Genomic DNA, 440,519 nt, shown 5'->3' with positions numbered 1-440,519 from the left:
TGACAAACTTAAAATCTAGTTGGTAGAATTTTAAGGGCAGATACTCTAAAAACAAAAAACAAAAACAAACACACACACACACACACACACACACACACATATATATATATATATATATATATATTTATGTTTGTGGTTATGATTGTGTGCACTGTGTACATGCAGTGGCCACTGAGGTTAGAAGAGTGACTCGGACCCTCCAAAGCTGCAGTTCAAGCCGGTTGTGAGCAGCCCATGTGAGTTCTGGGAACGGCACTTGGGTTCTGTGCAACAGAATAACATGATGCTCTTACCTGCTGAGCCACCTCTGCAGCCCCAGTGCATATAGTTTTAAAAACAGAAATCCCAATACCGCCTTCAAAAAAGATGCTCATGCATATAGATACATAGAGGCAGGAGCAACCTTTTCACTGTAGCCACCAAGGACGGGGGAGGTCAGAGAAATTGCAGTATGCAAATCATGCCAAACCTTAAGCATCGAAGTATAGTAGAGTTTCAACAAGAGAGAAAAAAAAAGTTGCCAAACCATGTGGATGATATAACACAATGTAAAAGTGAAAAAGTAAAACTACATTTTATATGCATATCTATACATGCAAGTAATATGCAAATAAATTAATTGCAAGTTATATAAACCAATGACAACTTATATTAGCTGAACACATGGCAAAGGGAGGCTTTTTTATGTCTATATTGTCTGAATATTTAAACATTATTTTAATTTACATACATGTGTCTATGTAAATGTATCCCACAGAAGAGAGCATTAGATTTTCTGGAGCTGGAGTTACAGGAGGTTGTGAGCTACCCAACATGTGTTCTAGGAAGTGAACTGTGCCCCCCCCCCAGCCCCCGGAAGAGCAGAAAGAGCTCTGAACTGCTGAGCCATCTCTCCAGCCCCTGTCTAAATCTTTAAAACGAGGATATGTTTGTGTACTACTTGGCCTATTAAATTTAAAATGTAATAAGATATGAATAAGGGCTGAGGATGGAAGTCAATGGTAGAGTCCTTGTATAGTATGTGTGAGCACATGTTTGACACATAGCAACACAAAAATTGAGAGTGGGGTTCCGGGGGAGCTTTGTAGGCACGGTGGCATATTCCTGTAGTCAAGAGGCCGAAGCAAGTCAATCTCAAGTTCTAGGCCAGCCTGGTTTACATAGTGAAACTCTCGTGAAAACGAGCAAGCAAGTGAATGATACCTTAAGCTCTAAAGTCTAAACAGATGGGGCTGCAGAGCTGCTGAGCGGTTAGAGTTCTGGATGCTCGTGTAGAACACGATTTCCAGCACCCACCTGGCAGCTCACAACTGCCTGTAGCTCCCGTTCCAGAGGGTCTGATGCCATCCTCTGATCTCTGTAGGCACGGGGAACACATATACTGCACAAATATTATGCAGGCCAAGCATCTATGTACATACAAAAATTAAAAACTTTCCACTAAAGATCTAAATCAGAGGATATTATTTCTATCTGAGGAACAACTTATACGTTATAGAAATGCTTTGGATTTTCTAAAATTACAAAGTAAGAGTGAGTCCAGCTGCCAAGCCTGCTGGCACACGACTTTGATTCCAGCACTGGGGAGGCTGAGGCAGAGGATGTGAGTTTACAAAATGGTCTACATAATGAGTTACAAGCTAATGAGATCTATGCAATAAGACCCTGTCAAAAGAAAAAACAAAACAAACAAGACAAAAAACAAACAAACAAAAAAGGCATCCAGCTAATGCTGAATTGAGATTATAACCTGTTATTTAATTGTGAAAATGTAGTTAAGAATCAAAGTCAACCAAAAATATATGGATATTTGACATTAGGTAGAAATTGACTGATTTTTATCTTCCTATTTTTGTCAAGATAGAAAATACACAGAGGTTGAGGCTTGTCTTTTATGTCATTGGTTTCTAGTTCCTTAAATAATTGATGTGTCCTTTATTAATATTTTACATTGACCAGGATTGGCAAGATGGATCATTGTAAAAGTGCTTGTCATGCAAGTTTGGAGACCCAACTCCAGTCACCAGAATCCACATAAGAAGGTAGACAGAGAGAGCTGACTCCTGAAAGTTGTCCTCTGACCTCCAAACTCAGTGGCACAATTCCCACACACATGTATGTATCCTGCAATCAAGCAAACACACACACACACACACACACACACACACACACACACTTTATCTTGACCAGAATGACTTCAATGAGATGGACTGTCCTTCTTTGCATGGATTTTATCCTCTTATTACAAAATACCATATGTTTAAAGTGGAAAGAAGGAAAATATAGCAAGTTATAAAGGAAGATTGCAATCCTATCATCAGTTTGAATTTGCAGGAATCCCCCATTTTACATATGGATGTTGTTCATGGAGTTGGGGTTAATACTGTACACTTTGTGCCCTTGCTTTTTTTCCCCAATTTATGTTTTATTACAAGCATTTCTGTTTATCATCAAAGACCCTTTTGTAATATGTGTGTATATGTGTGTAAGTGGTGTCTGCATGTGTGCATATGTGTGGAGTCCACTTGTCCACACCAACACAATGTAGACCTCAGAGGTTAATTACTGGCTTCCTCTTGAGTCTCTTTTCCACGACATTTTTTGAGACAAGGTCTCATCAGTCACACTCTGATTAGCAGAGCATGAAAACCTGATGAAACAGGCTTGGGAAAAAAAATGTACTCATCAGTGTGTGCTAAATGCTGTGTTGCAAGGCCAGGGACAACTTACTGTAACTGGTTCTCTTCTTTCTTGGGGATCGAACTTAGGTCATTAGACTTGGTGACAAGTACCCACTGAGTCCTCTTACTGCAACTTTTTATTACTTCATTTTGTTTTGCTGATACAGGATGTCACGAAGCCCAGGTTTGCCTTGGACTGTAGCCAAAAATGGGTTGCACTAGTACTGGAATTACAGATTATGTGTTGCTGGGTATGGAACCCAGGGCTTCAAGTATGCTAGGCAATCACCCTACCAACTAAGCTACCTTCCTAGCTGAGGATGGGCTTGGCTCTTCATGATGCAATCTGTTTTGGAAAATATCTAGTTTCCTCTCTGTCCTAGTGTCTGCCTGTCTGATGTCCCTTATAGGCAAAGGGTTCTTCCACAGATCATCTAAAGTCATCTGTGACATTGGTGAAAATGTTCACACGTGTGTATCATTTACAAACCCAAGTTCACGGTGAAAGAAAAGACTTGTGAAAGAGACTCCTCTCAGTGACGTCTGTGCACAGGAGACGGTCCTGTTGTGCCTAGGTGCAGAGAGACAGCATAGCATGGCTTAGGGTGTCAGCTCATATTCAGACCACAGATAAACCCTGTCTCAGGACACCAGGAGTGATGCATCACAGCTCCCATCAAGGTCTTAGCATTTGAATATTAGGGAACTGCCGATGCTGTCTTCTTCCTTCCGGTTCTCGGGAGAACAGTTTGTAGGTTCGCGGAATATGAACAGGAGAGATGATTCACAGCGACATCTTCTTCGTCTCAAATGAGGAGCATCCGCTAGCACCCATGTTTGCTAGAACAGGGCTAAGATTTTATCTGAGGCAAATGTGTTCACAGCAGGTGGCTAGCAACCCAAGTGCAAACACCAGGCTTTCCCATTTTCTTGTAAAATAACGAGACACCTAGTGGTCACAACATGAAATGCAGTTCTGAAAAATAAAGATTCAGTTACTATCCCGGTAAATACTGACACGTTTAATGTTTAATTTGACAAAAGTAATTACGAACTTCCTGGTGCGCCAGGATATTTTGTATCCCAGGTTGCTCTCAAACTAGCTAAATGTGACTTTGAACTTGTAATTTCTCTTGCCTCTGTCCCCTGAGTGCTGGGATTACAAGGCTGTGCTACTATGGTCAGTTTATATGGTGCTAGGTATGGAACACAGGGCTTCCTGCTCACTAGACAAGCACTCTGCGAACTGTGATACATCCCAAGATTCCAAATGGGCTGTTTAGAGAATTTACTCAGAGCCAGGATCAGACCAACCACTGAGCCATATTAGATAAGCGTAAGACACATTGTTTATTATATTTCACAGCACTCCATAGTTTTCAAAGACCTTTCAACACTGCACCTCTTTTCTGTACAATAAACACAACAAAGCTGGAGATAGTGATCAGCGGGGAGCGCTTATGGTTCTTGCATTACATCAGAGCTCAGTTCCTCGCACCCACATCAGGTGGCTCACAGCTATCGTATTCAGCTCTAGAGATCTAATGCCCTGTTCTGAACTTCACGGGTACCCGCACACATGTGACACGTACACACAGAAACATACACACCTGCACCCGCACATATGTGGAATATACAGATACGTGCACATTTTTAAAAACAATAAAATAATAGGGAAATACAATAATAGTATTTCCTTATAGGTTGAAGCTCCCCAAGGGAAGAGGTCACAGCACTCTCCCCCAAAACTGACTCTGTGTCCAACACATAAGGACTAGGTGCTTGGTAAACGTTTGATGAATAGGGAGCTGGAGAATTGGCTCTGTAGAAAGCAGTGACTGCTCTTGCAGAGGACTTAGGTTCCATTTCCAGCACCTACGTGGCAGCTCACAACTGTAACTCCAGTCCAGGGTAACTGACATCCTCTGCTGGCTTCTGTGGGCACTCGGTGTGGGCGGTGCACAGATATTCATGTAGGCCAAACAACTATGTACATAAAAGAAAATAAATATACATTTTAGTTTGATGAGTTGAACTGACTAGCTATCCCAAGAAGCAGGATGGTTTCTCACCTTTCTTCTATATGAGGAAGCAAAAGAGCACAGAACAGAGAGAATTGCCTTTTAGGTAAATAGAGATCCACTATGACCCATTCCTTACATGGCTTGGCTTTTGCCATGTCCAAACAGACAAACAGACTATGTAGGAAAGCCATTGGCCTTCATCTATTTTGTTTTGCTTCTAAAGATTTATTTCATATATATATATATATATATATATATATATATATATATATATATATATATATATATATATAGTGGGTGTGGTGTGTTTTGAGTGCAGTACCCTCAGGGGCCAGAGGAGGGGGCATCAAAACCCTTGCAGCTGGAGTTACCGGAGGTTTTGAGCTGCCCAATGTGGGTATTGGGAACTGAACCCAACTCCTCTAAAAGAGCAGCATGCACTCTTTTTTTTTTTTTTTTTTTTTGTCACCATGATCAAGTAGCCTACACCCCAGAGATGCAAGGTTGATTTAATATATAAAAATCCATTAACGTAATACATTATATAAACGAACCCAGTGAAAGAATCACATGATCTTCTTAGATGCAGAAAAAGCATTTGACAAAATACAACATCCCTTCATGTTAAAAGTATTGGAGAGATCAGGAATTCAAGACCCATACCTAAACATAATAAAAGCAATATACAGCACACCAACAGCCAATATCAAATTAAACGGAGACATAATTGAAGTAATTCCACTAAAATTGGGGACAAAACAAGGATGCCCACTCTCCCCATATATATTCAATATAGTACTCAAAGTGCTAGCCAGAACAATAAGACAACAAAAAGAGATCAAGGGGATACAAATTGGCAAAGAAATAAATGTATTAATATTTGCACATGATATGATAGTATTCATAAGCAACCCCAAAAACTCTACCAGAGAACTTCTCCAGCTGATAAACAACTTCAGAAAAGTGGCTGAATATAAAATTAACTCAAACAAATCAGTAGCCTTCCTTTATACAAATGACAAACAGGCTGAGGAAAAAAATTAGGGAAACAACCCCCTTCACAATAGCCACAAATAATATAAAATATATTGGGGCAGCATGCACTCTTAACTGCTGAGCCTTCTCTGTAAATCAATGGCTCTCAACTTCCCTAGTGATGTGTAATATAATCCTGTAATATAGTTCTTCGTGTTGTAGTAAGCCCCAATCAAAAATTTGTTTTCATCGCTACTTATAATTTTGCTGCTGCTATGAATTGTAATGTGCTTTCCGATAATCTTTGGTGACCCCTGTGAAAATGCTGTTTGACCCTCCAAGGGGTCTCAACCCACAGGTTTAGGACCACTACTCTAGATCCTCTTCTTTTGTTTCAACTTAGCAGCCACAGTCTTAACTCCATGATCAGGGACCCTTCATAGGATCATGACTGTGTCAGAGTGGTTACTACATGACCTAAGCGAGGCTCTGGAGGGAGGCCTTCCTCAGAGGCGCTTCCATGTTACGGGAACTAGGCCCACCCTCCATGTTCATCTCGTGATGGACTCCTGTGTTCCTAGCCTTACAGATCACATGCTCAGCCTGGAACCCAGAGCGTAGACAGGACATTATGCTTACATTCCCCAGGCTTTGCCAAAGGACTCATAATCCCAAGTTGTCTTTGGCCAGGCTTTGTTTTTGGAAAGCACTTTAGGAAAAGGCCCTCCCTCATCACTTACATGGAGCAAAGCCAGCACGCCCTGAGCCAGTGTTTCTCAGACCGGGAGTCACAGACTCCTAAGCATCCCATGAAATGGGCTCTCGGGTCTAGGAGTTATCCACAGGCATTTGTGATTTCAGGTTTCCTCTGTGGCCATGTGCAGCTAACATCTTCTGGATGACCTGGCTAGCCACCTCATGCATGTGTATATGTGTAACACTGAGGACTGAACCGGGACCTTGTGTATGATGTTACGCACGTGTGCTACCACTGAGCAACACCACCAGCCCATTCATAAGTGGATCTTGAAATAAGATTGCACTGCTTCCAACTAAGACATCCTGGGGGCTGGGGACAGAGCTCAGTTGGTGGAGTGCTTGCCTAGCTAGCATGCACAGAGCCCTGCTTCCATTCCCAATACTGCATACAGAGCATCGCAGTGCAGGCCTATAACTCCTGTACTAGGGAGAGGGAAGCAGGATTATCATTCAGGGTTATCTCTGGCTACAGACTGAGTTTGAAACCAGTCTGGGATACATGAGAGTCTATCAACAAAACAAAGCAAAATCAGGAAACATGCCCACGTACTCAGAGATTGTTGTAGGGCCTAGACCCCTGAGCAAACACAGCTGCCAGCTTCATCAGAGAAGCTCTGCCTGCTTGCAAGGAGCTCCAGGCTTATTCTCACTCCCTCCTATGAGGAGGGGGGGAGGATGCTGTATTCTCACCTGAGATTTCAACCACACCTCCCAGCCATTTGTCTGCCACTCTGTTCAATTGCATATGGCTGGAGCCTTGGAGGGCTGGGAATTTTAATGGAAGGGCCTCTGCCTGGCTGGCTAGGAAGAAACCATCCTCCATGCTCGGTAAAGACTTTTCAAAGCAGCTGCTCAGGAGTTGCCACACTCCTGTCAGTTGCCCTTCACACAGGTTCTGTAAACGGGCTCCCGAAACTCACTGGTTCCCCAAGATGTACTTTGGTAGAATTGAACTTTGCTTTGCCATTGGAAGTTTAAGAGAAGGGGGTAGATGTTGTATACCCCCTCCCTGGGAAGTAATTCTCAAAACAGACATCAACTAAAATTATAAGTGATATTTTTTTTTACTGAGATATAACTCACATGTTATAAAAAATTATCCTATTTTGAGTATTGTCCTGAGCTTGTGCAGTCCTCACCACTATAGAATTAATTACAGAACATTTTCACCTCACCCCCACCCCACCACTGAAAACCTCCTCATACCCATTAACAATCTTTATTCAGTTTCCTCTCTAGCCCCTGGAAATCGCTAGTCTACTTTCTATCCCTTTGGGTTAGACCACTCTGAACATTCCATACAAATGGAATCTCAAGATAAGCTATGTCTGGCTTCCTTCATTTAAAACAGTTCCAAGATACATCCATATTATAACATCAGCATTCCTTTCATTTATTTTGATATGTGTGTGCAAGTGTGTGTGTGTGTGTGTGTGTGTGTGTCGCATGTATGCAGGTGCCTGTGGATATCAGAAGAGAGTGTCAGATCTCCAAAATTGGAGCTACCTGTTGTGTGTGGTGGGAACCAACTTGGGTCCTCTGCAGAAGCAGTACACACTCTTGACTGCTGAGTCGTCTTAACTCCCCACCCCTAGTTCATTTTTTTTAAAAGGCTGAGTGATTTCCCCATTGCCTCTCAATCCGCACATCTGTTGATGCACATCCGATTGGTTTTCCTTCCTGTCCACAGGGAAGAACACTGCTACAGGAAGGTTGAGGGTCTAACATGTGAAAATCAAGTTCTTCAAATGTGTTCTTGGGTCCCTGACTTCTCAAATTTGAGGAAACCTGACCCAGGCTCACCCTTCTACTCAGTCAATGAAGAAATTGCCAAATCCCACTCACAGACTCATGGGAGTGTCTCTGACTTAGACGGGAAACACAAGCTTGCTGGTTTTGTTTCTGAAGTTCCAAGAGTCATGCAAGAAGTCGTGCATGCTAGGTTGGGTGACACTCAAGGACAGGGGTCAGCAGTGAGTCCCTGCCTCTGTTTCTCTCCAACTTAACTTTTGAGATGGAGTCTCTTAGTGAACCTGTACCTCCCTGATTCAGTTAGACTAGCTGACTGTCAACTCCCCCTCCCCAGTGTCACTGTGCCCCTACCTCCCCAGCACTGGGATGGCAGCTGTGTGCTACCTGGTCCAGCATTTTTATGTGGCTTTTGGGGGTCTTAACTTTAAGCCCTTAGGCTTGAGCAGCAAGCAATTGACTGAGCCATCCCATACCACCCAGACCCCATCCATTTTGCCATTTTTCTTATTTGCAAAGAGTGGATCTCTTCATGTAGGGCTCTCTCAAGTTCTCTGGTTATGTGGAGGGCCACCGTGTAGCAGCATGGTTAACACTTAAATAGGGACATAACATTTGTCAAATAGGGACACAACATTTGTCGATTTAACTGGATGAAGTGTTTAATTCTCCTTACTCCTGGCGTGAATATCAATAATCATCCCTGGGACTAAGAGCCAGTAGAATCACCTGGCCAAACATCCCCATTCAGCCACTTTTCCCAGAGTGGCCTCCCAGCGGAGCCATAGGGACAAACAAAGCTGTTGACCCAGTTTGAAGGCCTGGAAAATCACGTGAGTCACTGGGACAACAGAGCAAAGTGTCAGGCCCCTGAGAAACCAGACACACAGTTTTCCAGTGCCCTTTGTGTCCCTCTAGGGTGGAACTGGGAGCCCCAGGGTGGCCTGTCATTTTTCACCAGCTGCTCCTCCGAGGGGTTTCTGAGTTCTCAGCCCCGTGACTGGAGCAGCAGGAACTCGCTTCTGTTTTCTTTCCAGCAGGCTGCACACACAGCAGTCTGGAGAGTGTTGGCTCCAGCTATAGGAACAAAAGCAAATGGGAAAACGTAGAGGATGAGGCAGAGTGTAGTTTGGAGCAAGGCCACAGTCTCTCCCTGGGAAGGACAAGTTGAAGGAACGCTAAAAGATTTAAACCGAAGATGGGGCATCCAAAGGCAATATTTTAAAATCAAACTGACCTTAGCAAAGTGGGGCATTGCAAAAAGAAGGGGGAGAGCACCCAAACTACTTCAGAGTCTCTTGTGAGTTTCTGAAGACAATCTACCTAAATTATACACAGAGCTGGGGAAATGGGGTCAGAAAAGTAGTGCAGGGGCTGGAGGGATGTCTCAGTGGTTAAGAGCACTGACTGGTCTTCCTGAAGTCCTGAGTTCAATTCCTAGCAACCACATGGTGGCGATACACTCTTCTAGTGCGTGTGCGAAGACAGCTGCAGAGTATTCATATGAATAAAAAGTAAATAAATATCTAAAAAATAAAATAAAACAAAGCTTGTGAAGAAATTGAACATCAAGAAAGAAAGAAAGAAAGAAAGAAAGAAAGAAAGAAAGAAAGAAAAAAGGAAAGCGCAGGTACAATTGTTAGTGGGGTAGGTAGTTTGCTGTCTAGATGTTGGAAATAATAGCCAAAGCCTGATAGGTCCCCAAGTAACAGTTCCCGTGGAAAAAAAGCACTTCTGGGGAAGAATGGCTGTGGTAGTTTGTTTTCCATCACTATAACAGAATACCAGCGACTGTGCCATTTATTAAGCAAATGGATTGATTTAGCTCATAGTTTTAGAGACAGGGAAGTTCAAGATTGGGTTGCTGCCTTTGGTGAGGGTCTCTTTCTGTGTCATAAATTGATGCAGCAGGCAGCAGGGACATCAGGAAGCAAACATGTGTAAGAGTGTCTAGTGCGCACCTAGGAAGTAGAGGGAGGGCAGGGATAGAGGCAGCCTGACACAAGCTTGTTCTTGCTATCACTAACCCAGTCCTACAAGCATTAGAATTCACTGCTGGGAGAGAGGCTTTCCTCTGTCAACTCTAAATGGCCCTTCACCTGTCAACACTGCCACATTGGTGACTAGGCCTCGGCATGTCACTAGAGGTGTTAGAATCAGAGCCCAAGCTTCAGCAGCGCTAACGAGCTACACTGGGCCACTCACCCACAGTCGTCTAAATCATAAGGCAGTGGTGAAAGTCGGAGACAAAGACTTATTCAAAAGTGGCCTTATGGGGAAGAGGAACTATTAAAGCCATCTATTGACCTCCAAGTCCATCTTTGGGATCCTGACATGAGTTTAAATAGAAGAGCAGAGGTGTGCATCCCTGAGTAATCCTGATCACGATGTGCTCCCCCTGTCATTGACCCACCATTGTCTCAGCTCCCATCTCTTCCGTAAGTTGTCAGAACCCTGTGAAATCTCTTCCTGGAGACAAGTCTTCATTCATTGCTGTGTTCACCCCACCCCACCCCTCACTCCCAACCCTCTGGCTATCGCCAGGCTTCAGCCTTTTACTTCTCCCAGCATGAGACACTTGTGGAAATTCCAAACTCCTGGGAGCCACTGTTTGATGACCAAAGGGAGGGGCACGCAAGGTGTCTCTTCAGGACATTTTCCCTGAGCTGCCAAGATTGGTCATCAGTAAAGGAGCTTACCACACAGGCCTGGTGACCAGAGTTCAATTCTTGGGACCCATGCAAAAGTGGAAGGAGAGAAGGGACTACACAAAGCTGTCCTCTGATCTTCACATGAGCATGTGGCACAGCTCTCCATCATGCATGTCTACACATATAAGTGTGTGCACACACACACACTGAGGGTCTTGTTACATAGCCCAGACTAGCCTTGAACTCTAGGTCCTCTCTCTCTACCTCCTGAGTGCTGGAATTGCAGGCATGAGCCTACACACCTAGCTGTAACTTTAATTTTTTTCAAATCCTCTTTTCAATAATGGTTCTTAAATGTTTTAACCTCCTTTGTAGCCCACCGCCCACTAGAGGTAGTGGAAAAGAAAGAATACGGAGAGGTGGGCCTGTTTAGAAAGGTTCTTCGGATCAACTCACGTCTGGAAAATCAGCAGTTGTCTGGAAATCAGCAGTTCAGTTCACAGGTTAGCAGGCAGCAGCAGCAGCAGCTTCGTCTACTCTCAAACACTTCACGGATACACCAGCAGTCCAGTTCAGGAGAGTCAGGATAGCCACTGTGATGGCACAACCTAGGAGACAGCCAGGCCTCAACCTTGGCTCAAGTCGGCAGGAGGGGCCAGCAGGAACTCCAAAAGTTCTCAGCTGTGCCTCTCTCAGGGAAGTGAAGATCAGCGAAGATGAGAGACACACAAGCGTTGCACAGCTAGCTCTAAAAGCAAGCCTAGCTCAGCCTTTGTCATTCCATGGAGTCCTGTTTATACCCTCCAAATATCATGTGTCTTCCATATGTGTTGCCTCCAAATATCACGTGTCCTCCACAGGCGTTGCCTCAGCACCTGCATCCAGTCAGCCCGAGTCCTTGGAAATGGCAACAAACTGCAGCACACCACCAGAAAATTTTTGGTGCGTTTCTCTCTATGGAGTCCCGACAAATGCAGCTCAACTATGCAATGTAAGGCAGACTAATACATTCGAGTAGCAAAGAATCTTTCATCATATGTCCTTATATGTGGTTGCTTTAGCAGAACATTCTCTCTCCTGTATCTGCTCCATCAAAATGTTTCTTCATGAGTCTGCCTTAACCTTTCACACCTGTGTCCACATTAATGAAATGCTCCTTCAAGCGTTTGCCCCAGCAAAACACCAGCTGACCAATTTTTCAACTTCACCTAGCTCCCACTAAAACTAGAATTGACACTGTCGGGGAGAGTCAGTTTCCACGTGTAACTCAGTCCAGGATCAAATCAATGCCTACTCGGCGAATGCTTTGAGTGATTACTAAGTTCAAGGGGAAATGAACTGTCTGTCCTTCCTGGTTGTGGAGGGTACATCTGTGCCTGGAATAGCTAGAGAAAGACAGTGGAGTCAGCAGGGTTTGGGTGTCATTAGCCCTGCCACTCCGGTCCCCTCACTTCCCCTCTGACTTCCTCTCCCCTCTGTGCCTCAGCAGATCTGGCAGACAAGCAGCAGCTTTGCAGGGGTGTCTGCTGCCCACCCTGGTGCCATCAGTGCACATTGCTTCAGAGTTGCTGTCTCTGGGCTTGGGCACAGAGCCAGCTGTTGTCTTTGTCATCAAATCCCAGGGCTGCCCCAGGATTCTGAGTGCTTTACGGAGTCAGCAGGCCAGCCTCGGGCATGCACTTAGGAAGAATACAGAGGCTCTGGAAAGAATATTCAGAATGAGATAGTAGAGATAAAGGAAGGGCAGAGCTAAGAGAAAGAAAAGACTCTCCCGTCTGACTCTCTGTTGCTGACACCAGTAGTTAGTGCGGTGCCATCGGCACTGCCTACTAGACTCTTCTGAGAAGACAGAAATGTCTTAAAACAATCACGCTGATACAGCAGCCATACCTGGCTACTGAGCATTTGAAATGTAGGTAGCTAGCGATAACATTTTTATTCTCTTGAATTTTTATTAATTCCAACTTAAATAGATACATATATCTAGTACTTTATTAGACATATAAAAAATAGTAGAGTGTGCTGTGGGGTGAGGTGGTGCAGTTCAAAGAGCATGAGAATCTGAATTCAGTCTCCAGAACCCATGTGCAAAAAAGCTAGGCATAGCTGTGCGTGCGCATAATCTCAGCACTGGGGAGGCAGAGATGGGTGGGTCCCTGGGGCTCCTTGGGCAGCTAGCCTAGCCTAATGAGTGAGTTCCAGCTAATTAGAGAGGCTGTCTGGCATCAATGCTGGCACTCTGGGTTCAAATCTCAAGTCTCTGTGCTATTTCTGTACACAGCTCCAAGATGGGGCTGATAAGATTGACCTCATGGGAGTCATGTGCTGAGTAAGAATACTGGAACCTCGGGTGGGGGAATCATTTACCAGTGTACTCATCCATCAGAAGTAGCCACAGAGGTCTGGGAGAGGCACGGGCCTGAGGCCATGCACCTTGCCAAACACCCGAGAACTCTAGATGACCACCTGCATTGTTAAATTGTTGGGTTTGCCTTAAAGTTCTGACATTCGCAAACCCCTGTACTTTAGATTATTTATGTATTATTATTAAAATTTTCCATTGTGTATATTCCTTATACATGGTATTGTTACATAAGAACATTTTAAAAAATAGACGTCTTTATTTTTATTTACGTGTGTATGCTTGCACATATATGCATATGGCTGCTCTTGGAGGCCAGAAGTCGACATCAGATCCCTACAAACTGGAGTTACGGATAACTGTGAATCACCAAACATGGGTGCTGGGAGCTGAACTCGGGTCCTCCACATGAGTAGCAAGGGCCTTGACTGCTGTACCATCTCTCCAGCCCCAGTGACATCTTTATTTAGGTAATGGTTGCATGTTGAATATATTCCCATAAGCCCTGCTCCCCTTCTCCCTGTCAATCCCCTTTGTTCCCCTAGGACGTTTGGCTTCTACTGTGATATCAAATATAGGCATATTAAAGCTATATAAAATCTTCTATATATAATCTTCTATATTAAATCTAGAAATGAAAGAATCCCATTACCTTTTCTGTTTTTACTTCAATATTTTGCTTTTATTTGGAAAAGGAGGCAAGGCAGACTTATGGATTTAATTTTGCAAGCAAGAAAACAGACCCAAAGCAGGGGGAAAAAAATCAAACAAACAAAAACCAATTGCCCCAAATTGTCCTGATGGAGCTACCAGGGGACAATTCACCCTCTGTGGGTCAAAGCCAAGGGTCACTCTATCCCAGCTTGGAGGTCTGTCTTCCGACTTCAATTCTGCTGCCTTTGGCTCTGTAGTCAGTCTAAAGAACAGTGTTTGTCCCTGCACTGACGCCAAGCGGTTCACAAAATCAGCCACATAACTCTGCCTTGCTACCAGAGAGACCCATCCTCTTGGCAACGAGCACTGCTCTGTCCTGCCGCTGCCTCCTCCTTTCTGTGGCTTAATCGGTGCTTGTTTGCCTGGAATTATTTCCACAACCCCTAGTTTTAATCTAGAGTTTGGCATGTCTGTTTGCCTCCATTTTCATGCCTATAATTATTTAATTGCCTTCTTTAATTCCTGTAAACAAGAAGTCTGTCATCTGAGAGCAGCTTAGCAACAGTCCGGGCCGACAATGAAAATCCAGCTAGGAAAAACCACTTGCTTGTGGTGCACAACAGCGCCCCCTTTTGACCAAGGCATTCTAGTTTTAAGGGACCCAAATAAACTCAACATAGTTTATTGAGGTGTAATTGGTGGACAATTATAAATTGCACCACTAACGGAGCAATAAGGTGTGTGTGTGTGTGTGTGTGTGTGCGCGCGCGCGCGTGCGCACCCGCGCGCATGTGTGTAGATAAGTAAAAATAACTTTGTTGAGCTGGAGAGATGGCTCAGAGGTTAAGAGCACTTACTGGTTTTCCAGAGGTCCTGAGTTCAATTCCCAGCAACCATATGGTGGCTCATGACCATCTGTAATGGGATCCAATGCCCTCTTCTAGTGTGTCTGAAGACAGCTACAGTGTAGTCATATAAATAAGTAAAATCTAAACAAAAAAACAAAACAAAACAAAACACCCCACCAATAGCTTTGTTGTTCTTATAAAATCAATACTCTTTTTAAAAATTTAAATCTCTTCTTTAAAAGGGGAGGTGTTAAGGATGTAGGGTTCTTGCCTAGCAGCACAAAGCCCTAAGTTGGACCCTCAGAACTCCATAAATGTGGGCCCATAAATTGGCCCATAACTATAGTCCCAACACTGAGAGAACGTGGATGCAGAAAGACCAGGAGTTAAGGTCATCCTTAGCTAAATAGTGAGTTTGAGGCTAGCCTAGGCTACCTGAGACCCTGTCTCAAACAACAAATAAATAAACAGGGGGAAACTAGCTAAAAATCATGTGTGTGGGGTGGGGGTGGGGGAGCTCCTCTATCACCACTCACACTGTCACAGACAGAACTGTTCTGTCACAGACAGAACTACTACAGCAAGGACTCTCAACACCAGTCAGCCATTTTGTGTAGCTGATCATTCTATGGGCTGCCTCAAGAACCACCAACCACAGTCGTCTGGCTTGAGAAATTCTATTGCAGACATCAGGGAAGTAATAAAATAATAATAATCAGATAAAAACATACGGAGCAGCTGAGCATGGTGGTGCTCACCTTTAATCCCAGCACTCGAGGCAGGAGGCAGGGGGCAGGGGGCAGGGGGCAGGGGGCAGGGGGCAGGGGGCAGGGGGCAGGGGGCAGGGGGCAGGGGGCAGGGGGCAGGGGGCAGGGGGCAGGGGGCAGGGGGCAGGGGGCAGGGGGCAGGGGGCAGGGGGCAGGGGGCAGGGGGCAGGAGGCAGGCAGATCTCTGAATTTGAGGCCAGCCTGGTCTACAGAATATGTTCCAGAACAGCCAGGGCTACACAGAAAAATCTTGTCTCAAAAAACCAAAACCAAAAACAAAAACAAAAACAAAAAAAAACAAAAACAAAAAAACCCAACAAGGCCGGGCGTGGTGGCGCACGCCTTTAATCCCAGCACTCGGGAGGCAGAGGCAGGCGGATTTCTGAGTTCGAGGCCAGCCTGGTCTACAAAGTGAGTGCCAGGACAGCCAGGGCTACACAGAGAAACCCTGTCTCGAAAAACCAAAAAAAAAAAAAAAACCCAACAATAACAAAACCAAAATATATGAGGGCTAGGGGGATGGCTTAGTTGGTAAGGGTGTTCTTATGGAGAACCCAGGTTCTGTGGAGGCTCATAACTGTCAGTGAGTGCAGTTCTAGAGCATCAGAGACCAGGCATGCACATAACTGTCAGTGAGTGCAGTTCTAGAGCATCAGAGACCAGGCATGCACATAACTGTCAGTGAGTCCAGTTCTAGAGCATCAGAGACCAGGCATGCACATAACTGTCAGTGAGTGCAGTTCTAGAGCATCAGAGACCAGGCATGCACATAACTGTCAGTGAGTCCAGTTCTAGAGCATCAGAGACCAGGCACGCACATGGTACACAAACATATAGACATGCAAAAATTCATAGACATAAAATAAATAAATTGTAAAATGAATATCTAACAATTTTTTAAAAAAGCTATGTAACCAGGCATGCTATAATTCTAGTACTTGGGAGGCCAAGACAGGGAGATTTCTATGTGTCCAGGGCCAGCCAAGGATACTTAGTGAAGAGTTCAGGAGACCCTGACTCAAAAACAAAAGCAAACAAGCACAAGTATATGTTCATACACAAACAGAGACAGGTCTGTCTACATGAAGCAGCTCCTTCAGTGCAGTTCCAGATCGTTCAGCCCTGTCCCAGACAGGACACCATGGGGGGATCTCCACAATTACTCTCCATCAGGATCTTCAGGCAGACGCCTGTCTGAACATTGGTTTCCTGATATTTCCCTCCCTGAAGTTTATTGCTGGGGAAATGGCAGAAATGAACCACAAAGGCATCTGGGACCTCATGGCCTGGTGTGGCAGCTTTAAGTCTTAAGGTCTTTAGATCTCTCGTGACTGATGTTTTCACCCAAGATGTATAGGAAGAAAATACAAATTCCCCTGAAATCCCATCACGCAGAGCAAGAGCTGAAATTCCAGTGAGTACTCATTAGACATCTCTGTGCAGAGTGTACACCCAGTATGTCTACTCCTTCCCGTGCTTAGGACTACAATTTACAAGTGTTTCTGTAACTGCTGCATTTTGAGATTTTTTTTTTTAAAGACAAGTCCTGAGTTCAAGTCCCAGCAACCACATGGTGACTCACACCCATTTGTAACGAAATCTAATGCCGTCTTCTGGAGTGCCTGAAGACAGCTACAGTGTACTTACATTAAATAAAAAAAAAAAAAAAAAAAAGACAAGTACTCACTGTGGCCTTCAACTCACAGAGACTGTCCTGCCCCTGCCTCTCTGGTGCTATTAAACACATGTGCTACCATACTCTGCCCAAGACTTATTTTATTTTTTAACTGTCTGTGTTTGTGTGGGGGGTGGGGGCGGGACGGAGCATGAACATGTGAGTGCAGGTACCTTAAGAGGCCAGAAGAGGGCATCAGACTCCCCCAGAGCTGGAGTTATCTGAAGTTGTGAGCTGCCTGCTGTGTGTGCTGGAAACTGAACTCGGATCTTCTGCGAGAACAGTGCATGCTCTCAATTATTGAGTCATCTCTTTGGTCCTGTAGTTGATATTTTCTCTCAGAATATGAGGTGGATAGGTTTCTGGGTCAGTAACTGTAGAGAACACTGAGGTTGTTTTCTCTTCCTCCTCCTCCTCTTCTTCCTCCTCCTCCCCCCTCCTCCTCTTCCCTCCTTCTCCTCTTCCTCCTCCTCCTCCTCCTCCTCCCTCCTTCTCCTCTTCTTCTTCTTCCTCTTCTTCCTCCTCCTCCTCCTCTTCTTCATCTAGTAGTACTGGAGCTTGAATGCAGAGCTTGCATATTCTAGGCAGGCATTCTACCACTGAATCCTAATGCCGTGATTGTTCAAGGATAACAACTATTTGTATTATTTATAAACCATGATTTATTCAACCTGTCTCCTATTCTTTTAAAAACATTTTTACTATATTCATTTATGTTAAGTAGGAGGGGAACCTGCATGTGGAGGTCAGAGGACAACTTTCAGGGGTCAGTTCTCTCCTCCCATATGGGGCCTGGACACTGAACTCATATCATCAGTTTTAGCAGAAAGTACCCTTACCCACTGAGACATTTTACAAGCCTGTCCCCTAGTTTTGAGCTTTTTTTGGGGGGGAGCGGGAATTTAAAAGAATTTATTTATTTTTCTTATACATGTGTGAGAGGGTTTTGCCTAAATATAGTTATATACACTATGTGCATGCAGCACCTGAAGAGGTCAGAGAAAGGTGTTAGATCCCCTGAGACTGGATTCACAGATGGTTGTAAGCCTCTGTGTGGGTGCTGGGAATTTTCCTATAAAGATCTATTTATTTATTTATTTATTTATTTATTTATTCATTTATTTATTTATTATATGTAAGTACACTGTAGCTGTCTTCAGACACTCCAGAAGAGGGAGTCAGATCTCGTTAGGGATGGTTGTGAGCCACTATGTGGTTGCTGGGATTTGACCTCCAGACCTTCGGAAGAACAGCCGGGTGCTCTTACCCACTGAGCCATCTCACCAGCCCAGGGTGCTGGGAATTTAACACGTGTTCTTAACTGCTGAGCCATTTCTTCAGTCCCTGAATTTTTTTTTTTTTCTGAAATACCATTAGTACACAGTGACAAATATCCTGTTTTTTTGCTTTTGTGCGGTTTTCTCCTCAGGGTGATTTTCCAAAGGGAACTAGTTTAATATAGCAATGTGTATATTCTCTTGATTTGATATAATTCCCTATCTGCCTTCTGGAAATGCTCCGCCAATGTATCTCTGTGAGCAGAGGATTTCTGTTCCATAGTCACAAGCTTTGCTTTTTATCAGTTTCTGGGTTTAGATGCTGCTCCTGTTGTCTAATTCAACTTTTTGAGCAGCTGAAGTGCTTCTCAGCAGACACGGCTGATTTCTTCCAGGCTTATCAACTTGTTGCGTGCAACTTAGTTCTGTTATCTGGCTTTTCTCATGTTCTCTTGGCCTATGATAAACCTTCTGTCTTTCAGCAACCTCTGTGCCTTCTTTGGCTTTATTTATTTTCTGTTGAGGTAATTTTGAAAGGATTTACCTGCCTGTAGTTCTGTGAGTGAGGTTTTGTGCCTTTTATCTCACGTCTAGATTTGTCTCTCTCAGGCCAGAGAGATGGCTCACAGGGTACAGGTGCTTGCTCCTAAGCCTGAGGATCTGAGTTCCATCCCTAGAACCCACAGGATGGAAGGAGAGAACCAACAATCAAAAGTTGTCCTGTGTACCCTTCTGAGTGAACACACATACACACTCACATACACTCACACACACACACTCTCACACTCACTCACACACTCATACACACTCACACTCACTCACACACTCTCTCACATACACACACACACACACACACACACACACACACACACACACACACACCAGAGAAATAAATGTGGAAGAGAACCAGGTTGCATTCCTCTAGCAGCACAGAGCTTATTTATGCCTCTCTAACAGCAACAGTAGTTTTCATTTCCTTTTTGAGCACTGGTTTTCCATCAATCTTTTGAGGCAGGTGATCTTTTAATCCCCCTACCTTCCCTTTTCTCTAAGCCTAGGTCATTTCACTTAAGTGCTTCCTGTGTCCTTAAAGTTATTCTGGAAATAAGCATCAGCTCTGGTTGGGTCTGGGCTCAGGTGGCACTGCTTGCTCAACTGGGCCAAGCACTGTGATCACTTCTGTTTAACACCTGGAGGACAGCATTATTCCAGAGGAATGGCTATGTCACCAGGCCAGTGTCCTCTAGCATAGTCAGGGTTCCCATCGGCACTGTCCTTCAGTTCCCACAGGAAGCCTTGAAAAATGACACTTATCCCGCACGTTAGAGCTGGGAATGAGCAAACGGAGATTTAAAGCTTGTGTGGTTTGTTTTTGTCCAGTGTGCCGGTCCCTGTCATTTAGCTGATGACCAACTTCAAAACACTAGGACGATAACACAAAAACTGAGCTTCTGACAAAGAGCACACTTTTCATACGATGAAGCCCCTTTTGCTCCGTGGACGGTAGTAATATTTATGGAAAACCCACTTGAAGAAGATAGAAATCTGTTTATCTCTTCAGTCAGGAGTTTTTTGAAGGACATCACGTGGATGTACTGAAGTAATAGGCATTATATTAAAAAAAATGAGTGTGAGTCGGGAGGTGGTGGTGCACACCTTTGGTCCCAGCACTCAGGAAGCAAAGGCAGACAGATCTCTGTGAGTTTGAGGGCAGCCTGGTCTATAGAGCAAGTTCCAGGACAGCCAGGGCTACACAAAGAAACACTGTCTTGAAAAAAATATATATAAAGCAAAGCAAAACAAAACACCACCACCAAAATGAGTGTGGTCAACTAATGACGGAAAACCCTGAATTACTCATAGAAATGTCTGGAAGAGGCCAGGGAGGTGGCCTAGGAGGTAAAGGTCCTTGCCCAGCAACCCTGACAACTTGGATTTGCTCCCCAGAACCACATAAAGAGAGGAAGGAATCTAGTTCACAAGGCTGCTTTCTGACCTTCACGTGTGCACACACGCACATGTGCTCCTACCTCACAGCACATACACAGAAGAACAATAAAAATGTTATTTTAAAAAATAGGTGGGAGAGGGCCTATGATGATATAAGTTACTTGGCAAATGCTTGTGGGGCACAAAGCCCTGAGCTCAATCCCTAGCATCTCATAAGGCCAGGCATAGTAGTCCATGCCTGTCATTCGGGCACCCGGGAGGTGAGGCAGGAGAATCAGGAGTTTAAGATCATTCTCTGTAGTGTAGGAGTTCAAGTTCTACCTGGAATACATGAGATTCTGTCAGAGAGAGAGAGAGAGAGAGAGAGAGAGAGAGAGAGAGAGAGAGAGAGAGAGAGAGAGAGACAGAGAGAGACAGAGAGACAGAGAGAGAAAGACAGACAGAGAAAGAGAGACAGAGACAGAGAGACAGAGACAGAGAGAGACAGAGAGAGAAAGACAGACAGAAAAAGAGAGAGAGAGAGAAATTGCTAAGAGTTGTCTTTGGTAGGTTATAAAGGCTGGAGAGATGGCTCAGCGTTTAAGAGCTCCAACTGCTCATCCAAAGGTTGTGAGTTCAAATTCCAGCAACCAAATGATGATGGCTCACAACCATCTATAATGAGATCTGATGCCCTCTTCTGGTGTGTCTGAAGACAGCTACAGTGTACTTAGATATAGTAAGTAAATAAATTTTTTTTTTTTAAAGAAGACATTATATATAACTTACTAATAGGATCCTGATGTTCTATTGGACTCAGTTTAGAAACTACTTAATGTTTTCCAGTCAGGCCATGGTGGTGCACACCTTTAATCCCAGTACTTGGAAGGCAGAGGCAGGAGGATCTCCATAAGTTTAAGGCCAGCCTGATCTACAGAGCCAGTTCCAGGAGAGCCTGGGCTACACAGAGAAACCCAGTCTCAACAAACAAACACACAAACAAGTTTTCTATAACTACTCCCAACTAATTATGGAAGATAACACATTCAGATTTGCTAACTATAAAAGAGTTATTTTTGTAGGAAATGCGGGACAGTGGACTGCACCAGGAAACTTGGTAAGGCTGGGCAGGTTCAGAGTCCCCAGCACCCAGGTACCCACCTGAGACAATAGGCAGTTCCCTGTTCCCTACCAGATTCCTGGCCTGGAACACACACCACACTTCCCACATGGGAAACATGGATCTAGAGGCATGAGGGTTTAGCCAGTAAGCTTTCCTTCCCGGACATTCCTCCCCCTGAGGAGGTGATATGCACCCATTTTCCATGATGGACAATCAATAAACAGTTTGGAACCAGGGACTGTCTCTCTCATCAAGAACTACCATGGGGAGTATGGAGAAGCCTTAGCCTGAGGAGCCACACTACCTAAACCTCCTGCAGAAGCCCCCCACCCCCTGTGCTCCCAGATCTTCTCCTCCCCACTTCCCCATCCTCCCCTTGTCCCAGGCCCCTGGACCTCCAGCTCCATTCTGAGTCCCCACAACCCAGCCGTGTCTGGATGTTTTCCCCTAACACACATAAAACCTCAGACTGTATCCCCAGCACTAAACAAAATTGGGCATGGTCAAATGCTTGTAATCCCAGAACTTGAGAAGCTGAAGCAGGAGGATCATTGTGGGGTGGAATGGGGGTGTTGCAGGCCAGCCTGGTGTCTGGATGTTTTCCCCTAACACACATAAAACCTCAGACTGTATCCCCAGCACTAAACAAAATTGGGCATGGTCAAATGCTTGTAATCCCAGAACTTGAGAAGCTGAAGCAGGAGGATCATTGTGGGGTGGAATGGGGGTGTTGCAGGCCAGCCTGGGCTGTAAAGGGAGATCCTGTCTTAAACTGCTGCCTCATAAACTTTTAAACATTGACTGCTGATGCCTGCCTCCCTCCTTCCTTCCTTCCTTCCTTCCTTCCTTCCTTCCTTCCTTCCTTTCTTTCTTTCTTTCTTTCTTTCTTTCTTTCTTTCTTTCTTTCTTTCTTTCTTTCTTTCTTTCTTTCTCTTTCTCTCTTTCTCTCTCTCTCTCTCCCTCCCTCTCTCCCTTTCTTTCCTTTCTTTCTTCCTTCCTTCCTTTCTTTCTTCCTTTCTTTCTTCCTTCCTTCCTTCTCTTCCTTTCTCCTCCTCTTCTTCCTCTTCCTTCTCTTTCTCTTCCTCTCCTTCCTCCTCTTCCTCCCTCCCCCCCCCCATTTGTACTTTGAGTTAAACTACAAACACCGGCCTATTGCTACAAACAAGTCCTACTGCTGGGCTGCATCACAAGCCATTGCTAATTCTTTTCTTTTCTCTTCTCTTCTCTTCTCTTCTCTTCTCTTCTCTTCTCTTCTCTTCTCTTCTTTTCTTTTCTTTTCCTGTTTGTTTGTTTGTTTGGTTGGTTGGTTGGTTTTCGAGACAGGGTTTCTCTATATAGCTCTGGCTGTCCTGGAACTCACTCTGTAGACCAGGCTGGCCTCGAACTCAGAAATCTGCCTGCCTCTGCCTCCCAAGTGCTGGGATTAAAGGTGTGCGCCACCACTGCCCAGCGCTAATCCTTTTTATTCCTTCATAGTCAACAGTCATTTGAGATGGAGGTAGAAACAGAGTGTGTTTTTAAAAAATGGTAGAAGATAATTTTGTGAAAATAAAGAAATACTGAAAATTATAATTTCTCATTAAATTCTTATAATTTAGCACCACAAGGCAATTTTACAGCTGCCTATTGAAATGTCCCCATCTTTTCATCTTAATTTCTAACACTTACCACTGGCTGTCCGGCCCTCCTCCAGCTCCTTGTGTCTCCCCAATGCTTCCTGGTGTCCTTGCTTTTGACCCCACTTTTTCTTTTACAGTTCCGTTTCTTCCTGAGTGCATCCTTTAACAGATCTTTTAGCAAGGACTTATAAAAGTGAGCAAACCTACCCTTAGTGTGTCTGGAAATGTCTAAGTGAGAGTGTGGAAGAGCCCAGTGTTAGGCTACTGTCTCCCTTTAGAGTTGGATAGCCCTCTGTTGGCTGTGGGCCTATTGTCCATGGGAAGTCAGTCAAACAGTCGGCCTGCCATTCTTTGGGGACAATCTTTGTCATCCTCCTGGTGATTTTGAGGTCCCACAACTTTATTTCTGTGTGTCTAAGTGAGGGTGTGTTACTTTATCTGCTTGGGAAGGTAGGCTTTTTTCAACTGGAAAATCAGGTCTTACAGCATTTTGATGGAGTGGTGGTGGCCAGATGGCTAATCAGATAGAGGGCCTTGCCACCGATCCTGGTAATCTGAGTTTGATTCCCAGGCCCCATATGATGGAAGGAGAGAGCCTTCTCCCATACATTGTCCTCTGATCTCTACACATACATTGTGAGAGATGCAGCTCCACACATACTCATACACATACACACAAGTAAATGTAAATAAATAAATGTAAACTCTGTTTTAAAATGAAACAAAAACTGGACAGTGGTAGTGTGTACCTTTAATGCAAGCGCTTGGGAGGCAGAAGCAGGCAAATCCCTGTGAGCTCGGGACCAGCCTGGTCTACAGAGCAAGTCCCAGAACAGCCAGGGCTACACAGAGTAACCCTGTCTTGGAGAACAGAAAGAGAGAAAGAAAGAAAGAAAGAAAGAAAGAAAGAAAGAAAGAAAGAAAGAAAGAAAGAAAGAAAGAAAGGAAAAAAGAAAGAAAGGAAAAAAGAGAGAGAGAGAAAGAAAGAGAAAAAGACAGAAAGGAAAAAAGAGAAAGAAAGAGAGAAAGAGAGAGAGAGAAAAAGAAAGAAAGAAAGAAAGAAAGAAAGAAAGAAAGAAAGAAAGAAAGAAAGAAAGAAAGAAAGAAAGAAAGAAAGAGCGATCGAGCAAGCAGGGCAGTGGTGGCGCACGCCTTTAATCCCAGCACTTGGGAGGCAGAGGCAGGCAGATTTCTGAGTATGAGGTCAGGCTGGTCTACAGAGTGAGTTCCAGGACAGCCAGGGCTACACAGAGAAACCCTGTCCCAGAAAAACAAAACAAAACAAACAAAGAAAAAAGAAAAGAAAAAGAAAAGAAAGAAGAACAAAACCCAAACCTTTTCCATTTCTGTATCTGGTTGTGCTTTGCTGAGATTGGGTCTCAGGACCAAACTGGCTCCAACCTGATTCTCAGCTAAGGATGACCTTGAACTCATTTCCTGGTCCTTCTGCCTCCAACTCAGTTCTTTACATAGTTGCCCCAAGGTGACTATTCCTTGAACATTCTTAAGTAACTTCTTTAAAAATCTCTTTGCATTGTTCTGTTATCTCGCTTGTGGGGAGTGAGTTTTTCCACAGTCCTTCCTGCCTCTTTATCTTATCTGTTATTTCTTTGTGTGCTTTCCATTCTTTACTTTGAGCTTATCTGAGGCAGGATTGTTTTCTACAAAGGGCTATGGATTTTTAAGGTACAATCTTTTTTTTTTTTTTTTTTTTTTTTTTGGTTTTTCGAGACAGGGTTTCTCTGTGTAGCCCTGGCTGTCCTGGAACTCACTCTGTAGACCGGCTGGCCTCGAACTCAGAAATCCGCCTGCCTCTGCCTCCTGAGTGCAGGGATTAAAGGCGTGCGCCACCACGCCCGGCTTTAAGGTACAATCTTAAGAGCCCAACTTCAGTGCAATTACGACTTTTCCTAATTAAGAAGAAGATTTTGAGTTTGTTTGTGACAAAGACTGATTATCCTGAAACTCAAAGTCCTCCAGTCACAGCTTCGGGATGCTGGCAATGCATGTGTGACTACCATTACAGGACAGGAAGAGTTTTGGGGGGTTTTGTTTTAATTAAAGTTAACATTTGTCTCTGTTGTGTGTATGTGTGGGCACATGTATGTACCCCAGAGAATGCATGGAGCATGGGGTGCAGCTTTCAGGAGTCCTTCCCATCCATCAGGTGGGTCCCTGGGACGGCATACAAGCTGTCACTTGTAAAAGAGCGGACACTTTTATTCATCGACCTTTTATTTTGAAATTTTAGTGCAAAAGTGTGTGTGCACATGTGGTATGTCTGATTAAGGATGTGTGAATATGAGCCAGGCGTGGTGGCACACACCTTTAATCCCAGCACTTGGGAGGCAGAAGCAGGCGGATTTCTGAGTTTGAGGCCAGCCTGGTCTACAGAGTGAGTTCCAGGACAGCCAAGGCTACACAGAGAAACCCTGTCTCAAAAAACAAAACAAAACAAAAAAAAAAAAAAAAAAGAAAGAAAGAAAAGAAAAGAAAAAAGAAAAGACAAAAGAAAAAAAAAGAATGTATGAATAGATTATCCTGTCATTAAAATTTTTAAACATTATTATTGCATATGCCTGATGTTTATTGTGGGTGTGTTTGCCTTGGTGTACGTGTGGAGAGCAGAGAACAGCCTTACAGAGTTGATTCTCTCCTATTTATGCATGGGTCCTGGGGATGGTACTCAGGTTGTCCAGTTGGCAGCAAGCGCCATTACCCTCTGAGCCATCCAAGGGCCTTGTTCTGTGTTTTATGTGGCATCGCATACAAGTAGATTAGTGGATCAGAGTCTGGAGGTTTAAAACCTCTCGTGTTTCTGAGCGCTTCAGTCCCACGTTTTCTTTTCAAAGCAGTGAACGTTCAGCTCCAATTTCCATTCCTTTGTGCTGTGAAAAGGAGTTTGTTGTTCTCAGTGAAATCAGCTGCACGATACTTGGGCGCTGTTTTCACGCCTCTGCTAGCTGTTGCTTCTCCTCCTCAGGGACGGAAGGCAGTGAGGCCTGAAGAATAGACTTCTTGTCTAAGCGGTACAGGCCTTATTGGAATGCACCACGAAGAATCTTCAAAAAACCGCACGATTCACTATTAGAGGGGAACCGGAAACTACTGCTTTCAAAAGAGATTTTAATGTACACCAATTTCATTATGACATTTTATGCATGAACACAGTGTATTTTGATCACATTCCCTTCATAATCCTCTTTTATCCCCCTCCTATTCGTGTTGAGTCTCTTCCTCCCAACTACACCCCCTTCATGTCTTTTTTTAAGTGACCCAATGAATTTCATGAGGGTTGCTTACATTATGTGTAAGAGGTTATTTACAGGAACATGAGCACCTAACCAGTGGCTAGAACATACACATACACACACACACACATACACAGAGTATAATTTTTTTAAAAAAATATTTACTTAATTCTATCTTATTTTATTTTATGTGTGAGAGTGTTTTGGCTGCACGTATATCTATGTGCCACAAGTATGCCTGGTGCCCAAGGAAGCCAGAAGAGGTGTCAGATCCCCTGGAACTAGAGTTAGACAGTTGAGAAACACCATGTGGGTGCTGGGAATCGAATCTGGGTCCTCTGGAAGAGCAGCCAGAGATCTTAACCACTGAGACATCTCACCAGATTTATAAGAAAAATTTAAAAAATATCAATAAATGTTAATGATTGTTGTTAGTTACTTTTAAGGATGATAGCATTGTAGATAAATGTTGGATTTAATGAGTCATATTATTATCTCTTACTAATTTTATAGTCCAGATAGGGTTTCTCTGTGTAGCCCTGGCTGTCCTGGAAGTTGACTCTGTAGACCAGGCTGGCCTTGAACTCAGAAATTCCCCTGCCTCCTGAAATTAAATGTGTGAGCAACCATGCATGGCTTTTTTTTTTTTCATTTATTGTGTGTAGTTTTGGGGACACAGCCTTATAATCCTAATCAGGCTTCAAATTCACTATGTAGCCTAACGCTCCCAAGCCTCTGCCTTCGCCTTCCAAGTTTGGATTGCAGGTGTGCATCACATACACCACCACACCACCACACCACACCACCACACCACCACACCACCACACCACACCACACCACACCACCACACCACCACACCACCACACCACCACACCACCACACCACCACACCACCACACCACCACACCACACCACACCACACCACCACACCACCACACCACCACACCACCACACCACCACACCACCACACCACCACACCACCACACCACACCACCACACCATCACACCACCACACCACACCACACCACACCACCACACCACCACACCACCACACCACACCACCACACCACCACACCACCACACCACACCACACCACACCACACCACACCACACCACACCACACCACCACACCACCACACCACACCACCACACCACCACACCACACCACCACACCACACCACACCACACCACACCACCACACCACCACACCACCACACCACCACACCACACCACCACACCACCACACCACCACACCACCACACCACCACACCACACCACCACACCTGGCCCTCTTCTCATTTTATAAAAATAATGTGGCAACGGGCTGGAGAGATGGCTCAGAACTGGAGCATTGGATGCTCTTCCAGAGGACCTGGATTCCATTCTCAGCACTGTCTGTAACTCCTTCTCTGATGTCTTCTTCTAATATTTCAGGATGGCAAGCACAAAGTGATGTACATACATTAAAAATACTCAGGCCGGGCAGTGGTGGGGCACGCCTTTAATCTCAGCACCTGGGAGAAAGAGGCAGGCAGATTTCTGGGTTTGAGGCCAGCCTGATCTACAAAGTGAGTTCCAGGACAGCCAGGGCTATACAGAGAAACCCTGTCTTGAAACAAACAAACAAACAAAACCCCAAACAAACAAACAAACAAAAACCCCCACATACCCGGGTTGGTGAGATGTCTCAGTGGTTAAGATCTCTGGCTGCTCTTCCAGAGGACCCAGATTCGATTCCCAGCACCCACATGGTGTTTCTTAACTGTCTAACTCTAGTTCCAGGGGATCTGACACCTCTTCTGGCTTCCTTGGGCACCAGGCATACTTGTGGTAGACAGATATATGTGCAGCCAAAACACTCTCACACATAAAATAAAAGTAAGATAAAGTTAAGTAAATATTAAAAAAAAATTATAACTCTGCTCTTTCAGAGGTCCTGAGTTCAATTCCCAGCAACCACATGGTGGCTCACAACCATCTAGAGTGAGATCTGATGCCTGGAGCAAGTGGGGTCGGAGCAAGAGAAAGAAAGGGAAAAAAAAAGTACTCATATACATTCAATAAATAGATAAATAAATAAATATTTAAAAAGAAAGTAAAAGGCTAGCCTGGCAAGGTGGTGCCTGTCTCTAATAACAGAACCCAGGAAGTAGTGGTAATGGCAGGTGGATCTCCATAAATTGAAGCCAAGCCTGGTCTACATAGCAATTTCTAGAAATCTAGTCAGGATTACACAGTGAGACCCTGTCTCGAACAAACAGAAGAGTGTGTGCTGCCCACTCTTCCAGTCTATCAGCTGGACTTTCTTAAGCCCTGACTCTAGCAAGTCACCTCCAGTTTCTCCTTCATCCTTTGGATTGTCTCATATCTCCGCTCCCCTTTTCAGAGCCAAACTTAGCCAATTTCAAAGCACCCCCAGATGATGTGCTGGGGCCCAGATCCTGGATCTTCTCCATCTCAGAATTTTATACTGAGTAAAAGTCCTCTGAGTGACGCTTTCCTCACCTGCACGTTTGGTCTCAATGGAGCTTGCCTGGGAGAGCCCAGCATGGAGGAATGCAAACATCTAGAACTACAACAGTCCTGTGCTGTAGGCCTTGTACATGATAAACCTGTGACCCAGCTACCGGAGAGAAAAGTTAAAAGAGCAGAGACTCATGTAGGCTCCACGACAGCCATCTTTTCCACTTGTTCTCTCACCCTAAGCCAACCTTCTTGGTCTCTTTGTCTCCATGCTCCTCCACCGCATGGCTGGGTCCTGCTGCTGCTGTTATGATCAACTCCCATGATGCATCTCATGACCAGGGCTTGTAGTTGTATTCCCTGCTCCCCACTTTCATCTCCAAATAAGGCTTATTTTCCCACAGGTAGTTTTGAGCCAATTCCATTCCCAGTCCACTGTCTTCTCTTTTCCTTAATAATTTGGGCCACCAGGCCCAGGCTTGACCCTAAGAATGCCTACTTGTAACACTACAGAACCTCAGATGCCACTTATGGTAATAATAAGGACTCCCTGTTGCCATGTTTCTACAGGGGGCTGAGCACCAATGTGACCTCCTCTATTCTGAGCTTCCCTAAAGGGCTGAGAGGCAGGACGGACTGAAGACTGGAGACCGAAAAGAACGGAAGAGAAAAGGAGAGGCTAATCTGCCTCCCTGGCAACCTCTGACAAATGTGTCATTAGATGGAGAATTTCAAAATAAAATACATCCAAGCAGAGGTGTGGGGGTCAGAGTGAAACCCGCTAAAATGGTTGACATTGGAGAAGAGGCTAAAAACTGCTTTGAGATTCAGGGCTGTTAAGTAAGACATGGTTTTTATAGATGTTTGTCATACGGCATATGTATGGTGTGATGAAACACCATGACCAAGAGCAACATGTAGAAGGAGAAGTTTATTTTGGTTTATAATCCCTGAGAGGCAGTCCATGGTGGCAGGGGAGGCAGAGTGTGACAGCAGGAGCAGAGAGAATGAAGAAGTGAGCCAAGGCTATGCAGTCTCAAAGCCCTCCTTCAGTGACAGTCTGCATCCTAAGAGTTCCAAAACCTTCCCCAACAGTGCCACCAGATGGGGACCACACATTTAAATACGCAACTGAGGGCCATGCCTCACTCAAACCACCACATCATTATACAAATATGGTGAATCCAACCATGTTAGACTGGGATGTATCTGATAAGCCGTGAAATCTTAACTGAGTTCTACCATTTAAGTTTCTATGTATGTTGGTAGTGTTTCATGAGGCTGGATGATGGCTCAGTGAAGAGCACTTGCTGCGTTTGCAGAGGATCTAGCCTGCATGTGACAGCTTACAATCATTGTCTGTAATGATCCAGTGTCCTCTTCTGGCTTCCATGGGCATTGGGCATACATAGGTGCAGGGAGGCACTCACATACATAAAACAAACATAACGTTTTTAAAGAGAAAGTTATCCTAAGCCCTGTGAAATAGCATATACATAAAGGCTTACAATATAAATAAAAAATATGCCAACCATTAGGTGTAATGCTCAAACCTACCTTTAAAATCTCTTGCCCTAGCTGGGCAGTGGTGGCGCATGCCTTTAATCCCAGCACTTGGGAGGCAGAGTCAGGCAGATTTCTGAGTTCGAGGCCAGCCTGGTCTACAAAGTGAGTTCCAGGACAGTCAGGGCTATACAGAGAAACCCTGTCTTGAAAAACCAAAAAAATTAAAAAATTAAAAAAATTTAAAAATCTCTTGCCCTTTGGCTGTAGGGAATGTGGTTATTGTTAGCTTCTAGTGGCTCATGACTTTAGGATACACCTTGGCATTCTGATAAGACACTAAGAATTGTACAGTTCAAAAGGATAAATTGTATGTTAAGTGAAGTATATCTCAATAAAGCTATTGGGGGGTGTTTGTGTGCAGTGTATGCATGTGTGCACATGTATGCAGCTGTGCTTTCCATGCAGGTACCTGTGGGTGCCAGACGCTGACGTTGGGTGTCTTCACCAATTGCTTCTCTGCTTATTTTCCAACACAGGATCACTCGCTGAAATGGAAGGCAAATAAGTAAGATATGTGGCTTTTGAGAGAGACTTTTCTAAGAAATTATTATTTAGAGAAATTTTATTATCTATTGAGAAAAAAAGTTGACTAGAGAATTCAGTAGGATGACTAAGGGATGAGCTGGAGAGATGGCACAGTGACTGTGAGCACTCGACAGTCTTGGAGAAGACCTTGGAGTTTGGCTCCCAGTGTCTGCATGGAGGCTCACAACCATCTGTAACTCCAGTTCCAGTGAGGCCCTCTCCTGACCTCTTTGGGCACCAGGCATTCACATGGTGCACGTACATAGATGTAGGCAAGACCTTCATCTATAGAAGATAATCTGAAACAATTTTTAAATCTTAAATACAATATTTAGTAATAAACCTCTGTAGGCAGCACAGCTTCTCATCTACCCCTGCAATCGGCCTTCACTGCCAGCTTCGGAATACTTGGGATTTTGAGTTGAATTATGTATGCCTTTGTCTTCCTCAGACTATAAGTGAAAAAAAATGAATGAAAAATTTAATGGTTACTACTGAAATATTTATAGGTAGAAGGAGATGATATCTGGGATTTGTTTCAAAAAGCAACGGGCAGGACAAGTAGCTGAGTGCGGGTGCCACGGGCTTGGCCACATGTTTGTGGTTTGGTGGGTTGGCTGTGACACAGGCTCATTATTTTATTCTGCCTACTATGCTATATTTAAATTTGCTGAGTCAGGTGGTGCACACTTATAATCCTAGCACTAGGGAGGCAGAGACAGGCAGATCTGAGTCTGTGGCCAACTTAGGCTACATAGCAAGTTCCAGGTGAGCTAAGGCTACACCATGAGACCCTGTCTCAAAAACAAAAACAAAAACAAAAAAAACAAAACCAACAAACTAACCAAATTAATTAAATATGCCGCAATAAAGTGTTGTGTTTTTGTTTAAACTGGCTGATTGCAAGTCCTTAAAAAGCTGTATGTCTGACACAGCCATGGTGAAGCATGTGCTAATCTCAGTCTTCGAGGAATTGGAGAATCAGAAGCTTAAAGCTATCTTTGATTACACAGCAAGTTCAAAGCTACATGAGACCCTGTCTCAAAAGAACAACAGCAATATCAATATGTGTATTCCTTCTGTATCTTTCAGTAAATCAATACCTTTTTTAATGAGTATGTGATGCTCACAGAGACCAGAAGAGGGAGTTGTACCCCTGGAACTGGGGTTACAGGTGGTTGGGGTGCTAGGAACTGAACTCAGGTCCTCTGGAAGAACAACAAGTGACTTAACCACTGAGCCATTTCTTCAGCCCCCTTTTCTCTTTAAAAATAATAATTAATAATAAAATAACCATTATTTACCCGATAACCATTATTAAATATCAAATTATTAAATAATGGTTATATTATTTATAGCAATAATTAATAATATTATTATTTAATAATGGGATAACTACTTAGTATTAGTGTGTGTGTGTATGTTCATTTGTGCTTCCCCCAAAGATATATATATATATATATATATTTTTTTTTTTTGGTTTTTTCGAGACAGGGTTTCTCTGTATAGTCCTGGCTGTCCTGGAACTCACTTTGTAGACCAGGCTGGCCTCGAACTCAGAAATCCGCCTGCCTCTGCCTCCCGAGTGCCGGGATTAAAGGCGTGCGCCACCACGCCCGGCTTTTTTCTTTTTTTTCTTTTTTTTTTTTTTTTTGGTTAAGATATTTTTATGTAATGTATATTTTGGCTGGATAGATGGAGTTTAGCAGTTGAGAGAACACAGTGCTCCGGTAGAGGAACTGAGTTTGGTTCCCAGTGTTCGTATCAGGTGGTCACAACCTGTAATTCAAGCATCAGAGGATCCAACAGTCTCCTCTGAGCCTTAAGAGCACCTGCATTCACACTTGCACACACACACACTCACACATATACATACAATTATAAAAAAGGGTTTCATATATTTTAAAGATACTATCTACTAAAGTGTCTCTAAGACTGTGTCACATTGTTGAAACTGTGTGTGGAAAGGAAAGAAAGATATCAGGAAGTAGGGGAATATAAAATACAAAAAGGCCAAATAAAAAGTCATATGTAGTGGGGCACTGGTGGCGGTGGCACAGGCCTTTAATCCCAGCACTCGGGGGACAGAGGCAGGTAGATTTCTGAGTTTGAGGCCAGCCTGGTCTACAGAGTGAGTTTCAGGACAGCCAGGCTACACAGAGAAACCCTGTCTTGAAAAACAACAACAAAAAAAAAAAAAAAAAAAGGAAGGAAAGGAGATAGATAGATAGATAGATAGATAGATAGATAGATAGATAGATAGATAGATAGATAGACAGGTCATGTAGCCAAATGCTCAGAGGCAGAGAGGGTTTGTTGAGGGACTAACAAAAGATACATCAGTTTCCTTTAGTTCTCAGATTTCTCTGTGTTATGCCCTGTGTCTTAAAAGTTTTTTGAAGGCTGTTGTAGAACGTGGAGCTCTGAGCACAACAGCCTGAGAGCCTCACAATGGGGCCTGTGCACTGCTGACTGTACCTCACTGGAAGAAGGGATTGGCAGAGTCACTGAACTTTCTTCTGAGTTTCCAGCCACTCCTCCCAGCCACTGGTATGCAGTTCCATCCCAGTGTCATGGAGCTGAAGAACCGAGGGAAGTGGTAGAGTATATGGGCTGGAGGAGGTGACTTGAAGAGGGGTTCATCTATGCAGCTATGGGGAAGCCATCATCCATGCTGGGTAAAGATTTAACAGTGTGGCTGCTTTGGGGGTACCACCTTCCTGTGGTAAGCCTTCATCCGTGTGCTGTGAGCAAGGCTCAGTAAAGTCATTGGCCCCCAGGATGAACATTTGTGGACTTGAACTTTGGTTTGTTATTGAGACTTCATAAGGACAAAGCAGACATGATTTAAGTCTCTTCAGGAAGGAATTCTCACAAGGACATTATGTAAAATGGCATAAGCCAGATATAAAGGTAAAAATATCATATGATCTAATTTGTATGAGGTACCTAGAATCTGTCTAAGGCACAGGATAAACAGTAGAGTGGCGGTTGCCAGGATCTAGAGGGAGGGAAGGAGGAGGAGTTGGGTAGTGTGTACACAGCTTATTTTATAAGATGGGAAAGAACTATGGAAAATAGAATGCACAGTCTTAAAAAGTAGCTAAGAAACTGGGTGTCATGTTACACATCTGTAATCACAGTACCACGAAGACTGAGGCAGGAGGATGACAAGTCCAAGGTCATCCTGGACTACATAGGAAGGTGGAGGCCAGCCTGGGATATGTGAGACTGTTTTAGTTAGGGTTCCTCTTGCTTCAGCAAAACACCATGACCAAAAAGCAAGTTGGGGAGGAAAAGGTTTATCTGGTTTACACTTCCACAGCACTGTTCATCATCAAAGGAAGTCAGGAACACCATGAGATTCCAGAGGCAGGAGTTGAGGCAGAGGCCATGGTGGGGTGCTGTTTACGGGCTTGCTCAGCCTGCTTTCTTATAGAACCCAGGGCACCAGCCCAGGGTTGGTACCACCCACAATAGGCTGGGCCTCCCTCACTAATCATTAATTGAGAAAATGCTTTAGAGCTGGATTTCATGGAGGCCCTTCATTTTTTTGTTGTTGTTTTGTTTTTTGTTTTTTGTTGTTTTTCAAGACAGGGTTTCTCTGTATAGCCCTGGCTGTCCTGGAACTCACTTTGTAGACCAGGCTGGCGTCGAACTCAGAAATCCGCCTGCCTCTGCCTCCTGAGTGCAGGGATTAAAGGTGTACACCACCACGCCTAGCTTTTTTTTGGGGGTGGGGGTGGGGAGAGACCCTTCCTTATCTGAGATTACTTCCTCTCTGATGACTCCAGCTTTTGTCGAGTTGACAGGAAACTGGCCAGTAGAGAGAAGTACTTCAGCAACACAGCTGACAGACAGAGTACATACATGCTTAGCATACAAAAGCCCTGGGTTCTATCTGAAGAAAAGCTAAGATGGACAACATTTTTGTATATTTTACCATAATTTTAAAAATGTGAGTTGGTAAGATGTCTCTGCAAATAAAGGCTCTTGATGCTAAGCCTGATGTGGTGGTTTGAATGAGAAGTGCCCCCCTCAGCCGGGCATGGTGGCGCACGCCTTTAATCCCGGCACTTGGGAGGCAGAGGCAGGCGGATTTCTGAGTTCGAGGCCAGCCTGGTCTACAGAGTGAGTTCCAGGACAGCCAGGGCTACACAGAGAAACCCTGTCTCAAAAAAAAAAAAAAAAGTCCCCCCTCCCGCCCCTCCCCATACCCTCACCTATGTATTTAAACAGTTGGTCCCTGGTGGTGGTGGTGTTTGGGGAGGTTCCAGATCCATTTGGAGGTTGAGCCTCGCTGGAGGAAGTATGTCATTAGGGGATGGGCTTTGAGGGTTTATGACCTCACCCCATTTCCAACTAGCTCTTTCTGATTCCTGTGTGTGGTTGGAGATGTACTTTACCTTAGCTTCTTGATCCAGTCACCTGCTGCTATGCCTTCCCAACCACTGTGAACTATTATGGGACTAGAAGCCAAAATGAACTCTTTTTTTTTCCCAGAAGTTGTGTTTGGTCATGGTGTTTCATGACAACAACAAAAGCACTAATACATGAGGTAGCCTGATGGCGCTTGTGGCTGACTCCAGTGGGAGCCTGTTCCAGCTGTGGCTGTAGCTCTGGGCTGCTTCCTGTGGTGTATCACCCTCAAAGAATCATTCTGTAGTCCCTGGCCACTTGCTGATTGGACCATAGTGTGGCTATGGCTGTTCTGTTGACATCACATTCTATGTTGACTTTACTGGACGCTTGTTGGAGAAAAAAAATTGTCTCAATAACTGAGCATTTTAAAAATGTGGCCTGAGGGTATTAGGTTTCTGATAATGTAAGGGACAGTCAAGTACAGCAGACGTTTTTTCTGGTCTTACACCTTCTTAGTGTGCATTAATGTAGATTTTTATTTTATTTAAATATTGATTTTTATTACTTTTAGTTAGTGCATGCGTGTGTGTGTGTGTGTGTGTGTGTGTGTGTGGTGTGTATTCAGGTACCCATGGAAGCTGGAGTTACAGGTGGTTCTAAGCCACCAAACATGGGTTCTGGGAACTGAACCCTGGTCCTCTGGGAGAGCAGTGCATTGTCTTAATTACTAAGCCCTCTCTTCATCCCCATATTAATGTAGAACTTAAAATATGTATAATAATTTTGAACCTTGACTCTAATTCCATCTTATATAAGCATGAACTGTTTTCTGTGGCTTTAGTATAACCTAAACTTCTAGACATGGAACTGTGGGTAAGCTGAGAGAAAATGGCACTTGGTTGCTTTTGGCTTGTTTCCAAGAGTTAAGCACTCTTTCAGAAAACCAGATCTTCAGCCGCAGACACTTGTGGTGTTTGACTCATAGATTTGGCCTTGCGTGTTGCAATTCACACTGCATAATACAATTCACACTGCATATTTCAATGTCTCTGAAATCAGGACGTATCCTCTAATCAATGATGCTGCAAATTCTATGAAATACAATACTGGTGTGCTTGAAGCTGTCTCCTTAATTCCTTCCTTCCTTCCTTCCTTCCTTCCTTCCTTCCTTCCTTCCTTCCTTCCTTCCTTCTTCTCTGCCTTCCTTTTTGCCTTCCTCCTTTCTCTCCCTCCCCCTCCTCCTTCCCTCCCCTCCCTCTCCTTCTTCTTTTGAGACATGTTCTCATTGTTTAGACAAGGATGGCCTCAAATTCAGAGCTCTGCCTGCTTCCATCTTCTGAGTGCTGGGATTAACGCCTGGGCCACAATCCCAGACATCCTCCTCTGGATTCTTGTAAAAAATCTCCTGCCTCCTCCTTTATCCCTCTAAAATCTATTGTCCTTAGAGCAGCCACACCTTCCCTTTCGATATATAAATCAGATCACGTCACGCCCATGCTCGCTTGGCATCTGATGTTTTACTGTTCAGTTCTTTTATCTCCTCTGATCCATCTCCTACTTTTGCTTTTATTTATACTTCTGCCTCTAGCCTGCCTTCTGGCCCATGCACAGAGCACACATTTGATAGACAAACCTCTGCATAGAGTCCCTTTCTTTTAGTTAAAAAAATTATTACTATTGTTATGTTGTTATTGTTGTGTGTCTGTGTGCTCTTGCTCACACGGGTGCCTGCACCACAGCACTCTCGGGGAAGGAAGTTAGAGGATAGCTACCATGTGGTCAGGCTTTGGTAGTAAAGGCTAGGAGCTTTACCCACTGAGCTAGCTCATGGGCCCTTATGACTGAAGAGTCTTTGCACTGGCATTGCCTGGCCCTGGATACTTCCCCTCTGATACTCCACACGATGAGTTCCTTCTCCTCTTTCAGTATTTGCTCAAATTTTTTAGTGAGCTCTGCTTTGACCACTCTTTTGAGTATGACATATAGTCAGGGACACTACTATATAGCCCATGCTGGCTTAGACCTCACAATTCTTCTGCTTCTGCCTCTACAGTTGTGGGATTGCAGGTGTGTTGCACCACACCCAGCTTGACCACGTCACTTTAAACAGCAACCTGCTGCTTTCCTCTGGCTCCAAAGGTGTTCCCCTTCCTTGACTGTCCCCTCCACCCCCAACAATTTCCTCCTGATGTAATGCATAGTTTACTGCTAAAAACTTAGTGAGTTGTGAGACATTCATACACTGAGAAATTATTAACACAATCAGGACAATAAACATCCAGTAGCTACCTCTGAAACATCTCAATGCTTTTAATCTCTCTGGTCTTTCCTTGGCTGTCCCCAGACAACTACTGTGCTCTACCACTGTGGGTCTACTTGGATTCTGTAGACTCTTCCTATTTATTTTGATACAGGATCTCACTTGCTATGTCCAAAGTGAGATCCTCCTGCCTTAACCTGCTGCTGGGATTATTGGCATAAGCCACCATGTCCAACTGTAGGCTTTTGTTGTTTTGAGACAAGAGCTTCACAATGTAGCTCTGACTGGCCTGGAAGTTATATATACCAGGCTAGCTTTGAACTCAAAGAGATCTGCCTGCCTCTGCCTCCAGAGTGCTGAGATTAAAAGACATATGCCGTAACACCTAGGTTGTATACTGTGTGTGTGTGTGTGTGTGTGTGTGTGTGTGTGTGTGTGTGTGTGTGTGTGATGGTCGTGTGCCTTGGTTAGCTTCACTGGTCAACTTGACAGAGCCTAGAGTCATGTGAGAGGAGAGCCTCAGTTGAGGTATTGCCTGGATCAGGTTGGCCTGTGGACATGCCTGGAGGGATTGTCTTCATTGGCGTAGGAGGGCAAAGCCCATAGAGAGCAAAGCCATCCCTTGGCAAGTAATCCTTAACTGTATAAGAAAGCATCAGTGTAGGAGAGAGATCTAGCTGGGCAGAAGCGGGTTTTGAGCCAGTTAGCAGTAAGTAGCATTCTCCAGCTGAACGTCTTGGCTGTGAAATCAGTTTCTTGGTCAGAAGTAACACAGTCTAGAAGAGGAAACAAGTTTGCCTTTCAGTTTGTGTCTTGAGTTCCTGCCTTTAGTCCCCTCAATAATGGATGATGATCTGGAATTGTAAGCTGAAATAAATGCTTTTCTCCCCTAAGTTGCTTTTGGTAAGAGTGTTTTATCAGAGGCTGGGGAGAGCACTCAGTGGTTAAGAGGACCCGAGTTAGGTTCCCAGCACCCACACAGTGGCTCACAGCCATCTGCAGCTCCAGTTCCTGGGGATCAGGTCTCTCTTCTGAACTCCTTGGGGACTAGGCATACATGCAGAACTCAGACATACAGCCTGGCAAAACATTCATACGCATAAACTACATAATTCTGAAATAAAAAAGAGGCAACTGTTACAAAAGAAGCTCCATATTATTCTGATTTTTTTTTAAATATAGAAAAAGTAAGCTCGAGCTGCATAGTTTCAATAATAAACTGCTTATAATGGATGTATTTGAAGCTTTATATAGCTTTTACCAATGACTAGATTATCTTTTCTTTCTCTAGACTGGCTGGAACTCGAGTGATTATAATAATCCTCCACTTGAGGATTTTTCTGATCTTGCATTCAGCGTCACTTTATGTGATGGTTTGTATATTCTTGGACCAGGGAGTGGCACCATTTGGAGGTGTGGCCTTGTTGGAATAGGTGTGACCTGGTTGGAGTAGGTGTGTCACTGTGGGTCTGTGGGTGTGGGTTTAAGATCCTCACCCTAGTTGCCTAGAAGTCAGTCTTCCACTAGCAGCCTTTGGATGAAGATGTAGAACTCTCAGCTTTGCCTGCGCCATGCCTGCCTGGATGCTGCCATGCTCCCACCTTGATGATAATGGACTGAACCTCTGAACCTGTAAGCCAGCCCCAATTAAATGTTGTTTTTATAAGACTTGCCTTGGTCATGGTGTCTGTTCACAGCAGTAAAACCCTAACTAAGACACTTTATAATGCTCTCAGTAGAAAATATGAGAAATATAGAAGACACATTTTATCCCTTCGTGGGCCAGTGAGGTGACTCATCAGATAAAGATACCTGCACTAGACCTGAGCTGGATCCTTGGGACCCAAGAACCAAGTCCCATGGTTGTCCTCTGACTTCCACACCTGTGAGGTGGCAAGCACCTACATCCATCTATGCTAATAATCACCTGTACATGTGCACACACAAAATAAAAATGTAATAAAATTATTTCACCCTGTCATAAGCTCTGCTAACTCCTTTCTCTTTCATTTTTTTTTCTTGGTATGGTAGCACATACATGCCATCCCATTCTAGAGGACAAAACTAAAACAGGAGTTACAGGCTAGTCTGAGGCACAGGAAACCTTCTTTCAAAAAAGCTAAAAGAAACAATGGAGCCAGTGGGTGGTGGTGGTGGCCTTTAATCCCAGCACTTGGGAGGCAGAGGCAGGCAGATTTCTGAGTTCAAGGCCAGCCTGGTCTACAAAGTGAGTTCCAGGACAGCCAGGGCTATTACAGAGAAACCCTGTCTCGAGAAACAAAAACAAAAACAAAACAAAAAAACAAACCAAACAAAACAAAAAACAAGAAACAACGGAACAAAAAATACATCATACGTGACTGGAGAGATAATCGGTGGTTAAGAGCATGTCTTAGCCGGGGTTTCTATTCCTGTACAAAACATTATGACCAAGAAGCAAGTTTGGGGGGAAAGGGTTTATTCAGCTTACACTTTCATACTGCTGTTGATCACCAGAGGAAGTCAGGACTGGAACTCAAGCAGGTCAAAAAACAGGAGCTGATGCAGAAGCCATGGAGGAATGTTGCTTACTGGATTGCTTCCCCTGGCTTGCTCAGCCTGCTCTCTTATAGAACCCAAGACTACCAGCCCAGGGAGGGCACCACCCACAATGGGCCCTCCCCCCCTTGATCACTAACTGAGAAAATGCCTTACAGCTGGATCTTATGGAGGCATTTCCTCACCTGAAGCTCTTTTCTCTGTGGTAACCCCAGCTTGTGTCAAATTGACACACACAACCAGCCAATACAAACCACTTACTGCTCCTGCAGAGGACCTGCATTTTGATTCCTACCAGCCACGTAGGGTGGCTTACAATCTCTTATAACTCAGCTCCAGAAGGTACAGTAACCTCTTCTCAACTCAATGGGCACCTGCACTTGTATACACACACACACACACACACACACACACACACACACACACTCACACTTTAAAATTAAAAGAGTTATTTTTATTGATTTTATGCAAATGACTATTTTTGCCAGCATGCATATCTATGCACCACAAAGACCAGAAGAGGGCATTTGATGTCCTAGAACTGGAGTTACAGAGGGTTGTCAGGACTTACAGAGGATTGTGAACAGCCATATTGGTGCTGGGAATTGAACCCTGGTGGCTCAAAGGTTAAAAAGCAGCAATGATCCTAAACAATGAGCATCTCTCCAGCCCCTAAACATGAAAGAATTAAAAAGCAAAACAAACAAACAAACAAACAAAAAAAAATAAAGGAAACTAGATAGAATACATAAAAAGATTCTTCACATCAATAAGAAAAGATAACTCGATCTGAAAATGGACAAATGACAAATGGCTAGGCAATTTACCGAACTCATAAATAGATAATGAATATAAGGGGAATGAATATCACTAGTTACCATAGAAGTGATGATCTGGGGGATGGGCACAGATGGAAAATATTGCTAGGATTCAGTGTTGGTGCCTGGCAAGCAGCTGCTGGCACTGCTTTACAGCTCAATGCTGGCATTACATCTGCCTTAGTCCCCTCGTTCTCTTGGGACTAAGTCCCCCACATCTGTAGAGACTGCATCCTGTTTATAGCTGGAGGATAGGGCCAAAGGGCAGCCCCTGCCTCTCTTATTAACAAAACCCTTGGTTCTGGTTTTCACATCATTAAAGTTGTCTCACATGGCTGCTCTTAACAGGATAGTTGGGAAAACAAATAATTACTTTTTCAAGGTTCTGTAGGGAGATAGGAAAGAGGGGAAAAAAGAGTTAGAAACAAGTTTTAGAGTCTAGGGTTGTAGCTCAATTTGTAGAGGGCTTGTCTAGTATGCACAAAGCCCAGGTTCAGTCACCACATAGAACAGGGTACAGTGACCAAGTGTAATCCCAGATGTCTAAGGTCATTGACTATATCCCAAGTGCAGCACTAGTCCGAGCTATGTGAGATCTTGGATAAATGAAAGAATAAGCAAGTTTAATTTGATAAACCTTCAGTATCTTGTTTTTCCTGATTACAGGTAAGAGAGTAAGGATGATTGCACAAGCTAGGATACATTTTATAAGAGAAACCATTCAGATAATTGGTTATATCTGTCTGGATTTGTACAGAATGACTTTTAAGATGGGAAGTATAACTAACCAGTTATCTCTGGGGTCTGGAGAGGAACTGAAATAGTGGAGGGATGTTAAGGCTTTACTCTATACTTCTAATATTCACTTTAAGAATAAACTCCTGGGGCCAGGCGGTGGTGGCGCACTCCTTTAGTCCCAGCACTTGGGAGGCAGAGGCAAGCGGATTTCTGAGTTCAAGGCCAGCCTGGTTCTCAGAGTGAGTTCCAGGCCAGCCAGAGCTACACAGAGAAACCCTGTCTCAAAAACAAACAAACAAACACACAAGAATAAAGTCCTTGGCTGGAGAGATGGCTCAGAGGTTAAGAGCACTGGTTGCTCTTCCAGAGGTCCTGAGTTCAATTTCCAGCAACCACATGGTGGCTCACAACCATCTGTAATGGGATCTGATGTCCTCTTCTGGTGTGTCTGAAGACAGTTACAGTGTACTCACATAAATAAAGTTAATAAATACATCTTTAAAAGAAACAATAAAGTCCCACAGGCAGAGATCTTGTCTCAAACAAAGTAAACAAACAAACAAATGAACAAACAAAAGTTACACAACAACAGCGACAAAAACTCCAATAAAGTCCCAGAGCTCAGCCTGCTCACATCCTCATCATGCTGCTCTTCCACGGGACCCGAGTTCGCCTCTTATCTCTCTCCTCTGTCCAGGGATCTATTCTGCACTCCTCCAGATTATTGAAAAGCTGGTAACTAACCCATGGGAATATTTTTTGTGACCTGGTGAGTATGGGAACTGTCTTGTTAATATATATGTATTATATATTTTGTGGTTTATTATATACATATGTGTGCATATATATATATATATACATATATATCACATATGCCACATATATGGTTTACTTTATTTTTTAATATTATGTGCATGAACATGTTCGTTTGTATGACATGCCCATGCAGGCCAGAAGAGAGTGACAAATCCCCTGGAGCCGGAGTTGCAGTAGGATGTCAGCCATTCGACCTGGGTGCTGGGAATGGAACTCCCATCATGTGAGCCATTTCTCTAGCCCCATAATGCTTTAACAGTTAATACACATTTCTTCAGAGGTGCCTGTTTATAGACCTAAGATGCCCACGAGCAGGGGACTCTCTAGGATGGGAGATAACGTGTAGCTCTCAGTGTAGTTGGTCATGCAAGTTTCTGTTGAGAAACAGTGTTGTCCTGCCCAGGAATTCACATTGAGAAATAATGATGTCAGGGAAAATGTGCTCAAGCCTTCTGGCAGTGTCCCTGACCTTGCTTCACACACACCAACAATCACGTTTCTTCCTCACTTCCCCAAACGAGCTTCCAGCCTTGCCTTTTCCCTCTTGGTGCCCAATTCCTAAGTTTCCCATTCCTGGCCCTGTCTGGTCTCCTCGGTCTAAGCAGCACCGAGACTGTCTGATGATAATCTTTGGTCACATATATGTACCTTAAAAACTTGTGGCTGTTCAAGCCATATACACACCTCTCCTAGTTTGAATGACTGTCACCTGTACACTGCTGTGGTTTGAACTGCTTAATCAAACTAGCTTACGCTGAGTTTGAACTGCTGATCCTCTTGCCTCCATTTCCTGGATGCTGGTATTTCAGGCACGTGCCGCCATACCTGGCACTCTATCCCTTTGTCCTGGTGGAGAAAGTACTGAAAATGACATGGTAGTTGTTTTCTATGCAAGCCAAAATTAATTGTCGTGAACTTGGAGAGTTAAATTAATGCCTTGCTGGGCTAACACCAATAACATCAAGGTATAGAAAAGGCTGTGTTTCTTCTTTGGGAAGAACTTCTATTGGTTCCTTTTTTTCCTCCCAGTTTCTAGAAGCCTCTGGATTACGGGGATCATGGCTACTTCCCTCCATCTTCAGAGCTGCCAGGGACTGATTTTCACCATATCATATGGTCTTCCCTCCCCCACCCCCCAAATAGGGTGTCCAGTAGCCAGGTGACCTTGAACTCCTGATCCTCCCATCTCCTCTCAAGGACTGCAATTGTAGCCATGCGCTCCTACACAAGGCTCCTGAGACAAGATAGAACTGGACAGTTATGAGGCAGTAGGGCCGCCACTCTAGAGTCTGATTGAACTCTCTCTCTCTCTCTCTCTCTCTCTCCAATAATGAACAATTCCAATGCAATTAACATTTGCTGTGAAGGTTGCCAATGTGGAGACAGCATTCTTTATTACTGTTATTGTAGAGAGAATGTAGATTTATTAAGGGAAAGTAAAAAAAGAAAGTAAGAAAGAGAAAGTAAGAATGCTTCCTCCTTTAAAAAATTTAAAACTATATCTTTATTTAATGTGTGTATATGTTGTGGAAGTCAGAGGGCAACAGTGAGGAGTCATGTCTCTCCTCCTTTGTAGGTCTCTGGAATTGAACTCAGCCCTTCAGGCCTGGTGGCAGGTGCCTTTACCTGCTGAGCTATCAGGAACAGGCACATACCACCTCTGAGACAGGATCTCCACAGACCGGCCTAGAACTTGCAATCTTTCTGCCTCTACTTCATGAGTGCTGGGACCACAGGTGCTGCCATTCCCAGCTGTAGGAATGACCTTTTTTGTGCTGTGTTTTTCCTGTTTTGTAACCCTGGCTGCCCTTGAACTCACAGAGGCATTTGCCTCTTCCTTCCAAGTAGGATTTAAAGCATGTGTAAGCACACCTGGCCTAGGGACGGCTTTTAAAACATGACAGGTATTAGAGAGAATGTTAAAACAGCAATGAGCTATTCTTAAGGACGAAGCCTTGATGATTAAGTGTGGCCACCCTTCTCCCCATCTCAGAAACAGGGCTAGAGTTTTGTTTACAGTAAAAACACCCCAGGTTCCCCTGCAACCCTTCTTTGTGACCTTGGATGTTACCCCATCAGTTAAGTTTCTATTCACCAAGTAGGAGCCGCCCTGTGATCTCAGATTCCTCAGAAACTCTAGTCCTCTCTGAGGCGATCCCAGACATGTTCTTGGCCACACCTTTCTTTCTGAGACCCTCACTTCCTTTTAAGTATATAGCTTAGAATCTATATTAAAATCTCTTCTAATAAAGTCTGATTGTCTCACATATTGGCTCATCCTGAAATGTTTTGCTGCAGCAAAGTCAAGAATCAGTTTTTCTCTGAATCCAGGTCCCTAATAGATAAGGGAACTCCTCAGACTGCTGGTGGCTGTCTGGAAGAACATCTCGTCTCTGCTGACAATCCTCCTTCCAACTTTGGAAAGACCTTAAGGACAACCCTGAGCTTATTCAGATAATAAAAAAATAACATCTCTGCTTATGGTCAGTTGATTAGCAATTTGAATTCCATCTGTAGGCTGAATCCCCTTTTCCATGACCAAACATCTGTTTCCCAGGAATTATTAGATGACTATGCCTCTGTGTGGACGGAGGTGGAGATGGGAGGGGGCAGAGGAGGACAGCAGGGCCAGCCTGAGCTATATTCTGGGGTACAGAGGGGAGAGTGAAACCACCTTAAACAACAAGAACAAAATTAGAGGAGATGCTGTGGCAAATTTCTTGAGTCTTAACACTGATATTCGCTAACATTGGAATTGCCATTCTTCTTGTGTTAAAATCTATTTAATCGGGCTTAGCTCGAAGGCCAGAAAATAGGATTCAAGATCTTGAATCTTTATGAGGAAGGGTGGGCGAAGTTCTCTTAATGACATCTGGAGATAGTGTGAGAGATTTCTGGAGAGATTGAGTGGGTGAGGAGTGCCTATCCTTAACTGAAGCTGAGGGTATAAAATTCCAGCAAAAGGAATCAAGTAACAAACTTTCTCCAAGGCTAAGAAAAATCTAAGAGTTCAATAAGTCTCCATGAAGATTAGATACTACTGAATTGACAAGATTGATTAGCGTAGTCTTCATAGGTAAAGGCTACGTGTGGTTCAATCCAAGAGCAGATATAACAAGGTTATTCTATTATTCAGTATGAGCTAAAGAATACAGTCAATATGAGAAAAAAAAATAAGGGAAGCAGGTTCCACCGAGATTTGAACTCGGATCGCTGGATTCAGAGTCCAGAGTGCTAACCATTACACCATGGAACCGGCACAGGGACAGCAGTGCCTTCGGGTCTCTAATGCTCACAAAACTCCGCCCCCAACCGGAAGCCAGATATTAAGAGACCTTCTCTGAATGATTGGGGAGAAGAACAAGCCAAAGGCTCCAAGGACCATCTTAGGATTGTTTTTCCTGTAAGACTTCCCAAAGCCGGATGAGAATGTGGAGACCACTCCTGCGCATTCCACCCTGCCTAGCTTATGGGCGGGGTGTCATCTCTCCGGAAGTACTTTCTGTGAGGGGCTGGGGCCTTCCGGAAGTGACGCAGACAGGGCGGGGCTCGTCACCGGGTCCGGCAGCTGAAGCTCCTCGCTCGCTCGGGTTACCCCTGCAGCGACGCCCCCTGGTCCTGCCGCCGTTGCCACCGCCGCTCCCGCCCCTCAGCTCCTCGGCCGCGCCATGGGCACCCGCGACGACGAGTACGACTACCTCTTTAAAGGTGAGGCCGTGGGCCGGCGAGAGCCCATTTGGGGCCCGAGACACTCCCGGGGGACCTCTCAGGGCCAGCCCTGCCCTGGTCGGAGTCCGCCTCGGCGCTTCCTTCCTGCCGCCCCGTCGGGGGTCCTGCCGCTCGTCCGGATTCCCGCGCCCTTGGGAGGCCTGACGAGCCGCGGCGCCCCTCACTGTGTGTCCTCCCCGATGGCTGCGTCCCTCACGGCCGTGCAGTTCCTTCCCTAGGCATCTCGAGCCCCTCCTCTTGGATGCTGCTGCTCGTCTCACATTCCCCCACCTCTGACAGGCCCCTGCCTGGGCTGAGCACCCACATCGGGACACCCACTGGCTCGGGGGGGGGGTTGCTTTTTTTCTTTTCTGTTCATTTCCCTTTTCTTCCCTTCCCTCCTCGTGAGCCTTTTCCTGGGCTTCGGCCAGATTCGCCCGTCCCCGAGCCCCCACCCCCATCCCCGCAGACCTCGAGGTCAGTACCCGCGGACTGTCCCCTCCCTCCCCACAGACGGGCAACTAATGTTTAGTACTCCGGAGCGACCTGGCTGGTGGGAGGGAGAGAAGGGGAGGGCAAGAGGGGCTGTCCATCACTCCTGGCTTTCATGCACTTGTCGCAGTGTCCAGGCAGGCAGATGACTTCCCACCTCGCGGTTTTTTGCCCCATTTCATCTCCTGTCCCTGCCCAGCTACAACCAGACCGGGATAACTCCTTTACTTGGCTTTCGAGAAGGGGCTGCGGATGGGTGGTGGCTGTTATCCCTGCCAGACCTGAAGGCCCAGTTCCCGAACAGGAAAGGTTGTGCGCTGCACAAATACTAGCGAGCTTATCACTGTGGACTGGTTGCTTCCTGCTGCAATACTGGGAGGATCCGACCGGAAGGGAAGAGCCCTGGTTGGTCACATACCTTCCCCAAACGGTGAGAGAGGGTTATAGTGCTAGCGTGCCCTTTTAGTGAAATCAAGGATCTATTACAGGGTTGGGGGAAATGTGGAGCCGGCGGACAGAACAGGGAAGGATGTAAATAGAGGCTTGCTTATGGGTTGAGTCCGCGAAGAAGCCGAAGTGAAAGGATACGGTTCTCAGTGACGAGAGAGTACAGTGAACGCTTTTTTGTTCATGAATGCGCTCTCACTTTCGTAGCCTTGCTCTGCTCCTGAATTAGAAGGGCAACCATCAGTAATTTGTTGAACAAAGATCATTGCCAGTGAGGAAGAAGCCCTTGCTTTTAAAGCTTTTCTGGGGAGGGTGGAGTTTCAAGAGTGTTAAGCATGGTGAGTGTTCCTGGCTTTGCCATTGGGTGCTAAGAATGAGTGGACTCAGTGAAGAAGCAGGAAACATTTCCAAATACAAGTCTTGACATTAGCTGCTAGTACACCCTTATCAAAAGTCACTCCTCCGAATATTCTATTTATAGGGTAAGTACCTTTAGTGTTACCCTCACTACCATATTGGAAAGTAATGTATAGATAAGAAGGCACCAAACTTTAAAAATACAACTAGGAAAGCAGGCCTTGGCGGTATAGGCTTTTAAAATCCCAGCATTTGGGAGGAAGAGGCAGGCAGTTCCAGTCCAGCCTGGTCTACAGAGTGAGTTCCAGGATACAGGATTACATAGTGAGTCCCTGTCTAAAAAAAAAAAAAAAATCAAAATTAAAACAAATAGGAGACCTGGGATGTTTATTTAAGTCATTTAGGATAATTTGAAATTATCTAAATCCTAAGGTTTAGTCAATCAGGGAGTTTTATTTTTAAGTACTTTGTAATGGTGGTACCTTTTGAAGTTATTTCTCTTATTTGGTTTGGAATGTGAATGTTGGTTATAGAAAACTTTATTTTTCCTAAGAATGTTAATTTATCCTAGATTGGCCGAAGAAATTAAAGTTTAATTTTTAGATTAGACCATCCTTTGATCAATGAGAAAACATGGGGGTTTATGTTTCTTTGCCTTGTGACCTTGGAAAAGTTAACTTTTTTTTTGTATTTTTTTACTTTTTGAGATTATGATATAATTATACTATTTTTCCCAGCTCAACTTTTTTGAGCCTCAGTTTCCTCAGTAAAGGAAATACTATGATACTTTTGGGGGAGTGAGATGATCAGATTTAGCTCTTGTGAGGACTCAGTAAGTGGTTATAAATGAAGTTATAGTTCTTGTCAGGCTTTTGAGCTTTTGAGCTTTTAAAAATTTTAAAAAATTGTATTTACTGATTTGTGTGTGCTAATGTGTACACATGTTGAGGGTAAGAGAACAAATTTTGGGAGTCGGTTCTTTTCTTCCACCCGGACAGTCTCAGGGATCAAATTCATCTCATCAGGCTTGGTAAACAAGCATCATTCCCCACTGAGCCTCCTCACTTACTAATCAATACATCTTTTTAAAGAACATGTAAATTTTAATAAAGAAGCACAGAACCAAGAAACTTCTGAAATATTTTGTGTCTATGTGGGTTCTGGTTTTATTTTTTGTATACTTTGCTGTGTGAGACTGGGTGTTTAAAAATTCTGCTGAGAAGAGTTTCCACTTTTTAGAAACTGCTACAGGATATGAGTCACTTTATTTTTTATTTCAACACTGATTACTTAGCCAATTTTTTACTTATACAATTACTTTAAAATGATTTCATTCTACAGAGATTTATTCACTAAGATGAACCGTAGCATTTCAACTTTGGAGGAGGCTAGCTAGCACACTTAAAGTTAAGGCGACTGGGGTTTGTACATGGAACCCGAGCATGTTTATTAGCATGGGGTGGATTAGTCTAAGTGGGAATGTAATGTGGGCAGAGAGGACAATGCTAAATGATGCATTCTTGAAGGTTAATTTTTACTTAAGCATGGCTGTTTAAAAACCTGTTAATCTTGTACATATACAATGTAGTTAAGGTGCTGTGGGGCACAAGTGAGGTAGTTGGGTACCAAGACAGCCAAAGTGGCACTTCCTCAGCACAGCTGGGTGCGTAGTCTACCTCCCCTGGCTTTAGCTTCTGAGTCTCATTGAAATCCAGGTGTCACGAGTCATCAGCTGATCGTCAGTAGCACCCACCGACTTGAAGTTGAAGCTTGGTAGCTTTTCTTTCACAACTTTCGGCTTAGCAACTCAGATTCTGATGAACCTGGAAAAACGTGTCTAGACTTCAGCCTTATTGATGCATTTTATTTTAAAGACTTGGTGAGGTTGGACTGTGAATGTGGTTGAGATTAAAATTATCTTCCAAGCTTTTGAAAACCAGTGTGAAAATAGTAATTTCAGCTGGTAAATTTTAAAGCTAATATTCTGTAGGTGAGGTAAGAAGTTAAATTTTAGTCCAGAAAATAAGCTTGCTAGAGAAGTATAAAAGTAAATGTGGGCTGAGCATGGTGGCTTATGCCTGTGATTACAGTACTTGGGAGGACGAGGTAAGCGGAGGTAAGCCGTGATTCTTGAGGTCAGTCTGGGTTACAGGATGAGACCGTGTTTCAGAAACAACGACAACAGTAGCAAAAATACTTAAATGTGGTTGAAGATAAAAACTAAATTACATTATATATATACATATATACACACACACATTCTGCTTTTACAGTATTTAACAGTTTGATATTTGTGCTTTGTATAGAATATAAGGTATATATGTAAACAAATTAATATTAAGTATTAGTTTGAGCTTCGGTAGATGAGGCTATCTAAGTTTTGGGGGGCATTATATTTAGGAATTATATTGCCATCCAGTTTATAGATATTGCTATGTCCATTCAGCCTAGGATATTATATTAGTAATTGATACATTACTAATTAAAAAAATTTACTGGAGCTTCCTTTAAATTCTTTTTGCATTTATTTATTTGCTTATCTATGTACTGTTTGTATGTTGGGGGTGTGTGGAGGTCAGAAGTCTGTCCTCTCTTCCTACCTTCAGGTTTGGCAGCAAGTGTCCTTATCTTGCTTGCCCAGAAATTGATTTCTTTGATTGTTGGGTATGAATACATAGTATCCCACATTTTTAAAAACAAGAGGCTGGTGGTAAATAATAACTCAGTGATAAATCATATGCTTAGCATTAGCCTTAGGTGTTTAGATCCTCACACTACTGGTGGTGGTGGTGGGGAATTAAATGTTGTCATCTTAATGAAAGTATTTTGCCTTGAAATTGTTTAATTTTGAGTCCACAAAGGGCCATAAGTTTTTTTGTTTGTTTGTTTTGTTTTTTTAAGAATCATTATCAATGACCAATGAATTCTCTTTTGTTAGATAATTCCATCCATCCATCCATCCATCTATCCGGCCATTGAGCCTAAATAGATTACTTCTTGCTTTGGTTAGAAAAAAGAAATGGCTCTCTCCTTATCATGTCACATTTCTTTTTCTTTTTTATTTTCTTTATTTTTTTTTAAAGATTTATTTATTTATTATATGTAAGTACACTGTAGTTGTCTTCAGACACTCCAGAAGAGGGAGTCAGATCTTGTTACGGATGGTTGTGAGCCACCATGTGGTTGCTGGGATTTGAACTCCGGACCTTTGGAAGAGCAGTCGGGTGCTCTTACCCACTGAGCCATCTCACCAGCCCCTTTTTCTTTTTTAAAGATCTATTTATTTTATGTACTTATTTATATAAATACACTGTAGCTTTTTTTCAGACACACCAGAAGAGGGCATCAGATGACATTGCAAATGGACGTGAGCCACCATGAGGTTGCTGGGAATTGAACTCAGGACCTCTGGAAGAGCAGTCAGTGCTTTTAGCTGCTGAGCTATCTCTCCAGCTCTGATCGAATCTTTGGTCATTTAAGATATCCTTTTCCTTTGACAAGTTGCTGGTCTTTGGAGATCTTGTCAGTAACTAGTTGGTATAACTATTTTATACTGTTAGATCATTTGTGAATTTTGAATTGTTCACAAACTATTGCTTTTTTTTTTTTTTTTTTCCTGTTTTTTTGAGACAGGGTTTCTCTGTATAGCCCTGGCTGTCCTGGAACTCACTATGTAGACCAGGCTGGCCTCCAACTCAGAAATCCGCCTGCCTCTGCCTCCCAAGTGCTGGGATTAAAGGCATGTGCCATCACTGCCGGGCGCTATTTTTTAAGTAATACATTTTTAAGGTAATTTTTTTAAGTAATAAAATTAATTGGTTACATGGGGGGGTGTGTGGGTTCTTCACTTAGTATAAGAATTTGACCTTGATGAGATGGTAAATTTAGTTATTAGTTAAAAGTAGAGGTCAAGGCATAAGCCAGAGAGCTTCAGAGATGGCTCAGCAATTAAGAGCACTTGTTACTCTTGTAGAGAGAACCTCACCCCAGTTCCAGGTGACATAGCAGGCATGAATGTTATGTACATACATGCATGTAGACAAAGCATTCACACACATAAAGTAAAATAAAAAACAAAACTCCAAAATGTAAGAATGGCTAATTTTTAAAAAACAAAACAGAGTGTGACTTAGTGCTGGAGTGTCTGTGGGAGAGTACACTGCTCTTTGAAGGTGTCCCCACCACAGGATGCCGTTACCCAGGTGACATGCTCACCTTCGCTTTCTTACTTTAGACTGTGAGTGGTTCTGAATTACTATCTGAAACTGGAGTGTCTGTGAATTAATTAGATGTGTTCTAATCTTTAGTTTTTTTTCTTTCTGCACTGTTTCATACCTCAAGTGAGTGCTGATGCTAGTGTGTGACCAGAAGTGACTGAAAGGAGATTTCCTCAGCAGGTTATCCAGTCTTCTTCCTCTCCAGATCACACTTATTTATTTAAGGGTTTTTTCTTTTTTGGGGGGTGGGAGGCTCATGCCATGGTGTTTATGGATAGAAGTCTAAGACAATCGAAGGGATGGATTTTCTTTCTACTGTGTGGGTCCATGGGATTGAACTCAGGTCTTTAAGCTTGGCAGTAATTGCCTCTACCAGTGAACCGTCTTTCAGGCCTGAGTTCCTGTATTCTTGTCCTGACTGAGGATTTCTATGCAGGAAAGATGAAGGAAGTTTTGGCAGAAGCCCAGACTGGGTTCTTGGCTGGGACCCTCTCCCTGTTCCCACCAGGAGTTGTGATCTGACCATTTAACCTCTTATACTAAGAATGAACAGTGAATGTATCTCAATAAGGAGGCTCTATTAATGTTGCTGGGATTCAACTTCACATCTACAGTAGTGGAGTTTGGAAACCAGCCTACTAATCTGTTTTCATGGCCTTGACATCATTTTCCCTGGTATCTAGTAAAAGCATTTAATGTCTGTTTACTAGGGTACTCTCTGACTACAAAGACAGAATTATCTTCTTTGTTACATGGAGTCACTGCTGCTGGGATTTCTTGCTGAATCAGCTGATACAGGAAGCCAGAAAGATATGCACTTGATAACGCATGGTTGTTCTAGGGTGAGCTGTGTATACTTCTGTAACAAGAAAGGTGTACACTCTTTTTCCTTTGGCTGGAGTGCAGTCAGCCTCCTTTCTACATGCACCATCAAATCCCAGTCTTTTGAGTAAAACATGGCTTATTAGTCTGTGACCTTAACCCTGTGTGTTGATTTTTCTAGTCTGATGCCTAAATCAATTAGCTACTTAAAAAGTATTACTAGTCAACAGTAGAAATAAATACAGTGTTCACTAAAATACCTACAAAAATTTATGCAGGGAAAAAATGTTAGCTGGCTCAGATTCTGTAAACCTCCAACCCCATTTTGATCTTTAAATTTATGTTTTAACCCAACTTGTCTGAAGTTGGGCACAATGGCACACACCTATAATCTTAGCATTCAGGAAGCTGAAGTAAGAGAGTTTTGTGTGTTCTAGACCAACCTGGGTTCCAAATTGAGACCCTCCCTTAAAACAAACAACTTGTTTTTCAGTTTCCTGTCTCGACCAACTCACCCTCATCCCCTCTCCTTGAGAGACAGTGTTTCTCTGTGTAGCTCTACTTCTCTTGGATCTCATTCCTGTAGACCATACATACTGGCCTCAAACTCAGAGATCTACCTGCCTCTGCCTCCCAAGAGCTAGGATTAAAGGTGTGTGCAACTGGCTCTGTTTCTTTTTGTTGTTTTGCTTTGAAACTGGATCTCACTTTGTAGCTCTTATTGGCCTAGAACTCTGTGTAGACCAAATTTGCCTTGAACCCAGAAAGATCTGCCAACCTCTGCCTTCTAAAAGTACACTATGCAGTACACTTCTAAAAGAAGTACACCATGGCTGACTATGAAAATTTTAATGTGTGTGTGTGTGATTTGGTCTACAGTAATGTCTGTTAACTACTTGTATGTAGTATAGGCAGAGGCCAGAAAGGGACATCAGATTCTGGAACTGAATTACAAACTGTTGTTTGGAGTTAAAGTACTGTAAGGACCCCTGGGTACAAGGACTCAAACCTGGGTCCTTGGAAGAATAGCCAGTGTTCATAACCATTGAGCCATCTCTCCAGCCCATGAAATCCCCCTTCCTTTTTAAAAATGTTCTTAATTGCATTGATTGGAACTGGAGAGGTGACTTAGTGGTTAAGAACTGGCTGCTCTTAGAGAGGACCCAGTTCAGTTTCCAGCACCAATATTTGGCTGTTCACTACTGTCTGTAACTCCAGCTCTCTTCTCTTCTGGCCCATATACATAGCATACGTACTCATGTTTATAAACATGGAAAATTATATTCATTCACTTGTGTGAGCTCTGTAGTAGTATATATTTAATCTCAGTTGGGGGTTTCTACCCCGCCTTAGATCATTTAATTCCCAGATAAAAGACACAACATTTTTATGTTTCTAATAACCTTTAATGAACTAGAGCTGGTCAGATATCTACCCTCTATGCTATTAAAATCTACTTTCCTGTCAATAACCTTGAGTTAAAACTTGTCATGTTCCACCTGGGCAGCTCTTAACTCCAATTGGTCAGCTCTCGTGGTCATGTTTTCATGACTCACCTATCCTGTGACATGTTCTCTCTCCTAATGGTCTCTCCTCAGACCCCAAGCCTTGGGGCATCTTTATTCACCAATCAGGAATAACTTGGGTGGCAAGGTTATATAGCATCGCTTGGGTCTACAGGTCATCCCTAAGGGCAACCAGGACCAGTATTTAGTATTATAATACATAGCAATAGACCAGACGTCAGCTGAGTTCTGTGCACAAGTGGAGTGTATGGGTCCCAGAGATGGAACTCTGTCGTTCTCAGGCTTGGTGGCAAGTGCCTTTATTTGCTAAGTCATCTCACCAGCTCTATTTGAAGAGTTTCAAAGTAGAGTAACACTTGAGATGACAAGTTACTTGTAAATAAACTGCCATCTTTTATAAAAACCACAGGAAGTAGGTATAATCAAAATTTGTTTTGAAAAAAATTTTTTTAAAGTCCTAAGTCAAAGTGTTTGCCCTCCTTGTTTTGGCTTTGACTCAGTGTGTCGGAATTGTTAACTTCCTAGGGCTCCCGTTTGTAGTGAGGTGGGGCACCCTCGTGCTTTCTGCCAGTCTGAATTGTAACTATTAAAGATGATTATAGTTTCTATGAGCAGAGCAGCAAAGCTTGTAAGCCTCATGCCTCCTGTTTTAAATGTGTTTCAGCTCTCTATCACTCCCAGTCTTTAATGACAGTAGTAGAATGTAGTAGTAGAACACACATGCTTTCCTACTCCATGCGCTGACATCTTTTGTTTGATGTCTAACACATTAAAATCACAAGTTGATATTTACTTTTCAGAATGCTTTCTAAGTTAGTGAGGTTGGTATAAGTTAAAGGTAATTGGTGTTTGAATTGATGACTACAGTATTCTATGATTAAAATTGCAAAATTGCATTTTTAAGGGCTGGGGATATAGCTCAGTTGTCAGGTGTTAGCTACCTTACATGAGTAGGGCACTGGGTGTGAGTTCCTAAATAGGAATAAAAGAGGGGGATGTTTTTTAGATGGGGTGCTATATCTGATCTGTGCTAAGTAGACGATGTGCGAAAGTCATTATGCAGACAGAAATAGATTACAAAGAGTAAGTGATTGGTTTAAATCGATTAGTCACTGATGTAAACTATTCAGTACTATGCTTCTGTCTCTTTAAAAATCCTTGGTTGTATTTATTTTGAAGCCAAACATCCTCCTGTTAAGCATGTTGGTATTTTGAATGTGTGTGCCTTCATCCAGCTTATATTATTTATTTTTTTGTCTTTTTAGTTGTCCTTATTGGAGATTCTGGTGTTGGAAAGAGTAACCTCCTGTCTCGATTTACTCGAAATGAGTTTAATCTGGAAAGCAAGAGTACCATTGGAGTAGAGTTTGCAACAAGAAGCATCCAGGTTGATGGGAAAACAATAAAGGCACAGATATGGGACACAGCAGGGCAGGAGCGGTACAGGGCTATAACGTCTGCGTAAGTTCATGGTTTTCAGTTCTGGAATAGGTTGGTATCAGGTGAATTGCTGACTTTAGGTATTGGGAAGAAACAGTAGTCCTCCCTTAACCTTGCAAGACGTTCCAAGACCTTCCTTTAATGCCTACAACCACAGATTGTTCTAAACCCTATGTTTCTCTCTCTTAAAATTCATCTTATTTTTATTCATGTTTTGCCTGCATATGTGTATGTGTACCATGTTCATGCTTAGTACACATGGAGGTAAGAAGATGGTATCAGATCCATTGAAAGTATAGTTACAAATGGTTGTGAACCACCGTGTAGATGCTAGAAAACAAACCTGGGTCCTCCTCAGCAGCAGCAAGTACTCTTAACTGCTGAGCATCTTTCCAGCACCTTGTATCTTTTCTCTTAATAGACCCTTTTTTCTTTGTCATGTCATAATTGCTTTGGGGGGCTATTCTTAAATAAACTAAGGGTTACTTGAACACAGAAAAGACCATAAATAATGGGAGGGCTACAAAGTGACTTTAACAGGCAGGTAGTTTATATAGTGTGGGTACATTGGACAAAAGAATGAGTCATGTGCTGGCCTGGATGAAGGGGAACACTGAGGAGTTTGTCATGATACTTAAAATGGTGGCAATTTAAAGCTTATGAATTATTTATTATTATTTCCCATTTAATATTTTTGGCCTGTGGATGACTAGGTATAAAACCTCATATAAGGGATGACTACTGTCTACCATATCTGGTGTGTGTGTGTGTGTGTGTGTGTGTGTGTTGATACCTGGTCTCACTTTGTAGCATGGTACTCATTATGTAGCCCAGGCAGGCCTCAGACCTCCAGCACCCAGGACAGTTATGTGGCACCACCCCTCATGTGATACTAGGAATTTTCAGAAATGTATTTACAAGTTTGTATTATTATTTTTAAAAATCTCTTTGTGTGTGTATTTGTGTGTGTCCCTGAAGATGAGCATATGAGAGAATGTAGAGGGTGTTTGTGTTAGTGTGTATGTCTGTGTATTCTTGCTGTGTAGATAGAGGTCAGAGGACAGACAACCTTGGATGTTGGTCCTCACACTTGTGAGGTCCTACCTTGTTTGAGATAGGCAGTATTTGTTGTTCAGTGCTGTTTATGCCAGGATACCTGTCCTGAGAACTTCTAGGATTCTCCTGTTTCAGCCCCCCCCCCCCCCCCCGACTCCCTCATATCACAGTAGGAGGACCAGGATTACTGAGTGCTACCATGTCAGCTTTTTCATGGGTTCTGGGGATTTTTAACACCCAAGCAGATTTTCATGCAGGATGGCAAGTGTTTTAGCCACAGAGCCATCTCTCCAGCCCTATACCATCACATTTTGTGTTCTTTCTGGTGTTCATTTCTACCTTTTTATTGTCTTCTGATAGTTATATGTTTCTGTTTGCAGATACTATCGTGGAGCAGTAGGTGCCTTATTGGTTTATGACATTGCTAAGCATCTCACATATGAAAATGTAGAGCGATGGCTGAAAGAACTGAGAGATCATGCTGATAGTAACATTGTTATCATGCTTGTGGGCAATAAGAGTGATTTACGTCATCTCAGGGCAGTTCCTACAGATGAAGCAAGAGCTTTTGCAGGTTAGTAATATAAGCTCCACAATATTACAGTGCTTCTGTATTTCTCTGTTTGAACATTACACCTCTCTTCTTTAGCAATGTTCTATGTGAGTCTGAAAAGTAGTCTGTCAAGGAGTGTCAAAGACTGACAAAGATGCTTAGAAGTTGAGCACTTTGCACTTCATGTAGGATCTGCTTATTTCTAGCTGCCCTTCTGGTAGGGGAAACTACCAGAAGAAAGCAGCGCTGCATCTGCTAAGAAGTCATGAAGTTGTGTTAGTGAAAGGATTATGAGTATTTTCCTTTAACTTAAAATTTTCAAATTGAATAGACTTCTAAGTGAGTATGTTTTTAGCTATATAGTTGCTAGGGAGGATGGTTAGGGGTGGAAATAGTGGACGTTTGATAAGTTAACTAAATTCTGAATAGTTTCACGCATTGCTATTGGTGGTATTTATATGCAGAAGTAATTACAAGGGAGCGAAAATTTACTTACTGAAGTAAAAGTAAAATATTGTCTGGATATTACGCCAGACGTTGATACCATTTAGAGGTTTTTGTGTGGTAGTTTGAAATACTTTCTCATGTATCTTTCCGATAGTCTCATGACTGTCTGAAGAATAGTCTCAGGCTGCTCTTGAATTCTTGGCCATGCTGAACTAAGTCTTAGTCTTTTATCTTCCCTTTTGTGATTGTAAGCTTATCACATCTTCTGTTTTAAAACTTGGAGAAAGCTGGGCAGTGATGGTACATGCCTTTAATACCAGCCCTCTGGAGGTAGAGGCAGGCAGATCTCTGTAATTTCCAGGCCAGTCTAATATACAAAGGAGTTCTAGGACAGCCAAGGCTACACAAAGAAATCCTGTCTTGTAAAGCCAAAAAAAAAAAAAACAACTACCACCAAAAAACACCTTATGGAAAGTTGGGGAGGTAGGTCTGTGGTAGAGGGCTTGGCTAGCATTGGGGAGGCCCTGGATTAGATCACCAATCACCAGCACTATTAAACAGCAATCAAAATTTACCAGACTGAAAATTTTGTTTCTTTTTACAGAGAAGAATGGTTTGTCATTCATTGAGACATCTGCTCTAGATTCTACAAATGTTGAAGCTGCTTTTCAGACAATTCTAACAGGTGAGACCTGTGTTTTCGGTTACACCAATGGGAACTGGAGTTTTAGGAAGTGAGTTAATTAGGAAACTGTTATGCCACCTGAAAATGACTATCATTAGAGAGCAACTATAGTATAAATTCCTTGATGTGTACAGTTACAGTTTTTGCAGGTTGCACTTCAGTCATGTGAATTCATCTGGGGAAAAATTCTTTGAAAGTAATTTGTTCATTTCCTTGTGTTCAGGCAATGTAGTCTATACCTCATAGTCAAAGGGACAGTTATATGTTCTTACGTATGTTCTTCTCTTTTTAAAATGCACTTTCATAACGTAAATACTGAGATCCTGACTATAGAAAGATATAAATGCCTTTGGAAGTTAGAAAAAATTGACTGGAGAAGTGGCTTGGCATTTAAGGGTACCTTCAGTTCTTCCCAAGCACCCAAGTTTTGTTCCCAGCACCCATGTGGGGTGGCTCACAACTGCCTATAGCTCTAGCTTCAGAGGATCCGAACGATGGTACCAGTACACATGTGACAGACACACATGCACACACAAAAAAATCTTAAAAAAAGAAAATTGAAAAACCTAGGGAAATTACATCAAAAATTTTAAGTGAAAAAAAGAAAGCACAGATAGTTCTTCTGAGAGAACAGGAGTGTGTTCCTTGTAAACACAGTCGGCCCAGTCTGCATATGGAAAGGTTTAAATGAGTACAAGGAATGGGACAAAGTTCACGCCGTTTTGGAATGTGAGTTACCAGGTCAGCTTCTTGTAAAAGAAGACATTTTATTTCTTCAGACTCATATTTTCTTTGGTTTTATTAGAATAACCAAATTATAAGTACATTTAATCTATTAAGAAGTACTTTCATAGATTGTTTTTCAATAGACCTAAATGATGTGTTACTTTTAAGAACTTATGAATTAGAATCTAATCAACACAAAGTAGAGTCTTATGTAGTGTTCTGATAAATTGTTATATAGAATTGTTTAGTTTCCTATTGTAATGTAATAAGTTTTAATGCTGTATGTAGCACTTATATTAGAGATGATCAGAATTTTAACTTTTAAAGTATTCTTTTATTGTTTAAAAGAAAAGTGTGTGTAATAAGCCTAGGGATTTAGATCATGAAGTGGAAAGCCTGATTCTTCCATTTATTTTTGGAGCTATGATCTTGAGCAAGTTACTTTTTCAAAGGCTTTAATTTCTTCATTTGTAAAATTTGGATATATGTTGGGTTGGAGAAATGGCTCAGCAGTTGGGAGTACATATTTTTCTAGAGGACTGGAGTTTGATTCCCAGTACTCATGCCAGGCTGCTTCTGTAACTCCAGCTCCAGGGGATCTAACACCCTCTTCTGACATCTACATATACATGAGAACAAACACACATAGATATACACATATACACATAGTTTAAAATAAACAAAGTTTCTGATACATTTTGGTTAGTTACTATTTTCTTCGTGAAGGAGCTTGTACTTTTAAATTACAGGAGTATGATTTGATATGGCATGATTTAATTTGTTATTGCTAGTTAGGGGTTTTTGTTATTGTTTTGTTTGTTTGTTTTATCTTTATTCCACAGAAAAGAATGCACTGTCACTGATACTTTAGTAGTTCCCAAAAATATATGAGTTAATGCCTGTCAAGGGCTTAGCTCTTCCTGGTACATAGCAAACATTTGATAAATCAGTATTTAAGTAGTAATTAAGGAAAAACAACATGTTAAAATACATAGAAAAAAAAATTTTTAAAAATAATATAAATATTGGTGATTTGCATGTACTTTATTAAAAACATTTTTTTTTGTTGTTGGTTTGATTTGTGTCTTAGTTGGGGTTTCTATTGCTGCAATGTAACATTGTGGCCAAAAAGCAAGTTGGAGAGGAAAAGTTTTATTTAGCGTACACTTCCAGATCATAGTCCATCACTGGAGGAAGTCAGGGCAGGAACTCGGAGGTTGGAACCTAGAGCCAGGAGCTGAGGAGGACTTCTGCTTGCTGACTTGCTTCACTTAGCTTACTTAGCCTGCTAACTTATAGAACCCAGGACCACCAGCCCAGGGATGGCACCATCCACAATAGGCTGGGCCTTCCCCCATTGATCACTAATTGAGAAAATGCCTTACAGATGGGTCTCACAGAGGAATTTTTCTCAACTGAGGCTCCTTCCTTTGATTATTCTAGCTTGTGTTAAGTTGGCACACAAAACCAGCCAATACACGTTAGCTTAGTTTTGTTTTGTTTTGTTTCGCTTTGTTTTGAGATAAGGTTTTTCTGTGTATTCCTGGCTGTCCTGTAACTTGCTCTGTAGAACTTGCTCTGTCCTGGAACTCAGAGATCTACCTGCCTCTGCCTCTGCCTCTGGAATGTGAGATTAAAGGCGTGCACCACCATTGTCAGCATAAAATTGTTTTTGTTATCTGAAGAATAGTCACTATGGCTGGAGGGGAATAGACAGCTTGTGGCACTGGCAGCTTTTTAAAAAGATCTTTTCTGAGTGATCTCGCTGCAGATAGTTTTAAGCTTGCAATATTTTATTGAATATACAGTATGCCTACAAGTCCTACTTTCTTTTTGTTTTCCACTGTGTGGGCCAGGCCAGGCCAGGCTTGAGCATTCAGAGATCCACCTGCCTCAGCTTTGGGAGTGCTGAGAATAAAAGCATGTGCTACTACACCTGGCCTAATTTTTAATCTTTTTAAAAATCACATTTTATTTATTCATTTATATAAGGTATGGGGTTATAGTATTTATAGTGTGGTAGCCAAAGGACAGCGCCTTTTAGCATGTGGGTCATGGGGCAAGTACTCAGGTCATCAGGCCTGGTGGCAGCTTCCTTTATTCATGGAGCTAAAATGTAAAATTATTGGAACTATTGTGCAGCAGATCCACACTTTGTTCATGTCTGAGTTGTCTGGTGGTGCTTTTAGAAGTAGTTCACTAGTAGCAAGGTGGGCTGATGGGTTGCTTCAGTCCTGCCTTCCAGTGCAGCTTTGTTTTTTCCATCTCAAGTTCACCAGGAGTTGTGTGGGGGAGGGGTAAACTGTTAGGGATCCAACTCGGTCTTTTCTTAATCTTATGCATGAGTACACCACCATTGCTCTCTTCAGACACACCAGAAGAGGGTTGTCAGATCCTATTACAGATGATTGTGAGCCACCGTGTTGTTGCTGGGAATTGAACTCAGGACCTCTGGAAGAGTAGTTGGTGCTCTTAACCACTGAGCCATCTCTCCAGCCATCGACTATGTCTTGAGCATGTCAGGCAGGCAAGCTCTGTCCCAGCTGAGTTTCATCCCTAAGAGATGTTTTTAACCACTGTTTTCCATGCTCTCTTTTCATTTTAACTTTGTATTTTGGCAATTTCAGAGTTGGTTAAATCTTACAGTAATAGTATAAAGAATTTGTGAGAACCTTAACACCCCATTTCCTTAAGTATTAGTGTCTTTTTCCTTTCCATTTACCTTTCCCTTCCCAACAAAGACACACACACACACACACACACACACACACACACACACTATATGCAAATGCAAGCAGGTACTCTGCGTACCACCCTCTATCCCTAAGTCTTCTGTTGTTGTTGTTGCTTATTTACTAGAAACAAGTACTTTCTCTTCTATAACGTAACACAGTGATTTAAACCAATAGTCAGTCTTTAGCTACAAGTCTGACTCAGATTTTGCCAGTAATTCCAATTAATAATAAGAAGGAAAAAGCCTGGAATCATAGCATATGTGCTGTTTAGCTGTCTTGTCACTGCTTGACAATAGTTCCTTTAATTTTTCCTTTCTCATCACCCTTAGTATTTTTAAGAGATATAGGTCAGTTGTCATCTCTCAGATTGAGTTTTATCCAGTGTTTCTTTGTGATTAAATGCAGGTGTACAGCTTGTGGCCTGAATGCCATAAAGGTGGTTCAGCTCATCATATAAGAGGCTCATGATAATGTGTTTGTCTTAGCCACTGGTAGTTCTAACTTTGAACTTTAGTTCAGTTTAGAAATCTGCTTTTAGCCAGATTTCTCCATGTAATTAGTAAATTCAAGGTAAATTTCTAAATTGAAGACTAAACTCTTAATTCTATGGCTGAGATGATTTTAATTAAGGTAACACACTGGTTCTTTAAAGCCAGTTTGGTGGTACACACAAATCTGTAATCCTGATACTTGGTGGGCTGTATGTGCCCGGACCATATAACAAGACCCTGTCTCAAAATAAATAAATAACAAAGGCACTAAAGTTGCCAGGTATTAACTTCATGAGAATATGGAGAATTATTAGAAGTTTTAATATTACATTTTAACTTGTTTCTGTTGCATGTATGTGTATATGTATGTGGGCACAGAGTGGAGGACAGAGGACAAATGCAGGAGGCAGTTCTTACTGTCTACCACGTGGGTCCCAGGGACGAAAGAAACATGGGTTGCTTTTACTCACTGAACTGTCTTGCCAGCTGAGTTTAAGACTGTTTTCACTAGGGGTAATAGTATCTTGGTTCTCACTTGCTGCAGAAGATGTGGCACTATCTCAAATGGGAATCTTTTTGACCTTCAAGAGATGTACATGATGAACAGGAGGTTTGAAAAGGTGAATAAATAAGAAGCTTTTGTAGAGGCTGGCATGGGTTACTAGACTACTAGGTTTTAAAAACTTTGGAGAAACTAAAGATTTTTAAATTTTTATTTTATTTTGTGTATATATACTTGTATATGTAAGTGTACCACATGCCTGAGGAGATCTGAAGAAGGTGTCAGATCCCCTGGAACTGCAGTTAAAGGTGACTTGAGCTGCCTTGTGGGTGCTTGGAACAGAACAGCATTCTCTGCCAGTCATCTTAACACCTAAGCCATCTCTCCAGCACCAATGGAACTATAATTATAACCCTTCTTGTTCCTTAATTTGGAACAATTGTGTGTAATTTCTTTAGAATTATTTTGCCAGCCAATCCACAATTCAGGGAGAGTAGAAAAACAGACTTTATATCTTCGGAGTTTTGCCTCATATTTAAAGCTATAATATATTAGTATTTTACTTCATGTCTAAATCTCCTATAAAAGATTCTGTTGGAGAATAGATAAAGCAGGATTGCTTTTTTTCTAATTATTCCTAACCTTTGGGCATCTTGAAAAGGGACTGCATGGAAATTAACTGATCACACATTCATTTGACTCTAAAGGAGAACAGATCCCTGAGAGTGAAATAAGTTACCTGCCTCTGACTTAGCATATTACTGCCCCCTCCTCCACGCTGCAGTAACCCCTGTTGAATGGCTTATGCTTATCAAAGAAAATTACACACACAAGAGACTTTAAGTACATTAGTTGTGGAACTCTTTAGAAATGTTTAGACCTGAAAAAATATTTTTCTAATTCCTTTTGTTTATTGTCTTGGTGGTTTTCACAAGTGGATACATTTTTGGTGACAAGAGAAAGCATAGCAGCTGTACCATTTCTAGAAGAATGCAGCACTTGTAGACTGTCACACAACACTGCTCAAGTTTCCTGCTTTGTAATGAGATCTCTTTAATTATTTACCTCTCTGTCGTCCGAGAAGTCTCCTTTGTCTCTCTTCCAGTGTTGCATGCCGTCGTAATTTATAGAGTTTCTGGTGTTTGGATTTGTTTTCCTAACTTAATCTTTAGAACAACTTGTAAAGAAGTTAACATTTAACAGGGATCACATATTTACTGTTTTTCTTTTCAGAAAGGTGCTCTATCCAGTTAGGTATTAATGGACAACATAAAGAGCGAATGGTATAGTTTAACCACAGGTTGATGATTATCATTATTCCTTAGTCATGAGCCTCAGTCAGGGAACTCTTCTTTGTCCTGGACACATTCCTATTCCATTCTTTTCTATTTTCTTTCCCCTCCCTCCCTCTTTCGCCCTCATCCCTATCTTCTCTTCTTTGAGATAATGTATTACTGTGTAGCTCTGGCTGTCTAGAACTTACTCAGTATACCTACCAGGTTGGTCTCAAACTCAGAGATCCACCTACCTCTGCCTCTCAAGTGCTGATATTAAAGGTATGTGCCACCACATCTGGCTTTTTTTTTCCTTTTAAGACAAATTTTTAAGTATTTATTTTCTCTAGTGGTATGAGGTTCATTGAGTGCCAAATTGTGAGAGTGAAGGCCAAAAGTCAACTTGCAGGGGGTAGACAAGTCTCCTTTTACCAGGTAGTTAGTGGGGATTATGCTCACATTGTCAGGATTGGAGAAAGGTGCCTTTATTCACTGAGCATCTCACTGGCCATCCCTATCCTCCCCCCAGCAAAAGACCTGTCAACACCATATTCTTTGTGTTCTTGTTTTTAAACTTTAATCAATAGCTTGTCTGTATTGTATTCTTTCTCTACTGATGCTCCTTCACCTTTGAACCACTACCATCCTTCTCAGACAAATGAGTGTTTTTGTTAGTTTAACTATTAACGTGTGTGTGTGTGTGTGTGTGTGTGTGTGTGTGTGTGTTTGTCTGTGTGTTCACACTCTTGTGATCCCTGAGTGTGTGTTTCATGTGTGTGGGTGATGGAAGAGGTCAGAAAAGGGAGTCAGATGCCCTTAGAGCTTGACTTAGGACCAGTTTCGAGCCACCTGCTAGTAACTGAACTCAGACCCTCTAGAAGGTTAGTGGGTTCTCTTAAAGCGCTGAGCCATGTCTCTAGCCCCGCTTAGTAAGTCACTGTTGCTCTACCTTAGGGAAAATGTTTTGTTTTTAAATATATGTGTATGAATGCTTTCATTTATGGAGGTGTGTACCACATAATATACCTAGTGCTCATGGAGGCTAGAAGGCATTGAATCTCTGGAACTGCAGTTATGCTAAGTCATCATTTGGGTACTGAGAACCAAACCCAGGTCCTATAAAAGCAGTAAGTATTCCTAATTGCTGTGTCATCTCCTCAGTACCAAGAAACTGATTTATCCCTTGTTTCCTGCGTACCTAGAACAGAATAGCTCATACTTGCCTACTTTAGTAATAACCATCAATGTCTGTTCCTGACCTATGACCTTTTTTTATTACTTTGAAATAAATCTCAGATAATAAGTCATTTCATTTGTGACTATTTTAGAATATATACCTAAAAAATTGGGACTTAAAATTTATAACAACACAGCCACTAAGAAATTATAGTAATTCCTTATTGCCATTTGTTATCTAAACAGTATTAAATAGATACGACCTTTTAAAAATCAACAGTTTAAATTAGGATTTAGGTAATGTTTGATAATGTTGATACATTATAGTTGGTTGATGTGTTTTGGACCTTTTTTTTTTTTTTTTGGTGGGGGTGGGGGTAGGGGTGAGGTGAAACAGGATCTTTCTACATAGCTTTGGCTGTCCTAGAACTCACTATGTTGACTAGGTTGGCCTCAGACTCAGAGATCTGCTGCATGCCTCTGCATTCCCTAACTCTGCAACTCAGTGCTGAGATTAAAGGCATGTATCGTCATGTCCAGCTTTTTTGGAACATTTTGACCATGTAACTTATTTATTTATTACATTGTAATTTTAACATTTTATCTCATGAACATGCATGTTCCTACATAGTCACATTATAGTTCTAAAAATTAAGTATGTCTATAGTATTTCTAATGAGCAGCTCTTACTCAGATCTTCCCATGTGTATTAATAATACATTTAATAAATCTTTTATGGAATTGCCTTTTGATGTTTTTAATGACAAGGTCTCATTATATAGCCCTGAGTGGCCTGGTACTTACAATGTAGACCAGGATGTCTTTGAGCTCACAGAGCTCTGCCTGCCTCTATCTTCTGATTAAAGGCTGTGGCTCTCCATGCATAGCCATGGATTTTTAATTTTTATTTAGATAGTTACCTACTGTATTAGGTAGCAGAGATAGAAAATTTATACTTATCTGACTCTGCATTTGTCCTATTTCTGCTTGAGCAAATTCACCAAGAGTTGTTTTGTCAGGGACACATGAAACCTGCATAGGAGTACATTGTGCCTTTCCTAGTACATCTTATTGGAAGGCTGATTATATTTTATATTTATATATAGGTTTCCCGTTTGTAGAGTTTCCCTACTTTTTGATGATATTGCTTAAGGAGGAGGCCTGTGTTCTCTGTTTTTTTTTTTTTTTTTTTTTTTTTTGGTTTTTGGTTTTTGTTTTTTTTTTTCCTGGTTTTTTGAGACAGGGTTTCTCTGTGTAGCCCTGGCTGTCCTGGAACTCACTCTGTAGACCGGCTGGCCTCGAACTCAGAAATCCGCCTGCCTCTGCCTCTGCCTCCCGAGTGCTGGGACTAAAGGTGTGCGCCACCACTGCCCGGCCACAAATTGGTAAAAACAATGCTTTGGCTCTGGTTAATGACTATTTGAAAATAAAACCTTACCTTTTGAGATAAAGTTCCAGTAGCTCAGGCTGTCTTTTCAACTTGCTGTGTGGCTGAGGTTGGTCTTGAACTCCTTATTTTCCTGCCTCCACCTCCCAAGTGTTGGGGTCACAGATGTGCACTACCATGCTTAGCCTAAAACTAAAATGTAATGTGGATGTTTCTGTTCTGTGTGTCTTCTGTCTCTTTTACACAAAGTCTTCATGGTTTATACACACTGAGTGTTTCTGTTTCTTCTGTCATTCAGAGATATACCGCATTGTTTCTCAGAAGCAAATGTCAGACAGACGTGAAAATGACATGTCTCCAAGCAACAATGTGGTTCCTATTCATGTTCCACCCACCACTGAAAACAAGCCAAAGGTGCAGTGCTGTCAGAACATCTAAGGCGTCTCTCTTCCCCTAGAAGGCTGTGTATAGTCCATTTCCCAGGTCTGAGATTTAAATATATTTGTAATTCTTGTGGTCACTTTCTGTGTTTTATTACTTCCTTACACTTAAGAATCTTCCCATGTCTTAAGTCTTTTGATTTGGCTTTATAAAATCCTCAACTTTGTCCTGAATGACTGCAGTTCTTTTTCATGCTATGGCTTCTCTAGCCTTAGTTTAATAAACTGAATGTTTGAAGTTCTCAGTTATTGTTTACTCTTCATCATGGAAGCCTGTCACTGTAGGACAGAATAGAACTCTGTCACTTGAAGTTTAGACCTATTGGTCCTGATCAGATCTAAGACAACCTTAGAAATAAGCTATTGTTTTGCCACAGAGCAGCTTGTAAAACACTCTTCTCAATACAGTACATATTTTGACAGATCTAAGGATTGCCCTGTAAACATAACAGCATTTTGAGAGCTTGAAGATTTTCCATTGTGGAAGTCAGTTTCTAAAATGCCTTAATAGGTCTATGTTGTAAATTTTTTCTTTAGTTTTTGTAAGCATCAAACATGATGGGGATTCTTTTTTTGTTTGTTTGTTTTTCTGGAAAAGAATTAATAAACACAAAGGACTGTTATGGTTTGCATAGGGTGTGGTTATGTGGTCAAAGTTACCCTGCTGCCTGGTAGGCTAGTGGACTTCTGTCTGAGGTGTCTCTGTTGCAGTGATCGGCAGCCAGAGTAGCTTAACCAGTCTCATTTCCTAGATTGTGTGATATTTTTATTGCTCATGCAATAACTAGCTTAATGCTGGTAATATCACATTTTGAAATGTTAATTTTGTTTTTAAACCTGTCTAGTAAGTGAAATGCAGCCTAATTTTATCACCATATTCACCAACCAGCATGGGTAATTATTTTAACAATGCTTATATTTGAGTTCTGCAGTGTATAATGGAATATAGCTCAATTAATCCTTTGGTTTTAGTATGTCTAAAGAATACAGTGAGAAGTTAATTTATACTCAAGTGGTACCACTTAAAGGCATGTGTTCTTTTAGTATGTAAAGTGAAATAGTACCTTGAATTTAAGTAGAATGTACTTAGCCATTGTAGGGCCCTGAAATAGATTTTTCCACTACATAATTGAAATCAATGGAACAACTAGTTTCTCATTCAGAAATGTACACACTAATACTTAGTTTTACTTCCTGTGGATAATATTAAGCACTTACCCTGACGTTTTCTGAAAGTTAACTGCAAAGACGTTATTAAGGATGGTGGGATACCTGCAAAAACTGTGTGGGCTTGCATAGATGACTATGTTTCATGGTTAAATCTTCTGCCTTTTGCAGTGCTCATGATGTGTGGCGAGCACAGAAGGCATTGCTATAGTCAGTCATTTTGTTTTTCTTTTGTAGTTATTTGTTATTTTAGTGTATTGGTTATAAAGATACTGTCTATTTATAAATTGCTACTTTGTATTTTATGCATGCTCTGTATTTTGACTTTTTTTTAATCTATTGATTTGGAGTACATTCCCATCCTAATAAACAGTTACAGGGGCTTTCCCAGTGTTGTCAGATTACATTCTTCTTCTGAATGCTTTGGAAGTAGCCATGGTTTAAAACCTTGCTTCTGATGGGTGAGAAGATAAGTCCTTGCATTGGTGAGGAAACTTGGACTGGGGGCAACTGTCAGTTCAGGTAGACTTTAGATCTGCAGTCCAGTTGTACTCTTGGGGAACTATTTCTAAAAATGGTGGTGACACAGTCTGTATTTTTCTAACAGTGTCACTAGACACAGGAAAAGCTTCCATTTCTATTAAAATTTACAATAGATTTATGAACTAAAACTAAGAAAAAAGAAATTATGTAGTGAATGAAAATGAGTAAGAGTAGCTTTTTATAATTTTTTTATTTTAAACCAAGAATAGATTTTTTTTTTCCAAGAATAGATTTAAATGCTACTTGTACATGGTGGATTTTGGGAGACCTCCAGGCAACATTAGGTATTAGAAAGAGACTTTGCTTGCATGTCAACAAGAGTCTTCATGTAGAGTTGGGTCTCAGGAGACAGGCTGTCCCGAGTAAGAAGCATTGCAGTTGTATTTACCTGGACAAGCTTAGGCTCAGGCAGTTGGGACGTGCTTTGGTGCTTGACTCTCCTTTTCATTGGTTTTAATTTTAGGTGTTTTTCTTAAACCTGTTTATTCTCCTTAAAAGCCAGTTAGTCATTATACCCTGTCTTTGTTATTCAGAAATGCTGTACCTTTTTTCAAAGTTGTCACTGTGTCAGGATAAGTTATCTCTAGCCATTCTGCTAAGTATGCTAAGCAGAGGTTTCGACCAGTGTGGCCTTTGCCCTAGATCCTTTAAATTCTGGAGTTTGAATCATGTATCTGAGCTAGCTTAGTTCTTTGATTGTTAGAATGAATATTTTAATTTTTGTCATTTTTGACTTGTGTTTATAAAATCCAAATGCCCCCGGTGGTTTGAGCTGTTGTGATAATCTCCTTAATCTGTTATAAAGAAAACAGGTATACCATTTGGACAATTTTGGCCAACATGAGAAGGAGGAAATGTTGGGTAATTAAAAATTTATTTATGTTTTCAGTTTATAGAGTTTTGTAAAATGTAAAACTAAGGAGGAAAATGGATCATAATCCGGAAGAAAATTCAAAACTGCCAGTTATACCTTTTATGGCAGCACTCAGAAGGCAAAGACAGGATGTCACAAGTTCAAGGCCCCCCTGGGCTCTGTACCAAGCTGTAGATGCCTGGAGTCATACAAAGAAACACTATCTCAAAATGAAACCAAACCAAAATAAAATGTGGCTTTTGTTGTACAAAAAAGGACAAGAGACGGGGGCTCTGAAAGGAGCCACTTCCACATACTTTCAGGACCTAGGGAAGTGTCAGGAAGGCCATCCTGACAGGATGCCAGAGAGAGCAGCCTGAGCTTTCTCCTGGTGAATGCATCACCAGTACAACAGCGTTGCCAGTCTAACAGTATTTAAAGAGTGGTTTTGTTCTTCTGTATTGTAGGTGGTGAGAAAATGACACAGCACGCTAATCTCACTGAGAGAGCCTTAACTGTGAGAGCACTGTAATGAGCAGGATCCATTTTTCTGAAAATTGGAGGATAGTGTTTGAAAGAGCATTGTATCCCAGACAGGCATTAGAAAATGTGCTGAGCTGGGCAGTTGTAGAGCACATCTTTAATCGCAGTGCTCAGGAGGCAGAGGCAGAGGCAGAGGCAGGCAGATCTCTGCTTTCAATGCCAGCTTAGTCTACAGAGTGAGTTCCAGGACAAACAAGGTTACACAGAGAAACCCTGTCTCAAAAAAAAAAAAAAAAAAACCCACAAAATAAAGGGAGCTAGGGGGAAGGAAAGAAAATATGCTGAATTATATTTATACACGAGTTAGAAGATGAACTAGTGGGTCTAACACAGCAGTTGGCTGCTTAGAAAAGAAGGGTTATTAGTCTTGTCCATTTTATCTCACTTCATATCCTTTGAAAGGATGATATCCTTTATGTGACTGAACGGTATCATTTCTGGGTCATGTGTGGGTATTAAAATCAAATTAAAATTCCAACTCACATATTAAATTTAAGAAGTTAGTAAAATATCAGGTAAATAGAAAAAATGGTTTTGGTATTAACATAATAACAGTAAAATCATTTATCTCCACGTTAATTCTCATTAAATAAGTTGCAAGTTTTAAGGACATTTGAAAAATGTCAATTTTAATAATGTGTCAGGACACATCAAATGTTTCTCCCTTCACATTTGATCAGCTGCTGAGTCATTTATAAATTGAGAATTCTTTATTTTATTTTATTTTTTTATTGTTTAAAAAAAATCTGGCTTTAGTTTTATTTTCTAAGATAAGGTCGATCTCATGTAGTTGAGGCTGGTCTTGAACTCGTGATACTCCTGTCTTCACCTCCGCTGTTTTGGGATTGCAGTCATGGGCACTTGGCTTGCATTCTGGAAGAGAACGTTTAAAAACATCTTGCATACTTTTTAAGAATCCATCTCTTTCATAGGCCTCTACAGAGCTAGCTCTCTAGTACTAGTGACTTAGCTAGGTGTAATGGCATGTAGCACTTGGGAGGCAGAAGCAGGAGGATCAGGAGTTCAAGACTCTCCATGTATCCCACCCCTTAATAAGACAAAACACTCTCCAGTGTGTGAGTTAATGTTATTATGCATATGCACATGATTAAAAGACATTTCAGGTCTATTGATGTGACCTAATCATTAAATTTATTTGAATTCCTTTTCTTACCATTTATTAGACACAGGATTGGTAGTTAACAGATGTGAACATAAAATGTATATATTGACTGTTAACTACTCTTTATCAGTACTAGCTAGTACTAGTTCCAGTGCTAGTAGCCAGCAACATTCCCTTTGTATTTTTGAGTTTGCAGAACCTAACCTTTCCTCAACCATAGACTCTCAGATCCTCTTACCTCATCTCATTGAGGAGAGAACCTGCTTTTAGTATCCATTCTCTTACTGACAAGCTCTAAGCACTCAGGCATTTTCATAGATTTCTGAGGACGTGGTGTGGTTCTTGTTCATTTCTGTAAGGGATTGCTGCCCACTGTACCAGTCTCTATGCCAAATCCTTTCATCATTGGGGTCTAAAAATGTTACAGAAACACAGACAGATACAGACACATACTCACCTACATTTACACCTACACCTGCCTGACATGGGGCAATTTAAGAAACAACACTATTTCATTTGAGAGAAAATGTACTTTTATTTACATCTACACCTGCCTGACACGGGACAATTTAAGAAGCAACACTGTTTCATTTGAAAAAAAAAAAAAAACTTTTATTTATTGGGTGTGGGATGGGGTATGACACAGTACATGGTTGGAGGTCAGAGAACAACCTGAGTGAGTCGGTTCTCTCCCTCCATCATGTGGGTCCCAGGGATCAGGTTATCTGCCATGCTGCAGCTCCTTTATCACTGAGTCATCATGCTAACCCCAGTCAGTTTTATAGGCTGACTTTTATGTGAAACCAGCTCTGGAGGAAGTAGAGATAGGGTCCTTAGTTAACTAGTTTTATTTCTTTTTTTAAACATTAAAGTGGATACATAAATAACAGTACTATGTAAGACCTCTGGTTCCCATATTCCTCTTACCCAGGGCTGTATGGTAGACAGTTTGATAGGTAGACAGTTGTTTAGGTGCTAGAATGAGGAGGGAATCTGGCAACTGAAGTCAAGAGCAGAGCTTCAACCCAGGTGGGTTTGGTTTGGACCAGTGTTCAATGCTCTATAAGTCAAGGAAGAAACTGCAATAATCAGCACCCTAGGGCCTCCGTTTATCTCTGCTTTTTTGAAATCACATTGTAAGATCCACAGGAAGAAATAGATTTTGTTCATGTTTATATTCTGACAATTAACTGTTCTGTACTAAAATAACATAGAATTGTAGTTATATAATTCTATAACTACAGACATAAAACTTTACAAAGCACAAATAACATAACGAACTCCCATGTAGCCATCCATAAATCCATCTTCCTTAGAGAGGTTTTCCATCTGCCATTGTTTCAGAGATCGGATGAACTCTTGTGTCTTCCTTCTCAGTAGGTGAGTGACTATAGAATGTATGGATGCTAAGGGCACCACCTGCAGCCATTGGTTCTTGACTATTATTTATGGTACTAGTAATATTCAGAGACTCACAGAGTATGACTTTACCCTTGGTTCACTAAATGTGTCAACCTCCAGCCCTGGAGAATTACCTGTTAATTGTCCCTCCTGAATGACACTTACTTCTGAGTAGCAAAAATATATTATTCTTGGTTAAACATTATACTAAATTGAAATAACTTGTGTTGTGTATGTATGTGTGTTGAGTGGTGGACATGGTGGTGGTGGTGGTGGTATTGGTGACTGAACTTACCATCTCACACATTTTAAGTAAGTGTTCTGCTACAGAGCTAACATTTCCAGCTATTTATTTTAATTTGACATAAGTTTTCACTAACTTGCCTAGACTAGCTTTGAATTCCAGACCCTTGAATTCTCAGTCCCTTGAAGGGCTAGAATAACTTAAATATCACATAAGCCTTGTGAACTCACAAGTTGGAATATTTTGAGTTGACTTAGTGTAAGGTTAATATATACACCTTTGAAAGTCTGAAGAGCAAATTAAACTCAATGAATTCATTTCAGGAGTTATTTTTTAATTTATTTATATTTATTTGTTTGGAGTGTGTGTGTGTGTGTGTGTGTGTGTGTGTGTGTGTGTGAAAATCAGAGGACAGCTTGTACTTTATACCTTATGGGTCCTGGGCATTGAACTCAGGTCGTCATCTTGCCAGCCCAGTAAACTATTTTTTTGGCATCTGTATTTTCTTCTAAGCTTTTGTGATGCTGGGAACGGAACCCAAGACTTCATGCTAGGCAGAATACCCTATCACTGATTGACCTTTGTATTTTTTTTTTTTAAATAATAATAAGCCTGCTGCCTTTTATGTTTCTTGAAATAAAATCTCCTAGCCTAGGCTACTCTTGAACTCACTATGTAGCTCAAGCTGCTTCAACTTGAAACTCTCCTGCCTTAGTCTCCTGAATAATGGGATTGCAGGAGTGTATGGCACCATGCCTGGCTTTCATTGTTTGTTTGCTTGTTTTGAGACAGGGTCTTACATTGTAGCCCTGGCTGGCCTGGAACTCTTAGCAGTCCTGCTTCAGCCTCCCAAGTGCTGGGGTTATAGTTGTGAATCATCATGGCAATCTTACAGTTCCCCTGTCCCCTTATATTTTAAACTCAGCTATGTCTTAAGATTTGGTTTAAAATGTCCTAAAGCGGAGACATATGCTAAAATCTCTTAGTTAAAAGCTATTCACTGGATTTATATACATTGGGTAGTTTTTACACTTGCCCTTTGTGCCACGGGAGCGTAACATAGCTGTAGTAGATGCACTTGAGTACGCATTCTTGGAAAAACAGGAACCTAATACTGGTGTGAATGGGATTTTAAAATATTTAACATGAGTTAAGGAGATCCCATTTGTTACTTTAAAAATAACACTTTGGTTCCTTTTTCAAACATGTATTGTGGTAATTTTCATTCTTCCAGCTGTTTAAAGTAACCATACCAAATGAGGGTTTAGTATTGTCTTAAACATAAAATGTATAGACTTTCAGTTTGCAACACAACAGTAGGCATTCTTGTAATGTTAGTTTGAGAATCCATTTTATTTTGTATAAGGTACATCCTCTGCACAGTGAACAAATATATTACAAATCTGTGGTTTAAAAAAGTATTGCCATTTCATAGTCTCTCACACTATTGTACAGTATCTGTGTTTTCTTTGTCTGACTTGTATACATATTAATTTACTGGATTGAAATTTTTGTTTTGAAAAATAATTGAGCAGATCTTTCCAAATTGACTATAGAATGCACAGCGAACATGTTGAGGCTGACCGCAAACCTGTTTGTGATTGTTAGACAGAAGTTCCTAACAGTTGCTCTGCATGATCGAAATGTCCTAGTGCTAACTCTTAGCTATGTGAAGGCTGCTGCTGTCACCATACTTAATCACATCTTTGCCCTTTCCCTTCTCTGTATTGCCTGACTGAACTATGTTACTTGAAATGTTGTAGAGTGCTACACTTGGAGAGTTGTTAGAGCTCTGCTCCCACTCTGTGTCTCTCTTCTTTCATGTGTGGGTAATAAAGGAGCCCGAAGAGGGCAAGTGACTCAACAAGAGTGGTGCCAACTTCTCTTGACTTGCTGCTCTAGCCATCCCACCTCTTGCTGGGTACTTTGTGCAGAGTGTAGTTGGCAAGAGAGAAGTGAGATTTGGAATTTGCATGATTGCAGTTTGCCAGGTAGCAGTTATTGTACATGCAGGGTAAGGGAAGAAGATAAAGCCTGGGATTGAGACGCCATTTCTGCTTGCTGGTTGGACTTTGCCATGCTTCTTCATCCTTGCTTCACAAAGATAATAGAGCACTTGTGGCCCTGAAATACTGAGGTGAGTCTCTTCACTACATTCCTTTATACATATGTATGAGAAATATTAACTTAGGTCTACCAATATTTCCTACGGTTTCTATTTTATAAGGCTTTTGGGAGCGTTCACTATTGCTGATGGCTCGCTTCCATGCACACATGCAGCATTCATGTATGTGTTCCTCTAATGTCATACTGGCTTATGCCTGGAGTGAAACGAGCAGAGATTTGCTTACATATTTATTTTCTTTCTTTTTGCTGATTACTACTCAAACTAAGGTTATCATCCCTACTTCCTGTAGCAGTATCTAGCTTTACAGTCTTCTAGTCCCTCTTCTGTAAACCCCTTTTAGGTCATTTTTACTCGCTCTAGACTCTTATTCCTCTTAAGAACATGGGATGGCACAAAGGTGACCATTAACTTCCAACTTGCCCCTTCTGTTCTTAATTCTTGTGAAGAATTTGGGAATTAACCATTCAGAGTTGTCCAAGCCTCCATTTACCTGTTGTTACCTGTGCAGTGGAAGTTATAGACTTCTCTGGACAGGAGATTAAAAGCACCAACTAATGGAATACATATTTACCCACTTCAGGCGGTGGGCTTTTATGGTTTTTTGTTTTTGTTTTGTTTTACATTTATTTCATTTAGTTGCATCAAAAACATAATGTATGCTAAGCAACATAAACGTGCCATGCCCACATTTGTGTAATATTTTCTACACCTTCAGGTTCCATACTACATCAAGCACCATCTATGAAGAACTGCCCATAAACAAGTCAAGGAACTCCGACTAAGTAACTTGAGTGAAATAATTATGTTGTTGGGGAAACTTCATTCTTATAAGCCTATGCCTTTTATATGATGCTGCTGATCTACCCCAGGTCCTTGCTCAGTAGGCAAGACATCTACCACTAAGCTACATTCCCAGCCCCGGGACCATTTTCTTAAAACAGCATCTTAGTTCTCTGGTGCACACAGAATGACCCAAGTATTGGGTGAACCAATGCAATGCAGCCAGGCCAGGATTGGCATTCGTTATTCTTGAACTTTGACTTGGCAAAATTTGGTAAGGCTGGCATAGAAATCATTCTGGAGTGAATGAAACCGCTGCTCTTTTGAAACAGTTACTTTTCCCCCTTTCTGTTTTGCCTACTATTACTGATAGGGCAGAAGAAAGTGAACCTGTCTTGATTAAAGAATTAGGTTATATTTTAAACTCTGATTGTGGCTGTTATAGTTTGCTGGGGCATACCAAATGAACAGAGACCAAGATTAATATTAGAACAGTTCATGCCCACATACCAATTCCCTTAGATCCTGAAACAGATGTTGAGGATAACAACAATCAACAGCACATATACATTTCAGGCACTTTAAGTGCCCCCTCCCCTCCCAGTTTCCTTTTCCTTCTTGGAAGGCTTGCGGAACCTAAGCTACATGCTTCTTAAGCGATGTTTCAGAATATTAAATACATAGCTTTTAGCTGATGCTGATGAATAGTGGTATCTTTAATGTTCTGAAAATCATATCCAGGACATTTAGAGCTGAAGGTTGATAGGTTGCCTTTGTGAACAGACTTTCTTGAACAGTTACCCCAGTCCCGTTTGGAAGTGTTTCTTTCAATCCAGGTGAAGGAACTAATTACACACAGCTCAAGGCATTCTGTACTAATATTTCAAGTCATGGATTGTCTTCTTTCAGAGTCAGAAAATAGTCAGCAGAGCACACTAAGAGAGAAGCTTATCCCTCTTACTGCTTTTCCTGGAAGGGCCCATGGGCAGGGCTCTGTCTTACTGGGAGGAGGTCATAGTGACCAGGAATATGGCTGTTCTTAGGTAGGTCGTAAGGATGCTGGATATAGCTGGAGTTATGACCTCGGCCTTCTTGGACCACACTGACTGTGGGCTCTAAGGAATATAGTGAAAAATGAGTTCAGAGAATAGATTAGCATTGTTGCCTTGGTGGGAGGGAAGAAAGTTCTATTCAACTTGTTGGGGAGAAAAACTGTGGGTATACGTATATATATCTGACAAATCCAGAAGGATTAGGATGGAGGCTTGCTCAGGAGAGGGAAAAACCCAAGACAGTGTACTGTCAGAATCCTAGTTTGCTCAACAACAAGAGATTCAAGACATCCTAGAGGTGTGGGTCTTACTGGGGGAGGTGTAAAAAGTGATTTAGAAACTTGTAAATGGCCATTCTGATTGTTTTCGTTTTCTGCCTTGGATTTGTATTAACAGTAGTCGAAGTGTTGTATACTGGCTCTCCACCCTCATTGTTTCTACTTTTATCAGTTGTGATTTGTAAGCAGGGTGGCACAAGATTCTGGTTTCCTGCATTAGAGGGAAGGGCAGTCCTGAGACAGAGTTTCTCCTCAGGTTCCTTCAAATGCAACCAAACAGAAGGATGTGTTATGGAGATAGAGTGTGTGGAGGAGGGCTTGTTTTCACTTGAGATGCTGCACTGTTGCCCTGGTTTTGCTAAGTTATGTGAGACACCTACCAACTTCATATATATTTTTATTAGATGTCGACAAGGATGGCACATCTGTGTACGGAGACCCCATGTGCACAGGTGACTTCATTTCTACATAACTGCTTTCTGGAAGCTTGCAGGTGAGGATGGGTGGGTCCTTAATTGTGGCGTAAGGGTTTTCACTGCTGTTCAAGGAGCAAGTGCTAGAACTGCACACAGATTCTTTCATGTAATCTGCAAGGCAAGAGAGATCTCTTAGGACAAGCAAGGACATAGTATTCATTTAAATACCAGAAACAGACATCAGTTAACTTTGTGTGCTTTCAGGATCCTGGGGCTGGAGAAGACAGTCATACTAAAAGATTAAATCTTCTTAAGGTATGCTTTTTCAGGCATTCTTTGCTCACAAAAACATGTTTTTGGAGGACAAGAAAATGGCTGGTTTTTGTCATTAGATAGTCGCTCAGGATATTCACAGTGTATTTTTACATGTATCATTGACTTATACGAATGCTCTCTGGCCTCATAGGGGGTGGAAACCCAGACAGATACAGTAACTTGGCTAGGGTGCTAAGCTAGTCAATAGCACTGCAGAGCCAAGACTTAAATCTATGCTCTGGGATGTCTTTGCCCCATATTTTCTGTAATATCATTCCTCCGAGTCCTGATGACTAGAGGCTTTGATTCAGAAGCAGCAGTGTATATGTCTTTCACTGTGGATGTCAACAGTTTAACAGCCTTAAGCAAATAGCAGCATCCCTGCCTTCCAGGAGCTCATGCTTCAAGTGGGCTAACTGAAGTGTAACAGCTATAAAAAGTTCCAGTCTCAAGTTGGCCTTTGAAATGTAGCTTTGTCTCAGCTCATCTCACCCAGTCCTTGGGAAGGTGTGAGTGTTGAGAGCTCAGTTGCTCCAAGGGTGCAGAGTGATGTCAACATGAGATGAAGTGACGGTCCCTTAGTGACTTGGAGTCACAGAGAAGAAGGGAGTCTCTCCTTCAATTGCTACTCTCCTTCCCTTTGAGGGTAATGATTTGTCTACGAATTCTAGGACTTGACTGGAAAAAACAACAAATTAATCTAACAGTTGTGACCCTTAGCTGTGAGGCAAGGTGTCTGGAAATAACCTGAATGGCTGGAGCTTGACAGTCAAGTGTGACCTAAGAGCCCTCTCACCTCTAAATGTCTGTGAAAGTCAGTTTTAGGGGATCTTCTAGACAACCACCACAGTTTACACTTCATGCTGTTGTTACTAAGCTCCCAGCCCCAGCTTGTGATTTTACTGAGAATGGTAAACAATGAAAGTCATGTGACTCAAGGGGAACTGGCTGTGCAATTGGCTGAAGTAACTGCGATGTGTGCCACCCCAAATGTCTGTTCTACAGCAGGCCAGATGAAGAGCAGTTCTGAAAAGTAGGGAGCTCCTGTTCAAGCAGGCAACAGCTCCTTGGTTTTGTGTAGAAGTGCATTCAACTGTTTTCTGCGAGTTTAGAAGGCTGTGGCACAGGTAGATCAGTCACTTTCCCCTTTCTCCCTACTCAGTGTTATGAAGAAATTGAAACTTAGAGTGGGAAAGTAAACTCCTCAGGGTCCCACTGCCTCTCAGTAGCAAAGCCCTTGTCATCCCAGTTGAGCTAACAAGTTGGAAGAGAGGTTGGCTTCAGTCTGACCTTTGTAGCACCTGACTCAGGAAAAAGCATTCTTGCTAGATAACAAGCATTCTCAGCCAGTTCTAGCTAGGACTGAAAGGTAGGTAAATAGGTTCTACTTCTGCTGGTGGAAGCCTGCCTACATAGAAGAAGGTACCCTGGGTCCTGCATTGTGACTTGCCTCTCAGTTCTTCCTTAGTACAGGGGAGTGATATAAGCCTGAGAGCCTCCCAGTCAGTTCCAGTATGGTTGATCTAACCTCATCAGGCAGTGAGAGAGGCTCAAGGCTTGATTGCGTACCTCGTGGAATTGAGGGATAGCTTATTTTGTGTAGCACTGGAATGAGCGACCTTCATTCCAGTTAGGCTATTTGAAACTTAGGTGCTGGGTGTGATTTGGGAGGCATAATTTGGTAGGCTAGCAAATATCTTAGTTTAAGGCCAGCTAGGATCACAGCCAGGCTAGCCAGGGCTTTATTTATAGTGAGAGACACTGTCTCAAACCAAACAGAAAGAAACTTAATACTTTGGGGAGCTGGGGGTGGGGCCCTGGGTAGGACAGGACTATTACTGTCTAGAAATGAGGAAACCAAAGCTATTTGTTAGTCTAATGCTTAGTGCTTAGGACTCAACCACTATCTTATCTGAAAATCAAGATTCCCCCCACCTCCCCTTAGGAGATCTAGTTACCTAAGCTCTTTATGGCTGCTTCAGTTTATCCTTCTTAGAAATACCAAGGCCTGTTGAGAGGAAAGGCTAAGCTTCCAGCTTAATGACTGACTGACTTAGAGCCTCACCCAGCTGTATTTTCACTGGAAAGCGAAACAGTGGGATTCTCTGTATATTTGAATAACTTTTGAATGTTAGCCTTTACCCATTTTTGTGTATTCCTTTTCCTGAGCTAAATGGGAGCTGGAGTAGGGAACTATGCTCAGGGCCAAGGGTCTTCTCAAGGTTTGCAGACCAAGACAAGACAGAAAAATCCATGGAGAGTGGTGGTTGCTGGATTATCCCATCTTCCCTGAGAACTGGAGGAGATGGGGCAAGGCAAGCTGGAAAACTCAGCTTCAGGAAGCCAAGCTTTTCTCTGGTTGAGTCATCCACCTGCCTGCTATGAGGGCAGGGTGTGGGGAAAAATAACCAGCAGGGCTAGAATACTTCCTCATCCTTTCACAGACACGCCCACTCCAGTGCCTCCCTGTCAGGGCACTGTGCAAAGAAAGGGGAAGCCCGCAGTGCTCCAAGTGCCCTGCATTTACTCTCCTTCCTTCCTCCCTCCTCTGGACCATACGTAGTCATGCACATTCTCACAGTCAGAGCGGGCTTCTGAGATGAACATCTTTAGTTTGTGAGGAAGCACAGGACGAGAGAGGATATGACTTCCCAAAGTTGCTCTATGAATGTTCTGAACCTATTGAGGCTTGCTCTCTTTTTTAAGCCCCAATTTATTCAAATGTATGTGGAAACCCAGGCATTAAGTATCTGTTGCTCACCTCTGAGCTACTGCTATCAATAGGATGCCTGCTGGTTCTGTTCTCAGGGTTAAGTTTGCATTCTTCTCTTCAATGAGAGAGAGGATATGAGGAGGATGGAACAGAGGATCTGAAGTCTAGAGAATACCGGCCAGCCACAAAAGGAGTTTTCAGGATGTTAGTGGCTTCTAAATGTCTGAGAACCCAAAATTACTTGGAGAGGCATGGAACTGAGGTGGCAAGGGAGCACAGGCTGGGGGGATGACAGTGCAGCTCAGGGATCCCCAGATGGAAGGTGAAGGGAAGTAGATTCTTTTCTGTCACACTTTGAAAGCATGACAGACAAGGAATTGGACACTAGACAGTTTATTGAACAGTCATACTGTGGAAGGGGAAAGGAGGAAGGTGATTAGCTGTGTCAGCAGTCTCCTTCAACCTCCCAGGGTGACAGAGTTCCCAGTTACAGAGAAAAAAGTGGACGCTACCTGAATTAGGGCTTTTAAAACATCAGAGTTGTAAGGGGCCTTAAAGATGGTGCTATTATAACTGTGCTTTTTAAAGAGGAGGAAGCCAAGATCCACAGATACCACTGTGTCTAGTGAGCACCATGCAGTTGAACTAGAACCCAGATCATCTCATTCTCTGCGCCCTCCTCTGTCCCTCACAGTTTGGAAAACATCCAGACTCTTTAATTAGTCCTGCTGAGTTTGGCCTTGCTCTTGTTGCTTTAGGAAATAGTTTAAATTGGTGACATGAAGTCGCTGATGCAGATGTTTGGGGATTTAGCCACCAGGTAGGATTGTTCCATGTGTTTTACAAGCTTTTCTATAAAGTTGTACACTAGTATTTCACTTGCCTCTCTTTGAACTCTTACTGTGTCATGTTGGCTCCCAGCACTTGATGGTACATTTGCCTACACCGTTCTCTCTAATTTAAAAGCTGATTAGAGGCAGTGACAAATCTGGCTGCTTGCCTGTGAGAGCCTCCCATGCACTCAGATGATCCCATAAGACAGGAATGCAATGATGAAGGCAGAGACTGGCTTTCATTGGCTTTGTTTTACCTTTATGGTTTAGAGTTTAAAAGTAGTTACCCGAAACACCATGCACAGGATGACAAGGTGTATGGGGAAGTGTGCTTGTATGCTAATCTCACAGGATGAGGAGGTGTATAGGAGGGCTTCTTGGATGCTAATCTCAGGGCTTGTCTGAGCTCGTCTCCATTGAGTCATACTTCTTTTCAAAGCCTCAAAGACCCTGGAAGAGCTGTGTTGTCCCCATTCCACACTGAGAAAGAAACTGAGGCTTTGGGTCACAATGACTCAGTAGTACAATTGCTTTTTTGTTGGCAACCTCACTGAAATGGTGTTTGCCTCCATTTGGATGGTTTAAGGCAGAACCCTCAGAAACTTGCCATAATAAAGATCCCAGGGGATTACTGCCTGTGGGCTGTCTTGGAGATTAGGAATGGCCTCCCTCCTCAGACAGGTCTCCTGGGGTGTGCATATTCTAAACCAAGCTGATGGTCACTCAGCCTTGATGTTCTCTTGCTTGTAGAACACAATGCCACCTGGGTCTTGCTCATCCCACTTCTGATAGCCATTTCCCCAAGAGTGGTACACAAGTTGCTCTCCTTGGTTAGGAGATGGCCATGCTAGGTCTGAAAGATCAGAACAGAAACCTAGGAGAGTTTAGACAAATGGTAGTTGGGTAATAAAATGCATAAAGATATCCTGAGGTACTCCTTGCAATTGCAGAGTGCAGGGCCCCTCCATCTGTGTGAGTGTAAAGCTCTGTAGTTTGAACACACTTGCCAGGTGATTCTAGTGTAGAGCTAGAATTAGAATATCAGTTGGGATCTTTGCTGACTTTTATTACTGCTCTTTCAATTGACTGAGACTTTGAGACATTTCCCAGAGACATCACATTGATACCACTTTTATAATATACAAAAGCACTTCCCATCCGACTTTATTGGACACCCAAGATAACCTTGTTAGATAATAAGACAGGCATGAGTCAACAGGCATAATTATCCCAACCTCGCAGATGAAGAAACAACCTTAGGAAGCACAGAGTTAATAAGTGACAGAGTTCCAGAGCTCCCTGCCTAGCTCACATGTCCCAGCATTTAAACCTAGGACCTAATCCAGGGGCTGGACTTGTTCTTTGTTTTTTGGCTTCACCTGTAGACTTTCTAGAGGAATGGTCCACCTTGTATGTAGTTCCTGTGGCGTAGACATCTGTCTTGGCTTCCCTGCTCTTGGGCGCAGAGATCTCTTGAGGGTGAGGGCCATACAGTATTAACACTGGGTATCATTTGCATTCCTTGTGCCCCAGAAAGGTAGCAGGTGCAGGGTAGTGTTCCTTGTCAGTATAATGACAGAAGGCCTCTGGGGCAGGCAGGTTGACTTTATTTCAGATTTATAATCAGTTTAACTCATCCTAATTGGTTGGATAATGATGATCTACATTTCTGAAGACATTTAGTTGGAATCTATAACAAACCCACAAGCGTTTGCTAAGCAGGTGCAACTGCAATGGAAAGATGAATTCGTTATTATTAGGATTGTTCCTCCTGGGCAGAGCTGCCCAGTGGCTCTGGGTCCTGTGATCCTTTTAGCCTTTGTTTTTTTAAGGGGCTTGGTGTCTGCAGTTTCTCTCAGGTAGAATTCCTTGCCACCTCAGGTCTATAATCCCTTGCTAAGCCCTGTGTAACAGGACATCAGGATTAGATACTCTACCTTTGAAGCCTTTGTCCATAATGTATGTGTTCTGACGTCTGTCCATTCCGCAAGTGCCTGCATAAAAACAGAAGGAAAGAGATACAGGGTGAGGTTCCCTGGACCGCCGGTGTCTCTTCTACCCCGTGCAGTTTTCCTCTTTTACCAAGAAGATAGTGGTTTGCTCCTAGCAGACTGCTCTACATTCAGTCTATTCTAAATAATTCTGAACACACAGGGATTCTTAAAAGGCTCATCACATTAAGGTGGGTTCCAGCGCCCTCTCTTCTTTGGCTTTCCTCTTAACCTGTTCCTTGCGGGATGCCATCTGTGATCTTTGTAGGTGAAGTGCCAGGCTCTGGAGACAAAGGGTTAAGAAATGAAGCCAGACCAGTGCTTAACTGGAGGGAAAGATGCAGAGAGTTCTGATTCTTTCTCTTGGCTTTGGAGACAAGGTTTCTCACCTGTTAGCTCCGATCCTGCCTTTCCTGGATCTGGGGGTGCCCGAGAGAAGTAACAAGTAGGTGGGCTACTTGATGAGTGTCTTTCCAGGAAGAACAGTCATTCCTGGCCACGGCCAGTTTGCTCAGTTACTCATTTTGAACAGGGTGGAGAAGGAGAGCTTTGTTCTGAAAATGCCGCAAGTGCTTTTCAGCCCCAAAGAATTATTTCTTCATTTTGCTGTTAGTTAACTTTTTCCTGGGTTCCCAGAATGCACAGAAGCAGGACATAAACTTGAGTTGATTGCTACAAGTGTTCCTAGGGGTGGGATCAAGTCTGGCCTTTCCTTGTTGGGACAGTAATGTTTAACTCAGAGTTAACCCCTTCACTCTGTTGTTGTTTCCCCCCCCCCAAAGACATATATGTTGTCTAGGTACACATAAGTACAGGTGCCCACGGATGCCAGAGGTATTGGATCCTCTGGAGTTTCAGGTGATCGTGAGCTGTCTGATATGGCTGCTGGGAACCAAGAGCAATATGGGTTCTTAACCAGACACACCCTAATCTTTAACTGAAAACAGTCCCAAAATATATTGACTCCACCTAACTTGCCTATATTTTTTACACTGAAGACAAACCCACTGATACTTGGATCCTTCCTCCACATAGAGTTCCCATGTTGAATTTGCAGGAGTTCATATCTATATCTTGGCTTACATGCCTTCCTGAGAGATAAAACAGGACTGAGCCATTCTAAAAGGCCTGTAGGAACCCATACCCTTAAAAACATGCAGCAAGCCATGTTGACCTGGATTTATCACTTAATAATAGTCATTGAAGAGAGGAGGGTACATATAACGTTAGCCTCCACCACCCCTTCTTTATAAAACAAGAAACAGAGGTATTCTCTCCTAGTGGCCACGGCCTAGCTGGCTGGGAGCTAACAAATGTGGTGCTCTGGCTACAGTGGTTGAAGGTCTGTGGGACAAGGAGAACTGAGGCTGAGCCCAGATGATGCCTCATCCTCCTGTTTAGACCTCAAGGTGGAGTGAAGGTGGGGACTAAAAGTCCAAGGGTTATTGGATGCTTAGCCATAGTTGAGCACACAGCCATCAGGGTCCTTGCAGCCATGCCTACTCAGCAAGATAATTCTGAACCTGCGTGCTTCCTGCACCAGAGATCTGGGGAAGTTGACTCAGTTTTACTGGAACACTAATCAGCTAGAGCCTAAACTCAAACCCAGAGCTGTCTAGAATACGGAGGCCTTCCCCGCAGTGCCTGCCCTAGAGGAGCTACTTTGTAGAGAGGCCACATTCTCTGTCCATCCGTTATATTTCTTTGCCACTCATTTCTGTTACTGATGCACATATCCATCCCCTTTCGGGACTTAGTTGTCAAGTGTCTTTTGACACCTCTCTTGGGACGAGGAGAAGATGTTGCCTATCTTTTCCCGGTCTCTGCTAGACAATTCTGCTTCATTTTCTAAGAAGATGCAGTTTGGGCCACTGTTAGGTCTGGGGCCTTTCTGGAAACCATTGAGCTTTTTTGCCCAGACAGCCAACCTTCTGTTACCAACACCATGATTGGGCTGCGTATTGCAGAATGGAGGGAATTTAGCTAGGCTGTGTCCCCTCTACAAGCAACTCCAGTTTGTCTACCTCAGCTAGCATGGTGGGGGGAAAAGGGTAGTGGGAAAGGCTGGGATAGACTGCCACCTTTGGGTAGGGCCTAGGGGCTGTGGGAAGGCTCCATAGGGACAGGGATGGGGTGTAGAGCAGTCTGCTCTCAGGGTGGAAGGAAGGGCTGGGGGTCTGACCTGGTGAGTGTGGCTCAGCATGGCGGCTGAGGTGTCTAAGTTCAATGTAGAAGTCCTCGGGCGGGTACCTGGCCTCCAGGGCACTGATCTGGAAATGGGAGTCTAGTGAGAGGAATGACAGGGAGGAGCCATTATTCCCAAGGCCTGGATGGCAGGAGAAGGGGGTGGGAAGCAAAGGATGGGGCAAGGGGCAGGCCAGAAGGAATCAAGTTCTTCATGTAACACCCAAAGGGGCTGGGGCATCTGTCTTTTTCTCCTCCCTTCCCATTCCATTCCACCCTCTACTAGGGCAGAAGAAAGAAGCCCTTGAAAAGCGCCAGGTAGAGGATTCTTTTTCATGGTGGCAAATAAACTTTCTGCTTCCACCTGGGAATCTCTATCTGCTTCCACCTGGGAATCTCTATAGCCCATCCCTAAACTGGGCCGTAACCACGTGCTCCCTGTACACTTAACCACCATGCTCAGGACTCAACTCATTCAATTTGAGATGGGGCAGCTCCCTTCAGTACAGAGATCAGGGTGGGACTGGTGGGGAAGATGACTCAAACCACTACTGACCTAACACGTTCACATAGCTGTAGGGGGTCCAGCCTGCTGTGTCTCTGTCAAGGGACTTGTTACTGAGCTGTTTGGAGAGGAGACCCAGTTAATACCTCATGTCTCTGCTGCCCTTCCCCAAGTTGGTGCTTGGCCCAGCCTTAGTGAACCCATCCCTGAGGTAGGTGCTCCTGGGCTTCCAGGCCCTGGATGACCAGATGCTATGTTACATGACAAGCTATCATGCTGAGGCCAGTGAGAATAGAATGTGCCCAAACCAATCTCTCAGGTGCCTGTGGCATACATGGGTAGAAGCAGACATGGGGCTGTGCTGCAGGAAAGGAGGCTCTCTCAGTTCCCCATGTGTAACACAGCATCTCCAGCACAGAGGTATGGTTGCCTGCAGTGCTTGCTTGCCCCCTGGGTCATATATGAGAGTTTCATGTGACTAATGATACAATACCCTCCCTGCATTCTCTCTTAGCTGCCCTTTATGTGAGGCAGACACATACTTCAGACATGGAAACATACTCAGAGACACATAGGAGCCAGAAGCAAAGCTGGCTCTTGAACTCAGATCGTAGCTGCCTTGTCCCCTCGATGGCATCATGCCTACCCTTTGTGCAAATGATCCGCCAGGAGGGTTCTTGTCTACATAGGGCCAGTCTTGGCCCCTGTGAGGTGAGCCAAACCAGAGAGTCACCAGTTGGCCTCCTCTGCAGTAACTTAAGTCCTCTACTGAAAGAATGGCTGACTCTTAAGACAAATAATGACATGGTCTGGAACCTTTGACTCATCCCTGGCTGGTGCCTCTAGCCTGTTGCAGCTTTGATAACATGGCTGTAATCTCAAGGGCTACTTGTTGGGCAATTAAATTCTCTACTCTCGGTTCCTCAGGCTTAAAGCCATCCTGAGCCTGGAAACAAGAGTCTGGAGTAGAAGATGGCAAGCAGAGTGGCCAAAGCTATTGAATCTCTAGGCACCCTGCATGCAACCTGCCTGTTTCATAGAAAGCAGCCCAGGCCTGTGGGCTGATGACCAGTCTTCAGGGAACAAATGGGGAGGATTCTCAGCAGCAAGGAAGAGGCCTAAAATACGAAAGCTATGCTCCTGGGCCTGGGTAGATGGTACAGGAAACCAGGTATCCTGTGATTGTCACTCACTAAATAGTCCTGCCATTCTGAGAATATGTGTGTGACACATGCTTAGGTGGGTGTTAGCAAGAACCCCTCACAAACCTTATCTTTGGTGGGCTGTTGATGTCTGTCTCTCAATTCTGCCTCTTACTGGTCCACCAAGGGATGCTCCACATGCTATCTGCACACATATGTGCTAAGACATCTCTTTCTAACGTTTGTCATATTTGTGACTAAGGACATCTACCCGTCCTATGACCCAGTGCTGTGCTTGGAGCTGTCAGGGAGGACACTGGTCTATCCCCAATCCCCTTTTCAGCAAGGACACTACAGTGTTTGTGTTCACATCAGATGTGTGTATTTGATGAAATTTATGCCCCAGTTTAAGTGGCATCAAGTGGTTAATTGAATAATGAGTTACAGCCTATTGCTTTAATACATTGCAGTAATCCTTGGTGAGTATATATATTGGCATATGGTATACACAGGTGTGGGATAGGATGGCTGCATGTGCTATTACTATGTCTGGTAGGTACTAGTTAACTACACCTGAGGTACAGGTATGTTCCAATGAATGGGCAATGTGGTATGGTTTCATGGAATAGAGCTTGTCTCCATACAACATGTTCTTTCCCTGTTATGTGATTCAGAGGGTTCTCATGTCCCATGAGTCCTAGGACTGCTCTTAATGTAGAATTTCCACACAGCCTTTATGTGGGGGTGCAGTTCCTTCTTGGGCAGAGGGGAGTGCTAAATGGAGAGAATAGTGGGTGGGGGCCAGTACCTTGGTGGGGCTGTTCCTGTCCAGAGTGCTGGCCTGGCTGGTGGCAGGCCCCCCACACGCCAGTGTGTGGTAGCTGGCATTGGAAAAGCACTGGGCATGGCTGCTACTTTGAGACAAATCTGGGAAGAGAACAAGGAGCCATATTCCATCATACACCTGCCCTTGGTTGAGATACCCCCAAACTAATGCTGGGGCTATGCATTTGAGTATCCCCAGCAAAGAGGCAGCTAATCTCCCACATCCTCCAAGCTGTGTGGCATCCACTAGCACCACAGCAAGCAGGAGAGAGCCCACCAGCATTTGTTCTTACTAATGCCCACCCTCTTCACAGCTCTCAGACCAGGCTTGCTAGTATAGGGTGGCATGGTCACCTGGAAGCTGCTGAATGCTGGCTCTAATGGCTTTATGTCTTCAAGTTGCTATTTTGGGTGGATTGACTTTCTCTTGATTTCCCTTATGTTCAGACCCTAGGAATAAGTAGAGAACTCCATTCTTATTGACCCCAGCTCTTCTGAGGATTCTACAGGACTGAGAAAAGTCCAGCCCTTCCTGCTCATTGTCATAAACTTCCAAAGTTGTACGAGCCTTGGCCTTCATCAGAGGATGTTGCTTTGGTTGGCCCCAGAGTGGCTGGCTAGGAGGTCTCTGAATGCATCGTCTATACTGGGGCCAGCTCTTTCTACCCTGTTCCTGGCGTAGAGCTATCACACAGAAGGCAACACTTAGCAGGAATGGCACATGTGGTCTGGGTACTCTGAAATTAAGCAAGCTATGAGCCATTGGAAAGGCACCACTCTCAACAGGGCAGACCTAACCAAAACCAGGGCAGTTCGGGAGCTTCTGCTGGTTAGCTAAATACGAAGCACAAAGCTTTCTCTTCAAGGTACCAGCCCAGGGGAAAGCAAAGGATCTGGTGCAGTTCCATACACACCTCACTCAGTCTACCACAGGATGCCCATTTTCATGTCTACCATACATAGGCACACGGGGCTCTGGCGTATCTGCTAGAGGGAAACATCCCAAATTTGTAGACCTCTCCTATGTAAGGCACCACCTTTGTCACTATGCTTCTTGGGCACTCCTTGGGGATGGCCTGAGACCCTCCCAGGGAAAGCAAAAGTGGATAGGGTACAGCTTCTTACCAAGTGCCCTGGCTTCACAATGGGGAACCATTCTCTGGGTTGCTTAGAAAAGTTACTACTTACTATGCATGCTCCTGTAGGCCCAGCCGTGTGAGGGGGATGGGAAGTAGAGAGTGACACCCAGACCTAGCTGCTAGGAACTTGGGCTCCAGGAAGCAACACCTCTTGGGATGCCACAGATTTCAACCCCCCCTCCATTGTCTCTGGGGTAACCATCCCCAGACCCAGCCACCCATCTGCAGATATAGCCACCCATGTTGAACCAGAAAGTGGATGTTCCTGAGAAGACCACATGCTTCCTGCCAGGTTGTATGGGTGAAGAAGAGATGCCTGGGCATAGCCTGACCTGAGAGAGAGTAGTCTGTGCTGGTCATCCTCATGGCTGGGGTGTAGGAGACTCGGGGAGCCAGGTCACGGCCTTTCTCTTTCTGCCGCCTCCGTCGCCAGGCAAACAGGCCCAGCAGCAGCAGCACCAGGAACAACAGGAGAACGATGCCGGTGACAGCACCCACTGAGTGCCGCTCTGCTCCCAGAGCTGGACTGATCTTGGTGTAGGGATTCAGCTCATCCATCATGAGGGCAGCTGTGGGCAGAGGGAGGCCTGAGCCAGAGCTGGGCCTGATCCCCATGATCCCATCCTGCCTTTGCCCATCCCTCACAGTGCCTGTTTCTTCTAATGCCAGACAGTGATTGAGTCTCAGGGTTACAAGAAGAGAATGTGATTTAGGTGTGAAGCAAAATAAATGCTGACTACCCACTCAGGTCCACAGGGTTAAGGTTACTTGCTTTAGCATGGCAGGCCTACAAAAAGGGAACTAATTACTTACCCTTTCTACATGGTTGGAAAAAAATAAGTAAACTGAGTCACCAAGGTTAGGGAACGTGTCTAAGTTCACCCAAGCAGCAATTCAGTCAGGAAAAACTGGCTTCTGCTACTCTTCCTGCTCTACCAGCCATGTGACTTAGAAGGTTCATGGGGACAGCAACGCCAGCTTCCCTGGCGAGTCATGAACACCAAATGATAGACCGGCCTTGACAGCTGGTGCTCTGTTACTGCCTGTTACTGCCCTAAGACACCTCTTGATTATACATGTGTGGCTAAGTCCCTCTGACTGCCCTGGCGAGCGTCTGATCTCTAATGTGCAGCATCTAGACCTCCCCTTGGCTCTCTGCTGCTGGCTGAAGAAAGTGGGTTGTCACTTCTAGGACAGCCAATGTTGCATTTGCCTGAGCTGCATAGCTTCACATTGCAAAGTAAGTGTGTCTGATGTGGGTAACTGAGAGCCTGTTTTCTATCCCCATCTTCTAAAACCAACAATAGCTTCCCACGTCTGCAAAGCAAAAGGACTTCCCATGCACAAAGCCATCATTTACAGAGTGCTCACATGTGCCAGGCACTGTGCTGAGACCTTTCTTGAATTGACTGAATTTGATCCCGCTCAGCTGTACCATGCAATGTCACCTAGGCATAGAGCTAGAGTCAAGTTGAGCCCTTTGGACAAAGGTTAACGTCTGTTCAATTGAATGCGGAGTAAAAGACCCAGCAGAGGAAATGACCTGCCCAGAGACACCTAGCAGGGAGTGGCAGAAGTCAACTAGGCAAGTGTTGCAGTTTAGCCTGACTGGTGCCCTTTCCCAGCACTAGCCTGTGGTTCACTCTTGCCTCGTTCATGGGGGAACTACCAGAGGATTAGCAGAAATGCTATGAAGAGAGGCTCCCAACTGTGAATAAAAGGTAATGTCATAAAACTCAACTGGTCTGGTTAGAACTCTCCGAAGCCACCCATAATTGGGCCCTTCCCACCCTGTCCAGGCACCCTGCCACCTGTATGTTACCTTGGTCACACCTGATTCCTTTGAATCCCGGGCTACAGTAACAGGTACCAGTGACGTGGTCACAAGTGGCATTGTTCATGCACTCACATAGCTGCTGACACCCATATCCGAAGGTTCCAGGGGCACATCCTGTATGGCATGCAGAGTGCAAGTAGACAGTGAGACACAGCCACACTCCACCCCTCCCACTCCAGGTGGAGAAGCTCATGGCAAGAGATCATTGTGTCCCACCCACAGTGAAGCCTATTGAACTAGATTGCCCATTGTGCATAGATAGCTGGGGATGGGTAGAGTCAGTGCACACCTCTCCCTCCTGAATTCATTTAAAGAGCTGGAAAATCCTGCCTTCATCTGGCCCCTCCTTCCTATGCCCATCACACCTCAGCCCTATCTAAAGAGGAGAGAAATCCTCATAGCATGAGTGTATAGGGTTAGCCTTCAGTCTTCCCCAGAAGTTGTCCTCAAAGTCTGGAATACAGGAGCCCAGTATCCTGGATGGGGGTTGGGTATGGGGAGGATGGGGTTGAAAGAAGCAACTTTCCCAGGTTAGGGCAGCTTACTCTGTTCACAGTGGCGCCCGGAGAAGCCTGTTCGACAGGTGCATTTCCCAGTGATGTGGTCACAGCTGGCTCCATTCTGACACTGGCATATGTGCCCACAGTCCTTCCCAAAAAATGCTGAAGGGCAACCTGCAACAAGACCACAGGTCACAGTTGGTGTGGGCTCAGGGAAACTGAAGAAATGTTGCTGGGACCAGGCTGGTCTGCTGCTTCCTGTGCAGCATGGGATAAAGACGAGCGAGGCCCACAGAGACATCTGTAGCCACTGAACCTTGAGCTAAAGGGGAGGAGGGTAGGGACAAGGTTATCCATGCAACTAGGGCCTCAGCAGCAGAGGACAAGCTCTGGTCTCTGCTGTGCAGCCCTGGGATTTCTTCCCCATGGCCCAAGGGTCTGATCTGGTTGATTGCTGGGGTACCCTTATAGCCTTGCCCTTTCAAGACTTTGGATGATCCTGAGGTGTGGCTGGTCCTGGGGCCAGCCTCTTCCCTCCCTCTCTGCAAACCAGGGCTATTCGCAAAGTGGCCAGTAGGCTGCAGCATATGACTGGGAGTGTCTGGGAGGCAGGGCTTACGCTGCGTGCAGAAGAGTCCAGTCCAGCCAGGGGTGCAGTGGCAGGCCCCATCCTCGGCGCTGCAGCTCGCCCCGTTGTGGCAGCTGCATGTGTGGAAGCAGGCAGAGCCCCAGAACCCAGATGGGCAGGCTGTGGGGGTGGAGTGGGTGGGATGCAGAGGGGTAGGGCGGGACAAAGGAGCAGGAGGAAAGGAAGGGGAGGTGGGTACACATCAGAGCCAGAACACCTGGACAGACCCAGAGGGGCATCTCTTGGCCTTTGGGGACTTGATATGCTAGTCACAGAATCAGCTCTCCTCTTGGCCTCAACCCCTGGGATTGCTATGAAGACCAGACTCTGCCTATTCTGATCTTGGGTGACTTAAGGCAGCCCTACTCGAAGGGCTCCTATACCTCCATTCATAGAGGGACTCACAGGGACAGGGGTGGAGTAACACCAAGGGCTCTGACTTCTCCACAGGTGGCAGGGCCAGTCTCGTCTTTGGGTTCAGATGCTGTTTGAGATTGGAGCCTGTGGCTTTCATCAAAATGGAATTCCTCCAGGTCCAGCCATTTAACTGAGACCTCCTTACAGGTACTGACTGTGTCTCACCCATTAGACAAGGAGCTAATTAGGCCAAGGCTGGGGCCCCTTTGGGAAGGGGTTGTTACCTTGGTATCAGACTGTAGCTCCATGTTAAGGCCTAAGGTGTTCAGGACATCACTCACAGGGGGCCATCCCACAGGTGTTCCCCTTCTTCTAAGGGTGGCTATGCTAGCCTTGCCATTCACAAACACAAGCATACCGGTCTTGTTCCCTCCTCCTCCTCTATATCCTGACTGCTTCTTCTATAGGCAGATGCTAGTGGAGTATAATTCTCAGGATTCACAGCACTAATGGCAGTATTGATGCCCTTAATAACCTGCAGTAACCATATCCATGGTCAGTTCCAGTAACTCAAGTTTGATGTAGCATAAAATGGGACTTTCAGGGTCAGGGAACAGTGAGATGGCTCAGTGGATAAAGGCACTTGCCACCCAAACCTGTGGTGAACCCAAGTTTGATCCCTGAAACTCACATAAAAGCGGAAGAGAACTGGTGCTACAGGGTTGGTCTCTCACTTCCACATCCTTGCTGTGGCACTTATCATACACACAGAAACAATATAAAGAAATAAATGGGCGGATATCCTTGTCTGCGGGAGAACGAGGGACACTTGCAGGGGTGGCAGCTTACCCTGTGAGCAGTCCTTGCCAATCCACCCAGGGAAGCACTGACAGGAGCCATCGATGGGGCTGCAGGTCCCATTGTTGGCACAGGAACAGAGCTGGGCACAGTCCTGCCCGAAGTGCCCTCCGGCACACACTGTGGGCACAGGGAAGCCTGGCACCGGAGCCTTCCCAGGCTCTAAGAGCCACCACCCACACAGCCACACCCCGAGTTTCCTAGGCCACAGCCCTGACTACTCTAGGTGTGATCTGGATTGGCAGTTGCCCTTCTCCACAACAGCAGGAGGCCCTGTCCTAATTCCTTTTTACAAGGACAGGCTGAGGTCCATAGAGGGGATGCCAGTAGTCTTGGGTCTCACAGGTAGGAAGGCCTAAGGAGGAGTTGGCGTCTCTGGACACTCCGCTGAGCGTTCCTAGACGACCTCCCAGCCACCCGCTTTTCCCTGGATTATTCTTGACTAACCTCCTAGACACATGGACCACCACATACACCCTTCTCTGGACACCCCTGGCCTTTCTTCCCCATGCTTTCCTATGGCTAATGCTGTCTAAATTCCCATGACCCTCAAGTCCGGCTATGGACATCCTGCCTATAAGACTCATCTTAAGTGTCACCTCCCTTGGAACAATAAGATGGAGCAAGACTTAAGACACTGACATCTTTGTATTCTACCCTAGTGTTCTCCAGGAGCCTGCTCTTAGATCTTTTTGGGTTTCTTAGTATGTAGGTGAAACAATGTATATCATCTTCAAGCCAGTTATTAGGGATTTTTATTAGGTTTTAGGTTTTATCTAAACTTAGTCCTAGCTGCCCCATACATCTTCCATCTTCTGGGTGGCTATGTCCCTATCTGAGGCTTCAAGTAGCTTCTTCAAACTCTCCTATCACTGAGACTTGACAGTGGTTTCCAGCCAAGCCTGAGTCCTACCCCTTCTGGTATCCCCTACAATGCTTGGAGAAAGAACAGGCACTCAAGCCACTGGGGCCAAACATCACCCTTCTCCCTGTCCCCCACCCCCACCCCTACCCCTGGTCCTCTGGCCTAAGCTTTGCAAGGGCAGGAAATTCAGTCCTCATTTCCTATTGTATCTGACTGTCCACTGAACATTGCGGATGTAGGTCTTGGCAATCAAAACCTTCTAGAAGGCTCCATTACCAGATATGTATTTCTTTAATATTTATTTAATATTTATTTAATGTGTCTGTGTGCAAGTATGTGCACATGTGAGCAGGTGCCTGTGGAAGACAGACGAAGGCATCAGATCCCTTGGAAATGATGTCAGAGGCAGTTGTCAGCTGCCTGGCATGGGCCTTAGACAGTGAGCTCAGCAAGCCTTCTCCCCACTGAGCTGTCTCTCCAGTCCTCGTGGGGGTAGGTAGTGATTTCTTGGAGGAAAACAGCTTCTTTTTGTTAGGTGTCAAACCACGGATGCCATGCCCTCTGTGCCTTCACTCTGCCCCCAAGTGCCAGCCCTTCCCCAGCCTGACTGTAGGCACCTGGTAGCTCGGATACACATGTAGTCTATACTTCTGTGGACATAGCTAGTGGTTGGGACAGTTGATAAAGACAGGTGGACCAACTCTGCCTGAAGCTTTGGGTTCGGGGTCCTAGTTTTTGTTATGCATTCAGCAAACACACATGGCATTTACATGTACCAGGAACTGAGCAAAATGTTTCATAAATACTAAGTTCACTTAATCTTGATAATGTTTTCATCATTGCTCACCATCACTGAATTCCCTTGACCCATAGGGAAAGGTGGTGCTGCCTGTTCACAGTTACACAGCAAAGAAGTCCTACTGCTTTCTAGCGGAGGACATTTCAACAAAGCCCTTCACTTCACACCCCACCCCCTAGATCTGCTTCCTCATCAGGGACATGAGTCACCACTCAATGGCCTTGGTTAGTAGCTACAGGTAGGCTGGCTGGTCTGGGCTCGGGCTTCCCCTTCTAGTCCAGTCTCTGGCCTCCTGTTTGCTATTCAGGCCCCACTTCCTAAACGGCACATTGCCCTGCCCCCTCCCTGCCTCTGGGAGATGTTTTATTCTGAGGGCCCAGTTCAAGCCCCGTCATCCTAAAAGGTGGCTTCCTTGCACCCTCTCTGTTGGTTGAGCCAAAGGACTCTCCAGCTTGGTGGGGAGTAGGGTGCAGGAGCTGTGACACCAGCCTTCACCCCACAACTGCACTGCTCTCACAAGGCAGTCTTCTCTTTGAAGTCCTCCCCGCACCCCCAAGGCAGACAAATTCACCCACAGAGCTGCTAATGTGATCCGTCTAATGCATTAATTGCGAGACTTCTTAACTGAAGCAAGAGCCAGGCATGGGAAGGGGAGGCGGGGACTGGTGAAAAGAAAACATTGGGTTATATTTAATCTATGTTTAATGATTCCGGGGAAGCACTGTCCGTAATTTGTAACTCACTGGAAAGCCAGTCATTAGAAAGTGTCAGTTCAATTTTTTACAAGGTTTGAGACTTAACCAGGGCAGTTGCCATTAATAGCAAACTCCATTAGATCTATATGTGGAAAAGACTCATTAGGCCAGCGGGCAATAAATCAGACGACATGGGCTGTGAGGGCTCCTTCTTGGGCTCCATAGCTCCTAATTTAGACTGGGCCCCGGTTCTATTGACGGCCAGGTCTCCTATGTTTAATAAATAAACCCCAGCCTGTCAGGTGGTGATGAAAGGACCCTAAGAGGGCTGCAAGCAAATGAAACTGTCACATATGTTCCCCAGGGGGCCAAACTTCTCATGACCTCAACTCATCATGGAGTCAAACGTCTACTCCGGCATATTAAAAATAGCCCAGCTCAGCTGTGATGATGTAGCAAAAAAAAAAAAAAGGCTGCCCTGGAGGTAGTGAGCTCTTTGTCAAGAGAAGTGTTTAAGCACTGGCCAGGTGACTCTTGCCTTGGTTACTTTGAAGATGTCTTTAGCTCTAAGTTTACTTTATTCTCAAATCCCCTCATTCTCACTGACTGTGGTGTAAATTCTGCAGACTAGTATCCAAGCAAGGCCACATTCTAAGCTGTTATGGGATCCCTCGTTTCCCTTCCAGCAGATAGAATCTTGTTAAGTAGCCCAGGCTGGCCTGGTGCATGTAAACCTCCTATCTCAGACTCCCAAGTTCTGGGATTACATGGGTATGTACTACCATGGCTGGATCCATTTCTTTTTCTTTTTCTTTTTCTTTTTCTTTTTCTTTTTCTTTTTCTTTTTCTTTTTCTTTTTCCTTTTCCTTTTTCCCTTTCCTCTTTTCTTTCTTTCTTTCTTTCTTTCTTTCTTTCTTTCTTTCTTTCTTTCTTTCTTTCTTTCTTTCTTTCTTTCTTTCTTGCTCGCTCTCTCTCTTCCTTCCTTCCTTCCTTCCTTCCTTCCTTCCTCCTTTCTTTCTTTCTTCCTTCCTTCCTTTCTCTTTCTTTCTTTCTTTCTTTCTTTCTTTCTTTCTTTCTTTCTTTCTTTCTTAGCAGAATACTGGAGTCTGAATTCATTTATGCCACTTGCTAACTGTGAGACTACAGACGTGATCTGTGACCTCTCTGAGCCTGTCCCCTCAGCAGCATAGTGATTTTTTTTTTCTTCCTTATTCCAACAGCATAAAAAGAGAATCCCTGGACCCTTCCTTCTCTCTGCCCCTTTGCTCCCTGCTCTGGCCTCCCCATCAGTTGCAGGTACCTTGGTTGCACAAGGCTCCAGAGAATCCTGGCAGGCACTCACAGATACCACTGATGTGGTGGCAGGGCCCCCTGCTGTGCACGCAGAGGGGACAAGGCTGGGCGCAGCCATGGCCGTAGAATCCTGGTGGGCAGACTGAGGGTGTCAGAGGGGAGACGCTGGTCAGAAGCTTGTAGGAACAGCTGGCCTAGCCACCTCTCCCCCGTTCCAGTGAAGAAAGGCTTCTTGAAAATGGGGAAGTCTAGGGTCCCCACACCGGGAGGTCCATCCCCTTTGAAGAGAACTGTGGGCTGGCCCTGATTTTTTTGAGAACCTAGACATTGAACTTAGGAACAGAACAGCCAGGACAGGGGAGGAAGGACAACAGGGGAAGAAGGACAACATGGAGTGAAAAGGGGCCTGGGGTCCATAGGCCAGCCTTCCACAGGCCAGCACTACTGGCTGGGAGGGGCTCGGGGAGCAGGAAATCAGAAGCCTTACTTCTCTGACATAAGGGTCCCCGAAAGCCAGGGGCACACTCGCAGCTCCCGTCCTCCGGGGAGCAGGAACCTCCGTTCTCACAGCTGCAGGACACTGAACAGTTGGGGCCCCAGCGACCTGGAGGACACGTGCTATCACAGCGGATGCCTGTGGACCAGACACAGAGGCAGGTCAGTGGGAAGGGATGAGGGCAGGGGGGAGATGGAGGGAAAGCCAGTAGAAGTGGGGCTGGTGGGGAGGGCTTCTGACAGGAGATGATGCCCTTCCAGAGTCCTCAAAGGCAAAAAGAACTGAGCAAGCAATGACTGTCATAAAAGCAGAGAGCAGGTAACAGAAGAAGTCAGTATAGCTTGGAATCGAACACAGCACAAGGGTAGACCCATGACGTTACTTGACGGGCCTAGCAAGAGAGGAGATGGTAGCACCAGATGAGGACGGTTGTCTCCACCTTCACAGCTGAGCTGGCATCAAGAACATGTCAGGCCAGTAAGATGGCTAAAGTTACTCAGTAGGAAGGCCTAGTGACCTGAGTTCTGTCCCCGAGAGCAACATAAGAGTGGAAGGTCCAGAGTTGTCATCTGACCTCCAGAGTGGTACACGCAAGCCCCGCCCATCATACATACACACTCATTCAGCCCCCCGTATGTATATGTATGTATGCGTGTGTGGAGATATATATATATATATATATATATATATATATATATATATATATACCTTTTAATTTACAAATAAATGCAAGGCCATCCTAACCATGTAGAAAGTTCAAAGCTAGCCAAAGCTACATGAGACTGAAATTTTGTAATATTCAAATATGTGTACACATATACATAATATATATTTTATATCACATATACACACATGTATAAAAGAAACTAAAAGTGCTAGCTATACCCTAAACATGCTAATAAATGAACTTCGGCATGACAAACAGCAGCCTATGGAAAAATGGATAGACTATCTCAATAAGAGAGGGAACAAGATCTACAGTCCCCCCAAGCTCAAAGAAGATTTGAGCTGAGCTGATTTCAGCTTGGAGTCTAAGTAGGAATTTTAGCCTGGGGGTGGGGTGGGGGTGTCCCTTCCAGGCAGAGCAGCTTCCAGGCTGGACCAGGCCCAGGAGACCAGCCAGTCTTTGGAAGGCAAGCTTCAGAGGCTCCAGAGGCACAGGATTAGTTTAAAAGTCGTGTCTACCTTGTTATAAGGATGGGACTGTGGGAAAGAGAAACAAAGAGGGAAGACCCAGCGAACAGTGAAGGGGAGCAGTGGGACCAATTTGGAGGAGTTGAGACTCTACAGGCTCACCTGTAGGAGCGGGAGGGAACAGGCTAAGACAGCCAGGGTGGGGAGCTGCCAGGGATGTCTTCCCTTCTTGTGCCCTAACTTGTGTCTCAGCCTTGCTGGGGTTGGGGAGGGAACAGCCAGGTGTGACTCCCAGCACCCCACAATGGCTCACAACCATCTGTAACTTGTCCCAGCTTCAGAAAGTGGAACCGAGATTCCCCATAGCAAAGTGCCTAGTGAGACTAGTCTCATGGGTGAGCTCTGTGTCTGATTGAGACTGTCTGTCTCAGTGAATAAGGTGGGAGAGAGACTGAGGATGCGGCTTCCTGACAGCACCCCAGGCACATACAGGCATCCTCCCTACATGTGCCCACATGTGTATATTACATATTCTAATCATTTTCATATCCCATTCACAGTCATTCTCTCTTCCTCTCCGGAAAGTGAAAACAAACTCAAAAGCTTGGAGGATGGGCTCTCCAGGAGCCCCTCCCCCACACACTAATGGGTTGTTACAGTGTAGAACTAATGATAGTTCTTCACACTTGAAGAACCCATACTCAAAGCCAGCACTCACAGCAGCAAGCCCTTCCCTGGAAGCCTGTCTGCCCAGGGGTCCAAACATCTGTAGCTACCTGTTACAGCTGTTTCATTCATACACCTGTCTCCTACACCCCCACCCCCACCCCCGCCAGGGATGTGAAGAAGTGGGCAGTGGTTTCCTGAAACTCATTCCCGATGACCTGGTTGCTCCCTACAGCAGAGACATCACCTAGGGCATTTTTGTAATATTAAAGATACAGGAGTTCAAAGTTATCCTTAGCTACATAGCAAGTTTGAGCCAACCTGGGCTATGGGGAGATCCTGTCTCAAAAGTACACAACTAAATGACCTACCCACTAAGTGAAAGTCTTCTCCTAAAAATGTGGCCTGCGCCTCCCCTGCTGTTGACACTAATATCCTGACACTCCTTAGCTCTAGTGCCAGAGCCAGAGCAGATAATCTCTACACTTTCCATGTGTGGTCACGGGCTGACTCTTTTCAGTGGACTTCAAGAAGCATTTTGTAAGCACCTATTATGTTCAGAGCAAGGTAAATAAGCCATGAGGGGAGCTGTCATGAGAGGGCAGAGGATATGCCCAAGCCAGATGGGGAGGTGAGCAGGGTTTTCAGGGCAGGAGTGCTCACTGTATGGGAGGTCCCGGTTCTGCCTCTCACTCTCCCTGTCTTTCCTGGCCTTGTTCTGCATGACAAATCTCCAAACCTCAGTCACCTGTCTGAGAAGCCTTCAGCACCATCTTTGGAGAAACAGGCTTTGGAAGCAGCAGAGGCCTAGCTGAGAAGCTGTCCATCTAAGCCAGAATTCTTTAAATGTTATCATTAAAGTGGGTGTCATTAAAATCAGGTCAGCCCTATCAAAATTAAAGCACATTAAGAACATTTCAAGGGCCGGGCGTGTCAGCGCACGCCTTTAATCCCAGCACTTGGGAGGCAGAGGCAGGCGAATTTCTGAGTTCAAGGCCAGCCTGGTCTACAAAGTGAGTTCCAGGACAGCCAGGGCTACACAGAGAAACCCTGTCTCGGAAAAATGAAAAACAAACAAACAAACCAAAACACAAACAAACAAAGAACATTTCAAGGCTGTATTTGACAATGTAGGGCCGGTGAGAGGCGGGGCTTTGGTCCATACTGAGGGAGAGCTGGCAGGCCAGGGGAACCTCGACCTGGCATGCTCTAAAGCTGTGGATCTCAATCTGTGGTCACCACCCCTTTGGGGTTTGAACAACCCTTTCACAGGGGTTGCTAAAGACCATGGAAAAACACAGGTATTCACACTGTAATTCCTAACGGTAGCAACATTACAGTTATGAGGTAGCAACAAAAATAATTTTATGGTTAGGGATGACCACAACATGAAGAGCTGTATCAGAGCATTAGGAAGGTTGAGAACCACTGCTGTAAAGGAATGACCCTAGCCTTCAGCTGTCAGAATGAAGGTAGGTAGAATCCTACAGAATGAAGCCAGCGGGGTCGGCCCAGCCAGTGGTCACTGACCTCTGTACTGCACTGAGAGCTTCCTGAGCCGTGGTTTATGTCACAGACCACGGTGTGCTAGGTGCTGAGCCCTTAACAGTACCCTTCACTGAAACCTCAGAGTGGTCCCAAGTTCCCTGTGAGGATTATCTGTGCTTTATGGATGGAGGCTTCAGGCCAGGCAGAGTGGAGAACTTGCAGAAGTTCACAAGCCCAGGCCTTCCAGCTGGAGCTCGGTTTTCAGTCATCTGACAGTGGGTGCAGGGATGCCTAAGGCAGATTTCTCCTAGGACTGCTATAGAAGCAGTTACTCAGTTCAGAGTCTAAGGTCAGTTCTGATGCTGCAGAGGGAGGGTCTAGGTCACCAGAATTCATAAGCGGGTGGTCCTGGGTGGGTAATGTACAAATGACCTTCAACTTGAAACCTGGCAAATAGGAAGGAGTTATTGAGCTGGGGTGTGACCCACTGGCACAACTTGCCCAGCTCCTTAAATGAAGGGAAAGGAACTTGTTGGTAAGATGGGGGGTTAACAAGAATGAGGGGAGGGCAGTGCAGAGGTGAGGAATTAGGGCAGGGAATGGTGGTGCATGCCTATAAAACCAGACCCAGCACTTAACAGCTGAGACAGGTGAAGATTCAAAGAGTTCAAGGCCAGGCCAGGATAAACAGTAAATTCCAGGCTAGACACTGCTACACAGTGAGATCTATCTTTAATAAAAATAGTTAACTTTGGCCCAGGTGCGTAGATGTTGAGAGAGAAATAGGGCAGGAAAGAGGAACTGGGCAGGCCCACATCACAGTGGGTAGAGCCTTATGGCAAGAAGTCTGGATTTTTTTTGTTGTTGTTGTTACAGTTTTTGTTTTTCAGAGACAAGGTCTCATGTAGCCCAGGTTAGCCTTAAATTTGCTATGTAGCCAAGGATGACCTTGAACTTCCTGTCTCTCCTGAGTGCTAGGATTACACGTGTGTAGTGCTGCACCTGGCCAGGACTGAGACTCTACATCACCTCCAGGAAGCCATAGAATTGAAAAGACTGGTTTGGGGGTCACCACTGGTCACCATTTGCAGAGTGGGTTCATCTGGGCAAGGCAGAAGAGAAGGCAGGAGACCTACCAGGAGATGAAGGTGGGTCTGATGAGAGATGGGCCCATGGGATCAGTGGGCTGCAGAGAAGTGGCAGGAACCCCCCTTGTGTAGCAGGATGGTTTATGGGGTAGATGTAAGGGTTGGGGTTCTGAAGCGCCATGTTCGCTACACACAGGCTGAATACCTGCCAGCACTGAAATGTGTTGCCCCGAGACCAGAACCTCAGCATAACGTGTCCTTAATAAATATCTCCTCACCAGACTGAAAGGGAGCAGATGAGGGGGAGGTGCACATTTGGGAGCAGGAAGGAAGAAAATGATAGGAGATGAACAGTCGAGAGGAAGGAGGGAAAACCCAGGGCCCGCAGTGAGTGGCAGGGCAGAGGTTACCTGTCCATCCTGCCAGGCAGCAGCAGTGGCCTGTGACAGGGTCACAGCCATCAGCATGGCTGCAGTCACAATGCTCACTGCAGTTCAGCCCAAAAGTGCCGTCCTGTGGGGAGAGGAAGGAGAGAAGAATCATACCTCGGCTCCTAGAGAGTCACACACTTCCATCAGCTCTTCAGGGATCCAGAGGCAGGCCTGGGATGCAGCCATGATGCTCTGTAACTAGGTATTAACAGGGCTATGAAGTCATAAAAACCATCTGGCCGTATTAATAGGAAGGGCATGAAGAAGGCCTGCCTCCAGGTGACATTAAATAGAGCCAATATAGCCTCCAGGTGGTCATTAAAACTGTAGGTTAAAATGCATTTTGTTGTTGACAGGCATGGTAGGGGGAGATGTTCTTGTAATCCCAGCAGTCGGGAGGCAGAGGCAGGAGGATTGCTATGAGCTCAAGACCAGCTTGGGTTACACTGTGAGATCCTAGCTACAAAACATGACATATTTTGTTAATTGTTACACATCCATCCCACACCAGGAATAAGGATGGCCTACTCTAGTCCCTGGGGAAGGAAATGGGAGCCTCATTTCATACATGCTCACGAGGTCTCAAATGCCTGTTGTGCCAATATTCTAGGATGGCTACACCCAGTCCCACTTTAAAAATGAGAAGCCGCTGGAGAAACACACTCAGGAGGCAGGATCAGGATTTCAATGCAAAGCTGATATTCAGTCTCTGCCTAGGACCCAGTGCTTGAAGAGTGGGGGTTGTTGCTGGACGGTTTGGTTCCAAACCCCGTCCCTAGCAGTGGCTAGCCTGCAACTCATCTACTACCCAGAGAGAGCATTCTGCTGGGTTGGGGAGGACAGAGAGTGTCCTGGCAGGGTGGATTAGCTGCCAGTCAGTTGCTCTGCCTATCAAAAGAGCAATAGAAAAGCACTTCTGCCTGAGTGGCCATTTTACAGATGGAAGGATCAAGGCCTACGGTGAGAAGAAGCTACACAGAGGTTGACCCTCCCTGACTCAGAGCTCTTCTCTGTTGCCCTCCAGGGAGCAGAAGGCACAAGAGATCAAGGTGGGTACTCACCGGGCAGGGCAGTTCACAGGAGTCCCCCAGCCAGCCTGGGGTGCAGGCACAGGAGCCATCAAAGGGGCTGCAGGCAGCTCCATTGGCACAGATGCAAGTCTCATTGCAGTTCAGGCCCCAGGTCCCACTGGGACAAGGCAGGGAGCAGTCCAGGCCCTGCCACCCTGGGGAGAGGGCAAAGGGTGTCACCTGGCCCTGCCCAGCATAACTCTCCACCCATTTCCCCACCCATAGGCAGCATCCCTGCCACCACAGTTGCCTCGACCTCCGTCCCTGCCTGCCACAGGTAGCCTTGGCTGTCCTGGAACTCACTCTGTAGACCAGGCTGGCCTTGAACTCAGAAATCTGCCTCCCAAGTGCTGGGATTAAAGGCTTGCACCACCACACCCGGTGGTTTACACCATTTCTGCTGCCTGTGGATGGGCCCGCTGGGACTCAGGATCAGCTCTGGAGACATGTCCTCCTAGGCCAGGAGTGGGATTTCAGCAGCTTATCTCCTTCCTGAAGCCTGTCTGCTCCTGCACCTAGGGCTGAACCCCTCCCTCCTCTGTTCCCTGAAGCAGGAGGCTACTTCTGAGGACTGAAGGACTTCCTAGCTGTTGCCTCCAGGCAGGCTTCCTGAGGGAGACCAGGCCCCAAGACAAGAATGGGGAAGGAGCCAGGTGCACCCTCTTCCCTCCCTTCATTATGTAGCCCAGGATAACCCAGAGCTACAATTTCTCCTAGTTCTGCTTTCCTAGTGCCTCCACAAAGCGTGTTTAGCTCCCACCAGGTGAGTCTCTCATCCAGGTTCAGGAAACTCTGTCTCCCCATATTGTCCCTGCAGACCATGTGGCTCACCTTCCCTCCATGCCCTCAGCAATTCCAAACCCGGAAGGATACCCTCCTATATTCCTGGTTCTGGCTGTGGCTTTCCTTGGCTGGAACCTGACTTATGCACTCTCTGACCCCGAGTGGTGGGTGGGCTTAAACAGCCCCCACTGAGGTGCTCAGCCGTTGGCACGTGTGAGCCTGGGACTAGAGCTGGAGGGAACTTACCCTCTCGGCAGGTGCAGGAGCCATCCACTGGGGAGCAGGTGCCGCCATTGCTACAGCTACATACAGATGAACAGTTGGGACCATAGGTCCCTGCAGCACAGGGGACGGCACACACCTCTCCCTGCACAAAGAAGGCCTGGGTGTGAGACGAGAGGTGTCCCCACTCTGGGTGGCTCTGTAGGTGGTGCTCCTCCTGATGTCCATGCTTCCAACCCCAGCACCTTCTCTTCTCTTTGAGACAGGGTCTCATTACGTAGCCCCAGCTTCACTCAAAGTCACAGAGATCTGCCTGCCTCTGCCCGAGAGGGAGAGGGGGGTTAAAGGTGTGCCCTATCACACCTGGCCCCTTCTGCCATATGGCAAAGGGGACTTTGTAGATGTGACAGATCATGGAGGTGTACCCGATAGCTCACAAGTCCTTAAAATCAAGTGATTTGAGAGGGTAGGTCACAGACACATATCCTAAATCCTCCACTTGGCTTGTGACTTTGAAGACAACAGAAGGGAACCCACAAACAATGAAGATGGCAGCCTATAGGCTGAGCGCTATACAGCCAGCAAGAAAACGGAGACCTTGACCCAGATTCTGTCAACTTCTGTCAACGACTCGAAGTGAACCAGCAGGAGACTGATGGTTCCCAAGAGCCCCCAGGAGGTACTACTGACTCTGAGCTGGAGGCTCTGAACTCAGAAGCTCAGGCTGTTTTAGGGAAGAGGCCCAGCCTCCACACCAGGACTCTAGGGTTAGCAGAGTCCCTAGGGAACTTGACCCTGGGAGTCCGTGTTGGGTCACAGCAAACCTGGTACCTCCTATCTGTTGATTTGTGGGGGAGTGAGGAGGTTGGGAGCGGAAAGAGTGGGTGTAGGGGATGTGACAGGGTTTCCAGTTTTACAGACTGGCCTTAAATTCGATGTGTGTAGCCAGGGATGGCCTTGAACTTCTGAGTCTTCTGCCTCCATTTCCAGCTTGCTGAGATTACAGGCCAGTGGCAGTCACATGCCACGGTTTCAACTGTTTCAATTCAAACGAGCTTGGTGCATAGAGGGACTGCCCATCCCTATCTGCTGGTGTCTCAGGGAGGAGGGATGGCGCTGACAATGGCATTTGAGCATTCTCTCTCTCTCTCTCTCTCTCTCTCACTGACAATGGCATTTGAGCATTCTCTCTCTCTCTCTCTCTCTCTCTCTCTCTCACTGACAATGGCATTTGAGCATTCTCTCTCTCTCTCTCTCTCTCTCTCTCTCTCGCTGACAATGGCATTTGAGCGTTCTCTCTCTCTCTCTCTCTCTCTCACACACTCACACACACACACACACACACACACACACACACACACACACACACAGGATCACACACCACGCTGTGCTTCATCTCTTAATTCTCACCACATCTCAGACACACTAACTATTGTTTCCTATCTTCCCATGACACAGAGGAAGCGGTTACTTGAGAAAGTCATGTAATGGCCCAGGTCACAGAACTTAAAGTGGAGGGGTTCTCTTTGGCCCCAGACTGGCTACTTAAACATGTCAGTGGGTGCTGAGAACCAGACTCTCTGGGGATTGTTTTGGGACTTGGGGTTACTGATCTTAGACAACCCTAAGATGGGGTCAGGAAAGATGACTTGGTGGGCTGACAGTAACCAAGGATGGCCTTGCCTAGCACTCAGGAAGCTCAGGAGATGAAGGCACCCTGAAAATGACCTGGGTGGGGGGCATTGCATCTGTGTCAATCATAGATTATCTGCCATCCAAGGACGGCATGACTTGCAGGGGAGTTGGCTGTTCTTAAGCTCCAGTTCTAAAGGGGGGCTCAGCAGAGGGCACTGATTTCTATCCCCAAGGGTGTATATAGAGATAGGACAGCATGGGGTCCTGGCAGTGGTGGCAGCTCCTGGGGTGGAGTTGGGGTAGGGCAGGGGGAGTTAAAAAGGGTCAAGTAAAGAGCACAGGCTGGGAGTGAGGACCTCTGAGTCTTCAGGGGCAGGGAAATGAAGGCAGCCCAGGATGGAGTTGTTGTGGGCAAGACAACATAGCAGCACAAGTTTGGGGTGTTTCAGGAGTGAACAACTTTAAAAGGGCCTGGGAGACAGTTGGAGCTCATTAGGCCCTGGGCTTGATCCCCTGCATAAAGTGGGTGTGGTGCACACCTGGAATCCCAGCACTCAGGAGATGGAGACAGGAGGATCAGAAGTTCAAGGTCATCTTCAACGACATGGTGAGTTTAGGGGCCAGCTTGAGACCCTATTTCTGTGTCTGTAATAAGGACCAGACCTTAGTAGGCCCACAGATCTTAGTATAACTGACTCCACGATGGAAGAGTCATTCGTGCTGTAAAACTCATCACTTAGACACCACCATTTGCCAAAACTAAAACAAAGGCCTAATCCATCAGAGCTCATAGTTCTGGGAAGGTCTCAACATGTACGACTCTTGCAGGTCTCAACATGTACGACTCTTGCTTCTGGCATCTGCAGTTTCACTTCTGGCAAACTGTTCTTGTTAACTGAAATGTGTCAATCCAGAACATGTTTTTTTTTGTGCTTAAAAGCTCACCCTGAGAAAGGCTTGGTGCTACACTGGGATTCCAAACACCCAGTGCAGTCTCCATCCAGCTAATAAAGACTTGCTGTTGGCTTAAACCCATGGCCAAGCAGTCTTCCCCTGTGGATACTCAGCAACATCTCAAAAAAATGAAAAACAAAAAAACAACAAAAACCAACCAAACAAAAAACAAGCAAAAGGTATGGAAAGGGCTTAGAGAGATGGCTTAGTTAATCATGCTTGCAGCTCCCCCAAAGGACCTGAATCCTGTTCCCAGCACCAACACCAAACACCTCAAACCACCTGCCACCTCAGCTCCGAGGGATCTAAATGACTTCTTTTGGCCTCTGCAGTACATGTGGCACACACTCACAGGCACAGCTTCACATGCACAGCAGTAAAAATAGGTTTTTTTTTTTCAAGACAGAATTTATCTGTGTAACCCTGGCTATCCTGGAACTTGCTCTATAGACCAGGCTGGCCTTGAACTAAGAGATCCACCTGCCTCTGCCTCCAAGTGCCACTACTGCCACGACCACCTAACAATAATTAAAAAAATCTCTTTAATTAAAAATTAATAAGGGTAAAAAAATTAATAAGGGGCCAGGTAGTAGTGGTGCATACATTTAATCCCAGCACACAGGAGGCAGAGGTAGGTGGCTCTCTGAGTTCAAGGCCAGCCTGATCTATAGAGTGAGTTCCAGGACAGCCAAGGCTACACAGTGAAATCCTTTCTCGAAAACAACAACAATAATAGTAGTAATAATAGATGGTGATATGGCTATATAAGTGGTAGGACATTCGTCTAGCATGTGTAAGGCCCTGGGTTTGATCCCCTCCCCCCTGTCCCACAAAATAAGTTAGCCTTATATAAGCCTTACTGTTTGTGGAAACATATAACAAGAATGTGACAAGAGCCTGAAGATCCGGTTCCAGCTTAAGAGCACTGGCTGTTCATCCCATGGATCCACATGGCAGCTCACAACCATCTATAACTTCTATAACATCTATAACAAGATACCCTGGTCTGGCCTCCCTGGGCACCAGGCACACATGTGAGATAATACCTTCAGGCAAAACACCCATACACAAAAAATAGTAAAATAAAACTTAAAGAAAAAAAAAAAAAGAAAATGACAAGCCCCTTAGGATTTAAGCAGCAGGAAGTGGGGGAGGAGAGGCCCGTCTCTCACCAACTCAGCGATGCCAGGCTGGTCATGGAGGAGGCATGTGTTCTCGGAGGGCAGAAGCCCAACTCTAAGGCCTCTGTTTTCCCATCAGCCCCTTAAGCTTGCTGCTCATTCCCTTCTCACACTGTTATCTATCAAACACTGAGTGCTTAGCCTTGGGGACGAGAAGGTCCCTGCAAGGCCACCTTATGCCAAGTGTTTCCTAGGAGGAAACAAATGGAAAATCTGGGCCTGGTGGCACCAGCCTGCAACCCCAGCCACTCGGGAAACTGAGGCAGGAAGAGTATAAGTTTAAGGCCAGTTTGGACTATAGAGTGAGATCAAGGACACCCCGGGCAACTTAGTAACCCTTGTCTCAAAGTAAACAGGACAGCAACTTTGTAAAATGTCACAAACACGACTCTCAGCAGGTAGAAGCATTTGCTATGCAACACTGCCCACCTGAGTTCGATCCTGGAACCCACGTGAAGGTAGGAAAGAAGTGACTCCGCAGAACGGTCCTCTGATCTCCACACATGCGCACACACAACACACACACAACTACAATGACAGTGAATAAAAACGAAACAACAAAAATAAAAACAAAGCACTCTCCAAGACCCACGTGTGGGTGTGCACTGTCCTGCCTCAGACTTTGATGGGATTTTGTTAATTAATGGGGGACTGGACTTTCCCTAGGAATCTCATGCTGAGAAGGAAAAGGCTGAGGACCTGATGCTGACCAGATGGGGAGTTTGTCTCCCAGGAGGAAAGGAAACCTCACACAGATGACGATGACGATGATGATGATGATGGGGGAGCCCCGACATCTTGGCCATGACTGCTTAGTTATGTATACCTCTCCCCTTCTAACCTGAACCTCATGTCAAGACTCCAGGATAGGCAAGGTGGTGGGAGTGGGGTGTCACTGGGCTTGGGGCCATACGCCATATTGAACACATCTCCTTTTCTACTTTCACTATTACCTGTCCCTTGAGGACAGGTGGCAGAGACTAGCTGTTAGAACTACCAAGGGCCCACACCCTGACCCTGACAACTCCAGGGATGGTCTCTTGTCTGGCTTCCCTCTCATGCCTATTTTTAATTCTATATTGAATCCTTTTCAAAAATCGCTCCATTTCTGCTTACCACAGACAGGCCCTGAAACACTCTGCTAAGACCAAGAACACTGTTCTCTGCAGTAGAGGTCTCTGAGACAATACCTCCTGTTGCTGTGGATGACAGTACAAGGCTGTCCCTGCCAGCCGACCCTCTCTGTCTGCTTACACAGTACATTCACTGCCTAAGAACAGTAGGACATCAGAGGATGTGCCCGTGTCTGAACCCAGATGCACCGGTGCTTGTGTGTTCTGCTATTCCATGTAAGACACTGAGCACTTCTGGGAAGGAGGCACCTCTGCCCACAGGAACTTGTCCCCGTCTCCCACAACAGGCTGCTTCCCTGTATTCCACCAGGCCTCCTCATTCTGCTCCAGGAGGCGGCTGTGGACTTCCTCCTCTATGAGGCCTGTTAATTACGGATGCAGAGTGGGCTGCTTACATTCTGAACCTGATATGAGAGTTGCTGATGGCACGGAACCCTCGATGCTGCTCCCGACAGACGGAAGCCTCTCCCCCTGCCTGACTCGCTGGACCCAACCCTGGTGCCTTATGTGTTCCATAAAATTTGTTTCAAACCTTGCTTGTTGGCTTTTTCTCCTCTGCAATATGCCGCTTTGTAGTTTGGCTCTGTTTGGGAAAATTAATCAACAGCTGGGCCTCTTGTGCCGCTTATCCCTCCTTCTCGAAGTGGTCAAGAGGTTAATGAGTGTTTTTGGGCATCGGAGGAGAAAGAGGATGGAAGGGCTTTGCCCCTCCCTTATACAAAGGAGGACATTTGAAAGTTTATCCCTGGGTCCCCTTAAATACACTCAGTGGGTGGGAGGCAGTGTAAATGGGGTGAACCTAGGCTCCTTACATGCATGCTAAGGGGGCTTGTGCACCCGCCTGCCTGTCAGAGCTTAGCAGAGGGGCCCAGGGGATAGCAAAGACACTCCCCTGGCCTGCGTGTACTTTCTTTTTCCCTTTTTCTATTTTTCCGTGTATGTTTGTGATGTGCCTATATGTATGCATGTTTTTTGCATGCATGTGTGGGTGTGTGTGCATGTATGTACACATGCATGGGGTGCATGCATGTATATGTGCATGCCTGTGGAAGCCAGAAGTTGTCAGGAATCATCCCCTCTTTCTTCCACCTTATTCACAGAGGCAGGGTCTCTCTCTCAGCCAAACCTGGAGCTCACAGACATGCCTGGTCTCTTTTGCTAGCCCGCTTACTCAGGATGGGCTCACACAAGGGCTGTCATGCCCACTGGGCATTTATCCACATGCATTTTGCTGGAGGAGGACATGGGATGAGTCAGGAAGGCAAGCCTGACTGTCAGTCAGGGTTTGTGGGTTGCAGTGAGACCAAAGCACATGGCCTCATCCACCGCTCATTCAGCCCAGCGTGGCTGCCAAGTGCCCTGGGTCCTGCTCACCATCAGGACAGACTGAATGTGACCTACAGTCCTTTTCAGCTCCCATGTCCTTTAATCTACTGCTTCTCCCCGCTTGCAGAGCAAGCGCCCCTGTTACAGTGGCACTTACCACAGTGGTAATAGAATTGACATTTAGAACTCTGGTGATCTCTTACTAGCTAGTAGGGGCATGAGGTGAGGACTAGGAAGGAAGCACTCTGCCCTGCTGGCCTCACTCAGCCCAGCGCCCCAGCTGGAGTCTGTGATCAGTTCGTATGCACTGGTTTCATCCAGACATTCAGGACATTGGGGGTGGGGTTGCTGGTTTTAGACAGTGTCTCCTATAGTCCAGGCTGTCTTCCAACTCTCTGTACTTCAGACTGGCCCTGAACTTCTGATTCTCTGTCTTCCCCTTCATATCCAGTTTATGTGGTGCTGAGGATTGAACTGAGGGCTTTGTGCATGCAGGCAAGCATTCTGTCAACTGAGATATAGCCCCAGCAGGGAACACACTGCACTAGAGCAGGGGCTGTTCCATGCTGATGCTGATGCTGACTCTGGATGCTACACTGTCACTACCCCCTTAGATGTAGGAGGGAGGTCAAGGCCTGCTCTGTTACAGCCCTGCTCTGGGCTGCAGTGGCTCCTGTTCCTCTGGTGCATTAGGGTCGGCTCTCCAGCCAGGCCTTCAGGGCCCAGTCACTTGAGTTCCCACTGCCTCTCACTGCTCTCCTACTCTGCTCCTCTGTGCCATCTGAGCCTGATGCTCTCAGAGCCCCCAGACACCTTCCCTGGTCTGAGTTCAGGGGACTATATCGCCCTCTTTACAACTTTGTTTTGTTCACAAAATGGGGTCTCTTTCCTGTCATCCTCCTGCTTCAGCTCTTGAGTGCTGGAATTACAGTGTACCTCCCCACACACATCAGGTTGTTCCACCTCCTTTTTCCTGTTTGTTCACCACCCCTTTCTATAGCATCTCTCATTTTTTAGTCATAACCAAACCCCTTCCCCTCATGGAGTGTATAATTCCTCTTACAAATGAGATCACTAGTCATCATACCTAGGGAGAAAAGGCTGGGGGCAGGGCTGTACTGAAGGGGCGGGGCTATGGTGCAGGGGTGGGGCTATGGTGCAGGGGCAGGGCTGTACTGAAGGGGCGGGGCTATGGTGCGGGGTGGGGCTATGGAGCAGGGGCAGGGCTGTAGTGCAGGGGTGGGGCTATGGTGCAGGGGCAGGGTTGTAGTGCAGGGGTGGGGCTATGGTGCAAGGGCAGGGCTGTGGGGCAGGGGCAGGGATGGAGATGTGGCTCACAGTCACAGCTGGTTCTTCTGTGTCAATATCACAGGCCTGGTGGTTTCAGGTCTGTAGCCCATGTCCTTTCTGCGCATTTCCTGGAGCTTTCTGAATCCTTCTTAATCACTGTTGCATTTGAGCTTCATGCCAGCCTCAGGAGACCAGGGTCAGGTGTGTAGAAGATAAAGGTAATATCCAGAAGAGCACAGTGACTTAATGGTGAGTAGGGCGGAACGCTGGCTAGAGCCCAGACCTGACTCCTGACTACTCCACTCCTAGGCAGCGGCTGGAGGTGAGTCTGGTTGTGGAGCTCTCAGCTCAGGATCCTAGCCCCCTACCCCCTGGGTCGTGGACAGATACATTCTGCAAGTCTGAGAGATTCCGTGGCACCTGACCTACCTCCCAAGGAAGACAAAGGTGGGAGGCCATCTGGCTCCAACTGAGATCTTCCCACTTGTCTGGGAAGGTCCCTAGTCAATTAGAACCCTCATCATAATTCTCTCCTCTTCCGGTAGTGTGGACTCAAGGCTAAAGCAGGTTCTAGGTTCAGTGTTGAGCTCAGCTACGGTATACTGGGGAAGGTCACTTTGCCTCCCTGAACATCAGTTTCTTCTTGTGCAAGGTGGGAGTCCTCACAGCCCCTCCCCCCATCTGAAGCTTGTTGTGTGGAGTGAGCAGAACACAGTCCTGGGCTGGCTATGCTCAGCACTCACCATGCACGCCCTCAGAGCCACGCATCATTCTGCCCGTAGAGGCTCTGGACACAGCCTCGAGAATCCAAGGCTCAGACCCAGGTCCTGGATCCTGGCCAGCAGAGGTCCAAGCTATGCAAGTGACTCTGGGCAAAGAAGGAGTCTGGGTATATTGGAAGCCCACGTGCCTGGGACCGACCCTGACTCCTCCAGCTGACACAGAGATGGCAAGGCCACCGCCCGAGTGACGAGGACACTGAGGAGGGCAGCAGGAGCTCGGCAGGAAAAGGATGGGATGGGATAGGAAGAGAAGACTCAGCACTTTCCCCTAATGAAGCCACAAACCACAGAGTCCCAGAGGGAGATGCTAGCCTGAGCCTCGGTGACACAAAGCCAATTCTCTCTACTTTGCTCTGTGGATTAATTGCCAACATGATTTAACTTCCTGGTACACACCACCTGAGTGTCTTCACCACTCTCCTCCCTGCCCAGGGGAGAACAAGCTCCTGACAGGCAGGTGAAGGGCATGAGAGCATCAGCTGGAGTTCTCACCTCTGCCCGACCCCAGCTCTGCTGCATCGTTTTGCTATGTGACCAGAGGCAAGTCACTCTCTCTGTCAGCCCTTAGTTTCCTCCCCAGCAGAATGGGGGGAGGGGGCTAAGGAAGTGCAGTGTGTCCTTCTAGCTCTGCTCCTGAGAGAGCATTCTCAGCTCTCCACAACAAGCTCTGGGCAGCGACTCACTCTCTGTCCTTGCTTCTGCATGGCCATCATTCTTTGCCCATTGTACAGAGAGGCATGCGGGACTCTAAGAGGCTGAGCACATGGCTGTGGGCCATGTAGATGCTGAGGGTCAGATTCAGCTTCCTACCCAGCCCCACTTGACCTCAAGACCTTGCCCATGTTTAACTCAAACCTGGCATAGTCCCATGACATACCTTAACAAGCATCATTGAACATCTACTACAAGTCAAGTTTTATTCTAAGCACTGAATGCATTTTATACTGTTCAATCCTAAGGATCACATGAACAGAATATGCATGTGTTCCCTGTGTTACAGGTGAATTGTTATTGTTTGTAGCTCAGCCTAGCTTCAAACTCTCTATGTATCTGAGGATGACCTTTAACTTCTGATCCTTCTGCTTTCACCTCCCAAGTGCTAGGATTACAGGTGTGTGCCACCATGCCAGGTTTATGGGGCGCTAGGAATCAAACCCAGGGCTTTGTGCATGGTTGGTAAGCATTCTACTGACTGAACTACATGCTCAGCCCCATCTCATAGATGAAAAACTGAATTTTTTAAAAGCCAGCAAATGGCACACATGTGCTTGCCATGTAAGCCTGTGACGGAGAACCCACAGTGGAAGGAGAGAAACAACTCCTGAAAGTTATCCTCTCTCTCTCACACACACACACACACACACACACACTGTAGCATGCATATACCTGCCTCTGCTCCAAGAATAATGATAAAAAAATGAAATCCAAGCCTTGAGATACTCAAGTAACTATCAAAGCCACATATCAGGAGGCAGCAGTGCTAGAATGTGTGTGTGTGTGTGTGTGTGTGTGTGTGTGTGTGTGTGTGTGTGTGAGAGAGAGAGAGAGAGTGTGCATGAATGTGTGTGAGAGTGTGTATGCATAAATACATGTGTGAATGTGTGTGAGTGAGCTTGTGTTTGAGTGTGTGTGACCATGTATTAGTATGTGAGTGTGCAAGTGTGTATGTATGTGCATGAATATGTGTGTGAGTTAGAGTATATGTGCATGTGTGTGCACCTGAGTGTGAGTGTGTATGCACATGTGTTCATGAATATGTGTAAATGTATGTGTATGAGTGTGTGTGTTAATATTTTTGGTAATTTTTAAAGCTTTGCACAGTCTTGTTCACGCAACTACATCAGCTAGAGGGTAAATTTGTCATGCTTAATATGCGTCAGGAAAAAATCTTTTATGACAATAATTGAGACAGTAGACTATGATGGGGGGTGGGGCAGGGAATGAAAAACTGCTTTTCTGCTCTTAGAACAATGGTGATGAGCAATGGAACAGGAAGTGCACAGGTGTGCTTTGTGTGTCGCCTGGCTGTCATTTCCACCCTGCACTCTCTCCTGGCCACACCTGCCCTCATTCCAAAGTTCCAGCTCAGGAACCACACACCCTGAGGGAAGCTGGTGGAAAGACCTCTTTAAAGGATGCCAGAAACCTTGAGCAGAGAAAATTCAATTGCTGCCCCACTGATCTGGCGTTCGTGACTCTGGCCCCCTCCTGCCTTCCCTAGCCCAAGCAGCTAAGCTTTGCATATGACCTATGGACAGAGCAGAGAAAGCTGAGAAAAATGCGGGAAGGAGTTGGTTCATTTGGGTGATGGAGTGCCTGCTCCCTTTGCCAGCATGCAGGGCTCAATAATGGCAGACAGGGCTTCAAAAAATTGCAGCATGAATAGATGAGCCCTTTAAGGTAATAGAAATGCTGTCATCCTAGGGAGAAATATGGGCCCAAGTCCTGAGGGAGGGGACACTGGGCCCTTCTGCCCTGCCTCCTGAGCTCTCTGTCCCCATTACAACCAGAACTGAAAGAAGGCATCAGGCTGAGGGATGGTCAGAAAAACACCTTATCTCCAGGCCCCCCCCCCAAGTCTCCATGCAGGGAGGAGGCTGCAGAAGGGGACTGGGAAATCAAGTCACTCAGCCTGGCTGTGACCTTGCAGTCTGCTCCCTGCAGGCACTGTCAGGACAGCAATTAGTTTTAGACCGGTGTGCGCAGGAAGTTCTATCAGGCAGTGTCTTAAAGAGAGCTGTGCTGGGCATCCCAGGGGCTTGTGGGTGTGGCTGTGAAATTAGACTGTTTCCCTCAGTGCTGAGAAAGCCTACTGTCCTTTCTGGTGACATAGCTGCCCTGCAGGTCCCACTCCAGAGGAAACTGCAGCTAAGGGTTTCCTTACTCTTCTTACTCATCTGCACCTGCATTCCAGACAGACTCTCAGGGCTCTTCAAGTGGGCATCAGCAGGATCGAATGTCGTGGGTGGCATCAACCTTTTAAACATGACCATCATGGCTGACACTTGTTGAAAGATGACTAATATACTCTTTGCATACACTAATTAGCTTGATCAGCATACTAACCCTAGCAATTTGCGATCATTTCCTTTTCACATACCATAAAACAGGCACAGAGAGATGCTATACTGTGACCCTGAGGTCACACGGCTATAAAAAGCAGTGAAGCCGCTATCTGAAGGCTGGGAGCCTGGTTCCACATCTCTGTGACCTCTGAAGGTGTAAGGTGAGCTGTCTAAGGTACACCATTGCGGCAGGAACTCAGAGGTGGTGCTGAAGGACAGCGACTCCAGCTATCGCTTTAGAGAAGGGTTTAGCTAGATGATTCAGCAGTAGGAGTTAAAAGGGTGGCTGCCACCAAATCTGATGACTTGAGTTCAGCATCTGGAACCCACGTGGTAGAAGGAGAGAACTGACTCCTGTACATGGCTTCTGCATGTATCCCACACAATAAATAAATAAATGTAATAAAAATAAACAAACCTCAGAGAGGCTCGTGGGGATGGGCAAAGATTCAAGCCCTAGCCTCAACTGGCAAGCAGCCCAAATTCCTCTTCCTATAGATGTCAGTCTGGGATCATCTACATTAATGGCCCTGCTATTCCCAAGGACTTCACTTACCAAAGAGACTTCACCAAGCAAGCTGTCCATGTGGCAGGCAGGGTAGGTGATGGTGGCTAAGAGGTATGGGGCCAGGGGAGACAGGCTGTTCTCAGGGAGGCAGCCTAAGCAAAAGCCATGGGCTTTGTATGTATAAGAAGTGAATCTGACAGAGAAGACTGTCTATGGAAGTGAGGTCATCTGAGGAGCTGGACTGGATGTTCATAGACACAACAAAAACAAGGCTGTTGCGATGAAGAGGGGAGAGACAGGTTTGGGGCAAAGTGAGTTATGTGTGGTCACAGAGCAGATGAAATGAGGCTGGAGAGTAACAAGAGATAGAGGTGTAAATTTCCTTTGGTGGCATTGAGAAGTCACAGGGACCGGTAAAATGCACCCAGCCTGCAGGAGGGTGAATGGTTCCTTATGGCTGGCCTCTCCCGTGTCCCCCCTCCCCCCCCCCCCACGGTTCAGCTATTTCTTTAGCCAGGGGACTAGGGAAGACAGGTCCTCCCCTCCTCTCAGAGATGCTGTCAGGACAGGGCTACAAGTACCCCAGGACTTTAACAAGACATTCTCCCCACTGCCCTGCCTCGCCCCCAGGCTATTTGGAAGAGCAGCCAGCTGAGATGTGTGGTGCTGTCCACGGTGCTGAAATGCTGTTCCACCCAATCAGAGGCAGGCACTCCTTGTGCCCACAGTTTTCTTTGGGCAGAAAATTTCATTCCTGTTTTACAAAGGAGATTCAGAACCTAAAACATGAGCAGAGCCAATACTATGAACTTGCTTCTTGCATCCTAGCCCAGCACTTTCCCCGCAGAGGGAAGACCTTGTGCCCTTCATCAATGGATGTCCTGAGTGGTCCTTTTGCCAAGGCTAAGCTAACACAAAAAATAAACTTCTCTTCTTCTACCCCCATCCTCACCTCTTTCTCTCAGCTGATGACAGTGGCATCTCACATGACATCCTGAGGGACCAGTCAGAATGGGCCAAGGGTGCTGGAGTAAGCCTGCCTAGAGCAACAGGTGTGTGCACTCATGAGTCCACTCACCTGGGGTGCCTGGGTACAGCTCACCCTGATACCCTCTGGGGGTCACATGTGTGCTGGGATTGAGAAAAACTCTCTGCCCGTGTAGCTTAGCATCTTAGCAGGTAGCTATTGGATTCAGGTGCTGATCTATAACTTCTATAGGAAGCTCCCTACTCTTACAACAAACCCTTTGTCACAGCTAAGGACATTCAGGCTTGAGCAGGACACAGGGCTCACCATAAGCAATGGAGGCAGTGGAGAACTGGGGTTTGAACTCCAGTCTGTGTTGTTCTGGAGTGTCTTGTCTCTCAAAGCTCATTACCTTTTGTACATGAAGTGGCTCCTGTCACTGTGGCTTTCTAAGCCTGGCCAAGTTCCTCTCCCTGTTTAAACTTCAGCTCATTTGCAAGCTGAGGAAAGTGGAAGTGTACATCTATAGGGCTCTCATGAGACATAAACCAAATGATGCATGCAACAAGAACACAATGAGTGCTCTCCACTAGGCTGGATGTGATTACGATCAGACAAGGTCTTTGATGGCTGGCTGGGTGTCTGATGAGCCTTGCCACACCCCAAGTCCTTGGCATCATAAACACCAGGGCTTAGAAATGAAGGGACAAGCAGGAGGGTCATCATCATCAACACACCAAGCAGAGCTATTGCTATTCTGCATTCCCAGGGCCTCATGGGGTGGAGACTACCTGGCTGTCAAGTCCCTGAATACCCAGCGACAGTTCTATACCGCCTCATCAGCACCAGCCCAGTCCTCATAGGGTTAGCTTGCATAAAGTTGCTGTCACATTCTTTTAAAGGCCCTTGGAAGGGGGTTAGGGGTATAGCTCAGTTGAAAGAGTCCTGGTCTATCATGCATCCATTACCACACTGGCTACTCAAACCCAACATCAGGCAAGACTTAAAGACTCCTCCCATCCATCTTACACGTGCTTGGTTTCAGACCTCTGGACAACAGTGAGACTGTGATGCATATTTTACTCATCAACAGAGACCTGGATTCCAGGTTCCTTCCCACAGCATCCCTCAGTCCCTAGTCCCTTCTCCCAACCTTGAACTTTCCAGCCCAGGGGCTGAGCTGCCCTTCCCTCAGAGGTCCTCCCTATATAATCCCGACATTTTACCCCCTCTTTGTGTGTGTGCCCTTTCCCTCTTTCTTTATCCCCTCCCCCCTCCCCATGGCGAGTTCCCTGGCCTTGGTCCTTGGGGCTAGTGAACTCACCCATGGGAGAACAGCATGGATAATCTATCAGCATGGATAGGGAAACTGAGGCCCAGCAGGTGAAGGGACATATCCAAGGTTGCTGAGTTTAGGATGATACTCCAATACCCAGAAATGGGCTTTTAAAATTAGCTCTTTATTAATTCCCCATGTTGTGAAATCTTTCAGCAAACAGGCAGGTATGTAGTCACAAATCAACAAACACATAAAGTCACTGCTAATTATTACTAACTGTGGGATGCTTTGGGGGAGCCTGGGCTGAGCCTGCTCTGCTGATTGATGGCCCATCCCCCATATTACCAAGCTGGCTAATTGCAGGAAATCACATCATTCAGAAGCTGGGGTAAGGCAGGAATAATGGCATCTCCGCTGGAGCCTGGTGCTCCTGGGAATGAGTCAAGTCATTGAGAACAATGAGTGCTTTGTAATCACCTCCAACAGCCCCTGTCCAGCAACACCAGGCCCCAAGGAAAGTCTCTCCAGGTACATAATGAGGCTGAGCAGGACAGTCTGCTCACAATCTGTTTTAGCTTAAAGAGCCAGGTAGGCAGGACTGTGACACAGGTGACAGGCTGTGTATGATCTGATTACCAAGCCCCCCACCCACAGCTCAAGGACGAGAAGCCATTTACATTCTGGATGGGAGGCAGCAGTCTAGCTTTCAGACTAGTGGATTCCTGGCTGGGGTTGCGGGGGGCAGTGAGCACACGGACGGACCAATGAGCCCTTTCCCCATCCCTCCTGAAACCTCAATTTTGTTTTTTGAGTAGCAGTGACAAGTCAGACAGTGGGAGGCAACAAGGGGGACAGAGGAGAGAGTATGAACAGATCTATGACAATGTACATCATGAACCATGGGGACTCTCACCCCCACATAGTATACCAATGTGTCCATGACCTCTGCAAAGTAAACTGAAGTCGAAACATAAGGGTTCTTTGGAAAGTCGCTTGGATGATGTTTTGCTAGGGCAAACACATGAAGGAACGTTTAGCTGAAGCAGACACAGGAGAGAGGATGTTCTGCTAAAGCAAACATGTGAAAGGACACACGATGAAGGATTCTTTGCTAACAACATGCATGCATTGGTCTGCCTTACATTGCATAGTTGAGTTGCATTTGAGGGACTCCATAGAGAGAAACACAACAACAACAACAACAACAACAACAAAACATCTGGTGGTGTACTGTAGTTTCTTGCCACTTTTGCAGACTTGGGCTGATTGGATGCACATGCTGAGGTAAGACATGTGGAGGACACTTGATGTTTGAAGGGTATAAATAGGACTCTGCAGAGTTACAGAGGCAAGCTTGGTGGGTGAGTCTTTGCTGATCTTTACTTCCCTGAGAGAGGCACAGCTGAGAACTTCTGGTCTTCCTGATGGTCCCTCCTGCTGACTTGAGCCCAGCCTGAGGCCTGGCTGTCTCTCCTACGTCATATCACCGCTGTTGCTAACTTGACTCTACCGAACTGGACTGCTGGTGTATCCGTGAGGTGTTTATGCGTGGATCAAACTGCTGCCGCCTGCTAACTTGTGAACTGAACTGCTGATTTCCAGACAACACAGTTGCTCCAAAGAAACTTTCTAAACAGGTCCATTCCCCCCACCCCTTGCCCCCATATCCTTCCTTTTCCACTATCTCTGGTGGGTGGTGGGCTAAAGGGAGGTTAAAGCATTTAAGAACCATCATTAAAAATAAGTTTTGAAAAATATTAAAGTTTCAGTAAGCCATCTCAGAGGTCAGTGGGTTTAGGGCTGGGGGCATAGTTCAGTTGTTAGAGTTCTTGCCTAGCATGCATGAAACCCTGAGCTTTGCCCCTAGCGATGCATAAAATGGTGGTGTGTGTCTGTAATCCCAGCAGTAAGTGGGGAAAGGTAGGAAGACGGGGAGCTACACAGTGAGCTCAAGTCCAGCGTAGGCTGCCTGAGGTTGCATCTAAAACCAAGCTTAATAAAACAAAATCAGCAGGTTCATCCTCCCTTGCCCATTCACATTGGTGTAGGAAGGACCTGGGACCTGAAAGGAGAAGTCACTCCTAAGCCACAAGGCCTTCCTCAGTAGCCAGGCTAGGGCAGGGACAGAATGGCAGAACAGCAGTGGATACCTATCACCAAGTGCTTTTCTGCCTGACCTCTTGGTGATGGGATATCTTTAGTTCCAAATGACTATTTCCAAGACTCTAAATCTAGAGTGCTGCTATTATTATTAATTTTTAAAAATATGTGTGGGTGCTAGGCCTGCCTGTCTATTCATGTGGCTGGTGCCCTCGGAGACCTAAACGGGGAACTAAGTCCTCTGCAAGTGGAGGTTTAGATAGTTTTGAGCATCAATGTGGGTGCTGGGCACTGATGGCAGGGCCTCTGGAAGAGCTGTCAGTGCTCTTAAACACCGAGCCTCCACTCCAGCTCCTAGTGCTTCAATTCTTTGTGATAGTTATGGGCCAGAATTCATGCCAACACAGGCAGGCAAGTCAGAGAGAAACTGGGTGGAAGGGACAGACTTCTTTCCCTATCAAGACCATAGTGAGCATCCACCCAGCCTTAGCTCTGGCAAGGAGCATAATGGGACATGATGACATCTTGTCTGATCCTTGCTCTGCAGACCAGGGACATTTGCTCTCAAAAGATCCCCTGCCATGATAGTACCCAGGGCTTGGGACTCAGTAGATGTATCCCATGGCAGCCAGCCAGCTCACCACTGGATCAGGCACACCGGCACCTCCACGCCTGATGACCTTGCCGCCAAAGCTGAAAAGCCTGTTCTTGGAGAAGGAACCTTAGACAGTAGAGTGCTTGTCTGTCATGAACGGAATGAGGACCTAAGTTTCATCCAGAGCATTGCACAGGCCACGTTTGTTGGTCCATGCCTGTCATCCTAGCACTGGGAGAAGGTAGAGCAGAAGGACCAGAAATTCATTCAGGCTATACCTGGCACATAGCAAGCCAAAAAACCTACAATATATAAGACTATCTTTAAAACAATTACTTTAGGAAGGAAGGAAGGAAAGACAAAAAGAAAAATGCTATGTTATGTGTCTGGTTCCTGCACAGTGAGAACCACCGAGTAGCAGCATCCACATCCTGTGGGAACCTCTCAGATACCTAAAGCTTCACCACACCACAGACATGCTGGATCTGAACCTGAAATTTACCAATGCCCCTATCTAGAGTGGCTTTAGAAATCCCTTTTCTAAACCTGTAAACAACCTTGTAAGGTGAGTGCCCACTTCGTAGAGGAAGAAACCAAATCCAGAGACTGGGTCCAAGGTCACACAATTGGTAGGTAGGACAACCAGGATGTGTGTGACCTGGCCACAGGTTTCAACTCCAAAAACACTTCTCAAAGCACAATGGGAATTGCCCCATGAGGATGTCCAAGTGTGGGAGGCTCTTCTGACCAGCTGAGCATATCCCATCCCAGTATCAACGCCCCCGCCCCCAAATCAAACCTTGTAAACCCAGCATGATTGATGAGGAAATACAAACTGAACAAACACGTAAGGGAAACGTTCGCTCTACCTAGTAATCAGACATGCAAATGAGAGCAACATTTAGGAGCTATTCTCTACCTATATAATTAGCAATCCTGGAAAAAAAAAATAGGCAAGAAAAAATTGTTCTGAACAAGGCACACGCATATACGACCCGAGACAGCTTAGATTTATATAATCCTTTGGGAAAGTGATCTGGCAACATCCATCAAACGCTGTGAATATATCGTGCCCGCTGACCTGGGAATTCACCCGGAGGAAATAATTCAACGGGACGGCGGAGTGGGGAGCTGCTTGTAAGAAGATGCTCGCTGCAACACTGGCTGTGAACATGGGGAAAATCCTAACTAATATTGTGCAGGAAGGGGAGGGCTGGGGAAACTGGGCATCTATCAGTTCCTGCTCCTCTAGGCAGCCATCTGAGAACTAAGAGGTCCAACCAGTGCAGAGAAACGTGAATAAAAGAAAGGATGGGGCTGGAGCTAGAGCTCAGAGGGCATACATTTCCTCAGTGTGGGAGGCTGTGGGTTCAGTCCTCAGGACACGCCCCCCAACACAAGCATCCGTCCACTACACACACACACACACACACACACACACACACACACAGACAGAGAGAGAGAGCGCTATCTAGCCTGGTAGTACATGCCTTTAATCACAGAGGTAAGTGTATCTCTGTGTTTTTGAGCCAACCTAGTCTACATAGTGAGTTCCAGGACAGTCTGGAATATATATAGTAAGAAGGCCTTGTTTTAAAACAAACAATCAAAAAGGAGACTACAAACTGCTTATGTGAGCTGGGGTAATAATGCTGTGAAAACTATTGTTTTCCCGGTGATGCTGTGGCAGTCAGCACCCGTGCACAGAGGGCAGGGTAGAACTGGACAGAGAAAAAGACACTTTCAGAGTCAGGGACAGTGACAGACTAACAGTGGCCCTTTTGCAGCCACTCTTGCAGCTGTAAACCTCAGAGAACAGCTTCAAGGGCTCTCAGTCACAGACTATGCCTGAAGGTGACATAGAAAGAGAGTCCTACCCCTCGTTTCTGGGTAGAGGGTCACACTCTAGATTGTCGCTGGCTCCCTGGGGAGCAGGGAGGCTGGGAGAGAGAGGCCCATCCTGACTTACCATGAAGCCTGGAGCACAAGTGCAGCTCCCGGTGATGCTGTGGCAGTCAGCACCGTTCTGGCAGGTGCAGGGTAGCTGGCAACCGTTGCCATAGTAGCCGGCAGGGCAGGACTCATTGCAGTAGTGGCCAGACCAGCCTGGTTGGCAGGTACAAGTTCCAGTAACTGGATGGCAGCTGAATAGAGGACAGAAGGAAGAAGAGAACAGGCTTGCGACTGTGTCCCTTCCTTTGGCCACAGTAGTAAGAGCAAAGGACCCCTGTGGTTAAGTTAGTCATGCCTTGTTTGTTTATGAGATGATACATGGCTGTACATAGGCTCTCATCGCTCCTGGGGGAGGGAGGGCATGAGGGAAGGTGACCATGACACTAGTAGCTCTCCATATCGTAGAGCACTGGTAGTTAAAATAGCATTAGTAGAAAGGGTGGCCTCTCTGACAATGGCTGTCTCCAAGGGACCGGCCACTTGGACTTCCTGAAGCTCTGTAACAGAGCTTGCAAGCTCTTTTTCCTCCCAGAACATATTCACTGTCCAGTTTACACACATAGGAATGCAATTGCGTTACCATATTTAATTATTTTCTTTTTGAGGCAGGGCCTATGGAGCCCAGGCTGGCCTTAAGCTTGCTGTATAGCTGAGGATGGTCCTGAACTTTGTGCATTTTTATGCAGTGTATGGGATCTCGGATGCCACGGCACATGTGTAATGCTCAGAGAACTATTTGTGAGAGTACGCTCGCCTTCTACCGGGTGGCTCCCGGGCGTAGGACTCAGGCCATTAACCTTGGTGGTAAGCAACTTTAGCTGCTAAGCTATCTCACCAGCTTCCACCCTTGAACTTCTGAGCCTGCTCTCTGCACCTCTACAGTTAACAGCTGTGTACCATTCCCACCGGTTCAGGCCCTGCTGAAATTCAAGCCCAGGGCTTTGTGCGTGCCAGGCAAGCAGTCTGTCGGCTGAGCTATCCCCAGGCCTCCGTGTTTAATTATTCTCTGTGTCTGTTGACTTGCTTGTTTTCTGTCCACCCACTAAGTTTCAGCTCCCTGGGGGAGAGCCTTGTCCGTCTTGTCACCTCTCGGGGCCCAGTGGGGTTCTCCGCACAGGGGAAATGCTGACCTAATGATGTGCTTAAAACGAACAAATTAATGAACAGACTAATCGTGAGCAGCCCAGCTAGCCTCTCTTCTGGGGGGCCATGGTGTTCTTGTTGAAAATGAGGGGGTGGACCAGAGAAGACGATTCTAGAATAATAAGCACCAGTAGCTAATAATCACTTCAGAAAATGTTTCGTCTCATTAATCATCCAGTCAAAACAACTGGCTATCACCTTCTCTCTATCAAAACATGGACGGGCTTTTCAAATGCTGGTAAAGGTTTCACAACAATCTGAGGTTACGTATCAGGAGACCTAAAAATATGCAGATACCCCGGCCTTGTAATTCTATTTCTAAGAATCTATCCTAAGGAAATAGCTGTGATTGTGGAGGAAGATTTATACACAGAGATGTTCCCTAGAGCATTATTTATAACAGAGGAAAATGGAAGCAATTTGAATAATAATAAATAATATGTGGCCAGGCTATGAAAGTACCAGGCACCTCACACATACATTTCTTATCTTCCACAAACCTGTGAAGTAGGAATGTGAATCTCCACTTTACAGGTGGCACCCAGAGGTTCGGAGACCTACCCAAGGTCACCCGGATAAGTGGGTGAGCACACCTTTAAAGCCAGCAGAGGCAGGAAGATCTCTGAGTTCAAGGTCAACCTGCTCTACAGAGTAAGTTCCAGGACAGCCAGGGCTACATGGAGAAACTATTTCTTGAAAAATAACAACAACAACAACAACATGCTTTCTGCTCTAAGTTGTCTTGGTCCTTGGTCCCAGTGTCTCTTTATAGGAATAGAACAGTTACTGAGACTCTAGGCAAACTCTGCAGGCTGAACTATATCCCAAGCCCTACAATTCTATTTCTAGAAACAGGACATCTAACTTCTTAATTTAAATTTCCCTTTGGAAAGATGCTGCAGAGTGATGGCAGACAATGATTTGATTTTTTTCATTTTTGCTTTTTTTTTTGAGACCAGCTGTCTTTGAACTCATGGCAGTTCTTCTGCCTGTGAAGGCCTCGCTTCCCCTGGGTGACCTGGCTGTTCAGGCAGTGCCAGGGGAGGCTTGGACCAAAGTCCCCATCACTGATGCACAGGCTGCCTCCTCTGTTATCAGGTTTCCCCCTTTCTTCCTTTTCCCCAGACACAGATTAATCACTAGCTAACAGGAGCCGAAAGCTGCACAATGCGGCAGCGGCTTCGAGGGGTGGGTTTTTCAGCCTTTCTTTTGCCCTGATGAGATTTCTATCTCTGTGGCATCTGCTGGCTAAATCAAATCTTTCAAAGGTAATCTGCCATCGTGGCTCCTGGAATTCATCTATGACAATCTAATTTCGGAGGGAACATTTAAGAGGCCTGACACCCAGACACTGTCCTCAAGGTGAATGATCTATGAAGGAGAGTGGCCTCTTTTGTGTTATCACGGAGTCCACAGAGGAAACTAAAGCTCACCAGCCTGCTCTTTCCCAGGGCAACCATAACTTCTCTGCAGCAGCCAAAGGGGAAGGAGCAGGGAGAGGCTGTGGGTGGGCAGGGGAGCAGGGCTCTCTTGGGCTGGGCTTAGAGCCCTATCTCTTCAGAAGGATGCCAGAGACTGGAAGCCACCATTTATCTCAAGTGCTACACAAGTTTAGGGACAAATGAGGCATGGCTTCTAATGACTGCCCCTCCATTCTGCTTCCAAAGACCACAAGAAATGTTGCTCCCTTTCCGAAGACTGGCTCAGAGAGGAGAGGCATAGATCAGGGTATTTTCTTAGCTGGGTAGTGAAGTACCAGCCCACCTCCATCTTAGACTTAAAAGCCATCTTATAGTAAAGACAAGCTAGTTTTTTTTGTTTTGTTTTGTTTTTTTCCTATGCCCCATCTGTAACCTGAACTACAAATGGTTCTGTTCTGCCTGTTCCAGGAATGGCAGTCATGTCTTTGTTTGAAAAACCAAGTTTATAACCATCTTGCAACCCTACCTTTGTTCAAAAGGTTGTATGACTGCCCTAGTAACTTGTTGTGCCCACCTTGCAACCATGTCTTTGTTTCCGGAGGTCATTCTGACTAACGTGTCAGGCTTCTGTTCATTCTGCTCCTGTAACCCTGCCTATTTCGCCCGACAAATCACCCACTTGGAAATCCTCTACATCTGAGCTATAAAAGCCTTGTCTTCCTCACCTCCGATGCTGACTTCTCAAACTCCCCTTAGGAGGAGGATGCCTGCCTGTATACACAGATAAAGAAGGTTGCTTTAGGGCTGGTGAGATGGCTCAGTGGGTAAGAGCACCCGACTGCTCTTCCGAAGGTCCAGAGTTCAAATCCCAGCAACCACATGGTGGCTCACAACCATCTGTAAAGAGATCTGACTCCCTCTTCTGGAGTGTGTAAAGACAGCTACAGTGTACTTACATATAATAAATAAATAAATAAATAAATAAATAAATAAATAAATAAATGAAGGTTGCTTTAGTTAATATGGCCATGATGGTTTGTGCAGTAGTCTTTCTCCTCCCATCTTTGAGATTAACAATAGATCTGAGGCCAGGATGGAGGGACAAACCCCAACTCAGTACCTGCAGCTTAACTGCCTTAAGATTAGAATCATAGGTCCTCCCTCTGCCTGCCTTTTTCTCTCTTCCCCTTCCTTTCTTCCCTCTCTCCTTTTTCCCCCTTCTTTCTCTCCTTCCCTCCTGTCCTCCCTTGCTTCCTTTCTCCCTCCCCATCCATTTTTTTAAATCTATTTTTTGTTGTTGTTGTTGTTGGTGGTGGTTTTTCAAGACAGGGTTTCTCTGAATAGCCCTGGCTGTCCTGGAACTCACTTTGTAGACCAGACTGGCCTCGAACTCAAAGTCCACCTGCCTCTGCCTCCCGAGTGCTGGGATTAAAGGCATGTGCCACCACGCCCGGCTCTATTATTTATTTAATGTTTATGAGTACACTGTAGCTGTCTTCAGACACACCAGATCTCATTACAGATGGTATGAGCCACCATGTGGTTACTGGGAGTTGAACTCAGGACCTCTGGAAGAGCAGTCAAGGTTCTTAATGGTGGAGCCATCTCCCCTGCCCCCATTTCCCTTGTTTAAGACAAGAGCCCATGATACCCATTCTGCCTTCCATGTAGCCAAGGATGACCTTGAACTTCTGACCCTTCTGCCTCTGTGGAATTACAGGTCTGTGCTACCATGCCCAGTTTATGCTGGGGCTCATGCATGCCAGGCAAATGCTCTACCAGCTGAGGCACACCCCTAGCTGCAAGACTTTTCTTTTTTCTTTTTTTTACAGATTTATTTATTTATTTTATGTATGTGAGTACACTGTAGCTGTACAGATGGTTGAGAGCCTTCATGTGGTTGTTGGAAATTGAATTTTATGACCTCTGCTGGCCCAAAGATTTATCTATTATTTTTTATATAAGTACACTGTAGTTGACTTCAGACGCACCTGAAGAGGGTGTCAGACTTCATTATGGGTGGTTGTAAGCCACCATGTGGTTGCTGGGATTTGAACTCAGGGCCTTTCTTTGGAAGAGCAGTCAGTGCTTTTACCTGCTGAGCCATCTCACCAGCCCCTAGCTGCAAGTCTTTACTTTCTTCATATCCCAAGAGAAGGCTCTATCTACAACCAGGCAAAGCTTCCTGGGGGAGAAAGGCTAAGCTATGTCTACACAAAGGAATAGGCCTGCTCTAAACAACACCAAGAGCTGCAAGAATTCAGTTAGACCAGAGGTTCTCACCTCAGACATCTTGCTTTCTCTATCCTACCTGGACATTTGGCACTGACTGGAATCATCTTTGGGTGTCAGAACTTGGGAGTGAGCTGTGCATCTGATGGGTGGGAGCCAGGGACCCTGCTGAATAGTCTATAGAGCACAAGACTGTTCTGTGTGACCAAACCAGGTGGATTGCCTGATAGAGATTGAGCAGCACACGTGTCAGGGGCTCAGTCATAAGGCTGGCACACCAGGAGAACGGGGAATATTTAAAAAGCAAGTGGGGCAGAACTATCTAGGAGGATGCACTGCTTAAGATAAGCTCAGCCATGCCTGTCACTGACGGCCGAGACAGTGGTTAGAGGCAGGCTGCTGGTGCCCTTGAGGGTCCAGGATTGGGGCAAGGCAGTCACCAAGGAGGAAGTGCTTTGGAGCACTGCCCAGAGCTGGTTGGGCAGGCACCATCCAAGGATCCACGCCTAAGGATGGCGCTTGCCTCCCCGTTCCTTAAAACGTGACACACGTTAAAGACGGTAAAGCAAATAATCATTAATATTGGATGGGCTGAGATTAGCGACAGAGAAGAGGGAGTCCTTCCAGATTAATAATGCATGGAGGACTCCTTCAGAAGAAAGATAAATTATGCAGTGCGCGGTTCCCGGGGAAGGGAGGGAAACAATGGCCTTTTAATTTGGGGCTTGAGTGGATCTCTGTGGTGGGGACTCTTCCTGAATGGGGACCTCAGGAGCCTCCTTGCTTCCTGTCCTTGGCTTCCCAGCAAGGATGGAGTGTCCCCATGCTGTCTTCCACCCGTGGAGTTCCCATACTTGGGACCCTTAGATCTCTCATCCTGTCCTCCAGTTCAGGCAAAAGGCCATCTCTTCTAGGATGCCCTTCCTGCCCCACATGGTGCTCTCTCGTGACTTTTTATGCACATATCTCAGGTCACAATTACCGGGACATACATTGGAACCCAGCAGAGCCAGGTACATATATTTCTACTTTAACATCTCTCAACCTCTGATGCTAGGTGTGTTATACACTTAGTGGTGTGTCATGCTCTGGCTGATGGAATTTTTGATCGTTAGGACATCAAGCAGGGCTATGAGACACAACTGGAGGTGCCTGGTATTGGAAAAATATGCCAGCAAGTGCCTAATACCAGTGAATACTCAGAACCTGAGGTCCTAAGGATACCTGGGCTTCCTTCTTGTAACCTAGCCCTGCCCTGTGGGGACACTCAAGTCATGCACAGACCAGCTATCTTGGCTCTAAGCCCTCTCTGTATAGTCCTCTGAGATGCCACCAAGGAATCATGTTTATCTAAGCTGATACATGCCAAGATGCCCTGCTTGCAGTGACAGGAGGTCCAGGGTGACTTGTGAAAAGCCAAACACTGTGGTGAAGAGGAGTCTCAGAGCAGAGAGGCATTCTCTGCCTGGCCATCTGCTCAGCATCCGCTGCCTGGGCAGCTTGTCTTCCTGGGCCATTCATAGGGGTGTCCCACCCCTTCTACCCTGATAACAGAAACAGGCAGTCAGACAGAGGGCGATGAGGTAACTCTGGGGCAGAGAGCCCCGCTTCCTAACAGAGAGCAGGGCAGCTGGAGTGGTAAGAAGGAAGGGAAAGGGATGGAGGAGGCAGAGATCATTTGCTCTTCTGTTTCTCAGGCCTAGACCGCTCTGGAAGCAGGAGTAAGACTAGCTACTGTCCCCATGCTTTCAAGCTGTCCTGGGCACAGAGACTGATCCCTTTCCTTCATCCTCTCCTACCAAGTCAGGGCCTCTTTGGTCCCAGATGGGCTTTCTATGGCTCCAGCCTCTGCTTAGATGTTCAGTGTGAAGAGGACTCTCCAAGATAGCTCACCAGCCACCACACCATGAGCCCTCTCACCTCATCTCAGTCCCCAGAACTATCCAATCCTAGTCCCCTGCCTCTTCGTGTCACTAGGCTGTTCCCTTCCTCATGTGTGAGGCTTGAGAAGCCCAGTAGCTGAACATGAAGAACAGGTGGCAGGTGACCTAAGATCTGGTGGCATTAGTTTTCACTTTTTATTAGAGAGAGCAAAGCCCCAAAGGCCCAGCTCCTTCTTCCAGTTGGCCAGCTGGCCACCCTGGAGGTAGAGCCTCAGCCTGGGAAGCCTTTTTTCATCAGGGGCCCACCTAGCCCCTGCCTCAAGCTTACCTGTCCATAGCTCGTACCTGATAGTGTTCTCGGTGTCACAGGGGCAGGGCAAGGTGCAGCCTGGGCCATGCAGGCCCTCAGGGCATAGCCGCTCCTGGCAGCTAGGGCCCTTGTAGCCAGGCTCACACTCACAGGCCCCTGTGGCTGGTGAACATTGACCTCCATTGTGGCAGTCACAGCGCTGAGAGCACAGGAAACCGAACGTTCCAAAGGGACATTCTTCTTGACACCTGTGGGAGAGCAGAGCAGGAGGGAGCCGTGGGCGGAGCCCTTGCTGGGCTACTTGCTGCATCTGCATAGACCCCTCCTCACTTGGAATGCCTGGACAGTTCCCTCCCTCCCAGTCTCCTCCCCTATATCCACCGGCACTTCACCCCAGGTCTCCTCAGCAGCCAGGATGAGCTATTATCCGGTGTCAAGATGTAAAACTTTGTTTCTTTTTCTGTTGTCAAAAGTTGTGATAAGGCTGAACGTAGTGGCTTATGCCTATAATCCTGGCAACTAGCGAGGCTGAGGCAGGATGGTTCCTTTAGGTTAGGGGCCAGCCTGATGGGTTCCAGACCACCCTGTGTGATTATGGGCCTTGTGTAACTGAAATCCTTTTTTTTTTTTTTAAGTGTGATAAAATGTGTGTGTTGTAGTTTAAATGCTTGAATGTTTGTTTCTTTCAAAATTCATGATGAAAGTTTTTGTTATAATTACTTGTATAATTAACCAGTTTATTTATATTTAAATAATATTTATATAGACCAGGCTGGCCTCAAATTCACAGCAATCCTAGGGTCCAAAGTCCTGACTGCTGGGATTATTCATATGTGCTTTCCCTCTCGAGTCTCAGACAGAAGCCTCTCTCCCCTGTCCTGTGGAGCCATAAGACTTCTTCCCTTAAGTAGATGTGTCTTCCTCCTCCATCAGTTTGCAAGGCCCATTGAGAATCTTAGTTTCTTTATGTGACTAGGTTTTTGTTTTAATCTCAGGTGTGGATAAGAGGCTGCTTCACAGCAGGTGATTATGATTGTCTTGTCCACTAGCAGGGGGCGTGACCTTTGCCAGCTGCAGATAGTTTAATTCTGGGGGCTCTGGAGAGGGATACAGGAAAGAGCCCTGAGAGGGTCTGGGGTGGCTGCTGTTCGCCCTGGTGCTAGTTCCTATTGTGGCTTGTCAAGTGCTTGTAAGCAAAGAGAAGTTGGAGATATCCTAATGACAAAGATTGGACTTGCCCCAAAGAACCCAATACTCCCGATCAGCAGGAAGTAGTCTAAAGAGGTGGACACTCCCTCCCCCCTCTAATCTTCTCTCTCTTCTATCTAGTGTTGGGGGATTGGAAGGGATTAGGATTGAATATGGGTTGGAAGGGTGGTAGATATAAGAACCCAATAAAGTAGCATAGAAAAAAAAAGAAAGTATGCCAACAACCCATCACCATGCGTGTAATTAATTTTTAAAAAAAGGTATATTATGATTCAGAAAGGTTGCCAGGAAACCATTATTTATTGGTACTCTTAAATAAATTTCTCAACTGCTGATTTATCTCTCTGTTCTTATTAAAAATTTGTTTCAGTTCTTAAAACACAGCAGATATGTCCCTCTCGCCTTAGTTTCAGGCATGAGAAGGCTCAGAGAAAAGAATTCTGAAATGGAATGGGATTGTGAACTTGATGAATTAGAAGCAGTTTAATTATCACTTGTGTGGAGGTCAGAGGACAGGCTGTAGAGTTGGTTTTGCCCTTCCACTTACACCAGTGTTCCAGGGAACTCATGGAACTCAGGCTTTGAGTAGCAGGCAGTCTGTGTGCTGAGCCATCTCACCAGCCCCTCCCCCTAAAGTTTATGCTTTGTATTCAAGTGTAACCTTGAACTCCTGATCCTCTTACTTCTACCTCCTGAGTGTTGGATTTACAGGCATGAACCATCAAAGCCTACTTACTCAGCACTGGGGGTACAGAAGGAACACACCAGGCATTTCAAGTGAAGAGGGGTCTCCCGCAGTCTCAGGTCTTTATGCATGCTAGGCAAGCACGCTACTGAGCTACATCCTCATTTGCTTATATTCTAAGTGTACCCTGTGCTGGCTACTTTTATGTCAACTTGACACAGGCTAGAATCAACTGAGAGGAGGGAGCCTCGATTGAGAAAATGCCTCTATAAAGTCAGGCTGCAGGCAAGCCTGAAGGGCATTTTCTTAATCAATGGTTGATGTGGAAGGATCCAGCCCATTGTGGATAGGGCCACCCCTGGGCTGTCGAGGCAGTCTTTGGTTATACAAGAAAGCAGGCTGAATGAGCCATGAAGAGCAAGCCAGTGAGCAGCACCCCTCCAAGATCTCAGCAGCAGCTCCTGCCTCCAGGTTCCTGCTCTACTTGACTTCCTACCATTATTGCTTTTAAAGAACTGTGTGAAACTGTGAAAAAAAAAAAAAACCCTTTCCTCTCCAAGTTGCTTTTGGTCATGGTGTTTCATCGCAGCAATAGTAACCCTACCTAAGACCATACCCATAACTTCTTGGAGGCTCATTCTTCCTTACACGGGGCAGGGAGAGCCTGGTCTTGGTAGAGGCTAGCCGCCTAAATGAGGGCACATGGCCACGCTCCAGTGGACATGCGGGTGGGCAGCATTGTGTATGGGGGAATTGAGAGCAGCCAGACTATTCAAGACTGGCCTTGGCAACTAGAGACCAGATGCCCTTGTTTCTGCCTTCACTACTTCATATCCTGACTGACAGGAGAGCAAGAGAGTGACTGGGACATAGCTTTAGAGCACCCCTCAAGAGAGATGCCTACTAGCTGTCCTCTCTCAGAGCCACTATGTGAGGGAAGGAAGCTGGCTGAAGGCAGGCAGTGAAAAAGATTTGGGGTGTTCCAACCTGCTGGGGCAAGAACAAAGGGAGGGGTGGCTGGGGAAGAAAGAGTGGGTGGCAGGCAGGAGAGAAAAAGGGGAGCTCAGAGGAGGGAGAAAAGGAAGAACTGAGGTAGAGGGAAAGGACCTAAAACGAATGGCTGAAGATCCATGGCCTAAACTGCCAGTCCCTGCTCAGCCTCCAGATTTCTCCACAGACCACTGAGCTCTTGGCAGGAAAGGGCTCAGATCTCTGACGTCAGGAGAGAGAAACTCACACCAGGAGACATCTGCTCACTTGCATGGCAATACTCCTGCACAGCTCCTCTGAAGAGAGTGTCCCACCTGGCTATACCCCAGGGGAAGGAGCACTGAATCTACCTGCCCCCCCCCCCAAAATAATCTAGAAATGAAATATTGACAACCTAATCCATTTGCATAATCAGTCTCTTTTTACCTTTTTTCTTAGCCACAATTTAAACAACTTATTTATTTAGAGATCAAGCAAAGACTGCTAATGAATTTTACACAAAGCACACTAATAATCGGCCTGTGGAACAGGAGGGTAATCACAGCAGGGATTAACCTTCTACTTAAACACCCTTCCTTCCCAACATATCAATCTAATGTGTCCAATATCGCCATTAACAACCAGATACATTGCTCAATTAAATTACAAGTTACATTTCGTGTTTGATTTGAGCTGGATGCCTCCGATCTGGGGAGACCCGCATTATTATACCCACTTGGCTTTAATATGCTCATGATAATTTGGGGTGGGCTAATGCAGCTGTCACCTACAAAATTAATGGAGGCAATTTTACAAAATATTAAACACCAGGCAGCCTGTTGAGGCGGGAAAGCCAAATGCACTCAGAGCTCTGCGTCAACTCTCCCGAGGCGAGGCGGGCTGGCAAAACAAGCTGGGAGGCTTGTGGTTTTGTAGAGCCTCTCTGCTCTGAGATTTGGGGGGGGGACGACGGGGGCGGGGGGGGAGACTCAAAGAAGAGACATGTGGGATTATTTCTGCCCTCGGTGAACCCTGAGAGCTAATGAAGTGTCTGGTAGGTTTGCTAACATTACTTTCCAACACCAGAGTAAAGCTGGAGGACAGGGGTAGGGCTCATCTGGTCCCCAACATTTCCTTACCTTAGGGTTTGAAGATGTAATGAGAAGGTGACTCTAGCACCTAACCCCAGGTCCTCAGAGCCCACACCCTGGGCTTTTTCTTACACACTTAAACATAGAGAACTTTGGGGGGAAAGGTCTTCTTCATATGACAATTCTCACAACAAAGCTTCAGGGCTGTGGCTACATCATTTACAAAGCAGCAAAACACCGGTGACCTTTCCCATAAACTTGAATTCTATTGGCTAATGAACAAGTTCAGGGCTAGGGCCTAGAGAAAGGATAGATTCTATTGGTGGAGAACACAAAGTAGATGGATAGTAGATAGTAGTAAAGATGTGTTCCATTCACTGGTGACAAAGCTCAGGGTATTGGGGGGGATTCAGGAGGAGACTGGCTCCTAACAGAACAGCAAAGGGTCACTCAAGCATGCCAGGTGGTCAGGCACACTTCCTTCCATTGAAGAAGACAGGCCCGTGTGATTGACAGTCCTGGTTTCTCCAGTGCTTAGTCTAAGCTGTGCTTCTTTACAGCATCTCCTCTCACTTTGTCTAGAAGAGTAACAATAATGTTCAAGAACCAGAGGCGAAACTTGGATCCACCTGCACAGTGCCAGGCAAAAGGCAGGGACCCCTCTGGATGGTTGGTGGGGAAGGGGACCAGGCCCTGGGTGCGTGGACACAAGTGTGGTCCTCCATCTCCAGTTCAGCATGGCATAGATACTCGGGCCTTGCTTCTGCCTCTCCCACAGTGTGCCCTGGCCCCACATCTGTCTCCCAGCTGTGTCCAGAAGGCAGTTTCTAGGGTCTGTGTTTTGTTGCTTGTGCCCTCTGCCAGGATGGCTTCATTCAAGGATGGCATCTCTCTGGAACCCTGTTCAGTGTACTCTCAGGCATTCCTATCACACAAAGTGATGTCAGTACCTTTCAGAGATAACTCAATTTTTGAATACAAATCTACTTCTATAAGAACTTCAAAATATGGACACTGATTTTTCTCTCTCGGCTCTTCCCTGTTGGCGAAGACTCGGGAGGAGAAGACGGGTGCTCGCCTCCTTCCCTGGTGCAACTCCAGGGCAGCCAGGATGGTGGAGGGGTATGAATGTGTGGGTGAGTTGCCATCTGAGGAAAAGAGCCAGAATGGTGGCCAGGGATGGTTCTCTCTGCAAGGCTGCTAAGGGTATGAATGACTGAACATCATAGGCAAGAGTTAATGCCACCTTACCTGTCCCCCATGTATCCAGCTGTACAGTGGCATTGTCCAGTCACATGGTCACACTGGCCTCCATGGTGGCAGGGACAGTCCTGGCTACAGTTCTGGCCAAAGGTCCCTGGTGGGCAGGGCTGGGCACACACTGCTCCCTGAAATAGAATTGAGGACAGGCTTGGAGGGCTCCAAGGAGAGCACACTGAGGTAATATACTCCAAGGGACACTGAGGCACCAGGGGCCACCCCAAGTTCTTAGTATAATCAGGAGATCTAGGTATTCATGCTACAGTTAGGTATGCTGAGGCTAGCTCTTGCACCCAACAATGCAGGGCACAGTTAGTAACTGCTACATATCAGGTGCTGGGTTAGAAACTGGGGGTCCAGGTTTGATACCTGTCCTCCTAGAGTCTTGGGGAGACCTTGGAGGAAGCTATGGAGAGGACGTAGTGTTGATCCTCTCACATGGATGTGAAGACAAAGAGAGCTGAGCAGATATAGGAGAGCCCCCACTCAACACCAGCCATGGGGACACACTCACCCCTGTGCCTCTCCTAAACCCAGCTAGAGAGCAGAGGACTCACAAGGAGGTAATGGTGAAAGGAAGGGAAGGGGAGTGTAAAGAAGGGAGAAGGGGGCAGAAGGAGGAAGAAAAGGGGGCAGAGAAGGACAGGAAGGAGGAGAAATATGACTCCCATCAGGGCGTAGCATTACACATTTTTACAAATTAAAAAACAAAAGATTTTTAAGACAAGCACTGGTGGTTCATGCCTTTAATCCCAGCACTCAAGAGGCAGAAGCAGACTGATCTCTGTGAGTTCGAGGCCAGCCTGGTCTACAGAGTGAGTTCCAGGACAGCCAGAGCTACACAGAGAAACCCTGTCTCAAAAAACAAAACAAGCAAGCAAGCAAACAACAGAAAGCAAAAACAAACCAAACCAAAACAACAACCCCAAAGCCATCTTTTTATTTCTGTGATGTATGTGTGCCATGGCGTGTGGACACCTGAGGAGGTTGGGACTTAGGGTCCCCTGGAGCTGGAGTTACAGGTGCTTGTGAGCTCCCTGCCAGGGATTCAGAGAGTGAACGTGGATCCTCTGGAAAAGCTGCAAGTGCTCTCAACTACAGTACCATCACTCCAGCCACCACAGTTTTATACGTCTAAATTAAAGCCATTGGGAAGAGGAAACCAGTCGCATGCAAAGCCCAGGACTCAAGTTGTTATATCTTGTAGCTAGGAGTTCGAGGGCAGTAGAGCAGTTCCTTAAGAGTCTGCAGAGAAGGTAGTTTCCAGTTTAGAACTGGCTGCCCAGAAGCACCAGAGGTGGGGCTAAGGGGAAAGCCCGGGTCTTTAGCACTTCAAGAGAATGAACTAGTTAAAGCAAAGTCCTGTCTAGAATTTGAAAACTACCAAACCAAATGCATAAGTGGGGGATCGGACAGAGACAGTTTCAGATTTGAACAAGGTCACCAACATCAACCTTCATGGGTACTCTTCAGTAACTAGCTGGAATATCCCCACACTCCTCATCAAAAAGGAATGGCCAGGGCTGGTGATCCAGCCCAGTCAGTAGAGTGCTTGCCTAGCATGCATGAAGCCCTGAGTCGGTGTAACATACCTGAAGGTGGCGGCAGGAGGATTAGAAGTTCAAGGGTCATCCTTGACTATATAGTTAGTTTGAGAGTTAGATTTGTATATGAGATCCTATTAAACAAACAAACAAACAAAACCCCCCAAAAAAGAAGAAAAAGAAAAGAAGAAAGGGCCGAGTTGTGGTGGTGGCACACACCTTTAATCCCAGTACTTGGGAGATAGAGGCAGGCAGATCTCTGTGAGTTCAAAGCTGGTCTGGTCTACAGAGTAAGAAACCCTGTCTTGAAAAACAGAATGAGGAGGAGGAGGAGGAGGAGGAGGAGAAAAGGAAGGTAACTCAAGAAACTAGGGATCCATCAAAAGCAAAGAGCTCACAGAACAGAAGCACAAGGTGTTCTCAACACTGTCTCAAAACACAAAGGCAAAAACAGAAAGAAAAAGTGAATAAATGACTGACTGAGACAGGGAGGGAGGGAAGGAAGGAGGGACAGAGGGAAGGAGGGGCAGGGAGGGACTTCTGATGTGTCCATTCTTATCGAGAGGCATTTCAGCCATCAGTTGAGCTGTTGGATAAATTAGTAATGGCACACACATGCATGATAACGTAAGCATTGTGGACAGCTTAGCTGCCTTCTCGTCTTTTGGAAGCTGGCCTGTACTTTGGGCATTTCCCCTTTTTTTGCTGAAGCCCTTCTTCTTGCTATGTGGCTGCTTGTCTCCCATGCCTGACTTCCATGCCAGCTCAACTCAAATGTCATGGCTCTCCCTCCTCTTCTTCCCCATCTTCCTCTGCCAGGTAGTTGCCAAGATTTATAGCTTGCCTGCCTTGGAGTTCTTCTTTTAAACATGAATAAAATTGTCCTTAAGCTTATAAAAAAAAAAAAAAAAGACAACACTAAGTGTATGTGTGTGTGGGTAGGGTGGGGGAGAGCTAAATACATAAATTAAAATAAAATTTAAGTTTATTTATATATGTGTATGTGTGCGGAAGACATAGGGCAACTTGCTTAAGTCAGTTCTCTGTCTACCCTGTGGGTCCCAGGGACTGAACTCAGCTTGTCGGGCTTGTGGGCAATCGCCTAACCCACTGAGCCATCTTACCGCCCCAACTCCTATTCTGTGGGCTGAAGTCAATGGTTAAGAAGTGGCAGCAAAGCTCATTAGGTAGAAAACAGAGGGAGATACTCAAAGGGACACGAACTGGGGTTGCAAGCACTAGCATGGAGGGCTGCTTTCTCTGCCTCCACCTCTGGGATTAGCCTTGTAGTGTACACCTTTAAAACAGTTCGTGTAAATCTCAAGTCTTCATCAAACTGAGCCTAGTCTTGTCTCCTGCCACCCTTTCAGCCTCATGCCAGAGATAATCATTTCTCTCCTGGAGAATGAAGATGATCCTCCAATTAATTAATCAATTTGTTCAACACACAGTTATTAAGCATCAATAATCACCGGCCCCGAAGAAGCTAGTTCAGTCAGGAAAAGCCTGCCAGACCAGAGCCATCTTTCCGCATCATGTTATTGAATTGTAATGAATTAAGTGGGAGACTCTCAGCTTAGATTTCCCCTCTGCAGGCACTGAGGCACCGAGAGGAGGGGCTTGGGAGCAGAGAAAGGAGGACTGCAGAAGTAGGTTTGCAGAAGTGGGAGGACAGCAGTCTGGGGATGTGGAGGAGCTTTCTCACAAAACTCGTGAGCTTAGGGATTCACGAGTGACAAGAGGAGTCTCTGGCCTCTGTGCAATTCTGTCCTTACTCTCTGGGGGTGTTTGAGGGTCCTCTAACCCTGAAAAGAATTCTAAGACAACTTGGGGCAGGAGATCATGCTGATGCCTACCAGTCCCCCACCCCCTGCTCCCCTCCCACACAGGTGGGGGTGAAGCCTGGTCTCTAGGAAGCTGTAAAGATAACTGAGATTAGAGATACAAAGGAAGCCAGAACAGTGTCTTAATGAGCGGTGCTTAATGACTGTCAGCTGAAGGAAGCTGGTCTTGCTGAGTCGGTGCAGGGCTACATAAATGATCAACTGCTGCTGGCTGGAAGCATGACCTTTGGAGGAGGCGGGCCAGCATGTGGGTTCCTTTCTTGCTGTGACTTTATCTCCTTGAGACTGACAGATATGGTTGTATGTGGACATGGGGCCTTTGCAGAGAAGCAGCTACAGACTCGTGTAGGTGGGCCCTCATCCACCCTCATGTATCCGGTTGGAGGGTTAGTTCAACCTGTAATGTGGATGGTATACAAATATTGAGGACTTAAACGTTGGCCCTAGAAGCCATGTAAACAGACAGACATGATGATGGGTGCTGGCTGGTTTTATGTTAACTTGACATGAGCTAGAGTCATTTGGGAAGGGGACTCCAACTGAGAAGATGCCTTCATAAAATTAGCCTATAGACAAGCCTGTAGTACATTTTCTCCCTTAAAAAAAAAAGAATTAATTGATTGATTGATTGATTGATTGATAGGGGTACTTTGTTTGCATGTATGCCTGCACACCAGAAGAGGGCATCAGATCACATAATAGATGGTTGTGAGTTGCTGGGATTTGAACTCAGGACCTCTGGAAGAGCAGCCAGTGCTCCTAACCACTGAGCCAGCTCCCCAGGCCCTGTAGTGCATTATCTTTATTAGTAAGTGATATAGGAGGGCTCAGCCCATCATGGGTGGTGCCACCTTTGTTCTGCTTGTCCTGGGTTCTATGAGAAGGCCAGAGAGATGATCATGCAAAGACTCCATGCAGTGGACAGAGACTCAGAAGTCATCAGCCCTGCCTGATGAAGACACCTTTCTATCTCTCTGACACCCAGCCTCCAAGCCCATGAAAAAAACAAACCCTTGTCTGAGCATTTGATCTGAGGCTCTATGCCTGGCCACCTGAGAAGGTCAGGTGTGTCTCTGCTGTAGTGGGCTCCTGAGCTACATAGAATTTAGAAGGTCCTCCAACTGGTCAAACCTGACTCTCAAGAGCAGCTACACCTCAAGAAGTCCTTGTTCAACAGAAAATCAAAAGGAAGGGGCCAAGATGGGGGCTCAGCCTCACCAGTGTTTCAGGCATTCACATTAATGGCTGTTGTCCCAGAGTGGCACCAATTGTGGGGACACTGAGCAGCGACTGGTGAAGGTGCTATGGAAGTGATCCTAACCCCAGGACCAGCTGCAGGCCTCTACAGTCACCTTTCCAATGCCTAATGTCTGACACTTTGAAGCCTCTAAGCTTCAAATGCCTTCTCTGGCCTCCACCATCATAGACCCCATTTCCCGGCTTCTAGCTCCATTTCTCCTCTTGCCAGTCATGAGCTTTACATGTCTCTGTAAGTGTCTGTGTCTATGTGAGCATGTGCGAATGCACCCATCCCATCCAGCCTCTATTGTCAGCCTGGGAACTCCAGAGGGGCTGATTGTAGCACTTCCTGGTTCCTGCTTGTCCCAGTGTCCACTGTCATCAAGTCACGTACCTGCAGTTACCCTCTTTGCTCTGCAAGGTCTCAGACTCAGGGAGAAAGCTCCTAGGCTCTTTGCACACGCCTGCCCACATTGGGTTCAGTATAGCCAGGCAAGTGGAGGGGCCTGTGGCATTCTTGGGGGCCAGTGGCCTGAAGGGCCAGAGAGGCCAGACCTCGCAGAAGCTTCTCTGTCCCGTGTCCCAGCAGTCTGGGGGTAGTGAGTACCATTCTGTCAGCCGAGACCCCATGAGGACCAGTGGCAAGTCAGGCAATGGAAGATAAGGACAAGTGGCCATTTCCTTCAGCAGCCTTTCCTTGGCCCCTGCTCTCCCTAGGAGGAGCCTCAGGCCTGAGCTGAAGCTTCATTACATTGTGACTAGGCATGCATTGGGGTATTAATAATTCATGCAAATCTGCAAGTTCAATGCTATGTCGAAAATAGAAATGCGATTGTCTATCATAAAATTTAAAACAAAGTCCTCAGCACCAAAGCTTCCTATAGACAGATTTCCTGTCACCTGAAAAAGTGTGTTAGGAAGAGAGCCACCACTACGGGTTAGCTTTCTCCTTCCTTCATCCCTGAAGTTCAGCGGCCCCGTAGGAGCATCTCAGAAGATGCCACTCAGGTTCAGGGCTCCCTCCATGACTCATGGGACTCCCTGAACCCTGTGGGTGGGCACTGGATACCTGGAACCTGACTGGTGATAGAAGCTTTTCCAAAAAGCAGGTCAGAGTGGGAGAAGTAGACAGATGAGAATTGATCTCATCCTTCTGTCCTTTCAGAAGAGTGGAGAGAGAGAAGAGGGACAGAGGGAGGAGAAAGAGAAAGGAAATGATAGAGAAGAAAAAGAAAGAAACACAGAGAGACAGAGAGAGAGAGAGATAAAGAGAAAGAGAGCCGGAAGGAGGGATAGAGAAGAAGATTGAAGGAGAGAGAGAGGAAGGGAGAGAGGGAGGAAAGAGATAGAGACAGAGATTGAGAACATGAGGTGGTTCTGGAGTTGAGATTCAGGTTCTAACTCCACCTCACTCCTAACCAACACTGTGGCCCATGGCAGGTCACACTATCCTGCTCTAAACACCCTGATTTAAGAATGGCATTTATGGCCAGACCATGGTGTTAGACTCCTCAAGCTGTGGCTGGTTTTGCTTCCATGACCTATGACCCAGAATGTCAAAACTGAGAGTTGTAGGAGCCAGAATCCCAATGTCAAGTCTTCTTCCTTCCCCACCCACCCCAAGGAGCTAAAGTGTTCTATGGCAACAGAAGGCAACCCTTTGCTCTTGATCAATGGCATCCAAGTGAGGTTGTGTCGGCACACTGCCTTCCTCAGAGTCACCTGGGGAGCTTATTAAAAATGGCATTCCAGAGGCTCAAGTGTGACCTCTTGACTCCTCATTGACTCCAGGATGCAGCCATATTTCGTCACACTGGATTCCTAAGGTCTCTCCCTGTCTAGAAGCATCGTGGGCCTGCAGATGTCCTTCCTAGCTGCCCTTGGGAACTTGGTGTCGAAAGCCTCTTGAAATATCTTGCTCTGCTCAGCAGCCCTGTTCTCAGGACCTGGAGAAGCAACTGGCTGAGCCTCTCCCGAAGTGGGGCATGTTACAGGGGCTACAGTGGGGAAGGGCAGCCTCCGAGGCTGGCAGTCTTTCAGGGGCTTGGGTCTGTAGGGAGGTGCTAACAGGGGATGGTGGCAGCTGACAGCAGGCTATGGTTAGGCTGTGACATTCAGGGGGTATATATCAAGCAGGTATAAAAGGCTTTGGTGTTTGCCAAGCCCCTTGGATACGCAGTTTCACCTGAGGGCTTCACCTACCATGATAGCCAGCCCAAGCAAGGCGCACTGAAGGCAAGTCATTCCTGTATGTGGGGAAGCTGAGACCAGAATCAGGAAGGTTTGTGGGGGAGCAACATCAGACATATCACCTGAAGGCAGGCCTCCATGGTGAGGCTATATGTCTGCCTACTTTCCCATAGGGGGAATTCCTGGACTGGAGAGACCTGTGATGGGAGAGGAGGCAGCAGAGGTACCTGAAGCACTTGGGAATATAACAGATTCTAGCAGTCACAGAGTCAGCATGAATATGTGAGGCAGGGTAACATTTCACAAATCTAGATGAACGGACCCTGCTGCGGCTCCTCTTTCCCAATCCCTTCTGCCACACCTGAAGCTCCTTTGGGTACCCAGACCCAAATCCAGAGTCAATCAATCTCCTTCCTTCCTTCCTTCCTTCCTTCCTTCCTTCCTTCCTTCCTTCCTTCCTTCCTTCCTAATTAAAAAACATTATTTTCCAGACAGGTCTCATGTAGCCCAGGCTGGCCTTGAATTTGTTGTATAGCCGAGAATAACCTTAAGTTTCTGATCCTCCTGCCTCTACCTCCCATATGATGGAATTATAGTTTGGCTTCTTGAGATGTTAGGGATCAACCCAGACCTTTGTGCATCCTAGGCATGTGTTCTACCAACTGGGCTACATGTGCAGCCCTAGACATTGCCACTGATTCAAAAAGGCTAAGTAACGTGCCTTCAGCCACACAGACCCTAGACCTGGGACTCTTCACTGCTAGTGTCTCATGACGGCTTATGACTATAAACTGGGGTAGAGAGGGGGAATTTAGCCTTTCATGGTGCCAAAACATCTTACGGTGCCCACCTAGATCTTGAGGGCCCACCTACCGTCCAGCCTGGAGGGCAGGCACATTCGCCAGTGATGTGGTGGCAGGTGCCTCCATTCTGGCAGGGGCAGCGCAGCTCACAGTGAGCTCCATGGCTCCCAGGGGGGCACAGCTCCTCACAGCTGCAGCGAGAGGAAGAGGTCAGACAGCAGAATTCCCAAAAGCAACCTAGTGCTCGGTCCCAGTGCCGCAGGATGCCCTAGTGAGCCCAGTCTATGGGAACAGATAGTTTCATCTCCCCCCCCCCCGCCCCCAAAAAACCTGGCACCTGACTCCTCCCCCCAGGTGTGGGTGACATCAGCAACCAGCCCACCTGCAGACTTGAGAGCCTGAAACTCCTCCCCACCATCTGTAAGCATGGATGTTCTGATCCCTGCCAGTAGGGGGAGACAGATATAATATATTGAACTGTAGGGCACTTGGGCCAGCACTCAGAGGTTCTGGGGAGGAGGCTGAAGAGACTTCCCTAAGAAGATGGTTTACTTAGGCCTTGAAGGTGAAGCCGATTGCATGATTGCACGGAGAGGGTGAACGGGCACGCCAGACGGGTAAAAAATCACGAGCAACGGTGCTAAGATGTGGCCCTGGATTTTGACTTTTAAAACTAGCCTATTTCTTCTCCTCTCTTTTAAAGATTTTTTTAAAATGTATTTTATGTGTATGAGTGCTCTCTCTGCATGTATACCTGCATGTCAGAAGAGGACATCAGATCCTATTATAGGATGGTTGTAAGCTGCTATGTGGTTGCTGGGAATTGAACTCAGGACCTCTGGAAGAGTAGTAGCCAGTGCTCTTAACCACTGAGCCATTTCTCCAGCCCCTGAAAACCTGCCTGTTTTCAAAGGTAAAAGCTGGACACTCCAAGGAATGTCTTCCCTGGGCTCTGAGAGGCTCCCAGCTGCCATGTGTGGGGACCAGCCACTGTGGGAGTGTAGGGAAGCTCTATATCATTGCCTTGGGTCTCATTCCAATGGCCATGGCCTCATGGGAGCTGATCAGACAGACACTGGGGCAGGAGAGCCTGTCAGTCCAGGAAATCTTGTGGCCAGCATCCTTGGCTTCTGCTATGGATCTAAGAGAACACTAGAGAACCTCAGCTGGGCTGGAAAGACAGCACCAGTCTTGTCTGTGAGAGTGTCAAATAAGCTGCCCTGGGGAATCCCTATCAGTATGGCTTCCCCAGGGCACAGAAGTGAGGGGCCAGTCTGCACATGATACATCAGATGGGCTCTACCCAGGCCCAATTAGGATGGGGCAAACAGGCATAGTACAAAAGTTAGAGGAGGAGGTCAAACTCACTTGTGTCCCCTAACTAGGAAGGGCCCTCTGGCCATGTGACTTGTCTCCAGTAGGACCAGGTATTTAAGGTCTTGAATCTGAGACTTGTAGGGGTGAGGCCTGGGTACTTAAAGACACTGGGGCACTTGGGGCCAGAGGGCAGATGTCACAACCGGGACTTTTTGCTCTTCCTGCCCACTAGGGTGCTAAGAGGTTGCCCAAAAGCCTTGAAAGCCCTGGTGAGAGCCTCCAGGCTGCAGCCCTGACCTGTTCCAAACCAGGGTCATTCAGGCCACGCTACCCACCTCCCTACCCCTGTACCCCGCTGGGCATCCAGCATAGTCTCCTGGCTCTGCCCCACCCCTCTTTCCCCACCCCCGGAGTCCTGACCTCGCCCTGGCCCCACCCCAAGCCACGCCCTCGCTACTCACTAAACGCCTGTGTAGCCAGGAGCGCAGAGGCACTCGCCAGTGCGCGGGTCACAGCTGGCGCCATGGTGGCACTGACAGAGCAGCTGGCAGCCCTTGCCGTGAGTACCAGGCGCGCAGAGTTCCTCACAGCGCCAGCCTCGGAAGCCCGGGGCGCACACGCAGGCGCCGGTGATAGGGTTGCACAGGGCGCCGTTCTGACACTGACACCGGTTGCTGCAGTGGGGACCCCAGTGCTCGCTGTCACAGCCTGCAAGAAAGGATACGCTGGGTCAGAGCTTTCCTTAGAACGAGGGTCCACTTGGCCTTACCATCTCCTCGGTCCCTGGAGACCAAGCTGTTGTGGGTATCTGGATGGAAATCCTTGGCATCTGGAGACCTCCACCAAGCCACCGAGTGTTCACGGGAGCTGAAGAAGGCATAGCCTCAAAGGCCTTCCAGCCCCCCTGCTCACTTCAATCTATGCCACGTGCCCCTCCTCCAATGCAAACCTGGTCACAGCTTTCTGCCTCCCTCTGTCTCTGGGAAGCTCTCTTTGGTTGGTCTATCTATCCTTACTCCTCTCAACTGGACCTTTTCTTGCCATGCCTGCCACCTTGCTCTGTGACCCTGTTCCTCTCTGGGCAGCTGGGCCCAGCCTCATGTCGGCCTGTGAAGCCCTCTTTTCTCTGTCCCACTCACAGTCCTCTATGGGTGGTTGTGAGCCACCATGTGGTTGCTGGGATTTGAACTCGGGACCTCTGAAAGAGCAGTCAGTGCTCCTACCCGCTGAGCCATCACACCAGCCCCCACTCACAGTCTTAACCTTTCACATTCTCATTTACTTAAGGACGGTTCTGACTCACTGTGCATACCCCTGGCTCTCCTCCTCCTCCCTTCCAGAAATACTTTCAGGCCCCCTACTTGCTTCCTCAGTTCAATTTCCTCACTGCCCAAGCTCCTTCAGAAAGCGCAGGGAAAAAAAAAAAAAAAAAAAAAGTATCCCTGGGAGGTGACAGACAACCTAGGAGATCCATTCCTGTAATTAAATGTTTCCAAGACTGATGGCTTTCTGGTGACCTGCATTCTAAGCCATAGAAAGGGACAGAGTAGCCCAGAACTTCAGGAAAGTTACCCAGCCTGTTATCACCTCCCACTTTGACCCTTTTGGTGCATTCAGGGCACAACAAATATAAGACGTCCCCCAAGCACTGGGAGTTTTGAGTGGGAGTGGAGTTTGGTTAATGACAGGCACAAATAGTGTTCTAGGATTTCGAAGGCAAGAAAGATTGCTTCCAGTTAAGGCAGTCAGGTGAGGGCTCCACATTGCAAGAGGGCAGTGAAAGATGGCTCACTTGTCTGCCTGCCAGAGGACCATCTGTCTTGCTTTCAGCACCGAAAGTCCTCAGTTCCAAAGAGCACCTCAGCCCTGGGCAAGCTGGAGTGGAGGGTGTCTTTGCTGCCTGTGGGCACAGATGGCCAGCTGATCTTTGTACCCAAGCTTTTCTAGGATTTAGACCCTGGGAGGAAAGGTTCAGGTGAGTGGTATGGGAAAGGTGTCCTTGGGGTGAACAGACACACAGAAGCACTCAGGTGCTAAGCAGGCACAAGAAGGCAGAGATGGGTGTGGCCTGTGAACATGCCGGGGCTCCACCAGCTTTGCCAGGGTCACACAAATCTCTCCTGATAGTGGGTTGGGTCACTATCCAGAAGCCTGCATCTATCTACCCTGCAGTAGACAGAACCACTGAGTCTCTGATCCACACCCCCTCATCTTGGCTTATTCATCTGTGGCCTTCTTCATCTGTGCCTTGAATATTGACACATATAGACTGGGCTGCCAAACTATGAGTGGACATCGCCTTCAGTTTCCCAGTCTACTCAGAGTGACAGGCTCCTCTCATGCTGAGAGCAGCTTGGCTCGCAGGACAGAGAAGCCGAAGGATAGCAGTGCAGCATCCCCCAGCTCACTCTCTTTCCAGGAAACCTTCCCAGGGGGTGAGAAGACTGACAGAATTATCCACTGTGTGTGCGCTCACTTGCTCTCTTTCCCATTTTGGAATGTGTATATATGCATGTTTGCATGTGTGTATGTACATGTGCTCGAGGAGGCTCAAGGTGAAGTCAGGGATCGCCCTCAATCACCCTTCCCTCATTCAGTGAGGCAGGGTCTCGCAGCCAAACCCAGAGCTTGTGGATGTGGCTAGTCTCCCCTGCCAGCTTGTTCTGGGGATCCCTGTCTCTACTTTCTAAAGCTGGAAGTACATGCAGCCTCCACTCCCACAGACATTTACATAAGTCCTGGGGATCTAGACAAGCGCTTTAACCAGTGAGCTGTACCCCTCCCCCCTCTCTCTTCATTGCCAAGCGCACATAGTTAGCATTCAACGTGTATGTGCTGTGATTCCATTATAACAATGACAGGGCTGTTTAAATCTCCCCACGTGCCAGGCCCCATCCTGGAAGTTGGATGCAGGAACAGTATCTAACCCTCACAGGGTCCCTTCATTCTCTACATTATAGACCGCAAGTCAGAGGGTCATGGAAGTTACATTGTTGCAGGGCAGCCCAAAAGCATTCTGATTCCAGGTCTTTGCTCAGGTCCTTGGGAGACTCACTGGGGGATTCCAAGATGGGAAGCTTGGAGGTTGGCTGCAAAGCAGATGAGTGATAGCTCAGAGCTGGCTGCTTCTCCACCCACCACTGTGAGCAGCCTCGGGATCTAGACAAGCAATTCCTACATCTTCTGGGGCCACAGTGACCCTACATGAAACTGAAAATCTGAAGCTAGTAGCATCCCTTCATGGGTACCTAGTGACATTTTGCATTTCAGGTACATATCCATACCTTCCTAATTTTTTCTTTTCTTTATTGAGAGAGAGGATTTCACTATGCAGCTCAAGTTGGCCTCAAACACTTACTGAGCCTCCAAAGTGTTGTGGGTGTGACCTGCCATGTCTGGCAGTAACCTCCATTCTCTCTGGAACAGCCCCAAACAGAATATAACAAAACCGTGTCCTGGATAAGGAGACAGAATGTTGTCACAGGGACTTGGAGCTTCATTTAGCCACTCTCATCCCTCACTTGTCCCCTTGGTATCTCCCAAGTGCCTAGGGGTGACGTGTTGTAGAGCACTGTTCTCTGAGCATAACAGACACTGCCACCTTCACCATTCTGCTGTGACCACTTGCAGAGACCATCAAGATCAGGCCTGTTGATGTTCCCCCACAGATAAGAGTGTGGCCTCCAGTTTCTCCTTCCTACATCTCCCTCCTAGCTGTGTGTACTTCTGCCCCAGATGCTTGGGATCTTGGGGGGTTCTGGAGTATACAGGGGGTGGGGTGGGTTAAATAAAGGAGACACTCCATCTCTGTAGCTGTGAGGAAGTTGTCATCCATGCAAGCGAGGGTGAGACTTTTTCAGTTATGTGGCCCCCTAATTCCTTTCAGTGACTTCTCATTCCTGTTCTGGAAATAAGCCCATTAAACTCACAGTTTTGTCAATTTGCACTTTGGTGAAATTGTTACTTTGTTTCATTTGTGGAATCTGTTATTTGATGCCTCATCTCAGGTAAGTAGATTTTTTTTTTTAATGTCTTGCCATTAAAGTTTATACAACATGCAAGAGGTGACTTGCCATCTCTGGAGATAAATGGTTTATCATGGGGTGTGGCTGACATAGAATCACAGAATTCAGCACTCCATGACAGTATAGGAATAAAGGTGGCTTAGGACATTGTAGAAGTCATGAGAATACAACTCCGGCTCCTCACACTACAAACAGATGTGAATAGAAACATGCCTATATTTGTGTCCCAGTGCTATGAAGCTCCTAAAACCACAAGGCAGGGCTAAGGAGATGTCTCAGTGGGTAAGAGCACTTGCTGTGAAAGCAGAGGGCCCGAGTTCAAATCCCCACATTAAGCATGCAACCTCGGTTTTGTATGGCAGAGACAGACAGATCTCAAAACCTCACTGGCGAGCCAACTTAGCTTCAGACTCAGTAAGAGACTGTCTCAAAAATAAGGTGGTGGGCTAGTGGGATAGCTAACTAGGTGAAGGTGATTGCCACCAAGACTGAAGACCTGAGTTCAGCCCCAGGACCTAAGTGGTGTAAGGAGAGAACCAATTTTGGAAAGTTGTCCTCTGACATCTGTACACATAATGTGGCATTCACACACACACACACACACACACACACACACACACACACACGTGCACCTGTACACACATGTACAAACATCCACACCCCGACAGCTTTGTGTCCAAACAGGAAAGCATGGAAATAAACAGAAAACACAGAGACTAAGAAAGTACAGCTACCTGCAGCCATCAGCGGACAGACACACAGCCGCTGGTATCTGAGCCAGCAGGAGGAAGCTGAGCTAAGTTAAACAGTTCTGACCAGGGAAGCGAGGAAGCTTGTCACCCATCACAGAGAAATTTCTCCCCAGAGTGACTCAATGGGAAAAAATGTTAGGGACCACAGGGATCAACTTCAGTTATCTGGAAAAATTCACATAAAAACTCCTCATTCCTCAGTGGTGATAGGGAAATGAGATGGAGCTAGGAGAGTTAATTATCTACTCTGCTGAAGGCAAGTAGAGTGATCAGTCCGCAATTACAGGGGCTTGGTGCTCCTCCATGGAGCTATGCACTCTGACCAATTGGGCCAGGCCGTGTCAAACCCTCACGTAGGTGGGCTTTTTTTTCCCCTTTACCCTGTCATGGACTCTGCTCTCTAATTATATTTGGTTTCTGCTGATTTTTCAGCTTCTCTGAGCAGCTACCCAGGGCTTAAGGGATACCCAGACGTACAAGGCCGGCAGCTCAGCCCCTCCCACCTGACCCCTTCAGACTCCAGGATCCAGCCTTGTGGGTTTGGGGTCCTCATAACAGGGAGCGGTTTGACAGCTCTCTTCCACCGTGACTTCGCTATAAATAGGCTTCTCAGTTTGTCGCCATATTTGATGGAGCAGTTACTATACAACCAGGCCGTGTACTACAGGTGCCAGGTTGACTTTTCACTTAGGGTCATGGGTGCTATTACTACCCCCATTTTTCAGACAAGGAAGGGAGGCTCAGAGAGGATAAATAACTTATTTCAAGTCATAGCTAGGAAGTGACTGAGAGTCTGGGCTGCTGATACCTGCTGGGTAAGGCCTGGTGTCAGTGCAGGGAGATGCAGGATCCTGGCAGCTAGCCATCATCCACAGAGACGACAATTAAGGCTGTAGCTCAGTTGGCAGAGTGCACAGCATAAACAGGTATGGTGGCGCAACCCTGTAATCCCAGCACCCTGAAGGTAGAAGCAGGAGGGTCAGGGGTTCGAGGTCATCCTCAGCTATACAGTAAGTTTGAAGCCAACCTAAGTTGCAGGATGAAGAACAGAGGGTCACTTCCCACCAGTACCTTGTTTAGAGGTTAGTTTATGTATAAATAGTGGTCCCTGGTTTTCCACGGCTGATACTATTTCCTACCATTTTATTCTCTTCAGGTAACATATTGACTTATTAATATTTTCTATTGAGTTTGCATATTATTCACATATGTACACAACCTGATAGCATTCGTCACATGTGTTAGCATTAACACTATCATTTCCAAACCGTTTAGCAGCCTCCAGAGACACTCCTACAACCAATCGCAATGACTTCCCATCCTTGGCCATCACTAAACCTCAATCTTTCTGCATTTGCCAACTCCAGCCATTCTGAAGAGTGAAACCATACAGGAGCAGATGTTTGTATCTGACTTATTTCACTTAACATAATGTTTTCAAGATCCAGTCACACTGACTTGCCCTAATGTCCAAATGCCAAAGGGGTCCTCATCCAGAAACTGGAACAGGCAAGTGCTGGGCCTCTTCCATCCTAAGCTTGTGATGCTAATTGTGCCCACTTGGGCCAGTGGAGCAGGGAGGCTCCTGGGATCTGAGAGGACCCATCCCTCAACTCTCCTCCCTCCACTGAGATGGTTGCAATTAGATATTCACAGACCCAAGTACTGTAGATCCAAACTCGAATCTCCAGACACTGTCCCAGTCTTGACAGACACTCAGAGCATAGTATACTGATGGACCATGAGCTTTTTTAGAGGTCTATTCATTGCACTGGCTACCCTCTCTGTGGTGTTCCCCTAACCTCTAATGGGACCTGTGCTCCCTGCAGCCATGTCCAATGAGGACTGTGCCTCCATGTCCCTCCATCTCCTGATGTGGCAGGACTCCCCAGTGGCCACATAGTAAAGAACTAGAGATTGAGACTGGTAGACTGCATCCACCCGGCCCTTTCTACCCCAGCACACCAGTTCTCGGGAGAGAGAGGCTCATTATCCATGCATTAAACAGTTCCTGGGCCTGCACTGTGCACTAGGGCCTGAGAAGTCCAGTCTGACTGGGTTAGGGGTTGGTCTGGAGCTCTGCAGACAAATGCTAAATTCTAAACTCCAAGATCCACCCTCCCCACTAGTGGATTCTCACATATACTAGCCTTTGTTATGTAAACTTCCCTCCCCATTTTAAAGCTATTGGTTAAATAAAAGTGACTACAGATAATTACTGAGGAGAATAGAGGCAGGATTTTGGTAATGGGCCAAGGGTTGCAGGTAGGGATCATGAGGAGAGGAAGAAGAGGTCTCCACTAGACAAGATGGACCAGGAGCACCTGGCCAGGAGAAATGCCCCCTGAAGACAAACTGGTGGAGCAGAAATAACCCTAACCTGGGCGAGACTCAAACAGCGAGTACTGGGGAATTAACAGTCTAGTGTATAGAAAAATAGATGAGCGGAATATTGCCCAACAATTGTGCTAAAGCTGATTTTAAAAAATTCATAGGACTCTCCATCGCTTATTGGGGGCTGGCTAGGTCATATTAATAACTGAGTTATTAAATAACATGTAAGAATACCATTTACCAGCTTGACAAACAGGCAAGTAAATGAAAGGTGGTGCTGACCCACAAAGCGGAGAGGCAGCAGGTTCTGGGCCAGTCTGGGGGTGACAGCTATACCTGCTGTACACTTGTGGGGGAACCAAGAGGTCCTGGAGCTGGGGCACAAGATAGGACTGAGCAGAGCCAGCCAGGTCCATTTCTACTGCCAACATGTTAGGAGACAGAAGCGGCAATGTGGCTTTGCTGGAGCTGGCATCCCTCAGAGTGGGTGCATTAAGCCAGGATGAGGCCTGGGCTTTCAGATGTCATTACCATGACAATGTGGCACTGCACAGGACACTATGCACAAGGCTGGGAGGTGGAGGTGGGGGTGGGAGTTAGTGCAAACAGCTGCAGTGTTGTACATTGGTTTCTAAGTTCCTGGGCTCTCCCTCCAGCACTACATTAAAAAAGGTGTTTTTCTTTTTAATAATAATAATAATAAATGATTGAGAGGCTGAAGAAATGCCTCTGTGAGTAGAGTGCTTGCTGTTTAAGTTTGAGGACCCAAGTTTAAGTCCCCATCATCCTCCTAAAAGGCTGGACACAGTGATCCATGCCTGTAACTCCAGTGCTGGAAGGGCAGAGACAAGCAGATCCCCAGGGCTCACTGGCTGGCCAGTCTAGCCAAAATAGTGAGCCCCAGGAATACGCGAGGGACCTTGCCTCAAAGGCTAAGCTGGAAGGCTGGTAAGGTGACTCAGCAGGTGAGGGCCCTTGCCTTCAAATCTGACAACCTGAGCTCAATCCCTGGGCCCCACATGGGTGGAAGGAGAAAACCAAGTCTGGCAAGTTGTCCTCTGACATCATGCCCATACTATGGCCACACATGGCACACATACAAGATAATCAAAATAAAAATGTGAAGGGAGATTGAGGAAGACACTTGATATTGACCTCTGGCCTCCAGACCTGCCCCTTAAAACCAAACCAAACCAAAACCAACCAAACAAAGGCAGAACAGCAAAGTCTGGAATGCACAGTCCTGAGTGTGTGTGTGTCTGTGTGTGATTGTATGGTGGGATCTGGCCTCGTCCTGAAGCATCCTCAGGCACTAATTAATTCATCCACTGTCTGTTAACACTGGAGGTCAGCAGGCGAGGTGTTGATCAACACACGGGTGTGACACCTTACACCCAAGTTAGGAGCCCGGTGGCAGCAAGGTGGAAGTCAAATGTATCGACTGTGATGACGTAATCAGAGACTTTGCTTCTTTATCAGGGACTGTTCTGGATGTAGCAGGGTCACAGTGTCCCAGGGCAGGGATGGGAAAGAAACCCGGGCTCAGCTCCTTGCAGATACAATCCCTGGCAGAAGCCACAGCCTTCAGGATGGCAGGTCCCTCTACAGAGAAAGGAAGCTAGGCAGTGTGTGTACAGTGCTCACACCCACACACCACTTCAGGGGCTCTCATGGTCTCTGGCTTGTCTCCCAAGGAGGAGCACTGGAAGACCTATATCCTTGCTCTCTCCCTGTCTTTATGTTCCCCAGAGAAGGGGCCAGCCAAGCTAGAGGCTGAGAAATGTAGAATTGCAGGGCTCTGACGCGTGGCTGTGCTGACCAGAGGTTCCTACTGTGTCCCTTCCAACCTTCTGCTGTTCTATGATGCCAGCCAGACCCCTGCCTGTGGGTGAGGTCTGCCCTGTGGTGACTCCAGCTTCCGAGTCATTTCTGCTTCACCCTCCACAACAATGGGATCCACAAGGAGGAGAGGCAGACTGTGGGCTCCCTCCAGGATCTAAGGCTGTAGGCTAGCCCTCAGGGCCAAAGGCTGCAGGCTAGCCCTCAGGGCCCCAGGCTGTGGGTTGTGGGTCTAGTCCTCAGCTCTGCTGGGAGCCCCCACCACCCCCAGCTTTAATGAGAACACCTCTACCAGCTTGATCTGCCACCTCACACTGCCTTTGAAGCTCCGGGGCCCCCACAGTTGATTCATCTTCCCAATTTGCCCGGAGAGCCTCAGAGATCACGCAGTGCACAAAGGGATTTCCTCTTTGGAAGAGGCTTCAAAGGAGCCGTAGACCCCTTGCTCTTCCCAGCCCACACTGCCTTTCATGGTTCCAGGAGGCAAAGTCAGGCTGGGACACACACACATATGTGCACGCCAGAGAACTTAGTGATGATCCCCAGAGTGAGCCCCCATCAAGGATGCGGGATCCACAAGAAAGAGGTAAAGGCATGGGATGTCTTTATGAGAGTCAAACACGAATCCTACAGGGACTGAACCCTAGGACACTGCCACCATCCATACCATGTTCTTCTTACAGAGGACCCCTGAGTGACATCTCTGTGGTTCTGTCACAGGGAAGGCTTTAAGCCTTCCAGGTCCCTTATAACAAAAAAAACCAAAAAACAAAACAGGATCAAACCATGTGAGCATATGGCACGCTGGGCCCACAAACTCTAAGGTGGTGTAGTCCTGGGTCCAGGCATGGCGTGGTTTCTATATGCCTATATCCCATGGCCCCAGAACTGCTGTGTGCTGTTGGACCTCACACAGAGATGAAGAATGAAAGGAAAGGGCGTGTGGTGAACCAGTTTCTGCCTTTCAAGGTCTACGCTTAGTTTCCTAGAGTCCTTCCAACGGTCTTACTGAGGGATTTCTGCTGTGTCAGAGGAAGTTTTTCCAATCCACTCTCCGAGAAGTCACCAGGGGCCCAGCCCTGCAGTGGGTACTCATAGAGAGGCAGTTAAGGTGGATCAAGGTCTCTGCCTTCAAGGTCATGCCTCTCTGGTGTTGCAGGCCCAACCCCACAAAGAACAGGCTAGACCCAGCAACAGTAAGTCAGTGGAAACATGGAGCATGGCTTTGACTCCCAGAGCAGACACTTGTGTGCTGGATGTCTCTCACAGGTGTCGCTGAACAGCATGTATCAATGAGATTTCCAAATGAATACAACCAGTGGGCTCTCGCCTCATTCATACAGCCGTTCTTCCGCCTGTGAGCACAGCTGGCTTTAACTGAAGCAGGAGCCTTTGCTATGGAGTAACATGGTTTATTTAGTGAGTACTTACACTTTTTAAAGTGTGTGTGGGGGGGGGGGGGGTAAGTGCACTGTGCGTGGTGGTGTGTATTGAGCGTGTGGTGTATGAAGGTCTGAGAACCGTTCTGGGCGTTTGCTGTCTCCTGCCACCCAAGCCTCAGATTGCCAAGTTCATGCTGCAAGTACTTTGATCTGCCGAGCCATTTTACTGTCCCATTAGTGAGAACTCCTGACTTTGTCCTGTGCAGAGAAAGGTGTTCCCATTGCTCAGATGGAAACACTGAGTCACAACTGGAGAGGGTAGAGACCCATGTCTTCAGACTCAGCATCCTCTGTCACTCCCCAGGGATCACTTCTAGTTAGGGCTGTTTGGCATTGGTCACCTCCCAGTGGGAAACCACTCCTTTTTTTATATTGGAGCCTATTCAACTCTATCTTGTCATTTGTGTCCTGGTCCATTTGTTCCCAAGTGAGAGAGGGACTTGGAAAGCAGCTCCCAGCTTGGCCTGCCAGTCAAAGAGGCTTGATCTGTCATTGCCACAGAGGAGGCCGAGGATGAATGACAAATGGCTTTCTGTCTGCTATGAGTTACTGTCACGAGCTCCTGAGACCTGCTGAGGACAGCCCAGGAAGACACGTCCACCGTAGCACTGTGAGGGCTGTGAGCTAAGTGCCCGCTCACTCATTTAAGGAGACGATATCGAACAGGCATGAAGTGTGGACACGAAGGACAGAGTGGGGCGGCAAGGGACAGAGTGGGGTGGCAAGGGACAGAGTGGGGAGGCACGAGCAACAGCTCATGTCAGGCTTTGTTCAGGGCTCTGCTCACAAGCCACTTCCTTGGATACCCTTCCTTTTAAAAACCATTTTATGTGCTGTGTGCGCATGTGTGTCTATGGGGATGCACATATGCCATGGTGTATATGGGGATGCACATATGCCATGGTGTATGTGTGGCAGTCAGAGGACAACTCCCAGAAGTCATTTCTCTCCATTTACCATTTAGTCCTGGGACAGGTCACTAGGCTTAGCACCAAATGCCTTTACCAGCGGGGCCTAGAGCCCCTCCCCCCCTTTAAAGATGAGGTCTCATGTAGAGACTGGTCTCTAACCCACTATGTAGACAAGAATGACTGTGAACTTCTGATCATCCTTCAGTCACCTCCCCAGCCTCAGTATCCCCTGAAGGCTCCACCTATCTCCACAATGTCCTGTATACTAAGGTTCAGAGTAAACGCCTCCTCCTTCCCCTCCTCTTCCTCCTCTTCCTCCCCTCTCCCTCTTCCTCTTCTCCTCCTCCTCTTCCTCTTTCTCCTCCTCCTCCTCCTCCTCCAAGAAGTCTGGAACCCTCCCATTCCCAGTTGGCTCTAACTCATCATGCCTATTGCTGTTTGCTTTGTCCAATAGGCCTCAGTTCCCAGTCCCAGCTTTGGATGGCCCAGGATCTTCAGAAACGCTCTAAGAGTGATTCCAGCAAGCAGGGGAGGGGAAGGGAAACAGATGTGGAAGTGGGAAGTGGGGAGCACATCTGGAGCTGATCTCTGTGGTTAGGATGGGTAAAGAACACTGCCCCCTTTGGGGACAAGGAATTCAGACTTTCAGCCTGTGACAGCCCTCTGGGCCTGCCCTGCAGGGGGTGTGGCCTTGTGCCTGTGGGGAGTCCCAGGTATGTGTACAAGTAAGTGCTGTGTGGTTCAGAGCCATGGCCACCTGCTGAAGGGAACAGAGCTGCCTTGTTCTTCACTATACACACAGTCCCTGACATGTTGTCTGGCATGTATTAGGGGCTCGATATTAATATATGTTGATTCAATGAATAATTCATTGAAAACTCTACATGAGAAATGGGTAGAGGAGTCAGGTGTAGCTCCTGAGTCCCGATGACTCAGGCCAGACGTACAGCACAATACAAAGGCTCAGTCACACCAGACATCAAGGATCAGATAGCTAGAGGAGGTACAGGTCACACAGCACTGGGTGGGAAGTAGGGCAGTCAGAGGCATAGCTTTGGGTCTGGTGGGCAAGAGGGAGGGGGCCTAGGAAGAGCAGCTTAGATAAAGAGGGGCACTGGGGACAACACAAAAGGAGGCTGGGGCAGACATGTCATGCCCGGGGTGTGACATCGTTGGGTTTAGTGCTGGGGTGCGGGGATGGAAAATTATATTCAAATAGCTCACACAAGAATGAACCTAAAGGCTGTGCATGGTGGCTCTGCATCTCCCTCTCCTCCTCTAATTCCTTCTTTGCTGCTGTGCCTTGTAACTGAGTCCCCAGGGGAGCCGAGTAGGAGGTTAGCCCAGCTAAAGTGTGAGGCTGCCCCAGAATGGCCCAAAGCTACCAGAAGTGGCTGTTTAAACCAAATGTGTCTTGGTGGGGAGATGCCTCTCCAATATGTGGGGTCTTCTTTTCTTCTTAAGGCATTTCACTTTCAAAGGGATCTAGGTCTCTGAGAAGGGAGCCAGGATAAACTCAGGCACATAGCCAGATGCCTTTGAACCTGAGCTGAGAGCTCCCCGGTCCTCTCCTTTCCAGAGTCTGGGGATAGGGAAGCCTGGGAGCTTAATTGGCAGCTAACTGAACACCAGGGTGGGCGGGAAGGAATGCAGCCTGACAGAGTTGTTGGGGATGAAAAGTGGCTGATCACAGGTTTCCTTGCCTGAATCGCCTTGGTGGGGAGTTGAGCTTCTGATGCTGAATGATCCTGTGGATCCAGCTGTGTCTAGCCGGCGCATTCCAGGGATTTCAAACAGTTACTACTGTGCAGTTCTATCTAGGTACCCATCAGCCCTCAGCCCAGGAAATAGACCCTTATTAATACAAATAAACAAAGTGGGTGTGAACTGGTCAGTGATGTAGGCCATGACTCAGGCTCCTTGTGTGGACAATGGGCAAGCCCAGGAATGTCTCCAGTGGGGGTGACAGTATCTTGAATTGAATTGGAGAACTTTGAAGGCAGACAGTTAAAAGACCTGTAAAATAAACCTGCCAATTCATCTCCTATTCTACATCTAAAATTGGGGGATCAACTAGGGATGTGTCTCAAATGATGGGGTGCTTGCCTAGCATATAAAAACTCTGGGTGGGAGAGGGAGGAGAGGAGGAGAAGCAGGAGGAAGAATACTTTCGTAAGTTGGATGGGGTAGTGCACACCTGTAATTGCAGCCAAGAAGGCTAAGGCAGATGGATTTCTTTTAGTTTGAGGCCAGCCCAAGGGGAAAAAAAAGACATATTTTTGTAATGTCTTTTTTTCATAAACTGCTGTGACTGTCCCTATTTGTTTGATCTGGATGGAGAATGTGTTTTTATATTATTTCTCTACTTATGTAACAAACATTTAGCAATTTCTTTTTGAGATAGAGTTCTGTGTATCCCAAGCTGGTCACAAAATTATTATGTAGCCTTCCTGTCTTTAGCTCCCTCTTGATGCTGGTGTGTGTGCTACCACTCCAGTTTATGGGATGCTGAGAATCAAACAGGGCTTTGTGCAGAGTACTTTACATCCCAAGTACACATATTTAATAATTTTTTAGTAAGTCTGGTGAATAGCCATCTTTCTGACTTCTCACTAGAAACAGAAGGGGCCATGTTCAAGTATCAACTATTCCTGAACGAGAAGGGATAGATTTTGGGTAGTGAGATTCCCTTGTTGGAGGTGTGCAAGCAGAAGTCAGATAGGTTCTTCATTTTGTGGGAGCAACACGGGGGGTGGGGTGGGGTGGAGGAGGAAGGTTGGAGTCTGATCTTAGAGGATGCTCCCAGGTCCCCAGGTCCGCATCTGGCTGGCTGTTCCCATTCTGCAGGCCAGCATGGTACTGTCCTTGGTGCTGAATCTTAGCGCGCATGCAGAGACAGAGGTGTAGCGTAGTGAGTGTTCAAGTGTGTGTGTGTGTGTGTGTGTGTGTGTGTGTGTGTGTGTGCGCGCGCGCGTGTGCATATGTTTAAGTCCAGAAGACAACCTTAGCTGTTTTTCCATAACATCCATCCCCTTTGTTTTTGAGACAAAATCTCTCATTGGCCTGGAACTTACCAAGTAGGCTAGGCTGGCCGGCCATTGATCCCCAGGGATCTGTCTCTAACTCCCCATTGCTGGGATTACAAGTGTACACCATCATACTTGGCTATTTAAAAAAAATGTGTTCTGGGGGCTGACCTCAAGTCCTCATGCTTGTGTGGGATATACTTTACTGAGCCATCTCTCCAGCACCATCAATGAGCTTTTGAAAAGGTCTTTCCACACCACAGAATTCAGCACAATAAACCCATCCACCCTCAACACTAGGACACAAATGAACGCTCCGATTCCCAGGACATCTGGTGATTAGAATGACAATAAGACCCCTAGAGGGGCTTCTACCATTTGCTTCCCTGGAACTTCTGCCCCTTTGCCTTCTGCTAGTCTTTGTTCCTTTCCATCCTTGTGCTGAAATACACAGAAATGGGGACCAGAAAGGTTGAGGCCCATTCCCACTCTGACTCCGACAGCCAACAGACCCCTTGACCTGCCCAATGGAGGCAATTTCACCAGGTGAGAGAATGCTTACAAACACACCTGCAACAACACTTCAGTGCTGAGACTGGGGAGGTGGGTCTCATGAGGACCCGAGTTCAGATCCCCAGCACCTATACTGAAAGATGGCGATAGTCTGTAAGCTTAGCCCTGGGGAGGCAGAGACCCTACCTCTGGCCAGCCACCCTAGCAAATTGGTGAGATCCAGATTCAGTGAGACTCTGTCTCAAAAAATAAGATGGGGAGTGACTGAGAAAGACAACTGATGTCAGCCTCTGGCCTCCGCATACAGTCATGTATCTGTGTGTGCACATACAGATGATTATTCATGGTTAACACCACAATGACTTCTGCTCCAGGGAGTATGGAGTGGACTAATCTGCTGGGGTGGATCTAAGATGGCTCTACATGTGGTGGGTCCAATGGAGATGAATGAACCCCCCTGAGAATGTTTTCAGCAAACCCATCCATCTGGCTTCCTTGTGAGGGAGATGGAAACCTTTTCAGGTGGTGCCTGGTGACATTAGCAAGCATCACAGGCTTTCTGAGCATGCTGGCCTGAGGCATCGCTGAGTGGGAAGGAGGTGGGGGTAGTGTCACCAAGCTGGGGAAACGGTGTCTGCATGGGACAGTCCAAAGGGTTGTCCTGGAGGTTTGCGCCTGGCTTAGACACTTAGCTGGGCTCAAGTCCAACACACTCGCTGATTAGTGGTGTGGCCTTGAGAAAGTCATTCCACTCCCCAGCCCTCTGTTTTCTCTAGTGGAGATAGAAGCACTGAAACTTGTAGGGCTGTAGCTGTAGCTCAGTTGGAAAAACACCCGCCTGACATGCACAAGGCTCTGGGTTTAAATCCCAGCACCACATGTAATGGCTGTGTAATACATGTAATCCCAGAATTTGGGAGGTAGAGGCAAGGAAAGCAGAAGTTTAAGGTCCATCCCCAACTATAGAGACCATTTGGGGCCAACCTGGGCTACATGAGTCCCTGACTCAAAAACCAAACCAAACCAAACCAAACCAAACCAAACCAAAACCCCAAAACAAACAAACAAACAAAAAAACCAAAGCACAAACAAACAAAATTTGTCTACCAGGATGGCTTTGAGACTTCAAAGAACTTGAATGACAAAGATCTGGCTAGCCTGTGGCTCAGCACAATGGCAGCCTTCAGCCCCCCTGCCTTAGTCACTGTCTGCTACAGGAAGGCAGGAAGGTCTGATTCCAGCAAGATGGAAGTGGGATAAGGATGTGGAGCCACAATGTACCCACTCTCTGGAAGTAGAGGTGAGCCACCGTGGGGCGGTGGAGACTGGCCTGGGAGGTAAGAAAGTAGGGCTCTAGGCCCTGTTCTGAATGTCCCAGGTAGACCCACTAACTTAACCACAAAATTTCACCTTGGCATCTGCCTCTTAAGCATGGAGGATGGACTTGGTTCCTGGGCTCTGCATCCCTAAGCACTAGACTGCTCCCTGGGGAGTTCTTAGGGCTCACACAGCTGGAGCCATGATGGCCTGGGGAGGTGAAGAGAGGCCCAACCAACACTTCATTTCCATTCCTTTCTGATGGGAGGGGTCAGGCATGGGGGAATCAGTGGGCGGCTAGGCTTCTCCCCCCTCCTCTACATGTGGCTGAGCCCAGAAGTGGGCATATGTGTGTCTGTGTGCATTCAAGTATGTATGTATGTATGTGTGTGTGTGCGTGTGTGCGTGTGTGCGTGCGCGTGTGCGTGTGCGTGTGTGTGTGTGTGTGTGTGTGTGTGTGTGTGTGTAGTAGGCCTGCAGATTCTGTATAGAACTAATGGGCTGTGCATGTGCGATCTATGTGTTGTGTTCTGCTGAACTGCTTTGCTAAGCCTGATGCTCTCCTGTGGTATTCTCTCTCTCTCTCTCTCTCTCTCTCTCTCTCTCTCTCTCTCTCTCTCTCTCTCCCCTCCACCCCCTTCTACTGCTGCTGGCATCCTTGACAGGAAAATTAATTGCTGTTTTCATTCTGTTTCTTGTTCCAGTCTATATCCCTGGAATAAGATCTCTGAATGACACTAAGTAACCTGTACACAAAAGCCTAGAGCACAGAGAGGAGGCTTGGGGCTGAGACAGAGCCAACGACAGCTCCTACTGGCAGCTTGTGTGGTCTCTAAGAAAGGCACACACACACACACACACACACACACACACACACACACACACACATGCACACACAGAGGCACACATGCACGCACGCATAAGAGTGGTACCTATGTGCTTGAGTGTATTCTCAGGAGGTAGAGGCACTCAAGCTTGCTGTTCCAATCTCCCTACACATGAAGGCCCTCCCCGTCCCTCCCCACAGGCATACCTCCCCACAGTCTCTGGACAAGCTTGCTTTAATCCTTCCTCCTCTCTGGCTCAGTTGCAAGACACATTCAGCTTCTGGTTCAGTGGCTGCACCCCACTGTCCTGCCTAGGATTTAGGGGTGGGTGGGGCATAGTGCCAGTATAGAGAGAATGGGCCAACTTGAGAGGCCCATGGGTCAGCCCAAACCAAGCCCTCTGCCAGCCCTCACCACCTCCTCATATTGAAGGCAGAGGTAACATGCGTCGCTGCCAGTGTGAGGCATATGCACAGTTCAGCCCCCGATAATAGCCCTGCCCACACTCTTGGGACGACCTTAGGAAAATAAATCCACCCATACACATACCACCAAGGACAACCAAGGGCATTCAAAGACAAATCAGCCCAATATGGTAATTCCCTGCATTCTCTCTCTCTCTCTCTCTCTCTCTCTCTCTCTCTCTCTCTCTCTCTCTCTCTCTCTCTCTCTCTCCCTCCCTCCCTCCTTTCTTCTCCTTAGGATGCTGATAATCAAATTCAGGACCCTGTGCATGCTAGGCAAGGGTCATCCCCCTGTGCCACATCCCCAGCCCTTTGGTATAGATCTTGGAGAAAATCTGAATGGTTTCGAAGGCCATACACTAGGATGAACATAAAGGAATGAAAAGGGAGCCTGGCTCCACATTCCCTTAACCCACAGGCTGTTTACTGAGAGCTTACTAGTAGTGCCTAGCCCTTGTCTTGGAACTGCTGTGGAGGGGGAGGGAGTGGACAGGTTGGGGGTCTGTTAGGAAGGAAGCACTAATATAAAACTGGGATCTAGGGCCTAGACAGAGCTTGGTTAGTAAGGAATTTTCCAGCACCTACATAAAAATTTCAAGTGTGGCCATGTGTGCTTGATATCCCTGGGGAGGCAGGGACAGTAGGATCCCCGGCTGGCTAGCCTAGTCTAATTGGTGCACTCCAGGCCAGTAAGAGATTCTGTCTCAAAGTACCACATTCCTAAGGCTATCACCAAGTTTGTCCTCTGACTTTAATATGTGCTCTCGAGCGCCACCTCCACCCCATGCACACACATCTGCGATCTGACATAGTCCCCAGTTAAAGGGAGTTATGGCACAGCCAAGGTTTTAATTTTGAGGCAGCTTTTTGCTATGATAGACGTGGCTGCCCTCTAACACCCAAGTGCTAGGATTTCAAGCCTCTGCCGCTTTCAAGGAGGACACGAGGGGAGGTGGGGTCCAGGGTGACACAGGGCAGCAGCTCTAAAGCTACAGAGGTCACAAGAACCCCCACATCAGCACAGACTTTGGCTTTCTTTTAACTAGGGGGAACCTTCCACCACATGAAACCTTTTCCAGGGCCCTAAATGTGTGGCTGAGAGTAGAGATGGTTCAGCAGGAGCAGTGTGAAAAGGGTGGAAGAAGGGGTCCCCAAGTCCTTCCTGCTGCTCTTCCTTCAGCCCTTCCTCTGAGCACAAGTAGAAATTACCAATTTTGTATTCATAGAGCACTGTGCCTAGTGCTGGGTCCGAGCAACAAACACAAACCTGCATACACACATGGTTACACACTTGTGTGCATGCACACATACACACATGACAGTATGGTCCAGATCCCTCCCATTAGTTAATTAATTGACTTGTTTGCATGTGCATGCACATGTTGCATGTATATCTGTGTGTCTACATGCATACTTGCATTGGGAGGTAGAGGACAGCCTGAAGGGAAGTCAGGTGAGTCCCAGTGATCCAACTCAGGTCATCATGTTTAGTGACAAGTACCTGTACCTGCTGAGCCACTCTCTGCCCTCAGCTACCTTCTGCTATAGATGAAGATACTCTTGCCTGGGAGGGCAATGACTTTTTCAATGTCAAAGGGTCTCAGGTCCTAGTCATCAAGTCTCAGGGCCATCATGCTGGTGCCCCTTCACTGTATCACTGCAGTCTGCTTCTAACAACACCGCCTATTCTAAAACTCATAAAACATCACCCCCTGAATCCCGGCTCCAGTGTGACCTGTCAGGAGAACGGAAAATCAGGCAGAGAAGCCCCACAACTTCCACACAAGACATTTTCATTCCGTGTTCCAGGAGGAAGTTCCTGGTTCTCTGGAGTCTGTGTGCTCGTGGTCTTAATGACTCAGTGTGCGCGATTTGCAATCTGTGCCTGGGGACTTGGAATTACAGATTAATATTCAACTAGCTGGAACGATCTTCAGGAGGAGGCTTGTGGTAATTAAGTTGGTTAGAGAACGCTTCAAACTTTTTTTTTTTTTTAACAGCACACAAGCGTTGTAAATTATCCATGGAAGGAAGACTGGTCCCTTAATGGTACTCCCTGACAGTCAGGGTTGGGGAGAGACACACTCCTTATTCTGAAGAGACAGAGTCCTGAGGGACTCTGCCTCAGGCCTCAGACCTAAGGAGGCTTCTATGGGAGGAGGGGCAAGAATTAGAAGTGGGGCTGCTGAGCAGAATCTAATGTGCAAAACCATCGCTCAAACTTGATCTTCCTTCTTCCTTCCTTCCTTCCTTCCTTCCTTCCTTCCTTCCTTCCTTTTCCTTTCCTTTCTTCCTCTCCTCTCCTCTCCTCTCCTCTCCTCTCCTCTCCTCTCCTCTCCTCTCCTCTCCTCTCCTCTCCTCTCCTCTCCTCTCCTCTCCTCTCCTCTCCTCTCCTCTCCTCTCCTCTCCTCTCCTCTCCTCTCCTCTCCTCTCCTCTCCTCTCCTCTCCTCTCCTTCCTTTTTGAGACATGCTCTCTTCTGTAGCCCTGGCCTTCTATGGACTCGCCATGTAGATCAGGCTGGCTTTGAACTCGAAGAGCCCTGGCTGCTTCTGCCTCTAAGGTGCTGGAATTGAAGGCGTGCATCGCCATACCTGGTTTATATATATATTTTTCTAAACAAAAGAGGATAAATTGGATCTTTGAAGGATTTTGTCCAAAGTTATAGATTATTTTAGAAAATGAATTTTGGTACCAGTGCAGAATAATCTGTAACTTATTTTGGACTAGTTGATCTTCTCAGGTATGAGGCTGATGGCCAGACTGGCCTGCAGCTCACTGTGTAGACAAGCCAAGGATGACCTTGAACTTCTGAGTCTCCTGCCTTCTCCATCTTTGTGTGTTGAGATTCAGGTGTGCATCCCCATGCTTGGTTTATGTGATGGAACCCGAGGTGTTGAGCATGCTAGGGGAGCCCTCTGCTACCTGAGCTGTATCCTCAGCCCTGGAGCAGTGGCTTGCTGCTAACACAGAGTCAAGCTGGTGAATAATTAATTGCTCATATTGAGCGGCACAAGTGCTGAGGTTGTAAGTACATGGATAGTTCCTTGGTTTTGCTTGCATGCCTAGATGTTTTTATAAACGACTGGGAAACACAGATCTAACCACAATCAGCAGCCAGTGACTGGGGGCCCAGCCCTCATGCACAGCATAGGTTTTGTGGAATAGAAGATGGAGAAAGCTACTCTCAATGGTACAGCTCAGGTAGGTCACTCTTCGGTGTTTGGGAGCCATTAGACAAGCATAAATCGATGGTTTCTTTCTTTTTTTTTTTTTTTTCATGCATGCTAGACAAAGGCTCCACCACTGAGCTACAGTCTCAGCCCTATAGGGAGTCACAGATCCAGCAGAGGATGAAATGGCAGGACAGTCAGAGCGCTGGAGATCCTGAGTGTCACTTGTTCTCACTAGCACGGCACAGTTGTATGCATGATGGGGAATCTGGCAGAAGAGGCATAGGTGGTGACTCTTCTATATCTGGTAGGGCAATATCAGGCAGGACAGGAGCAGCCTGTCTCTCCATCAGCTTCAGCTCAGTCACCCTGTTAGGGACAAATGTTCTCAGGGTTTGTTCTACCTAGATATGACCATAAGATGTCAGAAAATGCTGAGAAAGCAAAGAGGAGGGGGGAGGGGGCTAAGAAGGAAGTTGTGGGGAGAGGTCGCTGTCTAGCTCTAGGTCTCCATTTCTTGATGTGGGAAACTGACATTTGTAGAAGAGAGAGTAAAATGGGAGACTTGATTACAGCAATTTGCTTGTGAGAATACACAGAAGCCAGAGGCAGAACATTGTGTACTTCAGGACCCCCAGGTTTCTCATGAATGCCACCTTAGAACACTTGGGGAGGACACTTGACTCCTTTAGGCTTCAGTTCCCCCATGTTAAGGGTATAATGAAAATTCTGACACCATAGGATGCCTGTGAGGAGGGCTTTTCCCTTTGGAGACAGGATCTTGTGTAGCTCAGGCTGACCTTGGATTTGTTATGTGAATGAGGACGCTCTTGAACATCCAGTCTGCCTCCTCCCTTAAGTGCTGTGGTTACAGCCAGGTAAACATAGCCACATGGTTTCTTTGAGGATTTGACAAAATAGTGCACACAGGGACCACAGTACAAATAGGGAGAAGGGACCCCAATAAATTTACTACTATTATTAACCAACCCAAATATTCCCAGATAGGGAGCCGGACAGGCAGGCTATGGGACAGCTAGAGAATAGTATGTGGCTACTTAAAAGGATATTTATGGGTCAAGTTAAACAATATTATATCATGCTATCAAGAAAAAAAGACCAGAATATGACATAGCATAAGTACATATTATGATGTTAAAAGATGCATGCTTGAATAGAGATTGAAAGATAGTAATCAGCAATGAAGATATTTTCCTTTAAAATTCTATTTTTTTTTTTTTAAGTTAAAAGAACAAAACCTAAGAAATCTGGGTGTGGGGGTCAGCTGACAGAGTGACCTGCCTAGCACGCACAAAGCCCTGGGTTCAGTGCCAGCTGTAATGGGGCATACTTGCCATCCCAGCACTTGGGGTGTAGAGACACTAGGATAAGAGGTTCAAGGCTATCCACTCTACATAGGAAATTTGAGGCTAGCCTAGGCTATATGAGACCCTGTCAAACAAACAAACAAACAAACAAACAAAAACAAACAAACAACAAAGGTTGCTCATGAGATACTCCAAGGAATCTCCAGTGCTCTCTTTTCCCTGTGAGCAGCAGGCCCTGGAGGCTGTCCTCTCAGTATGAGGGGAACCCAGGGTCACATGAGGGCCAGACTCCTCAGTTGGAGCCAGACGCAAGAGGTCCTCAAACATCTACCCCAACAATGTCAAAGCAGCCCAGCTGACTCCTCCTCTGCCTAATTTGTGTCAATTGATTTCCTATTTTTAATTAATAATTCTAATTATGATGCAGCAAATTTACCCAACGGCCATGGCTGAATTAATCAGGGTCTATCGATTGGGGCTGTAGAGTTATCCCACGGTTTCTGACACCATCGATTTCCTGCTGGGAACAAATAAGAAAACACACGGAGGGCAGATGCAGCTGTCATCTTGCTGCTGCTGAGAGTCCTAAACTGGGTCCATAAGTACCTGCCCTCCACCCTCCACCTCTCCACCTCTCTGCTCCTCCACCCCTCCACTCAGCAGCCACAGCCACTAAGGCCACCAAATGTAATGCTGCCCCTGGGAGCCCTGAGGAGGGTATCCCAGGCCTCATTTAATGTCTCCAATGAAGCAGGAAGGTGACTGGCCACAGCTCAGCCCTGGTATGAGGTCTCTGCAGAAAGCACAAGGGACTTTGTTTAAGATACATTCAGAATTCTGCGGTTCTATCCCAGGGGGTGATCTGCTCTCATCCTGCTGTCCATTCAGAAGTAAAAGCTTCAAGAGTTGCCTCTTCAGACTCTTCATTCTTGAAGAAACCAGGGGCTGGGGAGCAGTAGGATCTTGCCTGAGATAGTCCATGGAGTTACATCTTAGCTGGGGCTAGACCTCAAATCTGACCTCTATGCCTGTCTCACCCACAGGGAGCTGAGCAGAAGGAAACAAGAAGGTAGGATTAAGTCTCATTCTGTACCTGTTCCCCACCATGGGGTTGATCACCAAATAGACACACAATAGAAGTGTGTACAACCTTGGTGAGACAGCTCTGCTTGATCCTGGCCTCCCTGTCTCCCCAGCTCTGTGTTTGCCTCCCTGTTCTCCAGAGGCCTTGACTCTTCAGCAACACCTTCACCTCTGATGCCATACCTACTTGACAGCAACATGGTGAATGCTAAGCTCTTGTAAGCCCAAGTCCCCAGGACTCAGAGCTCCACTGCCCAGGAGCCTTTTCTGTGCTGGCACCTTGTATCTAACCCAATGTTCAGAACTCACCCAAGGACGAAAGGAAGAAGAGGCCTGGGCTGCCTACTCCAAAGCCAATTGGTTTCCTTGACAGAAGGAAAAGAAGAGAGGACTTGGGAGGGGGCTGACCACTGTGGGAACTGTGTGGGATGCATAGAGTGTTGCTGTAATGCTGTGAAGAGGCACAGGCAATAAATAGAAGAGACCTTGCACCTGACACAGTCCAGAGAATGGATGAGGAGAGTGCTTTAAGAAGAATACAGGGACAAAGAGGCTCAAGGTTGGAGATATTGGTTGGGCTTCTCACTGGCTGGGCATTCCTAGACCTGTGCTCTGTGTGTACATACTCACACGTGCGTGCCTGCATGACTGAATTAGGCTCCATGCTAATCCAGTTTGATCTTATTTTTAACCTGATGATATCTGCAAAGACAGTCTCAAATGAGGCCACATAGGGGTTCCCTCAAACCCTGGGGGAACAATACTATCTCTCTTGTAGGCCAGAGTCTTCCTGGGGTTTATTCCTATTCTCTTGTGGCATCATCATGGACTTCCTGTCAGCTTGATAGTACCTGAATCAGTCTGCAGCAAGTGGGTGGGAGGGGGCAATGAAATCTGACACCCCTGCCACCAACTGGAACCTAGTCATTGGGGGTCTAGTCGATGATCAACAACCAGCTCTCCTTGTTTTGTAGCACTGATTGCTTTCTATGGCATAAATGTTGCGAACACAGACAATTTCAAGTTGTCAAGGTGAAGGAACAGAGAGAACATAGAGGAAGGAAGAGACAACACATTCAGACAGCTTTAGAACCTCACACACATGGATCCTGAGGACCCAGGAGCATGTAGAGGAGTTTATACCCAGAGTCCTCTTGTCCACGCACTAGCCAGAACCCTTTCAGATTCATTACCTCTGATAGTCATATCAGCCAATCAAAACTTTTATCAGCTGAGCAAAGTGGGCAGTCATGAAAGGGGTGCCACCAAGACTCTGCCACTTCCTGCTGTATCATCTGGAGAAATCACAAAATCTCTTGCTGCATGCATGATTTAATCATTACTTCAGTCATTCATTCTGAGCGACTGATTAGTTTCTGTGACAGAGTATGGAAAAGTAAGGATGAGAATTAGTCTCTGGATCAAGGAAGCCATATGACAATGGAGAAGAGGGGCATACAATGTTAATACCAGGGTTGTGGCTGTGACCCAGTGGGTAGAATTCTTGCCTAGCATGCATGAAGCCCTGGGTTCCACCCACCAGCCTGCATGAACCTGGTGTACTGGTGCATCCTAGGAATCTCAGCAATCAGTAGACAGAGGCAGGAGGAACGGCAGTTCAAGGTCATCCTTAACTACGTGCAAGTTCAAGACTAGCCTCAGCTAATGAGACCCTTATCTTATCCAGCCAGCAAATAAATGATATCCTGAGGTAGGCATCAGTTCTTCATCTGTGGAAAATGGGGGAAACTAAGAGAGAACACATGCATGAGAACCCCAGGTCAGTCTGGGAGCAGAGGCAGCTTAGCTCACAGGTAATAAATCTCAGTCACTGGTCTGTAGCAAGCACTCGGATTGTGGTCGTCACATGGCCGCAGCCCAAGAGGATGCTGGGAAGATCCACCTTTCTGCTACCCTGAAGGTCTGCCACCAACAGATTATATTTATTTCCCCATGATGCTACAAGTTAGAGGGAAAGAACTGGAAGAGTCCTTAGAACATGGCCATTTGGGATAGCTGGCGGGAGATAGAAATTTTCTTCTACATTTAATAAAAAAGATGTATTTTTAATTTGTGCATCTGTATGTGTATGTGCACATGTGTGAAGGTACCCGTGGAGGTCAGAAGAGGGCGTCATATCCCTTGGAACTGGAGTTATAGAGGGTTGTGAGTAACGACATGACTTGGGTGCCGAGAACCACGCTCTGGTCTTCTGTAAGAGTAGCAAGTTCTCTTAACTGATGGTCCATCACCCCAGACCCTGTCCTTTATTTCCAGGCTACAAATCATGGAGTAGAACAGGGCAAAGAATTTCTCCTTATTTATAAGAAGGTCCTTCTACCTAATTAGCCACACCCTTTCACTCAGCTTTCATGGCCACAAGTATATAGCCAATCCGTGCCAATCACATTGTGCTGGCTCCCATGCTCTGACCCAAATGTTCTTTTCTCTTTTAATAATCAATTTGGCCAGTTTTGTGTGTGTGTGTGTGTGTGTGTGTGTGTGTCTGTCTGTCTGTCTGTCTATCCCATTGTTGGCAGAATAAATCTCAACCTTTGAGTACTTTCCCTGCAATGTAGGTATGCTGCCACTAGGGGCAGAAGACTGTCTCATTTACAAAGGTTTTTTGTTTTTGTTTTTGTTTTTTTGGTTTTTTGGTTTTGTTTTTTTTTGATCTGAGAGCACAATGACAGCCCTGAACTTTTTCAAGGAAGCAGAACAATTCTCATTTTCTTCTCTAAAAAAATAATAAAATAAAAATTTTAAAATCTTTCCATCCATCCATCCAGTTTCTCACATTCTGGGCAACAAGGAGTTAAACAGCATTTAAACACAGTGACTTCTCTTAGCAACGCCCTTGACAACCTGCAACATTGACAATTGTGTCTGATCCAAACTGCCTTCTTTTACAAAGCTTCCAGCTACAAATCCAAGCTGACAGCTACACATCACCTTCAAAACGACAGGTTTAAATGAGTTATTATTTAAAGGGCTTTGAATGGTGTCTAGCACCTAGCAAGCTCTAGTCCAGTATTTAAGACTTTATTTATTTTCAATTTTTTAATTCCTTTCTCTCTTTGCACAGGAATGTAAATTCCTTTCAACACTAGAGGAATTAGCAGTGAATGAGTCTTCATTAAGCTGGTTTAATTATCTGCTCCCTGTGTTGTAGGGAAAGGTTGCCAATGGAGACAGGAAGTTGTCCCAAAGGTGGCCCCAGCGCAAGCAGAGACTAACCTCTCCCCCCCACCCCCCGCCCCCGTCCAGTACCCAGACCCTGGAGATTCTGCAGCTTTCTCCAGTTCATTGTGGTCATCTGACTCAGGACCGAGCCAAACCTCCTAATTACAGGGATGCTGGACAGGGCTTATATATTTATTTTTCTTTCATTTCTGAGTTAAGCCAAGAAAAGCTGCAGAGCCACGGGAGGGAGAGAGATCAATTATCATAAGCAGCAGGGGAGGGCTGGGGCTGGAGCAGCTGGGCAGTGAGTTCTGCAATAGTTGTGGGATGCAGGCAGACTGGCATGTCTGCCAGGCAGGCACAGGCAGACTGAGGGGCACTGTGAATGCCCATGGGTCCTTGGGATACTACGGATGATGGTGACAAGAGTGTCTGGCATTCACAAAGCCTCTTTCCAGCGCCAAGACAGTCTCCATTCTTTAGCACTGTGGCCATTTTCCAGAAGGGGAACAGACACTTAGGAGGTGTGTGTGCACAGTGTGTGTGTATGGTGTGTGTGTACACACATACATACATGTGCACACATGGAAATCAATGGTCAACTTATATACCTTCTTTTCTTCCACCACATGGGTTCAAGGAATTGACCTCAGGTTGTTTGCTTGGTGGCAAGCACCTGGACCTGTTGAACCATCTTGCTTGTCCTTAGATAGATTTTTTAATGTCTGCAGCAAGGGTCATCCAATCCTTTTATTCTATCTCCCTGTCCAGTCGTGCCCCCTCCCCAGTGGTGCCCTTCTCATCTCCACGGAGGGTTCTGGCGGGCACCCTGCTGCTTGAGGATCACACCCTTCTCTTTCATACCAAAGGTTCCATGTGCCACAGGGAGCTGAGGCCAGAGGGCATTTGCTGACATCTTTACCTAGTATAAAAGTGGCTCATTTAGACTCGGGAGGCAGAGGAAGGCGGATTTCTGAGTTCGAGGCCAGCCTGGTCTACAGAGTGAGTTCCAGGACAGCCAGGGCTACACAGAGAAACCCTGTCTCAAAAAAAAAAAAAAAAAAAGTGGCTCATTTAGATTGCCACCCTTCAGGCCTGGTGGAGGGGCACATGAGGGCAGGGTGGAGGGATCTGATGGGCCGAGGAGCTGACAGAGCATAGGAAGACTTGGATCCTGAGGCAGACGTGGTCAGACAAGTCCCCAGAAGGAAAGAGGAGCCAGATGGCAGAGGACTTTGGAAGAAGTGCCTTGCAGAGTCTCACTCTTAGATTTCCCCAGGCAAGGAGATGATGGGGCTGAAGCCAGAAGAGTCAGGCGAGTATAGGTATGGGTGATGGGGGTACCAGTAGAAGTTACTCTGAGGAGGTGCACTCCAGTACAGCCCCTATCCTACTAGGCTCTAAGATCTGAGGAACCCATGGGTTTCAGGGACCTCAGCACTAGGACAGGCCTGACAGAGTCACAGTAAGGTTAAATGCCTGTTCCCCTCAGATTCCTAATTTGCCTAGGTTCATAGTTATGACATGTTCCCAGCACAGCTCAGGGTCACTCATGGTATGACCAAGTATGGTAACAGTACCAGCTGGCACTGGAGTTGTACGCTGCAGGAGAAGCAGCCCAGTGTCTGGGATCCTCCTCCTGCCTCTCACCTGTGTCTCCTCCTGTGGAACAAGAAGGGGGCCCACGGGCAGGCTAGACTGGGTTGGCCTTGGAGCTACCCTATGGTTTTGGTAGTGAGGGTACAGTACTATGTGCTTGCTAAGTACTGAGAGTGAAGACAGAAGCCCCTGGTTTGTGCTGAGTCAGCCAGCAGCAAGACAGTGGGAAATGATTAAGCTGGAGCACAGGGATTCCACGCTTGTGGGAGAAATCAGAACGGACACGTGTGTGCAATAAGACTGTGAAGGATGCTGACTGACTTTGCATGTGTGTGTACGTGTGTGTGTGTGTACGTGTGTGTGTATGTGTGTGTGTTCTTGTGGTAGGTGTGCTGAATGTAAGGTTAAGGAGAAAAAGAGACCCTTACAGATAGTCAAGAAGTCACATAGAGCTCAAGAGATACTGGAACCAAAAGAGACCCCTAGAGCGAGGGAGGCTAGGATGGATATACAATGGCAAGAGATGAAGGTCTATAGGGATGGAACACATGATCTGGAGAGCTGACTGGAGGGAGGAAAATAGTAAAATGTCAGAGAGCGAGCGTGTCTTGCAAGCATGAGGACCCAAGTTCAACCCTTAGAGCCCTGTATAAAAAGATGAGCATGGTGATAGGCACTTGGAATCCCAGTGCTGGGGAGGAAGAGACTGGAGGGTCCCTGGAGCTCGCTGGTCAGGGAGCCTAATCTACTTGGTGAGTTCAAGGCCACTGAGAGAGTCTTCCTCAAAAAAAGAAAAAAAGAAAGAAAAGGCAAGAGCTGGCAAGTGGCTCAATGGGTAAAGACACACACTTGCCACCAAACCTGACCAATCTAGGTTTGATCCCTGGGATCAACATTATGGAAGGAGTGAGCCTATTTCAGTAAGCTGTTTTCTGACCTCCAGATCTATGCCCACCACAGAAAGAAAGAAAGATAGATAGATTAGATAGATAGATAGATAGATAGATAGATAGATAGATAGATAGATAATTTAAAATAAACAAAGGCAAGTGAATAACACTAAAGTTCTCTTCTGACTTACACATTCATATACAGTTACTCATACTTGTATGTGTGCAAACACACATACACACACATACACAGAGAGAGAGAGAGAGAGAGAGAGAGAGAGAGAGAGAGAGAGAGGATAGATAGATATTTAGTATCTGTTTTCCTAAGAATGGGGCCTCTCCAAAGGAACTGCATACTTGGTCTAACAGTGAGACCATTGCCTTGATCCCTGGGTCCGTGTTGGACTTGTCCTCTTACAAGTAGTGAGTGTGCAGCCTGTGTGTAGGCACTGAAATATGGTCTGTGGAGGGCTCTGGTCCTCCCTACTCTCTTCCCACCACCCTGGGGCCTCCCACAGCCCCCAGAGGACTCTTGCCTTGCTCCAATCCTGACACAACATCTTTCTTTTGCTGACCTAAGTCCAATTTGCTCAGGGAAAAAAAAATTTTTTTCTGTAGTCCCAAATCAAATCACTCAGGGAGGGAAAGGGGTTGAAAGGAACCAGAGGAAATAAATGTATTCAGCAAGTGTGTTTTTATTCCAATAAAGCTTGATTCAATAATCGTCATGAATATTTCATTGGCAAGACACTGCCCCCTCCTGTGGCCAGCGCTGGCCTCCAGCCAATTTCGTCCTCCTTTCCCCTGGGGCTGTGCAGGCCCTTGTTCCAGCAACCCAGGCAGCTCTGAGAAGTCGTAGAGTCTGGCAGGCCTCTTTGGCCTTCTAGCACTCACAGACCGGCTTGTCAGGGGTCCTGGCCTTGTTCCAGAATGACACAACTCAGAAAGCTTAGGATGGAGAACAGAATTCAAATCCTGACGGTGTCTTTTCCTTAGCCTAGGTTTTTAAATGTTTTCTCCCACTTATTTATTTTGTGTATAGGGGGCTTGCGGGTACCATGGCACACATGTATAGGTCAAGTTGCATGAGTCCTCTCTCTTTTTCCACTGTGTAGGGATTGAACTTGGGTCATCGGTTTGGTAGCAAATGTCTTTACCCACTGGGTCATCTCACCAGCCTGGGGCTGAGGACATCCTTACAAGGATGAATACTTGTGTTCTGTACACAACAGGCATAGAAACTGTAGGGATATCAGTTCCTGTCTTTCGTGAGGATGGAATCTCTGATCCACCTGCCCTGGATCCAACCTTACTAACCATTTCTACCACTACCCTTTCTTCTCTTATCCTATATAGCCCCCCACCCCCACCCTGTTTCAAATTCGGCCATGTCCCCGGACTACATTGGAGAGGGGACATAAACACTCAGGTGTTCTGTCAACCCAATGTCCCCACCCTGTCCCCACTCTCAGATCATTGGAGGTGGGATTCCTGAAGCTGATGTTGCCATGGTGGTACTTGAGGCATGCCTGGACAGTCAGAACAGCCTTTCCCTTGCACAACGAATAGTTCAGAGATGGGACCCATCCCTTACAGAACAAGTGAGTAAGAGGCTGCTTTCCGTCCATGAGGGTGAGAACTGATGCTCCACTCGGGGAGAGAATGCTTGAGAATGAAGCAAACACTCAGGGAAACAGGGGCTAGGTCTAGAGCTCATGTGGTAGGATGCTTGCCCAACATGTATCAATCTCAGGGATCCATCCTATGCATCCATAACATTGGCCATGGTGGTACATACCTGTAATCTTAGCACATGGGAAGCAGAAATAGGGAGATAGAACTTAAAATTGACCCTCAGCTAGCTACACAATGTGTTTGAGGCTAGCCTGAGCTACATGAGACCTTATTTCAAAAGAAGCAAGCAAGGAAGGAAACAAACAAACACATCAAAGGGAAGTTGAGTCAGGTAGAGACCCACATAGCCATCATCTGTACCCCAGTGTGCAAGACTAGATCTGATATCCACTGCAATCCCCTTCTGCCTAGATCTCAGGTTAAACTTCAGCTACTTGCTAAAGTCCTGCTTGCTGCCAGGGAAGCATATCTTTCCACTCATTAATGAAGGCCTCTGTCCTCAGGGAAATGTCTGGGCCACCGGACCAGCAGAAATGAAGGGAATTCCCGTTGGATTGAGGCATCTCAGAAATCACTGGGCTAGGACTAGAGACCCTAGGGTTCAATCTCCACGACTAGAAAAGAACCAAAAACTCATTTCAGAGACAGTTGAGTTGGTTCCTCAGCTGGGTGGACATGAGAACACAGGTATCCTGAGAAGTGTCCATTGTCTATCAAGGAACTAGTATATGGCCCCATAGAGACAACACTTGTGGTCTCCCATGTCTACTTCAGCAGCTGCTCTGCACCCCATCAACCAGCCACAGAATGTACTGAGACGGTGTGCTTAGGTGCAGAAGGCCTTGGGCAGGTCACATGCTTCTCTGAGAGTCACTTTCCCTGCCTATGAGGTGAAGGTGTATTGGAAAGAGAGTCTCAGACCCAAATCTACCATCTTTTATATGCGTCTCCATTCTGCTTCAGACATTTAGACATCTAGTCCTGAATCTACAAGAGTCTGGGGAATAGGAACCATTCATACATAAACAAGTATGCATAGCAATAGTTCTGCCTTCAAGACCAAGTCTAAAGTAGAAGAGTACTGTCAGGATGGTCCACAAGTGCCCTTCCATCCCCAGAGTCTGTGGGAAGCCCAGAGCCTGCATCTCTAGAAGAGAAAGAAGTCAGGCAGCCATCCATCCTGGAACTCCAGTCCAGATGGCTTCTACAGGAGATTCTGAGGGTGCTGGTGCCTTCTATTCACCCCAATACCTCTGGCCTTCTGTGCTCCCTGGCAAAGTATGGATAAGACCCAGGTGAGTGAGCACAGGTTAGACAGCTGGGGGAAGAAGCAGAGAGATAACTGCTTTCTGCTCCCTCTTAGCTGTGTCTGGTGTTTTGCAAGAGTTTGCACATTTTAAAGTAGCTTCTGGCAAGAGAGAAAAATGTCTCTCTGGGGCTAGAAGATGCCTTGCAGTGTGGGTGAGTGAGGGGCCCTATGGGAGAATGTCTGGCCCAGGGAGGGACAGACTGAGTGAGAGTGCTTCAGCCCTCAAGGGATTAAGGTGTGAGGCAAAGAAGGAAGCTAAGTCTGGCCTGGCAAGGTAGATGGGGGCTGATAAGGTTTGGGTTCAGGGACAAGTCAGCGTTGGATATGAGAATGAGCCCAGCAATGGAAGAGCTGGCTCTGGGCCACTGTTGGCTGAGTTTAGGATTCTTTGTGGAGGCAGGGCTGGGCTGCATGGGGCCAGCAGCCAGGGCTGGCCTGGGCTCTGATGGCTGTTCTATGAGGTACAGGTAAGCTAAGCATATTAGTTGCTGTGACAAAACACTGTGACCATGACAAACTTATAAAGGGAAGATGTGGGCTGTGTGTGGTTAGAGTTCATAAAGGTGGAGTAAAGGCGTGGTGGCAGGAAGAGTGGAGAGCTCACATCTCGATCCAGGAGCAGGAGGTAGAAGAGACCACACTGGGAATGGCAAGAGCAGCACAAGCCCTTGAAACGTCAAAGCCAGTTCCCAATGACATCTCTCTGCCAACAAGGCCATACCAACTGCGGGCCAAACACTTAAATCTATGAGCCTATGGGGGCCATTTTCATTCAAACCACCACACTAAGGCAAGCTGTTACTCTAAGGCCTGGTCTTACCAAGTAAATGGCTTGGCCTGGATGACCCCAGAATTCCTGACTGAGGTTCTAGCAGGCTTGTCTAACCTGAAGCTCACGGGCCCTGTGTGTCCTAGGATGGCTATAAACGTGGCTGAAAACATTTGTAGAAAATATCATATCGCAATAGCAAAAGGATGAACACTCTCTGCTCTGCTGTGACCACACAGTGAGCCCGGACATGTTTAGGACTCTCACAAAAGCTATGGACTATCCTCACCCAAATGCTCATGAACACATATATGACTCATGCACATATGCATACACAGAACCGCCCAGGAATTCAAGCTATTTATGTCCTACTATGCACAGACTCCATGCTAAGATCTTCCATTTGAAGTTCTAGGTCCCCGGGGCTCTCCAAAAATCCTACACTGAAGCCCTGTCCTTTGGTCATCCTCCGGATATCCAGCAGCAGCTATTTTCTCAGAATCCCAGGCTTTTGTAGACTGCCTGTCAACTCAGGGCCTGAGGCTGGATCCTCTCTGAAAGAAGCAGGGCTGTATCTCTGAACCATTAAACACGGCCCTGCAGGGTGACCCGGTTTGGAGGTAGCCCAGCTGGGGCTAGAGACAGTAACCATGTGCCTGGGACACATGCAGATCCAGTTAAAAGGCAGATTAATGGGTGGTCAGGTGCAAGGAAGTCGGCCAAGAAGCCATGCTGGGGGAACACAAGGCGTTTGTTTGGGTTCGTGAAGCAGTTTCTGCATCCTTCCGAGCTGGCCTTTCTGAACGGATAAGCTTCTCAAAGACCCCGCAGCCCAGCTGTGAAAAGGCTCTTCTGTCTTTGCTGGCTGCACAGTTCACACAAATCCAAGTGGGGTCCGACTGCCCAGGAGTGTGTGCAGAGGAAGAAAAGATGAATGGGCTGGATTACAGACCCTGTCGCCATGGGCAGATAATAGCGGCAAAGTGCCAGTTGCAGAGACCAAATGTCCTTACCCCGAGTGGCGAGAGAGTGCCAATCACAAGGGATTAAAAACAGCTTGGGGCATGGCCTATGGAGAAAGGCCTGAGGCTGGGCACACAGCCAAGAAGAGGCTGGCCTGTTGGGGGTGGTCTGCAGACTTGGAAAGGGGTGAGGATTGTCACCGCTGAGACACCGGGGTGGGAACGTAGGGTTTGGGGGACTAGAAGGGCAAACCTTTGGGCTTAGGGTGAAGCTGTTATGGTTCTAAAAGAGCTCTGAGCAGAGTTAGGGACCAGCTAACTAATGGTCTCTTGGGAAATCTTGCCACCCCAGAGCTGTGTAAGGTTCTGGTACACAAGCCAACCTCAGGGAGAATAATGTCAACCAGCACAGTGGCTCCAGCCAAGTCTCTGCTCACCGCCCTGCTGCTTGGAGGAGCAAGGCAGCCCGAAGCATTTCCTGGCTATCTCCATAATTATGAGCCTGTAGTCAGCCCTGCGGTCCTAAACCTGTCAGACATGAGCCTACCGTAGGATGCTATAGAAGGCCTAAGGGTGGCAGGAGCTCCCTGCAGAGAAGACCAGTCTTGGAAGGAAATGATTCTCTCAAAGTCATGGACCAAGGCACCTCCAGGGGTCTCAGCACCCCTGTTTATAACCGCCGGTGCTTGTCTGGAGAAAGGACTCCTGGTGCTTGGCATGGACTGCAGCGGCCTCTGTGTTAGGCCTTTGATGTATATATTATATACGGAATCATTCCAAGAGTGGTGTTATCATTCCGTTTCATAGATATAGAAACCAAGTTTGTCACGTAAGCATGTTGAGCCAGGATCTTGGTGAGTCTGGATTCTGAGAGTTCTTTTTAAAAACAGAGTCTCATGCAGCCCAGGCTCAAAGTTGCTATGTAGCTGAGGATGACCTTGAACTTCTGGTCTTGCTGCGTCCACCTCCCAAGTTCTGGGAATATAGTCGTACACCACCATGCCCAGCTTATGTGGGGCTGGGGCTGGACCCCATGGTTTTATGCAAGCTAAGCAGATAGTCTTCTAACTTGCTACATCCCAGCCTTGGCTTTGGAGTTTGTAAAGTTAAAATGTGGAAGGACTTTGTAAACTGTTTTAAGAGTACTAGTTATTGAGGGTTGTGTGGCCAGGGGACAAAGATGTTAGGATTTCAGCCCTGTCTAGCTTAGCTAAAGGCCAGAGGCAAGTGGGGGCTGGAGAGAGGCAGCTTGGGTACTAGTAAGGATAGAGAGGGGGCCTGTGTTGGTAGTGGACTGTCCGTAGCTCCTCCCTGGCACTCAGCCTCCTACCAGCCCTGCTAATGGTCTTCAGGGGAAATCATCTGCAAGAGGCAATTTTCTGCTGCTCTGAGATCAAAGCCCGGCCTGGAGTGAGCCCCTCACTGGATAATGAAGATGAATCCCAGCCAGGTCTGCCCAGAAAGAGCGTTAACTAAATGAAGATGGCAGTTTAGTGACTGGGGAGTTTGTACTGCAGCCAAATTGAACTCTCTCTTCCAGCAAGGAGATGCAAAACTTGGGTTGCTGCCCAAAACTGGAGCGTGCACTCCCAACATGTATGTGTGCATGTTCTCTCTCCCCGCCCCACGATTTCAGGAGGGGCTGGTCCCATGCCTACACCCGGGTGGGAGCCTTCTTCTGGTCTATGCTATCTTGGCTCACTGAAAGGCTTGCTGGACCATGGCCACTGCAGAGTTAAGAAGAGACTAGAAGCCTAAGATAGGGAAAAGCCTATGTGCAAAGGGACTCAATGTCTTCTTCCTTACTCTGAAGACAAGGGGAACATGATGTGGTCAGCTCTGACCAGCCTAAATGACCACCAGCTAAAACCTAAAACTCTCCAAGCCTCAATAGCTTAATCTATCAGGTGAGGATGAGAGAAAAGCTGCCCCAAGGTTTAGGCCTGCTGTGCCAAGTGGGTCTCTGTGATCTCTCCTTCTGTGCCTCCTCCTACAGATCCTGCAGCGTCTCAGATATGGAAGCTAGGCCTGCAGACCTAAGCTTTTGTGAATTTCAACTAATAAGTAGGTACTTGCTTCCCAGATTCTGGGGGTGTGTGTATGTGTGTGTGTGTGTGTGTGTGTGTGTGTGTGATATGATAGGATTTCTCTTCCTCCTCCTGCCCCCTCTCCTCTTCTTCCTCTTCTTCTTTTTCTTCTTCATCCAGAAGGAGTTTTGGTAACCCAGGCTAGCCTCAATCTTGGTATGTAGCTAGGGATGACCTTGAACTTTGAATCTTCCTCAGTGCTGGGATTCCAGGCATGTACAGTTCCAAAGATCAAACCCAGGGCCTGATGCATCTTAAGCAAGCACTCTATCAACAAACTACATCCCCAGTGTGTTTCCTCTTCCTCCTCCTCCTCCCCCTCCTCCTCCCCTGCTCCTCCTTCTCCTCCTCTTTCTCCTCCTCCTCCTCCTTTCCCTCCTCCTTCTCCTCCTCTTTCTTCTCCCCCTCCCCTCCTCTTTCTCCTCCTCTTTCTCCTCCCTCTCCTCCTCCCCCTCCTCCTTCTCCCCCTCCTCTTTCTCCTCCTCTTTCTCCTCCTTCTCCCCCTCCTTCCCCTCCTCCCTCTCCTCCTCCCCCTCCTCCTTCTCCCCCTCCTCTTTCTCCTCCTCTTTCTCCTCCTTCTCCCCCTCCTTCCCCTCCTCCCTCTCCTCCTCCTCCTCCTCTTCCTCCTCCTCCTCCTCCTCTTTTCTTGTTTTAAAACAGGATGGCCTTGAAGCCTTGAATTCATAATCCTCTTTCCCCTTCCCTCCAAGTTCTGGGCTTAAAGGTAATCACCGCCATACTGTCCAGTTCTTGGAAAATGATAATTCACAATGCCATCCCACTGTCTGCTTCAGAAAAAGCACAGGGCAGTCAGAAGATGTAGGCCTGGCCAGTCTGGGTTGGAATAGCCTAGAACAGTGGTTGTGTGTGAGTCACTCAAGGAACTAAAAACATCTATGCTGACTCCCAGCCTCAGATCTTGAGGTGACTTCTAGGGGTGGGGCCTGAGCAGGGGACTTGCCCTCCAAGATCTGCAGGTGGCTCTGCTGTGTAGCCAGCTACAAACTCTGTGGATTGAAGCACCTTGAACTCTGGTGTGGGTGAGAGTCACCTGGGTGGGTGCTGTAAAACACAAGCTCTGATTCAGGAGTTTGGAGTGGGCAGAACTTCCACAGAGCAGCAACCCAGAGTGCCTTACATGCCATGTCTAACTAGCATGTGCTGCCCACCACCCCTCAGAGGATGGGCTAAAGCTGGGAGCCCCTCACCTGGCAGTAAACCCACCCTGCTGTCAGCAGAGTCACTATGCAGCTGGTTCTCTGTCTATCCTCCTTCCAGGACCCTGGCCATCTTTTTATTCCCTTCTCCATCCCAGTTTACACCTCTACAAGGCAGGCTCTTCTCTTTTCAGGTCCAAAGCTCACCTCTCCTCTTAGGGGCATCTCAACTGCACCTTATCCAGAAGGATGGTTCCTACTGTATCCAGTCTTCTCTTCTGCACTGAACAGTGAGCTCCCTGAAGGCAGGGCCCTTTCCTTACTATCCCTGTAACCCAAAGACTAAGGATCTAACACAGTCTTTTGTGGAGCCGGGGAGATGCTCAGTTGATTAAATTAAAGGCCAAGGACCTGAATTTGGATCCCCAGTACCCTTGTAAAAATCCAGGTATAGAAGTGCATGCCAGTAATCCCAGTGCTAGGTAAAGGATGGTCAAGTTAGGCAGATCTGGGCTGGAGAGATAGCTCAGCAGTTAAGAGCACTGGCTACTCTTCCAGAGGCCCTGGGTTCCTAACACTCCCATGGCAGCTCACAACTATCTGGAAGTCCAGTTCCAGGGGGAAATGCTACCCTCATACATGCAGGCAGGCAAATACATCATTGCACATAAAAAAATAAACAAATCTTGAAAAAACAAAACAAAACAAAAAAGATGGGCAGATCCCAGGAGTTCACTGGCCAGCCAACCCTGCCCAGACAGTGATCTGTAGGTTCATTGAGAGATCTTGTCTTGAAATATAATGTGGAAAGGAACTGAGTAAAATATCTGATATTGCTTCTGGGCTCATGTGTACACACACATGTTCACAGATGCCTACATGCACATGTGAATACATGCTCTCATATACATGAACACATTAGCACACAGAAAGAGCCTTTTATAACATAAAAAACATCTGTCCTTGCTAGGAGACCAATAAATGTAAATTAAATCATCATAGTGGTCCCATTTCACACCTCCTAAATTAGCAATTGAGAGGAAAAACAATAAGAGTCACTTTGACAATGGCACACTGGAGCTTGTACACCATTACTGATGGTGGTGAAAATTGGGACAATTGTTTTGGAAAGCAGTATGGCCAGGGTTATAAAAACCCTCGTTTACTTTGACCCAGTAATCCCCATCATGACATCCTGTCCAATGGAGCCATTCACAGGAGTAGCCAGCATTCCATATGCACGGTGATGTTTGCTGCAACATTATCTATAATAGCCCCAAATGGGGAGCAACTGAAATGTTCAACCGTAGGGGAATTGTTTAAGTAAATTATGGTATATGAACTCAACAAACTATTATGCAGCCATTTAAAATATTGATTAAAACAATGTTTCATGGAAAAATGCATATGATAAAAATGTGAAATGAAAGACCCAGAATGCAAAATTATGCACACATTATAACAATGGAATGAAAAACATAGGCATGCTGACAAGAATCAGAAGGGACTTTGCAAAAAATGAAATTAATTATCTTTCCAGGGTGGTTGAACCCAAGGTGATTTATTTGTATTTTTAAGCCTTTTTCCTGTAATATTGGTGTAATGCCACTCATACAATGCAGGAGTTAAGAAGCCAAATAATAAATGTATGTTAGACAAATACAAGGTGTGGGGGTGGGGAGAAAAGTTTTATCTGGGGAATTTGGATCCAGTCCTGTCTCTATCTAGAAAATCCTGGCAAGAATTCCTGTGGTCAGAGTACACAGTGGGATTGTGGGCAGAGCTGAGCCTCAGAAAAGGGTAGACATGTCAAGAGGACTGTCCTGCCTTGGGGGAGGGTTTCTCTTACTTCCTCTGGGTATATTCGCAGGAAGTTATGCTTCTCTGAGTGTCCTAGAAGCGGGACCAGGCAAAGTTGCAGAGACCATGGTCATAGGTCAAGGTTTCCTCTGCCAGGCTGAGCCTGGACACAGAAAGGCTGTCACTTCTATCCCTAGCTCTCTGCCCTCCAAGCCTTGGGACATTCTACATTCCCAGACTTGACAGTCCCAGTCTGTACTTGCTATCCAGGCATAATTATTAATAGTCCCCTTTAGTCTCAGAAGTGTCCTAGTTGGAACACGGTCACTTTATAGGAAAAGCAGACAGGAATGCTGAGTCCGTGGCTGACGAGTTGTCAGGTAGAGGGTGGGGATATCTTTCTCCTGGGGAGTCCAGGCAGAGGTGACAAGAAGTGTTCTTGGTAGGCCCTGAGTCACCTGCACCCCACATCCCAGCTCCCACAGGCTGACTGTCCTGAGAGCTCCATGCCTCCCTTTCTGCCCCCTGGTCTGCTTCTTCATTCGGTCTCTACTAACTTCTACTACTTCTGAGGCCCACGTCTCTTCTTTCTGAATCTTTCCAGGGCAAACTGCCCTTTCCCTACACAGGACCTTGGAGGGTCTGTTTTAATCAGGTACTCTTCTATCACACCAGCCCAGCTCAGTCTCTGCTGAGCTAGTCAAATTCCTTTTCTCTATTCCCAGGGACATTTTTCACCTGTCCTCCCTGCAACCAATGTTATGGTAAGGCTAAGCGAGGCCATAATTCTCCCCGGTGTCATGGGGATGCCTAGAATCTACTGCTCTGACAGTGACAAAGTCCTTCGGGCTGAGCACACTCACAGACAGATTCCTTCCCATGCATACTTGGTGCCATTTGTGATCCACATACTGGGGACATGCCATAGGAGGGAATGCAGAAGACTCTGTAGTCCCATTGACACATGCATGTCACATACAAACATACATACATGCATATACACACATATATATGTGTGTGTATATGTATGTATGTGTATATATATATATATATATATATATATATATATATAATAACCAAATAAATATCCCACTTCTAAGCTACACAAACATCACACATGACACATACCATAGACCACACCTCTGTTACACACCCTAGGTAGACATCATAGCCCCATTTTCCTCATCCATGACTGACCCCCTCAGTGCCCCATGCTGCTTGAGGAAAATGTTCAATTCTTAGCACAGAAGCCCCATACACCCCACACTGCTCAAGGACTTCCAGGAGAGATATTCATTACTATTAATGAGCATCACATGCCTGGCTAATTCCAAAGCTGGGCCCAAGGGCCTGACCTAGGCTCTGATTTCTGAAAATTCAATAGAAGGCCAACAGATTCACATGCTGGTTTGTAGGACTGAGATGCTTGTACCAGCAGGCCTGTCTCCAAATCCAAACCAGTGGGATGAGCAGCTGGATGTGGGAACAGCAGACACCTTGTCCTAACTGAGGAAGGCTGGATGCCCTGGCTGACTGCATTCCTGTAGCATCAGGACCAATCTCAAAGTGATGGCAGTTTATAGTGTCTTCACAGATCCCCAGTCTTATTACAGTGCACCGGCCTTTGCTTTCTTCACCTGTATTCTTGGTCCCTTTGAACTAATTTGTGACTCTTGCTAGTTAGTGTCCTTCAATGGGGTGCTCTGCCTGTTTGGGCACAGCTGGGACCTTTCCTGTCCAGTCCAGCTTCCCTCTATGAGATATGGTCTTGAACAAGTATGCCCATGCTTTAGTGGGGCCTGGGTGGAGAGAAACCAGCATCATCTCCTGGTCACCACCCTTAGCTCCGCTGAGGCCAAGTGGGTTTTTCCTTTGCCCAGAACATTCTGCCGCATTAGAGGTGTGGGGGAGGTATCGCCATCCAAAGGAAGTGCTGCCCTTACCCAGCAGCTGACAGGCAGTGAAGTATGGTAAAGAGCCTCCATAGATGACCTCGAAGCTCAGAGTCAGAGGGCAGCTACGGAGAAGCTGAGCTGGGCACACAGCTGACCTTGACTCCAACCCATGACCCGCCATCAATTAGGCGTGTGATCTCAGGCAATTGCTCACCTTCCCCACACTCCAGTCTCCAATCCTGTAAATGTGAAAAATGTGTTGTGTGCAGTGCAGATGGGCATGGAGCAAATGACACAGCATAGAACGGTATGGGTCACAGTGTGATATCTGTCTGATAGCTACTGTGTCATTATGATTTCTTCTGATATCAGTATGTGCAGGATCACTAGCCTGCTGTGGACACTCTGATACCCCTGTTGTGTTCAACAACACAATGTGCCATTTGACACCGGGTGATGTGTCACCTTGCCTGGTTAACTTTCAGTTCCTCAGCACGGCCATTGAGCTCTACTAGGCTGGCCTCTCAGTCTTATCTCTGGGGTTTTGCTTTCAGGATCCCCTCACCCTGCAGATCCTGTTTTCTCCGTTGTACAACCAAACCTTACTTGACCTTCAAGGAGCTCCTGTTGAAGTCCTTCCATCTGCTTCTCTCTAGTATCTATGATGAAGTACCTTTAACCCCCCCCCCCTCTAGTATATATGGGTGTTTTACCTGCATGTATGTATGTATGTATCTATGATGAAGTACCTTTAACCCCCCCCTCTAGTATATATATGGGTGTTTTACCTGTATGTATGTATGTATGTATGTATGTATGTATGTATGTATGCCATTTGTATGCAGTGCCCACAGAGGCCAGAGGAGGGCAACAGATCCTCTGGAACTGGCATTACAGACAGTTGTGAACTGCCATGTAGGTTCTAGGAACTGAACTCTGCCCTCCCCCAACCCAGGTCCTCTTCAAGAACAACAAGGGCTCTTAACCACCAAGCCATCTCTCCAGCCCTGATGAAGATGCGTCACATACACAAAGCAGTGATGCAATGCTATATGCACACTCATCACATTAAACAGACACAGCATGTGCAACCATAGTGGCTCCAACTCCTCCTTGGTGGTCTTCCCGCAGATACCCGGTGTCCAAATGTGACCCTTGACATTGACACAATAGTCTTCCTGTTCTATTGTGTGCATACCCACAGTGAGCAGGATGGAAGTCCTCTGTGTTTGGAGGCAGCATGTGTCCATGGAACCTGGGGAAGGTGCTTTCTATAACCTGTAACCCATCCCTCAGCAGGGCTTTCAGCACAGCCCTGGGGGGACTTGGGGCAGCCCCCACAGCATCTCTGCTTTCTTCCTTTAGGTTTTTTTTTTTCTCTGAGTCCCAGGTGGCTCAGTCTATCTAAGTGCAGCTGTCATGGCAAGAAATGAGTGTCCTTAGTGACAAGCCTCCCTTAGAAGGGGACAGGAGTCACAGACAGCCATACAGTTCCTACTTTTCAAGACCATATCTCATGCCCCCTGGCCTGAGCCCTAGCCACTCAGGACAGAGCCCTGCCCACAAAGGTCCCTTCTCTGGCTTTCCCTTGCTCTGTCTCAATTGCTGGCCCCTCTCTCTATCCTGGGACAACTCCATCCATGTGCAAGTATCAAAGGTGGATTGCGTCTCTCCCACTTGGCTCTGGGGAGTCCTTCCTTCATTTGTTGAATGTCCACAGGTTGAATGTGTCCCATCCAGTGAACAGAGCCATGGCTTCCAGGGTTTCTGTCACACAGGGCTACAGCCAGCACTTGTTTTATTTTTAGTCTTTTTATTTAATATGTGGGTCTCACTATATAGCTCAGGCTGGTCTCAAACTCACAAAGACCCATTGGCCTTAGCTGAGATTAAAGAGGTATATCCCCACATCCAGACCTCTTTCTTATTTTTTTCTATTTTGTGTGTTCATATGTGTCTACCTAAGCACACACGTATGATGTGATATGTAGAGGATGACTCGTGGGAGTGGATTCTCTCCTTCTACCATGTAGGTCCCAGGGATCAAACTCAGGTCATCATGCTTAGTGACAGACACATCCAGAAACACAAACAGGTTCTTGGATCACTTCATCTTCCAAGTCCACATCTCCTATCTAAAGACAAGCCCCAGAGAAGAAGTTGGAGAGAGATGCGATTCAGTAAGTGAAGTCTGGGTAGTGACCCACTTCCTCACAAGCTGAGTGCAACGTGATGCATGCTGTTGCCTCCCAAGTGCTTGTTCATCCCTTCACAGGGTCAGGGTTTCCAGACCAGGCATGTTAGATGAGCCCCATCAATCTCCCTGGCTTCCTTCCAGTACCTCCTTGCTTTCTGTCCTCCTGCCTTCTCCTCTTCCCTGTCTCCCTGAGCATCCTCCTGTGCCCCAGGGACAAGGGAAGTGAAGGGACCATCTGCCTGGGCAGTCTGCTACTGTTGCCAGCAATAACCTAAGCTATTCTGTTGAACCCCACATTGGTAACGACATTTCATGGTCTATTAAGTTGTGTGCAGTTGGCTGGGAAGGTGGCTCCAGGTTCTTGTCAGGCCTGCATGGGGCCAGGAAGTTAGTGGGGACAGTCCCTCCAGTTGAGTTCTCCTCCCTGTACCCACCAAATCTAAGGTATTTCTCGTCCTTTCAGCAAACCAGTTTATTGAGCACCTTCTATAAATTAATCTACTATCTGCCAAAGTCACCCATCAGTTTCCCTATCAGAGCACCACTGACAGCTTCAGGAGGTGATACCACCTTTCTGTACCTGTGTCCCCAGCTGCCACACAGGGATTAGGACGGCCACTTTGTTACTGGGCTGATGTAAGGATAAAACGATAACCACAGACCAGGACCTCAGACAGTCCCTTACACCGTCACTTACAGTGTTCCAGAGAATGACACTACAGAGGCTACAGCTCAGTTGGCCAAAAGGTCATCACATAATTATGACGACCTCTGTTTGATACCCCAGGAGCCACATTAAAAAGCCAGGGATGGTGGTATGTGTCTATAACCCCAGAGCTGGAATGGCAGAGATAGGATGATCCCTGGACAGTCAGGCTAACTGAATCACGAGCTCCAGGTTCAACTCTATCTCAAAAATAAGACAGAGTAACTGAGGAAGTCACCAGATATTCACTTCTATTTTCTACAAGCATTTAGTTACATGTGCACCTGCACTCGCACACACACACACACACGCACACTAGTATATATGCACACGCACAGCCTAGAAAATTTCTATATCCTCTGAGGTCTCTCCCATTAGTCTAGGAGCCCTCAGTTTCCCCACTAGACTAGAGTTTCCCTAACCATCTTTCTCATCAAGGGAAGGTGTGCTCTGAGGCAGGGGCTTGCTGTCCCCTGTCCCCTGGTGGCCTTCCAATGGTCCAGCCTGAGGACCCTTTCCCAAAGCCATCTTTTCCCTACCAGGCCAGGTTTGGGGATAAGGATGGAGGGGTCCTGTCCTCAGTGCCCCAACCTTCCATCCTGAGGGCCACAGACTAACAGGAAACTGTAAAAACAGGTTGCAACACCCAGAGAGCCAGCTTTATTATCAGCTAATGGCGGCACTTAGCAAAGCAGTTTTAGGCCTAATAAAACTTTTTTATTATTTCAGTCTTGGCTGAGAGAGGCAGGAAAAGAGACAAGCTCAAAAATCAGGGGAGCAGAGGGAGGAGTAATTAATAAGATTCATAATGGGAGCTTCCTGAGAGAGGTCAGGGATGAGACGCTGGGGCACACACCTGGCGTTTTATTAACGATGAGGTGGCAGGGAGGTGGAGGAGCTGAGAGCTCTGAGTGGAGACACGCACACAGCAAATGGTGCTTCTCAGCCTCTGAGCCTTAGTTTCCCTCTTTGTATAATGGGAGGCTGTTTAGGCTGGGGCATAGCTCAGTGGTAGAGCACTTGCCTAGCAGGCACAAGGCTCGGTTTGCTCCCCAGTACTACAATATATAGTAATAAACAAACACAGTGAAATCAAAAGTCCTTGCTGGGACTCAGCCAGTCCACCTTTGCACCATCTTCCTGTATCTCCTGCCCTTTCCTCTTCTTCCACTCAGGGAGACTAAACACAACCCTAACCACACTGTCGTAAATACCTCTCACAAATACAAGGTGCGGTGGTGGTGTGCGTATGTGTGAGATGTACCAGGGTGATCACTGTCTCTATTTCGCAGATGGGGAAACCGAGGCGCAGGCAGGCCAGATCACCTCTGCATCAGTTATAGCTCTGAACAGCTCAAAGTCACACATGCGGGCGGAGCAGATGCTAAGCTGGCCTGGTCTGCCTCCAAGTACTGAGATTGCCCTTGTATTGGATGCTGCTTCTCAGAACAGAAGATAGGGAAAGAGCCAAGCTTACTAATCTAATCACCTGGGTCTCGCTGGCACGTGTCCCGAGTGGCACCTGGATCCAGAAAGGAAAGAGCAGGAGAGCCAGGCAGGCTGGCTTTAACTCTTTGAAAACTGTGGGCTGAACAACCCACCTAAGGCACATTGCTCCTGCTAACAAGGCAGGGGCAGTAGCCCTCCACCCCGGCGGGCTATCAGCAGCACTGACATGAACGGATCACTCCTGGGAGCTTGTTGGAGAGGCCAAGTTGCCAGGCTATGGCCAAGCCCATCTCAGGCCTACGGAGCCCAAACTGAATGATGACTGGTCCACTCTACACAAGCAAGGAGATTAATTACCCTGTGGTGTCACTTTAAAGAATCAGATTTGCCACTCCACTGACATTCATCTCCCTGGAGAAGATGAGAATGGGGAGAGGTATTTGTCCCACAGGGAGAAGGTTAACAAGGACAAGTGTCTCCAGGAAGGGACCACAGGGATGGCAGCTTTAGGAGTTGGGGAATGTTTCCTGGTCTCTCCTCCCCTAGCCCAGTGAATGTCTTCTGATCCAGGGACCAAGAAGGAGAAAGGACCTCCTGTGTCTGTGACATGCCTCTGTCCTCATTGCTCTTCTCACAGATGAAAGGCAGGCTAGCTTTTCCCATTCTACAGTGGGGATTACTTATCCTAACCTTGTTCTTTGTGAAATTACAGCATCCAGGAAGCCAGCATTGCCCCCAAAACCTGGTGCTATTACGGGCAGGCTGAGGCACCTGCAGAGACCTCTGGACTGGGCCAGGTGGAGGCAGGGTCAGTGGCTCTCTCCAAAGAATAACAGGGATCTAGGTGGGGGTGGGGGGAAGTGAGGGGAATGGCTGAAAGTCAACAAGGCTAAGGCATGCAGGAAGTGAATAAAATGGCAAAGCTGGTGATTCAGCAATCCAGAGAGCCTCTGGGGCAGCCGGGAAGGGTTTCCTAGGAGAGGTACAGGCTACAGATGGGTCATTGGGGCTGGAATCTGGGGCCATTGGGGCACACAGTGTGTGTGTGGGGGGGCGGTGACTGCAGAAAACAAGACACTTCAAAGTGGCTCTTCATCAGAACTCCAAACCATTCCAGATGTTTCTCTGATGCATTCAGTCCCTTTCCTCTCCATACACACTAATTATCTCTTAATGACACTCATTAATGCAAATTCAGCAGGAAGTGTACTTCACAGAGAAGTGTGCCCTCGTGCTCCAGGTGGGGCCCTCCAAGCCCTATAAGCAGGGGGTTGCTCTGTAGTGGGAGTTGGGAAAAGGGTCCAGGCCAGGGGCTGATTCTGTGGGCAGAGGCAGCAGCTCCTAGTCTGAATCTGACAGGTAGAGAGGAGGGGTCAAGGTCTTCCTAGAATGTTCTATTCTTTTGGACCATTTAGTCACGTCTCTGATCATTTCCAAACCTGCAATCTCTTCTAGACTTAAGTTCCAGGACACAGAGACACCACGGATGGCTGTGCTAGTTGTGTACCGATCAAGGTACCTGGCCAAAGGGAAAGCCAGCACTGAAACCTAGCAGGACTTTAGCTGGACACTGGTCAGCCTAGCACAGGGTTCTGTCCACATGGAGGGCCACTTTCTATGGGCTTCATAATGGGGTCCTTTTAGGCTAGTGGAGGTCCCATCTGAGATTGTACCTTTGTTCCTGTTTTGTTTGGGGTATCAGTATGTCCATGCAAACAAACCAGACTCTACGAAGGGCTACATGGGACTGAGAGCAAGGCTTTGAGAGGAGCAGGACACTTATTCCTGTTTGTCAAGAGGTGGGCTGACCCTGGGACATACAGAGCAGGCAAGATGTCTTCAGTTTTTCCTGTGGAACCATGTGCTTCACTGTCCTTACTGTTTTAAGCCCAAGCATACACAGAGATTGGGGATGGTGGTGGAGGGGGTTACGCCCGATTTGAACAGGACAGTGAAGGAGCTCACATAGCCTTTTGCTTCTGGTTCCCTCAGGTATGAAGCAAGGTGCTCCCATGGGCCTCCCTTTTCTAGTCTGTATAGAGGGGCCCCTCCCCCATCTCTGCAGGCTCTGCAATAAGGTGTCTGTGATACTATGCTCCCTCTACAACCTGCCTGCACCCCTCTTTGCTTCCTGCCTCCTGGCACTTTGCTGGTGGCTGTTATCATCCCTGAGCTGCACCTGTTAACTCCAGACCCTTTCTACAGCTGCCCTCCCATGGCATCTTCTCAGGCAGACAGCGGCCATGTTGGATGTGGTGTTTCAGGATGACCTCATCTTAATCGAACTGTGTCTGCAAAGACCCTACTTCTGGGGGGCTGCAGAGGTGGCTCAGTGGATAAAGTGCTTGTTGTGCAAGAATGAGGACCTGAATTATGGTTCCCAGCACTCCTGTACAAAGTTTGACGCAGGGCCACACTGTAATCTCAAATGAGATGAATTCCACTGGCCGCTGGTCTTGCCAGTTACAGAGCTCCAGGTGCACCGAGAGACCCCAGCTCAAATACCAAGCATGGAGGGACAGGAGAGATAGCTCAGTGGGTTAAAGCCCTTGCCACCAAGGCTTATCAACTGAGTTCAACTCCCAGGACACACATGGTAGAGGGAGAACATAGACTAATGCAGGTTGTTCTCTGACCTCTGCAGGCACGATATTAGATGCATGTTCCCTGTGCCCCATAAAACAAATAAATGCAATATAGAAAACAAAACAAACATATTGGAAAGCAACTGAGGCGTCTAGCTGATGTTGACCCCTGGCTGCTGAACACACACACCCACCACACACACAGAATCCACGTCCAAATAAAATCACATTGGGAGGGGTGGAACTGAGAATTCCTTCCCTTTGTCTCTTTCTCTCTCTCCTTCACTCCCTCTCTTCCTTCCTTCCTTCCTTCCTTCCTTCCTTCCTTCCTTCCTTCCTTCCTTCCTTCCTTTGTTCCTCTATTTATCAAGGTAAGTCTCATGTAACCCAGCAGGACCCTAGACTTTGGCTCCTCCTGCCTCCACCTCTGCAGGTGCTGGGATTATGCCATGTGCCACCCACCAGAGCTCTGTACATGCAAGGCAGACTCTACCTCCTGAGTCACATCCCTGGTTCTCCAACCTATCTTTTCTGAGGGACACAGTTTAGCCTGCAGGGGGCTGTCCCAGACTGAGGGTCATCCCTACCCTTCCCTGAGAGCTGACAGGAGACCTAAAGAAAAAGATGCCTCAGAGACCTGCCACAGTGTGTGTGAGGCCCCTCCAGTACTCACATGACAAATTCACCTAATGGCATGTTTCTGGGTATACATGCTTGCTTTGAAGTGATGCGTGGCTTTATTGGAACTATGGAATGAGGTTTTCAGAAAGAAAGAAAGAAAGAAAGAAAGAAAGAAAGAAAGAAAGGAAAAGGAAAAGGAAAAGGAAAAGGAAAAGGAAAAGGAAAAGGAAAAGGAAAAGAAAAGAAAAGAAAAGAAAAGAAAAGAAAAGAAAAGAAAAGAAAAGAAAAGAGGTGAAGAACATGCAGCTTGAGACCTCAGCTTTGGGCAGTTTAACCAAACTTTTTCCGGAGCTTTCTTTGTGTCTCTGCAGGTTGGGAGAGCTTTGAGGCTGGGTCTGGGTCCCCTTCCCTCTGATTTCAGTAGGTGCCTGTAAACAGTAGGTGGTCAACCCAATGATCATGCCAAACTGTCCCTCTGTCTCTAAGCAGTGAGGCCACTGAGCCTCAGTGCTGTGGGGTTTTTGCCCAGTGGCTGAATCAGATGCAGACCAGAGGGACACTGCCAGGCCAGCTGGGATGTCCAGGGTATCCTGGGGCAGGAAAGCTCTAAACTGGCCCCATCTGCTATCCTGGCAGGGCTTCTGAGGGACATCTGGGCCAGGCCACACTGGTGCCAGAGGACACGCAGTCCAGCGGCTCTTAGCCAGTGTGTTTGCACAGCTAACATAATTATGCCCTCGGGATGTTGATACAAAAGAAGCCATGTTGAAGAAGGCCTTATCAGCTATCCAAAGAGTCCCAGACTACTGTACCTGAAAGGTTGTCTCACACAGGCGACTCGGGGAGCATCCGTCTAGAAAGGCTGGCTGCAGGTCTGGTCTTGCTGATAAGCCAGACCACAGGGGCTGTTTTAGGGGCCAGGAGAGGCTCCAGGAACCTCTAATGATCCTATAAGGCTCAGTCATTTATTCACTCTACAAACACATCCTGACCAGCTTCTAGCCAACTGAGCCCCAGAGATCCAAGGACAGCAAAATCCCCAGTACTGGCCTCAGCCATGGAGGAAGATTTACAGAAATGCTGGGAGATTTATAGATAAACCACTCTGATGTTGGGGGTGGGGTGAAGGGGTGGGGTAAGGGGGTTGAGAAAGAGGGTGGGGGAGGGGGTGGGGGAGGGGGAGGGACGGAGGTGAGACAGAAGCAGCCAGAGGCTGACATTTGAAGCTGGGATTCAGAATATGAGTTTGTGTTTGTGCACATGTGCAGTCCATATGCCACAGAAAGGTGTTTTGGCCAATGACAAATTGTGTATGTGACGGTGGTCCTGTGAGATTAATACTGCCAAGTGACATCATGGTCACTTCAGTTGGTCTTCCCTAATCACTCAATGACATACTTTTTGGTCTCTATCTCCACCATTAAGTAAAACATAGTAGTATTTGAAATGTTCTTCAATGAGCATTTTGAGAAATAAACAAAACACAGCTGTGGGAACTAGGGTGGAAGAAAGGTTTGCAGGGGCTTCCTGAATAGGCTGCAATATGGGGGCTCCTCTGAAAAAGGAGAGAAACCCTCTGTTGCTGGGAGTTCATATCTAGCAAACAGAGAACTCACCTCAAGATGCTGTGGGAGGAAGATGGTTTGTTTCTATGGTCAATGGGACCTATGCTCAAACCTTAGCCCGAGATCTGAGTGATCCACACCTGATAGAACACTGGTGGGAATTCTGGGAGATAATGGCTAAGCAGGGGTAACATATCAGGCCAAGTAGTGACCCACGATCCTTCCCTCCATCCTTCTCTCCATCCACCTCTCCATCTATCCATCCATCCATCCATCCATCCATCCATCCATCCATTCCTCCATGTTCTATCGTCTCACCTATTCATCTACACAGCACCAGAATCCAGAGGCTTTGTGAGCTAGCTCCTAGGTCTACCAAGGCAGGAGAGAGGTCTTTTATGTCTGTCTCCTCCTGCACAAGTCTATAGCAGGCTTCAGTTGACAACAGGACATACGCCTCGGATTCTGAATCACCAAGGTAGGAGGCCTTCTGGCACACTTAAGGTACTTTCCAAGCATATATCTGTACCTGGGCAGTGGTGGCACACACCTTTAGCCCCAGTGCTTGGCAGGGAGAAGCAGAAGCAAGGGATAGGGACCAGGAGGTGGGGGTGGAGGAGCAGGAGTAGGAGGCAGAGAGGCAGAGAGGCAGAGAGGCAGAGAGGCAGAGAGGCAGAGAGGCAGAGAGGCAGAGAGGCAGAGAGGCAGAGAGGCAGAGAGGCAGAGAGGCAGAGAGGCAGAGAGGCAGAGAGGCAGAGAGGCAGAGAGGCAGAGAGGCAGAGAGGCAGAGAGGCAGAGAGGCAGAGAGGCAGAGAGGCAGAGAGGCAGAGAGGCAGAGAGGCAGAGGCAGGTAGATCTCTGAATTTGAGGGCCAGCCTGGTCTAAAGAACAAGTTCCAGGACATCTAGAGCTACACAGAGAAACCCTGCCTCAAAAAAAAAAAAAAAAAAAATCTGTAACCTTCCTACCTACAAGCTGAAATCCCCGGACAACGGCTGTCTCTGACTCAGGGCTCTCTGCTCATCCTCAGGTTTACCATATGACAAGAGATGATAGCTACGCAACTGCCCACGTGTATCATCCTTTCTATGGCCTCTGTCCTAGCCAGTGGGCTGTAGGCAGAAGCCACAGTCACCTCCAATGGAGCATGAAAAAGAGGGGCTGACCCTAGCAGTACTAATGTAGCCCAGGCTGGCCTCAAACTCGAGGTACTTGAGAATGACCTTCAACTTCTGGTTCGCTCATGCTAAGCCTCCTGTGCTGTCAGGTGTGTACCACCATGGCTGGGTGCTAAGATGTCAGGTGTGTACCGCCATGGCTGGGTGCTAAGCTGTCAGGTGTGTACCACCATGGCTGGGTGCTAAGATGTCAGGTGTGTACCACCATGGCTGGGTGCTAAGCTGTCAGGTGTGTACCACCATGGCTGGGTGCTAAGCTGTCAGGTGTGTACCACCATGGCTGGGTGCTAAGCTGTCAGGTGTGTACCACCATGGCTGGGTGCTAAGCTGTCAGGTGTGTACCACCATGGCTGGGTGCTAAGCTGTCAGGTGTGTACCACCATGGCTGGGTGCTAAGCTGTCAGGTGTGTACCACCATGGCTGGGTGCTAAGCTGTCAGGTGTGTACCACCATGGCTGGGTGCTAAGCTGTCAGGTGTGTACCACCATGGCTGGTTTATGTGGCATTGGGAATGAAACCCAGGGCCTTGTGCATGCCAGGCAAGTGTTCTACCAACTGAGCTACACTCCCAGTCCTGCCTTCCTTGCCCTTAACAATGGCGTTGCTTTGGGTAGGCAGGGTGGTTTACAGGATGCAAAGCACACCAGGCACTTAGAAGTCGTTGGGCAGTTGGTTATAGCAAGGTGGAGGGGAAAGAGCATTCATTCCCAAGAGTAAGAAGTGGGTCTGAATTTGAGCTCTGCCTTTTCCTAACCTGAAACCTTGAGCCTGCTCAAGGGCATTTCTATGCTGCTGTTTCTGCTATTTGTCTTCTCTTGGTTTCAGTTGCCTCATCCAGAAGATGGGGCTGACTCTCCTCCACCTGGGCTGGATTTAAAGGTCTGAGTACACAAAAGTCTGCCCATCAATCTGCCCACTTCTGCCTTCTGACCATGACTTTCCCGCTCCATCCATGGTGTCCAGAACAGGCTCGTCACTCCATTATTTTCATACCCTCTCCATCTTGAGCCCCTTTCCCTGGCCCAAAAGCCGTTTGGAAAGCTGAGAAGTGAAGTTTGACAGCAGGCAGGGAGCCTGAGTGAACCTGAGAGACAGCCAGGCTGCCCAAATGGCAGGGATACTGGGCCTGCAGGCTGAGGTCTCTTTTTGGCTTAAACAACCCTCCAGTAGGCCAGCACCGAGGTCTGAAGTAGACAGTACCACCTGAGCCTGGGAGGATGCTGAGGGACCTGACTCATGCCACGGGCCCTAGGAAGAACACTCCTCTTCCACCTGCCCATGTAGAGCTGCTGGGAGCCTGCAGAGAGGACCAAGGCTGAACCTATGGCTCCCAACCATGCCATAACTGTATAATGTCCCCAAGGGAGACTGAAAGGTGCCTGTCTCTGAGTGGTTCAAGGACCTGCATGGAAGAGGTATCTTCTCTCTCCAGAAGCAGTTCTTTTTTTTTTTTTAAAGATTTATTTATTTATTATTATTATATGTAAGTACACTGTAGCTGTCCTCAGACACTCCAGAAGAGGGTGCCAGATCTCGTTACGGATGGTTGTGAGCCACCATGTGGTTGCTGGGATTTGAACTCTGGACCTCTGGAAGAGCAGTCGGGTGCTCTTACCCACTGAGCCATCTCACCAGCCCCAGAAGCAGTTCTTAACCTGTAGCTTGTGGAAGGGCAAATGTCCCTTTCACAGGACTAGCATATCAGATATTTACATTACAATTCATAACAGCAGCAAAATTGCAGCTGGAAAGTAGCAACAAGATAATTTTATGGTTGGGAACATGAGGGACTGTATTAAAAGATGCCAGCATTAGGAAAGTTGAGAACCTCTGTGGTGCAGCCTAAAGGTGCTGCTGGACCAGGCAGTCTCACCTTCATGGGCCTGGCTCAGTTCAGTCAGATGATCAAAGGAATACAGCAGACACCAACACTGTGGCCTTCTGACACCCAGTACTGTGCTGGGGACCCAGCAGGTGGTAAACAGGGAGGATAAGGCTTGGCCCCTGAGGAACCTGGATGACAAGCAAGCCTCACTAAGAAAACCATAAGCTCTAGGCAGAACCAGACTCAGCAGATAAAATCCCAACTACCAGATCGGTAACACAACTCAACTGGAAAAGCACTTGCCTTACAAACGAGTCTAATCCCCAGAGTTTACACACACACACACACACACACACACACACACACAAGCCAGGTATATGGGCTGAGTAAGTCAATGGTAGAGCACTTGCCTAGCATGCACAAAGCCCTGGGTTCAAGTCCCAGCACCACAAATTTTAAGAGGCCAGGGATAACTGTAATCCCAGTGATGTAAGATGGCAGGAGCATCCCTGAAGCTCCCTGGTCAGCGAGTCTGGCCTATGAGACCCTGCTTCAAACAAAATGTGGAAGGTGCCTGAGAAACAATGCCAGAGGTTGTCCTCTGGCCATCAGATATGAATGCACACTCACAAACACCTATACACACAAACACAGACACACACAGATCACAATCACCATCCCACGTTGACTTCCTCGGTGGTGTGCTGGGTCATCCACAGGGCTAAAGTCTTCTCAGGCCTCAAATTAGCTTTGCTGGGAACACTCACTTGGCACAGCCACACTACAGCTGGGAGAGATGGGGTTAAATGATCTATGGCCCATGATCTTGGACCCGGGCTCCTCTTTTCCTAGAAGATACTACAGGGGAAACTTAACAAGCATTTCCTCAAACAGGGGGAAGCAGATACCCAAATGGCCACCCCACCTCAATCCACACACACTCAGAGTAAATGCTGGGACCCACTGCCTCTGGAATTTAGAGACAACCATTTCTAGCTTGGCTACAGTTCCTGGGTGGTTACAAACCCCAGCAGGTTGGAGGAGGGTAGGAAAGGATTCCCTATCATCTTTCCACTGCAGAGAAGCCCCGATTGCTGGTTCCAGCTCTGGGGCCCCTCAGCCAGACAAAGGGTCAGGGTGAGGGGAGAGGTGGGAAGGAGGAAGGCTGATTAGCTGCGTGAAAGGGCCAACCCTTCTGCCTTGGACCTCCATCGCTGGGGACCTATTGACATTTAGCATCTGCAAGCCGAGTGCGCTATGAGGGAGGCTTTTTTTTTTTTTTTTTTTTTTTTTTTTTAAATAGGGACCTGTGCATTCATTCTCCTATCCTGGACTGATTTTACCCTTCAGAAAGGGGAAGTTGGCTATACTGAAACAGGTCTGTGAACTTTCTGTGCCAATGCCTGAGAATCATCACTCACGCGCTTCCCGGAGGCAGCTCGATCATCCATTCACAATGTTCCCCATCTAGTCTCACCTCCATCACAGGCAGGAAGAACTTGCAGCTGGGGCCTGGTGGTGCACACTGTAATCACAGCACTGGGAAGGCTGAGGCAGGAGGATCAACACGAGTTCTAGAAGATGCCTGAGTGGAAGCCTTCTAGGCTGCATTTGCTAAGGGGACCATGGAGCTTCAGGCTCAGGCTCTGGGTTCAGGACCCCAGATAAAAGCCCCGCCAACAACCATCCCAAGTTCTGTGCCACATGGTACTTTCACACTGATGGAGAACTGCTACCTGCATTCCCTGCTGGGAACATGTTAACTTGATGAATTATTATTAAATTGCTCCTCATTTTCAGACAACAAGACCAGGCAGAAAGTGAGTACGGGGAGATGAACCAGTTGCTGAGAAAGTCAAGGAGAGGGCTGGGTCCTTGGAGGGCCCTGAATCTTCCAGGCCAGATGAGTCCCTTCCATCCAAAGAGAGTTACAAGCTGGCAATATGGCTCAGCAGGCAGGGGACTTTTGGGCCAAGCCTGATAACTTGATATCAATTTCCAGGACCCACATGACAGAAGAGAGAACTAACTTTGGGCAAGTTGTTCTCTGACCTCCACAAGTGTGCCATGGCATGCATGCCTGCATACATATATGCCACATACATGCACAGAATCATACATGCCACATACATACACCAAATAAATAAATAGCACTGGGCATGGTGACACATGTCTTTATTTCAAGCTTGCAGGAAACAGAGTCAGGTGAATCTCTGCAAATTTGAGGCCAGCCTAGTTTACATCGTGAGATCCTATCTAGATAAACAGATAGACAGACAGACAGGCGAGAGAGGCTGGGGTAGGAAGCATGACAGCAGCAAAGACCTCAGATTTATGGGAGTTGACTGTGAGGTGTGCCATGCAGACACAGGCTCATGACTCCCCCTCTTATGCTCACTGAGAAGCGGAGAAGAAACGTGAAGAGAGAGCCAGGCTGTGCAGATTCGGAGGAGTAGTTGTGCAAGGATGGAGTCTGAAGCAGACTCCCTGACTGCCTATGCCTTGTACTTTCATCGCTGACAAGAACTTAAGACTCAGGGAGAGGAAGAGGCATCCAAAAGGCCATCTCAGGCCATCTCAGGCCATCTTAGGCCATCTCAGGCCATCTCAATCTGAGGCTCTCTCTGGCACCTGCCCACCCAGTCACTCATTTGGACTCTGGGAGTACAAGTTGGGCTGTCTAGTGGAACTTCTCATATTTATAATAGATTTATAAGGCCGTGTGGACATGTTTGCTTTTTTTCCCCCCAGTTCCTCATAAGTGATGCCATTATGGCAGCCATAACTCTTATTTACTCCATCAGCAGGCTGCTGGCATCGGCACAGAAATAGATTTGGAGAATTTATCTCATACACACATCGTGAGGAGGCGACAAAGACGCACAGGTGAGATTTATGTGGGCGGGGGGCCAGCATCCATCACCCCTACTTCCGCATTAAGGGCTGCTCCTCCAAGAGAGGCATTACCCTTCTTAATCAGAACAAAGTAATTGTTTAAACTTCCTCCCTGCAACAGCCCGGTTGCTCCTCATCACTCTCCAGATGGGGCTATGCAGGAGGCTTTGGGAAAACCCCAAGATCTCCCAAAATAAGGCAACTTATGACCATGAGATGGTGCAGGGCAATGCTTTGGTCCTTGTAATGGCATGCAATGACAGGACTGGGGCCAAGCCTAGCGGGCCCTGCAGAACAAGGCCTGGAGGTTTGCAAACACGTCTGATTGATTTGTGCGCTGAAAGTGCACCAAGGCTCACAGCCTCAGATACACCAGCCTGGTTCCTGGTCTCCAATCCTGGCTGCACTGGCTTTCTTGCTCAAAACACCTTTTCTCCCTCTTATCTGTCCAAGGCCCATTCTATTATGTAAGCCCTGCTTAAATCCTGCCATACTCTGACACTGTAATAGCAGAAAGGAGTTTGTGGATGAAAAGGACAAGGTACCAAGCCCTGACTGTCATTCCTAGCAGGGATGTCCAGAGCTTCCTGCTCTGAAGTTCACACGGCGTCACATGCAGCTCTCTGCAGGCTTCCTGTCTTCAAACAGTAAGCCCCTTTGAGCCTTTCTAACTCTGGCTACATAGGAGAATCCTCCAGGAAGCTTATGAAAATATTACCAAAGCTTAGCTTCACTCCTGGCCCAATCAAGTAGCATGGGATAGGGCCTGGTAGTACTGTTTAATGCCCAGGGGTTGGGAGATCAACTTAGGCTCTACATGACCTGGTTTATAACTAGTGCAAAATATGCTGAGTGGATAGATGGCTATATGGGCAGATGAATGGACAGGCAAACAGGTGCATGGATAGAAAGATGGAAGGATGGGCAGATGGTATGTATGTGTGTAGATGGGTGGGTGGATGAGTAGATTGGTGGGTGAATGTGTGGGGCTGTATTAGTTACTTTGCTGTTGCTGTGATAAAATACCATGACCCAGGCAACTTATACAACAGTGGTTCTTAACCTTCCTAATGCTGCAGCCCTTTAGTGACTTCCAAACACAAGATTTATTTTTGTTGTTACTCTATAACTATCATTTTGCTACTGTTTTGAACTGGTTTGGTTTGGTTGGTTTGGTTTGGTTTTAGTTTTTTGAGATAAAGAGTTTCTCTGTGTCATTGCTCTGGCTGTTCTGGACGTTGCTTTGTAGACCAGGCTAGCCTTGAACTCACAGAGATCCTCTGCCTCCTGAGTGCTGGGATTAAAGGAGTGTACTTACTATTGCCCAGCCTGTTTTGAATCATAATGTAAATATTAGATATGTAGGATATCTGATATGTGACCCCTGTGGGGGTCACAACCCACAAGTTGAGAACTGCTGTTATAGGAGAAAGAGTTTGCTTGGGTATAGTGTTAAGAGTCTGTGCTGGTAGAGTTGAGGCAGGAAGCATCAGGTATGGTGGCTGGACCACAAACAGAGGGCTCCTATCACACCTGCAGGCACAAGGCTGAGAGAACACACTAGAAATGGCTGAGCCTTTAAACTCTCAAAGCCTGCCTCCAGCAGTAAACTTCCAATAAGGCCACACCTCCTAGGCCTCCTCAAACATGTCCACCAACCGGGGACTAAGCATTGTAATGTCTAAGACTATGACAAACATCTCATTCAAACCTCCGCAGTGTGTGAGCAGATGGTAAGGAATGCTTGCTTCCCTGTCACCACTGGAGGAACCTTGTCTTCTTATTCAGACCAGGAGATGCCTTAGGGCAAGGAGTCCACATGTCTTCTGCTTCTCCCTAATGCTTAGCATGGAGACAGACAACAATGCTCAAGGTTGTACCAATATACTTGCATGTTAAACGACAAGAGTGGGAGAAGGGACAGTGGATACGGCATCTTCCAATCAGCCTGCCTTAGATTTCTTCCAGTGTCAGTAGCAGCAACAGCATGGTGGAGTCAAGTGGCTTAGGTAAATTTTTAAGTGTGGTAGACATGGCAGAATGGTTTGCATTTGTTAGTTAACTTCCTGTCAAAAGCAGTGCCCCCAACCTCCCTTGCACTGCTGTCATTAGCCTTGGGAACAGGGTCTGAGATCCCTACTCTGGATATGCTTGAACCCTAGCACACTCCCATCCCTGGTCCTTTCCCAGCCACCTCTCCTTGGCCCCTGAGTCTCCCAGAGGCCTTGCCTTTCTCGTGCTGGTTTCCCTCTTGGTCACAGCTCCTGCATCTCCTAGCAGCTGTCTTAGCAGGCTTAGCCGTATATATCTTGTCTCCCCTACTCACTTGAGGATTGACAGATTCAGTAGCCCCTAACCAGTGCCCCTGCACTACTGGTAGCCCAATCAGGCCTACACATCCTTCCTGCAGCCTCCCATATATATGGTCTCGGAGCCTCGTGGCTGTTCAAGTTCTTCTTGGTTTACAGTTTCCCAAAGCTCCTGAGAGTCTCTATAAGGCTGGTCCTCACAGGTGCCCTTGGCTTTGGCTCCCATCCTTACCTGCTCCAGACGAATTTTCAACAGGGTAGGAGCCTTTCCCTGACTTCAGGTATTAGCACACACAGGAAGGCATCCTTTCCCCATGCCAGACTCCTCACCGCTAAAGTTCAGCTACTCATTTGGTAAAAATCATCCAGGCCCAACTGGAAGAAGAGTCCCCCACTGTCTCAAGGTAGAGTGGGGGTGGCCTGGAAACTGTGGAAGAGACAGCTAAATACTCATTCTCCAAATGAGCCACTAGTGGTTCCTGTGTAAAACAGCACATAGAAGGCCATCTGTGTCACATTTTCTGTGTCGTGGAGGGGTGGGATCCTAAGGAGCAACCGCCTCTGGAGATCTGAAGCAGCCCTTAAATCTGGGGTACACCCAGAATTCCTGGGTGATGAATGTTAGGTACAAGAAGGGAGGGAGGGAGGGAGGGAAGGAGGGAGGGAGGGAGGGAGGGAGGGAGGGAGGGAGGGAGGGAGGGAGGGAGGGAGGGAGGGAAGCAGACATGGAAAGAGTCTAGAGAAAAGGGAATATAAGAGAAAGAGAAGTGTTTGAAGTTTGTTGTCTCTTGATTATGGAGATAGGGTATCATGTTGCCTAGGCTGACCTTGAGTTTGCTGTGTGGCCAAGGATGACCTTGAACTTTTGACTTTCATGCCTCCCTCTCTTCAACGTTGGGATCACCACCATACCCAGTTTATCCAGGGCTAGAGATGGAACCCAGGGCTTCATGCATGTTAGGCAAACTCTCTACCTACTGAACTACATGCCTAGCCAGGGAATAAATAGCTCTTGACTTTATAAAAGTGAGTATTTTCTAGAAGCAAGGAAGGAAAGGATGAGATATTCTCCAGTGTAGACACAGTATCTAGAAAAGTGGTAGACATGGACGTCAGAGCTGGGCCACCCACCATCCTGTGGTGTCCAACCATACAAAGAAGAGTAAATTTCACTCAGTCCTGATAAAATAGTCTCCAAATCCAAAAGGAATTGCCCATTGCCCTCATGCATGGTTTATAGTCAAAGGGTACCAGTTTCCCCGATAAGCGTACAGACTGCTGAATCTTCAGAGTATTTCACAAATATGATGTACAAACACCCTGGTCTACTGGCACTAAAGATTCAATAAAACGATGGAAATTCATAGGCCCAGGATAAAGCTCATTTAAAGTTCATATTCTTCAGCTAATGCAGCTTTCAATTACACTCGCCCATTTTAAGCTGCAAAAGATGTAATGTTAATCAAACATTTAATTTGCAAGTGTTTTTCTTCGTAAATGTCATGTACAAGGAGAAACCCAGACGTGAGCCGCAACACAATGGCTCGAGGTGCCTCATTTGGAAGTGTGTATTTGCACTGGTGTGTGCGAGTGGGTGGGAAACAGGCAGCCTCCTCTGGCCCTGATACTCTGTGAGTCCTTTTTTTGTTGCAAAGCGGGGGAAACATTCAGAAAATGAACCAGGAGCTACTTATAATGTTTAGTAACATTTCAAGTCTCTATTCAATTTTCACAGTCAAGATCCAGCCCCTAAGCCTGTGCTGTGAGTCAAAGACCCAGGAAACAGGAGCGACACTTTGTTGTCCCATGACTAGTTACTAAGTGGCAATGGTGAGACCTCATGTGGCCTTTCCAGGATACAGACCAGCCTTGATAAGCTCTGGAATACTCTGTGGGAAATGTCCCATCTCTCTCCTGGAGCACAAAAGCGGCTCAGAACCCCAGAGGTGGAATATTGGTGGTTCCTGGGCTATGGGACTGGAACACTGGGGCAGAGTTTCAGGGATCAAAGGGTGGTAGTTCTGACAGAATGATACCCACCCACTGTCCCTCTCCCAGGGCGGAATCACTCTAATGAGGCCCTAGGTGGTTTGTGGCGTGTGATCCTATGAGATCCATTGGTCCAGTTAGTGCCCGTATAATACTCCTGGCCCTGGAAACCTCTAATGGCTCTTAGTGCTTGCTGCTCTGTTTTGGTAAGACGTGGGAGGTACTTCAGAAGATCAGGCAGGGTGGAGAAAGGAAGGAAGGTTGAACCTTCAGAGCCTCCTTTTTCCCATCTGTAAGATGAGACATCAAAATATATGCTATACCCAGGGCTGAAAGACACCTTGGTGAAGTGTTTATCTGGCATGGGGGCCTGAGTTTGATCCCCAGAACCCATGTAACAATGTCATCCATGGTGGCATGCACAGTGATCCCGGAGCTGAGGAGGTAGAGACAGGAGAATTGCTGGGACTTGCTGTACAACCAGTTGGGCCTAACTGGTGAGCTTTAGGCAACGAGAAACCCTATGGTAAAGGAGGTAGACAGTATTCTTGAGGATGACACAAAGTTATCTGATAGCCTACACACACTGACCTGCGTGCATATACATACATACGTGCACACACATTCATGCATGCGTATATACATACACATACAGGCACACCCACGAATACATGAATACTCACAAGCACACACAAATGCATTAAAATGCATGCTATACCAAGGGTTGAGAGGCAGCTTGGCCAAGTGTCTTTTATAAAGAGGTAGTGCAAACCCAAAGTCCTGCCCTGTGCCTTACACATACCAGGTCACTCAGTATATGTTAGTCCCTGTCCACATGAACCAAACACACCCATGAGTACAGTCATGCAAGAGAGAATTGTGTCTGGCCTTGCCTCTTAATCTTAATCTTCCAACCCTTGGGTCAGGTAAAGAGCTCTCCTCAGTCTCCTAAGGAGAAAGGAGCCCCTGCCCTAGGAAGCACTAGGTTGCAGGTGCCCGCAAAGCAGAAGTCACATGGCAGCCTGCCAACAGAGAAGAACTCAGGGATGCAGAAGACTAAAGGAGGCAGAAGGCCAAAGCCCTAGGCCTGGCTCACTTGGGGGCTGGCCATGTGACTTTGGGCCTCAGTTTCCCCATTTGTAACACGGAGGGAGTGAAATCTGTCCTGTGCATCTTCTCTCCTGGTCCTGTCATTTCTGGCTCTGCTCTGGGATGCCAGGAACAGCACTCCCCTCAAGCCGCTAGCAGATTTTCCTCGCTGGGAAATTAATTCAGTCTTCAGTGTTGCAGTCTATAAATTACTGGCCAATCTGTTTCAAGAATATTAAGGGAACATTTATAAATCGCCCTTTGCATTCAATGCTGCAAAATAAAGGTTCTAGGGACCCAGATGTTCATCTTACTTACAGCCACTGCAAAGATCCACCTTCTCTGGCCTTCCCAGCATTTCAGTGGCTGACTCTCCACCTCTGGTTCCCCCAGTCTCCTGCTCCTGAGAGTCCCTGTCTCCATAAGCCAAGGCAGAGGTATTGGAAAAGCTATGAGAGGAGAGGGTGAGGGTGGTAGGTGGCTGGAGCCAACAAGTCTCCTTGGCCAGCTCTCCTGGGGCAGAGGGCAGCCTGGCTGGCTCTGAGACCCTTAAGGAAAGACTGGAAAAGTTAAGCTGTCTCTTGCAGTAATTGATTCTGACAGCATAACAGGTTATTTCGCCTCTTTTTTGCAAGTTGTTTGAGAATTCATCAGTAGGCAAAGTCCCAGAGGACAGCTTCTAATCACCTGTAAACTTGAAGAAGGCCTAGTGAAACCTCTCGGATACAGGCAGGTGACTACAAATGTGCCCATTACCTTTTCTTCTCTGTCAAGGACACACTCTACCTAGAGGTAGTATAGACGAAGGCTACCACCAAAGCCACAATGGCAGAGGAATCCTGCTAACTGGAGACACCTTTATGGTACAAACATCCTCCCCTTGCCCTCAGATACACAGGAATTCTCTTAGTGATAACTGCCAGTGACCTTCAGGCTCATTGACCCATAGTCATGAAGATAACACGATAAAGAAACTTGTGCAGCAAGATGGGGCCCATCAACACCCCATCATGAGGAAGCAGGGGGCTTTTGAGGCCCCCGCCCATCCCTGTCTCCCCTATGTGCTAATAGTTGCTGGTCTCCTGTATGTGCTAATAGTTGCCAGGAGGGAAAGAAACTTGTCAGTGTTGTAGCCACTGGCAGTGATGTAGCCACTGGCAGTGATGTAGCCACTGGCAGTGATGTAGCCACTGGCAAGGTGCCAGGTGTAACAAGCCTCTCTCATACTCCTGTGAGCAGCACCAGTTCAGATACACACACTGGTTCAGATACACACACATGTAGAAGGGGACCAGCTGAGAAGAGGAAGAGGAGTGGGAGGGGACAAGAGAAGATAATGGGGTGAACATGATCAAAATACACTATATAAGTGCGTGCACACTGTCAGGTCTAAAGGAAACTCCATTTTCCCAGATCCTAAAAGGCAGAAAGGACAAATAATTGTTTATGGTTTCTATCAACATACCAAAGCTCACGCTGACCTCCAGGCTCCTCGTATCACAAGTACCTGTATATACTTCAAAGTCCATGCTAGCCTCCTAGCTCTTCCTACCCTACACTCCCTCCAGCTCATGGGCTTTGCCCTTACTCATTCTCCTTATAACCCTGCTATTCTCAATGTCTTCCCTCTGGCTTCCTGTCTGCTCTCCCACTCTCTTCCTGCTTCTGTCTCCTGTCTCTCTGTCTCAGCCTCTCTCTCTGTCTCTCTGTCTCTCTGTCTGTCTCTCTCTGTCTCTCTCTGTCTCTCTCTGTCTCTCTCTGTCTCTCTCTGTCTCTCTCTGTCTCTCTCTGTCTCTCTCTCTGTCTCTCTCTGTCTCTCTCTGTCTCTGTCTCTGTCTCTCTCTCTCTCTTTCTGTCTCTCTCTCTGTGTATCCTGCTCCCCCTTTCTCTATGTTCCTCTTTCTCTGTTCTGCTCCTGCTTCCTCATGGCCATTTCTAGTCTTCTGCCGGCCATGTCCAGTCCACTTCTTTCTCCCTCTGCTCTGGACTCACCTCCAAATGCCTCTCTCATATCTATAATAAAAACCTTCCCTTTTACCATGTCACGTCATCAGTTTATACGAAGACGTCATAACGAAATCCATTATGCATAATTAATATATGCTAATTTACAAGTTTTAAAATATTCTTGCACAGGGCCAGGTTCTTGAGTAGAACTCATAACCAAATGAGCCCCTTCTAGCGGGGTCTTCCCAACACTATATTACAGCAGCTTATCAGGAAGCTATTTTAATGCAGGGCCATAAACAGCATATCAGGTGACAGCTTTATTTCCCAGGAGTTAAATATTAATTGCCACACAAAAGGAATATAAAAGTGACACAGGGAACAAATCCCCTGGCTTCCTGCACAGTGGAAAGAATTCTCTAATATGTGTATCTTCGCAAACTGCTGCACACTGAGGCTTAATTAAAACGCATGTTCATTCTACCACATTTCTTCCTTCATGGTGGCTTCAGTAATACAACCTTCCAAATGGAAGCGGGGACCACATTCCCACAGATGGGCGGCTCTCAATAAAGCATTCTATCTTTCCACCATAGCAGAGGCCCTGTCATAAATGGGTAATATCAGGATCTAGGCTCTGCGGAAAGGCAAATGCAACTTTACCTAAGAGCCTTAAGCTGTTTTAACTAGCACTTCAATCAAGACAGCAAGTGTGAAATGTGGCACTAAACACACTTCTCCAAGAAGCTGTTTTCCTTCCACCCCAGAACTAATAAATCTGAAAGGCCTACTTAGGCTAAGACAAGCCTGGAGCTGACAAGGCAGTTTCAGATGGGGGATGGGGAGAGCATCCCTCTGAAGGGGCCAGGGCTGTGAGTCAGGCTCCTGAGCTCCCCAGGGTAGTGAGGTGGTGACTGCTTTGGGGCTGTGCCATGCCATGAGATAAGTCCTTTGGAGCCCCCTCTCTGGGTCAAAAGGCCTCAGATAAGAGATCAAAGCACTTCCGGGTGCCCAGATAGACCCTCACTGCTTGTGGCCCTATTCCAGTGCACCCTTCACCCCTCTGGTGAAGCCTTCTCTGGCTACTGGGGTGCTGGGAGTATGCCTGTTCAGTATCATGGTCTGTGCCACATTCCTGAGTCCTTCAGGGCCATTTGCCTATGGGGCCATCCTGCTATCTCAGTCCCTTCAGGACCTCTCCCTACCTCCTTCCCCCACCCCCACTCCCCAATCCCCCCCCCAGGACTCTGAAGCATCCATCAATCACAGGCTTAAGTCCTGCCTTAGCTGAGAGTGTAAATGGGTGTGTCACCACCTCTCCTCCTATACCAATGACCGATAAATATGTAACATGTCACACACACACACGCTTCTTCCCTGGCTCTGCTGAGAGACCATCTCAGGCCCCTTACTTTGTACAGAAGCCAACAAGAGGCTGTGTTGTGGTAGTCCAAGCATGATGAATCCAGGCTTGTGCTGGAACCTTCCCCTGCCACCCACCCCCACTCATCTAAAGGCCAGGTCTTTTCCCTCAGGCTCTGCATTGCCAGCCTCATTAGAATCCCAACGTCCTTCTCCAGCCCCAGCATTCCTGTGGAGAAGGGGCTGCTCTGCTTAGCACTCCTTATTTTGTTAATTGGGTTTTAATGCACCTAGGCCAAGGGGACAGGGGCTCATCAGCTGCCATATTTGTCCTAAACTCTTGCTGTGGACTTCCTCAGGAGAAGTGGGGAGCTTGGCTTAATGAACAACACCTGGCCCTCATTATCAGACCACTGCTGACTCAGCAGAACACCTAGCCTCTGCCCCGCCCATCCCAGACTGTCCCCAACAAACCACTTGGTACAGCATGGGAAGTGGGGAGGGGGCAGGGTCAGCCACATCCATCCATCAGGCTGAGGAGAGGACCAGCAGGTCCCAGTCCTCCCCCCCCCCACCCTGCCCTAGAGACTCCCCTAGCACTCTCTGCTTCTGCTCCTCCTTCTAGTCAAAGCTCAGTTCCCAGGCAAGGGGCTAATATGTTGATTTATTTATCTAATTACAGTAAAACAAACAAGCTGGAAAAGAGGCAAATCTGCTTCCATGTTCAAAAGGCAGCCACACCTCCCTGCCCAGGGCTCTCGGGGAAACTGGGAGACAGGGAAGGAAGGATGCAGAGCTGAGGGAAAACCTGGGGAGAGACAAAGCAAGGGGCACTGGAATTTGGGAACCTTACCCAAAGGCAGGGCATGAAGAGATGGGGAGAATGATCAGAGATATGGACAGAGATCTGGCAGAAGTAACAGATGGAGGATGGAGAGGAGAGCCAAGGAGATGGGGGCTGTCGGTATAGTAATAAAGACCAGGGGGTGGGGGTATTGAAATGGGACGAGGGATACAAAGAAGGGCTGAGGACCAGAAGTCCCTCTTTGTCAGAAAAAGATGGTCACTAAGAAAGTGGCAGAAGAGATGGACACCACAGGACGTCAGGAAAAGATGGTCACATGCTCCTGTAGTTTAGATGCAAATGTCACCATTTGAATGCCTGGTCTCCTGCTAGTGGTGCTGGGGAAATGGGGCTCAGTTGGAGGGGGTGGGTCATCTACAGGCTTCATAAGCTAGCTTCACTTCCTGGTCTCATCCTGCTCCTGGTGGACTGAGGTGTGAACAGGCAGCTGTCCTACAGCCTGCTGAGACAAAAGCACAGCTGCCTTACACTGTGCTTCCCTAGCCAGGATGGACTGTATCCCTGTAAACTGTGAGCCCAAAATGTCCACCCCTCAGCTGCCTCTTGTCAGGTCATCCATCACAACAACGAAGGATCTCACACACATCCGAACCTTCCTCCAGTCATGGCAGGAGACCCCAGGGACTCATGAGAAAACCAGTCAGGCTGGAATCTTTGTCCTGCTGGAGCTTCCCTTTCAGCAGCGGAGACAGAATAAAGGTGACAAATGAGTATGTCTTATGTCATGGTAAAAGGTGTTGTGTGCTTTTACAAAATAGGACAGGGCATGGGGACAGGAACGCTGGGAGCTGGGGACAAGAGCAAGGCTGCAACTGACCAATATTTCTGGCAGGCACACCCAACATTTGATACTATGACACGATGTTGTCATCTAACACGTTCACACTTGAAAGTCAGGCAGTTGGGTTACAAAAATATAATAAATCACACACACACACATACACGTTTTAAGGAAGGTTACCATTTTGTGCTAGAATACATTCATAGCTGTCCATGGGCTGCACACTATACAGGTTTGACCCAGGGAAGGTGACAGCTCCCTAGGCAGTCAGCAACTGAGGAGTTCACAGCCTGTAGACTTCCCATGGCCTTGGGACTTGCTTGCCACTAAGCAACCATGGCATAGGTAATGTGTCCCTCCTGGGTCATATGATGTATATGATCCCACATCTCCAGCCTGTTTTAGTATGACACTCCCTTTGTTGTCTCTAGGAAGTAAAACTTTGTGGGCTGAGGAGGTTTATAGGCGGGGTCACTAACACTGTAGTATCCCCTCGAGACTGCCCACAGTCCCAGGGACAGCCTGTAGGGCAGGCCGAAGATATGGCCACAGAGACAGACTACCAATAACTGGAGATGCTTGCAAGCAGCTCTTCCTCCATTTGGTCCACAGCCACCTTGATTACAGCCTTGTGGGAGCTCCAGCAGAGGACCCAGGGACGAACCACCCAAGCTCCTCACCCTTAGACACTAGGTACAATAAACTGATATTGGTTTATGGCATTACATTACACTAATTTGTAATCCAGGGATGGGAATTAACAAAGCAGAAGAATGGGCTATGGTAGATATTTTGAGGGAAGAATGACAGGCAGAAGGCACAGCCAGTGCAAAGATCCTGCGGTGGAAAAGGAACCTCGGAAGATCAGAACAGGTCAGGCAGAGGAACCAGGAAACGTGGGCGGTACCATAGGAGATAAGGTTAAGGAGGTTTTATTTGTTTCTGAGAGAGACATTTTATAAAACCATCTGTGATAACATTGACTATCAATTTGACAGAATCTCACTAGGCAAATCTTTGGGTATGTCTGTGAAGAAGTTTCTAGATTAGTCTATTGAGGTAGAAAGACCCATTAAATGTGGGAGGCACCATTCTAAGTTCCTGGCCTGCATAAAAAGGAGAGGAGAGCACCCCCTCTACTACCCCCCACTTCCTGATCATGGCTACAAAGGTAACCAGCTGGTTTGTACCCCATCACTGCTGTGTGAGAGCATCACCCCCATCCCGCTTCCTGATCATGGCTACAAAGCTGCTTTACACTCCTGCCTCCATCACTGCCCTGACACAGCAGACAGTCTCCTCAAACTTCCAGCCAGAGTCAACCCTTCCCCCAAGCTGTTTCTTCACAAGAATCTTATCACAGCAACAAGAAAAGCACTAATACATTAGCTTTTTCTGATTATGCAAACAAGTATTTTCAGATACAAATTTACAAGAACAGCGAGGCTGGATGAATAAATTCCAAGCAACGCAGCTGTGTCCTGAACCCTGGCTGAAATGGGAAAGGGGCACATGTCCACTGCCCCAGCATCCCACTTTTGTACAAACACTTGCAGGTTGCATAATCTCAAGCCATTGCTTTGTTCCCAAACAAATTGATATTTTTATTTGGAAGTGCTCCAAGACCTGCTTGAGGCTCTAAATGTCATTTTTAAGTGGCCTCTGGAGGCTTGAAGTAGAAGGGAGACCTGCTCTGACTCACATGTCAGAGTCCCCGCTGCTGGGTGGAAGGAACTATGAGGGGACAAGAATGGCTGGCAGGGAACAGCTGAGAGCCAGCTTGTGACTCTTGGTGGGTCATGTGACACCTTGTTAGCTGCCCAACAGCCAGCCCTACATCACAGCCTGGTCCTCAACCATAAGTGGCAGAGATGCCAGGCCACAGATTCTGCCCTTAAACCAGTTTGTGAGCCCTCAGCATCACTTAAGTGCCTACTAACTACATGCCAGGTCCAGGCCAGGCTGCCTCTTTCAGCCATTTCTGCCTGGATGAGGCTTGGTGGAGACACATAGGTTTTTAGGGTATTTTTCTTGATTAGCCCTCTAGTTAGGAGTCTTTCTCAACCTGTAAACATAGGGGTACCCCCCCCTTAAATCTTCAACAGCCAGGACCAAATGCAGGAAGGAAATGGATACAGGGAGATAGAAACCATGGGAATGAATCATGGTACCTGACTGAGCTCGTTCTTTTCTAATGAGGAAACAGGCCCAGAAAAGCTAAATAGCTAAGAGGCTCAAGGCTGTACTGAAACTGTCTGTTCTGTAGCTGGGATTTGAACCAGTCTGACTCCAAAGCCTGTGCTTAGAACCTACTCTTCCTGCCTGGAATGTACTCTGATGGGAAATGGTTATAGACCAGAAAAACCAGAACAAATAAACTTAGAACTTCATCATGTAACTTGCCCCCAGAAATGCTTAGTATAACAGCATTTTGGGAGAGTGGGAGTTTGTGAAGCCGTGTGTGTGTGTGTGTGTGTGTGTGTGTGTGTGTGTAATGCATGTACATATCTGTGCACATTTATGTAGCTGAAAGACAGAGGTTAACCTTAGGCTTCTTCATAAACTACCGACCCTTTTATATGAAACAGGGTCTCTGCCTAGCCTGGCCTTTGATGACTAAGCTAGGCTGGGTGGCCAGTAAGCACATCCTCTGCCTCCAAAGCTCTGAAATAAAAGCACATGCCACCACAACTGGTGTTTTATGTGGATTCTGGTGCTGGGATGCAGGTCGTCATGCTTATAGAGTAAACTTCACCAAGTTAGCCATTTCCCCAGCCTCTGTCTGTCACTCAGCCTGGGGCTCCAGAGACAACTTGGGGGCTTCTGCAGGGACTGGGTTTTCTAATGAAGTCTGACCTCATCCTGTACCAGTCTCACCCCCAGGCCCTGCCTGCATGCCACTGCCCACTGGGCCCCAGTGTCTATAGAGACCCTCAGGTTTTAAGGACTGGACCACAGTAAACAGAGGTGAGAGCAGACATGAGCATTGCCATGGTAAGGGAGCCGAGAACCCCATTACCCATCATAACGTGCCTTTCCATCCATCTTACCACCTAGTGTGACAGGTTTTGGCAACAGTCAGGAGTAGAGTCGCAAACAAAACTTCACAGTGTACAAAATAAGCAATGAAATTATAGAACATAAACCACGAGTCTATTTATTCCATGATGTGCCGGGCGCGGGATGGGAAGGCAGAGTCATGTTTGCCTCCGGAACGGAAAGGGGGAATGCCAGATGAGCCAGCCAATGCTTGCTCTTGGGGATATCTGCACGGGCAGAGTCCACCTAGCTCCCTGTCCTGATTTCAGCTGTCATCATCCTGTGAGTCCCAGAGCACAGTCCTGGGGACAATATTGTGGCTGGGGATGAGTTAACTCACTTCCTAGGAAAGGTTTCACCAAGGAGAGTCAGACTGGCTCTCTTAGGAGGTACAGTCCCTTTTTTTTTTTTTTTTTTAAAGATTTATTTATTTATTATATGTATGTACACTGTAGTTGTCTTCAGACATTCCAGAAGAGGGCGCCAGATCTCGTTTCGGATGGTTGTGAGCCACCATGTGGTTGCTGGGATTTGAACTCTGGACCTTCAGAAGAGCAGTCGGGTGCTCTTACCCACTGAGCCATCTCACCAGCCCAAGGAGGTACAGTCCCCATAGGGGGTCCTTAGTCTGGTGGGATGGGTGCTAAGGCCCCTCTGCAAACCCTTGCTCGTGTGGCTTAGGGCCCTCCAATGCTCTTTGCATTATTGATTGCAGAACCTGCTTAGAAGCTTGGAAATGAGATTCCACCTCCCACTTCCTATTGACTTTCCTCTCTTACACTAGACAAACACCAAAATCTCCCCTGACTTTTCACTGCAGATGACGGTACCCAGGAGACCACAGCGAGTTGCTGGAGCTGGTGGGCTCTTCTCATCTGCCAAAGTCTCCTGCTCAGAGGGGTCAGTACTGTGCCCTAGAGAAGGGATGAACAGGGCATCTTTGCATCCTGCAGAGACACCCCATGTTGACAGGCTTTGAGTGCTGAAAGGGACATCCCACCCGGCTTCCTTTCTAGTTCTGTGAACAGGGATCTAAGCGGAGATGGAAGGCACTGGGCGGCTCTTCGGTGGCCGCCCTTGACCTTGAACTTGTCAAATGCTTAAAAAGGATGCCTGTGGGAGGCCTCTGATACTCAGGACCAAAACTGAGAGGATTCTGAGTACAGATCCCTCGGGGCAGAAGCAAGGGAGGGAAGAAGAGACAGTGAGCTACAGGCCTTGGACTGGGACATGAATCTTAGGGCCCCAGCAATGACATCATGGTCACTGTAGTTAAGTGCTACCTGGCCTCTCCCTCAGGACGCATCACACACGTGCTGAGTGAGGTTTATCTGAGACACCCATAGAGAGTCTAAAATACAAGGGTTTATATTGCTATGTGTCTATATCAATGATAAGTCTTTTTTTTTTTTTTTAAACGTAGGGTTTTTTTTAACGTAAGGCTAGCCTTGATTCCCATTTCAGCAATGATCTTTCCTCAGTTCATCTCATCAAGAGGAAAAAGCATGAGTCCCCAAATCTTCCCCTCCCCTTCCTGAGTGCTGGGGTTACAGACCCAGACTCTGTGATAATTTTGTTTTTGTTTTACATATTTATGTTTTGAAACAGGATCACACTATATAGCCCTGGCCGGTATGGAAATGCTATATAGATCAAGATAACCTCTGCCTCTCCGAGTGCTGAGATTCAAGGTGTTGGGTCACCACTAACACCATGGCCCACCCAGTGATGATTTCAAAAAGCAAAGATTAGGGCTGGGGAGATGGCTCAGAGGTTAAGAACACAGACTATTCTTCTTCTAGAGGACCCAGGTTCTATTCCCAGCACCCACATGGCAGCTCACAACCTCTGTTAACTGCAGTTCCAGGGGATATGAAACTCTCTTCTAGCCTCTCCCTGCACCAGGCATGCATGTGGTAAGCAGACATAGATGCCTACAAAATACATAAAAAATAAAATAAATTTTTAAAAATCGGTGTGTTGTGAATTAACCACATGTGTAATGTTCAGTGGTGTGGCTCTGGTGTCTGGCCCTCTCTGAGGTGAGGGCCCCATAGGTTGACTTTCTGAGCTCCATCTGCTCTGCTTCTGAGCATTTCAGTCAAGCCTGGTGTACTGAGTTCACACCAAGCTCCAAAGGAAGACAGTACCCAGATCTTAAACCCTGAGCCTTCTTGCTATGCCCTTGTAGCACTGGGATGTCACCTCTCAAGGCTTCTCAAATGCATCTCCCCAGGTCAGAACTGTCCTTGAAGTAAGGTCTGGAGTCACACTCCTAAAGCCAAAACCTGTCCTGCAGTAACTGCTGTGTACCACCCTCACCCAAGGGAGGATGGGGTCAGCACACACCCTAGTTGAAGTCACAGGTAAAGCCAGGCTGCTTTGAACAGCTGCGGTGCCCCCTCCAGACTCCAACTTCCTCTTCTGCAAAGAGATGGTAAGGCTCCTCTCTGACTCACAGGATGTCTGTAAGGATTAAATGAGTCCATACAAACAGAGTACTCAGGACACTGCATTTGACACGGGAGTACGTGAAGAATGGATGCCCTTAAGCCATGGGAGCCAGGTTAGATGGATTTTATTAAGCTTCTCCTGGATCTAATAATGTTCAATCAAATTCCTGTCCGTGCCTACCTACTGTGGCTATTCCTTGTACCATAGCCAATGGCAGAGTCTCCAAGAGCTCTCTCAAGTAAACATCTGTTTTCCATTTCACAGATGGGCAAACTAAAACCCAGAGAACTCACAAAATTTACTGGAGGCTGCAGACTGTTCTTAGATCATAGAAGGGACCAGACTCCAGCTCTCCTGTGTGGCCCACTCTTTCCCAGACCCTGAGCCAGTAACATCTTACCTGAGGCAGGTAGGAAGGAGCATGCCTTTGCCTCCAGTTGGTAACTGGCCCCACCCCCAGCATTCCCTTCCTGCTGACCAGTGAGGGCTAAGTGGGGAGAGCTGCCATCAAATAGCCTTTTATGGCTCCCATAACTGCTCTAACAAATGTCCTCCTAGCAGCCGTACATAGCTGGAAGCAGATTAATGTCTCTGTGGCCCTAACACTTCTCTGGCCCCCTTTGCCTGTCAGGTCATTACCGGTTAGTTTATAGTCATGAGGTCCCTTTCCAATTCGCTAAACAGTTTGCATGATAAAGAGACCAAAGAGCCTCAGCCTTCTAAGCTGCCTCTCTTCAGGTATAGCTGGTGGGTTGTTAGGGACCAGGCTTAAGGGGCAGGGCTGGGGGTGGGGGTGGGGAGGCATGGTTAGAAGGAGGGACTCTGATATAAAAAACACCAACACTGCTACTTAAGACTCACAGACAGGAGACTAAGAAAGGCACCCTGTCTTTGTGGGTTTCAGGACCCTACCCTATAAACCGAGAGTCATTTTACCAGTGTTTAAGGGCTTTTGAGGATCAGGTGTGGCAGTTCATGGAAAGAAAATGGAACATGGTTAGTAGTTAGCAAATATTCACTCTATCTTTCTTGTTTTGTTTGTCTTGTTTCTGTTTTTTCTTTTCTTTTTTGTTTTATTGTTTGTTTGTTTGTTTGAGACAGGATTTCTTTGTGTAGCCTCGACTGTTCTGGAACTCACTCTGTAGACCAGGTTGGGCAGGAACACACAGAGATCTGCCTGCCTGTGCCTCCCAAGTGCTGGGATTAAAGATGTGTGCTACCATTTCTTGGTAACTCTGCTCTCCTTCCTTCCTCCCTCCCTCCCTCCCTCCCTCCCTCCCTTCCTATTTAAGATAGAGTTTCATGTAGTCCAATCTGGCCTTGAAATTGCTATGCAGCTCAAAGAGGTCTTGAACTTCTGATCCTCTTGCCTCCCTCAGTAGCTTCTGACTTCTGGGGATGCAGGCTCACGCTACTGTGCAGGTTTTATATGATGAAGAAGGTCACGCCTAGGGCCTCATGCATGCTGGGGAAGCACTCTGCCACCTGAGCCCTAGCACAGTCCACACAGTCTTTTCTTAGTTAGGTTAGTTAGTGTGCATATGTATGTAGGTCAAAGGACCACTGGCAGGAGTCAGTTTTTCCTTTTCTACCACGTGGGTCCTGGGGATTGAACTCTGGGATTGCAGCAGCTGTCTCTATCCATGGAATCACCCCACAAACCTCCAATAGCATCTCTCTCTCTCTCTCTCTCTCTCTCTCTCTCTCTCTCTCTCTCTCGATTTATTTATTATTTTATGTGAGTACACAGTTGCTGTCTTGAGACACACCAGAAGAGGGCATCAGATCCCATTACAGATGGTTGTGAGCTCCCACGGTGGTTGCTGGGAGTTGAACTCGGGACCTCTGGAAGAGGAGTCAGTGCTCTTAACCATGGAACCATCATCTCTTCAGCCCCAGTATCAACTCTTAACGCTCTCATTATCCTTATAAGCCGTGAACCTTGAGGGAGCAGGGACTCTGTCCTGCTTAGTGTCTCCACACAGTAGGCACCTGCCATATGTCCATGAATAAATGTGGTGCCCTCTGCAGTGGCCCTCTTGCCATTGGGGTAGGAAAACTCTGCTTTAAGCAGTGGCATTCCTGATGTCTGCTGTCTCCACAACTATGACATGACAACCAAAAATGTCCCTAGACTTTGTCAAATGATCCCTGGAAGCAGGAGTAGTGGGAGGGGGAACATCACTTCCATAAAAATCTCCTGAAATCTGTTGAACACTAATGTGCTCATTTGAAGCACAGAAAGGGAGTAGCTTGCCTGAAGTTGCACAGCAAGTTAGTGGCAGGAACTGGGGTTCCTCACTACTGGCTAGCACTCCTTGCTCATCTGTCCTTGTGTTGAATGGCTCCTGCTCTCCCTCCCCCCCCCCTCTCTCTCACACACACACACACACACTGAGCTGCAGCTGTGGCTCCCCACAAAGGAGGCCATCACTGGACTTGGGACTCTAGGTAGCCAGTTGCGAAAGCCCCTACTCTGCTGACAATGAACATTCCCGACTACCTCTGCAGCCATCCCTGTGAGAGACCAGCTGGCCCACTGATAAGGTTTGAGCTGATAAGGGGAGGGAGACAGACAGACAGACAGACAGCAGCTTCAGTCAGGCACTGGACAGAGCTGGGCCAAGGGCTTTGCCAATGGGAGCAGAAAGTGAGTCTGTCTGGTGAGTGACTGCTAGAGTCAAGAGCTCCTCGCAACCTCAGCTCCCACCTTCTGTAATATAAAGGTTAATGGTAATGGCTTAGAGTGGGAATATGAGTGTTCCTTGCCACCACTGCTAAGGCATCTGTTTGGTTCCCTGATTGGAAAGAAGCCAGCAAGGAAGGTATCACAGTGAGGACAGACCCCAAACTTTATAAATGACCTTTTCCAGGTTCTGAATTTGGATGGCAAGGGTCTGGACATAAGAGATAAAGGAGAAGTGGGGCTGGGGAGGTGGCTCAGCCTGTGGGAAAGAGGCAGGCAAAAGCTGCATGTGGGGTGTGGTACCCATAATCCCAGTGGGGAAAGAGAGAGAGGAGGGAGGGGGAAGAGGGAGGGAGAGAGGGAGGGAAAAGGGGAGGGAGAGAAAGAGAGAGGAGGGAGAGTGAGGGAGAGAGAAGGAAAAAGAGAGATGGAGAGAGAGGAGGGAGGGAGAGAGAGGGAGAGGGGGAAAGAGGGGGAGAAAGTGAGGGAGAGAGAGAGAGAGCACATGTCAAGTGTAAAACAGCCACTTTAAGATGGTAGCTCTGGAGGCATCTTTATATAATGTCATTTAATTTTTATTTGATTTTTTGTTGTTACTGTTTTGAAATGGGGGTCTCACTCAATATGTTGCACAGACTGTTCTCATACTCACACAATCCTCCTGCTTCAGTCTCCTCAGCTTCAGGATCACAGGTGCGCACCACCACAACCTAGCCAAGTCCAACCTTTCTCCAGCGCTAAATACAAACACTTCTGGGTTAGGCAAATGCTCTTGCCAGCTAATCCCTGTTCCTGCTAGCAGCTGTGACATCCTGACAGCTTCACCTCTCTGTGCCCTCATCTGTTCAATGAGGGGGGTTTGCAAGGCTGTCAGGAGGATTAAGCAAGATCAATGTGTGTGAGGGCCCAGCCCAGAACCTGCCACCACATAAATGCTTACTTAGTAACACCTACCCCCTTCCTTAGGTCAGGGTAGTCAAGGAAGCTTTGAAAGCAAAAGTAATGGGATTGGGAACCAAAGTAGACTTGGGAGAAAGCAGTGCAGTGGCGTAATAACTCCCCCCTCCTTCCCTTCCTCCTCCCAGTCTTCCCCCTCCTCCTCTCACTCCTCTTACTCCTCCTCCCATTTCATCTGTAGCCTTGGTTGATAGAATTTAGTGACCATGTGGTCCCCATATATGTCATTTTACTTATAAAGCACTGTGCAAGTATAGGGAGAGATAGGAATTCCATCCTAGGGCCACCTTAGGGAATTGACCCTTTGCCCCTTGCCACCCAGCCCTGCAGGTATCACCCAGCTCCTGCCACATCTTTCAGGCCTTGCTTGCCTGTTTCTTTCTTTCTGGTTCTATGCTTCCTGAGGGCAGGAACTGTTACTCTCTTCCTGTGGCCAGTTACTCCTTCAGTAGTACACAGGGCTAGCCTGGGTAGACAGTAATCAGCTCTCTCCTAGTCCCCTTGACTGTGATGGATATCAAAAGAGGTTTAGAATTGAGCATAGACTCAGAGTGGTCTGCCCTGTTAGTTTTTCATTGTTAATCAAATTGTATTGACTTGGGTATGGGTGTGGGTGTGGGTGTGGGTGTGGGTATGGGTGGCTGCTCCTTTGTAGGTCTGCCTGGGTGTGCCCTCCCCAGAGAGAAGTCACTTTAGGGAAACTGTCACTCCTTTGATGTGTGCCTTGCAAGGCTCTGTGACCCCAGAGCTGAAACACTCACAGTGTGGAAGAGAGGAGAAGCTGTGGTGATCTCCATGACAGTGGTGACAGCATTGAGGAAGGAACCCATACCACATGGTCGGTAGTTGGTGATTAGCAGAAAGTTGGTGCCACCACACTTGGTCGTTTGCTGATGAGCCACAGTGAGTCACGTACTCCAAGAAACACTGTGGTTTGTCTTGGTGATTAATGCAACTCATGCTGCCACCCAGGACTGGCAGCTGCCAGAATAAATGAGCCCCATAGGGCCCAGGGCTGGTGCTGGTTACAGAGCACACAGCTGCCAGATGATGTCCTTTGGGGTGTTCTGTTCTTCTGAGCTCCTTGCCTGGCCAAGTTATGGGTTGGGGGTGGGGGCTGGGGGTGGGACTGGGAACTGTGTCTTCTCTGAACTTTCCTCAGGATGCCTCAGTCCCTAACACATGGGCATGATGACACCCATGGTGTCCTGAGTGAGTAGATCTTCACTTGTACATTCAGGAGTCCTCACAGAGCCTGGCTTAGCAACTGATCCACGTGTAAAATAAATTTTGTTCTGTTGAATCAAAAAGTGAGCAAGAATTAAGGCTGGATCCAACACAGATACCCCAAGGATTTTGTATGGCTTGTTCCTTCTTGGCTTTCAAGTCTGCACTCAAGTGTCCCCTCCCCACGGTGACCCTTTACCCACTTCAGTCACTCTACCCTCCCCCACCCTTTTAGTGCCTCCTCAACCCTCACAGTCTAAAGTTATCATATTTTGGGAAACAATCATGTGCACAGAAGTGTCAGTTCTCCTAACTGAAAAGAATATACACGAACACACATAGCCTCTGTCTGCTTACTGCTGTAAGCACAGGCATGCAGAAGCTACAGGACACAGACACATAAACAAGGGCCAGGAGACTGGGTCAGGAAAATGCTCCACATGCACAAATGAGGGTCTTCATTCTCTCCCCATCATCCATGTGGAAAGCTGGATACAGTGACTCAAGATGTGATCCCAGTGCTGGGGAGACAGGGGGATCCCTGGCCAGTCAGCCTAGCCCTCTTGGTGAGCTTTAGGCCAATGAGAGATCCTATCTCAAAAAAAGAAGGTGGAGGGGTTGGACAGGTGGCTCCATGCTTAAGAGTATATGTTGCTCCTCCGTAGGACCCAGGTTCAGTTCCCAGCACTCGTGTCAAGTAGCTTACAACTGCCTGTAACTTCCTTTTCCCGTTTCCCAGTGATCTGCTGCCCTCTTTTGCCCTTGTGATTTGAATAAGAAAGTTTCCCATTGATGTACATGTTTGAATGTTTGGTTCCCAGTTGGTGGAACTGTTTGGGAAGGATTAGGGGGTGTGTGTGGTCTTGCTGGAGTAAGTGTGTCACTTGGGGTGGGCTTTGAGGTTTCAAAAGCCCATGCCACTCCCTGCCCCACTTCCTCTCTCTGATTCATGCTTGTAGATCACACAGATGCAAGCTCTCAGTTACTGTTCCAGCACCATTTCTGCCCGCCTGCCGCTGCCACACTCCCTACCATAATGAGCATGACGGACTCTTCTACCCTCTGGAACCATGAGCCCCAAATTCAATGCTTGCTTTTATAAGTTCCCTGGTCATGGTATCTAATCACAGCAATAGGAAAGAAACTAAGACAGGCTTCCACAGGTACCTGCTCACACTGGGCATGTACTCACACAGGCACATACAGAAGCACACACACACACACACACACACACTCACTCACATACATAGACACACATAGAACCTGAAAGATGACCCCAAGGTGGACCTCTGGCCTCTGCATGTATGTATGCACACATGCAAACTTATCTGTACTCACATAGGCACACGTAGACTAGAAAGGTGTGGGGCATTAAGTGTGCCAATTAGCATCTGTGGTCCCAAGCAGTGAGTGATGAAGGAGGAGATGGTCCACTATGGCTCCAGATTGCTCAGCCTTGGCCTCATCCCCCTCCCTGCAGCCATGTGAAGACCTCAGCGGGCAGCTCACTTCAGAGCATCAGCCTTCAGCCTGGAGAGGTTGCCTAGCTTACCTCTGCTGCATACTGGTACCTCATCTTCCTTACTTTCTGTAGCCCCTGCTGTCTCAGGGTCCTGTGTCTCTCCCTTGCCCTATCGGCCCCTTGATTTAAGGTGGCGACTTTTCCAAAGGAACAGCAGAACCTTAATAAGAAACCGGCCAGGGCTGATGGATGGCAGAAAGTTGGCGCCAGCCTCAAGGTCGGAAGGAGTTATTTTAAACTATTCAGATTTACTAGGGGGGGAGCAAGTCACAGGAGGATTTAGGGGCTTGCCTCCTAGCAAGACATGTGGCCCTGTCCCCGAGCAATCTAAGACCGACGCTTCCTCTGCTATCCACCCCCACCGCTGTCTCTGCCCTGCCACCTGAGATGGATGGCCAGGCCTCTGGCATGAGGAATTTATTGGGAGCTGGTCAAATAAATTTGAAGTCTGGGATTTGAGCAGGCCTTTGCCCCCCTCCCCCTCTTCCTCCCTGCCCGAGGATGGGCAGTGGAATGGGCTGGCCCCAAGAGACTGTGCCTTTCCTGGGCAGGCAAGTTATCTCCAATTTCCCACATCCTGGAGGAGCCAGCTCTTCTTAGAGCCGGTGATTAATGAAACCCCCTCTTCACTCCATTATCTCACCCTGGGTGCTGCTCTTTGGGGAATTTTGAACTCTTCCAGCTGAAGCGTTCAGGTTAGAGAGGCAGGATGCCCACTTTGTTTTCTTCTACTCAGACCTGAGCTATCTGGATCTCTGACTTCATCTCCCTTCCAGAATCTTCAACAAAGCCTCTCTATCCATCCTTCAAGGCCCATCTCCATTCTCACCTCCTCCAGGAAGAGTTTTCCCTTATTTACCAGAATTTTGGGGTTTTGGGGGGGGGACATGAATGTTGACCAGTGCATGTATGCTTATGTGTGTGCATATGTGTGCGTGTGCATGCGTGTGTATGTGTTGTTTCTGTGTGAGGTGTATGTACACCTGTGCAGGTGTGCATGTGGAGGTCAGAGATCAGCCTTAGGTGTCATCCTCAGAAGCTACCCACCTTGTTTCTTTAGATGGAGTCTCTCACTGGGACTCAGGGCTCCCCATTAGGCTAGGCTGGCTGGCCAGTGAGTTGCAGGGATCCCCCTGTCTCTATCCCACTAGGACTGGGATCAGAACTGTGCACCACTGTGTCTAGCCTTTCAGGTAGGCACTGGGAATCTGAACTCAATCCTCATGCTTGTGTGGCCAAGCACTTGACTCACAGAGCCTCCCAGCCCTCCCATCTGGTTTCGATGGTACCGATGGGTGGGCAGCTATGCCTCCCGCTGAGTTCTACACTACCCCATTCCTGCTGACACTGCCCCCACTTCACACCTGCTGTGGTCAACCCATAACAGGTGCTCAATAAACTCTTGCTAAACTAAACCAAATAAGCACCTGAGTTAAGCAAAAATAACACTTTTCTCCCCAGCCTACTCCTCCATATGAGCTCGGGTGCCCCCAAGCAAGGTGACAATGACCTCCCTTTGAATAGGAATGTTTTGATGAAGTTTAGAGAAAATGGAAACACTATATACACCCAACAAATCCTAGCATTCTCCCTTTCTACAACTGCTGGTATTTCACGTGTAGAACATCACTCAGTTGAATGTACTCCCTCTGGGTCCCTCCCCATCCACCCGCTCCCTCCCCAGGGAGCCTGGCTTTATTCTTTGTTCTTTTCATGTCTGTTTTTACACACTTACTACATATGCATATGCACATAAATAATACACTCATTACTTTGCATGCTTTTAAACTTGCATAAATGATACTGTATGTTATGTATGTAAGCCTCTGCACCTGGCTTTTTCTCTAGCCACTGTGATATATTTCAGATTCATCCAGGCAGACAGTCAGAGCACAACTTCATTCATTTTAACGGCTGTGGAGACTCCTTTGTGGGAATATATTACAATTTATCCATTTCCCTCTTAAGGGGCCTCTATGTTGTGAGCGGCTTTTCTCCATTACCAATGATGATTCAGGGTTGTGCGTGCCAGAGATGGTCCCTGGAGCAAACTGTGGGTGGGAACCCAGAGGGAAGTCATGAAATCAATATAGTAGGTCAAAGCTATCACTTTAAAAAATTAATTAGAAGAGATTTAAAAATACCAGTGGGTGTATAAGTGTGTGCTGGGACATGCTATGGAATTGTTTATTAATCTAGATGGTGGTAGGGACGGCTTTGCAAGTCCAGGTACTGTGAGGTTAGTATTATTGATATCTTTGCTTAAGACTACCAATTGGCAGCTCACACCCTCACTACTTCATCTAGAACTTCAATTTTTACCTATTTACTTATGTGTGTGCAAGACGGACAGACAGACAGACAGACAGAGAGATTGAAAGAGAGAGAGAGCATTGCACAGTGTGCAGTGAAGCTCAGAGGACAACTCTCAAGAGCCAGCACCTTCCAGCTTAAGGAAGGCTCCCCCAGCACCCACATGGCAGAAGGAAAGGCTCAGCCCCCACAAGTCGCCCTCTAACCACCACTATGGTACATGTGCCCACATACACTTATTCACACACATGCACAGATAAATACGTGTAATAAATCTTAAAGAAGAAGAAAAGATCCCTTGTTTAAGCAGGGAAACCAGAAAGAAGATCTGTTTCTTGCAGAAAGAACAATGGGTTTAAGGAAGGATTCCCTACAGGACTTCTAGAAAGTATGAGAAGATTTGACTCAGAATCAAACTCAGGTCCAGTCTCCTAAGCAGCAAGTATAAGTCCCCAAGAAGTAGCCCCAAGCCTCTTGACACCTATCATCCTTAGGAACTCGATGTCACACTGACTCTTCATGGTTTACCTATGTCAAAAAAAGGGTGTCTCATCTCACGTTCTCCTGAAAGTTGGCTCAGGGTGGAGCCAGATATATATATATATACCTCTGACTACTACCTAATGTGAGGTTAGGACCAGAACACTGGATATGTTGAAGCCAGCAAATCTCTAAGCTCTCAAGTGCACTCAAACAAACTTAGTCAAGAGCAGGTTTAAGTCACAGCATGTGTATCTGTATCTGTATCTGTATCTGTATCTGTATCTGTATCTGTATCTGTATCTGTATCTGTATCTGTATCTGTTTCTGTATCTGTATCTGTATCTGTATCTGTATCTGTATCTGTATCTGTATCTGTATCTGTTTCTGTATCTGTATCTGTATCTGTATCTGTATCTGTATCTGTATCTGTATCTGTATCTGTATCTGTATCTGTATCTGTATCTGTTTCTGTATCTGTTTCTGTATCTGTATCTGTGAACTAGAGGAAAAAGATGAAGGGAAAAATGGTCAAAACATCAGGACCAAGTGCTATGACTCAGGCCACTTGTCTTGGCTGGGAGCTCCTTGGCAGGGTGTGGTCCTTATGCTCAGAACATAGCACACATAAAAGGCAAGGAAGAAATCTCTAATTGGATAGATGTGTGTATGTATGTATGGATGGATATGTGGGTAAGCAGGAAGACGGGTTGGAATATGGGTGGGTAGATGGATGGGTGAGTGGGTGGGTGTGTGGACAGAAAAATGTTCACATAGAAGGAAAGGTGAATGAAAGGATCAACAGATGAGTAGACAGACAGAATAAAGGACAGATGGATGGATGAAAATACTGATACATAGTGGGCAGGGGGATGTTTAATTGAACTGATAGATGGGGTGATGGATAGAAAGATGAATGGGATGGTCTTCAACTGAAAGGAGCCCTAGCTGCTAGAGTGCCTGCTAGAGTCTCAGCAGACTTCTCAAGCAGGCACTCAAACCTGGAATCCTGTCTTGCTGCTAGAGTTGTTCATGAAGACACTTGTGAAACATTCCAAGTGGTATAACTACAAGAAATAATTGCTTCTAATTGAGGCTGAGTTATTCTGGCCATAAAGTAGACATATTTTTATAACTTTATTAATTATTCAATTTGAGGCCTATTACCCAGACTGCCAGAATGGGCTTTTCCTATTAGGGGGTGACAGATTCCCCAGTTCTGCCTAGCCTCCACTTCTAGACCACTGTTAGGCAGTGGCAGCCTGCTTATGATTCTCCCTGGGTGCAGGCTGGGGGCAGAGGGCAAGAGATGTGGGGGGCAATAGACTGCCCCCCAGGTACTCCCCTTGGTCAGTTACTGCCATCAGGTTTCCTTCCCCAGTCCAGCAGAGAGGCAGAAGGTGTCAGGATAAGATGTGCCCATTTGGCCTTTCCAGGCCATTCTCTACCCAGATCCACTCATCAACTCTTAATCACATTGGCTCCCCCGTCCAATCTGCTACCCACCCAATGCCAAGAGAGCTACCATATGTCCCTTGGTCACCTCTAGTCAGACACAGGGGGAAAAGGACATGGCCCAGCTGCCCTGGAAGGATTAGCCAAGACTACAGCATTCAACAGACTCCCTTTTTCCCATATCTGGGTCCAGAATTGATCACAAGTCCCTTGGAAGAAGAAAGAGTTAGGAGTGTCCCACCTGGAAGCAAATCAGACTCAACTGATGCAAATTGTACCTTCAGGAGCTATCCCTGCCCATGGAGTAACATTCAAGCTCTTGGGCCTTGGTGTGTGAGCACCATGCCATCCAGCCTGGCCTGTCACCTTGGCCTGGCTCCCAGTCTCCCCAGTGCCTTGGCGCTCTGTTCCATCTGGACCATTGAAACCTCAAGTTGTATCTTTCCTGTGGCTCTGCTTCTTTCCTTTCCAGGATCTTTCTTTTCTCTCTAGCTACAAGTCATGTTGGCTACCTCGGAAGGACCCATGTGAGTCCAGTCTTAGCGTAATCTCTGGAAGATCAAGTAACAAACTGCCTTGCTTGTTTGTTTTCTTGTTGAAGCCTCCTAACAGAGCCAGATGCTCTTCCCCAGCCCTAACCCCACCACCACAGTGAGAGGATGGAGTCAAATGGAAGAGCAAACCCACTGGATCTCACTAAAGACAGGGTCTACTATGTGCCAGGCAGCATGAGGAAGGAGCTCGGTGTTGTGAAGACAAGACGTCAGCCCCACTGTGGAGGAAGTCTCAGGGCAGGAAGTGAGGGAGAAGGAACGCACACAGTTAAATAGTGAGCACCAGGTGCTGAGGACCACGCCAGATACAGGCACAGCGGATGCTGCCCTGGCTTCAGAGCTGGCTACAGGCCAGTGGATGAAAGGGAGATAAGATATGATAGCCAATATTGATCATGAACCTGATGGGATCTATATTAATAGAGTCACCTAGGAGATGAATTTCTATTTCTAGAGTAGGTTAGTTGAGGCAGGCCTAATTGTGCTGAACCCCTCCAAGGATAAGACTCCCAGGATGAAGGAGAAGGAAAAATCAAACTGAGTGCCAGCATTCAGCACCCTGCTTCCTGGTTGTGGATGTCATGTGACCAGCTGCCTCCGCCATCGGCTATAATGCCTTCCCTGCCCTGGTGAACCGCACCTTCCACATGCGAGCCAGAATAAACATCTCCTTTTTTATTATTCCCCTTCTTGTTTGTTTGTCTGTTTTTGAGACAGAGTTTTTCTCTATGTAGCCCTGGCTATCCTAGAACTCGCTATGTAGACCAGGCTGGCCTCTAAACTCAGAGGTCTGCTTGCCTCTGCCTCCCAAGTGTTGGAATAAAGGCGTGCGCCACCACCCAGATGAACCCTTCCTTTTCTTTTCTTTTTTCTTTTCTTTTTTCTTTTCTTTTCTTTTCTTTTCTTTTCTTTTCTTTTCTTTCTTTCGTTTGTTTGTTTGTTTTTTTGTTTTTCGAGACAGGGTTTCTCTGTGTAGCCCTGGCTGTCTTGAAACTTACCTCTATAGATCAGGCTGGACTCAAACTCAGAAATCCGCCTGCCTCTGCCTCCCCAGTGCTGGGATTAAAGGCGTGTGCCACCACTGCCCGGCTGAACCCTTCCTTTCTTAAGCTGCTTTTCTCAGGTGTTCTGTCAGAGCATCAAGGGAAGAAGCCACTAAAGGTGAGACTGGGGAAAACGGTGGTAATGAACGAGCTTGCAGGGTCATTGATGAGCTGTGTGCTTGTTACAGGCCATAGAGTGCAGCAAGTGACATGGCCTCTGTGGTGCTTCACAGCCTGCCCATCTCCAAGCACAGAAAGGACAAGAGAGTGATGACAGAGCCCTGCAAAGTGCCAGCTGCGATTTTGAGTGTGATCACAGAGACTGGCTCAAACCCTGGCTCCGCCACTAGCCGGCTGTGTGTGTAGAGGTCTCAGTTTACTCGTTGGAACTGTACAGGAGATATGTTCTGAGTATGAGTTAGGAGGGCAGGCTACACAGGAGAGGAACCCGGTGTGATCTCAGGCCCCATATAAAGCCTGACACTGGGGCAAAAACACACCTAGACAATCCCCACTGCAGAGCAGCTGAGCGTCCTGGGCCTTAGCATCCTAACCCGGAGTCCTGGTCATCACTCACAAGCTGGGGAGGGTGGGTGGAATGTTCATATCTATCTCCAGTGGCACACTGCAAACTCAGGGCTTGCTGGGGCTGCATTCACTCTATCCCAGCCCTCTGGGCTGACAGAGGCTGCATGTCTCCCTCCCCTGCCTGCTGGACCCTCCTGGCTGGCACCCAGCATGGTTGCTGTGTGATGCCTTCCTTTCTCAGAGTACCATGCTTCCCACAGCACCTTGGAAACATAGCTGTGCACTTATGTGTATGGGGGCGGGGGAAGTCGTGTCCTTTACAACCCCCACCCTCCGTGGAGCCCAGGAGGAGTGTGGGCACTGACTGCCAGCCCCTCGTGATGATGCCAGCTTGGCTCCCGCCACTCGGCTCTGCCTTTGTCACATTTGAGGCAGACTCCCCCCCCCCCTTCCCACTCTCCAGTGCTCAAGGCTCCCCTGTGTGTCACTTATTAATTTTGTTCTCAGGGAGCAGATGGTCAGAGCTGAGTCGGGTAGAATACACCTCCCTCTTTTTTTTTCTTTTTTCTTTTTTTATTATCACCAATACTCCCTCTAACAGGCAACCCACATAGATGAACTCTAGGATGCCCAGTTTTGGTACAAACAGGTACAAGAAGCCAGCTTTCATGATATATGACCCATGACATGACTCTAATTCCAGATCTTCCTCATTGGAGAGGAAGCAGATATCAGGTGTGGGGGGATCCTAAGAAGTTTCAACCCTCTGCCTATAGCCTGCCTTCTCAGGACCAGGAAGAGAGCCCTGACATGTCATCCCAGGACCAAGAAAGGATGGGGAGGGCACATTGTCTTTAGTCCTTCATCAAAGGTCTCTAAGCTGTCCCTACCCACCCTGTCACCTGACTCTGGCCTGACTATAACACAGGTCACCTGTCATCAGCTCCCTCTCGCATCTCACTTGTCCAGAAAGCCACCCATGGGAGACAGTGACCAGGAAAGGAATCCGTGCATGTCCACAAGGGTTTCCTGGGCATTGCCACTGGGTCTGGGTTATCACCAAAAGAGAGAGGATGGGACTTCGGGAAGGCTTAGCCAGGAGGGGAGATGAGCAGAGAGCCCAATAGACCCATTGCTTTGCTGTGAAGCCCCAACTGCCAGAGACTCACAGCATGGGCCAGGTGAGATCTCAGCCCCCTTTGGGTCTTTTATAGCCTCTTCTTCATTGCCAACCTCCCCATCTGCCTCACTTTCATCTGTGCGGAAAGTGCCAGAAAGATGGTCATCCTGTGAGCACAGCCTCCTGTGCAAACAGTTGGAGCTGAGGCTGCAGGATTGTGAGTTTGAGGCCACCCTGGGCTACATCAGAATTCCCTGTTTCAAAAGTTCAAAAAACAGATTCAGAGCTCTGACAACAGATTCAGTCCTCTGGCTGTGGGACTCCCAGCCACTGCTTATCTTCCCTGGACCTTTCTCTAAAGGACTCTTTGCTTCTAAAATGGGGAACAGGGTGTAGACCTGGCTTCTGCCTTCTGCTGCTTCTTATGATGGTTTTCTTCCAGGCTGGGAGATCTCTCTATAGGTAAGATGTTTACAGAACCAATGTGAAAACCAGGGTCCAGAACTCCAGTGCCCACATAAATGTTGGGCAGGCCACCCATAATCTCAGTGCTCAGGATCCAGAGGTGGAACCCCCAGGGCAAGCTGGCTAGCTAGACCAGATGAACAGGAAAGGTCTGAGTTTCAGTGTGAGACCAATATTTTATCAATATATTTTATCAATATATAAAGCAGAAAAAGATTAAGGAAGACACTTCTAGCCTCCACACATGTTCACACAGGCAAGCATATTGAGTTGTCCTTGGCTCTATGCTGGTAGTTCTGGCTTCCTCTCAGGTTCTCTGAAGATAGGAGCCACACCCTCCTCCTTAATATCTATCCCTGAACCCCCTGGCCTCACTAGCCCCTGGCAGGAGCTCAGGATTTACATGGCTGAACTGAGAGCGATCAGATGGAGCTGCTGAGGTAGCAGCCAGGGCTGCTGAACCTGGGTTTTGTTGTTTTGCTGTTCCATATTATAATTCTTTGGATGGGGGACTCTCAGCTCCTCTTGTTCTCAGACCTTGACAAAACATTTGTTGCCATCCACAGTTCCCTTCTGTTCCTGTCACAGTGACTGCACTAGTGTATGGGGTTGACACAGGACCCACCATCCTGGGGAAGCCCCCAGGCCCAGCAGATGCCAGCAAAAGGCAACTAACTCATGCTGGATCTGTAAGGGGCTAAAAGCTAGGCAGAGCCAAGCGAACAACAGCAGGGGTAATTGCTTTGAGACACATTCATCTAAAGTTGACTCAGCCTTGACAACAGAGCAGCTCAATGTAGTGAGAAAGAGTCCAGCGGAGAGAGAGCCTTGGCCTCCCAGTGGCCCTGTACGCTCTGCACTCTGCTTGGGTTTGGGGGGAGAACCAGTTTATACCCAGGCCTCCAAGGACTCAACAGCAGCCTTGCCTGAGGGACAATAGAAAGTGTCAGGAGGGGACACTCTCTCCCAGGGTCCCCATGCCTCCCTATTCCAGTCTAGGTTGAGAATGAAGAGAGAAGCAGGAAGCATAGAAGGGCTATGTCTTCATGGTCAATGAGGCTCCACTAAGGATCAGTAGGAGGGCCCTCTCCTCCCCACCACCATGGCCATCAAGCTGGAACTGGGATTTGAGTCCTCGGAAGCAGCATTGCCCAACTCTAGAGTCGCCAGGCTGGCTAACTGTCTCATTTACAGATGAAAACAGGAGGCATGCACTGCACATCCCCTACCTCCAAGGGTTGGGGAGAATTTGACTAGGACCACCCAGCAGGGCTTATGTGGGGGCTGGGAAGGGGGACAATGTTTATTATCCCTCCCCTTGCCTTTGTGCCAGTGAGAGCAGAGTATATGCCAACAGCTGTGCATGCTGGAGGCAGACAAGGATCCCCCAGAATGTAGTGTCAAAAGGGCACCGAGTCCTGCAAGGATTGCTGAAGCATCCTTGCAAACCCTCACAATCCGGGAGATCTAGGTGAGCTCTCTCTGTTCTCCCCGACCTCCCCACTAACCCTTTAAAGCCATTCCATGTCCTCTGGATGCCTGGTGGTTAGCCTCAAACTCACTATACAACTAAAAGATGACCTTGAACTCCTGATCTCCCTGCCTCTGCATCCCGAGTAATAGAATTCAAGGTGTGTGCCTCTGTGCCCAGCTTAAGCGTGCTGAGGCTCAAACCCAGGGCTCTGTATGCCAGGCAAGCACAATGCCAGGTGAGTTCTGCCCCAGATGACATCACATTGGGTTTTGTGCATTTTTAAAATGGTGGGTGGTATTGTTCCTCTCTGCGTGTACCCGTTAGCCATTTCTTTATTTTCTTGGATCCATCTCTACGTGTTCTTCTTGTCTTTTTCTTTCTGTGTTTTCCCCCTTTCTTTTGCCACGCTGGAATTTGAAGCTAGGGTCTCACACATACATGCTAGCCAAGTTCTCTACCACTGAGCTCTGTTCCCAGACCCTCCTCCTTTATAGATACTGATACTAGTCACTGACTAGATTTGCAAACATTGTCCCCCTCCAAATGGTTTGTCTTTAGTCTGTCTATAGCGTCCTTTGACATGTGTATTTTTACGGTGCAATGAAACATTTCAGGTGCAAAAAGGTTCTTTCCCCATTTATATGAAGTATAAGGCAGTCGGAGTCAGGGAGAGAGAAGCTGGGTGTGGTGGCACACACTTTAATCCTAGCACTTGGGAAGCAGAGGCTGGATCTCTGGGAGTTTGGGGCCAGCCAGGTTTACATAGTGAGACCCTGTCTAAGCCCCGCCCCCTCAAAAAGAGAAGAATGGAGAATGGTGACTGTGGGAGTATGGAGGGGGAGGGGGGGGAGAAATGGGGGGAGGGAAGGCTTGGAGTTACTGTCTGATGGCTTCAACATTTCAGTTGAGGAAGGAGAAAGGTTCTGGAGATGGTCAGTATTGATCATCAGACGCATGACTGCACTGATAACAGAAAAAATGATGTCTACATTAACGGTTACCACAGTAAATCTTATGTCGTTTATGCTTTAACCACAATTTGTTAAACTGTGCCAGCTTGGGAATCTGTGTAACCAAGCAGGCCCCAGCTAGTTCAGGAGCATGGATGCAGGTTGGAGGTGGTAGGGGTTTCCTTTTCTTTCCTTTCAGAATTTTAATTGTAATTATGTTTGGGGTAGCATCTCGTATATCCCACACTCATGAACTCATGTCTGAGGATGACTTTGAACCCTTGATCCTCCTGCCTGTAGCACCTGAGTGCTGTGATAACAGGTGTAACACCAAGTTAGGTTACCAAGGTGCTGAGAATGGAGCCAGAGTCCCATCCATGGTAGGCATGCACCCTACTGACTCAGCCACACCCCCAGCTTGGTATTTTATAGCCATTTGCAAAACTAACATAGAGAGCCAGGCTGGCCCCAAGATAATGCACTGGACTTGGCAGAAGCTGGGCCCTGCTGCAGTCACTCCTCAGGGCTGCTGGGCAGTCTCACCAAGAGCCCAGGATCCCAGAGTTGAGAGGAGCTTGAGAGTCAAGCCAGACACCACTGAGCATTTATTGCCACAGGCTTTCCCTGAGACAGGCAAACAGAAGAGAAGCTGCAGGCAGGTAAGGTTCTGGGGAGACTGGTAGCCTCTTTTACTCTGATCCCACCCACCTCTTCTGGGGATCCCTAAGACCAAACCCCGAATCCCTGTACTGTGTACAACCCAAACTCCAAAGTACCATGGGAACAGAGAAGTAGGGCCTAGGAAAGACAATAATTAAATAATACAATGAAAGCTTAAACTTCCAAGTTAATTCTGGGGCATCATTTATAAAAGTTAACAGGGCATATTTAATTTAGGAATTGGCTCACATCCTTCTCCTTACAGCTCAAACCTCATAAATGAAATATACTGGATCATTGCCCAGCACGGAAATAAAAGTTATGAATAATGTTTCTATCTCAATCATTGTCAGCGCTTTAATATTCCTAATTACTTTAAAAAGCTAGATATTCAATATAGCAAAACTTCTTTCCCTTTTTATCTCCACTCGTGAGCCTTGTGCAATTTAATAAGGGCCACTCTGTTGTCCTTATCCTGTAAACCGACGTCCCATTCTTTCATGCTCCGTTATTATATGGGACACAGGTTTATGGTCAAGCATGTGGACACTCCATTTTCCCATATTGCTTGGTTGAAATGCTCAAACAATCCATAAAGTTGGCCTGTCTTCCTCCTTCCTTTACAGAACAGAAAGAAATTAGTGGTGGCCCTTAAAGAAATTCGGCAGTGGGGTTGTAAGTCTATAAAAGCATGGAGAGCCCCCACCCCCACCTCAGAGCCAGATTTGTCCCCTTGAGGACTGTCAACATGATTAATCCTTTGATCCCTTGGCAGCTGCAAAAGGCAGGGCAGGGGCAGGTACCAGATGACGGGTATTTACATTCTTCCCTGACACTTCCGGGAATTTATCCCCAGAAGAAATTGGGCCTCAGCGGGGAGGAGGGAGAGACAGGTGCAAGAAGAATGGCTCCGACATTTCCACCCAGGACCCCAGGCCCTTCTTCACACATACATAATCCCAAGATTTTGAAAAACTCCCCAAAATGTTCTTGGAAGGTCTGTGCCAAAATTTGCATAGAGGGAAATCTTCAGGGAAGTGACTTGTGGTGACTGACTGTATGTCACTGGCTATGATCAGTCATTGGCCACTTAGAAACAGCTCTGTTTCACCCAGCGGACTGCAGACCAGGGGCATACATAACACACACACGATGGAGTTGCCAAGCTCGCTTTCTCTCTCTCTCTCTCTCTCTCTCTCTCTCTCTCTCTCTCTCTCTCCTTTCAAGAAAGTTTCATGTAGCCCAGGCTGGCTTCAAACTCACTATGTATCTTAGGATGGACTTGAATTCCTGGTCCTTCTGCCTTCACCTCCCCAGTGCCAGGATTAAAGGCATGTGCTGCCTCATATCATTTTCATACACACTTAATTTTTTATTTCATCTTATTCCTTCTCTCTCTGTGCATGTGCAAGTGTGCACACACATGCATACAGTGGTCAGAAGACAACATGTAAGAAGAGTTGGTCTCTTCTTCCACTGTGTGGATTCTGGGGGGCGGGGGGTGTCAGACTCGAGTTGTCGGGCTTGACAGTGAACATCCATACCCACTGAACCATCCCACTGGCTCCTCATACACACTTTTAGAACAAAGAGGTGTCTGTGTGTGTGACTCAACTGCCATGGGTAGGTGTCAAAGAGTACACAGTACACACTGGGCAGTACACAGTACACACTGGGCATGGGAGGCTCTGTCCTGCTGAAGAGCCAAGCTCAGGTTCAGTGCAATTTTCCTCCTCAAGGATGATCAGGTTCCTCTACCTGTGCTCTTGATTCTGGAATTTTCAACTATAGGTCAAAGGATTCCTTAGGGCATATGTTGGTTTTGGGGTATACCTAGTATTTTAAAGAGTCAACCAATAGCATGTTGAAAGGGTTTTTCATTATTAATTTTTTTGAGTCTCATGTGTTCCAGGCTAGCCCCAGACCCACTATGCAGCCAAGGATGACCCTCCTGTCTCTACCTCTGGAGTGATGGGGTCAGAGGCTTTTGCCAACATGCCCAGTTCACACAGCTAGGGATAAACACACAGTAAATAAGTGCCAGGCAAGCATTCTGCCAACGCAATCCCAGCCCAGATGCATCTTGTACTTCCTAAACTGTGGAAAATCCCTAGTTTTATATCTAACAGGCCCAAAGGATCCAGTGACAAGGAAGAATCAGAAACAACCTAAATGCTCACCAGACAAGCCTACTGATATACACTTAGTAAACCACAGAATGGAAGTCTAGACAACCATTAAAAATTTAAAGGAGATTAATGCTTATTGACAAGAAAATGATTATACAACTTGGGATTGAATTAAAAGAGCCAGGTTTGGGCTAGCACACACAGGCTCCAGGTTCAGCCAGCACTGCATGCAAATGTCAGAGAAATGCCATGGTTACTACTATCCAAAGCCAGAACAGGAGAACTTGGGCTGTGCTCTTGGTAAACTTTGATTTTTCTTTTTAACGTGAACAGGTATAACTTAAAACTTAATGGGGAAAAAAAATCCAAACCAAGAAAATCCAGTGTTTCCAATTGAAGACAACCTGAAGCTTTCCCATCTCATGTACAGAGTCAACCTGAGCTCTCCAGGAACTCATTCTGAACCTGGAGAGACACCCCTCTCCATGGCTGCAGAGCAGGCCAATGGGTGTCCAGCAACACAAGCAGGCTCCAACTCTTAGATCAAATCTGATCATCATTTGTATTTCCCGGCTGATTCCTCTCCCACAACAGTGTCTTTGGGTCAAAGCTTATAAACAGACTCTTTCTTCTCCTGAGAGCAACTATGTTTCATAGTGAAAGCCTTTTCAGGGGCAGGAGAGACAGTTCATTGGTTACAAACATTTGCCACTCTTCCTGGGGACCCAGGGTTTTACTTAGATCTGGTTTCACCATTTACTGGTTAGCGTGTCAGTGAGAGCTCTTTATAGCCTCTCTGTGCTGTGTCTTCTCTGTCTGTAAAATAGGCCCGATAATTCCTCAGCCCACAGACGCTGTGAAGATGAAATAAGAAGACAAGAAAAGTGTCCAGTGTGTGGTCAAGTGCAGTTGATGGTGGCACCAACAGCAACGCTGTTCTCTTTCAACAGTGAACATATCATTATGTGCTTGGATATAGGAATGATAATTTAAGGGGAAATAAAGGCCGCAGGCCACAAATGTGGAGGCATCCCAAATGATGTCACATAAGATATCTCAGAGAAGAAAGGCTGGGGAGGAGATCAATGGCTGTCCTGTAATAACGGAACGGCTGAGCCGTGGGAGGAGCCCCCCTGTTTCTTCCACATAACCTCAATGGTTATTACCTTCTGATCTGGGGTGGCTCACTCCATATCCATAGCCTATGGCCTTGTCCAATGAGTTCCTTGGGAGAAATTCCAGGCATGCCAAGAAAAAGATCACGGCAATCCATCAGCCTGCTCTAGTCTTCCCTGAGAACAAGAACCAACCAGTAGGACACAGAGAAATATTTCCATTGGGGAGAATGGGGAATTTCTCAGTGGTCAAAATGAGTTTGCACAGGACGGAGTGAGTTTCATGTCTCAGGAAGGACTCAAGCCAAGGTTGGGATGCCCCCAGACTGACATACCTAAATGCTTCGAAGTGAGAATCTATAGAATCTATGCTGCTTTCCCTCCAAATGAGCTGGGGCCGTTATAGACTGAGCAGAAAGTAGCCCACAGCTCATGCGCTGAACTGCTCCTCCCCCTGATGGTGGCATTGCTTTAAGAGTTGGCAGAAACTTTAGGATGTGGGGACTAGTTGGAGGAACAGGAGACAAGGACTGAGTTGGGTATCTTGTCCTTGACATCTTTCCACCCTGTCTGTCTGTCTGTCTGTCTGTCTGTCTGTCTGTCTTTCATGAAGTAAAGGATTTCTTCCACATACTCCTACCACAATATTTGGTCAAGCAACTGTGGACTGAACTCTCTGAAACTGTGAGCTGAAATACATCCTTCCTCTCAGATTGTCTCTCTCGGGTACTTGTTCACAGTACCAATAGAATGGACTCATCCAGTACCCCCATCTCTTAGGACTTCTTTCTTTGGCTCTGGTAGGATAAGCCTTTGAGTAGATCCAAGGGAACAGGTGAGCTGATAGTCACCCAGAGATCATGGCCGTCAGCTCAGGAGGAGGATTTAGAGGAGAGGGGGCAAACTGTGGCTTTGACTATGATGCATAGAGGGTTGAATTATCCTTGTGTTACTCTCTGAAGTAACCCTGGTGTTTGGTAAGCTAATTCTGGTGCAAGACCTGCTTAATATGGTAGAATTCCACAACAAATCAGAGATGACAAAGATAGTGTCTGAAAGCCCCACCCCCAACCCCCAGACCTACCATCTACATAGCACTGAGGTAGCTGTAAGCACACGACCTGGGAGAGCCTGAGGCTTCATCCCCTCCCTCACAGGCCACCCTTGCTCTTGGGAAGAGGTAGCAACAGTGGCAGGCAGGCCCAGCCTTGCAGGCTCACCCACTCCAGTCCGGTGTTTCTAACCCAAAGATCCACTGTCAGCAAAATTACACCAAAGGAAACACAGACAGAGGACATGCCCTTGGCCATTTCCCCCCTTTGTGCTTTCCGGGAATTCAATTTCACAGGAAAACCGGCTGAACACTAACTCACACATCCCTCAGGGTCAGACTCCTTTGTCTAGCCTTTCTTCTCTGCCACAGCATCTCTGTAAGGCACAGGTGTGGGTGGAAAGGAGACTGTGCAGCCATTTGGGGTCCCACACACATTACAGAGGGTTTCTTGGAGGCTCCAAATAGATATACCCCCTACCCCCGATCCAGGAGAGCCACTAAGTAAGACTTTAGACAAAGCCACATCCCATGCCTTCCTTTGGCTGTCATTTCTTAATGCCCTGGTCAGACATAGACAAAGGTACCGTGTATCAAATCTGCATATCAAAAGACCACAACTAGATTTGCCTGGCTCAGCAGAGAGCAGGCAAGAGCACACACACTGTAACAGGCCAATGTGTGTGAACCCATCATTCCCCTCTCTAAGGGCTTTTTGTTTTTGTTTGTTTTGTTTTACAGGTTTTTAAATTGTTCTTTTACTTATTCACTTTATATCCCACTCACTGCCTGCATCCCAGGCACCCCTTCCTCAACGCTTCCCCCACACCTCCTCCCTTTCTCCTCCAAGCAAGTGGGGAATCCCCCACCCTGGTACATCAAGTCTCTGTGAGACTAGGCACATCCTCTCCTGCTGAGGCCAGACAAGGCAGCCCAGCTAGTAGAATATATCCCATGGACAGGCAATAGCTTATGGGATAGTCCCCAGTCCACTTGTTCGGGACCCACATGAAAACCAAGCTGCACCTCTGCTACATATGTGTGGGAGGCCTAGGTCCGCCTGTGTTTGCTCTTTGACCAGTGGTTCAGTCTCTGAGAGCTCCAAGAGTCCAGGTTAGTTGACTCTGTTAGTCTTCCTGTGGAGTTTTTAATCTCCTTCAAGGCCCACAATCTACACAATGGAATATTATTTAGCTATCAAAAACAAAGACACCATGAATTTTGATGGCAAATAGATGAAACTTGAGAATATCATCCTGAGTGAGGTAACCTAGTCCCAAAAGGACATGCATGGTATGTACTCATTTATAAGTAGACATTGGCCATGAAATACAGGATACCTATGCTATATTCCATAGACCTAAAGGAGCTAAGCAAGAAGAAAGGCCCAAGCAAGGATGCTTGAATCTCTAAGGTTTTACATTCATCTCTAATGGTCACAGCCTCTATGGGATAAAGGACATAGGGGTAGCTCCCCAAGATGCAAACAGTGAGTCTTGGAGCTGTAACGAGTTGGTCTAAGTATATTTTTACCCCATGTCACCATTAAAAAGACTACCTCAACTCAAAGCAGGAAGAAAATGGAGCTCCAATGCTATTCAAGGCCTCTGAAGAGCCAATAGGACCACAGCATTAAATAGCCATTGACTGGTTTTAGAGTGTACCTGTGGAAGGGGGTTATCTGAGGCTATTGAAGGAAGAGGAGGTGGAAGAGTTAGAGGAGGACTCAGCTGTACCCTTGGTGGTGAATTTCTTAAGTTTTGTCTGATACATACATACATCCCATAGGGTACTAGTGCCACAATAAGATAATGTAGCATGCTGTCATGGGTCACTGAGTTATCCACAGGAGTGCCTGCCTCCAAACCAGGCAGGTTTCTCTATGAAATGGGCATTCTCCATGCACGAAGGTATAGGTACAGTGTGTTCTTCCCCAAGGTTGTCCCCTTCTCCTACTGCAGGGAACATAGAGATATCCTGGTATCAGCCTCCCATAGCAGCCCCTTGCACACCCATGAACACCCATGAAACTGTGTCTCTTGTCCAGTCAAACCAAGGACCAGGCCTAATGACCACCTGGATCTGTACACAGGCACACACAACATCCTAAGTTCATTCTGACTCTCAAAGACCATATATAGAGGTGGGTCGTCAAAAAAAAAAAAAAAAAACCCTATACAATTGACCCCACAGCTCTCTACATTTACAACTCTCACAGACCCCATAAACTTTCACATATCCCTAGAGCCCCTGGCCCCAACAAACGTTGTCACTCACCAAGTGCAACCGGCTTCTTTCTGACATCCCTACTCATCTCCACCTGACCCAAGAATAATGCATTATACCACCCCCCCCAAACATGTCAGAACCCAAAGCCCACAGACTCACCGCTGGAGCAGTCAGGGCCTCCCCATCCAGGCTCACAGTGGCAGGTATCGGGAGAGACACAGCGGCCGTGCATACACTCCTCGGTACACAGAGCTGAGGGCGTGAGAGGGGAGAAAAGCAGACAGTGAGAACCAGCCATCTGGACTGAGAGTAGAAGCCACTTTGTTAGGGGTCCCTGGTACTAAGGATGCTCCAGACGTTTCTTTGGCTTGGTGGATAAACATCAAATTTAATATGATCTGAGCTGTTTAACTCTGAAATGTGTCTGACAAAAGGGCATTGTGGCTGTCCCAGCCTCACTTCTTAAAATGAAACCAACCTAAGACAGGGCAGCCTTGGCTTTTTGGTAATATCTCCTCAGTTGACAGAGAGTCCCCAGCACCTCATAAACCTTGTTTGGTACCACATACCTAATCCCAGCACTCAGGAGGTGGAGGAAGGGAGATCAAGAGCTTAAGGTGATTCTCAGCTACATAGTAAGTTGGAGGCTAGTTGGGGACGACATGACTTATATAAAGCACAGTCTCCTTTAGGCTAGCTGTGGTGATACACATCCGCAAGCCCAGGACTCGGGAGTTTAAGGTGAGAGGATCGAGATGAATTTATGGCCAGCCTAGGCTACATAGAGAAACCCTGTCTCAGAGAAATTGAGAGACAGACAGAGACAAAGAGAGACAGAGAGACAGAAGCAGAAGAGAAAGAAAAAAAGAAAAATGGTTATGGAATGGTAGTGGGGATGGGGGCTGGAGAGATGGCTCAGTGGTTAGGAGCACTGGCTGCTCTTCCATAGGACTTGAGTTCAGTTCTTAGCATCCACATCTGGCAACTCACAACCACTTTGTCACTCCAGCTTCAGGGGATCCAATGTCTTCTTCTGGCCTCCACTGGCATTCATATACAAATGACATAGACTCATATAGACAGACATATTCACATGTGGTTAAAGGCAAGATAAATCTAAAAAAATCTAAAAACTTCAGTGTTTGGTTTGTGGAGCCCATACAGGGCTAGAGCCCCTCGTCACACTCCCAAACTCCTGCCACATCCACTCAGCAAGCCTGCCCCCTCCATCTTTTGCTGGCTTCAGTTTCTCCCCAGTAAAGCCCCTCATGTAGCAGGCTGCCTGGCAGGAGCAGACACTGGGCCCCCGCCTTCCCGCCCCCCTCCTCAAACATCCCTATTTTGGGGTTCTCAAATGTCAGCAAATCTGCAAAGTATACAAATGCTGAGGGGGAAAGGCAACAGCTAATTATAAGAAAGTAATTAAGAGAGACATCCACGATGATGATAATTGTAATTAGAAAGTGCCTGGCAATTTCTTATCACGCAGTCAAATGCTACAGCCCCGGAGCCGCTAGGCTAGGCAGTGAGCAAAGTTTCCGTCCACCGCACTGGCACTGAGGAGGCTTATTGACAGCCTGTGTGAGGAAGGGAGATTATTGCTCTCTCCTCTCGATAGAATCCACATTTTCCAAGGTCACCCTTTGCTCCCCAAGAGATCTGCCCCACCACCTAATCCATCAGCCAAGAATTACAGAAAACCCCCACGAGCTGCCCCCACTAATTTTGCAAGCTTGGGAAATCAGCGGCTATCATCAGCCCTGTCAATCTCCCGAGTGGGCTCGAGATAAAGGGTTTTTACTCTGAAAGTAGTGAGAATCCATCTTGCTGTCGGTTTCTGGCCTGGGCTGGGGAGCAGGTAGCCTGCTAGGGTGAGTCTAGAGTGAATGGGCCATGTTATGGTTGGGTGTGGGGTCTTTTAGCCCTCCCTTACTTCAGATGCTAGCCCTGGAGCAACTGCTTCTATAGGTACTGCCTTAGCTCTGTCTAGGTCCCCACGCAGGGAGACACCAGGTCAGAGGTCTCCATCAGTCCCTAAACAATCTACGCAAGTGGCTTTGGAGGAATGCCCTGGTTTGTGCTAAGAATATGCACAGCCCCAGTACTGCAGATCCCTAGGGATGGCTCCCCCAGATCCCTGACTAGGGAACCAGGCTGGTTCTGGATCTGGGGACCATCTCCACTTAGAGCCACAGAGACTTGCTCTGTCACTAGCTAGTCACTGCTATGCTAACCCTTTCTGAATGGGTTCAAATGGGCCTATGTCCCTGGGACACACAGAAAAACAGGTGCCCATCTCTTCCTCTCCATCTCATGCCAGCCCCTTGGGCCCTGCCAGCTCCCAGTGCTGACCTTGCTGCTCTCTCTCCTCTGTCACTATCCCTGTAGGCTGAGGACCCTGTGACATGCACAGCTGGGCCTGTTTGGATAGCAGCTTGTCAGCTTAGTAAGGATAATACCAGCTATTTGCTTCGCCAAGTACAGAAAGCCTAAACTTTGACCCTGGGGTCTCTGCCAAGGAAGTGGGAGCCTTTTATAAAGTCTAAACCTGCAGGGTGTCGGGGATGGAAGACACCTCAGAGAAAAGAGAACATCATACTCAGCCCCTTCACTGTATGCACGGAGAAACTGAGGCTCTAGGACCCATTATCTCAGGGATATATGGTCTGCCAGACAGGAATTCTGGGTGAGCTTCCTGGAGGTGGAGGCCATTGAAGGTGGTGGTGGGGAAGTGTGCTCAGACTATGAGCCTTTGTTTTACTCAGACTCAGCATCTCCCTATCCTGGCTAAGGAGCAGGAACATAAGGACCATAACACAGCAAGGGGGATGGGGTACAGTGAGAGTGGGAGACAGGCCAGAGCCAGAGCCAGAGCCAGTTTCCACACCTAAGCACCCTGCAGAGGGAAGGGTTTTGACCCCGGGAAGAGGGGATGAGGGAAGAGCAAGGACTCAGCCAGTGTCCTATCTGCCTTCCTATCTCTTCAGATCTCAGGGACCTGGGACACTTGCCTAAGCCCTGCACCCTCTCCTTGAGCAGCAGGAATGGTCTTTGGATATTCTGAGCAAGCTACACACTGAATAGCTTTCTCCCCTGTTCCCCTCCAGGGCCCTGGAGACCCAGAGTTCAGGTTGTCAAGTGCCACACTGCATACTGCAGCCATAACCCTTAGCTTAGCTGTGTTCAGAACATTGCTGTCCAGCCCACACAGGCAGAGCAGCCGCTCACATGTCCCAGACCCACTTGGGGGGACATGGCCGGGGTCCCTGTGTTCCCTCCAAACCTCCCACTCCCTCTCTTCCTCAGTGTCCTGCTGCTGTGCCCACACCATCTGCTTGTTAAAACCTCAATCCATTCATATTTCATAGGCGTTGTTTAGACAGATGTTTGAGTCCTGAAATATTGATGACAAACACCTGAGGCTGGGATTGCTAGATCTGGCATTTGGGCTAGTGTTTGAACACCTGGGGAGAGAGAGGGGGAGAGTCACCTGAAGGTTAGTGAAGTTAAGATGCCATGAACCCCTGAGTGTGGGTATGGGTGTGGGTGTGGGTCTGGGTCTGGCTATGGGTCCAGATCTGGGCCTGGAGTTGGGACTGGGGCAGCCTAACTCCAACCCCAGAACCCCAAATGAGCCAATGATAAGCAGCCCCTCCACAGAAGCCTGGGGCTCACACAGCACCTGTCCCTAAAGTAACAGGTTCCTTTTTTGACTCCTGATGCCATATAGCTGAGCCTCTGAAGGGACTGGGTTAGGACCCTGCCATCCTTGACTCTCTCTGTTTGACTCCTGCAGATATAGGAGGCTTTAGTCAGGTCTCTCTACCGAATGTCCATGTGCTCATGTGCAGGAACCACAGTGCACACTTGATGACCAGCCTCAAGTCAAGGGGAGTGGGCAGCACCCCCACTCTCTAGCCCTAGTAAGAAATTTGAACGTCTTTTCCCTCCACTCCTTCTCATTGCCCTCCCATCTTCTAGCATCTTCTAGATCCCATCTTCTAGATGCTTCTAGCGACTGCCAACCTCCTGGCATGCTGGGACACTGCTGCTGAGAAGCAGGTTGTTGGAGTTAGAGCACAGGGCATCCAGACACAGGGCCTTGCCCTACAGGAGTCATTCAGTGGCTCTGCTCACCTCTATCTGTGTGTCAACCCTCTCTCCATTGAGTGGGGGATGCTGACAAGCTAGACCTCAGGCTGTGGGGATCAAGGTAACTGATAAAGAGCAGTGCCAGGGGGCAGCAAGTGCCATGGAGCCTTGCTTTCACTACTCACAGGGCATCATCCTGTGACATGAGACTTTGTCATCTCACACACACACACACACCACACACACCACACACACCACACACACACTACACACACACCACACACACACACACACACACACATATATATATATACATACATACACACACCACACATACCACACACACACACATACACACACATACACACACATAAACACACACAGAGTTACCCTCACTCCCAGCCTTCATTGTCATCCATGCTAAGTGGTCTGCAGGGGTCTGCTAGCAGATCCCTGGTGGGGAAGAGTGCCATAACCTAAGTTTAAATCCGAGATTTACCAACTACTATTATCCCACCACTACCATAAGCAAAGACCCCTTTCCATGCTTTGAGCAGTCGTACCCACCTCATGGCTGTTGAAAAGATTAAATGAAATGTTTAGGGGATGGTGAGATGGCTCAGTGGATAAGGGCACAAACCTGATGTAGATTCAATCCCTAGAACCCACACGATGGAAGAAGAGAACCAGCTTCCATAAATGGAGCTCTGATCTCTGCAAATGCACTGTGGCATGTGCATGCCCTTCCCCATCCCACCCCACTAAATAAATAAATGTAATACATAAATAAACACTTAGATGAACACCCTGCAAACAGTAAGTGTTCAAACCCAAGAGCTGTTGACTGCAGACACCTCTTCACCCTCTCATAACATTCTCTCTCTGTTTTTTTCTCTCTCTCTCTGTTTTTCTCTCTGTGTTTCTCTCTCTCTCTCTCTCTCTCTGTTTCTCTCTCTCTCTCTCTCTCTCACACACACACACACACAGAGAGAGAGAGAGAGAGAGAGAGAGAGAGAGAGAGAGAGAGAGAGAGGAGAAAGAGAATCCTCTCATAAGACTGTGCATGTACATCTTGAGATCTGAGCCCCTCACATTCCCACGGTCATTTTACACACAGAATCTTCACCTACACCTATGCAGTATATACGATGGGATCTGGGCTTGATGTCTAAGATGGGTGACAGTTGCTACCATATTGCCATTTCCTGTATGCTACCATTTTCTGATTACCTACTATATGCTGGGCCTGGAGATTTCACACAGGTGTCTCATCTGGTGCTCCATAGTTTTAGGTCCACTTGACACAAGCCCAAGTCATCAGGGAGGAGGGAACCTCAATTAAGAAAATGGCTCTATAAAATCAGGCTGTAGGCAATCTTGTAGGGCATTTTCTTAATTAGAGATTGATGGAGGAGGGCCTAGACCATTGTGAGTGGTGCCATCCCTGGGCTGGCACTACTGGGTTCTATAAGAAAGCAGGCTGAGCAAGCCATGGGGAACAAGCCAGTAAGCAGCACTCCTCCATGGCCTCTGCATCAGCTCCTGCCTCCAGGTTCCAGCCCTGCTTTAGTTCCTACCCTGACTTCCTTTGATGAGCAGTGATGTGGAAGAGTAAACCAGATAAATGCTTTCCTCCCCAAGTTGTTTTTGATCATGGTGTTTCATCAAAGCAATACTATCCCAAACTAAGGCAAAACCCAACCCAAGGCCTGCCCAGCATGCTCTGGGAGTTCACTATCATAATTTTCTCAAATGCTAACCTTAAGGAGATCCCCCTCTGAGGTCTCCAGCCCCTGGGGGATATGGGCTGCTTCCTCCTCAGGTTTGGTAAGCCCTCACACAGCAGATGCTCGGTGTCTGTGGGTCCAACACTCTTCTAGCCCAGCAGAGCTCAGTGTAGCATGTATAGGAAGCTCAGCCCCAGAACAAACTCATAGAGAAGTCATCCAGTCTCTGAGCTGTCCCTTGGCTTAACATGGACTAGCCCCCAGGCCAGGTGGCTGGAAAAGACAGTGGTGCAGGCTATAGAGTAGGAAAGAGGGGCCAACTGCACCTGTGCCAGAGACACCAAGCCTTCATCCTTCTCAGCCCTGTGTCTTCAATTTCAAATCAGGACTACATCCTACAAAATCTGAAGGCAGACTCTGTGGAGGTCCACACTAGCTGTCCTCCTGCCTCAGGTGATACCTAGACAGCTGCATCCACACCTCTAGTCCCTCTTGCTTCCCTTTCCTAGAGCTTGGCAATGCTTCTCTCTTGACATCTCAGCGAGCTTCTTTCTTTCCTTCCTCTGCAAATGGCGCTGGCTGACCTGCTGTCTGTTTTTTTAAATAAAGTTTTATTGGCACACAGGCGCATCCATTCATTTCCATATCTCCATACGTGCTTTTGAACAGTAAGGATAGGTGAAGACGTTCTCCAAAAACAAATGGTCAGTTGAACCCAGAACATTGAATCCCAGGCATTGTATGTGGGAATGGCCCCTGCTGCTGGAGGTTCCTGATTGGAGGAAAGTGGACTATGGACAGTTAAGGCTCCTTCCTTTTTCTCTATTCTATCATGAACTGACTTCCCAGTAAGACCAAACAATAAAACAAGTCCAAAAGACATATAGAAAATCTTTGGTCCACCCCAGGGAACCAGGGAGACTCAGCCAGGCAGCAGAATTTGCAGCAGCCACCATGCTGACCTAGTGCTGACCTAGGACTCTATTATAGTCCCCTCTCCTTCCCTGAGGACCAGAGACTAGTAACTTGGAAGAGTCACTGAAGACCCGTGCTGTGATCAATGGCCTTGTTCACGTGGCGCGAGTCACTGCAGTGAGTGTGACAGGAAATGAGGTTGAGTAAGTACTCTCTTCTTCTCTGTCAGGTACTAAGCATACCCAGCCCAGATCCTGGGGTCTGGTCCTCTGCCAAGTGGAAAATGCCCTTGAGAGGTCCTGATAACCTGCACATCTGCCTAGGAAGAAAGTGTATTAGGTTCCTATTCCTCATCTTTTTTTTTTTTCCTTCTCCAGCCTTTTTAGGCATTTTTGTCTCAACCACCCATCCTGTACCTGCATCTGTATTATGGTCTGTCAGTGACACAAGCACCTCACCTGCAAATCAGGACTATGCTGTGCCTTCAGGAAAATCAAGACTACAAGCCAGTGTTGACCCCTTCTTACCCTCCTCCCATTCCCTGTGCCCAGGGATGACCTCCGTGGACAGCATCTCAGGCCCCCTCATCCTCTAGCCTCTGGGTAGGTCCAACCTGTGGGAAGAACCAGCAAGATACAGGAAGGGAGTTTGCACCATGTGGAGCCTTAAAGCCTGAGGGATGGAAGTGGGCCTCAGATAGATGCTATACCATTTCTTATATGGATAGATGTTTTCCATTCCCTGCCTATGTGTGTTTATTCTTCGGAGATGAAGCCTCGAGTATTCCAGGCTGATTTCAAACTCACGATGTAGCAGAGGATTGCCTTTAACTCATTATTCTTCTGTGTCTACCTCCCAAATGCAGGGATTACAGTGCACCCCATCACACCCAGTTTATGCAGTGCTGGGGATAGAACTCAGGATGCTGCATATAGCAGGCAAGCACCCCTCTCCTCACCTTTATAAAAACAGCCACGTTATCATTACACTCTCCCCAGTGATCTTCTTCATTAAACCCTCTTTCTCTTGCTAAGAGCCATGCCAAGGTCTGAGCCTACCCATGTGCATGATGCTAAATGGTTGCTCTTATCCATATACCTACCGCCTTGCTACCTGGGCCTCAGGTGGAGAGAGATGAGCAACAGTGCTGAACTTGGTGCTGACTTGCTCTAAGAACTTAGCTGGAGTTCCTCCCAACCTCCATTCCCCTGTATGAAGTATGAAGTGAAGGAGTTGGGGGTGTGGCCCCCTGATACTCTAGCTCTGGGTGTGCAGGGCTGTGGTGCGGCAGCTTTTGGTTTGGGGGACAATTCAAATGAAGCTTGAGGAGAGTGAAGAGCTACCTTAGCAGAGGACCTGAGTTTGAGCCTAGAACATATGTAAATAAGGGCAGATGTGATGGTGCATGTATATAAGCCCAGTGCTGGAGGGGCGGATCTCTTGAGCCCACTACTGGCCAGCCTATTGGTGAGCACCAGGCTAGTGAGAGGCTACGTAAAAGAAAAGGGAAGGTGGATAACACTGGAGGAATGGCATTCAGAGTTATCCTGTGGCCTACACACACACACACACACACACACACACACACACACACACACATATGCACACACACGGCCTACACACACACACATACACACACACACGTATGCACGCACACACACATGCACACACCACTGAATGTATGGGGGAGGAGAAAGACAGGGGAAGGGAGAGAGGGAGAGAAAGGGGGTGAACACATACAAGTATGTGTGTATACACACATACAAAATGCAGCCCGGTGTGGGGACACTGTGCTCTGGGGTGCAGGAAAGCAGCTGGACTGTCAGTCTTTGGGGGAAGAAGAAGCTCACACAGGCAACCGAGTCCCAGGATGAGAGCTTGGCACCAAGCAAATACTCAAGGCAGACTCAGGGTCTTCTCAGCAGACAAGCTATGGAGACAACACTGGCCCTTCCTGACCACTGGCTGGCCCTCATGGTGGAGAGCCCCCTGAATCAATTCTCCATTCTATTAGCATTCCACCCGAGACGACCCACGAGTCCCCAAGGTGCTCATGGTAATATATCTTGCCTGGCTGCTTGCAAATGGTCTAACTAGTTAATGAAACTATAAAATTCCCTCACATGAAAAGGTCAAGACAAATAAAGACAACTCCCATGCTCCCTGGCCCCATACCTAGTGAGGGCTAGAAAAGCCCTAGGGTCCAGACACAGGGTGGCCTCAGGAGGCCATGGCATATGGCTTCTGGTGCTTCCCATGACCCCTCTCTCCCCTGTGCCCCAAGGCACATTGATCAACCCAACATTAGCATTCCTGGCAGGAGCCACAGGCCAGTTGTCATTGGATTCTGCTTAGAAACAAAATGACCTCCATCCAAGTGGGCCTAAGTGCCAATTCTGAGGTGACATGCTTAGCATGAATGATTCTGCCATAGCCAAGGTCACACACCTCTATATGACATGTACGTATGTCTGTGGAGGGGAACATAGGACTCTCCAGGGGGCTTCTGACACAATCTGTAGATGAGTTTCACCCAGTCCTTTGTAATCGCTATCCCTGAGTTCCCTCCCCAGCCAAGGAGAGTCAAGTCAGCTGGCTCCTCTCTTCAGCACATCTAGACTTGGCTTTGGGTGGCTGTGGCCATGTTTGACTCCGGGACATGAACAGTCACCTGTAGGGAAGTAGCAGCTCCCCTGCAGTGCTGGAAGGGTCTGATGAGCACAAGCCCCTCCTGATCTAGAGAACTGGGACTGAAAGTTCCACCCCACTGTTGTCTTTAGTTTTTTTCAAAGTCTACTTTTAATAATGGTTTCAGTAGTGTCGGGAAAGCAAACACGAATCAGCAACAGTGGCATGACCTAGCAGAGACAGCCAGGCCTCAGCCAAGTCAGCACAAGTCAGCAAGAGAGATCAGGATCAGCAGGGACACCAGGAGAAGTTCTTTGTCATCCCTCTCTCAATGAAGTGAAGATCAGTGAAGACACAAGACCATGAAGCATTGCAAAGCTAGCCATGCAAGCCTCCCATCACTGTCTGTTAAGTCCTATTTATACTCTCTCCAAACATCAAGTGTCTTCCCATGGCACCTGAGTCTGTCTTAGCAAAACCCCACATATGAGTCTGTGTCAGCTGACATCACTCTGCCAATCAGCTGAGTCTGCTGAAGAGGCAAGAAGTCGCCAGCACACCACCAGAAGATTTTTCTAAGTTTCTCTCTATGGAGTTTCTATCTATGAACAGAGCTCAGCAATGCACTGTAAGGTGAACCAATACATGCTTTTTGTTGGCCTCCTTTTCATGATACGCTGGTTGACCGATACACTGTGGTTGTGTAGTGTTATGTATTCACCTCTGGGTTCCTGCTCCGCTCATTAGCTGCTGTCTTCTGATGCTAAGCTTCCTCACCTGACTTATCTGAAACCCAGGCGCATTACTACGGAGACCTGAAGAGCACCGACAGCCGGAGCTGACAGCTGTGCCCTTTTCCCATCTTGCTGTTATCAATATTCCTCTTCTCAGAACTGGGTAGAAGACCTGTGACATCATAGTCCCATTGTGGCACTTTCAGTTCAGAAAATTATCCAAAAACCAGAGCTAGGGCCAGGAAGAATTCCTTGTTAGTAGACACAAGGAGGGAGAGACAACATTAGCTCAGTTAGGCTCAAGGGGACAGGGGGCTGGAAGCCACAGTCTGGATCAGCTCACTGGTGAACAACAATCCACCAAGAGGAATGGTGGGTACAGCCCCTTCCTCTTCTGACTCTCAGGGAACAGACTACAAGAAGATCATAACCCAGCTGCCAAAATCTATCTCTCACGAAGTCCCAGAGTTGTACTGAACGACTAGGGAGTATGTGTGATAATGTGCCTGTCATGTTCACTTTAATACCTCCTCCTCCAGGAAGTTTCTCATGACTACATAATCCTACCCTGCCCCAAGCTGGGCCTCCCTGTAATCTAGCATGTGGCTGGCCCCATGGGCCACAGCACTCATTTCTCCATTCTACTCACTGAGCTCACACCAAGTCCACAGAGGCAAGGAAGTGGTCTCTGTTCAATATCTCAGTGTCCCAGCATGGAACCAGATACGAGAGAAGCACAGTCAACATGAACTGAACCCCTGCCGGTCCCTATCCAGGATCTACTCTCTCCTCTGTGGGCCATGCCAGTCTGCCCGAGGGTGAATGCACCACTCAGCTAAAACACCTGACTATGCTTAAGCCTCAGCTCCATGACAGGATGGCAAAGGGCGTTTTTGTTTGTTGGCTGGTTGGTTGGTTGGTTGGTTTTGCTTATTTGTCTGTCTTTCTATCTGTCTGTTTTTTTGAGTACTCCAGGCTGGCCTCCACTTACTATGTTGCTGAAGATGATTTTGAACTTCTGACCCTCCTGCCTTGCCTCCTGGGTGCTGTGATTACAGCTTGTGCCACCAATCCCGTCCCTACAGTACTGAGGATGGATGAGATCCAGGGCTCCAGAATGCTAGGCAAGCACTCTACCAACTTAGCAACATCCCAGCCCTGAAAAATGCCTCTTAGAAAAATGCCAGTGACTGCAGCTGGCACAGCCTGTCTTGTCACAGCCAAAGCCAGTGGGGAGGACGAGCCTCCGTCCCATTCTATAGAGCTCTGGGGAGCCATCTATCCTCAAACACCAGATGATAACACCCCCTAACCCCCACCCACATCAGGGGACCTCCCTCACATCTCTACCAATCATCCTAAGATATTAGTCTGACTTGCTTCAAACGTGGCTTAACGGAGAGAAACAGTTTACCAATTAAAATTGCCACCTGTCAGAACGCTGCTATCAGGTGCCTGCATACAGCAAGCCTGCCAACCACGGGGCCTGATAAAAGCCATGGCGTGGCAGTCGGCAACCTCCGTGGGTGCAGAAGGCCTGGGCTCTGCTCCTGGCAGCCCAGCCTTCCCCAATTTGTAGAGGATTTTCACAGTTGAGCTGCTCCCACCCCCAACCCTGTGTCCCTGCAAGGAGCAACAGCTTTTAACTTGTTAATGGCACTGGAACATACGGCCTGAGTCAGCAAACCCCCAGCCCACGACCCGAGAAGAGGTTTTTCTAGGTCTTTTTTTCCCTCATTTGACAGATGCCAGACTTTCTCCAGAAAGACACATTCCGACTGATTGATTTTTTTTTTCTTTAGGAAATTGATCCTCGCCACCTACCAGGCAAGCAAAGCACGAGGCTTGTCAAGTCCTTTTTTTTTTTCCTTCCTTTTCCTTTTCAACACTGATTTAAAAAAAAAAAAAAGTTCTGTTTCTCTCTTAAAACTTAGCCTGTCTCAAAGGAGCTGCTCTCTTCTTGTGGTTTGAGTGACAGAGTCCCCAAAGAGGTGGCGATGGAGGATGGACAGATGAACCAGTGCACAGTTCCTGTGTTCCCTGTGTTCCATCTGACAGGTCTCAAGCAGATGTTAGTGGGCTAGCATGCAGCTGTCAGTTGGACAGCCGTGAGTGGGAGTCCCGTGCCTCTCCCTGGCAGGCTTTATAACCCTGAGCAATTAAAATGACCCTTGTTACAAAGTCTCCACTGCCTATCTGCAAAGCACTGAGCAACCCAAGGGTTGGGAGGGCAAAACAAGATTAAGCCTACACTCAGTTTGTCTGAGGAGGCCCCGGAAGGGCTCAGAAATCCTAGCTCAAGACAAGACCGCTGGTTTTAAAGGAGGTAGCAACGAGTTTGCTGAGCTCAGGGCCTAGGAGATGGCTCAGTCAGTAAAGTGCTTTCTATGCAAGCATGAGGATCTGAGTTCGATTCTCAGCACCTACGTAAAAAACAAAAACAAAACAAAACAAAAAACAGGTATAGAAACATAGGTCTTTAACACTAGATCTATGAAAGGAGGCAGAGATCCCCTAGCCAAGGCAGCCTAGGTGAATCCTGAGTTCACTGTCTCAAAAATAAGGTGAAACAGATTGAGGAAAACAACTGAGGTTGACCTCTGGACTCCACACCCTCTCACACACATGTGAACACGTATGCATGAACACAAAAGTACATACATACATACAAGGGAACATATAGACATGCTGAGTTCAGAGACTTCTGAAGACACTCAGAGGCATAGTATCTTTGCAGAGAGGGCTACCTCTACTTCATTAGACATTAACATTCGTAGTTCCTTGCCAAATTCCAAGCCCAGCTCTGACAGCAGCAAACAGCTGCTTTGTTCCAGCCTCAATCAGCTGCAATCACATCCTCAGGTGAAAATGGTTCTTTCCAGCTCCCAGGCCTTTGCACCAACCAGCATCCCTTCTGAACATGACTGATGAAGGTCTCACTTCAAATGTCACCCACCATAAGAAGCAGTCCCTGGATAGCCTCCATAGGTTAGGTGGTTCTAGCACCTTCCCAACCTCTCCTGATCACATGACACTGGTCACATGACACTGGTCACATGACACCGCTTGGCTCTGCACTGGAAGAATGATGCTCTTTTACTCTCCCTGCCACATCCTCGGGGTCCAGCACGGCACGAGCACTGAGCAGCTTTGTAAACAGCTGTTGGGTATTTGATGGAATGAATCCACATTGTCCCTGATACTCTGGACAGCTCCCATCACTAGAAAGCGCTCCGCTTCCCTGCACTGAAATCTGCCTTCTCAGACCTTGTATGCAATGCTGCCAAGCTTGCCCTTCCCCACCTCTGGCTCCAGGTCCCTTCTGACTCCACCAGAGTCTACGTCAGGAGCTGAAAGAGGCCCTTGACAGACTGGTAGGAAGCACAGCTCCCAGCAGGTATGGCTAGGATGCACAGTGCCCACCCTAGAGAACCTTTGATACCAGTCTTTTCCCTGGGCCTGCTCTGAGGCCATCACCCCATCTGGCGCGAAGGCCACCGAGGGTTCAGTGTCCATTGCATCCTCCACAGCATGGTCCTGCTGGTTTTAAATCTCACTCCTATGATATGCTAAATCAGGGGCTGCTTGGCCATGGGAACCCTAAGTTCCCTGGGAGTGATTTCAAGAATGGGTTGTCATCAAAACCACAGCCTTCTCATGATGTTGACTGCCAGGAGTGTTCCACCTTCCAGGAGCCTCTATGTCACTAAAAAGATCCCTCTCTGTCCTGGCCTCCTTTTACTGCCCCGGCCCATGAGTCAGAGGTCTCTACCTGCAAATTATTTAAAATAATGCTTAAAGTCTATTAGCACATGTTATCCAACTTCTAAGTAATAAAGACAGTAACCACCAAGGGCTGTGTGTTGACTCGGAGGCGGAGAGACTCTCCCCACTGCAGACTCTCTAACAGACCTAAGCTTTAAAGACAAACGGATAAAAGGGAGACGCTGGCAGGCATAAAGCACCAGCGTAGGTTTGTGGAAGCGAGGCAGAGAAACAGCTGGGGTGAGAGGCCAGGGACCCTCTTCCACACTCTCGTTTTACTCTGTATCTTTTGGAGGAGAGGCTCAGCTTTAAAATCCTTGAACTTGAGCACATGACAGGATGCAAGGTCATGTGCCATGGCACTGGTGACAACAGCAGGGGCCTGGACACAACCAACCATCCATCCACAGGAAAAAGACAATATCAACACACACACACACACACCCCACAGTAGGAAAATACAGTCACACAGTAGGGCATCAGTGCAGTAGAGCCTAGGATGCCGGGCCAGAGTGGCCAAGATCAGAAGGGTACCCTCTGTGAGATATTACAGCTCGAGGATATTCATGTCCTTAACTACATCTCAAACATCTCTGCAGAGACCACACAGCCAGTAAGCCCTTCAGGAGAGTGGCTCACCTGCCTCTGCAGACTACTGAATGTGGAAGACAGAAGAGTCTGCGGCCACCCACAGGAGCCTCCACTGGAGGATTCCATCAGCACCCCCACACTAGCCAGTCCCAGTGACAATGCATGACCACACAGATTCCTAAGGAATGGTAAGTTTGGGGAAATAACAGTGACCTCTGCCTGCTGCTGAGTGGAGACCCCAGAAGTCACCTCCCTTCAGGGACCAAGTCTCTATTACCCAGAGCCCTGGACAGGAGCAGGTTCTTCAGGGGCTCCACAGTGCCCGAGGGAGATAAGGTAGCAGTGAAGGTTGGCAGCGTTCATAGCCCACAGGTCTCACCCAACACCCAATAAAATGGAGCTCCACGAACTCTCAGGGCGACCTTTTGACCTTTCCATCTGCATCACACTAAACAGGGCACTGATTGACTCAAATATGAGCCTTGAGCCTCGCTCACCCCAACTTTCTCAAAGTTATCCTGTGGGACACCTGCCTCCTTCCTCCTTCCCTCTTGTCAGCTCCTCAGTCCCTCTCTGATCTGTAATAGCCTCGGAATTTACACAGGGAAGAGATCCCGAAGATGTGTGAAGAAAGGAAGAAACAAAGAGAGATGGAAGGTAGAGGAAAGAGAGGGAGGGACAGACAGACTGAAGAAGGACAAACAGACTTCAGACTATTTTTTGGAGTACTTAGATACTAGTCATCTGGCACCCTTTCCAATTTCTAAGTCTTGGGGTTATTTATTTGGTTGGTTGTTTGAGACAGAGTATACAGTGTAATGCAGGTTAGCTTTAAACTGGCTTTGTAGCCTAGAATGATCTTCTATGGCTTTGTTCTCTCTCCTCCCTTTTTCCCTTCCTCCCTTTCTCACTTAAGAGACAGGGTCACCCATCCCCCATGCTGATTTTGAACTTGCTATGAAGTTGAGGATGACCTTGAATTTATAATCTTCCATTTTTTCATCAAGTTGCTGGGATTACAAGCCCATGCCACCATGCCCTGTTTGTGCAATGATGGGGACTAAACCAGGCTCCATACATTAGGTAAGCATCTACCAACTGAGCCACATCCCCTGCCCACTGTCTGACGTCTAAGGCCTATGTCTGTCTCTTCCTTTGTTGCCCCAGTTCCCTTAAACAGGCAAATCAGATCTGTTATTCCCACTCTACAGACAAGGACATTGAGTCTCAAAGTCGTGAGGGCACTGCCTCTGGAAACTTCTCTCTGTGGTCCCCAATATCTACAGTGTCCTCATGCTGTCACTCACAGCAAGTTGTCACCAGTCATCACCAAATATGGGGGGAGGGGCTCATCTGGACATCTAGACAATGTTCTGCCACCGAGGACAAAGACCCCTGTTTGCTGCTCCTTCTGACCCTCAGGCCGTGCAGAGTGGATGCCAGGCCGATGCTGGCTCGTTGCTGAGGAAGGTGACACAAAGCCATAGCAGGCAGCTGTGATGGGCTGGGGACCAAAGTCTGACCTTGCAGGCTGCGCACTCAGAGAGCATCTGGCAGTGGAGAACAGCAGTGTCGTGAGCCAGAAAGCCTGAAAAAAGACAGGGCTCATTTTCTCCCAGGGGATCAGACAATAAAGGAAAGGTGACTCCTAATTCAACCCTTTAAACACATAAATAATGTTGCCTCTGCCACCCTGTGCCCCAAGAGCACTCATACAAGCACTCAACAGAATATTTCACCAGAGCGACAGAAACAGTATGCTGCCCAGAGTGCATCTCAGGGGTCACCATGGAGACCAAGCATCCTGGAAGCCAGGGGTCAGGCCTCTTCCCTGAGCTTTGTCCTTTCATACTCTGGGAGACACCCAGTGACCAGAGCCCTGCTCCACATTCCTCCAGAACCAGAGCAGGGATCTGCCTGAGTGGCCTTGGATACTCTTGGCTTCCCAAAAGCCAAAATGAGAGTGGTGACTCATTGCTTGCCACTGGCACACACAGTCTAACTCGAGGGTGTCTTTGCAGGAATTGTCAAGCATGTGGGCTGGAGAGATGGCCCGGTGGATAAGTCACTTGCTGTAAAAGCACTAGAATTTGGATTCCCAGGACCCACGTAAAAGCCAGGCAGGCATGGCACCTATAATCCCAGCAGCCTTTGGGAGGCAGGGACAGGGGATTCCTAGAATAAGCTAGCTAGCTAGACTGCCTGAAGTTGGCCAGTTCCATGTTCAGTGAGAGACCCTGCATAAAGTGGAGAGCAGTCAAGGAAGACACACAATTTCAATCTTCAATTTGGGGGCTCTATATACATATGTAAACATGTGTGTGCCCAACACATGTGAACAGGCATACGCACGCATGCACTCACGCCAAATACAGTAAGTCTTAAAGTACTGTAGGAGACTTGGGAGGCTGTGCTCAAATTTTGTTTTCACCACTTAGGGATTTGAAAATTAGCTAATTCCTAGAGTGACTCACTCGCTGTGGGTGCTTCATCCCCCATGTGTGTAAGAACCAGCAGCTGGCAATGCCTTGCAGGGAAAGGCTACTCGAAACACAGAGGGTAGAGAGAGGATTGCAGAGGGAGGAGGGGGAAGTGTGTGGATCTCACTCATCAGCTATCTCCTTCCTAACACTAGGGTCTGCAAAGGCTTCTCTCAACTGTAAGCATCCCTGAATTCCCATCTCTTTTCCGCTCCCTCTTGACACGCAGCTCACAGGATCCTCTAGGAGTAGTCAGATGGGAAACCCAGTTCAGAAGAAAAAGCCAGTCTACGTTAGAGATCCATTATCTACAGAGTGAGTTTGACATCAGCAGTATTGTCTACTGTAGGAATCCTATTCCACACTTGGGGAAGGAGTGATCCCCAAGGTAAGTGGTGGTTCCCTACCTGGCAGTCTCAGGGCTAATGTCACTGCCTGGATCAATGAAACTTTCATAGCCTCTGCTCCCAGGCCTTGCCTGTGTTTCTGTTAATTCTGACAGGAATGCCAAGACCATGGGTTCTACTGTAGTAGAAACTCCATGGGATTTGCCCCATATCCCCTCATCCAACCTATCTACGATGGTCCTTAAAATCTCCCAGGGGTTTGTATGCATGTGTGTGCATATGTGCGCATGTGTGTGCACTTGCACTCAAATATCAGACAACAATACTAGGTATCCCATCCTTTAGGGAGAGCACAGGGTTTTATTGGCCTGGAACTCACCAAGCTAGGTTGGCTGACAGGTGAGTCCCAGGGGTCTGCTTGTCTCTTTCTCCCCAGCACTGAAATTACAAATGTGCACCACCAGGGCCTTTTTTTTTTAACCACGTGTGTTCTTAGTCACTGTTCTATTTCTGTGAAGAAACACGACTATGACAACTCAGAACATTTAATTGGAGACTTGCTTACAGTTTCAGAGGGCTAGTTCATAGTCAGCATGGTAGAATGTGTGGCATTGGAGCAGTAGCTAAGAGCCATAGCCTGACCTGTAGGCAGAGAGAGACACTGGGCCTGGCATGGGCTTTTGAAACCTCAAAGTCCATGCCCAGTGACACACTTCCACCAACAAAGACACACCTCCTAATCCTTCTCAAATAGTCCCACTCCCTGGTGGAAATATGGGAGCCTACGGGAGCCATTATTATTCAAACCACCACAGGCTCTGAGGATCGAACTTGGGTCCTTCTGCTCGCAAGGCAAGTGCTTTGCCAACGACTCCCAGGTCCCATCTTCTAGTTTCTTAGTACACAGAACCTTCTTTCATTCAGTTCTGTTCCCCAGGTGAACTCTTAAGATTCCAGCTTCATAGCCCTTCCCTTACTCCCCCATAATCCCATCTGAGGGGACCCCACGATTGGCTTGCAGAACCCCAGGTTCTTTTCCTGCATGGGACCGATCAAAAACATCATTTGTGATTAATTTGGAGATAACTTCTGGGAGCCCCTCCATGGGCAGCCAGATCCCTGGAGTAGAAAGCACATCTTGCTTGTCCATCCCTAAGATCTATGCCCAGCCTCCAGCCAAGGAACAACAGTTACTCAATATAAACTGTTAGAATAAAAGCAAGTGAAAGCCAGGTGCTACTTTGTGGTAGAGTGCCTTCTCCTATACCTCAACAGACAGACAGACAGACAGACAGACAGGAAGAAAGCGGGGGAGGGAGTTGTCTGATAACTTAAGTATACTTGCTGAATGGATGGCAGGTGTAATAATAACGAGTGTCAGGACACCAGCCAATAGGCACCTTTCTTTTCCTGCCCTCTATTCCTACAGAATCAGCTGCAACACCTCGCACATGGTGCAGCAAAGGGAAAATCCAATCCTGCTGGACCCCACATATTACCCCCGAGAGGTAACTAGGCAACAACCATCCTGCCGAGGACCTCCAAGGAGGGCCAGTGGTTTCCCCAGCATTACGTAGGCATGAATAGAAGTGTGGGATTCAAAGTAGGGCTGCCACTTTCTGCTGTGATCAAGCTAGACCTGAAGACCTTCTTCTATTCTAGGGGAGGGACGGGGGTGCCTGGGACTAATGTCATGCTGGACTGTGAGCTCCCTGGATAAAGGAACATGCCTGCTTTGTGAATTTCTGCTCTCTAGCACTTAGCCCACCGCCTAGTGCATAAGAGGTACTTGAAAATCAATTGTTAAGTCAATAAATGATATTTTAGCCTGGAAAAACAAAATGTTTTGGCAGGGAAATGAGAGGGTTTTTGTTTTGTTTTGTTTTTTGTTTTTGTTGTTGTTGTTGTTGTTTTAAATATCTGAAGAATTGGGCTTGGGAATGCTTGCCATAAAAGCTTGAGGACCAATGTTCAGATCCCCAAAACCCACAGGGAAGTGGACAGGTGGCCTGCCCGTGATATTTGCTCATGAGAGGCAGAGAGAGGACTCTCTGGGGCAAGCTGGTTATTTGGACTGGAAACATCAACAGGCTCTGGGTTCAGTGGGAGAACCTGACTCAGTAAATAAGGTAAAGCGGAGTCAAGGAAGACACCTGAAATCAACCCCAGGCTCACACACATGCACAACAGACAGACAGACAGACATACACACCACTCACCCACATGCACACATATGCAAAGAAAAAGAACACTCGAAGAGATGTTATGTGGAAGGCACAGACTTGTTCTGAGACCAATGTAAATCTGTTTCCCCTGAGTGCAGCCCAGACCTTCCTGCACTTCCTCCCTAGGAGACAGCAAGATAGACCTGGACCTGGACCTCTGAAGCCACAAATCCATGTTTGTGGGTGCCCCTCCCCCACCCGGTGAACTTCCAAGGAGGCCACTGATTCCCGTGGCATTGCTCAGATATCATCACAAGTATGGAAATTAAAGCAGGGCCGCCATTTTCTGCCTGGATCAAACTAGATGTGCAGCCTTCCACGTAGCCAAGCTTGTCTCTCGGGAGTGTGAATCATGGCCAAGAGGCCTGGAGGAGACATCATCATCTGTAGACAAATGCCCAGAGCCCCGCCTCACCCTGAGAACACGGGATTCCTTGAGTGGGGAGCAGAGAAGGATCAGGACCCAGCTCACATCTTTTGACTTACTGCCCTGCTGCGCGTGCATGGGACCAGGAGACCTCAGCTACCCCGTTTGTCTTGGATCTGCTGATGCAACTTTGCAGGACTCAGACCACACCTCTATCTCCACCATTCTCTCTTCCTTCACCAGCTGAACACAGCCTCACATGGCCCCGCACGGTCTCACATGGCCCACAGATTCAGCCTGGGGTACTGGACTGCTACCACATGAACTGTCTCTCGAGTGTCCTCTCCTGGCAATGCAGGAGCCTTTACACAGAGGATGAAGGTACAGAATGGTGTAGAAGAAGGCCCCATCTAGCTATAAATACACAGGGAAAGAGAGAGGTGGCCATCTTGGGAAACAGGACCAACTCCCATGAGCTTCTAAGCAATAGCAGCTGCTTCAGCTTCCTTTCCCACCTTCCCCTTTGGTGGGCACGAGGGACAACTTCCACATGGCCTCCACACTAGGAAGAGTAAAGTCTGTGAAGGGGAAAGGGAGGGCAGCTGTGGGGAAGCCAAGCCAACTTAGCTTTACTGCTCAGAAGCCATGCCTCCTTGTCACCAATGCAAAAGTCAGGGGCTACAATGGCTGCTCTATATCTTGGACCACTCTGCAGGCCCACTAAAGACAAAATTTGTCTTGCTGCTCCTGGGGCTGAGTAGATCAGCCCCCATCCACCCACCACCTATCTTGGGATAAGCTGTATAGGGGCAGGTTGCATGGCTCCCGTCTAGCCTCTCTCTGGCAGATGCTAAAATGATTGACAACTCCTTCTAACTCTAGATTTTTTTTTCTCAGAGTCTTTAGCCCAGCTGGCCTTGAACGTGGTACACAGTCAGAGAGGACCTTGAACTTCTGTTCCTCCCGCCCCCACATCTCCATGGCTGAGATTATAGGCATGTGCCTCCATGCCTGGCTGTGTGTGTTGCTGGAGACTCTGTGCATGCTAGACAAGCACTCTACCAACTGAGCTATACCCCTAGCCCCAAGCACTTCTATAAGAAATTTAAAAAGCTATCCATGACAGCACACCACGTCCCTCTGTGTGACTTTCCTCTTGCTTCCTTGGGTGGGTAAGCGCTAGCTCCATGAGGCCACGGAAGACCAAAGGAAAAGAGTTAGAATGGGAATGAGAACATGGAGGAATAAACGCATCACTGCAGCCAGCTGGGGAGGAGGGGGCTGAGGGGGCCACTTTGGGGGAAGGATATTAACAGTTGCAGCCAAGCAGAAGTCCCTCATCACCTTTAATTCTCCCACAGGGAGCCTGTCCGGGTTGAGTTATCTTCCATGGGAAGGAAAAGCCGCCCTGGCCCTTTTAACCTAACACGGATCATAGAGCAGAGAAAATATAACAGCCTCAAACCACTAAGCACTCTTCAAGTAGACTCTGCAGCCTGCCAAAGAGGCAAGAGGGGGCTGGGTTAAAGGAATGACATTTATGTTTTCTAGAGAAAGCGGAAGGCTTCCCCGCTGCGCAGAGGCTGTGGGGTGAAGCTGGAAGGGCATTTGCTGCAGGTGACCTCGGTGAGAAGCTCTGAGAGGCTCAGGAGGGCAGCCCAGGGCATCCAGGGAAGGATGGTGGCAGAGCTGCCCAGGTGAGTGCACACAGGGTACTTCCTTCTCTCTCCATCACAGACCCACTTGACTGCTGCAACACACTGGGAAGAGTCGAGAGTCTTGTAATTTGCCCAGATGGTGGGAGCTCCCGATTGCTCCTTCTCCAGAGACAGCTGTTCAACCACTGGGCCATATGGCTCTCCTTGCTCTGCACCCGCCCCGGGAAATAAAACACTTTGTACACGCGACTCTGCACATCTCAGCTCTGTCTCTTGTTCTGAGCAGGTAATTAAGACCTCCGGCTGAGTCACTGCACCCCGAGTGGCTGTCCGCACACCAGGGGCCACTTTTTAGAGCTCTATCGATGTCTGCACAGTGTCTGCTCAGCTTTTCTTCCACTGTCACGGGGAGCCAAGACAGAGTCACTCAGAACCCCCAGACACACCCCAGAATTCCTTTAGGGTCCCTTGCCATCTATGGCAGGCGTCTTTCTTCCCACATGGAGACAAGAAAACCTTACATCCGCCTTTACATCCTTTGAGTTGATTAACTGATTAATTGATTAAAGGTTGTAGACAAGACCAGCTGCGCCCAAGACTCACAGACTCCTCCTCAGGGAGTCAGCAGAACGTCCCCACATAGGTAGGCTCCCCCGTCCCACACTCTGGAATCAGGATCATCATTTCTTTCCAAGATACCTGTGGGGCTGAACCCCAAGACCTTGCCAAGGCCCCGCAGCTGGAACCAGGCTTCACTGGTCACAGCATGGGCTGCCAGCCACATTCCTGAGACACTGAGCCTGGTGATGTTTCTTTGTAGTCCTTCCCCAACAGTTCCTTTAGGAAATCAAGCAGGGGCCTTTGCCTCATCTTGTAACCCAGTATCTCCCAACATCTGAACTGGCATTCCATTTGCCAAAGCTTAACGTGGCACAGCCACAGCGGAGGACAGGTGTAGAATCCCACCCCTCAGCAAAACCTCATCCATGTTCTCCCTACCCTTGCTTGCAAGCCTGGCTAGGTGGGAGTACTCCCAGCTTCTCACACAGATGAGGAAACGGACTCGGAGCAGCTACCAAGCAGGGTTCCTAACCCAGGTTCGCACTCAGCAGCAATGAGAAGGGCCATGGTACTGTACCACCCAGATCCTGACCGCTACTGACAAGGGGACTGAAGGCCAGGGGAGAGGGACACCCTTCATACCCAACATTCAGCCCTGACTCTTCAGATACTGACATTGATACACTTGGCACCTTCCAGTGTGGGCCATCGGACGAGTCATTTGCTCCCTCGAGGAGTTTTTATACATCTCGTGTGTAGATGTAAGTGGGCCACTGTATACTTTCTGTCACTGAGACAAGGTCTCACATAGCGGAGGCTAGCCCAAAACTCACTGTGCAGCTGAAGATGAAGTTTCAGATCCTCTCGCCCCCACCTCCTAAGTGCTGGGATTACAGAACGAGCTGCCGTGTTCAGTTCATGTAAAGCTAGAGACTGATCCCAGGGTCCTGTGTATGCTAGACTAGCACTCAGCCCTCCTGGTTGCTTTCCCAGCCTTGTGTGGTAATTTTGAGGAGAAGCCTGAGACAAGAATAGGGGTTCCTTCCTCACCCCAGTGTTTGTGAAGCCAAATGTCCTTCAAAGTCATTCCCACAGCTCCGTCCCTCAAGATATAAATCAGGTTTCCCCAGAAATAGAGCATGTTTTTGTGAGTCTATGAAGCTCTGTGGCAGCTGTTCCAGATGCAGGAAGCAGTGGCTGGCCCTGGGAAGGCCCGTGATGCTGTGGCATTGGCTACACCGTGCACACCGGCCATATGCAAACAAGCCCCATGGTGTGTCGTTTCCAAGGAGCGCTGCGCCTATTTCCTAATCTTCTTCACGACTTGGTCCCTCCTGGGCTCCTGCTCCGATTCATCCTCTTGTGTATTGCAAGCACACTCTCCATTCTCAACTGTCCAGTGATCTTGGCTGTCCTGTCAACTTAGCCCACCAACTGCAACATGTGAAGGCCATGCTCTCAACTCACACGTAACAGACCCTGTGAACCAACTGGTCTTCTGGCATTACACACGCGAAGGCAAAGCCTCAGAGAGACAGAACCGTGCATGTGCTCATCAGGGGTACACCAAGGCCTTACTGAGATTTCTACCCATCAGCCAGAACAGTCTTACAACCGATGCCTCCTCCAGCCCAAGGCGGGCAGCTTGGGAGAATACAGAGCCCTCCTTGTTCTTGGAGTCCAAAGTCAGTTAAGGGGAAAACTGATGACTAATGACATTCTGTGACATCTGTGGGTGATCCTTTGACCACAACCACCCTGCCAAGCATCCAATAACATTTGCTTTTTAGTAGAAGAGATTGGAACCTGGGAACCAGTAGGAAACGTAGCCTGAACCCAGGTCTGGCTTCTGGGCTTCCATGCACAGATGGGATGTGGTTTTAGAGGAGGAGCAATGCTCTGATTAGAACTAAGTGGGGGAGGGGGGTTTGGAGAGGCTCTTCCACAAAATTAATGGAGTTTGCCCCAGGGCCTACACCTGCCACATAGTTTTGGAGTCCAGAAAAAAGAAAGTCCAGATAGGAAAGAGCTGCCAACAGATGAAGGAGAGGCAGATGGAAGAGAAACCAAGGCCCACTGCTTGCTCTGCACAACCCTGGTCCTGCCCTAGCTTGCTCCCCAGCATCCATCCAGTCCGCATCTTCATCCATCCTCCATCCACTCAAAGTGCTCTCTGGAAGTCCATTGTGCAAAAACAAGATTAAAAGGGACGGCCAGAACAAAGCCCTTGCCTCCTTAACAAAGGCTCCTCCACTTAGTAAATTAGAAGCTCTTTCCATCTGACACACTTTTAAAGGGAAATCTTCAATTACCAGGTGCCCGTGGGCCAGAGCAACAAAAGGCTCCACCAGTGACTTTATTCTCAAGCCCAAAGCAGGCATTGAAGTGGCTTTATGTAAGAGAGATACTAATCAAGTCCATATAATTTTGTGAATCCTTTATGGAGGACTGAAGGGCGTTTGAGCCCTGTGGCTGCTTCAAAGAGATTTCTGCAGCTTCTGCGTTTACCTTGCCAAAAGCTTAGCTGGGCAAACAAACAGAACCCTGTAAATCACGGGGCTACTGATTTACTATCAGGCCTCTGCAGTTTGTTTGGTGGATGGGAGTTTGTGAATAAACAGACCGAGGCCCAGGTCTTTCCACCTGGCCATGTCAACAAGAGAGGGAGGGGGCTTGTCCTCTCTCTCTCTCTCTCTCTCTCTCTCTCTCTCTCTCTCTCTCTGTGTGTGTGTGTGTGTGTGTGTGTGTGTGTGTGTGAGTGCACGCGCGCATGTCCCTGTGCTCATGAGTCTGTGTAGCGCGCATGTCCCTGTGCTCATGAGTCTGTGTAGTAGTGGCCAGAAGTTGACATTGTACATGTTCCCTAATTGCTCTCCACTTTTTTTTTTTATTAGATTTTTGTATGTGTTGCGGGTGAGCAGATGATGTCATGTGGGTAGAGGTCAAAGTTTACCTTATCGCATACTTCCTCCACTAGGTAGGGACCAGGGATAGAACTTAGGCCATCCAACTTGGCTATGACATCTTTATCTGCTTAGCCAGCTCACTAGCTCCTCCACCTGAGTTTCTGAGGCAGGGTCTCTTGTCGAACTCAGAGCTCACTGATTCAGCTAGATGGACTAGCTTGCAAACCCCCAGGATTCTCCTCGTTGCTGGAAGTGTAGGTGCACTTGGCCACACTCTGGGTTTTGTTTGTTTGTTTGTTTGTTTGTTTATACTTGAGTGCTAGGGATTTGAACTTAGATCCTCATGCTTATGTGAGAAGCACTTTACCAAGTCCACTCTAAGGCTGAATTAACGTTGGGGCCATATCTAGGCAGCCCCTCTCTTTCCAGTTGGACATAGGGGAAAGGTGGCCAGAGGGAAAGGGTTTTTTTTTTGTTTTTTTTTTTTTTTTGTCTGGCCAGGAGGGAGGGGACTTCTGTCCTTGGGACCAAGGCTATGTTCATCCTGGAATGAGATGGATAGGGGATGTGGCTTCCCTGCCCCCTGCAGCAGGAGCAAAGGAAGCCATTCTGGCTCCCTTGGTGGTGATTCAGAAGTGCCAATGGCTTGCAAAAGGAAAGGAAGGAGTAGAGTGGGAGAGGACAATGGGGAAGGTGACTCTCAGCGCAATCTAGGAAGCAGTAAACACGGGCTCAAAACCCTCAAGTATGCAGGTAGCACTGCAACATGAGCTCTAGTGGGTGTTCCCGTGGGTAGACACACAGGCCACACATTCGGCAAATAATGCACAGAACACACCCATAGCTGCATCCCGAGAACCCCAGCACCCAGAGACATATGTTGTTCTATGACAATGAAGACTAACTCTGGGTACCACTTACCACATGCCGGGCGGGCTCTATCCCCAGCGCATCTGATGGGTTCCACACACCAGGCATCCCATGAACTCTCTTGGAGCCTCACACATCAGGAAAGTACCCTCAGTACCTGGTTTTACAGCTAAGTAAGTAGAGGCCTAAAGAAGTTAGATGACCTGCCCAAAGCCACACAGGCAGCAGCAAGCAGTCTGGTTCGGCTTGCCTACAGAAGCCCCTCTAGCTAGATAGACTCCTGGTCATCCCTGCACATAGGCACGCATAGCAGACCTGGCGGAGGCCGCCCATCCTCAGACATCCAGACATCTCCAGGGATCCAAGCACTCCAGGGACCCAGTTCTAGGCTAAGGCTTGCAATATAGAAGACGGTGTGGGTTGTTATGGGTTGTTAGGATATTACAATGCTCCTGTTGGCTTGGGGCCAGAGAGATGCATGAGCAGTTATGAGAACTCATTGTACTTTCTGAGGATTCTGGTTTGGTTCCCAGCACATACATGACGAGTCACAACAGCCTATAACTTCAGTCCCAGGTGACCTGATTCCTTCTTGTGGCAACCACAGGTGCCAGGCACACATACAGTACACAGACACACATGCAGGTAAACACCCAGACACATAAAATAAAACCTTCAGTCTGGTTAGAAGTAGTTGCCACCTTTTCCTCATAATCCAGCCATGTTGGGGTCACCCACCCCTCACTCCAGGGCTCTTCCTAGTCTCTACTCCTTCTATTTACCGGTGAGATTGCCAAACCTGAAGTTATATATTTTCACCCTGCACCTTACTCCCAGGCGCAGACAAGGTGGGCACAGAGGCATGTGTACCACACAAGGGACCTCCCTCCCACCCCAGCTCTCCTCTGGCATTAGTGGGCCTGCATGGTAAAGGGAGTGCCTGTCTCTCCAAGCCAATCCTCTCACCCCATCCCCCCAGCTGATCAAGGCCCTTCAGAGGCAGGCCTTCAAAGACACTGAAGTGCCCATCAGGAGGCAGGGGGAGGCTCTGAGCTGTCCTGGACCTCCCCGAAGCCATTCAGCTTCCCTTAATCAAAGAGCAAGCGTTAGAGGAGATTTGGGGTCCGATGAGTCCATCGACTGCAAACCTCTGGTAATGGCCACTCTCCTAAGCCCCAGAGGGAGGGAAGCACTTGGCCAGCCAGCCAGCCAGCATGGGGAGTTCCGTCTTTCCATCTACAGAGCGTCCTGCCTAGGGAGGCAGGAGACAACAGACAGTGGGCAATCTGGGTACCTGGATGGGGTAAGGGACTGCAGTGGACAGTGAGAGGAGCCCTAGGGAAGCGAGCTACAGGGCACAGGCTTCTGAGTAGAGGAGTCTGATGTGCACTTGGCAGGTAGCCCCAGGAGGTTGTAGCCCCAGGGGGTTGTCAGAAACCAAAGGAGGAGGCCAGGCAAGAATGAGTGGGCAGTGACTAGCTACTTGGGTGCTGGGAACTGCTCATGACTGGCACTTTGCCAGCCTCTGTAGACTCTAAACATTGTTTAAGTTTGGGATGCTGTTGTTTTTTCTTTTGTTTCTATGATAGGATCTTATATACCCCAGGCTAGCCTCACAGGATCTCATATATCCCAAGCTAGCCTCACAGGATCTCATATACCCCAGGCTAGCCTCACACTTGTGATGTAGCTGAAAATGACCTCAAGCTTCTGATCCTCCTGCCTCCACCTCCTGAAGTGCTGGACTGCAGGCCTGTGCGACCACACACAGTTTGTGGGCTTCTTAGATTCAAACTGAGAACTTTATGCATACTAGGCAAGCGCTCCACCACTAGAGCTATACCCCAAGCCCCAAGTACATATGTGTGTGTGTGTGTGTGTGTGTGTGTGTTGTGTGTGTATCAAGTCAGGCAGTACCACGTAGAGAAAACAGAGACAAGCAAGGGGCAGTGACTCTTCTGGAAGAGCCCACTGGGCAGAGGACAGGAGTACCAAGGTCTCCGGTGTGCAAGGGCAGCAGGGTCCCTTGGTGACACTCAGACACATAGTTCTAAAACTGTCCAAACCACTGCTCAGCTCTGACCTTTCTTCAGACTGGTGTTTAAACGATCTTTTCCAAGTGTCTGAGTTACCTGGGCTTCCCTTCCCAGGCTTCGAGATGTATCTAGGACAGCCGCAGCATTTGGAGGGGTCTGTTTCATTACACATTCAACCAACACTAGCCAGCACCAGATGTCCAGCCCTGGTGACAAGTCATGCAGAAGACTTGATCCCTGTGCTTGGGAACTCATTCCCAAGCTAGATGGACAGACAGACAAATCAGTGGGGACATCAGAGGCAGTGGATAAGAACGGCAGAGGGGCCCAGAGTTGTGGGGCCAGAAGAAGGATGTGGTAAATACAGAGCTCATGCCTATGGCTTCTAAACAATTCATGTCCAGAGTAGAGTCTCACAGGGTGCTCACACAAGGGGAACCTGGAGGGGCCAGAAGGCACCGTGGGTACCTCACATGAGTTCACTCGCTCATTGACTTACTAAGACCTGGCAATCACTAACAAGGGTTCAAGAACGCATCCTTGGTAGTTTTAACAGATCTTTGGAATGAACTGATTTCAAGGTTTCTATATTAGTTCTTAGGTGTTTGGTTGATGTGAAACACCAGTGGAAACTCAGCCACTCAGACTTCTGCTCCTGCTCTCTAGGCTCATAGGCTGAGGGTCATTCACCACCCCAGCTCACTCAGCAGGGACCTAATGAGGCAGCTAGGAAGCCTCCTGCCCTACCATCAGCCTTGTGACACCCTGGCCTATCCAGTGAGAGTGCACTTCTTATAATAAGAAGGCCTCCCTCCCACTACCCCATATCCCCGGGATACAGCAGTGCCTGCAAGATGTGAAACAACATGACACCTGGATAGATGGCACACGGGGACATAGATAGATGGGGGCTCTAGGCAGCAAAGCTCAGCACCAGGTGTTAGTGACCCAGAGGGTGATGTCAGCACTGTTCCTGGTGTCAGCTGCAGGCCCAATTCCCCAAGGAGCCCCACAGAGCCACCACGAGTGCTCCAGACTCTGTGCACATACCAAACACACACACAGACACAGACACACACACACACACACACATACACACACACACACACCTGACTCCCCCAGCTCTGCTACCCTATCCTGGCATCTATTGAGACAGACCTCAACAAATTTTTAGAAATATATGTATATGTATTCATTTATGCAGGAGTAATGATATACATGTGTGGGGTATGTATGCAGGTATGTATGTGTGCAGGTATGTACTTTCAGAGGCCAGAAGAGGCTATCAAGTGTCTGGCTCTCTGACTCGCCGTCTTGTCCCTTATCCCTTGAATAAATTCAGTCTCTCAGAATCTGGAGCTAGGCTGGTGGCCAGCAGCCCTCAACAATCCTTTCATCTTCACCATCTCCCCAGCACTGGGGGTACAGACAGGTATAACAATCCCTGGCTTTTTAAGTGAGTGCTTGGGATTTGAACTCAGGTCCTCATGGTTGCACAGCAAGCCCTCTTATCCACTAAGTCATCTGCCCAGATCACCCCAGTGTAATCCAGGCCTTCTCCTTGCTACCTCCTTGACTACCCTCTCAGTTAAACCTTACGTCTGTCTTCTAGCTATCCACCCTTCCTGACCAGAGAAAATCCACCGAAAAGGGCAAATACAGGATTTAATGTACACCTACTTGATCTTTTATGTGGACACTTACTCGTGCCAATGGCCTCTGTGAACCTCCAGTTTGTCTTCTGTAGGACAATGATATAGTTTGCTTCTGCAGTTTGGCTGAGCAAGCACAGACTAGACTGTATGTGAGCACTGTGGTCATTATTACTGCTGGAAGGAAGTTAGTGACTGATCCAAGAAAGTACTGAATTAAATGGCACATGGTCCATAGAAGGCCCCTACTTCACCACTCATGATAAAACAGATGCAGCCACACGTGGCAAGGGGCAAGGGTTGATGAAGGTTCACCATGCTGCTAAAGCCCCCACAAAATACAGTAAACATTTATTGAGATACAGCTGAGCTCTGAGAGAAAGGGAAATTCCAAGTTTGAGAGCAAGGAAACACAACAGGAAGAGGGTAAGGTCAAAAGCTGGTGCCAAGTCAGCATGGGGAACATCGGACTCAGCCATCAACTCACCTCCTTGTCTCCAGCCCATGCCAGGAGCCAAGGGTTTAATGCCCACACGAGGCAGAGTTGGCATCAGGAGCTTCCAGCTCCACTCCGGGAAACTTGGACAAGCTGCCTACCAATGGGGATGAAACATGGCAATCTGCCTTGGGGCTGAAGGGGGTGGAGTCTCCCATGCAAAGAAGTGGGGCGGGGGGGGGGGGAGAGGCTGGGAGTGACTGCTTTTGGGAGTATGGTCTCTTGGAGTTGGAGGGATGTGGGTGGAGGTTAACAATGTGCTGAGACCAGCCAGGAATGGTATAGGTACCACACTGTGCTAAATGCCACCAAACTGTGCACTTTGAAATGATGCGTTTCCTGTTACATGAATTTCACACCAATTAAACAGAGGCAGAAAAAAAGGAAAGGAAAGGAAAGGGAAGGGAAGGGAAGGGAAGGGAAGGGAAGGGAAGGGAAGGAAAGGAAAGGAAAGGAAAGGAAAGGAAAGGAAAGGAAAGGAAAGGAAAGGAAAGGAAAGGAAAGAAAAGAAAAGAAAAGAAAAGAAAAGAAAAGAAAAGAAAAGAAAAGAAAAGAAAAAAGAAAAGAAAAGAAAAGAAAAGAAAAGAAAAGAAAAGAAAAGAAAAGCCAGAGACCCATACCTTCACTATACACAGGAATCCCAGGCCAAGCTGTCAGACCAGAGAATGGTCTCAAGACAGTGAAAACAATTAGTTTCTCATGGAAAAATGCAAAGGCAGTGGATAGGGCCCCTGTACAAGCTGGGTGCAGGAGAGAAGAAGCTGAAGTTAGATATCTAAGAGCTGAGGCCATGGCTCAGCTGCTGAAGTGCTTGCCATATAAGTATGAGTTCGGATCTCCGGAACCCATGTAAAAGTCAGGTGCACAGTATACACCCACAATCCTCCCTGGGGAGGTAAAGACAGGAGGAGCTCCATAGCCCACTGGCCACGGCCAGTTTAGCCAAATGAATGAGCTCCAGGCTCAGTGAGAGACTCTGTCTCAAAAAAGAGAGTAACTAAAAAAGAGACCCAACATTGACCTCTGATCTCCATTCACATACAGACTCATATGCATATACCCGCAAACATGTATGCAGCCACAGACCACACACACACACACATGCCACTTTATATTTAAAAAGTAACTCCCTCTGAGAGAAGACATTCTACCATCTTGGCCACTCAGCAGGTGCCACAAACAGGAGGTTAGTTATTCCAAAGATTTGAACTAAATGACAGGAGCATCTAGAAAGAGCTATAAAAGACGTATGTTTAGAATAACCAAAGCCATAAACACAGGAAGAGAATAGGTCATGAGAAAGAACCTGCAGAAACACAAGCTTGTATTTCTGAAACAGCTTCAGTAAACCCCTAGGAATGAACTGTAAGCAACTGAATTCAGACCTCAGCAGACAGGTTAATTAGCTGAGCTGCAGGATCTAAACAATGGATCTGAGGCACTCCTTCAAGACACTGGAGATACAGGGTGAAACATGAAGATTTAGAAGACTGAGAGATGGGGTGAGAGGCTCTGACACCCTGGGCCTCTAAGGGGAAGGGCGGGCATGAGGGAATGGAGGAAGGTGAGAGCATTCCAGACTGCTGAAGGGCATGGCTCCTTACCTTGAAGATGCATACCTCTGAGAAGTAAAAGATGCAAATAAGAATAACTCCAGGACTGGAGAAACGGCTCGGGTCACGCTGCTTTTCCAGGGGAAACAAGTTCAGTTCCCAGTACCCAGGTTAGGTAAACCACCACGACCTGCCTCCCTACCTCAAGGGGATTTGATGCCCTTTCCTGGCCTTTAAGGGCTTGTGCATGCACACACACACACACACACACACACACACACACACACACACAGAGAGACAGAGACAGAGACAGAGACAGAGACAGAGAGAAACAGAGCCACAAGCACAGGCATATCCTCATTCCAAAGCATTACAATATTAAATCCAGAACACAGTGAACCATAATCCTTGGAAGAACTGAAACTCGATGTCATAACTACTAAGCCACCCAAGCCAGGACAGGTTTCCAAAGGAAACAAACAAACAAACAAACAAACAAACAAAAACCAAACAAACCTAGGGCTTCCCAGAAAGAACTATTAAAGATCCTTAGGAAAGTCTAAGAAGGTACCTATCTCACTGGTAGAGAGCTCAGTAAGCATGCTGGAGGACCTAGTCGCCCTTCCTCTTCCACACACCCCCCCCCTGCCTCCACACCACACAGATGGGCGTGGTGGAGCCACCTGCATCCTCACACTCAGAACCTTCAGGAAAAAGGAGACTGAAGAACCAGGAAGGAGAATGAGACATCAGACGACAAGTAAGGTGCTTTGAGAACATCATATGCTATACATAAGGGATCATTGATTGCATGGCACACCTGCAATGGGGGTGCTGCTCTGTGGTAGAGCCCTTACTTGGCATGCACTGGATTCAATCCCTAGCACCAAGAATAAACAAAGGCTAGCAGCACAGTAATGAAACAACAGTACCCAAGTCACAGTTATAGGACAGCGAGCTCACCGGGTCGAAAGCTCACCAGACCACAAGCTTAGTCCCTCCAACACATGTACCCTCTGTGCACCCCATCTTTCAAGCTTCCCTCTGCTGCTTTCCCTTAGCATCTCGGCCCTTTAGACAGCCAGCCCCTGATTCTATACAGCCCTGCCTGCTATTAGCCACAGACCTGCCTGGAGTTTCTGCTTAGTTCTTTCCCCTGTGAATTGCCACACAAAGCACAAGGCTGAAGACAGACTGGTAGTCCTCAAGGCCCCCAGGAGGGTCAGAAGACACCTCTCGGATGTTTGGGGAACTAGCTCCCCACCTTGAAAGAAAATTAAGTCAGGGGAAATGAAAGACCAGGGGACTGGGCCAACAGCAGCCAACTGGGCCACTCCTGCAGTTCCTACCTTTTCCCCTTCTGCTCTTTAGGAGAAGGTCTGATTGTTAAAGAGAGGCATCTGGGAGGCACCTGCTGGGTCTCGAGACAGTGCACACTGAAGTTGTAGGTGCAGGAGCCTGGGGAACTCACCCCTTCTCAGAATGGCACCCAGGAGTCTCCACAGGAGGTTCCCAGGATCCGCAGCTGCAGCCAGGGAACATGTCAGAGGTTCAGGTGTGCAGGCTGCTAGGAAAAAGGCCTTCAGACATGCTGAGCAGAAGTCGCTCACCTCGGGAGTAGAGTGCCCTGAGGCAGTTTTAAGTAAGCAACAATATTGTTGGGTAAGCTGAGGCATCCTATAGGGCCCTGAGAAGCTTTGGTGATGCCCATTAAATGTCCTTGGCTCTTTACCTTCTGGACTAACCAGAGGCCACTTCTCTGTGCCCTGGAATCTCACAGAGAATGTGCCACCAGACAAAGTTTGATGTTGGCAAAGCGCTGGCCTCAGAGAGCCCAGGCAAACAGAAGGCAATGAACAAGAAACCAAACACTGCTATTTGAAGCATCTGGGACCTCAGTGCTTGGTGTTACTGCAGCATAACCCAGCGCATCCAGTCTGATGCTCGGCCAGTGTTTTTAAACAGCAGAGCTCCCCACCCTCAGCACCACAACTGTCTTGTAGGTGACGGTCTGCCCTGCAGAGACATAAAAGCAGCTCCACACAGGCAGAGACACCAAGACTGTTTCAAGTAGAGGAAGAAAGACGCTGTGATCTTTGGAAAATCTTTGATACTTAGCAACCAAAGGTCACTCAGTCATGTCTGCAGACCACGGAAAAGGACAGGGTGTGACCCAGGAAAGCAGAGCTGGGCAGCTCTGGTGTAATGTTCCAGACAAGGATGGCAGCTCTGGGCGGAAGAAATGGAACAAAGGGAGAGACAGTGTTCCTCTTAGACCTGTACTGGGCTTTCTGCTCTCCTGCACACCTAGTCACCATGTCTCCTCTTCCTCTTTCCATGCACAGGAGGGCTCAGAAAGGGCAAGGGACTTGCCCATGATTGCACAGCAAATAAGCAGCAGAATTCACCAAAGCTTTCTCTCCTGGGACATTATCCTTCTGCCTGTGAGAATCAAAGCTCTAAGAAGGTTTGCTGAGGATCAGTGACATCACCTTCCCAGGCCAGAGCACAGGTCAGGGTTAGACACAGTCTTCACCAGACCACTGCCAGGGCTCTCTCTCACACACACAGGTTACCCCAACCCAGAGTCTGCATTCCCTCTTGGACAGGGGATGGAGCCTACATAGGGCTGGCTCCTCCCATCTCCATGAGCAGAAAGAGGAGGCTGCTGACATACACAGGTAGGGGCTGGGGCGGGGGTGCGGGGAAGAGAGTTTTGCTTTGTTGCTCGGCTTAGCCCTCACTCTTGCTGGTGAGTTCACATCCTCTGTTACAGCTACTGCTGATTCCTGTGCTGATAGATAGAACCAACTTCTTTGGGTTTCTAGCAGGGACTAGGCAGCAGCGGCTCTTTAGGCCTCCTCCTGGCTTCTGGCACTCGACTGAGACATCTGCGACACCAGCCTCCCGAACTGAGCAACCACTTGGTTCTCAACCTCTCTGGTAGGAGACGGCCATTGTCAGACTACTGGGACTATATTATGCAACCCAATCTAATAAGTTCTCTCTTAATACACATTCATTCTATTAGTTCTGTTCCTCCAGAGAGCCCTGGCTAACATGCACAGTGTACATTCCCAGGGAAATGTTTATGGACACACTTGAGCGATTAAAGTCAAAGTCATGACTGGAAAAACAAAACGGGAAGAACCAAAGCCACAGAGAAGGGAACTGACATCTGCAAAGACCGTGTCTAGGGATGCAGCTCAAGCTGGCCCCATTTTCTAGGTTTACAAACTGAGGTAGAAAGTAAAATCTCTCACGGGTTCATGAAGCAAGAGTAGGTCTATCTAAACTGCTTGAGCATGCAGCCCCCGGATGAGGGCCAGACAGCCTGGTCTCAAGTTCATGTCCTGCCACTTCCTCACTGGGTGACCTTCCTTGACCAAGTTACTTATACCTCTGTGACTCATTTTCCCTATCTGCAAAATGAAAGTAACAACGACACCTATCCCGTAGGGCTACTGTTTGACAATGAATGGGACACAGTTAGAATAGTGCCCTGTACATCTTGGATGCTGGACTCTGTGACAATGAAGGAAGAAACCAGATATGTCAGAGCAAGTCTCAAACCAGGCTTGCTCTATAGCATTATATCGTCCTGGTAGGCTTGCTGACCCCTTGTCATGCCTGGCTGGCTGTCCTCTGTGTGGGCAGAGCAGTGGTCTTCAATGCTGGTCTCACCTCCACCAGCATACATACCCCAGAGCACCCCCATCCAAGTTGGGGTCCCAGCCAAGGCCTCATCCCTAGCTGGGTCCTCGGCCCTGGAAAACCCTCCAGGATCCGGTTGGTGGGCCTTTTCTTTGAATTTCTCCTGGGGCACCGTTGCTACTAAGCTGACTTGTGGAGCATCTTCCCCTCATCCTGTAGGGTGATTAGAATTGACTTTCTCTGTCATGAGTGGCAATGTAACCCCAGGAGAGGAACCAACAGGCCATTCCCAACCCCAGCAGGCTCACCTGCGCAAAGCTCTTTCTGGGGGAGGAGAATCCTAACAAGGTTCACCACTCTCCGAGTGCGGGACAGGAACTTTGTAAGTAGGGGACTTCCCAGTTCTCATGACCCCCTCCAGTTGAGAAAATATCCAAATATCTTCTTCCTGGAGAGTCCTTCATGTCCCATTCCACTGGTCAGATGTGGCTCTAAGAGACCCATGGTCATCATCCCAGAGCCACATGGCCAGCAAGCCGGAGTCAGAGCCCTCACGTCTGGGTGTCCCTTATCCGGGAACCTGTGACCATCAGCAACGCAGCTCTTATTTTCTGCTAACACTATTCCTTCTGTTCTCTGAGCAGCTATAATCAAGCAAGGAAAAGTGGTGCTCATCTTTCATGACTCTTTCCCCTCGGTAGCCCCTCTATCTCCTGGAACCACTCCTTACGTTCTGACCTACTCAGGTCATCACCCCCCTCATAGGAGCTGTGGTTTGTCCATCCAGCTATGCAGTCTCCCTGCCTTCCCTCCTCCCTCTTCTGCTTCCATCCATCCACCCTTCCATCCTCTCATCCATCATCTCCACCCCTCCAGCGAAGGTCTTTCATGAGTTCAGACAGCTCAGGCCTGCACCAGGCACTTGGAACTCCTTCTCTCCTTCACTGAGTCCATTTCAGAAGGGTCCACTTCTCCACTACTCCCTTCAGGAGCTAGAATTGTCTGCTTCCGTCTGCCCTGGTGATGGTGGAAAGTTGGTTCATGTGAGGCCAAAACCATGTTGTATACCAAGAGCAGAGTCCCTTCTAAGCACTAATAGTATGCAAGGATTTCCAAAGCCCTGGGGTAGGCTGGAGGCCCCCGCCCCACTCCCTTCCCATCTCCACAAAAGCCCCTACTTACGAATGCAGAAGTCTCCGTTCTCATAGTAGCCAGGGCAGCATTGGGACCTCCGCCGGTACATGGTCCGGAGGCCGCGCCTATACGCGGTCTTATAGCTGATCCTAGGCATGAGGGAGAGAGCCACTTGAAAGGATTGAAAATCAATCCATCCCGTTTAGAATGATATTTGTGTTAAGCTCTATCGAGGATGCCATTCAATAATTACTTTAAAATGCATGGCAGCTTCGAATATGAAAGAACGCAATAAAGAAAAATCGATGATGGGATGTAGGCCGCTGTGGTGCAGAATGTATTACCCAAGCAGTGCCGGGGAAACCTGCTGACTTCCCAATCTTTCCCAGATACAAGGGCTGCCGAGAAGGATGCTGGGGTGACATTGTAGAGGGCCACAGGGGTGGGCGTCCTCTAGGGTCCTTAACAAACCAGGTCCTGGACTCAGGAGAACCTTAGGGACATGGATAAGAATGGAACTCTGACAGCTTTGGTACCAACTGCCAGCCTATGCCTGGGTGTCGGCCTGATCCTTGAGTTGGAAAGGCTGCAAGAGGACTCCTTGGATCTGATTGTGTTTTCCATATGAACTTCCTCAAGCCTCCTGCAGAGGGCGTGCTGTTCCCTGGCAAGCGCTAATCCTGCCCTCAAGCTGCAGAGGAAGAAGCTGGAGGCCTGCTGGGCTCTGAGAGCCAGAGAGACTTGGGTTCTAGTCCTTATGGAGACAAAAATCTTTGAGACTTGGGTCTGGGCCAGAAATTTATAGGCAAGATTTTCCCAGTAGCCTCCTGAGGCGGGCAGGGCCGTCATCACGCCCCACTATCACGCTCCGTTAATCCCATTCCTTTCATTTGTCTTTTAGAGCTTCCATTCTTCTTTTATGTTCCCCGCCACCCATTACCCACAGCTTTATGGATGAGAAATTGATACTCAGAGAGGTTAATGACTTGCTTTCGGTCACACAGCTAATAAATGTCAGGGTCAGACAAGAAGGGGAAATGGGGGGTGGGGAGGAGTATGATCAAGGTATATTAGACTCCTATATGAAAATGTCATCATAAGACCTGTTATTTTGTACAATTCATATAGGCTAATAAAAAATACATTACCCCAAGAACAGGATTGCCAGAAACAGAATTCAAACCCAGATCAGTCAAATTGCAAAGCTACCAGGTCCTACCCTAACGCCTGGTACCAGTTCTCTCTGGTGGCTCTCTGGCCTTTCAGAGCATTTCTGAAAGAGTAAGGCAGGAGGAGCTGGTGTGAGGACTGAGACTTTAGGAGGAGTCAAAGGGGGCATTGATAAGAAAAGCCCCCGTCACTGGCAGTGCTGCAGATCCAAAATGGCCATTAGAAACAGGAGAAGAAACGACCAGGATGTTGAAGGCAGAGCCCTTTCTGTTCCTCTACATACCACAGGGCTGCCCTTGTCTCCTCCTCTGTGGAGAATAGAAAGGCTGGGGTCCCTTCAGCCTGCTTCACAAGGAATCCTAGGCTGGGTTGGGAGGCTAGTCCTTCAGCCGCAGTCTGGACAACCCTCTCAAATCTTTAAAATTCTCACCTCATGACAAACGACAATGATGGCCTCATGGGAAATCTGTGATATTTGGGAATGCGTTAAGCTAAGGTCATTCTACTTTGTCAAAAGCCTGTAATGGGTAAGCTGGCCTCACAAGGAGCTACTTCCCACACACAGGAAAGCAGGCCCTGGCCTGGAAGTGTGTGTGTGTGTGTGTGTGTGTGTGTGTGTGTGTGTGTGTGTGTGGCTCTCAGATAAAAAATGATTCATAGTAGACACAGAAGTCACTGGGCCATGGGAAGTCCCTGCTACATGGGAAGACTCCCAAGTCTTCAGATAGGGAGAGAAACCTTACACGCTGATACATCACAGGAGAGGGACCGCCACTGCTCCTGACTCCCCTAGCCTTGTGTGCCCCCATTATAGGGAGCTGGACAGGTAGGGCCTGGGGCCAGGCTGCTCTGGGGAGGATGCTGGACCAAGCTACTACAGCCCAGAGACGGATGGTGCCGCTGTCAGCATGCACACTCCAGGTCATCAGGAAAGCTCCAGAGACTCAATAATTTAGCAAAATTACTCACGTTCCAGGAACACAGCCTATTTTAATAGGCAGCCTCTCATTCACCCGGCCCCAGGGTAATGGAAGGCTGTGTAGCCTCCCAAGACAATGGAGCCACACTTTGGAACAAACTCGGTTCTGGCTCAAGACTACAAGAGATCAGGGCTAGACCAGTGCCAACTGCTGCCTCTGCCTCTGGCTATGGCCATAGGCCAGCAACTCTGACAAAACTGGGAGAGGTCAGAAGAGAGCGTGGAGCAGCCAGCAACAGGGGGTGTTACTACTAAGTGGGTGACTATTGTGCACAACTCGGGCTCTCTCCACTAGGATCGATGAGGTAGTGACTAGAAATGCCTCAGAGCTGCATGTTCTCCTCTTGATAAGGAGGTCGGGTGCTCATCCACCAACTTCCTGTGTCGCTTGTAGAGGGTTTCATGCCCATAGGTCATGAAGTCCACCACTTCCAACCAGAAGAAAGCAGCTAACAGTCTCACACCACCAGCCTTCAAGAGTTCCAGGCATGGAGTATGGACAGTGCACACAACACGGGCTTCACAGGTCTCTCAGTAACAAACTAGAGAATCGGGCACTTATTCTCTACACAGTCCTCTGGGGTGTGCTTACCGGTGCCGGGTACACTTGAACCAGTTGAGGATGTCTGCACATCGTGTGTAGTAGATCTGATCAAAGGGGTGTGCATAAGACTCCTGCACGGTCACGGCATAGCTGAGGACCAGACGAGAGATGGAAGCCATGGTCAGCAAAGGCCAAGCCCATGCCAGGACACACCTCCCTCCTCAGACTTGCCCAGCCCCAAGTCCCAAGACCAGGATCCAGCTCTGACCTTCCCTCCCAGCTCCCAAACTCCTGCCCTGGATCTCAGCTATAACCCTAGGCCACATCTATGCTGGTTAGAGTTAGCTGACTGTCAACCTGACAGAATCTAGAAATTAGCTAGAGGATGTGCCTCTGAGCAGTACATGTGTATGCAGGTGTACTTGCTTGTGCGAATGCATGTGGAGGCTGAGGATAACCTTGACTGTGGTCTCTCAGATGCCTGCCACCTTGCTTTATGAGACAGGGACTCTTATTGGGCTGGGAACTTGCCAAAGAGACTTAGGTAGCCACAGTGAGTCTCAGGGACCCAACCTGTCTCTGTCTCCCTCACTCTGGGATTACAAACACTCATCATGTGTCCAGCTTGTTTGTTTGTTTAATGTGGGTTCTGGGAGATCAAACCAGGCCCTAATGTTTTCTAGGTCAACACTGGACCAGCTGACTGTTCCCAGACAATCTTATAAAGCAGGTAGAAGAATTAATCTCACTTTGCAGATAAGGAAAGAATATCACACAGCCTAACTTCCCCAGTCCTTCCAGTGACCTTCCCGTCCATTCTATCTCTAGCATAGCTGGGGCTTCATAGAGGATGTCTCCAGACCTCCCAATGAAAGCAGTCATTGTCATCCTGCCTATTAACCATAACCTAGACCAGCAGGTGGAAGCCACAGGAAAGCTGTTCCAGGCTTCACCAAAGTAGGCATTTGCTTTGTCACCCTGGCCAGGTGACATGAAACAGTGCTACTGATGCCTGGCTGCTGACGCGTGGCACACACCTCCGGGGCAGGCTGGAGAGCGTGTCAGGAATTAATTGTCATGTAGGCTGGTGTTCCATGTTTTCCCCAGAAGGCTCACTGACCGGGGCCAGATGGCCAGGCCCAGGCTGTAAAAGCCCATCTGCTTTGCCTGAGGAAACTGTTGGTTCATTTGCAAGGGGGCTGAGGGCTGTGGGGCCACAGTCTGCTCCCTGACGCCTGTAAGGCAAAAGGTCTGGAGTCCTGCAAGGAGGACAGGAATGGTTTGACAGTGCTCAGAGACCCAGGCAAGCGGGAGTTCTGTCTGACACTGAGGATGATAAAGATGACCCTGAATGTGGGTACCTGGGAGATGTGCCCCAGACATACAAGTACATGTAGACATGGCCCATATGCCCCTGTTCATCGCCAGGCCTTAGGAAACAGGCAGGTCAGCACCCACCCCTGCTTCCTGCAGGACTTCAGTTGAAATTCCACAGCACCACAATGCATTTTGCAAGGTCATCTCTTGGAAGGGGGATAAATAAGTCAGAGCCTGGGCCGGGGGGAGGGGGGAAGGAGGTGGTGTCCTATCACTCAGTAGTGTGTTCTTAAACATGCCACCGAGCTCCCATAAGCCTCTGTGTTCTCAATTAAAAATCTATGACATCTATGAAGAATGTAATGGATTACCGTGAGAAACAACAGACAATGGCAGTAGTATACACCTCTCAGGGTGAAAGCAGGGGGGGGGGGGAGGGGCGGGGGCGGGGACGGGGGCGGGGGCGGGGAAGAAACCACTTAAAATGCTTACTGACTACATAGTAAGTGCTTAATAGATGCTAACCTTCATCAGTATGACAGGTGGCGGTTTCCCCCTGTGCTAGACATGGACCGATTCTTCCTCCTTTCCATGTTGGGGACAGGGAGCGAATCCTGCTTCGGAATAAATGCCCAAGCGCTTGCAGCCTCAGCTTCCTCATTCAGCACTGACTGAGGCCAAGGAACCAGCCCCAAAGATATTGATGTCATGGAGTTGGACCTAGCTTTGTAGGATCCTTGGGCTGAGTGAATCCAGCTAGAGGGCCTTGTACCAATGCCAAGTCTCCAACCTGAAGTGCGTGCCCTGCTTCCATAGCTGGGTGGTTTAATACTGCTCACTTGCCAACATGCTAATGAGTGCTGATCCATCTTGTAGCTCCAGGATTTACCTGGGGGGGTGGGGAAGGAGCTCTACCCTGCGTTTTGTGGTAGGGGATATAACTAACTAGGCTCATCCAGCTGGGAAAGTATCCCCAAGTGCTCTCTGAGGACCAGGGTGTGTTTCTGGAATGGCACAGGCTAGAAACATCTAAACACAGTATTGGGGGAGCTGGGCTGGAAGTTCCAAGAAGGAAGAACGCTGCTGGACGCAGGTATCACAGACGGCCTCCTTCCCAGGGGTAGAGGGAAAAGACCTGGACTTCAAGGCCGTGTGGCTCCCTGTTCTCTCATGCAGGCTGTGACCTGAGCTGAAAGCCGCAGCCACCAAAGAGTCCGCTCGTTCCCGATAGTTTCACATTCCAGCCTTGTTCAGGCTGAGCAGGTGAGACAAGTAGAGTTTGCTTTCAAGTTTAGATAGGTTCATTACGGGTCCTTTCATAAGGAATGGCTCTCTGTAACAGAGAGTAACCCAGACTGGAGCCTTAGAAGAAGACACAGATGGCCAGAGACGCAGCGGGAACCCTGGAACCTGGCTACCATATCAGTCTTACCTGGGTGGATGATGGACAGACTTATCTGAAGAAGGAGGCCCCAAATCAGAGACTAATGAGGAGTTCTAACTATCACTGAGGCTCTCTAAACACTGGGAAGCAGAAGCTTAGATTCACCAACCAGGAGGAAAAGGGAAACTATAAAAGATGTAAGACTGATTCTGAGTGTCTGCGCTGGGCTGCAAAGCCTGCATTCACACACCCCTCGTGAGTTTAGTGTGCAACTGAGTTGATAATAACCCCCGAGCTGGAATAGCCAATATGAAGACGGTGATTACAAAGCACATTTGTGAAATGTGTGCCCCGATCCTCCACAGCCTGTGAGGATGTTTATTTTCCTTGCTATCCAGATGGAGCTAGCCCTGGGCTCAGAGTTCAGAGACTCCCCAAGAAGTACAGGTAGCAAACAGAAAGCCCAGGGGATGCCCTGAAGTCTTCACAGATCTTTTACATCCTTTCCCAGGGCATACTCTTTCCCAGGAAATACTCTTTGCTTTAGCCTTGATGTCATTACAACTTCACATGGGATATCCAGTCACCAGACAACACACTGGAGTAAGCACTGACCCTTTGCATCCAACCATTCTTCTTGGTCCATGAGTGTCTCTGCTACCCCTGTGCACTGCCTCAGTGAGATGCTTCTGTCTGCCTAGGAGCTGGCCATCCATCCTCCAGGGCTCATCTTACTTTTCCTCCTCCACCATCCACTTGCCCCACTGGGTCTTCATCTTAATTTTATTCATTTGATTTATTAGTGTCTAAGTGGCAGAGCCATCCTGGTCAGCATGGCCAATCAATTCCAGGGTTTAATTCGGTTTTTCCTGATTGGGTCTCTGGTCATTGTCTTTCTGCTCACCAAAATCAATACTTTAACCTTGTACTTCAAAGTCAGACCATCTGCAGAGACCTAGCCTAGGCTCTAGGACTTGCTGCCGCAGTCAGTTTGAGGCAGGCTCTCTGCTGTGGTCCAGCTACCCTGTCGGAGCTAGCCCTGATCAAACCAAAAGCAGACGAGGCCTTCCCATCCTCCCTGTAGCAAGCCACCCATCTGTTCTTGCATTGCTGTCAGTCCATGGAGACTGTGACAGACATCCTAAGAGTCCAAGATCAAGACATCTAGGACCACAATGCATGCCTCCTCACCCTGGCTGCCACTCTGGCTGTAGACAAGGATAGAGCTCCCCAGGCCTCTACTCCCTCATCTGTAAATGGGTATGTGATAATTGAAATTGACTGCCAACTTGACCAGATCTAGAGTCACCTAGAAGGTAAACCCTGGGGGGGGGGGTGAATTTCTAGACTGGGTTAACAGAGGTTAGAAGGCTCTGCCTAAGGGTGAGAAACTTCATTCCACAGGCTGGTCTTGGACAGAACAGGAAGAAGAAAGGGAGATGACTATGGTCATCTCTCTCTCTCTCTCTGTCTCTCTGTCTCTCTGTCTCTCTCTCTCTGTCTCTCTCTGTCTCTGTCTCTCTCTGTCTCTCTGTCTCTCTGTCTCTCTCTCTGTGTCTCTGTCTCTGTCTCTGTCTCTCTCTCTCTCTCTCTCTCTCTCTCTCTCTCTCTCTCTCTCTCTCTCTCTCTCTCTCTCTGCTTCCCGCATGTGACCAGCTACCTCACACTCCTGTAATTGTCCTTTTCCTGCTCTGATGTACTGTATCCTGGTGCTATGGGTAGAAATAACCCTTCCTTTCTTAAGTTGTATTTCTTAGATATCTTGTCATAGCAATGAGAAAAGTCTCTAGTACAGGGTGGGGATGTAAAGAAGGAAGGGGAAAGACAGCCCAACAGTAGACTGTCACCCACAGTCAACATGTCCCTGTGGTCCTGCCTCTCAGGAATCCACTCTGTTTCACCTTGTCCTACAGTTTGAGCTACCCTGTCCTGCCTCACCTTACTGGTTGGTCATCAGGACCTTCACAGCCAGCTGCTTCCTCTCCTGATTCTGGTAGTTCTCTAGAGTGCCTCACACAAAATGAGCCCTCCAGAGAGTGGCAGCTCTGAGCTGCCCACCTTACCTCTCCCAGTGGCTACACACATTGGGGTCTTCAGGGTTCAGAGCAAGAGCAGCTTGCAGAAGGAAGACAAGGAGGCCCACCGCAGACAGCGCCATCAGGGCCTGTGTGGGAGAACAGAGAAGACAGGCTTACTCAGACTTCGGTTGCAGCATCTGTTTGGTGCTAAGACTTCGTCCTCCCTCAAAGTGAGGGAACAGGCACTAAACAGAGCGGGTTCCCCACAGCTGCCACACAGCAGTCAAGATGGGATACTTCACACTTACAGCGTTGACTAACATGGCAACAGCTCTGAGTAACTGAGTCATGGATCTGAGATCTCTCCAGGAAGAGGCCCACATGCAATGCAATGCATTGGCTAAAGTCTCACAGAATTCAGAGCATCCCTCCACCCACCCACCCCCATCCTCAAAAAAAATCTATCCTTGATACAGAAACCCAGATCTTGCCATTGTAGTGGCCAGATTTCCTTCCTCCTCATCTCTGGCAAGGCTGGGTCATCCCATCGCCTCCTATTCCTCCTATGCCAAGGAAGAGAAGCAGACTGTGTAGCCCACAGGGAACTGAGCCCAGGCAGCCTTCTGAAACACTCTGGAACTCTGGGCCCCTGCTTCTTTCCTCCTACAGGATATCAGTGCCCTGGGGTCACCAAATACCATTCCCACTCTGAGATGGCCAGCCGAGATAGTCAGATAACGGGGCTTTAAGGAGGCAGCATGCCCAGGTTATCAAGGCTCCTGAAATACCATTGTATGTCAAGTTTTTAGTACAGATACACAGTGCCAACTACCTTGATCTCTAAATGAGAGACACAACACACAGCTTCTTAAGGAGGCTAGAGAGTGAGCCATGTGAGGGTGGCTAGTGGTCACTGACTGACCTTACTCCCCAAGACCTTATAACCCTAGACTACAGCCTTAGAGAACAGCTCTAGTCTAAATGTCCCCACCACGGGGACACACACAGAGCAGCGAGGACACTTCCTGTGGAGCTGGACCTCATGAGTCCCAGTGTCCTTTGTGAGCTGACCCAATGCCATGACTCATGGAAGAGGTTCTATTGGGATTTATTTAAAGGTTTTAATGAATCCAGAATAGCTTTTCTTTTCAACTACTGACACTAAAAGAAATACACTTTCCATTAAGCAGGGCTGAGGAAAACATTTTGACATTGGAAATCATTCCCCAGATTTGAAATGGTTGGTTATCTAGCCCACAGGCCCTAAGATTTTAGATGAGGGCCATTTCCCCTCCTGGGAGGACAAACGAGAAAGGCACATATCTGCACACATCTCGAGATCCAGTCCTCCATGCGGCCCCTTTCTCCTGGAAGCTTAACTGCTTGACCCCCACCTCCCTCACTTCCTTGTTAAATTCTTTTTTTAAGCAGCTCCTTCAGCAACAGGCCAATCATCACAAATCCCGTGTAACCATGGGGTCTAAATTAATGACTAATGAGGCTGTACTTTCTACATTCATTCTGGAAATCACCCAGCTAAGTGCAGATTTAGCTGGAGATCAAGGACATTTACAGATCCCCCGGGGGAGGGGGGAAGAAGGAAGGGTGGCTCCATTGCTTCTCTCTAAACTGGCAAAGCCCAAGAGGTGCAGCTACTCTCCTGGTCCCACCTTCTCTCCTCCCAAGCTTAGCAGCAGAGACTCAGCAACTGCCACACGCAACCTGGAGTCCACACAGCAGAGCGTGAAGGCAGCAGCCATTGTCAGCATCCATACAACCACTTCATCCTCCAATAGGACATCCAAGTAGACTCAGAAGGGCACCCAGTGACAGAAAGAGTTGGAAAGCCAGAAGAGACATGAACATCTTTTCTGTGGGGGTCTGGGATGATTGAGTATCCCTGGAAGGAAGGAGTGATACACACAGAACTCAGGAAGGCAAATAAGACTTGAATGCAGAAAGTGTCTTGTCCCTGTTTCCTGGGTAGCCCTAAGATGGCACTTTTAAATTTAGTAGGCTTTGAATATATCAAAGGACCCATGATAACAAGGGGGATGGCTACTTGGATCATAGCCATCATGGGCAAGCTCTTTAGAAGACTTCACTAAGCCAGGTATGGTGGCACATGCCTTTTAACTAGGACTTTGGAGGCAGAATCAGGTAGATCTCAGAGAATGTTCCAGGATAGCCAGGATGACACAGAGAACAACAGCAGCAGTAGCAACAACAACAACAAACTAAAGCTTTCTTGTTGAGTCAGGTCTGAATGGCACCGTTACTTCTTATTGGCAGGAATCACTGGGGACTGACCACGGCAAAGAGGGTGACAGTTGTCTGAATAAGCACTCTAGAAGAAGAAAAGGATGGAGTGGAGGAAATGATGTTTAGACTGACAGTCTGAGGCCTAAGGTACCAAGTCTTTACTGGGGGCCATGCCCAGTTCTAGTGAGGGAGGAAGAGAAGGATGTCCAACATTACAGGGGAATTGGCAAACCCTCTCAGAACCTCTGCCATTCAATCTTTCCTGGAACCTGGCCAAGTCTGAATCGTATCCTAGGCTGTGGATGGGGCTCAGTACTACAGCAGTTGCATAGTGTGTACTAGGCCCTGAGTTCCCTTCCAGCATTGAAAACAACCAACCAGGAGGTCAGTCAATCAATCAAGAAGATTCGGATACAGCTTAGTGACTAAGAGCTCTTGCTGCAGAAGCATGAGGACCTAAGTTTGTATCTCAGCACTGGGTATGACTGTATGCACACCAGGAACCTCTGTGAGGGATGGAGACGGGAGGATCTCTGAGGATCGCTGGCTGCCAGCTTAGCTCTGGGTTCAGTGAGAGACTCTGAACCAAGAGAATAAGGTGGAGAATGATGCAGAGGGATGCCTGGTGTCCTCTTCTGGCCTCTGTACACATAGGGGTATAGGAACTCGCATGCACATGTGCACGCACACGCACACACATACACACATACATGTGAACACACATACATACACCTTTTTTTTTTTAATCAGGCTAGGCTTCTTCACCCCTGCTCTATCTCTCCCTTCAGTCTGTCCTTTGTCTTCAACTCTGCCCAGTCAGGTAGCATCTACTACTACCCAGCAGAGCCTGACAAAGGTCAGCACCACTGAAAACATCCCCTTTGAGCCCCGGCCAGTGACAGTTAAGGCCCCATGCTCCAGTGTGGTCACCCTGCCTACTCTGCCATCTTCCTAGCATGCTTCCTTCATCTTTCCAACATGTTGGAAGCAACCAATGGTGGGGTAGAGACCCTACACCTCTGCTTCACAGACTGACTCCCAAACAACTGTATCACCCAGTCTCTGACACTTCAATTAAGAAGACAGAAAAGCAGCCAGAAAGAAGCTGTCAGCGTGTGAGGGCATCTCCTTCCCCAATCACTTTAGTGGGACTTCCTGGGGGTTCTCAGGGAGCATGAAGACCAAAGACATATGCTTATGAGATGACCAAGGGAAAAATCAATCCTGCCACCATGGTTATTAGGTGACTCCATTTGGAGTGACAGAGGTTAACGTATCAGGCACCACCAGGGCATTAATAATTAAATAAGAAAGCGCCCCAGGATCATTTCAGAGGGAGAGTCATGTAAATAAGTCAGCTGGCTTCTTCCCTCTGTCTCCTCCCTCTCCCTGCATGCTAAGAAGCAGAGAGGGGAGCCAGGCTCTAGAGTTAGGGCGCTTCTTCCTGCTTCAGAGGGAAGGAGGCATTGTAGCTGATGAATGGAGGGGCAGAGAGGTGACTAGGAGGTGACTCACACCTGCTAGTGGGGTCTAATCAGTCCACGTCCCTGCCATGGCTAGAGTAAAAGGAAGTCCCTCTAGCACCTACCTATGCCCTGAAAAACCCAAAGCAGCTCTCAGGATAACTGAGACCCACTGACAGCAGCAAGTAGGGGTCTGGGAAAGCCCTGGTGGAGTAAACCAGACTAGGGATGGATAGAGATGCAAAAGTGGAGGTAGATGTGCCCTGGGGTGTGGAGGCCAGGTGTGGCAGGTGGCACTGGGGTGTGGAGGTCAGGTGGGCAAGTGGCACTGGGGTGTGGAGGCCAGGTGGGCAGGTGGCACTGGGGTGTGGAGGTCAGGTGTGGCGGGCGAGTGGCACTGGGGTGTGGAGGCCAGATGTGATGGGTGGCACTGGGGTGTGGAGATCAGCTGTGGAAGATGGCATTGGGGTGTGGAGGCCAGGTGTGGCAGGTGGCACTGGGGTGTGGAGATCAGCTGTGGAAGGTGGCACTGGGGTGTGGAGGCCAGGTGGGCAGGTGGCACTGGGGTGTGGAGATCAGCTGTGGAAGGTGGCACTGGGGTGTGGAGGCCAGGTGGGCAGGTGGCACTGGGGTGTGGAGGCCAGGTGTGGCGAGTGGCACTGGGGTGTGGAGGTCAGCTGTGGTGAGTGGCACTGGGGTGTGGAGGCCAGGTGTGATGGGTGGCACTGAGGTGTGGAGGCCAGCTGTGGCAGGTGGCACTGGAGGAAGCAGATGGGAGAAGCTCCTGCAGTGGCCAAATGGAAACATTAGAAGGTGTTTTACAGCTTATGTGGGAAATTAGAGTCCTTTGAGAACATTACAGAAGTGTTTCCTGCAAAGGCTCTAAGGACTGTCTGGTCTCTGCTGCCTGCTCTGTCTTTACCTTCACTAGCCCTGGTACATGGTGCATCAGTACAAAGCTCAGGCTCTGACAGGACCTAAGGATAGACCTTTCTAGCTTGGCCAGCCAGGAGAGCAGAGTTGCTCATGAGCCCAGTGTGAAATACTTGGTTTCTCTCATTCAAGGTCAGGTTTGCCAGGAGGCCTAGTTCACACCAGTGTGCATCCTTCACATTTGTATTGATTTATTCTGACTCCTCTAGGCTGCCACCAGATATCTTAGGAAACAATGACCTTGGGCTGGGAATGTGGTACAGTCTGCAGAGTGCCTGCTTAACATGTATGGAGCACTAGGATTAGTGCCCAGCACTGCATAGATTGAACATGGTGGTGCTAATCCCAGCATTCAGAAAACAGAGTATCAGAAGTTCAAGGTCATCAACTACACGGTGAGTTCAAAGTCAGCCTGACATATTAGAAGCTCTCAGAGAAAGAGAGAGATAGAGAGAGACAGAGGCAGACAGAGACAGAGAGACAGAGACAGACACAGACACAGACAGAGAGACAGAGACAGAGAGAAGGAGAGACAGAGAGAGAGAAACAGAGGGACAGAGACAGACACAGAGACAGAGAGAGACAGAGACAGAAACAGACAGAGAGGGAGACAGAGAGACAGAAACACACAGAGAACAAGAACAAAACATTGACCTTCCTACCTAGGAGTCCCGATCTAGCCTGGGTTGGCCATGTAGACTAAGCCAACTTTGTCAATGTTGACTTGATGTTAGCTTGACTCAGGCCAGCACCTGTGGTGTCCAGCCTGTCTTCTTGATGACACCCACACCTGGCCAGGCACCAGGGGCTCTCTTACCCAATGTGCATAAACTGGGACCAAAGGCAGATAGACAGAGGGCCCTCGGACCTGTTGTTATAAAGTGATTCTTGTGCAAAACTCCAGTTCCCACTTCACTCCCTACCTGCCTTATCCTGAAGGTGCTAAAATCTTATACACTGAAGCCAGAGTCATGGGCCCAGAACCTCCTCCTCTCTGTGCCCCTTCCAGTGAGTTCTTTCTTCTCAACCAGTTTGCACTGGCATCAGGGAACCAGCAGTCAGGTGCAGTTTTATGGACCTCAAACTCCTGATCCTCCTACTTCTGCTTCCACCGTGACTGGGACTATAGGACTGTGTGCTATCACCTTAGTTTAGGCGGACACCACGATTGAACCCATGGTCTCTGGTATGCTTAGAGACCCTACCAACTTAACTATCTCACCAGCACTGTTTTGTGGACCTTGGAAAGGTTCTTCTACTACAACAAAGAGGATGGGGTATAATGACTACCTGGAAAACATGCAGAGAAACTGGGCAAAGCATATGTCCTAGTTTGCTATCTATTACTATAATAAAACACTCTAACCAAAAGTACCTTGGGGAGAAAGAGGATAATTTTGCTTATATTTCCAGGGCACAACCTGTCATTGAGGGAAGTCATGACAGGAACAAGAGGGGATATATTCATGAAGAAATGCTGCTTGCTGACTTACTGAAGCTCATGCTCAGCTAGCTTCCATATACAGCCCAGGGCTACCTACTTAGGGAATGGTGCCACCCACAGTGGACTGAGTCCCATATCCATTAGCAACCTGATAGATGCAATTGCTCTATTCAGAGTCCTTTTTTAAACAGTGCTAGGCTTCATCAAGCTGACACTTAATGTTAACTAGAACGTGACTCGTGAGGACTAATGATGCCTGTCATGGGCCTTAAATAGGAAATACAGACCCATATATTTGGGGTTCCTACAGATGTCACTGGTCCAAAGCCACTCTTCTGTAACTAACACCCAGACACAGCCTCTCCATTTTCTCTGGCCTTAAAAAACACTCTTTTTTACCTTTCCACATACCCTTGCCCCTGCCACAAACCTGGAGAACACCCAGGGACAGTGTTTCTATCTGCTGCCTTCACGGCTGCTCCCGGTACACAGAGCACTACCTGCACTGAGAGGGACTCTGTCATCTCTGTCAACCTCCTAACTGATTCTACAGCTGGCCTCTGCCCCCACTCACCCCAAGCCTTAAAAGCAATTCACCTGCTTCACCTGACAGAAACCACCACTCATCCCTTGAGGAGGGGATCACACGGCACATGGAGCCAAGTGAACTGCATCACAGGGGCACCAGGCTGTTGGCATCCGTCATAGTGGGCACCCGTGACATCCTGAGTGTGACTCAGAGCCCTCGGTCTGGGCCTCCCCATCAGCACCAGCACTCATCTGCCCAGGGAGGCAACACAAGGCAGGCATTGAAGGCTGCTCAATAGCTCACACTGCAAATGAGGACGAATAATATCCTGAGCGGCTCATGAAAAGGCACTTTCAGGACCAAGAACAGCAGAAGCTGGGATTAATTGTACACACACCTCACATCTCTCTCAGCATGTGGGTGCAGAGAGACCTCTATCTTCTATTTATAGGACATACACACACTTCTGTTATTTTTCTGAATAAAACAGAAAAGCCAAGTTTGCACACAGGAGGCCAACACCAAGGTTACTGTCCAGTCTAGCTGCCATATTCCCTTCCCTGCCCCCCCCCCCTCTCAGCTGGTCCACTATCCCCGGACCCATCTCTGTTTACTAGCTTTGCTGGGGTCTGATGAGCGTGATGAAGGGAAGGACCACAGTTAGCCTCCTCAGCCCACCACTAAGAGTCTTTGGCTTGAAGCCTCCTGCTCCCTAGTTATCCCACCAGGGACTGGATTTATAGTGACCACTTTCTAATCTCCCTATATAAAACTAACTAGCTAGCTAACTAACTAACTAAATCCACATCTCTTAACCTCCAAAAGAGTATTCCCTTGACTGCGGGAGTGCAGAGTCCCAGTGCCAATGTGGAGGTCCCAGTCCCTCAGGATAAATCACAAAGGGCCTTAAAGTCCTCTCCCCAGACATGTTAAATGCCTTCGTCCTGAACGAGGTTCCTCTATCCTGATAAATCCTGCTTTCCCCTTACCTAGGAAGCCTCACACTGCAAATCTCATGAATGTCACAAGAGAAGCTGCCAATGACCATCCATCTGGATCCAAAGCCTGCCCTGTCCCCTTCATCCCCTGCCCTGCCGAAAGCAAGTAGCCCTGACACCAGCCAGGCTGGAAAGAGATCATAGCACAGCCAGGCGGCTCGGGAGACATCTCTAAACTAATGAAGCGCTGGCCTCCTGCTCCATTCCAGCTAACACGGGCTTTGCCCTCCCACCCCAAGCCCGTGCTCCCCACTCCTGGGCAGGCAGCCTCACATGTATGGCCTCCAGCCCTGCGAAGATGAAGGCAGAAAACTTATCTGTGTTCTTAGACCATCCTATTTCTCACAAAGCAATTATCTCCATCTTTCCATTTCTGTGCAAATCAGGGCCCGCTCAGCCGGCCCGGCTGCTCCCCACCTCACTGCCCACATGCCTGCCTACTCTGTCTGCTACTCTCGAAGCCGCAGGGTTCTAAGAACTGTAGGGAGTCCCTCATGCCCAGGCATCGAGTCCTGGTTCTATCCTTAAAACCTCCCAGCTATAATGCAGACATCCAGGGGCTGTGGCCGGCCATCTTTGGGGGATGGGATCTCATTCCTGCCCACTTGGGAAAAAAAAACTCCGATCACAAGATGTGATCAACCACAAGTGCCAGGGAAGGCAGAAAGGACTGGCCCCGAGTCCTGGAGATTTGTTCATCAATGGAAATTCAGGTGTCTCCAAGATATCTATATTCTCTGGAGAGCAAGCCATAGGGTGTCAGAACTGGCCCAAGGAGACCCAGCATCACCTGCTGCCTAAAACCTTATGTCCCAGAAATGGAGGTGATTTCCTCAGGGACAGGTGGCAAAAGTGACTACAGAGTTTAAGTAAAGGACTAAGAGTCATCAGGGATGGGTTCAAATCCTAACACAGGCATAGGATGACATAGCCCAGCAAAAACTACTGCCTGCGCCCCCCTCCCATTTATTTATTTATATATTTATTTATTTATTTATTTATTTATTTTCTGGAATGGGTGTCAGACTGACCTCAAACTCTCTATATAGCTGAGAATAACCTTCAGTTTCCAATTCTCTTGCCTCCACCTCTGAGATCATGGGTGGGAGCCACCACACCTGGGTTCTGTGGTGCTGGGGATGGCATCCAACGCTTTGTGTATGCGAAGCAAGCACTCCAACAACTGAACTACATGCTAGGCCGGGCCTCATGTTTTTCATAGGCCGTGTCACTAACATCACAGGCTCTGAAAGCTACACAGTGCGAGCAGGTGGAGTGTTCAATCCAGAGAAGATGTTCAATGAAATATTCATTTGCTCCCGACGCACAGCCTCCACCTCGGAGACCCTTGCAGCCCTGTAATTTGGCTTCTAGAGTTTCTAAGAAGCCAGGAGGAGAAAAACTGAGGATAGGAAAAAAAATCTCTTGCTGGAGAACCTGGACTCAGCTGAGAAAATGTGGGGTTAGTTCTAACTACAGCTATCCAGGTGGGCCCCAACATTCATTTGTCCATTCAGCCACAGTGATGCTGAGGTGACTCAGGCTGGACCCAGCTCCTGAACCCCAAACACCTGCTGCAGGTACATAAGAATGCTGTGAGAGGCAGGGGCTGATTCAAAGCACCACAGCCTTTCCCTAAAGGAAGCCTGGGGCAAGTAGAGAGGGAAAGCAGAGACCTTTGCTGTGATCAATGTCTGATTGCCTAGTATCCCCACTGACTAAGGCCAAAGGCAAGTCCAAAGTGCCAGTCATACAGAGATGTGACCCTGAAGCAACATAAATGTCCACCCACATGGGGGCTCAGTAAGCCATCTCTAGCAAGCCTACTAACACAATACAAATGTTAAAACACATTAACGGAAAATGTGTATGGTGGTTCACACCTGTGGGAAGGGAAGGGAAGGGAAGGGAAGGGAAGGGAAGGGAAGGGAAGGGAAGGGAAGGGAAGGGAAGGGAAGGGAAGGGAAGGGAAGGGAAGGGAAGGGAAGGGAAGGGAAGGGAAGGGAAGGGAAGGGAAGGGAAGGGAAGGGAAGGGAAGGGAAGGGAAGGGAAGGGAAGGGAAGGGAAGGGAAGGGAAGGGAAGGGAAGGGAAGGGAAGGGAAGGGAGAAGGGAAGGGAAGAGAAGAGAAGAGAAGAGAAGAGAAGAGAAGAGAAGAGAAGAGAAGAGAAGAGAAGAGAAGAGAAGAGAAGAGAAGAGAAGAGAAGAGAAGAGAAGAGAAGAGAATGTGTGCATCTATAGACAGAAGCAGAAAGGCCTGGAAGCTGTCTACTGTGCTTTACGGTGTCATCACATGCAGGAGAAAGCAAGAGGGAAAGGCTTGTGTTTTCTAGGCAGTTTTGTTATGATGGAGTTCTACATTTGGCATTATCATCACAGGCATTGGGATGACAAAGATATGTAAAATAATTCGCTGTCAACTGACTGACATGGCTGGAAGATGACCCTGATGTATTGTGCTGTGAGAGACTCAGATTACACAACAGCACAAACATCACCATCGTATTCCTGCAGAGCGCCAAGCACGCAGGAACTGACTGAAGGAGCTGACCCACACAGCAGACCTGAGGCGCTGCCACCCCCATTTGGCTGAGGGGAACCTACCACCTCCATTGGATGTCAGCGAGTCTTCTTGGTGAGCATATCTGGGCTGTGATTAAGAACATTATATTATTTCAAAGACCTGAAATGATCAGATGAATGGAAAAATGGATGCTTAATGTAGATTTTTGTCAACTCTATTCAGGATAACCCATGGATCAGGTATTTGGATTTTAAAAGAAATATATTACAGCCCTTTGTTCCCAGTGCTGATAAATTCTAGCTCAGAGTCCAGGTCAGTCCTGCTAGGCACTTCATCACCAAGGCAACAGCCAGATCCACGAGGCCCAGAATTTCAAGGGGCTCCTGGGTCCCCAATTCCTGTTCTGCATCTCACCAGCTGGGTGGCCTTGGGTGGGGCTCCCAACATTAGGAGCCCCAGCTTCTTCATCTTTAAAGTGGAGAGGGTAGAAAATCCGGCTCACTTTCTTAGTTATTTTATTGATTGGTTGTTTGACTTCTTGTTTAATTTATTTAAATTTTTGTTTTATTTATTATTGTTAGTGTGTGCACAGGATGGAGAAAGACAGAGAGAAAGAGTCACAATGGGCACATGTGTGCCACAGCATGCATGTACGATCAGAGGGCAACTCTGGGTTCTCTCCTTGCACTGTGGCTTCCAGGGACTGAACTCAGTTCCTGATGCTTACACAGCAGCAGACATTTTTACCCTGGAGCCACCTAGCCACGTCACTGGCCCTGTTTTCTGTGTCTTGAGTTCTTGGTAAATTCTAGATATTAAACTGCTGTCAGACACAGAACCTGTAATGATTTCCTTCCATCCTACAGGCTGTCTCTTCACAGACTCGCCACTTCCTTTGTAGTATGGAAGCTTCAATTTCATGAGGTCTCATTCATCAATCATCTCCTGAGGAAAGATTTTAAATAGATATATAAAGCTATACATACATGTATGACAGGAGAGGAAAAGTGAAGGAATGGGGAGATGGCTTAGCAAGTAAGAAAGCTTGCTATATAAGCATGAGGACCTGAGTTCAACTCCCCAGAGCCCACATAAAGTGCCAGGCATGGAAGGTTCTGTGTACTTGTGACCCATTGCCATGGGGAGTGGGGGCATAGGGACAGGAGCTTGTTGGCCACCAGCCTAACTCAAGGCTCAGTGAGGGGCCTTCCTTTTAAGGAAATAATGTGGAGAGTGAAGGCACATACCTTCTCGGGCCTTCATGCACCCTTTACACAGATACCTCCCCCACCGTGCCACACAGGGAAAGGGAGGGTAGGGCTGGGAAGATAACTCAATTAATTGGTAAAGTACTTGATTGGTAAAGGACTTGGCAAGCACAGGTCCTGAGTTTGATACACAGAGCCGTGTTTAAGAAGAAAAGCAAGATGTGGTAGCACAGACATTTTGTTTTGTTTTGTTTTTTGAAACAGGGTTTCTCTGTGTAGCCCTGGCTGTCCTGGAATTCATTCTGTAGACCAGACTGGCCTTGAATTCAAAAAGATCCACCTGCCTCTGCCTTCCAAGTGCTGAGATTAAAGGTGTGTGCCACCACTGCATGGCTCAGAGTTTTAATCCCAGCACTGAGAAGGCAGAGATGGTCTCCTGCCCTGGACTCAAAATAACATGATGGATGGCAACTAAGGAAATACAACCTTCTTCTGGCACACACACACATACACACACACACACACAAAAGGACATATACATGCACATGCACACACATGAACATACACACATGAACATACACACATGCACACATATATGAACACATACATGCATGCATATACATGCACATATACATACACACATACACATGCACAGAGTACACATACACACATACATATGTACACACACATGCATATACACACATACATACACATGCACACACATGAACATATATATATATATATATATATGCATGCACATATATGCACATAAACACATATATATACACATATGCATATACATGCACATACACATGCATTCACACATACATACACACATGTACACACAATACACATATACACATACATACACATGTACACACATGCACATACAAACACAAACATACACACACACATGCACATACTCACATATGCACACACATACACAAGTAAAGTCATCTGGTGGAAAATAGGGAACCAACAGAGGGGAGGGGCAAGAAAAGAGTGAGTGAGGAGACCATGGAGAGAGGTGTGTTAAATATATCAATTATTTTGTATTAAAACATTAAAAGTAAATTCATTAAAAAAAAGAAGAAGAAACACGGCTCACAATACCACAAGAAGTTGAGGACTCAAGAGTGGAAGTAAGTGGGGCCTGAAACAGGAGTGGAGCAGGTGGCTCCAGGTCCACGGCACATGCTCAGTACTGCCCGGCTGGCATTGCTCTTCACGGCTATGGGGGCAGGGCCTCAGCACTGGCATTCCTAGAACTTGGCTGAGACTCCATGCTCAGTGAAGAGCTGCCTCCTGGGGTGCACTGGGTCATCTAGAAAGGACTGGGGATGAAGTCCAGTAGCACCGCTGACTCACAGTGGAAGCTAGAGATGATTCCAAGGCTAGCCCAGAGGCCATCTTAGGTATGTCTGGGCTGGGCTTTGTGTGCAAGCAGCCCTCTCGTCAGAGGTACCTGTGACTGAACAGTGACCTGAAGCTCTGGTTTCCTGGAGGAGTAAACTACTCTCTTGCCTTCCGGAGCTCTGCTGTGGATTGACCCAGGTCTAATTTGCTGAATGGCACACAAGCCCCGATTCATTGTGTTCCTGGCCTGACTCCTTGTTGTTTGCCTCGGTAGTTTCCAGGAAATTGTTCATTAAGGCTAAAAGCACCTGCTTACTGTAAGAGAGCATCATACAAAGCCCCTGTCACAGGCACCCAGGAAGAGCATTAATTAATGAAGGAAAAGCAACTAAATGTGTTATAAATGAAAGGTCTGAAAAGAAATAGCTGCTGTTTAGCGGGTTATGAGAAAAAGCTGAAATGAAATGTCTATATCTCCAGACCACGGTGGGGCTAAAAAAAAAAAAAAAAACAGGAGGAAAGAAATTACAGAGGGTGGCAGAGGTAACGATCTATTTCTGGAGCGACTGAAGCCTGGGCTTCCATTAAGAGAATTATAAATCAATTGTGTTTTGTCTAGGGGCATATACGTGTGGTGTGTGCGAAATTAAAAAGCCTAACGCATCAGGTAGCTCCTGCCGAGGGGCCACAGAATGATGCTAATGGAGGCGTTTAAACCCGCCAAAAGATAGGACAGTCTGTGAGGAGGAGGTCAGGAGAGCTGAGTTCCTGGGTCAGTAGTCAGGCCAAGCAGCACTAAGGTCACCCTGAGCTCCAGGATGGAGAGGAAAATGCAGCCCCGCCTCAATTAACTGGAACCTTCCACTAACTGGGAGGTGGTCACATCCACAAGGGCCCATCAGGTAACACCTCCACCCAACAGCCATCCAGAACTGCTCTTCTCTCTGGAAAGAAGCATCCAGGGGCTGGGGTGTAGCTGGTTGGTAGAGTGGGGAAGCCTGGGTTTGAGCCCCAGTACTGTATAAAGCAGGTGCTCTGATGCACGCCTGGAAAGTAGAGGATCAGAGGTTCAAGGCCCTCTTTGGCTGCATAGAGAAGTGGAGCCTGCTTGGGCTAGAGTCTGTCCCAAAGGGAGGGGCTGGGGAGGGAAGGGAAGAGGGCACTTTCCAGAGGGCACCACCCACCCACTTGCTCTGCTTCAGCTTCACTTCTGCCCATCCACTTCCTCCACTCATGGCCAGGTCTTTGTGAAGAGTGACCCTGAAATCATACAAACTGTTCTAAATCCGGACGGATTTTACCCGTGTGGGAAAGAAGGGGTTACACACGAAAGACTTTTTTTTTTTTTTTTTGGTAGCTAGTACTAGGACCACAGAAAAGGACTTAACCCCCTGCTCTGTGAAAGAGTCAGAGATCCAATCCATTCTCAAAGCTAATAGGCAGACAGCTCCCTCCCTGCCCAATACCAGCTTTGCTACTTCGCTTTCTTCTCCTTCCCCAGATATCGCTGGCCTGGCCTCAAAATGCTGAGTCACCAGCAGCAGGTAGAAAAGTAGGAGCTCTTGCCAAAACTAACTCTGCTTCCCAATGGTCTAATTCCCAGGTATGCCCACGAATTTCTAAATCTGCCACAATGCATGTGGGGACTCAATGGGGTGGGAAGGATGGGAGTCAGGCCAGAGCTTGCTAAACCCTCACAGGATCTTACACAGGTCCCTTTAGCTGTGCCAAGAGATGGGGACAGGAAAAAATAAAAAAAATAAAAAACATCAAGGGCAGCGTCTGGGTTGGGAGCAGGCAGGCAGAAACCCTGCTGGCAGGAATTAGGTTTGGGTAGCCAGTTAGAAAGCTGAGGTTGGAAGTTAAAATTCAAGTAGATACTGGGTTTTCTGAGACTTTGAGCTCTGTGAATCGCTCTTGTTGGATCCAACCTGGCTGTCCATGGATCCAGAGACCATTCCATCTATACCCCAATCACTGTGTATCTACCAAACACCAGTGCTAAGGAATGGATGTCTCCTGAGAGCCTGCGGCAGACCAGGTACTGACTGGGCTAGCATATGGCCCTAACTCAGTCTTCCCTTTAACTCTGGGAAAGGTGTTCTAATCTCCACTTGCAGGTGATGAAATGGAGGCTTCTGGGTAGACGTGGATGAGTCACATTGTTGAGTTAGGAGCTCAGGGTTTCCATCCTGTTGCTGGTCAGTCTGCTCCCAGACAGGTCTCCATCTTTGATTTGGTTGGGTTTTGAGACATTCCCACACAGCCTAAGCTGATGTCAGAGTCATTATGTAGCAGGCAATGACCTTGGGCTTCTCATCCTCCTGCCTGAACAGCACATTCAACGCCCATGTTCTGGGACCACAATTATGCACCTGCACTCCTGGTTTATGTGATGCTGAGAATTGATCCCTGGGCTTCGTGTGTGCTCGAATCAGTTAGGGTCTCCATATTTAGGACTCAGAGGCTTGTTCACATGCATGTGAGAGAAAAGGTGAGGTGTGGGGAGAGGGGAGAGGGATGGGGTTGTCTCTGTGGACTCAACCTTCCTCCATACCTATAAGATATGAACTAAGAAGGGTAGATACTATATGACTGGGAGAAAAATCCCAGTTCAGAGCTCAGAAGATAGGTTTGGGACAGACCATGGGTCCCTTTGTGCTTCCCTGTCCCATTAGCCAAGAGGAAACCTGTCAGCCAGGCTCCCATTTGAAGCACAGTAGCTACAACCAACTACTAGCTGCTTTCTTGTGGTGATTTTTGGCTACAGTAGACACCTTAGGGTACAAGGATTAGATCCACACTGAATCTGGCTGAGATTTCAAAGCCCCTTTGGCTCTGATTTTAAAGCAGGGAGGCTGTGAGGGTGGAGGAACCAGGCAAGTGACCCTCAGCATACAGCCTCAATAGATGAGGATACTCAACACCCTGGCCCAGCATGGCTCAATCCAGTGTCCTGTGTGAATCTTCCCTGTGTCATTCCTGGCCTAAAGACTTTCAGTGACAGCATAGCCCTACATCAGTGGTGCTTTGCGGAACTGTGGAGGGAAACACAGGGTAGACCTAAGGCAAGCTTCCAAGGAAGGTGACCTAGTACCTGACTCCCACCCTAGGGCTGGCAGTAGAGAAGCCAGTTATTAGCCAGAGATCTTACCGGGAAAGGTGATTGGAAAGTTCAATATTGAAGCCCATGGCCCTTGCCTTCTTCCCTGCTATCAAAGGATGTGAGGCTTATTGTAAAAAAAAAAAAAAAAAGGCCAGTTCCCACCTCAAAGGAAAAGCATGCATTTCTGCCCCAGGAATAAGTAGGATCCCACCGCTTTCTGAACCCCAGTCCTTCCTAATGTTAGCGCTTATGTGTGTGCATGTGTCTGTGCATGTGTGCCATGGTCAAAGCTGACAGCCTTTGATATTATCCTTCAGAAGTGATCTGTCTTGTTTTTGAGCCAGGGTCTCTCACTGAGACCTGGACCTAACAGTCCAGCTATTCTGGCTGGCCAGTGAACCCCAGGGGTTCCCTGTCTTCACCTCCCCAGCACTAGGAACACAAGCATATACCAGCACATTTTACCATAGGTCCTGGGAACGGAATTCAGGTCTGCACACTTGCTTAGTGCCTGCACTTTACCAATCTGAACCATCTCCTTAGCCCCCTTCTTCACTTTCAGCTCTTCTATATGGTGCCCCCAAGATGCTGGGGTGTGGAATTGCCACAGGCTTCTTCGAGTGGCTCTCCAGAAACATCTCACTCAGATGTGGCTGTAGTAACATCTCTACATCAGAAAGGATGTATCTAGACAGCACAGGCTCCTGGCAGCCTCCGGATCATTCCACAAAGTGGAGATGAGGATAAAATCGCCCCAGGGGAAGGCAGAGGAGACATTTATTTCAAGCCAATTTCACCCACTGTGGAGCAATCCCTAAAGCCAAATGGTAGAGTTGTGTGCTTATGTGTTGTGGCGTGTCAATGAGAGAAGAGGAGTTAGCTCATGTGACTGCCAACCTTGGTGCAGCTGCTGGGGGAGGAACTGTATGGGGACAGAATCTGCTGACAAGGTTGTTTCATGGCCTCCAAGGAGGACCAGAGCTGAGCACCCAGCCAAGGATCAGAAGAATCAGGCCAGAGGCAGAGCAGCCAGAATCCAATCTCCCCCTCCAAGTCCAGTCAGCTGTGTGAGTAACTGCACCTCTTCTTAAACAGCAGAAGGTATGATCCCTTCACAAGTGCCTGGTCAATCCAAAAGGACACATAGGCTTAAAGGCCTGCATAGAAGATTTCCACCAGCCACAGGGCCACCGGAAGACTTCTAATGCTCCTCTGGGTCTCAGTTTCCCCATTTATAAAAGGAAATTGTGGGCTGGTGAGATGGCTCAGCAGGTAAAAGTGCTTGCCCCCAAGCCTGGTGATCTGAGTTCAATCCCCAGGACTCACGTAGTCAAAGAAGAGAACCCACTCCTACAAGTTGACTTCTGTATGGGACACATCACATCCCATAATCCCTCCCCCAATAAATAAACATCTTAAAATGTTTTTAAAGAAGCTGTCTGATGGTCCTTCCAGCTCTCCAAAATTCTTGGTGCATGGCATCAGTGGGAACAGACAGGAGGAAAGAGGGTCGGTCCATCCATCGACCTGACACTGTACCTGCTATCTCGTCCCGTCTGATTATCAAGCCAGTGCTGGTCCCTGGTGTTTGCATAGGAGAAGTGAAGATGAGAAAAAAGAGGCCAACCAGAGATCAAGCCATTGATAACAGATGAAGCTGATCTTGAACCCAGATCTCCAGATCCCTCAGTCCAGGTCTGGACCTCCTCCATCATACAACTAGGAAATGGAAGGGGGCTCTCAAGCAGTCCCTCCTTGGGCTGTGTGAGGCCAGGACAACTGGAGGACTCTGAATGACGAGGTCCTCGGGGGCACACTGGAGTCTGCCACCAGAATCTGCCCACCCATCAGACTACTGCCTCTCCAGCCCACTCACAGGCCTTGCTCCAGGGGAGCCTTCCTTTAAGGGCAGAGAGAAGGGCTGCCCAGTGGTTGCCAAGCTCTGCCTCCATCTCCCCCCCCCCCCCATCTCTCCTGCAGGAATTTCCTCTCTTCAAGCTCCTAGAAACAAACTTTGTATTCCTAGAACTGGGCAGATCCCATTCTGCTCTGTCCAGCCAGTCCAGCCAGCCCTCAAACACCCGTTTCCAGTCCTCTGTCTGCAACCCATCTCTGTCTTCCTTTACAGATGACCACAGCCTCATCCATAGCTCCTGACCACAGAAGAACCTTCATGTGACAGGCAAGAACCCTGAGGCAGACTCATAAGGTAAGAAGTCTCAGGGACAGATGTGAGTAGTCCTTCCGTCGCTCTTTCTTTCGGTATCTTGTCTGGCCCCAGGAAGCAAAAGTGTGTGTGTTGGGGGGGCGGGGCACAGGAAGCTCTGCAAGCAAAAGTGTGTGTGTGTATGGGGTGGGGGTGGGGCTCTTCTATAAGCTCTCTGAGGGGATACAGAGATACTTTTATACAGGATGGAGTACCTGCCTCTGACCCCCGACCCCAGCATATGTACAGGACTCACCCTGGCCTGACTTTAGCGTCATCTGAAGACAGAGGCCTACCTTAAGCTATTAGCACTAGCAACCACGGTCCAGATCAACAAGAACCACATATCTATGAACAGCACAGCATGTAGGTATGGGTAACTTATACAGCTCCACAAGCTAAGGAGCAGCAAGGACTGAGAGCCACCTCCTAGGCTCACCAAGGAGAGCCATCAACAGGATGTCCTAGCCCCTTCTCTGTCCTTCTCTCTTCTTACCCCCAAGCACAGGTACCTATGGGCTCTCCCTGCCTGCCAACTCTTTGTTCCTGCTGTGAAGTCACGGGCTCTTCTGCCCTGCCTACGTGACAGGTAGTGTCAGAGACAAGTCCACCAAGCTGTCTGTGAGGTTGCTGTTTTCTTAGAAGCCTGTCAGTGCCAAGTGAGGAAGAGGCAGGGAGAGTCCAGCCTGGATCTCCCAAAACGTTAACTAGTTACTTCACCTGTTGCTATGGCACAATTCCTGATCAAAGACTTCAAAGTAGATGCTTTGTATGACTCACAATTCAAAGTTATGGTCCGTCATGGTGGAGAAGGCATGGCGGGTGGAGGGGTGGAGGTGAGGTAGCTGATCACACTGCTTCTACCATCAGGAAGCAGAGAGAGAGGGCTATGCTCAGCTGTGCTCGCCTCTGTATTCAGTCTTGGACCCCAGCCCAGGGAATGGGTCTTCCCTGCTTTGTTCAACTTTTCTAGAAACACCCTCACAGACATACAAAGCTGTGTTTCATGGTGATTCCAAATCCAATTGAGCAGACAATGAAGATGAACCATCGTAGACTCTCTTAAGACACCTCTACAGCTGGGTAGTGGTGGTGCATGCCTTTAATCCCAACACTTGAAAGGCAGAGGCAGGCATTTTTCTGAATTCGAGGCCAGCCTGGTCTACAGAGTGAGTTCCAGGACAGCCAGGGCTACACAGAGAAACCCTGTCTTGAAAAAACAAGAACAACAATAACAACAACAACAAAAACACCTCTAAACAACAGCAGACTCGGGGACTAGAGGCTCCCTATACACCTTGGGCTAGGACAAGTGTCCCAGTACGGCACCAATATTATCTAAGCTTCACTTATAGACACCACAAGGTGTAGACACCTCACCAGCATCCACAGCAGGAACACAAGAATCCACAGCAGGTGCCCCACTACCCACAGCAGGTGCCCCAGTACCCATGGGTCTTACAACCCCTCCCTGAGGGAAACCTGCCCATTCTTTCTTCCATGCACCTGGCTACTCAACTCTTACTACGGAGCCTCTGTGGCACGACAGGCACTGGAGCCCTGACACGCACAGACCAGACACCATCCCTCCCACCGAGATGACCAGTAGCTTTGTCAAGCCCTACTGCCAAAACACTGGCTATTCCGTCCTGATTCATGGCTGAGGCAGACTCCAAACTCTGTGGCCCTGAGTCCTGAAAGGCCACTGCTATGCATTCTCCTGGAGCTCCACATAGAAAGGAATGAGGACAGGAGTTGACTCCTGCAGAGTCAGGCCAGAAGCCCTACATGGGGCCTTCCTTCTGGCTCCTCCTTCTAGCCAACCTTCAGAGCACTACAGTGAAATTCACCTTAATAAACACTCATTAGAATATGCTAACGAGGAGGAAGCAGATCTCACAAGCCCTGAAATACCAAAGGGAAAGGAGGGGGGAAAATTCAATATTGAGTTTCATCTCATTTCAAAGCCACTTTCAAAGTGGCGGTAAATCCTACCCTGGACTTTATATAACAAGGTGCTGCCCGCAGCTCGGATGTCAGAGGTTAGCAGCTTTCACGGGCCATGCCTTCAGAGCCCCTTTACATGGCGAGTCCAAAGGTGTGCAAACTCGCCTCATGTTAGGCAGTGCCTTGTCCATACCCCTTGACTCCCTTGGGGACCAGGGCTGGGCTTATTGACAACAATGAGCTTCAGAACACATCTGATTCCTCTAGGTAGGTGTGAATGCAGTTTTGGGACAAGTCCCCCAGTGTGACCCAGCCCCTGGTGTGTCTATGTGTGGAACAGGAAGGACACAAGTGTCTCCCTGAGGGCCGAGAGGAGCCATGTGGCTCCTGATCTGATGGGAGAACCAGCTCAGCAGATAACCAAGTGAGCTAGGCTCACCTAGGCTAGACCATTGGGGCTGGGCACAGATGCCTGGGCTAGACCATCAGGGCTGGGCACAGATACCTAGGCTAGACCATCGGGGCTGGGCACAGATGCCTGGGTTAGACCATTGGGGCTGGGCACAGATACCTGGGGCTCTGCCCCCTCACCTGCAGATAAAGATGGCCCCTGTGAAAACTGAACTTGACACAATGACACATTAATAATTCACCAAATATCACTGCTGTCACTGAGTACGCAGCAGCAGTTAGTGTCTACGCTGCCTTCTCTCCGGCTTCTTCACACCCTCATCTCAGACACCAACAAAAGCCCCAGGCTGTTTGTCTCAATCTCTTCCTAGTTTTCAACTTTCTGGGCAATTTCAGGAAGTTGAGGTAACTCCTCTGATTCTATTTATTTATTTATTTTTGAAGACTGTCATGTAGCCTAGGCTGGCCTTCACCTCACTATATAGCTGAGGATGACTCTGGACTTCTGAGCCTCCTGCCTCCTGCATGCTGGGATTACCAATGTGTGTGTTATCATGGCTGGTTTTACACAGTGCTGAAGAGCGAACCCAAGGCCTTATGCGCACCCAGGCAAACACTCTACCAACTGAGTGGCATCCCCAGCTGGAATCTCTGGCTCATAACTGCATTCCACAAAGGGAAGTTGGTCATTCCCTCAGACCTACCTCCAGGGTGCTTGTAAAGATCAAAAAGATAATGCAAATAAAAGTGCTATGAAAGAAACAGGAAATGGTATGGTGTGGTACGTTGACAGAATTCTCCTCATGCCACTCCACTTGTGTCTCTCCTTCTCCGACCACAAGGAAAATAGTCTTAATTCTTCAGGAGTCTACATCTGCTCCAGATGGTAGTCTACAAACGTCAGCCTCTCAATGCTGACAATGTCTAACTTGAATCCTTCCTGCTGTCTTCTTGCTTTGTCCCTCAGAGATAAGCCAGAGGTCACCATGGGGACAGAGACAGTTTTTCATTTCCAGGAAGAGCAGAGCTGATATTTGGACCTACTGTGTGTGACTGACTGATCTGCAGATACAGCAGTCTGTGGCTGGCTCTGGTCCAGGGAGTACACTCAGTGGCTGGTAGGCAGGTGGAGTGGAGCAAGTGGGTTCTCAGCCCTTGGCAGAAGGTATAAGGGCCTGGAGGTGAGCCTCAGTCCCATGCGGTTTACAAGAGGGAACCTACTCATTGATACATCACATCCCTCACTGCCTTCCATAGAGGCTGAGTATTTATCTGTCTCTTCCACCTTGACTGATTGTCCCTCTCCAACCAGCATCTCTACAGTTAATATTCCTGTCAACTTGACAAGGGTCTAGGATGGCCTGGGACACACCTCTGGGTGTGTCTATGAGAGCGTTTCTAGACTGTTTTAATTGAGCTGGAAGATCCATCCTGAATGTGGGCAGCACCATTCTGTGAGCTGAGGTCTTGGACAGAATGAAAACAAGAAGGCAACTGAGCACCAGCATCCATCTCCCTCTGCTTCCTGACTCCAGATGCAACGTGACCAGCTGTCTCAAGTTCCCGCTACCACATCTTCCCCACCGTGATGGATGGTATCCTTCAGATGGTGAACCAAAATAAACTCTTCTTTCCTTAAATTGCTTCTTGTCAGGTGTTTTGGTCAAATAATGAGAAAAGTAACTAACACAATGGCCCAGCCAGGGTCTCTGCCAAGTTCCTCCCTCACCGCCCAGTCATTTTCTCCAGCAGATGCAGGACCGGGCACTGGGTACATAGCAGAGTAAGTCAGACTCCAGTGGAGGAGAGGATGGTGTCACCAGGAAACCACATCAGAGAGAAGACCTGGGTTCCAAGGTCATTGCCAAGGGAGCCAGAAAGAGATTCTAACCATGGCAAAGGGTGTGGCCATGGTGAAAGAGGCAGAAGTGTCACCAGGTAGGAAGACAGGTGTGCTCTGACAGAGCACGGGGACCTTGAGGTAAACAGCTTCCCTGAGAGAGGAGGGGGGGGTTGTTTGTTTGTGTTTGGTTTTGTTTTTAATGATGGTACTCATGGACTATTTGGTGAATTGAAGCTATTCTGGAAGGCCACTGCATTTGCTCTGTACATGTAAAGACTGTCTTTCTGTCTTAACTGCTGAACAATACTGTGTACCAACTAGTTATAAAGCCTAGGGTCGTGTCAGGTGTTATAGGTGACCTAAAGGTGATGTGTAGTTTATAAGAAAGCTGGATACGATGATGCATGCCTGTAATCCCATCCCTCAGGCAGCTGAGGACACCTGTTATCAGTTGAAGGATGGCCATGTATATTAAAGAGAAAGATTATGTCTCAAAAAATAAAGGGAGGGCCGGGCATGGTGGCGCATGCCTTTAATCCCAGCACTCAGGAGGCAGAGGCAGGCGGATTTCTGAGTTCGAGGCCAGCCTGGTCTACAAAAGTGAGTTCCAGGACAGCCGGGGCTAAAACAGAGAAACCCTGTCTTGAAAAACCCAAAAACAAAAACAATAAAGGGAGGAATGGAGGGGGGAGAGAAGGAGAAAGGGAAGAGAGGGAGAAAGGAAGGAGAAAGATGAGGGGAGAGGGAGGGGGAGGGAGGGGGAGGAAGGAGGAGGAAGGGGAGGGGAGGGGAGGGAGAGGGAACAACAAAAGAAGGAAGGAAGGAAGGAAGGAAGGAAGGAAGGAAGGAAGGGAGGGAGGGAGGGAGGGAGGGAGGGAGGGAGGGAGGAAGGGAGGGAGGGAGGGAGGAAGGGAGGAAGGGAGGAAGGAAGGGAGGAAGGAAGGACTGTCAGATACATAGATGAATGCTATCTACAATGCCCTGTTATATTGAGGGACTGGAGCACCCAGATTCCTATATCTCTGGGAGTAGGAAAACAACCCCCCTCGGATGTTGAGGGATGACAGTAGAGTGTGCCCCTGTTTCTATAGAGGAAACTACTGCCATGTGGATGTGTGACTCTCTATCCGCCTAGAATGCTCTATATGCTCTCTAATACGGAAGGGGTGGGCAGCAGTCCCCTTAGTGGGCAGAGCTAAGGGTACCACAGGGGAGGAGAGGAAGGTACAGAGCAAGCCAAAGGAAAATATATCTTGAAAACAAATTAGGATACACTGTCTGCATGTGAAACCCATCACTTGGAAATACTGGAGTCTCAGTTCATCTGTCCTCCTTCTGGGGAGAGTCTGCTCCCAGGCTTTTTGGCCAAGGCCACAGAAAATCAAGAGAAATCAGGTGACAGGGAAATAAGCAGTCTCCTATCTCCAATCACACCAACTGGCACTACATCCACCCCAGAGGTGGAGCAGCACCTGGGCCTGCCATGCCTGCCATCACCACACCCCTCCCTCCCCCTGGGCAGTCTCCATGTGGATCACACATTCCAACTATTGATGGGGTGGGACTGAGGACAATCGGGAACAGGCAGATCTGATGTCAGATCTAGACTGTCACTCCCTGCCAGAGTCTTAAGCCACCACAGAGGGAACAAAAGCTGCCAAAGGCAGGCAGGCGCCATCTTTCCAGCCCCTCTATTCCCCTACAACACTCAAAGAACTTCTGATTCTCAGACATGCTCTGCCATCAAGGAGAGGAAGGATTAGGGTCATGTCCCCTCAGGTGACAGCACAGACTCCGTGTCCAGCACTGTAAGGAGACACCGCCGCCGAGACCACCATATGGGAGAAGGAGGGCAGATGCCTCAGCTGCATGGAGTCCAGAGTCTATAACCCCCTGGGGCAGCTCCTTTGCTACAGAAGCAGGCACTGCTTAGCAGGGCACCTCTACTTAAAGGCATTATGAGGCCGGGCGTGGTGGCGCACGCCTTTAATCCCAGCACTCGGGAGGCAGAGGCAGGCGGATTTATGAGTTCGAGGCCAGCCTGGTCTACAAAGTGAGTGCCAGGACAGCCAGAGCTATACAGAGAAACCCTGTCTCGAAAAAGCCAAAAAAAAAAAAAAAAAGGCATTATGAACTCTCCAGAGATGTCCCAAAGCCAGTCAGAAAACCTCCCATGCGGTTGAGGCGATGACTGCGATGACTCACTGTACTGGCTAGTTTTGTGTCAACTTGACAGAGCTGGAGTTATCACAGAAAAAGCAGCTTCAGTTGAGGAAATGCCTCCACGAGATCCAGCTGTAAGGCATTTTCTCAATTAGTGATCAAGGGGGTGGACCCCTTGTGGGTGGTGTCATCTCTGGGCTGGCAGTCTTGGTTCTACAAGAGAGCAGGCTGAGCAAGCCAGGGGAAGCAAGCCAGTAAAGAACATCCCTCCATGGCCTCTGCATCAGCTCCTGCTTCCTGACCTGCTTGAGTTCCAATCCTGACTTCCTTTGGTGATGAACAGCAGTATGGAAGTGTAAGCTGAATAAACCCTTTCCTCCCCAACTTGCTTCATGGTCATGATGTTTGTCCAGGAATAGAAACCCTGAGTAAGACACTCACTGAATACAACATGAGGACCTTGGTACAAATCTCAGCCCTCATGTAAAGTCCCCACATAGCAGTGGATGAGCCTGTAACCACAGTGCTACTGGAAGCAGAAGACGAAGATCAATGGGGTTTACTAGCAGTCAGCCTAGCTCCATATTCCAAGAGACTGTTTCAAGGCCAAGAGTGATAGAACAAGATGCCTGATGCCCTCACATATCTACACATACTCACACGAACGCAACACACACACACAACTTTAAAGAAAGATCCTCCACAACACAACACGTCCTAACACTGTGCAACGTAAATGAGCTCCATTTCTGATTGGGCCTTGCCAGGTGCCCTTGACAGTCAAGTCTCCTCTATCTTCATTGTCTCTGTCTATAAAGAGGGGGACGCAGACAGCAGCTGCTTCAAAGAACCGTCACAAAGGCAGAATAAGTTGACACACACAATGAGCCAAATGGGAAGAGTCATCTAACCGCCATCGCAGTAGGTGTCTATGGATCTCCAGACGCAGCCTGACTTTCCACTCCTTCATGCACAACTACCAACCGCCTGCCCGAGCCAGCCAGACCCTGACCTTCCCTCTCCCTATGGGCATTGCTCACTGGGGTCCAGATGAAACTTACAAAGTGGGAAGTCATCAAACAATTACAAGGATTAATTGAAGGATTCAACAATGAGGGCAGGAGCTGACCCACTAGAACCAGAGCCTGTTAAAAAGCAAGTGGAGGTTTGTACTGATGCCACCAACAAAAAACATTCCACTTAACCAATTAGAGGAGGGTCATCCTGGACACCTGCTGTCCCCACATCACCCCCAGGAGCTTCATCCTCTCCCCACCCCCAGAACTGCTGGGGGTGGGGAGGAACACACCGGTCTTGGGCATGCAAGGCCCCTCCCCTGCTTCCTGGAGGCAGCGCCTGCTGGGGCCCCTACAAAGCTAATTAACGACACTGACTAATTACAAGGCCCCTTTATACTGCTCCTTGACTCAGGGCAGAGCTGTGGGGAGCCTGGGCCTGAGAAAGGAGCCCCCTTTCTTTCATGTAGCTCTGGGGAAACCAAGCTCTTCTGATCCCCTGGCAAGCTGCAGTCCCACAAGCCCCTGAGCTGGGGCCCAGCCCCCCCCCCCCCCGGGGGAGGCCAGCAGTTCAAAGCCAGCCTGGCAGGCATGGTGGGTCCACTTGGGATGAGGAATAATTAGGGCATTGCAGACCATCAAAATCAATAACATAATTAACAAATATTGTGCCATTCCTCAGAATCTTGCTAGGAATTACAGTGTCTTTGATCATACAGTGTTCTCTGACTGTTAATGACATGTAATGTTAATTACCAGGGAAATGGAATGACTCCAAATCAAGACTTCCTTGGAGAATAATTAATATTTTTTGAGGAGCTGGGAGCTTGTGAGGGGGTCCCTTCCGATCATACTGACATTAACTTCAAGAAACCCAGCCTTGATCCTCGCTTACAGGTAAGCTGTAAATTCTTTGCACTGGTTTCTGTGGCTCCCAAACTCGGCAGCACTCAGAGCTCTCTGGGTGAGTGGATGGGCCCATGGAAAGAAAGAGTTAAGCCCATCCTGGCTTCCCCAGCACCATGAAAGGAAAGAACATGGGCCTCCTCACCCAGCCATCATGCCGGATGCCGCATGGTCCCACATAGAGAGGCCCCCTTCTCAAGTGAAGTGTGAGTGTGTGGAGTTTTAGAATCAGGAGACAAGGCTCAGCTTTGGTTCTGTTTGCCTGTGCGCTCCCTGGGCTCTGTGCAGCTTCTCCCAGGGCCTCAGTTACTTCACCTGGCAGTTGCAGACAAGGTCACTGTAGACTCGTGCATGGTTCACAGAGGTACACCCTAAATGCCAGCTCTCCCCAGCCTAGCACTGGCTGGCTCTGGTTTTATCCAGGCCGGGATACCATTAGCAAGATCTCAGGAGAGAGGCTCACAGCTTTGAGAAGAGCCACCCAGGATGCTAGATTGCCCGGCAAGCCCTTTTACACCATTTCCCAATAGCCTGTAACGCCAGAGGGCAATGAATGAGCCAGGCAGCTGGTAGCAACCAGTGGGCATGATGGAAATCAAGCACAGCCACAACTGCCGCCCTCAACAGCAGCGACAGAACTGTTACAGCAGTTTCTGATCCCAGCAGTTAACACCTGAACCATGCCATGCTCCTCTTTCTGTGTCCACCTCACTGAAGTCCCCCTCTCCTGGGATCATGGCAAACAAGACCTGTCCCCAAGAGGCACTGGCTTCCAGAATTTATCAGCAGAGAGGCTTCTTTGGGGAGGAAAGGGAAGGAAAAACCCACATGCTTCAAAGCTCTTACCAGCATCTGTCAACATCTTCATCGTAAATAACCCGGGATTTACCAGCAGCTCCAACATCCCGCTGCCTCCGACTTAACTGTCATCAAGATGTGGTTATTAGTTTTTATTTACTGGGATCGTGTTTATTTTCCTGGAATGAGACTCGAAGCACTAGAGGAACATTCTCCACAGAGCGGCGCCTCCAAAATGAGTGTTGGAGACTTGCCAGAGAAATGCTCGCCACCTGGGGTGAGAGTAACAATTGGGGTGGCAAGACAGGGAGGGAACAGACCAGTTGCCCTCCTATTGGGCTCTGAAGAAACCTCCAGGTTAATGCTTTCTCTGTTGCCTTAGGGGGTAGTGCCCAAGATGGATTGGGGTCCCAACAGAGTCAGTGCAATACCAACCATCGTGGAAGGACTCCACTAGGTTAACAGCCATCACACACAGAGAGACACGCACTCACACACGCACACTCACACACAGGCTCATGCCAGCCTCCCCAGCTACTCCAGCACTCCAGCAGGAACTCCCTGCCAAGGTCTTTCCCCAGGGAGCCATCGAGCACCAAGAGCCAACAAGATTCCCTTCAGGGGAAACCCAGGGCCCAGCTATAATCTCAGAGCCAGGATGCTGCAAGCCAGGGGTGCTTACTCAGGTGACCTCATCCAACTCTGTAGAAGACATATGACGAACTTGGGACTCACAAGCAGGCTCCAGCCCAAGGGTCACGAGAGCCACCATGCTGGGCAATAATCTAGTGGAGGGAGGCTACTACAATGGACCTTCTCCCAAATGTAACCCAGGCTGGGCTTTTGTCCCTAAACCAGAGTCAGCACTCCACTTTTCTCTTCTAGCTCTCAATAAACGCCTGAAGGAAAGCCCGGTTAAACACACCCCAAGCCCAATTCCCTCACGGTGAGCTGGGCCCTCTTCCCAGCTCCCCCAGCTGGACTGAGAAATCCTCCTGTTTCTTTCCCTCCTTGCCCATCCCACTTCTCAGCCAACTCTGCCAGCCCTGTGCTGAAAACAGGAACCAGACCTCGGCTCTTTCTGTGCAGCCTCTGCTCTGCTCCCAGCTCTCCCCTGAACATTAACACTGCCAGCTCTCAGGATTCCCAGTTACCACCCTTATGCCCACATCATGGTTTGCTATCATAGCTCAGCAGAACAAATAACCAAAATCCAAGTTCCAGCTCTGCAAGGCCTGGGAAGTCAGGAGTCCATGGCTTGTGTCCTGTGCGTCCTGTGACTCTCCTTCCCAGTCCACTGGGGCTCCCTGGTCCCAGTGTTATGTCTCTATCTATGCAAATGAGACTAATACTTTGCTTATAACTTTTCTGGGAAACAAATGAACCTAGAGATGTGTTAGCAGCTCCTGGCTCCTGACTCTTGGCTCAGACCACTTGCTACACACACACACAGGGCTGATGGCACCAGGGTCACATGTAACCACATTCCACAGGCAAACACGGCAGCTTTCAGCCTTCCTCCCAAGGGACATATACATCCACTTGTCACTCCTCTGACCACAACCCACAGGATGGCATAAGTCCTTTAAGGGGAAGAAAAATTATGCTTGCTTTCAACTGCAAAGCCCTGCTCCCACCAACACAACCCACAGTCCCATCAAAGAGCCTTCAAGACTCCCCCTCCTCCCCACGCACACAGGAAGTCAGCCCAAGATTGGGGAAGAAGGGGAAACACCAGCCTCCCCATCCATCACCTCCAGCAGTCTTCAGCCTAGAACTTTCTGCTACCTTTGTCCCCATCTCCTTCACTGTCACTAAGAAAAGACATCGTTAGAGGCCCTAATGCAGGACTCCCAACCCTCTGGCACCCGTCCTGCAGATGCCTGACCCAGCAAGATAAATATATTTATCATACACAGCAAAGTGAACAACAAAGAGTTTATAGAGCTTTTTGTGACAAAGCTGGCAAGCCAGGGCCAGCAGGTCTAATCAGTTCCCAGCTGAGCCCGGGAAATCTACAGGAGCGCAGCACTGACCTTTTGGGGTCTGTTTCTAAAGAGAAGGTTAAAGTTTTGTCGTAAAGTAAGAATTTTTTTTTTTCCACTTGGAATGAAAAGGGGTTATGAAGTTGCACGTACACGCCAACTACGAAGGTGACAATGGGACTGGATTTTCAATTAACAAGCAGATGCACCTGCCCATGCCCCACTCCTAGGGTTTTGTTCTCCGGGTAATTCAGTATTTGCCTTTGTCTGTTGGGATACCAGCTTGCCTGGAATGGCTCACACATGGGCTGAAAAATGTCTGTGGCTGCTGACTCCAAAGATGTCTTTCCATGAAAAGCCCTAGGTATTTAAAAGGTCACTTTTAATTCCTGCAGCATCTTTATCCCCTAGACAAGGGGGGAAAAAAACACAAACAAACAGCGACCTATGCCATCCTGAGTTGGCACCACCCACAGATATGCCTCGCTTCCTGTGCAGTCAGTAGTCAGGTCAGCAGCTCTGATGGTGGGTGTGGCTCTAGCTCAGTGGGTGGAGTGATTGCCTCACGTGCACAGACCCCTGAGTTGGATCCTTAGCATCATATACTATGTGGCAGCACACATCTGTTACTCCAGCATTTGGGAAGTGGGGGAAGGAAGCTGAAGGTCTTCCTTGGCTACACAGTGGATTGGAGGCTAGCATGGGCTACATAAGACCCTGTCTTAAAACAAAACAAAACAAAACAAAACAAAAAAGCTCTTTTTCAAAAACAATTTGGTAGAGAACAAGAGTCAAACACTTAGAACTTCTCCTTTTCCAAATTCCCTTTCCCCGTCTAATGGGAATATCTGGAGTCAGCCTCAGCACAGAGTCTATCCAGGCTGGGAATGGAGCTGGGGTAGCTGGGTTCAACAATACTTGCTTGTGCTGGGCACAGATGGGCCTCTGATCATTCAAAGCCACATGGGGAGGCAGGCCCATACGCCACCCCACCCTATTGATGGCAATTCATGGGGATGCAACCCAAGATGAAGGGCTGTCATAGGACATACTGAGGAGCCAGGCTTGGGGAAACACAGGCTCCTCTACTCTGACCAGGACCCGGCAGAAAACTATTAACGCTCAACTGTTAGCTTTGTGTTTAGGTGCATGAATCCCCTACTGGGGGCCTGTTTCCATTGTGCCCACATGTGCTCACGTGAACCCACCTCTTCAAATGAGCCAAACACCTAGTCCCCAGGCCCAACAACTGAACCATCCCCTACTCATCTGTGGGTGCTTCAGCTGCTCCGTGTTTGCAGATGAGCCTGCCTCAAGCTCTCTGCGAAAACTTTCAAGGACAACTTGAAGTCACCATTGACACCCAACCTTGAACAGGATTCCAATTTAGCCTGAGTCACTCTCTTACATGTTTGGGCAAAGCTAGAGCAATAGTGACAAAGTCATGAGGGGGAAGTGATCTCATTAAAGGATCCCTGAGCCTCCCCAAGTGGCTGCCACTGCCAATGCCTAGATGAGGAAGGTGAGACCCAGAAGGCTCTCTAAGTCCACAGGCACAGAACTGGGATGGGGATACCTAAGGCCCCATGTTCCTCCCACATGACTCCATGTCCAAGTGCACAAAGCTTTCCTATAGCATTTCAGCCCTGGCCACGGTCTCCACAGGAACAAGGACCAAGGACAGGCCCAGGGCCCTGGATCTAGGATTCTGGGACTCACATACCCTGGCAAGGTGTGATTCTCAGAGTCCTGTCTTCTACTTGATGGACCATGTCAAGCAGTGCAGTGCTTACGGTATCCATCCTGATACACTGTCTGTCTTCTTTCCCTCAGGAGCCCTGGACTCTAGGGAGAAACCAAATCCTCAGAAAGCAATAGCCCTCGCTGACCTCACCGAGCTAGCTGGACCTGGGCCAGGGCGTTAGTCACCCCAAACACTCTGTGCACCTACGGGTTACTGTGCCCATCAGCACCAGCCACTCAGTGACCTGGAGATTTGTGGGAGGGCATGGAGAAAAGGGGGGCCATAGTGGCTTGCACTGTAGACCCTAGAACTAGATTTGGGTGCTGCAGAATACTCTGGGATTTTTATAGGACATGGGGTATTAAGGAAGGCACATGGTCAGAAGGAACTACAGGACCTCACTGTGAGGCTGGAGTCTAGAAAGTCGATTAGAAGATCGGGTGAAGTCCTGAGAGATACTGTATGCTGAGAGTCCAGGACCTGACCTAAGATCTCTGCAGAAGAAGATGCCTGAGACATCACAACTCTCCCAGATGAGGAAACATGGGGCAGTCCAGATACCTCCCATAGGGCCACTACCTCTACACTAGCAGAACTCTTCCTTGATCACGCAACAGGAGGAGGCCATTGTACCTCAGGGGAAACACCAGTCCCAAAGGATGAGTTAAGACAGGTGGCCTCATCCTCTGTGGGTCATGACTGCTGAAGGGTGGACATGCTCCTGTCATAGCAGTGAAGGAAGATGTTGACCTGTTGACAAGGAAGGACTTTCTCTCCTAAGTAAGGAGAGCCATTTGAGGAAGATCTTACCACCCCAACCTTCTCCTCCCTAGAAAGATGAACAGGATGCCCAAGGGTGCAGTAGCCATTTTGCAACCATGCAGTAACATCAAATATCCCAGAGCTGGTTGGCAGCTCAGTGTTTGTGTAGCAATAAAAAAATATGTCTATATGCAAATAACAACAGAGCCAGCAGAGAAAAAGGCCAAGTCTCCATTACTACTATAGAACCACTTCACCAGCTCAGGCACTTCATCTCTAGAAAGCTTACTACAGGAGAAGCAAGAACCCTATTTGTTGAAATCAGTGGATACTTTTCCTTGGCTTTCAACTAATATCCACATAATGGTTGAGGTGTAATTTTAAATAGACTTTATTTAATAAACATTTATGAGGTGAATTTCCAAACATGTTTTAGTTGCATGTAATCATTTGTGTACATATGTATGTGCTTATGTGCATAAAAGCCGGAGGATGACCTGCAGGAGTCAGTTCTATCTTTCTATCATGTGGGTACCAGGGATCAAATTTGGGTTGTCAGGCTCAGCAGTGGTGAGTGTCTTTACCCACGGAGCCAATTTGCCAGTCTAGTGTTGTTGGCTTTTGTTGTGAGGTTTTGGTGGTGGTGGTTGTAGTGGTGGTGGTGGTTTGGTTGGTTGGTTAGTTGGGTTGGTTGGTTGGTAGATTGGTTGGCTCTTATTTTATTTCTTTATTTCTTATTTTATTTCGGAGCTAAGGACTAAAGCCAAGTACCTGTGCCCACTAGACAAGTACTTTATTACTGAGAATCAACTCCTGTTTGTTTGTTTGTTTGTTTGTTTGTTTGTTTGTTTGTTTTAAGAAACAGAGCCAGGAGTGGTAGTCCCACTTTAATCCCAGCACTCAAGAGACAGAGGAAGGTACAGCTCTGTGAGTTTGAGGCTAGCCTGGTCTACATAGAAAGACAGAAAGACAGAAGGAAAGAGAGAGAGAGAGAGAGAGAGAGAGAGAGAGAGAGAGAGAAAGAGAGAGAGAAAGAGAGAGAGAAAGAGAGAGAGAAAGAGAGAGAGAAAGAGAGAGAGAAAGAGAGAGAGAAAGAGAGAGAGAAAGAGAGAGAGAAAGAGAGAAAGAGAGAAAGAGAGAAAGAGAGAAAGAGAGAAAGAGAGAAAGAGAGAAAGAGAGAAAGAAAGAAAGAAAGAAAGAAAGAAAGAAAGAAAGAAAGAAAGAAAGAAAGAGAGAGAGAAAGAAAGAAAGAGAGAGAGAGAAAAGGAAGGGACATAATTGAGTGACTTTTGGCTGCTCAGGTAGAGGCTACGTCAACTCATGTGTGGCAAATAAATGTTACCTATAATCTAAAGGACCCTTGCAAATGTCCCAGGTCACCTGCAGAGCATCCGTCATCTGTGTGGATGCAAGCTGCAGCATGAAAAGCTCTTATGCATCCAAGACTAAGCCCAAGAGGCTGGAAAAAAAGCAGTGACAGCTCAATGGCTGTGACACACAGCAACTCCATCTGCGCTGGCAAAGGAGCTGAACAGGGAGCCTCAGGGCTCCTGCCCACTGCCAAGGCCTGCACCTCGGGAGCCATTAAAACAGCGTGTTTAATATACATGCTTGATTTGCCCGCTGTCTAGAGGATTAAATGAATAGGGTTCTGATGCTAGCAGAGAAGTTAAACAAAGGCACTACTCTATCTTCAGGCTCTTTATGTTTGGCTCCAAGGGGAGTGGTAAAAAAATTAAGATAGAAATGCAAGGTAGATTCCACACTGATAGAAGGGAGAGCTTGTGAACTGAAGGTGAGAAACTCCAAAGCTGGGCTGGGTGGACAGGTGGTGAGTTTCCCTCGGCAGAGGGAACGCAGACCTCGCACTTGTCTGGCCAGGTGACCGGTACAGACGGTCTCCTCCTGGGAGCTTCTGAGCTAGTCAGTGCCCCTGGCTCCCTGCCCTGGGCTGGTCCCCTGTGCTCTCAGCTGTCTGGACAGTGACCCCTGGAGCCTGAATGAGACCTGCCAGGAGCTCCAGGTGGCTGTCCTAATATCCGCCTCGGGATTTACAGCCTCCCTCCTGAGTTATGGGCACCCTGCAGCTGAGCAGAGCAGGTATCCAATCAGAGCACAGGAGCAGAGTGAGGATCAGGTATCTCGCTCGCCTGTGAATTCTCCCATCTGCACTGGAGGTGCAGATATGGCACGTTCTAGAAGGGATCAGGTGACCGTTTTAATTCTAGTATATCACTAGAGTTGGGGAGAGTGGGGAGGGTCCAACTAGAAATGTGGCCTTCTAGCCCAACTTACCCCTTACCAAAACCCCCCATGCCCTGCCCTCCACCCCATCCTCAAGTATAGACGTTGAGTGAGCAAATACAAAAAGGCTGTCCACCCCAGAGCTGCCTGCCAGACTGAGCGGTGTGAACCAAGCTACAGCGGGTAGGCTGTCACAGTGAGCATGGATTTGCTCCTCTGCCTTTTATTAGCGGGCCTGATGGAGGCCAGTGACAGAAGAGGGCTGGACTACCCTGCTGCACTCAATGCAGGTGCAGTACACAACTCTGGGGTTTCCTGTCACATGACCAGCAGATGGGAATGTAATTGGATGACTGTGCCTGGTGACTCTCCTGGGTTTGCATCAGAGGTCTTTCTTCTTGAAGAACAGATAGTAAGGAGAACAATAAACCGGAGTCATGGGGCACAGGCATCAGTCCTAGCTATACCTCTGAATGGCTAAGGGCTCTGGGCAAAGAACTCAGTCTTTTTTTTTTTTTTTTTTTTTTTCCTCATAAAATGAAGACAAGACTCTAGCTGCATATGTATCAAAAGATGGCCTAGTCGGCCATCACTGGAAAGAGAGGCCCATTGGATACGCAAACTTTATATGCCCCAGTACAGGGGAACGCCAGGGCCAAAAAATGGGAATGGGTGGGTAGGGAAGTGGGGGGAGGGTATGGGGGACTTTTGGGATAGCATTGGAAATGTAATTGAGGAAAATACATAATAAAAAAAAATATTAAAAAAAAATAAAGTAAAATGAAGACAAGTTTGTTGCATCTCTGTGGGCCTGTGGAGTATGGACAAAAGGCAGCTTCTTCTCACAGCCTGCTAGATGCTTACAAATTTGGCTTGTGGGTGTGAGGCCTATGACCGTCCACTCCAAAACATTACGAGAGAAGCCGCTGGCCACCACACTTATTGAGTACTTGAAATGGAGCCAATTCCCATGGAATGGTCTGGAGAGTGCAACAGTTGCCCACTGAGCTTTCAGATCGATTCCATGATATGATAATATGATGCTCTGTCTTAATACTTCGTTAAATATATCAAAATTAATGTCATTTCTCCATCTACCTTTCTGAGGGTAACCCCAAGAAAGAAATATGGCACGTATATACTTAGAGGGGGTACACTTGCCACAGTGTACATACAAGGCAGAGAAGAACTTGTAGGATGCGGCCTTGTCCCAGGAATCAAACTCAGGTCACTGGGCTTGGCATCAAGTACGGCTGAGCCAGCTTACCATCCCGGGTGACTAGAAAATTTTAAATCTCATACATGCCTTGTACATATGGCTGGCATTGCATGACCTGGTGTGCATATGCATATATGTGTATATGGATGTATATGTGCATGTGTTCGGAGGCCAGAGGAAAACTTTGACCATCAGTCTTCAGGTGCCACCCACTTTGTGCTTTTGAGAAAACTAACCTGGAACTTGTCAAGTGGTGATCCCCGGAGATCCTTTTGCTTCCACCTCCCCAGTGATGGGGTTACAAGAATGAACTGGGTTGTTGGGTATCTTATATGGATGCTGGGATTCAACTCAGGTACTGATGCTTGCAAGGCAAGCACTTTATGACTGAGCTATCTCCCCCATCCCCAACACTGGCTCTCTGAAATATAATATTGAACGGTCACCTTACACTTTTTGAAGGTGTTCAAGTCCAGGACTCTGCATCTCAGCCATCATTGCCCATCACAGATACTCAGGGAAAATCCCCCTCTGCCTAACAAAACCCCTACGGAGGCCTGGCCACCACCAGCGACACTATTCGAGCAGTGAGGAAGACAGTCTTGATGTTGTGGCAGACAGCAGAGTCAGTCTCTCCTTCTCTGAAATATCATTTTTCATCGTTTGGAATGAAACCCATTATTCCCAATTAACCTGCCATGAACCCACGGTTCTTGCTGGTGCGCCCATAATTATTCATCCATAGTAATAGCTAACGTAAATTCTGGCCGCCTCAGCCAACACTGACATCTCCCTCGGGGAAAATGTTCAAAGATGTCATGTCCTTGGTTCCTTATCAAAAGCTTCCTGCCTGGCTAGGTTTTCTTTTACTTTTTGCAGTTAATCCTTATGAAAGCATCCCTGTCCAGAGCAGCTCCATCATTCAGAACAGCTCCATGGTGACCCTGGATCCTCAGGCAGGACTCTGCCTGCTCAGGCTAGAGTCTTCTTGCCACAGACTGGGCAGTACCACCACTGCGATGGCAGACCCATCTAGGGCTGTGTAAGGAAGGTATAACCCATGTACATTCTTCCTATCTTCTGGGCTTCCTTCACCCCACAACCCCAGGAGCTGGACTCCAAAGCTCACTAAGAGTATAAAACTTCAGCACAGTTTCCTTTGGACCATCAGATATAATTTACTAAGACATTGTCTGCCCCTGCTCCCCCCCCACCACCACCACCACAAACAAACAAAATGAAACAAAAACAATTTTTTTAGAGTGGAAAAAAAGACCTGAGTTCGATCCCCAGGACCCACAGAGTAGAAGAAGAAAGCCAACTCTCTCAAGTTGTCCTCTGCCACACATACACATGCATACAACACAAATAAACACAATAAAAAATAAAATATACTTCATTAGGGGCATGATAGCTTTCTCCCTATAATTACAATAGCCAAAACGAGGCCTAAGTCAAGAACTATGGTAGATAACTAGCCAGATGGAGCATGGGAAACACCTGGGAGGGAAGACGTTGAGTTGAGGCCTGTGGGGAGCTGGTCCAGTGAGGAGAACACTTTTGGACACCCAGCATTTCCCAGGAGACTGGCTAAGCCAGCAAGTGTGTCAGAAGTACATGCAAATGCTAGGCGAATGCCTCTCCCTCCCCCCTCCCCCTCCCCCTCCCCTCCCCCTCCCTCTCCTCTATCCCCAGAGCCCTTTTCTCCTCCCTTAAGGGAACAGCTCCCTAGTTAGCATAGCCAGTTCTCAACCTGAGCCTGAGGTGCCATGGTTGTGAGGATAAAATACAACGATCTGAAGTACATAACTGTTTGTAAACTACATACACGTATGGGCTCTTTGCACTGTCATCCCGTGAGAGGAGCAGACATGGGGTCTGCCATACCTTGGCAGAGGGCATGTGATGTCCCTTCTCCACCTGCTGCTGAAGTTTGCCACTTCCCATCACCAATTCCCACTCTCTTTACTGTCTTCAGCTGAATGAAGCCCCAGGTCCAGGGCCAGGTTACCCCTCTTGACAGCCTACTGGCTGGCTGGCTGGCTGGCTGGCTAATGACTGACTAGTCAATTGACTGGCTGACTGACTAGCTGGCTAGTGACTATCCAACTGACCGGCTGGCTGGCTGGCTGGCTGGCATGCAAGCTGCTGACTGACAGGCTCACTGGCTGTCTGACTGGCTTGACTGACTCAAGGTTGGCCCATTCCCCACCTAAGGCCCACTCTGAGGTCTGCTGCTAGCTCCAGACTCTCTACCATGGCCCAGGACAAGGCAGGGTTAGGCTTGAAGCCTAGTCCTCAGTCAGCTTCTTCCTCTTCTCTGCCTCCTCCTGGCCTGTTTCCTCCTTCCCTAATTCCGGTTTCTTTCTAAAGACCATCAGAGAATAAGTAATGGGTGTTGAATCCCGGCAAGCTCTCCTTGAGGAAGAGCTGAAGATGGCTCCCACATACCCATGGACTTTGTGGTGCTGGGTCTCCACACGATTGATGATCATAGTACCCAGGCAGATTGCTGAGAAAGGCTGAGGAGGAAAACTGCCTTAGCGCCAAGCAGTTCCTAGCTCAGACTCAGCCCAGGGGGAGGTTACAGAGGTGGAGGAGCTGTGAAAGCAAGGCTGGCTCTCTGTGTAGCAGAGGCCCTTGCCTCAGAGACAATGTCATGAGCCTGGAGTGCTGAGCTGAGGCGGGACAACGAGGCGCTCACCATGTGTACTCTGAGACTCCAAGGTCAATTGGAGGAGGCTGATGGGCTCTTGCCCAAACTAGGGCTAAGGCTAGGCTTGGTATATGGTGCTGATGCTGGGGCTGGGGCTGGGGTCTCTGGAAAAGGCTGTAGAGAGGTGGAAATTGACAAGAGTATTGGGTTCTGGGCCACCCTGTCCCCATCTCTGGATACTCTCTTTACCTAATTTCTTTTCCTAGCCTAGTCAGAAAACCACACAGAGATGCTTCTGCCTCACTGGTCCCCAGCCCCATCCTGAAGGAACCCATTACACTCTCTGAGGCGAGGCCAGGCCAGCCCAGCCTTGAGGAGTCAACCTCATTTGGGTTTCCTCTCCTCCACAGACCAACCACCCTCTCTCCCTGTTCACCCTTCATCGCTAGCTCCCTTTGCAAGGTTGTCATTACCCACTAATTGTCCAAAATTTCATTCCCTCATCCTTCTTGGTTAAGGATTGATTTAAGGAAGGAGTTCAATATCCCTGCCGTCTCCCGGCCCTTATTAATTCCCGGTGCCTCCAGCTCCCCTCACCCAGCTGCGTCCCACACTGATTGGCAAAGCCCTGGCTTTTAGGCCTGCAGGATTGGAGGCCTAATGTGTACTAATCTATCATGACTTCACTCGGCTGGCAGAGTGACGGATGGTGGCAGAGGATGGTGCTGTGAGGGAGATGGCCCTCCGCCTCCAACCAGGGCCGGCTGGAGTCGGAAGTGTGCGCTGCACAATGAGAGAGCGGCCGTCACCTCCGACTAGACAGGCTGGGGAGGTGCTGTCTTGTTAAGAGACCGAAGAAGCCAATGGTTTGGATGGTCCACCCAAGTGCTGCAAGGCCACTTGAGACACGCACGGTTTTACGAGCTGCATGTTGCCTGCTGCTTCTGTCCCTGCCTGCCCACCTGTCCCGTCATCTAGGGAGATTCACTCCGTTCTACTGTTTTCAATCAGTCGTAAGCATCACCAGCAGAGAGAAGTGGGTGGCGGCAGCAAGGCAGGCTGTGTGTTACACTGGCTTTTCCCTGAAGGACTACTTTGAGCTGCTTCTGTCCTTGCCTCTCCTAATTCTCTGTTCCCCCACTCCCTCAGTCTAGGGTAGGAATGAACCCCACTGTCACTCACCCTTCACTACCCACCCCTCACTTTTCCTTATACTCAGCCACACCTCTGCAAATAGACCCTTTATTCCACACCCTTCAAATGCCCCACATGAATACAGTAGCTTCTTGCAGAATCTGGTCCAAGGCTGACCACACGTCTTCCTAGAGTGAGGAGGAGGATGGGGTTGAGAGAAGAGCAGGGTGTTCCACAGGTGTTTACCTCCTCCATGAGATGACGGTGGTCCTGGAAGGGGCTGTGTGGCATGCCCTCAGGGTTCAAAGACCAGGACCTGCCTAGTATCTGCAGCAGCATCTTAATGCTCAAACATTCCCTCTATGCTTCAAACATTCCCTCTATGCCTCAAACATTCCCTCCAGCTCCCATTCGGAGGTCAGGCCTGCAGGTCGTCCTGTGGCTACAGACACATTCTCTCATTGTCTTTACATTCATCCCTTTGAACAATACTGCCCTGCTTCCTACCAGCGCATGCCATCCTTGGCCACAGCCGAAGTGAGCTGCTGCTTCTGCTTCACGGTCTTAACAAAGGTGGCAAATTTTATGGAAACCCTCGGTGACAGAATTTTTACTGGAGCTTCTGCAGCTACCTTCCCATCAGACGCTACCGATCTTCAAGGGAAGGACCCTGTCCATCTGCTTCCTGAAAAGATCTCTCAGAGACAGTCTCTCACACGCAAACAGCCTACTGTTGTTCACTGTAACTCCCTCAGGAAGTCTGCAGCCTCCGCTCCAGCACAGACCTCTGAGGGACTGGCCATGCCCACGTCTATGGTATCTGCTCCTATGACATACTATCTCTCCCTGTCATAGGACCCCATCCCAGGCCTTTGGTGATGGGTCCTCCCCTCAGGGCTTTGTGACTTATGCTTAGACCCTGATCGCAGCTTGGCCTCAGTGATTCAGACATATGCTGCCTGAGTCCAGAAACCACCGGTTAATTTTTTTCCCTGTAGCCACATTACAGTGGAGCAAGCGATCACCTGGGGGACATGTCTCCCCAAACGGAAGGATGAGGCCAGAGACCCCAAAAGTTTAATACCATGTTTGTTTGTTTGTTTGTTTTTACAAGATAGCCATAGATGACTGCAAAACTAAACTGGTTAAGGCAAGTTGAATTTAAAAATCCTCAGTCACACCCAAGGGTTCAGTTCTTGCTTGGGACTAGCAGCCGCTGTCCTAAATGGTACAGGTCCAGAATCCCACTCACAAAAAGCCCTTCTCAACAGTAGTGGCCTAGGAACTGGCTTTGTGGATGGAAAGTGCTTCCTCTAGCTTCCCCAATGCCTTCTTGCTTTAGAATAGGTCCATGGAGGGCTCCCAAGTGAGAAACAGCTCTAGACATGGCAATGTTCCCCAGAGCCTAGGAAAGACACAGAGCGTTCCTCGTCATCCAGAACTGGAAGGAAGACATTCTTTTAAATGATGAAAGGCCCACTGGGTATCCACATCCCAAGCCAACCACTCCTCCCTCCCTAACTGAGCTACCCATGGTCAGCCTGCCACTCAAGGATGCTATACCTGGAGGTAAGGGGGAAGAGAAAACGTGTGACACTCCTCATCTTTATTGATGTGACCAAAGGGAGTTCAGAAACCCTGGAGACCAGGCTGCAGGAATGGCTCAGTCAGTAATGTGCTTGCCACAAATGCATAAGGACCTGAGTTCAATCCTCAGATTTCACACAGGTAGCAGGACGTGGTGTAATAGAGGGGCAGAGACAGGTAGATCCCTGGAGCTCACTGGATAGACAACAAGACTGCATGGGCTGGTTTTGTGTGTCAACTTGACACAAACTGTAGTTATCACAGAGAAAGGAGCCTCCCATGAAAAAATGCCTCCATGAGATCCAGCTGTAAGGCATTTTCTCAATTAGTGATCAAGAAGGAGGGCCCATTGTGGGCGGTGCCATCCCTGAACTGATAATCTTGGGTTATCTAAGAGAGCAAGCTGAGCAAGCCAGGAGAAGCAAGCCAGTAAGTAACATCCCTCCATGACCTCTGCATCAGCTCCTGCTTCCTGCCCTGCTTGAGTTCCAGTCCTGACTTCCTTTGGTGATGAACAACAACATGGAAGTGTACGCTGAGTAAACCCCTTCCTCCCCAACTTGCTTCTTGGTCATGTTTTGTACAGGAATAGAAAACCTGACTAAGACAAACCCTGCCTCATAAAACAAAATGTATGATGCCTGAAGAGAAATAGCACCAGAGGTTGTCCTTTGGTCTCTGCACACTTACATGGGCACACAAAGAAAGAAAGAAACCCCAGAGGTCATGAGATCACGTCCTCTTCCCCAAGATTGTTCTGATATGTGACTGGAAGATGCCCACAGAGGGTTAAATTAAAAGCCAAGGACTTCTGTGGTGGCTAGGCAGATCAACTGGAGGGCAGAAGGCAGTGGGAACCAGGCATCTAAGTGGGTTACCAAGAACTTCCACAAGGCCCTTAAAAGCTGGAAACTTTCCATATGCCATGTCTGTAATGTATAGACAATTATTTTGCACTGAATTTGTGTGTGTGTTTAATTCCGCGGTGACCGGCCCTCTTGCATCAGCCACTGGGCAATCACTCCTCTCTCTGCTCCATCTGCGCAGTAATCTCTCTCTGCCTGTGTCACATATTCAATAAGTCCTCTCCTGGGCTTCCAGGGGGTGGGATGAGAGGAATGTCATATTTTAAATTAGTAACAGCTGTGATTTGAGTCCCCCCCCCCACCGCTAGCCCCCTGTTTCACCTCTACTGAAGCCCTAATAAAGATCATCAGCTCCCAAAAGCAATGCGGGTACCTTTCCTGCTGTGAGTCAGAAAAAAGGCAGAGAGTTTCATCCGGGTCATCGTGGAACCGAACCTAAGGCCTTTCCGGTGAGGCGTGCTCCCTGGGCTGTTTAGAGTCCTGCATAGTGTTCCTACCCACAAGGCTCTATCTGAATCTCCCAGCTGGACTCTTGGCTCTACCTCTGACTGAGGTAACAGCACAGGCCAGGAAAACAAGTTCAAGACCTGGCTGAGGCAAGCAGCGGCTGGGGAATTATAACTGGGTGGCAAGCTCACTCTTTCAGATGGATGCCCTGTTCCTGTAGATCCTAACAGCCATGTCTCCCTGAATGTCTCAGCTAGAGGTACCTGGATCACCTCTAGAACTGGCCCAGGATCCTGAGTTGACACCAACAGAAGGGACCGGGAGAGGGCAAGGGACCCTGAGAAAACAAAGTGACTCTCCGGGCAGTTCATTAAAATGCATCAAGGGGCTCCAAACTCTGAGAATATTTTTTCTTTCTTTCTTTTTTTTTTTTAAACAGAAAGGAATTTAGCAGGAAATCAATCAACACACACGCTGTTAACTTATTCCATGACAAAAAGGAAACAAAAATCCCCATAAATTCCTGCAGCCTCTGGGTAGCCAACATCTAACCACCACTAATTAATTTCCAGAACTTCACCCTCCCGATGTCTTGAAACAGGGTCAATCTATCAGCCTCAGAAAGTGTCTCAGGCCCTGCCCTGGGGGAGCTGTAAGTGGAGCCTCTTCTACAGGGGAGAGAAGGGACAGAGGAGCCAAGAGCCAGCGATGGGCACCCGTTTGGACTTTCTGCCCGGCTTCACCAGCAGGCTCCTGAACCAGCTCTTGCCAGGAGGAATAGCACCCTACAGGGCAGAGTACGGCGTGCCACCCCTGCACTCTGTCTGGTTTCAGATGTAGCGTGCTTTGAATCTGAAATCAGACCCCACATCAAAGACTCCTGTGTTAAAGCCTTGGTTATCAACTAGGACTCTGGGGCTCCAGGAATGATGACATCACCGGAGCTGATGTCATCAGTGGATTGATCCACCATAGAGTCATTACTCCTGGCATTATATGGGAGTGAGGCAATGGCCTTTGAGAAGAATGTTATGGGATATGTGTTTGAAAGGTCTCTCTCTCTCTCTCTCTCCTTCCTCCCCCTTTCTCCCTTCTCCCTCCCTGTCAGTCAGTACCTGAGCAGCTTTCCTCTACCCACCTCTGTGATGATGTTCTGCCTCCCACAGGTCTAAAGCCATCGTCTCTGCAACAATGGACTCACTGATAGTGAACTGAAACCTTCAAGCCCAGGAGCCAAAAACTCCTGACCCCATGTCACCCCACTGAGCATCAAAGCTCTGTGTGTGTGTGTGTGTGTGTGTGTGTGTGTGTGTGTAATCTATAACCACCCTGTGGGGAAGGACTGAGTCTTATTCAACCCTGTCCCACACAGAACATATAGTGTTAGCATCATTTCATATTCAAACTGTGCCCACTGGGAGTATGTGGGGTCACAGTGCCTCCACCTCTTCTGGCCCCAGCCTACCTACCATCACTGGGATCTTGGCAGGGTTTCCCAAGACCCCACTGAGAGTCAGGGAAAACTCCCTTCCAAGAGTACCATGTTCTTGCCACCTGAAGAGTTCCTTGGTATCCTCCAAAAAAAAAAAAAAAAAAAAAAAAAAAAAAAAAAACATAAAAAGAACCTAAGATTCAACCCTTTAAAGTTGGCCTCGAGTCCACATTAAAAGTCAGGATAGGACCAATATGATTCCAGGGGTAATGGGGTTTGCCCACCAAGTCTAACAACGTGAGTTTGATTTCTGGGACCCACAAGATAAAAGGCGAGAACTGGCTCTGATCCCCACAAGAGCTCTGTGCCACACACCTCACCCCAGTCCACCCTCCCCACAGACAAATACAAAAATGCAATGAAAATAAAGAAACTCGCTGCAGCTAATCCGCGGTTTACAGTTACCTTCCGCAAGCTGAGCTCCACTACTGGCTTCCCAGGACCCTTCCCTGACACCCGAATTTGAGAGAAAATGAAGGAGTTAAAACATTCCCCACCATCCCAGCCCAGGCAAACAGGAATGGTATTCTGGGCAGCACTACCCTCAAACCTCAGCATTGGTTCACCTAGGTTGTCTCTCTGGGAAGGTGAACAAGTAGGAAGAAGACCTTAAGCCCCATGTGGGGACAGTCAGCTCCACCCCACAGACCTGGAGGAGGATAGGACTGTGTTCTCCTGTCCTCCCTTCTCTGCAGGCTGCAGTGCCTGACTTTCCTTTCTTATCCATTGACTCCTTTGCCATTTCCTCCAACGGTGTGTGCCTGGAATGCACACCAGGCGCTCTCCCGCAGGGTGGGGGTGGGAAGGAGCTCCGAGGGGCATTGGAGAGATCAACGATGCATTGTAGCACTTTAGGGGAAACTGCAAGCAATTTCCATTCTATTGATCCTCCCCAGGCAGCAAAGCCACATGGAGTTTATTTGGAAAATTAAATTCTGGTGCGTGGAGCATGAGGGGCACTAGTTAAGTTGTCTAGCTCTATGGCCACAATTTAATTACGTTCTCACTCTGAGCCTGTCCTTAAATACAACAGATGAACTGAGGGCCACAGTTAGATGCTTCCTGTCTCATAGCCCTGGCTGTGGTCCCAGGGCTCCAGTGGAAGAGCTCTGGCAGTCACCCTCCACCCACTACCCTTCCTTCCTCTGGGCTGCTTGCATATTTACATGTTAACTTATGCGATTTTGACAGAACCTATTCATTAAGATGTAAATGTTTGTTAAATTAACCCAATTTGTGAATTTGCTCCTTTTACAAAGGAAAGATTTTTATCTTAACAAAAATCATTATTAGAAACAAAGTAACCTATTACTTAGTCACAAATTGGATCCCCTGTGTTAGATATTCATTTGGGGGGAAAGCTAAGAACCCAAGTCCTTCTAAATATAGCTACTGAGGGAACTGGTAAAACTTATGTGCGCGCGCGCACACACACACACACACACACACACACACACAGCTAATCAGAAATCTGCCAACTTTCTATTTAGACACATCAGGTCTTTCCCATCATTTTCCATTATCTTCTATGACCATCCAGATTCATGACCCCCAAGGATGCAGGATGACAGCCTTAGAATAAAGAACCATGCTTGGTAGTGAACGTGCAGCTAGGAAGCCCCAGTTAGAGTATCCTCCTTTTCCTACACACATCCGTGAAAGAATAGCCGCATTTTATAACAGCTTCACAGACCAACATTGGGAACCACAGGCACAGACTCTGGTTTTCTTTCAAAACAGATCTCATGTAACCCAGACCAGCCTCAAACTCATTATGTAGCAATTGGCTGACTTTGACCTTGAATTCTTGACCTTCCTACCTCCACCTTCCAAAGCACTAGGGTTATATGTCCTTCCACGATCTGCTCCAGTTTTCCTTAAGGGAAAAAATATTTTTAAGATAGGGTCTCTCTGTGTAGTCCAGGCTGGCCTTGGAGGTTTGTTCCTTTCTGTTTCCCTAAGAAGTGAGTATCCTGGTGCACACCTGCAGCCCTGACACTTTGGGAGTGGGAGGCAAAGGCTCAGAAATTCAAGGGCATCCTCAGCTACCTAAGTGAGTTTGAAGCTAACCTGGGATATATGAAACCTTGTCTCAATAGTATCAAAAGGAAGCCAGGTTAGCTTCAAACTTACTATGTGTGTACCAGGACCCCTGCTTCTTAGCAACGATGCTGGAGACAAGTGCTGTCTGGGCTGCTCATCAGCCCAGGTAAGAGAGAGCAGAGCCCACTTCACAAGGATGTAGGAATCCTATAAGCCTTTTTTTTTTTTTTTTTTTTTTTTTTTGGTTCCACCAGCACTGACCTGCTTGCCTCCTAACAGGGAAGCGCTCCACTAGAGAAAGTTCTAAAGCAATACCCCCTCTTAGGTAACCAGCAACACCCTCAACCCTAAGCCTCATCAAGACAGCACAGTGGCTCACATGCAGTCTTATTTAACAGTCGCTGAGCTCCACTGAAGGTAACTGGAAACCTTCCTGACCACAGAGGACCCACACTACCTGTTACTCTATCCCAGGAAGAGACCATAGAGTCTCTTCCATGGTAAAACAGTCCCTCTCAGGACTTCCAGGGTGTGGACCTGTGAGAGAGGTAGATAGACTGCCTTCCAGTGACCTTAGAACCAAAGGTAGATAGAATCTGCCAGCCCTCATGTCCCTGTCACAAGGCGAGAGTCCTCTGAAAGAAGTGACTTTTGCTACCAGGAGTGAGGAGAGATAGCAAACAGAGCCACTGCTCTTGGCCCTCCCTGCCCACAGCGAAGGGAGCATCAGCAGTATTTGACAAGCTGACCAGCTCCCCCAAGAATAGCGCTGTCATTACACCAAGGAGGAAATCATTACCTGATCTATAAATGATTACATGGGAGCAGGAACTGTCACTCCCATCTGAGGAGTTGGCAGAATTGGGATTTTAAAACAGGCCTGCAGACCAGTGCAGCCTTCAGCTCCCTGGGGCAGCTGCTGTATTATTCACAAGGTAAAAAACTTCAGGCACTCAGGGGGACCGCCAAGGGCTCGGGGACTCTGCCAATCAAAGGATCGAAACCCCTTTGCGGTGTCAGCCACAAACTTAACTCAAAGGAAAACATAACTGTTCAGATCTCCTGTCTGACAGCACAGAGGCTTCACAACTCACCACAGTCTTTCTTTTGCAAAAGCAGCCTCGGCTGGAGGGGGCTGCGGTCATTTAGTCTGTGACCACAATGAAGGCTCAAGCTTGGCCTTCAGGGAGAAAGCTGTTTGTAGTGGAGGCAAGCTGGAGGCCGGGCCTAGCCTGGCACGATGAGATGAGTAACAGGAAGTGGAACCTCATACACTGGGGACCACCCAGCCTCAGGAAGATGAGATGTGGGCAGAGCAAGATGCTGTTGGGAAAAGTTGGTAGTGGGGAATTTGAAGCACCATAAGGTGTGTAAATGAAGCCAGACAGTGGCAGCACATGCCTTTAATCCAGAGGCAGGTGAATCTTTAAGTTCAAGGCCAGCTTGGTCTACAGTGTGAGTTCCAGGACAGCCAGGGCTACACAGAGAAACCCTGTCTCATAGCAAACAAAACAAAACAAAACAAAACAAAACAAAACAAAACAAAACAAAACAAAACAAAACAAAACAACAGTGTGTGTACACTTAAAAAATAGAAGAACACAGAATGACATTAAGTATTTTTGCATTTTTGCAACAGATTGCAAAACCATCAAAGGGGCCACGTATGAGACCGAGGACAGGGGCATGAAAATATACACAAGGCAAAAAGGTGTGGCAAAAAGTAAAGCTGTGTCATGATGATAAACTGTCACATGGGGTCCACTCAGCTCCCAAAGCTGTGTCATGATGATAAACTGTCACATGGGGTCCACTCAGCTCCTAGCCCCACACCTGACTCACTGTGAAGAAAGACACAGTCTCAGAGAGGTCACCCAGATTGTCTAGCTTAACTTCCCTGGTGCATTCAGGTCATGTGACACTCTTGTCACTGTGCAGATGACCAGAGTTAAGGCTCTACCTTTTGTTCATTGAGACAGGAAACCACGTAGCAAAAGCTGACCTTGAACTTGGTAGCCTAGATTAGCCTGGAGCTTCTGACTCTCCTGCACCTCCCAAGTCCTGAGGTTATAGGTGCATGCCACTGGGCCCGTTTATATAGTACTGGGGATCGAACCCGGCACTTTAGGCTCGCTAGGCAAGCACTTTACCTGCCCCTAACCTCTTCATGCAAGCTCCCTCGATGCCGTCTCTACAGAGGCTGCTGTCTATGGACCTGGCTTTGACCTCCACAGGCCTTACAGGTTTAAGACAAGGGTTTGCATGTCCTCTGCTTACAGATCTCAAGGTAATTATGCTGCCTGAAAGAAGACAGGCAGAGAGAAGAGAGCGTACATTAATCATATATGCTTCCATTTCTTCCAGAAACTTCCGCAAAGCATCCTAATCCATGAAGACATAAAGCAGAACAATGGCTGCCAGGCTGTGGAGGTGGGGAGCAGGAGGGTTCGCAAGGGAAACTTAAGGGCAGTGGGTCCCTCCAAATTCTTGGTTACAGCATGATTGGCCTGGGATAGGTTGTTCTTCCCCGAGCTCTAGGCTTCAAAGGTGTGCATACTGGGGTGCATCAGGAAAGTCTCTGTGGCCCCACCTGTCCCTACCAAAGATGCCATTTCCACTTCCACTGACCTACATGCTCTCTGTCACTCTGTCCCACACAAAGGCCACCATCTTGCCTGGGCCTGTCCTAGGTTCCCACTGGAAGTCCTCACCCAATCCCCTCCTCAAAGCAAGGTGATCTCCTCAAACTAGACTTGACATGTCCTTATCACCTCCCACCCTGACTCTCCCCACCACCCACAGTGACCTCACATAATTCTGTGAACTCTTCTGCATGGAAGGGATCAGAGACCACAAGTCAGGCTGTGCCTTAGGCCCCTCCCCTTACCTGAAACACTTAGCTCCCGTGTCTCTCATCTCTACCAGGCCTCATGCCCTTCAAAGCTCTCTAGCAAACATTCGTTTTCTCTCTCTCTCTCTCTCTCTCTCTCTCTCTCTCTCTCTCTCTCTCTCTCTCTCTCACACACACACACACACACACACACACACACACACAGAGGAACTGTCTGTAGTTCCCACTCTTGGCTGATGATCTTCTTCACACCATCCAGCCCAGGTGTCCCTTCCCGAGGGCTCCCCTGCAGACCCCACTCTGGGTCCCAATAGCTCCCCTGCAGACCCCATACCCTCTGGGTCCTGAGGGCTCCCCTCCAGACCCCACTCTGGGTCCCAATGGCTCCCCTTCAGAACCCCATACACTCTTGGTTCTAATGGCTCCCCTGCAGATCCCATACACTCTGGGTCCCAATGGCTCTCCTGACAGACCTCCATACCCTCTGGGTCCCGGGGGCTCCCCTGACAGACCCCCATACCCTCTGGGACTCAAGTTCTCTCCCCTTCCTTCAACCCAACTTGCAGTTAAGCATCGTACATTCATCAGCTCAGAGTTCTCAGCCCAGGCTCTCTTCCATGGCCCTGGAAGGCCTCCTCTGTCCCTCTGTAGCATCACCCACAGTTCCCAGGACACAAGAGCTGCCCCATGAATACTGATTTGCTGACAGGATGTTTAGAGAACCTCCCATGATGAATTTGATAGAGGCCTCTAAGATTTGAGGACAGTGGCTCATTCCCAATCCTCCCCTGCAACCTACAGCTCTGCAAAGAAGCCTAACCCTCTCTCTTGCAGGACTTCCGGCTGCTGGGGAAGTTCCCCTGTGTCTCAAGGCTGAGTTTCAAGCCCACTCTTTCAAAGCACAGTTGGCTAAGTGTGGTGGGGCACGCCTTTAATCCCAACAGTTGGGAGGCAGAGGCAGGCAGATTTCTGAGTTGGAGGCCAGCCTGGTCTACAAAGTGAGTTCCAGGACAGACAGGGCTATACAGAGAAACCCTGTCTCAAAAAACAAACAAACAAAAACACCACACACAGTCAACACAAAGTAAACAGCATGCTGTGCTATAGGGTCTTTCTTCCACAGTGATCTCGCTGTGTTTGGATCCAGTCACTTCCTTTCTGGCCTTCTGTCCCAAACTCTGTGGGAATAGAAAGATGCATACCACCGGACAGTTTGGATGTAACCAGAATTCCTATCGTGGGAAGCATACATTGCCTGGGATACCCACAGGTGTCATGACCCCCTTCAGCAGCCAAGCCTGGGGACCCACTCCTAGCAAGGTAAAGAAGACCTCATTGAGAGGTAGGAGGACATCTCACTAAAGAAGGGAGATAGCAGTGGGCTGTTAGGCAGGACAGACAGACTCCCCATCAGCAGCAGTAACCAGCAGCTGAGAGCAGGACTCTGTCCTTGCCAGGTCCCAAAGCCCAGGAATTACAGATGCAGAGAGCTTCAAGGTCCAAAAGTTTGAGCATCCTATCCAGCTAGGCACCAACAGGCCAGGGGTCCCAGAAAGTCCTATGCAGACCTGATGGCTGCAGCCTCCATGATCTCCCCTCTGTGACCCTCATGAACACCTGTTGGCATTTCATCATTTCGCATCCTAGACCCCACCACCACCAATAACAGCCCCTGGCCTGTCGGGACCTCCTCAGCAGCTGCCTGGGAGTGGGGCAGCCCTGCTGACTTGTCTTCACAAAGTTTGGCTCTGCCTACACCAAAGGCCAGTAGACATGAATGATACACATAGACCCCAACCAGGCTGAGTGGTTGCTCCCTGACAACCCTAAGAGTATTCAGCCTTCACAAAGGCTCTCGATGTCACAGGGCAAGAGAACCTCTCCACACAGACCTCTCAGAGGAAGAGCCAGACCCTGGGCAACCCAAAATGGCTTCTGTTCCTCTATGCAGCCTCTCCTGAGAGGCTGAGGGATCATACTGCATGCATCTGCCTCTGTCCTCTGCCAAAGCCCTCACCAAAGGCCTCACGCTGAAGAAGTTGGCCCTTTTCTTCAAGGGCTTTGAGGTCACCATGACAGTTCCCAAAAAGCAGGTCAGAGGCAGAGGGCAGGCCAGTTACATATGCTGTGGAAAATAGCCCCCAAGGAAGGACCTGACCCCTGATACATAAATATAGTCACTGATAAAGTCCTGCTTCACTGCCAGAACACCCACAATGCAGTCGCTATGGTCCCCACCCTCTGCCCACGCTGAGACTATACCACTCCCATGGAAATTCAGTCTCCAGTGCTAATTACATTAACCTATGCAGTTGATAGAACTCTTTCCTTCTCCAGGTCGGTTGCTATGCCTGGCATCACTAGCACTCTTCCAGAAAAGAAAACTGGAACACAGAAAAGCTGAGAAACCTGCCCAAGGTCACAGAGCTCAGGACTTAAATGGGATACAGCAGCTGCTTTGAAATAAATCCCATGTACTGTACGTGTGCGTGTGCGTGTGCGTGTGCGTGTGTGTGTGTTATTAGAGTTTGAACCTAAGGCCTCCCACATGCTGGGCATACTACTTAGCTAAACACCAACCCCGCCCCCTTTGCTTGTCAGACAGGGTCTCGTCTAAGTTCTCCAGGCTGGCCTTGAAATAACTCACTCTGTAGCCCACAAAGGTCTTGAACTTGTGATCCTCCTGCCTCAGCCTCTCGAGTGCTAGGATTACAGGCCTTGACCATCACTCCTGGTTTCTGCAGTGCTGCGGATGGAACCCAGCACTTATGTGCATGTTGGGCAAGCACTCTACAGACTGAGCTACATCCCCACCTTCGGTCCATCTACATTTTAATCCCAGCTCTGGCCCCCATTAGCTGTGAACCCTGAGTTGAGTTGCTTAACCTCTCTGAGCCTGTTCCCTTGCCAAGCGGTTGCATTAATTACTAGCTAGTTCACGAGGTGCACGGGAGGACGAGATAAGATGAACTATAATGAAAGCAACAGAACATAGAAAGCAGTTAATAAATGTTTGGTTTTCTTCCCTTCCAATTCCAAATCCTAAAACATATTGCTTTGGGACCATTCCAACACAGAGGTTACAAAGGACTTTGCCATGGGAAAATATACATTTCTCGAGAGCGAATGGAATCTAGAGACAGGGCTGCCCAAGCCTTTGTCCAGAGCAGTCCTGGGTCCCTTTCTACTCTCCTTATCTCCATGACCAGTCAGCCCTCTAGGGCCAGGGTATCCCCTTACATACAGGATACACACAGGCAAGTCCATGCTCTCTCTCCCTCATACACACACACACACACACACACACCATGGTTCAACATCTGGACCCAGGCAAGATTTCTGGGAGCTCCGCATCTCTTCACCTTGGGCTCCACATCTACAAAGTGAAGATCCCAGAGGCACCCTCATTGGCGCCTCCCTCACACCTGTGCTGAAAGAGCCAAGGGGTCTGAAGAAAACTGGATGCTCCCAGGTCCTTCCCTGGAAGCAGAGCTGGCCTGTCAGACACAGTTGCAGGCTCTACTCTTCCTTCCACCCCAGAGCCCCGCATGTCTTCCTGCACCCAGAGAGCAGGCATCCACCTCAGGCTTCTCCCAGCTCCAACAAGCCACCAGTGGACACCCTTATGGGCAATCAGACAGAAATCACACATTTCCTTTAACTTCCTTCTGCAAGGAAGCTGCCTTTCACTTGTCTCCAGTCAGCAGATTTGCCCTACAGTCTGTGGCTATTGTGGGTGGAGCTGGCCCACAGCCATTCTGAGCAAATGGGTTATCCAGCAGGGGAAGGAAAACAGGAGCTTTAACTAAATAAGCAAAGGACTGGGGGAAGCCAGAGAGGGGGGAGGGGAGAGGGTGGATTGCACGAATGCAAATTAGAATTATTTAAAAATTAAAAGTTATTTTAATTATTTAACCTAATTGCTGCCCTGTTCTCCCAGGGAGAGCCCCACTTGCGTTCCGTGGGGTGCAGAGCATTAAACTGAGTCCTGGAGCAGTGCAGACAAGAAACAAGAGCACCCGTGTTTCAAAACCCCTCTGTGTGCTGGGATGGGGAGGTGGCTGGGGGCAGAAGGATGGCCGATGGGGATGGGGATTGGAGGCTGAGGGCAGGCACAATATAAACAGGGAGGTGCCCAGCAGCTCTCCCCTAACATAAACAGCGCCCTGTGTGGTTGACAGCACCGGGACCCAGGTCCTACTGTGCAGAGCTGAAGCCCAGGAAGGCTGGGGCTGAAGCTGACAGAGTAAGCAGTAGCCCCATACCCAAAGCCCTTCCCCCTCCCTGCTCTATGGCACCAGCCTAAGGAAGAACACGGGGAGGGGTAGCAGGAACTGAGGCCTCCTGTGCCAGGCGAACAGTGATTCCAATCCAGCTGCAGCTGCAGAGTGATCTTAGACAAAAGCCTCAAGTCTCTGCGCCCTGGTGTCCATGTGGAAAGGTGGGAACTGGCTCCTCCTCACAGGGCTGTCAAGAGGGTCAAAGGGCACATACATGGATAGCACCACCACTTAGTAGGTGCTTAACAGGGCTTTGTCACTCCAAGGAGTCTGGAAGAAGGAGACGTCCCATGACTTGCCAGGCTAAGTAGTTCTTCACTGAGCTGCTCTCAAAGTCGCTGAAGCCCCACAGGTTCCTAGAAACATGAGTCTCCAGAGGTCTTAAGCTCTCTGGGAGACACTAGTCTATAGTCACAGACCTCTGTCACATGTGTCCACTGAGGGTGTAACACAGTGATAGGGACTCTAGCAGCAAGAAAGATTTAGGGTAGACGCTAAGCGCAGCTTTTGTAAAGGGCTCTAAAAGACACAGTCAAGGCAAAGATGGTCTATAGAGAGAGCAAAACTGAGCCCTCTGTGACCCAGGAAGAGAATATAAGGGTCAGGGGATCCCGAGACCCTTGTCCAGCACGTTGGTAACCAGACCGACAGAAGTCTCTAGAAGGAAGCAAAGATCACAGTAGGGAGGAAGGGTTCTGAGTAACTCTGAGTTCGCTCCTTTCCGAATGTCTGACTGTCACTGATTCTGACCACCAAGTCCTCCAGGGGGGCATCCAGATGACCCCACAACCGAGACCACTCTGAAGCCTGGGGCACCATTCTGGTGATGCTGGTCACCTACTCACCATTCACAGCACACTGGATAGATACCAGCACCACGCCAGGCCCTGGGCACTACCTACAGCTTTGGTCTCCTTTCTATTCATCCGGGGAAGAGTCTGATTTTCATGTGATTTGCATAAATTTGCATTTTCAATTGGGGAAAAAAAAGACCTTCAACTCCAAGTAGCTGAGATAAACTAAATTGGCATTTTTTTATTGTCCCTGCTGCTGCAATTGGATTCTACCCTAACACCAGGCTTTAGGTGTAGCCTCAGAGGGCCTGTCGGGGATGAGGCTGGGTTTCATAGACAAGAAACAACAGGTTCCTCCCCAAAACCCAGGCCAGGAAAGATAGAGGGTGCCCAGAACAGGACTCAGAGTGGGCTCATTTTGTTGACTGCTCCCCCAGAAGCCAAGGAGCAAGCTGTCTGCTGAAGGTAGCCCACTGCTCAGAATGGGCTCATCCTTGATCCCAGACACTCTCAAGGCTACACCTCCAGGGCAGGCTCCCTGACCTTGAAGGTCACCACCACTCTTTGCTCTCATCTGGAATCTTCACACATGCTTTGAAGGGTGACAGGTGCCACCAGGGAGAGAACTGCCCTCTGAGAAGAAAAGCCTCTGATGAACCAACCACCTAGGAGGCCTGGTCCCTGAGGGCTGGTGGTGTTTAGAGACAGCAGGCATGGGGCACCATGGGCAAAAGGCCATAGGGAGCAAAAATGGAGAGGAGACCTGGGGAGTGAGGCGCTAAAATGACCAAGAGAGTCCCAAGTGTCAAGATGGCTTTGTCTAAGCCATCTGCCCAATCCAGCTGACCCTGTACTCCCAAGTATAGGACAGCATAGAGGGTGACATATCTAGATAGAAAGATGGAAAGGACCGGGACCCAACTGGGTGGGACCCTACCCTTTTTTCTTCTTTTTTACTATTTATTTTTATTTTACATGTGTGTGTGAGTGTATGTATATCTATGTACCACGTTTGTGCTTGGTACCTATGGAGGCCAGAGAGAGCACTGGAACTTGAGTTATAGACAGTGGTGAGATGCTGTGTGGATGCTGGGAACCAAAGGCAGGTCGTCTGCAAGAGCAGCCAGGGTTCTTTACTGCTGAGCCATCTCTCCAGTTCCCACCCACCCCCATTTTAAGATAGTCTCTTGTGGCCCCAGGCTGGTCTGAAACTTAATATGTAGTAAGGATGACCTTTGAACTTCTGATTCCCTCCACTTCCCCCCCCCCATGCTGTGATTGCAGATGAATCGCTACAACATCTGTTTCTGGAGGCACTGGGAATTGAACCCAGGGGTTCAAGCATAGTAGAAAAGAATATCCCAGCTAAGCCACAACCCTCTGAGCTTTTTCCTTAACAGGAAGACCTGCTAGGGGCAGCTGAGCCAGTGCTGATGGCTTCATCTCACCAAAGCGTGAAGTTGTTCACCATGAGTCCGAGACATGAGTTGCACGGTCATGCCGGCATACAAATAAAATGAACTAGGTTCAGAAAGGCTACACCCATTGCCCAAAGCCATAGCTAGAAAGCAGCAGGTCTGGTGTTGCCTCCAGCCTGGGGGTTCATACCTCTACTGTGCCCCATACCAGGCAAACTGCCCTGAACGCCAGAAAGAACAAGAGATGAGGGACTCCCCTAAAACCATTAACCAGCAGGTAAAATCTTCAGGCCCCTGTGTGGGACCCCCTTGTACTGTCCTGCCTCCCTCAGCATTTAGGGGCTCCAAGCTCTGACAACCCACCTGTGTCACCTGAGTAGCAGAGTGGGAAGCATGGAGGTCAGGGCTTGGGTAACAGAGGCTGTGCCCTGCTATCAGCTCTCACTTCCCAAGTATCAGAGGACAGGCACTGTGTTCATCATTTGCACTGATAGACAGTTCCTGGCCACTGCCTCCCAGAGGCTGATGAGCATGGGTGTGCTTTGACAACACATAGCTGAGCAGGTATGCCACAGGAATGATGCAGGCGCCTGCAGCAGGGATAAAGAGCGCTCCATTCAATCAGCCAAGCCTATGCTCCCCTGAGGACCCGCCACCTTGCTCCTTCCCAAACAGCCTGGGCTCCCTTCCCCTGTAAGGTGTCCATCCCTGCAGCTGCTGCTCTGAGGACCAACCCCCAGGACAGGTTTTTAGGGAGGATCCCAGAAGCTCGTCTCAGCCCAGTGTGGCCAGGGACTAATGGGGACTGCTCAGCTACTGCCTTCAAGACAAAGGCCTCCCCTCGACTTCCCAGAGCCTCCTCCACCTTCAGGCTGCCAGAGCCTCCACCCAGTGTGTTCAGGAATCTGACTAGAGTCCCTCACTTGATCTCAGCCTCGAGGGACCTCACTAGAGGACAGGGAAATAAAGTATGGAATCAGAAAGCCTAGCCTGGGTACAAACCCTACCCTCCTAATGGACCAGCTATGCCACACAGCACAGGTCCCTGCCCTTAAAATGGAAAGATGGACACAGTGTGATATGAGAGAGTCAAATAAAATAATGCTGTCGAAAATATATTTTAGAAGGGAACACACTTTGTTCCAAAATGCCATAATGGTATCTAATTCCTTGTACGCTGATTTTTTTTTTTTTAAGTATATACTGCTTGCTAAAAGCCCTGTAATGTGATGGCTATTGGAGCAAGAGGGACAAGGCCAGCCTGTGGGAAGGAAGGCATAGAAACATGTCCACCACACCCCTCCTGCTAAGAGCCAAAAAACTGCCTGCCCTTCAGCCAGAGGCACTACCCCATGGGTGATCAGCAAGACATCGTCAAGGACAGCCCCAAACATCCCAGTCTCCCCTAAACTTGGAAATACTGCTGGAACAAAATAAGCGATGCCTGGTTCCCTTAAGCCCTTGAAAGTGCACCTCTGCTCAGATGGGTACCATTTGTTAATATCATGCATTAACACACTCAGGAGACAGAGGCAGGAACGTGCTGAATGGATTGGGTACTTTAGTTATCACACAGTGTCTCATCTGTTCTTTAGACCTAAACCTACTCGACTCCACAGCTGTACCCTTGTCCTTGTTCTCTTGTCATTCCTGGGTCCTGTAACACCCAGTCATTTTGTTAGGTGGCTGTCCCTACTCTATGCCCACAGATGATACCAATCCGTTCAAAAGCTTCCGCTACAGCCAAGCATGTTAATGTGTGCCTTTGAACCAGCACTTAGGAAGCAGAGGCAGGTGGATCTCTGTGAGTTTGAGGCCAGACCGGTCTATAGAGTGTGTTTCAGGCCAGCCAGGGGCTACATAATGAGACTCTGTCTCAACAAACAAACAAACAAACAGAACAGAACAGAACAGAACAGAACAAAACACCTTCCACGACTTCCATTCACTCATTGATTCCTGCAACAAAAATCCATTAAGCACCAGAAACTGTTGACACCAAGTAGAGAGAGGGATGTGACCCGGCCAGCAGAGCAGCTTGTAATCCAGGCTGGCTCTTGCCTGGAATCCTAGCATCCAAAGGGAAACCCAGGAGAAGCCGAGGCTCAAGGCCATCCTCTGCTGTTTATTGAGCTGGAGGTCAGCCTGTCTCAAAACCAACACCAAAAGAACAAGAAACACAACCTAGGTGTGTGCAGAGATCAACCGCAGGGAGCCAACCTAGGTGTGTGCAGAGATCAACTGCAGGGAGCCAACACCACTGGGATAATTACTTAACTGGGGGAGCACTAGCTATAATGCATTTATATTCACCCCCTAGGGCTATTGGAACAAACTCCACAGGACTGAGTGTTTTAAATCTCAGAAATGTATTTCCTCTCATAGCTGGAGGCTGAGAATAAAAAATAAATAAATAAATAAATAAATAAATAAATAAATAAATAAATAAAAAATGTAAAAACCTAAGGTGCTTTCTCCCAAAGCCGCTCTCCTCACCCTGTAGATGGCTCTCTGCCGTCATCTGTCATAAGAACATCAGTCACACTGGCTAAGAGCTACCTGTCTTAGTCAGGGTTTCTATTGCTGTGATAAAACACCATAGCCAAGAGGAGGAAAGGGTCTATTTGACTTATACTTTCACATCAGGGTCCATCATTGAAGGAAGTCAGGGCAGGAACTCTGGCAGGAACCTGGAGGCAGGAACTCTGGCAGAAACCATGGTGGGGTGCTGCTCACTGGCACGCCTGCCAGCCATAGAAACTCACTTTCCCGGCATCCTTAAAGACACTGAGTCTGGGGCACTTGGGGAGTTAGGACTTCAACACAGGAACTTGGTTGGGAGCAATTGGGGCTGGATTACAGGTTCAGAGGTTCAGTCCATTATCTTAAAGTGGGAACCTGGCAGCATCCAGGCAAGCATGTCCACAGAGGAGAGGAGCCATCCCAGGTTTTGTGATGAATAGCCGCCATCACCAGGACCATTGAATGCAAATTTCTCCACCTTTGGGCCATTGCCTCTCATGGGGATGGTATTTTTTTTAAGTTTCAAACTGACATCTATATGGTCAGCAAACTTTCTTTGTCCTTGACTGTGTCCTGGAAGGTAGTACAGAGTCTCACATCCTAGCAGGAGTTCAACATTACCTCTAAGAAGGACCCTCTGAATTTATTCTCCCTGATCCTCGTTACAACAAAGCCTCTGGGTTCCAAGAAACCCCGCCTGGAGAACAAGTTACATTTACCAAGAAATAATGAAAATACTTTTTCCAGCCGCAGATTAATCAAATCCAACCAAGACTTCTGACGGGTGTGAAAACTACCCACCATTTGAACTTGACAGCGTTCTGGATAAAAGCAGAGAAAAATGGTCTCTTAACACAGATAAAATGCTCAGCAGGGGTGTGGGGGGGTGCTGGCTTCTTTGTGAAATGTAGTGTGTGTGTCTTAAAGTGAGCCCAGGCTGGAAGCCCCACCACAGATTCCCTCAGATGCAGTTACCTCCTCGGCTGCCGAGTCTCACCTGTAGTTTATCTGATCTGTTTTAGGATTTCACCCCACACATGGTCTTGACATCATCAGCAAGTCTAAACCTTATACATGAGAGTCACTGAATATTGACTTCTTTTTTCCACAGTTATTTATTTACTTTGTGTATGAAGGTGTGCGGGCACATGTGAGAATTAGAGGTCAGCTTTGGGGGTAGGGACCCCAGGGACCCACTCCTCCAGGTCATCAGAATTGACAGCAAGCACCTTTACCGACTGAGCCATCTTCTGATACTTAACACTGACTTTCAAATCTCATGATAAGATATGGCACACGCCTTTAGTCCCAGCACTTGGAAGGCAGAGGCAGGCGGATTTCTGAGTTCCAGGACAGCCAGGGCTACACAGAGAAACCCTGTCTCAGAAAACCAAAAAAAAAAAAAAGATACTAAGTAATCAAGAATGAATTATTCTCAGGGAGTCACTCTGAGCCCTCCTAGGACCCCTTTCCCTCTACCTGAATGTCCTTCAGTTAGTTTTGACCCTAGCATCCCTCCCTGGGCTGGGCTTGGCTTCCCACCCTATGGCAGGTACCCTCCAGAGGGGTGTTAGCAGAGGGCTGCAGAGCATACGGGGGAAAATTAAATCTCCTCAGTGTATGATTTGATCTAACAGGAGAAAAGTCATTTTATTAAATATTTAGTGCGCACTGGCAAGTGGCGCATGGATATTCCTTATTAATAAATTTACATACATTGGAGGGAATTGCAAAAGCAAAACTTTTTCATGAACAGGAGTGAAAAATGAGTAGGCACCATCACTGAAAATATTCTTCCTGTCCCCAGCCTCCTTTGCCCTGTCCCCACACGCTCACCCTCACTGTGCTTCCAGACCCTGCCTCTTGTGTGCACCTCACCTCAGGTCTTTATGTCCCAAGGCCCCTTGGGTGCAGCCTGACCTTCAGCTGGGCTGGACCCTACCGGATGGATCTAACCACCAGACTCAGATCTGGTTTTGCAGATCCCTAGGCCTCTACACACATGGGTATTATGGGTAATCTTTTCTTGTTTCCCTGTATGTGGGAACACATGTGTGCACAGGTGCACAAGTGTGAATGTGCTCAAGGAGGCCAAAGGTTAACCCCCAGTATCACTCCTCACCTTGACAATGACATTCCTCAAGTCCTCCACCTTGCTTTGTGGTGATGGTGGAGCTCGATAACCTGGCTGGGCTGCCTGGCCTGTGAGTCCTGAGGCTCCTCCTCTCTCGGTCTCTCCAGTGCTGGGATTACAGGCACACACCATCACACCTGACTTTTCACATAGGTTCCGGGGCTTGAACTCAGGTCTCCTTGTGCTTGCTTGGTCTGTACCTACTAACCGAGCCATGCCCCTGCTCTGGGATCCAGGTCATCCACTTGATTGACATGAGACCTGCCTAGAAGACTAGAAAGCACTTCCACTTTGATGTTCCTGCCTCACCACACAGGCAGAACAACAGAGCCAGCAGACCAAGGACTGAAACTCTGAGACTGTGAGCCAAGTAACTCTTTCTTCCTTCAAACTGTTTCTCCCCTCAAAAAAACAAACAAACAACAACAACAAAAAACCAATACTCAAGATATACCAGCAACATAAAAAAAAAAGTCCTTCTATTGAGGGTTTTATTTAGCCCAGGCTAGCCTCCAACTTACTATGTAAGTTGAACTCCTGATCCTCCAACTTCTATTTCCTAAGTGCTGCGATTTACAGGTGCACATCAACACATCCAGTTCATATCATGCTGGGAACGGAGCCCAGAGCCTTGTACTTGCTAGGGAAGCACTCTATTGACTGAACTGCAGCCACGCCTCCTAAGGAAAGATGCTGGAAGTGTCCTATGGTGAAGTCCAAGCTAGAAAGAAACTCAGTACCAATGGTGAAACCCCACCTACATGGGGAGATACATTCAAGACGACCTATTATATAGCTATTAAAAATTATGTTCTCCATGAAGTTATAAGAACATTGGAAACATTTTCAAGCTATGAGCTCAAGTGTAAACACAGACCACAAAATCCATATTCAATAGTGTTATCAACTATGAATATGTAAATACGTATGAGAAATGAGCCTGGAAGGAAAGTTGGTTCCCGGGATTTGTGCCTTCGACCAGCACCTGTGAATGCAGTCGGCATCCTCTGATGTCGCTGTGCCAGCCTTAAGCTAAACTCAATCTAATGAACCACAACTGATTCTGTTTTACATTTTTGGGTTTTTCTATTTTCCACAAAAAAAACAAAACAAAACAAAAACAAAAACACATTTTATACTTACAAAAAAATACAATAGAACCTGCTTTTTTTTTTTTTTTTAATAAAACCCATTCTGTGAACCCAAAGACTATTCTGAAACCTGACTTGCGTGTATGGACTCCTACTGGCTCATGGCATGGCTTTCCTCCCTGGAAAGTCTCCAGGGGATAACCAGAGACTGTTTTACTGAGAGAAGTGAGGTGGCATGTCCCAGGTCCCCACTTTCCTTGGGAATCTAGGGATCTCAATCTTATTATTATGCATCACCCTCCATCCACACTTTGTCCCCAAGATAATAGTGACAAGTTCTGGATTGGCCAGCAAAGACCTGTGAGAGTGGTAGGCCCCCCACCCCCCATCTCTACCAGCAACCAGATGTTAAAAGGGATGAGAATGTTAATAGGAAGAAGTGAGGTCAGATGGGATAGAACTTTCAGCATGGTGGCTAGGCCTGAAATGTAAAGACTCCCTCTTCCAAGTGCCCAGAAGTAACTGAGTGGAAAAGCGTGCTTTTCTAGCTTCTAGCCCAAAGACCCCTGGAGGTTCAGATGACATTAGGCTGCCTTTAGAGCAGTGGTTCTCAACCTTCCTGATGCCGTGACTCTTTAATACAGTTCCTCATAAAATAAAAGTATTCCATTACTACTTCATAACTGTATTCCAATTATGAATCACAATATCAATCTCTGTGTTTTCCTGTAGTCTTTTGGGAGCCACTAGAGGGACTGCCATTGGACTAGCAGCAGAAATTTCAACCACAAGCCCGAGTCCCTCTGGCTGCCTGCCTACCAGATACACCTTACCCAGAAAGGGTGAGGTCAGGGCTAAGCAGCCTCCATGCCATTTAGGGTCAGGGAAGAGTCTCTAAGGGACACTCCTAAAACACAGGGCCAGCTCAGAATATAATCCTGCCAGCCTGGTACTCAGCACCCACAATCCCAGGGAGGCCCTCTCCTCTAGCCCTCCCCTCAGCCCATCTGCTCCACCCCTCACGAACCTCTTCCTCCAGGCTCCTCGTGACACAGCCTTCCTCCTTCCTCAGAGCACCTCCTCTTCCTCAGGTCAGGGCAGACCCAGAGCATCTAGACCTTGCAGGGAAGGAGCCCAGCCTCTGGTTGCTCTCAGAAGGGAGGAGGAAGGGAGAACAGACTCATAATGTGAAATGTGAAATGGCAGGGCACACAGGAGGCTGAGATCAAGCATGAGGGCTGGGGAGTCTAGGATGAGAGGGTGACACGGGACACTAACATTCAGGGCTCTGCAAGGGAAGGTCTAATAAAGAAGCACGGTCCCTCTGCAGTGGCACCAAGGTCAATGACCTCTGCTGTTAATGTCCTAACCCCCTAAAATCCACAAGACTGAAAAACTGCACCCAAAAAGGGGTGCAATGGCACGGATCTGTAAGCCAGCACTTGGGAGGTAAAGGCAGGAAAATCGGAAGTACAAGGTCATCCTTGGCTACATAGAGAATTTGAGGCCACCCTGGACTACGTGAAATCCTCTTTCCAGAACCCAAAAGGAAACCCTGCACCCAGACCTCACTGGGTCACTTTACAGATGGGTGGCATCTGTAAAGATGTATAAAGGATCTGGTCACACACCACAAACATACCCAAACATGCGCGCGTGTGCGCACACACACAGAGGCCCACATGACATATAAGCATAAACAGTACACATGTGCACACATACATAGAATGCACATTCAGGCTTACCACGCATTTATGCAGAGAGACCATTCATGTCCTCATCTACCATGTATATATACACACATGTACGTAAACAGCACATATAGAAGACACACACCCGCTGCCTACCCACCAGCCATCAGTGGCATCGAGTGCCTGTCAGGCAGCACCTCTGGGTGCCTGTGTTTCAGCGGTGACATATTTAATGGCCGAGAAGAGCAATCCCATCTGTGGTGACCGGGCACTGGTCCTCCTTGCCAAGGTCAAGTTCCATTCTCCTCAGGAACTACTCAGCCAGCATGATGGCATGTGCAGGCTTCAGACTGACGGAGTTCAGCTGCAGCAGGCCTGTCACCTGCTTCTGCCTCCCCCACAACCTGACCACGCCACCCCTTTCCCCCCCCCCCCCACTCAGTGTCTCCGCACAGTGATACCCCCAGACCCCAACCATTCACCAACAGGGATTTTTTTTTTTTTTTTTTTTTTTTTTAGGGATTCCTTCCCCTTCTGGAAGCTTCCTTCATGCCTATGGCTGGCTTTCCCTTATACTCAAGACCGGATAGCTTAGTGCTCCCTCCGCTAGAGCTCCGACTTCACAGGGCACTGAGTGTCCTGTCAGAGGGCAATGGCGGGACCCATATGGCACCAAAGGGGATGTGTTAGCATGTGTGAAGAGTGGCAGAGACAGACACAACTCATTCTCAGCCTTGATGACCTGAGTGTTCCACCTTCAACGGCCTGAAGGGACAGTGCCTGGCATGTGAGACAGACACTCTTCTCTCCACTCCCAGTCAGAGAAAGCAGAGAGACTGCTGGACTAAAGTCTTCAGCTGGGGACTTCTGAAGACTTACCTCCATGTCAGCCTGTCCCCATACCAGTGTGTGTGCGTGCATGTGTGTGTGTGCGCCTGTGTCTGTGTATCTGTGTCTGTCTGTCTGTGTCTGGCCAGAGGTCAACCTTAGGTGTCATTCCTCAGGAGCCATCCACCTTGTTTTTAGAGATAGTCTCTCATTGGCCTAGAACCCACAGTTCAGCTAATCTAGATGGCCAGGCAGCCCCAAAGATCCACCTGTCTCTGTCTCCCCAGAGCTGAGATTACAGCACCACGAAGCAGGACTCTTTTACATGGGTCCTAAGGATTAAGCTCAGCTCTGCATGCCAGTGTGGCAGGCACTTCTCTGACTGAGCTGTGTCCCCAGCTGACTTCCTGTGTCTGTATAATGCAAGCCCAGAGCATCCTCTGCGGTCTCACTTCCCTGAGCCAGATACCCAGGAGCAAACCTTTATGGAAATCAGAGAACCGATCCATAGATATGGAGGCAACATCCCATGTGGCCCTTAAAAGGGCTGTGCTAAATACTCCACATTGAGAAGGGAGGTACTCTGAGCCACCCAAGCATGCCATTCCCTCATCACCCCATGCAAATTAGTCAAAACAAGACTCTGACCTGGGAAGGTAGCTTAGTTAGTAGTAGCTGCCTAGCAAACACAAGGTCCTGAGTTTGATCCCCAGCACTGCATAAAACCCCAAGTGGTGGCACAGCCCTGTAGTCCTAGCACCCAGGAGCTAGAGATGAGAATTCTGGAAACTCAAGGTTATCCTCAGTTGCATTGCAAGTTTGAAGATAGCCGGGGTTACATAAGAGCCTACTTAAAACAAAAAAAGCCAAAACAAACAAACAAACCAACCCACACAGTTTTTAACAGTTAGAAACAATCAGCCCAGGGGCCGATCAAATGGCTTAGCAGGTAAAGGTGCTTGTCACCAAGCCTAACGACCTGGGTTCTAGCTCCTGAACCAACTTCTGCAAGTTGTCCTCTGACGTCCATATGAGCACTAAGGCACATGCTAGCACCTGTACACGGAAAGAAGGAAGAAGGAAGGAAGGGAGGGAGAGAGGGAGGGAGGGAGGGAGGGCGGAGCAAGCCCAGAATAACTAATACAAAGAGACCAAACAGCCAGTACAAACAAACAAAAAAAATCAGAAAAAGCATGAATCTTAATTGGAATGTGATTTGGGGAATGAACTCAGTTAAAGAGACATTGGGGGACAATAGAGAAAACTTTAATATAGACTACACATTGGAAGACATCAGGAAATTATTAATTTTGTTGGTTGTGATTATGTGCTCAATTTCCAGAGACGTGTGCATGAATTTCATGCTCGTTTACTTTCAAATGGTATGGCAAAGATAATAGATGGAGCGTGAGAGGAAACATCAGCAATGGCTGCAGGCAGATGCAGAGCATGCGAGCTTGCGTGCTCAGGACTGTTCCTTCTACTCCTCTACGGCTTTGAAGATTTGGTAGAAAGAGGTTAAAACAAAAATGGGGCTGGTAGCTGAGTGTGGTCACTTATGCCTTTAATCCCAGCACTCGGGAAGCAGGAGCAGGTGGATTTCTGTGATTTTTCTTGCCAGCCTGGTCTATGTAGTGAGTTCTAGGACAGCCACAGCTACATAGAGAGACCATGTCCCTAAAATACAAGGCTGATAAGTCCTTGTCATCCCCAGCCATCTGAGTTCAATCCCCAGAACCCACATAAAGCTGGAAAGAACTGACTTCATCCCCCAAATTGCCCTCTACACTCACACACCATCACATACATAAAATATAATAGTAATAAATAATAATAATAATTAAAATTAAAACACAAACACCTGGGCTGGATCTACGACTCAGCAGTTAAGAGAACTGCTTGCTCTTCCAGATGATCAGGGCTCAATTCCCAGCACCCACATGGCAGCTCATAACTGTCTATAACTCCAGCTCCAAGGAATCCAACACTCTCATACAGACATACACACAGGCAAAATGCAAATTCGCATGAGATAAAAATAAATATGAAACACACACACCTGTTAGAGGAAGAAGAAAATTACAGACTATTTCTAGGCGTCCCAGTGCCAGAGCAAACCCAGAAGCTGACTTCTCTCCAGCCCTGCCTGTCCCATCTGCTTCCTTCCCCAGAGCCACAAGTGTTGTTTTATGTCTTCCCACCACACACACACATACCTTGTAGACTTGGGGACCAGATACAGGGTGTCACATACTAGGCAAGCATTCTACCACTGAGTTACACCCACAGCCCTTTTAATTTTTACTTTGAGACAGGACTCACTACACAGCTGACCTTGAACTCTTCACCTTCCTACTACACCCCCCACCCCCAGTGTGCTACCACAAGCAGCCAGAGCCTTAAGGATTCTTATCTCTAAAGTAGGGATAATAACACCACCCCCACTTAGTCTTGAGGACTGAATGGACTTGAACATGGAGAATTATGTGGAACCTGCAAAGAACACTCATTCCCGTCCCTCCTTTTCCCCAGAAACGGCAAGTCTTAGGAGTTAAGGAAGGATGTCCCCTTCCAGAAGAAAAAGTCAGCAGGGCTAGCCTGGCCTGCATAAATTTGGGTTAGATCCCCAACACCACATAAAGCCAGTGTGGAAACACACACCTGGGATGCTAGCACTTGAGGCAGAGGTAGAGGCAGGGAGATCATAAGTTCAAGGCTATCATCAACTACATATCGAGTTTAAGGCCAGCTTGACATATAGGAGGGGAGCCTGTTTCAAAGTACAACACACTTCTAGACATTTATATAAACTAAATATGAGGAAGTGTGGAGGAAAGGGAACAGGCCACTGGGATCTTCCTACCCCGAAGAACCACTCTGATAAGTCCCTTGGTTTTTCCTTTGGTTTTATGTGTCCCAGAGTTAAAGCTAACGATCTTAGCAGCTCAGAGTTTCCAGTCGGTGTATCTACAAGGAGCAGCAGCACAAACTTGCTCTCTTTACCCAAAGGCTAGAAAACAGCCAGTGAATACCAAACCTGGCCCTACCAGTGACATACCTCCTCCGACAAAGCCCCAGACCCTAATGTAACTTTAATTTTTTCAAGACTTTTTTTTTTTTAATGATAGCTCTTAAATGCTTTAACCTCCCTTGTAGCCCGCCACCCACCAGAGGTAGTTGAAAAGAAAGGATATGGAGAACTGGACCTGTTTAGAAAGGTTCTTTGGAGCAACTCCTGTGTTCAGCAACTCCTGAAATCAGCAGTTCAGTTCATAGGTTAGCAGGTAGCAGCAGCTTGATCCACTTGCAAACACTTCACAGATACACCAGCAGCCCAGTTTGGTAGAGTCAGGTAAGCAACAGTGATGACACAACCTAGCAGAGACAGCAAGTTCTCAGCCTTAGCTCAAGTCAACAGGAAAGACCAACAGGAACACCAGAAGTTACTCAGCTGTGCCTCTATCAGGTAAGCAAAGATCAGCCAAGACTCAAGGCCTACAAATATGGCACAGTTAGCTGTACCAGCAAGCCAAGCTCTATCTCCACCACTTGGTGGAGTCCAATTAACATCATCCAAAAATCACGTGTCCTCACATGCCTTGACTCAGCACAGGTCTTGCCTCTCAGCATGTGTATCCAATCAGCCGAGTCCATGGAGTCGGAGTCCCGACAAATGGAGCTCAACTACAGCAATGTAAGGCAGACCAATACATTCGTGTTATTAGCAAAGAATCCTTCATCACATGTCCTTTCACATCCTCTTGCCTGTGTCTGCTTCAATGAAACATTTCTTCACAAGTCTGTCTTAGTTTTTCACCTGTGTCTACTTCAGGAAAACACTCCTTCATGTGTTTGTCCCAGCAAAACACCATCTAACATAACTGACTCTCCAAAGAACCCTTAAGTTTCCACTTCACCCTAATCCTTCCCAAACAGTTCCACCAACTAGGAACCAAGTATGTGTGTGTGTGTGTGTGTGTGTGTGTGTGTGTGTGCCTAGGAAGCATTCTTAGTCAAAACACCAGAGATTCCACAGCAGAGTGAAGGATGCGGAGGAAGCAACTGGGCAGACTCAAAGATCAAACAGCATATGGAATTGTAAAAAAAAAAAAAAAAAAAAAAAAAAAAAAATTAAAGCCATGTTGGGGGGGCAGCAATAGAAGTATCTCCATCTCTATAAGAGAGAGAAGCAGGTTCAATGAACAAAGCATTTGGACATGTGGAACAATAACAAAAGATGGAACATTTGTGCCATCAGAAGAAGAGAGGAAAGAAGAAAGTAGAGTCAAAAAAGCATGGAGCTGGAGAGAAGGCTCAGTGGTTAAAAACACTTGTTCCTCTTCCAGATGACCTCAGTTCAATTCCCAGCACCCACATAGTAGCTCACAAATGTCTATAACTCCAGTTCTATGGCATCTGATTCCCCCTTCTTCTGATCTCCAGGCATACACATGGCTCACAGACATACATTCAGGCAAGACATAAATATACATAATTTAAAAATATTTTTATAAAGAATTTGGAGAAGTAATGGATGATACACCTCTACAGATTCAAAAGCCAATTAAACAAGATACAGTCAAAGTCTATTCTAAGAAATAATAATTAAACATCTAAAAACTAAAGACAAAGAAAAGTCTTAGAAGGAGCCAGAAATCCAATCTTTAAAAACTAAACAGAGCCGGGCGTGGTGGCGCACGCCTTTAATCCCAGCACTCGGGAGGCAGAGGCAGGCGGATTTCTGAGTTCCAGGCCAGCCTGGTCTACAAAGTGAGTGCCAGGACAGCCAGGGCTACACAGAGAAACCCTGTCTCGAAAAACCAAAAAAAAAAAAAAACTAAACAGAAATGAAGACTTTAACACTGAGGGTGGGGCTTAGTGATATAGTACATGAAGTTATAGGTCCAATCTCCATGGCCCTCCCAAAAAAGTGCAATAAGTTAAAAAAAAATTACCACAGGTATTCAACAACAAACTGAGCAGTCAACAAAAGAGTTAATGGCCCAGCAAGATGGCCCAGCAGGTAAAAGCACTTACCATCAAGCTTGATAACTGAGTTCCATTCCTGAAATAAACATAATGGGAGAAGAGAACCCATTCCCACAAGCTGTCCTCTGAGTATCACAGCCTGCTGTGGGCACATGCACCCACCCACACACACACACACACACACACACGTATATGTGTGTGTATATATCTATATAGGTGTGTATACATATATAAACAAATACATAAATGTTTTTAAAAATAAAATAAATATTAAAAAGTATATTTGAATTCAGTTCAGTTCAGATTATCCATTCCAAATGAAACAGTGACTCACAACAATATTGAAAATGACAGAGCCTACTCCATATCATGAAACAAGTCAGTAAGCATGGAGAAGAGTTGAGAAAAAAGGATAAACAAATGAAAAAGAAATAATAGCTGAGAAGTTTCCAAATTTAATAAAAACCACCATACACCTAAAAAGCTCAGCTAAAACCTAGTATAATGGCCTCAAACAGATCTGCACTTAGACATGCCATGACAGAATGGTGGAAAGGGAAATATCAAGAGACACCTCTGAAAGCTGCAAGAGAAATGACCTGTCACACATAAAGGAACTCACCAAAATTAACAACTATTTTCTCACCTGAAAGCATGGAGGCCGGAAGGCAAGGGGATAATATATTCAAATCTGAAAGGAAGGACAACCTAGCATTCTATACCCAGCAAAACTATCCTTCAAAACTGGGGAAAACAAAAACAAACAAACAAACAAAAAACAGAAAGAACAGGAATGTAGTTAGTCATCTATTTACTTCCTCTAAATTCAAACATTCAGATGACCTGTCTGGATGGTACTTGCTCCTAAGCTTCAAAGCAATGGGCTGGTACAGCCATACCTCACCTAGATCAAGCCTCTCTACCTCCACAGTCCACTTGTTGCTTCTCAGTCAGTTTCCTGGGACTACACCGCACTCCTCCCTAACACTACTCTTTTTTTTCTTCATTTTGTTTGTTTGTTTGTCTTGTTTTTGTTTTTGAGACAGGGTTTTTCTGTGTAGCTCTGGCTGTCCTGGAACTCACTCTGTAGACCAGGCTGGCCTGGAACTCAGAAATCCGACTGCCTCTGTCTCCCAAGTGCTGGGATTAAAGGCGTACACCACCACTGCCTGGCTCATTTTGTTTGTTTTGAAAAAAAGTTTCATGTATCCTGACTGACCTTGAGCTTGTCATATAACCAAGGATAACCTTGAACTTCTAATACCTTTGCTTCCATCTGATTGCTAGAATTACAGTTACATGCCACCATGACTGTGATCTTATGAGGTATAGAGGATCAAACCCAAGTTTATGAGGTCCTGGAGATCCAACCCAAGACGTCATGCATGTTAGGCAAGCACTTTTATTAACTAAGCTATATTCCCAGTCCCTCAGATCCTATTCTCTAGAACAAGGCTTCTTAAACTTTCCCCTCAAGACCCTTTTCCCCCAAGAAAATGTTACATGACCTCAGGTACCTAGAGTCGGCATAAAAAACATCAAACATTTATTGATAACAAATCATGACTTTACCTTCCAGCAGGTCTTTGGCATACATACTTTATCATTTATTAAACGAGCAAGCCAATCTGCACGCTAATGAGATGGATGAGCTTGTTTGCTTTTACACAAAGAATGGCGTCTTGCTGGGTATTTGATGCTCCCAACACCGCATCTTCAATGTTTTCAGAGTTGATCGATATTTTGATTTTATAAGCGTCAATGCTGAGGATGCTGTTTCACATAAATATATAGTATAAAATGGCAAAAGGACATTAGGGCCATTTGAGAAACTGTTGGAAATTCTGTCCTAATCCCAAGCCAAGATTCACTTAATGATTTTTTTTTTAATGAAAGTCAAGTCAGCAATTCAAACAGCAGTTTTTCAAATCAAACATTCCAACACAATGCAGTCCAAAGATAGACTAATTTGTTACTTACATGGTGAGTAATAATAGTAGGAAAGTAATAAAAGCCATTGTTTTCCATAATTAAACAATTATGTTTCCATAAGAGCAGAAAAATTGGCATATATAGTAATGGTGCTGCAATCCATAACATACAATAGGCTTGAATCTGAGGCAGGGGAGTTCGGGCAGCACTCACTGTGCTGTGTAGCATCGTAGCATGCACATGCAAAGTGCCCACTCATGGGCGCAACACAGGTCAGCAGAATCTTGGATTCATAACCTATTTGATTTTGAGCTTATTTTTGATCTTCAAACATTCATAACATCTTACTGTTGCCAGATTTTCTACAACTACCTCATATTTGGTTATGTGACCCCAGTGGCATCAGCGTTTAAGAAGCAGGGTTCCTGGAAGACCAGGCTAAGAGCCATCGTCGGGGTAGGAGAGCTGACTACAGAAGATACATCACTCACTTTTTCTCTTTACTGAGACAAAATGCCTGACAAGAGCAAGCTAAGGAAGAGAGGGTTTACTTGGCTCAGGGACTGAGCGGAGATACAGTCCATTATGGTGGCGGGAGTGTCAGATGGCCAGTCACATCCATCTGTAGTCAGGGACAGAGAGAGATGAATGCTAGTACTCTGATCGCTTTTTTCTTTTTCTTTCTTTCTTTTTTTTTTTTTTTAGTCCAATTCCAGCCTATATTCAGGGTGTATCTTCTCTCCTCAGTTAAACCTCTCTGGAAAAACCCACATAGACACACCCAGACATGGGTCTCCTAGATGAGTCTAGATTTCCTCAAATTGACAATAAAGATGTCCTGTCACACAAGAGAAGTCACCCTGCTGCTGTCCTGAAAGCCAAGGAACCTCAGGCTTTCCTTGCACAGCCTAGTCCTGTGGTTTCGGAACTCTGGCTGTCGGGCTCGTGGGTAAGTTCTCGTGTGATACCCCTTGTCCCACATGCCTCCTTGAATGAGCCCTTCCACCACTTCTAACACCTGAGCTACCCAAGGAGCACATGCATTGATGTGACTCAGCAAAGCTGAGCTATGAAACAGTATGAGGTACCCTCGTCAGATCTGGACCCTGCCAGAAATCTGTTCTGGTCATTCCATGGCTCGTGCCGATTGGTCAGTGCTATGATGTCATCTCAAATATTTTGACTATGTCCCTGAGGGAGACACAGTTTAGAGTGAGTTTGCTTGTTCATTTATTTTAAGACAGGAGCTCAAGTAGCCAAGGCTAGCCTCAAACTTGTTGTGTTGCTGAGATAGCTTTAAGCTTTGGATCCTCCTGCTTCCACCTCCCAAGTACTAAGATTACAGATGTGTGCCATCAGTCTTGGTTTATACAGTGCTAGGCATCAAACCCAGGACTTCATGCTCGTGAGGGAAGTTCTCTACCATCTGAGCTTCATCCTCAGCTGACACTTGCGACTTTAATGTGAGGTGTCTCCCATAGGCTCAGCCACCCCAGCAGGTGGTGCTGCTCTGGGAAGCTTTGGAACCTTTAGGAGATAGAATCTTACAGGAATGGGAGAGGGGAAGGGCCCACACAAAACTGAGCTTCTCTACGCTGGAGAAGGGTAAAGAAAGGATGGGTGGAGGGCAGCAAGAGGTACTCAAAGGACCAAGGACACCTAATCACACAGCTACCATGGACCCACCACCCAAAGCAAGGTGCGGTATCTGCATACAGTTCACCACTATGCACTGCATGGTACTAGCCTACCAACACAGGTGTGGTGTGTCCCCCGCCAAAAGACCCACTGCCAAAGGGAAGTCAGCTGTTGAGAAAGCAGGGAGATGAAGAAGTGTCCCCCTTCACGCACTGCCAAGCCTTCAGCCTGCAGAACCCTGGGCCAGACTGGGAGCCCTTCCTTCTGCCAGGAGCCCTGCACTAGAAGGCTAGTCCATACCCCAGCCAGACAGGAACAAACTTACTTACTCCCACCCCCACCCCCAGCTCCTGCCTGGCATTTGCTGCAAGCTTGAGATCCTAAGAGGCAGACTCTGTCCCTAGATGTACCAAGGGAGTAGCCACCAGAGTCCCCACTGCCAGGGACTTCCCTCCAGTCACAGCAGAGTCAGGTTTGAGAACACAGAGGGACCCAAAGAGAAGAGGAGCTATAGGCTCTGGGCAGCAGTGGAGGGACACCCTTGCTCCGGCATGAGCCTCTGGCTGTGGCCCACTTTCCTGTTCTTGCAGACCTGCTAGAGAAGCTTGGTACCATTGAGAAATTGTGAAAATGAAGAAGGGTTGTATCAGGCAAGCCTGCAAATCCATGTGGACAGCCTTATGAGCTGCTACCAGATCAGATGCAAAATTAAAACTTCACCTTACCCTGCTCTTCTGATTCCTCCATGTGGACTAAATAAAATAAAGCTCTTTAAAACCCCAGGCCAGTGAGATGGCTCTTGAGGTAAAGGCACCTGCCTCCAAGCCTGACGACCTGAACTCAATCCCTAGGCCCACGTGGTGGAAGGAGAGAACCAACTTCCATGGTTCCTCTGACCTCCACACCATGGCACGTGCATGTGCACACACATACACATAGATTTAATGTAATTTTTAAATTAAATAAATGGAAGCAGCCAGCTAGATACTTAAGATTGTGGCTCATTAAAGCTGAAAGGTATCCCAGAGAGGAGGCCAATCCTTCAATTTATGGATAAAGAAATCCAAGGTCACATAGAAAGAGAAGCTATGCTATCGAGTTGACTTCTCAGGTCTTTGAATACTGACCACCTTCTATGTGTCCAGATGATGGGGACACAGAGGAAGCAAACAGACCAAGCCCTGGCACTGACTAAGCTGGTGTTCTAGAACCAGGCTGCTCCCCAGGACTCCTGCAATGTGGAAATACCGTGTTGCTGTCCCTTACGGTAGCCATGAACCATGTGTGGCTTTGGATAGTTCTTGCATCAAGCATATTATAGTCCCTATTGACTGTCAACTTGAGAAATCTAGATTCACCATAGAGGCAAAGCTTTGGGCATGTGAGGAATTATCTAGATTAGGCTAACTGAGGTGGCAAGACTCACTCTAAATATGGTCAGCACCATTTCATAGGCTGGAGTCCTGGCATGAATTAAAAGAAGAAATCACGGGGCTGGAAAGCTGCCTCAGCAGTTAAGAGAACTGGCTGCTCTTCCAGAATCTAACCCAGGTTAGATTCCCAGTACCTACACCGTGGCTCACAACCCTCTGCAATTCCAGTCCCAGAGGACCTAACACCTCTTCTGGCCTCCACAGGTACTGCACACATATAGTGCATAGGTATACATGCAAAACACACACACACATACAAACATACATACATACATACATACATACATACATACATATATACAACTAGGAATTGAGCTGAGCACCAGCTGCCTCCTGTCCCTGCCACCATGCTTTTCCCATCACAACTTAAACTATGAGGCAAAATAAACTCTTCTTACATTGTCTTCGCTCAGGGCATCTTGTCACAGAAACAGGAAAACTAACTGATACAAAGTATTTTGTAGCTCTAGTGCTTGGTGCATGGATATTTAAGGCTGCTTGTTTTCTTGGTGGCTGACCTGTATCATTATAGAATGTTCCATCTCTGTCCCTGGCAACTCTCTTTGCTCTAACATCTGCTTTGCCTAGCAGCAACCGGGCTATACCTTCTTGTTGCTGATTAGTTTTGCATAATAATCCTTTTACACCACAGACCTGAATTTTTTCATTTTAGTTCTTTTTAATTAATTCTAACATATATAGCCACATGTGGCTAGTAGCTATAATATTGGACAGTGTCAGTCCAGAGAAATCAGGCTGGCAAGCTGTGTTCTCCAGCTGCCAAGAGCTGAGCAGGCAACTCTTCCACCCAGGAGGGCACTGCCAGTGTCTGTCTGTCTTAGTCAGCGTCCTAATACTACAACAAAATTCCTAATGCAATTTATTTATAAAGAGAAAAAAGGTTGCTTAGTTCAATTCTGAAGATCCCAACCTAAGATTTATAGCTTTGCTGCTTTTGGTCATTGGTGAGGGCAGAATATCATATCAGGAGCCTGTGCCAGAACAAACCCCTCTCTTGCAAAAGAAACCATCACTGTAATGCGAGCTGATTCTGGTCAAGCAGAGCCAAATACATCATACCAGAAAGTTACTTTCTTTATGTGCACTTCTTTTTATTTTATGTGGACAAGTGTTTGCCTGTATGTATGTATGTATGTATGTATGTATGTATGTATAGTATGTATGTATGTGCACCATGTGCCTGGCACCCATGGATGCCAGAAGTTAGCATCAGGTCCCTGAGAAGTGCAGTTACACATGATTAGGAGCCTCTATGTGGATTCTGGGACTTCTGTCAGAGAAGCAAGTGATCAACTAGTAAGCATTTCTTTTGCCTCCAAAATGGCTATTTTCATGCAAAAATTGCATTTCTCATAGATAGAAGACAGGCAAGAGTCCCGCAATTCCCTTCATGGGCACACCCCACAAGGCTCTACCTCTCATCGGCTCCATCATCTCCCAGGAGTACCATGTAAAGTACCATGGACCTTTAGGTGGCACATCTAAACAACACTTCCCCCATGAGATTTTCAGAGGCCCAACCTACAGATCCCTCCTCCTTCACTAACCAAGATGAAGGAAATATCCCTGAGCATCCTCCTGTCCTGAGACCTGAGAAATGTATGCCCAGGGGACAGAGGACACTCTGGAAAGCTTCATCTCTGCCCTCACTCAGGAGCTCTGTCCTCCAAGTCCAGCCCAACACCTCTCTGTATGTCTATAGTATGCATCAGGAAGTCAGAGAGGGGGTGTGGAGAGCAGGGGACTTCTCCCAAGATGGCCAAGTGTGGAAAGGACACGCCTGGAGGAAATGGGGCCGAGGAAGGGAGAAGCAGGACCTGGTCACCTAGGATCTCTTACAAAGCACAAGCCAGTGGAATCCACTTCCAGCCAAGGACTCTGGCACTATGACCTCCCAGTCTCCCTCCTGTGGCTGCACTGTGCTCTGTGTCCCATCTGCCACTTCATCCCAAGCTGATGTAGAAGTTACTCATACAGACTATCTGTAATAAACTTAGAGAAAAAATATTGCTTTCAGTTCGTGATTCCATAGATCTCAACCCATCATCTTCGGTTCTGTTGATTCCAGGCTGGGTGGCAGAACATTGTAGCACCAGAAGCACACGGCAGAGGCTCATGAGAGACAGAAAGTAGAAAAAGGGAGGATGTAGGAAGCGACCAGGGCAAGATAAGAGTCCCCAAGAACAAGTTTCCAGTGACCTACTTGTTCCCACAACCTTTTCTGCCTTTTACCACCTCCAATCCATCCTATTATGAACACATCATAGAATTGATCTACTGATTACATCGGAGCTTTCAGGGTCCAATCACCTCCCAAAAGCCAACAGCTGGCAACCGAACTGTGGGCAACTCTAGGTTCAAACCTCACGACCGGGCATCCCTTCAAAGGTGCCCCCAAGGTAAGAGACTCTCCTCACCATACTGGACACCTACAGAGGCTCCTTTCCTCCCGCAATAAAGCCAGACTTAGAACTCAGCGCAGAGCTGAAGCAGAGAAAAGCATGCATATGAAAGAAAATAGGAATATGTCAAAGGGAGGGATGGAGAAATGGGAAAAGCAAAGATTGTTCCTTAGCCAGCATGTACCCATCTGTAGAAGACAGGGTCGTGGGCAGTGTGCCATCCAGGGACTGGAAGTTGCCTCAGTCAGAGATGTGCTTGCTGCACACTACAAAGACCTGAGTTTGATTCCCCAGAACCCACAAAAATGGTCAGTATAGTGCCTGAAACCCCAGTAATGTTTGTAATGCACTGAGGAGGCAGAGACAGGAGGATACCTGGGGCTTGCTGGGCAGTCAGCTTAGCTGAGTGAGCGTCTTACTCAGAGTTTCTATTCCCACACAAAACATCGTGACCAAGAAGCAAGTTGGGGAGGAAAGAGTTTATTCAGCTTACACGTTGCTGTTCATCACCAAAGGAAGTCAGGACTGGGACTCACACAAGGCAGGAACCTGGAGACAGGAGCTGATGCAGAGGCCATGGAGGAATGCTACTTCCTGGCTTGCTTCCCCTGGCTTGCTCAGCTTGCTTTCTTATAGAACCTAGGACAACCAGCCCAGAGATGGCACCACCCACAATGAGCCCTCCCCCCTGTAATCACTAATTGAGAAAATGCCTTACAGCTGGATTTCATGGAGGCATTTCCTCATGGGAGGCTCCTTTCTCTGTGATAACCCCAGCTTGTGTCAAGTTGACACACAAAACCAGTCAGTACAGTGGGCAAGCCCCTGATCCTAATGAGAAATCTGTCTTCAAAGATAACCAAATGCTCCTAAGAAATAACACCTGGGGTTGACCTCTGGTTTAAACACACCACACACACACACACACACACACACACACACACACACAGAGAGAGAGAGAGAGGAGACAGAGAGACACAGAGACAGAGAGACACAGAGACAGAGAGACACACAGAGAGAGACAGAGACAGAGACAGAGACAGAGAGACACACAGAGAGAGACAGAGACAGAGACAGAGACAGAGACAGAGACAGAGGCAGAGGCAGAGGCAGAGGCAGAGGCAGAGACAGAGACAGAGGCAGAGGCAGAGACAGAGGCAGAGGCAGAGGCAGAGGCAGAGGCAGAGGCAGAGGCAGAGGCAGAGGCAGAGGCAGAGGCAGAGACAGACAGAGAGAGACAGACAGAGAGACACAGAGAGAGAGAGAGACAGAGAGACAGAGACCGAGACAGAGAACACAGGAGAAGGTCCCTAAAGCATCCTTTACCAGTACCCCGTCATACATTGTGACACTCTTATAGCCCTTGGCATTAAGACCCAAAAGCTTAACTTGTCCTCTATTCCCAGCACATTCTGACTTTTTATCTGCCTGTCTCTTGACACTATCACAGCATCCTTCCTCCCAGTATCTTTTCCCCAGTGTCCTTCCTCCACTCCGCATCTTCCCCCTTAGCACCCTTCCTCCCAGTATCTCCCCTTCCAGCATCCTTCCCCAAAACATCTTTTTTTCCCAGTAATTTTCACTCCCATTTCCTACCTTCCAGGATCCTTCCTCCCACCATCCATGACTTTGGTCCCTTCCCTGAGCTAAAAGGGCAGTGGAGGCTTGAAGCCTAGCATGTGGTATGGCAGGGTTGGGGATGTCCCCCAAAGGGATACCTTATCCCAGAGACCCTTTGTGTTGCCCTGAACACACCTCCAGTTTAATATGCACATCATATTTCAATTTCTTACCAAATAAACTGTCACAACAATACAGGTACTGATTCAACTCAGACAGAGCTGTGTAGATCACATCAGGAAATGACTGATAGTCTAGATGTGGGAACTGCATTCATCACACAAGCAAATAAAACATTAAGACATGCTGAGGATCAAGGTTTTTCTCAGCACTGGAGTGCACCCCCACCCCACTCCTCCACAAAGGAGACATCAGCACAGGTTCAAGGTGAGGTGGATCAGAGCCAGTACAGGCCAGCAGTTCTGAGTAGAAATGGTCCAGCCAGCATGGAGAAAGATGCTCCGGGCCAGATAGCAAGCCAGAGTCACACACACCCCTCCTCGTGAGCTGAGGGAGGGCTGGCTGGCACCCCAAAAGGACCTGGGAACAGCTGGGATCTGTGCTGGAAATTCCTGGCATATCACTCATGCAATTTACTGGTCCAGCTGGAGAGATGCATCTTTGAACTCCAGAAAGCAACACAGAAAACCACTCTCAACCCAGGCTCTCCATCCCCTGCCTGAGCTGAATCAAAGGAGCGGTGCGCAGATCAAGGGGACACCCACTCTCCTTCAACTGCCGGCAAGCTGATTAGACAGATGAGCTCACAGCTGAACAGGCACTCAGGCTGAAAAAATAAAATAAAATAAATTTGAAATGCAGAGATGGATGGCTTCTGTCACCAAGCCTCTCCAAAGCGACCATCTGTAATTGGAACTCCTGATGCTAAAGTCAAGGATGGAAGCGCAATGGCAGCCATGGCCCGGAGGGATCACGGCAAGAACTCCAGATCCCCTTGAAGAATAGCGCAGGACTGGGGGTGGAGCTCAGGTGGGAAAGGACTTGCCTAGCCTGCACAATGCCCTGGGTTTGAGCTCCAACACCCAGCACCATATAAACTGGGTGAAGCCGTGAACACCTGTGATCCCAGCAGTCAGGAGATAAGGGCAGGAGGAATGGATACAATCCAAGGCTGTCAAGACAGCGCAGTAAGTAAAGACACATACCACCAAGCCTAACAGAGTTCGATCTGAAGAACACCTCTGACGGAAGGAAAGAACAGATTCCCTCAAGATGTCCTCTGACCTTCTCATGAGCACCAGGGCACAAATACGAATACCAGTCATCTCCCTCTAGTACACACACACACACACACACACACACACACACACACACACTAAATAAACAAATAAATGAAAAACCCCAAATGCATTGCAGAAGTAGTGGAGAGAGATTGTGGCCAGTGCTGGGATCCCCAGAATAGAGAAACCACATCCCAGGAGGATAAGGCTACTCTAAAGAATACATTATCACTCCAAGAAAAGACAGAAGACAAAGAACTGGGGGAGACCCGGGCCCTCTCTGAGCTCTGCTGTTCCCCCAGAACCTCCAGGCCCAGGACCTACACATGGCTGGTTCACTGATAGTTTGCAGATAATAAGTCAGGGCTGATGAATACCTCATCTCGGGCTTGTTCTTGACGCATCTCAGGTCATGAAGAAACCAAAGGAAAGGCCCAGTTATACTCAGACCTGGGCCAACCAGAGGCAGCTGGCAATCAGAAGTATAAAAGCCTGGGCTAGGTTGTTTGGTTGGCTGGCTGGCTGGTTGGTTGGTTAGTTTCAAATAGGGTCTTAGGTAAACCAGTCTAGTCCCAAACTCACTGGTTAGTCCAAGAATGGCATTGGATTCATGATACCCCTGCCTCTACCTTCCAGTGCTAGGACTACAGATATGTACCACCACTCCTGGTTAATGGAGTGCTGAGGGTGGAACCCAGAACTGTATGTAGTCTACTAACTACCTGAATATACCCACAAACTATGGGTATAGTTCTATACCCATAGCCCTAGACTATGTTTCCTAGCCCAGAAACTGGTGTATCTCAGGCTACAATACCTAAGGAAGAAGGCTAAAGTGGACCTCCTAGATATCCCTTCAGACAGAGGAACTCATTCCTAAGTTATTCTCTGAAATTGTCTTCAGCCAGAAAGCATTGAGCTCAAGGTCATGACCCAAACCTGGGACCATTGCATCCAGTACCTGACCAGGGAAGAAAGGGTCCTTCTCAAAGCCCGCCCCTCACCAAGACTGCTCAGAACCCCTTCTCCTGTGCCGGTGCTGCAGAGCACCTATGAGTTCTGCCAGCTGGGGCTCTGGCTAGGTCTCAATTCTTCCCCCCACCCCCGCCTCCTGCAGGTGTCTCACTACATCCTGTGACTCACATTCCTCCAGAAGTTTCCCCAATGGGGTTTCCTGCTCGGTCCTCTCTCAGGAACCCCTCAGCTAAGTCAAGGAGTATGTGGGGAAAGCAGGCAGATTCTCTGAAGCACTCGCTGACTGGAGACTGGGCACCTGAGAAGGGGATGATGTAGCCTGGAAGAGCACAGCCTGTGTATAGACACATAGAGATATCTCCCTCTAATTCCCTCTCAGAGTACACTGAGCAGGAGAGAGATGGCGCCCCTGGGGTTTTTCATGAGTATGAGTACCTGTTAGGTGGCTTCCTCTGTCAGTCGATCTTTACCCTTGAGGGTAGGATCCCCCTATCTCCATGTCCCCAGCACTGGGATCATGGCACACACTGCTTTACCAGGCTTTGTTTTTATGGGGTGCTTAAGACCCTGACTAAGGTCCACAGCTTAAGCCACCAGCACTTTCCTCACTGAGCCATCTCCAAGCCTTCGGAGGGACTGGCATCACCTGTTTCACAGAGCCAGCCATGTAGCTGGGACCAAGGGCTGATGGCCTATATGCTCCACCCCAAACCCAGGAGTTTCCTGGTAGAGGGAGCGAGCATATCACAAGAGGGACAAGACTTATTCTGACAGATGTCAAAGTTCAGTGTGGCCTAGCACAGCCCTTTGTGTCAGACCCAGGGAGTCTGGGACAGGGGAAGCAGCTTGCCTTACACTCCAAAGCTTCAGGTCTTCTACACCACACTTTCCCCCCAAAGATCCTTCCAGAAACTTCCTCAGGTCATGAGCCCCAGATGCAGTACTGAGAAGGTCACACCCTGCTGTCCTCTCACCCAGCTTTCAGTTTTGCTTTGTGGGAAGTCCTGTGTCTTCCTGCTAAAGTCACCTGTCAGTGACCTCCCAGGAGCTCTCAGCGTGTGGCACCAACAGCTTTCTCAATGGTAAGCACCAGGGTCTAGACAAACTATTGGGGCCTATCTCAAGGAAGGATAGCAAGAAGTGCCTTTGTGATTTCTCAGATAGGTCCAGTGGGCAGTCACAAGTCTCCAGACTCTAAAAATGGAATACGGGGAGCCAGCCAGAGGGTTGACTGGGTGAAGGTACCTGCCACCAAGCCTGATGACCTGAGTTCTATCCCAAGGATCTACAAGATAGAAAAGAAAACTGATTCCTATAAGATGTTCTCTGACCTCTACACCTGTCCATGGCACCTGCATGCACACACGCACACACACACACACATTCACATACCACATACACACACTTATTCACATACCACACATACACACATACACACACACCATACATACACACACTCACATACCATATATACACACACATAGATACATACACACACTCACATACACACTCACATACCACACACATACACACACACACATACACACATAGACATGCCACATAAACACACATATACAAATAAATAAGCAAGCAAAAAACAAATAAGCAAATAAATGTAAAAAAAAATTAACAGGAAGGGATTAGCCAGTGTTTACAGTGGTGTGATTAATCCCTAGAGAAAAAAAATCCTTTACCAGAAAGGAGAGAAAGCTGACCTAGCCCCCATGCCCAGATGCTTCATTCAATTGAGCTAGAAGCCTGCTGAGCTCCACCGTGGTGATAGCCACAGCATTGGCCATCACAGCACAGACACAGCGGGCCATTAGACTCTGAACGTCAAAGAAAGCGATGCCTGCCCACCCAGGCCCTACTTGAGCCCTGTTTGCCCACCGAGGGAGATACCTTACACCCTGACTTGACAGCCTTTCCTCCCCTGACATGAGGCCAGATGGTCAGGGGTTCTAACACCCAAACGAGCAACTTGCTGTTTTTCATCATCTGCCTGCTTCATAAAATGGGGCCCTGGGTGGGTAAAGCATGACCCTTCGGCCTCTTTAAACTGGCCTCAATGTCTTCATCCTTATGTGGAATGCTCTCAGACCACGAGCACCCAGATGTTAGTCTCACTCAGCAGATAACCTGAAGTGTGACTTCAAGCCGGAGCTTCTGCTTCCCTGGGGTAGCTTCCTTAGTAGGAAAACCAGTTTGCACTGCTTATGACGGTATGGAAAGGACTGTGTGAGGGAAAAGAGACAAAGGGGATGCAGCTCAGCTAGTCGAGGAAAACCTAAAGAGAGACTTGATGCTAATAGCCCAAGCTTTAAGGAGAGAGTCAGTAAGTCAAGCTTCATGGGGAGTAAGTGCTCTGTGGGAGACACTACTCAGAGAGTGAAAAGATGTGTCACAGGTGGGAGAAGATATCTGCAAATCGCAAATCTAACTAAGAGCTCTGTGTAAGGAGCTCCTGAATTCAGTGGTAAGAAATCAGCTGGGGAGAAGTAGAGAAGGGAGCCCAGTGGTGATAGCGCACACCTTTAATCCCAGCACTTGGGAGGAAGAAGCAGGGGGATTTCTGTGAGTTCAAGACTGGCTTGGTCTACAAAGTGAGTTCCAGGACACCCAGGCCAAAGAGACACACAGAGAAAGAAGGAAAGAAGGAAGGAAGGAAGGAAGGAAGGAAGGAAGGAAGGAAGGAAGGAAGGAAGGAAGGAAGGAAGGAAGGAAGGAAGGAGTCATAGTGGTGCCCACCTTTAGCCCCAGATCTCAAGCAGAGCCAAGATCCCCAGGCCAGCCAGGGTTGCATAGTGAGACTCTGTCTCAAAACAAACACACAAACAAAATGAAACAAACAAAAAGTTTAAAATAATTAAAAGCAGAGAAAGGGGCCAGCAAGATGGCCCAGCCTGTACCGCTCACTCTTACCACCAAGCCTGATGATGGTCCAAGTTTGATCCCCAAGACCCACAAGCAGAAGAGAACAGATTGTCCTCTGATGACTCACACACATATACACACAGAATAATAATATTAATAGTAGCATTAGTATTAATAATTATGAATCAATAAGTATGGTTTCAAGTTTTTAAGTACAGAAAACCCTTTAAATGACTTTGCCAGAGAACCTGCGGATGAAGCATAGCCTGTGTAAAAACATTCAACATGACCAGTCCAGGGAACATGGCAGCACTGGAGCCTAGGGACATGCATGGACTCTCAGACCAGATGGACAAAATAAAATAAGGACAGCAACATCACCAAGTGCCGGCAAGGATGTGGAGAATCTGGACGGCTCGTATGCTGCTGATGCGTATTTAAAATCATTCAGCCACTGTGAAAAACGGCTCAGCGGTTTCTTTAAAACCTAAATACACTTGAGCTATGACTCAGGAATTACACTCTGGGGCATTTATCCTAAAGATAACTTTTGTCCAGTACAACCTCCAAAAGAATGTTTACAGCATCCTTCTTCATCATAGCGAAAACTTGGAACCAGCCCTGACTTCCTTTCATGGGAAGCTGGGATACACTGTGGAGAAGCTACACTGTGTCTGCTGGGTCACCCCAAAATTCAAGTTCTCCTGAAACCTCAGGGTGTGGCCTTCTTAGGGTCTTTACAGATGTGCTAAGATCATACTAAGGAGAGTTGTTGGCAGAAACCAGAAGGTAGGAAGAGCCGAGGAAGAATCCAGCTTGGATAGCCCACCCAGGCCTGCTGACACCTTGGCCTCCCAGAATTGTTAGGATATTTGTCTGTGTGATTTGAAGCTACCCTCGTAGTGGTGCTTTGTAGCCTCAGAGGGCTCAGGTCCTACCTATGCGGGTGCTGCAGACTCACCCTGCTCCTCTGTCCCCAAAGGGTCCACCCTTCCCTGCTCTGTCACTGTTGTGATTCCCTGGAGCCAACAGGAGGCACAGGGTCACTGTGGCTCCCCAGCCTTCAACCCCCCCTCCAGCTCCCCATATAGGGAGCTGGACTCCTGTCCACACCCCACGATATCACGGCTGGATGCACAAGAAGACACCGAGACGGGGAGGGGGAGGGGCAAGGCCCAGCCTGCCTCTTCAGGGGATTGAACCAGAACCAAGCCCTGTCCCAGGTTTCCCGCCAGCATTCAGTCCTCAGCCCAGGCTCCACATACACAGCACTTCTCCTGGCAATTCTCCCCGGACGTGTGCTGCCTGAGTCAGGGGCAAGCAGTGCCCTCCACGCTCCTAACTCTGCCCACCCTTCTAGCCCAGCACGCATCCACTCAACTTCTGAAAGCTTTCAAATTTCTGGCCCACCAGGCTCTTTCCTTCCATAGACAGCCACTCTGACCCTCGAAGCCACTGGTCCCTCCAGGATCTCAGGTGACAACCCACAGAAACCCAACCTCAGCCTTATCTTCCTAGCCAGTCACCCCTTCCCCACCTCCCCAAGAGCTGGGTGCCTGGAAGCTGGGATACCTGAGGACCTGTCTTCCCCACAGTAGGCTGCTCTCTTCCGCATCACCTCAGGGAACAACCTAGTCAGCGACACACCTGCCTAACATCCACCTCCAAATGAGACTTCAGGGTCTGACTCCACTTTCAGGTGGAGCCCCGCTCCCCTCGTGGCTAATAGAGATGCCAGCATCAGATCAAGGCTTCAGACCCATTAAATAAAGCCACACGGGCCGCCTGCTAACGGCCCTCGCCTGAGTGCCTCAAGCTGGCCTGCAATAAGTATTCCTAATTGTGCTTGTTAAAAAGCAGATTTATGGATCCCAATTAGGCCGCCCGCACTTCCGCCACAGCAGTTTGCAATACACCAAACCTTCCTTCTTCCCAGGATAAAATTATTTTTTGCTGGGTGACAGGATAATTACTAAAACATAAAAGGATCCTCCCGGAACCCCACGCAGCCTCAGCAACTCTGTTAGGAGCCCTCCAGGACAAGCAAAGGTTTGACGGAAAATTTAAAGCCACCTCGAGCTTCCCATTGCAGTCCCTTGGCCCGGAGAATCTCCCTTGGTTCTTTCTCCTGAAACCCAGCAACCCAGCCCCGAGTCTGTGGCTGGCCTTGCCCACTTGTCTCTCTCCACTTGCCAATTCCAGGCTGCTCGCCAATGAGATCTGTGCCTCCTCCTTCCAGAGCCTATTCCATCCAACCACCTCTCCTCTCTACTCTCCTCATCTCCCTTGAAGGCCAACTCAAATGCCTCCTCCTCCAGGAAGCCCTTTGGATCATCACTTTTCATAGGTCTTGTCAGGCAACAAAACACCTGACATAGCTTCTTCCACATATGCTGTCCAAGTCCCCCACCTCAGCTCTCAGCTCTCAGGATGGCGTCAGTCACCTACACTGAACTGTGAGCTCCCTGAAGACAGGGACTGAGTCTCATTCAGTGTGGCAGCTCCAATATGTGGCATATAATAGACTGGCTCACTCATACATTCATTCAACAAACTTGCTGGGACCTAATTTCAAAAAATAGGCAAAAGATCTGAAGAGAGGGCCATGGATCAGTGATAGAGCACTCGGATAGTATTAGGGCCTCAGGTTCAATCTTCAATATTGTCTCCCTGCTGCCACCCTAAAAAGCATGAAAGGAAGGAATAGAAGAGAAATGAAAGGGAGGGGAGTGGGAAGGACGGGGGGGGGGAGATGGAGGAAAGATCTGAATAGACATATCCCCCAGAGGACGCACAAATAACCAATAGGCTCATGAGAAGATGCTCAACATCATAGTCACAAAAGAAACACAAAACAACTCTGAGAGGTTGCTTCCACCACACCAGGATGGCTCCAACTGAAGTCAGACTGTGTTGAGAAGAATGTGGAGAAACCAGCCCTCCTGCTGCTGGCTGGCTGTGACAGGGTGCAAGGCTGGGGACATGTCTCTGTGTGACACGCTTGTTGAACAAGCATGAGAACCTGTGTTTCGAGTGCCAGTGGGCGCATGCGCAGGAAGAAGTGGGGCAGTGTGGCCTGGCCAACCTGAGGACCCTGAGACAAGGGGGCCAAGGGCTTAGGTTGCAAACAGCCACCAACCAGAGGGCTCAGCCCTGCCATCTGCTCTGCAAGCCAAGATGAGTTGCCCTGATCTACATCACACATGGGCAGAGCCAGTACCTTCCAAGAGCTTCCTGAACGGTTGCGCCAAAGCCAAGGGCAGGAGCCAGTTTCCACCCGCTGGAAGAACAGTCCACGCTGCCTGAGAAAGGCTTCTTGACTGGATTGCCCCATCCACTACTGCTGATGTGAAAGCAAGCTCTCCCCAGGGTGCTGATGGCCAAGGAGCTCGTGGCTTTTATGAGCTGCAATGAGTGAGGTCACTCTGTACTCATTAGGCTCCTTGATAAGGTCACAATCCCTCAAATGCTTCCTAATGACACCCTGAGGACACAGGGACCCAGCAGGTTTGTCTCATCTGGTCTGGTAGACATATCCATACATATGTTTTCAGACACACACTTAGGTCACACACACAGATGGACAACTGTCACACACACACACACACACACACACATTCCTGTGCACACTCACATACACACCCACATGCAGACATACAATCATGAGCACACACCGACATAGGGTCACACAAGCAAAGACCCACAAAGTGGACAGCTGGCAAGTAAGCAGACAGTCATAGCTTGCCCAGTCTCCAGCCTCTTTCCCTCTAGAAGGACATGCCATTGGGCAGGCTTCCCATGAGTGCAGACTGCTGATAACTCTTGCTCTGGAGGAAGTCTCCCAGGAGGCTCAGGGCCTGTGGAGGGCAGGGGAGTCATGTTTTTAGTGGTGGAAATAACTTTTATTAGTTTACAGAAAACATGGTGCATGGCCAGGCTCCATAGTATCACAAATCTGCAATCCCAACTCCTCCAGAGGCCAAGGCAGAAGAATCAAAGTCCCAGGCCAGCCTTGGTAATTTAGCAAGACTGTATGTCAATATAAAGATGTAAGAAACTAAGGGTGTAGCTGAGGTGGAGCACTTGCCTAGTATGCAAATGGTTCTACATTCACTCTCCAGCAGAATGCACACACACCACATACACCACACAAATATAACACACACATACTCATACATGCCACATACATACATATACACACCTCAAACATACACCACACACACACTCATACATATACTCACACAATCCCCACACATGTAACACACATACATACACAACCACACATACATACTCATATTCACATGTACCCTACATATACACCACACACACACCATACACGTGCATTCACACTCCACACATACTCACACATACACACACACACACACACACAAACATAATACTCAGAGAGAGAGAGAGCAATGATCTGGGGAAATGGCACCATCTGTAAAGTGCTTACCCTGCAACCCACTTCCTGTGTAAGGAGTCTAGGGATGGGCCAACCCTACTCTATATAGGGACCCAATCCCTTTACATTTCTAATCATGTCTTTTATTATACCTCAGGCCCAACCACCCACTGCTGAAATCCAAGCATTCTTGTCTAATTGGGGTAGGGCCCAGAAGCTATACCAGGTTACCATATGACCTTGGGCCACTAACTTCCTATCTCTAGGCCTCAATGCACTCTCTGGCAAGAGGAAGGTTTGTAAGGACCTTAGAGCAGAGACATTCTCTGTGGTGGAAGAAAAAGGAATGCTGATATCCAGAGCAGCCGAATGGGAAGGTAACCCGGGGTGAGGAAACTTCAAGAATCCAAACACAGCAGGACCATCTTCAGAAAAGTGCTCAGGAAAAGTGGCTAAAGAAGAGAGCCCATGGCCTCTCCAGGTGAGAAGGTTCCCGACAGACATTGCCTTGTTCCTTTGAGAATAGGCAGGCTGTTCTTAGACCTTCTGTATTATCTCCATTAGCAAGCAGCAGGGCTTGGTTACAAATGTTATACACCCCAGGCCTCAGCCCATCTTCTACAAGTGGAGGCCTGAATATTCATAAATATTGTGAATATTCAAAAATGTGTAGGTTACTGTCATCAACTGGACAGAATCTATTACCTGGAAATGAGCTTCTGGATCTATCTGTGGCAAATTATTTTAGTCAAGTTATTCTGCCACTGTGGGTGGCTCCATTCCCTAGGCAGAATATTCTATACTGTTTTGGTTGTTTGTTTGTTTGGTTGGTTGGTTGGTTGGTTGGTTGGTTGGTTGGTTGGTTTTGTGTTTGGGTTTTTGGAGTTTTTATTTTGTTTGGTTGAAGGGGAAGCAGTTAAGACATGGTTTCTCTCTGTAGCCCTGGCTGTCCTGGAACTCATTCTGTAAACCAGGCTGGCTTAAACACAGAAATCTGCCTGCCTCTGTCTCCTGAGTTCTGGGATTAAAGGTGTGCTCTCTCCCCACCCACCCTTCTGTTTTAGAGTGGAGAAGGTGAGCTAAACTCTAGCATTCTAACCTAGAAGAGGTATATTCCTTGCCTTCTTCTTCAGCCTGTGGATAGTGTAACAAGTTGCTTTAAGTTTCTGATACCCTGATGTCCCAGCATGACAGACTTTAACTTCAAACTGTGAGCTAAAAGAAACTTTTCGATTCTCATGTTGCTTTTGTCAAAGTATTTTGTGACTGCTTCTGGAAACAAACTAAGACATTGAGCGTCCTTGGTGACATAGCCAGGGATAGTAATAACATGTCCTCTGTATAATGAGGAATGTTTCACATTTGTTCTACACTTTAGAATCAGCCAGGCACTTTGGCAGACTTCATTTCGCTTCATCTTAAAAACTCTTCCTAAGAAAGGGAGAAGGAAGATGAAACCAAGTAGACAAAATGCTGACAACTTCAGAGGCAGAGCTACAGACAGGGGCACAGTGCTGCACTCCCTGCTTGGAGTCTGGTGGAGAATCACCATCATAAAGAGTTTTTTTAAAAAACACTCAAGAATGCAAGTGAAGAAAGAAGCATTATTATCATGTGTTTTGTGTGTGTGTGTGTGTGTATGTGTGTGTGTGTGTGTGTGTATTATTAGTTCATGTATTTTGAGATAAGATACAATGGTTAGTGCTATCTATTTGAAAGAATCTAGAATCACCTGGGAGCTAAGCCTCTAGACATGTAAGTGGAGAATTATCTTTTCATCATTTTTCTAAGTCAGGGCCTCACTACATAGCTCTGGCTGTCCTAGAACTCACTTTGTAGACCAGCCTGACCTTGAACTCACAGAGATCTGCCTGCCTCTGCCTCCTGGGTGCCAGGATTAGAGATGCAAGTAGGGGGTTATCTCGATTGAGCTGACTGAGGTGGGAAGACCCCCACACTGTGGGCGGCACCATTTTCTGGCTGGGATCACGGACTGTGTACATGGAAATGAAGCTGAGCTGCATGTAGTCTACTTTCTGTTCCTGAGTGTGGGTGCCATGTGACTACCTGCTTCAAGCTCCTGCTGTCCTGGTTTCCCCACAATGCTGGCCTTGCTCGGGGAGCCAGAATAAACCTTTCTCACTTAAGTTGTTCTTGTCAGGGTATTTTGTCACTGCAATAGGAAAAGAAACTAGGACACGGGGTCTCACATGGCTTGGGCTAGCCTTGAACTCAATTTGGTCTATGAAGAAGCACGAGTCAGTTCTGGCTGGGAAGATGGTTAAAAAATAAAACAATAAACCATTGAATGACCTCTGGGAAGACTGTTGCTGCTCTTATAAAGATGTCCCATGGGAGACATGCATGTCCTTTCACTGGATACTTTTCCTGCCTGAATATGTTGAAGGTGACTGCAGCATCCATCCTACCACCATGAAGCACTCTCATGAGCCTGTGCCAATACACTGCAGAGAACATTCTGAGGAGTGGCAAGGACCTGGGTTCTTACTGCACAAGCTGCTGAGTCCAAGGTTTTCCACTACCTGAAATATAACTAATACAGCTACAAAGGAAGCAAAGGTCAGTGTGTCCTGCCCTAAACTCAAAATCACTTCATTTGTCTCCAAGCCCTGAGCTTGCATCTTTATGCTACTCTACCTAGACCTACTCAGGTATGAGCTAACTGCCTTGACTTGTGCTGACCGAAAACACAGGTCAGGCACCTGACCCAACCTGACCACCCAGTCCTGACTTCAAGCCCCAAAAGGCAATGATCTCAGCAGACTGCTCCCTCTAGATGCCCTACCCCAGAGAGAAGATCCTGAGCCTCGCTGTGTCCCCTGGAAAGCCGCCTCCTCTCATTTCCATTGCCTTCCTCTGCCACTGCCCCATAAATCTCCAGTTTATTAATCCTTTACATGAAGCAGTCGGTGTGGGATCCTGATTTACTCCCTGTTCATAAAACACCGAGAAATTAAAGATGGAAATTACCCAGAAGGACACAAGCCTCCAGTGGGGAGCCCCTAGCAGTTCCTGGCCTAAACCCAGGTCCTCTCTGCCCTTCCTACCTTCGAAGCTCAGGAACCAGTGATGTCATCTCCCTGTCTCCATCCCTCCCCTTTGAAGCAATCTTGCTCCCCACCTGCACTGGCAGCTAGACTTGGTTCCGCACAGCAGGACGGGAGGCACCACACAGATGGGTTCCCCCCCAAACCTTTGAAGATCTCTTCTTAAGTCCCTTTTGTCACACAGGGGTGGAAAACTCAAGTTGGGGCCAAAATTTTAAGCCGTTCAAATGTCAAAATATGGGGGCTGATGGTATAGTTTAGTTGCTAGAGGGTTTGCCTAGTGGATGCAAGATCTGGGGTTCCATCCCAAGGACTGTATTGGGCAGGCATGGTGGTGCACACCTGTGAGCCCAGCACTCTGGAGGTAGAAGCACTCAGCTACATAGCAAGTTCAAGGTCTGCCTGGGATAAATAAGGCATCACCTCAACCCATTCTTGAACAATAAACAAACAGACAAACAAATGTAAAACCATATATGAAATTCAGAGACAGGACCAAAAATGAAACAGAGGAAAGCTTTTTTTCAAAAATAATTTTCTATCACTGGGCTCAGGTGTGCAAGTCCACCCTCATTTCTCAGGCTAGGAGCAATACCCCACCCCAATACTCTAATCCCTTCTAGCTCTTCAGCACCCAGACGCTTCTTAAAGCCCAGCAGGTGCTGGATCTTTCTAGTAACATCTCTCCAGAGTCTCAAGGCTCTAAGCTCCGGTGGCTCACACTGCACCCAAGAGGTTGGCTTCCAGCCCCATCTCTTTCCACAGGTCAGAGAGAGCCCCAGTATCAAGGCCAGGCTACCCCAGTTTAGTGTGACAGTAGATCTTCAGGGAAGCCACTGGCTACTGGCCCGTGCTTGACTAGATTCCTAGCCCCCTAGACATGGGGGCTCTTCTGAGGTTTTGCAAGGCTGCAGGGGAACAGAAAGCCCAATCCCCTGGCAGAGGAAAGACTTTCTGGAGGAAGCAGTGTCTGGTCTAACCTGTGGAAAAGAAGAAAGGGTCAGACAGACAAAGGGACTGGCAGAGAGGTGGGCCAGTGGTGCTGGAAGCACTCCGAAGCCTGAGGACCATGCAACTTGGTGAAGGGGAGGATTATGGAGAGAGGCAGCTAACTGGGCCTTGACTGCCACGCTAATGAGTTTTGACTTTATCCTGAGGGCAATGGGGAAGCATTAAAGGGTTTCCGACAGTGCAGAAGCCTGGTCCACTTTGCACTCAAAAAGATCCTTCATCCTGCCTCAGAGAGTATGAATTGAGATGGACTGGGGGAGGGGTGTGCCCTGTGAAAGTTCCTGGGCCAGGAGCAAGGCTGTCTGTCGCCCACCAAGACCTCAGTGGAGGCCTGAATAACAACACAGAGCAGATCTTGGATGAGTTGGGCAGGCTATACAGAAGAGAGGTGGCGGGACCCCAAATCCTCTAACTCAAGAAAGCTCGCTGTGAGCGTGTGCACACCTGCCACAATGGTTGTCTTTGTCATCCATTCTCAGGTGCCCCCTCATGCCTCGCATGACTGATCCCCTTCTCCAGGGCATTGTATACTGCCCTCCTGGGTTGTCACACTAGACAGTCACAGTCCTCTAGGATGGGCCTGTTGCCTCCATTCCTGACACAGAAGCTACAGAGAACCCCAAGATTGACTTAGAGGTTGGGCTTCTCATGGAACCCACTCTTTCCAGAGCAGGCCAGTCCCCCGACACATGGCATCCAATTCCTTGTCTCCTGCACTTTCTCCATAGGAATCTCCTAGGCTCCTCTGTCTTCCTGTCTTCCCCTTTCTCTTGAGACAAGTCTCAGTATGGCCCAAGCTGGTGTCTAACTCCATAAATAACTAAGGGTAGCCTTGAACTTCTACTCATCCTGTCTCTACCTCCCCAGTGCTTGGGCTTGGGTCATCATGACATTTATTCAGTGCTGGGGTGAAACCTATGGCTGTGTGCCTGCTGGGCCAGCAGCACTCCGTCTACCAACTGAGCCACTGCTCGCTCCCCATTCACTGTCAAAGAAGAAGGCATGGTTTCGGTACCTAACCTGCGCATGATTTTGAATTCTCAGGCAGTTATTCAGAGCAGTGTCTACGCTGCTATCCCACGGGGTGGGAAACACCAGGCACTCCTTCCAGGGCCACCTGCCTGCAGGGAGGATCAGGGACTTGGGAAAGCCTGTGTCTTCATCAGCACGACAAGTAGCTTAGAAGAGTAGCTCTCAGGCAGTGTGAGAGGGTTGGGTGGGGAGAGCCATCAAGAAGCTAACTACAAAGGCCTGGGGATGTAGCTCAGATGGTAGAGTAGCCTAGTATGCTCAATGCCTTGGGTTTAATATCCTGTACCTTATAAGCCAGGTCTGGTGGTGCACACCTGTAACCCCAATACTCAGGAGGTAGAGATAGAAAGATCAGGAGTACAAGGACATCCCCAGCTACATGGTGAGTTCAAGTCCAGCCTAGGCCACATCAGACCTCACCCTAAAATATTAAAAAAAAAAAAATGTTTCGGATGGCCACCACTCACTTGGGCACTGTGCTTTCTGGAGGGCAGGCTGCCTGCCCTCTCTTTCTCCTCCATGGCTTCCCACTGTGACGGTGGGAGGGGACCCACTGCAGAACGATGAGGGGACTGATAAGCCACTCTCCTGTCTGGGTGGGTATAAATCATAGTAGGAGCTTTGAGGCTGGTGTCTTCTTTGGCATTCAAAGTGTCATTAATTATACATTAAGTGTTTGAAAGGGAAAGACATCAGTAGCCTATAGGATGTGTTTGCATGGTAATAGAGGATTGATTAGATGCAATATCTATACTGTGGGCTACCGGGATTTGGGTCCCCTAGCTTTGCAGACGCAGTAAATTACAGCTACAAAAATCTCACCCGTGGTAAATTATGGCATCTGAATCGCTGAAGGGATTCTCAGTGCCTGCGAATGAGAGACAGTAGTCACCTGGCCAAGAGCAGGAAGCAAGCATGGCCTCATGCCCGCTGCTGGGAACCTGGTTTCCTGGGTGGGCAGCCCCCCAGCCCAGGCCTGAGCCCTCTGCATCTGCAGGAGCTCCACAGACAAAGCAGGAGTCACTTCCTGAGCCTGGATTCTGCCAACAGCTCAGTCACGATTCCCTCTGGGAGTCAGAGGCTTGAGTAAAAAGAAGATGTGAATGCTGCTTCTTTAACTGAAAGCTGTATGTCCCCCTTTAATGAGAAGCTGGGGAAGCCTGGAGCAGAGCCGCTCCCACTCCTGGGGAGATGAAGGCTGCTGAAACCCTGCAGTCTGGAGCCCATGCTGGTACCTCCCAGAGGCAGGAGAGATGGGCTTCACCTGAGAAGCTCTGACAATAATGATAGTATTTGCCCTGGCCGGATGCACACTCGATGTATCGATGGATAACTGGCGTTACCCTCCAACAACCCTGTGTGCCCAGTGATACCATAAACCCCAGACGAGGGCAGGGAAGATGGCTCAGTGGGTAAAAGGATGACTGTGTAAGCATGAGGACCTGGGTTCAGATCTCAGCAGCCAGGTTAAAAAAAAAAAAAAAAGTGGGGAAGTGCATCTGCAAGGCCAGCATTGGAGAGGTGGAGACCAGAGGCTCCCCAGGGCCTGCTGGACAGTCCGTCTAGCCAGCTGGTGAGTTTCAGTTCATTGAAAGATCCTACCTCAAAAGATAAGGTGGGGCGTGACTGAGGAAGACCCTCAATGCCCACATCTTACCTTCTCGTGCATACCCACAACATGCACGCATATACACACAAAGAAATAAGCAAACAAACCCATGTACAAATGGGGAGACTGAGGCACGGAGCAACATTCCTAAGACATCAGTGTTCGGAAGGTGCTTCTGTGGAAACCTTCCCTGGCCTCCTCATTTATAACTGCAGTCAGTCCCTCTCCAGCCCACCACTCCTTCTCACTCTCTGTCCCCGGTCTCACTTGCCACCTTGTCATCTGCTCACTTATTTATACTTTAACACACCCACAGGGACCAGGGCGGTGTCTGTGCCCCGTGTGTTGTCATACTGCTACACCACCAACAGCCCCCAGCAGGCACTCAGAAATGACTCCGTGGATGGAATTCTGTTGAATCACTCATCCAAGGTGACCCAGCTTTTGCATGCAGAGCTGGATTCAAATCTAGACACCCTGGTCTCTGACTCAGTAGCCTGCATGACAGAGCTCACCAGGGAAAACAGCCTTCCCTCTGACTGAAATGTAAATGTCGTGGGGTGCCAGCTCACTCCGCAGTGACTGAGGATCCCCTGGCAACAGCAAGCCTGGAGCCTTTCTAGTCCCCCATCCCCCAGCTGAGCTAGGAATAAAGCCAGGACTGGTAGAAATGGCTCCCATCTGACTCTTTGCAAACTAAATCATGCAGACTAGAGAATGAGTGCTTTCCAGATACCCCTCACCTGATCAAGAGATGTTGGTGGCCCTGCCTACAAGCAGAGACCAGCTCCAGCACCTATCCCCAAGAATGAGTGCATCCATTGACTGGTGGGGTACAAATGAGACCCTGGAGTTGTGTGGCTGGATTTGCTGAGTTCCACCTGCCTCTCCGGTCATCAGTCACTATCTGCATGAAGGCCACAGTCTCAGCTAACACTGCCCCCACCCCAGCATCCCCTGGTAAGCCAGCTTTGGTATAGCCTCCATCAAACTCAAGAACAACAGTGCCCCAGAACAGGTTTCTTCTCTAGACCCATGGCTTGTCAAATGCTCTTTGCACCCAGAGCCAGCGCACACCAGGGGAAGGAGACAGAGCCTCAGCGGTCCTGGCAATATCAGCCAAGGTTCCATCATAGTATATGAGCCAAAGGGACAGTAGATAAGTCCCTCCCCTTCTCCAACACACAGCTATGGAATCGTGAAGTGTCACTTGCACATCAGGGCATCCTCCTGAGATGGGCCTGTCTGCCTTTGCTGGTTTGTATCCTTATCCTAAATTCCTTTTTCTCTCCCTCTCTTTGCTCTGAGATAGCAGCCCTGTCCCCAGTAAAGCACCGTGTGCATGTGTGTGTGTGTGCACGTGCACGTGCACCTATGTTCATGTGTATACGTGTGAGTATGGAGGACAGAGGTTAACCTCAGGTATTATCCTCAACCCCTGTCTAGCTTGTTCTTGAGACAGAGTCTCTCACTGAGATCTGGTTCAGTCTCTTCTTGCACAAGCATGAGAATGTGAGTTGAGATTCTCCAGAATCCACATAGAAAGCCAGGCAGAGCAGCTCACCCTTGTAACTCCAGTACTGGGAGGAAAGGACAGGTAGATCCCCAGGGCTCACTGTGAGCTCCAGGTTCAGTGAGAGACCCCATCTCAAAGATAGATAGATAGATAGATAGATAGATAGATAGATAGATAGATAGATAGATAGATAGAGATAGATAGACAGACAGACAGACAGACAGAAAAGGTATAGGAGTGATTAAGAACAATACTCAAGCATCTGAACACATACACACACATACACGAACACACACAGAGTTAATGAGAGGCAGAGCCAGGACTGCAAATCCACATTCACAGGGGAACACAGCGCCTGGCGCTGGGCTGTGGAGAATATGTTGGTCAGGTGTTGCCTTCCTGAGGAAGCCTTTGGGATGCAGCTTGTGACATAAGATGGCCAATTATGTTAGGGATTTTAAAGGAAAGGAAAAGACACACTTCATCCTCTCTGTTTTCCAGGCTAGCTATGGGGGGGGGGGGGGGGGAGATCGCCTGCTGTTCCCTTCTGCAGATCTAAGCCCAGGAACTAGAGGAGCAGGTGGCCCCTGCCCAGACCTGCCTTCAGAGACTATCTGTTCTCCCAAAGCCCAGGACCTCCACCTACAGACCCAGGGATTTTACCTGACAGCTGGAAGAGCTGAGAATAAAGCAATGGTTTCTGGGTGTCTTTCTGCTGCCTTCTTTCCCTGAATTCCGTGAAGAAAGTCTGAACCAGAAAAAAAAAAAAGGGGGGGAAAAAAGGCTAAAAAGGCTTATTATAATGACCTTCAGGAAAAGCACTACTTTTTTACCTTGAGAACTGCAGAACTGAAAGTGAGTCTGTATGGACCATGCAAATGAGATGCAAACACAAATGCAAATGACTTAGGGCTAGCCTAGCTGCCACAGTAGCAGCTTTCCCAAGCTCAGGACGCCTCTAGAGGGAGGCAGAGAGAAGAGACAGAGGGCAATTAGCAAGTGTCCTGGGGACTCTGAGGCTTGTCTAGAGATGGGAGGAAGAGCAGGGGACATCCTGAAGACCTTAGAGAAGTTGTAGGCCCCAGGGTGCTCTGTGCACTAGGCTACCCAGCCCTGGCAAGATCTGTCCATACTGGGCCTTCAGTGTGTGCAGAAATGTATGCAGACACGAGGGTGCTGACACTCAGAGGCACAGCCACTTGCAGACAAAAAACACACCAAAAGTCACACCACGAAGACACACCCCTTTTTATGACACTGCTCGGAAACAGATAAGAGGTACATATTCGTAGAAAACACAACACACCAAGAGACATCAGCACCCACAAAGACCCACATACACAGACACAGGGCAGACAGCAGGTCTGTCTGGAAAGAAAGATCCAAATGACTAAAATACCTGCTTGACCAATATGTCATAGGAACTTGAACCCATAAAGGAGCCATAAGAAGTAAGGCTGCTTATTTAATATTCACGGACAAGGAAAAGGGGGAGTGGAGCCAGGCATGATATTGTATGCCTATAAACCTGATACTTGGGAGGTGCATGCAGGAAGGCTGGGACATCAAGGCCAGTCTCCACAGGAGTCTAAAGCCACTCTGGGCTCTGGGCTCCATAGGACCCTGTCTCAAAGTCTCAAAAAAAAAAAAAAAAAAAAAAAAAAAAAAGCAAAGATGAAGAAGACCTGATACCTCACAAGCAACAACAAAGAGTAAGAGAAAGGATTAACTATTTCTGCAGTGATGGAGAGCCCAGGCTTGGTATGTGCCCTCTACGCTGAAGCTCATCACAGCCCAAGACAGATTTCTTTTTTGAGAGATAAAGACTTCCCAAGGCTGACCTCAAACTTGAGAACTTGAGATCCTCCTGCCTCAGCCTTCTGGGTGCTGTGATGACAGAGGGTTATCAGTTTGCCCAACCTAAGATACAGTAGTTTTTATGGGATTTTTTTTGGTTTTTTGTTTGGTTGGTTAGTTGGCTGTTGTTGTTGTTGTTGTTGTTGTTGCTGCTGCTGTTGCTGTTGAGACAGGGTTCCATGTAGCCCAGGCTAGCTTCCAACTCACTTGTAAGCCCAGTCCTTCTTCTTCTACTTCCCATGTGCTGAGATTACAGGTGTGCCCACAACCCCTGGTATTATGCAGGTCTAGAGATTGAATCTAGAGTTTCATGCATGCTAGGCCAGCACTTTCCTACTGGTTCATATGTAGCCTCGGCTCAAGCCCCCACCCTTACCCCCATTTTCAATGATGCTACATGGTATAGCATTTCTCTATGTCCAGCTGCCCCGGAACTTTCCCAGTCCTAAAGGGATTGGGGACACCTTGCAGTTCCTTACCTGGCAGCCTGGCCAGCGGGCTTTCACCCTACCTGGTCCTTGGAAGCACTTGGGCCTTTTTCCCCATCCTGCATCATCTCGGCTGAGAGTGCTCATTAATTCTGCTCTGTGGCTAATCTAATTTGGAAGTCTGAGGGAGGAGAGGATGGAAGTCTGAGGGAGGAGAGGAATGATTTCCAAATGGGATACAAGACAGGGTTTTTAGAAGCCACCTGTCCCTGGGTGACTGTTCACAGAAGAGAATGACTCTCTCCCCAAAAGTATACAAACTTGAAATGCCACCCAGCCCACTCACTCCACCACACACAAAAAGAAATGTGCTTTTCAGAGAAAAGAATGAATAAGCTTTCTTGCTTCCTGCCACAAAGCACGGAGTCAGTCTGAGAAGTCACCACTCCTCCAGGTCTCTGTGTCCCTAGTTCCCTATGAGAGGCAGAACAAGCCAACTCTGGAGGCTTTGTCGCTCTCACATCTTGTAGACTTCCTGACATTCACCCCATGGTGTCCCCCGGAACGGTGACCTGGCCCTGGTGACTCACTGCTCATGCCTGAGTGGAAGGGCAGCTGAGGCCTGGTCTCCAGTGAAAGGAGCAAGACAAGCTCAGAAAAAGACCCAGAGTGAAGCTCACCCACCACCCCGAGCCCCAAGCCCAGCTACCCAGGACCCTTTCCATCTGCCCCGTAACTGCTTTAGGTGAGAAGAGAGCCCAGGATGGAAGGGGCAGCCTTAAAACACGAGGCCTGATTATCTGCGTGCACCCAAGGGGCTGCAAAATGCCAGCTTGCTGGCTCTGAGTGTAGTTCAGAGCCTCAGACTCCCTTTCCAAATTAATATTCATGGGGCTGGCATGCCATTTATTTGCATATGTAGATTATTGCTCATCCTCTGCAGGAAAGAAAAAGTTTGGGGGTGTTTATATTTATTGTATTTATTTTAAGCTCCGGTGATAAAGCAGGCGGGTCAGGCAGGGGAAGGGCAGGTTGCTGGGGCAGGAAAATAGATCCTAGAGATAGGATCCGCAAAACCAACTCCAAAGCAGTCTGTGGAAGGCATCCCATGAAGCCCTTCCCTCAGAAGGCCCTAGAAGGTCACCATTTGAGATAGGCATCCAGTTGGGGCCTGCCACTTGAACTTTCCAAGACCCTGCCTCTTTTATTCAAATGTGTGCTCATGTTTGCACGCGCCTGGGGACTAGGTGTTGAGTGTTAAACCTTGTTTAAGGAGGAAGCCCAGGTTTAGAGCCTACATGCAATCCAAGTCCTTACTAAGCTGTGGTGCCTAAGGAGGTTCTAGCCCACTCCCTCCTCTGCTAAACACCTTACGTGCCTGGTACCTCAGAGGAGCTCCCACCCTGCCCACTGTCATCTGAAGCCATCAGCGACTCTGAGAACCTTTATTCAGTCTTCTCCTGGTCCACTGGCCTCACCCCCTTTTCTTTGTCAAATAAAGTGTTCAGCGGAAAGCTGGCAGTCTGAAGTAAGTTGTTCAAAGTTCTGGGGATTTGCAAAAGCCACAGAACAGTGTGAGACCAGAAACCAGCAGACCAGGAATGGCAAGAATGTCCACAAGATACTTAAGTATAAATAGATGAAGGCCAGCCCCGTGCTGCCCCCAGCGCCCCCTGCTGGCCAGATCTGCTCCCTGAACCCTTGCAAGACAGTTACAAGGTAACTGTCAACTGCCTAAAGTAATGTTCCACATACGGGAAGCATTCATTAAAATTAGTCCCTTCAATTGAGGTTGAGTGAAAAAAAAAAAAAACAGGCTTTTTTTTTTCCAGGGAAATAATCTATTTCTCTGGTTTATGAATTCAATAAACACCCGCTGAGAGCAGGTCTGGTGATGCATGCCTGTAATTCCAGCACTCAGGAAGATCAAGAGTTCAAGGTCACCTGTGGCTACACAGCTAGTTCAAGGCCAGTCTGAGCTGTGTTAGACCCTGTCTCAAGAAATTAGCAAATATCCATTGAACTGTCCTGTATGCACAAGGCCCTGGTTCAACCACCACTACTACCACCACCACCACCTAATGGCCGCAGTGCTAGCCACAAATAAGGGCTTAGCCTATCTCATCGAGGATCTCAATGGGTTTAGGATCCAACTGGGAGAGACGAGGAGCACCCTGAAATAATGCTGAATAACGACATTAGCAGTGTCCTATTAAACATGGAATTCATGGTGTGAGCAGTAATTGCTACAGTTCAGGGAAGGAGAGGTCAATACTTGGAGATCACTGTGGGCACCAGAACTTAGGGAAGCTCTAATGAGGATACAGCTCGAAGCAGGCCTTAAAGGGAAGGCTACTTCAGAAAACCCAGAGAAGGGCAGGACTTACTGCCATGGCAAAGAGGCCTAGAGGTAAGGTGAGGAGAAGTCCAGAGGTGAGATGGGTAGAGACCTAGCAGGGAAGGGAGGAGAGGGGAACAGGTGAGGTGAGAAGAGAGAAGAGGCTTAGCAGGGGAGGAGGGAAGAGGCTTAGCAGGGGAGAAAAAGATAAGATGAAGGCAGACTGTGAGAAGCCCAAATGTCTACATAGGGAGCTTATGCCTCATCCCGTTCATGCTTTGGAAAGATCTCAAAGGAAAAAAAAAAAAAAAAGATAGAAAATTCCCCCAGCTGCTTGACAGTGGCCCCAGAGCTACACAATAGGCTCACAGCATGGATTCTGAACCCACAGCCACTTCTGCACTGACATCCACTCTGTCTCCTTAACAAAGTCCCTCAGACTGTTCTAGAGAGCACACTAGTGTGGAGAGCCGCTTCTGGCATTCTACAATCGCCATTAAACAAGCAATATGCGCATGTGCGAGAGTGTGTTCGCACCAAGTCACTGCTCATGAGGTCATGGGTGAGCAGCTAATCAGGTGTGGACACTGAGGTGTATATAAGCAGCGCCTTTTTTGGGACTCGGAGTCTTCCTCATCAAGATGCAATAAAGCTTTGCTGCAGAAGGATCCTGTGTTCCGTGTGTTCTTGCTGGCGAGACGATAGCGCGGGACACACTAGTCCCTGAACGGCAAGATGACAGAGCAGGAGGCTGGGTGTCATCACCCAGAATGCCACTGGAGTTTTCTCAGGCCAGGGAGCTATCTCCGAGGAAAACAGTAAAGATATAGGTTGTGCTTAGACACTGGGAAGAGAGCATAGGAGTCACGGGGCTAGCAAAACGCTCTAAGTCGGTCCAAGCACTGAGAATATGGAGACATCTGAGAAATGGATGCCATCAAATGTCATGATGGTTGCTAGGCATCAAATATTGCTAATATTATCTAAGCCAGGTCACGTATACTCCTGGAATCCCAGCACTCAGGAGGATGTAACTGAGAATTGACAGTTCAAGGTCATCCTCAGCCACCAGTGAATCTGAGGCCAGCCTGGGCTACATGAGGCTCCGTGTCAAAAATGCACACCCCAAACCCCCACAGTGAAGATAAGGGTGGTGATGGTGGTGGTGGTGGTGGTGATGATGATGATGCTATAATGCAGTTAATGCTGAGACATGGCCTAAGAGGTCAATACTGAGAACCAGCTAGCACTGAAGCCAGGAGTCCAGCATTGTGAGGGAGCAGCAGGAGTGGCCTCTGGTCCACAATGGCGATACCTACCCCACAGGTACCATCAACCACTATCCGGGGTTTGTGGCTCAGTGGGTAGAGCACTCACCCAACATGAAAGAAGTCCTGGGTTGAGTCCCCAAACCACTTAAACCCAATGAGATGATACATGCCTGTGATCCCAGCACTCAGGAGGTGGAGGTGGGAGAATTCAAAGGTCAAGGTCCTCCTCAGCTACACAGGGAATCTGGGATTGTATAAAACCCTGTCTCAAGGCAGTTTCTGTGGGTGCACAGGAAGATCCTATTTTAGCCTGATTTGTTGTATCCCACCATTGAAAAAGAGTAAAGCAGGCAGACAGAGCTTTCAACCTTCTTTGGCTTCAGCACCAGAGTCTTGGAATGTGCCCTGATTACTACCACCTCTAGGAAGCCTGTCATGACTGCTGTGCCTCCCTCTGATGCTAAGGTTTTCCTCTATGGTTGCTTTTCTGGCCATCTTGCCTCCTCTACCTCTGCCTCTGCCTCCTGAATATCTATGATGGCGATGGTAGAATCCACAAACATCTCCTGAATTTGGTTATATATTCCCTGATGTTCAAAAAGTCAAATCTTCAAACCCTCCACTTGCCTTGTATTGGTCAAATGTAGTCATTGGGCTAACTCAGATTTATCTTCCTAATTAATCCCATTCTATAGATAAGTAACCGAGGCACAAAAGGTTAAAATACTTTGCCCAGAGTCATGAGATTGCTGGGATTTGAACTCACGACCTTTGGAAGAGCAGAGTAGAGAGGATTCAAACCTGGGTCTTTTTTTTTTTTAAGATTTATTTATTATATGTAAGTACACTGTAGCTGTCTTCAGATACCCCAGAAAAGGGCATCAGATCTAATTACGGATGGTTGTAAACCATCGTGCGGTTGCTGGGATTTGAATTCATGAAGAGCAGTCAGTGCCCTTAACCACTGAGCCATCTCTCCAGCCCCTAAACCTGGGTCTTAAACTCTCTGTAGCTTGATGCTTTTGATCCTATCCAATTTTGTTCCTTTCTGAGACTCCATAGCCCATCAAGATTGTTCTAGACCAACTGTGAACATCTCTTCCCCTGGCCTCTGCTTAGGGCAGGCATGATGGCACTGGACTCACAAGTTCAGCCAAGAAGACAAGAGGCAAAGTTTAATCAGAGCCTGGGGAAAGGCTCCCTTCCATGTCTTTTCTGCCACTGTACATGATTTTGAGGACTTGGAACCACTGCAGCCATGTTGTGACCTTGAGAACAAAGGATGAAAGGTATCTGGATCTTCGATGATGTAGCCAAGCCACTGAAAGAAACAACCTTGGAGCAGGAAATAGCCTAAACCTCTTGTTATAGGAGATACCAAGTCCCTTATTGTTCCCGCTAGGAGAGTTCAGGTCTTCTGTTGCTTGCTGCTCTGACACCCTCTCCAGTCAAGGGCTCTTGTCTCTATAGCTACCTGAGCTGTTACAGATGATAAATAAGATATATTAGTCCTACTCCCCACCCTCACTGAGCCTACCCCAAGGTTGGGCGTTCAATAAAGATTCGATCTATATTTGATCTTGAGTCTCCCGTCCCTCGCCATCTCTGACGGGATCATTTTTCCCTTTTCTGAGCCTGGCTGATCCCAAGTTTCTGCCTCGCATTCTGACAGTGGTCTTACCATAACTGACCCTTGGTCGATCCTTCTTCCTCTTCCTCCACCTTCAAGGATCAAGATACAGGCAAGGTACTCACACTGGCCCCAAAAGGCCATCAGCACAAGTTCGAATTCCTAAATATTTGTTCTTGGAAACGTCTTTCTCAATTAGATCTCACCCAAATGTTTGACTCGGGCTGAATAAATTCCAGCCTCGTGCTCCAGAACGACATGTTGTGACTGCATAATTACTGCAGCTAGCTTTATTTGTTATAAAAAAAAATAAAGAAAGAAATAAACATGGATTGCTGTTCCTTCTCGACTGTAAAATAATCAATAAATAGAATCCAGATGAAAAATACCAGCATTTAGGGAGAACAATTCTGTTATGATTCTTTTCTTTGGGGCCTAATTAACACACATGGTAGATGGGCCCCATCAGTGAGTGGAAGAGGCTCCCCCTCCTACTGAGATTCCGCTCCAAGTCACAGACAGACAGACAGACAGACAGAAGGTGTCAACAAACAGCATGTGCTGCAGACTCCTCAAAGCCTTGTTCTGTTCCCACAGGCAGTTTCTTGTTTTCTTTCTTTCTTTTTTCTTTCTTTTTTTTCCCCTTTGTTCCCTAAGAACACCTTGCAGGGCAACTGTCAAATAAAGCCCAGTTAGTTCAGTATCAGGAGAAGCAACTTGCGGACCCTCGCCTGTCTTTCCTTCCTCCCTTCCTTCTTTTCCTTCCGTCTTCCTTGTATTCTTTCCACCTTCCCTCGCTTCCTTGACGTTGAGACAGAGTTTCACATACATAGCTCAAGTTCTCCTTGAACTTGCAGCTTAGTGGAAGATGACCTTGAACTCCTGATCCTCCTGCCTCCACCCTTGTTTTGCTGAAATTGGAGGGCTGTGCCACCACAACCGGGTTGTTCGGAGCTGAGATTCCAACAAGCTTTGGCAAGCATTTTGCCATTGCCTCCCCAACCCACTGCCTTCCTTTTAGATGAAGAAGACACACCTTTCTGAACAATGGTCACCCTGGCCATGCAAGTTTCATAAGGGGCTCAGGGAGTGGATGGCATCTTCTCAATTATAACACCACTCTAATAAACCCCCACAGAGCCACAGGGCACAGAGTCTGCAGCCAACACATGACACCTATTTATTCCCTAATTACATGACAATATATTCTCTGTGTGTGTGCTGATGAAGATAAAATATTCTTTTAATTCAATGGCCACCTGGGGGGTGGAGGGATGGGACCGCATATAAGAGTGTCCTGGGAGTCCCTGGTGCTAAATCACAGCCTTGTCCCAGCCCCCCCTACCCCCAGCCACTCCAGTAGAGCCTCCAAGAAAATCAGTCCCTTTCCTCTGTTGCCCACACCTAAAATGTGGTTCTCACAGTGAGAGCATCAGCATGGTGGAAAGCTGGAGAGAAAGGGCAATTAGCAAGGCCACCCCAAGCCCACTGAATCACACCACTGAGGGTGAGTCCATGGAGCTGGGCTGCTATAAGCCCTTCCCCTGCAGAAACATGACGCTTCAGCCTCCCAGACAGACAGAAGGACTCCAGTTCTTATGCATATTTATTTTATGTGTGTGTATGTGTGCATATGCATATGCGGGTGCATTTGCACATGCGGGTGCATGAATGCATGCAGAGGGCTGGGGTCAACCTCAGGTGTCATCCTTAAGAGGTGTCCACTTTGTTTATGAGGCTGGGTCTCTCATTAGAACCTGGGACTCATCCATTAGACTAAACTGTCTGTCTGTCTGTCTGGCTGTCTGTCTGTCTGTCTGTCTGTCTGTCTGTCTGGTGAGTCCCAGCACTGGGATTACAAAGGGCATATCACCATACTCAGCCTTTCATGAGGGTTCTGGGACTCAAACTCAGGTGCTCTTGTTTGCACAGTAAGCACTTTACTGAGTCATCCCCCAGTTCAGAAGATCAGCACTTTAACTTGAATGGGACTCGTCAGGGACACCTGAATTCTGGGTCCCCTAGACTGCACAGCTGTCCCAGTCTACAGACCCGAGGTTCCACTTACCGGTCTGTACAGTGGGGCTCTAGAGCTTACCAGGCAGCTGTCGGTGCTGGAGTTTCAGAGGTACATAGTCACCTGGCAGCGGTCTCTATGGAGACCTAGCAAGATCACAGTTGCCGACATGCTTCCGCTCCCTCCTGCCATGCTCTGACCAGCAGAAACTCTTCAGGGGTACTCTCCAGTGCCACATACAAATAAGGTCAGCAATACAGCTGTCCTGGATCACCCCTGGCAACCAGCTGACACTCCAAACTTCAGGGCCAACTGTTTCAGATCTTGTCACCCCTTGAGGTGAGACTGGGGTCATTTGTTATATTGCCAACTGTTCTTCAGAGATCTTTATGTGTTTATGTGCCTTGTCCTTGAAACTAGACTGTAAGCATAGGAGGGTAGGACCTGGAGTGTCGGCATAGTAAGCTGGGGACCATGCTTGGCTGAGTCCCTGGGCCCAAGGAGTTGCTGCAGAGCTAAGGGTTGACCAGATGTCCCTAGGAGGGGAAAGGCCCAGTTCATACAAAGCTCAGAATATCCAAGCACTTAGAGTCTACTACACTTGTCTGTTTATGTATGTGTTTCGGGAGAGAGGGTACATGCCACAGCAAGCATGTGAAGGCAGGAGGACAAATTTTGTGGGAATCAGCTCTCTCCTCCCACCACGTGAGTCTCCAGCATTGAACTTATGTTGTCAGGCTTGGCCGCAAGCACCCTTACTGGGCTCATCTGCCAGCACCTGCTTTCTAAAAGTGAGGCTGGGCAGGAGCAAAGGAATTCGTGAAGCCTACCTAGGTAGCTTGCGGGGGGGGGGGGGGGGACAAGCAGGAGAGAGAGGGGTAACAACTTTCGCAGCTTCCACAGCCATCTCCCTGGCCCTAGGGTCACTGACTTCTGCCTTCAGAGACAACTGCTAACCTTCCCCTTCCACAGAGGTTGTGGACCTGTAGGCCAAGTGCTGAACTTGAGTTCTCCTTGGCCCATACCGTTTCACTGCCTGGGGTTAGCAGTGAAACCTTGGCTTGGGAAACCTTTCTCTTCCCGTAGTAGTGTGTGAGGCTCACTCGAGATCCTGTGGGAATGGTTTCAGCTGAGAGTGCCTGCCGGACTCTGCTACACAGCAACCCCTGTTGTGCCCTCCACGTGTGTCCCACAGGCCACCGGAGAGGCAGGTCCGTGGCATCTTAAAGCAGACAGTGCAAGCACAAACTTGGCATACAGTAGGCATGGCTCCTCTTGGGAGATGCTGGTTACCCCCGGTGTCCTGCCTCTAACCTTCCAACCTCCTGGCCCTCCAGCCTTTTCATCGTTCAATGGCCTAACGCTAAGAAAGGGGAAATCAACGGGGGAAATCAGGAAAGGTGCCCAGCCCTTAGGCAGGAAGACTGGATTACTTCCCTTCGTCAGCTCTAAGCGAGTCCCTTCACTTCTTTGGGCTTCAGCAGGCTGATCTGCGGAATGGGAGGAAAGGGAAGGACTGCAGTTATAGGCTTCAATTTTCTAGGGGCTTAAACAATGTGTGAGCAACAGCAAGAGCCCGGCGCTTGGTGCACACCCAGGAAAAGCCGCCAAAGAAACCGAAGGTTAAGCGTCACATCCTAGGCTGGGAGTTAATGTCAATGCTCTGGGACACTGAACCCAACCTTCAGGGAGGGGGCGATGGCCCGTAGATGATCCTCTCTGAAAAGACCTCCAGCTTTTTTGCTACTTCTAAACCTCCTCTAAGCCTCACAAAAGATCTTTTCGGCTTGCAGTCCAACAAAGACGGAAAGAGATGAGGGTCGGCGAATCCAGCCACTGGACTCCGGGAGCCAAAACACCATTGGGGCAGGCTCGGGACAGTCCCGGCAGCCTGCCGCGCGCCACCACCTGGTCAGGACATTAACCCCAGTTTCCCCCAGGAGAGTGATGGGCGCAGATGCGCTGGGCACAAGTATCCTTGCCACAGAGAGCTGGGAAGGCGGGGAGCCCTAACCTCCTGGTAAGCATCCTCCAACCTGCGGGAGGCCCTGCTTTATAGGCTCCCGGAGGGACCAGGCGTGGGAGAATCTGATCCCAGTCACTTGGACCGGTTTTTCTCGAGAGCATCACCAGCCCGGAAAGAGGCCGGCTGGCCTCGCAGCAGGCACTCACGGGGACGGATTCTGAGACGCGACAACAGTGGGATGGAGCGTGGGAGGCAGTTCCAGGAAAAAGCATCTGGGGTTCGAGGGCTCTGGGGCCCGCCAGGCGGAGACCCAGAGCTCCCAGACTACAGACCGATCGTGACTCCGTCCCACTCGCAACCTTGGTCCCGGGAAGGAACGGTTTTACCTATTTTCAAGTCTTTTTTTTTTCCTCCTAAAAATTAAAAGACTAAATCAAATCTTAGGGGAAGGTGCCTGCGCAGGGCTGCCACCAGGACCACTGTGTCCCCACCTACAACACTACCGCCCGCGTTTGGGAGAGAAGTTAGGAACTTCGGGACAGCCACCCACGAGCGCAGGAGGGACTTGCTTCTCTTTTAACTTTGGGTGTTGGGGTCTCCGCCGAGGGTCGGAGGTATGTAGCCAAGAACAACCCGCAGGACTGCAGGGCGTCCGGGATTCCCTCAGTGAAAATGGGTAGACAGGATTAGGGGGAAAAAAAGAGAGTGAGTCCACGCTGCGCGTGGCACCGGCTGGGCTTGGGCTCCGCGGAGACCTGCGCGCGGCCCCGCAGCTCTGCGTCGGGACCCGGGTCGAAAGGACGCGGTGCGGGGCGAAGGTCCCGCACATCTAGAATGGCTCTCGCCCGGGAGACCCCAGATTCGCGCAGAGCTGGCAGGTTCCTTCTTCCGGACACCCGCACCGCGACTCTCGGGTCTTCCCCCGCACGTGGAGCCGCGGCGGCCGCTGCGTCCTGACTGCGGCCAGAGGACGCGCGCCTGGCCCAGCCGAGGCTCTCTACGTCTCGCATAGACCCCCGGGCGCTCCCGCAAGCCCAGCCATCCACCTTCTGCCCCTCGCCAAACTCGCCTTCCAGAGCCGGGACCTGGCCACGGAGGACCCACGGAGCTGGTGGAAAGTTAGTCGCGACGCTGCAAAGCCCCCTCCCCTGAACTGGAACCCACACCCGGACCCAGTGCACCCACAGTGCTCCGAGGCTCCGGGTCCCCGCGGACCCCACCCAGCCATCTACCTGCTTCCGCGGCGCGCCCCGGGCTTGGGCCAACCAGTCGCGCGGTCCTATCCCCCGGAGCCAGAGCGGCTTCAGGTCCCCAGGCAGGAGCGGGAGCTGCGAACCGCCCCGAGCCGGGCAGCCGGCTCCGGGCACTGAGAACGAGTGAGCAAGCAGGAGGCTGGAGCCGCTGCGACTGCTGCCACGGCAGCCCCCACCCCCCTGCGTCCCTCGGCCCCTCCCTCTTCCCTCCTCCCTCCGCTCTCCCTCTCCCTCCCACCTCTTTTCAGACCCTGCGATCGCGCGCATTCCCTCGCTCTTTTTCCTGGCTTTCTCTCTGCCGGTTGCCTTCTTTAATTCCCTCTGTTCTCTTCTCACTTCCCTACTCTGCATCCACCCGTTTTCGTTCTTTTACCGTTTTTCCCCGCTCTCTCTTTTCTGTATCTCTTTTAACCCCTCGCGACTCCCTTCTCCTACCCCCCTCCCCCGCCTCCCTTTTTTTCCTCCTGATTAGCGTGGCCTCTGCACCTGTTCTTTGTAGAAGCTCTGGCTGGCGAAGCTAGCCCAGGATGGAAGGGGACCAGGAATATGCCCCAAACTGAGTTTTTAACAAGCGGAGTACAGATAGATACCCAGGGGAAGCTAGAAAAGCAAAGAACTCAGTGTGCAGAACAAGCTGAGCTGCACCAGGTAAAGTGCAGACATCCAGGCCCCAGAGCAAGAACTTGCCATGCTGTGGTCAACTCCAAAGGCTGGACTTAGACCAGCGGGGCTTCTTGTAGACTTCAAGGTCTTCAAACAGGGGAGATGGGGGATGGGGGGGAAAGAGGAGGGTGCATGTTAATGATAGGGTTCAGAGGCCTGACACTGCACCCAGAGCCACCTGGAAGTCTTCAGTCAGGTGACACTTTAGACTACACCTCGTGTGCTTGTAAGTGGGTCCTGGACAGGTGGTGGGAACACCTGCTGGTCACCCCTACTCCTTTCCAAGATATGAGGGGCTCACTCCTGCTTCCCTGTTTGCCAGAGGTGGGGGTGGTGGGGTGTTTCCTTCCCTTGAAGTGAGGAGAGGTCCCACACTTGGGAAAGGTGTCCTGCACCTGGAGGGAGAATTTTGCCACTAAAACAGGCAGATTGTCTGTGGCTTTGGGACAAACCGCTCGACCCAGGCTCCCGTGCAGCCAGAGGATCCAGCTCTTTCCCCAGGAGTATTCCCTGTCATCTGCCCATTTCAGCCCAGTGGGGTTTGGAGAAATAAGAAGAAGCCCTCTTCCCATTGGCCCACAACAGGCAGCCCTGCTCTGGAAGCACCAGACCAGGTTTCTATCAGGCCAGGTTCATCCAGTAAGTGCTAGGCTTCTGCAGGAATGGTGTGAGCAGTGGAAATCTTTCTACATTGGGGTTTCAGGTCCCAAAACTCCAAACCAACCTCCCCAGCAGTTCCTTACCTTGGAATTTCAAACTAAACTGGACAACAGAAGGCAGAGCCTCTTGTTCACAACACAAAAGTAGAGCTTGAAACAGGGTGAAGCACTTAGCAAACACCCGGTCACTCACCCGCCAGAATGAGTCCCTCCTTAAATTCTGCACCCCAGGAGCTTCCTGCCATCTCTAGTGGTCTAGTCCCTCCTTTGCAGGACCAACCATCTAGTGATATATGAAGTTCCCCATCTGGCAGTGAGGAGACCAAATCTGACATTGGAAAAAGTCTCCAACTCCATAGCCCTAGGGGGTGTGAGTCTCACACTGGGAAGCCAGCTCCACTCACTATGACATTAGAAAGATCACTGAGTCCCTCTAGCTTCAGTTTCCCTGTTTGTAAAATGGGAATGCTAACAGTACCACAAGCCTTCTGAGGATTAAACCAAAGCCCATTTCCTGGAACAGTGACTGGTGGCACTTGGCCACTGTCTGCGGTTAATATTAGCTTAATTAAAATTAGTCTAGGCTTACACAGCTTCCTCTGCACAGTGGATTTTAGGTTCTGAGCTCCACCTTTATTTACCGTGCCTCTCACTCTGACTTTCTGTGTGGTAGAAATGTCTAAGTGGGCTGGTGGATTCGTGGAGCTGGGTGGGTCTTTCTGGATACCCATTGTGCTCTAGAGCAGCACAAAGCAGGCTGTCCTGCCCAGCTCGTTCCTTGGCTGCACTCACATACTGCCAGGCAGGGATCATGTGTCTAAGGACTGCTGAGGGACAGGGGGGTGGGTGCCTGGTTTTCTGCCATACTCTAAAAAGCTGCACGGATCTATAAAGCTGGGCTTTCCCTGCCCAGATGGCAAGCCTCCAAGAACACATGTCACAACAGAGCCAGAAGCACTTTTAGCAAACATCTCTAGGAGTCAGCTTGGGGTCGGCCGGAACCCACAATCCATCATTCACTTGCCAGGAGAGCCTGCTTGCAGGAGGCACAATAGTGCTTGGCCTGGCCCAACTTCTCCAAGTTTACTTGGGAAGTTGTAACATCTAAGACTATGCTACTCACCAAAGGGTAGAATCTCAAACAAAGCCCAGTCGCCACCCAAAAGCTTACACTCAGCTGAATGTGATGGTGATGAGCCATGACAGGCTGCCCTTAAACTTAACTAAGGATGACCTTGAACTTCTGATCCTTTCGCCTCCACCTCCCAAGTGCAGGATTCCAGGTGTATGGCACTATGCCAGGTTTTACACAGTGCTGGGAATCAAACCCAGGACTTCATGCATGTGAGGCATGCACTCTACCAACTGAGCGATACATAGAAGTATGTTCTATCATATATATATATATATATATATATATATATATATATATATATATACCTGTATACATATACACATATGCATATATATGTGCACACACACACACACATATTATACCTTAGGAAGGAGGGAAAAGGTACCATGAGCTGGTTGAGGGACCCAGAATCTGACACCCCAACTCAAGTCTTTGTGCTGTTATCTGTCCTCTGTGGGCACAAGGATGTGCCTTTCTGCTTGAACGGGGTGAGAGGGCAGAAGCCAGAACTCTCTGTCCAAGTTGGAATGACTCCTTCTTCCTGGAAATAAATCCCAGAGACAGGGGTGCCCAGGGCTAAGAAAAGGGGTACTGTCCCCTTTCCTAGCTGAGATGGCCCCTCATGCCTTCCCTCCCTTAGGTCTCCTTGCTAGGATCACCTTTCCTACAAAGACCCTCTGAAAACCCCAGGATGGAGCCCACTGGGGACTCTCAGGGACACATGGGACTGGCTGGGTAAGGAAAAGACCAGAACTTTGGGGGGGGGGAGTGTTGAATTCTTCAGAGGAAAGGGACTGTGACAGTGTGGAGCACTGGAGAAGGATGTCTGGTACCTCCCCTGACTCTAGTTCCATATCTTCCTCTCCTCAGATCCATCACCAAACCTGGCCTCATCACAAGAATAAGAAGATATTTACAATATGTTGAGCCAGTGAAATGGCTCAGTGGGTAAAGGTGCTTGCTGCCATTCCTGGCAGCCTAAGTTGTATCCCTGGGACCCACGTGGTAGAAGGAAAGAACCAACTCCTGGAATTTGCACTTTGGCCTCCACGTGTGTGTGGTGGTATAGTCACACATCCATTAAATAAAAATGTAATTAAAAAAGTTTTAGATGCTTATGACATTAATAAAATACACATATAATGCCACAACCATCCTATACAACAAACATCACCATTCCCCCTTTAAAGAAGGGAAACGGAGACTTCAAAAGCCTAAGTTACTCAAAGCCACAAAACCCAGTGGCAGACCTGAAATGGAGCTCCAGCTTGTTCGAAGTCTTTTCTCAATGCTACAGTGCCTTCTCGCACTCCAGGCTGGGGACCAGGGTATGGCCAGCAAAAAGACAAGGGTTGAACCTAAGAAGGTATTCAGCTCTGGGAGCTGACTTCGCGCACATAACCTTGAGACATAGTCACCTGGGGAAGCCACCCTGGGTTACAGGGAACCACAGGACCTCTAGTGTCCTAGCCATTGGTGAGGTACAGAGAAGAAGCCATTAAAGGAGCAGACTATAAGGTAACTCGCCAGTGTTACAGCTGCTCACAGGACACACGAGGTCACATGCATCCCAGACTCGTACCAAACAGTAACTCAACAACCCACCACAACCCAAAATGCTCACACACATCATGTGATTGATTTTCATACCCACCAAGAAACACTGAAGGGGCCAGTGAGATGGCTCAGTAGATAAAGGTGTTTGTGGCCAACCCTGACAACCTGAGTTCAATCCCTGGGTCACCTTCCACACAGGTGGTGTGGCATGCCCTCTGCCCCTGCACACATACACACAAAACAAATAAAAATCACTAACTCTTTGGAAAAAGAAAGAGGGAAGTGAAAGACTAGAATGCAGCCCAGAGTGAGTGACTCTAAACCAGTGGTTTACAACCTGCGGGTCCTAACCCCTCCGGGTTTGACCCTTTTCACCACGGCTGCCTTAATCCATGAGAAAACACAGACATTTGCCTTATGGTTCGATTCGTCACGGTATCCAATTTAGTTATGAAGTATCAACAAAAACATTTCTATGGTTGAGGGTCATCACAATGTGAGGACTACATTAAAGGGTAGAAATATTAGGAAGGTTGCTTCGCGGGCTTTTGTGAATCCACCACCAATTGAAGGCTTGATTAACTTGCTTGTTTTTTATTAAATGGTGCTCAATATTTAATAACTTTGAATATGGATTGAATATTTAATAAGATTGGTGGAGAGTGTTTGTGCCAGTCGTTTTCAGTTGTGACTCATCTCAGAAGCCAGCCGTGGATATCACTTCCCGCTGGCCTACGCTTCTTTAAATGATAGGCTATTGAGAAGCTTCACTGAGGTTTAAGGCCAACCTGGTCTATACAGTGAGCTCTCAGCCATCCCTGACTACACGGCAAGACTCTATCTCAAATAAGTAAAGAAAAAAAAGTCAGTAAGTAAATAAATAAGTAGCCAGGCATAATGGTGCATGTCTGTGATCCCAGCATTCTGGAAGCAGAGGTGAAAGAAAATAAAACTTGAGACCTGTGATTCATGTAATTTATGTCAAATAGCCTAAAGAGTTGTTTGTGAGCTTTGAAACCTGGGGCTGAGAACATAGCAGAACAGGCCAGGACATGCCCGGGCAGGCCCGTTGTTAAGACATTCCTGAGGCTGCTTAGCCATAAAGATAAAGAGAATGACATGTCCGGACTGGCCTGGCACCCCCTTATCTCCGGCCCTTCTGACCTAAGTTAAATGTTATCTGCATGTACAGTCTGCTGATGTTTAAATGGACCAATCATGTGAAACCGTACCAATTCCTCCCCCAGCCCCAGCCCCTTTTCTATAAAAACCCCTAGCTTCCAAACCTCGTGGTCGAATCCACTGTCTCCTGTGTGAGATATGTTTCAACCCGGAGCTCCGCCATTAAACTACCTTGTGTATTTACATCAAGACGGTCTGTTCGTGATTCTTGGGTGCGTGCAGAATCAGAAGTTGAGTGGGGGTTTCCCCACTAGGTTCTTTCAGAGGCAGGTGGATTTCTGTGAGTTTGAGGCCAACCTGGTCTACATATGAAGTTCTACACTGCCAAGGCCTCAGAGAGAGAGAGGGAGAAAGATACAACCAAAATTAGACTGAAAGTCTAACTTTGGAAGTCTTTACCTTGCCTTCCTTCGTGTTTATCAGAAGAAGAAACACCCATACCCTACGAAATGCCCTCTATTGTAGGGCCTCAGTCTCCCCCAAAGTCATAGGGGGCCTGGAAACAACTGACATAGGAAAAATAATTTGTCTTAGACATGCTTTTTTTTTTTTTAATGAAATAGGGTCTTATTATACAGCCCTGGCTAGCCTACAGCTCTCTTTGTAGAACAGGCTGGCCTCAAACACACAGAAATCTGCCTGCCTCTGCCTTCCCAGGACTGCAATCAAAGGTGTGCGCCACCACACCCAGCTCCACCTTGAGTCATTTTAACAGAAATGAGAATTGGGTGTTAAGACTCAGATTTCAGCGGGGCAGTGGTGGCGCACACCTTTAATCCCAGCACTTGGGAGGCAGAGGCAGGCGGATTTCTGAGTTTGAGGCCAGCCTAGTCTACAGAGTAAGTTTCACGACAGCCAGGGCTACACAGAGAAACCCTGTCTTGAAAAAAAAACAAACAAAAAAAGACTCAGATTTCAGAGATATCTCAGGGATTCTCACAAGTTGACGGGAGGAGGTGGGATTCTGGACTTTGATAAAGAAATTTAACAGACCCGAATGTGAGGATTTTACAGTTTACAGGCGTCCCCGTGGTGTATTAATGGTGCTCTTTGGCTAATAAGTAATTATACAGCATGCTTTGTTAGAGGCAAAGTGAAATCACTGGAAATGGTCCTTATGCCACAGCAGGCTGCAACCCAGCAGGATGCAAACTGCTTACTCACAAAAGAGAGCAAATGCGCTCTCCATCAAATTACTCCTCTCGCTGACACACCTCTGTCACACTCCGATTTGCTTTGATTTGGGGTTTGGAGTCAATGTAAATGAACAACAGTCTAAAGAATAGCGGTGATCAAAAACCGTAGGCAGAGTGGCCTCTGACTGAAACCAGAGTCTTCCTGCTCCTGGCTACTGTTCTCATCTTATTTACAACAGAAAAACTGGAAGACTTACACCTCTGAACAGTTTCCTGTAGCAGATCCAGGGTCCTAGGATGTCTGAGACCAACATAATCTCCCCATCTTCAATAACCTGCCAACGAGTAAACCCTGCCAGATATCCACAAAAAGGTGCACCTTCCTAAATCCTCCAGTGTCTGGGTCCCCAGCTTTTACCTGTGTTCTTTTCAGGGGCATCAGGATGTCCTACTCTCCTTCAGCTTCACAAACATCAGTCTGATCCTTCAAAATTCCTATCATTAATAAGATTTCCTTGGCCCCTAACCAACCAGGTGGAATACCTGTTTTTAAAAGTACTGTGTTGTATGGATATTTTACCTACAGAGATGTCTTGTACCACATGTGTGCCTGATGCCCACAGAGGCCAGAAGGGAGTGTCAAGTCCTCTGGTACTGGAATGACAGACAGCTATGAGCTGTCATGTGAATGCTGGAAACCAAACCCAGATCCTCTAGACAAGCAACCAGTGTTCTGAACCTCTGAGTCATCTATGCGGCCCCAACTTACCTTTTTTATGATTTGTTCTGTTTTATTACTTATGTGTATATGTGCATGTGTCTGTGTAAGTATATGTGTGACTTGGCGGGGGGAGGGGTGGGGGGGGCGGGGTTGCCTAAAGAGACCAGAAGAGAGCATCAGATTTCTTGGAGCTTGAGCTCCAGTCCTCCTGATTGAGCAGCCAGAGCTCTTATCTGCTGAGACATCTCTCCACACACACCCCAGTTGATGACCTTGACTAGAATGTCTCACTGGTGTTTACTTGCTTGTGTTCTACTAACCCCAATGCACTGTGAAATCATTTCAATATCTCCAGTACCTTGCACAATGCCACCCCTAATTATGGATGAATGAATGCATGTCTGGATACATGTATGCCTGGATGGATGAGTGGATGGATAGATAGGAGTGGCTACATGCAAGAACAGTGAATGCATACATACATAGAAAGGTGTATAAATAGATAGGATGTAAGTAAAGACACATGGGTTTTACTTCTGACTTCTTATTCTTTGATTCGAGCTAAACAAAATATTGGAGGCAAGCTCATCGTTTTTCACAAGAAGTTTATTTATTTATTTATTTTTATTAGATATTTTCTCACAAGAGTTTGATAATGCCATTTATTCTTGGTCACTGGTCATTTTTCCCCTCTTGGTGCTTTTGTTTCTAAGGGAGTGTTTTATGTAAACCAGGCTAGGCTCAAACACTCCTTGAACTTCTGATCCCTGCCTCCACCTCCCAAGTGCTGAGATCATAAGTGTGTGCCATCATGCTGGGTGCAGAGAGGGCTTCACACATGCTAAGCAAGCATTCTGCCAACTGAGTCCCATCCTCAGCCTCAAGTTAAATTTCAAAGCCACTGGCTACTCCTCTGCTTTGCAGATAAAGGTATTGTCCAACAACGTGCTCTCTGATGAACACTTAAGAAATTCCTTCTGCGTTCGAGGCTCTCTGCTCGCTGCCTAGACTCAGAAGCCAAACATCTGAGTCAGCTCAGGGGATTCTGTGCCTTCTCCAGCATAACCAGCAGTCTCCCTGCAACTACTGGGAGACTTAGAGGAAAGCAGACTCTTCTTGAGAGGAGATCCAGGCAAACTCACAGGCTGCTTGACCCCCCAAAGCCTCAAGTATGTGGGGTGTTAGCTCAATTCTCATGCATGGAACAATCTCCCCTCCTCTTCTTCAGCCTCCTCTGCACCCTCTACACTGTGTCTCTCCATCAGAGTTGAAAAGAAAATGAACCATATGTGCCTGGACACATGCTCCACAGACACGGGGCTTTGGCCACCATTTTGTATCAGTCTCCAAAGCTCCCAGGGGCAAACCATGCCACAGGTAGATGCTGCTGGTGAGCTGGCTGCATGGCAGATCCCACTTGGTCTGTGCCAGTGATGCCCACTATGTTCAAGAATGCCTTTTATCCTTCTTTGGCCTGGCACTTACTCATGTAGGCATACTGAGCTCACAGATGTGGTCCAGGGGAGGTCTTCCTTGAAGCCCTGAGGTTGGACTGAACATTCTCTCTTTGTGCTTCCTGGGTCCTGTGCACAGGCCTGGGTTCTGACTGGACACACATTCTGTGCTTCTCTGTGTGTCTGCTCCTTGCACCTTGCTTTGAGCATCTTGAAGACAGACACTGCATGCTATTCATCTTCATACCCTCAGCTCCTTGGCAAGAAGTCTGGAGCAGAAAAAGCACTCTATAAAGATCTGTCAAGTTGAACTAAACAACCCCAAAGTAGATGCAGATTGGAGCGCATGGAGCCTGATTGCTGATTCATTTGGTCATTTGGCAAACATTGATGGAGTGCCTAGGGTATGCCAAGCCCTGTCCTGGGTGCTGGAGATCCAGTGCTCAGCCACAAAGACCAAAATGAAGACAAAGTGACCATGTGTCAATTACACAAGTCAGAATTTTTACCAGGCTAGTTACATGGTAGAGAGAGCCCATACAAATGCTATTTAATTCTCTGATTTGGGCTGGAAAAAATGGCTCAGTTTGTAAATTGCTTGTCGTGGAAATTCAAGGACCAGAGTCCAGTACCCAGCACCCACATTTTAAAACAAAACAAAACAGGCCCATTGTAATCCCAGCACTGCGAACAGTGAACAGCAAACACGGGCAGATCCCTGGGACTCACTGGCCACCTTCATAGCCAAATAAGCAAGTTCTGGATAAAAGAGAGAGATACTGTCTTTAAAAACAACAACAACAACAAAAAAGCAAGATGAAGAGTAACTGAGAAAGATACTCTAGTCTCTTCTCTCTCTCTCTCTCTCTCTCTCTCTCTCTCTCTCTCTCTCTCTCTCTCATACACACACACACACACACACACACAGACATGTGCACACATACACAAACAAAAAATAGCTAGATTTTAACAGTAACTATTGTTTAAGTCTAAGCAGGTAATGTAGGGTCCCCAGCTCACGGGTCTGTCTGCCTCAAGTACATAATAGATACATACTCTAGTCTCCCGTGGGGTATGTCGGGATATATTTATGCAGGGTCGTCTGAGATTCCCTGAGCATTTTAAAATCTCAATAATTTGCCTAGAAGTGCTCTGCAAACAGCATTAAGTATTTCAGGGCTTAGAAAAATCCTTCACAATTGCACAAAATGCATTTGTATTTAAGATCCCAAGATAAATAAAAAATTGAAGTCCAATCAACTTTCAATTCGGTTGAAATTCAATTGAGTTTCATTTAAATGCCATTTATAGACTTCTCTGATCATTCTCTCTCCCCTATCCCACTCCCAACGTTACCCTGCACACAGTTTAACGGTCAGCGTTGAAGAAAATAAAGATTAATAGGACATGATCTCGACCTTCAAGGAGCTCCCGGGTAGCATGAGAGACCTATCTTCACACGTGATCTTAAAAAGCACTGCAAGCCAGTTCCCCACACACGGTACTGTGGGAGCACCGAGGCCACCACACTCGCTTTGCCTACAGAGGTGTCTGGAAAGACTTGACAAGGAGGAAAGCCTGGGCAGAGCTTGAGTCAGTGAGTTTGGCCGACAGTGCAAATCTGGGATGAGACAGAGAGGCAAGTGCCACACACACGGAGAGTGGAGGCAGCGTCCCAGAGGCCTCTGGAGCAGGATGTAACTGCAGGAAGGAGTAGCAAGACTGCAGGGTGAGCTAGGCTCTGACAGTGAAGGATATTGAATGATAACAAGGTAGGATTTTATCTTGGAGATAATGGAGAATGTTATTAAAGCTTAAAGGTTTTAAAATTTATGATGCCCTTATGTATATATTATACATAAGAACATACATTATAATACCTGTCAAAAATGGATAAAGGCTAATATTACCTGCCTTTATGAAGTGTTTACCCTAGTTATGTGTGCTATGAGGTAGGCATCTCCTATGCAATGTCATATTTTATCTTCACAACGGCCTTAGGAGGGAGATATCACGATGCCCATTTTACAGATAGCCAGTGGAGGGACAGCATGGGGGTCTAAAGCCTCCCAGAGGGTCTGCATCAGACCTGAATGCAGGCAAGTCTGACCCCAGTGCCCATGAACTTCACCTCATTTGCTATAGAGTCTACAAACAAGGAGCACCTTCATGGGTCAGAAGTTCACATCAGGGGCTGGAGGGACGGCTCAGCAGTTAAGGTCTCATACTGCTCCTTGCAGAGAACCTAAGTTTGGCTTCCAGCACCCATGTTAGGTAGCTCATAACAGCTTGTAATCTCAGCTCCAGGGGCTCTGACGCCCTCTTCTGGCCTTCTTGGTCACCTGCACTCACCTGCATCAATAATTTTAAAACGTTCACACTAGTCTTTTTTAGACAGTAGAGATTTAAATAGTAAATGGTTCACACTCTTTAACACAATATGAGATTTAAAAAACAAACCAAGTATCAGATAACCAGCTGTCTCCTCAGAGATGCGTGCATGAGGACGGCGGTTGTGATGTGATTTGGAACAAGGAGAAGTTGAAAGCAGCCAAATTAACCCCATTCGGAGAAGGTTCCTTATAATTGATGACATTTGTTGCAATTATTAAGATGACCAGTGCAGGGCTGGGGATGTGGCTCAGCTAGCACTATGTTTGCTTACAATGCAAAAGGTCCTGGGCTCCATCCCCAGTCCTACGTAAAACCAGGCATAGTGGTACACGCCTGTAATCCTAGCACTGAAGAGAGAGAAGCAAGCTGAGATGATCTTTATAGGGCTGGAGAGTTGGCACCGTGGTTAAGAGCACCGACTGCATTTCCAGAGGACTTAGGTTCAATTCCCAGCACCCACAGAGCCTCTCACAACCATCTGTAACTCTAATTCAAGGACTCCAACACCCTCACCTGGTCTCTCAGGACACTGCATTCATGTGGTCTGTTAACATACATGCAATCAAAACACCCATATGTCTAAAATTAAAATAAAGAAAAATGCTAAGTTGATCATTGTATAGAATAGAGAATTATGTTTATATGAATGATCCCAACTTTGACAAAAAATATATAACCACAAGAAAATAAAAATAAATATATAAAAATGTAGTTGGCAACAGTGTCTGTGAGAAGGAAGTTAAAAATGGTGTTTCTCTTATACACACTCCAATTTTTCTATATTTGACCATCTCTTTCTTGACAAAACCACAAAATCTTGTGAGCCTAAAAGGTCAGTAAGCAAAAGTGCTTGCCACCAAGCTTGATGATCTGAGCTCAAGTCTCAGAATCACCTGCACTGTAACAGAGAGGATAAGTTAGCTGTCCTCTGCCTTCCACATACACACTGTGGTACGTACTCATAAACACACACGCACACACACACACGCATGCACGGACGCACACACCATACACATGCTACACACAGACACAGCACACACATACACACACACCAAAAAACACACATATACACTAAATACATAAATGTTTAAAAATAAGTACATGAATTAAATCCACCCTTTAAATTGATTACAGTTGTGTCAGCTGGGTCAGCCTGGGCAGTGGAATATGTTTTAGCTGTTCACTTCCCTGCCACTTGACCCTAGGATGCAATATATTAACTAGCCCAGCACTCATAACAGGCAAGGGTCTACGTTCTAATCATTCCATGTAATCATTGTCACTCATAGGCCCAGAGAGAGCTGACTACCGATACATGTTCTGGTTTTGGTTTGGGTTTGGGTTTGATTTTTGCTTTTGGTTTTGAGACAGTGTCTCACTGTGTAGCCCTGACTGGTTTGGAACTTGCGCTGTAGACCAGGTTGACCTCAAATTCACAGAAATCCACCTGCCTCTGCCTCTGCCTCCCAAGTGCTGAGATGAAAGGTAACTAATTAATCTTAAAATTGAAAATGTCTCTCTAGCCGGGCAGTGGTGACTCATGCCTTTAATCCCAGCACTTGGAAGGCAGAGGCAGGCGGATTTCTGAGTTCAAGGTCAGCCTGGTCTACAGAGTGAGTTCCAGGACAGCCAGGGCTACACAGAGAAACCCTGTCCGAAAAAACAAAATAAAACAAAACAAAGAAAGAAAGAAAGAAAGAAAGAAAGAAAGAAAGAAAGAAAGAAAGGGAAAGGAAAGGAAAGGGAAGGAAAGAAGAGAAGAGAAGAGAAGAGAAGAGAAGAGAAGAGAAGAGAAGAGAAGAGAAGAGAAGAGAAGAGAAGAGAAGAGAAGAGAAGAGAAGAGAAGAGAAAAGAAAAGAAAAGAAAAGAAAAGAAGAAAAGAAAAGAAAAGAAAAGAAAAGAAACTGTCTCTCATAAGCCAGGCATGACCATGTGTGCCTGTGACCCCTGTGTTGTAAAGCAGAGATAAGCAGATCATAGAAAATCACAAGTCACCCATCCTAGCTGAAATGCCAACTGTGAGTGAGAAATCCTGTCTCAAGAGACTAAGATAGGAAAGGACCCCCAAGCTCTTCCTCTGGCCTCTGCAGCTCACACACATGCATACATACTCACACAAGCATACATACTCAGTCTCTATTCTCCAAATGGGTTAGCACATTTGTCAGGGATGATCATGGCTGCTAGTCCTTCAGGAGAGGTAAGAGGGGGAGGAGAAGAAAGACTGTTCTAGAACACAGGGAGACCCACTGTCTGGTTAATAACTGCAACTTACTATCAGATGGCCAAGCCCTCTCAGAGGAATTAGAGTTAAAGCTAATAACCCAATTTGGAATAATTTAAGGCTCTTTTTAGGGAAGTTTTTTGACTCAATTGGGTTCATTATGCATGGGTTTAATGTGTAACAATTTGTTCTTGAAAGCTAACATTATTGTTGGCAATAAAGATAGGAAGTGGAAATAAGTTTCCAATATGTAAAGCAGATTTATTTCTTGTCTTGCGTGGACCTGTTCCGGGTCCCTGCTTGGGAATCACGATGGGCTCCCGCAATAGGCTGCTGTCCATGCGGCTGGTTATGATAAATGGCCTGTAATTGTGAATCTGATATTGGTTTTCAATATTGAATTTATCATTCTGTCCTCTTAACAGATATTAAATACTTTTAAGAATTTATCCATTTGCCTGATCCATCCGTGATTTTTCAATATGTAAAATTTATTATTTTCCTAGTTTTTTGAGATTTTAACAGGCCGACAACATCATCAATAACCCTGAATAATGGAGATGACCTCTTTGAAACCTTGTTCCCTTCCACTAATCCATAGTGTTCAGCTTGAATCAGAATGTATTCAGTTTAGGGGCTTGAGAAGAAAGGGACTGTGGCAGAGTGGGGTGTCTGATTTGAAAAGCGGCTGCTGCAGGGCTGGCAACAATGTCATGGCTCCACCTTTTCACCTCAGGGCCCTGGCAGATGGAGCCAGGTCCCAGTCAGTGCCTCCGAGGCAGCCTCCTCCTCCTCCTCTCCCATTGGGCACGCTCACCCGGCAGCCTCCTCCCCACAACTGCCTCAGTTTCTTCCTGTCGGTGATGGATGATCATAATAACAGCACTTGTCTGGCTCCCTGGCAGAGAGGACTCGGTGAATTAATGAAAGCTTGCAGGCTGCACACACAGGGAGTCCCTCCAGGACAGCAGGCATTGCTGTCCCTGGAACTTGCATCATCAAGCTTGGTGGGAAAGGAGTTCTTCCTCATGCTACTGAGACAGTGCAAAAGAAAGTAGGCTTCAGGGCTGGAGATGCGGCTCAGACTAGAATGTTTGCCTAGCATGCGTGAGGCTGAGACTGTGGGCCCAATCTCCAGCAATGCATAAACCAGGCGTGGTGGCACATACCCACTACCCCAGTCCTCTAGCACAAGAGGAGTGTCAGGACTATCCTCAACTACATATCTGAGCTGTGTGAGAGAGTGTCTCAGATTAGGGCAGGTAGAGAGGAAAGGAAAGGGAAAAAAGAAATCAGGCTCTGTGTAAGAGAAATGAGGCTATATGTAGCAATAGCAGCAAGGGTGGACTTAACCTCCATTGGTTCATTATGCTTAAGGCCACCTATGCATGCTGCAATTGGGAGAGCATGACTTAGCTCAGAGTCAGAATTGCAAGCTGGGCCTTTGCTGTTCCTGATCTGCTTTTACATTCGATGACTTCAGAGGACTCTTGGAGGCACAAAGGCCTGCTGGCTACCAGTTTTGGGGGTCTTCAACACGGAGCCCAGAAAGGCATGGATGCAGAACCAAGAATGCATGCATAGAAACAAAGGACCTTCTGACAGGACAGAGGAGTGGACAGACAGTCGGGGAGGTCCAGCTGGGTTTTCTGGCCTTGCATAAGGGATGTCGGGGCAGCATCTCAGGTGACTCCCAGAGAGAGGAGCAGTCCCCGCTGCCTCGACCTTGAACATTGAAAGTCCATCCTGTTTCCCTCCCTGGAAGTCCAATTTCATATTCCTGCTGCTGCTGATTGACTTTCAGTCCAATGAAAATCAGTTCCCTTGACATTTTTGTCTATTTAAGGACGATAAGCCAAGATCAAACCCATCAGAAAAATCAGGGCCTGTCAATAGAATCACCAAGAGGTAATGTATTTCCAAAAGGCTCCTGAGTTAAGTACCAAGTGGCTTCTTTTAAAACCAGAAGCCAAGAGGTCATCTGTTTGCAGACATGAATCACTAGGCAATGTCTGGTATATACAGAGACACGTATACACACATATGCATACACCACACACACACACACACACACACACACACGGAGAGTGGGGGGGGGCGGGAATAAGCCTTCTGTGAACCAAGACTCCTCAGAATCTTTGCTACCCAGCCTCTCTATGCTTTCCTCATCACTGGCTAAACATATCTTGAACCCTGAGAAACACAGGTCCTTTTTAGCTTTCAGACATTTTCATACCTGAGGACTAATGTAGGGACACAGAAAAACTTATACAATGCTCTCTCTGCCCTCAGGGAGGACCAGTGATGGCCCTGTGCTTCTAAATCAATTATTGAACGCTTACTGCATGCCTGGCACTGTGCCGAATGATGAAGAGAACACAGGAAAGAGAACCACACCCAGTCCCTTCCCGGGAGCTTACCTCATCCCAGAGGGATCAAGATACACTGTGCAGAGGGGGTCATGTGATGTGTCAGGGTGTGAGGCAGAAGCGGTAAGTATAAAGGATCGATGGAGGTGGCAAGTGACTGTGGTAAACCATAAAAAGCACCCTGCGAAAAGCTAGGCTGCCTGCATGTGGGTATGGATATGTGGGTGTGGGTGGGTGTGTGGGTGGGTGTAGGGGAGGTGTATATGTGTGTGTGTGTGTGTGTGTGTGTGTGTGAGTGAGAGAGAGAGAGAGGTGTTTTATGTGTGGTGTATGTGTGTGGTATGTGTATGGAGTGTGGTGTGTGTGTGGTGTGTGTGTGTGTGTGTGTGGTGTGTGTATGATGTGTGTGGGGTGTGTGTGTGTGGTGTATGTATGGTGTGTGTGTGTATTGTGTGTGGTGTGCAGTGTGTGTGAGTGTGGTATGTGGTGTGTGTGGTATATTGTATGTGTGTGGTATATGGTGTGTGTGTGGTGAATGTGTGTGTATATGATGTGTATATATATATGTGTGATGTGTGGTGTGTGTGGTATGTGTGCTATATATGTGATGTGGTGTGTGTGTGTGTGTGTGTGTGTGTGTGTGTGTGTGTGTGTGTAGGCCAAAGACAACCTTGATTGCTGTTCCTCTGGGTGCTGGCCACCATTTTTTCTTCTTCAATGACAAGATTTTTTACTGACCTGGAGTTTCCCAAGTAGACCAGCTGACAGACCAACAAACCCCAGACCCTCCTGCCTCTGGCTCCTTGGTGCTAAAATTTAAGTATGTGCCAAGATGTCCAGTTTGTTTTATGTGGTTCTGGGATGAAACTCATATCCTGATGTTTAGGAGGCACAGCTCGCCAGCTCCCACCTTTTTTTTTTTAATTTATTTATTTATTATATGTAAGTACACTGTAGCTGTCTTCAGACACACCAGAAGAGGGAATCAGATCTCATTACAGATGGTTGTGAGCTACCATGTGGTTGCTGGGATTTGAACTCAGGACCTTTGGAAGAGCAGTCAGGTGCTCTTACCTGCTGAGCCATCTCACCAGCCCACCTTTTTTTTTTTTTAAAGACAAAGTCTCACACTGTAGCCGAGGCTGGTCACTTGAACTCAATTCAATCCTCCTGCCTCAGCCTCCCAAGTGCTGGGATAATAGATGTGAGCCAAGACGCTCACTGGGGATTTACTATCTTTTTCATATATTCCCTTAAATATCTGCCTTTCCTCTGGTTCTCACCTTTATAAAGAAGGACTAAACATCAATGGTGCTTACCTGGCTCTGCACTCAGCATCCGTTACCACAAGCACCACCACCACCACCACCACCCCCAGCCACTCTGCTAAGGAGATATAGCATGCCCTTCCACAGAAAAGGAACTCAGAGTTCAAAGGGTGAATCAGTGACACAAAGCCGACATCACTAAATCACTGGCCAAGCTGAGATTGTCACAAGTGCATAAAAACCCTTGGGAACAGAAGCAGAGGTACCTAGAAAGCCAAACTCAACCAGGCTCTAGAAGATGAAGTAAGGGAGGGGAAAAAGCTATCATTAGCTATCATTGCCAGCGTGGCAAGGCAGCATGGGCCACACTGGTTTAGACACAGCCTCCTCTGAGTTTGGTTGGGAGGACATTTCCCAGCTGACTTCTGCCTGATGCCTGTTCCTTATAGCAAATACCAATCCTGTTGAGGAGGGGCTCTGTCCAGCAGCAGCTGGAGTCTTCACTGGGGCTCCATGTCCTTCATCCAGGTCAAGAGGAACTCAAAGAAGTAGGTGCTCAGAGCTGGCCCACATCTCAGCTACATCCTCTTCCAAGGTAAGGAACCCCACCCCCAACGAGCCAGGAAACGCAAATCTCCTCTTAAGTGGATCCTATTTAAGCCAAAATCAATGTAATTAAAATAATAAGAAATAAGACCAAAGGGTACCCCCCACTGTACTTAATTATGGGCAAGATGAGGAAAAGAAGAAGAAGAAAAAAAACAACTCTGGTGAGAGTTATTGACAAGCCACAGTCCTGAAGTGAGGAGAGGAGAGGGGAGGGGAGGGGAGGGGAGGGGAGGGGAAGGGAGGAAAGGGGAGGGGAAGGGAGGAAAGGGGAGGGGAAGGGAGGAAAGGGGAGGGGAGGGGAAGGGAGGAAAGGGGAGGGGAGGGGAGGGGAAAGGAAGAAGGGAAGAAGGGGTAAGACGAAGAGAGGGAGGGGGGAGAAGGAGGGAGGAAAACCCAGTAGATGCTGTCTCAGCAGATAAGCTCTGCACAAGCCAAGAGACCTGAGTTAAAGCTCCAGAGCCCATGTAAAGGTGGCAGGAGAGAACTGACTCCTCAAAGCTCTCCTCTGACCTACACATGTGCACATGCTCACTCACGAGCACACGCGCACGCACACACACACACACACACACACACACACACACGAACTCACACGCCATTCATACATATATAAACCTGTACACAGAACTTTTTTTTAATTTAAAAAGCAAAGGTGACATTATTGCTTCTTTAAAGGCCTTTTGAACGAAGAAGTCTGATCAGGGACCTAGGCTTTTGGGGAAGCCCACTCATTCTGAATGCTGTGCAGGAGATGAAGACTTGGGAAATCCCAGTCACTGGAACCCCCCTAAGGACTCCCTGGTTGCCTTCCAACAGCTTTCCCAAGAAGAAGAGAGAACACATAAAATGTCACAGTCCAGTCGGCTGGAAAAGAAATCTACCCTCCTCCCCCGTGAACATTAACACATGTAATAAGATACCTTAAACCTTTTAAATACCTGGACACACCAAAGGGAGGGGGTTCACCTCATGATTATTGTTATAGCTGTTATCATAAAAGAAGTATCCAGAGCCAGCTGGAATCAGGTCTGGAGATAGACACCAGACCCCCTTCCTGACTTGGGTCCCAGCAGGTGGCCCCAGCAGGTGGCCCCAGCAGGTGGCCCCAGCAGGTGGCCCCAGCAGGTGGTTCCAGCAGGTGGTCCCAGCCTGTTCCCAACCTTGCTGCCCTGCTGCTTCCTCCTTTCTCCTGATCTCTTCAGATCTTCTGGAGTCTACTCTGGGTTTCTGGCCTCTGTGGTCCTAGTCAGGGCTCAGAGAACAGGACAGAAGACAGAAACAGATATGGACACCCAGGGTCCTGTGGCATCAGAGCAAACAAAGGGCATCCATAAGGGTTTACAAGATGGTAAGACATTAACCACTTCCCCTAACCTCACCTCTCTACTTTTTCTATCATATCTCCTCACTCTGCACTTTGCAAATCCTTCCAGGACTTTAAAACAAGAGTCTGGCCAGCAGTGGTGCTGCATGCCTTTTATCCCAGCAATCAGGAGGCAGAGGCAGGTGAATCTCTGTAAGTACAAGGCCAGCCTGGTCCTGTATTTTCAGTATCAAGTTCCAGGACATCCAGGGATACACGGAGAAACTAAACTCTGTCTCAAGAAACAAAACAACAAAACCAAACAAATAAAAACAAAAACAAACAAACAAAAAAACCAAGATTCCTGGCTGGAGAGGTAGCTCAGTCAGTGACGTGCTTGTCACACATGCATGAGGACTTGAGCTCGACCCACAGCACCCACACAGGGATACACAGTATCACACAGTGGGGGTGTAGACAGGGGGATCACTGGAGCCCCCTAGCCAACCAGAATAGTCAAATCGGCAAGTGTCAGGTTCAGTGAGAAACCCTGTCTCAAAAGATAAGGTAAACCCTGGCATTGAAAGACCCACAACGTGAGGACTCCCCCACATTCTGACTCAGGAGAGGCGACACCCCAAAATCACCCACAAGAAACGGTCTTGCTGCAACTGCAAGAGGATTTTTATTCGAGAGCGTTCTCGGGCCCATGGTCATACACCACGCAGGGGTAGAGGACCATGGCGCCCCGAGTAGCTGAGTAAGGGGATATTTAAAGGAAGAAACCACAATTCATGGAGGTGGGGAGGGTGTTGTTGGAAAATACCAAAAATACCAGTTAAGAGTCACAAGGAAGTATAAAGTCACAAGTGTCAGGTTATCTCTCAAGACAGTTTCTAAGAGCCCCTAACAATCTAAGAGCCCCTAAAGATAGCACATTTGCATTGCAGGTTCCAGTAATGGTCAGGGTGTCATTCTTTGAATTGAACCCAGGAAGCAGGTGGGTGGAGGAAGGAATGTCGCTATCTGTTTTATGACCAGTACCTGGAGCACTAAGCCACAAAGGCTACACTCCCAAGCCTGGGCCCAAAAGCCTCGAATTTTGTTTTTACTTTGCTATACTTTTTTAATACTTCTTCATTCCCCCCCTTTTTTTTTTTTAATAGTTCTAATCTTAGAACTAGACACTATCTTTTCCCTGACATAGTTGATCCTTTAGGGCATGGTACTGTTGTCTCAAAACTAAAAGCCACACTGCATTAATTCTTGTTTTAATAAAGGTGACTTGTCTATTTAACACACATGGACCTATAATTAAAAGCAGAAGAAAAATCAAAAGGGGTCTCATAAAGGTAGATAGTAGGGTGGTCAAGAGTACAAGATAAGGGCCTTTCCACCCGAGTCTCAAGGTTTTCTGCGTGGAGATGTCTAGCAGGTCTTCTGGAGCAGGCCTTCTGGAGCTGCTTTTTCGCTCGCTGTCTCACTCACTGGAGCACCTTGAGCCTAGAGAACAAAGGCTGGGAAAGCAGCATGTCAGCACTATGTACAGAGGCTATTTTTACCAGTGGAGGGGGCCCCCTGTAGAGTAATTCATAAGGGGGTCAGTCTAAACTGTCCAGGGGTGTTTTTAACCCTGAAGAGCAAAGGGTAGGAGAGCTATCCAATCATTAGTGCCAGTCTCCGCTGTCAATTTGGTTCTATTTATTCTCTCTACCTGTCCTGAGCTTTGGGGCCTGCATGCACAATGTAACTTTTAACCGATCTCTAATATCTTGGCCAGTCCCTGATTTACCTGGGCAACAAAGGCAGGTCCATTACCTTGGGAAGATTTCTTTTAGGATCTTCAGTCCTGGTAGGAAAAGCTTTTATCCATCTTGAAACGGTATCTATAAACACTAATAAGTACTTGTTGCAATATCTAGCTGGCTTAATTTCTGTAAATTCTACCTCGTCATAGCACAGGCCTTGCAGCTTTTGGCTATTTCTTCTGTCAAGTCAGAGAGTCCTGTGACATAGCAGTCAAAGGACCTAACCACACCTTTGAATTTCTTGGCCCCCAGGCGAGTCAAATACTGTCCAAACTTGATAGTGCTCAGGGGTGTATCTAAAGCTGGTCTCTCTGATGTCATAATAATCTTTAGGCTCCTTGACTGCCAGGATCATTGCTCCTTGAGTCACCTGTTTGGCAGTTAGATCTGCTATCTGATTTTCTTTAGCCACAGCATCTTAGGTCTTTCTGCAGATGTCAACAGCCCTCTTTGTCTGTATATTGCTCCGTACAGTGGCAAAAGCATACCTGCTGTCAGTGTTCTGGGCCGACGTCCCTTCAGGGAGGCTGCTGGCCTAGATCACTTGCTTTCTGTCCACCACCATACTGCTGTCCCCGCCTTCTGCTTACCTTTAACCTCGAGGCTACTGTCATCAGTGTACCAGCTCGAACCCTCAGGCCAAGGCTGATCTGATCCTTCAGATCATTTCAAGTACCAGTTTCTCAGCACAGTGATGAGTAGGTGCAGTCTCACGCAGTGGGACAGCAGGTGGAACGAGGCGAAGGTCACTCGTCACAGGAGCATTGGTAGTCATCCATCAGTCAGGGGGCTTTTGGATAATGCTTTCAAGAGCATGGGATGCCATTACAGCTAGTTACTGTCCCAGAGTGAGCTTATCAGCATCCTTGACAAGCAGATTATGGCAGTAATAGCTTACAGGCAAGAAAACCACCCGCTGGCAACAGGGTGTAACTTCTTGGTTAGGTAAGCCACTGGCCTTTTTTAAAGTCCCAAAGTCTGAGAAAGGACTCCTCTGGTGACCCCTGATCTCTCTTCCACATAAAGAGTGAAAGGCTTGGTTAGGTCAGACAAAGGCTGGCCATCAGTAGGGCCTGTTTTATTTTTCTAAAGGCTTTCAGGTGATCTGGGATCCACACAAACACTTCCCCTTCCTTGGTTAGGAGGTACAATGGGAAGCTAAGGTCGCCAACCCAGGTGTCTAGAGTCTGTAGAAGCCAGCAAGTACCCAAGAATTTTCTTACTTGCCTTGGCGTAGTTAGCCACTACTTCCCGTCTCGAAGGGTGTATCTCAAGTAAGTAACTTCAGTCTGACACAGCTGAGTCTTTTTAGCTGAGGCTCGGTCTTCAGTTGCCCAGGTTTCCTGTCTAGATCCTGTCTTTTTCTTTCTCTCCTATCACTGTGGCCAAGATTCTAGTCAAATTTCTCTCTTGTCTACGATCCCTCCTGTTTTCTCTTTCTTCTGCCTCCCGCCTCTCTCTCTCTCACACACACTTTCTCTGCCTCTTTCACTAGATCGCCTAACTGTCTCCCTCTTTTCTCTGAAGCTTCTTTCTGATATCGGGGGCCAACTGCCTTATGGAGGCCAGCCAGGCCACTGAGGCCTTCTGGGCTTCCGAGGTAAGATTAAAGGGAGTGGACTGCCTGAAGGCTTCCATAAGTCTTTCAAGGAACATTGAGGGAGGTTCGATCGGCCCCTGCATTACCTCTTACCTTAGCCAAATTAGTGGGCCCATCTTGAGGCACCTTGGAGACCAGAGCCTGGCGTTAGATTTTCAAGCTCTCCTTACCTTCAGCCATGTTGCATTCGCAACTGGGGCGAGTCAAAAGGAATCCCATGTTGATCTCATTTTGTAGCTGTGTAGACCGCTGTTGGCTTCCGGGCCATTTTTCTAGCTTCTAACAGAATTCTCTCTCGCTCTTCGGTTGTTAAGAGCATCTGCAACAGCTGTTGATAATCATTTCAAGTAGGCTGATGAGAAAACATAAGGAACTCTACCAACCCTGTGAGGCGTTGGGGATCCTGAGAAAGGGGGTGGTTAGTTTTTCAGTTATAAATACCAACAGAGGAAAATGACCAGTACTGAAGGGTTTAAAGTTTGGGCGGGTCCACCAGAGTCCGCCCGGACTCTGTGCTCTGCAGTTCCATGTACCCGCAGCGGTCCGCCTCTTGACACCCCGAGGGGTTTAGGGTTCCCTCGGCAGCTGGGGTTGAGGCTGTGGATAAGGGGAAGGTTGTGGACTAGGCCACTCAGGAGGCTTCATACAACCACAATTTTGAGAAGCAAAACCAAATTTTAACAGTGAAAACAATCTAGTTTTTTCTTTAAAAATGAACTCTAAAAACATTACTTGCTATAAAGTTTGGCTGTCCGTTCCTGCACACAAACACAAGAAGGTGTAGCCGCCAATATATCTGTTACAAATCGGGTTTCTAGGATAAGAATTACATAGAATATTACTCAATTTAGGCGTATCTTTAGAGACCTGTTCCCATGGGTTGTCTCATGCTGCATGTTGTAGTTCTAAATTACTCTAACCCAGAGTTAACAGTTTTAAGTCAACTTTTTGTTACCAATGTTACAAATTTTTAATCATAACTAATAACTTATGAGCCATTAATCTATAACCAAGACATATAAAAACATATTTATACTTTTGAAACTATTTAGAAACAAAAATGAAATGGCCGCATACATTTGCTCATTTAAACCAAACAAAATTCTTAATTTTTCTAGCTGTAATTTCAAGAGAGGAGCACCTTGTCACCTGATGAATCTAATTATCACAAGCACAGAGATTTTTGTAGAACTTGAGAAGCTGCTGGTCCTTATAAGAGCAGCGTTTATAATCAGCTCCTAGCAGGGCTTCTCTAGCCACACTAGATTCCTAACTACAGGTGCAGGGCCCCAAAGACCAATTAATACTGTTTATTTTATTTTATTTTTTACCAAATTATCCCCAGATAGTCGGAGAGTACTGCTTTTCTCAAAACCCATTCTCTCACATCTCAGGTGTAAACTATCTCTAGTCAGGGTATAAAGCACCTATGAGAATTACCTTTGTTTTTCTAGATTTTCACATAGCTCTAAACACATACACAAAAACACATAAAACAGAAACCAACAGATCCAGACACATTCGACCCTTTCTTGTCCTCTACAAGCAGGCAAGAGAATTAGACGATTTTGGAGGGGGAAGCTTCCGCTTCAACAGAACTCGGTCCCTCTGACCGATCCGGAGACGGCCAGGCGTCCCTGGCTCTCCTTACCTCCCAGGGCGTCCCCCAGGGCCACAGCCTGTGGTCCTCCTAGCACGTCTGCCGACCACAGTCCTCCGGTCCTTACGGCCCAAAAGGACAGCTGCAAATACCGACCGCGCGCGCATTTCAGACCCCATCACCCCATCGTCTACAAACACCAGCATCCATTTCTACCTAGACGACCAAAACCAGAGAAGCACACTTGTTCCTCACTCTGCCAGGTGTAAAACCAAGGCACGAGGTGGGACTTGAACCCACGATCTCGCAACCTGAAAACCAAGACACAAATTTCACTCTGCCAGGTGTAAAACCAAGGCACGAGGTGGGACTCGAACCCACGATCTCGCAACCCGAAAACCAAGACACAAATTTCACTCTGCCAGGTGTAAAACCAAGGCACGAGGTGGGACTCGAACCCACGATCTCGCAACCCGAAAACCAAGACACAAATTTCACTCTGCCAGGTGTAAAACCAAGGCACGAGGTGGGACTCGAACCCACGATCTCGCAACCCGAAAACCAAGACACAAATTTAATAAACTCAGATGGATCCGAACTCAGACTTCGCCATGCTTCAGAAACATAGGACAAGACACAAACAACCCAACACAACAAGCACATGTTCCAATGTTCGTTTCAGAAAACAGACACTCAAAACAGAGACACCGGCCGGCACACACACAAGAGGGGATCCCCATACCTCCAAGTCGGTTCTCGGGTGTGAGGGGTGGTCGCGTTTCCCGGCCAACGCACCAAATGAAAGACCCACAACGTGAGGACTCCCCCACATTCTGACTCAGGAGAGGCGACACCCCAAAATCACCCACAAGAAACGGTCTTGCTGCAACTGCAAGAGGATTTTTATTCGAGAGCGTTCTCGGGCCCATGGTCATACACCACGCAGGGGTAGAGGACCATGGCGCCCCGAGTAGCTGAGTAAGGGGATATTTAAAGGAAGAAACCACAATTCATGGAGGTGGGGAGGGTGTTGTTGGAAAATACCAAAAATACCAGTTAAGAGTCACAAGGAAGTATAAAGTCACAAGTGTCAGGTTATCTCTCAAGACAGTTTCTAAGAGCCCCTAACAATCTAAGAGCCCCTAAAGATAGCACATTTGCATTGCAGGTTCCAGTAATGGTCAGGGTGTCATTCTTTGAATTGAACCCAGGAAGCAGGTGGGTGGAGGAAGGAATGTCGCTATCTGTTTTATGACCAGTACCTGGAGCACTAAGCCACAAAGGCTACACTCCCAAGCCTGGGCCCAAAAGCCTCGAATTTTGTTTTTACTTTGCTATACTTTTTTAATACTTCTTCAGCATATAGTTCACACCTTGAATCCCAGTACTCAGGAGGCAGAGGCAGGCCAATCCTTGGTGGATTCAAGGCTAGCCTGGTCTACAGAGTAAGTTCCAGGTCAGTCGGGGATGTATAGTAAGACCCTGTCTCAATCAATCAATCAATCAATCAATAAATCAATCAATAAAACAGAGAGTGTTTGGGGAAGACACCTGATACCTACTTTTGGCTCTCATACACATGCATATATAAGTGCACTTGCACATATACCCACACGTATGCACATTTGCACATGGTGGGATTCAGGGGCTGAGAGTGAAGCTCAGTTCATAAAGTATTTGCCTAACATCCACAAGGCCCTGGGTTCAATTCTGAGAAACAGGAAAAAAAAACAGGCATGGTGACACACACCTGTAATCTCAGCATTCAGGAGGTGGAGGCAGGAGGATCAGAAGCTCAGATCCATCCTTGGTTATGTAATGAATTCAGGATGAGCCGGGGCCACATGACACTTGTCAAAAAGAGTGAAAGGAGAGACAAGGAGGGAGGGAGAGAAAAAGGGAGGGAGGGAGGGAGGGAGGGAGGGAGGGAGGGAGGGAGGGAGGGAGGGAGGGAGGGAGGGAGGGGAGGAAGGAACCAAAACTACACCATAGTCAATTTTATCTATACATGACTCTGGAACACAAAAGCATTGACAAGAGTCCACGGACATCTAAGACATGCATGAATTCTATACATAAACAGCAGCTCTTCCACAAAATGGTACTTTCTACTGCAGCTCTTCAAGATGAAGTAAAGGCATAGATTTCACCAGAGTAAGTAACTTTTTATAGACTGGGGGGGTGAGGGGAGTACACTTCCATCGCTTTTGAACCAACAGACTAGATGCAAATGAGTGAACCGCTTTCAAGGTGATTGGCTGTCTCAGCTTCCTTGTCATAACAGAGCAGGCTCAGTGGATGTGACTCTTCTCCTCCAGAGTCCCAAGGAGAAGATAAAAGACTAACATTGCTACTAGTGAATAATGAGATGCAAGCTTTATCAGTGAATGTAAGGCCACCACCAAGCCCAGCCAGCACCCCATATACGTGTGTTCCATCCAGCGCTCTGTAGAATGTGAACCAGCATGCCAGAATGGCCCGGTGTGTAAATTAGACATTTTGAAAGGCTGCATTAAGTCTTTGGGGCCACCAGGGTACCTTTTACCGCATTGATGCCACTCTTCAATAGACACAGTCTCTTTTCCATCTGACCTGCATTTTGATGACAATCTGATGGAAGGGGTAGCTAGAAGGGCTCTCCAAAGTACGGCTGAAACTAGACAACTAGACGGGGGTTGGGGGGAGGGATGGAGAGTTGCAGCTGCCAACCCACCATGGGAATGGACTCCTCAGAGCCGCTGCTGAAGCAAGCTGTCAGTCAAATAATAAGAGAGCCAGCCTCAGTTTCCAGAGTGACTTCGATGTGCCATGCACACACAGGGCTGACTCCTTCCCAAGCTGAGAGGAGGTGTGCTATAGACATCAGGGACGCTCTGCAAGAGAAAAACGAAGAGGGCATGTTCCAGAACACTGCACAAGATGATTGTGGGAAACGGTGCTTTCTTTATGAGCAGTATTTAAAAGATAAAAATGAGTTTGGAAATGGCTACTCTCCACCAGGCAGTGGTGGCACAGGCCTTTAATCCCAGCACTCGGGAGACAGAGGCAGGCAGATTTCTGAGTTCGAGGCCATCCTGGTCTACAGAGTGAGTTCCAGGACAGCCAGGGCTACACAGAGAAACCCTGTCTCGAAAAACAAAAACAAAAAGGAAAATGGCTGCTCTCCCACACAGCCTCTGGACCATGAGGATTTGATTTTCTTGTTGCTATTTGTGTTGTTGTTGTTGCTGTTGTTACAAAGTCCAGGCTGCCCCTCAAATTCTCTGTATAGCCAAGGATATCCTTAGACCCCTTCTGCTTCTCTTTCCCTAGGGCTGGGATCACAGGCATGCACCACCATGTACAGTTTGAGGTGGTGTTGGGGATTGAACTCAGAGCTTTGTGCACACTAAGCAAGCAGTCTATCAAGGTTTCTGCAGAAGAGAAGACCGAACTAGAAGTAGCAGAAAAACAAATTTTTATCTACTTTATTTTCAATGTACAAACATACCATTGATTCACTAAAGCTGTTTTTACTGAAAACCTATATGCCAGGCATAGCTTCAGAGTCTAAGCCGTGGGGAGCAGTAAGCAGAACAAAGTCCTACCTTCTGGGGTCTTGTACCTGATGGAAAGATAGATAATAAGCAAATGCACATGCTATCCTTTTGTAAGGAGATGGCATCTGTGCAGTAAATTTTATGTCCACTGTGTTTTGCCTGCACATATGGGTGTGTGAGGATGTTGAATTCCTGGAACTGGAGTTACAGACAGTTGTAAAGTTGATATCCACTCAGAAATTGAACCCAGGATCTCTGGAAGAGCAGCCAGTTCTCTTAACTGCTGAGCCATCTTTCCAGCCCCATGATTTTATTCTATTTTTAATGATATACAGAGGCCCAGGTTCCAGAAGAAGGCGTAGGATATCTCAGAGCTGGAGTTACAGGGAACCAAACTCTAGTCCTATACAAGGGCCATGTGTGCTCTTAACCACTGAGCCATCTCTCCAGCCCTGCTCCACAATTTCTAAAAGTGTCTTCCTAATCTGGAAAATCCCAGTTGGAAACATCACTTAAAACAATCTGAGTTTTACTCTCTCTGAGGCCCCTGTAGGTCCCCTGAACTCAGCTAGGTGGTTCTTCTGCTCTGTGGGATCCCAATTTAAACAGTTGTCCTGGAACTCACACTGTAGACCAAGCTGGCCTCAAACTCTGAGCTCCAGCTGGCCTCTGCCTTCCAAGTGCTGGGACTAAAGATGTGTACCATCGCTGTGTGTCACTGCCCTCCCTCTTCTCCCTGGATCAGGTTTTGGCTATGGATCTGTGGTGGTCTGAATAGGTTCGGTGCCCATAGATTCACGTGTTTCAATGGTTGGCCATAGGAAGTGGCACTATTAGGAGCTGTGGCCTTGTTGGAAGAGGCTTGTCACTGTATAGGTGGGCTTGGAAGTCTCCTATGCTCAAGCTCCACACTTTGTGGAATAAGAGCCTCTTCTTGGCTGTCTTCGGATCAAGATGTAAAACTCTTGGTTCCTCCAACACCATGTCTGCCTGGATGCTGCCTTGCTTCTCACCAGGATGATAACGGACTGAACCTCTGAAACTGTAAGCCAGCCCCAATTAAATGTTTTCTTTCTAAGAGTTGCCTTGACCATGGTGTCTGTTCACAGCAATGAAACCCTAAGACAGTATCCCATACTAGCCTTGAAGTCAATACATAATAACTCAGGCTGTTTTTGAACGTGCAGTCCTCCTGCCTCAGCTTTCCAACTGCTGGGATTATAAAGCACATGCATGCCCATCACACACAACTTCACGCAGTCTTTTCACCTAGACTCTCTAGCAAAGTTTTTAGACTTCATCTAAATAACTTTCAGCTGCCGGAAGTACATAGCCTTCTTGATAGGTGAACGAGAAAGCTTAGTACTCCAGCCCATAATAGTCATGAGTCATAGAATTCAATGGGGTAAAAGCCACGTGAAGACTTGACTCTAGGGAGAACTGGTCCTTTATGGGCCTCCTTTAGCCACTAGCCAGACAGGAGAGCGTCCTAGCAACCCAGGGGAGCTATAACATACTTACACTTGGACAGCGGGGTTTAAGTGATGGGAGTGGTCCACCTGGAATCCATTTTGAGAGCAGGAGCCTCTTTTTGTTGTTGTTGTTGTTTCTTTCTTAAAACTCAGCCTCTCTGGGCTTCTGCTCCCTGACCTAGAAGATGAGATCAATGACAGCTGCCTGCTCCTCCTTGTAAGGTCAAAGTGACAATCGTGATGTAACAGCAGCTTTCTGAAGATCATTACCCATGTCCACTGCTGTGAGGAAACCACACATGGTGCAATCCTGAAATGTCTTTCCAGTCATAGGCCCATCTGACTGAAAGCCCTTGGCCACGTCACCTCACCTGCCTTTGTCCATGTCTTTATCTGTGAAGGCAGCCTGTAGTAAGTTGGCTGCCTGTGCCATCATTTTTGCAAAACTCAATCACAAAGGAAGAACACGCTCTTGAAAAGGTGTAGCATGTCAGATAGGAGAGATCATTACTGTAACAGCAATTACAGACCCACTATCCAGGCAAGGGCAGGGGCAATAAGAATGGGGCAAGGCCCATACAATCCGCCCTTTCTGGCAAGACCTAGGGCTTCCAGCTCTGTGCAGGACTAGCCTGGAGAGATGAGACATCACCAAGAGCTGATGTAAAACGCATCCCTTTTTCCCAGTCAACCATTCACATGGCATTAGAGTTGGTGAGTCATTCGGATACAAATGTATATTTGCAAGCTCAGAGGGAAAATGTTTTGTTGTTGGATTTTTTCCCCCCAGACGGGAAAGCTAAAGGATAAAAATGCACCAACTGGCCGGGCGTGGTGGCGCACGCCTTTAATCCCAGCACTCGGGAGGCAGAGGCAGGCGGATTTCTGAGTTCGAGGCCAGCCTGGTCTACAAAGTGAGTGCCAGGACAGCCAGGGCTACACAGAGAAACCCTGTCTCGAAAAACCAAAAAAAAAAAATTAAAAAAAAATGCACCAACTGTAACATAGAAGGAAAGAAACAGCAGGTCCCAGTGGGGACCTAAAAAACCCAACAGACATCAAGTCTTCAAATTGGAGACATTTCCCTGGACAATGGTGGCACACACCTTTAACCTTTAATCCCGGCACTTGGGAGGCAGAGGCAGATGGATCCCTGTGTTCGGGGCTAACCTGGTCTACAGAGTGAGTTCTAGGATCACCAGGGCTACACAGAGAAGCCCTGTCTCAAAAAAAAAAAAAAGGTTGGGGTGATGTTTCTGGGTCCAGGAAGGGTCTAGAAGCCAAAGCTGGCCACAGAGAGCCTTTGCGTCTTAAGGTCTCATCTGAAAGACACCCACACACCAAATACTAAGCAGTATTCAATTTATTCCCTGCAGAAGAATAAAAAAAAAAAAAAAACAACCATGTAATGTTTGTGCAGATGTGACCTGGGGTTCTAAGAGAGGGGAGGGCAGCCGCTTAGACACTCACCCACCCCCTGCAGGCAGGGGAGCGCGAGTACACTAAGGACAGAAACAGCCCTGGCTTTCAAAGAGTACTTCTGTTTTTATTATCATGTAAGGCTGTAGTCAGTGTTGAATGATAATAAGAAACCCGCACAGGGGAAGGGGGTTGCACCCAAATCAGAGGCATACACAATAAAAATGCTATTATGGACTTTTGTGAATATAAATAGTTCTTAAAATGAGGCTGCTAAGACTGGCATCTCCGATGCTCCCTGGAAAAGAGTCCGGGTTATATATTCCAGCTTTTGCACTGGTCACCAGCTTCAGCTGGATACTGCAAATCGAGCCGGCTAATTCTTCTGCAATGAATATCAAATGCAGTCTGGTAGTGGGGCAAAGGAAGGTGATGTGGATTGAAGTGAAGGGCAGATAAAGGGCAGATGGAAAGAGAGCCAAAGAGGACAAAGGGTAGGGATAAAATGGAGCCAGAACCATATCCCCAGGAAGCCTGTTCAACCAGCTGTTTCTCGTGGGATCTAAAGGTGTTGTGCAGCTGCCTGGCTGGCTCAGTCAGTAGAGCATGGGACTCTTAACCCCAGAGTCATGGGTTCTAACTCAACACTGGGTAGTACTTGTGTTTGTCTGGGTGAGTTTATACATCCAAGTCAAATCCATACATTATGAATTTGAATTCACCCCTATGAATTTGGCTCAATAGTTAAGAGAACTTGTTGCAAAGGACCTAAGTTTGATTCCCAGCACCCACATAGAGGCTCACCACCTCCTCAGGCATACATGCGGTGCACAGACCTACATATAGTTAAAACACTCATACACATAAAATAATCAAAAGAAATCAGTTTTTTTAATTGTTTTCCAGTCTGATCTACAGAGAAAGTTTGAATACACCCAGGCCTACAGAAAGAAACTCTGTCTTGAAAAACAAAACAACAAAAAATTTGGGTTTGGGGTTTTTTGGTTTGTTTGTTTGTTTGTTTGTTTGTTTTTTCTTTCTTGAAAAGATGAGCTTCCTAGAACAATCTTAGGTATAATCCTGGGTGCCAGAGCACCAGTTTGTTTCCCCTTCATTCTGGAGGAAGAATTGCAGTAATTAATGTGTACTCACAGAAACTGAACAGTCTCGGTGCAGATGCTTCCCTTAAGATCATTAGCATTTCACGGGCCCCTGAGCTCCACTAAGGGATCCGCCATGGAGGTCAAAGGTCCACAGAGCCTAAGGAGGGCCCTGTGACAGTGGGGCAATGTAAAGAGAGGATGGGGAAGTCAGACTAAGGTTGAGAATCCATCCAGCTGACCCACTGGGGAAGGGCACCTGCAGCCAAGACTGATCATCTGAGTTCACTCGGCAGAACCCACATGGTGGAAGGAGAGAGCCAACTCTCAAAGAATTGTCCCCTGGTCTCTATACATGTGTATATATGCTCTGTGCCCCTAAATAAGTAAATATAAAAACTTTGAAAGAATTCAGAGAGCCAGGTCAGCCCAAGGCTGGAAACAAGGGATAAAACACCTCTGTGCATCCTTCCGATCATCAAGGCACAAAGCACCTGCTCACTAGGACAGGGTGTGTGGTGGGTGGTCTTAGGGACCTGAGACTAGTAACTGGCAGTTGGAGAAGCCATAGGAGTCTGCCAAGGAAGTTGGTATCTTATCGGTCCTGTTACTGTAAGACCCCCGAAGCTGGGCCTCTGCTCAAGTCCCGGGATGAGCTGGCCAGCACCCCAGTGTCCTGAGAGAAAACCACACCTGATGCAAACTGCAAGAGGTTTTATTATCAGCTAGCTGAGGATGAAGTCCCTCCGCTGTGCAGGGCAGGGGAGTTCAACCCTGAGCAGTGACAGTAGGGGGCTTTTAACAGCTAGCTGAGGAATTGGGAGGAGTTGGGAGGAGAGTTGGGAGGAGAGTTGGCTACAGCACCTTTCTGGTGAGGGGGGGAGTGAGCTGCAGCCTCCTCTCCGGCACCCATCTCCATGTCCTTGGCACAGGAAGGCAGGCATCTCTGGTTGTACAGTATAGAAACAAAAAGGTCTTTTGTTGGCTATAGAGAACAAAGAGCTTCTTTCTGGCTGTATTTTTAAAGATCAGGGAAAATAAGCTTGGGGAACATCCAGGGGCTTTACCTTCCAGGGAGAAACGCTCTAAGTCGGGGTTTCACATTACCCACTGGCACTGGGTCCTCAGGGCCTGAATAAGAGATGGCTACTGAGAAGCAGGGTCTCTGAGGGCCTTAGACTGGACTCATCCCAGTCTTCTCTTCTCATCTTGACTCTATTGGCCATTGGTGCTACACTGTGCAAGTGTCTGAGCCATCCCTACACTGTGTCATGTATCCATCCCTACTGTGTCCTGTTCGGTCCTCTCCTGCCCTTTCTACCCTCCCCACCCCCACCTCTCCTTCATTTCAAGCTCCTTGGCCCATTCTGTCTTCATAGTTTCTTTCATCTGTCCAAGTCACCACGATGTGACCTCCAGACTGATCCTCTAATACATCGTTTGGATCACACCTTCCCTCTGGCCAGGAGGTCAAGAGAAAGGCCACATAGGCTGCACTGGCAGAGTCACAGAGCTGCAGTAATCCATCCCTTGGGGAGCTCACAACATGCTCCCACACATTGGTCTTGCTCTGGCCCTTTCTTGCTGTTCTCTTATTCTTCCGTTTGGAATGAGGGATGGTTCATCTGAGCCAACATACGTTGGAAATATGTAACTCAAGGTTTTTGTTGTTTTGTGAGGGTTTTGTTTGCTTGCTTGTCTGTTGTTTTGCTTTTTGAGACAAGATTGAATGTAGCCAAGACTGGCCTCCAAATAACTATGTAGTCAAGGATGACCTTGAACTCCTGACTCTCCTGCCTCCTCCTCCAAAGTGATGGAATTATGGTCATGCACCACCACAGCTGGCTTAGGCAGTGCTAAGGCTCAACCCCAGGGCTCTGAATATGTGAGACAAGCACTCTACCAATTGAACTACACCCCCAGCCCTGTAACTTCGGATTGTTTTTTGTGTTTGTTGTTTGTTTGTTTGTTTGTTTGTTTTACAGGCCTTAGAGTTTGCTTGGTATCTTAAAAGTTTTTTATTGCTGTTACAAAACACCATGACGAAAAGCAAGGGACACAGGGATTATCTCATTTTACAGCCTGTAGGCCACCCTGCAGGGAAGACAGGGTAGGGACTCAAGGCAGGAACCTGGACAGGAACTGATCCAGAGGCTATGGATAAGCAATTCTTGTTGACTTGCTCCTTGCGGCTTGTTCAGCTTGCTTTTCCCCACCCAACTCCCCTTGAGGCTTGGTTTCTCTGTGTAGCCTTGACTGTCCTGGACCTGATCTGTAGACCAAGCTGACCTCAAACTCAGAGATCCACCTGCCCCTGCCCCTGCCCCTGCCCCTGCCCCTGCCCCTGCCCCTGCCCCTGCCCCTGCCCCTGCCCCTGCCCCTGCCCCTGCCCCTGCCTCCCAGGTGCTGGAGTTAAGGGTGTATACCACCACACCAGGCTGTTGCTTTCTTATTCCAACCAGGACCACCTGCTCAAGGACGGCACTGTCCACAATGCCTCCCATATCAATCACTAAATAAGAAAATGCCCCACAGGCTTGCCCACAAAGACATTTTTTCCCTCAGAGTGTTTCTCTCTTTTCAGATAACTCTAATTTGTGTCACGTTGGCAACACAAAACAAAAACAACCAGGACCCCTGGTATCTTAGAGGAGACGCTGGGCTTTTGAGTCACATTGGAATTGCTAAGACCATGGAGGTGATTTGGCTTTGAGTCTTCTGGGCACCAAAAGAGAGATCATTATGGTTTGAACAAGGAGTCTCCCCAGTGGGCTCAGGTATGTCCAGCGTAACTGACACCTGGTGGGATTTGGAGAAGCAGGAGGCTCCTGAGGACTCTGTCCCAGCCAATCCAGTAGTCCCTTGATGGAGCCATAACATAAAGGCACTATTGAACGTTGATAAAGTCAGAGGTGGGGCCTGTTTGGAGATGAAGCATGGAGGCTGCTGGGAGTGTGTGCTTCAGGGTCTAGCTTGTGCCCTGGCTCCACCCCGTATTCCCCTTTCCTCTGCTTCCTGGCTGCTGCCCCTTTCTTTGCCACCATGGCAGATTGACGCCCCCAAACTGTGAGCCAATATAAACCCGTCCTTTCCTCCAGATAAATGGGTATCCTTCCTAGGGCTCTCCACTCCCCAGAACGAACCCTGAACTTGGCGTGCTGACTCTGAAGACCCTCCCCACCCTGCCTTGTACTTGCATTCTGTCACAGCCTGAGCCACGTGACTGCTGGTATCTCCTCACTGCTTTGCCTAGACTCGGGTCAGCCATGACCTCTGTTGCTCAGCCATCAGGCACCTAAAGTGCACAGACAGTACACTTAGAGTCCCTGCCATAAGCTGGCAATGACTTCGCCCTACTGTAACCCCTTACACTGTGTGGCGCCACCGCTGAACACCTTTTCTCTGTGTACCTTGTACTCCTTAAATACTCTCTGTGTCCATGCAGTCTTCCATGTGCAGGCACTGTCCGAGTGACTGGCATGTGTTCAGCCACGCATGCGCTTGGGCGTGTGTGTGTGTGTGTGTGTGTGTGTGTGTGTGTGTGTTTTGAGACAGGATCTCTCATTGCACCTGAAACTTAACTGTTTCAGAGACTGACAGGACAAGTGCCTGAGATATGCTTGTTCCTATGTCCCTAAAACAGTGCTGGGGTGATGGGTGTGTGCTACCCCACTTGGCTTTTGTTTCTGATCTTAGAATCCTAACTCCAGTCCTCCAGCTTGCATGGCAAGCCCTTAACTGATGGATCTCCACATGATGATTTGTGTGTCCTATCCTAGAACCCTAAACAGTTTTCCAGTTAGGAGAAAGCCTGGGGAAGAAAATTACCTGTTTTGTATACATGTATTTTGAGCGTACAGGGTACACCGTGGCACACATATGGAGGTCAAAAGATAATTACAGGAGTCTGTTCTTCCCTTCGCCACATGGTTCCTAGGAGACTGGACTCAGATGGTCAGATTTGACGAGGGCCTTTACCTGCTAAAGCATAGCTCTGCCCTGTGCTTTTTTTTTTTTTAATTAATTAATCCCCCCCCCCAAGACAGGGTTTCTTTGGGTAACGCACTTGGCTGTCCTAGAACTATGTAAACCAGACTGGCCTTGAATTCACAGATCTCTGCCTGCCTCTACTTCCCCAGTGCTTAAAGGTTAGAACAACTGCTGGTTGGTTGGCTTGTTTGCTTGCTTGCTTGATTGGTTGGTTGATTTTTAAAGACCCCCAGTTCTTAAAGTTACTATGTAGCCAATTCCTGTCCATTCTCTACTTCTTAAGAGCTGGGATCAGAGGAACAGGCCTCTAGGCCAAGCTAAGAATATCCTTCACTGACTTCTACGAAGCCTCAAGACTCCGTTAAGACAACATCCTCTAAACCCAAGGCAAGCAAGTATTCTGAGCCCTCTGACCTCCACCACTCAACTCAGATTAAAAATTCAAGAGCTTCACCAGAAACACCTGCCACGGGTCAACCCAGCAAAGAAATTTTGCAAAGTTGCCAGCTTCTAACCCAATAAGGTTGAGGGTAACTTTCGCTCATGACATGAATCCCTCCCACTGGAGCTACGACAGTCTCGAGTCCTAATGGAGTAGAAGCATGTCCCCGGCCCCACGAGGACACACACACATCCCCGCACACAGACAGAGACAACTTAATAAGCCCTGGCGGGATTTGGAAGCTTCTTTCCCCAGTAGCCCGTGGAATTGAATTTCTGCTCTAAGTGCATACATGGATATGCGGTTTCCATTACTTGTTTAGGCAGACTATAAAACATGACTGTTAGGAGAGCCACCGATTTACGAACAGGTTGCAGGCTGCAGGTTCGTTTGTAAGCTATTTGAAACTTTGAATGTGCATTTTTCCTGGAAGCAAGAATATTTAGGTTTCCCAACAAGCACCCACTTAACCCACGAAATGCTGAACTCTAATGCAAAGAAGCAATCTTCATCTGAGTTTGCAAACTGTGCACAAATGTCTTCAGTGGCCAAGGTGCGGCGCAAAGGCAGAAGAGGGGATGGCATGGGAAGATGGAGAAAGACAGACGCTGCGTTGCACATAGCCTTCCCGTAGGGTCAGTCACCCTCCAGTCTCTAGTAGATGGCTTCCACAAGACAACAGGCCAAATGTGCCAACCAGAAAAAGCCAAAACCCAAATCTGTATGTGAAAATTGCAAACATTTTTCAAAACGCCGCTGATGAACAAGACTCAGCACGCATGCTCCGTGAGGTTACTGGTTGGGAGAGAAAGTATTTTTATTTCGGTAAGTCAACACCAGAGAAGTGTTTCCTCACTTCTGGGGAAGTGGGAGGCTCATCCTGGGCACTCGTCCCAGGACAAGGCTCTTCTTTGCACAGAGAAGTTTCACGTCTCTGTGGCACTAAAAACCCAAAGCTGACAAAGGGTGGCCGGCTCTGAAGCTATCCCCGTCTGGTTCCAGCACTGACTTTGAGGACAGAAGCTCTGCGTGTGGAGGCCAAGGCGTCACAGTTCAGTGTCCTCCTCAGTCTCTTTGTTTTTTTAAAATCATTTTTATATTTATTTATTTTTACGAGTCTGAGTACATGTATGTATGTACATTGTGCACATACCTGGTCAGAGGAGGGCATCAGACTCCCTGGAACTGGAGGGATAAATGATTGTAGGCCATCCAGTCGGAGCTAGGAACCAAACCTAGGTCCTTTGCAAAAGCAGCAAGTTCTCTTAACTGCTGAGCCCTCTGTGGCCCGCTACATCACACATGTCCTTTATTGTTTGAGAGTAGGTCTCTCATCAAACCTGGAGCTTGCTGGATGAATGGCTGGGCTTCCACAGGAATCCTGTCTCCACCTTCCCAGAGCTGAGATGTCCGGCATGCTAGGGATCTGAACCCACACCTTCGTGCTTGTGATAGACACTTTACCAACTGAGCCTCCTCTGCAGCCCCCTCCATTAACTTTGTGATCTGTGTAGGTGTTTGGGATTTGCAGAGGAAATTAGGACATCCCCATGTCTTGCTTTTGTTATAGTCTTAGCTTAATTCTTGCTTTGCTATTATTGTTTCATGGTTTCTGATTAGTTGTTGGTAGTGATTTTTTTCAAATGGGGGTCTACCATGCTGTCAAAGCTAACGTTAATCTTGCTATGAAGCCCAGGAGGTCCTAGACTTAAAATCTCCCTGCATTTACCTCCTGAATGCTGGAATCACAGGCATGTACCACCATGCTCGGCTCTGTTTTATCTGATTATAAATATGATATGGGTTCACTATAGCAAATTTTAAATTCCCCCAAAAGTAATCATTGCTATTGACTTATTTTTCTATTTTTCACACTTTTTTTTCATTATTCAGGCACAGTAGATTAAATGATACCTCATGTGTATGTGTCCCTGTCCTTATCTCTGGAGTCTGTGGACATGCCTTAATTTAAACAAGGGTCTTGGCAGATACAATTAAGTTAAGGCTGTTGAGATGAAGAGATTATGCAGGTTGTCCTGGCAGGTTCAAATTGCAAGGGGAACGTCTTTCTAAAAAAAAAAAAAAAAAAAAAAAAAAAAGACATATGAGCTGGAGAGATGGCTCAGCAGATAAAGAACATGCTTGCTGCATAAGCGTGATGACCTGAGTTCAAATCCCAAGCACCCATGTAAAAACTAAGTGTGGACAAATGCCTGTAAACCTAGCACTAGACAGTAAGATAGACAGGCACACCGCAGGGGCTTTCTGGCCAGCCAACCTAGCCAAGGCATGGTGAACAAACAGTTCAGTGAGAGACCCTGTCTCCAAGGAATACGGTGGAACATGATAGGGGAAGCCACTCCACGTACTGCGCTGACCTCTGTACCTATGCACAAGCATATTGGTGTATACACACATACATGCATACATGCACACACACACACACACACACACATACACACACACACACGGAAACACACAGGCAAAAGACACACAGAAGAGGAGGATGCGCTGTGACTATGAGACTGGTGTGGCTTCAGTGGAAGAGTCCTGGCAGCCTCCGCAGCTAGAAGAGGCAAGGGAGCCTCTTACTGGCCCTTTGGATAGCAGCACACTTGGGCTAATGGTTGGTGCTGTTGCCCAGGTCTTAAGTTGCTCACTGGTCCTCTAGGGTTTGAACTACTCACAACCCATCAGCAGGAACTGAGATAGTTATGGGTTACCCTGTAACTGAACATGTGGGGCCTGAGCCAATCATTGCTCATGGATATGGATTGCTTACAGGTGCCTCTGGAGCAGCCCCTGCATCTTAGAACTCCTTCATCCACTGATGGCTTGCCTGCATCCTTTGAAGGCTTGTCTGTCATCCAGGGCCAGTGGTACCACTGACTCATTACCCTGAGGGATTTGAGTCACTGACTACGTAATGCCCTTTACTGACTGTTTAGGTCCTAAACCTCTGCTACCATCCTGGTGATCCAGCATAGCACTAGGCTAAGAGTACTGGCCAAGATGACCCTCCATGAGGCCACCCAAGGCTCAGCTGGAATTGCTGCCTGGCACCCTGACACTGGGACTCTTAACCTAATTAAATGGAGGGACCGTGGGCCAGACTTGCAATAGTTCAATTGAGGAGATTATATCTTGGCTTGGTGCCCAAAATCTCCTCCCCCACCTCTGTCCTTCATGGGTGGGCAGTGGGTACACACATGTGTATGGGTACGGTACATGTATGTGTACCTCTTGAGGTCAGAGGACAATCTTGACTGTAATATTTTGAGGCAAGGCCTCTCATTAGCCAACTAGGCTAGCGAGCACCAGAAATGTGGCTCTTTCTTTGTCTTCCTACCTCTGAGATCACCAGCATACACAGGTTGTTTTCTACACGGTTTCTAGGGATCGAACTCAGGTCCTTGGGTTTGCAAGGCAAGCTCTTTCCAGACTAAGCCCTGCCTTCAGCCCTCAGTATCAGAATTCTGAATTACATTCACAGACTCTTTGGGACACTTGTCATTCTCAGAGCTCCACAGACAAGCTCCACCTTTTCAGTATGTTGTTCCCACCTTGTCCTTTGAGAGTTGTCCATGGACTTTCCCTGAAGTCCATGTTTGGCCTCTAGGAGAGTTCAGTCTGAGTTCCTCCTGTGCTGGAAGAGGTATCTGAATAATTCCCCTCCACTCCTCCTCAGTCAGCCACTCCTGTAACTTCCCCTCCCACTGGCCCTGCAGGTCAGACAAGCTGCTCAGTGGATGCAGTCTTCGGAGAGAGTCCTGCTAGACTTTGGATTTCTGGCCATCAAAACCATGACAGAATAATTCTGTTTTCCCAAGTTTGTGGTAATTTGACACAGCAGTCCTAGGAAGCAAAGCCAAACAACACACAAACATTTGTGACAGTCAGCTTTTCATCACTGTGACAAATCCCCAGGAGAAACGACTCAGATAACAACGAGCGATTTGGGCTCATGGTTTCAGTCCATGGTTGGCTGACCCTGTCTCTAGCCTGAGGTGAAGCAGTACACGTGACACGAGGGGCAGATTGGGGTCTACCTTCCTGAAGTTGGGATCAAAGACACTGGAAAAAAGCAACCTAAGTGAGAACGGGTTTATCTGAGCTCCCAGCTCAAAGGTGTTGTCCTTCGTGGCAGGGAAGCCATGGTGTCAGAGTGTGAGGTGGCTGGTCACAGTGCAGCTGCCGTCAGGAGCAGAGGACGATGAGTGACGATACTCACTCACTTTTGTTTTTCCAGCCCAGGCCCCCAGCCCACAGAATGGTGCTGCTCAGAGGGAAGGTAGGTCATGTCACCCCAGGGAACCTGATCTACATGGTCCCTCACAGGCATGCCAACAAATAACTATCACAGACTAATCCCTGCCGTCAATGCATGGCTCCTTTTTAATTCTTTAAAAGTATGTTTGTGTTTGTACGGATGCCCAAAGAGGACAGAAAGTACTGGATCTCCTGGGGTTGGAGTTACGGGAAGTTTCTCTTTGCCCAGATTGGGTGCTGAGAACTGAACTCCAGTCGTCTGGAAGAGCAGTGTGCTCTCCTAACCTCTGAGCCATCTCTTCAGGCCCAGTTTGTTCTTCTTTAAGTAAACTATGTCTGGAGTACACATCTCAACAAGATCTGCCTTTTCCTTCTCACTGATGACACAGTGCATTGTGAGTGTGCTTTTCCATTGGTTTCACAGATTTTAAACACATTGGGGAAACAATATTGCAACAAGCTGGAGTTGGCCCTCTTCCCTTCGCTACAGTTGAAGTCATTGTGGATGTGTGGATAAACATATATATGTTTGGACATGCACATACAGATCTACTTAAGGTTGTCTGGCTTTCCACTTTCTGCCCTCAGAACTGAATGTGACCGAGTAAGTGCTTTGACTAGTGATGTGTGGACAGAGGTCAGTGGTGTCCTTCAGCACTGCAAGAAGAAGTATCCCACCTGCTTTGTTCACTTCCCCCCTGAAATCCAGAGGGAGTCACATTTGCCAGCTCTCTTGGTGAGCGTGACAGACAGACTAAGGGGACCCATGGTTTGGTTGAGGAATCTTCCCATGTTGCTGAATCCACAAAAATCTGAGGGGGTTTTGTTACTGTAGCGCATCCCAGACAACCACAGTGGATTCTAATATATAATACGTATCTCACATGCACGTGTTCCTGCTCTTTTTTTTAATGTATTTATTTTATATGCATGAGTGTTTTGACCATCATATGCATGCAGTACCTGTAGAGGCCAGAAGAGGGCGATAGAGTCTGTGGTGCTGGAGTTACATACAGATGGTTGTGAACATGCTAGGAACTGAACCCAGGTTCTCTGCAAGAGCAACAAGTGCATTTGACCCCTGAGCCATCTCTCCAGTCCTTTCTGTTCTTTTAAAATAAGAGAAATTACCATCTGCCAAAGCAATTCCACTTATACATATATTTCCAATAGAAAACAGCACAGTGGTGCACCCCCATAAACTCAGTACTCTGGAGTCAGGGGCAGGAAGATCACCACATGTTCTAGGCAAGCTTGGGCTACGTAGAGGTTTAGGCCAGCCAGGATCTCTCTAAAGCAAAAGCTCTTTCAAAAACAAAATATTCTAAAATCAAATAGAATTCAAAATTTGTCCACACCCAAATTATCACAAAAATGCTTATATTAGTATTTCGCATAATAGTGGAGATGTGGGTTTTTCCAAACATCCATCAGTGGTGAATTAATAGAGCATGGCTTATCAATAAAATGAAATGCTATTCAACAACTTTTAAAAACAAAATCGATGCCATACGCTATGACATGGGTAGACCTTAAAAACATTATGCTAGGAGATGGGTGTGTGGCTTAGCGGCAGAGCACGTGCCTAGAATGCACGTGCCTGTGGGGTTCACAGCCAGTGCTGAAGAGGAGGAAAGTCTACGCTAACCAGAGAGAGGGCTGTCACACAGAAGCAGGTACTTCCACAATATGCCAGTTATAAATTCACAAAGTAAAATTGTGGGTGCTTGGGTAGAAGGGGGAGGGGTGATAGCGCAGAGAGTGGGGCTGGAGAGATGGCTCAGCAGTTGTGAGTACTCGCTGTTTACCAGAGACCCAGGTTCAGCTGCCAGCACCCACACCAGGCCTCTCATGACAAGCCTGACAGGGGGTCTGACATCCACATCTGCCTTCAACAAGCTCTGCATTGTATGTGCTATGCATACAGATACGTAGGCACACACATACACACATCAATAAAAGTAATTTTTTTTGAAAGAATGGGATTTACTTTTTAGATGACCAAAATGTGTGTTACACTTGCCGTTAAACATATTTATGAAGAATTGAATATATCTGTTAATATAATAACCCATGAATTATATATATAACTATGAGTATGTTTATAATTGTATAGGTAATATAAAAGGCATATAACTATAATAAATAAATGTAGTTATTTGTGTTTATATTTAGTTGAGTGTATTTACAATTATACATATTTTTATTTCATTCCATTTTGGTGTTGGGTACTAACCCCAGGGCCTAGCACATGCTAAGCAAGTGTTCTCCCACTGAGCTACACCCCCAGCCCTGAACTGTACCTCTGAAGGGAGCACTGTGTGGTCCATAAAGCTGCTAACAAATTAAATAACTGTGGAAAAGAAGTTTAAGTATTGTGAGTAGTTTATCATGGCCTGCTTGGTGTTGATCAGCTATGTCCTATTTAGCTGGGTTTTCCTTTTTACTTTTCTGCCAGATGATGAATGTAACAGGCCATGGACAAAAAACTCCATGTTACCAGGATCATAAATCTCATGCCAGCATTAGCCAATAAGTAGGGTTGCCCGTAAGTCTGCACCTGCTAATGAAGAGGCCGGCTTCAGGTTATTGTCTACACTTTTATATACACGGAGAATAACTGCAGTTCCAGGGCTCAGAGACTACCCCTTCCCTCTGGCTTCTGGATCAGGGATTGGCAGGTGCTGGGAGCTTCAGAGAAAGGGAAGTGTTCTGTGATCACTGTACTGCCTCAAGCTAATTAAAGAACAATGTTAGGGACTGGAAGGGCACCAAAATGCCTTCCAGTCACAAAAGATAAGGCCTTGAAAGCTAAATGGTAAACAAGACAAGATTCTTAGGGTTTCTAAGATCTAAGCCGGTTCTCTCATGGGCAAAAGAGTAGGCTTCTAATATCTCTTGAAGTGTGTGTGTGTGTGTGTGTGTGTGTGTATACAAGCTCTCTACAGAGGTGAGCTCTTCACAGTCTGCCCACCAAAGCTCTGCACAGAAGGCATGCTGCCCAGGGCCCAGCTGCCCACTGTGTCAGGCTTGCTCACGGAAGCCACCAGGTGAAGGAGGGCTCAGAGAGGGCTGACATCTTAAATTCACAATTCAGATCTTCAAGAGATGCCAGGAGTCCTCTCACCTAGCCCAGGGATCCTAAGAATGGGTCCTAGAGCTCACCTCTTTTTTTTTTTTTTTTTTTTTTTTTTTTTTTTTTTTTGGTTTTTCGAGACAGGGTTTCTCTGAGTAGCCCTGGCTGTCCTGGAATTCACTTTGTAGACCAGGCTGGCCTCGAACTCAGAAATCCACCTGCCTCTGCCTCCCTAGTGCTGGGATTAAAGGCATGCGCCACCACGCCCAGGCAGCTCACCTCCTCTTTCTGAGAGGCTGTTGGGTAGGTGTATAAAGTGTGACCTTGCTGCCCTCCCCCAGTTGAGGAGGAGGCAGCTCTATCCAAGGATCTAAAGTGAAGTCTGGGCTCAGGATGATGATGCAGCGCTGGAGCCATGTAACCTTTGCTCACTGAGCCATCTCAGTAGCCTGAGATTCTTTTTTTTTTTTTTTTTTTTAAATCATCTTGGTAGCTGGGCATGGTGATGCATGCCTTTAGTCCTAGCCCTCAGGAGGCAGAGACAGGTACATCGCTGTGAGTTCCAGGCCAACCTGGTCTACAAATCGAGTTCCAGGACAGCAGGGGTTGTCCCACAGAGAAACCCTGTCTCAACAAACAAACAAAAACAAAAAATTGGTAGACAGAATTCTAAGACCTTCCAAGATTCCTGGCCCTTTGGTGTAGACACACTTTATCCCAGCTACTTGTTCAAATGAGAGTCTTGGTGGTGGTGTGGAGGGCCTTTTAAACAAAACTTAGATCCCAAGTGAGTGATGGCTTATGCCTTTAATCTCAGGGCTCGGGAGTCTGCGGTGCATGGGTTGCTGGGAGTTCACGCCACCCCAGAACAGGTAGAGAGGCTTTGTCCCAGAAAACAAACAAACAAGCAAACAAGCAAACAGTTGGGAATAAGTGCCATTTCTAGTTTCTGTCTGTACTCTCTTGCTTTTTAACCAGATAGAAAAGTACCCTTTCACGTGACTTTTACTTTACTTATTAAGCGATGAAAATAAGTAGATGTTCCATATTAAATTTATCCTAAACCTGGAGGTTCAGGATCCTGGTCAAGTATTCCTTGTTTTCTTTCCCATTTCTCCTTAAACTTTGTTGCGTTTCTATTGATTTCAGAGTCTATTGACCCAGATGTAAAATGGGATTTGCCCACCCCCAACTCAGATCTGTGCAGTAACAAAGCAGGGTAAACAGGAAAGCTCTGTCTGATGAATTTATCCAGCGGAAAAAAAAATATTTATCAAGATCTGCTGAAACATTCCTACAAGATGGACAAAAACTTAATCTCATCAAAGAAAATCAATCAAAAAAATTAAACCACAAGAGCAATGTTTCTATTTTTGAATTGTAATTGGCAAGCCAGGTGACTGGATTTTCTTCTACTCCGCCTCAGGACTCAGGAATTTCTTTTCTTTTTTTTGGTGTTAATCAATGAAACTTAGCTTCTAATTAATGTGGAAGCATCCAGACCCTTGAGCTCCTTGAACAAAGGTTTTGTTAAAACACTAACCTGTTTGCTTGTTTCTTTTTTGTCTCCAGTAATTGGGTACATTTTAAGAGTGGTATGTGAAAGGCCAAGGCTTTCACTATCAGATATTCCCATGGAAGGGATCAAGTGAGGCACTTAGTTTGGAGAAAAAAAAAAAAAAAGAAAAAGAAAAAGGAAAAAAAAATCGATGAAACAGCACCTCCTAGTGGTAGAACACTAGAGTTACTGGTAGGTACAGTGGAAATTTGGCTGAGACCCTTATAAGTGTAAAATTAGAGCAAGTTAGCAGAACATCTCAGAATAATCATTGCAAACTGTGTTATTAGAGTTCCTTGAATGTTCTGAATGGCAAATCAAAGATTAATATTAGCCTTCAACATATAGGAAATGAAATCCCCCTTAATACAGGTAGCAAAATAATCTTAGCAAGCACTGCACCCCACTGCCACGGTGTCCAAGTGAGAGCAGTTGACTCCAGGTAATGGGGTAATTGTAGATACGCACAGAACCTTTAGAACCACTGATTCATTGGCATCATGACCCAGAACCTCCTGTGCCAAAGCTCCAGAAGTCAGATAAATGGTGAGGTCACTAACTGAGTGCCATGGTTTCCAATTCTGTAGGCCATTGGGCTCCTGCGGCCAGCCATACAGAATGTACCCTGAATCCTACAAGTCTCTGTATTTACTAAGAAGAAAGCTATATGGCTGGGTCAATGCTATAAGAATTCTGTAGCCATTCTGCTTAGGTTCAAAGTCAACTTTGCCACTCTCCTGCTGTGTGTCCTGGGTGGTTGATTCAGTCCTTCCTACATCATTTCTTTTCCTGGAAAACATACTTTTGAACAGAAGTCAAGGTGCTTCTTTTAGAACTAAATGCAAGAATACAGAAATTACAAACTGGGCATGAAGGTGCACACCTAGAAGTCGAAGCAGGGGGATTAAAATGTGGAGGCCCTGGGCTGCATAGAGAGCCTTTCTCCATCCCACACCCAACTGTTGTGCCGGGAAGGGTTCACAGCAAAATGTGCCAGGAAGGGTTCATGAACACCCCTCCCCCCAAAACAAAAAAACAAACAAACAAACAAACAAAAACCCACCAAGGAACCGTCTCCGATGTAACAGCGTTAGGGTTTCTTTATTACAAGCTCAGGCTTAGGCTTTCCTCCAACCCAACTCTGACACAGCAGGACTGGAAGGGAAAGGGGGAGCAGCCCTGAACCCTCAGTAGGACACATTTTATAAGAAAATAGGAGCAAGTGAGGGGTGAGGGAGGGGGTGTCCAGTCTGGAAAGCATCTAATAGAATGGCTATAAGCTGATGGGTGGGTGCTCTGAAGCAAGACTATATTTGATCACAAACAGTCTGAAAGTACATCTCAAACAATCAGACTAATCTTTGATTAACTGTTGCTAGGAAGTAGCTAGGGAGTAGTAACTCTGGCTAAGGACAAGCCGTGGGGTCCTTTCTAGTACATGGGTACAGCTTGTGTTCTGCTGTAGGTCAAATTCTCAGGCTTTTTTTTTTCCTTTAAGATGGAGGCCGGTCTTCTCAAAACAAAAGAAAGAAAAGGAAACAACCTGAAGGGGAAATGTGTTGGTTAACCTCAACTACCAACTTGGTGAGCTCTAGAAACACATGGGGAAGTGGGCCTGTGGGACTGTCTGGGAGGGATTATTTTGATTAGACCAACTGAGGTAAAATTACTCACTCACTGGGCAGTACCATTCCCTGGGAGGGATCCTGGGCTGTATAGAAAGGAGAATGTAACCAGAGTGCAGCAACCATCCCTCTCTGAGTCCTGACTGCGGACACGTGTAACCAGTTGCCTCATTCTCCTACCTCCCCGTGGCACCCTCATGCCTACCATGAGGGACTGCTTCCTGGCACTGTGGGCCAAAAAAAACCCTTTCTCCATTAAGATGCTTCTGTTAGGTGTTGTGTTTCTTTTGTATGCATCCACATACCACAGTGTGCATGCCCCAGTACATATGTGACATCAGAAGACAAGAGGAGTCCACTCTCTGCTTGTGGGTCCTCAGGCTTGGCAGCAGGTTCCCTTGACACTAAGCCATCTCAGCATCCTCTTAGGAGTATTTTATCACAGCAACAGAAAGGGAAGGAAGAGGACGGGAGAGGGGGGGAAAGAAACAGGAGGAAAGGAAAAGATGCCTAGAACAGTCTTTATCCTGCAGTTACAAGCCAAGACGCCTCAGCTGGGATTAACTGGTACAATGCAGATTGCCAAAGAGTTGCAAACCTTGGACCATCTTTGACTCTTGGGAGCGTACAAGCTACCAATGGGGCTCTCTTGATTTAAGCCAAATGGCTGAGAAGCAATCAAAAGCAGTGTATGGCCATGAGAGGAGACTGCAGACGAGAACAGAACGTCTGCATTCTTACTTGGCATCCTGCTGCATTGTTTGTGTTGTAGTAAGCATGTTGTACTGAAGTCAACATAAATAAGTCAATACAAAGTAAATACACAGAATTTTGCAACGACTGCTTCTGCAATGCACTCTCGTCCTTTCAGCTCATCCTCTGGAACTTCTTTTGTACATTCGCCATTCTGGGCCTCTCAGCAGAGTTGCCCCCTCCCCCCCCCCAGGCTAACCTTTAATGAGGCTTAGGTTATGATCCAGTAGACACAGAGCTCTGCATTCCCAAAGTGCTTCTCTAAGTACTGTGGCTGGTCCGCAGTATAAGTACACTGATGCTCAGACAGAGAAAGATGGAAGCCATACACCAGGGAAGTAGAGCTCTGGCAAGAGATTTCCGTTGGCCACAGAGTGCTGGAAGCAGACACGGTGTATTGCTATCTGGGCAGCCTGCTGTCCGTGTACACTTAGGTTATCAGAGAAAGAATCAACCTAAGAGAGAAGCAAGCCACCAGATGCCCTGCCCAGTTTGGCGCTGTTGCCCTACAAAGCCAGACCAGGGCAGAACACACTGGTCCCCACCAGCTAGAGGACTGTCTAGTTTAGTATGAGTGTAGAAACCATCAAACTGCCTGATGGTGTGTATAGTATCTGACTAATAGGTATTTGCTTATTTGTCTGTTTTCAACACAGCCTTGCAACTCTTAGACGAGTTTCTTCATGTGCTCTACCAACTAAGCCACCTCCCCAGCCACCTCAGTCTCCTTTGTTAACGGGAAGTACGCATTGGTAATGACAGCTGACCTTGAAGTCTTGAGCCTGCTTTTCCTTTCCCTGCCTGACAAATGCTCAGATTCTCATCTACTCAGAACCCCAAAGGGTTTATTTCACCTGTACAAGAGTCCTCTGGTTAAGGAGAGGCCAAGTTCTGCTTCCACAGTTGTTCAGGAACCAAAGAAGACAGGGGGCTCTGCCATCTTTAATGTTGGGTTGCCAATGCCCTAGGCTTTGGCATCTAGCTGGTGCAACACTAAGAGAAAGCATGTAGGTAAGGGGGCTGGGTTGGGGAGTATTGTGAGCCATCCCAAGAAACAGTGCTATTAAACTCTGACATTCTGCCAAATGGAAGCCAGACACATGGCCACCACCCATCTATCTGTGAGGGAGGCAAGACAACATGGGTCATCTGAGTCCCTAGAGAAAATGTGGACATAAATTGGACAAAGAGAGTTCATCCATCCTATCTACCATAGGGATCACATATGGAAGCAAGAGAAGTTAGGACTGCAGGTGTGTAGAGACTCAGCTTGGCTTACTAGCTTATGGAGGGCCTTCTGCCAAAAGAGGTAGACGGCCTGAGCAAAGGACAGACAGAGCTGGGCTAAGCTGTCCCAAATGATGAGGGTGAAGCTGGTGATGGGGTGGATTTAGGGCTGAGGGGGTGGCCAGAGCCTCTGGTAAGTTGCTTATATATTCCAAAGGTTCTTGGTGTTTGCCTTCAGAGCTTGAAGAATAGCACGCCTCCTCGGCTGGCTGTGTGGTCATGTGACTAGTTCTGGCCAATGGCAAGATCAACAGCATTTCTTCCCGGAAGAGTTATTGGTGAGAGGCTTTCTAGAGGACTCTCTCCCCTTTTTCCATTGAGCAACAATGTTCCAGAGAGATTCCCCACTCCACTAGCCTGGATCCTACAAAAAGACATACAAATGACATTCGGTACCCATGCAGCATCTTGTCCTGAGACACTGAGAATTTTTTAAATTAATTTATTGATTTGGGGGGGGGGGACTCAAATTTCAAGATAGGGTTTCTCCCTGTAGCTCTGGTTGTCCTGGAACTGGAACCCCTTCTGTAGACCAGGCTGGCCTCGAACTCAGAGATCCTCTTGCCTCTGCTTCCTGAATGCTGGGATTAGAGGTATGTGCCGCCACCGCCCAGCTAATGTATTACATTTTATGTAAAGTCAATCTGTGTTGTACAGCAAGTACCCTTACCTGCTGAAACATCTCACTAGTGAAGAAACTGATTTTTTTTTTTCCGAGACAGGGTTTCTCTGTGTAGCCCTGGCTGCCCTGGAACTCACTCTGTAGACCAGGCTGGCCTCGAACTCAGAAATCCGCCTGCCTCTGCCTCCCAAGTGCTGGGATTAAAGATGTGAGCCACCACTGCCCAGCAAAAACTTTTTTAAGTTTTATATTTCTGTAACATAAACTAGTTTATTCTGCCTGATAGGCACTTTTTTTGGTCCAGAAGTCTCAGATGGCAAACAAGACAAACCAACCAACCAAGCAAAAGGGCCTGGCTTATTACAATAGATCAACATCATTTCAGAACTAAGGAATCGTGTTCCTCAACATAATGGATAAAGCCAGGCCTGGGTGCATGAGAATCCCAGCACTTGGGGGTGGGGGGGAGGGAGTAAGAGCTCATGGCTAGCTTCGGCTACATGTCCTGATCCTGTCTCAAAAAGGCAGAGAGAGAAATGAGAGGGTGTGTAGGGAAGAGAGGCTAAGGACATGGCTCGGTGCTTACCTGGAGTACACAAGCCCCAAGTTCCATCCTTAGGTACCTAGAATCCCAAGGCCAGCTACAGGCCGAAGGATCAGAAGTTAAACTACATGGCAAATTCAAGGCCAACCTGGGTACCTGAGACCATCTCAAAAGTAATTAGTTTGCACATTATTGCCCCAATTCAAACCAAGGAGATGGGCATTGGATTGGATTGTAATTAACTTATTCTCTGAGATAGCATCTCATGCATCCAGGCTGGTAGCCAAGAAGGGCCTTGAACTTGTGATCATATTGTTTCCACATCCCCAGGTGATGGGATTATAGGCCTGTGTGCTCCCACAGCTGGGGGTGGGGTGGTCTGGAGGGGCTGCTCAGCAGAGAACTCTGTGCATGCTAGGCAAGCACTCTACCAACTAAGCTACAGCCTTATTTTAAATACTGATAAAAATCAACTCTCAATAAAACTCTAGCTATGCTCTATTCCTTAAAGGGTGGTTCATTTGCAGACAATTTCAAGCTACAAGGTGCTGAGGAGAGATATTAAGGGCAGATTAG

The 440,519-nt window shown here is 47.5% G+C and overlaps 2 protein-coding genes and 1 non-coding gene across 6 annotated transcripts; 1 reads left to right on the top strand and 2 right to left on the bottom strand.

Annotated features, from left to right (window-relative positions):
• Window positions 1-45,613: 45,613 nt before the first annotated feature.
• On the bottom strand, window positions 45,614-45,685 carry Trnaq-cug (transfer RNA glutamine (anticodon CUG)). The gene has a single exon. It is a non-coding gene; the product is annotated as a tRNA-Gln (tRNA).
• A 261-nt stretch (window positions 45,686-45,946) lies between these two features.
• On the top strand, window positions 45,947-67,156 carry Rab11a (RAB11A, member RAS oncogene family). The gene is made up of 5 exons (XM_021171701.2): window positions 45,947-46,137; window positions 55,264-55,459; window positions 56,875-57,068; window positions 58,099-58,179; window positions 66,769-67,156. Exons 1-5 carry the CDS (start codon window positions 46,098-46,100, stop codon window positions 66,906-66,908), a joined length of 651 nt encoding a protein of 216 aa, XP_021027360.1. The 5' UTR covers window positions 45,947-46,097; the 3' UTR covers window positions 66,909-67,156.
• A 9,399-nt stretch (window positions 67,157-76,555) lies between these two features.
• Window positions 76,556-390,723, bottom strand: Megf11 (multiple EGF like domains 11). Of its 4 annotated transcripts, XM_085844708.1 has the most exons (26): window positions 390,545-390,723; window positions 283,185-283,285; window positions 278,469-278,570; window positions 275,776-275,876; window positions 239,496-239,588; window positions 144,665-144,911; window positions 142,957-143,077; window positions 135,258-135,394; window positions 130,088-130,300; window positions 123,080-123,254; window positions 104,320-104,440; window positions 103,282-103,445; window positions 102,200-102,302; window positions 97,405-97,551; window positions 96,925-97,059; window positions 93,257-93,385; window positions 92,042-92,170; window positions 91,468-91,596; window positions 90,908-91,036; window positions 89,418-89,654; window positions 87,930-88,048; window positions 86,031-86,097; window positions 85,473-85,574; window positions 83,237-83,293; window positions 77,403-77,609; window positions 76,556-76,807 (listed from the first exon to the last, which is right to left on the bottom strand). In XM_085844708.1, exons 2-26 carry the CDS (start codon window positions 283,277-283,279, stop codon window positions 76,650-76,652), a joined length of 3,417 nt encoding a protein of 1,138 aa, XP_085700834.1. In that variant the 5' UTR covers window positions 283,280-283,285; window positions 390,545-390,723; the 3' UTR covers window positions 76,556-76,649. The 4 variants fall into 4 exon arrangements, with proteins under 4 accessions (XP_085700834.1, XP_085700832.1, XP_085700835.1 ...); XM_085844706.1 differs by lacking the exons at window positions 85,473-85,574; window positions 86,031-86,097; window positions 87,930-88,048; window positions 92,042-92,170; XM_085844709.1 differs by lacking the exons at window positions 85,473-85,574; window positions 86,031-86,097; window positions 87,930-88,048; ... (1 more) ...; window positions 283,185-283,285; window positions 390,545-390,723 and having other exon boundaries at window positions 278,469-278,547.
• Between the last annotated feature and the right edge of the window lie 49,796 nt (window positions 390,724-440,519).

The sequence above is a fragment of the Mus caroli genome, unplaced genomic scaffold (assembly GCF_978045245.1).
Source record: "Mus caroli unplaced genomic scaffold, Mus_caroli_1 scaffold_11, whole genome shotgun sequence".
NCBI lineage: Eukaryota > Metazoa > Chordata > Mammalia > Rodentia > Muridae > Mus > Mus caroli.
This window is presented reverse-complemented; position numbering and strand designations above follow the sequence as displayed.

Coding starts and splice junctions, on each gene's coding strand:
- Rab11a (XM_021171701.2), top strand. CDS start 46,098: ATGGGCACCCGCGACGACGAGTACGACTACCTCTTTAAAG. Junction 55,460..56,874: donor TACAGGGCTATAACGTCTGC/GTAAGTTCATGG, acceptor TTCTGTTTGCAG/ATACTATCGTGGAGCAGTAG. Junction 58,180..66,768: donor TTTTCAGACAATTCTAACAG/GTGAGACCTGTG, acceptor TCTGTCATTCAG/AGATATACCGCATTGTTTCT.
- Megf11 (XM_085844708.1), bottom strand. CDS start 283,279: ATGGCGCTGTCTGCGGTGGGCCTCCTTGTCTTCCTTCTGCAAGCTGCT. Junction 83,294..85,472: donor TGCTGAGCCACACTCACCAG/GTCAGACCCCCA, acceptor GTTTTTATGCAG/GCACTTGCGGAATGGACAGA. Junction 76,808..77,402: donor TAAAAATATATATGAAGTTG/GTAGGTGTCTCA, acceptor TATATTCCTTAG/AGCCCACAGTCAGTGTGGTC.